Here is a 572,233-nt window from a genome sequence, read left to right on the forward strand (position 1 = left end):
AGGCAGCGCCTGAAAGGGAAGGCTAGAGAAACAGTAGCAGCACACTTTTACCCGGCATAGGCATACATGCAGCTTTTGCACCTTAAATGATTTGTCATGTCCTGACTCTGTGTCCAAGTCAATGGCAGAACTCCTGAAGTAACAAACTGGTTTGTCATGGGACCAGACTCTTTATATATTAAAAAAAAAAAATCTTTACATCCAAACTATCGCATGTTTATTTACTATAGAAGCTTATCTTTAAATTTTCTTACCAATAAGCCTCAGTCCTGCTCAAAATCCCAAAAGCCGTGGCTTGGCTATACATGGTGTTCCAAAATGCCAGAGATAGCCACTCCTGTGTCATCCTGACTAATTAAAAACACAGGGAAAGTGATTGAATGATCAGTTTTATAATGCTTTGACTGTCCATGCTGTAGATGCTATCAGAGGCTTTAATTCCACAGCAATTGTTTGCAAATATCTAGTGACTGATGATGGAATTATGCCATGATTTACTCTCACTGTGGGCTTCATTTAGGTACCTAATGTCTGTCTGTGGTACCATACATAGCCTTTGAAAAGCAGCTTTTATAACTAGTCATTGCTCTAATGAAAACCAGAATTCTTTCAGGAACTGAACAATAAAATTGTTAAGCGTTTGTTTTTCTAGCTGAACTTCCAGTGACAAAATATTTAAGGCGTATAGTACAATTGGTTTTCATCAGAGATATGGGACGGATGATGTCAGGGTATAAAGAGTACATTATTCTTTATACATACAAATTTGTATTATGGAAGTTAACATTTTTTAAAAAAGATATATTGGGAGATCTTTCAGTCAAAACAAATATTTTGTCCTATGTGTTTATGGAATCTAAGAAGCTGATCTTTCTGTCTTTGTATTTTAAATCTCTGTGGCTTGAACTTGATTTTCTAAGTTTCCACAGGACTGTCCAAATTGGTTAGCTACTAAAGCCATATTTTAAAGTTTATTTTTAATTTTTCTTGCAGTCTATCTAGTATTTATCAGTTCCAGGAAAAATCCTGACATAAAGGCTGGGTCATTTTTCAATTCAGTGTTTTTTTAGTGGCTTTTTTCTCCTTATAGATACAGCATAATTCTATATTGTTTGGCTTGCAGATGAGAACTTGACTTACAAAAAAGAAGGTAGAAATGCAGAATTCCAACAGCAAACCAAAGCCATAACAATGCAATGAAATAACACAGACTTTATTGTGATGAAGTTACTGCAAGCGATTTTTACAACTTGTGTGGTTAGCTGTAAACTCCAACCTGTCTTAGGAGGGAGGGCTAGTTGTGGGACCTACTCACAGGACCAGGCACAGAGATGATAGCTCACAGGTTGAAGTGCCTGGCTGAGTAGGAGGACTCCAGCTCTTCCCCTTCATCAGTGGGGGATCAGGAACAGCAGCATTGGCTCTTGGGAGGTAGAGGCAATCTTTTGTGTGGAATTAACCTGCAGCCTGGATGGCACCTGCAGGCAGCTGCTTGGTGTGCAGCAGGTTGCAATTACACAAACACTTCTGTCTTAAAAAAAAAATAATAAAATAATTTAAATCTCTCAATCACTGTATAGAAAACAGTTTTGCAAGCAGCAAAGCTTTGTGTCTTATGGGTAGGTCTTGTCTGATCTACAGTGCCAACCGAACCTGTTCCCAGAGCTGGGATACCCACAATGTTTTGCATTCGCTGATGTCTAATACTGCTGTCATTTTTCAGTGGAGCAGTAACAGAAGCTTCTCCTCAGTTCAGTTTAACAACCTGGTAGGAACTGAATATATTTCACATCCTCATTCCTCCTAAAATGCAACCAAAATTGGCCATGTGCTTAGAAATTATTAAGGGAAGCTGTGTATCATGATTACACATTTTCAATATCTTAGGAAACAAGGCCAAGAGTAGTAACGATATCAGTTTGTTGAATAAAATATTGAATTATATCAGGATGTTTTTGCACATGAACTTTCCAGGTTTGGCAGGATCTCATTTGGAAAATGAATTATACATTATAGAGGTTCGCTGGAAAGTCAATTGTATGCAGATTCCTTAGTAGGACAGATCTCTATCTTCTGCTTTCCCCCATATGAAAGACAGGTGATGAAAAAAGATATGCATTAACTTATTTAGAATGTGGGAAGTCAAAAAGGAAATGAGTTCAGATGGTATATCTACTTTCGACATTATATAACAGGTCTAATGCCAGTCAGCTATGTCAGAGGGAGCTGATTTGTGTTCGCTATTTGTAAAATTAACTGAATATGGATTTTGGAGTTTAACTTTAGGATTCTACTTCTTCAAACGTTGAGCGAACCCTTAACACAGTAAGTGATGCCTGCAGAGATGTTTAGCACGTGCTCCACTTCAAGTATCTGTTGATTGCTAAAATAAGGCCTCTGTCTTTGGAAAAAGCTACTTCATTGGTCTTTCAGGGTAAAGTCAAAGTTAAGCAATTAAAAAATATTTCTACTATCTTATAATAATGCATAAAACCAGGGTTGCATCTGAAGCAGGCAAAAATATTTAGTAGTTTAAGCAGATCTTTTGCGGGAAATTTTGGGTTGGTTTTTTGATATTTTTTTTCCCCAAAAAAGTCAGGAAAAAAAAAATTAAGCAAACACTAAAAAATAGGAGCATGTTTCAAATGTTATTAAATGTTTAAAAATCTGAAAACAATAGATCAGAGAATTCTTCCAAATATTAGTGGCACTGTGATTAGAGGTTAAAGAACTGGTAGATTTTAAACCGAGGATGTTATTAATATTCATCTCTTTCAGCCTTGCTTATAGGACAAACCATAGAATTTCACCCTGCAGTTCTTGGTTTATACCCAGAATATTTGAGCCAGGTGTGAAAAAATTTAATATTGACACATGTAGAGGAATGAAGCTGGGTTAATTAGCACTGATAATATACAACTGTGGGTTGACTTCAGGGGCGGCAGGTTGGCCAATGTAGATAAGGTGCAGCTGTGGGTGGTTCTGTTAAGAGGCTGAGCAGCCAAGGAAGAGGCAGAGAGAAGAGAGAGAGAAATTTGTGTGCCTTACCATTTGAACTTATCTGAATTAATCTTCTAGCCGTGGGATCTTTTTATGTCATTATGCACAGCATTAAAGATCTGTTTTTATAATGTGAACACCAGTGCCTGCACTGAGGCAGGGATGTCTGCTCAGCAAAATGAGGTTAACACTGAAATGTGTGTCACAGCTTTGAGTGCATGAACATTTTTCCCGAAGTTAGAGCCTCTCGTCAAGCACAGAAATGGAAAACTGCTGAGTTACCAGCAACAGAGGTGAAAGACCAGGCAGTTTTAGTACCAATTACTAGTTTCCCCTGTGCCTCTCCTTAGTGGTAATATCCTATGAGAAACTGTGCTTTAACGTAGCCACCACACTGACGTATAAGATTGCAGAGCTGTGTCTGAGAGGGAGAAAACTGGTTCAGCTGTTTGTCTTGTTGATTTGCCAGAGCTGAGAGTATGTTGCCTAACTGAGACGAAGTATCAGTCTGGTCACTTTGATCATCAAAATCACAATCTGTCATTTTTGATGGGGTCATGAAGGTAACTACCTTGATTCTGTCTCTTCTATGTCTGGCAATACAATTTGAAAAATATGTTTGATACTTCTTGTCTCCTGTCTAACATGTGGAATCAGCATAAACATGAAGGCTTAATTGAGCAACACATTTTGATGGAAATTCTCCATAGAGAGAGAGGAAAGAGGCAGAAAACTATTCGAGAAATTGTTACAGTGACATTGTGATTTTGAAAACTTAAGATAACTGTATCAGAGGAAGTCAATGATCTTCAAATACTGCAATTAAAGGTTTTGGGCTCACAGAATTTACTAATAGTTTCTTTGTGAAGCCTGCAACTGATTGATCTCTAATACTTTACCATTGTAATTTGTACTGTTTGTATTATAAACAGGAATGTAAGGTACTTTTCAGATCAATTAAAAAAGAAGATTCTGTCCTTCAAAAGCAGTTTTGCAGATTTTTACCAAACAGTCGCAGAGATGTTGCTGAGCTTCTCTGAACATGAATGTTGACTAATAAACAGTGTTTGCTCAATACCAATGTCTTCTGTGTTCAGGCTAGTTCATTTCATGAACTGAATCATATTATAAATAGCAGGAGAAGCAGCAGTTTTCAAAGGACAGGATATTCAAATTACACATATCATTTACCTTCACCTCATCCTTCCATCAAGCTGCAAGTACACATGTTCCTTTTCCTTTGTCTTAAGTATTCTCATGAAAAGCAGTTAGTCTTTACAAAAAAATTACTCTGTGTGTATGGATTTTTTCATAGATGTAGTGCTTCATATTATTTGCTCCTTGACAACAATGTGGGAAAATATGTTTACAGCATAATTTAGATAAAAGTATTTGTAACAATAAAAGTAGGTGGTTGGATTTGAAGAAGAAGCATTCCTATCTGATAGCACATGCAAGATATTGCTGCGAACTCAGAGCTTCAGGCTCAATCCCACAAAGGGCATAGGTGTTCAAGCTGGAAATACCAAAATACAAAGCCCGAAAGACCTCACTTTGCTGTCTCCCAGTCCCACATTCATCAAGTCCCTCCCTTCTTGAGGTGCCTGGACTTACATTCTGCACCTCCAGTTGGAGCTTCAGGAGCACTGCCTTTTCTGGCTATGCTTGGGGTGGTCCTGCAGCCCTCAGAAGGGACCAGTGCAATCAGCAAGCTGAGAACATATTGAACACAGTCAGTTGGGTCAGGCCTGCACAAACATGGATATGACTCCCTCAAAATGTAAATAGTGCTCATTAGTACCACATACCACTTACCACAATAAGCTGAGGATACCTACCCTCAGGAAATACAAGACCAAAGCTTGATTAGTTAAATATATGTGTATGCAAATATATGTATATAGGCATATGTATGTTGTTTATTAAAAAGAAGCTGCAAATGATCTTTGGCACTGATACCAAGACCAGAACTCTTTCCTCCCACATGAATTGCCTGGCCAGTGCGACAGAGGTAAACTCTGTCCTGGGCTTACTGTACATGACTTGGCTTTCTTCAACCTGAGGAAAAAACTGAGCTTGTGTCTGACCTCCTTGGCCAGGTGGTCCCAGAAGGAGCATGGCAGGAGTTGTATATCAGTACAGCACTGCATGAACATCTGATGTCCTGCTGTCCTTGTTCCTCTAGGTTCATGGGTAAAAGCCTCTTTGGGAGCCTGGATGGCTGGAGGGTGCTGTGAGACATGTGGCTCTGAAGAGGTGAGATCAAGTCATGCTGGGCTCAATAGCTGTCCTAGCATGCTGGTCCCATGGGGCAGCTCTGAATCACTGCCTGGACTTTGGCAGCAGGCTCACAGGACATGTTAGCTGGGGTATTTTGCTGTCCAGGGCCTGAATGTGAGGAGGTGGGCAGCAGCTCTTCTTGCCTTAAGCAGGAAAGTTCCTGGTTTCCAAAAAGGAAAGATCGAATTATGCTGTTTCAACATCTGAAAGTGGGGAAGAGGGAGAGCATAGTGAAAAACGGGGAGATGACAGTCTTGTTGCATACATAGGTCAATCTGCTTGGTTTTTTTCAACCACTTAATTAGAACAGAAAAGGACACATTAAAATTGTTCAATGATTCCAAGGCAATGTGTTCCTCCATTTTTAGTGGAAGTTTGGAGTTCAGGTGACAAGTTAAGTTTGAATCATGGCTATGTGGATTGAAGTCAGAGGGTTTTGCCTCCTACGAGGTAGGTTAACACAATGGCATAGTGTCATTATTTTTCTAGTAGAAATGGGCCTGTTTGCTTGAGGACCTTGGTTTTGTATGTGTATCTGCAACGTTACTTACACATCTGGTGTTTGTCTCTGCAATCACTTTTTGCTAGTTTTGGTGTAATATGTCTACTGATAGCTATGGTATCCACTGTCCTTAGCAGGGAAACAGGTAATGTTTTTTAGTTTGCTAAATCTGTCTCCTGTTGTGCATGTTACTGCTTCCTTTGTTGCTCCTTTAGTGCAGTGGCATTCACGCCAGTATAAAATAAGAAAGCATCAAGATTTCATAGGGCAGGCAGAGACCCACACATAATGACTAAACTGGATTTGTCCAAACTTTTGCCATTTCATTCTTTCTCAGAGGTTTTGTGGGGAAGTTGTTTGTGCTCTGACAAGCAAACTATTGTGTGTGTTTGTTTGCTTTTTAAGTGTTAGATGTTTTAAAAGTTCATTTTTATGCTCCAATGACTACACAAATGGCTACTATCCGTTAGTATTTGCCTGGAGGATTGGGACTAACATTTAGAATAATGTACCCAGCATGTCTCTTTGATTATTACAGAACTGCCACATGAAGTATTATTTGGTGGCAATTTTATGATGTGCCCAAGTGGAATAAAATGTCTATTTTATTAAAAAAAGAATGCACCCAAGGACAGTGCAATGGGACTCTGATATAAATGTTTCGCAATAGGACACATTCTCATGAAGTGATTTAGTGTCTCAGCTGGGATTTAACTCCCAGAGAGAATTCCAGAATTGTCACTTACTGACACTGGTTTATTTTCAGTGGAGAATGCTGACTTCTCAGAAAAGGAGGAGGGGAGTGAAGAACCATCTCATTTGTTTTATCACTGTGTTTGGTGGGTCAGGGCAAAGTTATTTGGGGGCAATTCTGCTGCATTCCTTGTCAGATACTCATTCCTCAAGTGCTGAGTAGGAAATTTTATTGCTTTCACTTGGGGTAGTCAAAAATAATAACTTGTATTTGAGAATAGGAGATGTATTTTATATGTCTCTTACAAGCTTTGTGCTTGAAGATCTCCATCAACTGTGCAAATGCAGCAGAAATCCTTTTAACACCTGGCAAACGGAAAATAGGAAAAAATCAGTTTAAAAAAAATCTTTTGTGTAGTAATTTAAAGCAAGTTTTTAATTAGGGGGGTTTATTCCACTTATTTTGCATAGGCCTAAAGTGATCAGCAATTTCTTAGTCAGAAAATATGCTGCTTCCACTCACCGTTCCAATTACAGTGTAACCCCAGTTACTGGACTGTCTTGTTTGAACTGAATTGTCATCACTGCATTTTGGAAAAGTGAGTTCTTACGCCTGACAAGAGTGGTATTTACAGGACTGTGTGTGACTACGTGTCTGCAGTCAGCATGTGCCGTGCCAGTAAAAGACATAAAGCTAAATGACTCCTTGAATTTTAACTGACATGGAATGTAAATCAGGTAAGTAATAGACAGAAACACTAATTACTTGAGAGCTATGTTCATCACTGAAACCATTTGAGTTCTAATTAACAAAATGGAAAAAGCCACTTTCAGCATTATTTTCCCATAGGAGGATTTATTTTTTTAATGATAAAACATGTTATGACTGCTCTTCTTGTATGTGGTTGTGTCCATGTATACACATACACAGGCACAGAGGAAACTAATCCATTTCTTCTGGGTTTAGGTCATGCCTGAGAAAAAGCCAAATTATAGTGTATAAAATAGACATGCTAGAGTGTATTTTGTTTTGGTCTGCTAGCAATGGCTCTCAATACTACATTTCTTGATGAGAAATCCAACTTAGAGTTAAAATATACTTTGAAATGTTTCAGCATTGGTAGCATTTTCTGAGAAGCTGTCCATGCTTCATGCTCAGCAAGTTCAGAGATTATTTAAGTGTGTTTTCTCACATGATCAAAAAGGCTTTTCCCATGGATGATCTGTTACGTTTCAGGGGCCCTGAAGATTGCCAATATCTATTTTATTGATGTGTGTATTCCTCACTGGTACCCAGAACTATCCATTCTGTTTAACTAATGTTAATGTTAGCTAATGTTTAACTTTGAGCCCAGTATAGGTGTTGCAGGGCTCAGGCTGGATACACTCCGGAGTGACTTGCACACCCACGTGTAAGGTAACACACTGCAGTGTTGCTGCACTTTCTAACAGGAGTTACAGGTTGTGACATGCAGGTGGATATTTCTGGCAATCCTAACTCACCATATCAATGTCTAAAGTCTCTGACAATTTTCTTTTTACATAGGGATATTTTCTCATGATTTTAAAAGAATTTACTGACAACATCAAGATCAATTAATAGCATTTTAAATGTAATATAATGCCAAAAGCTGTGGGCAAGATTATCTCTTGCATCTGTCCTTGAAAGGGGTCTACAGAAAGGGCTGATTTTGATTTCTCCATCTGCCTTGTCTTCCCTTTCCAGCCCTGCAGACAGGCTCCCTTCTTCCGTTCCTTTTGCATGGCTGGACAGGGATGGCAGAACCAGTGACTGCATGGTGGAGTGCACGGCAGGTTTGGGGGGTTTGGGCAGAAGGGCAAAAGAAGCAGGGGGGAGGACTGGGAGAAAGTGAGCATTACTTTCACTGCCTGCACCCTCTTTGAGAAGTGAAGCATTTTGAGAGGACCCCACCTCCTTGAAAGTGTTTGACTTCTCTAAAGGCTCCTGAGGGATAAAGGGAAAATAGGGAAGACCTGCACATCCCTACCTAATGGGAGGTCTGACCTTGATCTTGAGGGATATCTCAATTTCAAGTATCCCTTGGGCAGCTTAAAGGTGCTGGGAACTCCAGTGCACAGGCATTAGGGTTTACGGCTTTTGGGTTTTGGAGTAGGTAAACTCCAAACTGTCTAAACTCCGACTAAGCAAACCTCTTGGGTACCTGAGTGTCATCCTTCTTCCTTGAAGGTGAACATGTACCTAAATACTCTGATTAACCAGGAGCTAAATTGTCACAAAATTAGTCAGTGATGCTCTTGTTTCCCTGGAATGGAATGTGGTATGAGTTCAACGTATATTGTGATACACTGAGTAACTGATGGACTGGAACCACTGAGAGTCAAGTGCTTAATAACTGCAGAATATAAAGTAGCAGAATGCAACAAAAGTATTTGGGAGCTGCAGTTCTTGGAAGAAAATACTCTCCAGTGTGTCTGTATTTAGGCAATATCTTCTTTCTTTTCTCTCACCATCAACAAAGTTCTGCTGTGATGTGGGGCATCTCTCTCCTGCATTGTCTCCTGCCTTTGTAGAGATTTCTCAGCATCCAGATCAGGCAGGTATATCTATGTCAAGGCACAAAATATGGAGGAGTTTAATCAGGACATTCTAAAGGTCTTAGCAGATGCCAAGAAGCCATATTCAGAATTGCCAACACCTTTATTTTTATCTTAGTTTGTTTTCAAGCTTGAACATGTGTGTACACTAAGATTAGAACTATTTGCATGCCAGGTTTCGGAGTTCGGTTATTTTTGAGTTAACTCCATAAAAATAAAAATTAAAAAAAGTAACGTAGGTAGCATTTGATCAGGAGGAGAAGCTTATTTAAGGCAGAAATAAAAGATATTTTTTCTTTCAAATCAGTTATAAAAAAAGAAAATGCAATCCTATGCATGAAGATTGAGCACAGGAAAATCTGATTTCCTGAAGTATTCCTTCTTCACTTTCTCCCTTCTGCAAAGGTAAAAATTAACCTTATTTCTGGATCCATGGGAGCTGGTCCTTATAGCCATGTGTGGGAGGTCTGCTGCGCAACAAATCTGCAGCAGTTCAAGGGAACTTAAGGCCAACTGCACTAATGCCCCATGCTCCTACACCAACACTTAGCTCTTTATTTTTTTTAATTATTTTTTCTGATTCCCAGCTAGATTGAAGTGCATTTGAATCAAATATCTAACTAAACTTTTCTGATAGGTAAGGTATTTAAGGGGTAGATTCCATATGCCTTGCAGTTAACATCTGTTTGCAGACATTGGTTGTATGTTTGTGCATGTAAAACCAGGACTTTCCACACAACTAATAGCTGACTTAATAAGACTGCTAACATAATCTAGCTTTAGAAAGTCTAACTGCTACTAATATTCCTTAGTCCTAATACTGAATTTATGGCATTTTTATATGTGAAAGTCAGAAACAGGAAGAAACCTCTGAATTCAGAGAAGCAGTAAAGCCACTCTCTGCAACTGCTACTGCATTAGCCAGACTGCAGGTACAGCCCAGACCCTGTATCTTTTTCTTGGTAGAACGGGGCCTTAATTTCTATTTGACTATTAAAAGCAGTGGTCCAGATGCAACATCTGGCTCAGGAAATCCCTAAACTGCTGATTGCCGGAAATGGAGGCTATCTGGGGGGGTGGAGAGGGAATCACTTTGCAGGCACTCTTTTCCTATATTCTTTTTCTAAGCATCTGGCTCTGTCTGCTGTCAAAGGCAGGATATTGGGCTCAATGGATCTTTCATCTGACCTGGGATGGCAGTTCCCATGCGTTTGGGGGCTGTAGTGGGGTGTGGCTGTGAACCTCCATCTTCCAGGATCTGAGGATTCCAGACATGACTTTCCCCTCCTGCCTAAGCCTTTATGGCTGTAGTGCTTCATCTATAATCTGTTTTTTCCAAATCCTGCTACAGCAGAAGTGCAGCATAGTGGGAGTGGGAGAGTTGGCCCCCTCCTCAAGGACTGTGCATTTTTATGTGTTTATGTATTTATTTTGGCTAACATGAAGATTCTCCTCTGCCTTGTCTGAACCCAGAATTCAGAAAAGTGACATCATTTTTAATCCTTGACAGTTTATGGGCTTTGAAAGAGATTCTGCATAACACTGAGCAATTAAGATGCCATTTTAATAGTTCTTTCAAGTGAAATCAAGTGAGTAATTAAATAAAATTGAATGAGGACCATGTCAGGCCACCCACGAGCTCTCATATCCGCTACAAATAGATGAATAAGTCAGGGTGGGGGACAAATGCTGTGTGCCTAAGTAGTCCTATTTATGTATTATTGGGTGACTCTAGGAATGAGGCTTTTAGCTGGAGGATTTGCTTTCTTTGTACAGTGTTTCCAAGCAAGATCATGCAAGACTGTCAATTACTATTCAAGCAGCAGTAACGTTCTTATCTTTTTAAATTCTGTATAGTGGTGTTAATGCCTTTGTTTTGTATAGATGGCCTACTGTAAAAGTCACAGAACATAAACAGGATTTTTTGCATTAAATGCTGGATTTGAATTTCTGCTGCCTTGTTATTTGTATGATTATATATAGATGCTTGTTGAAAGTTGCTTTAGAGTGCGGGCATGAGGTATGGTATTACACATGCTTTGCATTCATTTTACACAGATAAAAAAAGCAAACTGCAAGCAAAGGAAAAACAAGTGCTTTGGAGATTTACAGTATGATAACTAAGTAGGCATTGATGAAAAGTGATATCTCTGTTGTATATCAGTTCAGTTTCTTAGGGGAGGAAATACACTTTTTTTTTTCTTTAAGCTTTTCCACTCTTACACATTAAATTTTTTGCCAGGGTTTCTCACTATAGTTAAAAGTATTAACTGGAAACTGTATTTCCAAAGTTTTTTGTACTGTATTCTTTGTACTGTAGCTGGAATGCCTAACCCTATCTTAGATCTATGCAAAAATCTAAATAAAATATTGACGATTTAAAAATGTCCCATTTGAAATTAAAACAGAGACAATATGGTGACATCTGCTAACAGTTTTGAAAACTTGGCTTGCATTACTTTTCCTGAAATGAACATGGGGGGAGGCAGGGGTTCAATACAACAGCCAAAATAATCTCATCCTATGTCACAAACATTCACAGAAAAAACTCATATTCCTCCAGAATTTCCTCTGTAGGATACCTTTTGGGCAGAGGTGAGGGAGTGGGTACCAGGCAGCACTCCGTGCTCACCTCTCATGAACTTCTTTTCCATTCATCTTGTCAGTGTGCTGCCATCAGCTGATCATCGCTCAGTGCCTGTAGGTGCTCTAGTACAAATACATACTGGCCGTTTTCTTCCTCTCCTCAAACACGATTTTCTGGTTTTGCTGTGAATCTGGGACAATGCATGCCCCCTCTGGCGGTCAAAACAACATCCGTACATTTCTACGGGATTTCACTCTAAAGCTTTTTTTTTGCTGAGGGGCCAAAATGTCTGCTTTACAATTCAAAGTCATACGACCATAGTTAGTTCGTTTTTCTAAGAAAACCACCGGAATGAGCCAAAACTGGAGGAGAAAAATGCGTAGGAGAGGTGTTCCAGTGTGTGTCAGGTCCCAGGAATGTGATCAGTGACACTGACGGGTGCACACAGAGAGTAGCTGCAAAATTAATTGCACCAATTCTCCCTGCCTGGCTGGCACACAGGAGTGTAGGGATGGCACTCAGGATGCCAGGACTGGGCCCGCTGCTGGAGGCAGGGCAGAGCATTAGGGAGAAATAGGAACCAAGCTCTTACTGCTGAGAAAAAATAGCTGCCTAATGTCACAGGCTTTCTTTGATCACTGGAAACCACAGGGATACCTGGATGGGGCACACTGAGGTACAGAAAGCAAGTATATATAGGTTGATTCACTGGTTTCTATGGCTCCCTTTCATTTGGAAGAGTTTGGCTTATGATAACAAAAACGTTTGAACTCACACAGAGGGTTATGATATGCAACTCTTAAATTTAAAGGAAGACTCTCCTAATAGCTTTTCCTTTTCCTCTAGTATGCTTGTGTGTGGAAAAGTAGCATTTCCCTTTGTTGTTGTGAAGATGTTTGGTGTTGTCCTCTCTGGCAAGTTATTTCAACAGCATCTGACTTCCTGGAGGTTGAGATGGTTTCCAAAACTGCTGGGAGAACCAATGTTTGAAATCGCTACAGCATCTTTAAAAGCAACTATTAGCCATGTCATCAGGAAGATAATCCCAATGGCTGTCCAAAGTCAGCCTTACAGTCACTAGCCAGGACTTCCCCTTCCCTTCTGAATCTGGCTGATTCTCACACATTGCACAAGCTCCCACTGGCATTTCTTAGGCTGCCTCAGCTTCACTTTCTGTCTGCTGCCTTTTGACAACGACACATACTATCTGCCACTCAAAGGATAAAAGAGCCCCACCTGTCAACAAACACAACAGCTGACAAAAAAAAAAAAAAAAAGTAATTCACCAATGTGTTTATTTGCTGAGGAGCACTTGGTCAATTCTATCAATGGTGACAAAGAGGATTTAATAGTAACATACAATAATTCTGTTGTTGTTTTAAAACCCCACTTGTCACAATAATGGCTGCTGAAGTGTTCATCATTGCCATGTGACTCTTACTAGCCTATTCTTAAGGAAGCTGAGAAAGAGGGATTGTGGATTGTGATGTTTCATAAAAATACATTTAATATTATCTAAGGATTTGTAATTGAGAGTTTTCCCAGAATCCCCTGCTTTTTAGCTTTTCTGCATACCTGTGGACTGCAAAAAATGGCTCTGTGCCATAATACACTGTCAAGTTTTAAAATTCTGCTAGCAGGGGTCATCCTGGCCAGAGGATTCTGAATGGGTTTTTTCTGCAGTAAGTCTAAAGTCCGTGCACAATTTACTGTTAAGTGTACACTGTTGGCAGCTACACACCACAATCAGAAAGGAGGCGAGCTGCCAGAGTAGCTGGACTGCTTAGTTTAGAGTATATTCAAGTTTATGAAGTCTATGTCATTACAAGATATTTCCAAAGTAGAAAGTTAGAAATGGGTATGAAGATTTTTTTTTTGTTCTTTTCAATGTAGAAAACAAAAATTTTTTAATGAGTTTTCTTTTAATTATACAACTACAGCCATTCACCATGTGAATAAGCAATACTTGTGCACAGGGTTGTGCAGAGGAGAATGGCTTTGAGAGGAAAGAAGGGGAGTTTATGGCTGCCTTGAGCTTTGTTTTTCAAAATTCCAAATTCTGGATTACATTCAAAATGTTTGTTCACCTTAAGAAATGAGAATAGTATTCATAAGCAACCTTTTCTTCTTTTGCTGAATTGGACAATTATTATCAAAGTCTTGTTACCCATGTATCAGTCTCTGAACATGTCAGCCCTTAACCTTCTTTTAGATGAGCTAAGTAGTTGGAATTCACGGTCTTTCTCATATATGATGTTTATTTTCCAGGTGGCTAACCAGCAGCTCTTGATCTACATGAAAAGTAAACAGTTAAGGTGCAATCTCATGCCAGGACCGTAGCATGGTTATGGAAGAAGGTGAGTCACCAGCTCATCTTGTATCATGGCCTTGTCTTATCTTTCATGCTGTGAGCAGTGGGACTCCTGGAGGACCAATGTTGTCTGCTACTGATTGTTCCTGGCATTCTCTTTCCTGGCTTTTGATCAAAGATTTTGGTACAGGGCTTGTAGGACAAGGAAGATCAGTCATGTCAATTTTTGTTAATCACTGTTGTGACTTTTCTCTGAATTTCTATAATTTATCAGCATCCCTTTTGAGCAGCAGGCACGAACCCTGGACAATATTCTAGCAGTAATTGCTCAGGACTGTGTGTGATGCCATCCTGCTTGATATAGCCTTGGGTATATGCTTGTGTATCCAAGAGCAGCATTGTCTCTTTTAGCAGTGTGTCACATCGGGAGCTCCTGTTCAGCTCACAAAGCAGCATGACTCCAGTATGTTTCCAGCGACCTAAAGCTCATGAAAGAGATCCCTTTTTTTTTCCTAGCTGCAGTTAATCATGAAGGGAAACAAGATTACACTGAGGTCTTTTTAACCATATTTTTTTCCCTGGGGAACAGCTTCATTCCTGTGCCCCAGAAACAAAGACCTTAGGTATGAATTGCTAAATGGCTGAAAAGACCCATTCTCTTTCTTTGTTCGGGCAACTTACAACAGATGCCAGCAAAGGTATTGAAAGAACTTTTGGTATGGGTATGCATTCCTTTGACTGGGTGCTTGCATGCAAGAAAGTTTATATAATTATAATAGTAAGAGCTGATATTTGAATACTATCCTTGGTGCAAACTACAAATTAAAGTTGAACAGGACTACCCTATTCATCCTGCTGCTGATGCTGAGAGCTTCTCCAAAATGCTATTCAAAAGATCAGGGAAAAAAAAGCTAAGAAAAATACAGTATGCAAGCGAGTTGTGGGCCAGGTGTAAAGGGCATGTATATCCCAGCTGCTATAAGATCCCTAATTACTCTAAGATAGTATATTCATGTGACAGAATCTGGCTAAGGTTCTCCATCCTTCTTCCTCATTGCTACTGCTGGCAGCTCCCCAGACTCCTGCTAGGGAAATCCAGTCCTAAGCTCTTGTGTGCTGTATGCCCAGCAGCCTGAACGATAAAGACCAGATCAGGTCATAATCGAGGGACAGAAAGAACTAAGTGAGGAATTTCACAGCCACACACAAGGGTGGTGCTGACAAAGAAGGGATAGAGACAAACAGGATTGTTCAATAGGAAGAGCTCAGTTTACCTGCAAGATCAGCTGAGGACAGAAAAAGGTGGTGAGTGGTAGATCTAAACAAAACAAGCCAGGAGCTGGGCCATAATGTAAGGACGTCAAGCATTGGAACAGGCTGCCGGGGGAAGTGGTTGAATCAGCATCCCTGGTGGTATTTAAAAGATGTGTAGACGTGGTGCTTAGGGACATGACTTAGTGGTGGGCTTGGCAGTGCTGGGTTAACGGTTGGACTTGATGATCTTAAGGGTCTTTTCCGACCTAAATGATTCTATGATGCACCTCCGTAGCAACAAGAAAACAGAGGAAAAGCAGCATGTGCGGGCTTCATTGCTTCATTACAAACTCCCTTGTAGTGCTTTGTACTTGGCAGGCTCCTGGCTCACCTTGTGTGCCAGAGGATTTTCCTGGCTAATGCAGTCTGCTGGCAGATGCTCCCTCACCTCAGACCCAGAGATACCATCTCCCAAACAGCTTGTGTGAGTAAGAGAAGGCTGACTATATTATCATTACCATATCCTGAAAAATATAGATAGGGACGATGGTTACAGGAAAAGCTTTCAATGCTGCCATGCTCAGAGGAACAGAGTGCTTTATTGCGTGAGGTTACTTACAGTCAGATTTTTTCCTTAAACTGAGGCTAAAAGAAGAGGCTTACTTCAAACCATCGATCTGTAATACAAAGGTAGGAAAAAGTAAAAAAAAAACAAACCAAAACCCACTGTTGAAAGTGCATTTGGCAAGCGTCCTCTCTAGGGTCTTTGTGGGTTCATGAAGCTGCAGGCCACTGTGTACCCCAGCCGGGGTGTGCACTGGTGGGCGCTCAGAGAGGTTAGGTGTGGCTTTTAGGCCCAGGCTTAGCTGCTGCCTCAGTAGAGACAGCTTTTCCAGGCCAGGATGACAGTACTGCTCTCTTCCTGTCTGTCTGTCCCATTTTTCATGGCACTGGAATATAACATGGTACTAAGGGGATTATGTCAGATCTTCCCCCTTCCTCCTGCCTCCTTCCCACCCTTAAGGTCACTCTGTTAATATTTCTATTGTATACTTTAATTAGCACATTCCTGGCTGCAGGCTACCTTCTGCTGTTCCCGGCCTCTTTAAAACACAGCAGTTTATATAATATATATTATTTTTTAAATGTTAATTGTGCAAGGACCTTTTAGGATTTGTAATGTTTAGCTTGCTGTGACCTTTGCACAGGATCTGCCCATGACATGCACACAGCAAACACTGGCTTGGGACGGCAAGCTGCCAAAACTCCCTGGCCTCTTATTACCTCGCTCCGCTTACAGTTTGTTAGATTTCTGGGGAACCCTACCACGTGTTAATGCAGTGAAACCTTATCTGTATCTGTTCCTTAACACCTATCCTGTGGTGCGCAAACTGAAACTAAAAGGTTGCCTTTGATTGGCATCTGAAGAATTCTGTATTTATGGCACAGCAGAGTCTGAAAATACAGACTCACCCAGCGAACTGGAGCAGAGGTTCCCATTTCTCAGGAGGGCTGCTCAAGAGGGGCTTACATACCCACAGGGGTCACCAGATGACTTCCTGCTGCCATAAACTCTGGAGTCCTACAGCAGCCTTAGCCACACTGGTGGGTGCAGGCATCAGCAAGCCCACTGACCAAGCTCACACCACTTCCATTGCCACCCATGAAAAACTAAAAAGTCAATAACTATCCCTGACCTAAGAGAGATACGGGTGGGGTGTTATCTGTAAAATGAGTACTTACTGAGAGGTATCAATGATAAAGCAATCACGACCATGACATTCTGTGATTCTATGATAATTCCACAGTGTCAACCTAAGCACGCAGTGACAGAGGCGCGTCGCGGAGGAGGGTAACCTCTGGCAGGGGAAAGAAGGAAAAGCAATAGTGAGCAGCTGGGAGGGTGCCCAGGAGCTTCAGTCTCTGACCCAGTTCAGCTGCAGATACAGCAACACACCCAGGCAAAGCCTTGTTAACAGCTTTATAAATTTCAGCAATATCTGGGTGTTGTCTGAAGGTTTCCCTTGAGCACGCCCACACAATCTGAGCCTCAGTCAGTACAGCTATAGAATATACAGGAAAAAGAAACAATGCTTCTTTTTAAGAAACAGATATCGGCATCTGAAATAAGTCATTGTGCTTGACTTATCCAAACCAAATTCCTGATGTCTGGAGTTTTGTCTATTAGTGATAGCACGATTAGTTACAATATGCATGAATATACTGTGCGACCATGCAAAACCAAATAGTGCCACAAAGATAATTGTGGTTTAATTAATACAGTCTGCTGCTCCATGCTCCACCAAGTTTTTGATTATTTGTCCATCTTTAAATTTTCAACAAAGCATTCCTGCACAGTCGGATGCCTTCAGAAAAAGAAGAAAAAATGTATCTTCCTTTCCATTTTGGAAGTTTGGCTTGTTTTCAAGCCATTTCATTCAATAAAATATATTTTTTGGTTTATTAATAACACATTTGGCATGTCTATTTTCCAAAAGTTTTTGAGATTCTAAATTTCTGTGAATTTCATAAGTGAAGAACATGAAATATTTTTACATATGGCATAAAAAACTAAAAAGATTTGGAAAACATGTTTTAGTTAAGGACATTAACATGTTTCTAAAATACTAAGTTTAATTCTTAATTTTGGTGAACAATTTCACTTTCATGTCTCAAACTCCAGCTTTTGAAAACATTATCTCTCTCAACTACAAGATGGTACTTTTGCCCACTCACAGCAGTTGATACTGATTTTTTTTTTCCCAGTTATTTGGTGTAAAAGACTAAAAACATATTGTTCTGAGCATTGTGGACAACTTTTCCAGACAGGGAAAACAGAGGGTTTTATGACTTAGGAAAGCAGAGTTCCCAGAGGGCTGGTCTGCTTTTCTTCCACTCTTCCCTTTAGGATTTTCTGAAAACATTTCACTTACTTTTGACTCTGCAGTACATTTATAGCCTCTTATTTTTAGGGGTTCGTGCGTACCTCCCGTGTGCATGTTCCAGCCCTGCCTTCTGCATGCTTTCCCATGCAAACAGAGGTATCGCAGGACACTTGTTTGTGTTCACTCACTCACATGTGACCAAAGATTCAGTGTGGTGGGGGTGCCTGGTTTTGGTTTTCCCCTTCCCAGCTGCTAGGCAGAAATTTGCCTTCTACTTCTAATGGGTTAGACTTGTTCAGTCTTCAGGAGGGAGCAGGGCTGGGGCAGCAGCCATAGCAAGGAGTGGAGCCCTTGGAGATGCTTGCTTCAGCGTGCGGTGTCCCCTCGTGCAGCCAGCAGAGCGGCAGTGAGGCTGGGCTGCAGCCCCCGGCTTCCTCGCCCCACACTGTGTTTCTGTCTCAGTCTGTGCCCGTGTGGGCGAGGGGGCAGGAGCTTCAAGGAGCCAGATTATCTCTGCCCACCAGCTCCCAGGGGTACCCTCCAGTCAGCAGCCTGTGCTCTCCCATAATTTCCCAAGGCAAAAGCTAAGCAGAAGCAGTACGGAAAGGTCTGAAAGGGCAAGACATGCTTTTGTCTGCTCCCTTGCTATCCTGAACAGCTGGGTTAGAGCCCCACACAACCCAGGGCCATGAATGGCAATATTAACTTTAAAAAGAAAGTCCTATTTTTGATTGGCTGTGCCAGCTGTTTGATGGCACAACTTTACAGCAACTCAGAATTTCTTTGTAAAGAGGGAATCATTACAAAATAGGGAACAACAATATTCTGTGAAGACTGACATTTAAACTGGGATAGCCAAATTTACCTTCTAGTTGCACATAAATTAATAATCTAATTTTGAAAGGAAGTCAGAACCTAGCAGCTGCTTGTGACTTCCTTTAAACTGTTTTTGAAAGAGTCAGGTTATGTTTTTTCTGAGTATTTGGATGCATGTGCTATAAAAAATTGAGAGCCTATTCTTAGAATATATTCTGTTCATTGCTGATTTTTTTTTAACTGGTAAACATATAAATCCCTTAAAACTTAAACCACATAAAAAGTATTTTGTACTCAAAAAAGGGGTCCAGTGTATATTTCTTGTTCAGCATGAGCTGTGATAAGATTAATTGTCAAGTAACTGTATGCCAGTATTTAATGTGTTTTTTTAAGCTGATAAAGTGCCCTGTCAGACTAAACTCTCTAATATTTGGTGTTTTCTAAAGAGTTATTTAAGTGTGTTGTCTCTAATGTCTCTAATTGTTTAAGCCTTAATTCCATGCTTTTAAAATGTTTTGTTAAGGCTGTGTTACTTAAATGTTTTGTTAAGGCTAAAGCTTAGTTATTTAACTGATAAATGTGTTAGTCTGCTCAATAATTCTTAAACATCACACCTTTGTTAGTGGTTTAAGGCAAGCGCACTGTCTACACCCCTGTAAAGGAAATTAATGTTTTATATTAACAATTCCAGGTGTTAGGAAGTACACTGGATATGTAGTCTTTCTCTCATATCCAGAACTGGGATCTTCTAATACAGAGTCCTGTATTAACATAACAGTTGTTATTAATTCATAGGTGATGTGCTAATAGACTTGTAGTTAACTCAGCATACCTGTTATCCACTGAGAAAAAGCCCCGAAGTTTACTAAGATAGGAAGAAACTTCTCACAGCAAAAGCGGGAAGTCAGTATAAAGTGGTGATGGATAAACAGGCTGGAGATTAAAAAAGGGTGGCAGCCTTACAAAGAAGTGGTGAGGCAAAACTCTAGCAGCTATGAAAATGAAGCTTGATCTATCTCTGCACCATGGGTGACAGGGTTGCTCCTAACAGAGGACTGCACTGTTGGCCCATCTGACCCTGGGGTCTTGCCTCACTGTCCATTTTGTTGTCATGTAATGAGAAGGGCTTGGCTTCCTGTTCTACTAAGCTTTCACCTACCTGGGCGTGGTAATCGGAACTAGACTATAAATCTCTGAATGTTTCCAGTACAGGGCAGGAACATGGACAAACGTCTATGTGGAAAAACGTTAAGACTGCAAAGTTCAGGCACCTTTGTATTCCAGCTCCCCACATTCAAAGGGTGCTTAATGGATGCTTAGGGTTTTTTTCTGGATCAAAAGTTGAGTGTACAAGGTGGAGAGTGTCCCCTGCTCTCCTCCTTCCCTGAATGCGTTTTCCCTCACTGTCCTGGAAGTTTCTGCAGTGTGTCCTCTCCTCCTTACACAGTCTCCCTCTCCCCTTTGCCTTCCCTCTGACCCCACGCACTGGCCTTTCCAAGGCAGTGTGTCTCCCTCCTCTTTATTTCTGCTTCTGGTCTGTAGGAGCCGGCTGTGTTTGGGTGTAGTGGATGTGCTATGCCCCAGGGCTGTGGCAGGAGGGTGCTGAGCCCCTGTGCCCAAAGCACAACGAGCTGTGGGAACCCTGTGGGGCCTTCAGGCCCATAAATGACTGCACATCTGAAGTCCGCTGTGGCTAATTAAACCCTTTTCCAGCACACCAGAGGAAAAAACCAAGTAATATCCGTTAGCCTCATGCCACCCAAACTGCAGCATGCATTGGAAAGTCCAGTTTCAGCCTCACTTTCCTTGACTTTTCCCCTGTGTAAAATGGGGGTGCAGCTGTGCCAGTGGCTGAAGTCTATAAATGAAAAGTGTTGCATAGGTGTGAGTATTATTAGCTGCTTAACAGAACTAGACAGCATTAAAAATGAACCTGAGGCAGACAGTGAGCCACAGCAGTGTCAGTTTAAACCCAGATAGCTGAAGGTTTTGCTGAAAACTACTGAAGTGCAAGGGAAAAAATAATTGCTGTAGCATTCCTGTAACTCTGTCAAAGGCTTCTGTCTGGCTAACTCAAATGCAGCTTCTCTTAGAGCCTTGCAGAGAGATTTCCTGATGGGCTAGTAAGGCCTATTATACTACTGGCAGCTCTGTGCTCAGTCCAATTGCCCCAAACAGGTGCTTTCCTTGGGTTGAGATGGCAAGGTCAGTTTTGGACACCAGGAAAGCAGAGGGATGACTTCCTGTCCACAAATAAGCTTAGAATGAACATGTCACTAAAATCTTTCTGTCTTACAACTGCTCACTGAGGAGTGGCTGTATGCAAAGGTGGCTGGACTGTGATCCCTGTAGTGTTATGGAGGGAAAACCTCTGAGACTAATCTGGGAAAACCTTTGGGGTTTTCTGAGTGAACTTCTCTGGGGTGAGGAGCACCAGGAGGTGTGTGGTTATTTAGCACATATTGCAGCTGCACCCAGCACAGGGAGTTGTTTTCTAACAAGGACAAATGGGGGGGGGGGGGGGGAAGGGGGGAGAGGTTCTCCCCTACTTTACACTGTTATTTTTTGATACAGTCCCCTAACCTCTTTTCCTCTGACTCTGTAACACCTCATAAAACAAAGTGCTTGGTTGAATTGGTGGCTTATAACAATAAAACCGGTATACGCAACTTGGAATTATTTTTAGAAAGCCTGTTTGTTTGTTTGTTTGTTTCTGCTTTAGTGTTTCACCTGCAGCTTCTGAATCCACAGGCTACCACAGTTTCCACTGAATTTCAGAGTTTTGGCCCAAAGTGCCAGTAAGTAAGCTGTGCCTAAGCTTTAATGTGAAGATTATTTTTTTTTTACAGTATTATAAGTAACAGCTATATTCAGAAATAATATACTGAATACTTTTCTACAGTACCTGGAGAGGTAATATTGTACCAAAAATCTATACTGATTTTTCCTAAAGAACTTGGAAACAAAACAGTGTAGCCATTGTATTTCAAACATTAGAGCAATTGTTCAGTATATGTGGTGCAACCCTAAATTTCTATGTCAGAACGTGGTGCCAGCTCTGAGTCTCTGTAAATTACGGTACTGTAGGCATGCGCATGTTTAAACAAGTGCTTTCCTATCTCCAGGTTATATAGTCATATTTATGTATATGATTTGGAAAAGCCAGACAACACTCTGAAGTGATAAAAGGGAACCTAAAACATGTGCTCGTTTTCCACAACATTGTACTTTTAAAACAAAGCAAAACCTGTTATGGAGCTTGGCTTTTTCCTCTAAGTATATTGGCATTTGTTATATATAAATCCTAATGATGTTTATTCTTGTATACCATAAAACCTGTAAGTAGAACAAAGAGACCTAGTAAAACAAATACAGATAAACAAAGAATAATTCATTGCCTGCACTTGAAAGTGTTTTGTGCTATAGTTTGTGTTACTCCAGTATACTCATAAACCTGTGACTAAGCATCTTTAAATTACACATTTAGGCAGCCACAATTTTAGTGTAGCTCCTTTTAGATTCAACAGGCTACCTAGTGGCTTAACCTGCTACTGAAGGTCAGGAGAATGTAATTGATCTTCCACAATGCCTAGACATCACCAGCTATGCTTCTGGAGATATCCTGGAAAATGAAACTGTGAAAACATTCCAAGTGCTTCAGTGGGATTATTGTCTGTGACAAGATCCTCTTGGACAATACACAGACCTTTGTGCACGTATCGCCATAATACCCAATAAAAATCAAAGTTTGCCCTTGGGACCACTCTGCTTGCTGTGCACAGTATTTCAGATGGGCTGGTAATATGTGGAATCAGCACCATCAGTGACAAAAACTAACTCAGGGCTTGTCACCCACATTCTCAGTTTAAGCATTCGTTGTTCTTTTGAATGTGTTATTTTCTTACTGTTGAAGAAAGGTTTCCCATGTACCACACATAACACCTAGCCCTGGAAGATGCTAATCACTGTGCTGTATTTCCCTGTTTGGCCAAAACAGGTTATCCTCTGAGACACTATTTCTGGTTTTTTTAAGTCACCAAAGTAAAAACATTTTCTAATTTATTGTTTTTACTTGAATCACCCTATGGGAACAATGGTTGTATAGAATAGTTAAGACACTGCGCAAGATTAATTGATTACAGGATCAGGCAGTATGCTCAAAGAGCATTAGCTTTTCCCAAGATAAGAATCTTACTTCAAATTACAAGTGGACTGTATCAGGCGGCGCTAGCCCTTGAACCCAGGCTTGGTGTCCACTGCCACACTGCTGCTCATTTGAGTCTAAGCCTTATGCACTGGAGTCCCATGAAGAATAATCACATGCAAACAACATAATTTCCTAATGCAATCACATCCTATTGATGTGATTGATAGTATAAGAAAAGAAGAGCATCTCCCTGACTGAAAAACATTAGGAAGACTGGTGGCTGCTTTAGAAGTAATCAGTATGAGAAACCTAAAAGGTAAGCATGTTGTTTTAATTAGAGATCCAGACCTAGGAAAACAGCAAGAGGAATGGGAATGTGAAAAAAACTGGAAAAGGAAAGGGGCAAAAAGTTTTGTTTGTAACTGCAAAGGGCTTTTATTCTTGTTAGTATTAGAGGTTATTCTTTTTGGCTATAAAGGATAACTTGGGTTACGCTGATCTTACATCACTGAGACAAGGAGCTGGACAGATTCTGCACAAGAGAAGCATGTGACTCATGGAAAGAGTAACTAGTGAGGAACTTGCTTGACTTGAACTCTTGCTTATAGGGATTTTATTTACCCCTGGGGAAGGGTGAAATTTTCCAGTTTGGCATAGAGCTAAACTACTTTACCAGCAGGAGAGAACTTGAAGCCTCCGTCGCTGAGAAGATAAGCTTTCATGATACAGGATAAAGACTAATGTACTGAATATTATTGCACAGCAAGAGAGGAAAAAGATGCCTTAAAGCATGTTTCTTTTAACTGTGAAAACTAGCTAATGCAGTATTCAACACATATGTGGTACGTAACTAGGTGATCACATTGACTCTTCTTCAATACACAAGACAAACCATCATACATTTCTTTACAGCAGACACCAAAAATAAAGAAAAATGCTCCCTGCTTTGAGGAATTGAGGATCCCTAGTAGCTCTTTCAACAACATGATACCCATATTCTCATTCACAAAAAGCTCCGTTACAGAATTGAGTCAAAACTAAGATTTGTTCCTAATGTGAATAATAAGCCATCTGCCTGGTGACAACACAATAGGCGTGTAAAAAAAAAACGTGCTGTAGAAACATTTGTAAAAAGTTACACTCAAGAAAATTACTTACTAAAGAGGTTTAGTTTAAAAGCAAATTCAGCCTCAGCTCATCTGTACCAACATGTTTTAAAAGAAAGGGGAAAAAACCTGCTTCCCTAACGTGCTGATCAGAGCTCTTAATGGCAGTCTAAAACATGCATAAGTTAAGCAAAACTCCCTAGTTTCTCCAGACCAGGGCAGAACTTAATCCTCAGGCACTATCTGCCTGAAAACTCGAAGATCACAGAGAGTAAGAAAGATGAGATGAGATTTGGATGCAGATTCCAAACAAACACTTTTAATACATTAGTTATGAATGTGGATTGTTGGGGTTTTTTAATTTTTAAAAAGCTTACATCAACTTATGAGGAAATATTTAAATTGCTGTTGTGAATCTTTTGTTCACAGTAACTATTTTTATAGGTTTGTAAAAAACCTTTGTTCTACCTAATTGTGTTGTCGAATCACCTAGATCCTCTCTGCAATAAAAAAAAATCTTTCAGAAGGAAAAAAACCCACCTCATTTTAAAACTAATAAAACATAATAGCAGGTAGTAGGAGTTAAAGTTCAATTTATCAGTTCTGTCTTTGAGCAGAGCCAAATCATTTAGTAGAAATCTATTCTAATCTTCAAAAGTTACATGATAACATAGATTACAAGAGAAAACTGAAGAACTGTATGATTGTGGCTTCCAAAAGCTGCTTTAAATAATGAAACACTGAGGTTGCAAATGTAAGTATTTGATGAACTGAACTGTAAAGAATCACAAAAAATTCCCACAGACCCTGAGGACATTATGTAGTGTATCTTAAGCAAAACTGGCAAACACTCAAAAAACCCACTGGTGTGTTTGCCAGTCAGTGCTAAGGACTTACATATGGTCTTTGTTCAGGTTCTCTCAACTGGAGAGGATTTCTCTCAATTTGAGTAGTTGGCGGTCATAATTCCTGCTTTTCATAATTGCAGTTGCCTTTAAATCAACTCTGCTTGAAAAACTCCTGCAAAAGGGACCTGGATGGAAATCATCAAACTTAACCATCCTGAAGAAGAATCCCAATCCTTGTCAGCCCTGGCTACAGCCCCACAGAAAATTAAGGGGCAACACAGATGAATTCAGCTTAGAAGGAGATAGGAATTACTTGATCTTAGCTCAGAGGTGGCCATTGATGTGCTTTGAATAGGAATAGACGAGAAGCTTCGGTACAGAGGTAGATCATTCTTTTTGTCTTCTGATTACATCTTTTCAGTTCAAGATTGTACATACTCTGATAGGTCAAGACTGTGGTCCTTGAAAATGCTATGCCTGTTTTGAAAGAAAAGGATAGAAATCTGCATTTTTTATTTCTGAAAATTTTAAACTTTACTATGAACAAAGCTAGCAATTTCATCTACACATAGATCCTGAATCTAGAGAATTTTCTGTATTTTCTGTGTGCTGCTGACTAGAAGTCAACACAAGTAAAATGAGAAAAAGAAGAAAAGGCTACATGAGCTGAAACTTATTGCTACAAATGCTTGCCTTCCTGGATGACTCTAGTCTGGACGAATAATGGCTCTACGCTTTACACCCCAGCTACATGTGATTCAAACAAGAATCTAACTCACAGACAGACTGGTTAGCACTGAGGCGCATCTTCAGATTATTTCCAGATACGAATACAGATGCACATAGCTAAAAGACTCTGTGCATGTTGTTCCTATCTGCTGCATGTGATATTATGTTGCCCTGCCAATCTGTGTATGCTAATAAATCACCCTGCAGATGTGTAGTGGGAGCATCTGCTTTTGTGTGCAAAAGGTTTCTGAAGAGACCATCAGCACGCCTCTGCAGAGACACTGCCTGTGCCGGAGAGCGGAGCCCCACTGGGAGAAGTGAGTGCCTGAGTGAAGGAAGGAGTGAAAGGCTGCCCCTCAGGTGGGCTCCCTTTGCCAGCAATGAGGAGCTGTGGTTGCGTGACTCACCGGCTGGCCGTCACGGGAATGTCTGAGAGCAGGACGATGTCGTGGGCATGCTGTGGACAGACCACAAGCTGTGCACTGTTTAGATTAATCTGCTACTGCTTTAGGAAAGCATGGCAAATTATGATGGCAAGCTTAAAACAATCTGACAATTATAGAGACTTATTTTAAATACAGCTCTTAAGGGAGGATACAAATTTATGATTTTTATGATCATTCTTTGTTTAGGCTTGCTGTCCTGAGCCCAGCTCTGACCAACAGGAATGGAAAGAGGATCTGGTGATGTGACAGACTCTGAGGCAGGTTAAAGCTGTTGTACAGAATACTCTACCCTCACGTAGGAGCTTCAATCTAGATACCAGCAAAATCAGTAGGAAGCCTTTCCATTGATTGCAGCTCACTGAGATCAAAGCCTTTTGAGAAAAAAAACATATCTACTTGTTTATGCCCCTGTGCCACCATTTTGTGGAGGGTGGTGGTCTGTTTTTGGATCACAGTCCTTGCTGAGAACTGCTAGGCAGGTTCTTCCCCCATTCTCCTTCTTGTATCCCAGGAAGACCATCCTGGAGCTCAGCTTCTCACTGCTGTCCCTTTGTGCAGTAATGCAACAGCATCAGAGCTACTGCTGGGCATACTTAGTCTACCTCAGAAAAAAATCCCCTTAATTAGGAATCAGATGTGAACTAGTATGATAAGGACAAATCAAGTCACTGGCCTCCTCTGACCTCCACATGCCTGTTTTGTTCAGGATCTTGCAAGTTATTTGGGAAAGCTACAGCTCATCTGCTTTGGGAGTAGTCACATCACTTTGATTTGGCTACTTACAAACCATGTTTTAATTACCTGGTGGTGTCAGCCCCTACCAGGCCCTTCTTGGCTAAGTCCTTTGCTATAAGACCAGACCGAATTTCTGTTTTCTAAATACAGGTGAGGCTTGTTGCTGGGCTGGCGTGTCTCTCTACAGTACTCTTGTGTTACAACCTGCTTGGTGGTAATATCAGTTCAGGCTGTGCCTGGTGTCGCGTTTGAGCCCAGGTGTTTAGCCTTTTTCTGGGGTCTACTTCATCCCTTCTGGCATGTCCTAGCTCTTCCAGTTCTCAAGCTCCTTCCCACCTGCAGCCTACACCAGGAAGCCTTGTACATTATTGCCCTGCAGGCTTACTTTCTTGCAAGTGGTTTCTGTCCCACCCAAACTGGGCATGAACTGTGCCTGTTTCTACCTGAGGCTGCTCGTTAGGCATGATGCCACACCTCATCACAGACTCACATGATAACTGAGAGTAGAGGGGACCTCAGAGGTCCTCTGGCTCAGATTAGGGTCAGCACTCAAGCACCCTGATGCAAAACACAGACACACTGCAGACTGACATTAAACACCTCTGCAGACACCTTTTGCTATTGGAGAAAAAGTGGTGGAAATGAAAGCCCAGCATTTTCTCCCTACCTACTTTTTTTTTAAAAAAAAGCTTGTAATTTTCATTTCATCACCTTCTACCGCAAACCTTGAAAGAGCAGCAGACAGAGGACCTATACACATACTCCCAACCTCTAACATTGGTGTGGCTGGGAGCTGCTCCAAACGCATCATTAGAGGTAGTAGTCTGCCCTTTTTTTAATCCAGAGAGCCAGGATCTGCTGCTCTGTGTGCCCTGCTGGCCTTCAAACAATTGGTCACCCTGACAGTCAAGCTCAGGTACTACTTTCTAGCACAACAGTCTAAGCAGGGCTGGGTTTCTCTCTTTGTGACATGGAAAGCAAGGTTAAGGCGGACAGTAAATACCCAAGCTTCTCACCCAGCATCATCCCAAGCTGTCGGTGGGGGAGACCAAGCGCAGGCAAGGGGATCAAAACATTACCTTTAACGTTATTAAGCAGCTGCTTCAGGGGTAATCATGGCTGGTGTTCCCCTGAGCTGTGGCTCCTCTTTCCATAGTCTCATACCACTTCTGTCTGCTTCTCTTCCACTTATGCTGATGGGCTGGTCTTCCTGGATTATATGTAATTATGAAAACTTTAAGATGTTTTTCAATGTTAACTCAAGTCAGGAGGGGCTTTATCTTACACAGACACCTTTTCCTTCAGCTTTCATAAGTCTGAGCAGCACACAGTGAAACAGTGAAAAATCAGGATCCACCTCTGAAGTTTATTTCTGTAGAGGTTAGTATTCTTGGCATATGACATAGCCATGCTGTGAGAGTTTTCAAATATTAGTTATAATATTTACTTTGCTTTTGTGAAGAATGTGTTAGTTTAAACATGTCTTCTCCTAAGGTAAAGTGAAATAATTAAATTATTTTCTCGTTTTTGTGGTCCTTTCCACCTAATTTCCTCTGCAATTTGTTTATTTTCAGTGTACATGGGATTGTACAAAGAAAAAAGCAATTGCAAGGAATAGTGTAATTAAAAAGTTCAATGGATATTTTAATTGTTTTGTAGACAAGATATATTTATTTCCTTGAGGGGAAGAATAATTGCAACAGCACAATGTGAAGAGTTTCATATCTTGGAAAAATATCTTGTATTTCAGAATAAGTTATTTTATGTACGTGAAAATAACTGTGAAACTGCCAAATATTCTAGTAGAATTTTGTGCTAGTTCAGGAAAATGGAATTCAAGACTATGCAAATCCACACAGCTTCTTTTACTATGACAGTTATGTCAGCAACTTGAAAAGAAGCCAGCTCTGTATTTTGTTGGATATGGCAGTGGTCAGTAGTGATAGACTAGCATTAGACTTTTGCCAAATGGATCCAACTTTCAGTGTGACAATGCAAAAAGAAAAAAAAAAAAAAAAAAAAAAGCCTTTAAGATGATCTCATTTGGTAGTAGTCTGAGGGGAAGTGAGGACCATTACCCTGGCTATCAATAGTGTGTCATCTTTTCCCATCCAGACTTGTAGCTCTAGACTGTCTGCATGCTAACCTGACTGCTTCAGACACCCAGTGCCACGCAGGACACATATTGCTCCAAGATACAAATTCATATATGGACCAAGCTCTAAGTCTTATCATAAAATGCCTTCATCCCTGAAAAGGTAGTCTGCTTCAGGACTGTCTGACTCCAGTCAGAAAAGCTGGTATGATTTATCTGCTGGTACATGGTATAATGCCTAATGCAACAGAGCCCTGATCGCAGTGGCAATAACGGTACCTTGGGAGGTGATGACTTCTTTCAGAGGAGGTGCTGGTGAAGGTGCTACAAAGATGCATTCATGTTAGCAAATCCATGGAGGGTGAGGCAGAAGGTTGTTTACCCAAGGTAATGTAGTGTGAGTCTGGAAACACGGAAACATGCCAAGGTTGATCATTACAGACCTCCAAGTCACAAAGGCAGGCCACCAGTAGTGAATGGGTTCAGCAAAGCTAAGCCACTTTCTTCCAAGCCTCATACATCTGTCCAGACCTAGTCTGACATTATCTGAGTTCCTTGGAAGTGAATGTAACTGCTTACATGAATAAAGCCAGCAGCGCTTGGCTTTTTGTGAAACATTATTAATCATATTTATACTGTGGTAACACTCAGGAACGGTTGAGGCCTCAGGATATTGGTTGCGAACTGTAGTTACAGTTTCTGCCTGAAGAAACAAACAACAGTCATGATTGGAAGGTACAGTTCTGTTCAAAAAATACTGTGTATTCAAAAAATAACATTGACACGGTCTTACTCTGCAAATCTACTTCATGTATGTATTCAGACACATGTGCTATATACTTCAGTGACATAATAAAGGCCAATTACTTCTTTTCCCTACTCTGATGACAATGGAATTAAGCTGTTCTCTTTTGTTCAAAAGAAATACCTTCTAAATTAGAGTCATGTTACTTGTACAAAGCCACGGCTAAAGGTATAATCTAGGCTGCAAAATACAGGGGGAGGGGAGTTGCAGATACTTGTATGGTACAGAAAAGGAAAACAGGAGATACAGGTCTCCAGCTGATTCTCAGCTTACAAGAAATTAGAGACCGCTTTTCCTCCTTTAGCTCAGAAGAAGTTTGGAGTAATATTATTTAAGCTAACGGAGCTACACTATTGTAAAAGTGCTCTTCTATATCCCAAACTGGGGCTGAACACAGTATTCAACCTTGTCAAACTCCAGTACATAAACTGTGAGCTTCCAGCCCAGCTTTCCTTGCAGGCTAAGGCTTGCTGCCTGGTGGATCTGCAAGACCACGAGGGCCACTCACCGGCCCTGTAGCCCAACGCATCGGGCATTGCTGACCATTTAACTTACTGCCTGGCGAACCTGGACCCTGGGTCGCAGGGAGATACTGTGGCCCTGCTGCATAAGGAAGGCTGAGTCATCACCCGTGCTCAGATGACTTCACCCTCAACGTAACGTACATCTTCCCTGAAGCGTCCTGCGAAGGTCCCTGCTTTGCCCTGCGAGCCTGTGCACCAGGCACATTCTCCACGTGACACAGGGCCACAGTCCTGTCCCCTTCATTTGCTGAAAAAGAACTGTGAAGGTCTGAGCACTGTCAACTTCGACGGCTCAAAACCAACCATCCTCTCTCACGCAGCTCATGGGACTGGCCCCAAAGCCATGAGACTTGAAGAAAAACATACATGGCAGTTGAGTTCTTGCTTTCATTTCGGTTTGAATAACGCTATTTTGATCCTTGTTGCAGATACATTCTCAAGCTGGCTTCTCCCCTTGTCTGTTAAGGCTTTAACCCTTGAAGCAATCCTGCCGTCTCATCTGGCATCAGGTTTGCCTCCCGCATCTGTCCTGCTCCCAGTCTTCCAGCCAATTCCACCCTTCTCAGCCTCAGCTATGCCCTTGCAGCAGAGCGCCCAGATGGCTGCCCCTCTGGTGGGAGGTATGCAGACCAATTTCTGTAAGTTTCCCTATGTTCACCCTTTAGTCACAAACCACGGGGGGAAAGGAACAGAGACTGCCTGAATTGCTTTCCCAACCCTTCTTTAAGAAATTGGTGTGCCTAGTAGGTGCTGTGAGATACTAACTTCTGTTTGTAACTGCAAACTTGGTGTCTTTTCCACAGGAGATAGAGAGGCAGCCAGAGCAGGTTTCTCATGAGCAGTGATACCATTTGCTAGAGGATCCTCAGGAACTTTAGTAGCCACCTGGCTTGTTTTCAAAGGCTAACATCTAGCTGTTTGGTGCTGGACAGATGTGCTTTTTTGTCCTGTAGAATCAGGGACTTCTACATGTGAAGACATTTTGAGGTGAGCTTTAGACTGGGTGGTGATTCACTGAAGTTCTCTTTTAGCTGTTAAAACTTCTACAGCCAACCCAGCATGTTATTGCAGCCAAACCAGTTCCCTAACACCCAGGACCCTCCAGATCTGGGGAAGTAGGGAGGGGGGAGTGACCAAAACCAGACAAACAGAAAAGAAAAGTGTGGATTTCCTTGTTAGGGGAAAAAAGAGAACACTGAAAGTCAGATCTACCATGTAAATTTGTGAGGCGTACTTGACCTCAACCAATTAATCTCAGATAACATTTTTTCAAGAATGTTTTTAAACCTCGATCATTATATGCGAGGCATTCACCTCTGTGATACACTTCCCTTGAGGTTCCTTACCTTTTGCTGTGCAGTAGCCAGTAACGCACCACGTTTGCCCCCTGCTCGACATGACTTAAACCCCACATTTCTTAAAAGCAACTGTCTTCTGCTGTGGAATGATGCAGTTTTTGCCCTCTGTTCAACAAACCCAGCCACACACGTAGTTGTGATCTCATTCTGGAAAACTTCTGAAGGACAGCGGCCTTGTGCAGAGCAACAGTCCCGAGTACCACATCAGCTTCTCTCTGCTTACTCAGTCCTCACCCCACCTCTCTGGTTTCAAGGTATTTTTCATTCCCTAAACACTGTAAAAACACTTAGCATACTCAGGATTGACAATAATTAGCCTTCAGAAGGCTGAACCGTTCAGTCACTGAGAATGCCTTCCGAGTTAAAAAAACAACAGACATGGATGCTTGCTAAGAGAGGCGGCAGTGGTCTCACAGTTAACTTCCTAGTTATCTTCAAGCTGGGGCTCCTTTCAGGCTTTCTCTGTTTTTTGTCTGAACCACCACAGAGTTTCCTACTAGTTTAACCACTGTGGATTTAGAATCCCCCGATGCTACTGGCATTTTCTTTTTCAAGCACTGGGTTTCAATTCAGAGCACTGGAGGCACAGGAGCAGAAGCCTGTAACATCGACGTGGCTCCCTTACACTGTGACTATAGAAAGCTCCAAACTCTCATCTATTTAAAACATCTATTTATTTTTGAGCAGTTTTAAATAGATGAGAACTAAGGAGGAAGGGACCGTTGTGCTCCTAACACTGGCTCTTGCCTGGAATCCTGTCAATGTAAAACTCTCCTGCTCCCCGTGCCGGCTGTGTAGCTGTGCCAAGAGATTTAAGAAGAAAATCTCATCAGTTTGGAGCCAGGGTCAGTGTCCTTAAAGCTCTGGAAAAGAGCAGAGGAGAACACAGGGAGGAGGACCTGGATTCCAAGCTATTGGATTTGCAAACTGATTCTCCACAAAGTTTCTTGGAAAGAACTCGGACACATCAGCTTGAGAGTATTTTAAAAGATGTAATCTTCAGGTTTATCTTGTGAACTTTGGGTTTTTCCCTTTATTTACAATGCTAAAGGGCGACATCGATGAGGACGCACTGGAGAAGAACGCAGGCAGTTTTGCTTATGTATTAATTCTAAGCGTACAATTGTGGTTTGTGTTTTGTTCTTTAGAAACACATACTCCTTGACAAACACAAAGAAAAACACGAAGGAATATGGTCCCTGATCCTGCTAGGATTGCTGCTAAGAGCAATCTCAAACCTGCGGCTCCCACCAGGCAGAGGCCGAGGCAGGCGCTTACCTTTAACGCGTGGAAGTGCTTCCGCTGAGTTCCTGCCTACAGAGTGAAACAGGTATATAGGCGTTTGGGGGTTTACAGCCTTACCTCCATTAAACGCTCAGCGGCTGCAAGAGCGGAGGTACGCGACCCCCGCCGCGCGGGACCGCTGCGCTCGCTGTGCCGCAGGCAGGCGGCCGGTCAGCGCCCCGGGGGTCGCCGCAGGCTGCGGGCGGCCGCTCCCCGGCCCCGGCCTGTCACCTGGCCCCAGCCCCCCGCCTGTCACCTGGCCCCGGCCCCGGCCCCCCGCCTGTTACCTGGCCCCGGCCGCGGCCCCCCGCCCCGGGAGCGCCGCCTGACGTCACGGCGGCCCCAGGCTGGCTGCGCGGGGCCGGGGCCGGGGCACCCCGTCCGCCCCCTCCCCCCCCCGCACACGCGGAGGAACTCTTTTAAAAAGAGGGTGGTGTTTTGTGTGTTTCTGGGGTTTTGTTGTTGTTGCTTTTTTTTTTTTTTTTTTTTTTTTTTTTTTTTCCCGGCCCGCACTGGCTTAAGGAGCGTTTCTTACACACGCACGCAGACCGCTGGCAGCTCCGGCAACCGACACATCTGCTCTCCATTGCGACCACCCCCCTCCAGCAAACACCCTTCCCCTGCTGCTGCTCCTCCTCCCTTCCCGCTCCGGCTCCGCTCGCACCCGCCGCTTCCTTTCTTCCAACGATGTTTTCCTGCTCCACGGGGCGACGTGTTTGCTGAACTTTCCTAACAGTTTGGGGGGCGGGTGGGAGGAACCTGAGGTTTTTTTTTCCTTCCCCCCCCCGCCCCGGAGCAGGTCGGGGGCAGCGAGCGGAGGAAGGATCCGCACGCCGGGCGCAGGTCGCGCACACACACACACACACTCGCTCACTCTTCCTTCGGCGGGGAGGAAACCCTTGCACCGGGGGTCCACCAAGCTCGCCGGCTGCAGGGGCTCCGCTGTGGAAATGGCTCGGATCAGACGGGGCTTCCTCCTCCTCCTCCTCGCTGCCTGTGCACTTTTGTCACCAGCGCTCGCTGCCTCCGAAAAGGGCAGGCTGAGGGGGATCACGTACGTCCTGCAGCCCGGCCGGGGGGGCTCCTCTGGCAGCCGGCATCAGCGCCCGGTGCTGTTCGGTGGGGAGCAGCAGCAGCAGCAGCGCACGTTTAACGTACAGCTCAACACGCGCTACGGCGGCGGCACTCTGGAGCGGACCCGGCGGATGAGCAAGCCGGGCGGCGCGGGCGTCCAGCTCCGCTTGGGGCCCGCCGGGCAGGTCCACCCCAACGCCGCCGCTCACGCCGCCTCCTTCGCCAAGCCGGCCCGCTTCGGCCCCCGGCCCAAGCCGCCGCCGGGCCCCCACGGCAACAGCAGCGCCGCCCTGCCCCTCCGCCAGAAGCACCAGCTGCCGCCGCTGCCGGGGTAAGGCGCCCGCCCGCCGCGCCCCGCGCGTCCCCCGCCACCCCGCACGGCTGGGGCGGCCGCGCCGCCCGCCCGCCGCCTCCCTGCACCGCCCCGAGCATCTTCGCCGCGCCCGTTGGTCGCTCCCCGCGGCGGGGGCCGGGGCAGCCCGCCAGAGCCCGGCGCGGCGGTACCTGCCCGCCCGCCGCTCCTTTGCCACCTCCACGCGGCACCTGAGCCTCGCGCGTGGCCAGCCCCCCCCGCGCGCCTCGGCGGCTCCCGCGCCCGGGCTGAGGCGTCGAGCGCGCGAGGAGCCCGCCACCGCCCCCCTCGCGGCCCCGGCTCGCGCCTCGGTCGTTCGCGCCCCTGAGGGAAGCGCGGGGGGTGCCCGTCGCGCCGCAGCCTCGGCGCCGCCCGCCCTGCCAGCCGGAGCCGTGCCGGGCCAGGAGTTTCCTCGAACGCTCCTCGGGAAGTTTAATTCCTGACGCCCTTTTCTTTCCCGGCCCAGCGCCCACCCTGCAGCCTGGCTAGGGACGGAGCGGGGCTGGCTGCCGCCGGGGGGCCCTGCCGGACCCTCTCCCTCTTTGCTGTTCCCGCAGGGTCAACGTCTGCGGGGGGCAGTGCTGCCACGGCTGGAGCAAGGCCTCGGGCTCCCAGAGGTGCATCAAACGTGAGTAGCTGTGTGGTGTGGGGGGTGTGGGGACACCGCTGCAGCCTGTAGCCGGGGGGACCAGTGGAGACCACCCGGGCACCCGGCAAGGTGGTGGATGCTGGCATCAGCTGTGGGCAAAGAGGTGCTGGCTGAGCTACAGATCCCACCCACGCTGTGTCACCAGCCTGCTTGCTGGAGCCCATCTCCCCCAGCATCGTTGGCACACAGCAGTCATTATGCTTCATCTCTCCTCCCTAAATCCCCCCTTGCTAACCTTCATGAACAGCGGGTGCCTCATATGTTTATTCTTAGCACAGCTTGCAGCATTTCTGAAGAGAGCTTTGTGGAGGTTACTTTTGTAGGACCACCCCCCCCACACATGTTAGTGCTTGGGTGTTAGGAGTTTTTTGAAGAGGGGGACTTGATAGGGTGAAGAACCTGCCAGAGGAGCACAGGTGGGGAGCAAGGAATTGCCATCTACCCACGCTGTCCTTTCTCCAGTGCCCCACGTAGTGATCCTGTGATTAGGGCATGGAATTTCTGAAATGTTGAACAAGGTAAAAGCAGTGGGTTTGGAGAAGATCCTGTAGAGGGTCATACCTTTACTGGGATACCTAGAAACATAAAATCTGTGCATAAACTAACACTGAGCCAATGCTATTATACTCAGGTTGGCCTTTCTAATGTGAAAGAAGAAGAATCTCTGCTAATTTAGGCAGGATTCAAGATGACTGCGAATGGCTAAACTGGAGTGATGTTGCCATGACGTCATGGAAGATTGTAATGACATACCTCTTCAGGAAACCCCTTTAGGTATTAGTGAGATTGGGCAGAGCTTAGAACATCACTTTAGTTCAGCAGGACTTCTGTCTCTGAGAGAGTTGGAGTAAACAATGCTTTCAAGACTCAAACTCTGGGGCTTTTTATAGTGGCTTTTGTCCCTGTGTGGGATTTTTCACAACAGGGAGCAATCACATTTGTAATCCTCAGTAAGGTCAAGTACCTTTGACCTGCATGGAGCTGTTGCTAAGAAGAAAAGACTTGTATTACAGTAGCCTGTTAAAGACAAAACTTCACAATTTCCCTGCCCAACTTAGGCATTTAAGATAGTCTTCTAAATTAACATTTTCAGCTTGAAATACATGCTGCTCTGTTAGGTTAGTCACCTTTTTTGCTTAACACGCTTTACAAGTATAGAGTGATTTCCTTCAGCTTACAGTGGTATTTTGAGGCTAAAACACCTACCTTAGCTGAAAGACTAATCAAAATGGAAAAAACAATTTCAGGAAATTAAGTAAAAAAAAATAATATTTCAACTGCAATGCTATTGTCAAACAATTTTATTTTCAGTATTTTGAACAAAACGCATACAGTTTTCCTTTTGGTGGCTCTTTGTCTTCTAGTAACTTTTATTTCCATATAACTTCATCCTTTTCAACTTTTGTTTATAAATTAAGAACTTTGCTTTCTGTTCTTTAAGTTTTGCCTTTTTGGCTGACTTCTGCCATTATCATTCAACTATTCTTTTTTTTATTATTATTTTTTTTTAATTCCTTTTTAGGGTCTTCAATAAAGACCAAATCAGGCAGTTAGATTTTTATGGCATAGCTGGGTAGAATCTCATTTAAATCCATTAATTACTTTGTTCATCCATAGTTATTGGAGGAATGGACTAGCAGAGGAGTCAAAAGAAAGGGGAGGGCATTTACTTTTTGACTTTTCTTTCTCATTTTGTGTCCCTAATATTAGGCTCTCCTTTGCATTAAATATTTTTGCTGCCTGCTCTGATGCTACTCTGATACCGCCTAGCAGTGGTATAATACACTTGGCTTAGATCTTCTCAGCTTTACCCCTCTTGGCAAGCCAGGGGAAGCACTAAATGTACTGAAGTTGTCTGTTTTATAACTTAGGCAAACCGTGAGATAGCATTGACTTGATATAGCTATGGAAGATTAGTCTTGCAGTCATAAAACCAGATATCTCTGTTTCTGGAACCTCCCAATGTTCTTTTTAGAAGAACAGAAACCCTATAACTGAACAAAAGTTAACCCCTTTTTTTCCTGTAAGTGATTTTTAAGTTCAGTTAGTGGACTCTCAGTTATTTTTGAGTGTATTATTGCAGTTGTAGATTAATTGTGCTACAGATGCAGGCACACCTGAGCTGACTTCATGCAGAGTCAGTTTGGATCTGTCAGTGTTTATTAGTTCAGACTTCGTATCGCTTTAATAAGCTATTTGGTCTCTAGGGCCAGTTTATATTCTTTTGCATGGTGCAAAGCCTGAGCTAACAAACCCCAGACCCATACTGGCTCTTTCCAGAGCCAACTTCCATTTGTCTGCATTGTGCTTCCAGAACCAGAGTGCTGAGAGCCAGCTCTGATCAGTGAGGCTTATTAGCTCAGGTGTAATCCCAGCAGCATGTGTTTCTGCTCTGCTGCACCTGTGTGAATAAGCCTGCCTGTAGTCCACAGAAAGAGGGGTCAAAGGGAAGCGGTATGGTCTTGCAGTCCAGGCTGTTAATCTTCCCCCTCCCTTTGTCTTGTGTGATTGTTTGCTACCCCTACTTTCTCGTGCATGGGCCTATGGCTGAGGCTGCTGTTCCCTTGGTGGGTGGTAGTCTGACTGGAAGCAGTGGCAGTTGCTTCACATTTCCTTGGTAGCAGCAACAGGGGGTATTTGAGATGTTTCTGTGCAGGTCAGAGAGTAGCAAATGTACAGAGGAGGCAAGTTGACTTTTCAAGTCCCTTTTCTAAATTCTAGTCTGAAGCTGAACTGCTTGTTGTGTTCACAGTATTCATGTTCTCTTGGAAGCCTGACAGTCTGTCCTCAGAAGGTGAACTTCTGTTCTCCTATGAACTACCTGTATGAGAGTGCCTACCATATCCAATTTTAGGCATACAGGTTTTCCCCTCTCTGTGCCTAATATTTCAGTTTTACGTTGTAAAAATTTTAAGAACTTCTTTTTCAAACTTGGTGTGACTTTGCTTATGAAGAACTGCGTTATTCTAGTGAAAAAGATTAAATCATAAAGGTCAGCATTAAAAAGTGTCCAGAATTACTTTACATTGGGAGAATGATGCCTAATGGTCAAAACTGACCTTTTTGAAGTGTTCAAAACATCCACCTTTGGGTAAAGACAAAGGTGGGAAAAATTCAACCACAGCAATGAACACCTTGGGAAGCTGTAAGCACGTGAGAGGGTTTATGACAAAGATAGTCTTCCAGTCATAGTTATCATAGGTTATAATCTGTGTAAGTGCAATAATAAGATACTAACAAGGCTGGAGACATAGTGTTTTGTTAGTACTTGTTGCATAACCTGAGCATTATACAAACGTTAATTAGCTCTATAACATGGCTGTAAGGCAAGTAAAACCTGGAGTGTGGGGTTTTTGTTGTTTATTTCATTTATGGAAATTGAGCCATAGGTTACATATGGCCTTGGACAAGTTATAACAACTGTCTGGAAGGTGTAAGATGGAAATTAGGGGTTCCTGCCTCTCAGCTGCATGTTTATCCTATTGAAACCTGTTGTCTCCTACTTTGTTACTTACTATGAGATTTCCATTAGTTAATACTGCTTCCTACAAAATCTGCTCATTTGTTTGTTCTGGTTTTGTTTCCTTTTTTGTAACGGTTACAAGGAGCTGCTGTTCATGTTGGGAAGTCAAGAAAGAAATTACCTATTGTTTGCAGGATCTAGTATCTTACAAAATACAAAATTAAAACCCCCACCTTATTGTAATAGTAGACGCTGTCTAAAATGTATATTGATATGCTGTATCTGGAGCATTAATGTCAGTTGTTTGTGAGTGTTCTCAATATAAATGGGATGGTTTAAACAGCAGCATTGCCTGGAGGAATTCTAACTTTCACTAGTGTAACGATGAGAATTAACTAATCCTAGTGGGAAGGAGAGAGCTGGCTGTTAATGGAACACTGAAGCAGTAGCTCCTTATTGCAGAGGTGGAAAAAAAAGGCTCGTAGGACAAATAGGTGCGAAAGTGGATTTTGCATGATTATGTTTAGAGTAAATTTCATATAGGGAGAGGAGTTATTGTCTGTGTAGATGTAGAACCCACGTACACCATTGTTGTCAATTAAAAGGAAAAAGATCTTGTGTCCTTGTTGAGTGAAGGTGGTGTATGTATTCCATGCTTGGGCATAAGGTGAGTATTTTGGAGTTGGAACTGGACTCAATTCTTTGAGTTTGGTAATGAAGTTCTTTCCTGTCTGTCGTGTGCTCAGGCACCTTGGAAGGGCCAGCAGAAAATTAGACAGTCTGTTGTCTTTTTTTGTATTAAAATATTATCTTGCTAATTCTCTTCTCTTTTGAAAGACTACCTGACTCAACATTAAAAAAAATGTGCTATAGGTAAATTTTTAAATTTGTAAACAAATTAATTTATTTGTCAGAATAAGAAAATATACAACAGTAAAGTCTTCCCTCTGGAGAAGGAGGAGACTAGAAAAGTTGTGCTAATGCTTGCCCAGAGGAAGGGTCCCTTTTTTTTGGTTCCCAAATTTGCATGGCCTCTGCTTTGTGTATTGCTGTTCAGTTTGAGCCATCGGATCCCTAAACCTCCAGAGCTATACTTCTCACTGTTACTGGGTTAGCAAGCTACAGCTTTGTGTCTCCTTCGGGACAAGGACACTTAACAATGTGACCAGTGGTTCTAGACCTCGAGCTGTCTGAGATCTGGATGGAGCATGCCTGAGGCTGCATGCTTAGGTCTTGTTCTGATATAGGGTTGGGATGCAGATCTAGAAACTTGGAAACGTACACGGGTCCCCCCGTTTACATATAACACTCTCTATCACTCAGTATTGGTTGCTCAGAATCCTTTTTCTGTCTTCAGTTCAGCTCTTACAAGTGTGTTATGCAGGAGAGCTGTACTTCTGGTCACTGGAACTTAGTACTTCAAATCTTTGCAGCTGTGCTTCATGACAGTTTTCTGCTCATAAATGGTTCCTGAGGCTTGTGCTTAAATCAGTTTTGTGACTGAGTTTTACCGAGTTTGTTTATTTACATTATGTATACCAAGCCTAACTATAACATACTGTCTCCAAATGTTGTTTCTTCTCATTCTAAGACCATCGTCTCGGTAAAACCAGTATCATTCAAATTACGTCTAAATCAAAATTAAATCTCAATTTTAAAGAGACATCACTACTTTGACCTAACAGAACTGACCTTTGTGTTAGCCCTTTTAAGTCTATTATTTGATGTTGTTTTTAAACACTTCAAAATGGAAAAACCAAAAGCCACTACTTGAGTAGCTTGGTTTTGCCTCTGCTATGGTTGCTACTATAATATGTAAATAAAACTTTTGAATTTCATAGACAAGGAATAGATTGGCTTTTGAAGTGGGAGAGCTCAGTGGTAGTTCTACTCTGCTTTATTTTTTGCTTGCTGTCCTTGGGAAGGGGGGAGAACAGGAGGATCCAGATTCTTGTGATCTTTGGTTTTGTCTGCATTAGCAAGCAGCATGGACTAATGGGAGCAGATCTATAGTCTAAAGCCTTAGGTTTGAATGACCTGCAGTCCATTGCATGCATGTTTCAGGGCTTAGTGTTTTATTTTGGTCTAGGTGTAGTCTGGTCTCATGAATGAATGACAATATGAGGCTGAAATACATTAGGTGCACTCTTGGAGTGTTCACATTTGGGATTTAGTTTCTTGTTATTTTTTAAGGTGGGGTTTTTTTCCCCTCTGCATCTAAAAGAAACAGTGCATGTGCTTTTAGATGCCCCCACAACACGAACCAAACCTCCGTGAGTGAAATTGTTAAGATATGCTTCAAGAGAGTCCTGACCCAAACTAAAGCAGTAACACAGACTTTGAGCATTGTCTGTCTCCAGGCCATTGATGGCAGCCAGCCTCCCTCCCGCGAGAGGAGGCAGTAAGACCTATGAGAAGACGGGGAGCTGTTAGCTGCTCCCTGCTTTACAGATGTGACCATGCTGTGTGTCGTTACCACATTCTGGTGAGGAAATGCAGGTCCGCGATTAGTATGAGGTGAAACGTACTCAGCCTTTTCTTTGTGATACATTTGGGACTTCACTGGAAACAAGTAAGGTTATAATGATACATAGTCTATTTCATACAAATACTGCATGTGTGTGTAGATTTAAAACAAAACAAAGAACCTTAAAAGAAACTTCTCAAGATGTGCTCCTACACTGAAACAGATGACAGATTGATAGTGAACTCGTTCAGCTCATTGCAGCAGTTAGTGTTAATAAAAGAAGCAGGACATGTAGTACAGTTGTGGTAAACCTACAGTGGATAAAAAGTCCTGAACACTTCCTCTGTAAACGAAGTATTAGAAGGTACCCAGAAAACTGTGGGCTTTTTCTTTTTTTTTTTTTTTTTTTTCCCCCTTTCGTATGTGTTGGCTATTTGTTTTCAGTGTGTAATTTGGGAGTGGTGTAGAAAGCTGTGTAGGTGCTGTGGGGAGCTGTGGTTCATCCAGTGATTGCACAGTGTTCTGGTTCTGCATGTTACGGGAACAAAATGACCTAGTGACAGTGAAGTGATACTTTGATACCTCTCTTCTGTACAGCTGCTCTTCTTGAGCACGGAGAAGGGAAGAGCTAGAAGCAGGGCATGTTCCCCTCTCCTCCCTCTCCAGCAAAGTGAGAGGGCAGGGCAAAGTGGCTGTGCATGTGGGATCAGTGAGCCTCCTGACCCTTGGGAGAGCAGGGCTGTAGTGAGGGGCAGGTTTCTGTACTCTGTGGGGCCTTCAGAAGAAGTTGGGTGCAGCACCTTTAATGATACTCCAGCCTTCTTTGCAGCCTCCAGCATGAAGGGCCACTTGTGCCATATGAACCTGCCTTAAAGCAAAATTGCATTGCCCAGGAGCTGCTCTTTAGTGGAGGGTGGATGGAGAGGGCCACACATCTCCCTCCACTGGCTCCTTGTTCAAATACTGCAGTACTGGCTGTTAGCAGATTATGGGTGGTTCAGGTTGTTGAGCCTGTTCTGTAATTAACAGGGACTGATAGTGGGTTGGTTTTGAGGGTTTTGCTTTAGTTTTTTTTGTTCTGCCTTTAAAAGCACCAGTACTTGACTTGTGTAGCCTAATTTATTCCTAGAAAACTTACCCTCTCCATTGACTACAGAAAGAAAGCAGAGCTTTAGTTTCTCTCCGCATTTCTGACTGCACACAGAAGGGGAGTAAGGATTTTACATGTTAGCAAGGCAAGATGTTAATTTAAATACAGAGCTATAAATAGCTCATCTCATCCATGTTCTTTTTTGTGAAATGCACATGTTAAACCCTGCATAAACCTAGAGTTTTGGAGAGCAGCTTCCTGATAAAGGGGGTCTGTTTTGTGTTCTGTGGCAAGATTTGTTTTTTCATAATTCAAATCAGTATTTTTATATCTCTTGCTGGCTGTTTAGACCTCAATTTTCAGAGAAGCTCAACTAAATGGTGAACTCATGGAGAGCTGGTTGGATTTAAGGAAAACTTTATTATTATTAGCATTTTAATTACTCTATTATGATGAGTAGTCTCGTCTCTTGTATTTCTTTTCTGTAGCACTTCAATTGTCTGAATCCTCTATCCAGTTAAAATTTTTCAGTTGTCCCTTTATTGAGTTTCTCTTTGTTCAGTTTCCTGTGTATTTCTTACAAAGTATTTTGTAACACAATAAATAAGCACTGTAATGAGAAAGGTTAAGAGAATTATAAGGATTGCAGAACGGAGTGTTAACCACTCCAGCAAGCAAGAACAGCATGTAATGCAAATCTGCTGGTTTCTTGGCTTAGTCCATTCTGTAGTGAATCTTTCTGATACTGAAATGATAGAAGGACCTATAGCATGTGAAATGTTTGTACTGTCAGAATATGTATAATTATGATCTCTTATTACTTTCAAATGTCCCCCAGATTGTGCAGTCTAACTTAAGTATTTATACTATATAAACTTCAGTAAACACAACACAAATGAAAATGCCAAGTATCAAACAGCATGTTATATTCTTATGACTGATAAGCCTAATTTCAGCAAAAGGATGCATTATTTTTTGAAGTATTTGAGTATAGCTGCTATTCTGATAAATCTTAGCATTTAGAGGTAATACTATGAAGATACATAGCAAATAATCTTAATGAAGTACGTTACATTGTCATTAGGTTAGGAGAGAAACTTTGTGACTTTGTTTGTTTTAAAAGAAATACTATGCCAAAAGCATTAGGCTTTTTTGTTTCCCTCCTTTCTTGGAGGTCATGTTTATGGAGCCATCCACACCAGTGTGGGAATGCATCAGATGTTTTGAAGTGGACTAGTGAAGAATTCCAGCAGTGACACATGCTTTTATTTGAAGTATATTTGGGGAAAGAATTCCCTAAGACCATCTCCTTATGATAAAAACAAAGTTCCTGTGTAGGAAGATACAGATGGTTGTAATACCTCCACCATTAGTAGTGTAGAGGTCATACAGGTTTTCTGCAGTTAATGCCATTTCTTCTGATTGTTCAAGTAATTTCTTTTTTTTTTTTTTTTTCTTTTTTTTTTTTTTTTTTTTTTATAGAATGGTTTTGCAACATGGTGGTCTCACCCTTGGTCACAAATTCCTCTCACTCCCATCCTCAATAAATCTGTAGAATTGTTGGATGTATTTCTGGTAAAATTCAACTTTTGAAAACTGTTTGGAGAAAGCTACTCGGATGTCGAACTAGATCCCTAGAAAAGCATTAGGTGGTGAGCACTAAATTTTCCTTCAGCTAGCTTTTGGGTTTCCATTCTCCAGTGTTGCATCCTTAGTCCTGACAACAACTTAAAAGATTGAAGATGGTCTCCAGAATAAAAGTGTGAAAGTGAATGGTGAGCTAATCGGTAGGGCAATTTGGAGAACCAGAAACTGTTATGAACTTTGCTGTTCTCCAGGATGTCAGCGCCATATTCAGGTTTTTCTGAGGCCTCTTCCCTTTCAGAACCCACAGCTTGTCGCTCTCCAGAGTAAGTGCTTCACTGCTTTGCTTTAGGGATCCGTTGGGGATCACCACTCTGTCTTTCAACAGTGGGAGTTAAAGGTGCCTTTGTATTGCAACTTCTTGTTTAGGATGTGCACTCAACCAAGATGAGCTCTGGTTTGGTTTCCTTGTGTGCTTGAGGAATAGAATTCTTGAATTAATTAAGACAGGCAGTATTTGCTATGCCTTTAACAGTATTCCTGTGTTGCCTGTAAAGGAACTTGAAATTTCTGCTCTAAGCTCAGGTATATTCATGTCACAATGTTGTTTTTCCCCCTTTCTGTAAACAATGCATGTGTCATTTCTTGACCATTTTGTGTTGGAATCTGAAACAGCCTCACACTTACAATCATCTTTGCAATTACTGTATTTTCTCTTATTTGCCCTCCAGCATGTATTTTGCCTTACAGGGTTTAGGCACTTCTATGAGGGAAGTTCATATATACTGTGCCAATGTGCACAGTGATGAAATTTGTTGGAAACAGGGCATTCTGCTTAAACTGATGCTTGACTATGTGTGGTTAAGAGGACTGAAAAAAAAAAAAAGTTACATTAAATTTTATGTGGGAAATAGAAAGGAAAAATCTAGTGGATGGGCTCACTAGATATAAAACTCACAACACTTGTAGTGAAATTGTATCAAAGTATTAGAAATTCAGGAATGAATTTCTAATTCATGTGAATGCTTAAGTACTAATCAGCAACCGTTGCTTGATAAAGGAGATGCTTAAAGGTGGAGCTGAGGCTAAAAGGTTAGAAACTTGGGTGCGGGAAACTTCTGGGACATTTAAATTTGTTGATTGTGAGTTTGTTACTGAAAAATACAGTTCTCCACATGATCTAGAGATACAAGGGAATAAACTTGTAAATGAGATATTACTGTTTGAAGAAGGTAATTGTGAATCAAGGTAAAATCAAAGTGATTAGCATAGGAATCAGATGTTAATGATCTTAATTCAAGAATTATCAGAAATTTAATATAAAAGTTTTTTTGTGACCAGATAGTGGTATCTGTATTTTGATTCTTCTGAAAGGTCAGAAAAAGAAATTTTAATCTAAACTTCTTCAATATGTGTTAATTTTTTATACTTTGTGATATAATAAATAATGCTTAATTTAGTATGTATTAAAACAGAAGTACACTCTGCATATGTAGAAGTTTTAAAAATATGTAAATACTATAAAAGGTTTATAACAGGTTTATTTTAGGTCTTGCTCTGCAAGTATTTGTATAGTCTTTAACCAAATAACATGAACATGTGGAACAAAAAGTGCATATGTATAGATCAGTCCCAAACCAACATACAAATGTATTGGAAGGGGTGCGTTTAAACCTAATGGTAACTTTACTATTTTATACTTGCTTTTTTTGTCGTAAATAAAGCCATAACAGGCCTTATAAGTATCCCTCTAACTCAGCATTCTCTCTGCGATGCTGGTGAGCAATAGTTGATAAGGGGAGGATGCATAAAAAGGATGAATGTGTTAGGATACAGCCACAGAAAATGCTTTCAGCTTTTTGTGATTTAGGGACTTCCAAAGCAAATGTGGCACCAAGGCTTTATTTTTGGTAGATAAAGATTGCATGGTCTTATAACACACAACCCAACCCAAAAGATCCCCATGTTACTTCACCATGCTTCTGGAAAGTGGGGGAAGGTTGGTTATGTTGGCTATGCCTGGCCTTCCAATGTGGCCAACTTCTTTGGCACAGCAAGCTATGGATGCTGAAACTAAAGGTTCAAAAAGCACCAGTGAGCTCCTGACAGAAAAATCTGCTGAGGGTTATTAAATACAAAAACAACACTCTTCTTGCTCAGGAAGTTGCTGAGCCTCTAATCCTTGAAGACTGTAGTGGAATAAACTTTCACTGCTTCTCACCCTGTACTTAAACGTGTCCTTAAGCATCCACCTTGGCAATGGAGAGAATGGACTAAGTGGATCCTTGATCTGACACTAAGTGTAGTCTCGTTATTTGCATTTCGCCGAGCTCCATTGTGAACTTCCAGTTGTAACCTCCTTGAACTGAATAGGACCAAGCCTATTGCCTTTAACGGGAGTATGTTGGCCAGCTCTTCAGTTTTAAACTTAATGCTTGCATGCTCCAGTTTTTGGAAACTTAGCTTTATGGAAAATAATGGTGTTTTCAGTTAGACGTGCCATTATTGTTGTCTTCAAACAAAATAATTAGGTCATACATTTGGCGTGCTGCAGCTGTCTTGAACATTTTTAAAACTAAACTGCTGTATTATGTCAATTAAAATGTTCATTTTATTCTTTCCTAAAAATGTGTTCTTTTATCCTATTTTGTGATCTACTATTGCACAACATTAATAAAGAACTTCAATCAAAGGATGCATTGCTGTGAATACCTGATGTATCGGTCTTTTTAACCTGTTGTCACTGTTCATGTGATTTGAGACAAACTGGGTATTTTATAACATAGTTGCTGGATCTGCTGATGCTTGTTTTGTTATAAGGCCAGCTAGAGTAATACTGTCTGTCCTTGCAGAGCTTCATGTGCTTGACGTGTAGGTACAGCTGAGAAACTTTCAGGGTTTACATTGCTGTCAGTGAAGTAAGAATCTTCAAGTCTGGGTAAAAAAGATAAGGTCATTTCAAAACAGGTTCTATTTTCAGGTGTCTAGTTTTAAATTCATTGCAGCCTTATTATGTTCACTTTGGTAAGTGGAAACTTAGGTTTTCTTAGGCTTTTGCAGCACAGCTTTGGTTCTTAACTACATGGGGGGAAAAAAGTTGCAGTTTTCTCAGGGTTGTCGTTCATACGTGTTTAAATTTTCACCTTTATGAATTAGATACACAGTGATCAGTATCCTAGCAGAGTGGATATTTTGTTTATTGACTTTTGAGGTGGTCTTGTTAGCCTCTGTCTGATTTTTGTTTTTTAAATAACTTGTTGAGAATCTTAGAGCTTAATATTCATGGGTGGCTGTAAATCTCTAGAAATATATGTTCAGTATGAATGTGTGTTAATGTAAAAATGGGACTTTTGAAAATCTGTAATTATTATCATTTTTTTAAACAGATATGTTTATGTGATTTTTTTTCTAAAGCACTCCCAGCTGTTCACAGGGTGTTTCACTGTGATCTTGGGACATTTTCTGCAGGTGACCTGAATGATGGGAGTTACTGTTCTGGTCTTAGAGTCTCTCCAAAGCCAGTGAAACTTAATTAGAATTTAAGGCTTCTGAATCTATTCTTCAAAGGTATAATTAATTTCAGTCCTGTGCATATAAGTGAATTTTTACTGTTCATAGGAAAAATCTAGTTTTAAAAGCAAGACACAAGAAAGAGTTGGCTTGTGTGCTACAACATACGTTTGTTGTAAATCCCTTCTCAAGTTTACAGTGAAAATGGTCTTCAGTCTTCCAGCAGTCAAAGACGAAATATATTCTCAAAAAAACCCAGAAATGTAAGCAAGCAAATGGTTACTCTTTATGTTGCCAGGGAGATGCATAATATACAATTAAGCTAGCTCAGCTAAATAGTATTGAAAAGGAGATATGTTGCTGAACAACATATGGAGGGTGAAAGTATATGTGAGAAGAAACCCCTGCAAAGCTGAAGTTAAAGTTGTAGGTCAATTATGGTGCCATGTATGAGAGGTATATGTGGTACATCTGTATCAGATGGTATTATTATTTGACAAACTATTCCTCCAAATTAACACAGTCCCATCCTAATAAGTTATTTCATATGTATGCTTGTGTGTTTATTTTAATATATAAATACATATATTAAAACTTGAAGTGTCAAGTATTCCAGTTTGTTTGGACCAGGGCTGTGGACTGACTTTTTGAAAATATAAAGTAATTGTGCAGCTGGATGTACTTGAATATGATGCAGAATCACATGTTATGTTTTAAGATATGAACCTTTTTAGGTTCTTATTATGGTTATATTGTTAAATTTTATCTACTGGATAAGATAATTTGTTTTGCTATCTTTGTCTTATCTTAACATTCTCTAAATATGATAGCGCTGTAAGTTTAAGCATCCAAAATCTTGAAATTAGGCATACCTTTGCGATGTTATGTACACATATAACGAGCAACTGCTTTTTCTTTTTTTCTTTTTTTTTTTTTTGGTGGGATTTTTGCTTCTTAAGGTTTCTTGCTTCTTCAGAGTGGAATTGATCCTGTGTTAACTAGGTCTACAAGCTGGCTGTTGAGTCTAGGCTGATTATTCAGACTCCCTCTATAGTCAGCAGATAGAGAGCAACACAGTGTAATTAGTACTATCTGAGGGCAGGTATCTGAAAGCGAATTGTCTTTTGAATAATCTGATCCCTTTTCAGTGGTGGTACACAGAAGGTGTAGAAGCTAGGTCAGGCTAATCACAAGGACTTGTCTCTTTCTTCAAAGAAGTCAACCCCTATGTCTTCATAGCAGCAGTTTATGCTGCGAGCCCTCAGACAATTTCATTTGGGCTTTAGAGGGGGAAGAGATGAATCACTTCATGCTTCTCTGGATTGTTTTGGTCATCTATAATGTGACTGTAAGGATTCCTTCTAGTTACTACCTATGGAGGATCTGTGATTTTAAACAGTAAGAGAATCAATCCAAGCCTAGACCAGTAGTAAAATCTATGATCTGCATAATATTGTTTCATTGGATGCAGTTTGGTTGTTAAAAGTATGGGGAGGGAGGATGCGGGGAAGGAAGGAGGGTATAAAGACTGCTAACAGGAAGGTTTGAAATAATGTTATATTTCTTGATTTAACTTGTTCATTTCCCATTCTTTATCTCACCAGCATTTTACTTCTTGGAATTGTTCAAATGTTGTACCTGTGTTATGTAGGAAAGCAGTAAAAGCTACAGCAATTTATATACTATCTTTTGTGTAGCTTAGTAATGTTGTGCTCTCCTACTTCAATTATCATTAGCAATTAATGCCTTTTTTATTATGGGGAAGGTTTGCATTTTTGTTCACGCTTTGTTTCAAAGGTACTTTTTAAAATGTCTTTTCTTAGCTAACTGTGCGCCACCGTGCCAAAATGGAGGGATGTGCCTGCGACCTCAGCTTTGTGTGTGTAAACCAGGAACAAAAGGTACTTCCTGTGAGGATACAGTCATGCAAGAGACATCTTCCACTGGAGGCCGGAGCCCTGTTGTTCCCCCATGGCCCATACCCCAGCAGGCTGCCCAGCAGACCTTCTCTCAGAAGGTGCAGGTCCCACCGAAGGTTGGCCCTATGACTCAGATGGCATTCACCATCAAGCAGAAGCCTCCTGTTGGGTTACCTCAGCAAATGCAACCACAGTAAGTGTTTTCTTTGCTTTCAAAGGAGTCCAGTATGTTAGATTTATGAAACATTGTTGCTTGCAAGTATTTTCAAATAATCATACTTGGAAACTTTCAGAGATTTTTTTTTTTATTATTATTTTTTTTAAAGAACTTTTTATTTTAACTGTCAGACTTAAGTGGATTTTCAAGCTTCTGTTGCTTATGAGCCAGATCTTCTCACCTGAACAGAATATCCTGTAATGTCAGTCAACTTTATTTTCCTTAGAATGGCAATGCTATACAAATTTCAGAAGAGTTATTCTGAATTTACACTAGTGACTTTTTGAGTTAAACCTAGAACAGTCTGGCATGGAATTTCAATATCTCACATAACTGAGGAGAGTAAGATTTGGTGCTTGTGTTCTGAGTTTTCTTCCATTTGCATTATATTTTCTTTCTAAAAATAAGTGTGTATGGCTCTACTACAGTTGATACTTCTGCTTGCTTGTGTTTGAGGTTCATAATTCTATCTGCCTGTCACAGGTAGCAAAGAAACACGCCTCAAAGAATTTCATTTCTCTGACTCTTCAATAGCTTGTGACTTAGACTTTGTGTTATTTTCATTAGTTTAGATACTTCAAGTGGGTCTGAAATTTCTCTAACTATACTTTTTTTTTATTAATGTGTCTGACCTTAACTTGTTTCAGGGATGAAATAGGGGGAGGGAGGTGCACAGGAAAGTGGCAGGCAAAGTGAATGTGGGTAGTTCTAGGGGTCTGCAGCAACTACTGTCCATCAAGTTCTCCAGGTGAAGTCGGTAACAAAAAGTGTTCATGCCCTGTAACAGGTGTTGCTTTTCTGTAGCTGTAAGCAGGGTGCAGCCCATCTCACTTGTAGCCTCCAGAGCAAGATTATCAGGACTGAGAAATAAACTGTTTTCCTGTGCCCAAAACTATAAAAATGAACCTGAAAAGGGTGGTGTGTGATTATAGAGGTCTGCATCTGAGTAGTTATATGCTCCTGACAACAAGGTACATCCTGCCACACCTCTCCAAAGCTGCATGTGAGAATAGAGATCACTGGGCACTGCCAGTGATGTTTATTGTCTGGTAACCTCTTTATTAGGTTCTTTCCTCTTAAACCCTTCCAATTCCTTTTACGGTTGTCCTAGCTCATCTAATTGTGGAGCCACAAGCAAAACTGGGTTTGTACATGTCTTCTGTAATAGGAAGAGGGACTTATCTCTTGGAGTTCTAAACTCTAGCTAGTATGTTCTTTGAGAAAGGTGTAACGTGAGGCAGGGTGGGCTTTAGGAACAAATACATCCACAGTCTTGAAGGACAGAAAAATTGCTACCCAATTTTAGTATTTTATAGTATTCTAAACCCAGTTTCATTCCTATAAGTGAAGCAAAAGTTATTGAAGGGGAAATTAACAGTAAAATCAGTAGGCTTTTTTTTGCTCCTTCCCATCCAGACCAGTGGGACTGCTAATCCTCAGGACCTGGCTTCTCTGCTTAGCCCCATAAAGTGGGAAATAAAAAGCAGGAAATAAGTACAAAGAGGCCAGACAATTCCTGTCTTATCACTACTGATTCCTATAGAGTGTACTGTGTGTCTTTTTCTTTCTCCGTCCCTCCACACACAAGCATTCTCAATGAATTCTTCCTGTTGTGATAAAGGCTAGTTGTCCAAATTGGGTAATAAAATACAGTTCAAAAAAAAAGAAAAGAGGGAAAGAAAAAAAAGAAAAAGAATGCAGGTTTTTTTGCCTGAAAAAAAAAAAATAAATCTTTCTTCTTCCAAGCACTCTGAAACTGTCCTTAGAAGGCTTGTGGCTGCCTCTAGAGAAGACTTATTTTCCATTATTCCTGGAAAGGCAGAGTTGAGGGATAAAGGGTTCCTTTTGTATGAAAAGAGAAGATGATCAACTGATATTCTTCTATGCTACTACATAACATGCCAGGTTATGATGCTCAAGTGTTTCTAGAGCGTACATACAGCATGCCATGCTTCACCAAAATATCTGTTCCTGCTTCCATGAAACAACATCACAGATGTAGAGAAGGCAACTTCAGGCTAACAAAAACTGTCATCTGTTATCTGCTATCCAAAGTGCCTCTGTGCTTCCATAAGCAGTGTTAACCCAGGTGGGCTTTGTTGTTCATGTGACCTTTCTCCACCTATGGATTTTCTTCTACATGTAGAGAGGCCTTTTTACATAAATGGGACTATTAGTCTTTGCGATCACATGAAGATAAGTCTATTTCATCCAGCTTAATAATAGAGTGGGAAAATGGAAAACTGTGTTTTTGGAGTCATGAGAAAGCCAGCCTACAACCTTGGCAGGAACCAGACATAGGAGCTGCATATGAAATGGGCTGTTTCACAAAACCAAAGCAGTTGTACAAATTGCAGCGGAAGAAGGCGAATGTTTAGTTACAAGTATTGAAATGAGTGCTAGCTGCAGTTGTCGAGTAGATTATTAGAACAATTTACAGGGCTGAAAGATCCTTCTGAGGTCAGGTCTCTACCCCTGGTGCAGAGCAAACAGGCTAGTTCCTGCTTCAGTTCCTCTGAATGTTTTGAGCTCTAGCATGTTGTGTGAGGCTGTGCAGGTATTTTTTGAATGGTTTTTTTCTGTTCCCACTCCTAGAAATGCAGGGAAAGGTTGTGGCAGGACTGGAATCATGCATTGTCAGTGCAGTTGGTATGCTGATCTAGACACTGCTGCTATGTAGAGCTGTCAAGGACTGGTGAGAGTCAAGGCAGAACCCAACCTGGAACACCAAAATAAACTCCTAGAGGAGGCTTGTCTCTACAGTGCTTCTGTTTTGCTATCCTCTTGTCATTTTTTTTGTTTTGTATATGAATGCAACTTCTCCAACTTCAGTTATCAAGTTGTGTTCTTACATGTTTTCTTGAGATCATGGTGGCAGTGATACTTAGGGAATTAGGGAATTAATTTATTTCTTCCTAGATACCATTTTTTAAAGAATATGGTGCTGAACAGAAGGAAGCCTGGAGAGAGTTTGATTTCCTGGAATATTGTGGATTTATCACACAGGTAGTTAGGACTTGCAAAGTCACTCATAGCCCTGGGCTGAAGATGGATACTATCAGGTACAAGGACTCATGTCTGAAGAATGTTAGCATAAGATGTAGATGGCTGTAATTGAAAACAAGTGGCGTTTCAGAAACAAAAATCTACTGCTTATTTGAACCTGTTGGGAATTTTGATCTCAGTACCAGACATGCTTTGTGGTCTTGAATTCCTGTGATAGCTCTCCAGTAACTCTGGGTGTCCCTTTCACATCTCATTCTCTCATTTGTTGGCAACAGTATAGCTCCAACAGCTTGATTTTCTGAATTTACCAGCTGTGGGAACAGAAAATTTTTTTATTTTTTTTTTAAAGGGAACTTTCTAGTACAATTTTGGAAATGGTCACCGAGAGTACATCACCAACCAGCTGGAGCTCAATGCTACAGTGAACTGTCACAGCATTGCTCCTTCAGCCTCTTTTGGAAGCAGTTGTTGATGAAATTTCAGTTTGTTTTTGTGTTGGGCAAAGCAGAGCTCATCAAAGGAGAGGTGGATGTATGGACTTAAGGTGACAGATTAGACTTTGCTGCTGTGTCTGATGCCCCTAGAAATGTTTCCTAAGAGGTCCCCTCCAAACCTGTATTCCCGGATTACTGGGTCTAGTCCGATGCTATTACAGGCGGGTGTGTCCTGCTAATTTTAGTGAACCTGTCAACCTGTGTCTTAAAACTGTTTTTTCCTACTTTTTAAGGATGTAGTATTTTGTCCAGTATTTCCCCAATTTTTACTAATTGGCATGAGTGAATTCAGATAGAAAAAATAAAAAAGACTGAGAGAAGGACTGGGCATGCTGTTGTGACCCTACTGAAATCAGTAATGTAAAACAGTTATAACTGAAAATGGAATGTATTATTTTTATAATCTATAATTGTAATTTATATATTTACATATGTATGTAAAATAATCTGTAAAAGTTATTGACTTTGTGTGGTTTAGACTCTTGGCTGAGGTTTACTGCAAAATATTAGAGACTACTTTTTTAAAATTTCCTGTTTTGCATACTAGTTCTTTTTTGTTTGACTATATGTAATTTAGTTTTTAAAACTTGCAGTTCTGAGATTGGTTTATGTGATGGCTGACCAGGTAATGGTCTAAAAAAAGGCTAAAGAAATGTTTTTTAAAGCTTAATAGTGAGTGTGAGAGTGAATATTTCTGGAGGACGTCCATTTTCATCACCATTATGATAGATTTTTGTACTAAAGATCTACAAAGCAAGTGAAATATCACTACTCTTTAGTTAGTAGAACTCTGCACCTGAACTTAACTGTGAGGTCTGTTTTAAAAATACTTTATGGAAACTCTTGACCCGATATTAAACTTCTGTCCAAAATGACCTTGACTTTTTTTTTTTTTTTTAGGGAAACATGTTTTTAAAAGGAAAGCAAGGACTTTGGGGTAGTGTTGGTGTTAGAAGCATAGAAGAACTTAGGTTAGAAGTAGAGGCAATATGGTCCAAATCTCCACTTAAAGTAGGATTGCCTATAAGAAGTTGCTCAGGGCTTTGTGCAGTTGAGCTTTGAACATTTTCAAGGCTGCAAGGCTGGAGAACTCGCAGTATCTCTGGGCTTCTGTTGCAGTGTTTGACCACCCTCAGGGGAAAAAAATTCTCGTAGTTGAAATTTCCATTGTTGCACATTGTTACCCTTTGTCTTTCCACTGTTAAGTCTCTGAGAAGTCTGAACCAGTCTTCTGGCTCAGGTCTTTCCAGTCTCAAGAGGCAGTGGTAGACTGCAATATCATTGCCTTGAGCTGCCTTTTCTTTTGTTCAGAAGAGCTGAACAAACTCTTCTCCTTCAATCTCTCCTCATATGCTACATGCTTTAGTCCCTGACCGTCTCGGTGGCCCTCTGCTGGGCTTGCTCCATTGTGCCAGTGTCTTTCATGATTTGGGGAGACCATAACTGGACACAGTACTTGATGCAGTCTCACAAGTGCTGGATAGAGGGAATGATCATTCCCTTGACTTGCTTGGCTATGGCTGTTGTTAATGCAGCCCTATATATGACTGCCATTCTTCATGTGGGAGTGTGCTGGTCACTCATGTTGAGCTTGTCCACTGGGACACCCAGATCACTTTGTCAGGGGCTGATTCCCAGTTGTTTCAGCAGCAAATATGCACTGTTGTGTGGAGTTGCTGTATCAGATAAAGGACTTTGTGTTTGCCTTTGAACTTTGTGAGCTCATTTCTCCAGCTTGTCAAAATCCCTCAGGCCCTCAGTATAACAGCCGCTCTTCCAAACCTGAAGTCTGTATAATTGCTGAGACTGCATTTCCCCCCTTCTCTAGATCATTAATAAAGTTGTTGAACCATATTGGTCCCAGTATCTATCTCTAAGGAAAACAATTAGTTACCCAGTTAACCTCCTGTGAGTTGGTTTTTGTATCACTGAATACTACCTATTCAGCCAGGCAGTTTTTGCACCCACTTTGTAGCCAGTTATCCATATTTCACCAATTTTTATATAAGGAGACAACTGTGTCAAAGACCTTGCTAAAGTCCAGGTTAAAAAGATTAATCATGCTCATTTCACGCACTGAGCTGGTCATCTCATAGAAATCAAGCAAAACCCAAGTAAACAAAACAAAAAAACTTTAATCCAAGCTGAAACTAGAAAGTCTGTGATGACTTCTTAACTTCTGAAAGTTGTAGTTCAGTTGTTTTCATTCTTTGTTGGTGATACTCTTTTCCTTCAAAGCCAGGAACTTGTGTGATAACACTGCCTTCTTCAGGAGGAGACACCATCTCTTTTCTTGGGCTACACAGGGGAACTGGAGCTGTAAGCAACTGAACTGCAATTCCAGTGATGGTATCTTGGAAAATTAGTATTTTTGATTCTAGGCAAAATATTCTGTAATAACATTTTTGACGATTTTTCCTGTTCTTGGTGCAACTTGGGGTATAATCTGTGTTCTTAGGCACATGTGTGTATCTGTGCTCAGGGCTGATACACCTGAGTGTGTACTTGAGGATACTGAGTGTTTAGAGGGGTCTGAACAGATCCTTGGGTGAGCTATGACTATGCTGTTAAGATATGACCACAGACCCATGTCTGCAAGTCATGGTCTACTAGGTTCTATCATCCTAGAGCCCAGTGCCAAGGCTGTTTGATTTATTCAAAGAAAAGGCCATTTAAATCCTGTAAGCTTGTCTCAGCACGATGCAACATTGAGTTGTAACTGCTTCTCTTAATTCCATTGGTCAGATGTGGGTTTTTTCCAGCAGTTCTTGAGCCCCTACTGGTTTGTCAGAGGTGGAAGACTGGTTGTCTGTCTGCAGTGTTAAGCTGAAGACTGCAGCTCTTCAGTATAAGCTTGTAACGTGTAGTGGACTTGTGGTGTACATGTTATGGGTTCACTAATGCAAGGTGGTTCCAGGGAGAATCAACAAAGTTAATTTTCAATTGTGGGCTATTTGGGGTGGATTCTGAGGAGCCCTTGCACAATGCTTTTAACAAGTGGCCTGCTGCAGGGAACTGTAGTGTATCCTATTATCTCTTAGGTTATTGATTTCTTTCTAATTGACTTGAAAAATGTTGATCCAGGTCAGTTCTCCATATTGTCCTGTAACACACGTTCTTTTGAGAATGCCAATGTAACATTCCTTCCCACAATCCTGGCAAATTGAACACACTTCACAAGATAAACCCGACTTTTTCATTAACTTGTCATCAAGTTATTTTTCTTTTGAGTGCTACTGGAATATGTTCATGCTAATGTATGTCAATAACAGCAAAATAGAGACATAATGATTTAGTACTCCATGTGTATAGAAATTGCTGCCTTTGTTTTCGAGGCACTAATTTCAGGAAATTACTTCTAAAACTATACTGGTGCTTTCAGCTTAGTTGAGAAGAAGACTGTAAGTGACCATTCCAAACCATAGTGTTTTAAAAATATTTTTTTCTACCTTAAAAAAATGTGTGTCTGGCCATTCAGTGTTTTCATGGGCATATGTAGGGAGGTCTTAATGAGTAGTTCTAAATGTTCAAATGTTCTTTGTTACTGTGTTGCAAGCTGGTATGTTCTCTTCCAGTGTGGCTTTCCCAGTTTTTATTTTTTTTTAAATTGTACTACTATTGAAACTTTTCCCATTTATCATCCAGCACTTATTTTAGGAGATGATGGGAAACAATCATAAAAACTTCTTCCAGTGGCTTGCAGGGGATTGAAGGAACACAGTTTTTCATGGATAGCATGACTGGGTTTTCAGTTTTAGGAAGGAGTATCTGTATGTTAAAATTTGGTTTGATATAATGACATTATCAGGTGGCACAAAGTCTTTCTAGGCATTTAGAACATTTGCTTTTAAAAAGGTTGCTTTATTAGAAAATGTTTGTGATACCACACAGCTATATAATGATTTTATACTTGACTGAGACTTTTTACCCAAACAGGTAAAAGTAACCCACACAGGTTAACATTTGTTCCTCTAAGCGAACTACTGTGCAACAGTAGCAATTGAAGGATGTGGCTGAAATAAAATCAACATTGTTAGTAGCCATGTCCCTTGGAGGTTGTATGGTCAATAAGCTACTGGGAATTGTTTTTATTTTCATTCCTCACTCTTTAGAGCTCTGGCAATAGATTTGAGTAGGTTGATTTGGAAAACTAACATCTAATGTCAAAATACATCTGTACCGAAGGAAGAAAAGCAAAGTGAGAATAGAGTTTATTACTGATTTCAGGTATAGAAATATGATTTAACGTTATTCTGTCTTTAGAAAAATGTAGGTGGTTTTGTGTAGTGTTGTAATGATCAAATGATCACTGACCCAGGCATATTTTCCCCTCTGTTTTACCTATATTAAGGTTGGAGAAAAAGCTTACTACGTTTGTAGAAGTGTCTGCCTTTGGTCTTTGTATCAGAAATCTTGCTTAATATTTGATCTTCAGTCCTTTAAAATAAAATTAGCTGCAACTCTTAGCTGAGTTTGTATGTCTTGAGTATTAGTATAAGTTTTGGTATTTTCTTAACACTTCCAGCCTATACTAAGAATTCATTATTAACAGCCTTATTACATAGATAACTGAGACAGAAAGAACCCCTCTTCAGGGGTTTTACTATCAAAATGATAAGATTCAAGTGTAGTAGATAACTGGATGGTTCAAGAATCTTCATTTGGAGAATCATGTGGGCTGGTCTTAGACAAAGGCAGATGTATTTTCAGGGTTGAGCCTGTCTGATTAATCACAAATGCCTCATTGATTTCTCATCTATGAATGGCCTGTTCTGCTCATGATTTAGGAACCTCAACAGACATATACTTCATCTCTAGTAAACTTGTTTTCTTCAGTGCTAGAGTCTGAATACTTCACTGTGAAGTAGACTTTTTCCTACTGCGAAGCGATTTCCACTTTACCTAAGTTCCATAAAGATTATATATGACATGTGTCCTAGTACATTGATAAATTCTTCCCAGGAATCCAAAACTTTTGTTTTGTACAATGTGTAATCAGTTGCTAATCTAACCACTACCAAGGATGTTTATTACTCATGTCGTCTTATGTTGCGTTTTGGGTGTTACTGTTTACCACTGTCTGGTGAGTGACATAGATTTTTTTTATTTTTTTATGAGTGGATTTAAGACATGAGTGTAAATGGTGAAGAACACTGGGCAGCTGGAGAAAGCAGGATCTTCTCCTGATGTTATCGTTCAAATACTGGTTAAGACTTTGTAACCAGCCAGCAGTCTGTTAGAGGGACTCTGCAGTAAATCCTTGTTGATTTTCCTCTTTAGCAAATTTTCCCTGAATTATCTCAGTGCCTTAGAGAGAAGTGTTGGAGGACCAGAAGGTGGACTGTTAGCTAATTTGAAGTGTCTAGCAGAGATAGTGTTGTAAGTGAAGGCATGTCTGCTAGTGTGCTTAGAAGTTATGTAGGCAATTGAATCATGACTGCTTGACTTGGAGTTAAGCAACTTCCTACAGTAAGCAACGGTCCTACTGTTACTCAGAAAGGACTCTATATGTGGTATGTTAGGAAGAGAAATGCTTCCAGACTAATAGCTTACTGAAACATTGTAATTATTGAAGAGAATTTTTCAGTGCGTGAAAACAAAAGGCATCGTTTCTGCTGTTGAGACATGGAATTTCCAGGGCAAAGGAAGTATTTGCAATAAACCAGTCTTCATTACAGCTCTGTTTTATTACTAATGCAATCTACAGCTTTAAAAATATCTCTTCCAGATATGTGTACAGGAAAAAAAATTCTTTTCTGATAGGCTTTATCTGTTGTAATAATTCTTTTAATTTAAAGTACTCTCTATACAGAAAACTTATCATGTAGCTGAGGTCATATTAAAGCCTATAGCACCATTGGAGGATATTAAATGGAAATCTTCATCGGTTCAGATGCTATGATAAATGATGTTTCATGCTTATCAGGGATTTTATAAGCAGTTTAAAATTGGTTTAAACGAAAAGACTGCTTTTGGATATTCTATGCATAGGCTTTGTGTTTTCTGTTTTATTAAAAAGACAATTGAAGATGCAATCCTGTATGTTCTCAGTCAGAGAAATGAGTTTCAAAGGCAAGATAGCCTGTTAAAAAGGAGATAGACAATACCAGTATATATTATGTCATTGGGCAGTAGGTGGCAAGCTTTGCTTTTCCTTCTGCTTAGGGTTTATTTTCATATTGCAGAATGCCAGAATTTTGAAAAGGGTGGTTTTATTCACTGGAATATGTCATTTATTGGCAGCACATTTTTTTGAACCGACTATTTTGTTCATTGTGTATAATTGTCTTTCTATTGAATGCTGAAGTGAAGCCCCTCTTCTCCAAATAACAGATGGACACAAATCGATACGTGAGCTCTGTTGTATTCTCTTATGGCTTCGGTAGGCACATTACTAATACACAAATTAAAAACAAATGAGTTGCAGCCACAGTCCCAAATTATTTGGGTTCCTCCTGTTCAGCTTCTATTGTGGAGCACAGTACAGCAGCAGGGAAGAGGGCACAACACTTTTAACACAACATTTTCCCAAAATGGGACTTGCACTTCTAGCTCTGTAACTATAAACTGAAAAAGAAAAAGAACATTTTGCCTTTCTCCTGATGTGTCATGTCCCATCCTGTGTCCTGGTCCGTCTGTTCCTGCCATCCCCCCCATTCCCTCCATGAATTGCTAGTTTGGTATAACTCTTTTCACAAACCCAACCTGCTCTGCTAATGTGCAGGGTCAGGTATGGAGACAGTAAAGCAGCAGCAAATTGCCTAGCTGAAACTAAGGGTGCGTAGAGAGGGCAATGCTTGAGTGCTTGTCCTTAGGTACTTTCTGTTGTGGGTGACTGCTAATTTCCCTTCTCTGCTCAGACTTCTTGCCTAAAGCAAATCATCTGACAGCTGATGAATTAGCAGCCAGCTCTATGTCTGTACCAAAGATACAGGCGGCATAGCACCTCTCCTCCTGTGCAGTTTCTCTCAGCTGTTGTCCAGTTTAGACATCCTCAGATATTCTTCAGAACACATTTTTACCTGTTAGCCAAGTTAATTCTTTGCTAAGTTTCCTCATAGTGAGCGAGTTAGAGTTCTTCTTTCTTGGCTAGTAAAGTTTAAAAAAAGTTTGTACTGGATTAAAAAAATTACACTCCTCTCTTGTACTCTGTCCTTCACTGCAATTTACAGTAATTGTTCTGAGGAAGATCAGCTGTCTTGGATCTTCTTGATCCCAAACTTAAACAATATTATTATAGATAGCTATTTAATTATGTCATCCTCTAAATTCTAAAACAGTAAGTAACACTTTTTTTCTTACTAAGGCAGGACATTCTGCATGTTATGTATGGCTGCATATGAATTCACATTTTCTCTGCTGAGGCTTTGTGTCCTCACTATTCCTAATGAAGGTCAGAATTGGTTTGGGACTAGTAATGTGGTTCTGAGCTGTCAGTTGAGGGCATGGTTAACTTGTTGCTGCAGCAGTACTAGGCATACATGAAGGATCTTTGGCATTAACTATTGGTAAGTTGAGACCAGTGTTTTGAGGTTCTGATACTGTAGCTATTCTCACTTCTGTAGTCTTTGGCAGTGCTATTGATATGTGTGCTAGAACAAAAACTGGTTCAAAGGTAGTTACTCATCTCTTTTTGCTGCCAGGCACTGAGTCAGCCCTCAAGAACACCTCCATTCATCATTCTAGGGGAATGTAGTCATCGAGCTGCAGGAGCTGAAGTCACTGTTTAGTTGAAATGACTGATCTCCTTCAGGACTGGGTTTATTTGTGTTGGCAAAGAACACGGAGATGATTTTTTTGATGACAATGGTGTCAGCCCTAGTTCTGGTGTCCTTTTTGAACAGTCCTGGTGCATACTTCAGTGCTAGTCCATAAGATAACAGATAATTTGTGGTTACCTCTGTTGGATTGAGTATTCTTGCTGTTAATCGGGTTGTAACAGACCTAGGTCTAAAGACCATGGCCTTACTTAAGTGTGGTGTAAAAGGTAGAAAAACATGTATCTGTTGTAAAATAGGCTAGTCATTTGATAGATCCTGTTGGTCACAAAGTTAGGAAAACAGGGCAGATTGTTACAGCAAACCTGCCTTCAGGGAAGGCTTTGGTGTTTTGGTGGACGAAGTCCAGTCCGTTACAACTTGTTTGTAAGACCTTTTGGATGGGAACATTTGTGATTTTTACCACACCTGTTTTGGCTGAAATCTTTGGAGAGCTGCAATTGTCCAGTTTGCTTATGTTGAGAGTTCAGCAGAGACTTCTTTTGATGGGCTGGAGCTAGATAGCATCTGGCCATGTCAAGTACTGTGCACATGCAGTGAACTCTCAGCAGTACATTGACTTCTGTCCACTAGAAAAGCAGAGGTATCTTGGAAGGAATTCTGAAAATAAAAATATCACCCTTGCACCACCATGCAAGACATTCATGAGATTCGGCTGCAGCGTCCTGGATTATTGATGTTTCTGAGATTTTGCAGCCTACTTTTTGCATAAACATCTTGTTTTATCCATACTTGAGCTATCATCTAGTGAAGTGAAGTTCTCATAAACAGGTATTACAGGATGTTGTGTTTTTATTAGTATTTTTGAAAGGAAAAGGATTCTCAGAAATCTGAGAATAGAGTAGCATCTGGTTTTGATATAGAGATTTGAATTATAGGCAACCAACTGGGATCTGAAGTCATCCAGAGCTTATTCCAGACAGGAGGAAGCTAATCTGTGTGATGGCAACAGCCAATTGCCTTATGGCTTTATGTAGGTCTCTAACAGCACTTGCCTGAGTGAAGCTTTGGTGCAAGAAAAGGGTGGTCAGTGTTGGTGTAGTATCATAAATTGTTGCCTGGCTATACTGTTGTACAATTTCCTCTACTAATTGCATCTTTAGTGAGATGGAAGGATCAACCAAATGTGTGTAGGAGAGTCCTTCAGCCCCTCCCCTATCATTCAGCCATGACTCAGCTATGTTAGGAAGCCAACACAGACAACCTTCATTACAGTGAGATATAAAAGAGCTTGGTTAAGATTCCGATTGGCCTCCTTTCCCACCAATGGTAAGCTAAATTAAACCCCATCTAATTTATTTTTTATTTTTTTTCTGGATGAAAGTTGCTGTATTCTTCTCTATTAGGTTCTGTTGTGCCTGGAGTACTACATAGTAGACAATTAGAATTTTGCTTTACTTTTAGAAGTTTTGGATGAGGATTGTCTGGTCTAATGACCTTTTGGTGTTGACTGACTGTTCTGTCACCTTCTCTGTCCTTCAATTTGAAACAGATCCTGAGAATCCCTTAAATAGAAATGCACAGGAACCTTTCTAAGCTCCTTCATGATGAACACATATGGGAAGAATTAATTGAGACTTTCTTCTCTGGCCTTTTCTGTGTTCCTCTAATACACTGCTTAATTCAGTTTAAGACTTTTGGGATGGTTTTTCAGCTCATCAACTTTTTTCCAACTAGCTTTCATTTTATTTTCATACTCCTGTTTTGAAACTGTGAACTGCTATAGTGAATCTTTGACTTTTGTTCCCCCCCTTGAGGATATTAACCCTAAGTGAGTTTTCTCACTCTTGCGGCATCTCTTCAGTGGTAACATTTGAATTGGATCCTGTATGCAGGTTAGACCAAACCAAGATTTTATTCTTTTCTTCTCCATTCCTGGTGAGCTGATTCATGAAGATGTTAATCACATCTGAAAATTTTCTTTTACTGTTGTGCTGCTGTTTGGGGGGTAACTGAAATTTCATATCACTTGTTTCCTGTCTTTGTAGCTTCAGTGATATGGCAGCTGTCACCATCTTTGGACTACTTTACTAGCTACCTAATGCTGTATTTCCTCTACTTTGCATTGAAATTACAGTTCATGGAGGTGCTCTGTTAGTGATCAATATGGTTAATTTGCTGATCTAATTTGAGAGGCTACTCTTTGAGAAGTAGCATCACTCTTCCACCAGCTAGTCTGTTTCATATCCAGGATATTCCATGGATTTTTCCCAATCCTCCTAGTAGTTTTCCTTTCCCAGGGTAGGAGTGATTCCTTGTTAATAAGTCTGTATAAAGCTGGTCATTTTTTCTCCATTCTATTTCTTGAACTTGTAACATTTCATGTAGAAGTACAGGAACTTCCAATTTGGTTGCTGCCTCTGTTAAAAAGCATATAGTTTGCTCTCACTGTTACCTGTTTAAGTGTTACCAACTTGTGCTTTGTTCTTTACTTGAGCACACTGACTTCACTAAAAGTGTGACTGCATCGGTCGGAGCTGTATGCTTTCTTTCCCAATCTTCAATTTAAAAAATCTCTTGTGATATTTGTAAGTTCCATCAACCTAATTCCATTAAGCTTTAAATGGAGTTGTGTCTTCCATAGAGCTTTCTCTGTTCCGGTTTCTGACAACTCTGAAGTTGCCTATGTTTATACCATTATCTGAGCCACGCACTGAAACTGTCAACCTTGTTTGTGCAAACTGTTAGCAAAAAGCATCAAGCCTTAGAGCATGAAACAAATGCACTGTCATTTGGCACTAGCACACAGAAGCACAGAATTTGGGTTGGAATGGACCTTTAAGGACCACCTAGTTCCAACCCCCCTGCCATGGGCATGGACACCTTCCACTAGACCAGGTTGCTCAAAGTCCCATCCAGCCTGGCCTTGAACTCTTTCAAGATGGGGCATCCACGACTTCTTTGGGCAACCTGTTCCAGTGTCTCACCACCCTCGTAAAATTTTCTTTATGTCCCTCTTTCAGTTCAAAAGCATTGTGCCTTGTCCTTTCAATAGCTAAGGTTATGATAACACAGAAAAAGTAAATGCCTCTATGTAATTTCAAAATATATTTATAATACAATGAATGTGAAGTTCTTAAGAATTAGTCTAATTAAAGTTGTGGTACAAGAAACAGTCAACCAAGACGTAAACTTAGAGGCTGTAGGCAGTACTGCCATCTTTACATAGGCTTCATAGTTAGAACATTTACAATCTTAATACATTCACCTTTTTTTGCAAAAGTCTCACTGTGATTCCACACCTCCCCAGGATGCTGCTCAGCTACTTTCTGAATCACACTCCCAGATCACCTTGAAACAAAGTTAATGCTTTAGTAGTCATCTTCAGTGATCACCACCTCTGGACAGCGATATCCAAGTCTAGAATCTCTTTAGTTTAATTACTTTTTAAAGTATGTTTAGAATGTGACAATTTTTGGAAGCACGGTTAGACTTACTTGCCTTTGTATGGGTTTTACACTGGGAGAGCTCTTTCCTTAGACTATTTTACATTGTATAGTCTGTATATGCTGCTGAAGAAGGTAGCAAGCAGGTGTTGTAAACCCTGTACAATTGATGACTACTCTGATCTTAATTACTACTTTGAGTATTCTGTTCTGGTTTCTGCATGGTGGACAGGATGGTTATAGCACTGATGCCACTGTCAAATTAATAATTACAGTGAAGCAGAAATAAACGTATACATTTATTTACTGGAGTGAAAGCTCTGGTGTCTCTCTCACTTCCTGCAGTAGAACCTTGAAGCTCTAGAGGACAACTGCTGGTCACAACAGTCCCAGCTGTGCCGCCTTGCTGCTCTGAACAGCTTTTGTTGTTATTATATAATGCCTGTTTGGGAATTCCAGCTGTTGCACATATGCAGATCCTTAACAAGAAGCCAACTGCCACTCATCCCCCCTCTTGCTATTCCAGCAGCTTTTCAATGCAGAGTATGTTTTGCATCCTGAAGTATTTTCCTTCTATTGTACCCTGGAGGGCTGTATGTACATATATATATATATATTTTATGGACTGTTTAGAAATCCAGTGAATTCCTAAATTGGAGTGTCTTTTGTTGTGCCTCTGGAAGTGAGATAAGAAAGACATGTAACCCACAACCGTATGCTTAGAACATTTCTACTGGGATTTCAGGTGATGGAGACTGAAGAGAATGAAGCTGGAAAAGGAAAAGGAGGTGTATAGATTCAGTAAAAAAATATTTTTTTTTTCATTTTTCCTCTCTTTTCCTCCCATTCATTGTAAATTCTGCTGTTTTTGAAAGAACAGAGGGGAAGTGCTAATTCTGTGTGCAGTGCTCCTGGTAAGGAGATCTTTGGGGGTGATTCTAGAGTAGTCAGTTTCAGTCCTTTCTGTAATAGCTAGTCTGTTTGGAGGGATGGCATTTCACCCCTGCTTCACAATCCCATTGGAGAAGGGAGACACACTCTTCCTAGCTTCCTATTTCTATAACTGGAATGCCTTTTTTTGAGGGGTACCAGGTTTTACTTCTGGCTGCTTGGCTGCTGAAGGTCCTAAAGGAAGAGGACATAGGCCCTTTTTTCATAGTCTTCCTGCCATTTTGCCTTCAAGCACTTAACACATCTTTGGAGAACTGTTTGGTGTGGACATTGGCATTTCTTTTTGAGTGCTGTGCTATGCTATTGGTGCTCTTAACTCCACCTGCATGTGGAGTCCTTTAGTCAAGTGGGAGGAAAGTACTGGACTCACTGTTAGGAGTGTAGCTTTTTCTGAAATGCTTGCATGCTTTATGGCAAAGTTCCTTTTGGAGATGTCCTAGAGGTTAATCTTCAGCCTGCTGGATTCTCTGGTGGAATACGGAGTAAAACAGTGTAACTATGTAAAGTACTCGTTACAGAGGCAATATAGTGTTTAACTTTGCCCAAGAGTAAGATCTAGCAAGGCCTGGTACGGACAGACAGAGACCTGGAGTGTCTTTAACTTACGCACCATCTAGGTTGCTCTGTACAGGGTAGCAGGATGTTGTCATGTTGTCATGTAACATGAACTGGAGCTGCTTTTTCTACATGATGCATAGTTTATTCATACCAGGATGAGATGTTATAGCTGCTGTCTGCTTGAATGATATTTACTTGTGTCGTCATTGTTGAAAATGAAACAAATTATTTATAAGAAATTACCTGTGGGAGGTCTGGTGACAAATTTTCACTTTGGGGAGTTTGTTCTTTTGGAGCTCCTCTTCTTCCACTCCTACTTCATGCAGTGTGTATTTGGCCTGTGTGATCCTTGCACTGTAATTTCTGCTGTGCTGTGTATCTTTGATGTGTTTCACATGGCAAGATTGGAGTCCTGGTTTAGGTAGCTAAGGCTTACAGTCTATTACTAGTAATAATATTATGAAAAAGATAAATGTAATATCTGCTGTTTGTTTGCATTTCAACACTACCTATTTGTCTTTTAAAAAAGTTTGAAAGAGCAGCCACTGTTATTGTACTTTTTTGTAAGTGATTTCAAGTAGCTTTTTCTGAGAACAGCCATTTGAAAGTTATTCATAGTAAGCAAGGTTGTTCTAGGAAATGATAAAGCTTACAATTGTTTAAAAAGTAGCTATGGAAACTAGCAGATGATTCTCAATTTAAAATGAACATTCTTTGCTTTCCTTGGCTGTGCTCCCTTCTTGAAAATGTCATGCTTCCTGGGCACTCTACATTTTCAATTAATTTAGATTTCTTTAAATGGGCAAAATATTTATCCTCATTAACATATTTCAGTGTTTTATAAAGCTGCCATTTGCTTGGCTGTGTGTGTTTGGGGTTTTTTTGTTTGTGTGGGTTTTTTTTTGTTTGTGTTTTTTTAAGCTATATGATCATGAATAGAATATTTTTTGTCTTCCAAGTTGGAAATGTTAAAATTCATTCCTTTTCCAAGTTTGGCAAAATAAAGTTTCCTTCTTGAAACAAGTCCAAGCGTGCCAAGTTTCAGCTTTTAGTCTTTTTAAGCCAAAAGATTCTTTTCAGTATTTGTTACAAAACATGTCCTGAATGCTACAAGAGTTGGGTGGCTGGGCCTAGAGGTACAGAGTTTAGTAGGCATAACTTTCAGTTTGTTTAGATTATACTGCAGACAGGGCATCTCTAACACAAAAGGTTACACACTACCATTTTACTTAGATCATGGCATTTAAAAAAATAGTTGAGTAGTCTTTATTTGTCTTTAAAGAGAAATGGGAGCAGGGAGATTCCTCCAGTCTAAAAGAATGAAACCAGAGAGGCAATAAAAGCTGGTGATTGCCACACATTTCTTTCTATTCAATCTGTGGTGGCTGTACTGTTGTAGATAGAAAATGCTGTGGGAAGGCTTGTTTAATGTTCTCTCTCTGCAAGTACAGTTCAAAGTCAAAGTTTCTTTTTGATGCTGAGAGGGGTAGATTATAAGCTCTTTGCATAACAGTTGTCAAGTTGCTTGACATATTGAACTTGGTATAGCTTTAAAAAGTTTCTCTCTTGATTAATATTAGTGAAGTTTTAAAAAAACCAATGACTCCTATCGGAAGTAGTTGCTATTCTGATTCAACACCCCACTGGTGCACAGCATATAATGCTGCTATAGTAATTGAAAATAGTATGAAATCTTTCTTCACCATATAGAAACCAGTATGCATTCATTCTTAAAATCTTTAGCTTCTTAGCATGATAGTGCTAGGTAAAAAAATCTTATTTTTAGAGACTTTTAGCATGCTTGACACAGGCTTTCAGAACTACTTTTTCAGCTGAGCCATTAAACCCATGCTATGAGGAGCCATAACTGGTTTTGTTTCTGATTATATAACTTGGGTAAAAAATTAGTTTTAGTTCAGTTAAACTACAAATTACAGTGATTGTCTTATGAAAATACTACATGTCAATTGTCAAACTTGTTATAGAGAATTGAAGAAGCAATACATGCCTCTATTATAAAATTCAAGTGTCAGCTCTTGGGCTTTTCTGTTCCTTCCTGCTTCTCTTACTCCCATCCTTCCTATGTTACTGGGGAAAAACCAAAGAAAAAAACCCCTATCCTGTATAGTTTAAATGAGTTGTGATTTTTGTGCACTATATTTTTTGTAATTGTTTTCTGAATTGATTTAGAATTTAGTAAAATGAAATTATTGCAGCCTGCATGCAGTTCTGTGTTTGTCAACTTCATACAAAAAGTTTTGGTGTTCATAGGAGTGATCAGTAGATGGGAAAAATCGTTATGGGTGGAAGTGCAGGCCAAATTTTACCCTTTAGTATGTTGTTTTAAAATACTGTTCTTTTAATCATTATACATTATTTCACAATTAATATTAAAGCACTTGGAACTGTGAAACTGTGGAGCCTTATACAGTGCCAGGAACCATAGCATCTCATGCAGTAAAGCTACAGAACAGAGAATGCAAAAAATCTAAAGGTACTTTTAAAGTCAAAATATTGTCAACATCTAGCTGATCAATTTTAATTTTAGTAGGAAATAGCTACGTGCCCTGTACTTCTGAAACTGGGTATTTTTTCAGGTGCTTGTAGGTTCTTCAGTTCTGTCAAGGAAGATACTTGAGAGATTTCTTGGCCAAGTGTTCAGTGTGTTTGTGCTGCATCAATGGTTAACGCTGAACTGGAAAAAAGCTGCTTTTTAAGAAAAAGTATACACAGGAACTATTATTATTTTTAGTGTAACTAGATTGTTTTTATTGTGAAAACAGGCCTTCTACTATAGCAATTTCTATCTCCATGCAGGTATAAATCTGTTTATGAGAAAAAAGCCCCGTATAAGCTAAGAAGCAGCAGGCTGTAAGGATTATAAAAGGCCTGCCAGTCATTTCTGCTTGTTACCATCCCAGGCCCAATAACATAGGCATATGGCGGCTCCTGTGTGGGGACTTTTTTTTTTTATTTTGTTTCTTTTTTCTAAAACTTTCAACCTTGTGTCTCATTCCCCACACCCAGTTTGTTCAGTTGTGAAGTTAATATTGGCAGCAGAGGATCATCATCTAATAGTATCAGTACAGTCATCTATCGTTGTTCTGACTGGGGGGCGAACCAGCTCTGTGGGTAGGATGCTTGTGGTATCTCTCCATTGCTGATTGTTGCAGAAAGGGAGTGTTACACTACTCTAACTTTATATATCTCCCCTGGAAGGCAAGCTGCAGATTTATAAAGCGCCTACAGATCATTCAGCCATTTCCCACAGAAGAACAGGAACTGATCCCAAGATGGCAGGCTGTTTGGCCAGCAAGTGCCAAGGAGAGATTGCAAGGCTTCTGTATCTTTTGGTTAGCTGGAAGGGCAGAACCAGGGCCTTCATCACTCAAACCTGTTGTCTGTGGGTGTGCATAGTGGAGCTTACAGTGTTTGCTCATGTTGTACATGATCAGGTGTACTAATGAACCTGGGTCCAACAGGAGAGGATAAAGGCATTTGAACAAGGTAAGCCCCAAGCAGCATTCAAAGAACTGGAGATAAGCACTGACTGCTCCATCTTTCATTCCTTGTTCAAAAGCAGTGTGTTTAGCCCAGGGGTTCCAAACAGCTATGCCTTTTCATTATTAAATGGTGTGTAAGGGTAGGTACCTATGGTATTTGTTGCTGGAGTTTCTAAAAATAGCATGGAGCAGTGAGTCCTGCCAAAGGACTCAGAGTGTCGAGAAATACTAGGCAATTACAGGAATGTTTTAAGTGCTGGAAACAGGAAGAATGTGCTCAGCATCATCATGATTCAAGGTAGTGAAGTGACCTGGAAATGTGTAATGTTGTGTTTCACAGTAGTATCCACAGCTTTCTGAAATCCTTGTTACTTTACTGAGGTAGAAGTGGATTTGCTTCATGTAGAACTAAGGACTGCAGAGTTTCTACAGGCTGTTTGGATGTGGGGCTAAATACAAGCCTCAATAAGGTCTGTTTGGCAGGAATGATGGTTTCCAAAAGTTCAGTGGAACAAATTCTGCTGGACTGCTGAGTATGTGTAATTCATAAACCAGCTGGTACCACAGAATAGGTTGTTTTCAAAATACAGGCTTTTATCAGTGGTCCTGAGATGGTACTTAGTTATTTTGCTTATATTCCTGCCATGACAAATTATCTCAGTAGCTTTTGTTTGCAAGATGTATATGGTTTAATATCTGCATAAGGTTGTTTGATCTCTTTTGTGATTCAAGATGTCTTAGCCTATGCAAATACTGCAAACAATCAGTTTTGTCTTGGTTTTGGCAGTAAGCTGTCACTGTCAGTCATCTGATTTGAAAATACAAATTTTGATTTTGTTTATAATTAAGATACCTCTTTCAGTAAGGGAATGATTTTGCCCTTATTTTTCTTTACAGTTCCAAATATAACTACATTAAGGATGGCTTTTTCAGTTGTGCATATTTTTTTAAAAATTGAAATCTTGTATTAATGTTAAAAAATTCTTTATTAGAACTTATCCCTGTAGAGGGAAATGCTGTATGTAGATTTTTTTTTTTATTAAGTTAAAAAACCTAGATATATCAGATGCTAGTTAAAATGGTACCATAAACTGATGAGCTTGTGGAACTGAATTGCACATCTGAATTGTTTCATTGTGAAAGGTGCATAAGCATTTGCTTTTTTGTTTTATTCCTCCCAACCCCCAGGAAGTAAAAAGCATAAGTATTATACCATGAAAACTTTTTTTACAAACAAAAATGGAAAAAAAAAATAGGTATTACTTGGAATTTTAAAATTAATTTTTATATTTGTAGGTTACTGTGGTGCGTTAGCAACTTTAACAAACTCAAATTATATGTATATGTATTGATGGTATTCTTTAATTAGATGTGTTTTATTTTTTAATTGATTGTGTGCGTAGTTTAAATAGCATGTTATTTCTAGACGCACAGTCTGCTTTTTCTGGTTTGCTGAGCAGTCACTGGGTGTTTTAAGATAATTTAAATTAGTTTAATATATTTAGGAGTTCAAGCATGTGTTTCTTTGAAGTCATTAATGAGGAAAGAAAAAGAACTCTAGCAGACATTTCAATAATGAAGCATGCAAATCAAAAGAATGTGAGGAGAAGCTTCTAAATTGAGCCCTAAGGATGTAATTTCAAACACCTTATAACCTGTCCTTTTTATAGTTCAGACTTGTTGGAATGACAGTATTCAGCTTACGTTTAAAAGAAATCTCTTATGCAACAGGGAAAAAAAAAAGTATTAAAAATGTGGTTTACTGTTATGCCTGTGTATAACACAAACCTGTAAGTCACAAACTTCAGCAACTTAGAATGTATGTGTAATATATTGTACCAAAACCTGTGAACCAAAATTAAGCACTGGGACAGTATCAGAAAGAAGACATGTACAGCAACTGCATTTTCTTAAAATTCACTCTGAGAAGTACTTCTTATAAAAAAACCTTGTAGTTCTAGGGAAAGCAAAAATTTACATGTAGAGAAAGAAGGAAAGTGAATTTTTGAGGAGAAACTGGAGACATCCTTAAAAACCAGAGGAATGCCTCACAGACTTCAGATTTACCAAGTGCAAATAGGAAAACAAGCTATTCCTAGACCTCTGGAATGCAGTCTGGGCTTTTGGTCACAGTATTTTTATTTTTTTCAAAGTAGGCAAAGTGGTTTGGAATAGGAGATCCAAGTTCTTCCAGACATTGTTGGTTCAGCCGTATGTCAGAAATTCTTCATAGCTGCTTTCTTGAATTGAACTGTAGTTGGACTTACTTTTATAATAAGGAATTAGATCACTTTCACATACTTTATCCCTGTGTTGATCGTGGGCTGAAGTCAGGGATACAGTGTTCTTTAAGTTTGTTTGCACTTTGATGCCTTCCAGGGTGACAAATGCGGGTTTCAGAAAGTAGAGTTAGGAACAAAGAGGAATCTCTACTTTGGCATTTGAAGGCAGGGGAAAGGTTCTGCACATAGCATCTGTGGGTTTTAAGTCCAAAGGTGCAAAGCTGTGTTTGACAAGTAACAAAGTCCTAGGATGAAATCATGGCAAGCAATGAAATAAATGAGCGTTCTGCTGTTGACTTCAGTGGAATCAGGATTTTATGCTACTGTCTGGGGAAACAGATTGTATTAAAAGCAGTTTAACTGTTTCAGTATTCTTTTGCATATGTACTGTGAGCATTGTACAATCTAAAATGCTTTGCAGCATCTTACTAGATCGTGATGTAGGTCATTGTTTTACAGATACAGGAGTGTAAAGGAGAAAAAATGTGTGCCTATTCTAACCTTTTTATGCTAACTTCTCTGTCTCTGGAGTAAATTGTATTGGTCAATATAGCAAGATCAGTAGTAAAACTGAGATTTCCAACAGTTTAGCTTTCATCATTGATCACAGTACACTAGATAACCTTACCTTCTACCTAATTATTTTGGAAATAACAACAGTGCATCATTATAATATTAATTATAATTATAGCATTCGTTGGGCTCATTAGCAGTGGAAGAGTGACTCACTATTCAATTGAAATCCATGTTCACCTTTAGCCCTGTAATTTTTGCTGAAAATCAGGAACCTTTTCAGACAAAAAATATTAGTGTCTTCATATTGTCTCAGTTTACTTTTTGAAAGATTATTTTAACGTGCAGTTTTGAAGCAAGCGATCTTTTTCTAGTGGGATTAAGTTAAGCAAGTGAGAGAGCCTGTTTTTAAATCTAGATTCTGTGTGGTGTTTTTTAATTTACTTGCTGTATGAAATGTTGTGATCTATATATATGCCAAGAGTTAGTATTGATGTAATACTTCCTTTAATGTCTGAAGTTAAAAGGTATATATTATACTTCTGATTCTGGGACACTAAGCCAGTAGAGATATTCCTAAGAGTGCTGCTCCTGTTAAGCCTTAAAGCAATTATTCATGTCAGTAAATTTGGCTATATCTGGTCTCCATTATTAAACAAGCTGATAAGTTGATAAATAGTGTTTTGGTGGAGTTTTAATGATTTTTTTTTTGTGGTATCTTTAATAGAAGTAAAAATAAAGCATGTTGATTTTTGTTAGTCTGTTGTCAAGGTTCTTTGTCAAGGTTCTTTCTGCAGAGGAATTCCCAGGTCATGACAGTGAACAAATGCTTTATTAGTTCCGTTAGCTTTAGTCTGTTCTTCAGCTCTGCTGAAATGACCTCTTCACATCAGGCATCTTGTACTGACAGAAACAGGATTAGAGCTACCTTTATCTTTTTAAGACATCATACCATGTAGGCACAAGCACACAATTTCCCTGGAGGTTATTTATCTGAAAATCTGTTATGTTGAAAACATAGTTATGCGACATTGTATGTATGCAATTTTAATGAACAAAAAGTTATATGCGTAAATTTCAAGAAACATCTAAAATTCACTAAACTTTTGGAATTGCTGTCTTCTGATCCTGCATGAATTTACTACCTTAATTACTTAGAAAATATTTTGTGTGTGATGTTAACAATCAAAGTATTTGTAGATGTGTGTCACGAGGCTTTGGAAGCTTCTGACCCCCAAAGTTAGACTCCTGCTAAGTGCAACTGCTTGCTGTTAGCTTCCCTTTCCCTGGTTCTGCCCACAAGTGGAAACATCTTATTTTTGTGATGACTTGAAAAAAGGATAATCTTTATTACTCAGTTTTGTGGTATGAAAACAATAGATCATATGAGTTGTTTTAGTTCAGCTATAAAAGTAGTTGTACATTTGAAAGTTTAGATGTTAAATGTTCTTGGTCTAATACAAATAATATTTGTACCTCCAAAACTCTTCACCACTTACCTTTTCACCATCAGGGGTACAGCACAACATGTACTTCTGGGGTTTTTTTGGTCTTGCATCACTTCCAGACTTCCCAGATGTGTCAGGGAGCATGTTGTTGCATCACTTAAATTTAGGTGGCCACTATGGAGAAGAACTTGGATAAACTTTGCGTGTGGGTTTTTTTTTTTTTTTCCTGTCTTTTCATCATTAGGATTGCTAAATACTGTGCTGTAATTTAGTAAGAGCAGTCCCTGGTGTGTTTCAGGGAGTATATCCTCTACCCAGTGCAGTCTGAGAGAGCTTCTTGCTGCTGATTTAGTATATCAAAAAGAGCTTCTGCTGAGAAACACACATACTGGAGCTGGAGTCTGGATTTAATCTTGACATTTTCTAGGCTTAGCTGTCCTAAAGCACTGTGCATTTTATGCTTCTTGTCAAGTAAATTTAGAAAGCTCTCAGTGAGTATGGTTAAGATTCTTACTGTACAATAACTCCTCATTCAAACACATGAAGACATAGTTTATTCTTGTATAATGAGCACATGGCACTTTTTGTGTATAGTACTTGGGCAAAGTCAATATACTACATCTGCTGGTTGTTACATAAATATGAAATCAGCGTGTATTACAGAGGGATAAAGTGCTCTACTTGCATACTTGTTGTCCCTTATGAGTAGAAAATTAAGGTTTATTTACACTGTTTGTTATGCAGGAAACTGATATCCTTAAGCACAGGTATTTCTGATTTTTTTTCTGTGATCTCGTAATTGAACTTTGAGGTGTGCTTGTCATCCGTTTACATTGGCATCCTTGGAAGCAGTTATGAGTTATCATATCTTGTGATAGTTCTTCCCATAAACTGATTATGCAGTATTTGGAAAAAGTATTTCCATTTCAGTCTAGAATTTATTGCATTTCATTTTGAATTAAGGGCTATTTTGTATCTTTGTCATACATTCCCTGAAGAATTTTCTCTGGAGCAGAGTCTGACTTTTCCTTCAGGGCACTTCATAGAGTCTCTTTTAGCTTTGTGGGTATCATTGCTGTTAAAAGCTTTCCTTGTTGTTTTCCCTCAGCTCTTTATACCCAGTAATGCTTTGAGTTTTATCTTTTAATCCAGTTTTGTATGCTGGAAACTTTCACCAGGCTGATGCTAGAGTCTCTTGGTTGGTTGGCTGCAGTCAGCATAGACATTGGTAATAACGCGTAACAACTTCTGGTTGCTTCTGATGCACATTGTCAGGTTCATCAATGCTTGATTTAATCTACAGTGCAGGTACTCTGAGTCTTTTCTCTCTTCCTCTCTAACAACTATTAATTGCCTTGGGGGTTTTATGCCTTTTCCTACTTGGAGAGAAGTCTAATTTATAAACCTATGATGTGTTCCTTATTTCTGACCCCTTCTGAGAACCTCTGCTTATATCAGCAAGGTCATACTTTTAAAACATTTTCTAGATATAACAAGCTGTAGTGACAAAATGTTTTTGCTAATCCATCTGCATCTACACAAAAACTTGGTGTAGTTACTTATTGGTTTTTTGGCGCTTTTTTTTGTTTGTTTTTGTTGTTTGGTTCGTTTTGTTGTGTGTGTTGTTTGTGTTTTGGTTGGGTTTTTTTTTTCATAATTGTGACTTAACCTGTCAGAATTTCAAGAGTAGACCAAGGTTTTACATTCTTTACTGGCATATTTACTTTTTTGTTATTAGAGACCTAAATGACAGATTTCTGCTTAATTCAGACAAGGCTGTTAAATTCATTCTGAGAATATACTAATCTTGTGTAAATATATGCTTACTAGTCTCCAAGACCAAATTATATTTGAGGGTTTGCAAAATTTCTTATACTTCTAAGTTAAATAAGTAACTGAAGTGAGGTATTAATGTGTTAGTAGACTTCAAAAGGACCTACTATAATTAATATATGACCAAGAAAAAAAAAGTATATCTGTTCGGTATCTTTGCCCCTTTTAAGCTTGCAACATTGTTTTATAATTTAGAGTTTCTTAGTAGCCTCTTGTAAGATAACTCTTCAAAGTCTTTTTCAAATTTCAAATGAATTATATCAACCAACTGGGCTTTTTGCTGTTTTGTTTAACATGCTCAAGAATTTGAGTAGATTAGTGATGCATGGTTTTGCTTTGCAGCAGCTGTGCTTATTTGCCTTTATCCTATCACATCCATTGTGGGAGTTTGTGTTTCTATTTTTAATTGCCATTTCAGCATACTTTTCTAATACCAAAGTCTGTCTCATGGGTGGACAGATTAGAAATTATCACTAGTTAATACATCTTTATCAGAGTAATATTTTTATTGCAGTGTCAGTGTGATATTCAGTAACATGCCATTAGTCCTATGAAAACAAAAGCAATTTTTCTGTAGAAAGTGTAATGTAATACAGGGAAGGGATATCATATGTTAATTTACTAAAGATTAGGTATTGAAGTTGCTCAGTGCTCTCCTTAAGTAAGTTTGCCATTAACTTGTGAATTTCATCTTGACTCATTGTTGCAACATAGTGAGTGCCTGCAGGTCAAATTTTAAATGCAAATATTTGTGACATTGGTAGACACTCTTTTAAAAGCTGAATTATTAATGAGTTTGATACCCTTCCTGGTTTCCAAAAGATGCTGACATGAATGTAGTATTATCAAATGTAGTGTCCTGGAAAAAAGAAAACCAAAATCAACAACAGCAAATCGATAAGAACAAGTCATCGACACACCTAGGGTTTTTTGGTTAGGTTTGGGTTTTTTTTCTTTGTTTTTCCTCCTTGAACTTTGTTGGTAAGAGGTGCCTGACAAGTTGAAGGTGTATGTATGGCTGAGAACCTGTATGAAATAATCTGGACATCAAATTAATTCATCTGGATTCATGAAGAGCTTTCACTGGTTAAGTGTTGGATAATCAGTAATTTGTAGTGTCTAGCTGTTCATTTGGTGCGTGGTGAAAAGGGAAGTTTGAAAGTTGCTGTTACTGTAAGACTACAGACTTATGTCATTCTTGTTCATTGTTGTCTTATATTTGATTTTCCTAGCCTTCATACATATTGTTTCCTTAAGTGCTAGTTTACTTTGAGGATAGTTATGTCTTAAGAAGATGTTTGTTTTTACATGTGCATCAGTGTATCTTGATGGCACTTTGGAAGTGGGGTGGAACAAACTTCCTGTGCTCATTCTAATGAAAAGTTCTATTAGGCAAGCTCTCCTTTTTCCCACTGATAGAGTTAGCATTTAGATAATTTAATTCCAGTTCAGAAGGAGTAGTACTCAAATGTAATCTTTAAATGCTTGATTATATGAGAAATGCTTGTCTGCTGTTGCATAACTTACAGGAACTGTAGTTTCTATCAGGTTGTGTGACTGAGCATTTATATTTTTGCTCTGTATCTGAATATTTCACCAACAGATATATTTCTTTTGCCTTAAGATGTTTTTCTGCTTTTTTGACATCTAGGAAATGAATCATTGCTTGTCATTCTGGAGAACTCAGTGTACCTCTTCTCTTTAGAAGCCTGGAAGAATGTTCATAATCTATACATTATTGTGTTGTATGTGGAAGATGGAATGAATCAATGGAGTCATAGTTGCCCTTAGTTTGAAAACTGTTCTTTCACAGAGCTTTAGTTCTGCTGTTATACCATCTTATGCTGACAAAAGGATTCTGACCAATGAGCAATATATATTTCAGGGACAGGGTTTTTAATTATGTGTTAAAATACATTTCTGTACATAAAATCAATTTTCTGCAGGATTTTTGCAATGATGAAAAGAAAGAAAAGCTTGAACACTTTTGCTTTTCATCTTTTGTGACTGGTAGAATATTGTGAAATAGGCCATGCTTGATTAATGTTAGATATGATAATGTAAAGGGCTTTGAAGAAATCCCATCTGTTCATCATCAGCTGGGAAGTTAAACTTTTTCATGTATCTTAAAACAACAACAACAGAGAAGCAATGTAAGGAAGAAACAGCTGACAAAGGTCAGGCTGAACTAGCAACTGAATTTTAATAATTGACAGGGTGGGGGGATTTAGTTCTATTTTCATGCCTTTTGAACTGTCCTGCATATTTTCTTTACTATCTCATAGTTTTAGAAAATGGGGTTTCTTTTCCTTTTGACTGTTCATTGTGAGTTTGAGAGGAGGTAGTGAAGAAGGAATTAATTTGTAGGTTTGTGTAAAACAATTGTGTTAGCAATTTAGATTTTTTTTTTTATTATTATTATTTTTTAGGTATTGCTAGCTAGGAGCCAAGCATGGGAGCATCAGACTTACAGTAAAGAAAGTTAAGAAAGCAGCTTGAGTCAGGCTTGTCTTATTTAGTCTAGACAGTACTTTTCATGCCAAACATTGCTTGTCTCACTTCTGCTTGCCAGGGTTACTCTGATACATTGCATTCCTGGTTTGCTTTTATCAAGCAAGAAAGCTTTCTTTTGTATGATAGTTAGCTGCAAATGTTTGTTCTCCCTCTGTAGTGCTGTTGTAACCCTATTAGTATTTATCATTATGTTTGTTAGTTGAAAATGCAATTAGCTGTTTGTCTAGTGTGTGCTTCAGCAATGGAAATTTTGTCAAGTTTATTAATGTCAGTTTTGACCATCTATTTACAAACTACTGGATGAATTAGTGACATAAGCCTGTGTAATGTGTAGTCTAAGCTGTTTCATGCAAAATTTGAATACCTGAACTAACAATTGCGTCTTTTTAACTAGTGTTAGAGAGCTTTAGTGCTTTAATATTTTGTATTGCAACAATGTCCAGAGGTTGCACTGAGCTGTGTGGTGTTCAGACATGCAATAAGCAACATGCTGAAGCTGGAAAGCAATGAAATACCTTCAGTTATGGTGATACTAATAGATAACAGCTATTTATCTCTCACTGTTAGGTATAGTGGCCATGAGTTGATGAGTGTGCCTTTCACTTCTTTGTTTTAAATTATAAAGACCCAGTTTAGGGTGTCTGTGACCTACTTTGAGTATCCTCTTGTGGTAGGAAGATAGCACCAGCTATTCCTACTGGCCTTGAACACTGAGTAGTGTTGTGAAGAAATCAGTCTAGCCTGCTACTTTTTTTATTAATTTGAATAATCCAACACTGGGAATAGATGAAAACGCTCCATTTGGTGCCTAGTATTGCTACCCTAGTGTACTCTGAACAGTGATAAAGCAGTTTCCTTGTGACATCTTACATTTGTATCAATTGTTTCCAGTGCTGATGTATGACTTGCTGCCTTTCTGAGGCTCAGGCTCTCCTCTGTCTTCTGAGGTCAATTAGAAGGTATAGTCCTGAAGGTTTCTTTCACAGGGATCAATACAAGGAACACACACACACCCCCAAACCCCAACCCCTCACTGTGTTGCTGAGCTCACTAGAAATCCTACCTTCTTACTTAAAAGACCTGCAGCACTGAAGGACCCCTATGTGCTGGTCTAGGAAGAAAAAAACCTGGGTCCTTCACTAGTGCCGATGCCCAAGCTATTGATAGAGCTATGTCACTGGTCTCATATAGCTCCGATGATATAGAGGAGTGTCCTTGGTTCTAGTGGAAGATGCAGTGTCTCCGTTAGCTATGCAATATCCTTTTGATTATGAACTAACATCTTTAAGAACTAGGGCATGTTGAGAAGAATTTGAATATCAAAGGAACAGTCTGAACAGAAGGATCTCATAAATGGGTTGATTTTTGACCATATCAGCTCCTACTGGAACTGCACTTCTGGTGAGCAAGACCAGTCAAGCTGGTCGGGTGGCTGGCAAAAACCTGCTGCTAGTTAGCTTGTGTCCATACTAGCAGCAGATGTCCAATACTGGGCAACTTTTAAACATTCGGAGTACTTTTGTGTGTATCTATACTCAAGATCTTTGGTAGCTATACATCAAGATCATCAAAAATGAACACAAATGTGCATGAAAAAGGATCTAGATGGGTATTTTTGGTTTCATGCAACTATTGTAGGCTCACACTTTGATGCAAGACTAGGTGATTTTCAAGATTAACAACCTGAACGTGAGGTGAAGATGTTTCCTCTTAAAGCACTGGAGCTTCTAGAGTAAAGATTACAGCTTTTCTGTGTACTGCTAAGTAAAATACTCTCAAAAAAAACCTTATTTTTATACTGCCTTAATAATATTAATACTTAATGCAAGCTAAATTAAGGAAGAAAATTACAATGCCTAAGAAGGAAGGAAGAGGCAACTTTTTATAAATTCTTGTGGTAAAACTTTCAACCTCCAGTGTATGGCTTTCCTGTCTTTGGTGTGGTGTGTTGTTGGGTTATTTAATGATTTTTTTTAAAAAAATCATTTTCATTTCAAGTGTTATGATGGGACTCTAATGTAGGTTGATGGCACTGGACTATAGTGTGACTGGGTATGTGGCAATATAAAAGGTAACATTTTAAAACATATTACAATCTTAACAGAAAACCCTCAGGCACTGAAATGGCAACATCTGTGTCCAGGCAAATACCACACCACCATTAAACTTAAATATATTTTAACTTCTAATAGGTTGCTGTAGTGTCAGCTTCTGTAGTATTTTGACCTTTGTTGTTGTGGCCTGCTTATATGTCACATGGGAAGAATTCAGTATAGACCCTCCTATGTCCAGGTACAGAAGTGGGTGTCCTTATATCTAGGGGTCAAGTGAGACCTGTAGGGGGAAAAAAAAAGGTTTGTGCCCGAAGGATTGCAGTGACTCTTCAAAGAAATGAAGTTTATATGTAAGCAGTACTGAAAGCAGTGACTTCAGCTTTATCACAGGCTGATGTCGTCTTGGTGATATTTCTTATTAGACTGTAGAATTTTGAACCTGATCTCCAATGTCCCTGAAGCCTCTCTTTGATCTGCTGGTAGGATACCTAAAGACAACGCAGAAAGTACAGTATCTTCTCTGAAGCTGAAGAGAGTACTTTTACTGAATGTAATGAGACTGTGTAAGCACTATTAGAAAAATTTGACTTGGAGATAATCTGAGGAGTTATGTTTCCGTTGTATGTAAGAGTCACAGAATGTCTCTATTAATGAATGCACTTTTTCTCAAACTGATCCAAGTTAACAAGAGCATCTGTGTAGGACAAAACCCCATTGTCTGTCCTAACCACAAATCCATTGGCTACAGCAGTTACTAAGCATCCTTGAATAACATGGCTAAGGAATCAGGCATTGCTTTGGAGATGGGGATGTCTCAGGCTCCACATGCCAGAAAACAATACAGTTATCATCCAACTTCTCATTCAGCTGAAACTTTTCAGTCTCACCACTGTGGGGAAGTGCTGCTCAGCTGTCCTCTGTGATACAGGGCCCATGCATTATTTTCAGAGGACAGTTACTTACCCTGCAGAACTGTGCCTCTTTGAGGGATGGTTGTTACAAATCCCGTAACTTTCCTGGTTTTCCACTTTTGCAGACTGAACTTATTACAGACCCTTAGTTGAGAAGAAAGTGAGGGTGTCGTACAGCATCTCGCTCTGCTTTCATTTGAACAAAGGAAAATGTAGTCCTGGTAGCCACTGTTGTTGGGTTAGTAATTGATACTACTCTCTGAGGAACACATATCTCTACAGTGTGATTGACACTAGCTACAAGTTCTTGAAGACTTGCTGTTAGTAGGTTTGTTACTTGAGGGTGTGCTAGTACTTGCTAGGCAGTGGAACTCTGCCACCCAGGGCTCCAAAGCAGCTTGCAGTTTCATTTTTTGTAGCGAAGAGCTGCACAATTTGCTCCCTTGCTTGTTTATTGCTGGGTAGCACTTGGAAGAGTGAAGGCCAGTTTGCTAGTAAAGAAATGATTCATACTGCTGCTGGTGACTAAATAACCATGTTTCTTGAGCAGGGCAGAAGGGATTTTCTATGAAAGTTGCTAAGATCTTGTGCAGTGAGAAGCTGAGGTCTTAGGGAAGAATTTAATAATACAAGTAAGGAACTGGGATTGGCAGTGAGAGAATCAGTGAGCTCGAAGGAATCATCTTGTTTAACACGAAAAGGGAAATAGTTTTGCTGTTAAAGGAAGCCATGTGGTTATGGGACATTTGTCAGATGTTCAATAGTGCAGGCAAAGAGTAAGTGGATGGGGAAAGTAATGTGATGCTGGGAAACAGAAACACATCTGAAATGTAAATGTCTTTGATTTTATGTACATTGAGTTTCACATTGTGGTCACTCTTACAAATTCAGGTCAAAGATGTACCAGCTGGAGGCTGAATGTTTACATGTAGTATTGTCTTGGCAGGCACCTTGCAAATGCCAGCAGACGTAAGTGCTGCAGAAACAGGAGGACACCTTAGAAAAAACTGCAGCTGGGGCATTTGCTCAGCATCAGACATGTAGGCATGGTGTTCAGGGACGTGGTTTAGTGGTGGACTCGGCAGCATTAATTTTACAATTGAACTCTATCTGAAGGGTCTTTTCCAACCTAAATGATTCTGTGAGATGGGAGACAGGCTGAAAAAGGGGAAGAGGAGCTATGTGGGAGTGGAGGAATATGGCAGAGAAGGGAACAGGATTTCAGGGAAGAGAAGGGGAAAGTCAGCTGGGCTTAGGTTCTACTTAAGATACCTGGTGTGAAATGGTGGTTGTAAGAAATGGAGAGAGGTTTGAATGCAGTGCTGCTGCTCTGACCAGTCTGGAAAGCTATGTGTGCTAACAGAGTTGAGTTCCAACTCGTGATTTTGAGGAGAGCTTTTTCCTATTCCTCCGTTTTCTGAGGTATCCATGAGATTTCTCTTGCTGTGTTGAAAAGGAAGTGATATAATCCCCGTAGTCTTTATTTGTTAGCTGTTGAGCTGACAAGACAATGAGAATGCTAAATGCACAGAAAATCAGGTGCTTAACTGAAAGCTAGTAAGTTTCCCAAAATATTTTGGGAATTTTGAGTACAGTTTATTGTCTTTAATTGTTTACCAGTAGTTTTAAAGTTTAATTTATTAATTCTTAGATCATTCTGTCTGTTTTTTTTGTTGTTTTTGTTGTTTTTTCTTTTCCAAAACAGGATGATACCCCTGTCATCTCAGACACTGATGATGAATCTTCATCATGGCCAAACACAGGAATATGTGATCAAACCCAAATATTATCCAGTAAAAAAAGTGATTTCAGGAGAACAGTCCACTGAGGGCTCATTACCACTGAGACTGGGCCAGGATCAACTTGCATCACCTTTCCAATGTGAGTACAACCACCAAGAGCATACTCCCTTCTTTCCTCCACCAAAAGCATGCCCCTCCCCCCTCTTTTTTTAAGATCTTGAGATTTTTTTTTGTTCACCCGAATTGCAGTAACACTACAAGACAGAAAACTGTTAAAATAATTAAACATAAGATAATTCTTAGATTAGTAAATGCTCCAGTATTCTGCATCCTCTTGAGAGGCAAAACAGATTTCCTGGATGAAGAGAAGAATTGAACCTGATTCACTGCTGGAATCTCATAATGCTATTTCTTAGATGATAGTTCTTCCTTCAGATTTTTTTCCTTCAAATAAGGAAATCCTTTGTAGGAAGGTTTCCTTCAGATAAGGAAGGAACACTTGTAGGGTAGGCATAACCATGAGTGTAGTTAGTGTAAGATGACAGTTCTCTTTGCTTCAGTATGATGGATACCCTTCTTGGAAAGCTGGAGTCCAGGACTGTGGACTCTTTGGTGACTGTTTTTCTCTATATTTAATTTATTATGTGTTTATGAACTTCTGCACAGTATGGAGGCTGCATGAGAGTTTCTGCTTCATATTTATAAAAAAGGGGTTACGTAGGTGCCCAGCTTGTGGCCTTGGCTCATGCCCCATTGTGTGGGGAGCTTGAGGACAAGTTTTGGCTTAAAGATGAAGAGCTTGAAGAATTATGGGTTAGGTATTACAGAGCGTCTGCTGGCTTGATTTGGAGAAAAGTTCATGCAGTTAAATAATGGACTGATTAACGTGGAGACCTAAGGTACTTGCAGTCTGCTGAGAGAATTCCTCTGCTGTAGCAGAGAGAAATGTGTTTTGCTGAGGATTTAGGGAAGAGCCTTTCCTTCTAAATCCGTAAATACGGTTTCTTTATGTATCTTTGCATTTCTGCGTTGCACATCTTTATGGTCTGTCCTTTTATACTTAAATGCAACCTCCTGCTTCATTTTTTCCTCAAGTGTAAGTTCATCAATTGTTAATTAGAATCTTGCCTCTAATGAGAAGAACAGTGGGCAGCTGGAGGTCTTTTGATTACCATTAAGTGTGGTGAAGTACAGAACCATAGAATCATTTAGGCTGCAAAAGGCCTTTAAGATCAAGTGCAAAGCACTACACCCCTTTCTTAGAAGATTCAAAAAGATACTTAATCACATTGTAAACATCAAACAATTGTCCCTTTTTCAAATAAGATACCATTGCTTTTCTTCCAGTCAGCTGTAATTTTCCTCCAAATAAAGATATTAGTGGCCACCAGGACTGGATTGTGTCCATCTTTTCTGACCCTTGCTAGCCAAGGAGTATAAAAATCCTAGGTTGTATAGGAGACAACTCTATGCAGCTCAAAGACAAAGGAGCCAGTGCTTCTAGCTCTTCCTAGCTTATTGGAACTCTTCTGTTATATACAGTACTCTGAGGGACATGACTAGGAAGAAGTTAAATAGTCACATTAAACTTTTTTCAATTAAAAATTCATTTAAAGTTTCTCCTGGAACATTTACTCTGGTGTATCTATGAGCAGTTTCACTTCTATGATAGCTTTCAGAACATATTTCAGTATAGTAGTCTTACTAAAAACAACAAAATAGTCTATTCTTTTTTGCCTTTTAAGCTGAATTTTACTGTAAAGTTATATATCACATCAACAGAGCCTGAAAATTCAGGAAGCCATTGGGGTTAAAATAATAGCGTTTAAAGTCATCCGGGGATGTGAGTTACCTGCCAGCAGCCATTCCTACTATCAAGCATTTTGATCTTCTGTGCTGTGGGTTATAAAGCTTTCTCTGAAGACTAGCTAGTGTAATTAGTCATAAAGTTTGCATATAAAAATTTTAAGTTCTTTAGTGCTAAATTTGTAATTCTCATTCATTGTGCCTAATTGGTGAGGCTGCTGCAGTTGTTCATAGTGATTTTTAAAAAGCTTTGGGTTTGTTTTTGTTTTGGGGTTTTTTTGTGGGTTTTTTTGTTGTTGTTTAAAAAACAACAACAACAAACCAACAAATTAACCATAAATCCACCCTGGAAATAATGTTAAAGAACCTGAATAAAACATTTTTTGAGTTCATTAACTCATGCAAATTTTCAGAATGGTCACAATTTCACTCCATAATTAATTATGTCTCCTTATGCCTCATATTGTAATTGCTGTTTTCTTTCTGTGGCCGTTTATTGCTTTTTTTCAAAGGGCTCATACCACATTCAGTATGGAAAGAGAGAGAAAAGTCAGGACTCATAAATATAGTGTTGTATAATTTTCAAGTGCTTGTCTTTAGAGGTGAAATGCTGTTCTGTTCTCAAGCTTTGAAATTGTCTGTTGTACCATAAAGCATCTATCTGATGCTATTTAATCAGTACACTGATATATTTACTACTGCAAATTAATCTTCAGATGTCTTTGTACAGAATTGGCAAATTCTTAAGGATAAGGCTTTGGAAATTCAGAGCCTTCTCAAGCAAATGAAAATAGCTCATGTTGGTTAGGCTGACAGCTGCAGAGAAAGTATAAATATGGTTTAGTACCAGTAGGAAGACTGAATATATAGTGATGAAAATAAACTTGCAGTGGAATTGATATTATCAGCAAAGAAAAACTGAAAAGGATAAGATCATGTGGATCTGAACATTTGTAATGTAAACATTAAGAATACTTTTAACATGTAGGTGAGGCTGGCCAAATAGCCTGTCTTATGTAAGCCCACCATGAGCTATGAGTAATTCTCAAAGGATGCATTTCTTTCTTCTAAGTACATACCAGCACACTTGACCTACAATCTGCCTGAATATTTGAAACCTCAGGGTTAAAAATTCCCTAAGAGTCTAACAGTAGCAATTTCATCAGCACAGAAATTTCAACTGTAAAATTCTATTTGCAACCTAGTAGTCTATAAGATGATACTTTCCATAATTTGGGTCTATCAGCCTCATACATTTTTCACTACTCCTTTAACTGTTAAACAGTAACCACTAGTCAGTGCAAGCTGAGCATGGATCTCTAAATATCAGCGCTGATCTCCCTGACTTTATAAATATAATGCTGAAGAAAATTAATGCAATTCTGTGCTGTTTCTATTGGTCTAAAATGTATATGTTTATATATATAAAATATATAAGTATGTGATAATAAGCAAATTATAAACAGAATGCGTGCTTTCTGAAATTCCTTTCAACACAGTTATTGTAAGAACTACTTATTACAGCAGTAAGAGGCTAGGAAGTTCTCACTTTCACTCTGTCTCCTTTTGCTATTAAATGCATTTTCTGAAGAGTTATTTAAATATACGTCTTGTTTTCCAGCCTGAGATCTTTGAGGGCTAGATTTTTAGTGGCATTCAAGCTGAAAAAAGTGAAATTTCGGTTCTGAAATCAGTTGTCTGGTGTTGCCTGTATTTGTAGGACACTTTTACACATCCCTCACCAGGCCACACATCTCCATGTGTACAATGATGATGCCACCACTTCCCTGTCTTAGAGGCATGTAGTGAACATATATTAGTTGGCACCTGAGGCAACCAGAAATTGCGCTAAAAGGAAAACTGAAAAGGAGGTATAGAGAACCTTACTCTCAGCTTCAATGGCATTGTATGCAGTGAATAAAGCATATGTTTATATAATAAAGTAATCCCATGGATAAATAAATGTTAAAGAGATTGGGCTCATTTTCAGTCTTAAATCAGGAAGGCAATACCACATGTATGTGAAATTTGCAATTGAAGTTGCATGTTAAGTTTATAGAATTAAATAGTATGGATGACTTTTTTCCTTTCTTTTAAGTAGATGTTTTTTTCTGGTTTTCACCAAAATGCCTTATAAAATGGATTAAGGAGACTTGTCTCTTTATTTTAGGTAGAAAAATAAAAACATGTCTCAAATTTTAAGTAGTACAGGTTACACGATGGTTGGTGAATACAGGCTTGCAGCACCCTACTATGACTTACTTGTGTGTGTTGTGGCTTGATGTTGGACAAGTATGTGTGTATGAGTATTAGACTTCTAGAATCTGCACATGGTTCCATGGGCAGCACTTAAATCCTTCTGTAAAGATGAAATAATCTTATGAAAGTTGTGTAACTGTTCTAACTATTGATATATTGCCTCATTTTACAACACAACTTTACATATGTTTATATACATGAAATAAGATCAATGTGGAAGAAAATGTCCCACCCCTGAGAACTGTGATGTGCAGAATACTCTGCTAAGATTTTGGCATAACAATAGCTTTCCTACTATTGGAAGCATGATACACTGATAAGTTAGAGAAGCTCTTTAAGCTCATACATAATTTACACATTCTGGTTTCACTGATGACTTCATAGGTTAATTTAAGCAAAACCAGGTGTCGCTTCAAAATTGCAATTTAAACTATTTTTGTGAAATTGCACCATTCTGACTTCACTATGTGACACTTACATCATAATAATAGTATTTCCTCATCAGTAAGTATGGGTAAACAGCTGTGAAATACATAAATGTTTTACTGTTTTAAAAAAATGCATACAGAGATACAACACGTGTTCCATGTAAATGCATCTGTATGATTCAACATTCTACCACAATTCAGTGTCTTTAAGGGAAAACCTCCCTCAGGTCTTCAGTAGGTTAGATATTCTCTCCACCCTTCTTGGTATTTGTGGAACCGCTCTGCATAAACAGCAAAATAGTACTCTCACTGGCTTGTCCTTAACTGATGCATTGTGTTCCTTGTAAGTTCTGCCTACATATGGATGGATGGATATTAAAGCTGAACAGTGGTAACTTTTATAAATAGAAAGTTTGGGAAATTTGGAGGTAAGGGAGAGATGTTAAGGCTGTACTCTTGACTACACAGGGTATAGCCAGCAGAATAAGTTGGGTAAAAAGAGAATGAACAGTTAGAAGGCTAACAAGCAGAAATAACTGAAAAATCACAACACAGTCTATTAGGAGGGAACGTGGAATCAAACTCACTTCAGTCACTCATGGACACTGACACTGATGTCTTGCTCCTGAGGTTGTACATAATGAAACACAAATAAGGCAATGGGGTAGTGTATAAATGTCAGGGACTTGTTTTCTCAAATGCAAGATATTTGCATGTGTGTCCAGAGCCTTTGCTCCCCCTCAAGAAGCAGGGGAGATTTTTCAGGGACATTCTAAAACATTTTAAAAAAAACTTCTGTGCAGTCAGCATCAAGGTCAGACAACACCGTGGCTTTTTTGACAACAAAACCCAAACAATTTTAGTAAAGCATCCTTTTCCTTTCTCATTTAAGAGCATTACCCGTACTGCTATTTGAAAGGCATGACAATTCATAAGAGCTGTTTAAAGTTAGCATTTGATTCCAGTGGGACATGGAAATGAGGCTAAATTCCAAATATAAATTGACCTAACTGCATTAGTGTTAATCTAGTTAACTCTATCAAATCAAGCAGCCCATTCACTTTGCTTTAAAAAAAGTAGTAGTGACAAATTCTGAACAAAAATGACTTTAACAAATGAACACAGTTTATTTAGCAATTATGAAAGTCTATGGTGTTTGAAATCCTTGGGAGACAGAACAACTCCATATTAAACACAAACTACTTCTCTCAATATACTAATAATGCTGCAGGCATTTTAACAATACCCTTTTTAAGCTGTCTTTGAGTTTGTTTGTGTATCCATAAAGGGCTCACAGCGGAGGAGGCCAGTAAATCAGCACCCCCAAAAAAGTACCGTGTTTTTCTCTTTGGACTCTGAAAAGATTTTATGGCCCTGAGATCACCAATAATTGAATGTCTGCTTGACTGTGACAAAGGCTGACTATGCTTTTATAGGAACTAATTTAAATGTTATGTTCACCCAAAAATGAATGATCATCTCTCTACGCATTAAAGTATGGAGGCCAAGACTGATAAACAGCAGTGTGGGGAAAAATGTTGGAAAAACGGACTGGTGATCTGGCAAAGCAAATTAAAATGAGTTCAAAACGTGTTATAGCTAGGGGAAAACACAGACTGAGACAAATGCATCTCAACTGCTGTGATGAAAGAGAATTGGCTCCAAAACCAAAGATTTCTTAAGAAGAAAAAGAGAAGAGGCTTTCCAGAAAATTCTGTAGGGGAAAACCTCTATGACATGTTTGAAAAATGGTAATTTATTTGGATATAGAAACCAATTGAACTCATGCAATTAAACATTAAAAGTTCCTTAGCCAAGCTAACTCCAGAATTGCTGTGCTACAGGTCTTGGATACCAAGAATTGGTTCTGACTGTTGCAAGTAGTTAAGTCTGGTTTTACTCACAGCAGATGTGAAAGTACTCTTCTCTGTCAGTGCCATTACCCATGCCAGTAGGAATAAACAAATGCTGACAAAAAAAAAAAAAAAAACCACTGCAAGAAGTTGTTCCTTTCATTGCCAGTGAAACTGAGATTCAGAATCAGTGACATCCTTATTTCTATCGTCATTTTTCCTTTCTTCAGAAAAATAAAGGAAAAAAAGATCCTGGATTTATGCAGTGCTGAGAGAGATTTTTAATGGTGATTCAGCATGCAGAGAGGGCAATGTTTATTTATAACTTAATTCCATGATGTTCTGTCTTTTGTCACTGTTTACAGTTTGTTTGACTTCCTTAGTGCTTTTCAGTTGCTTCCTTTCGGGAAACGGAGTGTTAAGTGAATACACTTAGTAAGGTAATATTAAATTAATTTTTATTCCCTGTTCTTCTTGGAAATGGTAAACACTTTGAGTGTTACATCTTAGACTTGGTTTCTCATTTAAGGGAGTCATGTATGCTGGGAGGGGGAAATGGTGTCTATCTCAATTTATTTTCTGAAGAAGTAACGCTCTTCCAACTTAAGACTTGTGATACTACCTTAGGGCAGGGTAAAGTTTGTCGTCTTGATTATGAAAGGAGCCTAGATAGTTACCTTGGGCAAAATGCTTAGTTTCAGGTGAGTGAGATCAGGTGGGATTGAGTCTCATTTCCAGTGTATAAAGGCCTAATTTAGATCTCCTTGAAAGTCTAACGTGGACAATAGCTGTTGTATTTAGCTGGTAATAATTAAGCATCAATGGCGCTAATACTGTGTGTCCATCTGTGCCCACCTGAACTCCTGTATGGCTGTAAGTCTGTGTGCAAATATGCTGGCTTCATTATCAGAGCATGCAGTTCCTGCAGTAGTGCATGCAGCAGCTTCCTTCAGTGGAAAATTGCTTGTGGTGGGCTGTGAAGTCATTACTGCTTCATTACAGCTGAGATGAGCATTGTGTAGAACGGCTTTCTGTCCTAGATGTACGTCTCTGTCTCAATAAGGCTTTTTGGCTTTTGTTCCCTTATCCCTCAAGTGAAAGCCTTTAGAGTCCAGATGCACTTTTAGGTACTGAAGAATCTGAGTAAGTTAAGTGGGAGTTAAAAAAGGCTTGTGGTCCTAAATCCTGTGCTGGGTTTCTTGGGGTTGGAGTTGTCTCGCCCGAAACCTGAAGCATGGGTGTGAAATTTCAAGCATGAGATTCTTGAAGAGCTTGAAGTTCTGTTTCGGAAGTGCTTCACTCTGAAGATGCCAGGCCACCTGAATGCTAATATTTTGCTTATTTCCCACCCAGACTTGCAGCTGAAGCACTTGTCTCCCTACCTATCAGAAGTGCAGTCAACTAAGCCTTGTTAACAAGTCTCCTGCAGGATTTAGCTCCCTAAGGAGCACACTAGTGTAGTCATGGTGAGGTTTGGAACCCAGCTGTAGTGAAGAGTCAGTCCTCAAAGAAATGTGTCTGAGTCCTAAAAGTGTTTGAACTAAATTGTCTTAAGTCCTTAGTGTTTTCTGCGTAATGGGTTGGGCACATTCCTGTTCAGTGTGCTAGTTAGGCTGCTTCCTCCATGCAATTAACTTCTCTCATCCCTTATACAAGAGACCTAGGACTGATTAGTGGTATAACTCAAGGATAAAATTTAAGCTTTTTAGCATCATATCTATTTGTGGTTCTGATCTACCGGTAATACCTTTAAAACAAATAAACAAAACCAAAAAAAGATTAAAAGAATTATCCACTAATAAACTTAATTGAATAGAATTGGTTCTGAGCTGTTCTGTCAGACATCTCAAACCACGTTGCAGTCTCAATTTAGTTGGGTTGGTACCTTTTTCTGGAACATCCTGAACTGTGTAAGGGGAATGATGCATATTTCTCATTACCAACTGTTGATCAGAGTTTTTAAAATTGCTTTAAACATGGTAAATGGCTGTAGCTCAAGATAGGATGTTTGTTGCCTGAGGATTGCACATAGAGAATCTTTGTAGTGGTAAAAAAGACAAGGAAGACAAAAGCGATTCATAAAACCTGCTGACAGAGATCCCAGGTTTCAAACGTACGTGTGATTTTTATGTTACACACTTACATAGGACAGAAATTATTGGAATTACTGTGAATTCCTCTGACTTGATCTGAAGAGGCTGTGTCAGTAAGAGAATTTATCAGCAAAGAGCTCCTGGGGGGCCTGTTAATACAATTATGAATGTCTTTCAAAATGATCTCAGTACTTGTGCCTGTATGTGCTCCTTCAATACTTTAAGTGACAGCCATACAGATAAAAGAAAACACAAGTCTGTGTTGTAGACAGCAGAGTGTTTGTCAGAATCTGCCAAAAATTAATGAAGAAAACCGACTTGACTAGAGCAAGTTTTGCTGTAATAAATTACTTCAAACAATACACTGTTTACCTTAATCTCTGTCTTAAACTGAGATTAAGAGAACTGAAGAACGGGTTACTTGGCCTTCCCAGAATAGACAAAAAATTTTGCTCAGTTTTATGTTTCTTTGGCAGGGTGGTGATGAGGAAAACAGCAGAACTCCCTTTTCTCTCTGCAGTGACAGGGAGCAAGAAAGAAATTGTATCCCTCTGATCAGGAAGGAAAAAGGCTCTTCCAGATAACTTCTTTTCAGTTATCTTCTTTCTTAGCTTGGAAGCATTAAGTCTTCTGAATGATTTCTCTGCTTGTCAAAGGTGCTGAAGAAGCAAGCAAGGCTTAAAAAGAGGGTAAAGAAACAAGAGCGCAATAGAAGAAAGAAGTCTGAGAGCTCATTTCTGACTGGAGGGAGAAGATTGTAGTAGGAGCATATAAACAGGACAGAAGGAGGAAATGGTGTGGAGATCCAATGATAAGGCTAATCAGAAATAGGTATATAGAGAAATGTTTATAGCAATAATGGTGACGATAAGAATGGCAACAAAAAGAAGCTATGGAGATCACCAGCTACTGTTGCAATAGGCAGCTAGATTGGCTTTCACTCTTCGAAGCCCCATTGGTTTGCCCAAAGGCAGTAGAACTGAATACTTGAAAACTGACAAAATATCAAAGGTTAAGCTGTGTTAACTAATGAAATACCTGTAAGATTATACAAATGCCGCAAAATAAGGAGTCACAGAAATAAAAAAAAAAAAAAGTAGAAGGAATGTTGGAATTTAATTACATGTCAGTGTGTAGCTATAGCTGTCTAGACATGGTAAATAAAATACAGCTTGATGTACTACTGCCTTGTTCAGAAATGTTTGACTGAGCGGGTATGTACACACACACCTCACCTCGTGCAGAGCTGTTGGGAGTGCTTTAAAGCATCAGAGAATGCATTGGATCTGAGATTAAATACAGTTGGGTCATCTTATTTTTAATTTCATTGCCATGTTTTAATTTCTCCCAAAGCTTGTGAAAAAAGAACAGAGTGTGAGGTGTGCAAGTGTACTCTAACAAAGTTTCTGGAAAAAGCAAAGATGCATTGCCCTACGTGAAGATAGGCGCTGTATATCGAAGCCAAAAATGTAATTACCCAGCAGCTGTGCCTTGCCTTTTTGAATCCATATTGTTTTCAGACTTGTTTGTGCTTGTGACTGTTACAGAAAGAATAAGCTCATATTCTGCCTAGTTTTCAGATGGGTGAGGTTTGAATGCAGAAGGTTTTACTCCTGTGCTCAGAGCAGAGTAAGGGCTGAATTCAGTCCTGCTAAGGTCTTGTAAGAAATGCTCCACGTTTGCTTCATGGGGATGACATCCATATCAACAGATCAGAAAGAGATTTGGGAGATCTGTGCCCCTTTGGCATAGCCTACAGACTGGTTTTGAGTGTAAAATATCAGTAGTGCACTGTTGGGGAGACAAATAAGTTACACCAACAGAAGCATTTTAGGTAAGCTGTATTAAGTAAGTTTTCTGTGTTCCCCAACGCTCATCAGACCTCAGCTGTAGTATTGTGTAATTTTGGACAGCATATTTGAAGAAAGATGAGGACCAAGTGAGTGCTGTCAAAAACAAAACAAGAAAGAATGGTCTGTAACATACAGGCTGTTAGGCTGAAAAAGTTTAGATGGCTTTGGTCTGGAGAAAACGAGACGGGGGGACGTTCATGGTAGCGGTCTTCAGGTATGTTAGAAACTGATCCACAGAGGAATAAGATTTTGTCGGTTTGCTGTAGATAAGGCAGGGCAATAATGCACTTGAATTGCAACAGGGGAAATGGGGTTAGGCGTTAGGAATACTTTAATAACAAGAGAGGCTGAAGGACTGGAATATGTTCCTTAGGGAAGTTGTGGAATCTGCATAATAGAGGGTTTTGAGAATAAGCTGGACACACTTTTTGTGTAACACTGTTTCATCCTGTGTTGGGAAAAAGAAAAGAGGGGAGATGAGGTGATCTCTCGCTCTTTCAGTCCTTTCTATGCCTAAAAAGGATTGTATTCCTTAAAATGTGTAATCTGAAATTTAGGGAAGATCTGCCTCTGGTCTGTATGTGAATCTAGTGTGTCTTTCTCTCTCTTTCTTATTTTATCTTCTTTTGCTTTTTCCTCTCCCCTCCCCCCCATCAGCTCTGAGAATTAGTAAATATTCTAGTTGCTGATATACCTAACATGTATGACAGCCAAGTTTCAACTTGTTCTGATCTTTGGGAACTGGGGTTTTGGTTGCTTTTTTTTTTCCCCCCATTTGTTTTAAATTGATGACTAAGTGGTAATAAAACAGAGCTTCCTCGTATATTGTCAAAAGTGTAAAAAGGTCATTAAACAATAGTTCTAAAAGCTTAAATATTTTACTTGCGTTGTTGATTTTTATACAATGCCAGCTTTCCTTTTGGCTGAACAAGCATATTTAGTAGTAAGGACTGAACCAGGTGGACTGGTGAAATAACTGGGAGACACCTGGTTTAGGAAATAAGTAATTTCCTTCTGCTGCTTTCCTTTTTTTCTGTCAGCATTTAATTAAGAAAAGAGAAAGGGAGACGGTCATCTGAGAATTTAATATGTTGGATCTGCTGTTTAAAAGCTTATTGGCTTTAATTTGAGAAGATAGATTTTTATTCCAAAGTTCTCCTTGTGCATAGTGTTTATCATTTGAAAACAAGAAATTGTCTGAGATAATCTATTGTCTTTGGGAAGGGAATATAACCTTAAGATAGAATCTTCAGGTCTGATGACACTGTGTACATACACATCTGAAAACATACTGGATTCAGTGCAGAAGTAGGGCATAATGAAGAGAGTAGTCTTTCTTAGGGGTACTAATGGAAAGCCTACAGTTTGCTTAGTTCTGTTTCTTCAGGAGATTTGCCTCAAGATATTTGTCATGAGTGAAGGTATTATAGAAAACACAAACCTCTCTAAAAGTAGAGTCAGAAAGAAGTTTTGTGCAAGGATTATGAGATGTATGAGTAAGCTGTACCAGCTGAGTCCACAGTATAAGCCACTGCTTGTGATTTTTATTGTGAATCCTTTTGACTACATCACTGTGAAGCACAAAAACATCATACACACAATAACATAATAATTTTTTTCAACACGTTAAAATATTTTTCTCTCTTTGCCCCACTTGACCTATCAGACAGTACAGTGCAGTCATCTTTTTAACCGAATACCAGTTCGGCTTTCACTAGTTTTGCTAGTCCATTGTCTTCCTGCAAAACGGGGACATGCCACAAATCTTCTGAGATCCGCTACAGCTATTGAATACTGTCTAGTTAAATCTTTGCAGAATGCTGGAGCTCTGAGGGCAGCTATAAAGCCAAGAAAAAAATGTGTTTATAGAAATTCTTCTAGAAAGAAATGAAGGCTGAGAGTAGCATTACAGACAAAAGAACCCAGGAGGCAGAGGAGGAATCCTTCCCCTTATACGACTCTGCCCAGGCATTGCTGCATGAGCTGTTGTGACCACCCGGGCCTAAAACCTACCCCCTGCTTTGTCTTAACTCATTCAGTTTTTCTGCTAATGCAGAAAAAAAGTGTTAGTTTGTCATGATGGACAGTAGGGGCAGAAGCGATTCTATGAAGAAATCCTTTTGCTTATATTTTCCATTTCTCCTACAGTTGTTGCTAAATCATAAATTTATCACAGCAGGAGCTTGTCGTGTTCATAATATTATATCATAGTGACTTACAGAGATGGAAAGAAAATCACATGCACACAGTGCCAGTTTTCAACTAAAAAATCATCACTTTACCCAGGCATCTTTCTTTTCTAAATTTGACTCGAGAGTTTCACAGATTTTGAAAATTATGGGTATGTTCTTCCACTGATCTCCTTTGACAAATACATCTGAGAGTTCTTACGTATGAGTGAGCCTAGAGTATGAGGCAGGATAGTTGGCTGAGGCTACTCATTGTGAATTTGCTGCCTAGCTAAAGGATGAAGCTTTAGCCTGTATTAGTAATCTTGATTGTCCTGTCTTTATTAATACAGCAATCTGTGCTTATCACTAGTTCTGCCATTTTTTCAGTAGCTTAGCTATTTATTTAGTGTGTGTATGTTCTGGTTTTGTTGTCTTTCATTAGGCTTATTTATTTATCTGGTCTCACACTCTTATTTCTTCAGTCTGGCGCTATACTTAAGAGCAGAGTGAGGTGTTTCATTTCCACATGTTTAAAATTGGTTTTGAAGAGTTTATGATACTTCTCTGTCTATATATTTATATAAAAATAATTCCAGATATGTTGCAGTGCTGTAGCACCATCTTTTTTTTCCGGAAATGAATTTGAGGTAATCTAAGTTGCAGGTCTTGTCATGTCTATGTCACAGTGGCATTATCAGTAAAGCTTCTGGAGTTTAAAGAGGAAAATAATATGTATGCTACCTTAAAAACGCACTGTCCTTTTTTTAATATGAACTAGTCCAAAACCAAAAGAGGTCAAGACTGTAGTAGTAATGGGCTTTTTCTAGCTTGAAATGGTGGCTTTTAACATTAATACTGCCAAGCCAGCTAAGAGATACGGAATGATACAGTTTCTGATTTGGAATTAAATCATCCCTTCTTTGGAGAAGAGGGGAAAAAAAACCAACCAACCCTGAAATCCAGCAAACTATAGAGAGGGGTAGGGGAGAGGATTCAAGGAAGTCCAAGACACTAATCTTGCAGTTTCTGCCAAAAGCTTCCTTTCAGGAGAAACCTTTGTGGTCTGTTTTCAGTTTAATTCTGCATGGATTATGCTTGCTGTTAAGGCACTTAAACCTTAGGATTGTGAGGATAGTACTGTCTACTTAAGTACAGCTACAGAGAAAGATGAAGATAATGTCTCTGCCTTGAATCACCTTCTCATATGCTGGTCAATTTTCAGCTTGGAAGCCGTCATTATTTTTGTATCCTTCCTAAATGTCTCCAGAAGAATTGAGAAAGTTAAAAGCTGTGTGGCCTACTGGGCAAGGAGAAGAACATAAAAGAAGAATAAAAACCTGGAAAAGATGGAGAAAATCTTCCCATGTCAGAAGAATATGAATCAGTCTTATTTCTGGCTCTTTGCAACCAGGAATATCTGTGAGAATGGAGTTTGTTTTGTAGCAAAAGCATTGCTGAATAATGATTTGAATATTTGTAGGGGCTATGTCATACATCATGTTATTTTTCAGACTACTTACTTCCCTGAAAAGCTTCATTTAAATGTTTTTTCGTGGATACTCTTTACCTCTGTAGATGCTGGCCTGTGGTTTTGAAGGTACTGTTCAACTGCTGTTCCTATCTTGTTACTCCCAAACTTACATGCTAATTCAGTCTCATACTAAGGCATCTTTTCTACCAAAAAAATTATGCTACACCATTTTTCTGGTAAAATTGAACTATGTAATAGAAACTATTTAAAAAATAGGGGGTTTTTTGTTGTTTTTGTTATAAACATTGTGCCTAAATTTTGATACACCTCAGCACTCAACAACACAGTACAGAATACTCTGAAAGAGAATTAAATCATAGTTTAGTTCCATGTATACTGGCAAAGCCAAATTTTTTTTTTTTTTTTAAGCTAAGCTGGAAAATTTGTGTGGGTCCCCCAATACTGGTTTTTACAGTGTAGGCAAGACTGACTTTTGTGACTCAACTAACAGTGTTTTTTTAATTAGATCACATCCTTAAGGAAAAATGTTACTAAAACATCTGAAAATATAAAATGTATTGGGCTTTTCGAGGAAAAGGTGTATATAAAACTATGCAAATAAAATAACAAAGGTGGCAGTATTGCTTGGGAAGCCGTGTCTAATAGAAGGGAAGCTTAGAAGTTCTAGCTTCAGTAGTTCACAAGCCACTTATGTCTGTTCTTTGGGAAAGGTGTATTAATAATTTTCATAAAAAATGCTTGGCATCCAAGAATCTAGGGTGTCTTCTGCATCAACTAAAATCACAATACTAGCCTTTAATTGAAAAAAATTATTCCTGTGTCTGTCTGTGCTGTGCTTTTTCTAACTATTGTTTAGGGAGTATAAGGTGGGAGCATCTGTACTACAGCTGCTGTTCAAACAGAGCAATGACTTTACTGTAGACAAAACAGTTGGCACAATCATTTACTTTATTTGTTTATGAAGGGCCAGAAATAAGGCGGCTTTATATTCTTTTGAAGTGGGAAGATTTCCTTTATTTTCTTGAGATTTTCAAAAATATGTTTGTCCACAGGGTATTTCATAAACTAGGTTAAACAACTATCCAGCAACTTTTTTTTATTTTATGACATGAGGAAGAAGGAGATTCTTCTTTCTGTACATCATTTCTTGGGATTGTTAGGTTTGATATGAAAGTATTTAGTAATAGTTTCCACAAAGATGCCTTGATATATTTACTTGAACTTGTTGGATTTATTAGTAAGTGTGTAGAGGACAAACTGTTTTCTTTTTAAATAATTGCAAATGGAATCTATTCTTTTCCCCTGATTTTCCTAATGACTAGTTTTGATATTTTTTTTTGTCTTCAGCTGTTAGATATAGGATTAAATACATCTGTTTTTAAACCAAATTCTGTAACAAGAAGTTCTTTTAATTAGCTTAATTCAAAGTTAGCGTTTGCTCGGTGTTCATTACATTAAATTTTTTAAAATGCCTGTAAGGAAGTATATAGAAAAAGAGAATCTAGCCATTTTCTGTCTTTGATCTGAGAACCAGTACTTTCAAGCATTGATACTTACCCTTTTCTCTGAGCTATTTATTGCTTAAACAAAGACTGACAGCAAAGCTCAGTCTATAATATGTAAATCCTTGTGGAAAAATAGTGCCAAAAAACTGTGAAAAAACTGGGTCCAGGCAGCTGCGTCACAAGGTTTGACCACTTTGGGCTGGGGTGCCAGGAGATTTGAGACAGATGTTTTCAGACATGCCGCATGCCTAAAACATTTCCAGGGGTCGAGCTACAAATAGTGACTTAATAAATGCAGAAACAGGAAAAGTATGCAGGAGGACACAAGAGTTTATTCACCCCTAGGTGCACAGCCAGCCTCTTTACATTACATCTGCCTGTCAGGGTTGGCTATTTAAGCTGTCATGCCCTTGGTATTGCTCTTTGTCTGCCTGTGAATAAAGTGCAGCATTGTGATTACTAATCCTACTCCAGTGACTTGACTTTAAATGTGGTTTTGGAGCGGATCCCGGAGTTCTGTTTGCTAAGCTTCCTACTCCTGTTTCAGAGACACCACTGGAGATCTATGAGAGAGAGCACTGCAGACTGCCCTCCTCCTGTAGACCTGTCGCCTTTTTCTCCCCCCACCCCGCCTTTTTTTTCCCAAAACTTTTTGAAGGAAATCAATGGATACCAAAGTGATCTGTTTATTTTTCTTTTTTTCTTTGCCTCCACTGACAGTGGGAAATCACACTGGTCGCATCAAAGTGGTCTTTACACCCAGCATCTGTAAAGTGACTTGTACCAAAGGCAACTGTCAGAACAACTGTGAGAAGGGAAATACCACCACCCTCATCAGTGAAAACGGCCATGCTGCTGACACTCTGACAGCCACTAACTTCAGAGTAGGTAAGTACCCTGAAACTGTATTTGTCCTTAGCTGTCCTCTTTTGACTAAGAGGGAGGAGATGTTTTGTTATTAATACCAGTTGTGCATCTGTTACTCTTTGTTTGGAGGGCTGTGCTGAGTAGGAACCATTGTATGTTAGACAAGCTTTCTGGTATCCTTCGGAAATGTTCCCAAAAGTTTTTGTGTCATACGAAAAAACTCCCATATTTTTCATCTGAATTTTCAGCTGCAAGGCTGTAATGTGCTAAGCTGAAGCTTTTGCTAAATTTCATCCCTCAGAGTTTGCGTAGATAAACAGAGAAAATGTCAGATTCCACAAAATGTTCTGTTTCCTCTTTTTGCTTGTTGTATAGGTATCAAATGCTCATAAAATATAGCTAACACCGTGAATCTGTCTAAAAAATTTTTTCAGGAGTTCCTTAAGACTACAAAGTTTTTAAAAAATACATCAGCTTAAAACTTCTTCTTGCTGCTGAGAGTAATTCAGTTTTCTTGTTTGTAATTTTTAGAAAAAAATACTGTTATGTCCAATTGAAGTTATTGAAGCCAGTCATTTATTTGTTAAAGTCTATTCTTTCTGCTTGCTCCATAAGAGTATCAGCAGTATGCCAGTCTAAACCCTACAACTGCTTGACTGTGTTGAAACAAATCCTGAAAGCTGGCTAGAATAATGATTAGCATATTTTAACTGTACACTATGTGATGTTGTTAGGAATTTGTGTGCAAGTATTAGTCTTCTAAGCTGAGAAATATGGATATATGGATGCATACCCAAGCACTTTTAAATTTGTTGTTTCACATTAAGATATCTTTAACTGCTCTTGGAAAGTATTTTGTCGCTATTTTGAAAATATCATAGTATTATTTTCTGTAAAAATTTTTAATTTTGCCAATTTTTACTGAAAGAATGCTATATATGAACATTGTAATTTTAGTCTCTATCTAGTATAAACATGAAGTCAGGCAGTGCTGAGGCTGGCCAATACTGCCCTTTTTAAAATGCACTATACTTCAGCCTCTGAGGGGGGAAAAAAAGCTATTCCAAATCATTCTTCTTTTGATCCAGACAGACAATACAAAAAGCAGTTCCCTCTCTTAACAGTCCTACTAAACTATCAAACTGTGTGTGAAAGCTGTTGAAATTAGTAACACATTCCTTGTTAATATGCACGTTTATAAAAATAAATGTTTTGGACTAATGATAAAGGAAGTGTTTTAAAAGAGCAATAGAGCACACTGGGTTTGTTTATGGTTGTTCTGAGGCATTAAAAAAGAAAAAGGCTGTGTAAAGGAATAGTAGATTAAATACTTTCAACTTGTGTTTACTGTCAATACAGATTTTTACCAATGTTTTGGCAAGAATTACAGCTAAGTAAGTTTTTTGTTTGATTTTCTGACTACTGTGAAAGGGTAGGGTTATTCTCCTCCCTTTCATTTGACCTGATTTTTTTTACTGAAATTATGAAATGCTGAGAACAGGCAGTCGTGTAATTTGTCTGCTATGTAAATCTGTGCTGTAACATGACCTTCTCTCAAATACTTGAAAACTTGGAGAGTGGAAATTGACCTGTGAAGACGTGTTCCACACCTTCCTTCCTGGCCTCAAGCCATGTAGCTCATGATGCACTGTGTACAATAGGCTGCTAGAAATATTCTACAAAAGCAGCCTATAATAGTATTTGATAGAAAGATAAGGGAGTGTTATGTTTAAAAATTGTATAAAACCAAGTTGCTACACATGTATAGAGATTTTTAACCTGCCTGTAGCTATTACCTTTAAAAGACCAAAAGCATTCACCACAGCTCAAAGTATTGTCATTTTTACAGAAGAGGAATAAGGAAGAGGTCTAAACTGTGCGTTTGTGGCTTTCTGGTTAAAAATAAAAATGCTGAGTGAACTTAACTTCTTAATAGCCGGAGAGGAGAGATCCTACACCTGTAGACTGAGTTCTTTCACTTACCACAGATTTTCAGGAGCTTTTGAATCAGGGTTTAAAATATGTACTGCTGAAATACTTCTTATATCTGTCCTCTGACTAGTGCCTCCCATTACCTTAGGCTTGTCTTGATAGAGATGCCTCCTGATACATAAAGCAGAAGTAATTTGATCTTCTGAGATCATTTATTTTTGTTATATTTTTGACATCTGTATTATGTTTTACTTGTGTGTTTTGCTTTTAAAAGCAAAGTTGTTTACTGTTTATCCAAAATGTGTGGAAATTCTTATTCTGATCATTTGATACTTCACGAGTGCAACCATGAAACAGAATGTCATGTCAGAAAATACGTACTTAAAGCAATGAACAGCATTTTTTCAATATGGCTTTTTTAAAGTATTTGTTCTTCCTAAAAGATAAATTCACATGCCCTATTTGGAAAACAGACTCCTATTACTAATAATAGAAACCTACTATGAGTGGGGAAATTAGGAAACTGTTCTAGGGTTGTTAGATCTAAATGCATTTCTGTAGCAAGAGCAGCATTCTAGTAGAAAAGATTTAATTTAGATTCTCTGATTGACAGATTGCAGTTAGCATCACTCCGCTTTGTTCTTAATAATCCATTATTTCTAATAATGAACCAGAGTAAAATTCTGTGTTTGTTTTTAAGTTTGTACTGAATTTCTAAACATTTTTTCTTTACAGAGAGAATAATTGCAGTGCCTGTACTAAAGCTGCTCAATTTTTTCCATAGGTTATTTCAGATTCTTAAAATTTGCTCAGTTTGTCATTTCAGCTGAAACTTGGTACCAGTGAGTCCAGGCAAGGAACAAACCTTCTTTCCTTAAAATTTTATAAGTTATGGATAAGTCATTAAAAACAAAAACCCACAACAAGAAACAGATTGGGGGAAATGTAGCTTTTCAGGTAGCTGAAATTTTGGCTGCTGTCATGAAGAGCTCTAGCATTTCAATTGAATGTGATGAAAGCTTGGTATTTAAAAGGAAGGAACTCCTTGATTGCCAGTCTGCTTCAGTGAAATTTTGGGGTTTTTTTGCAGTGTCATTTTGTGAATAGGGTATGTTGCACAGTTAAACTAACCAACCTCCAATATTTCATTGGCTTGGAGAATGAAAGCATTTAATCTGAGTGGAAACTTCTGCTGAATAGATGATTCTCATTATTCTATTGGATTGATGCATGTGCAGTTTGTATGGTATTTCAGTCCTGATATATCTGTAGAGGCTTGTAAAACAGAGTCAATATATGTGCATAGGGAAGGATGTATATAGTATAACATATGAGGTTTCTGTCTCCTTCACCGTTAAACTTACATAGTGATGTGTCCTGTTTCTCCTCAAAATTATTCCACATTCCAGAATACCTATTTTTTAAATTAATCTTCTCTCTGTAAAGAGTGGGAGGACAGTGACTAACTTGTAACTGTAAATTGAAGCAGTAAAGAATTAGGAAATGCCTAAACTAATGTTCTTCAAGCTCTTCAAGTTTTTTCCCTATTGGGCATATGTGTTTAATTATAGATTTACATTCTATTTTTTCCACAGGATCCCTGCTTCATTCATTGCACAGGAATGACAGAACTTAGTAAAGGAAGCAGTCATTTAATATTAGGTTTATATTCACTGTTCATTTGCAGCCCTGGGTCTCATTTAAAGCAGTTCATTCAAACTGTTATAAATGAGAAGTTAAAAAGGGTTGCATGCTGTTCAGTGGAAGTGCATATCTTTCTGTAGGAAACTTCTGCCTGAGCACTTGGCAGTATCTGTGTCAAACAGGGAAATAGAATCATAGAATGGTTTGGTTTGGAAGGGACCTTAAAGATCATCTAGCTCCAGCCCCTCTGCCATGGGCAGCCATGGGCAGGGACACCTTCCACCAGCCCAGGCTGCTCCAAGCCCCATCCAGCCTGGCCTTGAACGCTGCCAGGGATGGAGCAGCCACAGCTTCTCTGGGCAGCCTGTTCCAGTGTCTCACCAACATCATGATGAAGTAGTTCTTCCTTATATTTAATCTAAATCTACCCTCTTTCAGTTTAAAGCCATTCCCACTTGTTCTATCGCTACAGGCCCTTGTTAAAAGTCCCTCTCAAGCTTTCTGGTAGGCCCCCATTAGGTATTGGAAGGCTGCTAGGGTGTCCCCAGAGCCTTCTCTTCTCAAGGCTGAGCAACCCCAGCTCTCTGTCTGTCTTCACAGAGAGATGCCTCAGCCCTCTGATCATCTTTGTGGCCTTCCTCTGGACTCGCTGCAACAGATCCATGCCTGGCTTATGTTGGGGGCCCTGGAGCTGAACACAGTATTCCACGTGGGGTCTCACAAGAGTGGAGCAGAGATAATCACCTCTCGACCTTGCTGGCCATGCTTCTTTTAATGCAGCCCGGGATATGGTTGGCTTTCTGGGCTGCAAGCGCATGTTGCCGAGTCATGTTGAGCTTCTCATCCACCAGCACCCCCAAGTCGTCCTCCTCAGGGCTGCTTTCAATTCATTCTCCTCCCAGTCTGTATTTGTGCTTGGGATTGCCCTGACCCAGGTGCAGGACCTTGCACTTGGCCTTGTTGATCTTCATGGGTTTGTATGGTCCACTTCTCAAGGCTGTCAAGGTCCCTGTAGATGGCATCTATTTCCTTCAACGTGCTGACCACGCGACACAGCTTGGTGTAGTCTGCAAACTTTCTGACAGTGCACTCAATCCAAGTGTCCGTAATGCTGGCAAAGATGTTAAATAGTGCTGGTCCCAATACTGACCCCCCATTCTGCAGATGAAGATGAAGGAGAGTTTGAGAATCTTTTCCCAAGACCATAGGAGACGGTTATGTTAGGAGTGGTGATAGAATTGTAGCTTTGCTACTCCCTTTATTTCACTCTTCGATGTTCATCAGTATCTTAACATTCCTTTCTCCTTTTCTTCTGATCCCTTTTCATACAGCCTGCCTAGTTGTCTTGCCTCCTGGCTTTGCTGTGCACAGCCATAGTTTACTTAGGCCATTACTGGGGATGAGGGAATATTTTGTTGTGTGCTTTTCCTTGGAAGAAGGGCAGAGTTTTAGGAACCATTTATTTATTGTTTCATTCAATTTGAGTGAAAGTTAGTGTTTCTCCTACAGCTTCACTGGTCTTTGTAAGGAATTGTTGTGAGGTTGAGAATGATGTCAGATGTGTCTGCTGTGGCCTGCAGTCCATGTGAGCCAATCTTCCTTGTTACTTGTGAGACTAAGAATAAGAATGCTTATCCATTCTCCTTTCTTCTCATCTATTCCCTCTGGTCCTATATTAACATGTTAATAAGGATTTGCCAGACATCACTTGGTAACATGATGTCATGGTGTCCAAAGTGAAAAATGTATCTGGTCATTCAAATTTTGAAGGACCAGATACATTTATGGAATCATAAATTTTAAAACTTTCAGCATGGATCACAATGATCTGCATATCCTTTTACCCTGTTGCAGTAGTGCTCAAATTATTTTGCCTAATGAATTTTGGCACTTTCCTTGTTGGAATTTTGTATCAAAATTTTTTCCTGTTTTACTGTGTTGACTGTGTACAAAATGTTTTTGGATAATTGAGGTTGTCCAGAAGTTTCTAATTATGTATAGACAGAAACTTCCAAGAAGCAGCATAAACATTTTGCTCAAATTGTATTTGGTCTTCCTTTGAAAGTAAGGAAAGAAAATTTGACCAGTACATTTTAAAACAATAGGTTATTCAAAGGGAATTTAGTAAAAAGACTCTCTATGTAATTATTATACTAATAGAATTTGCTATCAAGGAAAAGGTCTAGAAAGCATATTTAGAACTGTGAAAATATAAAGCAGTTACTTTACAAAAAGTATATAAAATGTGTGAATTTTATTCCAAGATACATGATCATGAATTTCTGTCAATGCTGTAGAAGCTAGCATTGTTTTTTATTCAAGCACTTCTGTTTTTATCAAAGAATTGAGTTGGTTAAAAATGGCAATGACCTCTAAGCAAGCCAGCACATTTTTATCTGTAGTTTGTGTATGACAGAAAACCTGAGACGAATGAATAGTATTTTCTTGCTCCCATTTGCTATGTAATAAAGTTGTTGTTTCTTTGCTCTGTGTGATACATACTATGTGTATCCTACTACATTTAAGAGGTACTGTAAGACTATGATGTTTGAAGAAGATTTTTCAATATCATTTGGTATGAAAAGGAATTTACTGTATGTAATATTGGAGCACAAATTTGATGGCATATAAAGGCATATAAAAGACCAACAGCTTGTAGAAGTGTTCGTGTAGATTTGTGAGAATTTATGGACTCCTCTGGCAGCTTGTGATGCGTAAACTGTTGAGTTTTCAACCTGTTGTATTTTGTTCCTTGTTTTGTTGTACCGAGTCTAGTAAGATGCTAGGATGGCAACATGTTAGGAGAGATATTTTCTTACTACTTGGTGAATGGTGTCAGCCTGGGTAGATGACCTATCATGTCTGATCTATGTAAATTGTGCCCCAGCGAAACACTGTTCCTGTGGTTTTGACTGAGACTTAGCAGATGTACATGTAGGTTCTCGAATGGAGGATTTGAAATGATTACAAATGTCATGCGAAGACTTACGAGTTCCTTTTGATAACATAACTGAGGAGAATTGATTATTTTTTTTGTAAATGCTTTGGTTTTCAACCTGATTATGTTCCATCAGACAGCCTAATTGATGAGGAGTTTATTTCTGGAATAACTGCTTAGCTCAAAGACAGCATATGATAATGTATAGTCTTTTTTTAGTAGTGTATTCTCTGTGGGTAAGAGTGAAGTGTTACTTTGAAATATCCTGTGTTTTGCACTTGAACTTGCCATAGTACCATCCTTTTCTGAAGTAGTTACAGTGTAAAAACCTTGCTATTCCCCCAGTATTATCAACTCAGTCCTTTGTCTCTGTGGTGGCTACCTTGTAGCCTTATTTGGTAAAAGTTTTATTTTTATGATTCCTGCAGCAATTCTAACTTCTGCCTTGTCAGGCTTTATTGTTTTATGTTTTTTATTTTTTTTGCTGCCAGATTAAATATTTTTTCTTTTAACAAGCACTGGCAGACGCTTGAAAATATCAGAATTCTCGGACAACTTGGTTAAGAGATTAACTTTTTAAACTTTCTGCAACAGTAGTCAAGGAAGTTGGTCATTCAGAGTGTGTGTGTCTGTCTCAGGAAAGGATCAGGACTTTAGAATTTATTCACTGCTTTAGCTGGTAATTATCTCTATAAATGATGACCATGCTTGAAATATGTATTCATGCAGCAACATTGTAACAGCTGTAGCAAAATGAGGGCCAAGTATTTTTCCTCAGACACTGAACTGAGTGGCTAAAATAGAAAGCAGGACAAATATTGGTGGAACTAATTTATGAATTGTTTACATCCTCTGCCTTTATAGAAGATACTAGGAAAAAGGTGTTTCCCAGCCTGAAGAGCCAATGCAAAACAATGTGGGAGGAACCACTTACTGTGAGCATCGATTTACCCTTTATTTCTTTTTTCCAGTCTCTCTTTGTTCTCTGAAGAAAATGTGAGCAGGCAAGAGAATGGATTAATTTTCTTACAATCCCGGTAGTATAGTATAGGCTTTCCTAATCTGAACCACTAATAGATTAAAATACCCTGTAATGTAAATGTGCCACTCAGTAGTCTGATCAGTACTCAGGGTTTTAATACTTTTTCAATTATTGGCCACCTATACTCAAATTACAAAGGAAAATTACATATTAACTATTTTGTTGTTGGTTTTGATATCCACATCTGTTCAGAAGGAATGCTTTCTTTCCTCCATGTATTTATCAGTACTTGTCATCAACAAATAGTTCTGGTTTCCACCATACAGCTTAATGTATCTGCGAGCATTTCTTAAAATAATTATTCAAATTTGACATCTTTCCCTCTGATTCTAATGGAGGCCAGATGCTAATTTAAAGAAAATAGATTCTTCAGCCACATGATTTTAATGAGGTTGAACTTAGACAAGCCTGTAAGCAACTCATTTCCACTCCCTTGCTCACCTTAAGGGCTTCAGACCATCCTGCAAAGCAGCAGTCCATCTGCTCTCAAAGCACTCACCAAACTGTATATTCTAGAGAACCCAGTTCTTGGATGTGCAGTCATAGGAAAAACCACAAATGGAAATGATACAAAATCCACACCTGCAGCCATTCAAAAACACATGGAGTATGCTTCCCTCAAAGTTAAAGCAAAACAGAACACAGTTAAAATGCATAATGCTTTATTTTACTGTATATGGTTTTAATTTATAGGGATTAGTTTATGTACATCTGACTTGAAGTACTGTAAAAAGAGAACTAAGAATGCATTTATTTGAATGATTACATTGTTGCATATTCAAATAAACACACTACCTTGTACAGCTATAATTTTGTTATTGCTAAACCAAATGTCTTTGCACATACCTCACTGAAGATCAAGTATATGCCAAGTTTGGCTTAAAAAAGAAGAAAGTTGCCTTTGAATTATGCAAGCACAGAGGAGTCTGACAAATTTCTTTACTGGTTAAAATATGGCATTTATCATGAATAGATTTCTTAGCAGATGGGGTTGTATTTAATGTGTCCTTTTGGACATAACACAATCAGAAGGAAGTGAGGAGCTATCACTGCTCTACCGATTGCAGTCTTCTGCCATTCAGCCTCTCTACTGTCTATTCTGCTTTTGTTTATTCTGCTCCAGATAATTCCCCTGTCTCTGCACAGTGTAGCCTATATATAGATATAACTTTCACCTATCCATTCCACCTATAATTAGTTCTTAGATTTGAGTATCGCTGTAATTAGAGGTCTGTTTTGTAACATAGAGGCACAGACATTTCTGGATCTTTCTTTTGGAACATGAACTATCTCTTCATTACACACACACTTAAATTCTTATCTATTCATTAAAAATATGAACTGTTAAAAGGGAACTAACTATGAACTTTCAACCAGGGATTTACAAATGTGAATCATGTTAAAGTCCGTGGGAATTGTGAACTTTGGTTTTTTTACAAACCTCTTAAAAACTCTTGAGGGATGCCAGTCAATTAATAGAAGGAAAATTGGGTATTTGCTGCTTGCGCAGGAAGGGACTTGAGTTTTAAGAAACCCAGTTACAGAGAGTATTTCTCATCTGTATTTTATTCAGCCATATACTTCATTAATTTGTCATGTTGGTTGTATTTCTAGTTTAACTTAAAGATAAGCTGAGCTATGAAATCAAATTTTTATATTTGTTATTCAGATACTTCAAGTTTTAGGGAACTTTTAGCAACTTTTCATGTCATAATTTAGGAACATGAGTTGTCTCACTTTCCCTGAGAGGCAACGGTCAAACTTTTTTGATCACACATCTCTATCAGTACAGTATTTTTGACCACGCACTCCCAATATATGTATGTTTACTTATTTATAGATTATATACATATACTACTGTATATATCATATGTACATTATAAAACATAAAAAATAGAAATTAGAAATGAGTAGGAGAAAGGTGAAGTAGACTTTCTTTTGAAGATTTATTTATTAATGGTACAAACCATCTTTCTTTCCCGCATCCCAGTAGATTGTCTTGCATACCACCTGGGGTGAGCACACCCTGCGTTGGAGACTGGTGGTATGGGGAACCAAAGGAGACCAGCTTTGTAACATAAGCTGTAATATTACCTTTCTTCAGTTAGTGTGTGTCCATTGTGTTGCTCTTATTTATTGTCTCATTATGTTAAATTCAGTGTGTTGTTACGTGTATATTGTAGGTGCTAGAAGACCTTTTTTCAATCTAATCAGAAGTTATGTAAGTCCAAGCCTGCTTGTTGTGACAATGGGGGCTAAAGGGTTTTTTTTGTACTTGCATACATTTCAGTGCACAGGGCCAGGTACAGCACTGCAGTAGTACACATCTCAGGGGAGCTGGGGGCATGGTTTAATTGTTTGGAACTGGACATGACCAGTCACAGTGCATACTGCAACAATTTATACAGCTATTAAGTGTTGTTAAAAGAACCACAATGAGAAGTGTTGAAGTTGTGTGGGTTTTTAAATGGATTTCCAACTGTACATTCTCTGCAGAATAACCTTTATCCTTCCTACTCATTAGCAGTGACTGTGCTCCTTTCCTGCTTCAGAACTCTAGGCTTTGCGTCTCTTGCTTTTCACTAGTCTCCTATGACCTAATTTATTACTCAAACTCTGAATAGTATCCTTCCCAATATTCTCATATTGTGTCACCTCCTCAAGGTCAACTCCCTAGAAAACTTTCCAATTTCTTGTGATGTAGCCAGTGCCAGAAAATCTTAGATAGCTTATGTTTTTCATGTTTTTTAACTAGTCCAAGGTCTCTATTATGAGCTATTATTTGTATGTTAATTGTTATCCACTTGAAAGAATCTATTCCTACTTTATTCTTCTTGTGAACTTTTTCACACAAAAATGAGCACTGTGGTAATGTTACAATAATGAGAAAGCAATCTCCTGATGTTTGGAAATAATGGAAATTTTTGTAATGACTGCAGTTTTTGTGGCTTTTCTTTTTCTATTCTAAACAATTTTGTTATTGGAGGATGTCTTGTGATATGGAATGCAGTGGATGAGTGTTCATTGACCCTTCGGATCTAAGGTTAGGGGTTCATGTCACTCACCAAATTGTACTGAGGTGCCTGAGTCAGGTGCCAAGTAGTCAGTGGCGAGAGACACCTTTATGGCAGGCTGGCCTGTGGGTGGCCTGAGTGGCCTGCTGGGTGAGCCTCTCCACTGACAGAGTGGGAAACCTCATGTAACAATACTCTTAACTTAGATGGCTCAAGGAGGCACAAAAGGTTAAGTGGGATGAATCTCAGCTTAAATATCTGTTATAGGGTTGCCAGAAATGGTAAGGGTGCTGATGTCCCTGGCCAGTGTCAGCTTTGCTGCCTCTGTGGTCTTCAGAGCCTTTGTGTAACAAAGGTGTGACCCATTGCTTAAATGTTTCTCAGGACACACTGCCATTTTGTCTGATGGTAACCAAGTAGTCTGATGTCTAAGAGCAGCTCTTTTCTCTGCCTTACACTACTGGGTGTTACTACTTTTTTATTCCATGCAAGAGTCCAGTATGTTTTTTGGAAACAGCCTAACAAGAGAAGGTGTCAAGGCAGAGGATCAGTTAAATGACTTCATCAGATTGCAGCATCAAGTTACACATTAATCCTGTAGTTCTTAAAGGTGGGTAATGCTGCCTAGCTAACAGGAGAAGGGAAGAGTACAGCCTAGAAGGAGCCTGTAGCAATGATGCTTGTTGTTCATTGTTACCTGTCCTGTTGAATTCTTGTTCTGTCTATTGAAAACATATACAGCATTAATACATGTTAATAATATGCATGCTCAGGCACATGTGTGCTATAGAGAGGAGTGAGTCTTCAAAGCACCAGGAACATAGGAATGCTTGGTTTCCATCAGACACTGGGCACCCTCATTTTGGTCTTCCCACTTTGACAGTGACAATTAGTAAGTTATTCAACACTGTTTAAAATGATACCTGTAAAGTCTTTATACTGCAACATACTATTTTGCAATCTCTTTTAGTTTTGTATTCTGCAGGAAATTGTTTTAAGAATGATGGCTTTTAAAAAGTGTTGCTAACTTATTACACTTTCAAACCCAGCCTTCCCTAGAGACTTTATTTCAGTTGCATATGTCTTTTACAGAGGAAGATTAATATTGACACACTAGAAATCTGAAGAAATGCCTGAAGTAGCTTTTCTGTATGTGTTAACGTCATTATCAAAGGTCTGACACTGGTTATTTGTAATGCATTAATTCCTGATAAACAGCACCTGTGGTGTTTTTTTATTAGTATACTGATTATAGGCTTATCTCTTGTGTTATACTCAACGTATCAATGTCAGCTATAATAAAATCAGTAGATTCACCAAATATGATCAGGGTAGGAGCAAGTCATCCCTTGATACTCTCTGTCCCCTTGCCTCTAAAAATAGTTGTGAGTAGTCTCCGATACTGAGAATATTAGAAGCAGATTTAGCAAAGAGCAACTGTGAGCATCATGCCTGTTAGCCAGAAACCTCCTGCCAATCATTTCTCAACTGCCATAATTTTTGCTATACCCTTTTAATGTTGACTAATCACAGCTTTTGGCCATTTTCCATGACAAAGCATGCCTTTTATTTTTCTGATAGCATCTGAATATTCTAATATTGTTTTTCGGGTATCCCATTCTTCCCACACTGTAACACTTTAAATAGCTTTTTGACAGCCGTTTGGTTAGATGGTGATCATTTCAGTCACTTACACATAGGCCTGTGGTCGCATTTGGTATGTCTGAGGATAGCTGGCTTATCACGTGAGCTTGGAAAGCTGTGATACAGGTGCTGTGAGACTCCCGTGCCCTTTGGACCCACATTAAGGGATGGGTGAAACACCTGGAGGCATATCAGATGTCTCTTGGTTGACTTTGTGTATGCATCTTCAAGTCACAAACATCCAACTTCTCTTCCTGAGGTGTTTTAAAGTACAGAGTTTAAAACTGAGGAAGATGTATGAGTAGTACAGTGAAATTATGTGCATGTTCTGGATTTCTTGCTGATCATGATCCTCATTCGACAAATCTTTATTTCTCTAAAATGTATTGCAGCCTTGTGCTTTATGATCTGAGCCTGCTCCCCAGTTTTCAGTATCAGGTTCTGCCATAGTTGACAAGGTAAACTCCATTAAAGAATGACTGATACCCCACTACTGATATGCTTTTATATTGCAAAACTGAGACATAGTGGGGCAAGCATGTGGACTGAGACAGTTTAAATGTCAGCATCTACACAAGATGCATGTTGAAATTTACGTTACAGGCAACAGAGACCTAGAAATTTGTTCAACTCTAATACACAGAGAACTAAGGTAATACCTACTTGACACTTTTTTTCTTGGATGGGATCTCGCAGCTTTCCATCCCCAGTGAAGACAGCATCCCTGCCCCTTTTTCATAAGTAGACAGTTCTTCTTTTCTAGTGTATATCTATTACACTTGCTGCACCTTATTTGCAGTGAGTTGACACTACCATTAAGTAATGTTAATCACTAAACAGCCTTTCAGCAGATCACATAAATCTCAATTACTTGTGGAGATGATAATCCCCCAAGCTGAACCTGTATTTACCTGCTGAGTTAGAGAATAAATTTTAAATGGAAGTTTGCTATTGGGAGATAGGAAAATGTAAAATACCTGAAGATTTAGGTGATCTGATCTATGTGATGCTTTCTTCTATTTGTCTTCCTTGGTAATTGCCATGTAGTGCTGCATTAAGTAGCATCAGAGACATTCCTCCAGTTAGGCTTTAAGGTACTCTGTGATATGTTAAAAGTTTGGTGCTGATAGTGGTACGTGGAGGAGTTTGAGAAGAACTAGTGAAATACAATTTCCTTTAAAAAGATACTTTTCCAAAATCGTGAGAACAACAGTGAAAACATTAAAAAATAGTGAGACTGCATTCTAGCACTGGGCTTTCTTTTTTTTAGTGTTCCCTTTCTGTTTATTTTAAATGCATTATTCTAGATCTGTAACAGAATTTAAAAAAAAAAAGCTCCTGTAGTTCCTGGTTTTGGAACCATTTTGTTGATGTGTATAGTGCAAGGAAAATGCATGTTTATCTATGAAAAAGTGTAAGAAGTTTATTTTGTAAAACTATGACTGCAGCCTGAAAATGGTTATGGCTACAACAGACACATAGTATGTCTGTGAGGGGTTTTTTGTCACAAATGTAAACAAGCAGCAACTTTAAAATAACCGAACTGATAAATCATCTAATATGATGACAGTTATTGAGATTCCTTAGTGCAATGTGTGTCTTTTTTTTTTTTTTTTTTTTTTGAAAGAGAAGGCTGTTTGGGAATTTATTTTTTTTCTGTTGAGAGGAAGAATCCTTCTAGAGCAAGAAAAATTCCCTAGGATTCTTGGCAGCATATTTTAAAGTGTAAAATCATGCCTGTCCCAGATGGCTTTAGTGACTACTACTTGCTCTTCTACTCGGTGATTCTCAAATCTACTGAGTTCAGTCATGAGACTAGGTTCAAGCTAAGAACAGTACTTTGAATCTAGTCTTCAAAGCTACCTGCATTTTTCTCTAAATCTTCATATATGATTTTTCTTCAGTAAGAATTCTTTGACAAGCAAAAATTAAAAGTAGAATTGATTAGGAGAAAAAAAAATATGGAAAAGCATGAAAAGATTGGAATTACTTTTGGAAGTGTTCAGTCATGGTTCAGCAATGAAGGAGGATGACACCAACATGATCTTGTAATGATCAGTGGGACATGAGAGGATCACTGATGACAAGTGGAAGTGGGAAAAATAGTGAGTAGTATAAATTAGAAGTTATTTAATATAGAAAGTTGGCAAGTATAGCTAAAGAATTCACAGAAAAATATTCCAGGGTAGACACTAAATAATATGAGAAGACACCCAGTAGTGGGGAGAACACATATGACACACACATTTATGAAATGATTACTGCTGATAGCCATTGAATCCTTCTACTTTTATTCTATTTTCTTTGTGTGTGGAAACAATCTGTCCAATGTATGTCTGTTACACAGAAATGCCTGATTACTTTCTGGACTGGTAGTAACTATTCATCTTGAATTTCAAGGTAGAAATACTGGTTAGAGACTGTTTCAGAGTATGTGTAGGTACCATCTAGTATGAGAGCTGTTAAATTCAAGATGGTGATCTTAATAAAAGGGCTGGAAGCATGAAATGTTGTGCTTTTCTGAGAAGGATACAATGTTCTTTCCTCTTCTTTAAACATGTAGGTCCATGTTGGATCAACAAAAACTAGATTTCAAAAACATTTATCAATTTCGCAGCCTGAGATATCTCTTAAGTAGCCTTCTGGTTACATTTGTGAGCCTTTTAAGCAAAGGAAATGAGTATCTCATCCTTAACAACATTTAGTCCATCTCAGAAAGGGCTCAGACATACCATTTTTACGGCATGTCCTTGGAGATGGGCAAACAAATGCTGTGTTACACCATCGGCAGGAGATGGAGGCTAAAACTCTTTTCCCCTTAATTGTCTTGCCTGGATTCCTCACACTGAAATATGGGTATTTTATCTGTTCTGTCATGATATAATACAATGAGGGATGCATTTCTAGGACAGTTTATCTTCTCCCTAAACCAATCAATTTTTAAAAGCCCCATGTTCTCAGAATGTTCAGGGTGTTCTTTGTAGCTAAAAGGGGAAAAAAATAATTTAAAGACTCATGTATCCTTGTTAGTACTTTCTGGATAAAGAAGTTTTAGATAAAAGGAAGATGCATACATTTGTATGTCATGTACACAGATTTCCTTACTCTGGGATATTTTGGAGGCAGCCTGCTGCTTTGGTCTTCTAGACAGAGTTGAATGTGGTTGCAATTGGGTTAGAGTGGAGTAAAGACATGTTGTTACTTGAATGTGATTCATACTCTTGCTCAAGAATTACTTATTAGTTGACTTCATCCTTGGATTCCAATGTTTGCTTACAACTTTAACATCAACAGTCTTGAAATGTCATGTGCGCTCAACTGCAAACCAACAAAATGACCCCTGCCATGTATCTTAGCATGAATATTGTTTTGCGGGAGGGGGAGATGTTGATAAGTGATTGTATATAATTCCCGAGAGGTCATTATTCTACATTTATCCCTAGTGTTGTAGGTTTTTTAAAAATAATTTTAACAGTGCAAGTGCAGCAAAATAATATTATTTGCAGAAAATAACATTTATATGCAGAAAAGATTGTATTTTGGAAGTGTTAAATTCAGAAGAGTTAAACTTGTTTCAGGACAGTTCTTTGTGGCTAAATCTCTTGATTTTCTTTGAGAGTTTTCTGGTATGTTTTTTGTTGTTTGGTTTGGTTGTTTGGTTTGGGTTTTGTCTTTTTCTTTTTTTTTTTTTTCTTTTCAGAAAATATGCATGATCCGAGCAGGAACAACACCACAAAAATTCCTTGTGTGGATAAACAACAGCACTTATGATCCCATTCCCAAGTGGCTGTGCATTACTTTGTTAAAGTTCCCTTCATAATAATAGTTTAAAAATATAAGACAAATTCTAATGAGGACAGTGACCATGTTAGTTCACAATAGCTAAGAACCCAGTTTAGTAGCTGCATATCTTTTTCTTATCATACCATTAGGTTTGAGGTAGGTTCCTGTTTGAAATTTTTCCCTGCAGTGTTGCAGATCTTTGAGGAAGTATCTAAAGTGCCTTCAGTATCATGTTCTGTTTTTTAGGAAGATTTCTATTAATGTGTTGCAGTATTCAGAGTGAAAAAAAAAAAAAAAGATAAGAACTTTGTTATATTTACGCATCTGCTGATAAGCAGCATGAAGGTGAGAGTATAAAGGACATTCAAGATAGTTTCTCTGTATGTTTCTGGTCAGAAGTCTGGCATAATGGAACATACCACCTTGAATGGCATAAAGTAGGTTTTTTCCACTTCTGAACATTTTTTACTTGCGTTTTTTCTTTCTCTCTGAACAAATATGAATGTTAATACACCCACTGAAGTGGCTAGTGGGATTTTTTTTTTTTTTTCCCACAAGATTAAGACTTGGTAGTTCATATGCAAGGGAATGTGAATAACAGCTTTGAATTTGTTAGGTTGATGTTAGTTGTAACTACAGAAGAACAGAATGAGAATCCAAGCCCTGGAAGTATATAAATAAACTAGATTTTGGTGTTCTTATTCACAAATGCTATTGATCAAGTCTGATAAAAATAATAAAGAAAAATACTCTGAAGTAAAGATGTTCTTTTATGTATGCCCCTTACCTATACTGTTCTATTCTATATACTGTCTATCATTCCTAATTTACAGTTAGTTGCTGTAAAAAATATTACATGTTTAAATTTCAGGGGAATCTATATTTGTGTAAGATAATCTTAAACTACTTAAACTAGTAATAAACCAAATGAAACTATTTCCTATACAATAGACCTACTATTGATTTCAAAGATAAACTCTTTCATTGTATTTTTTACTTTGTATCATTTTTGGTATACTTAACTGAGAAAGCGTGCAGTTGTACCCTCCTTTCCTGTACTGATTTTCCAGCAACACACTTTTACAAACATCTTTCAAAATATGATTGGATGTTATTAAGCATATTACAGGATCTGAATTTATCAAGTTTTTGCCTTATACTTAAGCTATTGTTTATGCATGAGATTGCATTCAACAAAGGAAACCAGAGGAGAGCCTCAAAACATTTTTCCCTTCTTGTTGAATACTAGAGATTTCGTTAAAAAGTTCTGTGACGGGGAGGCTCATCCCAACACAATACTGCCATTTGTCACACACCCTGACTGCTCTCTCAGCGGTAGCAGTGAGTAGCCATTTCTACAGGATTGCTTCTGTCTGGAACCAAATCTGGTGCTGTCCTCACGGTTTGGATCAGTGAATAGCAGTGGTAGGTAACAAGGGATTTGTGGGTAGTAACTAGGCTATTCACATCAGCAGGGTATCACTTTCCTGTTTTCTGTGGTGAGCAGAAAAGAGCATTTTTCATCTGCTGCTGGAGCTCTCAACATCAGATTTACTTTTAAAAATTGTGTTTGGTTATTGCAATAGAATGTTTCTCTTCAAAGTTGTGAAAAATACAAACATTAGGATAAATTCAGAGGTGAATGTAGTAGTGTTATAATATTAAATCAAGGCTGCTTAAAGCTTCACTTCTTTTCTTCCTCTGCTTCCCCAAACATAAGTTTGTAATATCAATGTTATCTTAATCTTACCTAAAAAAAATTAAAAAATAATAATTTGCTTACTTAATTTGCAACTTCTTTGCATAATACCTCTGAATTACAACAGGAATCTGAGGAGAAAACTGTTTAGGATGAAGTAGTTAGAAAAGTGAGGGACAACAAGACAGACATGGGGGGGGCGGGGGGAGGTGGGGGAACGAGGAAGAGTCTAAACTGGAGGATAGCATTATTACTGTAGCTCATGCCTCTGTGCCTGTTGTGAGTTATTGTTAGAGTTTCTGCATTAGAAAATAGAAATGTTTGGAGCAATTGCACAGACCTTTATATTGCACCTCTGGGCTTCAGCTTTTACCTAAAATGTGTGGTGTTTAGAGACACTACATTACAGGAATGTTGCATGTGGCAGTGCTTCCCCTCAGTGAATGCCATCTCTTCTTTCCTGTGAAAACCGTGTTTGGTAGAACTGCATGCTGGTCCTTGCACTTTTTGTGAGCTTATTAACAGCATGGTTGAAAGTTGCCCAAACAGCTGTGGAGCATGTACTAATGCTGGATAACTGTGTAGTGCTCAGGAACAAAATTAATCTGCTGATTTGTAATACATCCAGTAGAAATACTGTAATCTAACAGTTTGAGGTTTTCTTTGGAGAGCCTGTCAATGTAATTGAATAGTGCTTACACTTGAGTAGTTGGTAGCATGTAAGTAGAAAAAGCAAAGAGTGGTGAGGAAAAGTGAGACAGAAACTCGCATGTTCCCTGAGGTGTAAAAGAAGAGGAATTTTGAGAGTCAGATGAGGAATGTTTCAAAACCCATCTTCATTTTCTTCAGCAGTGGTTGCAAGAAGGGAGTTTCCATCCATCTTAAGGGCTTGTTTAGGTAAGCGTGGGCTATTTTTTAAGGATTAGGAGAGTTTAAATGCTTGGAATTTGTTTTGTTACATATTGTTTTGATTAAATGAAAACATTCAGACTTGATTAAATTAGTTTATCTGGTGCTGTTCAAGGTTGTTTGAGTATCTTGAAAGCAAATTAGATGATGTAATTACATGGACAAACTGTATCAGTGGTTTCTGAGCTGCTTTGTTGATGATTTCATGCCCTGTTTTTCTGTTTCCAACCCATGGCTGTGGCAGCTTGATCAGGATTCACATTGCAATTCTTTTTTTTCTGTGCATTCAGGCTTTCAGAGACACCTTGTAAGGGGCTTCGTGATGCACCTTTTCTGTTTGGCTCATTTTGAACAGTGATACCCACCAAGCTGTGCCAGGCTGGGGGGGAATTAAGGCCTTTGGATGCCAGAGAAATCAAAGCTTTTTATTACCAATTAATTGCCCAAGCATGAGAAGACTCGTTAATGTTTGTAATTCCTTAAACCTGTCTCTACATTTCTGAAGGATAGATGTTCATTTATATTAAGAAATCATTAAATTTGTTCAATCATATGTTGGCTAATTCTCACGCGACAGTTGAGAGACTTGGCTTATAACAGACCTGAGTGAAGAATGTGTTGCCTTTTCTAGTCCATTAATACTTTCTTTGTCGTCTTTGTAAGATACCCACATGTGAACTGAAATTTCTTGTCATCTTATGCAGGCCTATCTCCACATTTTTGTAAGGTTCTGAGCAGCTAGAGGGCTTTACGCCATAATGGATATTTTTATTTCCTTTCCCCCCCTACGCCTTTTCAGAGGAAATGGCAACAGCCCAGTGAAAATCAGCCTCCAGTGTACCCTTTGTCTGAATGCCAGCTGTGAACATACGTGCAAACCCAGCATCTTCTAATGGTCTGTCCCAGCTCATGGGTCTGGTTTTTGTCGGGAATGTTCCTTATGCCTCTGGCAGTGTTCAGCCATTCTGTTTAAGTTCTTTAATCTTAATGACAAAACAAAACAAATCAAAAAACTTTCATCAGAAGTTGAGCTGTTCAAATATACTGTGGCTTATATCCTGTTCCTATCTTAAATGGTCCTTTCCCCAGGGTTCTTTGGTCTTTGTTAACCTGAGATTCCCAGAGCCTTGTTGAGGGAAAGGTAGCGTTTCCTTCTTCTGCCTTTTTGGAGGCTTGTGCCCCTTCAGCTCACTTTTCTCAAATGGTCTGTGTAATTCCAACTCTAGTGGTGTGCCTGTGATTTCCAGCACCAGTGTCATAATCAAATGTAGCCCTTCCTCCTGGCTGTAAACTACCTGAGGAAACATCGCAATTACTGTGTATGTGCTTATTATACCTGTATAAAATTATCAGATATTTTATTTCAATGTGTTTCATCCTTTTTTAAGTTTTGTAATATTTACCATTTAAGATTCTAAACTTTTCCATTTATCCTGGTGATCACATTTGCTGTTTTCACATGGCTGAGTATAACTTATAATTGTATATTTCAGAATTTTTAATTTTTTTTACAGTTTTGTATTCTCAGAATAGATTTAATACATTCCCATTTAAAGTTCATTCCTCATACATTAGGCCAGACCTTCAAGAGATGTGAATCAATATATCTGTACATAAATCAGTTGATTGAGTGATTTGCACCACATGATAATGTGGGCAGGTTGGAATTTTTATTTTCTGTTATATGTAAATACTGAGACATTAAACATTCTTGATTGTTTACGTCATACTAGACCTTTCAGTGGCATTTGTTTGCACTTATTTACAGAAGTTATTTGCGTGAATAGCCACAGCAAACAATTATGAAAAGGGACATGAATGAGCTCTTTTCTATTGGTATCTTCCTTCCCGTTGTTTTTAGCACAAACTTTTGTTTGCTTTAAAGCAAAGCTTTTAATGTGCCCATTTGTTACCCAGCTGGCTCTTGCAGAGGAAGGATGCCTGAAGAGTGCCCTGTGATGCAGAGATAGCATGCACAGACATGGTCTTCCAGACACTGACAGCTTTATAGGAACAGGAGCTCAAAAGAAATTAATTTATTTTGGTGGAAATATTGGGTATATTTATATTGTTGTAAAGCTGGGGTTTGTACATTACCTTGTTGCCTCCAGGCTGGAGAGGATGGAAAGAAAATCTATGGAATAGGCTTCTTGCACTCAAGGAATTTCTCAATGAGACTGCTTCTGTTTGCCTTTGTTTCACTATACTTCTTGCAAACACCAAATTGCTGTCCCCTTAATGCTAATTTACACTATTTCATTGTGCGATGTTCCTTTTGCAGGAAAACCACCTTAGGTTTCAACCTTGCCCAGGCAGATCTTTACAAGTACTTTACAAGTACCTGTATGTTGTTGCTGTTAGAGTAATCCTGCTCATTTGTGGCTGCTCAGGGAGAAATGGTGCCAGCCAGAGATAGCTAGCTGTCATGCTTTAGTTACTTCAGGGGTCAAAAATCCTTTGTTTTGCCCTGAAGTAACAGCCATTCTGTAAGGACATCTTTCATACACTCAGATGAAGTCCCAACAGCATTGGGACCTAAAAAGCGAGGCATGCACTGGCGTGGATAGCCTTCCAAAGTCAACTGGGCCTTTTAGCACAGTGCTACAGCTTGAAGTACTTTCAGTCAGTTTATGCGAAATGAAAATATGAGATAAGACGAGGAAAATATTAAATATACATTTGCAGAGCCGAGTGGAAAAACAGTTCTGGCTGTTTACATTTGTGCGTGGACCTATCTGGCAATCAGGCATCGCTGTTCCAGACCCTGTTAATACAATGTGAGGGTGCTCTGTGATGAGCCAGGCTGATCGCACTGTTTCTTGAGCACTTTTCCTGGGCCAAGTGCATTATGCAGCTGTGTTGGAACTCCTTGGGCTGCTCAATGTCCTACTTTGTCTTCTTGTGACATACAAAACACAGGCTTCTTTTCCAATACTGAAGTTTTATGGCATTATTAATAGCAATAGTCTGTGGTTGTCCAGAGATTACACCACTTGGAATAATAAGCATTAGGTTCCTAATTACCTTGTAGTATCTATGGTTTCTCATTTTTATTGTAACGCAATATAGACTGAGCAATACTAATCCACCAAAATGCCATAATTACTGTAAACTCTAGATTTTGATTTGTTTATTTTTACAGTCGGAATCTTATCTTAAAGCTGACAAAGGGATACTGTATGCTATTTCTCAAAAAATCTTTGATTTTTGAAAAAATTACCTTTGTTTGTCTTCAACAAAAACTTAGAGTATTTTTCATGTTGTTTTTACATCATTTAGTTCTTGAAAATGTGACAGCTCAGCTAGATTATGGTTGTTTATAAAGTCTCACATCATATTTTTAGAAAGTGCTGAACCCTGCCTATTACTGTTTGTATCTCCGAGTTAAGAAATACTGTTCATTTGATGTTGACATTTTTCATGTTTCATCTGATAATTTATATTGTTGTAAATTTGCAAGCAGTAGCTGGCACACAAGTGATTACCCTTGTCTTTATATTGGGGTTAAAGTATTTTAATACTTTGAAATTTGTCTCTGAAGTAATTTGAGTAGAATTTCTCCATATTATTATGATCTTCATGGGTGGGTATACAAATTATCTGCTTGTATCTGAGATATAAATGTTAAGCAAAAATCTACATACACGGTAAGACATGGTTTTCCAGAGAACCACCAAGGCTTAAAGTAAAAATGGAAAATTTATCCCCAGTATCGTTTGCTCTCTGGTGAGTTTTTTCCCCAGTCTTCCAGGGAAGTGTAGGTGGCCCAAGACTTTTCAGATATGGGAGGCTGACTAAATAAGAATACCTGTACGAAAGTGTGAATAAGAGGTGCAGCCAGGCACCATATTAATTCAATGTCTTGCTTAACAGTGTAATGAAATTAAATAGCTGGGTTTTATTAGGAAAGAATGTGCTTGCCGTGTTTGTCCTGGAGAGAAGATGCAAACCAGGCAGAGGTCAAAAGGAGGGTTTGTCATGGAAAGAAGGTGCGGACCAGAGAGAGGTCACAAGGCGGGGAAGCAAAGCGGTTCTACCACAAGGCAATCAAAAGTGCATATCAGATGTATAGCCATTCCTCAGATGTCAGAAGAACAAAGCGCCCCAGCCCTAATTCTTTCCTCCTCAACTTCTGTGTGTTATGTAGTCAGATAATACTAAAGCTAAAATCATTAACAAAATTTTTCTTTCTGCTTTCATTTCAGTTATTTGCCATCTTCCATGCATGAATGGAGGCCAGTGCAGTTCTAGAGATAAATGCCAGTGCCCTCCTAATTACACTGGTAAACTTTGCCAGATTCCTGTGCAGACTGCCAATACTCCAAAACTGTACCATCACCCGCAACAGGTGAACAAGGCTGTAGGATCACAAATTATCCACTCTACTCATACTTTACCACTGACTATGTCTGGACAGCAAGGTGTAAAAGGTAACTTTTTTCTTGATAGATAATTCTTCCTTTGGAAATGATTTTATTAACTAATTGTGGGTATCCAATCAGTGCTAATAGTAATCTGTCTACATGGTTTAAATCTTGACACCACAACTTAAATAGTGAGCTCACCAGAATGACTGGAAAATATTTTGCTCAATGATTGAAATAATAAGAATTAACAGGGCTATTAAAAAGAGTTTATAAGTAAATTTACTTCACTTTGCAGTGGAATTTAATGCAGATTGCAGAGTCAAAGAATAATGCAGGGGCTTCTTCCAGGGCTGTAGTTCTGTTCAAAAAGAGAATGAGTGTGGCTGAACAGAGTCCATAAATCACAGTATACCTAGATAGAAAGTTGCAGGTGACTCCATGGTTACTAATGGAGGGAAGAGACAATGCTTTTCAAGATAATAAAATTTAAATCTAATGTAAAGCTAAAAATACAGTCCATGTCTATTGTTACATTATTTAGTGGAGTTCTAAAAGTTAATTTTGTGGTGAACTTAATGTAAATAGACCATGATATGATTCAGTTAAATAGAACATAGGAAAAAAAAAATGGTAAGGATTTCCTACTGCTAATGCTGTGAAGAAGGCAGAGGATCAGAAACAGGAAAAGTTGTGATGTTAATCAAATTTTACCCCATCAAAGGAAGTTCAGGCAGCTTCAGGTTTATTTCCCCTAACACTTTTTTGTAAAGTGACAAGTTCTGATGACCTTGAAGAGAAGTGTTGAGTTTGTTTTTCTGTGTGTCCTGTGACTCTAGGTAGCAGGTTATCTGGGTGAGATCCTGTCTATATAGAGAGACACCCCTGCGATTCAGTTTCACAATGTATGAATTAATGTGAATTTTGTTTGTATGAATTGTCAGATTGATTTATTTTTTTTTCTCAAGGATAATTTTACAGTTGCTGCCTCTGAATAAAAAGAAAATATATGGGAGAAAGATGTGAGGTTCAGTTGTTGGCTACTAGTTCCTGAACAACTTTGCTAAAAGCGGCCAAACTCTTTACATGTTTGTGATAAATATAATCTAATGTAGTAATTCTGCTTTCAGAGAGGGATCTTCCTGGAAATACAATATTTTATAAATGCTTTTAAGTATCTGCTCTGTCTTTTCAATGGATTTGTTCTCTTGGGGCTGCTACACAGTCCATTGGAGAATAGTTTCCACTGCCATGTTGGAGTATTAGTCCTAAAGCTCCCAAGAACTTTTCTGACACTCTCTCTCTCTCTCAAAAAAAAAAAAAAAAAAAAAAAGGGGGGGTGGGGTGGGGAGGAGAAAAAGATAATTGCCTAAACATTTAGTAGAGCAGCAGTTTATTTCTGTGACTATTTAATTCCTGAACAAATTACTTTAGACAATATGGTGGACTATAAACCAATTTTTTTTAAGACATAGTTGTTTTCCAGATTTTGAGTTGCTGTCTCAAAATACACAATCAATTTCTAATTGCTAAGTAGTCTGACCTCTTGAATATATCTTTTTTTCCTGACCCTCAAGTCCTCTTCAGAACCATGCACAGTCACAATGCTTTTTCTTCTCTTTCCATGTCTAAATGAGGACTTTTGATTGTTGAGAGAAGGGCGTTTCATTTCTTTCAAGGAAAGTATAAAAAAATTCGTACTGAAATAGCTGGCAGAAATAAAAAATAATCAGCACATCTAGGCAGTGATCCAAGACCTGGAGAGGATTGTGGTAATAATACTACATGGGAGGAACTGGCCTAAATTTGATGTTTTCAGCATCTGAACGTCTCTAGGTGGATTGATAGATTAAAGCAGAGCAATTCAGTGATTTCTTTTAAGGGCTGATAGATTTTTTTTTTTTAGACTTATCATCTGGAGAAACTAGTTCATACGTAAAAATATATAATAGTAAGTTGGGGTGTTTTATTCTGTTCACAGCCAGACTATGGTGTCTTCTCTTGCCCTGCAAAACCAGTCTAATAGCCTATGAAGGGCCTTGCTACTTCTTCTTGTAACATTGAACCTTTCTCTTATGAGTTTACCAGTAACAGAACTCATGTACCATAAATTTTGCTTGAAGATTATTTTCTGCTACAGACAAGATCTGAAGAGCCATTAAGGCACTGCAGCTGTATTTTGTTGACTTCCTGCTACCTTATTCCTGATGTTTCTGTCTGCAATATGTTGGAGATTTTCATAAATAAAACAATACAAGGCAGAATCAAAATAAGTTTGTTTCTTTTAAGGAATTCCTGTGTGAGAGTAATTAATGCTGAAAATGTGCCTTGAGAAATGAAAATCATGTGAAAACCCAAAAGCAATTTCTACAATATAATATCATTTTAAAGCAGCTAAAATAGAAGTGTTTCCTGGGAAGTAGAGTTGTGAGGTTTAAATTTGTCAGTAAGAACTGAAAATGCCCAATCAAGTTCTGAAGAACAGTCTGGCCTCCTAAAAGGCAAGGAGACAGTTCAGAAGACTCAACAATCTAGTTTGCGTTATAGAGAAAGTATGTCAAATTATATTTGCTGGTTCTTGATGTTTGGAAGGAGTGTTATATCTAACAGATTGGCTGGCCTTGAGTAGGCTGTGCGGTACTTGCTGATGAGAGAGACCTAGCCAGACACAGTAAATGCTTTTTTATGCAGCTTACAAACTATAAAACTTTCTACACACATCTTCCCCTGCCCCCCACCCACGCCCACCCCACCCCAATAAGTTGAGTTACATGTTTAAAGGGTATTTTGTGTTCCAATGAAAAGAGGCTTGAGGGTCATAAACAGATTTCTGCATATTATGTTGACTGGAGAGTCTCAGTCTGTACACCCAGACTTAAAACTACAACTGTATTTAAAAACGGAAGTATCTGAAAAAATTTCCTCCCTCTATCTGCCAAATCCTGAATTCAAAGTTTAGTTGAAGGGAGTGGTGATTTTAGATAGTTGAGATGCTGGCAGCTCTTGCAGGGGCAAACTTGGGACTTGGCAGGTATATAAAGGTGAAGGGATGAAATCTGAAGCTTTTTCTGTGTTCCAGAGAAAGATGATGGATCTGAAAAAGAAAATAAAGCTTACTATATATCCAAAAATAACCCAGTAGAATTTGAATTCTGGAACTTTGAATAGGATTCTTATTACACAGTATGACCACAAATATTAATGTCACACCAGCCAATTTGGACATCCATGTTTATGTAGCAGTCTTTACAATCCTATAACGTCGTCCTTTCATGTGAGAAGAGTTTCCATTTTCTTGCTTTGTTAATGAGAGTCTATGCGTTCTTTCAGCCTTCCCTCTAAACCCCAAATTTGGGCTTCATTTATATTTCAGTCATTTTAAGGCACTCTGTAAAAATTATAATGTGCAAAATAAAAGTAATGTCTTAGAGGTGCCTAAGATATCTTTTTGGGCATATTTCATTACTAATTTTTCTTATGTGTTTTTCCTTCAATTATTTTAGTGAAGTTCCCTCCTAACATAGTGAATATCCATGTGAAACATCCCCCTGAAGCCTCAGTTCAGATCCATCAAGTTTCAAGAATTGACAGCACTTCAACAGGACAAAAAACAAAAGTACCTCAGCCAGTACATCCACAGGTTTCTTACCAAGGTCTTCCGTATCAGAAGACCCAGAAAGGACATACTACTTACACGAATCAACAATCCATTCCTCATATGTTTCCTGTTTCAGTTAAAACACAGCTTGGGCGCTGCTTCCAGGAGACTATTGGGACACAGGTAAGAAATGTTTGCTAAGGTTTTTGAGACAGGTGGCTTTAAAACAACATTGTAAAAGAATTAAAAAAATTTTCACCGGTTGCCAGGAAAGGACACATTTGACATTCTTTTCCAAAAGAAAATTATTTTGAGAATGTAAAATTTTTACAAAATAACATTTTGCTGAAGCTCCTTCTCCTTCAAGCTAATGTCTTTATTTTCTGCTGACTTGGATCCCTGGCATTCTGATTTCAGTTATTTTAGCCATACCTTCTCCATTTATGAGCTATTTCTCTAAATAAAACCCCATGACTTAAATCCCAGCTCTATATCTCCTAATTGAATAACCAAGGTTACACAGTCATCCACAGCTTGTACTGCCCTTTGGTTTAACAAGTCTTTTTGCCCACGTATCTCAACAGCAAGTGTTTTTCAAGGAGTTGCAGCTGTTTTTGAAATTCCTATTCAACAACTTCATATTTTAAAGTGTTGTAGGCTAATGTTTTGAATCTGTTGAAATGTGACCACTGAATGGAGTAGAAAAATCATGAAAGCCAATTGAGTGTTTGCTAGAGCATTAAAACCTTAGTTCAGTTTAAAATAATGTTCACATCACTTTTTACTTACGACTATTCAAAATTATGTATCTTCTTTCAACTCTTGAAAGCACTTTAAGACACAGTGTTGTCATCTTTGCATATTTGTATATACATGTAAATATAAAGAGAAAGAAAAAAGCATATGTGAGGAGATTGTTAAATAATTACTAAGATCCTGCTATTTGCTTATCGCCTTGCTGAAACTGACCTTTTCAGATTTAATATTTTTTAAGCTGAATATATGCCTCAGGCTGAAATTTTGTTAGAGGCTTCAGAAAAATCACTCACTTGTTTTGCGGGATGATGTTACAGAATGAATATATTGTTTTAGTTAGGCTAAAAACCCCAACTTATGGCTGTTTCATTGAAGGTTTAGATTGTGTGCTTTGAAGTAGAAATTTAAGTTTATTGCAGAGATCACACTGCATTTGGTCCTTCCAGTAACATGCACCCAAAGTTAATCAATTTTCAAGCATCTAAAAATATATCTATTTTCAATATATTCCACAAACATTTGTTAGATGTTGGCAGCAAAATTCTCATAAGATTTCAGCTGCACAGAGTGTGGTCTGCCTTCGCTTCAAGGGGACAGCACCCGTCATCCCTGAAATACAGGACTGGAGCAAAATGTCCTTTACAAGTGCTTCTTCTAGCTGCCAATGAATGCTATAATGCCAAGTGTTGGAACTGACAGCAAGGCAACGCACACGTGCACACACACACACAGACCTCACAGAGTGGCAAGGAGCTTGGAGCGGATCAGTGATGGCAAACAGACAGGAGCAGAAGCAGGATGCAGTCCGAAGCAGGGTGAGGGTAACGTAGGTGGCAGATCCCAAGGAAGTGATAACAGTTACTTTCTGGAACCTCAAACTGAAATCACAGTTCCTTACACTCGGTCATCCTCTGCCAGCCCCTAAGAACTGACTTTTTTTCCTGTAAAATCTTTCTTTTCCTTTCAGTGACTGGCTTCTGCAGAGTATTGTAGTATTCCTACTAGTGACATAATTAGCTCTGGTTTCATTGCTGTGGAAGATCCCCAAACCTGCTCATGCTAGGTCATCACATGAGGGTGTTTAAAAATAATTCATTCTGAAAATGCAGTGGAAGAAGTAAACCTAAATGTCATCATGCCCCAAAAATGTTTCTGGAAGACCATAGTTAAGTTTGCATATGAAACATTAAAGCTTAGTATTCACTAACTGATGAGTGCTTGGTCTGGGATCCACACTGTGAATTTATACTTATGAGCTCTTCGTGCTTCTCAGTTTCAGGAATAGTAAAACCTTGTATTTGTTCTTTACCAAGGATTGAAGCACACATTCAAATGAAAGTTTGTGGATTTTTACATGACAAAATGAAGCAGGGCCTGTGTAAAACAACCATTTCTCTATATTTCCTAAGAATAGGAGATCCATCAAATATGGCATTATAATGTGAAATCATAAAATTCTGGAAATAATTAGATAATTAATAGTTGTTTATTATTTATTTGTATTTCTATTTGCACTCATATATAGGGGAAGACAAAATTAATTCCTCGATCTTAGACTTGGCAGTGAGTGCCACATCTTCTACCTCTTACATCTTATGCTTGATCAGTTTCTTGTCTGTTCTTTCTGCTGCATGCATGAGTGATGTATTTCACATGACATATCCAAAACTTTCAGTGTCCTATGCATGCACCTCACATTACAGTGGTTTTAAAATTAAAGCCTACTCATTGCTCATGGAAGACAGTAACTTGCTCCATTTACAGGGGAAGAAGAGGGAAAACATGCTTGCATTGACCTTATGCCTGCCTTGGAATCCAACCAAATGCTGAGTTCCCAATTTTTCTAACTCTTTTTTCAGTATTCCCCTGGAAAAATGTGACTCTGCAGTGCTCTCAAGAAAGGGCAGTGCCTCCTACTGTAGAATAATGCTTGTTCTCATTTTTTACAAATTTCATTATTCCTTTCAGTGTCGGTCTTGGAGAAGAGGATAAGTAAGGATTTCAGAGGCCTTTTGTTTTTTAACTTAATGTTTCAATTTAGAATATGGAGCTGTAGCCTGGCATTTTGTAGAGCATTCATTTGAGATCTTGCCATAAATATAGATTTAAGTGACTCTTTCACCTTTCCTATTTGAACCTGAAATGTTAAGACATTTTTTTCTGCAGTCAGGCAAAGCGTATTATTTATTTGTATGTTAAATATACCTTGAACTGGGAAAGAGACAAGGTTTTTTGCTCCCTCCCCTTTTTTTTTTTTTTTTAACTCTGAAAGAGATCTATTCCAGAAGAACTTTGTTTTCTGTTTCTTTGATATTTGCTTTGCTAGATATGAGGATTCTCTTTATTTGTTCAGACTAGACGCTAAACTGAACTTTCCCTATTAGTAACAAAGTGTTACAAGTCCTTTCTGGAGTTTTGATATCCATACTTCCTTCCACAATCATCAGTGTTTATACATTTTTTTGCAGGGTGGATTGTATATTTGGCTTCAGAAATGTTTTATTAAATATCCTAGGATCAGAGGTGACTTTACTGTCTATAGAGCAGATTGATGGAGGGATGTGTGTGGCCTCTTGTAGGCAAATCAACCAAGTTAATAAAGACTGCTGAACTTGCTTTTGGTCCATGCTAAAAGCACAGGATAAAAACGGTATCGGAATTTCTGCTGTGTTTTTTTGTGTGTGTAACCTCTACCATTCTATGTTTCTCTCCATCTTTTGTTCTCTCTTTCTTTCTTGAATTTTAGCTGGTCTTCAATTACATGTCCTCTGATTTTAATGCTTTGGGTTTTTTCACAACCTTCTGTGGAGTATTTTTCATCTCCCAACACATTCTTCCTCACCCCACCTTGGTTAAAATCCTTTAATGTATCTCACTGGAAAACAGTAGTCCCACAAAACCAGTAGGATAGTTGCTATACTCAAATCCCAGGACAGCCAGGTTGTATTTGCTGCACTGTATTTCCAACGGAGCGCATACTGTTGAAGTTAGCAACTGGAGCCACCTGAACTGAAGCTTGGAGGACACTATGGTACAGATAGCTGAAGAATCTGGTCATTTTCTCAGGGCTTCAATCATTCCTAATTAACAACATAGAAATTCTTCTAGACCTCCTATTTGCTTAGTTTTCTGTAATATCATAAGTGACTATAACCAAAGGCAACAACCGTGAGAAAAGGATAGTAAAGGATGTGTGAAAAGGTGTCAGTCTACAAGCAGAGAAGGACAGGAGGGGAGAGGGAGGGGCAAGAAGAATGACATTTCCTAGTTTAATTAGAATAGATAAATTAAGATGTATGTTTTCATAAATACATGTACACATACATACATGGGTTGCTTATTTGTGGCTGTTTTCTGAAGCATCCTCAGCATTGGGAGTGGAAAGTGGAAAGAGCAACTAGAAAAGTAGAATGAATGTTTCAATCTTTGAAAAGTAATATAGGAAGCAAATAGTGTTCTGGATGGTTCTCTTTTCTGCTCAAATAAATTCACTTTTCCTGGCTGCTTTTTGATTCTCTGAGTGGAACACTTAGCAATTATTTCTCCTCTGGGAGATGGTAATAATGATTGCTCCAGGATAGCTTACCACAATAAATGATAGCTTACTACGGTATGTTGCATGCAAAAGTTGTGGTTTGTCAAATGTGTTCCTAGTACCAAAAATATTTTTGCAGGTTATATCATAAACTAACAGTTAAGCTGCCGGTGAGAAGTTATCATAAAAATACAGGAAATAAACTTTTACCTAAACTTACACCTTGTTAGATAGAAGATGTTGAGAAGATAGAGACTTGAAGTTGAGAAACAGATACAGTGGAAGCAGTATGGCAAAAATGCCACTCAAGATGGAAAACAGTAAATATCTAGAGAGCACTGTATTTTACTGTGCCTTCAAAAGCTGGAGACTAGACGTGGTGTCCTGCAAGGTCCTTTACAGCCATGCAGTCTTGCGTTGCTGAAATCCAAGGAGCTGGTCATCTTAGACCACTGATTCTCTTAAGTCCTACTTAAAAAGCAAGCAAATAAGGAAGATTCTGTTTCCCTTCTTTAATTTCTCCTCTTCAGCTGCTTTTCATTTTAATTCTAATAAAAATACCTTTATTATGACACAGAATATCTTGTTATTTCCCAAAATACTTCTACAGTGTCAGTGGTGCACCTAGTAAAGATTGTGTTGGTAATCCCAAGTCCTGTTGATTTTGCATATGCTTACTTTGCATGTAAGTAAAGAAAAGAATGCAGATGCATACTATCTAATTCATATAAAGATAATTAAGCACTGTTTCTCCACCACCACCACGCTCCCCCCTCCCCAAGATGGCTTTGAAGTGTCTACTAAGCATATTAATGTGTTTTCTGTGGTCACTGCGTTTCAGTATTTTGGCTAAAAAAGTCTTTTTTCTCAAAATTGATTTGGTCTCTTTTTTTGCTTAACTGTAAAGAGGGAGGCATTTTTTTGCAAAGCAGCAAGAAAGTGGAGACACTGGTATTTCCAAATTTCTCTAAAGCAGTCTCTTTCTGACTAGATTCACAAGTAATGCTGTTCTCTTCAGCAGATTTTTTGAGTATCATTTTTACCAGAGATGACTTCTGGTGATATCAGCATCTATAATTTAAAAACAAAATATGAAAGAGTTATTATTCTAAAGAGACAGAGATATTGAAGTTACTTACCTGGCTGAAAGCAGCAGATGCCAAAATATGCAGAAGAGAAGCTGGTTAAGTTGTCATGTCTGCCTATGCTGGTTCGTTCCGCCTCACTGTTCCTCGGTTGTGCTGGTAGAACTGCTGAGAGGGGCTGGACTGCTGTCAAAATTGGTCGCTGAAAGGATTTAAAAAATACTGTCTTCTGATCCCCCCTTTTTTGTTTGGGGTATTTTAAATTCAGGTCAGTTTCAGGTTGTAGTGTTCAAGGGATATATTCCACTCCTTGCTTGTAAGTTGTTTGCCGAATGATGTTTTGTGCTTACCTTGTGAATTGCTTTGAAAGGTGTTGCAGAAAAGACACATACTTGTTACAGCTCTGTTGAGAAGAATGCCTGAATTAGAGTTGTGGTATTGTGAAGTGAAACATTGTATTAAAATAATACTTTGGAAAATCATATTAAAGAAAAATCAAATATACCACCTATAGCAGACAATAGAAGCATATTTTGATAGGGTTTTGTTAATTAAGCTTAATAACATTAATTGTGAACACTAGTAAAGACTATTGAAGATTATAAGGGCTATCCATTTTTCAGTGTGATCAAAATGCTCACATATGTGTTCAGATGTGTTTTAAATGCTGCTTAGTTCTGATAAATAACAAGTATGTCTGATAAACAGGTGTTAGTTGATCAGCATCTTTAGTGGGATATATTTCTATGGAAACATTTTATTTAATACTGTGTTTCAGTAATATCTTTTACAGGAAACATTTGGTTTGAGTAACACTCTTCTCTCTGCTGTCAGACTTGGTAGAATACAAAATAAGCCAAGTGATAAGTGAGAGCTGGAAGAGGTCAGAAATTGTTGACATTGCATCATGATAAAGATTCTGACTGCAAATCATTAAGCGTTTACTTAAGTTGATTTAGAAAAGGGCATAGACTGATCAGGTACTTAACTTTGAGAATATACATAACATTTTTAGGAAATGGGCTTAGATCACTGAGTTTTTAAAGTAATAAAGACATCAAAGTACTTGAGTTAGAAATCAGAGCAGCAAAATATGTTGATAGCTTGATAGCTATTAATGCATAACTTAATGTATCAATACTACTGTATGCAATATGATCGTAGTGTATGTAGTCTGGAGGTGATGACAGTAGTAATATGACAGTTGAAGTTATTCATTCGACAGTTGAAGTTATTCATTCAACTGTATAAATATCCCTGTTGAACTTTAGATTTAACAAAACATTTCCTATGGAGGTAAATTTCAGGTATTTTCATTTTTTGACAGCTCCATGAAATGAACTTCCCTATTTATATTCTTAGGCAGGAAAAATGATACAAGTAAAATTCTGTGCTTTATACTGGTACTTTTTCTCTTAAAGCACTTCTAAAACCTTTTTTTCTTTAGAATAGTCTTAAAAATACCATCTCATAAAATAAAATAACTGCCTGGAATTCCTTGAAGCTCATGGTTTGGCTTCTGAAGTTCTTAAACAAATAGACTGTCAGAAATCAGTGTGGGTTCATTTCCAGGATTAATGCTTCATTCACAATAGATTCTTTGCAAGATCAATACCCTGAAATATCAGAAGATTAAAGATGTATCGGATACCAAAAACACCAAACATTGTTTTAATTACTCAAATAGAAGAAAGCTGGATAATTTTTGCTTGCCTATGAAGAATGTTCTGCTTAAGCCAAAACAAATTCTTTACCAGTTCTTTTAGAAAGTCTGGAAGTATTTAAGTTTTTCTCCTCTGCTTATGAGACAATGCCTGTTAGTGAGCCAGTGCTACATGGGATAATACTCTACATTTGTAACAACCTGTCATTCAGCTGGTCAGTAAGCTAATTAAGTATGTTTGTTAATTGTTTCAGTAATACGGTTTATTAAGTTTGAGGTTTCTTATTCTCTTTGTCGTGCCTATAGGGGGAAAAAACCCTCAACAATCCAAGGTCTGTGCCTGTTGAATAGTTTACAGAAAGTTAAACAGTGTATCCATTCACTTCTGCTATTGTGGTATGTGAAATGCAGTCGTTTGAGCTGAATCCCAGAGTCATTAGCCTTTAACTCAGGCAAAGCAGCTATCAATTTCAATCATACTTAATCATGTGACACTCTCTTATTTACGCTTGTATTGTGGTTTTAACTAACAGCTTATGACAGGGATTTGTAGATGGGTCACACAGGAGTGGGAGTCCCAGGAAACGTTGTGGTCCCTCAGCCAGAATCCTCTGCGGTTGCCCTGAGACTAATTGCCAGACTGGGCTTTCTCCTGCACTTTACAGGGAGCTGAATAAATTCCTTCTACTCCCTTAGCAGAGGGATTTTGAGGATATAATCCTTCCTTTTCCCTGGCATTGGAAAACGCATGAAACCCTGGTGGCAGTGCACAACTCAAGTACTGTTAGCGCTCCAAGGCTGTGGAGATGGGGCAGAGGCTGGAGTCTGGACAGACAAACAAAGAAGTGATGTGGCTTGGGGTGGCCTTTGTGCACCAGCACAAGGTCAGCCAGAATTTCAGTCTACCAGTGGGAATATTCAGTACTTCCTTCAGTTATATAAAATATTGGCATAGAAGCCCAGGCACGCATTGGGAAAAATATGTGGATTCAAAACAATACTTTCAGTGTCTGTGAGTGCTTTACCCAGGAAGAACTTTGTTTTATAGCAGTACCATGTGTGCCTTATACTGCTGCTACTGCTGACCCTCTTTCAGCACAGTTGAGCTCTTATACCAGTCCTTCATGACTTCTTTGCCTTCTGAACCAGTAAACATTATCTCCAAATTGCAAGCTTGTGACAGAGGTATCATTCATGAAAATCTGTTCTCTTTTTCAGAAGCCCTCTGGAATACAAGCTAGATTAGTTTAAAATATGTGTTGGATGATGGATAGAAAATTGTAAACCCAAGCTTAGGGAATGGCATCATCTTCATGTATAATGCAAGTTGTATGCTTGTGTTTAGCTTCCCTGCTTATTTTAGGTTCATATTTATCTGTTGGAGTTGTGTTGAATGGTGACACAAACTAAAAATAGTTATGGATTCCCCCAAGTGACTTTTCCAGTCACTTGTGACTCAGAGACTGGAACAGACTGTCTGAAGAACTGATGAGTTCTTCTCAGTAGTAGGAAGTGGGTAAGACTTTTGAAGTGGATAGAAATTGCCTAAAAGTTTTTGAGACCTGTAGAAACAGAGCTTCAGTTCATTGATGCTTAGGGTTTGTGAAAGGAAGGAGCATCTTAAGAAACTGTAGCTGGCAAGGAAAAAGTTTGTGCAATGCCATGAGTTTTGGAAGTATCTGAAGTCCTGTTAGATGTACCAGAGAAATCAGGGTTTATTAGCCGTAGAAGAACTCTCTGTTTCTGTTTGGCTTAGGACTTTGCAGAACAGTCATTTTTTCTGATGCATAGATCCAAAATTACACAGATCTTACACCACTAGGAGCCCCATGTGGCAGTTGCTTTTCCTTGCTGTCCAGTTTCTACAATGATCTGGACGTTAACCAAATTATCATTGATTCTTCAAGCTTTAATTCACCACAGAGGCAATGGGAGCAGCAGCTTTAATCATTGCCAGTTTTTACTGACAGGACTACAAACCACAGTTGCCAGATGACTCAGACTTTGGCATCTTTATTTTTGCTCATGGTTTTTATATGGAAATTTGAAAAAGTTATGACCACAGAGATCATGATTTTCAGTAGAGTGCAAATGCTGTAGCACCACACCTAAACTAAAAGTGGGCTTTAATCCATCTTCCTCCTCTTTTTTTTTTTTTAACTTCTCCTTTGTTTTATATGCTTCGTTCATGATGGCATGTTGGCTCTCACATTAGTGAAGTCTTGCCTTGACACACACAAGCTGCTGGGATGTGTCCTTCAGGCTTGTGACCTTGCAGAGGAACACTAGGTGTTAGGTAATGTGCCTTGTTGCCCAGATGCTCCATTTCTGAGATCATAAGGGGAGGTGCAGCACCAGCCTTGATTCCTCCCACTTCTTTTTCGGAGAGAGGAGAGTTGTAAAACTGAGGACCAAGGTGGGGAAAAGGGTTGAGTGCAAATTGGTTTGGTTTAGCTCAATCTCAGTAACAGTCACAGTATACAACTTCAGTAAATGGCTTCTCTGTCTTTGAAGAAGCAGTTCTAGTTCTAGGAAAGGAATTGAGCAGCTGTAATTATAAAGTAAAACTGAGTAGCTGTGATTATTAAAGTAAAATGGTCCTTCCTAGAGCATGCCCACCTGCGATGCGGGTTGAGAAACCAGCATTGTTTAAAAATGTAACATGAATTCTCTAAGGTTTTAGGGCAAGCTACTTGGAGGAGGAGTACTCTGCAGTTGAAAGATTTTTGAGCTTCTGGAAACTGCAGCAAGGTTTCTGTATCATCTATCTAGAGGCAGTTGAAAGAGCTAGTTTGAATTCTTAAAACAGCTGAGTTGCTGCAGCAGAGGGAGTTGGGCAGAATTCCATTTGTACGTCTTGATGGCCTTTGTGAAGTACCAGGCCAAGAGCTGCTTCTGGAAATGAAACTCAGCAGACTCTGACTGATCAGGAATGGTCAATCTCGTACTAAACCTGCCAGTGCCCATGCCACGGGAGTACAAGACGGCCTGAAAGATATGTGTTCACATGGTGTAAGCCTGGGCCTGCATCTGAAAGGTGGGACTTGCTTTGGTACTTCACAGTTTCAACATAGCCCAACATCATCCAGGTGGGGGACTGTTTGTCACCCCTTGGAACAGGAAAATTTGTCACAAGACACTCTGCACATGGTAGTGTGAAAACAGACTCCTAAAGCTGCACAATAACCGAGCAATCTCTTTTAACCTGTTTGGCCACTCTGTTCATTATGCTGTTCATGTGTCACCCTAAAATGAGGCTCACAGCACAAGAGGGGCTACCCCATGTGGGTGTGATGTACAGAGGCACACTGTAGCTTCAGCAAGTTGCCCTGCGCTGAAAGCTCCATTTCATGAGGGAGGCTGGCTTTCACTGGGACAGAGGATGCTCCTGGCTGCTCACACATCCCTTGACAGATGTCTAAGCATCATATGCAGCAAGTGCTGAGGGGCTGCAGGTTGCACATTACAGTTTGATGTTTAAACAGTGAGCTGGTGCTGCTTTTAATTTGATTGGTGCCTGAGGAGTATCTGTGGAAAAGGGAAAGAGAAGATAGCTGGGATGATGCCTTGGCAGCCCTCCCTATGGAAAAAGGGGACCCTTTGATGAGTCAGAGCCCTGACATTGTGGGGTAGCCTGCTATCCTGTTAGTAGTCACATTGTGGAGCTGCACAGAGTAACTGTACTTCAGAAACATTGACTCATGGGTGTCAGTACGATTAAGAGCACACTGGAAAAATTTTGGGAAGGTGGGAGGAAGCTGTCAGTGCCTGTGCATTCTGCATGCTTCCCCACTGCAGTGACTCAGTTACCAGCCAAAGTGAAGGCGACCACAAGGCCACAGCCTGTACCATAAGATGAGCCAGCTATCTTGAGCTGCAAGCTAAGCAGCAGTGATCATTTGGGTCAGAGGTTTATATGCTGTCAGGAAGGAAGTTTAGATTGGGGAAGGTCTGTTCATACCGTACTGAGAATTCACACTTCAGCACCTTTGAATTGTTTGCTGCAGTGCCTATTTATATCAGCATTTGCTTTGAAAGTGTTACTAAGTGCAGCTGTTGTGCACTTCTCTTGCACATTTTGCACTTCCATTTTATACCTAGTTGACTGGTTTAGATTTATTTTTTAATGTCTGCATCTCAAATACATTTAAGCTTTTTTACCATGAAAGATGGAAGAAAAATGCAAAAGTCAAGCCCATAACTAGTACCTTGTAAGCTTCTGGAAATTGTCTTACTAATGAAAAGCACAATAAGTAGATTCTTGATTGTGGGCAGTGGAGAGTATTGACCTCAAATTACTGCAAGGTTAATTTAAATTTTTGCATGGGGAAAGAGACACTTGTTTGGAGTAACAGAGACATCACTAACTTTGGCTTCAGTCATCTTATCTGTATGACCTTCTTCAGTATCTGGGCAGCAGAATCTGTCATTACAATTTGACAGTTTTCGGTCAGTGGTCATAAACATTAAACTTAAGTTGGCAGGAAGTTGAGGCTTTTTAATAGGAAATAACACTGTAGAAATCAGTCATACTTTTTGTCTTTGAGAGTAATTAGAAAAGTATTTGAGATAATTTATACAGCTTTTGAAAAAGTGAACGAGCACATTTTTGAGGAAACATGTAGGGAAAAGGTGCCAATGGAAAGTTACTACCTTGGAAACTACACTCGTTCTTGTGACATACTGTTCTTTTCTCTTTCTTTCTCCTCCCTTTCAAGTTGATGCACAGGAAGATAACAATATCACCTAATTTACTCATGCCTGCATAGAGAGGCATTGCAATACATGGGCACTATTTCAGTTCAGCTGAGAGCTCCAGTGAATCTTCAGTGTCTTAGCAAGAGGTTGACCCAAGACGACTGAAAAAGAACATTGTACTAGAAGTGAGCATCATACAGTATCACTAACTGGAGTATTCTTTGTCTTGACTATTCCAGTGTGGCAAAGCACTTCCTGGCCTTTCCAAGCAAGAAGACTGCTGTGGAACCGTGGGTACTTCCTGGGGTTTTAACAAATGCCAGAAATGTCCCAAGAAGCCATGTAAGTGCTATTTTGTTGTTATTCTCTGGATCAGTTATGGCTTTTTTTTCCCCCTCAAGTAGTATTTTTCCTTTTCAGGGGGCGGGGGAGGAACCTAGTAGAAAGAATAGGCTATGGTTTGATTTGGGATAGGTTGCAGAAACTGGAATTCTCCTGCATGCCAAAAGAGTTACAATATGCAGGCACAAAGTGCAGCCAGCAAAGTTAATGTTGTTGGGTCTTTCCCTTCTTCCTCCTCCTTTAAGTCAGTGATGCACTGTGGCGTTTTCTCAGTGCAGGAAGGATAATGACATTGAATCATCTTGCCTTTTCCAGCTGGATTTATTTTTTGAACAGAAATGTTAAATTATAGAGGCGCCAGTTACTGCTTGGAGAGAATGCAGTGACCTCTTGGGACTGCAGATGAACTTTCAAGTTTGGAGCCAAAGTTTTTCAGGCTCTAAATTGTCAATTACGTTTATGTTTTTTCCTCTATTTTTGAAATATTTTCCTCAACGATTAGGCAATGACAAAGAGTTTCCTCACAGTTTTGTTAGGATTTGACATCATATGAGAAAGAAATTTCAAATTATTTGCATGATAAGTGAGGCTAGTCTCTTAAACCTTTTGTGAATTACATTACTGTTGCAAAGTAATAGTAATACCACCCTGTCATGTCATATTTTCACCACTAAATGAAAGATGAGAAAAGATAATGTAATCTCTGTTTTGTAGGTGGAGAGGACCTGCATTTAATGAGCCAAAAACAGTGTAGGGAGTTGCAGTCATTCTTATGTAGGACTTCAAGGCCACTGTTACTTGTACAGATAGCAATGCTGGGAACATGTTCAGTGTTTGATTTATTACTTTTTAAGTATATTTTTGTCTGCAAGTCTTAATGTGGATATAAATACAATTCCAGCAGAAAACCTGCTGTTACTTCTACTTCTCTGACTCCTCCTTCCACAGGAGAGTCTAATATAAATTTATGCTGGCTCAGTCTGCTCTGCTAGTTTATGAAGCATTTAAATTTTGTGGTTTGGAGTATGTTTATGTTCTGATGTGCTTCCTAAAGAGAGCCTCCTTGGGGTCTTTGAGGGCCATAGTTAATAAAAAACTGGCACCTATATTTTTATTCCTGTAGCACGTAAATACAGTTTCTAACAGAGACATACATTCTGCATTGGTGTATGCATTGTGAAATGTGTCCTGATTTTATAGCTTTCTCCAACAAAGTAGCAATTTGAAAGACTACAACTGAAAGTCTTGTTCATGAGAAGCATGCAGGCATGTGAAATGTTGCTTAGTGGATGTAGGTGCACCATGAGAGGGATCACAAAAGCCTGAAACATGTTTGAACCAAAAACTGGTTGGAACTACTCATACAGATTTTTGGTGCCTGGTTCAAAGGGAAGCCCATTTGCTAGCTCTTTACATCTTAGATAAAACACTGGTCACCTTGGCCTGGAATCTACAATGGACAGTGCGTTGATCAGGCAGCTGCTTAATGCCAACATGCTCAGCATGATGTTAAGGGCATGCAAACAGGAAAACACTGGGACAAACCATATCTGAAATCCTGGTCCCCAGATACTTCCTAGGTACATACAGAGAAGTGCCCAAACTTACCCTGAAATCTCTCCTGAAGTGAAGTCTGCCACCTTTTTTTCAAAGCACTGAGTAAGAATATTTTTTTAAAAAATGCTAATTAGATGAGCACTGTCCTTTTATTATAAAGATTAATGGCTAGCACACTTGCTCAAGATGGGACAATTCAGAGTTCCTTTATCTGCCAGAAGAATTTCTAATCTACATTTTATACCTATGAGGAGATGACCTAACCCATAAAACATAGAAACAATTCTTGGAACAGGTCTGGGCACCTAGTCTTTTTCCCAGTGTACTTAATTATTTATGGTATGAGTCATGCTCACTCCTGCATTCTGGTTCAATCTGGAACTGTTTTTTTGAATGTAACTGTATGATTTCAAGAAGAGACAGAGAATGTTGCCACTTGGAATAATCCTGTCCTTATGATTAAAGCATTCCTGCAAAGTAAGGCTTTGGGTCTCCTAGACATAATGGGATACATTTCTCATCCTTTTAGGTGGGAGCTTTCACTGTAAGTTAGCATTTTAAGAAGGGAGGAGATGATTGTTCTGTTTCTGAAAACTGTCTGCTTTCTCCAGATTAAAATATAGTGTCATCTACCACTACATTGTATCAAGAGTATGATTTGGTTAGGTGTATGCTTCAAGAATATTCACTGAATCTGTTAGGAAGCTTTGGTAGAAGTATATGTATTTTCTTAATCTAGATTTGATTTAGGGATGAGTTAAGCATGATGCTGTTCAATCATGCCATGAATTGCAGCAATTCTGCTTGGGTGTAAATGGTGAACATTCAGATTTCTAAGAACTTAAGGTGATTTGGAGTGTTGCAGGAGTTTAAGTGATCTTAGAGTTTTATAGATGTTCATTTTGAACTTAGGCACACCACTTGAACTTTCAGGTCTGTTTTGCATCTGGGCCTAAGTGTCCTTTGGGCACAGGTGTCATATTAAGCCTCATGTCAGTATCCAAGTGTTATGCTTCCATAGACCAAACAATTTCCAAAGATAAATGTAAATTTATGATAAGATCTAATGAAAGAGTAGAGTGGCTGTGTAAGGATTTGTATTTCATCATGTTGTTGGTTGGTGGGGTTTTTTTTTACAATAATGAGAATTTTCTGGTGGTAAAAAGAGTATGTATTAGACATATGTTTATGAATGTATGTATTTATATATTTTATATTTTTATATATTAATATAGTATATCTATATTTGTATTATATGGTATTGGGTAGAAAAAACTTGGGAGTCAGGCAAATTGTTAGTAAGTTATCAGTTAAGTGATGTCCTTGGTAGTTTCTCAGCAGGCAGAGTTAGTCCCACATTAGTCCCATGTAATTTTGACCTGTTCTGATACTTCACTGAATTGGTATTACACTGCTTATTGTAGACTTTCTGGAAGCAAACAGACTTCCTTTTGCTTTTATGGTTTTACGCTTCATAAACTTTGTTTAAGGTTGACCTCTTTCTGTAAAAATAGGTTATCAGGTTGCATTTAACATGATCTTCTGTGAAACCCACTTCAGCAAACTTCTTAAACATATACTTCAGTCTCATTAGCAGGCACTTTTCTTTGCCCTTTAGTCAACCACTTAATGATGTACGTAAGTTTGCATACATCTTGTTCCCACAGACTTAAGTAGGACTTTGTCCCTTTGTAAAGAGGTACTTGTATGCTTTGGGTGATAGCTACTGCTCAGGCAGGCTTCTGCCTTGTTGCAGTTTCAAGTGTCTTGGCCTGAGACAGCTCCCATGTCTGTAAGTTTACAGGTTGTTCAGTATTACTGAAAAACAAAAGGAATTTTGGAACAGATCTCCACTTTTGAAGGCTTCTGCAGAAGATGACTTTTAAGACAAAGTGCATTTCTGTGTTACATGGGGAATGTTATGACTGTTCAGGCTTCTTGCTAACAGTTAATAATTACAAACAGGTTGTCTAAATGAGTAAAGGGTAAGTAATGTAGGACTTCATCCAGCTCCCACATGGATCACTAGCCATCAGTGAACAAGCTTCTTACTCTACTGTGACCTGCTTGGATTGCTGCTCTTTGTAGAAGGAAGAAAACAGCTGCTAGTAAGCCACTCTTTCCGGCTCGGTGTGGGAGTAGGAAGATGAGGAGGGAGGGAGAGGTTAAAATCTCTGATGTCACTCCACCACTGCACTTGCTAGAGCAGCTGAGTCACCCTGGAAGGGAAAATGTGTTGCTGCACTGGAAAAGGCCTGGCACAGCTCATGGGCTAGTCTCCATCTACAACTGGAAGAGCTCTGTTCTCCTCTGCCAGGCTGTACTGCAGGGTACTACTCCTGCCCACAAAAAGTTGAGACTTTCTTGGTTTTAGTGTGAATTGAATCAGGTCTGTAATGGCAAACACAGATAAGTTAGGACATAATCAGTGCAATTATGAATCTGCCTCTAGCAACATAAGCATTAGGAGTTTCATTGATATTTTTGGGGACCAGGAAGGAATACATTAATGCATTGCACTTTTGAAAATGTCACCTTAAATTTCAACTGGTTTTAAGATTAACATTGTGAAAATATTGGAGCTGCCTTGAAAATAAGTGTGTAGCAGCCACTTTATGGTGAGAGATGAAATTTTCAAATCTTAATTTGTGTTAAGAGTGATTGTAGTCAATGTAAAGGTGGAGAAGTATGTGTTGAAAACTGTAAGAACATTGTTGCTATATTTTCACCTGTACTATTTTTGTGTTTTTAAGCAATTGCTAAGGAGAATCTCATTGTTCTAATTAAACAAATATTTTAAGTAATTCACAGCAATTTGAAATAAAAGTATCTCACTCCATAAACTGCTACTCAAGATCATCACTTAAATTTTTCCAAAGAATAGGAAAAGCTTTAGAGCTAATGAAAATAATTCTTTTTCTTTTTTTTCCCCACCCTTATAGTCAACCAGTTACCAGTTTTAAAATAAGCTGCAGGGTTAAATGTGCAATTCAGGCATTGTATGTGAAGTGAAGCCAAGTAAAAACATTATCTCACTTAGTTGTTCTTTTTTGACAGTTTATATACAGTAAAGATGGAAAGTAATGTGTTTTGATTTGTTGGGGGGGGTTGTTTGGTTGGGGTTTTTTATTGTTTTGTGGCCTGCTGAACATTTAGAACACTTTTAAAGGAAAACAAAAGATCTGGCCAAATGTTAGATAACTCTGTTGTAGCATTCAAATTATGAAAAACTCTCTAGACTCTTAGTAAAGGCACTTGTGTGATCATAGTGCCAAAAGTTTAGTCCTATACATTTAATAAAGTACTGGGATTTGCCAAGAGGTTAGCTTTTAATGCATAACCATACAAAGAAGTTACTGCTCTCATTTATGAAGATATAACAGTTTAAGAATCAATAAACAGTTTTCTGTAGTCTCAAAAGCAACATTAAGTGTAGGAAAGAAACAATAAATAAAAATATAAAACTAGTTAAATGAACACTTTCTATTTTGGCAAAATTGTATTTAGTCTGTGTTTTGCAGTGGTGTTATGCTCCTGACAGTTTACACTGATCAGCCAGCGACAGTCTTCTAAAATTCAGCAGCTTTGTTAGGTAAATTACAAATGTGCCTTTGTCTTCTTTTGTTTTTTTTTAAGTTTATTTGCATCTATTTCCTCTGTATTTCAAACATTTTTTAATTTATTGTGGCAGGAGAAATGGTATCCAACAATTTTGCTTAACATTGAAGATACTTTTACTTTCTAAAGCTGCTTTCAGTTTTAAAACCATTGAGTTTCCATCATGAATCTTGAGCTTTATCTTTTCCCAACATGATATTTGTAGCTGGTTTGGAAAAGTAATTATTTGAATATTTGAGGACAACTAAGATGAAGGATAACATCCTGATTGCAAAGATTTCTTTTTTTGGAAAAAAATGTAAGTTTGAATAACTGAAAAGTCCAGTGGTATACACGTGGAAAGAGGTGAAAGTAAGGTTACCTGTACAACCTTTAGTTTTGATTTCTTGACCTTCCATGCATCATATAATCTTACAATGATTTTTTTAAACAGATAATCAGGTGTCAGACTCTCTTAATAAGCATATAAATCAGCAGTATTTAACTGACATAATTTTTTTTTCTTCAGCATACCATGGATACAGTCCTATGATGGAATGCCCGCAAGGCTACAAGAGGATCAATGCTACGTTTTGTCAAGGTATGACAGTGTCCACAACTGATTGTCTTTATTTTGAGTACCAGTTTTTTGTAACAGATTATTTGATATGTATGACTTGGATGAATTAATCCAATTGATATGTATTTGGGAAAAAAATGTTGAGGCTACTTTTAATGCTTTCCAAATACTGGCATCTCCATAGAATTTTTTTTGCTCTGGGGCAAAAAAGCTTTTAAATCTTTTATGTGTACTCTCATTTTCTTTGATGTATAAAGATGACTTCATAAGGATTCATTTACTTTGGTTGTCAGTAGAAATACACTGTTCTGGCAGTTCTTTTGCTAAGCATTGAACTTGCAGACTTGCTCATTTAAGTCAGATGAAATTAGCAATATAGAATAAACGGGGGGGGGGGGGGGCGGGGCGGTGGTTAATAGATTTATGGATTCCCATCTATAATCATGAAAGTATGGAGTAATTGGAGAACAATTATTTTGGACTGAAAAGGTTAGACACAACAGTACTGAGAAAAGCCACGTAATGTTACTGGCAATTGGAAATTAAAAACTGTGCATACCTGGCTGCCGTAATGTGGTGACCCATGTACTTCAAGAATGTGTATAGTGCAGGTGAGGAGATATGGAGTTAGATGCTGCATAAGTTCTGTTACTCCAGGATTACGCCCTGTATCTCCTGGCTGTAAGCACAGAAGTTACCCAAACATGAAGGGTTGTGGGATCCGCAGAGATCCGTACCTGGCAGGCTAGTCAGTTTGTTGTACTAGGTTTTGATAGTTTTTTTTCCCCCTGACACATTTTTGTATTCCATAACTAATACTGCGAGAAATATCAGGCTTGAAATAGTTTGTTTTACTATTGCCATCATTATCCCAGAAGAGAGCCATAGACTCTATATATAACTTGTGGTTGATACATGGAAATTTGTAACCTGGAGTTTAATCAGACAATAGGAGTCGGATTATCCTGCCAGGAAGTAGACTGTTGATGAATTGTGCATGGGGACAAGCTCATAACTTTCTGGAGACAACACAGAGTGGTGACCACTGCAGGTTCCCCTTATTGCCTTATCAGGGCTGGGATGGCTCCTCTGTAATTTACTCACCAACACACTCCAAAAAGGAGGTGCAAATAAGGAGGAAACTGGGAGAAGGAATACCCATGAAACAAAGCCAGGATGAAGTTTAGTCCTATTGATGTGACAAGAATACCATTTTCTTTCAGAGGGTCAGGATTTTGACCTTGGAAAAGTTATCAGGAAAGCTAGCTTTGTATGTGAAGGCTGTTGGCAGGGTGGATTTCAGTCCTGAAATTGTCACTAGCATGTTTTTCTCAATGGGTCAGGCATATCTGAAGCAGACATGCTTTTCTAGAAGAGAAGAGGGCAGGGCTAATATGGAGCAAAGCAACATCAACAGCCGTGAAGAGAAAATTGTTCAGCTGCTGGCAGGGGAGTATTTGTATTCTTGTAATAAACCTTACAATTAAATTGGAAAACAGTGGCACAGCCTGTCCATATGCAAGTATACATTTTAATTAGATTATTCTTTGCTGAAAGGGTGTGCATGCTGTGTCCGTGCTCAGAAAGGGCCAGCGTTGCCAGACCAAATAGTAATGGGGATATATTTCTGAATCCCTGCCTGCAGCTAAAGGAGACTGCTGTTTTCACCTAGATACCCACCAACTTTCAGTGCCATTGAAAACTCAGGCCTAAAAGCCTAATTAACCTTTTGCTCTACATTGTTTTTGCAGTCAAAAATCTCTTTAGTTTAGGAAGCCTATGTAGTATTAGTGTGATTAATAACCAGATCCTGATTTTTTTTCCTTTCAAGTGAGTGAACTAATGTAATGAAACATTCTTCTCTCTAATGTGTTATGTAGGGCAACAAAGAACCATCTGTGGGTATGCTAATTTGAACAGTTTAGTGTAATTGCTATCAAGAAAGCTTTTTCCCCCCTCAGTAATTATCTTTTCAGTGAGGTGATTTATTACATCTACACACATGGATGCCCTAAGGCTGTCGTTAAAGCCAAAATACAGCTTATCAGAGTTACAACTTCTTTGTCAGAATCTGCATGCGATGCTAATTCCTGGTTCCCTGTTTAGAATTATACTTACTGATTCCTTCTTCTACTAATAGTTTTCTTGGAAAACTGAAATAGAATGAAAAAAACAGCTGGTGAAAAGCTTGGATTCATTTTTCAGGAAACTAACATACTGCCAATAGAGCACTTTAAAAATCTTATCTTGAAGAACTGGAAAGATACCTGAACACTTGTTGGTTTTCAATGCAAAGTAAAAAGTTAGGCATGGAAGTTCTTCAAAAGTCCCTGTATGCTTAAAAATTAAATATATATGAGCTTGCAGAAACTAGTACTTTTATGTCGATGGATCATATTCTGTAATCATGTGCTCTGGGGACTTCAAGCTCTTTTCCCTTGGCTTCACTATGATTTAAGGTAAGTTTTGAAAGTATATTCTGCACTCCTACATTTGTCCCTAAAATATAGTAATAACATTGTTTTCTCTGCAAGTTGTATATACTTTTTATTACTTTTAGCTTCATTACTTTTAAGTAATAAAAGAGCTTTGCTTCATAAGAAATGCTGTTTAATGTTACTTAGCTACTAAGTTAACAACCTTCTTTCAAAGAAGTTCTTTTATGATGATCATGCTGAGAAATGAATATATCTCCAGAAACTGGGCTGGGTTGCTATTTGGACATTGATTATGTGTTTGAAAAGTGTGGCTCTGCAAACTCGTGTTCCAGTAAATTCCACACAGAAGTACAAAACAAGTTGGATTGATTTCTCCTGCTGCTACTCTGTAAGCTCACAAAAATCAGTGGGTCATTTCTTAGAATGAGCAACTGTTTTTTTCTGTAATTTAAAAAAAAACATATTGCAGTAGTTTCGTTAGCAACCAAACCTTTTTGTTTGTTTCACCCCTTGTTCTCACTAATCAGATTATTGTTGAAACAATCAACTATAATGGAGGCAGTAACATCTGGATATTTTTCTTAGAACTGAGGATATTAATAGCTGTTAACAATATAGATATAGCAGAAACAGTTGGAACAGTATTTTCAGTGGTGTTGGTAGGTGCAGTTGTAACTGATTTTCATAAAGAGAATAAAAAATGGTGCCTGCATATTAAGCCAATTTGGAGAACATACAGTCAGATGGCATTCCTAGTGAAGCCTAGCATATACCTACCAGAATGAGTCAAATTTTCATAAATGAGACATAAATTATATATTCCAATCTTAATTTGCGACATGAGATATTGTGCATATTAAAGCACTTCCTGCATGAAAACATCTGTCAAAGCAGATATTACTAAATAACATTTAATGACTGACCACTAGGTCATTTCTAATTAAGAAGTTGCTTTGGCAAATTCTGATTAGTATATAATTGATCTAGAAAGGTTGCTTTACATAAATGTAGCGAAGTGTATTAAGTACGTGCAGTTCTTATTGGAAGGGAAGTTACTAACTTTGCCTCAAAAAGAGATAAATATTTTCTATTCATTTTTATTACTTAGTCATTTAAACAAAGTCAGTCAGTGTTTGAAAAGCATAGAAATTTGATTTCAGAGCTAAGTGCAGAAGTCCCCCTTCAGAAATTTAACTTTCCGTGGTGCTTAGGCCTGGAATCAGCTTTGGGCTGCTGCTGTTGCCATTGCTTTTGTCCTCCAACACGAGGCACTTGGGACAGAGGGGATGAGAATGGCTGCAGTACTTCCTACCCACCAGTTTATTCTGAATATTTCAGTGCAGCGGCCAGGGCTGTGGGGGTCTGACTAGGCTTTCTGCTTCTACAAGTTCCCTTTCTTGGTCCAGTTTCCAATTAAGAACCTTCTGAATATCATGACTGTCCTAGCTGGAGGCTGTTGCATATTTAGTTTTTATGCCTCATCATCTGTCATGTGTTGTCTTAAAAATTGTGGAATTGTGGACTTATACATTGTTTTCTTCTGTTTATGTGTCTTTGAAAAATCTGAATTTTTCATTCTCTTTTCAGACAGATTTATTCACATAATCAAAAGTCACCTACCAAATGTGTAAAATAGAAAATTCATTGTATACAAATGGGATCTGTTGTTTTAAAAAAGGGATTATTAATTAATGCTAAATCACTTTGTAGTGTTCTTCAGTCTTGTTTATGAAAATTTTAAATGTCTTTCAGTTAGTTCAATGTAATATAGTGGAAAATCCAAACCCTGGTCCAATTCTGATGGTTGACACTATTGTTTCAAGGTTATCGGTGCTTCTGAAAAGAAATTTGACTGCATTCTTTACATGAATGGTAGCAATAATTTCTTTCAGAAAACAAATTAAAGACTATTTTTGTTTACATCTGCATTGTTCAAAATTCTTATAGTGACCCCTGACTTTTTTGAACTCATAGACTGTTTTTCTTCAGCAAAAATATTTTCTTAAAATTAACAGATATATTTAAATAACATACTGTCTCCGGATTGCAGCTTTGACCAGAACACATTAATAAACATGTACGTTCAGTTCTAGAATTTTGTTTCTAAGTTAAATGTGGTTAAATGCTTCAAGCTGTCATGATGCTGATGACCATAAATTCAATGTTTTAAGCATGGAGATGAAAGAATTCATTTCATTTTATAGGAATGTCTCAAATTTCACTATGTCTGTGACCAAATATGGGCCTCACTCGCTATCTGAAAAGGGTAGAGAGTGGACTTGCTCCATGGGTCCAAATGAGCTATGGCTCAAAAGGCTGAAGGCAGAGAAGACAGCTTTACACCACCTTAGTGTTTCCTGCGATTCTGCATTAGGCCAGCTGGGCCTGGGTGGTCTGAAGAGCTGTTATAATGGTTAACGCAGCCAAAACACAGTGAACGTCTTCCTAAATATTCTCCCAGCTGGAGGCTGCCAAAGGGAAACACTACAAAGCTGATATTCCAACTGTCAGCTTTTGTAGGCTGGTCTATAGCAGAACAGCTGTCTGCTGATCAGCTAGTCCTTCTGCACCATTCCACTTGGCTGTAGCAGGCATCAAGCTCTTCAAGTTGGTTGACCTGTTAATGTGTAGAAGACCAGTAGATTGTGAAGCATTTTCATATTTCCTTACTGAGGAATCTAACAAAGTATTTCAGTAAATGAGCAAATTAAAGGACGTTACAGTAGCTTTATGATGCACCCAGAAAATCACTCAGCATGTTTTACAGTAACCAAGCAAAGCATACTCTTTCAGCAGTAAGAAACAGGTATAGATCTTGTCAGTAGGCAGAGGAATTTTTCCTAGGATTGGATGTTTACACTTGGCATGGTTTATTATCCTTGGAGAAAGGACACTCAGGCTACGTTATGGTGTCATTAATCTGGAATAAAGTTGAAGTGATTCACTTCCTGGATGTGATTGAATTAGGCCTGTCGTTGCTCAAGGACAGGTAGGAGAACATGTAGGTTTCCAACAGAAAACAAAAGTAGTGTTGAACAGCAGCTAATGCAGCCCCAAAGACTGTTATACTCTACTTTAAAAGCCATTGGAGAATGCAAGCAGAACATTGGAAGATAATACCTTCTGCAGCATGTTCTCCCCTACAGCACAGAGTTCTTCTATGCATTGTCATACAGTGGAGAGAAAAAGAGATTCTACTACGTTGTACCCTTCTGTACACAAATACCTATACATTAGCCAGTATAGCCACAATACAAACCTGCTTTGCTTATGGGAATTTTAAATTTTACGAGGAGGCTTTGTCACTTACAATTGAGTACCTTAGAACAGACTTTGATCTCATATCTAACTTCTCCTTTTAAAGTTTTAATTCATACATTTCTTTTTTTGGTCATCACAATTCCCCAGTGTGCAATGCATGTAAGAGAACTGAACAGGTAAATCAATACTTGAGTAAAAGAGCCTGACCCTCCTAATATAGTTTGAGACATTGAAAAGCCACTGGGGTTTTGGATCTTTAAGTAAGGAAAAACTGTTTAGAGAAAAGTAACAAAAGTTAAGTTGCTTTTCGAAAGTTTTCTTGGTTTTTTTTCTTCTGGACTATTCAGTCCTTCCCTAAATCACAGTTACTAAAAGAAAGCAGGTTGTTGTATTAACTGTTGCCTGCACTTAGATTTAATGAAATTTAACTTAGTATTGTGATATTCAGCCTATGCAGTTGCAAATGTGTGTGTGATCATGAGTAAATACTGGGTTCAGTTCTTCATCTGATTCTTCAAACTATTTGTGGAACAAGACTCTGGTAAAGCACTTTAAAACCACAGTTGTGTTTAGGGGTATTTCTAATGTAAATCCTTGAAGATTGCTTTACCTTGGACAAAAATCCAAATAAAATTTCTTCATGAATGTTCTTAGAAAGCAAGGAGAAAAAGCCATAAGTAAATCTTCATGTTTATTCAGAGTTATCCATTCATTTCCATCTTCTATCTACTAATTAATATATGTAGAGTTCTTTGAAGGTTAAGTTGGTTTTGGACTTAGTAAAACTGTATATAATTATCATGATTTATAACAAGTTCAAGTTTAGCATGTGCTTTCTTGTTTAAATAAATACCATCTTACGTGTTCTCATCTTCCTCCTTTGCCTCAGTCTGGTTTTTGAGGGTTATGGCTGTTGTGTTTTTTGCAAGTCACGAAGATTACTTTGTAGTCACACTCTTCACATAGGCAGACAAGCACTGAGTTAAGAAACTGTTGTTTTAGCTTGGTTTTTTCCCCAGGAAATTCAGTGGCAGTGAGTCATTAACACATTGCATTTTCTGAGAGCAGGTTGACCTGACACCCAGTAGACCTATAAAAATCTGTGGGAAGGTATCAGACACTTAACTGTTGTTGTTAAGAGAGCCTGTTTTAAGTTCTTAGTGGGGAAGATTGTGGGATAGATTAGCAGCGGTTTGGCGATGATGTCTGGGTTGTTTGAGGCTGGGAGCACTGTGGTGGCTCTGGAGGAGAGCGTGGTGGCTGACCTCACCATATATCAAGCTGTGTGCTTAGAAGAGGATATAGGAGGAGCTGAGACACATCGGTCTCATCTGTACAGTACTGCAGCACCACTGTCATGACCCTAGTTATGGCAAAGCTTCTGTGCATTTGGATGAACTTGTGAGAGTGGAGTCACCAGCAGGGCCTCTGGGATGGCACGTGGCTTCCACTGCCATCTCAACTGATCTAAAGTTAAAGCTTTCACTTTTTGTCAAAATTTCATGGAGACCTACTACCAAATCTAGGAGCACAGCGTGTCAAGGACCAGTTCCATGTGTTTGACATATAATACTAAAGAATAGCAGCAAGGGGTCAGGCTGTCAGTACAGAATGACAATGCTTCTTTCATGTCAGTAGGATTATACCAGTTCATTACCATTGAGAAGGGCCAAGTCATTCACGTTATCAAGCACCAGCTGTTACAAAATCAATGCTTTATTTGCCAGTTCTTCATAAATGATGAATAACAGCACCTACTGTTAGAGTCTGCTGTGGAGCCATGCGAGGTGCTGTGTGGAAAAGCTCCTTACTTAACCTTTGGGGTTTTTTTTCTGTATCACTAAGGCAGAGGCTTTTTACTAACGGAACTTTATTAGTCCATTTTCCTTGAAAACTGAAAGTTAATATTTAGTTGGTCTTTGGAAAGCTTTATTTATGTATGTATGGTTTTATAGTACTGCTACATAGCCCCTTAAAATATTTTCTCTGTGCAGATGAAAGTGTTTGATCAAATCACTCTACAAGCATGACATCAGCTTGTACTTCTGCACAACAAATTATTCAGACAAACTTAAAGTAGCTTTCTGTTTTTTACAATGGGGCAAACTAATTCTCATTGCTATACTAATTTAAAATGGAAGTATTTTTTATGTCCATATACAAGAAATAGAGGGCTAAAAAGAAAAAAAACCACCTCTGTTAATCTTGAATCAGATTTCTTTTCCAGCTGCCTGAACAAGTTGATTCCAGAGCAATTTGCACAGCTGGGCAGGCTGGCAGGTGGTAGGAAACATTTTGGGTAGGTGGCCTTTTACCACAGTCTGAAATAGAGTGAAGTAGATAGTAAATCTGGAAGGCTTTTTCTTTTTTTTTTTTTTAAACCCAAAGTTGTTAAATAAGCACTATTCTTGTATGTATGTATGTTTCTTTTGAAAATTTGAAGGTTTTTTTTAATCAGCTTGTGACTTGATTCTGTTGAGTCCCTAGATAGGCTTGTGTAATTCAGCACAGAGCTTCAGCTCAGTAATTCTATGAGCTCACTGAGAAGACATGACTTGGAAAAGAGTTATTAAAAATACACTGTAATTAAGTTATGCTGAGACAGCAGAACATGCATAATAAAGTTATGTTGAAAAATTGGACAATTTTAGCAAGGTTTATCTATATCAGGAACTCTAGAAGGTACATTCACTGGTATTTACATACATATAAGCTAGTATTTGAATGTAGCAGTGGTCACATTAAATAGTAGTAACAGAGCACATGCAAGCGGGGTGTTATATTTTTTAAATAATAGATGTACAGGAGCAGTTCATCTGGGAAAAGATTAAATACAGAGGCAGTAATGACAGCATCTGAGAGAGTTTCCTGCAGAATAGTTGAGTCATTTGGAAAGATGACTGTTCATGGATGAATTATAGGAAAATCCCATCTACCTGCAAATTAACCACTTCAGAAAATAATTAGTAGGTCAGACTCTAAAATGGGATTCTCCCAGTATGACCAAATGTGTCTGATACATTCCTATGCCAGGTTTTCTCAGTGGTGACGTGAAATAAAGTTCAGATCTATAAAAATGTGCATAATTTCTATTTAGATGATATCTAAATTGAGTTTACTTTAAAATTGACAATTACAGTTTATCTGTATAAATTTGTAAATATAAGCTATGTTCAAAAATTTTTCATTACACAATCCAAATAGCACAGTTTTCTTACTAGGTACTCGAGATCACTCAGGTAGTCGAAGTCTGTAACCTGTAACTAGAATTCTTTTTAAGTGCAAAGCCAGATTTTGTACCCCCTTCTGCAGGACAGAAATTTTTTCATCATTTCACTATAAATATACATATATCTATGTTTCAGCTCAGTAGCTGATATTAAAAGTTGAAAAACTGCTTGAGAGCTATAACAACACATACCAAAATTATCTTCTACAACATACAGCTATAGTTCTACAAACTTAATAGATATGGTTCATTTGAGTAGTACAGATACTACTACTGTTGTGAATAAAAATATTCAAATTCAAGTTAGCAGGTTCTATAAATATTTCTTTCTTTCTTCTTATCTATCTCTGTCTTTGCAGGTTTTCAGTTTTTGTTTTCTACATGCCTATATACCTTCAGTATTCAAATAATGAAATTTATCCATATATAGATTTTTAACATTCCATAAAATGAAGCTTGATGCAAACAGTGAGTAAAATCATCATCCAGTAAATGAAAAATGGATCATTAATCACTTTAAACATTGAAAATATGAATGCATTTATCTTAAGCTATAGAATACTTGCTTTGCTTAAAAGCATTCAGAATGGTAGTTATTCTCCTAGATAGGAACGGAAAGTGCCAGATTTTTCATAATGACATATTAATGTATTTTAATGGTTAACAAACAAGAGACTTGGGTTTTTTTCTTGAAAGTAAGAACTACAAAATCCAAGTCAAATTAATATTACTTAAAATAAGTTGTCTTTTTCACTAATTTAAATTTTAAATGCTGTCTTCGCTAGAAGAAGCATTTCTGCTAATTCTCCCTGTATTCCAGAAAAAGTTACAAGAAAAAGCGGTATGTCCGTCCCCTGGGAGATATCTTCCTTTTTTTTCCCCCGTAGTATAGGTTAATTTTCCTATAAATGAAAATGTATACTTAGAATTTGTAAGGGAATGAAGTTCTTTAAAATGTCTGGCTATTAAAATGCAGAAAGCAAGCAATTATTTTCCAATATACCAATGTCAACACCAATGAGTGACTAATATTAAATAATAAAAAGCAGAAGTCAGATTAGAATAAAAGAGCACAGTCCTTGTTAAAACTATGTATCTTGACTTTTATGTTGTGATATTATCTTTCTTCCATCTCCTAATTTCTTCTACGTTTTCCTCTTCCTCCAAAACCTACGTATGCTTTTTGCACATGTATATGTAATTTGTGTATTTGTGTACTTGTGTTGAGGGTTTTCATTTTTAAATGAACCCAGACAGCAAGATTTTTCCTGTATTCAGAGTAAAGTGTGCTGTCTCTTCCTTTAACTTGTTTCCAATAACAGAGTCAGTGCTTCATCAAAGCAAGTAGAATTGTTCCATGATTTAGCATTTGAGGACTGATCTGACAACCCAAATTGCCAACAGGCAGAAAAATTCAATAGTGGGTTCTTGAATGTTCCAGTATTTGCTTTGTATTAGCTTCTTATATTTCAGTCTTCTCTTCTGTTACGTGTCTTGTCATGCCTGATGTTTGAAAAAGGAGAGTTAGCAATATGTCCTTTCCTCCCAACCACTTCACAACAACATCAATATGTTTCTATCTAGGGATGTTTCAATAACATATTTAGTTTGTTATCTGATAAGATTTAAGCTAATTCCTCATAATAGTCAGAAAAAATGGTATTGAAATGATGATGTTCCTTTTGAGATCAGTTGGCACTTTGTAGATGCCTTCAGTCATATTTTTGAGATTTCAGGGCAAAAGAAACAACCTAGTCAGACTACACAGCTGAAGAAACAGTCTAAAAAATTTTGAGTGCATCAGAACAAGTCTAGCTTACTAAATATTCCGTATTAGTGCAATCCTTCAGTAAGATACTCCTGTGCTTATATGGGATGTCTTCCTGCCCAAAGACTGCTGGATGGGTCAAAAGGTAGACTGCTGTAGGAGAATATTTCAGTAGGCTTTTGTGCTCTTTTCTTAGACCATTATCTTTTTTTAAATAGTCCACTCCCTCTGAGGTCAGAAAGTCATGCAGTCTGGGAATTTCACTTGAAAATTCCTTTGAGACAGAGCTGATCCTTTGTAATTCATATGTTTTCCATCACATTTCAACCAAAGTTCTAGGATATAAATTATCACTGTCACGTGTGGCTAAGTGCATAGAGGTGAAGTTGATCCAGGTGGTGTCAAGATACTAGATTAGGTGTAGCATTGGAAGAGCTGAGCAATAAGCTCAACACTGACTATTTGGAAAAAATTGCAGCTGAGATGGCAACTGCTGGAGTCTGCTGTACTGTGACCTTAAGTTGTACGCTCCTGTGTAGTGGGACAGGTAGCCAAACTTCTGGAGAAAAATGAAGAAGGTAGGAACATAAAAGATGCTTTCTGTAGGTTTCCAAAAGCAAACTCCAGCACATCTGTTACATTTTACACATTCAACTTCTTACCCTCATTGATTGTGTTGAATCAGGCAGCAACATACAATGAGGTTAAATAAAATGGTGAAGGTTTTCTAAAAAGAGGAAAGGTAATAAATATTATATATTTTAGGCAAAGTGATCACTAATACCTGATTTCCAAGCAGCTAGCTGGAATATCTGACTTGCATTTGAAGCTTGTTTACCCAGCGAGGTAGGCATTTTTTCCTAGCTCAGGGATAGGGAGGGAATTACTGCACATAAACATTTTAAAGTAGGCCTGTTTCAATGTGTATTTTTCTGCCAGAGGAGACATGACAATTTATGACAGAGACAATTACAGGTTGGGGGGTGTGTGTGTGTGTATTTTCGGGTTTTATTATTTTAAGGTTTTGATTATCAATGCAAGATACATTGTTACTGGCTCCTGAAAGAAAATCCTAGCTTGGCTGACTTGGTTACAGATGGTATCCAGATGATTGTCAGACAGGTCCTATTCTAAGAGTAAGTGAATTATAGATAAAACCCCTGGTGTGATAAAGGCCTGATGCCCGATGCTTGGGGCATGGGAGAGTAATTCAGTGAGAATCTGAAAGGGACAGTGATGCAGGTAGCCTAGTAACAGCAAACTTTATCAAAGCAGTTGTTAATTATTACCAAGTTGTGTTCCTACGGATGCGATCAGTTTCACCCACATCACATGTATTCTGTGCTTCCTGAAGCATTTTCTTGCTATTAAGATGGTAAGCTCTTTAAGCTAGAGGTAGTATTTTTACATTGTGCTTCTTCCAGCACAATGAACCTTCAGGCACTGCTGAATACAAATACAAATAAAAACTGTATTAAATGTGTCAAGCAGTGTTCCATCCTGTATAAAATATACTACATTACTTAAGACTTGTCGCCACAAATATTCTTGTGAGTTGTGTTTGACTATGCAAGCAATCATCTAGTCAGGGAAAGAGAGGTTGATAAGCTAGTCAAAGTGTATTTTTTTTTTAATTCAGAGTACTGGAGAATGATGTATAAATTTAATTGTTTTTCTGTTACATTCTCAGCAGTGTTTTAAAAGGTTATAAATCAAATCTTGTCAGTATAGGAAAAAGTGTTGACCGGAGTGTTAACTTGTAACAGTTCTTCTGCACATCTTTTAAAAAACAGTAACTTCTGAAGAAAGAAGAATATTAATACATGTTTCAGTATCTGATTATTTTCAATTTTCCCACAGATATCAATGAGTGTCAGTTACAGGGAGTATGCCCTAATGGCGAGTGCTTGAATACCATGGGCAGCTACAGATGTACCTGCAAGATGGGATTTGTGCCAGATCCTACCCTCTCAAGATGCATACGTAAGTGATAGCGCTAATCAAAGTACCAAAATAGATACTTAGTTGCACTTTAGATGAGGATTTATTTGACTGGCCCCAAACGTTCTAAGCTGTCCCCATGATTTTTGCTGTCCCTGCCTCCTCAGCTTATTCACTTTTTTTTTTAGTCAGCCTCAGTGCTCATGCCTCTTTTCTGTCTTTGTCCTGGAAGACTCTCTACCAGTGGCTGTCCAGGATCCTTGCCACCTTTTCCTGGTTTTCTTGTCACAAAACCTTTAAAGCCACATTCAGCCTGCTCATACACTCAGGCTTTCTCACCACCCTGGAGTTCTCCTTCCCACATTTTATTTTCCCTTTTCTGCCAGTTCCTCAGCCAAAATCATCTTTGTGTCTTGCCCTCCCTACTTCCACCTCTGCACCTTTGACCAGGGTAGTTTCCATTACTAAACATTCAGCCCAGGATGATCTTTGGCACATTTTCCTTCTGATTAAGAAGGATTAAAAATTAAGAAAGAATTAGGAGAAAGAAAAAGTTGTGAACAGCATGAATGCAAATATTTTCCTCTGTTAATCAGCTTTTACTTGGTTTGAGATCAACTACCTCTGCAAGAAGAAAAGAATGCATGAAGGACAACTAAATTTCTTACTCTTTTTTTTTTTTTTTGGGGGGGGGGCAGAAGGCCCAGAATATTTACAAGTGAAAAATACCTCATTTCCAAAGCTCCTTATCTTAAGCTACCTTTAGATTTACAAAATATAGTCCAGAGATGTAGGTGAATTCCTCCATTTCTTCAGTATAATTATCTTACGCTACTAGTTAATGACACTGAATTACTGAGAAAGCTTCTCAGCATTGTGAAGAATGTCTTAACCACTTTTCAGTTTAACACCACAAAAAAGGGATTTGTTTTAATTTTTGCTTTGACAGGTTATGTTGAAAAGTAGATAGACTTTGTACTTTTTGAGTTAAGTGAACATATTACTCAAAAACTGTTAACTCTATGTTAATGTGGATGCACAAATTAGAAAGCTGGAGGGATCTTAGCTTCCTGTTACCTCACACTAGTCATGGCTTATGGCCTTTGGCTCTTCAACATTAAAACTAAGCATAACAAAATGTAAATACATAATAATATATAATCATCTCTTCTATAAAAAAAAGTGTCATGTATGATACTTAATCCTTTTGCAGTCTTATTTATGTAGCCTGTTTATAGTTGAATGTTGGAGTGGCTATGTAGCTTGACACAACTGTATATTGACCTTAGTCTTCAGTAACTGGACTTGTGTACAAGTGAGAGGGCTGATTCTGACTCTACTGTGGCAGCATGGCAACTGCTGGTTTGGAATTTTTTTTCTTTAATATACTTTTTATCCTTGATCTAGGATGAGTTAGAATTCAGGAGTGTTTGATGCAAAATAAGAATTTTATTTATTTTGTGATTATGGCTTCAGATAGGTGTTTGAAACTTCTGCAGATGATGATATTAATCCATTTAACTGGTGTTGGAAATCTAGTGGCGTTTCTCTGTTTTGCTTTTCATGTGAACAGTACCATCCTCTCTTCCACTCTCATTGCAGCTGATAATCCTATAGTTGCTGAAGAGAAAGGACCCTGCTACCGGTTTGTTAGTGCAGGAAAGCAATGCATGCATCCTCTTTCTGTTCAACTCAGCAAGCAGCTTTGCTGTTGCAGTGTTGGCAAAGCCTGGGGCCCGCAGTGTGAGAAGTGTCCACTTCCAGGAACAGGTAAGAACTGCCCATTAAAAATCCAAGCTCTTGCCACCACCCTGCATTTGTTATGCATGCATTTAAAAAAATATACCCAAGATTTGATTTTAAACAACTGTCCTTCAGTAAATTTTGACTCTTCTCTTACATGATAGTGGAATAAAACATATATAGTAGTTTTGTTCATAGGGATTTGTGATTAAAACAAAGGAATTATCTTTGATATGTGGTGATAGAATTCCAGATTAACAATATTTGCATCTCGGAATATGTCCTTGGACTTTGATTCTCCATCACATGAAGATAAATTTGTTGCACATTAGATTCTGACTATAGATACTGGGAAATTAACCCCAAATCTGATTAATACTCTACAGTTCTTAAAGGCACTGGTGAAAGGATGGCAGCTTTTGAGAGTTAGGAGAAAGACATGTGTTGTAGTTTACGTTACAGTTTGTGGGATATGTATAACAGTATCTCTGCTTTCTAACTTTCCTTCATGTCTTTACCATCCATTCTGAGGAATGTGCTAAGCATGGTGTTCCCTTCTTAACAATAAACTGGTAGTTAAACGCTTCATTCCACCTTCCAGTTAAACAAATCCTTACTTGATACAAAAAGCTCCCTTGTATTATCAGTGTTCATTTGGAGTTCTACTGGCTTTGGTTTTAAATATATAAGGTCCTGGAAAGTACCAGCTTGGCTGGTCATCACCCTTATGTAGGCTGCTCATAGATTAAGGTACCACATATTATAGATATTGATTGCTGCTTTTTGAGTACCTTCTATTCCCTGATTTTGCTTAAAACTTAAATGACCAAAGTTGGAGTCTTTAGTCAAAAACAATTTAATATTAATTTTTTTCCAAATGTATGGTCAACTTCATCTTTTAAAAAAGCATCATTGCTTATTAATATACATGATGTCCAGCCTGTTCAGTATTTTAGCCCTGGTATCTGTAATGGTAATCCACTGTTCTTTCTGAAGTAGCTGCTGCAGATGTCACTGTTTTGATACAGGTCATGTATTTCTCCAGAGTATTTTGTAAAGATTCCCGTTTTCAGAACTAGCAAGCTGCTTTGGAAAATCCACAGCTAACATCAGCGACATGATGAGAGCAGCAGATTCCTTACTTTTTTTTTTAAGTTGAGCTTACAGAAATAGAAGTGACCAACATTTCAATTGATTTTTAAAGCCATTGTTCCCTGCATGACCACTGGGTTGCTGAATCACTAATTAGGATTTTAAAAGTCCAGTTCACTTCCAGATAAATAACATTTCCATGGCTTTTTAATGAGGAAAAAAACATATTTGCATCAGATGACTCAAAATTTAAATGCAGGTGTTTTACACATATGAGAATATTGCATGGGGATTTATGCACAACTGTGTGCATTCTGGAGCAGAGAATATATCTTTGTTGACTGCTCTCTAGTCATAAAAAATAAATCATTGACTATTATGTGGAATTGGTTATTCTAGTGATTTTTCTTAATGAAAAGACTTCAAAGAGAAAAATCTGTGAATGGAATATTCTGATGAGCTGTGGTGGGAAATATTTTTCCCATTTCATGACAACTTTCATGACTTAAAAACATGTTCCTTTCTATAACAGGTTAAATTCATAATCTTTCAGAATTTTCTATGAAAAATGTATGAAAGTGGGATATTCCAGAATGGGGTAATGTATTTACTGCAGCATCCCATGTTAACTTAAGTCATTGAATTAAAAACTCATGATCTCACTCTCTGATGGCTTTTAAAAGGTTTGTACAAAGTAGACCAGCTCCAAAAGAGACTGAGAGAGGCCAGCTTGGTATACCTAGATGTTGAGAGCACTTATCAGAGCTGTGGTAGAATAATGCTCACATTTCTGTTCTGCATTTGAGAGAATATGACCTGAAACAAGATTTCCTACATTCTGAGTATGCATCTGAAGGGACTGAAGGTGTCAAATTTTTGGTCTTCCTCCTTTGACCAGAATTCCCAGCCTTCGTTGGGTGTTTTTGTGGCAAGTTTCATTATTAGCATTTCCCAACCAAAAGTGTTTCATCATTCTGAATCCACTCAATCTATTCATTTTGACCATCTTTTCTGTTACTAAGACACCATCAGAACCCAGTATGCAATTATGTGTATTGCAATTTAATGTGTAATTTAAAGAATTCACCTGTGGAGTACCTTTAGGTAGCACTTTGTGTTTTTATTTTAGATGCTAATTCATTTAAAAACCTTGATGTGTTCAAAGCACAATTTGTGAACTTAGCAATGCTCCACACCACACATCTCTTAAGAAGTTTTAAGAAATCACAGTGGGCATATGGGAGACTGTCTTCAGTGTTCCATCCCAACATAGCTTTACACAGACCAATGAAGACAATGAAGCACTGCCCCCTTAAGACTCCTGAAGGTCACCCTGTCCCTAACAGGAGCATAGCTATTATTTTTGATGGGGATGAAGGTTGTCCTGTATTTCTTTTTCATTTTGGTCTTTCACTAGGACTGCAAAACCTGACGCTCAGAGCAGCTGCAGAAATCAGAGCAGGTGCTGCTGCCTTTCATTACCTTTTATGTAGCAGCTTTATAAATGAGATTATTTCCCCTCTCTTCCAGTGCTGATTTGACTTTTTATGATCCCCATCTTTTTTATCTAGCCTGTTGAGGTCAGTGGAGAGACTTATTCAGTTCAGTGGAATTTGGATCAGGGCTGGTATGAGACCTCTGATGTAGTCAAATGGGATCCTGTGAATGAATGTTGTTACTGGTTGATATTCTTCTGCTCTTCTAGTACAGGGCTGGTGAGCTTTTTTCCTTTGGTTTCTGCAAAAAGGGAATGATAGGAATAGTGATTTTCATTCTCTATGCAATGTAAATGATTATGACAATTTGCATATTTAAATTCATACTCAGAAAGGATATACTGATTGAAGAGGATTCATATGAAAAATTATCTTGATATAACAACCGATTAAACATAACTGAAGAAAGATGGAAACTGGAGTGGAAACCTCCTGGGAGTAACGGCCAGAACATGCTTTTGGGAGAATGCTTGGTCATATTAGCATGCAATACATAGCTTGTCTTTAAGTAGTCTCTTTATAAAAATGTATATAAAATATGAGATGAAATTTATTAGTGGTAGTCATTATATTTTCCACTATGTCAACATTTTGCACTTTTAGACTCCTAAAAGGAATATTTTCCCATCCCAAATCTAGCTGCTTTTAAGGAAATCTGCCCTGGTGGAATGGGTTATACGGTTTCTGGCCCTCACAGAAACAAGCTATATCATCACCCTGCAGTTAGAGTACAGCCACCTGTCATTGGCAAGATCCCGATTACTCAACCTGTTGCTAAAGGTACTTCTCCTCCACCTCTCCCAGCAAAGGAAGAGCCAGTGGAGGCACTGACCTTCTCACAGAAAAGTGAGACTGAGATGGCTGTGCAAGAAGGTGAGAGTGGGAAAATTTAGTCTTTCTATATTTCTGTGCATGTGTCTTCAATGGTATGTTTCTTTGCCGGAGTAGCTGCATACAGTGCAGGACAGACAGAGAAGCATCACTTCCCACAGCAGAACATTCCATGTCATGGAGTGTATTGTGTGACATCATTTACTTCTGAAATTTTATATGTAGCTCCTACCAGATGCTGAGAACACCACGGAGAGAGACACTGCTTTAATCTCATTAATTTTTATTATAAAAAATAGTAAACATTTGTTGTAAGACTTTTATAAAGATATTTATAATCTTTAACATATAACAAAGACTCCACTCAGGCTTTGATTTACTAGTATTTGGGGTGGCGGAAGCTAAGGGGTTTTGCATCATTTTCCTTCTGTACACTCCTGTAGATCAGCACCACCTGATGTGGGCATCCATCCCCTTCACATGGTCTGCTCTCACCCTTGCAGCTGTGTGCTTCCTCAGTGTGACCATGTTGGATCAGTCCTTCTCTGCTGGGCTGTTTAATGATTAGTTGACTACTCAAGATATTTTTCTCAGTAATTTTTCTGCAAGCTCCTCTAAGAACTTGTAGCAGCCAAAATTCTCCTGAGTCTAAAACAAATACAGAAGCAAAGAAATGCAGAAAGCATCGCTTTTATAAATATATTGCCAGCAAACTTGGCATGAACCGACTGTAGACAAGAAAAATGCATTGCTGAAGAACCCTCTCATGATACTGAGTACTTAACAGGTTATTTCCAAGTAGCAGTTATGTATCTGTAGTGTCAGGCTATAATTAGAAAGTTTGTCAGCTAACTGCAAAATTCTGTGCAACATGGGTTACTTTCCAGTTTAAATTACTGCTGTAGTTTTGCTTTCAAAAAGAAAATGGAGCTAAACTGAATCTGGAGAGAAAAATAAGCCATTCAAATATACTTACAGACTGTGCTGGATTATAAAGTCTCACATAAGCTTCTGAGCTTTTCTGTGTTGCAAAGTGGAAAAAAGTGGTGTATCATTTGCTAAAATATTACCTGAGTAATCAGAAAGATTATCACATTCTAGTAAATATTAAAACACAGAGAATCTGGAGATAAAAAGTATGTTTTTAAAAATAAAAACATGCTTTTTAAAATATGCTTACTCTAAGTCAGCGATGACACATACACACTTGAATTTTATATTCCTTTTTTGTATATGTTTGCATTTGGAACTTTTGAGATTTTATTAGTTCTCCCAGTTCTGATAATCAGCCTCTCCACTAATACTGAAGAAGCCAGAGCAAGAAGAATGAATTTTTTAAATTTTTTTTTTTTTAAATCTACCCTGTAGAAAATGTGAAAAATATTCTTATGGGTTTTTTACAGAAATCAGTAGATTTTTATCAGTAAAAGACAAATTCAAAAAAGGCAGTCTGCAATGGAAAATAAAAATTTATGTGAAATTTCTACCTCTTCTTCCCAGAAAAAAAGTCACTTTTGAGGAGGAAAAAGAAACCAAACCACTTTTTCTTCCTTAAATAAAAGGCAAATTTCAAAACTTGATTATTTTTTTTTTACAATAAATTCTTGCAGATTTGTTAATAGTTAGTTATTTATCATTATGGTATAATTTACCTTTAAAATAATTGCAGATGTTGCTGTTGCTTGGAAAGAATTAAAAAAGTTCAATCAGTGAGTTAATAACCTGTCAGTTTCTGGGATTGTTTCTAAGGAAACAAATAATTGTGAAACCTATAAGGCAGATGAGTACTGAGTGAACAATTACAAGCATTGGTCAGTGTATAGAATCTTATTCTGGTTGCAGGTTAGTTTTTACACTTGCTTCAGGAGCGCTACTTCAGGTTTGCACCATTTTGAAACAAGGTTAGAGCCTGAAATTGTTCTGCGATGGCAGCAACCACTTTCAAATGTGCTAGCAGTTTTAAATAGAATGTGTAAGTAAATGTTGTGTGAAGTCTGATTAATTTTCTTTTTTTCTTTCTGGTTTTAGTGGCAACTGCATCCCCTGATCAGGTAAAACATGATGTGATTTATCTAGGGGATAGAATGCAGACGATGTGTATGAGATGTGATATGGTATCTCTGAAAAGGACTTGAGTTTTATGAGGAGCAAACAACTCACTGTGGACTTACAGTGCAAACCCAGAGGCAAAAAGAGTTCATGTTATTAGTCTATACAACAACGGGCAGGTAGTGAGGTACAGAAAAAGAGATTACTTTGGCTTCTCTTCTGGGCAATGGTGGAGGGTCTAGTACTGTATTGTACTATCCCATTCTGGAGCCTGTAGTTTAAAGAGGATATTGAAAAATGCAGACAATATGAAGGAGAGCTACAGGGACTGACAGCTTGAAAAAATGAGTTGGAGACAAATCATATGAAGCTTTGAGAGAAGCATTTGTGACACCTGCTTAAGAGACTTGGATTAATGCCTAAGTTAGTTCCTAGGGGTTTTAAGGTTGCTGTATACTCAGTGGAGAAGAACAGGTGTGTATCTGTGTTAAGTCCCCCATTCTGGAGGTTTCATATGCTGAAGACAATGGGATTCGTTAGGAATAACTGAAGCTGTACTTAATTTCATTTTCCTAAAGACATACAAGCATCTTACACTTGTATGAAAATAAGTTGATCAGTGCAATAGCTAAGAGAGACCTTTCACAGTGATCGAAGTCTTAGAGACTTATGTGTTTGTATACTTTTGTGTGATGCTGAACTGCAATTAAATACTGTTTCTAAGCAGTTAAAGACCAGAAGATGAGAGAACTATGGAGGGACAAAACCAAAGAAACACTTAGAAGCTCCATGAAATGGCTGCTTCAAATAAAATTCATGTTAATTTGTATGCCGTTGTGTGTAAACATAGTATTCCATGTTCTTTCAGGCTTAAATTGGTGGTAATTAATGACCTGCTATTAAAAGCTGCTCATGTGAGAATGTTAGCAGCTTCTCAAGCCAGCAGTTTGTGGGTTGTCATGGTAGCTGAATTAATGTTTTCAAAATGTAAATTTTTAATAATTCTTTTTAGGAATTAGCTTCCCTTGATCAAGAAAGGCAGCCTGATCTAGAGCCGGGACAGCCTCAGCTTTCTCCTGGAATTTCAACAATTAACTTGCATCCACAGTTCCCAGGTACCTTGTTTTGATTTGTCTTTTAGTATGTGAGAATGCTTACAATCCTTCAAAGAACTGGACAATAGCAATTGTAACAGAGGTTAATCAACAAGCAACCAAAGCTTCACAAGCAATTTTTCCATGAGCAAAATGCAAGGGGAAAAAAACCCAAATAAATCACAGAAGCTGAAGTGGGAGGAATTGAGAAGTTGGCATTGGCTGAGTGACTTGTTAGGAAAGAGAACTATTTTAGGCAAAAGCGATATCCTGGACTACATACATGAGAACTTTAATGTCAGTGGAGTTGAGGCCTTGTGCCCTTTTCAAGAGGAAGCTTTGCTTAGGTGCCTCCTTGTAGATTTATGCATAACTCTTGCTGCAAAAGTTTTACTATTATGCTTGCTTTCTTTAACACCTAAGGTTTTTTCACAAGCAGTAGAATGATGGAAAACTCAATTATACTTTTTTCTACACCAGATCTAAGCAGAATAAACTAATGAAAAGCTCCATAGTGTCTGGCTCATTCAGTATTGTGTGTGAATTATTTAAGGGTAGGGGTTTTTTTCATGCTTTTAAGGGGGGTTTTTTTGGATGTGATTGATTTCCATTCCATGTCACACAGTAGTGATTGAGAAAACATCTCCTCCTCTGCCTGTTGAAGTTGCTCCTGAAGTCTCTACTTCGAGTGCAAGTCAAGTAATTGCACCTACTCAAGTTACAGGTATTGTACTTCCTTTTTAGAACTGAAATAAATTAACAAATGACTGTGAGTTCCTGATGTTGTAACTTGTTCCATGCTACTTCTGAATTATAATAGCAACGAGAATGTAGCTGTAGAACAGAAAGAAATACTCTGGGGAGAGATAGAAAGTAGAGAGGAACACAGCAATGAGGGTACTGTCAACACGAGCCAGGCCTGGGGCCCTCCCAGGATGTGCCTGCCGTTCTTGTGCCCACAAATAAGTGATGAGAGGAAAAAAATAATAATTCCACCTCAGATTGTGATCTGCAACCAAAGTCCAGAACCGAAGACTTCTTGGATACAAGTCGGGTCTTTAGAGAGTCTGCACATGTGTTCATGAAGCGTATGTGATCATGTTCTTTGAGGGATGTAGACTGTGGGATGCAGATTGGCATGTTCTACAAAGAGCAGGTGAGGAGTTACTGTAAGACATGTTTTGAAATGTTCTTTTGATGTTTGTGCTTCTTCCTTTTTTGATGGATTAAAGTTGCCTTTTCTACATCCATGTGTCAAGAAGTGAAAAGAACAGAAATGCAAGTAATGCTCCTGTCATAGCTGAAATTTCTCTTAAGTAATGGCTGTGTCCAAAAGGCATGAAAATTTCACTTGCTTTAAGTTTGAAAACAAAAAGGTGAATGTACTATGTGTGTATACGTGAGAGCATTACAATGTCACGTTGGCTAGTCTCTCAGAATTAACACAGGCTTCGAAGCAATTGTAATAGCCAGGTAAATACTTCAAGATGCAGTATTGTATGTAGCAGCGATATCTAGGCCTACCAAGACGTTTCCCAGTTTGCATTCACAGGGAGAAATTGCACATGCTTTAATGAAAGTTTAACTCTTCAAAGATGGCTTTCTTTCATGCAGGAGTGTGTGCTTGAGTTGCACACAGTGTCTAAATAACCCAGTTGTTTGAAGTACGATTCTGTCTGCAGTTAAATCCTCCTGAATCTACTGTAAGAGTAAAGAGTCCTTCTGTGAGCATTCAGCTGCCTCCTTCAGATTACCTATAATTACAGTTAGTCAATCCCATAATAAAGTTTACTAATTGTGATTGTCAAACCAAAATTTGGAAATCAGCTGTGCTGTGACTGTGCCCCTTCTGCCAGTCAGCTCCCTGCTTCCTTATAGGGAGAGGAAGTCACCCTGATGGGAACTCACACCAGTTAGAAAAAAAAAAAAAAAAGGTAGCTTTCCATGTTGTGCTGTTTTTTCCTTCCTCAGGAAAAAGAGTAGAACTAGAAATTGCTGTGTTCTATAAACAAACAAATCAATCTGTTGTTCAGATACAGTTCCAAGTGTTGTTCAGATATTTAAGAGATAGCAAAGTGAAGTAAGACTTGTAGGACAAAATCCTAAATTGGATTTAAAAAACTGAATGCAGTTAGAATTGAGAAGTTTTTGAGTGCCTTAATTCTGTACTTTAAGATTTAGTTAAATTTAAATGTAATCTATTTCTAAACAGTTTGGATAAATCACTCTTCTTTACAGATGTTGTCGTCTTTTTCAGGAATTGCAATTTCATACTGCTGTATAACCTTAGTTTAAATTGCAACTAAACAGAGTCATTAGTATTTTTTTGCAGTAACACATACATTTTGAGAATTTCTAAAACTACTCTAAGGGCTTAGTGTCCCACACTGCCCATATCTGAATCTCCTTATCTTCCAAGCCATTAACAGACGAGTACTCTGTAAAGATAATCAGAAACCCACTACAGTAATTTTCTTAACTTTTGATGCAAAGGTTAAATCGTATCATTTTTTATATTATCTTCATTTTACTTTATTTTTTTTTATGTACCCATTTATAGATGTTGGATGGGACATGACAATATGTCACTAGGAAAGGCCTAGATAGTTTCTAGATTCTTCCAGATAAGGTATCCATTACAGAAACTCAGGACTTACAAACTTGATTTAGAGTTGTTTTCAGGCCTGTCTTTCTACCTAGATTACAGAATATTGTGCATTTACTGAACTATATGGGAGAGTTTAACATTAAATTTTTTCTTGTTTGCTTAGAAATCAACGAATGTACAGTAAATCCTGATATCTGTGGAGCAGGACACTGTGTTAATTTGCCTGTGGGATACACTTGCATCTGCTACGAGGGGTACAAGCTTAATGATCAGCAGACAAAGTGCACTGGTATGAATGGATGGTTTCAAAAATCTGAAATAACCATGCTGTGAAAAGCCTGAAATGTAGAGTCTGGTCAGGGGAAATACGCTACGGAGCAGTCAGGAATCGATTCCTCTACTGAAAGCTTCCAAACTGCATAGAAACTAGTTTTTGTATGTCAAATAAAATTTGCCAGCTAGTGTCTGACACAGCCTTTCAGCTGCTAAAAAATGAACATGAAATTGATTCAATGAAAGGCTTTCCCATTGTGAGATGAGAGAAAAAGCGATTAGATAGACCAGCTCTTCTCAGCTTTATATCAGGTGTCTGAAATTATCAGACTGCTAGGAAGAAATACACTTCTGTTCGGAGAAAGAATGAATTAGTGCCTGTTTCTCAAATGATTTACCCAGCTACCAGCTCTGCAGCTAGACTAAATCCAACCAGTTTGTTAGGTCTTTCCTTTCAATCTTCTGCTGGAAAGAGAAAGTATATCATAAACATTCCAGAAGCATATTAGGAGATCTGCAAAGTGAGGTCTTCATCCCCTTCTAAGCTAGTAAGTTCTAGAACAGAGGGCTCTGATGAGGCAGAGCCCAGACTGGCTCTACATGAGCTGTTTCAGATTTGGAAGCAGCTGGGTCAGTAGCTTTCTTTCATTCAGAGTGTGCTGGTTCCTCTGTAACTTGAATCAGGAAGAGTTTATTATATCATGTTGCCAGATTACGTACTATCAACTTTTCATGCTACCAAAAATTCAGTATCTTCATACTTATGCGTGCGTGCTATCCAGTGCAACTACAGTATTAAAAAATAATTTACACACATACACAGCCAAATGGCAACTTAAAATCCTTCTATTTCATCCAAACTGTGTTAATGCTCCATGCTTGTAGCTTGTGCTCAGCCTGCTCTCAGTGTAGTGATTTGAATAGTAATCATATCACATTCTTCAGGTCAATGCAATGTTCTTACAGTCTAAGCCATTAAAAACACTTTTTTTCCAATCAAAACTATTTACTATGTCTTTTTTTGTAGCTCTGGGGGAGCGAAAAAGATACTTTTTCAAATAGTTAATTATAAAATCAATCTTTTCAAAAGCATGGCATAGAATGCACAAAAAGAACCATAACTAAATCAAGTTAATCTGTAGTCTTATGGTTTTATTTCTTTTATAGATATTAATGAGTGTAATCAGGCACCCCATCTCTGTTCCCTTGGACGCTGTGAAAATACAGAAGGAAGTTTCCTATGTATTTGCCAAGCTGGATTCATGGCCAGTGAAGATGGAACCGACTGCATTGGTAATTACTGGTCTTCTTTATAGAAAACAAAAATATAAAAAAGAATCAAGAAGCTTATCTAAAATCCCCTAAAGTCCCATTTTCAGCTTTCTTCCTCAATGTCATTGGTACTGGGCTGATGTCAGGAAGTGTTTTTACTGTCTCTTACTAGGTATGGTGATAATGTAGGAGCTACTCAGATATTTTCAACTTTTCAAAATGACTGTTGAAAAAGAAGACTTAATTCAGTATCATGTTTTTTTAGGAAAATTACCATTTAGTAAAAACATCCTCTGTGGTAGAAAATACAAAGATTCAGAACTCTTTCAATCACTAGCAGCTGTAACAAACTGTATTTTTAAATATAGCTGCAAACAACCATGGACTTTGCAGAGCAAAAAAACCAGCCTGAATTGGCTGTGATCTTTTCCAGGTTTGTGCTGCCTTGAGCACAATATACACGCAGTGACACACATTGTGTTTGCAACCACAGAGCTGTTCACTGGCCACCTTCAACAGCCTGGTTGTTTCTAGGTCTCATTCTCTCTGCAATTACAAGCAGTGATGTAAAGATGGAACTGCTCAGTAACAACAGCTGTAGGGCTCTGGCTTGCAAACAGCTTCAAAAGTCCAAACTTACTTGTGTCTAATTAAAGCAGAGCTTAGAGGAGATGCAAACTTTCAGTGATTTCATGGTGAAGCAGTTTCTCTTAACTTCTCTTTTTTCATCTGCAGATTTTGATGAATGTTCAAGACCTCATACTTGCGGGGAAGGCTTTTGTATAAATACTGTTGGCTCATACAGATGTGAATATTGTGATAGTGGATATCAAATGAACAGGAGAGGTGAATGTGAAGGTAGGTTTGGACTCTTCACCAGTAGTGATACAGTGACAGTTGCAAACCAAATAGCTGCAATTGGGACAAGCCATTTGTTCACATTGACTGCTGTTTCTGATCTCAACAGAAAACTTTACGTCTATTTCTTTATTTTTGAAGAAATTTGGCCATTAGATGGAAGTATTAAAATAACACAGATTTTTTTCATGTTTAACTTAGTATTTTTCTACCTGGTGTAGTCCTTCTGGTTCCTTTCAATCTCCATTTGCTATTTGATTTCACATAGAATGTCTTGACACAGTGGTTTTATATCTATTTGTGTTCACAGTTCCCTTTCCCCATCCCACTCTGTGCTTATTTCCATGGGCAATTTCTCTAGCTTCATCTTACCACCAGATTTCTCTCACAGCTACTTTCTTCATTTAATTTGCCTTCAGATCATTTAACTTCCCACTGTACACCAGCTGACAATGGCAAAACATTCATAATGACATTGCTTGTTTTATCTACAGTATGTCCTGGATGATGAAGTCACCATTTATTCATATCACAAAACAATGCCAAATGTTACCACAGTTTGGAATGATTAACATTACCTGCTGTCGAAGGGAAGCTTAGGACTATGACTTGAGCTGCAAAGGAAGAATCCTTAGAGGGTGCAATCTTAACTAAGAAACCTTTTTGAGTACTCTCCAATCTTTTCAATTATTTGATGTCTGGAGCCACAATTTAATTCCTAGTATTTAGATTTAAAACACTGCAAAGGAGTTCCTCTGCTATGGACAGAACCATCTTGGGACAGCTATTTTAACAGGTCTCGCCATGGAATCTCTTAACTTCATTGTTAGTCCTTCCCTGCATACTTTACTAAGTTTATGTTTCAAAAAAAAATTATATTTTCTCCTATAACAGATAGCAAATGATAAGTTGACTTTTTTTTAAATTTGAAAATATATATCTAGCAAATATTTCATGTTGCAGGAGATCTAGGACATCTGACCTTCGAAACTTCACATTATTTTTAGTGTGGTATTTCTGCCTTTTTTGCTGTCCTTTTTTCTTTTTCCATTTTTAACTTGAAATATGAACTAAAAACCACAAGTAGCCATTTCATGTTAAACAGTTTTGTTCATGCTTTAGTCTAAGTTACTTAGGACAGAATAAAATTGCTAACATGTTAGGTTGCCTAGCAAATAAGCAACTTAAAGCTGCTGTGGATATTTGCTGTTTTGAGCATTGCTAAAAGATTCCTCTTTCTGTTCAGATTTTTTTTTTTTTTAAATTTAAATAAATGTTTTGCACACTGCACTCTTACAACTACTTTTTCCAAATCTTCTCTGTCAGTAGAGAATCTGTGATTAAAATAGGCTAGAAATCAGAACATCCCAGTGCGTCAGATTTCTTATTAGCTTGTGTTTTAAGTAGTGTGGTGGTACTACTCTATCATTTAACTTAACAGTATGCAATTTCTGAAACCAAATTCTCTGTTGAAAGTTATTTAAGGTTGCTCAAGGGAAAAACCCTCCCACACTAAATCCATCAAACCAAGGAAATGACACATTTGGGGAATCATTTCACCATGTCATTACACCTACACATTATAGTCACCATACTGACAGATTCCAGATTCCACAAATAACTCCTTTCTACCTCCTCCACAGTTCAAAAACAAAGGCAAGAATCTTCCAAGCTGCGTACAACACACATAGTTCGCTTACACTTCCTCATCTCATTTTCATCCTGCCTTCAGGTTATACCATACCAGCTCTGTCGTGCCTCTAGCCTGGGAAACATAGAGTGCATGTATATTGCTGTTGTAGAGTATTGTTTATGTAGAATAGTGTTATAGGCATAGCTGAAAATCATTGCATACAATTAAGTAGTCCTGTAAAATCTTCTTTAATTTAAGCTTTGCAGCATTTAGAATTTGACTGAAAATCTATGTACCAAATACATCATTCATGTTATGTGTTTTCAGGGCAGGTACAGTCCAGGCAGTTTTGAGAACAGGTTTTAGCAGAACTGGATCTTTATGTTAATTAAGTAAAAAAATCTCACAGCAGTTTCACTGAGAAACAGTTGTAGGTCTGCATTGTAGCAGCTAAAGAGGCCTGGTTCTGGTTTTATGAGAAAGTATTCTCAGCTGGACAGTTGTGATTCTATGAAAAACTGTGATTTGCCCGCATCCAGTGAGTTGTTTGGAGCTGGAATGTTCAGTTTGCTGAAGCTGGGAATATTGTCCAGTTAAATTACAAGTGTGGGCGGCTACTTTCCTTCTGTGAGCTTGTTCCTAAAACTAGGAGTAAATTACCTCCCCACTAGCTGTGCTGGAGTAGCAGTCCTTATTTGCAGAAGATGCAACTGCTATGCTTGGGGCAGGCAAGGGGCAGGAGCTTAGGAAGCTGGGTTTAGAGGTGACTTTGATTTCATTAGTTCTGTGCACTGCATGAACCAAGTATTTGGTAGGAAAGGTTATAATTACTGTGTAATTAGAGACCGTATTGTAAAATGATGCTGAAGTATAGGAGCAGGCTGGAATGAGGCTGCCCACACAGTTTTAATTCTAGCATCTTCTGAACATTGGTCACTTGACAGCAACTTGTCTTTGAACATCATTATTGTGTGCGGTCTCTTTTAGATTGTATATATGGCATGCATTCTGGGTTTCTTTGGTGCAGGACAAGAAGTTCTTGGTAGATGCTCAGAGCCTGAACATAAGATCCATGAGGTTTTTATGGCCTCTCTTGTTTTGTCATGTGTTGTAGCTCATGACGTGTCCAAACCTCAGTGCAGCACCTGAGGGACCATCAGCACTCAGACTCTCATGGAGAGGAAGGCAAAATGGCAGTTTATTGAAAGACACAGGCATTTATATACTAGTAACAAAGCCAGCCCCTTCGTGGGCGGTTTTCTACTTGGTTCCTACGTTTCCGTCACAACACGTGATCTTCCGCATCGCCACGTTCCTATGCTACTACAATTCCCCCCTTGCATGCTACTACAGTCACGGGTAAACTAGGACCTCTCCTGATGCAACAATGACCCAAAGCATTGCCAGCCTCAGTGATGTGTGTTGCTTGTGCCTTCTTTCAAACATAATTAACTCTTTACTCCCTGTAAGCATCTTTGATTACCATTCACACAATCAAATTTATAGTCCACTTAATACTTATGTGCTGCATAACTCTAGGACCCTGGAGAACACCAAATTCCTCTTTGCTTTGAGAAGCCAGTTACATTTTTATGGCTGTTGCAATGCTCTTCCAAAGCCTCTTGAGACTTGACTATAGGAAGAACCTCAGGACACTTCAATATGGTAAAGGCGTGATGGAAACAAAGTTACTCTTACCTCCCTAAGCCAGAGATCCTGTCTGCTGTGTGTTAGGGAGGACCTGCCAAAGCTTAGCAGTAGTTAACAGAAAATTCAGATGCAGTTGCATGTACTGTGAACTGGTTTATTTTTCAGAGATGCCCCTTTGCTGGGACAAATCTGTGTGAACTTGGGCCTTCCTGGGTCTCTAACAGATAACATACGCAAGTCTTTAAATGTATTAGTATAACATGAGCACAGTCAGAATAACCAGATTAGTTTATTGTTCTGTGTTCTGTTATGGCTTTGACCATATTTCCTTTTATCTTCTCTTTTGAAGACATTGATGAATGCCTGACTCCAGCCACTTGCCCAGATGCACAGTGCGTTAATGCTGCTGGCTCTTACCAGTGCATTCCTTGCAGAGTGGGATTCAGAGGCTGGAATGGACGATGCCATGGTATGTTCAGTGTTCTTTGTGTCTCTGGTTCTTGTTCTGAGATGGTGTATTTCCTATTCCATCAGTGTTACAGCCTGATGACAGCACTGTACCCTGGGTCCCCATTTCATTCAATAATAATTGAAAACACAAAACTTTTTTAAATGGCTGTGTTCTCAGACACAGTATATTTGAGGAAATAGTGGTTTACTGTAGACAAACGAACATTGAATCTACACTGCAAACAATGCAGTCAGGATTACAAAACAGAATTCCTGAAACAAAAAATATGGAACTGAAAGGGGCGTGTCATCAGTGAAATGCCAGTAGGCCATTGTTTGGAGATATTAACAAAATGAAGAACCATGAGAGTGCTAACATATCAGTGTGTCTGGCAGGCTTTTCAATAGGATATAGGAATTTGCTCACAAAGCGTATTAGTAGAACTTCTTAACTGTCCATACTTCCAGCAAAACATTAGCACATCTTAAAGCAGCTGGTCTCACTTTAGGTTAGGGTTTTAGGACAGATTTCTCACATTATAGTTTGGTTGATTTGTTTTTAGATAGTAGATTATTCCTCCCCCTCCCCTAATTAGTTTTTTCTATTTGAGATATAGGTAAGAAAGAGCCAATGAATCTGTTGTGCAAAAAGAAAGAATCTTTTGGAGTTTTGAGTGCCACTTACTGGGGCACTACCAGAAACTTAAATTTGACCTCAATTGTGAATGCTATCTGTTGTGAATCCTCCTGTCCACTCTGTGTAATGCATGGCCTATAATTTGTGATGGCTGGAGTAATCATGTGACGTAAACAGGTGTGTCATAACCTACATAGGGGGTCTTTGCATTATTGTTGTAGGTCAGATCGGCAGTGCACTTCTATAGCTTATTTCCTAATTGCTCCCAGTTGATGTGATTTGGTTCAGTTCATGAAGCAGCTGAGAGCATTGTTTTGGTTGCAATAGCTTTGTAATATGGGCATCTACTGTGCTCCAGCCACAGATGGGCTTTTGATCTGTGGAGCAAGACTAGGGCCAAGTTGCAGTGAAGCACCTGAAAAACGTATGGTGTGGCTGACAGAGCCTTGCCACCAGTTTTGCTGTTTAGATTACACCTTTTTCAACCACGCTATTTCCTAAAGAAGGCATATTGTAGCAAATTAATTCTGTCTGAACATATCTGCTTGTTAAAATTTATCAGCATGTTATAGCTGCATTATTTGGTCATGTCATTTGACTTATTTTGGAGGAAAGTATTTCTTGGGTGATTTCATAGATTTTAATGGAGTTATAGCAAGCTATGAAATGTTTACAACAAACCAATTTGGTTCACTTAGCACACGTTACTCCATGTTCATCTTTGTTTTGTTCCTTGCCACCTGCCTGGATTCCTGCTGCCCTTCCAAAGAATGTGGCACATGCACTTTGTTAGAAAGGTTTCCTCTTAATTTTTTAAAAAAAGGAATTAATTAAAGTGGACTTTATTTCGCATTCTTACCTGATATCAAGCTTGACTTCTATACCTATGTATATAAATAGCCTGGTTCAAAATGCCATGGCTTAATTTTCACTTCCTTCGTTCTTGCTAACTGGGTCAGTAAGAGCATAATGAAAGAAAAGAAGTTGCTGCTCTGCTCAGATTTGCAAAGAGAACTAAGTCATGTAAGGGCTAAGTCTTGGTTCCAAGTTGCTGATACTTTTTTCCTTGTATTATTGCATGTAGTTTGCCTTTTTCCTTTGTTTTATGAAATGTTCTAAGCCTAGACATCTCTTTCATATCTTTAATAATGTGATCAGTCTTCATTTTCTGTCTGTCCTAGACTTATATCATGTTGGAAATGAGCCATACACATTTTAGAACGTGTAATGCAGACAGTTTGCCTTAAATCTGTAGTTTTGCAATAATGTACAATCTAAATATGCTGGAAAGGAAAATATTTTCCAAGTTATCCATGAAGGGTGTTTAAGTCCACTGTTCCATAAACTTATTTGTTTCTGCTGTTAGTTTAGGTCAGTTGCAGCTCTGCTGCTTTTCCCTAGTGCCATTTTCAGTATTATTTTTTTTTAACCTCATCTCATTCCTCTGCCTGCACTTTGTGCCCTAGAAAGTCTAGTGTAACAATTCTACAGTTCTTTGATGCTATTGATACTGTAATCTTCCAGGATTTAAAGCCAGGATCATAGCCATTTTTGTTTCATAAAGGCAAGTCAATCATTTCACTTCAAACTTTCCCTTCTAAACTGCAATTAAATGTGTATATACGGTGTGAGATGCATATTGAAAGAAATGAAAAATGGCACCTGCACACCCTGCCCCCTCATTGTCTTGAAATTACTACTGTTCCAGGTCCCTCAATGCATTTGTCATACAGGGAGTATTTGAAATAATTATTTTTTTAAATTTACTTGCAATCACTGGTTTTTTCCATCTTTCTCCACATGTGCACATTCAAATAAAGTGATAAATCATGATGTAGAATGACAGTAAAGTAGTACATGAATCTAGAGCACACTCCTCTGTGTTGAATAAATAAAAAAAATTAGATTGACAAAACTTTCTGGACCACTTCATCCTCATGGCTATCACTGTGATGGATTTTGCAGCTATGTGGTTAACAACAATACTCATCTTGTACAGCATCAAGGACCCTATCAGAAGATTTCAAAACTAGTACGGAGGTCAGCAGTGCTGATCCATATACCTCTAGCTGTACTATAGGGAGCTTCAGTAGAATCAGTTACAGCTCTGGACTTCATCTCTTAAGATATAGGTTCTGTTCCATGCTTTTCTGCTGGCTTTATGTGAAAGTCTCTTGATCTTTGAGTCCCATCCAAAAATCAGAAATATTGCAGGCTTTGTTTTCAAGAAGCTCGGAGATAAGTAGATGGAAATTAATCTGTAAGAATGAGGTTATTCAGTTGGAAATTTGCTTGCCTGACTGCTGAATTAGGTTCTCTGTGTTTTAACAAATTCTTGAATTAGAGCATCGATCATACACATTGAGAGCAAAGGTGGTGTTTTGTTGAGTGAGCACATCTTGCAACAGTAGGGACTTGAGAAATTAGTCTTGCAGAAAGGTGTAAGCAGTTTCACCTGCTGAACTACCATGGCAGAGCACCTGTGGTTCTGTGCTGTCATCTCTGGGGAGAATGCTGCTTTGTGGTCTTGGCCAGGCTGCAACTAGGCATCTTGTTTACAGATTTAGAGGCTCGAGTGAGGAAACAAGAGTTGTAGGTCATTTGAAATATGGACAGTAATGGTGATTGCATTTGTGTCTGGGGTGAGATGGGCTTTGTCAAAGTCAGATTGTACAGGTGCTCATAAAAAGCCATGAATGATAAATACATATGAGGAAAATAGTTACTGCAGATATTCAGAATAGCTAATAAGAGCTATGATGATGATTTAAAGACCACTTATCTTTTTCCAGTTCTTCCTGTGCTACAGCTGCCTAAATAGTTCAAGTGCCTCAAATAATGAGTAGTTTTACTCTTTTCTATTGATTGATTTTTGTGTGCTTTGTGGTGGCAAAAGACAAAATAATTGAGAGTAATATGATTTCTGGCACATAAAAGCAAATAAGATGTAATTCTTTTTCTGCATCAGTGAAGCTAAAAATTACAGCTTTTTCCACACAAACAAGGACACCTGCTTTGTGTTAACTACATTGCCAAAATAAATAAATAAAAGTTGAAAATTAATCTTTTATTCTTTAAATGAAAATGACTCCTAGGAAAAAGACAATATTGATTATTTTATAATACTGAATTAATTCTGGCTCTATTTATAACGAAAGGTGTTATTTGTTTATATGTTTACTTTTTTCTTTGTTGATTTCTACAAATTGCATTCAGAAGGAATTCTTGAAACTAATAAATAGTGACATAGAAATTTCATGTTAGCTAAAGAGAATGGCCCATCTAGTTAATCCGTTCTTACAGAGAATGATGAAAGTAGGTGTCTATGGGTTAGCTTATAGAAAATAAGTTTCTTTCAAGTCCTCCTGTAAATAAAGGATGGTTTGTGACCAGGAAGAGAGATTTTTCTTTTAAAACTTTTGTTATTAAAGGCATAATCCAATGGAGTTCCATGTCGCCTGTATAGATTAGCCTTACAAAGGGACCTGCATGAAGGGCAGAAGTCCCCTTGAAATTCCTCAGATGTCAGCTAAGTCCTTTAGAGCCTGCCTCCTTTAAAGTCAATTTGAAAAATGTTCTCTGAGAAGGTCTCACATGTACATGTGTTCTGTAGTCTTTAGTTATGCACTGGAGAACTCCTTTAAATCCTATACATTAATTGACCTAGCTTTAAAAAACAGGAAAAACTCAATAGCAGAAAATGTGGTTGAGGTGTCTTCTAGCTTCCGAGAGGACCTGCTTGTTCCCGAGGACCTGTATGTAAGCCCCAGGTAAATAAGCAGAGGCAGCAGATTGGGGGGTTCTGACAGCACATCTTTAAAAAATAGTTTCAGAGAGAATAGCTTCTAACACAGTCTTGCCAGCCTGAGCTCTGTCAACTTTTCTGGACTGTTCCTTGCAGTAGCAGAAGGATTCGTGATAACGGTTATAAGGTACTAGCAGCTGCTACTGCTTTTATCACAGGTACATATCCTAAGAGTAAATCTGTGTAATGCAAGAATGAATGTGCCAGCACTTGCTGACCTCTTCTCTATACTAAAGCTACATTGCTTTAAGCTACTGTGGGAAAATCATGGGCAAAATAATCTTATTCAGATAAGGATGATGTGGACACAGGTAGTTCATAGTGCAACCCCGATTTAAAAAAAGACAAGAAACAGGAAGAAGAAGGTTTGTTAGCCTAAACTGCAGTCCTTGTAGGACTGGGATCGAAAGCATTGTTTTAGTCATGTAGGCACTGAGTATAGTTGAGTGTTCAAGCAGCAGGCAGCTCAAGTTCAAATCAGGTTCAAATTTTTAAAATCAGAATTGCTGCAGAGTTGTCAAGGTCAAAATATACAGGAAAACTGAGTATTAACCATGCTTATGGCAGAACTTGAAAAAATTCCCAGGCTCAACTGAAAGATGGTTGTACCCAAGTTAATCACACACTTATACTTTCTTTATATTTACAGATATAGATGAATGTCAGTATGGTAATCTCTGTACAAATGGACGTTGTGAAAATATGGAGGGGTCTTTCAGATGTATTTGTGGCCAAGGTTTCAAACTCTCTGCATCGGAGGATCAGTGTGAAGGTAGGAAAGAGTATGGTTACAATTCAGAAGGCTGCATTTATATTTTAGAATAATATTTTTCATCTAATAGTATTCCTTTAAATGGAGGACCACAAATGTACAACACTGAAGCTAAATAACCAAAAAAGTAAGAAAATGTATTTCTATTTTATGGCTTTCACATTGTAGATTTTAACATTTGCTATAAAGCAAATCAAGACCATACAGTAATATTTCCATTGCTAAATTGCCATTTCTGCAAAACCCATGGCATTTCTGTCATTTTGGGAGTTTGGGGACAGTGGCTTTCGCTGCTGTCATGATTTAACCCCAGCCGGCAACCAACCACCACGCAGCTGCTCGCTCTCTCCCCCTCACCCAGAGGGATGGGGAGGAGAATCAGAAAGGAATGTAAAATTCAAGAGTTAAGAAAATTTTATAGGTAAAGCAAAAGCTGCACATGCAAGCAAAGCGAAACAACGAATTAATTCACCACTTCCCATGGGCAGGCAGGTGCTCAGCCATCCCCAGGAAAGCTGGGCTCTATCACACGTAATGGTTCTCAGGAAGACAAACATCATAATGCCATATCCCCCCCCCTTTCCTTCTCCTTGCCCCAGTTTATATACTCAGCGTGACGTCATATGGTATGGAATACCCCTTTGGCTAGTTTGGGTCAGCTGTCCTGGCTGTGTCCCCTCCCGATTTCCCGTGCCCCTCCAGCCCTGTCACTGGTAGGGCCTGTGAGAAACTCAAAAGTCCTTGATGTAGTATAAACATCACCCAGCAACAACTAAAAACCTCAGTGTGCTATCAACATTGTTCTCACATCAGAGCCAAAACACAGCACTGCACCAGCTACTAAGAAGAAAACTAACTATCCCAGCTGAAACCAGGACAGCTGCCTTAACTGCTTTTCTTTCTGTCTTTTTTTTTTTTTTTCTTTCTTTCTTTCTTTCTTTCTTTCTTTCTTTCGTGCTGGTGAGTGGAACCAAAAAACCCAGGCTGCACCCTCCTGGAACCCAGCAGCATCGGTTAACAGAGCTGATGGCTGCATTTGTGTCACAGCATTTCAAGTAGCACATCCAGGAGAGAGAGAGTTTGGTGGTGTATTTCTAAGAACAGTACCTGTACCTCCAAAGTGTCAGGCACTACATTTCTTCTACATCTAAAATTCCCATCAGGATTGCTCCAGTGGATCAAAATTAGGTCTGAAGTCAGAGCAGAGCAGTCTGAGAGAGAACCTAGGGTGTGTACAGGAGGTATAAATGCCCCTCTCTTTAGGGAGAGGGGACTTCTGGAAACTTCTCCCTAAAGGTGAAAATCAGGGGGAATGCCTCCAAGCTGTGGAAGCACACAGAAACCTGAACATTACTTTTCAGATGTTGGTTTTTCTTCTTTTCCTTTCCCCCTACCCTTCCCTAAGTTTGTCTCTATAGCACCAAACACTTTCAGACTTCTGAGTGCTAAAAATAATACAGTAAAACTGAATGATCGTTCACATTAATTTCTCAGGAAGTTTGAAACAAAACATCAGTGTAAGTTAAGTGTTTTGAGTGAGTTAAATGTGCTGTCCCGGACACACAGCACATTTGGCCTTGGGGAAAGTATGTAGACAAAGTTTGCTGCTTCCTCTGAGCCTTTCATGGAAAAAGGCCCTTGCCAAGCCGCGCTGGCATGTGCAGACTGTTCTTCTTAAAGTGCACCCTTCTAAAGTAAGGACCCATACACGTGCCCAGATGCTTCATGCAGCCCCACAGATTTCAGTGATCCTTAAATTCAACATTTCTGTGGTCACAAGGGACCATTACTCCAGAGGTCAGACTATGTAGCCATAACATAGATCTGAAAAACCTCATTGAGTAACTCTGTCCTGTTTGAATTGGAGTATGTTTTCAGAAAGACATTCAGCTGTGCCTGTCTTAGAAGTGAGTAAGAACCTACCGTATCAATTTAATTACTGTTCTTTAATGAGTATTTTATAAATAAGGGAGGGAAAACAGGCTTCCCAGCTCAAACAAGACATGTGCTATGTTCTGAATTCAAAGTGACACTCCTCTCCAATATTCTGAGTTTTTCATAGGAAAATTTAAGTTTGATGTTCAAGTCCTTTAGTTAACCCAGGCTGACCCCAGTTTATGAGAACTGAAGTGCTGAGGGATTAGCAGTGGCTGTGGAAGCAAAGAGATGTTGCCCCATACTTACAGGATTAATACTGTTACAAGGCAAGCATTTAAAGGAGCCTTAAGGTACAATTCAATAGAGGAACAGCCTGTCCCTGTGCCTCTCAAAACCACACCCTGTTTAAAGGTGGTGATCCTGCTGGAAAGTATTTTGTGGGTTTTGCTGATTCACTGGAGTGGTTGGCTTTACCTTTGCCAGATATAAAAGAAACAAAAGCAGCTGTCAAGCAGCATGTGTGTGTACTTGTGTGTCTGTGTGTACCCGTTTGTGCATTGAGGGATATATTAACACAACAGGAGAGAATGCTGAATGCAGTCATCTCAAGGAAAACATCCAGTCTGCAATTTCACATATTTTTATGCATCATATTGACTGTACACATTTGTTAATAAGACCTAGAAGAAGACTGGATACTGACACTCTGCTCTGATATTGCACCGTTTGATTAGTAATTGGTATTTTCAGATGTGTTATGTTTTCGCTGTCTCTTTTGCTACAGATATAGATGAATGCCAGCACCGATCACTCTGTATGAATGGACGCTGCAGGAACACAGAAGGGTCTTTTAGATGTATTTGTAGCCAAGGGTACACGTTGTCATCTACTGGAGATCAGTGTGAAGGTAAGCTTGTAGACATAAGCTACTGATTCATTTTTTTCAATTAGATCTTAAGTATTTCAGCTATAGGCATGAACACTTTTGAGAACGGGGCAGAAACATATATTGGTCCTCTTTCTTTCTCTATACTTTACTGTCAACCATTCAACAGTCCCCACCTACACAGCCACATATTTAATGGATTCTTAGAAATAGTCCCTGTCATCTTTCCACGTACAAGAAATCAGCACATGTGTTCTCAACAGTAAGATTGGGAGAGCAGCTGACATCGTTACCAAAAACAATTAAGTGTTGCCAAACCTTGTTGCTCAAGTTCTGACACAGGGATTCTGTATTACAAAAGCTTCTGCCAGCAGACAGGGGCCTACTAAGTTAAAACTTCTTCTCCAGCTGGTTTTGGGAACCTGTAGCCAGCCACCACAATCCACATGTGCACTGGCAGGAGAAAATATGTAGTATAAGATGAGCTCCAAGGGGATCTGCTGGAGCCCACAGCTTTCACTGTCTTAGAATGCAGTCTATATACTGAGCTTGTTAAAAGAAAAATAAGAGGTGGAAGGTGGACAGTAAATGTAGGGAGAAATGCTGTGTTATAGAAAACATAAACATTATATTATCTTTCAAGTAGAACAATTTAATTGTCCACTAATTGGCAAACAGATTTTATTTTAATTAATTATTTCAAAGCTACTCCCTCTTCTCCATTGTTGGCTATACTACTTGATACGGTAAGTCTACCGCACTACTCATGGTCACCTTGAGCTTGTGAGATTACTTCCTAGTGAATTCCAGAAAAGATTGTACCTCTGTCGTTTCCTTGTCTCACCCTGGGGTGGGGGGGAACTCTCAGTTAAGGTTTCACCATACCATACCATAAATGTGGTATTAGCACATAAAAGCTTTCCAGTCTGGTGTGCTTTACGTAGCTGCTGATGCCACAGAAAATGAACCTTCTTACTGCTGTTCTACCCAATCGTGTTCTGCTGCTCGGTTATCCTGCACCCAGCGCTCTAGAAGGCCATTCCCACTTTCTCCCCCACAGCAGTAAGTCAGGAATCCTTCACTCCAAGTATTCTAGGTAGAAGAGCAGTTCTCCCTGAGCCAAGCACATGCTGTCTTCTCAAGAGAAACCTGCAACATCAGACTAGGCTTTATCATCAACGATGATACTGGATTGTCCACATTTAATGAGTGACAGCATCTCTTGAAATTCTCACCACCAAGGAATACGGATATCTTATAAAATCTCCTCAGCACACTGATACTCTTTGGTACTGACCTGTTTGGAGAATCTGGTCATAGAAGAACTCAGCGCAATCTTCTCAGAGTTCCTGGTGAATACCAGCATGTTGTGCTTTAACCCCAGCTGGTAACTAAGTACCACAGAGCCACTCACTCGCTCCCGCCTCACCCCGAGGGATGGGGAGAAGAGTTGGAAAGGAATGTAAAACTTGAGGGCTGAGGTAAGAACAATTTAATAATTTAGATAGAATAAAAATGAAAGAACAATAATAACTATGATGACAATAATGGTAATAATGAAAAGGGGAAGGGAAAGAATAAAATCCAGAGGGAAAGGAAGAAGGGAACACATGGTGCACAACGCAACTGCTCACCACCTGCTGATCAGTGCCCAGCCAGTCCCCAAGGAACGAGCTGCCCGCCCCGGCCAACCCCCGGGTATATATACCAGCCCTGACGTCCTGTGGTATGGAACACCGCTTTGGCTAGTTCAGGTCAGCTGACCTGGCTGTGCCGCCTCCCAATTCCTTTTTACTAACAAGGCCTGAGGAAAAGTCTCACATCACAGCCAAAACACAGCACCTACTAGCTCCTAAGATAATTAACTCCATCCCAGCTGAAACCAGAACACAGCATCGCTTGCATCAGCTTCAAGAAATGTGGGCTGATGCAAGGCGCTAGAAACTTGTGTCAAAGAATTTTGCTGTCACCAGGTTTCAAGATCTTCATGAGTCGCAACAGATGCAGAGCTAACTGTGTCAAGAATCAAAGAAAAATGTGGTGGAAGAGATCACTGGTCCTTCCTGCCTCCGGAAGGCAGAATAGACTCATCTAACCTACTCTGAGCAGGCTTCAGCAGATGCGATTCCAAACATCTCTTCAAGCAGCCTGTGCCAGTCAGTCTTTCTGCCTTACTCTCATTCAGCATATTTTTCTTGAGATGGAGAGACACTGAGACTTTCTGCTCTCTGTTGCTCTGAATATGAGGGAACACAAAGTGTGAGCGCACCTGTGGCCTTGTCTCAACTGACAGGCAGTATGAACATGTACCAGCTGACTTACAGACTGTATGTCTCAAAGAACTGGGATTACTGGAAAAGTCAATCTGAAGCCTAGGAGGCTCCAGTGTTCTCTTAGGAGCCATCAGAGATTTTGGTAGCCAAAATGCTGAAGACATGCGCGTGTAAAGGATGGTAAAAAGCACTGAACATCTCAAGCACGTGTTACTGTCTGATTTTTCTGGAGGTTCTTGTGCAGCAACCATAGGACCTGTGAAGATTCAATAGAGAAGAAGAGGTTTGCATCCTATATGGATAATAATGCATTTTGACTGGACTTGGCAGAAGAAGCCTTCTTGTTGTGAGACTTGGCATTAACTCAGCCCAAGGGAGTCATTAATTTTTTCTCATGCTCCTTGTCAAAATTAATTGCTGTTTTAAATAAACCACAGTTTATTTCTCAGTTGAAAATTATTATAAAACATGTGGTTATCAAAAGGTCACAACTTTGTCAGCATTAAGTGCTTTTTTATCTGCAATAACATTCATTCATGTAAGAAAGCTACCCCTATTTCTTATTTTTATCAAATAGATTAAATCCCAACGATATTTGTACTCTCATGTAGTGTGGGCTTTCCAGAGATAAGTGTAGAAGTGAGGTCATGTCCTCTTTTTTTAAATACAATTGTTATTCATTCCTGCAACACAGGAAAAAGTTGTAATTCTAATCAGCTAGAATTCATGCTTAAGAAATCAGAATAATCAGAGGCAGTGGAAAAAGTCTTTGATAACTGTTTTTCAAAGGAAACTATCAACATTATCAGAGCAATAGGCTCAGTGAACTACAAGGCAGGGCACTGTGGAGGCAAGGGAAAGTTGCTTATGAGATGCTTCTTTTGACTCTTTCGTTTGCTGTTTGCCTTTAAAACTTAGAGGCACAGTCATCAAACACCTTGTGATCTTTAGCTGTAGTGAAACAAAACCTTGTAATATCACAGGAATGTAGGCACTAGCCGAGTTCATCCTGCACCCACAGTAGCTGTGCTCTTTCCTCCATTGGGTTGCCTTGAAGCCCTTTGAAAGAAAGAGGAAGACAAGCCACTAGGTAGAGACAATGCCAGTGTCCTGTTCTTGAAATATTTGATTACTCTGTATCTAGTTTGCGTCCTGAAACTTGTCCTGTTACGTGTCCATCAGCATGTTTATCCCATGGATGTCAAGACACGAGGGCAGAGTCTACAAGCCCGAGGCTTGATGCTGGGAATTTGCTGTGTAGGCAGCTGGGAGCTAGTGCCTTGACTCCAGCTGGGTTTATGGCTTGCGTGCAGCACTGTGCAAAAGCTTCATGTCCAAGCTGCTAAGCCTGCGAAATGGTGTACTGCATCACATGAACTGCATGCAAAAGTAACCGCTAGCACGGCAGTACACACAGTGCGATCCCTGTCCTACAGGCCTCCTGTCCACGTGGCGGTTTTGTGAGTAGCCTGCGGAGAAGAACCTCCTCTGGGGTGACACACTGGCTGTGCTTGGGCTTGCCCATACTCTGGGGGATGTCTGAGTAAGGTCACTTCCCACTCAGGGATCTCTGTGTAGTCGTCTAAACATGCCCAAAGATGCAGATTGGAAAGTACAAATTTGCATTAGTAGGTATTTTTTGTACCTGTCTTTTAAACACATAGCTGCTTGGCACTCTTTTTAACTGCATTGCTGTAGCACCGCAGTCACTGTTACAGCAGGGTAGAGAGTGGTATGAAGTTCTGTTGTGGTAGCTTTCATGAGAGATGCAGATGGCATGTTAGATATATTTGCTAGGAATAAATGACATACAAACTCAAGTTTTAAAGCTCTCTAGAAATAGAATTTTGATGATATGATGAAAGGGAAATTAAAAGGACACTCTAAAGTGTAGCAAACTTGATTTCCACACGTGCATGCTGTTATTAAAGGGCATGGTAGCTTCAAGTTGCTACATTAGTTTCAAAGTATCACTATTAGAAGTTTCACCAGTTTTTACACCATTCAATACAATTACATTTTTATTTCAGATGTTGATGAATGCCTTCAAGACAGTGATATTTGCCTCAGAGGAAACTGCATGAATACTGATGGGTCTTACAAATGCACTTGTCCAGATGGTTTCCAGCAGATAGCAAATAGGGGATGTCAAGGTATGAAATAACTATAAAAATATACCTGGATCATTACTACAAATGTGGCATCATGCTAAGGAAGATAAAGTCGTTTAATTTGTCATTTCTAGTACTTTCTTACTCATTTTATGTGGCTCTCTGTAAATATATGCTGAGAAATTATTTCAAGAGGCTGAAATCTCAGCCTTCCTGACTTGAAAGAGAATCTATATTAGAACTAACAGAGATACAGTGCTGCGTTTTCCCGAAACCTGGAAACATTTGACAGAACCTTCTGTGTTTGTGAACCCGTGGTATAACAGGAAGAGCAGTATAGTTAGTGTCACGTCACATTAGATAAACCTCTCTCACATCTGAAATGCTTGCAGTACTTTGTGGAAGATGGGTGGGGAGGGAAGAGAACGTGTTATCTGAGGCTGAGTCAGCATTGCCAAACCCAGAAAAATATTTCCCAGCTTTTAGTTGTGAATGAACCCAACTCCACGTTGGCACAACATCCAGGCGTGCCTCACTGCTCCCTTTTGCTCTCCATTTTCATGAAACGAGAACCATGGTATTACAGCTGGGAAGTGATAGCATGTTTGTGCTCTGCATGGCGGGAGGAGCAGGGGACTGGACTTTGCTTTGGCTGCTCTCTTATGCACCACTTAGGCTTGAGCTGAGAGACTATTCTAGCTGATCGATGTTGAAGATTTTGTGACCAACAGTAAAAGTTCTGAGTATTCTATGTGACTAACTTCTAATTCAGAAAATGAGGTGTTTAACATACAGAAGTGCTATAAGTAGACCTTGCTTTAGCAGGGAAAAGAGAATTGATCATAAGCTATAAATCAATGCCAGCTTTGATACCACTCCACTATGTAAAGTAGTACTATATCAACTTCGTGTTTTAAATGAATAAATATAATAAAACTGAAAGCACTTGTGAGCCAGCTAAGGGACACAGAGTATTTTTAACAGAAAAATGTGAATGAAAATTGGAAATCATTTCAGGTGAGAGCACCACACTTAAGAAGACCACCAGCTCTGAAAAATAACAAGTTGCTGTAGAGGGGAGTGAAACTGCTTGAGAAATAGACAGATCAATATCAAAACAAATGGAAGGAAGAAAGGAGGAGCTGATATACGGAATACTGACAAGCTAGAATAGCAAAGGAGTGGACACGGTGAAAGAACATAAAGGGAGGTCTCTGACCAGCAGAATTAAGTATGGTTAGACTTTTACTTTGTTGACTGCTTGTTGTTAAGCTGTTGCAGGATGCAATAGTAGAATTTTTATTTGTCAAAGATGGAAATCTTCAATATATTTTCTTGGCCCGTATTTTGTACTGATCAAAACTAGCCATACTTGTATCATAAATGATGACTTCTTTGCATTTCAACAGTACCTTCAAAATATTTTAAGCAGCAGATAAACTGAGACATTTTTAAATGATTGAAAGCTAGTTCTATCAGAGTTCTGTAATAGCAAGAAAAAAACATACAATTTTTGAGAGAATTTACCTGGTGAGATTAGGGGCATGATAAAAGATCCAGATAATAGGCCACTAGGGCAGAATGACCTTGATCACATGGTATACTGGTATAAGCAAACAATGTGCATTTCAGTATATCCACTTCTGTACTGAAGAAGAAATCTCAGTCATGCTTGTGAGGTAGTGGACTTCCTTCTGGGGTGCAGTTGCTGAGAAGCATTTAGGGGTCAGAGACAGCTGAATATGAGCATCCAGCGCAACCTTGTTGTCAGTAGGACTAATGCACTCCCCAGAAGATTGAAAAAAAAAATCAGAATATCCAGCAGGAGTACGCAAGTGTGTCTTACCTCCATTTTGCACTCATACAGCTCCTCTTGGCACATTTTTGTACACTGACATCCTGGTGCCCACAATTCAAAATGGATGTTGATTAGCTGAAGAGAGTCAGAGATGAACCCAAAAAAGCTGATGGCCTGGGGGGAAAAGGATTGAATGCTTTTAAGCTGTTGATTTTGTTTGGAGAAAAAAATAAAAATAAAAAATGAGGTGACTTGATCATAGCCTTATTATGTTCAAAGGAAACCATAATTGAAAGTAGAGAGCTATTGAATTAAACTGGCGACTTTATCAGACTGCAGTGTCTGCAAGTTGAATGTGGACTAGACTAGAAATTAGGAACATGCGTTCTGGTAAAGAGCAAAATTGAAAAGAGTCCAAAACATTAGAAAGTGTGCAGTTTGCTTTTTCAGATGAATTACTCAATTTCCCCAACATTGTTAATTTTGCTTTCCTGTCTTTTGGTACATCATTCTGCCTGACGTAATCAGCTGGTTTGGTTTCCAGTATTTTTCTGGCAGTTTTAAGAAACTGACAGCTTAGTCTCGAGAACAGTGCGGGTCCTGAGAAGGTACCGTACTATCCTTGTCGTTGCGGATCTCCCACCTTCCCTGACTCTCAGGGAGCTTCAGGAAGTGTGTCATCGGTCGGCATTTACTATGAATTCCAAGAAAACTTTATACATGTGGGTGTTGCGTGAAGCGCACTGATGTTTCCCTGCGCACCTCATACAGATACTATCCTTCCCCAAGCTGCCTCTGTTCTTTCCGCATATGTGCTGTGACTTCAGGACACTGACTGGGAAGGTTTACACACAGAACTGAATCAGTTTGTATTTAAAGAAAATTCTATAGGGATGTGATGGGTCTTAAAGTGGTGGTATTGAAATCATAATTTCTGTAGTCCATCAAAATTAGTATCTACCTTAATGCATTTTGTATGGCTGTAACAATGGCCAGAATCTAAGAACAAAAGACACAGTTAAGAATAAGAAATTCTGCTATCTGTGATGATGGATGAATGAGCCACGTGTGTAAGTTTTGTTTCTAAATTTGTGTTTGATCTCAGCATGGTACTGAAAACATCTTAATAGGTTTCTGTAAAGCAAAATGTGAGAGTGCAATTACAATGCGAGTGGTAATTCATGTGAAAGTGGTACCACCTTACTGAATGGTTGCCGTCCTTAAGTTCTGATGGCAGGTTTTGTTCTTAGGATGAGATACCAATCAGAAGAAATGCTTGGTTTTCAGATTCACAAGTTTGAAAGGCAGTGTTTGAAAAATGTTTTCTAAGTTTAAAAACAAAAAAAAGCGATGACAGACTCTTATATAGCAACCTTTTGGGACCATTCCCATTCCCTATCAGCAAAAAAGAGCGTTTGGCATTAAACTGTCTAAAATCAGCCCACTGGGAAAAAACGCAACTCCAGACCTGCTGGTAACATGTGGAGCCAGATGTACAAGCTGACCAGTATGCAGCAATCAAAAAGCAGTGAGATGGAACCGTCTGAGAATTCCCCTCGTACAGAAGAAATGCTGGCTAGTACAGAGCTTATACTGATACCTCACAAATCACTCTCATCTGCTCATCCTCACTGCAGAGAGCGATACAGTGAGAGTATGATGCAGCAGAACATACTGATGCCTACACAGAGTTTAAGAATGATCCCAGAAGATTTGGTTACTCTGGAAAACGAACTGTGTTTACATAGCTGGTGGAAATAAAAGCTGCTTTTAAGACTAATTGAACTTTGGCTTAATATTAAGGGTATGATGATTTGCAAAGCTATTAATGTCTCTGTGTTTTCAGATATCAATGAATGTGAGAGATCTGACCTCTGCTCACCTCACGGGGAGTGTCTAAACACGGACGGTTCCTACCAGTGCGTATGTGAGCGGGGCTTTTCTGTGTCTGCAAATGGCCGAACGTGTGAAGGTGAGACCAGTTACAATAATGCATTCCCATTGATTTGCTGTTATTAGTTGGGTTTCAAAAGTAGTCAGTTTGGGTCTAAACCTCAGACCCACTATTAACTTTGCAACCTACCACGTAAGGGCCATTTATTCTTTCTCTCATAAATGCACAGTGCACTGTCGCTCTCTGAATCATAAGAAAATGCAACGGGAAATGTACAAAATGGGCAATGTAATGGAGTTCATTTTTACTTTTCCCGATTTTGAACAATTTTGCAATCTTAACATTGGATTATTTTTTTATATTTAGCAAAATAAATTAGTGAAAAAGAAGCAATCCTGATCTATGGCAAAGGAGGGAATGATATTCTTATGTTAAGATAGATGAAACCAGTGGACATCTGTAAAAATATTAAAATCTAATCATAGATGGGAAATTATTCCTGTCATAGCAAGGATAGAAGGAATAAATACATATAAAATGCATGCAAAATGAATGTGGAACTCAAGTTTCTTAGAAGTTTCAGTAGGTTAGACCTTCCTGCCATAAATATTTAGAATTATTTAATTTAAAGCTTCTTACGTGCATCAGCAGCGAACTTGAGCTGCCCGAATGTTCTCATTTGTTTGTGAGGCAATAGAACCTTGCTTGTCAAGCCTTTTTGTTTTTTAAAAAAGATGCAGATGAAGCATCCATACAACAGAAGTAACTCCAGTGAGAAACTGTAGTAGAATGCTGTCTGTGATAGAACCTCAGGTGTTTTGAAATGGCAGGAATTGAGTAAATCACAGTAATTAGCTAAATCCATATGTGATTGGCTTTCATGAGCCAGCTCTTCATAGTTCACTGTAGGGCTAGTGAAAAGTTTCTTCCTTCAGTGGAGGGTTTGTATTGAAACTTCTCTTGCTGTTGCATTTACTCCCCCTACTTTTTTTACCAGAGGAAAGGCAGCATTACAGCATTATTATTTGATCTGGCGTACAACCTTGCTGTATAGTTAGTAATAAAATAGCTAATGAAATGAAATACAGTACTGGCAAGAATACTGTTATGCTAATGTAAGGGAATAAGTGCTGTATATTTAGACATGGCATCAAACACGCTATTTGTCTTTTAATTATTATTGATAAGTAAAAAAAAAGAATCCTGCAGTATTTTTGGTGCTTTTTCCTCTCTAAACATTTACTTTCTTTTGTAATCATGGCGTAAGTTGAAAGAAACATTCTCTTACTGCCAAGACAAAAGCCTGGTCAAGCAGGCTAGAGAGAGCAAATGTGAATAACTCCAGTGATGGATGGACAAGGCAGTATTTTGTCATTTCAAGGAGTGGGGATAATTCCAAAGCGTGTTCGTGGACACTTTTGGCAGCATGTATACACTTCACCCAGTGTTTAAGAAGGATATGGTTAAATATCTTCAATTTCTCTGCAAGGCAAGTAGTAGCAGGTGTTTTGCCTCACTGTCGAGCATAGCTAAAAAATAAAAAAGCGGTCAGAGAAGAATGCAGCCTGCGCTTAGTAGAAACTAAACACTTTATTCCAAACCAAAGTTAGAAGAACACTTAGCCTTGTGAAATCAAACTCTCAGAAATTAAAAAAGGTAGAACTGAATAGAAACACAACTTAAAAAAAAAAAAAAAAAAAAAGTAGTCAGTGGCATCTAAGTTTTAAGGCAGGGCATGCACCAGAAACAATGAGCCCCTCTGTCTGGATCTCTGACAGTTAATAAAGCAGCACAGTTCCCAGGGAAGGGTTACCATCGCATATGATGAAGTAGTACGAAGTTAAACTCCATTAGAACAAAAAAGCTAAACTTTTACTAAATAGAAAAAGATGAAATCACAAGATCTTATTTCCAGGATTGTGAGTAGTTTTGGAACTTTTTAATGAAGAATAAAACAACAAGTACAAAACCAGTTGAGCGTGCTTCACAAGTAATTGGTGGTGTGTATGGAATACAGATCAGACTTTATATTCAGCAGTTGGAAAAGTATTTTAATAACTTGGCGAAGCAAGGCTACTTCTAGTCTTCTGAAGCAGCAGCACTCCTTTTCTACCAGGGTTAGTTTCTCCATTCTGCCATTTTAATAAAAACAATTCTGGAGTTGAAAAAACTCATTTGAAGGGTGCAGTGACCGCGACAGAAGGCAAGACAAAACAAAAGGATCAGAAACAAAAGGAACCGCGACATTCCAGGTACTGAGAAAGGATGTGGCTTCCAGCCACAGGAGCTACTGTTCTTTACACTAGGTGCCTCTCTGAATTTACTTCTAGTTAAGTGAGTGAGAAGAACTGTTTATACCATCAGAGAAAGAACCTGAGAAAATTTTGCTGGATTCGCACACCTCTCTGTACCTGGGGAGCAGATTTTCCGTATCTCCAGACTGGTTTTGTACGAGTTTGACTCATTTTTTGAAAAGTCAGAAACAACAACAACATAAAACGTTTAAGAACCCCATGTGGTTCAGTTCTGGTATGGAGTTTTCATGGCCATTGGCCAAAGTAAACTGAACAGCTGTGGAGACTGTGTCTTCTTCCAAGACGCAGACAAACTTTTGTTGTAGCGGTGACATTCCACTGCTGCCTGGCCCCAGGCTCAGCAATCCGGCTGTGCCAGGCTCCCTGAACAGGAGGCTCTCGGAGCGCTCCCTAGCTCCCTGTCAAGCTCTCTGGGGTTCCTGTAAAGGCAGTATTTTACCCAGTTGGCTGCTAGCCAACTGTGCTGACAAAAGCTCAAGTTTGAGGTTCTCTGATGCTTAAGTCAATACCCTGCCCCAAGCGCCTCTCCTGTCTCCATGTCTAATCCCGTATGTCTCTCAGTGGCTCCCTCGCTTTCCCCTCTCTCTGGTCCAAGCCCTGAGCTTCACTGCCTGCCTCAACAGGCACTCCAGAAAAATCAGACACCCCACCAGAGCTCCCCGACCTCTGCTTCCTCCTTCCCCCTCACCTCCTGCCTTGCACCCTGCTCTCCTTTCCTCGTCCACCGAGTAGGTCACCGTCCCAGCCTTCTGGCGTGCAGCTACAGCACAGCACAACCACAGTTCTGCCTGTATATAGGGAGGGCAAGTCTGCTCCAGGAAAAGGAAGGGTGTGGTGAATCTAGGGCTCCTTCTGGGGCAGAGTGGTAGCTGTTACGTGGAGTAAGTTTTATGCAGTAGACAACTCGACAGCTTCACCAAATCTCTGGTTAAATACTGGAGCAACAGAGCTCAGGCTTCGGCCAAACAAATTCAGGTGTGCATCTCCAGAGCGTGCCCGTGAGCCACCCTCTTGTTTCACAATGAGGGGCCACAGGCTTCAGCAGCCTTCTCACGTTTGCCGAGAGACGTTTTAGGGCACCAACTACTTCTTATCTGGATGCTGGCTAGAGAAGTAAGAATGCAGAGGGAGAAACAAGAACCTCTTGCCCGCATCATTGCAATATTGGAATGACCATCCAGCATTATTGCCTCTAGACGGCCAAAGTCTTTATTCAAATATTCACTTTTTCTAATTTTCTCATGACAGGGATTTTTATGTACGGCTGTTCCGGGCAGCCCAGGAAGTCTCAGAGTCCAGGCTCTGTTCCTCTAAGTACAGAACTGTCCTAGGAAACAGTTCCTCTTCCAGACACTTTGCCATGTAGTGGATTTCAGTGAGATTTCACCAGCGCACCCAGGTTAAGCATGCCTTCACCTTGCTCAGGCTGGCAGCAAACAGGAACGCGGCACCGAGCTGCACAGGAGCACACCTGAGCGCGCACGTGTCCTGCCTTTCTTCAGGTCCCGGTGACGTTAGATCAAAGGAGTTTTGATTAAAGCAGGCAGCACTGAGTCATGGATTCTAAACCAGGCTGTAATTACAGAGAACTGCTTTAGTCACTGTATAGACATAGGATATATTAGTTTCCCGTTTAGTTTTTCCCCTGGCTTTGTCTCCATATAGCAAGAGAACTGCCGATTACAAGCCTCATGCTTTACAGGGTGATTAAAGAAACAAATGCCCTTTCCGGCTGTAAAACAGGAGTCCTTTGAGTGAGCTGTCTAGACAAGGAAAAATATTTGGAGCTTGGACTTTCTCTGTAATTTCCCATACACTGAAAGATCCAGTCATGTTCAGACTGTGTACTTTTTAAAAACGGAACAGTCTTCTGTGGCTATATTATATACTAAATTAGGACACTTGCTACAATCACAGGTTTTGTTTCTGCAGCTTTTTAGTCAATGACCTTAGTTTACCTTTGGAGAAGCAGCTGCATGATCCATTCCCCTACCTGCTTCATTTAACATTTAGCCATTAAGTAAGAGAAACACTGTAATTTAGGTAATTCTAAAATTCCCAGTTGTCGTTTCTCCTGTCTAGGCTTATAACAGGGTAACTGTCCTGTGGCTCAGGAATCTTTGTTACTAAACTACAGTTGGTCACTGGAAATACAAACACTGCATTATTGTCTGTTGTCTTAAATTCCTGGCTGTCAGTCCACCATTGTTTACTCATTTTGAATTCCTCTTCTTAACTTTTCTTAGCAGGGTTTTCTGAATAAGAGATATTCAGATCTTTTGACCAGGTATGTGCAACTGACCTCATGAGGCTAAATATTAAAATTGGATACGTTATGCAGGTACAGTGAACAGCAGCAAGAGGGAGGGACCAGAAAAACACAACTATAAAGAATCTGTATCTTCTTTCTCCCAGTGACTCCATCATCTGTGGAGTCCGTCCCAGTGACTGCATCATTTTAGAATTCTGTCATGGTGACTGGAAAAGGAAAGGGTATCAAAGGTAATACCTGACCTTTGACAAGGTCTTTAATACAGATACGTTGCTTATTCTTGTTGCTAAATTAATTCTACTAGAGAGGTTTTGTGCTAGACTTTGGTAAGTTCAGTATGGAGAAACCACCCAAATTTTCATATTCAGTTCCTTGAGAATAAGCATACTGGCTACTGTATTATTTGCCAAATACAAACAACCCTTACTAAGATAAATTCCTTCAATATTTTTCCACTGTTGTTTAATAAATCAAGATATAAAGACCATCAAAACCTTTATTTACAAAACCATCAAACTAAATAAATTACTGTGCCTGTTCCATCTGCAAGTACCTTTTTTATAGGTCCCCTAGATTTTGGTCTATGTAGCACATACAGGTTTTGCATGAATTTTGTGTTTTAGCTGAAGGTTGTTAACCAGTGGATCAGTTCAGTAGGAGAGGTGTATTTTCCATCACTTAAACATCCTAAAGTGAAATTAGATGCCTTTCTGAAAAAGATGTTAAAATTCCGGAGTTTACTCTATTGGTACAGAAATTGCCTGAAACAGTTTTTTAACCTATTTTAGAGGTTGTGGGTAGTCTCTTCTGGCCTTAAAAAAAAACTATATGCCATTCTAAACCTGTTCAAACCCCAGCCATGGTACATAGGAAAAGCTGGTTTTCAAGACCCCAAAAAGCTGCTCCCTGAGGCAGATGGAAGCACGTGTGAATGAATTTGAGCGCTTGGGGAGCAAGAGGGCAGCACAACAGGTAACGTGTGTGGACGGTGATGACGTGCTGCTCAAATTTGGATGGCCTGGGGAGCTGTGACCATGTGGTTCGAAGACTGAGAATTAAAAGTAAAAACGTCCTTGCTCGGTGGGCACTGTCAGGAGAAAAATGAGGTGCTTCTTTGTTGACTTTTCTAGGCCTTTGTTTGACACAGCTGTGAAGAGCTGGAGGAGCAGACAGGACTATGTTTGAGCCCTAATCTCTCCTTCCAGAAAGACACAACACAGCCCTCTGCGGCGATGCAGGGTTCAGTCCCACCAGCTCTTTAGTTCAGAGAGTGCCTAAGGCTCGCACTGGAGGTGGCTCCATCACATGAAGGTCTACTCTAATGTGCACAACTAACAATAGTACCCCGACAAATCAAAAGTGAATCACTTTATTCATCATTTAAAATGTAATTACCCCCAAGGCACAGTGCAGAAGGTAATTCCAAGCAGACAGCAGCCTTACAGTCATAATGGTTTCTAGGAATGAAATATAGCAATAATTTCTCTGCTTCAAACTGCAGGGGAATTCAGAAGGCAGAAGGTACTAATCCTAGTGTGCTGGCAGGTTCCCAGTTTCAGTTAATGTTTTTCCTTTTGAAAAACACACCATGACAACTTTAATGACCACAGATGGTCAGGGCCTTGGGTTTAGGTCTTTCTTCGAGTGCAGATAAAAATAATACATTCCTAGCACTTGTAATATGCTTACAAAAATAAGCCACATTCTGCCACAAGCAGCTCTGCTTCGCTATAGTTTAATGGGCAGCTGAGTCAAGGAACAGACTTACTCATGCAAGTGACTCTTGTGTAAAGCCAGCAAACCACAACAGGGAACTACAAATGGAAGGGCCAGCACAGAATGCAGACGTAATTACTTCACCTACCTGAGTAAGATTATTCATATCTGTAAACTTACAGGATTAAAGCCAGAAGGCTCAGTTCACAGATACTTACCACGTACACATACACCTTGAAATTTTCTTCTGTGCTGAGAGCCAGAATGAGATCTGTGCAGCACTTCCGCACAGTGGTTGCAACCCAACCCTTGAACTCTTCTTGTAGGCACAATGGGTTCTGTTGCACACGTCGTTAACTGTAAATGCTACACTGGAAGAATCTGTAAGTCAAAGAGATGGTCATATTTAAACTATGTCTTACTCTGTGGTATGTCACATCACGCCATGATTGGCAGGTTTGGTGGAAAATATAGGAGACAGTTGACCAAAACTGTTGTCTGACATAAGATATTTCCTACAAAGTTAACACTGAAACAATTTCTTAAATCATACATCTGCTTACATTAAATTTTTGTCTTGTCCTTTGTGTTTTCCTTCCCAATGTATAGAGGGGCATCACTGCATCTGTTGGCAAAAACGGTCCATCTGTTGTTTTTCTGCACTCTTCATGAATGTCTGCCTTTGACTGTCACATGGCCTCTCTGACGTTAAAATTCTTCCTTACAGATGTTGATGAATGTGCAAACGGCACAATATGTGGCAGTCACGGGTTCTGTGAAAATATGGATGGCTCCTACCGCTGCCTCTGTTACCAAGGGTATCAGGACACTCAGGATGGGCAAGGGTGTACAGGTGAGTTCTTATGTGCAAGTAGTCATTCCTGCAAGGTCCTAGTGAGCAAAATGCATTTCTTCACAAGAACGTTTTTGTTTTCCATCATTTTGTAAAAGTTGTACCATTTACTAGTAAAATAAGGTTGAGCTGTGCTTTACTCACTGAACTTTGTGCCAGATGGAAACATAATTGCATATCTGTTTAATGAGAACCTGTTATTAAGGTTGAATGGAAACCAACAGCAAATAAGCTGAGCCACTCATTTTATCTCTTAAAAAAAAGAAAACCCACTATTTCTGCACGTCAGGACTATTCACAAATATAAATTGTAATAGATTGAATTTAATACTTTAGCCTATTTAAATGCAACATCTGTTTAGTCTCTTAGCTGAATAACCAGAACTCTGTGCTACCCCCTACAGGAAATAACGTCTGGCATGTGGTACAGCCAGTCTGAATTAGATGGCACACCTCCCTAGGCACAGCAGAGTTGAACTGATTTTAACATTGGCTTCGAGCTCCAGGAAAGACACCTATCACCATGAAAAGATGTGAGATTTTTGTAGATATGTAAACACTGCACATTTCTCTTGTGAGTAATAGGTTTCCAGATCTGTTGTTAATAGTGATGATTGGACCTGAGAACCATCTGAGGCAGCACAAGTTTCTAATATAAAATTAATACCAGATCAAGGAAAGGTATTCATTACGCAATTTCTTAAGCCAGACTCAGGACGAAACACATTTACCACAAACAGAGACCTGAACAGAATAACAAACAGAGAGGAGGAGGTAGAAGTTTTACAGAAGTGTTTTCTAATATATTAAATAGTTTTATTACAAAATTCTTTATGCTGTTTGGCACTTAGTTTGCAACATACCAATGCGTATTTTTGCATACAGTGACTTTTCAAGAATGGAAACAATTGAAGCACAGAAAGAAACAAAAAAGACAGAAAGCAAAAAGCTGGTGTGAAACCAAATTTAATTTTGAGTTGCCAGTGAAGTGATTCTGCACCATAAAATAATACCTTAGATTTTTTTCTTGTAATCACTGTATAATATAAAATAATCTTTAAAATCTTGATGCCAGTTATCTACCAAAACAATTTTAGGAAAAGGTAAGTTTGTTTAGTTCCTGGTCAGGCAACATCCCCACAAAAAAGGCTTATTCCTTATGACAGGAATCGAGAAAAAAAAACACAAAGAAAAACCTAAAAGTGCTGAGCAAACAATAAGTTAAAATGCATATTTATATAAAACTACGCAAAAATGCACTTTCATTCATATGACTAGATTTTCATTCTTGTTGGATAAGAGGAAAAAAGGATAAATCATTGCCTCACAAGTTGTACTTTAGGCAACAGTTACAGAAATGTCTGAATTGCATTACATAAATTATAATTTTCAAATTCTGTCATCAGTAGACAAAGTAGATTTTCAAATGTAAACTTTAGCAACTGAAAAGAGAGTGAAGTTAAATGATCCTGACAGTATTTGGTAACCCTTGTTTGAACAGCAGACAACGTTCAGGATAGACTAGTTAGCAAGTATATAGAATCCATGCTAAAAATATGTGGGGTTTTTTGGGAGGTGGTCTGCAGTGTTCAGCAGGGGTTCCCTCGGTGACCTGGGGATAATTCTTGTCGGTTCCAGAGCAGCCGAAAATGGGATTTTGAGGAGAAAAGGGAATTCTCTTTTCATAGTACAGTCTGAATCGCACCATAACCTACTCATTTTGCTCCATAAGTTCAGTGGAAGTTTGATAATAAAGATAAGAAAACAAATGAATTTAGTCTGAATCTTAATCCCAACATAAGGGTAGGGTACAAAGAAAAGCAAGTATTTAAAAATGAGCAAGAAACCAAAAAAAACCTGGAAAAAAAAAAACCAACAAAAAAGGAAAGCCCAGTGTTCTGCTCTGCAAGCAGCACCTAATCAGCACCAATAGTCTATAAACTGTACTGTAGCTTTCAGGGGCCTTTATTTCAAAAGACTGACTACTTGTTTATGAATCCACTTAGGTATTAGTGAGTTTTTAATCCTTCCCCAGAGATCACATCTGTAATCTGGCAGACAATATTGGCACAGATACAGCAGATAAAAGAACAAACTGTCAGTAATGGGTCTGAATTGATTTATGTTTGGGATTTTTTCCCCAGATGTGAATGAATGTGAAATGCTGAGTGGAGTATGTGGCGAAGCCCTCTGTGAAAATGTCGATGGGTCTTTCCTGTGCCTGTGCTCTGACGAAAACCAGGAGTATGATCCGATGACCGGACAGTGTCGCTTCCGTGCCTCACCAGGTAAAACGCCAGCAGATTTTTGCATGCTTGGCACTATTTCCACTGCATATGTAACCAGTGGAAAGGTAATCTTGGTTTAAATGCCGGTGTCGATTTAACTACAACAGAAAAATATCAAACTTTGTCTTGACCGTACATGGATGAGAAGAGGTGTTTCTAGGATGGAATGTTATCAGTGAATCATCAGCAGAGAAAATACAGCAGAAACACCTTCTAAATTTTATACATCAACAGGCTTGGTAATAATAATGAACAATTACAGCTGTTAAGAGTAAACAGTCTCATTTGCTGTACTGTTAACAGTGAAATGTGATATCGAATCAAATCTATGGCCTGAGTGATTTTACTTTTTGCAAATATCCACTAGTACACTTGGGTAATGTTTAAGGAAGCATATGCTTAAAAAAATACTTGTATATAGCAGTGTCCTCTTAGCATTTTCTAGTCCTAACATAAGTCCTCAGAAAAGGTAGTTGGGAAAGCAAAAAACCAAAACACTGAATTGTTGTTGGTCTCTTGGAGTGCCTTTTTGAGTGCTCTTGATTGGTTTACTTTGTCTTTTGTCCTGTTTTTCCTAGTAGTCCATTGTACTGGATTTGTGGGCTTTTGGTTTTGGGTGTTGCAAATACTATTGGAAATACACTCATTAAAACATAGTTTCGAACTCTTAAAGTTGCCCTCACATTTCTACACTGATCCAGTTTGGAGAAAGGAACAGGCCCACAATAAGGAGCAACAGAGTACAATAAATGAAGGAATTCACTTGCATGGCATTTTTCCCCCTCCAAAATGCGAATCTTGGTATTTGTATTTTGCTCTTACACTGCAGGTTGGTCTAGCTTCTGGAAAGTTTTAGAATAACTGGTTCTGGAGCCAGGGTGCAGACTCTGCAGCTTACAAGGCTGTGGCTATTTTCTCCTATCACTCACAGTCTTTCAGACTTGTAAACAAGGTTGAAGTATCTGTGACCTAATTGCAACAAGTATTTTTATCACTGAATGTAGCACTCAGCAGCACTCAAGAAGTCACCTGTGAAATATCACTAACAGCTGTTTGACAAACATTTGCAAAATGTTGTGAGAAAGATTCAGGCTTACAGGAGCTAGTTTCATGAAGGAGGAATGAAAAAAAGTAAGATGGCTGAAGCAGCAGAGCAATGCCCAGTGGTACGGCCTTCATTCCTGTTTGCAAGGGAAAATACTGCAGTACCTTTCCACCATGAAGCAGATTAGCTTAAATACCTGCTGATAACTGCAGTAGTAGCCTTTAAAATTCTTCCATGAATTTATGGAATAAGAGTGTTTATATTACCAAGATTTGCAGGAGATGCAAATACCATCTTCATTTTGGTACTGTGAGGAGAATTTGGTACTTGGGAATTCAGCTACTTGTCAAAACAAAACCAGAGCTAAAGAAAAATGAGCAGAGGACCTGGGCCCCTGTAAAAACAAGTCAAGTCCAAGGAGCATTCAAGGACATACCCAAATGTTACTGTGGGGAGGGAAGGGATGAAAAACCCAGTGACAGATTGTACTGTCAACAGATTAATACTCTACTGTCAGTACTAACTCCATTTTGTTGTCACCAGTGGACATAGCTTTACTGTGATCAGTTTGGAAAAAAGCCGTTCTTCCTTTCCCTCCAGCCTTCATCAGGCTCTACCAAAATATGTGCTTTAATCTTCTCTGGTTAGGTCATCGAGGAGGAAGATCTCACATAGGAGACCAGAAGATGTGCAAATTAGGACCCAGTGAGATGTACTTGACACCATATGCTCTTGAACTAGAATAAGGAAAAGTGGCAGTACTAGAAACAGAGATATCACTACTTACTCTCTTACTTTTCTTCCACAGTAAAAGGAGGAAAGCACTGTTGTTAGTTCTTATTAAAAAGAATTCTTGCTTTCCTGTACATCCTGCAGCCTTGCTGGGTGTTTTTTTCTCTTACCAGTTGGCTTCTGTTTCTCAGGACCTCAGAGACTGACCAGTCAATGGTGACACTGCCCCATGTACCACTGGATTTGACATTTCAGGAGATGACAGTACACATTTCATTCTTCTGCATCTGCTGACTTTGCTTGTTCCTATTTTGTTCTGGGAACCAATGGGTAGCCCTTGCACATCTGTCAACTGAAGGGGGGGGGGGGAAATCAGTCCTTTCCTCCCCATTTGTAAGTGACATAAGAGCCACGTGCTTGGTGCAGGATGAGCAAATAACAGCTATGTTGGTTTGCCCAACAATGAGTACTTCAGCCTCCCCTGAGACCAGCTACAGCATGATCATATAGGAATAGCATGCTATCTCCCCACAAAGAACCATGGAATCAACCACACATACTCAAGTCAGGTGCAGTGCTTTGAGAGCTCCCCTGGTGCATGTGGACATCGTCTGTCAGCATGAGCTTGTATCATGCCTGTTTTCAGAAAGGAAGAATTCAATCAGCATTAGCCTGTTGCAGATATCTATAGCTCAGTGTGGTTTACTCAGCTTTTGCTTATTTCTCATTTTGTACTTTTGTGCAAAAAGAAATGCTTATACACCTCATATCAAGTGTGAATAGGTGAAAATTGTTTAAATGTTACTTTCATTTGGGAACTCTTTTGCATATGGTTAAAGGCTGTTAGCTTTGCGGAATGCTGTGTGTTTACACTTTACTTGCCATTAGGGATCTCAAGACTTCCTTCCATTTAGATGAATTTTCACCAAGTGAAATCTGTTGTTAGCTGTGTCCTGCATCAGTCCTCAGTGTGTGTGTCAGGAATGCTAGCCCACCTTGTCATGTTCCAGTAACAAACAAACAAACAAAAAATTGTGTAAGGTTAGATTGTCTTACTCCCCTCCTCTCTGCCCTGCCATTAAAAAAATGTAGTAAATGCTTCCAGAGGAAGAAAAGATAAAGGAGGAAAGAACTCTCTTTTGTATTAGATGAAACTTTGCTGTTATACATCTTCGTACCTAAGAGAGAAAAGAAAATGCCTGGTTTGGGTTAAAGTCCTCTCATGTATTCTTTTAGCAAGATATATAAAGCCAGTTATGATGAATTCCTAGCAAGTATCAAGCTGAATGACATTTGATTAATTATCCATATTAACATGGGTTTATTTGTTTCTACATAAGAAAAAATGCATGTTCTAGTATGCATCTAAATTACTAATACATTATGAATGTACCTAATCACGTTGAATCCAGAAGCTATAAAGCATAGTATATATTTGAGGATTATAATTGGTATGATTTAAAATGAGAACTGCAAACAAAAGTGTGGGTGTAAACAGAAGCATATAAGCAGGAATCTGGCTTACATATACAAAGGTCAGTGAGCTCACAAGTTTGGGTTACAGCTCCGCCACTGCAAAGAATCCCAGTGAGAGAATTCTGCTAAGGTGCCAGGGCCCACTGAGCTACCTACAGCTAATTTAGATATTGCTTTCTCCTGGATACATGAAATGTGACCAGTTATTTACAGCAAGATATTGAACAGTCTTTACTAGGCTTTATAAGTAAAAATCACAGGCTTGGTATCTAGCCATGAGTACCTCCTAGACTGATTTGTATTAAAACAAAATCAGTGCCCCCCTGCATCTAACCAACCACCAGCACCAAAAATTTGAGGCTGCCAAGTAACAGTTTGTAAATCTTATCCAAACAGCTTCCTCAAGACTAAAAATTTGGTGCCCAAGTATAATTTCTAAATTTCCTAAACTTTAAGGGCTTTCTAAATGTTAAGACTTTAAAGGAAACTCTTCATATTTGTTTGGGGGGGTTTTATGGCGGTGTGCACCGTAATGGTAAATAATGATCTGAATTTCAGTCATCTATGAACATTGTCTTAGATACCATTTTTAAAGGTGCATCACTTGCACTAATCCCTGATTTGTACATATGCATGTATATGCATATACACTGCACACACACACACGTCAGGTGGTGTAGCTTGCCGCATGTGGAGCCAACTGGGAAATCTAAACAAGTACACTCTGACGATAGGCACATACCGATCTGGTTTTACTGTCCTTTTGAAAATCAGGTTCTGAAAGTGTGTGTTACTCAAGCTGTTTGCTCAGTTACCAGAGTCTTTGCTGAGGTTTTGGAAGTGATGATTTTTCACTGTAGCAACCACCTTACTGATTCCACCTGTGAGTAACAGGCATTGGTACACAGTTCTAGCATTTAAGATCCCATCCATTCCATATGTTTTGGTTTTTTCAGGTCACAGTTGCTAACAGGCCACCATTTATGCAAATATTTAAGTATGCTGAAGTCTAAGCATATGCTAATATCCTGATTATCCACTGAATCCTATATTACTAATGCACATTTTTGCACCAAACACACGCTGAAGCATGTTCTTGGATCAAGGTTACACTAAGGTATATAAATCTATTAATAATAAATACTTATTAAAATCTAGCAACAACTATAAAGAAATCTCTCCTATAGGCTGTTAATGGAACAGTCATATCAACAACCTGATAAAATTATGTTCCTTTACCAGTGCGCTTTAGGTAGAGATATTTTGCATTTTCTAACAACAAAAAACCCGGAACAGTGATACAAAAAAAAAAAAAGTATCCATTTCCAATCATGTTTTGTTACCTAGTGAAACTACTTTCAAAAACGATCTCTTTAGAAATGGTTAATGTATGAGAGAGAAATTATAAGCTTGTAGACACAGACTGGCCTTGGTTTAAAAAAAAATAATGAAAGATTTGTGTCTCATTTGCTTTCCAAACATTCATGACGCCTGTTTGACTAACCCTCAGTCACAGCTGTGTAAACAACAGACTTTTAAGCTGCTGAACAGATAATGGGAGGAAAAACCAACACATCATATGTAAGATGGGAATAAACAATGACATGATGAGACTGTCTCCCCTTCCTCCTGGGGCAGCTTCTGGTGTTCTTTCTCTGGTACATGCCTTTTCTCCTGGTGAAGATTTGGCTTTGATTCAGTTAGAGAGATGGCAAAAGGCCAAGGAAAATTATAATTTGGTGGCTGAAGTACTGCTCTCTCACCTTGGAATAACAGATTTAGTTCAGTTGGGTTTTTGTGACACATGATAGTCTTAACGTAGTTCCTATTGGATAGCAGCTGATACCACAAAACCACCGCACTTTATGAAATTGAGCACATGATGGAAAATTGTAACTATCTGGTAAGGGGAGACCACAGGCTAAACTAACAAAGATGAAATCAGCACTCAGCTGGGTCTTTCCTTTAATGTACAACTTGGTTACCTTGGTGAAATGGCAAAGGAGATTTTGCCTTGCAGGTGGCAACATTGTACTAAATTTGAATAGAGGTGTCTTTCAGCGCCTCAACCTCCCACAACAGAAACGATCACTTTTCTAAGGAAAATAGAAATAAATCCAATTATCTGTTTGGAATTAGAAGCCAAAAGAACTATTGCACATGTTCATACTATTGAAGTGCAATAATAATTCAGCATTTGTTGAACAATCACCGTCTTCAAGCTCCTACCTCACAACCATTATTTTTTAAGTGGACAGGATCAGAAAAATCTGTCCTACAGCTGGCGTAAAGAGGCTGAGCTTGACCACCAAGAGACAGGGGCAGACAGATGAGGTGCTCAGGTGAACTTGGCTTGCCCAGGTGTACCGATACCTGTAAGTGGGCCAGCCTTTGGCTCTTTTTTGAAAAGAACTGCAAGGTAAACAAAGGTAGTTATATGCCACAACTCTTTGGGTCTTACTAATCTTCTAGCCTTTTGAAATGCACTGTCACTGAGGTATGAAATAAGGTTTTGATTTCCACCTGGACATGTGTTAACTGAGAAATGTCTCAAGCCTGGCATATTGTGCAAGAGCCTGGGTAGAAAGGAATGAAATCTCAAACAATGGAAAATCAGCCAACATGCAATACATTTTAGTAGGTTTTTGTGAATTAAACATTTGTTAAGTGTTAAGCACAAAGAATTTCCTAAGACAAAAAGGAAACTAGTCACCTTGAGATTTATGTGTCCTAAGTTCCTGAACAAAGTTTTGGGTTTGATTAATAAATGTGAGCATTTGTAGTTTTAGAACTCAATTACTTTATGGACAGCTTATGAAGTTTTTCATGTTGATCAAGTGTGAATAACAATCTTATGTGATAGTTCCCACTTCTGAGCTGTTGATGAGAATTATTGTGGAAGTGCAAGGTTAGAGAGACAAAGTTCTGCAAACACAGAAGCTTTAACTAGGTATTTTTTTCCAAACTCACTTCTTGGTGCACTTTAGGAGTGCCTTGCTTTCAGAAGGTCTTTGACTATTAAAGGGGTCTTTATTGGATCTATGGGAATAGACTGTTTTTGCCTCCAGTCCTTATAAATATTGTGAGAGGACCCACTCAACTGCTAAAGACAGAAGATCTGACTTCTTGGCTGGATGCCTATTTTAAAGCAAAGCACAGAGTCAATTAACTTGACATCTGCATTATATTCCTCTGCTTACCGTGAAGTCAGTCAGTTACTCTTGCAAAATCGTAAAGGGCCTTGTATTCAAGTGAGGAACGTGCTTTTATCCAGGGAAATTAAAAGGGGCTGGAAATGTTCATTCTTTTGAAAATCATGCCGCCTCAGTTTGTGCCTGAGCTCCCTATCTGTAAAATGAGGTTGTAATGTTTGCTTACCTCTGTGAAGAGCTTCCAGATTCATACGTGAAAAGCACCATGTCAGTAGTTAGGCATGGTGGTTGAATAGCTGAGCTGTCTACCTGAGATAAAATAAGGTTTTAGTTCCCACGTGGATACATGCGTTACTGGGTAAGTATCTCAAGCCTGGCATATTGTGTGGGAGCCTGAGTAGAAAGGAATGAAATCTCAAACAATGGAGAATCAGCCACCATACAATAGTTTTTAGTTGGTTTTTGTGAATTAAACGTTTGTTAAGTGCTAAGCATAAAGGATTTCCCAAGATAAAAAGGAAACTAGTCACCTCGAGATTTATCTGTCTTACCTACCTGAGAGCAGGTAGATCGTGCATTGCTTAAAAAGGAAAGAATGTGAAGAATCCCTTTGTGGACAAGTTGGAGAACAAGTCTGAAAAAGTCAAAAGGAAGGTTATCAATTTCCATCATTCTTCCTAAGAACAAAAAAGTTAAAACCAAAATTTGTGCTTAACCATTTTGTTCCCTGCTTGATGACAATGCTGTTCTTCACTATGGAGAAACTGAGGTACCATGGCTTTTCTGATTCTCCTGTAAAACTGGTTCATTTCTTGTCATCTTATGTGGTTTATGTCTTCTTTTTGCCTTTAGAATTACCAATAGAGTCTGATCAACATGACGATGGAAGGAAGGAGTGCTACTACAATCTGAACGATGCTAATTTCTGTGACAACGTACTGACGTCCAATGTAACCAAACAAGAATGCTGCTGTACCTTGGGTGCTGGCTGGGGTGATAACTGTGAAATCTTCCCATGCCCTGTCTTCGGAACTGGTAAGAGGATGTCTTCTGTCCCTGTGCAAGCTTTTGAAGCATTGTGTTTATATTAACAGTAGCACGCTTTGCCTTCAGAGAAGGCTTGCCCGTTAAATCCCATATGCTGTACTATTTAATCATGACTTCTCCATGGGAGACTTCCATGGAGGAAAAGTTAACAGGAATAATTCATACCTGGTGTAAATCCATTGGCTTCACTGCAGTTACCCTAGGGATAAAAGCAGCCTGTTACTGAACGGCATTATCTCCAACTGATTTTAAACAAAGATGGATTCTCACAGAAGCTTTTTCCAGTTGCTACAGTAACATGTTAGATTTTTCCCACAAGCCGGAAAACAAAGGTAAGCAGTACAGTGTTTTTGAGTCTGCAGCTATTTGTAATGTTTTTTCTACAGCACTACGAATTACTGATATATATTGTGACATTAGTTTTACATTTGCTACTTACTGAACAATTCAGTTAATCATGTTGTCTGCAGACTGTTGTTTAACCTCTAAATATTGAATTAGAAAAACATAGCCATATGATATTTGTCACAAATATTGAAAACAGTACTTGAAACATAAACAGTGATGGCTGAAATTCAGAATCTGGCTGGAAGAAATCACATAAGAGAGAACATGTGTAAACTTTCTGAGATTAAACACTAAAGATTACTTTTCACACAAATGTATCATGTTTAATTCCTGTTTTAACTACTTTAGAATCAGCAAAACTGAAATGAAATGTGCTACAAAAAGAGTCTCTCTGCTTGGATAGGTTTATTTGGTTCTGTATGGTCTCCAAGCCACTTGAAATAATTTCCCTCTCTAATCCACACCATGTTCTCCTGTTGCAGTCAATTAGTGTTTTTGCTGTATAAGGACTGAAAAATGTGGACAGGGGTTTGTATCTCAGCTGGGGTATGTCTAGATGGCGCTTGCAGTATGGCTCGTAGAGGTCCATGCTAGCTTTAAAGATAATTTGGCTACCGGTATTGTTATAACTACAGTGAGCCACGAAACCCAGTAAGGACTATGTTCTCCTGCCAAGGAGCAAGAGAAATGAGTTTGTGTGGAGCTCTGTGATGCTGTGAGCACCCTAGCTGGGTTTTTCAAAGCTAGCTCTGCAAATTGAGAGCAGGGGAAAGCCGGGCTGTAGTGTTAGCACCCCCATTTAGCTAAAGGTGTGTGTGATTGCCTGATGGATGTGAGTAAGGCAAAACGTCACCTCAGATTTCTCAAAATACCCTGAAACACATATGTAACACACACGTACGTAACTTTTCTTTAACGACGTAATTTTTTGATTTCTTTCTCTCCTAGCTGAATTTACTGATTTGTGTCCTGAAGGAAAAGGTTTCATTCCCTCTGGAGAATCATCTTACGGGCTTCTTGCTCAGAATTACAAAGGTCAGTGCTGACTTGTATTAAGTTTAATTATTTCAGAAGTTCTGGTAGTTGATTGACTAGAAATGTGAGCCAGCAATGTAAACATACTAATGCAAATTTTATTAGGTGATAAAAACAGCTTGTGAGATGAAACATTACTAAAAATCATCGTTTGACAGATTGTTAAGAATGTCTCTGTAATATTCTGGTTTAATTAAGTGCTATATACTGTGAGAGTAGGTGCTGAGACCACAAACCTCAAATACTCATTTACATAGGAAACACAAAGCCACCTTAAATTTGTAAATAAATGCATGGGGAGTTGGAAAAGAGAAGAGAAGTTCTGTTAAACATTAGACCTACAGGTGAGAATGAATATAAAAACTGAATCAAGTCCAGCAATGGTATTTTCATTGCTTCATGAAGTAATTATTGAACAGAAGATTGTAAAGTATGAGTGATAGAAGTAGTTGGTGGATGTGGGTGGGAGGGAGTTGGCATCACTGAGAAGTAAGAGTGAGATCAGCAAAATTCCTTTCCAAGTTTGATAAGAAGCCATAAATATTAATAATTTCTGAGATTAATTTTTCTTGGCATAAACACCCTGTATTTGTGTTAGCTAAAATGAAGTCAAAGTATTCTCTTTGGATTACACAGCAGCTACAGGATCTTTAGAAAAGCACACATTTCATATATTCCTATTGGAATTGTTGTTTTACAAATCACCAACTAAATGGAGAAAGTACTGTGTGTTCATATCACATAAAAATGTAGTAAAATTTACTATTTTCTAAAGACCTTAGCAGAGGCATAGTATCACATGGTTGATGAGCATTTGTCAGAGTTGCTTCTAGCTAAATCACTAATCTGTCAGACCAGATTCTGAGAGATGACAAAAATTGGTGGGACTTGAAAGATCTTGGATTTTTTCCTAACAGTTGTTAGGTGTACTTCTTCAAAATACCCTTCCTCACTGAGTAGGACACTACTGGGTCGATTCTCCTGTCCAGTTAGTGAGTAGACCATGGTTGAGTTCAGTTCTTTGCCCTATGCATATTTTTGTGTTATCCTCAGCAGGTGTTTCTTTGTACCTGTAAAGCGCATGGGATGTGGAAAAAAACTAAAGGTTACAAGGGACTTAATATCCAGATTCGTTAGAGTAACGTGGGCATTTAAATGGGGTAATTGACATAAGACCTCCACTCTCTGAAGGTGTTTCTTTGTCCACCAACTTGGAAAAAAGAACGAAGTCCCATGGGATGGATCCAGACCCGAGACTGGTGGTGGCAGGGACCAGTGTTGGACAGACGCAGTTTACATCTAGACAAGTCATAACACTGTCACAGAGCCCATCTTAAAGGACATAACACTCTCTGAGGGTATTTTTGTTCAGGGATTGTGGCAGATCTCGATTTCTGTGTATTTTTGCGATGTAGATTTCGGACATGCTTTGTGTACAGTATGGCCAAATGTGCCTCAGAAAAACTCCCTTGGTTTTGTTGTGCTACCTCAGGGTTGATAATATCTCTAGCTGCCATGAATATTGCAGTGTGGAAATAGCTCATCAGGAAATATCTTTCACAAATCCTTGCCATAATAAGACTTCTTCTGTTTTCAGTAAGTTTATTTTGTAATAACCTTAGGAGTGGCACAAAGGACAAACAATAAATGGATAAGTACTTCTAGTAATGTGATCTTTCTCAGTTACACTAACTTGTATGTTCCTGTTGCTTTTGTAGGAGCAACTCCTGCTTTTTTAATTGGACTTATCTGTCAGAAATGAATGTACTCAGCTAGCTTTCCTTGATTCTACTCCCAGGCCTTCCCATTTTTCCCGACACAAATCCATGTTCCATAGGAAAAAGACTGATGCGTATATTGTTAATCTTTGCATTGTTCTCGGTGCTAAACAGTCAAACTTAAAATATTTAACGTTTGAAGCCACTCAGTGGCTGGAACAGTAGCTGTAAAAATAAATAGTTTTGTAGCCCTTTCAGGTCTTCTGGAAAAAGTAAGCATTTGAATAAGGCACCTTTAAAACTGCTGTACAGCTGGAAATGACAGCTTTGGGCTAAAATCTGTGTTGCCCCAGAGTAAATCTATAAATAAGACAGTGGATTAAGACAATTGATATTGAAGGGAGAATCACCTGCTTTACACTGTGCTTTTTATTGCCATTTTTAATACCAGCCTAGCTTTAACAGACTATTCTAGGTAGGTCTAGCAAAGGAAAAGTCCATTTGGAAAAAAGGAAGTGCATAGAATTCTGACAGCAACAAATACAAGACTGAGGAAAAATGTGTACATATGTGAAAAGCTGTATGTGACCCGGCATATATTTTTGAAGAAATCTCCTTGAAAATGTTTAGCCTCATTTGAGAGTGTGGTAGATTCTTTTTGTCAGCTGTCACTAGGTCTGTAAGTAGTTGCAGGCTTATATTTAGCAACGGACACAATTGTTCCTACGTGGTGGGAAGTCTCCACAGAAGTTGTGCATGTAGCTTTGAAAAATGAAATCACAAGCAGTGTGGATATGAAGGTTCCCTGCCATGTACAGCAGTCACCAAACTGTATGGAGAGAGGAGAGCAGACACAAAGTTCATACATAAGCGTAACTGCTTAGTAAGTTTTGTAATTAGATGGTGTGATGAAATTAAATCCATGGTGGGAATCCCTTAGGTAAAGCAAGTTATACTGGAAAATACAGGCCATATTCTTCATGTTTCCCCTGGAGCTAAGAGCAATGTGATACCAAAGGAAAGGAAAGGGGGCTGCAGATTCTTCCAGTCTCTGTGTGCCACAAGACTTACTCTGACAATAGAAAGGGAAAGTCATGGTCTACCAGTTTTCCCTTTCCCATTCTGGTTACAAGCACACCGTAGTCTCTTCCACACCATCTGTTTTTTTCCCCTGTGGATATCTGTGCTCCTGGGGTCCTCTGTTTAAAGCAAAGCTTGCTTGAACAGAGAAGTGTAAAGGCTTTATTCCATCTTGCTGCTCTGCGTGGCCTCATAACAATTACAGTAACACAGCCTTTAATGTGTTCTCCCCAGATGCTGACGAATGCCAACTCTTTGGACAAGAAATCTGTAAAAATGGCTTCTGTTTGAATACACAGCCAGGTTACGAGTGCTACTGCAAACAAGGCACATACTATGACCCTGTTAAGCTCCAGTGCTTTGGTAAGTTTATTTGAAGTGGTCTTGTCACTATAATGGTATGCAGATGGGCAAAACAAGCAGACTCATACAGCAGGACTCCCATCAGAAGTGCAGTATTCCGAGCAAGGGGAGGAACACCGGGCCTCCAAACTCCTGTAGCAGCTTTTTAAGAGGCATTGGGTCATTTCCCTTCCCTTCTGCTTGGCTGCACAGTGATTCTGGCCGACATGGTGATGGGCACGTAGAGCAGGGTTTGCTTTATTTGCTGCCTTTTTCAGAAAATGGCTCCCAGGAGTCTGCATCTGAAAACAGCCCTTCATTCTCCTTTCAGTGTGTAGTGTAGAGCTGGTACCAGCCTCTACACAGGCAGCACAAAGTGACTGGAGGGGGCTCCCTCCTTGTAAGTGCACTGCTGCTTCACTCTGCCATGGTACAGCTTAGCCTTCTGGTCTTTGTGTATGGGGCGAGCAGTGAAAGCCTGTACGTTGAAGCTTACCTTTCATTTGGGAAGTGCACTGGTTTTACTATAATAAATCAAATTAACGCAGCTATTTTTTTTTTAAGGACAGGTATTTTCCAGAAGGAGTGAATACACTGTGAAATTACAGTTCAGGTCATTGATAAGGCTGGTTTAGTCTGCACAACCTTGTACTCCTTTGGTTCTGGTACTCAGCTGAAAATTACTCATAACCATGGACCTGGCTTTTGCTTTGTAAGCAGAAAACCATGTATAATATGCAGAATAGCATAATGAAAGGAAGTAATTTTTGCAACCGCAGTAAGAGACCCTTTCACCTTGGGATTCTATGATTGTTCTTTACAAAGGGTGGATTGTTGCTGATTTAATGTAATTTATCAGAAGTAAAATGGCCTGCTCTTCCCTTTGAGCTAGATTTCTGCTTTTTCTCTACAAGAAAAACTAAGGAATAGAACTACTGTGGCTAGGTAAGGCGATCCCTTCTCCTGACCAGCTCATGAAGAATCTCAGAGAGTATGCCCGCATCTAATGCCTGCTGGTACTGCCCTAAAAGGATAGGAACATGGGAAGCAGCTGCAGCTGTGCTGGATGCAGGGTACAGCTGGCACTCCAACCCCCACAGCGAGACTCCTCTTCCAGATGCTCCCTGGTACTTGAGGATTAGAGATCAGCATCCTGCTGATCTGTCTGTCCTTCTCCATGGGCGCAGGCAGGATTTTGCTGCCAGCAGTTGGTATTTGTGGTAATTAACAGAAGTCATGCAGGGAAATCTGCTCCTAATATAGGAAAATATAAACATGGATTAACACAATGCGACTACTTTGTGCTGGCTCTCCTTGATACATTTCCTTCCATTTTAAAGACACGGATGAATGTCAGGACCCAAACAGCTGTATTGATGGCCAGTGCATTAACACAGAAGGATCTTACAACTGTTTCTGTACACACCCAATGGTTCTGGACGCAACAGAAAAGCGATGCATCAGACCAGCAGATTCAAGTGGTATGATCCATTATACGTATTACTGAAGTGAGTACACCTCTAGGAGGCGGTGCTGACATGGCTACAGACCCCAGTAAGCTTAGGCTGGGTCATGCTTGGATGAGCCTGCTCTTTTGGAGGATTCTGGAAGGCAATGCTTGGACCATCATCTGTTGATCTAGAAGGCATCGTGATGTAGGACTCCACAGGGCTCCACTTCCCCAGTGTAGACAGGAGATTGCTGGAAGCATTAATGAGATTAGGCTTGGGCTGGGGAGTCTTCAGCCCCCTGATTCGCCAGCTCTGCATCTGCCTCACCCACCGTGTAGGTAATGAAGCATAGCCTGCTGGCTGTCTCACTAAGGCTGGGGTGTGGTTGTGGGCTACCTCTGGAGATTCAGGTTGGAGTAAGTAGCTGCTTCTAACAAAGCAAGGAATAAAAACAGGAATAACAGGATATAGGAAGAAATAGCTGAAATTGTATCTGTGCTTTCAATTGTAATACCGAGGGTACATCAAGCTTATATTTTCAAGCTGTTGGCTGCAGCGTCACTGTTAAAGCAAGGTTTTTGTATGTTAATTTCAGTAGACACTGATGTCAGAAAAAAATGTTAAATATTATGAGATTCTTAGAAACATCTTGGAAATCCAGAGCGTTATGCAGTCTGCACAGCATTGTCTATGCCACACACATCTCTGAAAGAAATGTGACAATGGGTTTGATTAGTATTGGCACTATATAGCCATAAATCCAAACCTCTGGTCCCTGCAACTTGCAATTAATTTTCCTAAGATGCTTCTGTGAAAAGAAATGGGAATACAGACTGAATGCCTGCTTTAGTCACTGATACTTTTGAGGACTATGTGGTCATCCTCTTGCCTGAAACTGTGAAAGAACCACAGCATTTCTGTTGTTCAGTCTTCAGTTAAACAAACCACGAGCAGCATTGTCCTTTGGGTTCATCTAGGATGTGAAGGCAATGCAAGGGCCCAAAGGGTGTTCTGTCATGCGACATTGGGGCTGACACAGCAATGATCTTCTCACCCAGCACTTAGTGCTCAAGCTTTGTATCACTACTGGCAATGTCCTCCCTAACAGAGATGAGGAGGGGACAGGCTGGCTCCTTTGCTGCCAGCAGAATTTGGAGTTGGTTGCAGAGACCCACTTTTGCTCTTCACTGCATGTTCTGGCAAGTTCTTAGTAGAACAGTTATCTAAATGTCGATAAACTTTGCACTTTCAGAACTCACTGTTTTACTCTTGAGCTAGGTTTCAATTCTGTATTCACCCATGCACCAGTGCATCATGTAAAAATGCAGTAAATACATATGCACAGACAAAACAGAACCTTGGTTTCTGACAATGCTTATTTTGCACTCTATGTTGGAGCAAAATCAAAACCTTGCAGATGTCTTTACAAAACAATTGTGCTGAGGTTTTTATATTCCAAGTGGAAGATTAAGTTTACAGTTCCCTCCCTCCGATCACCAGTGATCAGAGATTGCTAGGACTAGGAATTGTTCCTTCTGAGATCTAGTATGCCTCTGAAATATTCCAGCTTTGACAAAAGTGCATGTTTTTGTTAAAGTTCATAAGAATGTGACAGTAGTTCACAGCAGCATTCTGTCTCTAACAATAGCTTTAAGTGGATGACTGGGGACCAGAAGAGCAGATAAACAATACTTGTTACTCACCCTCCCCAGCACTCTCCCAGCCTCCAGCTATTTTCAGCTCAGGGGATTTCCTGAGCCTGATGAAGTTGGTCTGTTCGGTTAATGGGACTGTCTTCCAAGTATTTGTCCAGTCTCCTGTTGAGCCCATGTCAAATTTTTGTTCAGCTCGGCCCTAGCTGTCAAAGTTCTTTCAGAGGCCACTGATGGCAATGTAAGAAAAGTAAAATAACTTTTAAAGATTCATTCTGTGGATGGAGTTCCCCAAATAGTCACCTCTGTCCTAACATTGGTTTTTGTCAAGATCTCTTAACTTCCATGAGAGCAGAGTCAGTGTGAAGCGTTCAGCAACGACTACTGATTTAGGAAGTTTTATTTCTTGGGTGTCCAACCCAATGTGCCTTTAAACTGGCCTAACAATGCCAAATCAGAACCTTTTAAGATTTTTGCAAAGCTGAACACTTAAGGGATGAGCCACCTCAGGCACTTAAAAATGGTCATGACTTCTAAGCTTAAATTTGTTTTCAGCAAAGTCTGCAAAGCTAGGTTATTCTTCTAATCTAAGTTTAGAAAATCCTGCATTATGCCAGTATCATTTTTAAGTAACAGTGCTGTGATAATGATCTAATGCTGTCTTCTCCATCAGAACAAACTGAAGAAACTGAAGTCTACCAGGACCTTTGCTGGCAGCATCTAAGCGATGATTTTGTTTGTAGTCGACCTCTGGTTGGAAAGCAGACTACGTACACTGAGTGCTGTTGCCTATACGGGGAAGCCTGGGGCATGCAGTGCGCGTTGTGTCCTATGAAAGAGTCAGGTAAGGAAACACACGTGTCAATTGTTGGAATGAAATCTGAAATACTTAATCAGTTTAATCCCTTGCATCCAGTTTAATACTTGGGCTAATAACATAAGAAACAAAAAAAACCCCTAACCATTCAAGAACAATCAAAATTTTTCTAATTAATTAAGGGGAAATCATTACAGTCGATTTTGCAAATGTAGCTGCTTTTATTTTTTGGCATTTAGAGGACCTGTTTCCTTCAGGGGGAACAATCAGTGACTGACAGTTTAGAACCTTAGTGGAAACAGGGGAGGGCATTTTAAGGATAGCAGAATTCCTTAACCATCTATGACAACAGAGGTGCAGTTCGTGTGCGCACACACACACGATAATGAGCAGGTCACATAACTGTTTGGGATTTTTCCTGCTGGTATTATACATTCAGATGCATTTTTTAGTGCAATTTTCTGCCAAGCTGGCTGCAATTAGATGTGTTTGCTTGATAAGGGTCTGGTAAGTCGTGGTTTAGACTCACTAAACATATCAAAGAATGAGTTGTTATTGTATGGCTATATGCTCAGATATTACAAAATGTATAGATGAGCAATTCAAGATAGATAAGGGGAACTGAGTACCATAAAGACTGAAGAATTTCCAGGGAGTATAACTTGATGTCAAAGAAAATTGACTGACAGTCCTATCTTTAAAAGATTGTATTTTGTTTACACCTTTAGAAATTAGACATTGTTCCAAGACATTTCAGGTAGAAGCTGCTTCTTGTGGTGACTACAAAAGCTAAATGGATGTAGAGAGAGATGCTGTCATGACACACAGGCTTATTTCAGGGGACTGTGGACTTGAGAAGAGACCAGTGGAAGCTGCACAGGTATTTGTCATGCTGTGCCTGAGATACATTAGCCCTGGTGTACACAGTCTGGTACTACACTAACTTCTTCCCCCCATATAAACTATTCCAAGTTCTAGTTTGGATGCAGCTTTCTTACTACAAATGTGTCTTTCAGTAACATGGTTTTCCATGTAGGAATGCCATGCTACATTAGTAAAGTGTTTTATTCTGATCACACCTGGATTTTTTACTTGGGCCTGCGTCACTCTAACCATAATGTTGTGGCTACAGCAGGACATGTTTTACCTGTAGCAAGAACCCTGGAGTTAAAACTACACAGAGAAGCTCAGTGAAGCATTAATGTGGTTGCTTGTGTGTGCTTGGATTTTATGTTCTTGTAATTCACTTGCAAGGTCCCTGAACCTGTTCTTATATATCTTTACTTGTTTGAGTTTGCTTTGGAAGTGCAGCAACTGAAAAAAGTGCCTGATTTTGATGATGTTGGCTGGAGTAACTGCTGGCTGATGCTTACCCCAGAAAGAGACTGAAGAAGAAAAACAGGGCATGGCAGCATTTTGCTTTATAAGATATGGAAATCTCTGAAATGTCTTTGTTGGAACAAATCTTATAGAAGGACATTCCCAGGTACTGAATTACTACACCTGCTAGAATAACAAGTACAATGGAATGAGATGTAATAGTAAATAAAATACAGGGCAATAGCTAATACCAAGAATTGTTGCTATGACCTGGAGCTCCTCAGGTGGAAAGACAGAGCAGGATAAAGGAGTTTTTCTTTGTACAAAGTTCATCTCGTGCTGACAGTGACCTGTCTGTGTCATGCAAGCATGCAATCCAGAGAAAAGCAAGGAAAGCTGTTCCTGGTAGAGATAGTTCAGGGAAGTACAAGAGTTGCTTCTGAAGATTTCTAGTGAGTGACATTTAAAGCAGGATAAATCTGAAAAGGAACAGAGAAAGAGTCCCAAGCTGGTCAGGGAATGGAGGACCTGACTTAAAAGGGAAGATGTAAGAAGGCAAGCCTAGATGCAGAACAAAGGCTGCAAATGGTAAGACTCTCCGCTACAGCACAATCATGGGGGATTCCCACAAGATTTAAAGTAAACAACAGTGCTGATGTTAGGAAAAAATTGGAACAAGTTCAGTCTGAACATATTTAGGCTTGAAATTACATAGATTTTGACCATTAGGATCACAGGATTCTGGAGCAGCAATCCTGCAAGAACAGTGAGGTGCAGATCCCAACTAACTCTCTCAAGAAACTTGAGAAATACGTTAAAAAAATGACAAGGAGGTTCCTGATGGGTAACATGCTAGACATCACTTGGATGACCCTCAGTCAAAGCTGAAGAGCGTTATGTTGGGTCATAAAATCTTCCTCCCTCCAGACGTAAGATATTTTTTATGTGAAGTTTAATATGCATTGAAAAGCATCTGCTTTAACTGAAACTACAAGGCATACTTTGATCTCAAATACTTTAAATCATCCTTATAGATTGGGACATAGTTAAAAAAATTAAAAGCATATTGAATCTTTATTACGTCAGAACAAACATACAAGTTTATTTTCTCAGTGGAGGTGGTATATGCTCATTTGTCCTTGCACACATAGGCACACACCCACACAGCAACCTGGAAGCCTTTCTCTGTTTTCAGGAACATTTACCAAGAAAAATTTAAAGCTGACTGAACTGAATAAATGATTCATTTGACATATCTTCAGTTTGTAGCACTTAACGTGATATCATTGGCTCAAGAGAGTGCTTTCACACCTCTGGGCCAGCAGGTCACAGGTTCAAGTCCTGGCTGGGGAACCTGGAATTTCTCCATTTTTAAATACTTGTGTATTGTGTTGGCCAGATTTACTACTGAAGCTGTTTGCTTATTTCCCAAGTTAGGGGCATTCTGAAGATTTGTAACACATGTTACAGAAGACTTGGGGATGTGAAAAGTGTTATCACCAGAAGACTTTCACCGTGATATGGGTTGGATCATAGAAGGGATCATTTACTGTTCTATGGTTTCCTTTTACCTTGTTTATACTCCCCTTGTCTTTGAGGATCTAGATGCTGCACTTGGAAAGAAGGAAGTACAGGCTTACTACTGGAAGTGATACATTTGCAAGTCCCTCCTAAAACAAATATACACTTTAATAAAGATAACCTCTGACTTCCGTGTCCCGGCTTGTCTTGAAAGCTGACAAGATTTAAATGTCCTGTTTGAGTAGCATCCAGCATAAAACCAGTGGGAAAAGCGAGAACTTCTATAAGAATTTATTCATACAAATGAAAAAGAAACCCAGTCTTTCACCAGCATGAATATAAAATTTACATAGTTGCTACGATTTCTAAAAACTACTAATGGGTACTTGATCAAACAAACCCTGCTGAAAACGACACTAAGCATTTAAAGCTCAAGACAAAAATAAGTAGCGGTTGTTGAAGTATTGCAACTGAACAGCAACATCTTAACAACAGTAAGACTGGTAAGTATTTTGATGACAACATTAAGGAGCAAACTCAAAATACTAGTTCAAAGTCCTGATCAAAATACTGCAAACATGAACTGTAGTGAAGTGATTGAGTACATCTCACTTGTACAAACAATTCTGTGAGGCAGACCTTCTTGTCATTAAACGAAGGAAGCAAAGACGGATTACTTTCAATTACATTGGTTCTAATAATATGATCTTATGGTATCTTCGTATTACAGATAAAGGCTTTCACACATTGCATCCAATACCAAAATGTGAACTACTGTAACGTATTTTCTCTGGGCTCATTGTAGTGTTAGGCTGTACTTGCCCAAAGAATGTTTAGTAATGATCCTTAAGAAACCTCCGTTATTTGAGGTTTGCCATTTGCAACCTGTAATAATTGACCAATTGAGGAAAATTAGAAAATTGGATACTTTTGTTTTAGATAAGAAAAACAAAACTTCCTTTTTTCATTGCACACACACACACAGAAATCTGTTGGATGACCTACCTTCAGAAGTTCTCCTTCCTTGGTCAATTTTTTGTTAGTGCCCTAAGACCTAACTGTCTCCATCCAGAGTCTGTGCTCTAGTAACTGGCAGCAGGACAGGCACCAATGGGTTTAGCAGCTGGGTCATCCATGCCAGGAAACAGAGCAACTGGCCAAGACTAAAAAATTCTGGAATCTAAAATAAGGCCATATACACCTCACGTTAACCTGAACACATGTAGCACCTGAATTATAAACCTGCTGAGCCTCCAGAAACTCCTGTGAGACCCTTATGGGACTGGAGTGGATTTTAGACAAGGTGTATTGTTACAGGGTACAGGAAATTGGAAGGGAGGAGATAGAAGTAACAGCTAGAAAATGTTGAGCAAGTTGGTGTGCTGGAATCAGCATTTAAGTTAGGGAAACTGCCTATTTTTATATTTGTAAAATGATCTTGGAGTTTGTTGGTGCAGTGCCGTACCACCCTTGCTTTGGGAACACCTTAGGATGCTACAGAAGTGGACTTACGCGCCCCTGAACTAATGATATGGCAGCCTTTTAAGGAGGGTGCTTTCTCCTTCTGTAGCTGGCTGCCTGGAGACATTTTAATACAGAAAAAGGGGGGAAGGTAGGACTGGGACTCTGCAGTTTTAACAAATGTTTTACTAACTGCTTACTGTGGGTGGGGGTATATTGCTACACCTATAACTAGGAACTTGGTGGTAGTTTGTCTACTAAGATAATGTCACAAACACCTTCTTAGGCAACTGTAAAGGACATCAGCATTCAGTTTATCAGCTTGCTTATTTGTGTAACCTTATACATACCTTTTTTTTTATTGTAAGTTTTAAATTCTAGTAGTTTGGGGGGTTTTATGGAACCACTTTATGTTTAGAAGTTCTGCAGAAAGGTCAATGGTAGAACTTCAGTCAGTACATGTTACAGATGTTCTGTGAGACTTGGAGTCACATAAAGAACTGCAGAAGATTTATGTTGTGCTTGAAGTTTCTCTTTGTCTCCATCTTGGCATTTGCAAAGCCCAGACTAGGAGAACACTGAGGGTAGTGGGTAACGGGAATCATCTGGGGGATTTCTCTTGGCCAGTTTCACATTGGGGTTTTTTTTATACAGAAACCCGTGTCCGTGCTGGTCCTACCAGTTTCCCCTTCCACCAGGGCAGAGAAATAGACACCCTGAGCATTAGATTCCTTCTGACTTGTTCTAGACATCTACTTCAGTATGAGATGATGTCCTAAAAGTGGTTATATCTTTCCATGAACTAAAAATGGACACTGGATGACTATTTCAGGTGCAGACCCTTGGAGATGTCTACATGTAGGTTTTGAATTCTACCCTTTCTGGCAGAACAGACTGGATTGCGATTTTGTTGCTTTGTATCCTTTGTAAATATGATGAGTTAGTTCTGGGCTGAGCTTCTGTATTACAAGAACATGGTGTTCCCTTCAAGTTCTGGGTAATGTCACTCATGAAGATCTGGAAGTACAGTGAATAGTGATGTGTGTAAAGGATGAGTTTCCATCTGTCCTCTTTTGAAATAGTAAAGATCAGCAGGGAGGCACTGGATTCCTTTCTGGAAACCATTGTTTGTCTTTCCATTTAGGATGGCATTGTGCCTCCTTCCTTTCTTGTAAGGACTCTGGACAAACTGATTATCTTTTGGGCTAAAAATATTAGTGATTGTGCCTTGAATATTCAAAGTCTTATGCTCGGTTGTGCAGATTTTTGGCTGCTTCCATTTCTGTTGTTGAAGATTTTCAGTGTTTTTTCCGAAGTTTAGAAGAGACATGCAAAATAGCCTTGGAAGGGTTTTCCTCATGGAACCTCACATTCCAAGTATATAGGGGAGTCAGCAAGGAGTCAAAAAGCCATTTGCAAAGTTGTGGCAGAAAAAAACTAACTCTTACTACAACTTCTAACAATCTACCTCAAGTGGTAGGAGAAAGAAGATTGTTTAAGGAAATTTGAGCAGCATTAGTTGAGGAACAAAAGGTGACTACTGAGAGGTTTTGAAATCAAAAAAAAGGCAATTGCTTAAATTCTAACAAGAGCTTTACATCCACTGAGCTCTTCCTTAGCCATTTCATTTAGAGTATCTCCATGTGAGGATATTCATATCCTTTATAACTTGTGAAAAAAACCCTTTAAGACTGGTACCATTCCCTTCTTCTTTAGCACCCAAAGTTGTAGAATATATGTGAATGCTGTCTACCACAAACCTCAGCATTTGTTAATGGAAGAAGTCAATGAAATAATTTAAATTGTTAAATGGCACAATCTAAATAAACATAGAGCACAGCTTTGGTTCACAGATGATGCAATCTCCTGAGCGAGCATAAACGTAACCAATTCAGACTGATGTCCAGAACCTCTGGTTGTAAAGGGACATATATTACATGTAATAAATGCTTTCCTGGCTTTGTCATTCTCTCGAGTGATTTCTTCCATGGTAAAACTGTTGCAATCTTAAGTAATTCGAAGGAACTGCCTTGGTGTTGATACCTTTGGCTCTTTTTTTTGTGTGTGTGATAGTGACAATTCTGGGGAGCTGGAACAGAAAAGCTTGCTTTATGGACAGGAGCTAGGATTGGCTGTGGTGCAGTTGTTTCATGGTTATGTCAGGAAAAGCATTTTTATATGTTTTGCTTTAAATACATGAAATATGGAAGATTTTTTCTGACTAGAGAATTTAGGACTTTTAGGCCTCCAGGTACAAGTAAGGCCCACACAGGCTTGCACAGTTACAACTGTATATGAAAATTAGATGCACATTTGCACGGCTGCAGTTGTGCTAACAAGCACCTAAAAGCCAGTCAGTCCATCCAATTTATGTCGCATTGTCTCTCCCAGCCTAGCTTTCATCACCAATTATGGCTAACGTCTGTGCCAGTACACATGTGCATCTGGCTGTAATCCCCTAACACACTTGTTTTATATGCACACATCCGACTTAAAAAATGTCCTTTACATTTTTGGAAGCATACATCAGCTTCCTTTTATAGTAGCTATCCTAAGTTATACAACAAGCTGCCTCAATGCCTCATTTGCAATTTATGAGGAAAACTTAGAAACACATGAAGCAATGTATATTAAAAACACAAGTCTTTTTTTCCTTTTGAACTGCAGTTGTATTGCCCTGATCACAGCCAGCAGATGAGCAAGCAGAGAAAATAAATCCCTACAGAAAAAGGTTGTATCATTGATTGTGAATTACAGAAAATTAGCTGGTTGGTTTTTTTACTTTACATGAAAGATTACTTTGAAAGTGAGCATGAATTTCTATGACAACTAAATGTTTTTGTCATTCAGGGGTAGTTACACATCTTCCCTTATTTTCTGCACCCTTACTGCCTTCTTGGTCTAAGTCTCCCACTGTCATCTCCCTAGGCCGACATCATGCTGTTCCCTTATTTGTATACTTGCTGCAACTCCCTGTGCGCCAGTCACGCTTTTACCCACAAATCTTACATTCTGTTCATTTAGTTCCCTTCCCTGGAAAACTATGACCAGCACACAGCACAGTGGCCTGAATTATGGTATTTTTAATTTGAACTGTAGGAACATAGCATAGCAAGGGGAAAAGTTTAAAACAACAGAAACTGTACATACGCATCTGTCTTGTTGTAACTTGTTCTTTCCTCCAGAGGGGAGACTCTGATGGGTTCATTTTTCTTGGGCATCCAAGTCTCTAGTTTACCTCATTTCAAAATGCTGGTTCTCATGACCTTTCCAGAATGTGGCCGCCCCTGGATACCTTTCAGTCCTTGTACTTTCCTCTCTATCCACCTTTTTCTTTCCGGGGGGGGCGGGAAAACAAGCTCGGTAAGGTGGCACAGATAACTTGCCATTGTTACTGGTCCTGAATTTCTACTGTTGGTTTCTTAGGTGGGTTGCTGTTGCTTTCCTTGGGTTTATCACCTGAGCACCTGGTAACTAAACCAACACATTAGAAAAGACAAGAGATAAGGTCTACACTATTGGACAACTAAATAGAATGTGCAATATTAAGAGAGTATTATAGGTAATTCCAAATTATCACAGTATATATCAAAAACAATTATATAAATTATATATAAGGAGGATAGGTGTATGCATTCTAAAGTGACTTAAGACTATATAAATGCTCTGTCATCTTTTGTGTTAAAGCTATATATATACATAATGTATCTATTATTAAAATCCTAGTATTAACAAATGGTTAATTAAGCATAATAGACTTAGCGGTTAATAGATTATTACATTTGTATGTATAGCCTTGTAGAAGACTTTGATATAGTCACAACTCCTTGTAACAAATACCAAGTTCACAGTATGCCATAAAACGCTCTTAATCATTCTGTAGTCACTAATTTACTTATAATGAGACCTAAAAATGCAGACATCCAGAACTGGACTGGCGAGGGACCAGTGTGGCAGGAAACAGGTTTCTATTGTCAACATTTCTTTATTCTTCTTTAGATAATAACCAACTTTGCATTGGCAAACATACTATATAAAACAGTCTTGCACAATCTTCAAACTACCAAACCCATGTATATGAGAGCTCCATGTCTATGGATTTTCAAATGTTCTGACTGCACCTTTCAGAAGAAAACCATTGCTTCTACTACTGGTATCACTAAATGTAAAATTAGTGGTGAGTAATCTAAGAAGCCAAAGTCCAGGTTCTGTCCAGTCCTTTCCATCAGATCACATTTGTGCAGAAGTAGTGATCCCTCAGACCTGCTTGCCTTGTCCCCTTGCTGTTCACTGCTTTTGTATGGTAGTTTCTTCCGCACAGGCCAGATGAATTAGTATTTTGCAGTAGAGTTTAGATTTCCTTTGCCAAGAACATTTGTGTGCATCTGTGAGAAAGTGCTTTTAAACTTCTGCACAGCTTTTCTCTGTGTACATATCAATGAAGGAATCAGTCTGAGGTGGTAACCTCGCTGTCCCCATATGTGGATGTTATCTGGGATAGATAAGGAAGGAAGAATAGGGTGTTTCTGGTCCTATGACGGCTTCTAAAACTATGGTCATTATTGTAGTATCTCAGTGGGAAGCTGCGCTTTTAAGGAATGTATGCAACATTTGCTGTATGCCATTTATTTTCTCATGCTGGCTTTGTTTCATGTGCCATGAGATGTCTCTCTTGAGCAATGTACTTTTCCATCTAGGAAAGGAGAGGGTTGTTTGAATGTAATTGTTACTGTATATACATGTATTCTGGAGGATGCACATTGGAGGAAATCACCTTGAGCTTGCAGCAGAAGGGGGTCACACAATGATTTGTAAGCTTTCTGGGGAGTTCATTCTGCAGTCTTGGGCTGGTACCCATGACAGTTCTGGATGTGCACAGACAAGCTTTGCCTGTACCGTACAGTCTTTATGCTCTCAAAGAGCCAAGTTGTTGACCACAGAATTCAAACACACTTCTTGAACACTTTGTTGTTTTCAGTACAAAATAAAATTGTTCTGGGTAGAGGAGATACTACCTGTGAAAATAAAATAACTGTGCTGGGCAGCAAGCAGGGCTGTGCTCTGCGCTGTCTAAAGGCAGTCTGGATTTATCCAACTGTTTGCTGTCTGGGACAGTTCTACACAGCATGAGGTTTCTGGCTCTGTAACCATCTGCAATTCTTGGATCTTGTATCTGCTTAGGGCTTTTTTTCCTCTCTCTCTTTTGGTGGTTTTCTTTCCCGTCCTTACTCTGCCTGATTCTCAGAACACCAGGCAATCTTCACAGAAACAGATGCTAAATAGTCTGTAGCAACACTGAAGGAGCACCTGGATTGCTGTTTTTTAACAATGTTTCTGTTTTCAAATAAATTGTCTTGTATATATTTTAGTAAATTGTAATGGCAACAGAGCTGACACAATAAATCAGATTAAAAAATCAAACTCTGCATCAGCATTTCAGATATGGGCTCTGACACCTAAAATGAAGAGTTGCTTTGGTCTACTTCAACTTGTGTAGTCTAGCTATTGGAGAGGCAGAAAATCAGAGCATAACTATTTTTCCTGTTCATCTCCCCTTGCCCTTGGAGGTGCACAGCCAAGGAGACTTTGAACAGCACTTGTTCTTAAGCCTGTGGTGTGAAGATACAGTTTGCGAATGAGCATGGGCTATTTTAGAAGGATTTTTCATTTTGTGATTTCTGCAGGTTGGCTGACAGTGCCAGAAATATGGCCCTGATTGCTCCCCTTTGCTGTCTTTGAGGTGGCTTCTTCTATCAGTCGCCATGGTCTGGGATAGCCTTTGTTCCACCAGAATGAGTGTAACCATAGATGGCCCTGGAGAGGGGTGCATTGGCAGTGGGATACACAGCATCCCTCTGCTCTTGCTTCCCATGCAGGCCAGATAGAACCTGACTCATAACTTTTTGTTATTGACTCAAATTGATCCCTGGTGTTATCCCTATTATGACTTAATAATCTGTATTTGGCTCATTAACATTTTAATTACATTCTTCTTGAACAGAGAATGCTTTGTGGAAATTGCAGATTTATAGTGTTTCTAGGAAGATAAGTTTATTTCCAGCTAATATGAACCACAGCTCACTGGGACTAATGTAATGCAGCCTGTGTTACAAGTGTGATTAGGTTTATATCCTATTTTCTTTCCCCCCTTAGAGGATTATGCCCAGCTGTGCAACATTCCTGTTCCAGGATCTCGACGGCCATATGGACAAGATGCTTTGGTTGACTTTGAGGAGCACTACACTCCAGAAACTAATCCATATTTCGTTGAAGACCGTAAGCAAGTTTCTCTGTTATGTAAAATACTTGAAATGAGGGTTGTAACTTGGATTATTTCCCTGTAGCTGGCTTCATTCTTCTGTTTGCTTCTGAGTAATTGTGGACTACTTGTGTTTTTGTAATTCCTATGACACTAGCTTTCAGTCAGGTGTTCTGGTTCGAGAGCCAGTGTTGTATAAGAGTCCAGCTGGGCTCAGAGTACAATATTGATTTTTAATATAGTGAAATAGTTTGTGCCAAGTGTACTAGATTTGTATTTACCAACAGATTTACAGCTAAAGGTTGAAAGGACTGCCAGCTTTCCTTCTCACAAATTGATTTTCCTTTGGAGCATGGGACAGATTTCTTCCATTTAAAAGAAAAAAAAAAATCCCTTCACGCCAGCTTTCCATGATTTTTCCAGCAGAATTTATATAGGGGAAAGGGAGAGGATGCAAGTCATTCTCAGCAGAGAAAATGTACAGCACAGTATGGTCAGAGACTATGCATGCATATAGCCTTCAGGCTTGATGGAATGGCTTGCCAAGCAGGGTGTGAGGGATTGTATACAGCATCTCAGTTGTACTTGAGGAATACCAGGGTTCTTTGTGGGTCTGGCCCAGCTCACTGATAAGACTTGGGGGAGAGGAGTGCTTACAGCTCTCAGCATCTTCTTCAAAATCAACCACTCTGTACAGGTTCAGTATATTTTGTCACAGTTTTAGAGAAGAAAATTGGAGGTATCAGAAGGAACTGGTAACTTTCTGTGCTTTATACATACGGCCTACAAGTTGCCACTGTGCTCTTTCCCAAAGTGCTTCTCCAGTACAAGGAGTTATTTTTGAAGTAACAGTAACAGGTCAAAACAAGGCAGGAAGATTACAGCACACTATTAGAAGGGTGATGTGCACTTCTTGTGCACATGGCACTTCATACATTTACACAGATCTATGCAAATCAGGTTAGAAGTTCATTTAGATGCTAAATAGAAATGAACTTATCTCTACACAGAATTGTAAAATGTCTTACCCAGGTGATTTTAATTGAACAGTACGGAGTATTCATGTTTGGTAGTTTTTGTCTGTGTGACATTTCAATTAAACACAATGGAAAGCCTAGGAAGCTCGCCTTTTTTTTTTTTATGGCAAATACACGTACAGAATTACAACCCAGATCCCATCCAACTGTTTTGAACTAGATTATTTTGTGAAGTAGAACTTGCTGTGAGTGATAAACATTTTGGGTTTTGCTAGTTAAAATTACAACATACTGTATTTATGAGAGAAAGGTAGAGAAAATATATGTCTATATGTCTGTACATATGTCTGTGTACACACATATACTATATGTCAAATAAATGATGCCTTTATTTAAAAAAATATCTGTGTATTATGGGAGGAGACCTTTCCCTTTCTTGGCACTGTTTGTTTTCTAAATTAGCAAAGTTCTACACCTTATAGGACCCTTGCAAGCCCTTTGTGAGCTCTATTAGAGGACCTGAGAACATAATGAAACTTGGTCAGGTTTCTTACTATGTTGTTCCCACACACCATGACAGTCTGCTCAGTATCCTCAGTACTATTGCACTGAGATGTGATTTACTAGGTTTGTGGAAAAGATTGTAATGTTTCCCATTTAATGTACACTTGTGTACATCCTAGGTATTATGTATGTTCTTAAGATGTGGCGTATGTCAGCAAGTACTTGTGTCTCATTGAGTTCAGTGTGCCCAGAATTTATTCAGTGTGTGACTAACCAGCACAATTCTTACTAAGGATCCCACCATGCTAGAGAAGAATCCAGGATAGAAGCGATGTATGTTGTCAAAGCGAGGGGGAGTGGAAATGAGAGTACAGAAGTTAAATGGAGGATGATACAGAAAGGGCAGAGTAGGAACCAAGACAGGATGATGTAAACATAAACAGAGAAGAGAACAAGCACAAGGGAGAAATTAATATTCCTAGGTAGCTTTGCAAACCTACGTATCACAACTGTTGCAACATAAATCAGTAAAAAGGTTTTAGATAAACAAATGGTTTCTCTGTAGAGCTGCTATATTAATTATATGTTGTGGGGCAGATGAGACTTATCCTATTCCATTCCACACAACGGAATTTCCCCTCCACTTCTATTCTCTATATTCATTATGCTGGTAAATACAGCTCTCAAATGTTCTCAGCTTTTTCCTCAAAAGTCTTTTTGATGTGATGGGCTGCCATCTGCAGTCCTGTTACATCACTGCTACTCAAATAGAAAGCTAGTGAAAATACTTGTGCAGGACTAACAGGCGCAATTCAGTCCTAGAGAGAATCTCAGAACATGTAAAAAGGTCAAATAACTCTTCCGTATACATAAAAGCGCAACTGTCAAAAAAGCCCTAAGATCGGGAGCACAAAAGCATTGTACAAACCACTGAATACAAAGACAACCCTTTAGCTTTGACTACTCACCTTCTAGAATTATGACAAGGAGCAGTTGGTAGATTATGGGTATTTGTACTGGCACCGGTTGCTGAAGTACAAGCCAAAGGGTTGTTAACCAAAACCACAACAGGAAAACAGTCTCTGATTTCTTCTTACTTTCCTATAAGGCAGCTAAGATATTTTTTTATTATGTTTTCTTCTAGATGAATTAAAATGCATCCTCTTCCCCCGCCACACACGCACACCTTATTTTCCAGAATACTATTTTAAGGAACTTCTACCCCAAACTGCGCTATCACTTCTTACCTTTGCTTCCGTAAAGTTGACGCACATAACAATTCAAATAAAAGTAGTATTTAGAAAACACTGATTTATCCTTTAAAAAAATATACTGTTAAATTATGCAGTTTCCTTTACAAAAAAAAAAAACACCACAGAATTTTTTAACACAAATTAAAAAAACTTTAGAGCTCACAAAGCTATTCAGTTTTCATCTTGAAATATATCACATAACTTTTCTAGTGCATGTAAAATTCCAGATGTTCCAGATCTGCTAAAGCTGACCTATTTTCTGCAAAGTCAAGTCACATTCCAGCAAACTTCTGAGAGAATTTCAGACTCTCACTATACATTTGAGTACACCGATTCAACAGCTCTGTAACTTACTTGTTTGGAATTCTTTCTCCACCCAGGTTTTCTGAACAGCTTTGAGGAGTTACAAGCAGAGGAATGTGGTATTCTGAATGGATGTGAAAATGGCCGATGTGTAAGAGTCCAGGAAGGCTACACCTGTGACTGCTTTGACGGTTATCACCTGGACATGGCCAAAATGACTTGTGTTGGTGAGGACGGCATATTACTTCATCTCTTCCTGTTAGTCTGGAACAAAGGGGTTAGAGATGATCACCTGAATTGTATTAAAGATGCCAACTTTGATTTACTGCAAAGGCCACTGAATGTTGTTAACTATGTTGGTGTTCCTCAGTTCATCTTGTCATTACAGCTGCGTTCAATTAAGAGCCTAGAATGAGCAGACACACATTTGTGTAATGAAGCTTAAACGTATATCAATAATTTCACACTAATATAATGGAACAAATGTTTTTCAAAGGCTTTAGTGAGCTAACAAGATGGAAGTGGATCCAAGAGTAGAACAGTAATTCTAGGAGCAGATTTTGAGAGCAGTTGAATCACCTAAATATGCAGATAAACACTTAGTGGGGTTCAGCCCCTGCTTCTCACTGATTTCAACAGTCAGCAGAATCAACTATTCCTCTCTCTCACACTAGTATATCTGCACGGCTACTAGCCAAGACACCTAACGATTCTCTTAGATTAACACAAAACATGAGAACAGCAAGTGTCAGTGAGAAGATGAAGCAAAACACCCTTCAGTGTAGAAGCCAAGTAGAGACTGTGCATGGGTATTCCAGTTTAAGGTCTATACTGAGGTCCCCCAGCTGTACCTTGTCACCTTTAGGACTTCATGGCAGGCTGGCCTCCTTAGCAAGAAAAGATGTAGCTCCAGTGTATTGCAGGCCAATGCTGCACAATATTGAGTGCAGGCAGTTTGCTGCTCACAACTATTTAGTTGACAACACCAACAGCTCCTGAAGTATTGATGTTTTTAAAATACAGATATTATACTAAGAACTTGGAGCGTCTTTCTTAGAAGCCACTTTTCAGTCATCAGGTAAAAGCCTGTAAGTTATTAAATTTTTGGTTTGCAGCTTAGGCTGAATTTGGACTTTGTAATTCAACAGTTTAAGGTCATTTAATACACTATTGATTTCCTATAATAACTTCTACCTCTTCCGAACACATCTGTTACAGCTTTTGACGCAGCCTAATTCCACCTGATCTGAACTGAAAATAAAAGTTTGCAGTGTATTCATGCAACATGTTCTACTCTGACAATGCTGGAAATAAGCGAGTTTTACCTGTGCACCAGACTTAAGTAAGTGTCTTTTGATGTCCTCTTTTTGCAGATGTAAATGAGTGCAATGAGCTGAACAACAGGATGTCTCTCTGCAAGAATGCCAAATGCATTAACACGGAAGGTTCCTACAAGTGTTTGTGTCTCCCAGGATATGTACCTTCAGACAAGCCAAACTACTGCACACCACTGAACTCAGAACTAGACAGTGAACTGGAGTAGAGGAAAATCTCTGTACCTAAAGCCCATATACCCTGCACTGTATAAAGAAAAGGAAGAAAAGTATTTAACTTGAGAAGAGAAGGCACCGGAGTACAAACGTAAGGGGAGAAAAGCATTAAAATGTGTCAAAGGTGAGACATGATGGGCTGATTGTATATCAGCTTCACTGAAGTGACAGACCAAATGGACACATTGCTCTTTATGAAAGAAACAATCAAGTATATAGTGTGTTCATAAGAAAAAAATATCTTTGAAAATAAGCAGAAACAGTGCTGTTATTTTAAACAGAAGAGCTTTGGTTTTTTGGTTTGTTTTTTGGTTGTTTTTTTTTACTATTGCTTGATTAATTTGGCATTTAAATAGTGATGGAAATATTTTATATTACTATGTCATTTTTTGATTGTTCAGTTCCTTGCCTACCGTTTCTTTTCAGACCTTTTTTCTGATCAGTACAAATTCTATGATACAGATATTCTTAGGCCATTTTATAAGACCTGTTACACAGGGTAATGCTCCTCCTTCTCTGGAACATTGGTCAGTGACTTTTTAATTTGCTAGTTGTCTGCCCTGTGGAGCAGGCACCATTTGTTTTCAAATGTTTATATGCCTTGGCGAAAAGTCCTTATATTCATTTTGTATTCTGTATGGTTGTTACTGCACTTAAAAGTCTTTAGAACCTTTCTTGCCAAGTTCAAAGCTGCTAGTGGACAACATTGGATTCCTTTTGTACATTAAAACAAAAGATTTTTAGCTCACGTCTGTATTGTAATGTGTAAATTGAACACAAGAGAGATCTTGTATGATTACCCTAACATATTAAAGCTGTATATTAAAACTCAATAAAATCACCTTTTTTTAGAAAAAAAAGCTGCTTACTAATTGTAGGCATTTCTTTTTCTTTTATCAGTGTTTCTGTTAAAAGAAACCCCTCAAGTGTTTACAGTACTAGAATTAATTTACGTTATAATAGTTACAGGGAGTTGTCTGACTGTTTTTTCCTTGTCATGCTGTTTTAATAAGACCAGAATCTGAATTAGTTAATGCATGAAGTTAGGCTTCCAGAGGGAAGATTTCAAACACAGACCTACAGAAACTGTTTGACTTGGAAGCTGATTCCCATGGAATTTTTCTTCTTTTCTGGTTTAGGCACATTTCCCACTAAATCTGCAAATAAGGCTCTTTAGTATGATGGCCTGGTTTTCAGAAAATACTGAAGAGAAGGGGAGAATTTCCTTTTCTTGATGAACTGTACCTTCCCATCAGCTCTATTATTCAGTGGGAGAGGAAGAGATTAGGAGACTGACAGATGTTTCACTTTGACCTTCTCCACAGTGAGAGTTTGCTTTGGAAATCCTGAAACAGGTCCTTTTGCTATTTTCCAAATGAAACATTTTTGCTGTGTCTTTTAGACCTGCCCTGCATTAAAAGGAAAACACAAGACTTTAAAAAGTGAGTCAAAATAGGCCCAATTGTCTGAAATTAGATTTTTATTTCTCATTCCCCCAAAAAAAGAAATGGTTCTCAATCAAGTTTCTTTTCTGATATTTAGGTCAGGTTCCTTTCAGTACCGTGGATCTCATTGAAGTCCATGTGCCTGTCAATGTGCAGAAGCATCCCTCCTTCCCAGGGCCCCTCCTCTCTATCTGCTGGAATTTGACACTAGGACTAGTGAAGATATTGTATGTTTAAGATCTGATTGTATGCTAAAAGGCAAGAAACAATCCTGACTAAAACTGTGAGGGGAGGGATCTTGAAGGAAGAGACTCTGTAAAGTGCCTTTGACTCTTCTAGAATCAAGTAGCAGAGGGGTGGGAGGGCCAGTTGCTCTTCTCAGTCAAAAAGAGGTAGACTACAAACACTAGAGCTGGTCTATAATTACACAAAAATAAAACCAAAAACTCTTGCTTACCTGCTGTGGTTAAGGAAGAAGAAGCTTCATAACTAAAGAGCTTTCAGTTGTCCTGCTTAAGGTTAATCCTAGGATTTAATAAAAAACAAAGTCACAGTTACAACTTTTCACTGGACTCAAGATGAGCTCTGGTCTGCTTTCAGCTATCATGAAAATACATAGACAAGACAGTGCTCCCCCCACTCCCACCTCCAGACGGCCACCACCTCCTTCAGAAACTGGCTGCGTTCACCTCAAAGATGGCCTTGGCCCCAAAGCCACCACTGCAATCAGTCAGCACTACAGCCTCAGATCTTCACCATCCCAGTACTCCTTCAATCGGTCCCCAGCTGGGGAGTTAATATGGCAGTATGAGTCTCTGCTTTTCCTGGGTGTACACCAATATGACAGCTGAGGAAATAACACTCAAACTTAAGTACCCTTAGAAGTCTTCACCTGGGGACAAACACTGTACTGAACATGTAATTCCGAGCCACAAGATCAGCTCCTTGCTGCTTTATTACATCTTTTTAAAAACAAAAAGTTTAGAATAGCCTGGGATTTTGCCATTCTCAAGACAATATATGCTCTGACCCCCTTACTTTGTGTTATTTCAGACCAAAAAAAACCCAACACAATCCCAAACTCAAGCTGTTCCCTAAGCAACAAAACTAATATGAACCCTGAATTCTCATAACCCTTCCTTATAACATTCTCCTCAGCGGGCTAACTCTAGTTCCAGGTCCTTGCATCTCTGCAACTCCACAAGCACAGGCAGTACCCATCTGCTGCTGTGGGTGCCACAACGGGGCAATGGATGCAGATGCATTGACACAACTGCTGCCAAACCAAATGTTGTCCATGCTCTCAGCAGGGAGGGTTAGTTGGGTCATTTGTCTCTAGCTGTTCATCAAACTTCACAGACCTCAGATTGTACTGGCTTTCAGTCTTGTTTGCCTTACACATATGGTTGAAATTGGTCACAGGGTTAAAAGCTACCAGTAGGTTCAGAGATATGGCATACACTGGCTCTGGTTCCACAGAAAACAACCGGCAAACTGGAACCTAAGTGGCCCCCTGGATATCAATTTCTGTTACCAGCAGTTCACAACAGAGGTTTTAGTGTGTCCAGCTACCTTCTATCCCCGCCCCTGATCGAGAAGGGCAGCAGTTGACCCAAGACTGAATGAAGCTTGAAAACATTCTTCTGGTTCAATAGCCATGTCCTCATCACAGCCGTGCTCTTCTATTACGGTAGGCTTTATGCAAGCAAACACAACTTTATGCATGCTTCTGCCTTTTACTTTTGTTTCTTACCTCTAATATGCCTTAACACACAGACAGGGAGCCAAAAGCAGACCAAACAACCCAAATTCCACTTACATCCCAGTGCCTGGTATTCCACAGTGCCTGGCTCCAGGCCTTCAGAAACACTTTAACAAAGGAACCACGACTGAAGGAATTAAGTGAAACTCAGCCCATCTGACCTCAGCCTCTGGAGCCCACCTACTTTGCCCCAGCATAGCAAGGCTGGTTCTGTCATTTCACCTGAAAAGCTGCAGAGCTTAGGAATACAATTATGATTCATAGTTAAAAAAAATATTTCCTTAACATCATTAAGACAAGGTATTGGACACCACGGATGTAGCCATTTACTTGTTACAAGAGCTGTGGTTTAGGTGAGAGCCCTCAAAATACAGAAACCACCATGTACAATTCAATGATTCAAGTTTCTGAGTGCAGCAGAGTCTGGAACCGATTACAATTTATACAAAATGGCACCAATACTTTTTACATCCATATGGACCCTTTAAAAAAAAAAAAAAAAAAATCAGTCCTTTTTCAGCCAGCCATTTCCTTGCTACAAAAAATAAAATTGCTGACATGGTAGAACTGAAGTCTGCTAGTTCCCTTATAATGCTGCTGTGTTAATGAGAATGAAGTTGCTACAGACCTAGTTACACACATTTCAGCTAGAAAGACATTTGATATGAATAGATACTTGCATGTTGGGATGCTATTCAGTGAAAAATTAGCCAACATTAAAACTATTCAAAGTGAGCTCTAACATTACTTGGGACAAAAACAGTCACAGCTGTACAGATCATTTAAATCCAAGAGACAAAACTAGCAGTCGTGACAAATGTTCAGCTAGTCAGTGGCAACTGAAACACTCAGATAAATTCCCAACTAAGAGAAGTCCTAAAATGCTAAAGGCACCAAAGCGGTTGTCATGGCCTGTTAGCTCACAGTGATCCTTCCCCTCATGGAGGTTTGAATCTAAGTTTGGCAGCAGAGGGGCTCATGGCTTTGGCACTCCTAAATTCTCAAAAGGAAAGGTGACAGACCCTGCTAGAGCACGTCACAGGCCTGATCTGGCCAGAAATTAAACCACAGTGCATTCCTTCGAAGTGCACAGCAAACTTAAAAACCCCACTACTGCCTCTAGTAGAGGCTACCATATTGTTCTTTTAATAATACCACCCACTTTGATGAGTAGTTTGTACTTGCTGGGGACTCTGCTAACACCAAGCAGGCCAAGGGAAGACAACACTCAAGCAAAGAAGAGGTGAATTGCTGTGTGTCACAGAGGCAGTGCTCACCTCTGAGATTATTTGGTATTTATATAGCCTTTTCTATCAGAGGATCTGAAATTTACCTAGAGACGCTAAGTGATGTATCCAAAAGAGAAGCAGAATAACTAAGAGATAATGGAGAAAATCAGCCATTTGCTGAAGCCTTCCCAGTGAGTGACAATGTCAGGTTGTGAGACAGTAGGGGTGTTTTTCAGAATGCCAAGGACTGGGCTACAGTCACTGCATTCACCTGCAGGAATAACCTCACACAGCAGAACTAGAAAATTTGGACCCTCCTGGGGCACCACCTCCACAGCTGGCATAGGCTGTGTTTGCACACCAAGTTGTGAAAGATCTTGAACCCAAACACCACACCACCCCCACCAACGTTTACCATTTAAGCACCCACGTACCAAAAAGAGAACATGTGTTGAAACAACCTGCATTAATAAGCGATTTTACTATCTGGTGGAGAAAGAATTAAGTAAACCAAAGAAATGCAGGATGTCAGATTTCCTTCAAGACAACTGAATCACCACACACATATTTCGACTCAGAGACTCCTAATGGAAGTCTTCAGGCTTCATGTTCTGTCCCAGCTGTGTCTGTGGCTTGTGACTGCTCTGCTCTTCTCCCACTCAAACTGCAGGGCTCTGTGCCTCAGCAGCTGAGCAACCTCTCTGAATTTTAAAGTTTGCCCTGCCCAAAGCAGGAGATTGAAGGGGCCTCCAGAAATCCTTTCCAAGCTAATTTTTTTCCATGAGAGGAGGCTGTGACCTGCCACGGCAGCCTCTTGCTCCCTAACCTTCTGTGAGAGAGGCAACTTGACTGAGGGGATGAGACCCCCCCTTCCCCTTCTTCTCCCACACCTGAGCATGTGCTCTGTTCACTTAGAAAAAACAGAACACCAATCTGCTGAGCCCATCTTGGGAGAATCCCATCCAGAAGGAGCATTATGCACAATGTACACTGTTCCTTGCTATCAACCAATATGTTCTTGAAGATTTAAGTGGCAACTGCAGGTACAAGGGAAGTTCTGCAATAAAGTTTTTGTCCTGACAAAAGACACAGAGAAGGGAGGAAATTAGGATATTCTTATTTCTTTCTACACTGACTTTCCCTTCCCCTCAAGTCATGCTTTGCCACACACGGCTTTCCGTTAGCTCTGAACCAAGTGGGATAGAGAGGATAATGCTAGCCAGCATGGAAAATTTCTACGTGACAATTTCAGCATCACCTCCAATCCCTATCTACTCATGCTGCCAGGATCCAGTCTGGGCTGGATTTTTCCATAGCACTCCATATTGATTTAGCTCTCCTCCTATTGAACAAAACCTGTGGCACCTCCACGGATTCCAGTAGGAACAGAGCAAAGACTGTGCCAAACTGTTTTGAAAAATCCCACCATGTGTGTTTCATGAGGAATGCCTCTGCCAGACATGTGAATACAGCTAAGCAGATTTTTTTTTTCTATTTCTTTCACATTAGAAGTCTAATTTCTGCCACTTCTCCTCCAGGAGATAACTGCCCAGAAGATGGGTAGGACCTGTTCCAAAATCCTCAACAGGACATAGTTTGTTTCCACCTAAAACTTAATTAAACTTTACTGTCATCTGAATGGTCACTATAATTTTGTGAGTGGGCACCATTCTTAGGATCCACATCTCCCCTTCCTACAGCAGGCAGCCATTCAGCTCAGCTCCTGCCACAAGGGCATTCCCCACTTTCTGTCCCATTTGATACTCCTTTCCAGGGCCAGCCCTCACTGCAGTCCTGCTTCTGCTTTTCACTTCCAGCACATCCTGTCACTTGCTCATGACCCAAAGCCTCAGCATCCCATGCACCCAGTCCTTCCTGTTCGTTGGCACTGGACTCCACAGAGTAGTTTTTCAGTCTCTAAATACCCGGCATGTGGTAAAAATGGTAGCTACTATCCGGTACTTAGAAAACCTTTTGCCAAGGTAAACTGATCACATCCATCAGAGCAATCTCTCTCCTCACAGAAACAGAATGCCCAACCACTAAATCAACTTTGTATGCTTCCCCAAACTACCCAGACAGATGTGACATGTTCCTTTTCCTTCTTTTACCATAAGCAAGAAATTTCAAGTATGCTTTTAGCAAGGAATGTGCTCTTCTTTGGCCTGCAGCATCACCAAACTGAGCTGAAGAGCACACACACAATAAGGAGGTTTCAAAAATGAAACAGGAAAGGGAAATCCTTTGATTTGCACAAGTGAGCTGAATTAAGACAGAATTTTCATTCACATTTGCTCATGCTTAGATGTAATTTTTTCCAAACACTGAAGAAAAATAGAAAATTATTATTTTAAAATGCCCTAAAGGTGAAATGAAGAAAAAAAAAAAAAGGAGCTACATTAACTATATTACTCATTGCAATGTTAGTTCATTTCAGTACACTGAATATAAAACAAAGCAGGTAACAGGGAGCTTTTGAGTGTTTCACTATTGAATGAAACAATACATAGTGCATCCAGACACATGTACTAATTTCACATCTGGTAATAGTTCTGGTATTGGGTTATTCCACCAGAAGGCAGCAATAACAATTTTTGCTAGGCTGGCCCTTACCTCATCCAGTAAAACTTGGGTTTGTGTTTGCTAAAAACATTACATCTACCACATATGAAACTTAACAAAACACTTGCAAATGTGTACCACAAGGAAGATAGCCTAGGAAAATCTAACACTATAAGCATTTTCCCTGTCTAAACACCTAACTCAAAACAGCTCTTTAGATATTCAGCAGCATGCAGGGCTCAAGGGCAAGGACCTTGAGCAAGAGCTCCTTGCACATGGCCTACCAGCCTCCAGGGCAAATCAAACAAAATGTCCCTGCAGCAGCTCTCTCTCACAGATTCCCTTACACTTCTAATATCTCTAATGGTTTAGCTGTCTGTTATTTCCACTGTCATCTCTACATTCTTCTGTACAACAGACAGTACCTCTTAATATTGCCATACTAACAGTTTCCCACCTACCTTTGGTGCAACTCCACTCGCACAGGGAGTAACTGTGCTCCCAATACATAAAGAATGAACGACAGCAGTTTTCTAACACTTCAAAAATTCAAAAGTATTCAAAATTGTGAGGAATAGTGTTCAAATATTTTGAAAGGGATCTAGCAACACCAGAAAAATTTGCTAATTATATTTTTTTTTTCTATGTTTCGAAACAAGTATTATCTCACTGAACCTTTCCAACTCCCCTGTTGGCGACATGAAACATGAACTAAAATCTAATGGCAAACTGTAAGAGTCAAACCAAACTTTTTAAACTCTGGGATTTGGATTTTAAGTTACCTTTATATAAAGCTATTTATTGTAGGATCATAAATGGAATGAAGTATCAGCAGCTTGCAAAATTTATTAATTTTATAATTCGTGAGTATTAATGAAAGTTAACAGAATTCTCCCATTGTGCAACCAGCAGAATATCCGAGTCCAACACCTGCTGTTCAACAACTGGACCGAAATTTAAGAAAATATCATAAAGACCCGGAGATACAGAAGAGATTAAGCCCTTATAATTTGTTTGAGCTGAAAACTGCAGAAAAGAGAGGAGAGCTCCGGGGAAGCCTGCCGTCCACGGGGTTTAACAGCAGATACCTTCCCTCCTGCCTTTGTCACTAGAGGTCAGCACAGCATCTGAAGTGCCACATTGTTCTAGTTTAAGGAGTAAGAAAATCCACAACTCTTGAAGAGTGGTCTTAAGAAACAGCTCCAAGAAGACGCAATCTATGTTTCTGCAGTGGGAGAACTGTGAAACGTGAAGCCTCAGAAAAAGAGGAACACAGAAGCAATCGAAAAGCCTGAACCCAAAATCTGTGTAAAAGCATGCTTTTTCCCCACAGAGCGATGGCTATTTTTAAAACAACTATTAGCCTAAGGTAAAAGCCATCACCTAAACAGTCCAGCTGACTAGCACTCCAAGGACTTTTCCTGACGCATGAGAAATAAACTATTTAATCTCCCTGCACAACAAAATTCCTACCCTAGCCTGTAAGCAGCTGGTCTAGCTCATACATGCAGATCCAGGAGATAGGGAAAATATTAACTGCACTTGAATAATTCCTAGGAATGCAGGGGGGTAAAAACCAACCACAAACAGACACTCATCTTCCCAGCACAACAGAACAGATATCCATTGTGAGATCCTTGTCCCTTTGAAGTCACTGCAGAAACCTCATGGTTAGGGAGACTTACTGTGCCTGCTGCTATTCCTGTCCCCTGGAGCCAGGAGGTGACATGCTATCACAGCACCTGACAGGAACTGAGAAGGAATAATTCTTCCTCTTCCTCTTAGAAGAGGAGAACACGGGAGTCAGCTGCTCTCAACAGGTGCAAGCAACTGAGATTTAGCACTGAAGAGATGTCATCTGGTGGCAGGGCAAATCAGTCGCCTCCCCTCCTAGCGTATGTGCCAGAAAAGGGCTCTGTGTTCTGGTGTGATCAATTCACTGCTCCAGCAGACAAGCACGTTTGTCATATGACCCAGACTCCAACACAGAACTGTGTAGCTATACCCCAAAAAGCCATTTAGGACAGACTGCCCCATCTCAAATGGCAGCAAAGGGGCTTGGACAATGTCTTCCATATGCTGACACAACAGTGTTTAGCACAACTTAACCTGTCTCCCCTGTTCTGGCAGATAAAGGAAAGCAACACCTTGAAATCTAGAAACGTTTGGTCAGCAAATGGAAGCCCCTTGGAACAGTGGCAAAGGAAACTACAGGAGAGTAAATTCACACTGACATATGGGGAAAGTAATGAGAACCTAACTCCACCAGCCTAACAAAAAGCAGATGGATTTTAGCCATTTTAAAATATTTTCCTTCTTAATCTACACCTGGCTATAAGGGATAAGTAAAATGGTGTGCACCATTCTTCTAGCAACCATGAAAAAGTTAACAGATTCCTGTACAGAAGTCTTTTTGCTAGAGATGCATTACCTGTAAAACATGTCAGTGTTCTTTTATCAATACATTATATATAAAGAAGGAAAAAAATTGTTGTTGCTATATGTTTTCTCACTTTTTTCCTTGGAAACTTCAATTCTAAAAGACACACATTAAAATAAATACAAGAGTAGAAAAGATCAAACATCTAAAGGCTGAAGTGCAGGACTATAATGCCTGAGGTCTTCTATCCATTACTAGTACCTTTGAGTGCACGGGATCAAAAATGAGCACCTTGTGCCAACAGAAGTATAAAATGGAAAATAAGATGGATACAGGTGGAAAAAGTATACCAGGAAATAAGGAAATAATGTTGTAATTGTAAGAGCAGCTGCTCACCCTGTACGAACAAGGGATGCAAATCAGGAAAGGGGACTTCTGACATGGCACCCTGAGCAGGCAGGTGAGCAGAGAGGCCATCCACAAAGACGGGCAGCACCAGAAAAACTTGTTGGAGATAATTTCTGACAGTTCAAAAAACCATTCAAATTTTTAGTAGCCCCTTTTACCTTCCTGGAAGAAAACGCCACCTGCCACCCTGCAGCAATAGCATTAACATTTTTGGAGGATGATGGGACAAAGGAGTTTTGCAGAACAGTGGAGTAATACTGCATTTGTTTATAGCAGCTTCTCACAAGTGGGGGAGAAAACACAAGGGTGCTTGCATGAAAATTTTACAAGTGGGAACATAAGGTGAAATCATGAGCTGGCTGGAAGCAAAGATCAACTCTACTAGACTAAATTACACACACCCTAAGAAGGACAGAAGTAGAATGCAAAGAATCTTGATTACAAAGATGCGACTAAAAGTAGAAGACAAGTAAAATACAAGGAGGGGAAAAGATGAAAAGCAGAAACAACCAACAGAATAAGCTTTCCAGGTAAAAGTATTACTTCCTGTGAGACCTTTGGCAAGTTACTCTATTTCCTCATCAATACCATGGAGATAATGTTTCCTGCTGTCACCACCTCCCTAAACTCCTGGTTGTTTGTACAGAAATCAGTCACAGGGAAGAGATGGGGATGTACAAAAAGGGAACTCTAACATTTTGTAAATGAAGCTTTAACTTTAATCTTCACTATTATGCATGAGTATTTAATGCATGTTCTTTGTTTAAGTTACAGAGGTGCAGAGAAAAAAATATACATTGTGATAAGCAAGAAGGTGAAAAACAAATTAGACTTCTGTTCATCGTCTCCCTTCATCACCACACAACCAACCTATAACACACAGATAGTTTGTGGCATGAGGGATTACCTCACATCACACAGACCACAACTGTGCTAACTCATAAGCCCACAAACACACAGGCAGACAACCAGTCTTCTACATGTGTGTTGACTCACAGCTTGAGTCTGACCTGCGGTTTTCCTTGACTTCTTTTTTTAAGAACACAATGAACTGTTCTTCAGCTTACCCTGTAGCTGTAAGTGGCAGACCTGTTGCGATTTTTCTATGTTTTGATGACTTGCTTCAGTGGCAGAGGGGAGGAAGACTATACATTTTCTATGCCGTGAAATAAGCTACGTTAGAAAAGGCCTTAAACTCACAGCTCCTCAGCTGCTATAAACTGGCATAAATCCATTAACACCAATTGGCCAAATTCCCCGACAGCTCAAATCAGTGTTGCTCCACTGATGTTGATGAAGCAACACCAATTTGTGGAAGCCAGGGATCTGGCCCACAGCCTGCACCACAGTCCAGAAAGACCATCTGTGTTTAACAGGATCGGCAATCAAAAGGAAAGTCTGTGTCCTTATAATTTACTCAATTCTACTGACAAGTGATTTCCATGGTGTCAAGTCAGGTAGACTAAACAAGAGCTATATGAGATAAAAACCGGTTTATTGTTTCTTCCTCAGTATAGCTTTACCAGGAAAAATTACGTAATTTCTTGCAACATATTCCATGAGACAATAAAATGTGAAGTCAAGAAAGTGACAACAGGAGGGAATTTAAGCTATTTAATGAATTATAGGCACAACAAACTAGAGTGTGCTGCCCTGCTCATACTGACTTTATGTCAAACCCATTCCCACTGATGTCAATGGAAACAGTGTAACACAACGCTGCTCAGCAGCACAAGGGACGAGCAGCATAAAAGCAAAAAAGGCTCAGGTAGTAGAGCTTTTTATTTTGGAAGCTATTCTGAAAAGCTTCCGTATTCAAATTTCATGGGAATTTGGATGCCATTTTTACCATTCTGATTGTGAAAAGCCAGATGCAGAGCCAGAACTCAGTAATCGGAACTGGGGGGGGGGGGGGGGGGGGGGCGGCGACACGGACACGACTATATCAAAGCATCTAGATTATTTTGTGGCTCATTGGTAGAATCAAAATTATTTGCATGAAGCCCCTTTGAGGTATCCAGTGAAAAGCAGTGTTTTTGTCATGCTGCCATGGGATAGCTCAGTCTAAGTTTTCTGTGGTGAAGAATACGTGATTCACTTTGCTTGAACAAGCTCACTCAGCACACAGGAACTCAGTGAAAAGGAAGTTTGCTTACATCCTTAACACATGCACACATGCATGTCTTTTCAGGGCACAGAGTGTAAATGAACTGTGAAGATAAGGTGCTTTGAATTTAAAGCGACTAAAACCAACCTCACAAGTTCTGGGCACCACAGTGTTACTCTGCATCTGCTCATGCATCCTCGTTTGTCCTAGGGCCTACTGTATAACAGACCCACAAAAACTGAGCTGTCAGACAAAATACATCTCTTCTGCTTTCACACAGAAAAAATTCACCGCACCTTGCAAGCATCTGCCCTCAGCAATTCTTTCTCACCCTGCTCCTAGCTCTCTTGTGGCTTCACCAGCTCCCTGATCAATCCCCAAAGGAAACTCCGAAGTCCTCTCTCAAGACAGACTCTCTCCTCAAGGCTGCAAAGGTAAAGTGGGAGTGAAAGAGTTTGCACACTGGGTAAGAGAATTTCTTCCAGTATGTAAAGTCAGAATGACAGAGGAGAGAAATCCTGCTTTAACACTGCATTCTATTTTTAATGTTTGGAGATGTTTTGAATGACATTGAGAAGAGATGTGTGTTTGAAAGAAAGCTTACCAGCAAAGTCAGTGCAAGCAGGCTTCTGCAGTTGGGCTCTACTGGAACCATGCTGACACAAGGCAAGCAGCTATTTAAGACTAAGCCTCTCGAGGCTTGGTGCTTGGTGCTAACTGCACCACAGCTCACAGAGAATGTGTGATCCAATTTCAAGTCTGTAACCACTAGCAACTCACTGAGCAGATTTAAGATTTAAACTAAACTATATTTGAATAAAGGCATGCACAACTGAAATACAGCTAAGCAGCTTTGCATTTCAGTGCTCTTATGTTGTGGAAATCAACTTTGTAGAAACAGGGTTAGTTAGGCCTATTCCACAGCTGTTCCATATAAATGAATACAATCAACTTTTACACATTGCCAGTCCTTCACCCTTGGTCTAAGATCTGAAGGAGCCAGAAAGACTGTAGCTTGCCTTCAGTTATCTCCATGACAGAATCTTAGCTAAAACTGCTTCTGTGTTTCAGCTGAAGTCAGTAGTTGATCCACTGTTCACTCCGAGAATTATATTCCTCTTTGTCAGATTTGTGGTATGTGATCTGCAAAGATCAACATCTTCCTATAACTTTAAATCTGTCTGCTAATTACCAATATTAATACAAGAAAAAATATTATAAATATTGTAACTTTCAGGTCTTTCTATTAATTGAATTACTGATTTTGAGAGGAGTTTCACTTGGAGCATTCCATTCTGGTTTAACTTTATAAAAAAGTACTTTCGAGAAAAACCTTGGTCTTGAGTTATTAATTTTCAAGATACCAACAAAAATCTTTATGCACCCACCACTTGTATGTCTCTTCTTATAAACAATCACATCCTTATCATAAGAAACAGGATCTTTGCAAAGTTCTCAACAAGGCAGGCACTTTCCAGAAAATGCTCTTGATTTTTATATAAACTGCTCTGGCATCGCTTAGTCTACATAAAGATTTGCAAATTCATACATAAAACACAGTACTAGCTAACAGTCATGATCATTGCCTACATGATGTGACTGAAACAAAAGTTTTAAAGTTCTCCAAATTCCCCAAATACCACAGGTCCTTAACTCTCACCACTTTCAGCAGGTCTAGTATGTGTATATTTCACATACAAATCTTAAACAGAAGGAAAATTGCTTGTCCACATAGCAACACCTATCTTTTGTCTCTACCTTTCCACTAAAATAATAACTGATCCCAAACTATGCATTACAGTCTTAACTATCTTCAATAAGCACACTGCTATTCTAACATGAAACTACCACTGTAAAGACCAGCAGAAAGCTTTTTCACAGCAATTTACCTAATTTGTACAAATTGAAGGAAAGGCATGTACCTCAGCAGAAAAAATGCCAAAAGGGAGAAGAGATAAAGAGCCAGGTACATACAATACTACATTATCGTCTTAGTGAGTATAATGTGAGAACAGTTAATTTATTTTTTTTTTAAGCTTCACAGGGTCTTAGAAGCTTGTTATATGTTTTTAAAACCACTAAGCTGAAAATAATCAAAAATTGAAAGCTTCTGATCAAAAAACTGACCCAAAGCCCATCAAAATAATTCTGTATCTCAAATTAATTCATAAAATCCATTTGAGTATTTTAAGATGGTTGCTACTCAAAAGCTATAGCTGCACAGCCATCCTTATTGAATGCATGCAGGCCAATTCTGTTTCCCTGCATGTAAATGCACTTAGTTTGCTTAGGCACTTCCTACCTCTTGGACTCTGGCTTGAGGCTGCAGGGCAAGTTTCACCAAGGAAGAAAGTACTCAGATGAAATGATGATTCACACACTTTAAACATCATTCTCAAGCATGCAAGATCTGCACCTCTTATAACGCATATTTTGCCATCCTAAAACATGTTAGCCATCTTTGTCCTCTTTTCTAAGCCAAAGAAAACTTTTGTTCCAACTCTCCAGTATCAAACAATTTCAAAGATGTAAGCAAAATTAAATACTTAAGGGAAGTGATAATTACTCAACAGACTGAAGTCAAAAGGCCTAGTGCTACAGTGTCTCCTCATTATTTTTTTTAAGAGTAGAAAAGAGTAAATTCTAGCATGTTTTTAAACAAGTGTTTTCCTCTTGCAAGAGGACTGTGTCTGCAGAGCAATCTTTACCAAATTCTTTCACTTATATTGGTGGGGGAAAGCAAAAAAACCCTAAGATCTTTCCTTTGTTTAAATGCATTTCCTGCCTTCCTTACTGCTATAGACTGTGTTGTGGCAGACCTATTTATAGTCCAAAGAAAGGAAAAAGAACCACTGGAGGCAGGAAAACTAAGTTGGGAAAGAATAGAAGGAAGCGTGGCTGCCATTTAGCCAAACAATCTAGAATTAATTGAGCTCAAAAGAGCCCTAGCCTCAGTAAAGCTGCTGGGAGTGAACAGAGCACAATCCTGCTTCTCTCTCCAGGGCCCTGCCAGGGCTGCTGAGCCTGAGAGTCATGTACAGGACACTGTCCGGCAGCGAATAATCTCAGCATCTCAACACCATGAGAAGAACACTTTAAAAAAAGGAGTGTGGTGAAAGTTGGATACCTATCAAATTAAGGTAAGTCTCCTGGTATTTCTGCTCGCTGCATGCTTCATGTCTTTTCAGATGTGGCCAGACTAGTAAATGAAAACAGAATGAGCTTTGGAGAAGGAACTGTATCTGATTTTTGGATAAAGGTTTTGGCAGGATGTCTGATTTTTTAGATAATCTAAATTCAGTTATGGATTCTTCAGAACTTCCCTTAAGCAAAAGAAGCCTTTGCCATGTATTTGTAAGTCTGCCATTTTCCTCACCTGTGCTGTGTTCACTTTATAATCTGCCATTAAGTACCAGAGAAATATTGATGGTAACTATATGCTCCAAAGAAAAATAATCAAGTCAACTCTGTATTAGGTTAAATTTATAATTTAGAGACAGAGAGAGGGAGGGAGAAGTATATGTAATATATATTTATACAATATATGTTAATTTAGAATACATAAACATATCAAAATGTATATAACTTATAATAGAAGTTTTGTGAGAATTTAGTCTTATACTCGTGCAGAACATTGGAAGGCAGGAACTTAGCCAAAACTGAAGTACCTGAAATTTCCTATAGTTTTAGAATTTATTATGGCAGGTAATTTCTGTGTGCTTGCGTTTACATAAAAATACACTATATATAGATATCCATATATATTATTCATTGTGTTTTGCATTGCAATACCATGTAGTTGCCATTCTGAGGTCTAATTTAAACCGACACTAGAATGCGAGTGGAAATTTTTAATCTGCTTATTTTCAAATACTATGCACAGAGTTATACTACCACAACTGCATGTGTAGAAAACTCCATTTTAAGACATGGCAGTGCACAGACCATATTAATTCACTGAATCAGCATCAACAAGACAGACTTTTAAGAGGAAAAAATGAGATGTTCTTTTAAAATTGTGTTTAATTTCTCCAATTTCCAACATGTCCTTTGCTCTAACAAAGGAAATCCTATTGTGATTTGAAGGCAGGAGGATAGAAGCTGTAGAAAACTAGATTCAGGATTTCATCATGTGATTTTCATCTTCTTTCAACAATCTATGATAATAACCTTTTATTAGTCTCACTTGCGTTAACACATTACCTCCCTGCATATGACATTCAGATTATTCATTTGTTATTCAGATATCACTTAGGATTAGTGGTTTACTGTAAAAAAGTTGCTGGTGAGTAAAAAGGAAGTGTGATGTGTTGTTATTCTACTGTATCCCCGCAGGCTGCTATTATGCTTAGTGTTTGTTATTGTGAAGACAGCAAGGCAGGATGTCATCCATGTAGGTGAAAAGCTGCGATAGGACAATTGTCAACAGCAGCAGTCAGCTGAAAATCTGACCCAGGGAGGTGCCAAGCAGCAATTTCAATGAAGCAGATGTTAGTCACTGCTCATAGGATCAGACTTTTCTTTGTTTGATTTCAATGTACTCTATTATTTAAACGAATTCTCATTTCCAAGAGGTTATAAGCCTGGTCTTATGAAAAATAAAACACCTGTAGTGGGAGTAAAAATAGAAGCCTGTACAGATATTTGCAAGAGAAAGCTCTTTAGATTGCAATTTGAGTAACTAGCATAGCATGCTCTCACTCAGGTAACATTCCTTGCTTTCAATTTCAGTAACGGATTCCCCTGCAAGACGACTGAGCAGAAACCAAAAAAAGGGGTTTAGTTTAAAATGTAAGGTTAAACTGTGTAACCACCATTATACTAGATAAGCTTTTGTAAAACTGGTAGGACGGAGGGAAGGAATGGAGGCAAATCACCCAAGCAAAGAAGCATTACAATTTCTGCTGTTAAACAAATGCAATCATTTCCATGAGATGTTGGTTGCACAGCTATTGCAATACAACTGAACAGCAAACACTGGATCATTCAGATTTATTCATGTCTGCAACATTCACCACAATGTTATTTTAAAGCTTGGTATTGCTTCATGAATGTAGCGAAACAGAGGCCATTGCTTAGCTATAAGAAGATAATCTGAATTCGCCAGCTGCATTATACAGGAAGAGGTGATAAAATAAATGTACTGATGCACTTTTGCATTTATCTGTGGAAAACATGTTATAGATGGTACTTAGAAATTGTATTAATACTCTTAATAAATTCATATCCTTAATGAAGAAATTAACAGAACAAATTCTGATGAGAGGCACAGATGCAAACCCACTGAGGCCAAGAGAGTTGCTCACACCACTGAGAACAGAGGGTTTTTATTCTGAAGATAATGACAACCTACTCCACTGGCTTACTCCACTAGTTTCTGTTTCTTATAGTATGTTGTATGGGGAACATGGCAGTAGCTCGAAGCTACCCTGCTCTTTCTTCAAACCCTTCTCTCATCCTAGCATCTAGGACCATTTCAAAGCAACTCAGAATCAGGGAAAATGTGTTAGCGTTACAGCTAGTGGTGGTCAAAACATATTATTTTGTTTCCATATAAAACAGATTGACTTAGAAAAAATCTGGCTTAGATTACTGTTAGGTTTTCTGTCTTCGAGAACTTAAGGCCGGTGTTTTGAAGCCTGTGAGAGTAGCAACCCTAGTTTAAAACATGGAAACTGCCTCACATAGTCACATAATCATAGAAGCAGCAGTTCTAGGGGAAAAAACCACACACATTAAAAGATTTGTTCCAAAACTGTAAGAGTTCACAAGTTCATGAGTTCAAAGTTTGCAAACTGAGAGTTTTGTCCTGAAGATAGAATCATTCCATAAGGCCTTAGAATGAAATTTACACCCCTGCACCTTATAAAGTCTTAGTACCTGCTGGGGCCTAACTACTCTGCAAGAGATCCTTTGTATATAAACACTTTCAAGTGTTCACAGGTATTAACAGGGTTGCAATTACTAAGACTCCGAGTTACAAATTAGGAGAATTTGATATACCAGAAGGAATTGGATGTTCACAAGCTTTCTACCCTGCTATTGTTTTGCCAGGAGATATAAAGAAGACGAGGGTTGTCAAATAAATACTTCGGTCAGCTGTCACTACTGTGTGGGCAGCATGCTTTTCTCATTCCAGGAAAGCCGAGTGACTTAAAGAAAAATCACATGATTTAAAAAAAAAATAATGCACTTCGGGTGACAGACAAACCATGCCATGCTCTCATGCAAAGGCAGCTCAGGTTTAGTAGGATTTATTATTCCTCATGCAATTGCTCCAGTGTAAGTACCTTAATTTCTCCCTAAGCCCCTATTCCACTATTACCATATGCTCTTACAAGGGAGCTTTGTGCTCCCAAGTCACCGTCAAGCCCACTAACATTACAGGAAAAAAAGAGCAGAGACTTAAAAGTACCACTGTGTCTGTTTGGGGCAGTCAAAGCAAGATTTTTTTGAGAACACATGTACAGTCTACAGTTGTCTCACTCAAAAAGCAGAACTGGGGAAGAGGGAACATAACAAGAAACCCAGCTAAAACACAGTAAGAAATCAAAGTTCAATACTGGACAGCAGCAAAATAGTTCTACGAAGAGAAGCAGCTGCTCAATGCTTACAACAGAAATGTCAGTGCTAAAAAATAATTTCTTTGATAATGTCTAAAAAACCCTAGCTTATAACTATGTGCTGAATAACATCCTGACTGGTGCAAATGTTTATACAGGTGCTTAAATTTAAGCATATGAGTAGTCCTATTGATTTAAAGCAAAATTACTTCAACAGGCTGATAAAATTTAAAGCCAGGCCGAGTCATTAGATCATTTAGTCTGACTTCAAACACAGAATGCTAATTTTACCATTCCTCTTGTCTGAAACCCAAAATCTTGCCTGCTTACAATGGAACCTACAGATATAGTATGTTCAAGATAAGATTAAGGGGAAGATCATTATGCTCTACATGCATGAGTAGTGACCCACTACAGTGAGAACTGTTCAGCATGACACAAATCCCTTAGCTCAAACAGGAATTAAATGTTGCACAGGCTTTGTACCAGCTTACTACACAAGGGTGAAGGTCAATGTGTGTATGGAAGATGGACTGTTTCTCCCAGAAGTCTATATGCTATCAGAAAAAGCCATTAACTTTGGTTGCTTTCCTACTCTTCCAGTGGACAGAGAAAGCAGTAAAGCTGCTTTATAAGTCAAACTTCATGCCAAAGTGCAGCTATAGTTTTTGCCTTCATTTCTCTCATTTCCCACAGACCACGTGCAAATCGTGGTACAAAATAAGGAGCCACCATTCACAAGCAGGTAAGACATAGAGGTGTTAACCAAATGGAGACATACAACAAAAATGAAATTGTCAGATCTCTTATCATCACTTGAACACCCATAGGCAGTTTAAAAAGACTTATTATTTGAAGAAGAGACAAGAGAAAAAGTGGGAGGCTTGACCTGGGGCCTTCCTTTCAAGGATCAGTAACAGTGAGTTTATAATATATGAATACTCAACAGCAGAACAGTCCTGTGGAAGGATACAACACATGGTCATAACAAACAAAGGGGGGGGGGGGACAAGAAAGACTGTCTTGAAGTACAAGTCCACCTTGCCCACAATTCATACTCTATTCCCAGGATTCAAAGATCCTTTGACTACAAAGGATGTCCCACATTGCAACAGAACAGAGGAGTTGGAACATAGAGCTTCCAGGGCTTCTTTGAAAACACAGCTAGGGGAAATGGGATGGCCTGTGCTTTATGCAACACTTAAGCTGATATATGTCCCAAGTGACTGTATTCACAGAACACCCAGAACAAAGTGAAACTCCACTATATGACATAGTACTACCAATGCTTGTTCATGGCAAAATTTAATCAAAAATACAATAGGACACACCAGCTAAAGACTCCTCCAAGGAGCCTGCAAGTTCAGTAACTATGCAGACATCTTCATGTCTTGGGTTAGCACAGAAAAGACATGTTGGCTTTTAGAAGTATTCTCATCTTTATCTTCTTCCTATTGCCAGTGAATTTCACGGTTGGCAATCTCCTTGTTACTTAGCACAGTACTTCCTGGGAAGCCGAAAGGTACACTACGGGAAGGAGAAACCTGTCCCAGCTCTTGACAGCAGGGGAAAATGACAATCACACTACCATGTTTCAGACCTCAGCTCTTCTGTAAACTCATTTCAGCCATTTACTCCCATTTCTGTGGTGGGTATCATCTCAGACCACTTTATTGCAATGGTCCCCAAACAGACTGTGTGGACACAAAAAACTGCACAATGCAAAATATAGCCCTGCTGTAACAGTTCTATAATGCAGGACCATACACCTCCAGGAATATGAAAATGTGAATTGGCCAGTCTTTTGCCAGTATTGCAAAGAAGTGATGCCACTCGCTCTTTGTCAAGCACAAATGTAGTAAACAACCAAAGCAGTTCTGCTGTCATACAAAGCACTGTGGGTAGTATGCTCTGTCAACATGATTCAACCATATGCACAATAACGTGTGTGTATGTGTGTGTGTTAATGTTCTGTCAAGCTAACAGGTCTGATGTTGTCCCACTAATTAATTCATGATAGTTTACATTTTAAAGCTTAGGTCACTTTAGTTAGAGAGAACAAAAATTAATGTGTACCAACATCTCTGTGATAGCTCAGCATTCTTAGGAACCTTTATATCCTAACACAGTTTATATCAGCTGGCTTATTACTAAAGGGAAAAGGAAAACTGAAATAGCATTCAATCTCAATTGAACTATAAAGTATTCTTCATAATTTCAGAAATGGGAAGAGGCAAGTGAGGGGAGCAGACTAATGCTGAATTCTTCCAAGCTGCCTGACCTTCCTCCTAGTCATGGCTAGGCTCTTCCTTCTCTCTTTAAACAAGAAACCTCCATACTGCCTTCATGTAATGCTGTGGTTTTATACTGCAACACAGCCTATATGGAATTGTGGACAGAGCACATAATTCTATGCTATTCATTTGCATCTATTAGAGTAGGAGGGTGAATAACTGTCTTAAGCAATAATTCAAAGGAGAAATAAGAGAAAAAAGCAGGGTAGTGTCCTCACACCATTGAGAGACTGAAACTGGAACAGCAGCAACAGAGAAAGGCCCAGACTCACACAAGTATAATAAATCCAGTAGTTATATATACTGAGACCTTGGCCCTAAGGGGCTCTGGCATACAAAAATATGAGGTGTTGTGACTATAATAAGCAAATCTCCTCACAACTAATGAGCATAGAAGCAATAGCGTCTCTCTTGTCTTTGCACTGGGTACTTCATAGAGCACAGAAGGCACAGATGGATCTGAAGTCACTCATCTCACAGTAAGTCTGGAAGCACGAACCCCAAGATGTTTGCATGCAGCAGATCTTAAGACTGGCTGCTGGATAACATACATACATACAGAAACACAGTCTTCAAGATCTGTTCCTGAAATGAGCATATCCATCCTATGGAATATAACTATTCAATTTAACTGTGGTAATAAGACAGTGAAGAGCTTTTCTTGCTTTGTTGTTTTTTTTTAAACAATGAATATATTGTCTTTGCTACAGGACGGGTCCTTATCACCTGCTTTGACTGCATGGCACAATTTCACTCTGTCCCCTAGCAAAGGCAATGACACTACCCTTTAGCATTCATGGTGCAGAACAACTTACACTTCTAAGTCCATCTCTGTACTTCAAGGATTCTAAGAGAAAATTTCTCTTTGTTTCTAATGGGAACAAATTCTATTTCAATAACTAACAATGTGAGAAATACAGACACATTCACCCATCAGTTGCTTTGGTGAGCTATTTCATGAATTCCTGCTGCTTTTGTAAAAATGGAAGTCATAGTACCGAATGAGAAGCATCGTGGATAAACTAGGAAGTAGCACGCAATCTCATCATCAAACAACTAAGAATCTATTAAACAAGAAAAAGTTGCTGAAAGCACTGAGAAACTTGAAACCAAAATGCCTCTTGGTCACTTGCTGCTTTTCCAAACATAAGGAATTCCTCATCCCAGTCTACCCAAGAACCTTGACTGAACACCAAGAGATGCTTTTGATGCAACTGAATGTTTGAAGACAATACACTGGATAAAAGATAAATTTATTGGCTCACCCACACATCACCTAAAATAATTAAATAACACTGAGACACTTAATGTTGCTTTTAAAAGAACTTCCTTTCCACCAGTTTTCACTGCAACAGCCAGTTAGTGTTCAATTTATGCTGTAGGCTTTCAACAAGGCATTTCCACTTACAAACATGCCCTACAACAAGACAAACACAGAAACAAAATTATGGCATCTCTCTGTGAACCAAGTAAAATGAACTTGAAATGAAAAACATTGTAGTCTTACAATAATAGCAACAATTTTAATAATTAGAGTTTCTTACATATGTTGATATAAGGAAGGAACCAGAAACTGCCATCTTTCTCTGTAAATACTGTGGGGTTTGGGAGTGAGGGAATAAGGGAAGAAGAGAGTTGGTTTTGTGGATTTGTTTTTTTTGTTTGAGTAGGTTTGAGGTTTTCATTCACCCCATTAGTCATTATCATCTCCTTTCTAAATCTGAGGACCAAAGGTACAGAAAAATTAGGACTAGCCCCTATTTTTCATGCCAGATTCATAATACCTAAAATCTAGTATCTCCATATACTTCTTCAGAGAAAATATTACATGAGTTAAGGCACAATCACCATTAACTTACAGCTGTGAGTACACAGCACTTCCACAAATCAGAGCACAGGTTCTAAGCCGGACATTCAAGAGGAAAGAAGAAAAAGGACAGGCGAGCCACTTGCATATGAGTGAAAAGGCCGCCATCTGGTCTTTCTATTACCACCAGTCTTATACAAGTCACCCTTACTGTCAGACTTCACCCTTCCACCTCCCACCTCTGCCTCCTGGATCCTCTTTCCTTTACTCTTACATGCCTGTGCTTTGCAGTTGGGATAGATAATTGTAGGTCTCTTCCAACTGAAATTTCTATTCTATTTCTCTCCTATCTACCTCTTCTGCATCTTAGCACCTTCACTGCACTGGACTTCCCTCCCCCAAACTCCAGTAACACCTTCTTCATATTCCCCTCTATTCCATGCATACTGCTTCTGGGTTTTCCACTACACAGACCAAGTGCTTAGGAGAAAACTGAGAGCCATCCACAAGTGATGGGTAGATGGCTAGGAGGACAGGTAGCAGCCCCTCTGGAACACAGCATGAGAAGCACTGAGGGCATGGACCATTGGCAGAGTGGCTTAATCCCCTGAGAATTCAGCAGCACAGTAATAAACACCCAGATCTCTATTGAGCAAGTGAAAACATCAGTCAGAAGCTTGCAACTGGACATAATGTTTACTGTATTTTATGTAACAAAATAGTCCCCCACTCCATGCCATGATGCAACTGATCTGTCAAAAGGCAGGTCTTTATTTCAGAGCCAGAAGTGTTACTGTTTTTCAGTGCCATACTTGGAGGAAATGTTTATCAGAGTGCAATAATTTTTTACCTCCATTGTTTCTGAGAATGGAATTATCAGACGTTTTAGTTTAATTCACAAACTCCAAATTTCAGGCAGGTACATACCATATCAAATTTCAGTTGAAATTACCATATTCTCATATACTTAAAATCACTCAAAAGCATTTTTTTTTCCGATGAAAAGCAACCAGCAAATTTAACTCTAGACATTGCTATGGGCTCCACCTATGACACATTATTACTGATGCAAAGAAAGGACTGATATCAAGGGTCATACCGAAGGATGACCTAATTTGAGGATGCCTTATCCTCTCAGCTCTTGCTTTCTTAGCCGTAACATGATTATTGAGTGTACCCTTGAGTATGAAAGAGGACGTACATAGTGCATTTGTGGTAGTCCTGTGCCCCCTAGAGCATTATATTTAAGAACCTGGAATTGACTTAGATTGCTAGAGGTATAACATAGCCTATAGATGTGTAAACTGATTAAACATAAGGTTGAGAGACTTATATACAGTATTTTCAGCAAAATTTCATCTCCATTATGTCCTTCAGGTGCCCTTTAGCTGGCAACTTAGTGTAAGAGCTGTTGGTCTATTTATAGCAGACTTTTTAATCACACTTAGGTATTTATAAAACATCCTGTCTAGTGAAGGCTTCCATGGTCTGCTTTCATTCACTTCTACTGATAGTGAAGGCTATATAATATCTGAGGCAGTGAGGTAGACCAGCAAACCAGGCACTGTTTATTAGTTATGGATTCCACATATTCTAAAAGGCTACAGTCAAATCATAGTGCAACCTTTTAGGAAACAAATGCAGTAACACAGACTTGCGGTTAGTGTACCCTGACATTTATGTCCATCGAGAGTCTTCCCTCCTGTTATATAAACTCCAGAAGAACACGTTAACAAAAAAAAGACATTTCCAGACAGCCCACAATACAGCCGTCCATGATCACCGTATTCAGAAAATAACTCTATATTCCAAAATTTTGCACAGTATCAAAGCACAGATGCTGAGATTAGCTCTCTATCACCAATCAATTATAAATGAATGCACCTACGGTTAATTATATGACACATAAGCAAGACAGCCAATTACATCTAAAAAGATAAGAGAAACAACAGTTAAAAACAAGCCATGAAATAAAGCCTCTCCTATAGTAAGGAGAGGCTCTGGATCCATTTATGCAGCATCAATAAAAACAAACAACTTCCTGATCTCAAACTAAACCAAAAGGGGTAACTAATCCATTCTTTAATTCTTTGCAACTTTTCTAAAAGCTATCTGTCCTATTTAACATTAAAATTTTAACTTTACGTGCACCTATCCCTATCACAATTCAGTGCTAACTGTACTCATTTTTTGTTGTTCCTGTTCAGTATTTCTCATAGCATGTCTGAGAAATCTATGTTCATTTCTTAGTTTCTGAGGCATCAGTATCTACAGGATAAAATGTACCCTTTTCAATCCAGTTTTGAGTTGTTTTCTCAACAGAAAGAAAAGTAACATACTGTTGTGTAACAAAGAGCAAAGCTTTTGTCACACAGAAGATGCCATCTGATAGATATAAGAACACATTATATTCGATGCATCTGCATCAGCCAGCTTCTTTTTTTGCTATGTTATTTCTTCAAAAAAGGAAAGAACAGAAAAAAAGGAAACACTCCACAAAAATTTTGAGACTTATTTTCAGGAGTTATACCCAAATTATTTCTATGTTTTGTTTCATAATGACAAATCCGTCTGTCTAGCACAAGGAGCTGATAAAACTTTTTCCTGCATAAACCGCCATCAGAGTTTATGGCAATTTTACTGACCCATAAAAAATCATTTATTTGCCTGTTCATTTCAGAAAGTACAAAGGCTCCTTTTCTTTTTAGGGAGTGCATCCCAAGTTGTTTGTGGAATATTGCCATTCAGTCATTATCATCAAATTATGTTCCTATGTGCAGCATGACTACCAAGTAAAAACAGGCAGCTATTCAGTGCAGAGTGGTAACTGTTCTGTGTGCTATTTCAAATGGTGCAAGTACCAGCATTTCATCAATGGTATTAAAGAGTCTTGATAAATGTAAAAGAGTACGATTGACATTCCATAATCAGAGAAATGGACAAACTACTATTAACAGCATTTGTGGACTGGTAGACTACTATGAAGCACATTTCAATCATGTTTTCTTCAGTATCAGCAGGGAGTAATTTTGTAAGAAAGTCTGTAAAGAAATTTAGTATTAAAGCTGCATATAAGGTTCTGTTACTCTTGATCTCAAATGAAAGTACCTTTTAGGGGAAACAAAATGGCATTTTTCAAATTTGGTTATGGCCCATGCCCTAAAGTACGGTGGGTGCTTTCTCCTTTCTCTAAAGAAAGGCCTGGTATTTTACACCCAGCTCTGTGAACAGCCATCTACGGTCTGCAGGAGCTCCCGCCTCAGCTCTGCACAGGCAGCTCTCAGTCCCTCTTTGAAATTATCACCCCGCCAAGTGTCCTAAACTTAAATGAGCTCATTCCTCGTGGCCTTATTTCTCATTTTTAAACTCATAGTTTTTACAGTCTCCTCAGGAGATCATTAAAAAGCCCCTGAGGAGGTTTTCCTACGATCTCCTTAGGAGATTGTAAAAAAGCCTCTGAGGAGGTTTTCTTACAATCTCCTCAGATCATAAAAAAGCCTCTGAGGAGGCTTTCCTCCTCAGCAGCTCGGAAGGCCCCAGTGTTACAGAGCCCCATGCACTGGGCCACTCGCCTTAGAGGCCTGATGTAAGTTCCCAAGACAGCTTGGGGAGGCCGCCTCAGTGCAACCTCCCAGAATCGCCAAGAGGCACAACTTGTAGACACGCTCCCATGCCTGATGGGCAATGGGACAAAATGGTGCTGCTGCACATCTGCAGCAAACATTTGCTGTTTACCTAGCCGTTAACCTACTACTCCACAAGCATTCCTCCTCCCGTTGCACATCCCTCATTTCCCAATGCAGAGCTGGGGCCTGGCATCATACCGCACTCAGGCGTTTCAAGCACGAACTCACATCTCCGGCCTCCGAGGTGAGGGGTCCGAGGAGGCTGCAGCGGGGACCTGAGGCCGCTGGGGGCTGCTGTGGGGCCTCCCCGCAGCTCCTCTCGGGCTCTGCGCCGGCACCGTGTGCCCCCTTCGCACCGAGTGTGCTTCTGCCCTTTGAAATGTCCGGCCGAAAGGGCGAATCCCCTCAGAGGAGCCGCCGCTGAGGGCGCCGCGGTGGCCCCTGAGAGGGTCCTAACGGCCGGCGGGGCGCGGCGCCCGCGCTGCCTCGCGGCCGGCGAAGCGCGGGAAGCTGCCGCGCCGGGGCCATGCTCCCCGGGGCATGGCGGGAATGACCCTCCTCAACCGTAAACCGACGGGATTTTTCGGCTCATGCTTCCTTCTGGGTTGTTCGTTGTTTACCTGCGTTACCAGGGTGTGGGCGCGGAGGCAGACGAGGCCAAACAAGGCACCAAACCCTCCCCGTCGCCAGGGGAAGGGCGGGCGAGCGACCGCGGCGCTGGCGGGAAACCCCGCACCGGGACTCCGGCCGCGGGTCCCCGGGGCGCCTTCACCCCTCGGGCTGCCGGCGAGGTCCGCTAGCGAGCTGGGAACGCCCCTGCCTGGCCGGGCTGTGAGAGTCCATGCAACGTGGGAGAGTTTTGCTATGAAAAGCTGTCGAGATGCTGAGGAAAGGAGAGACCCACAAAGGCATGGGTAATGAGCACGAGGCGCCTTCCCCGCTGCTGGTGGCTGCAGGGTTTCATAACCATGTGCTGCTTTATATAATTTGCGGAGCTGGGTAAGGTCAAAGGAAGCAACCTGAGTTACTCTCTCTTGCTGCAGCCCTTGTCTTCAGTGGTTTGCAGGCTTGCATTGATTTCTGATTTATGTGCCAGCTAGATGTGCTATTATCACTTAATTTTAACAACAGGCACCTATCCGGCTCTGATCTATGATGCAAATCCCTTACATTTCTTCAAATCTCTGCTGCAGGTTGGTGCAGGTTGTATTTCAGAAAATGTCCCTTTATAATCCAATGACACCGTGCAACCTTGCAAAATGTGTATTGCTTACCCAACAGTAACCATGACCACATTCTATAGTGAAGTATGGCAATTGCCTGTGTCCTGGCAGCCTTTCCAAATTAAAGCACCACTGCAGTTTCGGTACAGTGTATCCTACAAGTGGGATGGGAATTAAGCATTTCAGAAAATGGTGGTTTGCATCTCACCCTCAAAATCCCATTGACATTATACCTTTGTCCTTAAGTACCTAAATAATTTCAAATAGGTGACCAAGCTAATGGGAACTAGGCACAATGTTTCAGTTGAATTTCAGTAATTATGGCTACATATTACCCTGGAAAATTCCATCGGAATGGGTTTGTTTCTTGACTTCAGTGTTTCTCCTTCATTTGTCTTACGTCTGGGAACATGAGGATAAGGATGCTTTTGTTTTCCATTTTGCTCTGTCTGTTTAGACTGATAGTACCCACCTCAGAAGGGCTATCACAGCCTGACTAGACAATGTTTGGCACAATGCAACCCCATCATCCATGCTGTAAGGATGCTAGATACCACAATTGAAATTATCTCCAGTATTAATAAGGCACTCATCGCTCTACTATCCAAACACAAAAGGTAGTGATGTTGCCACTTAAGTGCAACTAATCCCCAAGGGCAGGATTGTTTACATTTTGTGTGGTTTGTGGAGGGTCCTGGTCTTAAAGATGCTATGAATACCACAGCATTTTAAATTGTCTGGTTCCTGATGGTATAAATTCCTAAATTTAAACACAAAAAATTGTGAAGTCAGAAACAAACCTGAAGTGATTAACAGGGATGTGTTTTAACTTTCCAGTTTTGCTGCCCCTACTGTTGAATAAGGCTTATCTGCTATTCGGTGTTAGTCATTTAAAAAAAAAAAAAAAAGTTATGGAGCACATAGTGCCACGTTCCAGTCAAATGCTTTAGCAAAGGCTGCTGTTATGAAAAGGATTTTCTAATAAGGGGAATAATGATCTTCAGATTCTGACCTCCTGGCACGGCAGTGAGATTTATCAGGAGGGGCATGTGACTAGTTAAGACACACAGCCCCAGCTTGAAGGAAACAGCTGCTCATTTCATGCTTTAGCACTTGGCAGCTGGACAAGGAAGGGTGATGTTTGTGTTGAATACCTCTGCAGAACCAAGTACAGTAAGTGATTTTCCCTGTTTTTGTTTTTTTTTTTTTCTTCTTAAACTGCCACTGCTTTCCTATTTTCATCCTAGACCTTTTGTAAAAACACTTCAGCGTGAGATGTATTTTTGTCACTTCATTGATAAGCAGTCATTCATGCTCAGAATGTCTATATTTTTCTGACCTGTGATTAACAATAGCGTTGTTTTTGCTCTTGCGGAAACAAGACAGGTACAGTGTTTTGTCCTCATGATAGCCAGGGAAGGAAAATGGTGCTTATTTACTCAGATGATGGAGTGAAGAGGTTGTTTATGATGGACGTATTTTCCTCTCTCTGTAGAGCTAGTCAATAGGTAATGACGCATCTTGACTATAGAGCAATTTTAGTATTCCTTACTTATGTAAGGAATTGGCAGTTACCCCCTCAAAACAGTGGGATCAATCTGAAGAAAGTTGCTTGTGACTGGTTACTTTTTGGGGGTGAATGCAGAGATTTTTTGGAAAGAAAAACGTAGAAGCAGAGAAATACAGGAAGACAGTGAAGATGCACTGATTAAGATATAATTGAGTCATTCTGGATAATAATGCATAATTAGATTGTGAAGATTGAAAAAATCTTCCCTAAAAACAGGGAGTAAGTCTCCTAAATATCTCCAGGTTTTTAATTCAATTTTTTTTAATGTTATTTCTTCATGAATGATTTTCCCGTCTGATAATTTTTGACTGTTATGATGTGAAATTTAGCTTTAAAACACAAGAATTGGAGTATAGGTTATATATATAAAGGAACTTTTGATCAATCATTTACATAGAGATGCATTACTTTTTTTGGAGGAAGACTTAGCAGGAATGGGAACAAATGAATAGGTGATGGAGCTTGATACATGATGAGACTGAGGGATGCCAGGTGCGATGGGGTAGGTTAAAGAGGGGCAGAGGCAGAGACAAGTGGGATCCTGTTGAGGAAGTTGTATATCAAGTCAAAAAAGCCTGTGTTTCAGAACAGAATCGAGGGTAAACACTGCCAGGTCTAGTGAATCATGCAGTCCTTCCTTTAAAGATGGTGAGAATAACCCTTATTCAAAGACTTCTCGCATCAGAAAGAGAAACTATTTCTCCCTGAAGACGTTTATTTTTCTTTTAAACCATAGTTTATGGCTTTGCCTGTTAACTGGAAATTTTATAGGAAAATGTTGATCAGTTTCAATTGTTCACAAATCCAGAAATCTGCCTGGCTTCCTGCCTATTCGTGTCTCCGAGGGTAGACTGCCTTTGAACCAAGAGCTGAAGTACTATCAGGCTGCGGTTACGCTGCAGCCCTCCCATGCAGATGGCACATGATGCTATGAATGGGGCAAGCCTACAAGGAGGGTCCTGAGGTGCCTGGATTTGTGCTTAGGAGCCCCTAATCCCCCAGGAACCTTGGCTGCAATGGGGCCCCTCAGTTCTGTCCAGGTCTTCATCCTGTGTGGTGCAGGGAGAATAAATGGTCCACTGTCGCTTTTTTGTTCTGATCCCACAACAACTTTCTTTTACTGGAGAACTGTAGGAGTTCTGCATTTTGGGTAAGACTGTGCCACAGTGTGCTTGTTTCCAGACATTGTATTTTATGTTTGTGATTAATATTGTCTGTTAAGCAAACTGCCCAGTCAGGTGAAAAGGACTGTTGAAGGACCATGCTTTGAACCTAAGTTAAACCCCAAATCCACCAGAAAATAGATAGGAGCTCAAACCATTCCTGCTGTGCCCCCTTCTTCCCTATCTATGGCACAACTGCTGTGCCAGGGTTGGTGCAGAAGACTGATATAAAGCCATATGGTTCTGCATTAGCTGGATTATGAGCCAGCTATACTTGCCTCTGGAGCAACTGATTTTAGTCTCAGGCATCCCTGGGAATTAAGTATAAAAGGGAACTAGTGATGATTGCATAGTAAACATTAGATAGCAGTGCTTGCCATCAGGTAATAATGTATGAAAATATGTCACAGTGGTCACTGAATTGTCTCAAAGAAATGTGGTAAGACAGCTCAGTTTTGTTTCTCTATACTATTAATTATTAAGGTCATTTACAGTAAAGGAGAATAACTCACCTGGATCTGCACAATTTAAGGTAAAAGCCTCTACTTTATTTACAGCTTCCAGCTGTCATTACTGTATCTTATTCTGAATTAAATTCAAGACTCATGACTAGACTTTTAAATCCTCTGTCCACAAAATAAAGAAAACTTGATCAACATTACAAGATTCTCAAGGGTGCAGTTATTTCAACCCGGTTTGGTAGGGCTACTTGCTTTGAGAAATGAGTGTTGCAGTCTTCAGGCTCTCCTCACTTTACATGGCATTTCTGATGAATGCCGACTGCAACTTCTGTTACTGCAGCAGCAGTCATGGAACACCACTGGGCATACACTGATTTTGCACTTGAGCAGAAGACACAAACTCTGTACCATCAGTTTTATTTTATAATACCCTGATCTCACAAAAACACTTGCTCAGTTTTTTTAATATATCCCCCCATCCCCCCCCCCCCATCCCGCCATTATGCTCATGTAAGTGAAAGCAGGTCTGCATAGGCATGAAAGTACGTTAATTAAATGTCAGCATGCTTTGTTTGGGGGAAGTGCTCAGCCCTTGCATTTCCCATCGATGCATCTTCAGAAAGTCCAATACCTAACAGAAATTGTTCATCCTGGAATTTTTTTTATTATGTAATAGAGGAGATTTGGTAACAGCATGACCATTGCTGTCTCTGCAGAAGCTCAGTACACACTCACATCACTGAGAGCCTTGTAAGGTTCCTGTTAAATCCTTTTCCTTTACTCTGAGGAAGTGATCAGGGGGCAGCCTTCCAGTTCTCTGAATGGGCATATTTCTGCTCTATAGCAAAATACCTAGCTGAAGAGTAACGACAGTTTTGCCAGCCTCTCTCCTTAGCTGAAAATGCCATTATACAGATGAACCACTCCCAGGATGTTCCTGAATAAAGAGAGGAAACTACTTTTAAAAATACTGAAGGGGTACTTGTGTGGGTTTCTTTTTTCCCAAGCTGTCTGGGCCTGGCCACAGAACATTTGTACAGGTATTCTAAACAACTTGCACAAAATGTTTTCTGTTAACATATTTGTTGTATAATTTCACCACTCGGTTTGCTAGACACATTTTCATGTTGGACCTTTCTTTAAAGTCAGGAATGGCAGAGTCTTATACATGAGTATTTGAATAAAAATGCTGAGACAAATTCTCAAGTCTTCTGATTTTTGCTGTTCATTGCTTTTCTCTACGTTTTTTCTATTCAATGTGAATAGCCAATGCAGTAGTACTTTTTCATTAATAGGTTTGGTTATTGCTATAACATATCTACAAACCAGCTGTCTACCATATTGGAGGCATTGGAACAGGGGGTAATTTTTCTCTTCTAATGAAGGTAAAAGAGTATTAGCTAAAAGCACTGGCAATATCGACAAAACAAATGTGGTGAGTCCAGCAGATACAAAGATTAATTCTGCAAACGCATAAGTATTTGCTGAGCTGAACTCATGAGTGGTCCCTTCAGAAAGCTCAGCTTGCCTCTAAGTGCGTATGGGGTCAGGATCAAAGTGTGGGCATGTGGAAATACCCACACTGATGTTTACAGCTCAGCAGAAAATACAATTACCCCTGAGAATTACTTTGGTTGTTTTGGTGGCCATCTGCTGTCTCACTTCTCTGAATTAACTGCTCCCCTTGCTGCAGTGTCGTCTGACCACATTCAAATAGGTGAAATGGTTTGACTCTCTACACTGTACTGTCCCACCTGTGATGTATGCATATTCCCTTTACTAATGATCTGGAGTTTCTCAAGCAACATCTCAAGAACCTGCCAGGCATAATAATCTGTGCCATATTAGTGAAACCTGAGCTATTCTTGATCAGATACTTTATATATTTAGTTCCTGCAAACAGAATATGACTGTATCATTTTAACACAAATTTAATACTAGTGATTCAGCAGTATATCTGCTTTGGACTACCACAAAAGCTATACCAAGCTTAATATACCGGTAGCTAATATATATTGATATTATGTTATGTATATCATTACCTCTCCATATACAACTCCTTCCGCTGCTATTAAAACTACCTCTCTTTTCAACCCCTACTATGGAAACAGATATTCCACTTGGAGTAGCGGTGGGCTTGTGCAAGAGAATCTCAAGTGCATGAAGTGTGTGCAGCAACAGGATCTCTGAGGTGAATAAGGATTTTCCATTCCTTTTGAAGTACATTTTGCTCCCCATGTCTGAAACGGGTTGATGATTTTCAATGCAGGAATCAGTCTTAGAGGCTAGTATTTAAGTCAGTCGTTACATGGTCAAATAGATTGAATGTGACTGACTCTGAGTATATTTACATGCTTGCTAAACATGTTGATGAGGCTGCTTTTGACACATGACCCAAGGTTGCATATATTCTTTGCATTGATGCTACATTCTTGTTCGTGTTTTTTAAAATATATAACATTTCTCTAGCTTAAACTCTGGTCTCACCAAACTGAATTTCCTTAATTTGAAAGAGCATTATTACAGATAGGCTTCCATTCATAACGAGTCCATCCAATCCGTAATCGTGGTGCTGGTTCATATGGCATGCATTGGTAAGTCCTGTTTGTTTTGCAGTGACCCAGTGTTTGAACACAGAGCTTGTTTGGAAATTTCTGGTGTTGCTAGTGGGAAGTAAAAAAAAAAAACAGTTTATGCAAATACGTAGCTGATTACTGGTGGGGCAAATTACATCAGAACATCTTTGCTAAACTAGGGCTTAAGTCAACTTACTGTTTGGATATATAGTGATTTTTTTTCATCCAAATCAGAATAGCCATGACATTCCAGCCTTATCACACTTTTCATTAAATAGCTTCCTCAAAAGACCAATAATAATCTCCTCTGCTACAGATGTCTTGCCTACTTTAGCTTGCTTACTCATACTCTGTTTTACCGAATTCATGAATACATACTTCCTGGAACAGCTGCCACCCTTCCTAAAACTCTTGGTTTCCAGGCCCTGCCCTAATGACTGTCTGTATATTTTTATCTTAAGTAGGCATTGGGGCAGGAACTAGAATTCACTTTTTTTCCCCCTCTTCTTGAGTGAGTGCTCCTGCTCTTAAATTATACAGTCATGCTGTTGCTTGCTTTCTTCCTGCACCCCAAAGAAACTTCATTATTTCATTTAATACAGAATTTCATTAATGTTTTGGGGCTAGAAAATCTACTCTGTAGTCTCAGCCAAGACAGCAGGAGTTTTACAACCCTTCCACTAATGAGAAGAATTGATCCTGTATCTCTCACAGCTTTAAGGAGTGTTCAGAAGCCTTGGATAAAGAGCTTGGGCATCACGGCTGCACTGTTCTAGTATGGGAGTGATGTGCTAGTTGTGAATAGAGGATTTTTAAAACAGGCAAGGCAGAAGAATTTCTGGTGTACAGATCCCAAAAGGATTTAGCAATGACGTAAGCAGAAAGTTTCTAGGTGTTGCTGACTCTGATAGGCTTCTGTTGGGCATTCGGGGACTTCAATATTGAGGTTGAAAACTCTAGGCAGTCACCTGCTGGGGTGAGGCGGTGAGAAGTGAGAGACTAGGCTGAGAATCACACCCCTGGAGTCAAGCACTGGAAGTGAAAGGAGCCAGGATGTGGCCTTTAATCCTTCTGTTGGATCTAGTTCTCAGCTCACATTGCGGAACCGAAATAAGAGAGGTGGTTCTCAGGTTAATATATACTTAAGTAAAGGCTCTTTTGCAATTTGCTTCATGTTTGTGTTTCAAAATCTGCTCCTTCTGGAATTCTTTCACTGACTTAACTATATTGATTCAGAAATTGGTGTAAACTCTGATTTGGGCATGGTTATCTGGTATAACAGTGCTTATAGACATTGCTTATAGACTGCAATAGCAGTCAGTCTTTCAGTGCTGAATACTGGGGGAGGGAAAACAAGTCTCTAAGCCTCTGTCTCAGCTTCCAGATCACCATCTTCCTAACACCTCCTGACCTTTAATTTTCTCCCCTTACTTGACCATTTTTTTCACTTCATATTAGCTTTACCATGTAGCCACAGGATTATTCATTTTTTTAATCATTATTGGAGTTAAGCAGAGCCTTCAAGAAATTCTGATAAGCTCCTTACATTTGATAAATACATGCTAAGGAGTAAATAGTTATGAGTTTCCTCTATAAATACAGAGCAAACAGGCTTGGATGAATTTAATGAGTATCTTCCAGGTTACTCATGAAGGTGACAGGTATTTGGGATGGTCTGAACTAGCCACTGCAAAACATTATGCTACCAATTAACTCTTGATATTTTATCTCCACATCCAGAAAGCTACTTGGTGGAGTATATATAACAGTAAGCAACTGCTCTTTTTGCTTTTCAAATAATGGTGAATCTTTGTCATAACATCCCCACAAAGTACGCATTTTAGGGTTTTCTGTAATCTTACTCTTTGAGGCAGAAAATACAGGCTGTACTACAAATACATGAGCTTTAGAGAATTACAGTATAGTATCTTAAGACATGGGCATTGCAAACTTAATGAGTTTTGGTAAGGTGTGTTTCTCTGAAGTCCTATTGTAGCAATGTGTTCTGTGGTTGAGGAAGTGGGATATTTGTGTGGCTGCAATCCTGTGTTACATATTCTTTCGTACAATAAATATTTAACTACCAAAATAATATTAGCAAACTAAAGATCAGAGTTACTTGTTTAATGTATTACTTATTAAGGCAGGAGCTGTGAGATGCTTTTCCTCTCTTTTTCTTTGAGATAGATTTTTTTTTTACGCTGCTCCTTCCCCTTTTTCTATCTTGCTGTTCTGTATATATTTATATATAGCACCTTCTTCAGATGAGCTTATATTTGTGTTTCAAATCTTTTGATGAGAAATTTCTGTGTTGGCATTACTCTCTTTTTGAAGAAGGCGTTTAGCTTGTTGGCTGCAAACTGTCTTATTGTTAGGAAGGTACGTGGTTATTAATAAAACTCACTCGGTTCCAGCAGCTTGGATATAGTAATCAACTTGGTGACGTTGTTCTTGCATCCTGGACTCTGTAGACTTCTTGTATCGTAAACAGTGTTAGAGGTTTGCTCTGTGTCTTCATACAGTCATATTGACATATGTTTCTTAGACTGCTTAGTAAGGAAACAAGGTTTAGTCAGCTGGCTGGCAGTTGCTTTGTTAGCTCGGAAAAAAAGTACCATATCTAGTCAGCCATGCTAGAAGGAGCAAATAATCTATTCCCTGCTCTTCTCTGTTGGAGTCTCACTATTTTAGAAATCTCTGAACTGACTTAAGAAATGCTGTATGCCTGTGTTTAAAATACTGTCTTTGCATCATTAAGAAATACGAAGCTGCCATTGTTTCACCCATCTTCCCAGGGGAAACTCATAGAAAATAACTAGATGTAAGGAACTGCTTATGTATTTTGATAGCCAACATCTGCTGACAGAATTTCACAGCAAAAGATGCTGGATCTCTCCTGACCTTTGGGCTGTGTTTTTACCAGCTTTTGTGCATGTCTGCTTGCCTGGGAGTTGTGAGTCATCAATGACTTTTGCAGATGCAAAACCATAGCACCGCACAAGGCAGACATCCCTGATTCATGCGAGTATGCAGCAGACATCAATCTTCATGAGTTCCTAGGGTCACACAGCAGGTCTGTGTACTGGCATGTGTGTCTGTCAGTGTTTTCTAGTGTACCATTTTAAATTGCATTCTCTCTTTAAAGAGTGACTGCTCACAAATGAATGGGAAGCTGCCACCAGGGAGTGAGAAGGGTTACTGGCCATTAGCAACTGGTCCAGTCTGTCTCCTTATCTGGGGCCTATTAGCACATCTGTGGTGAAATAGCAGTTGTATGTGAACCATTTTCTACATTCATCAAAGGGAAAGCAAAGGTTGATTCCATTAGAAATGCACTGTAACAGCCAAATGAGCTAAAAGAGCCAAAGTTCTGTCCTGCCCCCCTGTCCTTTTAACTCTGTCTTGCTCCATCTCAGACATCCAGCTTCCCATTACTTAAGTCTCTGAAAGCCTCTTCCTGCCTTTATTGTTTTGCCAGTTGCTGCCTTCAATTTACTGCACTGATAAGTACTTCCCAGGCTGTAAATATGTGGCCAAGATATTTCTGAAGCTGACCCCTGTTTTGATTGTAGTCACAGGAGGAAAGGTCAGCAGCAAAACTGCTCTCCCTACACGGGGAGGCAACTCCTCACACTGGGATAGGTACAGGTTGTGCATTCATGGGGAGAAATGTGAGGTAATGTATGGGATAACAGGGCCAAAGAAGAAAAAGTAAACATGCACGTAAACTCCCCTTTTTACAAGGTGATATCGGTGCTTTTATTAGATGCAGTAACTGCATCTAATAACTGTAGTTATTGTAGTTATCTAGTAGCTGCAGTTGTTCTTCAGCTTGGGGAATTCCAGAAGCCAGAAAGAGTGAGAAATCAGATACGGTCATCAATGTTGGAAATTACAGCAGGTAGGTAGGAAGTGTTGAAGTCTCCCTTCACTGGTATCTGTACGGCAGAGATGAAAAAGGGAAGAAGGGATGTGATTTGATGTCTTGCTTTTTGGGACACTTAGCTATAATCTCTACTTTTTAGGTGACCAGCACAAGCCTGTAAGGCTTGACATGCTTGAGAAGCTCCATATGTGTCTGTAATTCCTGTGGCATCATTATAATGTGTGGCTCAGATGTTGGCAATGTGGCTGTCTGCCAGCATGGGCATAGAAAGTATCATGCCATAAGCAGTTAGTCTGCAGTGGGAAATAACTGGAAATAACAGAGTTATGTGGAGTTGAAAAAGCTTCTTCCAAGGGACAATCAATTTGGAAACCATGGGTTTGTCAGGCAGGAACTTTGATACCAAACTTACTGAATGTTAATATAAGGTAGAGGCTTAAAATTGACTGAAAAGTGGTGTGAAACTGAAAGCAGTGCTGACTTAAAACTGTCATAACTCTTGGGAGATTTAACAGATTCAAAAAAGACGCTACCCAGGGACTATGCTACTATAGAAGAATTTTGGCTTAGTTAAAAAGATGATAAAATGAGCTTTGGGGGGGGAAATGTAGATCTCCAAGCGGAACATATCAGAAGGTCTAGGTAAGTAGGGCCTAGGATTTCTTAGTAATCTAATTAATAAATAAGTGTGATTTTTCTAGCTTGACTTTAAGAGCTGGCAAAGGTAAATAATAATAAAATGTGAAAATATTTTGCAACAGTTATATGATAATAAATATACTGGATCTTTGTCTTTCAGAACTGAAGAGTTGATTATTTCACCATACATTTTTTAAAATAACTAAAAAAATGTTTTTGCTTGGGCTGGTGCAGTCTCATTAAAGGCATGTAACAGTGTAACCAGTGAAGAATATATGCTGATAAGGTGGTTTTTTTCCCCTGACATGACCTATCTGAATAGATTTACAAAGCAGACTTATGAAAGACTGTGAAGAGCTGTACGCAAGTCTGTGAATAGCAGAGGTAATTGCCAAGTTCCTCTGAAGGCTTACAGGCAATAGTATAACCTGTAAAAAGTATTCACAGTGCATTGATTTGGTTTCTGAAAAAAAGATTATGTGAACTCTTATTGCTGTTAGCTGTCCTCTCCTGATGGGCTGTACTTTGGTGTTGGAGATCTCTAATGTTCTGAAGGGCAAAGGTCCTCAGAAGAGCTGCGTCCCCAGGCGTCATACATGTTAACCAAATATCTGATATTTGTAATTGTATTTTTGCTTTACTGGGAATAGCAAAACAATTTTTGTGACAAATCTGCTGAGAAGTGTGGCTGAAAGTTTTCCTCTTTTTGAAGACAAAGTATTCCTTTAGCTCTTCCTTTTAACCTGACGCATTCTGGGCAATTGTACTACCTTGATGCACAGCAAGTGGAAGTAAGATATCCTCATAGTACCTGGAATAACTCAAGGATGTATGTTCAGATTTTACTGTCATTACTGCATTTAAATTACCCTGTAATGAGTTACATTTATAGAGGCAAATGCCAAAATGGTAAATTGAGGAAACAAATACAGAAGTGGATGGGACAAAGCTGAAATATGGTTGATAACCAGTTCCATAAAATGCTAGAATTGCAACTGAGAATGAAACGTTTGTTGTTTTTACAAATCCGGTTATCAAGCTATCCATTATTTTAGGGGGGTTATAAGTGAGGTAAGCTGGGTGTTTTTTCTATTGTCTCAGAAATCATCTTCATTATATATTACAGAAAGAGATAAGAATGCTGAACAAAATGCTGGCTAAGCAGCTCAAGCCTTAATCAAGTGACTTTCTGATTACTGAAAGTATTTGGTCGTGTGACTGTCCGTTAGCATTCCTCATGATTTCTGTAAGCTTCTCTTTTCATGTTAGGTCAGCATGTATTGTACCTCATATGCTAATTTATGAACTTCTACAGGGCATTATGTGGCTCTGAGCTAATAGTTTGGTAGCGAATATGAGCAGATCTGTATATCCACTTGGTTTCTTACCTGTGGTCCTGTTCATTTAACCTCTGTTCCTATAAAAGGACAAATGTCTAGGTCCCGAGACCATTTATAATACCCTTCTATGTTAATTGAGTGACCTGTGATGACCTGAAAGTAAATATTTAGCTCAGTGATCTCTCAAAATTAAGCATAATGAAATACGTTTCGACAATATATATCTTGCATACTTTTGTGCTACGGCAACAAGGGCTCATCCCTTAGACTACATGGGATGTAAGTGGCAAGGTTTTGGCAGCAGGGGAGCTGCAGGCACGGCCTCTGTAGGAGAAGGCCAGGGGCTGCCCTGTGTCAGACGCAGCCACTTCCAGCTGTCTTTGCAAGGGAGCCATCACAGGCTGCAGCTGAGCCCATCAGCTGAGTTAGTGGCACATCTGTGAAAACAAATTTAAGAAAAGGCAGAAAATGCCAAGGAGGGGGAAGGAACATGAAGAGAACAAGGGAATGGAGAGGAGGAGGGAAGAACAGAGGGAATAATAAGGTCAGAGAACAAGTAGGTGCTCTGTGACAGAGCAGGTACTTCCCTGAAAGGACTGTGGCCCGTAGAAGACCCATGCTGGAGCATAGGATGAGAGTGAGAAGGAAGGAGCAGCAGAGAGAAACTGCTGTGTACTGATCTTGACCTCCTGCACTGCTCATTTTCTCACCAAAGGGACTGGATGCAACCTGCAGCAATATAACAAGGGGGAAGGAGAGGTGTCTGGAGTGAAGCTAAGCATGGGTAAGTGGGAGGAAAGATGTTCTGATATTTGTCCTTTTTGTTTCCTAATACCCAAATCAGTAATTAAATATTTATGTTACTTGCCAATAAGATAAGCTTTACAGAGATTACACTGGTTTGGGGTACATGAATGACATGGAGCAGGTGAAACTTTATCCCATGGAGACTGTAGAGCTGGGGAGCCACTAATATCCTATGCAGTGTCTGTTGCTAACGTGAGGTTTGGCTTTAGCCATATACCAGCAGTGTACACATAACCACTAACCACCCCTGTGTTCTCTCCCTTTTTCAGCCATGGATGTCCCACTCTGTTTAGTGTCTTTTGAAGTTCCTCTTTTATCCAGAAAAGAGAGTGAATCGAAGTAATAGGGTGCAAACAGATACTGTGGTTTATTGTGTTACTACTGTCTAAGGGTGTGTAGCAAAGGTGAATGAGTACTGGTGAGTCACATCAGATGAGCCCAGGACTCTCAAATTATATTTTCATTCCTCTCCTGCCCCCAGCAAGGCCTGTATCTTGCATTCATGGAGCAGTGCCACAGTTTCTCCTTTGTTCTGTGTCTTTGCTCTGCATGACAAGTGCCATCAGTAAGCCTGATGTGCCATCCTGCAGCCAGCTGCGTGTGATGGTTGAGATCATGGCCTGGGACAGAAGCAGTGGCATTAGGCTGCCTGACAAACCTGCACCATTGCCTTTTCCTGCCTAGCACAGCTTCAGTACGTGTCAGATGCTGGAGAAACCTGATCATGTATGTCACTTGCTCAGAGTTTTCTAGAAATGGATTTGTGTGTACTATAATAAATAAACTGGTACTGACCACCTACATGAAATATTTAACTGCTTAGAGAGAAAAAAGTCTCAGGAACCATGCATTAGCGAACCTGAGACCTGTGTTGACTTGAGCCCAAACAGATGCCTTGATTGCACCTGTGTAGGAAAAGATGCAGCCGTTATGTGTGTCCCAGCTGGGATTGTTGTTATGGTGATTATATTAATACGTGTGGAGACTAATCACAAGGAAGGGCTTCATTGCAAGAGCCTCCACTACGTCTACAGGACAAAGGAAAAAGGTGTGTCAAGGGAACTTGTCCTTAAACCTTCTCATGAGATTCTATTTCTTCTAAGCTTCTTTTTCTGCACACTGTTATTCTGTTTCCCTGTTTGGCTGCTCACATTTAGCACTCTTTCTGCAGCAGCCAGGTGGAAGCAGTTTAATGTAAGCATTCAGTGATGTGTTGTGTAGGCTTGGAGGGGGGAAGACAAGGGGAGGTCTGGCTTACTTAAGCCCCCAAGAATGTCCTAATCTTGTAAAGGATATGAGTCTCCTGTGTGCAGGCCTCTGGAAAGTTTATGGATAAACTAAGATCCGTAGAGGTGCCTGTGTGTCAAAGTTGAACTGTTTGCATGTGGCTTTATTTATTGTCCCTAAGTAGAAGGAAAATAGCCCACGTTTAATTAATGGGGAAAATGCTACACGTACGTTTACTTTGGCTTGACTAAAAAACTGTTTAAATTTCATTTAGCTAAATAAATATTACTGTATGTCAAATTTAAGCCTATTTTAAGCCTGACTTATAGGTTTAGCTTGCACCTGTAACCAATATAACTTGCTTGAAATCCATGTGAAAGTGGTGACCACACAGGGGTTTGTGCTGGCTTGACATTTTAGTATTAGTTAAATTGCCATAGCTTGTAGGTGTGGACCTCCCCTTAGTAGCCTCCAGCAGTGAAAGTGATGTCTTTGGGTTTTACTAACGACAGTAGCCAACATTTAAAACTTGGCTGCATGCTGACCACTCTGTTCACACCATTTGGCGCTTTTGCGTAAGACCACAAGTTTGCTGGCAGGGTACCCTGTTTCTTTCCAAAACTAATGTATTACACCTGACCACATCTGTCTCAAGAGCTCACAGCCTGCACACTTGTTTTAAATACATCTGTCAAGACAAATTGTCCACAATAGTGCAATCTCAAGACTTCCAAAATGCAATTACATTGCACAAGAGTACCAAGGAAAGCCACCTGCTCAAAGTAACTGCCTGTGTGTGTGTGGCGGTCAGGCTGACAGCGAGACCTGGAAGGGACTGTATGTTTTGTAGTCAGTCCATCACAAACTTCTTGCCTTTGGGCACATCGCTACAGATGTTTCTGCTTCCTCCCAGGTGGGAAGTGTGCATCCCATAATGGTACCATTTCATGAAATAAAGCATTACATGCCTGATAGAATGACTTGGTTTGTTGTATCTATTACCTAAATGAAGGGGGTCCTTTAGACAAAGCTGTAGGCTTTGAAGGAGTGCTGAGGTCCATACTGATCAAATTCCTACTGCTGTAGCCTTCACCAATCCCTGACTATCACCAGGAAATCCCTTCCCAGCACGTGGCAGAATTTTTATAATCATTATAAGGCAGAAATTTATTTTTTTAGTTTCATTATACTATGCAATCACTTACTAACTGTGTGATGTCATTGAGTGAACTCTGTTTTTCTTACCCAGCTTTCCTGAATTCTCCTGAAACAGCTGGACAGCAATGAGATGTTTAGGTTGGAAAGCAACTGGGGGCAGAGTTTCTCAAGGTTATCTTTATTTGGAAGTGCAACTGTACCTTTGGCAATCATTTTTTTAATAGGAACCACTTATTTCATATAGAAAAGCTTTGCTATGATTTTATTTTCTTTTTGTGCTTCTCTTGCATTGAAACATTGACTATCAGAATATAATTTATTTATGTAGATTAAATTGATAGTTGTATTTTACTTCTCCATCTCTAGAGTCGGTGGTGTGGTTGGATACTATTGTGGCATGATCTAGAAAAGACATTTATTGTTCTAGTAGAACAGCAGTGCTTAATCACACAAATAATGATGTAATGGTGGTAGTTGGCATCTGCAGTTCAGAGATGTGATCCCAGGTTTTGGCTCCGCTGTGGATATGTGGCTTAGCCCCAGTCAGCCAGTTCTTCCTCCAGTGGAAACGTTTTACTCTTTTAGAAACGTTATGAGAATAAAACCCTTTAGTGGCCACATAGGCTGTTTGGGAGCATGTTACTGTAACATCAGGGTCTAGGTATCCACTAGTCAAGTAGTTGTCATATATTTTTTTAAAAAATTCCTGCAATTTTCCACAGAGCATTACATGTTAGTTACTATATAGCTGCCTTTGAGCTGTTGCCAACAGAAGACACAGATGATGCTCTTCTATGCAGTATGCTACAAAGGACGGTAATACTAACAAAAAACTGAAAAGCCAGATCAAATCTTTTCCTTTGTACATTTCATGCTCAGCAATTTTCAAGGGATAGGCAGAAAATGCGCTGGCTTTTCTCAACTCTGTTTTTTAAAGAGCTGACTAAATAGTATTTTGAAATAGCCAATTTAAGATTTATTTCATTTTTCTCCTCTTGAAGAAAAAACTAAGTCAGATAAAGCTGGAAAAGCTATCTAGCTGTCTGTGAAAAATCAAGCTGGTAGTTGAAGCACGTAGAGAAGGATTTGGGGAAGGTCAAAAAGGACGAACATGCCCAAAGTTCTTTACTTCTATATATTTACTTACTTACAAAGGGATTCTAGCAAAAGTTAGATGCCAAAGTACAAAGTTGTGATCCTGAAGAACACAGCTCAGCTGCTGGCTAACTCTCAATGCAAGTAAACCAAGCAAGTGCTTTACTCGCTTTTCTTCACTTTAAATGTATAAACAGTTTTGGGAAGGAAGACTGAACCTAGGGTAACCCTGGCTCATGTGTGGCCTGACCAGCAGGTTGAAGAGCCATGTACCTCCCTGTATTCTCTCTCTGGTCCACTTCAGACAGCTTTGGGGTTTGTGTGATGGCACAGCTCCAGCAGGAAGCATTAAGGCTACCCAGGCTATCCCCAGAGCTGTTAGGATGCTTTTTGTGTTAATGCCAAGCATGGGTTCAAAGCCAAGGACCACTGTGTATCCACCTTCCCCTTTTTCTTAGGTGAGCGCTCTGACTGCTTACTGTTGTGTGAAGGGAATATTTTCCCCCAATTTGTTGCAAATAGGAGCTCTGCGTGAATCCTGGAAAAAACAGGCATGTGTTCCTTCAAAAGGGGGTTTTGCACCATCAAACAGAGGAAAGTGCTTTCTTCTGGCTAGGAGGAGGGCACTGGTGGGGCAGGATTGACTGCTTGCACCTCTCTGCTCAGCTTTCCTGTTGGCTGACCCAAGCTGCAGCATCGTGTGTGCACTGACAGTAAGCTGTGCTGATTTCTTGCAGGGCCCTTCTCTCAGCTTCAGGGAAAAGTGTGTCATGCCTAAATCCATTGTTGGATGGGACCAGAAAAAGCCTGGCTGTAGGAACCCATCTGAAAATAATAGTGTAGATTCATAGAATTGTTTAGGTTGGAAAAGACCTTTAAGATCATCAAGTCCAACTGTTAACCCAGCACTGCCAAGTCCACCACTAAACTTCATCCCTGTGTGTCAAGTGTCACATCTACAGGTCTTTTAAATTCCTCCAGGGATAGTGACTCAACCACTTCCCTGGGCAGCCTGTTCCAATGTTTGACAACCCTTTCAGCAGAGAAAAACTTTATATTTGTAGGCGAATTAAAGCAGTTATATGGTTCATCAGTGCTTTGCGTGATGAACATTAAATTATGTTACGTGCAAGAACCTTTGAAAAGAAATTTCCCAAATTTTTTTTTTTGCATTTTTTTGCTTCAAGGACTGTTTTAGCTCTACTCTTGTTTTTTTTTTCTAGAAAAGTTGCTGGATTTACTTTGTAATTGTTTGTCACATTTCAAACACTAATGGTCAGGCAGTAGTGGGGCTTAGTCACACACAGACAATAAAATACTGATTTATTCTCTTCTTTAAATATAAGCTGGGAAATTATTTCCATTTTGTGCATCTTTTAGGTAAATGGATATGTGATAATTAAATGCATAGTAGATGTATGGTACAATTTAGAAGTTTCTCTATGTGTTCAGCTTTCCGTGAGTGTTCAGCTTCCATGAGAACATTTATTTAAAAACTGTAGAGACTGATCTTAAGGTTATTTGAAAAATTGCCTCCTAGTTTAATGTTTGCTGTGAACTTAATGAAACATTTTATGTGGTCTGTGCCAATTAAGACCATTAGCATTACCATGAACTGGTAAACTTAGGGGGAAAAATGGTTATGCTTAAAATCATAAAAGCAGGGTTATTAACAAAAAGTGACTTATCAAGTGTAAATAAAATGACCTGAACAAAATGTGCGTCATTGTACATGCGTGCCCTCATTTGCCATCTGGTTTCTGTTTTATGACCCTAGCTATGGATTTATTTTGTGCTAGTGGACAAACAATTGGACAACACTTTAAAAACTCGGGCTGGAATGTAGGGAAAGCTTATGGCAGTCTTTCACATGCTCCGTATTTTTCAGGGGAAAAAGTTTATAGAAAAGATGAGTTGAACTGTAAACATTGCACTATGATAAGTCTTCCATGTAGTCATATAATTATGATTTATTTTACTTTCTTCAGATTTTCCTTGAAGTCCAGCTAAGAATGCAACCAACAATAAAGTGAAAAAGCTGCACAGCTGAAGAAGCATCCTTCTACTTGGTGAAAATGTCTAATATTTTTTGACAACAATTAAAGGACAATGGGGTCAAACACGCTTGGGAAGGCTGCAACATTAGATGAGCTTTTGAACACTTGTATTGAAATGTTTGGTATGCTTTTTCAATAATTTACTTTGCTATTCTTGAAATCCATCTTATAATGTAATCCCTGCTGTTCTCTGATTTAGCCAGTCTTTCCCTTGGCAATCAACATTTCTGTTCTGTAAAATTTTCCATGTTTCATTTTGGCCCAGAATCACAGAGGCCAGAATTTTAAACACATGCATACTGTATTAAATTTTCTTAATACAGATACTGCACAATGGTGAGTATAGTGGTTTTTAAAATGCTGGCCTTCACCAAGAGAAGTGTTTAGTTGAATTATTCAAGGAGTTATTTCTGGCACTGATCTTTGTCTTGAGTGGTTGGTTACACAGCTGCATTTCTGACCAGTCCTTTTTTGGAAAGGTTTTCCAAATCATCATGCAATAATTGGCAAGAATATGACTTATAGTTCATGTAATCTTTTTACTCTTATTAAAATGTGATGTACCAGGTCTGAAGGAAAGAAGTGATGAAATGGGTCCTTGATCCATAACACCATTAATCACGACATGTGTCACATTGCAGTCAGATGAGCTCATGGATGGGCTTAAATGCTTTGAAATTAACTAAGCTACATTTAGATTCTCTTGAAATGCAGGACAGCTTTTGATTGGAATGAGGTATTACATTTTTTTCCCTTGTGGACAGAAAGAAGTATCTAAAGGTAAGAGAGGTTAAATAATTGGGGGATGGACAGATCATGCCTACTGACTGTAGTGAATCCCCATATATTCATTTCTGTAGACCACTATCAAACCTGTTGTTCTAAAACCTAATGGAAGTATTAGCAGAGCCCATATACTTGTTGTCCGTTAGAAATCACGCCTCTCTTCCTTGTATACACACTCCTGCAAGTATAGTCCATGTGTGGTTCCCATTTCATACATGCATATCATGTACTGTCTTTTAAAATTAAGAGTGACAGACAGAGAATAACCTAAGATTGCAGATGTTGAGGAAGACTGATGGTCAGCCAGCCTGCCAGGGAATAACTCTTTCCATGGTTTCAGTGACTACATTGCAAAGACACAAAGGTCTGTAAGGCAGCTGGAGATGGGACCCTGGGCACAGATGTGAGGTGCTGTTTTGACATTGAAATCCTTGAGGCAGTTCTGGTTTTTTTTTTTTAACCATCTGATAGTTAGCATAGAGATATAAAGCTGCAATAAAGCAAATACTGGAAGTGGTTGTACGTCAATTATCTTCCCGTCCTTTTGGTGAACTAATTTTGCATTTGTTCTTTGGATTACTGGCAGTCTCTTTGTATAATGTTTAGCATAGTGCCCGTGCCACATTTTTGTAGCTATGGCCTGTTATCTATGCTGGTTTGCGGGGGGGGGGGGCAGGGGGTGGTGGTGTCCCTTTAAATACCTAGCACTACAGTCTAGCAATTGTTACCATTAAAGGAGCATTTTTGTGCTTTGGTTTTGTTTCCTACTTATTTGGTAGATAATGAGCCAACATTTCCACCTTTGATCCTTCCTATCTGATACTCTCAATAAAAGCTCTTCTCTGTTCATGAATAACATGGGTAACTCATTGTTTCTCTTTTGCAGATGACAAAGGCAATCGGTGCTCCAGCCATTTGCCAAGAACCTTTCTTTTAATGCACCGGTGGTATCTGCCTTCCACAGAGCTGGCTGGCAAGCTGCTGTCCACATATCCTTTCACAAAGCCTTGCAAATCAACATTGCAACGTCAAAAGCAGATTGTTTCTGTGACTGCATGTAAAAATGTGTCAATTAGTGACAATGTTTAGAGGTGAATTTTTTTCAAACTAAAAGATGGAAGTCTGTGAGCTTCTTTATGCTACTGCTTGTGGACTTTTTCCATATGCACGAGCATACTGAGGCATACTTTGCATTAACTTCAAGTAAGTGGAAATATGCATCCAAGATAACTTTTCAAATGTATCCAGTGGGCTGGCCTATGACTACTATGAACTTCCAGTGGTAGCTAAGCACCTACATGTCATTTGTACCTCTTAAAGACTTCATAAGTATTATCATATTTGGTTAGACAGAGCTGGCAAGAAACTGTTCAGCAGAATATTCAGGGCAAATAACGAAGTGGTAGCTAGGAAATGGTATTATTCCGCAAAGATGCTGTGAAAGTGAATGAAATATCAGAGCATACTGTGGTTATCTCTAGAAGAAAAGTTTAATACTGTTTTTTATTCAGCTGGTCTAGTGTCAGTCTCTTCTGTTGATAAAAACATTACAGAATCAAGGTACACAAAGCTTTCTTTAACTAGTGTACATATAGAGATGCCAGTGGGGAGAACTGCAATGAATTCAGATTAAAAATCTGCTATTTCATGAGGTAAGCATGCTTCTGGCCCTTTAAGGATTTTGGGTTTATGCTTTTGTGAATACTATCAATATAATTTCTTTTTGTGAAAAATTAAAACTAAACCATGGAAATAGAAAGCTTTTTCTTCCCCTCTCCCCCTTGATCTCCAGTTCATAGTGAACAGTGACTTTCTGTGCTTTGAAAACACTTAAATCGATCCACCCAGCCTTTAAGACACTTAACTGAATTGAGCTAAAAAGCTGATTGAAAACTTAGTATGATTTACCCAGTGTTTGAGTGTGACACCCCTTAGAGGGAGACTAGTTCAGTGCCAGACAGAACAGAGTCACATTTTGCTTCAAGATGTAATCTAGTGTGGTAGAGGACAATTGTCTGTAGGCTGCTGGCTTCAGTCCACGCAATCCCTCCCTAATTTATGACGACAGGAGTGTGTTAGTGACGCCACAGCTATTACAGGTTGGGTATGTTCTAATCCTTCCACTGCCTGTCTCTGACCTTGTTTCTGTGGGAAAGCTTTCATGTGTCCTGTACAAGCTGTGCTTGTGTAGGAACATTTCCCCATAAAAGAGAAACCCCGATTTTTGAAGTTAACATGATATAACCTGCTTCCCTCAAACAAATGTTTTTTTCTTCCATCCTCTGGACTAAGCTATATTGCTGTGAAGAAAGGTGAAGGGGGTTATTGAAAGCAGGACTGATAAAGCCTTTTCCATACCCCCTTAAATAGCAGAGGAGACATCCCATTTACATGGTTATGGTGGTAGAACTGCCACTCAAATTCACATTTTTATTTTCATTGCAAAATCTGTTCTGAGCAGACAAAGTGTCTCACATGGAAAAGGGCTAAGTGCAAGTGTCACCTGGGTGTCCTGGCATCATGAGTCAGGACACTGCATGTGCCTTTTGTGTGTCCCACCTAAGGCATCACTTTAATTTTGCATTTCACTAGAATGCTGCTGTGTGGTGGTGTGTTAACCAAAGGAAATCATATGATAAAGTGGCTTTTGCTACTTCAATGTCACAGATAATTACAGAAGCAATAGGTTGAGGTAGTCCACCCTCTCTGCCCAGTGGGTCTGAAATATTTGTAAGTCCTATTAAAAAAAAAAAATTGTATGTACATATACGCAGCCACTGAATGTTATGCTTGAATCCCTGGGCATCTCTTAACCGCTGTCTGTGTATTTCAGATACTGGATTTTGGAATTTCCTGCAGAGTTTAATTTGGATCTTGGGCTGATTCGTTTGACTGAAGAGTTTCGAGAAGTAGCCAGCCAGCTTGGATATGAGGATCACATCCATCTCATTGATATCTCCAGCATGTAAGGGTGTCATGAGCATCAACTTCTTTCTCTTTGTCTCTGTAATAGCAGAATTCTAGTTCTGTGCAAAACATAAAAATATTAAGGGCCATCTTGATCTTGAGAGAGCAAAAAAGGAGTTACAGAAAGGTTATATTGTCTTCTAAACTTGAAGTTGTTATTAATTTGAAATTCTACTTGTAGTGTCACAGTAAAGAGAATATTCTTATCTGTATGTAGCTTTTTAATATTAATGGGGAAAAAATAATTTTCCTATCAAAGGTAGTGCCAATTATGTGATTAATATTACTTTTTTCCTGTAATTTTTCATATGGAATGACGAGCGATGCGGTGACTAGCTTGTTGTATACATCTTGCATTTTCACAGGGAGGCCTTTTTGTTGTGTCATCAGTAACCTGTTAATTTTTTCTAATGGCTTTCTGTGTACTTCTTTTCTGTGATTTAACTGGATAATCTTCACCATTCATATTTGTAGTTTTATTGCACCAAAACTGCTATTTCCTTGACATGCTGAAATGAAAGTTACCTTTTAAACATCACCAGACAGGTTCTTGTGTCTCACCTGATATTGTAGATTTTCTTAGGCATAGTGATTTTTCCTTAATTAAAAATGGCATAGTCACCTGGAAGAACAGCACTATTAATCTCAGCAAATGCTGCACGAAAAATAGCAGTGAAATCACGTGAATATTTAATCTTAAATCTTCATTTTAAAATATTGTTAGCAACCTCTTTCTGCTCTCTGAAGTGCTTTTACTGTATATGGATAGGAATTATTCCATTGCTTGTAAGCAAATGATTTGTCCTTTTTATCCACCAACTTCTTACTGTTTTGTTAGCTGTTTGACTGACTGTTTCTGTTATTCCATTATTTCATGGATCTGTGGTCTTACAGAATAATAATTAATCTTTGATGTTATGCAAGTCTTTTTTGGTTTTGTTTTTTTTTTTATTCTTTATCAGAATTTTGTGTGACCTGTTCTTGTATTTCCAAAACATTTTTTAATTATGGCTTCCTGTATCATACAGAAGACTATGTTATCCTTTTAGTTCTGATAGAAACCTGCCGTTATTTATCATCTGCAGTAGTGCCTCCAAAATTCTTATCTTCTGTTATGCTTGTGAACAGGTCTTACTCCAAGGGTTTGTTATGTGCTGGATGTCACAGATCAGAAAGTTCATGGTCTATCTCTTGGTAATTTCCTACTATGTGTGCAAACTGTGGGCTACACTCGCATATACCCAAGCAGAATTGAGAATTTATACCTATTTTGCTGTTGCAGTCCTTCCTATGACTGGATGAGAAGAGTTACACAGAGGAAGAGGATTTCCAAGAAAGGAAAAGCCTGCCTGCTGTTTGACCATCTGGAGCCCATTGAGCTAGCTGAACATCTCACTTTTCTGGAGCATAAATCTTTTAGGAGAATTTCTGTAAGAAGCCTACAACTTTGTCACTTGCAATTAGGAGCCTGATTCATATGTTTTAACACTTAGGACTTTTTCCCCTCAACATTTCAGTGTAGTAAATCTTTATAATCCTTCATATAATGAGCATAGCCATGGCTGCACCAGCACTTCCTTTATCTTTTTCATGACTGATGCTTTTGGTGACAGAAGTTAATTTTGTGGAGAAATCCTGGGTAAAAATTACCACTAAATGCTACTGCTACCATGTGTTGCAGCAATTGATTAAACTGATATTAGTGTTCAAAATCTTCAGGGTTGGGGTTTTTTTCCTCTGAGGAAAATAATTACTTTTTAGTAAACATCAGTCTTTGCAATGAATAATTTTTGAAGAGACTGAAATATATATAGTCCTTCTATAGTCTCTGTTCGCTCCCCACCACTTCTTCAGAAACTGTCCTTTCATTTGCCAGCTTAGGATCAGAAGATCACTCAGGTTGGAATGGATATCAGGAGGCCTCCAGGCCAACCCCCTGCCCAAAGCAAGGTCAGCTCTGGGACACACCATGTTCTTCAGGGACTTTGCCAGTTGGGTCTTGAAAACCTGCAAGAACAGGTTCTTGCCTGTGCAGAAGAATATTTTCTCCCATATTGGTTCTGTAGGAAACTCAGATACAGATGCTTCTTTTCACACAGTATTGTACAAGAACAAGAGGCAAAAATGGATGAAAATGAAAGTAGAAACTAAAGCAAAACAAATGAGTAACCCAAATGCCAAAAGAAATGCTGATTTCTGCTGGCAGATACCCATGTGAAAAGGTCGCATGATGCCACTGTATCTGGTGGCAAATTGAAGCAGTAAGGTCTCAAGATGACAAATTCTCTTCAGCAAAAAAAATTAGACTTTTAAAAAGTGTTTAGGAGCATGAAAGAAATCCAAACTAAGAAAAATATGTGAGTGAGTTTGTTTCAAAAGAGGAAGGAAAAAGAGATCAATGAGAGCTGAAACCAGTCTAAATAGAATCGCTTTTGATGTCATTTAATAATGTTCAAAGTTTTATAACTCTAGACTTCAAATCATGGGAAAACACCCTACTGTGATCTGTGTAATGCTAACCTCAAAGAAGGAGGGAGGGACAAGAAAAAAGGCATGGATTTCTGACTAGACTGAAGATACGTTTTAATTCCCTTTGAAATTCCAGGAGGAAAACTCAGACCTACAATGAATTTTTTTTTTCCTTCTTGTTCCTAATTTGTCTGTTAATTCTTCAGCTTAAATTTTGCTATTTCAGATGTTTCTCTGCAGCCAATTGCAGTTAATTAATCTTGTACTACTTGGTTTTTTCCAAGCTATGTAATTGTAGAAGACAATTAGGCTGAATCCTGGCTTTGGTTTTACCTATTTTGAAAAAATATGGGAGAGGAGAAAGGGCAGTGTTAACTATCACAGAAAATATTTAGAAGTATCTGAACACTGAAATACTGTTTATCTGCAGTTCTGAGACAGGCACCTGCTGTGTAAGAGTATATGCATCATACGGTTTTCTAGCAGGCAATTTTTGATCATCTTAGACCAAGACACCTGTGTTAGCTGGCATTGCTAGCAACTCCCTACACGAGCTGGAGTTACATCATAAGCTTCTGCAAATCTGTCTTTAAGGGACAGCTGGAAAATGTTTTCCAAACATTTAGGGAAATCTAATTCTTGCAAGCCGTAGCTCTCCCATGTAGAACCATGTCCATGAATACACAGGAATTGAACAATGACATCAAAAGGAGTAAGATTTATCAGAAGTAGCTCCTTGTGCAACAGAATTTTTTTACATAGGCGGAAGAAAATGAGTGCATAGTTAGCTTCTTGGGATGCAGTTCAAGCTCCTGTGAAAAGTAACAGAGCTCCTGTTGATTTCAGTGGGGCCGAGATTTCCCTCTTTACATCAACAATGGAGTTTGTCAGGAAATTGGAGTGGGATGAAAGCTCTTTGTTATATGCTTCTTGCTTGTAGCGCTAGATAATTCCTATAGAATATCGTGCCATGGGCATGTCAAGTAAAACTACACAGAATAAAATGTTGTAAGTGTTGAGTAAATTACAGGAAAGAAAATTCCATGGAAGTAGGAACCATGCTCATCATGCAAGCTCCTGCGTTAGCTGCCACACAACACTAAAGTTGACATTTAAGTAAAAAAAAAAACCCAACCACAAAAAAAAAAAGCAAAAACCAAACTTTTAAGAAAGAATTGATGTGCAGCACAAGGAGCTTTTAAAAGAAAAAAATGATCAAAGTTTCAATTTGACTCTGAAGTTGTCCACTCTTTTTACTGAAAATGTCTTTCCTCTATTAGTTCACCGACTACCAAAGCTATGTGATCCATGGCTGCTTGGAGAACAATCCTACTTTGGAGAGATCTATTGCTTTATTTAATGGTATCTCCAAATGGGTCCAGCTCATGGTTCTCAGCAAACCAACACCCCAGCAAAGGGCAGAAGTAATCACGAAGTTTATCAATGTTGCACAAGTAAGTCTTGCATATGAGTGTTTTTCTTCCAGTATAAAGCAATAATATTGAGATAGCAGTAAACAAACTGGGTGCTCTTTGGGCTGTTTCCTCAGTGAATAGTCTGTTCAGCACCACTGCAGGCTATTTATTTATTCAGGTGTGGTATGTCTGTGTTTTTTAACTAGCAGACATAACTATAAAATAACTTTTCTTTGTTGTATTCTAGTTAGTAACTGTCACTATTGCATGTTTCTTCTGGAGCTAAGTTAATTAAAAAAAGACATGCTGAACTATTCTCATATGTACCCTGGTTTAGTGATTTCTGTTTTAGCAGTGATAGGTTGTCTTCTGTAGCTTGTCGTGTGTGACACTGGATAGCTGCCACATGTGTTTCCTTGATTTTTAATTTTGCATGATTCATCTCCTGCAGAAGCTCCTTCACCTTCAGAACTTCAACACACTGATGGCAGTTGTGGGAGGACTAAGCCACAGCTCTATCTCTCGCCTGAAAGAAACTCATTCTCATCTGTCTTCAGAAGTCACAAAGGTAGGGTGGACTGCAAAATACAGAGATATTGAGCAGAACATCACCTCTTTGAGGTCTGACGGGTTCTGCAGTGCAGGTGTCTCACGAGCACAATACTTGGATCGTGGCAGGGCATCTAAAAGGCCCTTTGGTGCATTCCTCTCAGTGGAGAAGGATCAGCTCACCAAGATCCTCTGCTTGATTGCCAGTGCCAGAGAGGAAATTAACACTGTCGACACCCTGACATGAGTTGTGCTCATGTAAAACAGATTAAGGAAATGCTATGAATGCTTTCACAGAGACTTGCTTCTGTGGCTGTTTCTAGGACTGGAATGAAATGACAGAGCTGGTCTCTTCCAATGGAAACTACTGCAACTACCGCAAGGCTTTTGCTGACTGTGTTGGCTTCAAAATTCCGATTTTAGGAGTTCATTTGAAAGACTTGATTGCTGTCCATGTCATTTTTCCCGACTGGATAGATGAGAACAAAGTTAACATAGTGAAAATGCAGCAGCTTTCCATCACCTTGAGTGAACTGGTTTCCTTGCAAACTGCCTCTCATCATTTAGAGCCTAATATGGATTTAATTAACCTGCTAACCGTAAGTATTGAGCATGTTTGAATTCTCTTCTGTTGTTCAGATGTTGAATGTCAGTAGGAATATTCCTATCTATAGAGATAAGTGCACATTGTTATTTTGTAGAAGAAAAGGGAGAGAATACAAAACTGAAACAAGTTCACATAAGGTGTGAATGAAGTCAAAGAGAGTTTCATTATTGTAGTATGTGATAGCTGGAAGCAGCAACAGGATATCAACTGATATCAATTAGTTATTTTAAGGATGACAGAAAGAGGGTTGTATTTGTGTTAGGAAAAGTAAAAAATAAGCACTGACTGCTTAGAATTGAGGCTTATGTCTCTTGCACAAATTTCAGGTAGCATGTGGACATGGACACACAAGTGAAATTCCAGCTTGAGCATCACTCTGTTCTTGCTCCCCTGTTCTTTGTGTGCAACACAGTATTCTTCCTATCCAGTAAATAAAAATGCTCTTGAATGATGTTAAACAGCCCCTGCCATCCTTGCTCTTTCCCCCTTCCTTTCCCCTTGGTAGTGGCTACATTTTGTGTGCAAGTTTCAAAGCTCTCCAAAATTACAGGTAAGGATTTGAATACCCCATTTCAAACCAAATGAAAGTGATATTTCAAAAAGACTGAAAAAAACCCCATTTTTTTAAAAAGCTGCAACTGACAATGCTAAAAGGAATTAATTTTCAGTTTCCTTTTTAATATGTAGACAATGCATGTAATTTTAAAAAATACTACACTTTATTTCAAAACACACTGAAGCATGGAGCCTGAACCACCAGGCCAGATCCTGTTTCTATTGAACCGTGATCATTTTAGCACTGATCTCAGCTGCAGCAGCGTTTGACCCAGCACCACAGTTTGTTCAGGTCATGGGCAAACCCCAGTATCTTGGAATTAAAGATAGAACCTGTGAAACTTGGAAAAAAAAAAAAAGGCTTTTTTTTTTTTTTTTTTTTTTTTATAAAACAGTTGTTGTTGCAAGCAAATAGAAGTCACCTACTCATCTGAGAGTAGTCTGAAACTTGTCATGTTAGGTAAAGGACTCTCTTAATACGTAATTTTATGCTGTTTCTGTTCTTGTTTTTTAACTTTGTATTTCATATCTCTAATCTGGACTGAAAGAGAATCTCTTTGCTCTCCTTAATAGAATTATTTTTAAAATAAACTTAGAACTAAACAAGGTCTGTGTGTAAATAGGACAAATCTGAGAATTTTTCTAGTGTTCATTTTGTTGTATAGCATGAACTTCTCAAGACCATGTTTTTTTCCAAATTTCTTTTTTCTCTTTTAGATGACAGGAAAAAATCTAGATCAAAAGCCAGGGAAAGAATTTGACTGTCTCTAAATAGCTGTGTCTGATAGTGTCTCAGCATTGTCCCTCGCTCCCTGGGGAGGTGGGAACCAAATTCCAGTTTTTCCTCAGTCAGGTCACAGACTTGAGGTGACTCATTACCTTGCTAGTTCTAGCTAAATGTCTTAACTGGAAGGCTGTTGGGCAGGAACCTTGGGTTTTTTCCTTTCATGCTTTACTTTAAAATGCTCAAAACCACGCATATCTAGAAAGTAAGCAAAGGTGGTAGTTTGTGATGGATTTGTGCTGGGACTGATCAGGTACAGAGCTTTATGCTATGAAGGCTGATAAATATGAGCCTGGACTTGGAGCTGTCAAGCTGGTGTGGATATACCTGTGGCTTCATTGTAATGAGGAACGGGAAAGTCTGGGGGAATAGGAAAACCTTCTCCTGTCACATCTTGTACAGAACAATCTGGAAACAAGTCCTAATCCTGGTTAGTGTGACAGGGGACAGAAGGGACTGTGTGTTGCCTACTGCAACACCCATTTAATTTAAATATTGGACTATGAAGGCAGATATTTCCTACCTTATTTTGTTTCTGTAGGGATTGAGTTGCTCTCTTATCTAATGCTGCTCTTTCCCTCCCTGGTTGTTTCTGAAAGTTCACAGTTTCTGACAAGCTTGGCTGTGAGTAGGGGGAAGTGGAACCTCAGGCTTTAGGGAATTGAGCAGTTAGAAACTGAGTCCCAAAGGACAGAAATTAGACAATGTGAAGTGAGAGATGGAAGCTGAACTGCTGCTGACATTTTCATTAGCTGTTCTTCTCTCTTCTGGGTGACAGCCTGCTTTCCAAAAAGGAGCAGAAATCTTCAGATTTTTCTAAGACCTTGCAGGTTCCTATCCATCATTGTATCAACCTGAGTTTAAATAGCGTCTTTTTTCTTTTCTAAAAAAAGTATTTTCCTTGGGGTTTTTTTGTTTTCAGCAAAATTAAAAGGATTTTTAAAAATATTTCACATTTAATTCAATATATTTCATTTACTAAGAGAAGTAATTCAGTACATGATGGGTACTTTTTCACTTAGGATGCTCTGATGTATTTATTAATTCCTAATATAACTCTGCTGACATTAGTTACAGTTGAGCCGATCTGATTGTAAATAAATGAGGCTGTATGCTGCAGTGTTGATTGCAGACCTGATCACTGGTTAAAATTAACTTTTGCTGCTTTTTACCTGCTAACATGATTCCATGGTGGTACCTTTTAATAATGATGGAGACAGCCATGGGTATTCTATAGACAGGTGTAGGTATCCTAAAACCTTTACCCTTTACAGGGTAATTCTGTCTTCATAGCAGTCACTGAAAGTGTAGTTGTGAGTCAAGTATGTTTGAGAGTGTGAGAATTTTGATTTAAGATGGTGACTCCTGGAAAGAAAAAAAAAAAAATCAGCTTTCTTCAGAAAGTTCCTGGACCAGAATTTTGGTACATATCGTAATATGAATATTCTCAATTTTATTCCAGTATGTAGGTTTTGTCTTCACAAAGTGGTTTTTTTTACAGTGATCTTTTAAACAGTAATAGTGAACTTATATAGTAGATGAAATGTCTCTGTCAGTCTTTTTGTTAATAAGAAAGTTTTAAATTATAGGCTGGGGTCAGAGAAAGAGGAGAAGAAAACCTAGGATTGCATCCCAAAGCTGAAAAGAACTGCCAACTAAAAATAGTTGACCTTGCTATGTGCAAATGGTCTTTTAGCAGATTTAGCCTCCCTTGCTGCCAAAGTCATCCTCAGTTTTCAGAGCCTGAAGAAATAACTATTCTATTTATTGCTAGGTCTTCCCTCTCTAATTTAAACTGTAAACATTTTTCTCATCTTTGACTTTAGAGAAACTCCCTTTCAAAAACAGTAAATGTGCATAAATGTGTAGAGCACTTTTCATTTGTGTGAGCATCAGCTGACCCAACTATTTGCTCAGTTCTGCAGTTTTCCCATTAAGCTGCTTCTATCTGGGCAAGCTTTTAGTAGGTGTTTTGTCCTGATAAGCGATGTGTAAATCTCTTGCCTGGCCTCCATCCCTTGCAGTGTTGCCTTTCACACCACACTTAGCAAGTGCTAACAGCCTGGCCTGTGCTTTCTTGACAAATAAATCACTGGGTGCTGGTTTGCTAGTCCAACAACTTGCAAAAAAAGATGAAATGGGGACTTTGTGGGCATGTGGGAATTTGCCCTGGTTTTAATTTCCCTTGGTGGTGGAGTCCTGTCCACCCTGGGGGAACCAATACCTTTCAAGTGGTTTGGCAATCATGATGATTAGGGAGACTGTGTTAAGAGCTATGAAGTGAGAGCTTGGGTGGGGCGAGGGCTTCATTGTATGCTTCAGGCCACCTGGTCAAGGGTCTTATGGGTATTTCTCAGATGCTACTGTGTGTGTAGACCAAAAGGGTGAACGGGAGCAAGAAGTGTCTCTAGCTTCAGTGGTGTAGCTGCTGGATGCTTTGGGAAAGTTGGTCTCTATCTCAGCTTAAATGTCTGCACACAAACTTAAAAATCTGCTCCTCCCCCCATCTTATTGTCAGCATAAAAAATCCGCTTCTAGCTCACAGAATTTTAGCTTTGAACAAGTGGCTGAAAGAAGCCAGTATTTTCCATGGAAGTTAACATGCCACAAATAAGGCAAAGGTTTGCTGTACGGAGGGCAGTGAGACAAATGCCAGGTTTACCTGCACAGGAGACAGCAAAAGCTGAGAGGGAACTCGAGGTGCAAGCCCTCTCTTGTCATGTGTAAATGACTCTGAGTTATGTGAGCAAGAGAAGTAACTGTGCTATGACTCGGCTGCTGGTGAGCCAGAGTGTCTTACACGAAGATGGACTCACTTCTTAGCGCATGCTCGCTCTTTGTGTGGTTCTTCCTCCATCCCTGCCTTATTTGCCACACTTGCTCCATCTCCACTGACTCTATACACGGTTCTGTACCAGTCCCTGGCATCCAAAACCTGGAGCTAAGCAGCAGAAGTAATAAAAGAGAACCTAAGTGTGAGCTTGGCAGTGCACCAGAGAAGAGCTATAGCTCTAATGACATTTTCATCATTAGAAAACTTACAATTGGTAAGGATACTTAAGGGATCTCCTTACCTGCTGTGTGGTTCACAATGTGAATAAAAGCCTGTGTGTAAATGTTTCAGTGCTTTCTGTGGATTGGAAGCAGATCTCAGTCTCCCAACTAGGCTGCAGTGTATTTATACTGTGTTAGAACTTACTTGGTGCCACCATTTTCCCCCCACTATTTTTAGGTCTCAACAGCTATTCATCTAACCTGTTCTGAGACTGTATGCAAATGACTGGAAAGTCCCAGGCATTTGTACAGTCTAGTGAAGAGAATGAGAAATATCTAAACAATCAAATTGAAAGTCACCCTCCCTAACTAGTGTTTGGTTAAGTTCCACTTAGAAAAAAAACAGCCGTGCCTTTCTGATCGCTCCCCCACCCTCCTCAGTCCCCTACAAATTGCTGTAAAAATAGGACAGTCAAATCAGAATGGAAACTGCCACCCACTGTAAAGGTTGTGCTAGGAAAACTCTTACTACACTTCATCCATCAGAGCAAAACTGTAAATAACATATAAAATGAGTGCTTATGTGACTGCATGGTCATCATGCTTGTGATTCTTTTGCTGGTATTTGAAACTTCTGTACTAGACAATGTCTTGTCCACTGTGTGCTTACACATTGTGCCTAATGAAGTTACGCCTGCTGTTTATCATAAGGTCAGATAATTCAGGGACGGGGAGATACAAGCTTGCTCAGTAAATACCAATGCATTTGCATCCCCAAATCCCCACCCTGCTCATCTGGCCTGCTGAGAAAACTGTGCTCTGTAGTAGGAACAGAGCAAGGTCTTTTGAACTAGCAATTCTGCTGCCAGTTCCAGCCTGACATGATAATACATGTGCTCCAACTGAGTTCTGCTTATTCTATACCACCAAGGAACCTAAGAATATAGTCACTGAATAACTAAGTACATGAACGGTATTTGTTACAGCAGCAGTTACTGGATCTACATTATCTTTAGGACAGGTCCTTACATTCCCCTGTGACAGCAGCATGCTGCCTGGGTAAAGGAACCTGCAGGATGCTCAGGCTTTTACTGGTGCCCATAAATTATGAAGCGCAAAAATCAGAGTAGTGTTCCAGCTAGACAAAATGAATAATGCAATATCTACACATCTCTAAACCCGTGTGTTTGCTCTGGATGTGTACCTATCTTGGGAAAGGGCACAACTCCTGTATTTCTCATTGCACAAAATTCTCCCTAAAAGGTGGTTCCTAGCGGTGGTTCTGCAGTATGGTGTTACTGGTCCTGCTTGTTATTTGGCACTTCAGGTTCTCTAAAAATAACCTTCTGTCACTGTCATTCAGTCAGTAGTAATTCTGTCTGCCTGCTGGGAAACATCCTTTTAATTAAATCTTAGCTTAAATGGGGATTTGCATGGTAGATGATAACTTCAAATCATGTCAATTACTCCACAGCCAATTAATGTAGGGACATGATCACAGGAAACATACAATGTTCATTTCCTCTCGTTGCAAAACATTAGCCACAGTGTTGATTACTCTTCTCCTTCATCACTCTGAAAGAAGAGGAATTTACTGCAGACCTGCATTAGTGCAAGAACTCAGCTGCCAAAGTAAAACCAAAAAGATTCATCTCTACTTTAAGCGTATTTATACCCCTTCTTTTCCTCAATAAACCCTCTAGAGGAAAAAATGAGCGCATGGAAGAAAAATCTTTCATTTATCTAAAAACAGAAGCTGAAAGGGAATTTGCCTTACTTGCTGGGAGAGGATCAGGAACAAGCTAAGCTGGGCTAAAGTAACTTGGATTGCTCTTCATGGAGCACTTTTCTGCATCAACACTGGTGCCAAACAACCTGGCTTGCCCCTCCCAGGCCTGTGCAGTCCCCAGGGCTTTCCAAAGAGGCTTTTGCTGCTGATCTCTGTAGAAGGGCTGCAGTACTCTGACTCTCTTAAGGGATAAAACTGGCCCAGAACACAATCTGAAGTCCTTCTAGCCTAGCCCCTTTACAACTTCTTTCCTGAAGTTTTTGTATTCACCAGGTTACTTCTCTGAGATCTCTTGTGACCATTGAACTGCTAGAAGAAAGTGTTTTGCATAAGGGTGGTCTTCAGTGCCAATGTCCCTCTTTGGAGAAGGTCAGCATGCAGCCCCTCTCACTCGATGTGTTGGGATGCAGGTTGTGACAGTCCAGGAGTATAGTGCCTGCTTGGCTCAGTACAGGTGTGAACAGCGATGTGTGCTCACCAGGGCGGGTTATGTTAGCTCTGTGAAAAGCTGTCTTTCCAGCAGCTGCATGCAGTTTTGACATGTGTCTTGAGCTCCAAGTAGCTAAGCTTTTTATTTACCTTCAGTAGGGGGTCCATCTCTGCTTAAAAGCCTGCAATATCCAACCCAGTCTAATAAATATTTTACTGGTTTTCCCTCTTTTTTACACATAGCTGTCCCTGGACCTCTATCACACCGAGGATGATATCTACAAGCTCTCGCTGGTGCTGGAACCAAGGAACTCCAAATCTGTAGGTCATTTTTTACTGCGTTTTAACACATTGCTTATTTTGTCTGCATGCAGTTGATTAAATTTTTAAATGACAGTTAATGTTTTTCCTTATTTGTATTCACATAAAGCTCTTTAGTGTTATGTTTGTATAGTAGACACAGTCACTTTTTATAGGTTTTAGTGCATATTGGGAGAAGTAAATAGTGAGACATGCCAGACTTCATTATTTATTGTTTTTCAACAAAACCTCTGCAAGTCCTGGAAAACATAGATCTGCTTTATGTGAAGATATCCTTTGTAAGTTTACATCAATTATTTATTGCATGACCATTACTTCATGTTCTGGATGCTGATGCAGTTATATAAAATAACTCTAACTGTAAAAATTAGTTTTAGTTAAGGCAAAGCATTAGCTGTAGTGTTTTAAAAACTGTCTGGTTATATAGAATTGGCAGTATCGTGGGCTGTCAACCAATGTTTAAGCACCTCAGAATAGATACTACTTTTTTTTCATATGTGCAACTAAAGATAATGCTGCATTGATGCCTTTTTTATGTCTTGCGAGTCTGAGGATACAGATAAATCTCCTAATTAATAATTGAACTTCATTTAAAGTATTACTCTCTCCTCTATTGCCAAAGTCTGGGAACTCCTCTTCCCTCTGAGCATCTCATTAGCGTATTAACATTCTCATTACCTATCACATCCAGCATGTGACAGTCTCAGGCTGAGCCCTCTCAAGCCTGACACCAGCAGAAACTAAGGGTGTCTGGAAATGCTTAGCAGATGCGAGAGCAGAATGCAGTAGTCCGAGGTGATTCATTGCAGTGCTTTTTATGTTTTTGAAGTATTCTTAAAAGCAAGCAAGGAAATTCTTGATTTCCAAGTATAGGGTTTATCTGGGTTTTAAGATAGTTTATCACTCTTGGAGACCAGTTTGAAGACTATGTGTTTCCAATGGTGAATGATGAGCAGTAGTAAGGAAGCTATTGGATATTTCCATGGTCAACACTAACTCAGTTTGAACACCTGGAATTTCATTGCTGAGTCTCCAGTCCATGCTGGATATGACTCAACTACAACAGTTCCCATTTGTCACAGTCATTCTGGCTCCCTGGTGCTCCCATCACAGCCAGCAAAGCTGAATTGTTACAGCTCTGCTGTGGAAGGACTAATGGGCCACTGTTGTAGATGTAGAAAATTATCCCGTTGCTGCTTTGATCTTCAGCCTGGGCTTTAAGAAGGACAAAAGCACTATAAACAGTGCTGTGAACTTTTAACAGTACCCAGCAATTATGGGAGACTTCTGCGTAATCATCAATGAATAACCAGTGACACTGAGCTGCTGCAGCAGCACCCTGAAGGTTAAAAAGCTACAGCTGAATCGACAGAAGCCAGACCATTTGAAGCATACTTCTCTTTGATGGAATGCCAAAGCACATAAGCTATATTGGACGGGAAAGAACCTGTACAACTTTCATATGTGGAAAAATTTGTCAAAAGCAAAGTGACAGTGTAGTTATATCATTCCAACTGCTCCTTGATTTATTGTTGTATGCACAACTCCTGTGCAGGTGCACTGCAGAGGAAGTGCCTCATGCTGCTGCAGTCATTTTTGAGGCAAAAGTGGAGCTGACCTGTTAGCATACGAGCCTGCTGTCAACAGGGACTTGAGCAAGACTTCCATTCTGCTAAAACTGGGAGAAGACCCTTCAGTCAGTGTAGCAGCCTAAAAAAATACTGCGGACTGACCGCCAGCTGTAGTATAGCATCTCCCTGTCATACTGGTCTGCGCAGTCGTTACCTTCTTGTTGGGAGTCTTTCCTAGTTCAGCTGTTGGCTAGAAGATGACTCTGCCTGGTGCAGTTTTACCACTGAAGACACACTTATATAATTTTGAGGCTTTTGAGTAGAATTTATTTCAGTGCCAAAATATTTAGATGTCTGCATCCATCTGAAAATGCTTTTTCAGTCTACGATACCATTAGCCCTGTGCTGGTGAAACAGACAGGAGGTACAGGTTAAATCACAAACAGCATGACCAGATTCAGTGCTTATGAACGTTCAATAAATTCAGCTAAGTAGTCTTTGGACACTGGTTAGTACCTTTCCTCAAGCATGCATTTCAAATACATAAATAACATTACAGTTGTTCATACCAGTCTATGAGTGCAATAGAAGGAACCAACATTTCCCTTCGGCTAGTGGGCACTAACGTGAAGTTTTCATTGCAGCTTCTCAAAAAACATAAAAATTGAATGAGGCTTCAAATGAAGTGCCCAGAAGAAAGTGGAAGTCTCCAGTGGATTCAGTCTCTGCCATTGTGCACTCAGACCAGCGGGAGTTAAAAACTCTCTGTGAGGACTTGGTAGTCTAGCACCACTCTGACACTTGGATGTTGATGCTTTGAGTCCCTCTAGTCTGAGATATTTTAAGAGAAATTTCAAATTTCTTCTCTGACCATAGCTGTAAGAATATCACAATACTGTGATACTGTGATGTATCCCATCTTTAAAGGATTGCTGCATTTCTGCGTATTTTTAGAGCAAAAACATTTGCCAGCATGTTGGTCCATCACAGTGTGTTGACATTAATTTTAGGACTAAAACATTTTGTAAGTGCTTTGGGTATATAGAGCTGGATGACCTGGTTCACTGTATTTCTTGTCAAAATTGAATTCTATGGATATAGAGATTTTTTTTATCTTCCCAGATTTACTTGTGTAGATTTGTATGGTGAGTCAAGAGCCACTGAGGAACTGATAAAAGCTGTTCTGACAAATGGATAAAGAAAAGCAAAATTAATAAAGCAACCCATGAACACATCCTTTTTTTTTTTCCCCCACCAAACAGTGGAGTATGACCTTGTAACCATTTTTCATCTCAATGTCAAAGTCTACGATACCTTTGTTATACTCAATAATAACTGTAACATCTTTACATGGCTTAATTATCTCCCTCTCAATACCAATTTGACAGACGAGACCCAGATTTCTTGCTCATCAGCTAATACAGGGAACTTCTGAGGCTGTGGGCCATCTCCCTCCTGATATAAACCATGCTGATTTTCTTTCTGCTTGACACTGCTTGACCTGCTAGATGTCCAGTGGCAGATGCAGGAGAACGCCAGTACACCTTGCAGCGTATTTCATGCTAACTGGTGATTTTTTGCAGCCTTACCTGAAGCTGTGTTCGGGTCTGTGCTGTATTTTCTACTTGAACAAGCTGAGCTGCATGCCAGAGCTTCTCCCAAAGCACCACAGTGGTGTGGAGGGATTCGGGCTCCAAGCTCTGTGCATCGAGTGAACTGTCAGCTACCGTTCTGTCAAGACCAAGCTGTTTTCAAAATAAAAATAGTCTGGCTGGTGTTACCTTCAGAGCAGGTCAAAGGTTAGCCCCTTTCTGCTCAGGCTGCTTAGATGAATTAAGCTGTGCCTCCTGGCACATGTCAGCTGGAAACCGGTGGCATTGCTAGGCACGATTCTGCCCCTGCTCCTGCCTCCTGCTCTCTGCCCGGTGCTGCTGCGCAGAGCAGGAGCATTAACTTACTCGGGCTGCTGCAGTCCCTTGTGTGGCTCCTGGGCACGGTTGCTCTGGCAGGGAGCTGGGGTCAGGCTGTGTTGTGGTGGAGAGTTTCTCGGGGGCTAGAAAAGCAGGTTTCTGGGCTTACCTATTTCTGATGCCTGCTGCATCTAGAGATCCTCCTTCCTTCACTCTTCCTCCAAGTTTCATTGCTGTTGAAGCCCCTGGAGATGGCAGTGGGGAAGGTCCGTCTGGTTTTGCTTCTGAGCTTGCTGGGTGCTGCCACTGCCAGCATAGCTGTGAGGTGCCACAGAGACCCCAAGCAAGCTGTTAGCAGAGGCCAGTGACCCTTTAAAACCTTGCCTGATGTTTTGCTAAGCACATTTTTACAGCACAGGGACTCCAGTGGTTTGTGGTTGTAGCTCTGATATACAGAGATGCTTTTAACAGGAAATTCAACTTCATAATTCAGACTTGAAAATCTTTGTGTTCTGATCCATCTCTCAGCAGCCTACCTCCCCGACAACCCCTAACAAGCCAGTAGTGCCACTGGAGTGGGCATCTGGAGTGGTACCAAAACCTGACCCTACAGTCATTAACAAGCACATACGAAAGCTGGTGGATGTAAGTATTTGGAAGACTATGCTGGTCAAAGAGAATGACAGCTTTGATATTGTCAGCATTATAATTAATTTCAAGCTTTTCAAGAGATTGTTATGGTTGGGATGGATTTCAGACATCCAATAACAAATTTGAGCCTTTACTGATACATTCAGAAATACTCATTTTATTCCTGCAATCAGCAATGAGATTAGTAAGCAGGTTTCTGGATGCAAAGGAGGAATCTTTCAGGAGCATCCAAAACCTGGCTGCTGTTCAGTAGATTTGATAAGCAAATACAAATTCAGAGGGCAAAGTTGAGTTTTCCCAGCTCTAGCCACCCAGTTTATGTCTGGTAACAGACAGCTGGAAACAAAAGTACTCGGAAACAAGGATTCACACATTACTAGGTTCAGAGAGGTTTTCTGGAAACCCTATTTCTGTTTTTCAGCTTGCTGTCACTTGACTGTCCAGAGCATATTATGTATGGTAAAGATAGCACTGTCTTGGTATCGTTTTCAAAATGTGGGTATCAGGTCATGGAGCCTTATAGCTGGGATCTTCCAGCTTCAGTCTGGAAGGTGATGTGTTAGGTAATGCAAACAAAACCAAACACTACCAGGTTCCTCTGGAGAGACTAAGCTGTTGTGTTGGTGTGTAAGGGACTTCTAGTGATGTGTGAGCAGCATGCAGAGGAACCAGAAACGCGTTGTATATAACGAAGCAATATTTTCTTCTGTTTTTTACAAATTAATAACTCAGTCCAGGAGGTACTATTAAATTCTGACCTAGTCCATGTTACAGGTCATTAATTGGGGTTATGTTGATAAGATAACTTAGTCTTCAGTTTCCTCACTCAAACTTCAAATAGATCTTGTGGTTTACTTTTTGTACATGGTCTTTTTTAAAAAAAGTTTCATTTTTCCCTTAATGTGGGATGCCAGAACTGCACATGCTGTTCCTGTATTGCTTTTGTCAGTGCCATATGTGTGATAAAAATCACTCCACATCCAGACCTCTCTTTGATAGCTTGTTTAAATAGGAAGTCTGTCATAACTCCTCACTTTTGCCATGTGCTGTATCAAGGGTTGTTCTGGTTCCTGTGGACGAGGAAAATTCCACAACTGTGGCCTGGTTTGGAACATATGATCTTGAGTTTGACAGCATTGAAACATGGTTTGGGGCTATTACGGATACAGCTTACCAAGAGGCCCACACCACCATGTACAGCCGTCTTTGTTTTGCCAGTCTTTGTCATTTACTAGCTGCTTTGAGTTGTGCTTTAAGGCATTGTTTTTATGACTCAAAGTGCTGAATCCTGCTTGGGTTTGCATATTGGTTCCTTCTTGCTGATGCGTTTTTGAGGTCTGCCAGCCATCAGTTACAGGTAATTTCATAGGTGCTTAGAAATCAGCTTCATCATGTTCTTGTTACAATAAGGAAAAATGCAAAGACCTTTCAGAGGTTTCAGTATATTAAATTCTTGTCTCTGTCCACCAAATCTTGATCTAATGAGAGTTTGTGCTTCAGTGTATGTCTTTCAGACAGTCATGTTGACTCTGACACTCGTGTTTTTCCTATCAGCTTCACACGTGGCTTTAATGCCCGTTGCATATCTCTGCCATCAGCAGGACATACAGTGATATAGTAATTCCTTAGCAGCTAAGGAGGGCTTCCATCACTTTATGCAACCTTTTAAATTTGATCCCATGTCTGTATTTACTTAGTGGTGAGCTGGGGTGGGTTCATGGAAGAGAATGGTTGTTAGCTACAAAGTGCTCACGATCTGGATGTCAAAGTATTAGTAAACAAATCAGATTGAAACAGTGCTGTGGCAGAGGAGAGGTGACTAACAGAGAAGTGAAGCCAAAAACATCTGAAATACTCGTGGGAAAGCTGCTGTTAGGTTGGTTTTGGTTTATTTCTTTTCTTGTGATTAAAAAGCATACTTAATGAAGCAAAGGGACTATGTCACACGGGGCAGAATTTTTAGTGACATTTCCAATAAAGAAGGAAAACAAAGCAAGAATAATTATGTCTGTAGAGTTGTAGAGGACCATCACTACATAAACACTGAGGTCAAGTTTTCTTTAAAAATTAGTCATTTTTTCCCCCTGCAGTCCAATAAATATGCATGTTGTAGTACTAAGTAGGAATAAAAGGAATAAAACAAGGCAACAGAGCACCCGATTAGTAATGTTAGTCATTAAGTTGCATGTAATTATAAGGTTGAAGAGCTGGTATAGATTCAGGATTGGCTAGATATTAGGACAATAATTACTTTTTTTTGTCCCAGTCTGTCTTTAGGAACTACGATCATGACCATGATGGCTATATTTCTCAGGAAGACTTTGAAAGTATAGCAGCCAACTTCCCCTTTTTGGACTCTTTCTGTGTGCTGGACAAAGACCAGTAAGTTTGGAGACTTCTTTGTGGTTTTTTTCTTTTCCTCAATTAAAAAACTTATGAAAACCAAATACTGAAGAAACAGTGTTTCCCAAGCCTCTTGTGTCTGACATCTCACCTAAGGAACTGAAGATCACTGAAGGCTGAATTCTGTTCTCATTTAACTTCTTATGCTGTGGTCGGTTCTATAAGGCCACCCGGGTCAGAGTCGTGCTTTACCTCGTACTTTAAAAATAATTGCTGTAATAGCTTAATGAGGAATTCCTGCTGGGACTGAGTCAAAACCCCTAGAGTACCATCAAGTTACAGTGGAGATGCTGTATCCAGACCAGGCATCAGACCAACGAAGCAAGTAAGTTGTGTACAGGAGAGGGGAAATGAGTATATGTAGCAGAGAGGGTAACAAATATTCTGTGAGGTATATATAATTTATATTTCCTAGCCAGTTTGGCCTGATAATTTTTGTTGTCTAGAATCTCTTTGGCTGTCAAGGCTGGTGGCCAGCCAGGGACACAACTGCTTGGTCTGTGTGAGCAGTAAGTCAAGGTCCTTCACTTAATGGCCTGCGCTCTGATACCACAAAGAGGTGAGAAACCACGGTCTATGCTGCAAGTTCAGCATCTGCTGTTCAATGAAGGCTAAGAACCACAAGGCTTTAAGTTTTTTTTTCTGCCAGGACTGTTGCAGCTCTTTCTAAGGATGTGCTTTGTGTGCTGCCTGTTTTTTGAAATGAGAAAATCCTGAATTGTTTGGTGCTCTGAGCAGTGACGGATCTACTCTTTTTGCCCTAACAGAGATGGTCTTATAAGCAAAGAAGAAATGATGGCTTACTTTCTGAGAGCTAAATCACAGTTCCAGTGTAAAATGGGACCAGGGTTTATTCATAACTTTCAGGAGATGACCTATCTTAAACCAACTTTCTGTGAGCACTGTGCAGGATTTGTAAGTATGTTTTTAATAATAGTCTATCTTAAGCACAATTTTTTACCCTGTAACATAGACAGGGTGAAACTGGTTCCACACATTGTAAAGTCTTTTGGCCGTATATCTCGTTGCATTCAGAAGCACAAAACATTTATTCATGTTGTAGCTGTGCTACCCAGTTTTGTTTCTGTGGTTCCTGAATACTTGGCATTCATAAGAATTACTGTCGCGGGGAGGAGGATAAAATTATGTTACCTAAAGGATATTAGAGACTATATGAATGGCTTTACTTGGTTTATCTGAAGTTCTTTAATTTGGCTTGACTTCCCATGTAAACAAGCTCAAGGGAAAATGGTGTCTGGAACAGAGGATGTAGATGAAGCAAAAGCCGTTCTTTCTCAGGAAATTGCACATGGCCACATAACTATGTCCATAATTCTCTGAATAACAGCCTTAATCCTTTCTCTATTGAATTAACAGATCTTCTAATTTTGTCAAATCAGAAGTGCTTCCAGCAGTTCTGTACAATAAGAATTTTCAAAATTTATTTGTTGGGGGGCTTTATTTGCTTTTTCTCTCGGCCGTAACTTACCAGATGCTGAGTGCTCTGCACATAGCTGGGAAGTGATTGATTTTGTGAACATTTGTGTTGCTTGTAAACTTCTTCCAACTTTTCCACTTCAAACCAAGTACAGTAAAGAAAAAGGAATTACTATGATTTAAAAGTTACTTTAATGCACGTCCTCCGCTGAAATCAAATGTCCACATTCAGACAGCTAAAGCAGTAAGGGCAGAGGGCCATGTCCTCTGCTTATGAGTGGCCACGTACAGGGTTTAAACTCAGACTGTCACCCCTGCTCTCCAGCGCAGAGCTGCGGCTGCTGGCAGTGGCAAAATCTCCAGCTTGTAATATGTGAACTTTTCCACTAAGTAATATTTCTTCGTGGCTGAAAGTAACAGTAACAGCACTGTTAGCGCAAAAACGTGCCTCCTTTCAGACCAGCTGTGGTGTTCCTGCTCTTGTCCATGCTCCCATCTTCCACGCTGCTTTTGTGAGGCACTGCTCTTGGTCAGATGCTTACGGTCCTTATCACAGCCACCGGTTAAGGCCACAGGAGGGAAGGAATTCCGCCTATTTCTGCAAGAATTTCAAAAACCTTGGAGGCGACATGGTCAGTGCTGATTCAGGAGCGGGCTGGTGGGCTCTCGAGCTGACAGCTCTGGCAGGCTGATGGGGCAGGGACGGTCCCTGGCCTGAGCCTACTGTTTCAGGCTGCCTGCAGCCTCGGGAAGACGTCAATGCGTTCGTGACACCCCGTTCATGTTTGGAAGGCTTCCATAGGAAAGCAAGGCCCAGGAACTACCCTGCCATGTCCTCTCCACCAGATATTTTTCTCTTGCATCGATTTTCTAGTTAGTCATTGTTGTATTTTTCATATCTCCCTGATTGCATCCAGTGCAGGAATACAAGTGAGTAAGGGATTGTACAGGAAATGGAAATAAGGTCATTTTTCCTGTCAATTCACTGAAGTCATTGGCATTCTCCTGTGGATGAGTTGGGCTGACAGGACAGGAACAAACTACAAAATCTGCTGCACATTTGTTCTGCATTTCCATGCTGCTCATCCACGGGTGGAAACCTAATTTCAAGCTGATGCACTGATTCACAGTCAAAATAATGTGCACTGACAGTGCAGCAGGATGAATTGACATGACAGTGCAATGCACGCAGTATTCAATAAAATACCTTTATTAAAATGATAGGAACTTTAAAGGTCAAGCTAAAACCAAATGCCATTAAGCAGCATGAAATTGATATGCCCATGGCCAGTCACAGTTCCGTCCCACAGCTTGAGTTGCATTGCGTGACAGGGTAGGTGACCAGCCATCCCACTGAGCTTTATAATCTGAATTTGCACAGATCCTTTTACTTAGAAGCTGGCTCAAGCCAGCTTTGCAGCAAAGCTGTGTCAGACAGATTCAAAGATTTAGGTCAGAATTCATGACAGGGCACTTCAGCTAAGCTTTCACTACGCTGTGTGACCACAACAGTGGTGCCAAATTTGAGTAGGTGGAAGATACAGGGCTAAGAAGGTGAGAAGAAAGATCTTTGGTGGGAACAGATTAGAGCTTAAATGAAAGAAATAACAATCCGTGCCTTTTACAGTGATGCTGGCAAAAAGGCCTGGGAAAAAAAGTCATTGCTGCTCTTTCAAGAGGGGCTGGGGGGCTCCACTGTCACTGTCTGACCACAGCAGCTGCATTCACTGTGCATATATACAGCATTAGGAGGAAAAGAACAAGCAGCAGGCTTTCTTTGGACCCTTCTTCCACTGTTGTCCCTTCTGTTCTTTTATTCACCATTCTTTCACCTTGTCTAATCTATTTTGCTTTCTCCAAGCCCCCATTTTTCATTGCAAATTCTTTTGTGCGGTGTATGGGATTCCCCCCACCCCCATTCTGTTTATTTTACTCTTTCTTTTGTGTTCTGGATGTTCTCCAGCTGTTCCTTCTGAATATTTCTTTAATGACCATGTTCACCCCCTGCACACTGTGCGTGGATTCTTACAAATATGGTGAGGAGTCACCTGCGGTTTCAACTGTCTGGATGTGCTCACCCTCCTTGGTAATGTTTCAAATGATTTCAGGATAAATAAACACTGGAGTGCCCGGGTTTTTTTGTTTTTCTTTAATGCTAGAGCTAGAAAAACTGCTCCTTTTTCTCTCTACCTCTCAGAGTGAAAATGCTTGTTTTTATGCCATGGCTGTAGATACAGCGCTTCTAAGTGTATTGATAAAAATTAGATAGGGAGTTTTCCTACTTCTAAGCAATCCTGCCCTTGCTGCAGTGAAATCTTCCCAAAAGTGGGACCGCACACCCTGCCTCCCAGAAGTTTAGCATTTGGTTGTTATGTATGTCAACGAGCTTCTGGGAGGAGGCAAAGATGGAATTTAGTGGCTTTTCTGCCTGTTTCAGTCTTCAGCCTTTTTGTAAATGGAAAAAGTCAGGTGGACAAATCAGATTGCTATGGCGAGGTGTGCTGGGGACCAGTATGGGAACCAAGAACCTAATTTTTGTCCCTAGTGGTGTTTTCTTTGGCTGTGTTTGAATGGCATGGGTCATTCATGTATCTGGAGAATGGATGAACACTGGAAATGTTACGTGAGCCTAGAAGCAGAGTGTGCTCTGCTGGTTTCAGTAAGCTTGATATGATGGCAATTTTTCACCCGTTCATGGAACCAAATGCCATCTGTGTCTCTCCTCCTCTGGTAGTCCCACTGTAAGCAGTAGAAATAAGGGGGAAGCCACACAAGTCTTATCACAATTCGAGGGGGAGGTCTGCCTAACAGGAAGGGTGTTAAGAGCAGTTGTATCCTGTTTGTGCTTTTGTAGCCATTGGTACTTCCTCATTGTGACCTTGTTTTCCGTTCGGCTTTCTTTTCTGATTCCTTAACGTTCTTTTGTCTTTCTTTGCAGCTCTGGGGCATAATCAAACAAGGCTACAAATGCAAAGGTAAATAAATATTGGATGGCTTTTTCAGGCTGTAGGTGATGGGTTTTAGCACAAGTAGGTCAACTGAATTTTTTACTGAAATGGCATCTGCTCATCCAAATTTTGCTTCTACACTTGGTAATGTCTGTGAACAGTGACTGCTGGTACACTATGAAGTCTCACTGCATTAGGGGACATAGCACCCAGTAGGAACACACAGGTTCTGTGAGCTAAAGGTCCAAAGCAGCCACCGACCCCATGAGTTGTCACTTCCCACCAGCAAAGACCTTGCATCTTGTAAAAAGCAAGTGTCCTCATCCTAACACTGAGACATCCTGAAATATATCTCCTGAGACTTGGGGTCAGGAAAAGGTCTGCTGGCACTGCTGTCTGTCATGTACACCCGCATGCCTGTAGCGAAGCCTAACTGTTCTTGCAATGCAATAGTGGCTGAGCTAGGAATAGAGAAATATTTAATTCCTAGACTGCCCAGCAGATCTCATTGCAAGATTTTCTCCAGGCACTCAACTCTTCCTCAGAGAGGGGTGGGGAAAATATCCATGGCTAAACCAATGTATGTGATTCAGCTATTCCTGATTGCTGTCGTCTGAGCAGCCATGAAAGGGCTAGTTGCAGTCTGTACTTTAACTGGTAGGATAAGGGAAGGAAGATGGAGTTTTGTCAAGGGAAGGAAGATGGAGTTTTGTCACAGCAGCCCTGTAAACTCACGTTGAGAGCTGAAAGCTGAGCTCTGTCCTGTGCCATTGATTGCAACTGTGGCCCAACAGAGAGAGAGAGCAAAAGTGGTTCCGTAGACTCAAAATCATAGGTAATGGAGCATGAGAGTAAGAAAGCAGAGCAGCTCACTCAGATCTTGAAGTGGTCAACAAATGTATTTAGTAGCTAGCTCTTTGCTGCAGCAGCTACCAGCTGCTGTGTATGCCAGCATCACTGGAGTACTGCACCCACCATGGATGATTTCTGCCTTTGAGCACAGAGCTGTCATCTTCTGTTTTGACCCTCTGACACTGTGCTAGCAGGGGGAGGGAGGGAGTTCATCTGTTCAGGTCTGCTGCTTACCCCAGCACTGTGGATGGCGAGATAAAGCTAGACTGTGTGGCCTGCAAGTGATGAAGGAGGTTCTCCACTGCCAAGAGAGATCTTTATTGTATTTGGGGGAGTGGTTACCTTTATGGCAGACAAAACCACAGCCGGGCAGGTACTTCTGTATTAGTCATATCAACAAGGTGACAGGAGAAACCAGAACTGTCACCCATCATGTTAGAGCTGCTGCCCTGAGCAGAACAGTTTTTAGCCGAGAGTTCTAAATGCAGTGCTTTGGCAGTGGCTCGCCTAGAACAAAATTTTAGGTCATGGCGTAGCAACAGAGAAACAAGGGAGACGATGGAAATGTTCAAACAAGGGCAAAGGGACACAATGGAGAGAGCCTATGTCTGGGGCACACATCCTCCACCCTTTGGTCCTTTCTCACACACAAGATCCATCCTGCAGTCACGCTTCATGTAAATGTGATGAGTGTAGCTGCAGTGATGCCGCCCAGCAGAGGCTAGGTATGCAGGCACTCGGCCTGTTTAATCCAGGTGGGTGATACACATCCACAGAGCTTACTCTGTGCTGATGTTGCTTACTGAGCTACTTTGATCACTGTAGGTTTACAACTAGTCTATGCTGTCCTCCAGCTGTCCTTCCAGTAGCTCAGAGTATGGATGCTCCAGTGCCTTCTGACCAAGTGTGTTTACTATAATGGGCCCTGGCTGGGTCAAATAAAAAACAAACAAACAAACAAACCACCTTTTTATGGAGACTCATGCAGTGGAACAGAAGCTTTATGCATGGCATACACAGGATCATGCCAGCAATGTCAGGTCTCTTCCTTGAGACTAATTTCTGATGAAAATACCATCCCCTTCTTCCCTTCTGCTGCCAGCTTTCTATTAATGGCTGCCATGGAAATGATTCATTTTTTTGTAATGCCCTTCACAGCAAATTATCCATTTCTAAACTCCACACCTTCTGTCAAAGTGTTTGTTCCTTCAGAGTCCCTCCTGGTATCTGTCTGCTAATAGCCCTGAGGGGTAACCAGATAGTTGTGGCTTTCCATTTGGTGACTTGACAGTTCCTTTCTTTACAGATTGCGGTGCCAACTGTCATAAGCAATGCAGAGACCTGCTTGTGCTGGCGTGCAGGAAATTTTCCAGAGGAACCTCAGTGGGCAGCAACCATGGCTCCCTGCCTAGCAGTCCATCTCTGCCTCCAGGTGAGAGTACTTCTGTTCCTATTTTAAACCATTTCTGGAACCCCTCTAACAGCCAGTGTTCTTGCTGCAATGATGGCCTTAGTCTCCTGTCTGAGCCTCCTATCCTCTATACTGGCAGCTCTATCCCAGCTGAAAAGAAATAAAATTATAATTAGTGAAATTGTACTTCTACTTATAAGCCACGTAGAAGCAGGGGCTAGGAGGCACAGGGCACAATTCTAGTTCTGCCTTATCCCCTGAGTGTGCAGATGGAGGGAGAAGGAAATGTGTGCATACAAGGCCAGAATCATTTCCAAGCAGCATGTAGATGTTGCTAATTATACCACTGCTTCATATAGAGGGTTACCTCCCCCCTGACCCAGGCATAAGTTATCTTTTTGTAAAGATCTTGAAGTAGAATATTTAAAATAAACAATTCCACCCTCTCTTTCAGTCCAAGACGAAGTATTTGAATTTCCCAGTGTTGCTGCAGAACACCAGGACCTTGATGGCAGAGCTATCACCCTCGTCACTGGCTCCTCGAGGAAAATTTCAGTGCGGCTGCAGAGGGTGACCACCAGCCAAGCAACACAGACAGAACCACTCTGGCATGAGCCAGGCTGGAACGATTCAGGTTCCCATACTTTCCCCAAAATGAAGTCCAAATTCCATGGCAAAACTGGGAAGAACAAAGGCTTTGCAAAATGGGAGAACGAAAAGCCCAACGTGCAAGCTGACGTGGAGCTAGAAGCTGAGGCCCCACAACACATACAGGATCACAATGGAATAGAAACCCTCCCAGAAAGACAAGAATCTGAGGTGAGCTGCAGAAGAACCCAAGGCAGTTTAAAATCTGCTAGTCTGAGGTCTTGTAAGGTTATTTTATGAATTTCAGGATGCTTTTTCATTCAAATTTGCTATTGCCTCTTGCACAAGTGTTCCTTCCAGAAGAATGCACATCCGTAGATACCCATTTTCTCCACTGCAGCGTGCACTTACTGTAACTGGGGGGTTTGCCTCTCAGGGTCAGTATGTGCTTTTAGGCACTGGGCATGTCTCTTTTCGATAGTCATTAAAAGCCTGGTGGATATCTGACCAAATTCTGTGCTGTTGTACCCTTGCAAAGCACTGTTCAGGGCTCCGTGTTAGATTCACAACTAGCATTCTAGTAAATATGATTCTAGTAAAGATGAGTCCCTGCTATGGCAGGATAGCTGTCTGGTTTCTGTTGCTGTCATCCATGAAGTTTATACATCTAAAGCCTCACACTTTTATTGACTATCTTCGCTAGCATGTAAGTGCCTGTTTTCTTTTGGTTCCAGGATAGCTGATCGCTCACCCTGAAGCACAGAAAAATGAAGATGACAACTGTAGTACAGCAAGCACTGATGGACTGTCACAGACCACATTTGGCCATGAGTTTTCCTGTACCTCATACTTTTAAATTCAACCATTGCCCTGTTTTCTTAGCTGAAAGGTGTTATAAAGCACTATTTATTTTCTCGTGAGTAAGCCATTTGGATGAATGTTGCATGGACACAGCAGAGCGGATCTCTGCACTCAGTGTTTTCTTTTGTATGACTTTTGTGGAAACTTCCTTTACAGGCCAGTGAGGATATATTTGGCCTCCTTTAAGTAGACTGCATCATTGCAGTATGTCTGCCAGCAACAACAATGGTGAAGACAGAAGCCAAGCATCCAAGTTTTCGATAACACTCCTTTTCCAGAGGCTTGCAGTGATCTTTTAAGGAAAGAAGTAGGTGTGTATGTTGATTAAATGTCAAACAAAAACCTTTCATGAAGTCCTCTATGCTGAAATTCTTTGCACACCCGGAGTTTTGAATTTTGGCTGTGTTTACATTGCTACAGTGAGCATATGTATTAGTGTTCAGCACAGTGGCACCAGTTCCCAGGATCCTTCAAACGGGTGGCATGTGGCTGAGACTGAAGGAATTCCAAGACACTATGCATTTGTCTGGTTATACCACAATGGACAGGGGTCATCTCTGCCAGCACTAATTATGGTAAAATTAGCACATAATAAACACCTTAGTTTTAAGAGTATGTGTATATATATGTGTGTACATGGTATGTTTTTCTCTGGTTAGCAACATGCACATGTTAAGACTACATGTAATAAAGAGCAACCTCCAAACTGGCAAATGTAGATCTAGCACCTGAACTTGTAGTGGCCTGAGAAGCATTAAGTTACTTAAGGAGCACAGCCCTCATCTGGAAAAAGAGAAAACCAAAACAAAGCAGCACAAAGCTCACACCTGAAAGCTGCATTCCAACTTGGCATAAGTGTATTATTATTTTTACCTCATCTCCCCACAAAAATAGGTATGTGTGGGGAGCACACACTCTGAATTAAAGCAACACAACTGTAAGATTTCCTACAAAATTCAAGTTATTGCACACTTCGTCGTTATAAGCCCTCAAGACCAGAGAGTAATTTCATAGACTACCCTCACCAAAACTGACAGCTGCACTCCTCTGTGGTAATTTGTCTGTAAACTGCACTGTGACTACACAATGCCTGCTCAGGTTTGCATCTCGAATCCTGCAGGTTTCCTTTGTTTTCCAACACAACTACATACTGTTCTAAACTTGGGAGAAATACACACTGCAGAGAGCACAGATTTCCAAGCTAGGACGAGGGCCAGAAGCATCCCTTGCTCTTACTGCTGTGGGCGAAGAACAACCATTAGGAAAAATATAGTCTAGTTCCTGTGGTAGGTCAGGTCCACATACCTACCCTTACAGCACACAGCTTGCACACAATGAAAATGATGTGGTAGAGAATTTTAATAAAGAAATTGGTTATGATCCAGGCTGCTGATGGATCTGTTGAGGTAAGCCTTTTAACACTTTATAAGTGAAATGTTCATGTGCAACTTCATTCTTAACATCACATACGAGTTTAAACCCAGCATTTAGTCTGTAGAACTCAGCCCATTTTTTGCAGGCTTTTAAAAGTTAGTTGTAGGCTCTTGCTCTGAAAGGTGCGTGCCTTCCTATTTCTGTCAGGCCCACAAACCATGCCTCTCTTAATTGCATTGTTGGACAAGAATGTTTCTCATACATAATCTTATCTTCTCACTTACCTGCTCCCCAAGATACTTAAGCTTCTTTCCTAAGCTGTTTAAAAGGGTAGGTGCACTATGTTCTTCAGAGGAAGGCCATTTCAAGGACACATTTTTCCTCACATGTACTGTTATTAAGGCATAGACTCACATTTAAGCAAGAAAACTGATGCCTTCTACAGAAGCTGCTCCCACTTCCTAGGGTACCATTCTGCTAGCCATTACACTGTGTAAGTGTCAACCTATTGTTGACATTTCATTAATACATCTCTTGCAAGCCTGGTAGCTTTCGTCAGTTAGGTGCTTACCTCAGCAGTAGTTGCTGATCAAGTGTAGACTGCAGGCTCACACAGTTGACCCTTCTAAGCAAAATATTGCAGAATCCAAGGAGGAAGACTCATCTACACGAAAATTTCAAGCACCTGCTCCTGCTGGAAACCCTTAGCTTTAGACAATTTCAAGATGGGGAACACAGAGTGTGTTGCTGGCAGTAAGTGCTCATGGCCATTGGAAAAAATGAGAAGAGGGTAGAAACACAGCCTTTTTTCACCCCCTCCTCATAGAAATGTAATAATGGGGGAAAAAAAAAAAAAAAAAAAAAGACAAACCCCAAAACATTAACAGGCTGTTTGCAGCAGCACACTGATCGTGTAGTTCCACAGCAAGCACCTGAGTGGGGAGACCTGGCAGGGCATGAACAACCACCTGTAAGAAGTTGGTATAAGACATGCTCTTTATCTCGGAGGAGGCCTAAACACATTAAATTAAAAAAATCTTTTTCTCTCCTTACTTCAAGTTGGCAAGACATTTCCTCACCTCACAAAATTTTAGTTCCCCAATCTAGGCAAAGCAACAAAGAATTTCTTGTTCACCTCCCCTGACTTCTCAAAAGGCAAAACATATCAGCCATCACAGTTCTGGACTGAGCTATGCCCCTCTGCTGGTCTTGGTGAAATCCTGCCTGCTAGAGTAGAGCAGAGCAGAAGAGTGCCCAGAAGAAAGAGTCATATGACAAGCATAATGGATTAGTGAAATAGCTAAAGTGAGATACAATCCCAAATGATGCTGGATTCTTCGACCACATCCATTCTTCCCTGTTTCAGGATCTTTTAAGAAACAGGGGAGAAAGAGGCATTATATAAAAAAAAAAAATCCAAACAAAAAAAAAAAATCAACACATCAAGCAAAGAAGGAAGACTCCATCAAACTTTTACAGCCTGATCTGCAAATGCCAAAGAATGCAAGCAACAAGAGTAGGTAAAAAGTGCAAGTGCTTGGATAGACTCGGTAAAAGGTGATTTGGCTGTTTGAGCCAAACCTCTAGGACTTTCTGTATTTGTGTAAAACCTCTGCAAAGCCTCATGTTGCAAATAAGGGAGCTTCAGCCTCGCTGCTAACTTTATGGAGTAGCCCTGAGTGCTACACAAGGAGTCAAGGGGACATCTGGCTCCCTCAGAGGGAAATGCAAAAGCAGGTTTGAACCACAGCACGCTGTGCTCTAGATTTCCTCAAGAGTCTTGCCCTCCTCCCCCCGCCCCCCAATTCTTACTTTGCCTTTGGGCTTTAAAAGAATAACCCCAGCTTTACAAAGAAACATCTTCCTAGACAGAAGCTATCTTCTCAGAGGTGCCTTCCTCAGGCAGGTGAAGTGTGAGGGGGGGGGTGCAGGGGGACACACACAGACAGAGTTAGTGTGCTGCCCAGAGCTAGTCTGAAGCATGGGTTTTCCCCAGCTGGGAGAGGTGAGCAGTTTTCCTGTCAATACAGAAGATAAAAAGCTGAGCTGCAGAGAAAGCCTTGGGGGCAGCTGCTGCTTAAAATTTTACATTTTCCCAGAATGGAGCGGACTGGCTACTGTCACCTCTGTGGACTGTTGCTCAGAGACCCCTCTATATAAGCCAAAGCACACCCTGACACAGCCCCCCAAGGTCTTCCTCATGGACAGCCTGGAAGCCTTTGGCTGAGACAGCCTGCGCAGCCACAGAAGGGTCTCACAGCCCAAGACACTAGTTCCAGAAGCTTTAGGCATCTATATGGGAAATCGCTGCATGTGAAGGATCCAGAACACAGGCAGGAAAAAAAAAAACCAACTAACCAAACAGAGAACAAACAACAGACAGATGGGGAGTAAGCGTGGGAAGAAGCATACTGAGAGAGTTCTCCCCCTCTACGTGACACCAAGAATGGAAGGGGATCCCAATGGACACCGAGCAGAGGGGGAAGGAAGGAAGGAAGGAAGGAGATCTGAATGCAGATTTCATGGAGACACAAGTGGCAGGAGAAACAAGGGCTTCTTGTTTCATGATTGTCATAGCCAAAAAAATCTAACCAAGGTTTGCTTCATTCAGCATCAGCCTGCTAACTGATGGGCCTCCGTACAGCACAAAAAATAGCTCCAACTACTTCTCAGGAGAGGTTTGACAACAGATTTGGCCCATCTGGGGACACTGGAGAAATAGATGTAACTCAAAAACTTGTTCCAAGGTTATCAGCACTGATCTGAACTGGATTTTCAAAATAAGCACTGCAGCCAAACAGGCTAAACTTATCGGAAAATTTGTGTGCTGAACTCTAAAGTGCTGTTTACAGCTGCTAACAATCTGGTCCTAGGAGACAAAAAAGCCATCAGCAAAAGGCTACTGCTGGGGCAGTAGGAAATTTAGCCAAAAAGTCTGCTTTTTCCATGAGTTAAGTTAATGCCGGAAAGTTTAAAGAGTCCTTATCACCTTCATCTCTGCTTCATGTGTGAAAACGAGTTATGACCTTCCACCTGCCCACAGCACAGGCAGACTCCCTCTTTCTCTGGTTTTACAATAGTGTTTTCCTACTTTTTGTACTTGTTTTTCTCTCCTCTGTTGTGGGAAAGACCCACGTGGACAAGAGGGGAAATTACTGGACAATAAAGGGGAAACAATGACACTGACAGCACTCAGAGCTGTAAAAAGCACAAAGTAAACACAAAGGGAAAATATTTTTTCCCTTCTACCCTTGTTTGTTAAGCCATTAGAGGTGCGACTTATTTTAGGCCCAAGAGGGGAGAAGGCAATGTTTACAGCTGGTAAGAGCACTCCCTTTTTCAGTTTGTGCCCCTTTGAAAAGGCATAACCTGAAACAAATAAGCACATGAATGTTTTGAGAGCCTACACGGGGTAAACAAAGGAGCTCACATCCACTGGTGTACTGCTTTCCTATCACACACTGCTGTGACTAACCCAAGGGTATCCTAGGAGGCTGATAAAGCAAGCTTACAGTTTAGCATGAGCCAGCTTGTTTGAGACTGCTAGATCACACTCAACACCTTAAAAATGCATACAGAATTCTGTAGCATCCCTGTTGTCCACGAACAATCAGAAGTTCAGAGATGAGCAGGATCCCAAGCCTGCCAGCCTTTAGCAACAACACCGAGACCCTCTGCTGCGGTCCTAAATATGGCAGAACTCATGCCATAGGAATAAATCATGTGCAATGAGCAGGCAGTCGAGGGCTTTTGTGTGCTGGCCTTCATTAACTTAACAGGGAGCTGAATTAACTTCTGGTACTCTAAGAACCCACGTAAGCGTTTTGGACACCCAAAAGACTCATCAGATCTTCGTGAGAATCCTCTTACTCCCCACTCAACTCATCCTACTTCAGCACAATTTTCATTTGCCAGGTGCATGACTCATTACTCTCATGGCAACAGGACTTTAAGCTCCAGGCACTTCTCATGACTATCTACTGACACGAATCTTGCCTCCCCTTCCTCCCAGTTCTTAGTTACTTGACTGGTAAGTGTCTATTTTCTAATCAGGCCAGAGGCTGCTTGAGGCACTTGCCACTTTCATTAATTTAGATACAAATAGCAGTTTAAAGGTGACACAGTCAGAGGCCCCACCACATTAAAGCAGGGTTACCCACAAGCTCTGGCTGAGAAGTCTAACCCATAGGTAGAAGAGCCCCTCCAGGGGCCACCAGCTGTAATGGCACATCACCATGAAGCTGCACACTTCGAGGTTTTGACTAGCAAAGCAGAGGAATCTCATGAAGTGAGCTAGGGATTACCAGCCAACACCAATCCTAAGGATGATAAACTACTCAGGGAACAGCTACAAGCCAAAAGGCTTCCTGGAGTGAGTGATGCATGGTGAAAGCTCAGCTTGATGCCCTTTCCCTTGCTGCATTACTGCTCTGCACACAACAGGGGACAAGTTTTTATCCATGCCTTAGACTTGCAAAAAGAAAACCCAACCGTGACCACACTGCATATGGATCATGGTATTCTAAGTCACATGCTAATGTGCCTGATGTGGGAAGTAAGTGTGTCCCCTGCTCCCCATAGCAGTTTTACTGCATGACAACACTTGAGAAAGAGTGATCCTAAGATGGAATGGTAGGGCAACACAAGGAAAGTCTTTAGGAAACAAAAGTTGTTAGGCAGGTAGAAAAACAGAACAAGATGCTTAAAGCTTGTGGAAGAAGACTGGAAAAAACAGCCATGGTTAAAAGGAAGAACACTGTTCCCCTGTATAAGTGCTTGCTTACTTAACTGCCTTCTTGAACCACTGGAGTTCTCCTTTCAATCATGATGCACAATGAAATTGAGCACTTATATCCAATCCACCGCAAGCCTAATAATCTCCACAACCCATCTCTCCTCTCCCAGCTTCCAGTTAAGAGATTCCTTCCAGTGCAACGGGAATCACGTTTGGAAAACAGTAAATATCGGAGCATTACACAGACAATAACAAAGCAGTAGCTGTTTGCTTTCATTAATCAAAGCTGCTCTCTCCACATATACAAAGCTTGTTTTCTCTGGAGAACAAAGAAGTCACAGCACACTAGGAGGAAACAATACAGTAAGGAAAAACAACAACAGCTGGCAGAAGCAAAGTGTTTTCTTTCCTGTTGGAGAGTAAAGCCTCCTGTTTTGCCGCCTTCTGACATTTTTTTTTTAAACTTTCCCCCCCTCAAACAGCAATAAAGTGAGACTCTGCTTACCCTAACTCCTGGAAGAGGGAAGAGGAGAAGCAACATATTTTGAGAAGAAAAAGCTATCTGGAATAAGGGGGAAGGGGAAGCTCTGTGCTCCTGCCTCACCCCAGCATCATTTCACCATGTCACAGTGTACAGAAGTGAGACCACCTGCTGCCACAACAGTCATAGGCTTGCAGAAAAACTGGCAGCTTGAGCACAGAAAGAAGTCTCTGAAAGTGCTGATGCAAAACAACTAGAGGGTCTCTGAAAAGCCTCCTGGGTTCCCTCTTGCTACGAACAAGTTTGCAGCACCGACAGAAAACACCAGTCTCTTTCCAGTGAGGAACAGTGTGAAGAAAAGCAGAAGCTGTCAACTTGAAGATACTACATTCCCAGCAAAAGGCTCTTTAACTCTGTCAGTCTCTCTACCTTTACCACTCTAGGACTGACCCTTAAAGGAATCTTAATTCTTAAAAAACCCACTAGTTTTTGTATGAATGCAGCTAGTCACCAGCTAATACTCACAAGAAGGTATTACTTCCTCACAAGGGAGTTATCTTCTCTGGAGCATCCCGCTGTAAGAAACCATCAATACCTTTGCGAAGCAGCACCATTCATTTTTAGATGCTCATAATTTGGACTGGTTTATGCTGGGATAGATCTATATCTGTGATCCTCAAAGACTTGGACTGAATACAGAAAATTTTTGCCTCATTAGGCTCGTTAAATTTGTTTGAAACATTAAAAAACGAGAGACATGAAGTCAGATTCGCAAGTACCTTTTGCAGGGACCTTCGTTTCCAACCTGCGAGTCACTAGCAGCACCTAGTGGCCACCATAAATTAAACAAGAGTCTCAGGTTTATCATCGAATGAAACAAGGAAAACAGTTCTAAACACTGTTACATTGTTTATCAGCTTATTTACATGATCAGCTTGAATTACAGCAACACCAGCATTATACAGATTTTCTCAAGCGCTCGTGTTATTTCTGTTATTCAAGGAACTCCTCCTGCCCCACATCAACCTGGATTCAGCCCCAAGGGCACTGGGGTAGCCAGAGACTCTACCATCAGCATAGCCTCTACTACAGCAACCCAAGCACAGTAGCAGGAAACCTACATTTTCCACAAGCATGGAGAGCACCAGGAGAGTTCCCAGAAACAGGTTACCATGTTCACATGGCACGCAGGAGCACAATCTGGGAGATGAGTGCTCACACAGCCTAAGAACAGCTTTATACAGTGAACCCCGAGAAAGCACTACATGCCACTACACCAATTCACAGGGAAGAATAGAACAAAACCCAAGAGCAACTGAAGATCAATTCCACCTGTAAGATCCTGTTCTGACAGCTTCTCAGGGGGCAGAATGCATAGTACAGCTGGGACAACATCTAAAATAGATTAAAATGTAAAATAGATTAAGCAGACAGAAATCCCCACAAATTCCCAGCTACTGTAGCAACTTCTTTTTACTACCAAGAAGAAAAAGAAACGAAAGCAAAGGGAACATACAGATACTTTTATTGCTCACCTTTTATACAACAGCACACCTTCAGCCATTTCCTTTCACAGCTTGACAATGTTTATGTACACAAAAAACCCAGCAAGAAGCATTATGTGGCTTTCAGTAAAGAAAAAAAAAAAAAACCACAAACATTAGAACATCAAACTCAGCCAGGCTTTGTTTTCTGCAGCAATAATAAAAGGGCTTCCTCCATGCAGGAACTAATCTTCCCAGGCCGTAGTGCATTTATTTAAAAAGACAACCCCCAAAACAAATTGCCCTAGATTTGCTGAGCCAGTGGTATTAACTTGCAAATAAAATAAATTTCAGTTTGTCATTTCTTTCAGCTGATTTCAAGTAAAAATTAGATTTGGAGGAGGAGCAACTTGTTTTGGGTGGATGCAGGTCAGTTTGAATTGCTACACCTAACTACAGGCCTACACACACTATCGGTTCACAATTTAGCTTAGTTTTAAATGACCTTTGCAGATTTTGGCGGCAATCAGTCTTCAGAGTTGAGCAGGTGTGGAAACTTTGTTTAGCGGGAGATAAGGCTACTGAACATGGCATCCACAGTAGAGCTCATATAATAGACAAAAAACCTGTTTGTCAGAGGGAGTTCACTCTGTGTGCACGCATGTGTATGTAACATCTTCATGACTAAAGCAAGAGGCCAGCAAGCCAAAAAGCAGTACTCAGAACTGGTTTTAGAACAAGTAATTGAACAGCGAATAGAGGGGAAAATGCAGAAGTTCTATTGTGTATTATAACAGACAAATCTGAGCAGGCAGGTCTTCGTATTTCTCTAAATCAAAGCAGAAGGCAAACAACAGGTAGTTTCAGAACAAAAGTGTTTTGAGCAGAGGAAACCAATCCAACATCTAAAAAGCATGGCTGTAAGTTGATGTTTAGGGTGCAGTGGGTAGTGATGATGTGTTTAATTCAGACAGGTTGATGGGGATGGGGAGGGCAGGACAGATCTACAGGAAATTGTACCTTGCTCGATCCAGAACATTCCACCCAGAGATTCTACCTGCCATGTATAAACCTGTACTAATTCAAGCAGCAATTAAGCCAGGCCTCTGAAACTAGGTTTCTATTACATGAACTCTGCTGAAGCAAAAGTTTTTAGCAGCCTCAGCTCGTAAAGTGTCTTCCTTGTCCAAAGCCAGATTGATTATACTGATAACCCCCATGCTGGAAGTGCTGCTCAAACTGCCCCCCTTGATTAAAGTTCTGTCCACCTCTGCCCCCCCAGCCTCCTCCTTGACCACCACGGCCACCGCGACCGCCACGGCCACCCCTCCCTCCTCCACGCCCACCCCCTCGATCACTGTGGGACCCACCATCTTGATATCTGTTGTCTTGCTGGTAGCCACCGCTGCCGCCACCCCCTTGGTAGCCACTTCCTGAATATGAAGATGACTGGTAGCCACCATAGCCTCCTCCTTGGTAGCCACCACCACCACCATGGTAGCCACCTGTTTGAAAACCTGCATCTCTGTAGTTGCTCTCTCTGTAGCTGCCATCCTGGTAGCCACCACCTCCACCATCCGTCCAACCTCCTTGAAGCTTGTTTCCTCTTCCGCCGCCTCTGCCGCCATGATCATAACCACCACGTCCTCCTCGTCCCCCTCTATCATGGCTTCCTTGTTCATGACCTCCTCGCCCTCCATAGGATGAGTCATAGCCTCCTCTGCCTCCTCGGTCATGACCGCCATGGTCATAACCTCCTCGCCCTCCATATGAAGATTCATAGCCACCTCTTCCTCCTCTGCCGCCACCTTGTTGCGGGCCAGCCTCTGGTCTTTTCTGCCACGGTGGCATCTCAGGAGGTGGTGGTTCAATTTCATTGGGCCTTCCTCCCCTGTCAGGCACTCTGCCCATTAGCACCTGCAAAGGGAAAGGGAGAACCATCATAGGAGTTGCAACACCTCACAGAAGAGTCACATTTACTGATACACACAACAGCAGCCGCTCATGGATTCTTATATCCAGAGGATTTCATCAAGGTAAACTTTTGTCTGTTTGAATGTGACAAACCTTTGTTTCCAACTAATAAAAATGAAACAGGGATTATCTAGTACTCCAAGCACTGTTAACAAGACAAGTCAGGAGACCTGGGCTAGTCTCTCCCCTAACTACTGCTCTAAATTGCTGTAGAAGCCATTGGCTTGGTACACAAAATATAAAGACTTCTTTTTTTCAGTAAGGACATGCAAAAGCTTACACGCCAAGCAGGTATCAGACAACACTGATCAGAACTGAGCAAGACTCTAGAAATCTTTAGCTGTCTAAGGATGCTGTGATATTAAGAATTCAGCAAGACTTAAAACGAAGCAATGCAAATGTCCTGTTCCAAGTTTTAAAAGGATGTAACAGAAGAACTTCAGTGGAAGCAGGTTGCTTTGTTACTTTACGTTACTGTCTTGGAAAACATTTAATATTGATAATGGAGATAAGTTAACAGAATACAGATCAGCAGCAGGGCAGGGCAGTATCGCATTCCTAGTAAAACATACATATGGCCTGATGATACAGTCACACCTGTCTTCCCACTTAAATTTCTTACATTCCACACATCAACTACACTAAAACCATGTAAAAATTATTTGGGGTGGAGAGGGTGTGGTCAAATCAGCTCACCACCATTCTATCTTAAATTAATTAGAACTTTCCCTGAAATACAGTTGGTACCCAGAAGGCTTTAGAAAAGCATGCATGTACACCCACAAATTTTGAAGAACCAAGTACACTGCCGTACTTAGCTACTGAGCTTCAAGTTCAGCACATGTACTTTTCTGAGCCTATTATTCCTGTAAAATAATTATTTTTAAACAAGTTAAATTGCTTAGTCTAAATCATACTCCTACTATGTCATTACTAAAACTACACACTTGACTAATCTGTTTTATTTGTGTACACAGGGGAATCGAACTTGTGAGATCCTTGCTTTGTGATACAAAGACCAGAAACACAGTTACTATGTAGGTGTCTTTTTAGACAAGGTGACAGAATCAGGTAGCAGTGTAACAACATCAGTAATTCTGGTAAGACAGAGCAGCCCTACTCCCACTGAAAGTACTCAAAGATATTCAGCAATTTTTTACTGCTCCTAAGAAGGGGCACTCTGAACCTAAACAGGTGAAACTGCAGTTAGTTCCCATGATGCGCTGATGCATAACTTGGAATACATAAACACCAAGTTTCTTATCCTTTATTTCCAAATTCCACTTACAATCCTAAAAAAAGTAGGATTTATTACAACATTCAAAATTTCTTAAGTATTTGTAACAGAAGCTGCCATTTGTCACCAAAGGTACCTTATTGATGGCACATGCAGTCTTCTCTCTGATGGACCCACTGCTTGTTCTCATAATCTTGGACAGATCCTGCCGAGCTGCCAAGAGATTTGCAACGGAAACAGTGCACTTAGTAGATAAAAGGGCACGTTTTGGCTGGTAGACTTTAGCCAGTTTTTCTGTTTGACTCTGTTGGAAAGAAGGAAAACAAAACCTAGTCAGCTAAAGTAATAGGAAAACAATTGGACACCTCACAAAAGTAATCAAATCAACACTGAAGAACAAGACACTATGGCAAATCGAACAAAAATTAATATAAAACCAGTGAGTTCTCACTTTGTAACTAAGAATCACTCCAACAATGCTAGCATTTATCAAAGTAATTTCTTAAGTAATATAGGAAACATCATGCTGACCAAACTGCCAAGTCACTGATCTTCTGACAATTTTAAGATTAACACGCAGACTGTATTACTATCAGGCAGTCAATCACAGAATAGAAGTGTGTCATATAGTTATGCAAATAACTGCTAATGTCTAAAAGCTACTGAAAGTGAAACACGACAACGTCCAGCCTCAAGACCTCCTTCTGCACCTGCACCCTGACCCACACCCACGCCAGTCAGGCTAGCATCACCCTATCTCTAACACCGCATCAATAGGAAAAGGCTGTTAGCTCTTCCACACTCTGTGCTCCAGTCAGCTTCTTCACAAAGGCAAGCCATCAAGAGGTACTGGCAGAACTAAAGCTGTCAAGTGCTCGTTCTAATTCAGTCAGTCCCATATATATAGTATCCAAGCTAGAAATGAGATCCTACACATCAGCTTTGCCTTGTAGGCACTCTCTCCCTCTATTTGCCTTTTGGCATTAAACTATACCAGCTTTTCTGAACACCTCAAAAGTATGACAGCAGTTTCCTACTGACTGACACAACAGAAATCTGTGCTACCAGCCATGAGTTAATACATGAGTTACATCTCTCTTCTGTTATTAACAGAGAGTACAATGTGATGCAGTTAGGACAAACCAGACTGCAATCTGTGCTCAGACAAAACAGCTGCTTTTTGTCTGGACCCCAGATGACAGCATGGAGACAGGCAAACCAGGTTTTCCAACAAATCTCTTGACAGGGCAAGAGCTTAGGAGCAAATTTTAAATCCTAAAATCCTATTCTCCATCTAAAGGCAGAAAACTGGATCTGGGAGGAATTGCAAGTATGTATTTCCAAGTGACTCAGCGTTAAGTTTTTAGAATCAAAAGCTTCTACTTTCATATTACAAGTTGAGCAGAGTTTATTCAAAATGAAGGAAAACACGCACATCATTTACCTGATGCTGGCTAAAGACAGGAGAAGCAACAGTATTAACTAGAGCGGTAGTATGTTCTTAACTGGCAAGTTTGACTGAACTCTGAACACAGCATTTTGGTGACATGATATTATGCTTTTAGGTGGAACATGAAATGTTGGAACTTAAAAAAAAACCTTAATAATACACTACAAAGCTTTTACTGGTGTTCCTACTATCTGGAGAAGTTATTAGTTATACTACCATATTCTGATCTTTTTACATTTTAAAATAATTTTTTTAAATCACCGTCATGTATTAAAGCACTGACTGTTAAACTGTATTGCATGTCTGGAATACTACAGCCACATTCTCCAATTTCATATTGGTATGGTCCTAAAAATTTAGATTTGCATTTCAATAGATATAAATGCATATAGACAATTTGTGGGTTTTACGGAAGGATTTTATGTAGCTAGTCAAGTTCAAAAGTGTCTGGGAATTCTCCTAGGGAAAAAAAAAAAAACCACAACAAAACTAACCAGAATTTGGATGCCAAAGCATTAACACAATTAGTAAGTCCCTGGTTTTTAACCTAAGGTCACAGTTTATCATTAAAATATAGTTGCTTTTTGAATAAATTATTTATCAACAAAAAACCACTTGATGATTCATGTGTCAGTTTATCACTAATAACTCAGCCTCAAACACTGCCAGCAGCATAATTAACAGCATGTTAGCAATCTGGTTTACTCCCAGAAAATAAATCATATGTACTATTTTTAAGTCTCATCCTTCTTCACTATGAAATACAGGAAATAGGGAAACCATGTAATTCTCTTTAAAAGCAGAATATGTATCACATACTCAGAGAACTGATGTCATGTCACAGCCACTTGCATGGTTCAAAGACAAAAGCACATAAGATATTACCCTGTCTATGAGGTAAGAACAAGTAGTGCCTTAGCAGCTTTTCTCATGTGCATCTGTGGAGTTGTGCTTGCAGACACACTTTGAGTTAAGGAAATCTGATCACTGTGGACAGCACAAAGTAAGTTAAGGGATGGTCAACAGGAAAATGCTTTTCCACCATCATACAGACACACCACTTAATAACTGATGTCATGGTATTCAACATAAATGTTTGTATCAGTAATAATCTCTTACCAGTTTATTCTAGTGGCCTATTTAACTGTACGTTTTGACTTTGGTGTATAGATACACATGGTCTACCTTCTCATTTTACATAGTTTCAAAATCCAACCAATAGGTTCCAAGTAAATTTTTTTGTCATCTTACATTGTCATAAACTTTTTCAGAAACTCAAACGAAAACCAAACAACTCCTAGAGTTATTTCTTTCTCATGAAGGATGAAACAATGAAGCAGTTTCCCAGCGTTACTTATTATAAAGCATAACCATCAACCAGGACTTCACAGCAAGTTGTTTGTACCTTAGCTCTATCTGACCAGCCGAAGGACTGCACAGTAACATCCAAACGTTTGACTAACAGTTTTCTTCGGACTTCATATTCGTTGACTATGGCTTGATTAATTGCTTCAATTTTTTCCTGAAACAAAAATTTGCAAACATAACCTATAGATCATAAATAAAATGCTTCTGCTTAAGAAAAACTATGTGGATGGAAGACAGCAAGACACACAGAGATACACTAAGCAGAACTTAAGCCTGCAATTGCCAAATGGGTTCACATCAAGCTATGCCTGTTGACAGTATTTTCCTGAAGGCTTCAAAGGCTCTGTTATCCTCATGTTCAGCCTTCTGCCATTTCTAAGAGCCCAGTTGTCTGTTTTTCAGCAGGGACATAAGAACTGCACAGACTGCTGAGGCATTTCTCAACACCCACCAGGACAGAGAAGCAAAAGTACAAAAATACTACATGCAACAAGCTGAAAGAAATGTAAGGACATACATAAGTCCTAGGGACCAGGGTGCCCTTGACTGCTTAAAAAGCAGTAAGCTTAGGGACAAAGATAGAGCAAAGACAGGACTAAAAGTAAGTAAAGTACTGTAAGAGGATCTTGATTAAAGCACAATCTGCATATAGACAAGAAAACGACGTGCCCTGCAGGGAAAAGCCATCACTAGAAACACACCTGGTAGCAGACAGTGGTTAGGCAAGCAACAGTTGAGATACGCACCGTTAAGGAAATAATTTATGTATTGACTGAAGCATGGCTGGAGGTGGGTGGTGGGGCCCACTTTCAGCCTTAACAATACCAACACTGAAGGAAGCAGACTGTTGGGAGTAAATGAGCTTCAACCTTAAGCAAGCAACACAAGACAGACTCACATTCTTGCAGCAGTAGCTATAGCTTTGTGCCAGTGCAGGCACCATCCTTCTAAAAGAGCAGGTGACAAAATCCAGCTCAAGATGACTGTGGCTCTGCAGCTGGGGTGTGCAGCCTCTCCCAGCTTCCACCTGCACACTCACTGCTTCTTGGAGAACAGGCTGTGAAGGAAGCCAACTACTCCAATAGGACAGAAAGAGAGGAGGAAATGATGGGAAGACCCACAGGTTAGCTGGAAAGAAGCCACAGGAGGGGATGTGACACCACCTCAACCAGGCTAGGTCACACAGACAGTGCTGGCAAGGGCCAGGAGAAGCCTTAAGCTACTGCACAAGCATGCAAGTCAGCACCACCACTCTAAATATCCTTTATTTTGGAAAACTTTTGCCTGCATCTGGACATACAGTTTCACGAGCCTAAGATCTTATCAGTTGCTGAACACTTATTGTACCAACACATATGTAAAATACTGCAAGAAATTGTCTCTACGTCTTCAGAAAGAGAGGAGAAAAATGTTTTGCAGCATTACACACAGAATAAAGATCAGTATTTTATATACCTGAAAGGGAAACAGACTCCAATATCTGCCACTACTTACCCAGTGAGCAGGTCCCAGTTGTTTCTTCAGTAAAGGTTTTCCAACGTGATTAGGTGGAACTTTTGCTAGGGTTTCCTTCAGCTGTTAGGAGACATATGAAAACATAAGCATTAGCCAAAAAAATTAATTTTTCATTATTTAAATTACAACAGAGGACACTCAGACAGTCATAGGCATGACAGAGCAACCTCCCATATCAAGTTGTTTTCTCTGGGACAGAGAACCAAGCACACTTCTTTTGGAAAGCAACTATTTTTATATTTGTGGTAGTCTTAGCTATAATTATTTAGAAGTTAAGAGAAAGGACTATAGATTGACCTACAGTTAAAACAGAAATATTCTATGAGATACATACAGCTCCCCTTGAAGACAGACTGATTATTCTACACATCATCTCCTTAATTCAGAAAAAATACACCATGCTTGTATCAAAAAGGTTGTATTAAGACTATGTGAAATATAATGCAACCTAAAGAAGGACCCATCTCTGCACAATCAAAAGAAGAAAATCTTCAATATGAAAATTTAAATTTAACTTGCATTTTAAAAGTTTGGGCACAACTTAGGTTATCTTTCTCATTTAAAAATTTCTGAGGACTTCAGGGGTAAGAAACAGAGTAGCAACAACAAAAACTTGGATCAAAGTAGACTGGAGTTATGAAACTTCACTTTTCCACTGCTGCAAACCACATTTTCCAATTTCCTTGGCTGTTTATTCCAGCAATTGATTTAACATGTTCGGTGACCTGGTTTTCCAAAGGTGCTGAGCCCAGTTTAACTCGAAGATTTTTAAAACCAAATGCTTTCAGAATAGCAGAGGTAGCAGTTCATTCAAGTATCAGCAGTTTCTTTTTTTAACATGGTGGATCATTAAGAGAGTCAGTTATACAAAGATCCTACTCCAAACTATAATATGTATATGTGAAGAAAAAGGTAGCTTGATTTTCACATGCTACATCAGAATATGTAGAATATTGCCATTCTAAGACTCACTTTTTAAAACTAAGAAAACTTCAGGGTGATCTCTTGTTATAAGTACCATCTTACAGTCAAGCGTAAAACTTTCACATTTTGCTCAACTTTGTGATGTATTTTCATTTACAAAGTGAAATAAGTTTTTCAGTTATTAGTCAGCTTTACTTTTTTCTTCTCAAACTCTACCAACACCCAAAGTGTTTAGACTGTAAACACCACAGCTATGATTTAAAGAAAACTCTGCAATTGGAAATTCCCAATTTATTTTATTAATCTATAAGGATTGTTCTTTTTTTCCTTTTTTTTTTCCCAATATAACCACCTATGGATATAAATTATTGAGTTAACATTCAATTAACCTTGCAAGGCAATGTAAAAAAAGTCAATTAGTAAAACATAACAGAATTCCCAGATTAAAAAGATTTTCATCTACTTTGTATTCTGAATTTTTATAGAGTCTTTTTCACCAGCAAAGCTTGATAGCATTGTTCATTGTTACGAATATTTTCTACCTTTTATAGAAAACAGAAGCACAGATTTCTTACGTATCTATTTAATGCCCATGACAATGACAAAACTAGAAAACAAACTGCTTCCATTCTACACCTTAGACTTGTGCTGGAAAAACCCATTCTCTTCCCCTTACATGGGTCAATCCAAACTGATTTTGTGCAAACAAATGAAGCACTGCTTTCAGTTGCTTAGATTTAAGTGCAATGCAACTAAAAGGTTAGTCAGCTTCTCTGAAAGTCTTCTGGGGAGCTTTGTAATTGTATCTGTTCTTGACAATTCACAAAAGTTCTCTTCTGCTCTCCCCTATCCTGCAAGTTAAGTTATTTAATGTAAGTTAAAAACTCTGTCCCCAACCTTTGGCCTGTGCACTGGACAGTCTCTTCGACTTAATTTCCCCACTTTATAAGCCTTAGGGAAAAGGCGTAAACTTTACTTTAGTTACAACACCTTTTAACCTAATCATTTTCAAAACAGTAGGTTCCTGTAAAAATTTGTTTAGGTGTATTTCTTTGAATGCATTTTTCCTTAGTGTTCTTCCTCCTGAGGCCTAAATTCAGCATTTTCCATGTCTTCTGCAACAGGTGTTGACATTATAACCTAGAGCAGAGTAAGAAATACCTCACCCCAGAAGGCAATGATAGCGGTAGTCCCTGACCTCATGCCTTGGCGTGGAAAAAGCCTTTAAATTAATTTTCAAAATCCTGACTCTTGGCATACTCAGTAAACCACCTTAACTTCCCTTCACAATTCAAACGCTGGAGCTTCACAAGAGGCAAATCTCTCCCTGGTAGCAGAACTATTTTCCATCAAAACAGTAACATCATAAATATTCTCGTTTTGTTCCTTTGGATCTTACTTTTTTTTCAATTCCACTGAAGAACTGGAACATCGTTATGTTGGCGGGAGGCTTGGACATCCCTAAAGCAATACATATGCCTTTTAGTTCCTGAAAGACTTCACTGCCACCTCCTTCCTGTGCTTTTTTAGGAGGGGCATTCACACACAGCATTCTGGCAGCTTCCAGTTCTGAGATGAGGTATGCTGGGGTAAGAAAAATTAGATTTCAGCATCAGATATAGCCGAGTTAAGTTATTTTAGAACCAGTGAGAACTCAAGTGCTTATAACCAACAAATGTGCAAATGGACTGTTTTAGAAAGAGTGAGGGCTATAATTTTGTTATCTACAGAACACTGATCACTGAGTCCAATGCTAAAACCACAACAAACGGGAAAAGTTTAGCACAACCAATTAAAGCCTGGAAAAAATCTCTATGATTCCAACAGGTATTAATCACAAGAGTTCAACAGAGCACAGATCTCTTCCTTCAGGCTTTGCCCAGCAAGGACAGGAGACTAGGAACATAGAAATAAGCAGGATGAAGGGCTGGGATATGTGCTTTAAGCTAGACAAGCAAGCACTCCTTGAGGCTCTAGGAAACAAAGCAATGAAATGAGTAGAGAGAAATGAAATGTTGGATGAATCTCCTCTACTTCCGCAGGCAAGATGCAGAGTGAAAAAATAACTCCACTTTTAAAAGCGCTATCAAGAATTCAGGTTTACAATAATTCCAGAAAGGAAGGCAGTAACTGACAAAATAGAAGCTAGAATGCCTGTAGTGCTCTTCAGTATCGGAACTGCAAGAGCCTACCATCACATTACAACTCCCTGATCAAACAAAAAAAATATTAAAATCACTATTTCTGAACATGGTATACACCCAAAATTTCAGCATTAGGTGTCAGTTACAGTGATATAAATTTAGCACACAGCCTTTGCTTGTGATTGTCCCAACTTTTGAACTGAAAAAAATGCATGGTTTTAACAATAGTTTTATTATTAATCATGCTGGATGATCATAGCGATAATTATTTCTAAAAATTAGGATCGAAAAGTAGATACTGCATTGATAGACAGACTTAGTAAGCAGGGATGTAAACCCACGGCTATACAAAAGCAGCTTACTACCTATAAAATTGTGACAGATCAAAAGATTAAAAAAAGAACAAAGGATTTTAATGATCTCTAGAATTACTTCTAGATTTCTAGAATGTCTTCTGCTAAAGACATGTAACACCTTATAAATTATAAATTTCTTCAAATATGTAAAAGCAGGAAAGAATCCTTTGCAAGTTCTTTCAACTGTACAGATTTTTCTTATATTCAACTTTTAATTATTTACACCCTGTTAGGACCTCCTGAAAAACAAATCAGCAGCAGCATTTTGTTTCAAGAATTCAAGCTACCTTCAACTTCCTCTGACAAATACTTAGAAGTCTATCACTGTGAGACATAAATGTTCTCCAGATAATGATTCTTTTTGGCAGACCTTTTCTGAACCAACCTGAAAACTCTTGTACTTATTTTTGCAGATGCCAGTACTTAATATTGTATTCTAGTGATGCTGCACACCAAGACAATCCTAACTACTTACACCCCAGTAATACTGCTACATCTTCCAATTGACATAAACTGTGCTGTACTTCATTAAAATGTAAAATAGCCTGGCATTCCACTAAAGAGGGTTGTTCTGTTTCTCCTGAAAAAAAAGTCTGGTTTTATGGCTCACATACTACAGGATACCTAACAATCACATACTTTCACCAAATTTAAGTACTATTTCTTCTCCTTTAACATTTCCTAAGCAGGGATAAAACCAATTTAGGTACTGAGATCTGCTGGGTGAAATAGTAAAGGAAAGACATCACTGTTGCTACTGCTAATTTCAATCAGCAGAAAGCAACAGTGAAGCTATTTACTAAACGAGATGATCAAAAGAACTGGAGTTGGGATAAAGCTTTTTTGCTTTTTCACAACAATTCTAATTGTCAGAGTGTAGGAAAATGCAAGTCTATTTGCACCTTGCAAGTAATCACAGTGGGGGCTCCAAAACGATGACGCATCTGATGTTAGTGGTCAGTTTTACAACCTTTCTAAACAAAGTTCAATTGCTAAATCCTGGCAGAAGTCTTCAAATCATTCCCCCTTCAGAGTACCTTTTGAGAAGCAACAGGACAGGCTTTTTGCTTGTGAGTATGAAAAAGGTTAATACTCAGAATATTTTCCATCATATACCGGCTACAGAGTGACTGGTAAGTTTATGAGACCCAAAAGTGCAATATTCTGACACTGTAAATTACAGGAAAAAATAATTCATAATTTCAGGTAACTGGTTTTATATGTTGTGGTAAACAAAACAGTATCTCATTAAGCGTAAGAAACAATACTATGATTCTTGCACAAAACCAAGGTTTGCTTGCAAGCACCCTTTTTAACTTACTAAGCAGCAAGAGACAGTTCTTTTGATTATGAAGACGTTTTGTCACATCTCCTGATGTTAATGATGCGTATGGACAGTTCATTTCAGCCAGCAACCCACTCATTTCGAGTTGAAATTCTTCTGCTTCATTTGGACCTTAGAAGGAAAAGAATAATAATTTGTTTACAACTAATATATATATATATGTGGCTAAAATTAGAAGTAATTAGCTATTTACAAAAAAGAAAAAAAGCACGATGCTTTGCTCCAGTTGTTATTTAACATTAAAGCCTTGCTTTTAACGGAAGACAAATGCGTTCTTTGAGTTTCTTAAAGACATAGCACAACCTATTTGGAGCCATAATATTCCTCATTATTGTAAAATGACATTTCACTGACAGCTTTTCCCAACTTCAACAGCCAGCCACTGGTAATTTCTTCAATGAAAACTGACATTGAAACCATCACCAATTTTACAGCGGTATTTTAAGTATCAACTAACTCTTCCTACTACAAATGTATTGGATAGTTCTGATAAAGTCATGAATAATATGGTTTATGAGCTCTCATGTTTTTACTACTTCTCCCTGTAAGCTCGCATTCATCAACTGATCTTATTTCATACCAATATCTTTTACAAATAATTGAGTCACATAAACCAAAGCCTAAACTGATATTTGTGTCAGAAATTAGTGAAATTAATCTGAATTTAAACCAAGTTATGCAAAAAACAGTGATTAATGAGAGGTAACAGTTTTCTTCTTTTGAAAAGGGACTTCAATCCAAAACACGTATTATTTATAAACTCAAGTCACATAAAATGAAGGCAGGACTTGATGGTACTACAAATAAAATTTTTATCACCGTGTTTTGAGAATTTGAAATAGTTGTTACAACACTTCTGGACTGTATTTTTACACAAAATGTGTAGTAGGAACCTTATACTACCACAATAGTTGAGATGCTGTATTGTTACAGAGAAATTGAGCCCAATGCACTCAAAGAAGAAAGGATGAACGTGTCAAAACCAGAAAGAAACAGGAAAAGAACACATGTTGAGGTGAAAGACACTGATCTTTGACCATGGAGTAGATTGAAAATTAAGCTCATTAAGGCATTATGAGTTAATACAGTAGACATTCAGAAGTACAGGTTATCATACCAATTTAACAATTTAATCTGTAGAATGTCATGACTACTGACCAAAAATAACATTTTTGGAAAACTAAGGTTTGCTTTCACCACCAAACCAATAAATATTTTCAGGCTCCTTATCACAGTGTGTTTCATACGGAGGGAAAAATACATAGTAAGCACAAAGTTAAGGTAACCAACAATAAAAAGAAAATATGGTACTGTAGTCAAGAGAATGTTCCCTTGAACAGCATGTACTACTTACATCAAAATTACAAACAGAAGTGTTGAAATAGAAGTATTCTCATGATCTAATTAAAAACCCCACCATTAATGTTTCTTTAAACCCATCCAAGAACTTTAAAAAAAACTCTATGGTTGAACAATTAAAAGAAAAAAGCTAATTTCAGAAGAAAGACTGTTTATCCTCGCTATCATTTGAACCTGTACTGGCTGTTCATTAGGCAAGTTTGAGGTGGAAAATATCCAAAACCTGACAGCATGCAGACAGTACTGCCTGGTACAAAAGATTTAGCAATTGTCAGCCCAAATCTTTACAGCATGCAAAGAACACACATTAAGTGTACAACTGTGCTAGAGTTATGGCTACTTACTGTTAGTTGCCTGAACATTTTCCTCTAGTTTACAGAACAGCCGTAACTCAGATACCAACCAAGCACAGAGTTTGGTGAATTCAGGGGAACTGGCTCCACGAGAGACTGCCTGAGCCAACGCGCCATCATCTAACAATGGACCTTTGTAACTGAAAAAACAAAAGCACAGTTTATTAACATTTGCTATGACTGATGTCCTGTAGTACATGTATTTTATGCTGTATACATATTGAGAGATACACCCTCATCACATCTGCAACACTGAACATCAAAACAGGTAAGATTCCTGTACTGAACTCTTAAAAAAAAAAAGCATACTGAAAACATCTGAGTAAACTCAGCATTTCCGTGCACATTAGCATACTGCCAAAGAGATTGTCACAAAATATCATCATCAAAGGTTTAAGGCTGGAAAATGTTATCACATACAGGGGCAACTTCTCTGCCTCTAGCTCTTGAAGATGTTAGTTACAATATATCTATCTAGGCCAGCTGCAGTTTCAAAAGTATCATTCTTGAGCACCACTTTACAGTATGTTGAATAATCACTGCTGAGCTCCCAACTTTTCAGTCATTTCCTATCATGTATTAAAGGATTGCCATGCAAAACAAAGTCTTCCATACAAATGTTACAAAAGTGACCTGCAAAACTCTTTTGAAAAATCACCTTCTTAAATGGACACAAGAAAAATAAATAGAATTAGTTCTTTGCATAAACAAAATAAGCCAAAAATCAGGCCTAGTGTAAGAAAGCATAAGTCTACAGATCAGGTCTTAAAAGACACAGTTTTCAGGACACCTATGTACTGATACTCTGTCAGAGGAAGGAGGAAGAGTAGGGAGAAGACTGCCTTATTAACCAGGTGGAAGCACAAAGTCAGAGCTTACCAGTGTATATAAGAAAAAAAGCACAGTATTACTTCGACACACTGCACCCAAAACAGAAAGACAACCAAAAGTGAGGATAATGAACTGAAATCCCTCTTTCAAATGTCCAAGTAAAGTCAACCACTATGTCACAGCAACCCAGTGAGTCCAGTCAACACTTGGCAAAACTCAGAATTTAAAAAAAAAAAATAAATCTCAAAGAGCAAATTAAAATATTACTCTGCACACTTTGTTCTTGTGCTTAACATCATATACACAGGATTTAGTTTGCACTGTAACAGGCTGTTACTTCATCCAACCAAAAAAGAAGCCACGCTTAAAAATAACTTTTACCTCACAGAGCAGCTCGATTAACAACACAGAGTTAATCTACTAGCAGCTGTAATTTGCAGGTGAAAAGCTGTAATTTGATGTATTACAACCCTACTACATTTCCACGGTAGGCTAGAAAACTCCTACGCCAACCAGAGCAAGTTTAAGTCCCATCTCACAGATGTTTCGGACCTACACATATATAAAAACATCTGGGACTCAGAATAGAAACATCCAGTTATACATCAAAGTAGAAGGGAAGTGATGACAAGCCTTTTGCATTGGCAGGATCTGGATTTAAGTCACTGGTCACATCAGAGGCCCCTTTTCTAGAATTTTTCTTTGACAGACAGGACATCTTGACTGTATCATCTCTGATAATTATGACTTCAGCTGCACGTCTATTTGGCCAGTAATCCAACTTGCAGATTCCTGACTGCGAGCAGCTTTTTCCTTCCCTTCCTGCCAATGGCACATATTCTAGAGCTACACTCCTCTTTTGGTAACATTATGCTGTCCGGTTTGTTTGCTTTTTCAATAGTTCAACAAACTGACTTACAAGGCAAGAAGCCACCATCTGAGCACCTTGGGCACAGATCCAAAAAGAAACAACTTGTTGTTGTGCAATGCTATTAAAAAATGAAATCGAGTAATATATTAGAAATATTTATTCTATCCAGAACATGAAGACAAGTTGAACTGTGAAGGATCATGGAGCTGCTGCCAAAACTTAAAACCTCAAACACCACAGTCTTCCCAGACAAAAAGAAACAGAAATAATTTAGTGACATGCAGTAGTTTTCCCAGTTGTTACCAATACTGTTGAAGCTCCATGTCTTTCCCCTTCCAAATTTTCTTCTCAACCACTGCTGCCAATCTTGGTTGATAAGATCTTTTTAATCTGCTTTCATTGTTCACTTTATTTATGTCAGAAATCAACACCATCACTTTCTGTCTATAATTACACACAGAAGAAGCACAAATCACAACTCCTTCAAGTCACTAATCTCCTTTTAAACATACGGCAGAAAAAAGAAGCCAATCCCGGTACGTGCATTGTGGCAGAGACCTTTTCACATTTCAGCCAGAGAAATACCTGCCAAAACAGAAGCCTATCTGTCAGGCTTTGAAAATACCACCACCAGCTTAGCCTGGAAATACAATCTTTGTTGGAGCATAATGACCCCAGCCACAAAGTGATTTACGGGAATGCGGCCAATGTGAGTAAATACAGCTGTTTGCAGAGAACCAGCAGCAGTAAAACTGTGCCTGCCGCCTGACTGAGCTCTCCAGTTTACAGGCACGCAGGCTGGCAGCAGGGCACCTTCTCCTTGTTCTCCCTTATGTTTCCTATGCTACATAAAATAAAAAAAAAAAAAAAAAGAAAGGCAAAAGTACTCCATTATTTACAATGTTTTTGCTATTATTTGGTGCTAAATACAAGGCCTACAAGCTTTCTTGTCCTCTGGCTCCTCTGAGGAGGTTCCCTCTCCTCTCCCCACGCTGGGCCAGGCTGGCCCCGCCGCCGGACGGCGCGGCAGGCCCGTGGCAGCCGGCAGGCCCCGAGGAAGGGCTGGCAGAGGCCGCGCAGCTACAGCACGGCCCGGCCGGCCCGGCGCTCTCCTCGGCCCCAGCCGGCGCCACCCCAGCCCCGCTACGGCGGCGGCCCCTGAGCTCCGACGAGCAGGAACCGCCCCAGGTGCCGCCCGGGCCGCAGCCCCCCCCGGCCCCGCCTGCGCGAGGCGGGCAGCGGCGCCCCCCCCCGGACCGACCCCCCGCTCCCGGCCCGCGCCCAGCACCGGCCCCGACACCTACCCCAGGTCCTCCAGCGACTCCAGCACGTCGCTTTCCAGCAGCTCGAACTCCATCCTGCGGCGGGGCACGGGGGGCGAACCTGCGCGACAGCGGGACTCAGCTCCCCCAGTAGCTGCAGCCCCGCCACCTGCCGCCCCCCAGCCCATCCCGGCCCCGCGGCGGGCTCAGCCGCCACACCGCGCCGTGCCCCGGAGACCCTGGCACGCCCCAGCCCGCCTCCCGCCGCCCCCCCGCCCGGCGGCCCCACGTACGCTGCTCGCACGCTGCTGCGCCGCCGACTGCCGGGTTGGCATGTCAGGGTGGGGAGGGAGCGGGGAGCGCAGGGCCCCGGCCTGACCCTTCACCCGGCTTCTCTCGGGCCGCCCACCGCTATGCCTGATCGGCGCCGCCGCCTTCCGCGCCGGTCTCCGCCTGCCCGCCGAGCCAGGCAGCGTCGATAACCGGAGGCGCGGGTGCCAGAGAGGGGCGCCAGGCTGCTTCTGTGGGCCACCAGCCCGGGGCGGGCCAAGGCTCCCTCCTCTCTTTTCAGGCGCCGCTGAGGACAGGCCCCGGGGAAGGACCCTCGCCCCCTCCCCGCCGCAGACCCCACGCTGGAATGTGCTGTGGCGAGCGGCGCCGCGGCAACAGGCGGAGGAGGACGGGGCGGCGGAGGGGCCAAACCGCCTCAGTGAGCGAGCGCCGCCCCGCCCGGGGGGACCCCGCCGGGACCACGAATCCCGGCATGCCACGCGCCGCGGGGCCCCTGGCGGCCGCCGTAGGGCCGCCCGCGGGGGAGGCGGGCGGGGGCCAGCGGTGGGTGTCGCGGTTGCGCGGCGAAATAAAATCAATAAATGGAGATCGCGGCTTCCGCGGGCCTCGTTTCCCCCGGGTGGGTTTGCGCGAACCGGAGGGTGATGGCCTGTCCTGCCGCGGCGGCCTGTGCTCCGTGCCCCGGAGCTTGCCCGGCTTCGTGCTGACGGTGAAACTCCTTGCGGCAGTGCTCTGGCTGCTTTTTGTAAAATTATTGTAGCCTCTGGGGGCAGGGCAGGGGTGTGACACCGTTCAGTTCCCTCAGTTGCCATCGTCTTTACAGGGAAAGTGTAACTAACCTTCAGCTCTGCGCAACGGCCCTGCCACCGGGCTCGTTGGACTGGCCTGGAACGGGTCACTGAGGTGGAGGACACACACCCTGATGGTTTAAACTTCGCTCCTACAGGAAACCAAAGACGCCAACCTTATTTTGTTATAGCCTGTACCCCACTGCAGGTGCTGTCCGTTTGCTCTGTGGTTGTCAAAAATCCCCATGACTGAGGCATCCTGAAATCTGCACTTGTGGAACAGCATGAAACACACTCGAGCATTACAAGGTGCAGAGCGTGCATGTTAAAGTGCTGCTCATCACTGTTGCATCAAAATAAAATTTTTTAGTAATTCATCTGAGGATGCTGCAGCTTTTCCGGAGTGCCCAGGCGCAGCAGAATCCAGCCACTGTGTTACAGACACCCTGCTGGCTGCCAGAAATACCGCTGCACTCACCGGGTATCCAGGAACAGCAGCTCCAGCTCAGATCACGCACTGGTTCGCTGAACAGCCTGTTGGCAGTATTAACTAAAACCAGATGCCATGGGAAGATCAAGAGCAGGATAAACACGTATGACACTTCCCCTCCTACCCTAGCAGCCTCCCACTACTTTCAGCTCTCCAGACTTTCTTCAGTCCTTCCAGCTGTGCCATCAGGTTCTGTCTGAGAGGATCGGAGGCAGGAGGGCACCAGGGTCAGCTACAGGGCGGACTGCCTAAGGCCAGTTATGGAAGGGATCCACAATCTGTGTGCACCTGTGTTGTGGGTACAAGGAGGTCCCAGTACCAGCACATGAGCGGAGCAGTGGGCTTGGGGATTTGTATGACCAGGTGTCTGCAGCTGGAGCGAGCAAGGATCCAGGGCCAGCCACTGGAGAAATGAGCACCAAAGGCCTGTTACTGGAGGGACCCATGCTGTATGTTCATCTGCATGTTCCACTAATGACCTTCACTCCAGAGAGGGGAACAGAATGATGCTGTTAGTCCTGTTTCCATTTGCAGAAGTGCTGTTTTCTGGGTTTACGTGTATTTACTTGTGTGGCTGGCCACATGGATACACATACACATATTTGTGTGTATGCGTGCCTCCTGGGAGTGCACACTCAGCCTTGCTACTGGCTGGACTGGGGGAGATGAAGCTGCAGACAGCTTCACCTCCATGAGGCTACCAGATTAGCAACTCCAACCAATGCTTCTCTCCTGCTGCAGGCAGGAAGTAATTTTTGCTAAAGAACAAGGTTAAAATGCTGCTGTGCGTCACTAGCTGTACTGTGCCACGTTTCTGAATACCTTATCAGCACAAATACATGCTTATTTTATTTTCTAGGGTAGCTGGATCTCTGCTACTCTGCTGCTTTGGTTACTGAAGAAAGCGATGAAAGTACAGGCAGTCTCTTCTAGACACACTTCTATTAGCCAAAGGATGTCAGTGCTATGGTAATTAGTTTACCAGTCAGCCTTTGCAGTAGCAAATTAAGGAACAAGAAAGGGAAAGCTGATCTATAACGCAACAGCAAGCTGAGAGCTGATAATTCAATACTTAAGATTATACAAACGGGCAAGACTTACCAGGCACTGCTGCTAGGAAACGCGTTAGCATTGTGCAGAGCTTGTGTGGGGAAAAGAAATATTTCTAAAGTGCTCTCGTTCCCTGATCAGCAGCAACAAACTAGTTTATGTTTTTTAATCACATATAAAGCAGGATGAGCCTATCTACATACTGTATGGATTGCACAAATGTTATTGTATATACGTGTGTGTGTATATATATATACATATTGGTGCCAGTTTGTTTATTCACTTTCAGATACCAGGATTGTGGGACTGCACAAAGCCTAAAGTACTTGCAGCCTTGCAAGAAGCAATCTCTTACACATTGTTTTCTAGAATAATCAACTGCTATGATAAAGCTATGCAAAAAAACAGGCTGTTGTTTGTCTTTATTCTTTTACATGCCTGGTAGCTGCTGTCAGGACAGTTTTGTTGGTGAGACACGGCACCATCTCCCTCAGGTGAAATAATTGCAAGGAGAGTTAACAAGGGACTTCTGTGAACATATGACAAAAAGTTTGCATGAATAATTTAACATAGTATTTGAGTTTAAATATAGCTGGAAGATTCCAGATTAAGTCAAGAGACAGGAATTTTAAAAAGCCTTTTTCACTACTTTACACAGCTCTTCCAAGAGAGACAGAAATTATATTACTGTAGGGCCATAAAGGCCCTATGAATCAAGAAGCTTCAGAATCTAGTGCCATCTCTTGCCATTATTAATACCTTGAAGTAGCCTGCACTTTTAAAATCCTCTTTAGAGAATAATTTTTAAACAAACAGCACTCAGGATCCAGTGTTATTTCATAAAAGTTTAATTTTATTTTTTTTAAAATAATACCGTTTAATCAAGAGAAAGAAAGTATCCACACATACACAGTCATCTTGAATGCTGGCAAAATAATTTAAATTACAGACATAACCATGAATAGCATGTTTAACCATTAAGAATGTAGAAAAAACCTCACTGATTAATCACATTAATAATAATGAAAAGAATGTGCCCTCATACCAAAGAGGAGAGAGAGATACCATTCCAGTCATGCAAATCTGCACCCACCTTCTCAGGACAGGATTCCAGAAGTCCAGCAGTTCCAGATAACATTTTTCTTAGTTCCTGTGGAAATTAACCAAAAGCTAGCAAAGAGAATGAGCTTGTTACAGCAAACTTGATGCTTATCCTAAAATTGTGCTTGCTGAGCATGTGGTGGGTTTAACTGTTACTGCCCCGAATCTGAGACCCTTTTAATTGTTTTCCCCTCTGCATCCAAAGCTTTCAACACCAAAAGCTTTTGATGTAGTCTGGAAGAAATCTGGCAAGCTTAATACAGAATGAAGACAGCTGTAGCTGAACACACTGTGAATGTAGGTAGTGAACTAGGAGAAGGGATCTGGAAGAACTAGAGTATGTATTCAATGCTTTGGTCTAGGACACTAACCTTATAAAGCAGAGGTTTTCGTTTTACAAACCCGAAATAAACTTTCAACCTGTAAGCCTTTCTTAAGTTCTGAAACACAAATTCAACTCTCCAAGAAATAACTACAGGTCATTTAGCATCTTGGATGATCTCTCTTCTGTAGACATTGTAGCCAGCTTGAAGCAGGCTGTTCACACATGTATGTTATATCAAATGCCAGATAGATCAAATGTGAATTGTAAAAGTACTGTAGCAAATGCAGATGTGGGACTTTTTGTCCCCTGGCCAAACTAAATTAACTGCATGAATTCATTGCACTAAATAAATTAAATACAAGTGCAAATTACTTTTGTAATCCTGTCTTGGATGATATAGCTATAGACACAATCAGGATACACTGGTTTTGAACCTCTCTCATAGGCTTGGTAAAGCAATATAAGTTGCGAAACTAACTGGCAGAGAACATAAAGTTTAAAGAGTACCTGGAAAACACCGTAATAAATGGGTTTAGTTGCATTAAGCCTTCAGTTCTTAGGAGAAAAAGCAGTGACTGATACTCCTTTGCTAATGGACTTTGGTTTTTACCACTAATTAAGCATTTCTAAATACCCATCTTTCAGGTACATACTGCATGAGACCTTCTCTCATCTAATTATTTGGCATTTACCTTTAATTTCTGTTTTTTCATATCTGACAGGAGATGAACTGTCCAGCCCAATGTGAGTACCGATGTGAGGATCATCCCTACCATTTCTTTATCAGACAGCTGTTACAGGGCTTTTCACATTCTTCACAGCTACCAGCACTCCTAAACTGTTAATTTTGTTTCAACATTCATCCCAAGTTTGTAAGGAAATGAAAGGGGGTGGTATCCCACTGACTGATACAATGTCAGTGTTGCTTAGGTTCTGGCTAAAGCTTCTCCCCAAAAGCAGTTTCTTAAAGGAAAGCTGTATTTGATTAAGAATTGAAAACATTACTTTGTATGTGTTCTTTCCTGTCTGTAAACTGAAAATAATCCAGTCAGCCTAGTGAAAAAGGGAATGCTGTTTCCCTCAAAGCAGCTCCAATACAGGTTTTATTTCCTCTGCACTCCCAGTTGCTGTACAGCTTCACGGGAGTTATTACAGCACCTTCACTCATTTCACCAGAGCCTAGAACTGCTAACATATGGTAATCAGCCTTCTCACTGCAAGCAACAAGACAGCCCAAGAAGAGGTGGGATCGCAAAACAATACCCAGAAACTAATACTAAATATGGAGACTCAGGATTTTAGTCCAAGACAGAATGTAACAGTCTGCAGCTGCATTATTTTGCTCAAATTAGTTGCAATCAGGAATACATCCATATTGGCTGGAAACAGCTAACAGAAAGGGTGGTCTAACAACCATAACCTGCACCTCCCTCTCCTTCATGCTAGACAGAGGCAGAGGAGTCAAGTAAAATCAATTTTATGGCTGCTTTTTACTCCCACAGTGGTGGCACGTAGGCTGTTTGCGCTTAACTCTGTGCAGCAAGCAGAAGAGGACTGAATTCTATCTGAGAATGATTTTGCTCCCTTTACCTTTCTGTAATGTTCTGAGAAAGTAATAAACCAACAAAGTATTACATCAAGTACCACGTAAAAACCTGTCTCATGCAATTTCTCTTGCCCTTTGCACTAAAGAAACAGTTTTATCATGCATTGGGATGCACTAGTTTGGTGGACGGTCGTGGGTTTGTTTTTTACAGACTTCTGCTATCATCACTGACTTTAATTTGCTATTTCTGAAAACTGTTTGGGGTTTACCAGGCTAAAAAAATAATCTGTCTTCGCCCACTTTTCCTACTATCTGTTTCCACGGGCAAAATCTAAGATCTTTGTGCAGCTTCCCTTAGCTATGAATCAGGCATTTGTTTCCACCCTTGGCAAGAATTAAGAAATGGCAGAGACCTTGTATCTTAATCTACTACTTGTACTATTTGCCACGAAGACACAAATGCATTTGGAAAAGATCATTAACAGAATGCCAGTTGATACATTTCTTCCCTGCTCACATGCCACTTAAAAGTCTAAAACAAACAAACAAAAACAAACAATCCCCCCCTCCAATCCTACCTGCTTCTTAGTTAAAACTTACAGACAAGAGTCCAGCAAGCTAGAAACAAGATTTAGCTGCCCAAGAGACTACCCCAGGAAAAAAATTTACTGTGTTTTGCTTAAAACATTACTTTTGCATTTAAAGTTTTCTGCAAACCATAAACATTTGAAGGCTGCTCCTCCTTTCCAAATGCAGCCAGAGATGTTAAAAGAAACTAGAAGTATTAAAAAAACAGCTGGACTTACAATAGACTGACAGACCACCAGCAGCTTTTCCATGGCTCTTCTTCCACTGCTTCTTAATAAAGCTTGGTTTTGCAACAAACTTCATTCAGGAGAAAGGCCTTTCTGCCAGCCCCTATCATGGCAAACTACAGGTTGCAGCATCAAATGAAGGCTTAGAGTTAATCCAGCATCCTTTGAATTTACTAGGCATTTGTGACTGGTTTGAAGTAGTGTAAAGAAAGAAAACGTTCAAACTAGGCTTATTTCCTCCCTATCAGCAGCTTTCCAAAAACCAGGAGAGAGGTAACTTCTTATGCCTTACACAGCTTTTAGAGAACTAGGTTGGGAAGGAGAGGTAACGCTGTATTGCACCATTCAAACACACAAGTAAATCCCTTCCATTAACTCACCCCTCCTCCTGAGGATCTGGAGTCAAGAGTCCAAGGCCAGCCTAGAACTTAAGGCTTCCCAGTCAGTGCACTATGCTACAGCTCTGCCAGCACAGGGGACCAGTACAGTGGATAAATCATTTACAGCATGCCTCTGGAAACCACAGCAAAAAAAAAAAAAAAAGAAAAAAAAAAAGGAAAAAAAGAAAAAAAAAGAATACATAAATAAAAATATATGCCATTTCATAGAATTGCAAGACAGTGTTAAAGCCTCTGTCTGCCAGTCTGCCTAGAGGTCACCATCTACATCATCTGTTTTGTTCTTGTCCATTCCAGCGGTTCAAGGAGTACCTTTAACTCCTACCTCAGAAAAGACCAAGTTAATCTTCTTTCCAATGTGGAATATGGTGCCCTCCTTCACTCAAGGATAGAACAATTATTTGAATAAAGGCCACGAAGACAGCTACTATTTAATTTGCACCATAGGAAGGTTCAGCTTCTGGAAAGCTGAAGACAAATACGGGGTAACAATTCCCAGTTTCTCATTTGCAAAGCTCTTGTTTTCCCTTGGTGCTAGCTGCTCTCCCTTTGTGGCCAGCCAGGTTCAGCACTGACTACCACCACTATTTGCAGAAGCAACTGTAGGGAGAGCAGATAACAAGCACATTAGATTTATATTGATGTCTTCCCCCCAAAATAAAGTTATTCAAGAGTATGTCCCACACAGGTAACACAATATTGAATAAGGTTGTCTGAAGAAGACAGTTGTCCCAGTTACTGTTTGTCATTGCATGCACTGAGGCCTTCATCAAAACCGATCTGCAAAAGGAAACTAACAAGAAAGCATGTCTGTAATCCAAAACAGCACCGTCTAAAATGCAGAACTGTGGAAAAAATTCAGCCTTCCCTTTAGTATCTCCCCTCCCTGCACTGATACCCCTAAATACACGGCAGGCAAGAAAATCAGTTCCCCTCTTCCTCTGTGGATTTACGAGGGACCAGGCACTTCACTGAAGAAATTGGAGAGAAAAAGGGAGGGGGGGGGGGAAATTTCACTGTCAAATGCAAACAAATAAACTCAGATATATAATAAAAAAATTACAGAAGAAAACTAAGAAACAACTACAAAGGACTTTTTTATAAACCAGGATTTAAGCAATCTCTACTCAAGTCCATTTTAGAAGTATCAAAGCATGTCAGACCCTGCTTTCTTTGGTTTTGACAGCAAATGGTTATTTGAAGAAAGTAGGGCAATGATACTAACAAAGACTTTTTATATTCAATGCAGTAACTGCTTAACATCATAAAAAGTTCAAAGAACCTTTCTCAAAACCCTCTTCCCTTCTTAATCACCTTTTTTTGGTGACTTGACCATTTATACTAGATTTCCAAATTCAGCTTAGATAGTTCTTGTATTTCTAATCTGAAAGCCACCATAATGACTCTGAGAAATGTGTCATACCTTCTTCACACAGAGTGATGGAAACACAAGAAAAATGGTGATTTTCTTCCCCCTCTGGAGGTCCATGTGCTGGTAGTAATTACAGAAATATGAACTCTGCTTGGGTCCCCCCACCCCCCCAATGCCTCACCTCGAGCTTTACATAGGGCTCAGGACTTCCAACAAACTTCCACTGATGACGTTGACGGTTACTTCTTCCATTGACTTCAGCTGGGAATAAATCAGTTTTTTACCGAGCAGGCTAACTGTTGAATATGCTCATTGTCTACAGTTTCTCAAATTTATCAGCTACTACAGGAGTTCAAAACTGATTGAAATAAAACATTTTCCTTACGGAAAAAAAAAAAAAAAAATCAAGAAGAAGTCTTGTTGAACATCGTATGTTTATTTTTTAAACAATTTACAAATAAAAATGTTATATTTATCCAAGCAAACACATTTAATACTTTAGTCTTTAACAAGCTATACAAATGAGAACCATCACACTAGAGCTTTTGATAGGTCAAGGACCATTCAGGGTAGGCATGCATGTGTCTGTATCACATGAAGCGAGTCCAATTCCTGACATCAGGGTTCTGATCTTCTGCTTCTTCAGAGCTGGTCAGCTGCTAAATGATTTAACACAAATAGTTACTGGATCACAATACAATGAAAGAAAGCCCATTTCAAATCATGTAAGTGACCTCAATATGTCTGGTCCAGGTGTCAGGCCACAGAGCCTTACCGATTAGTCTTCTTCTCCAAAAGCCAGTCGGACAGATTTTCTCGCCTTGCTTAGTGATGTGGCATCCATACATGTGCTTATACAATACAATGAAACAGCTTAAGTACAGGTGTAATACAACAGTAATTACAAATCACAGAGACAGATAAACAAACAAACAAAATCAACTCTAATCACATTCTTGCATTTCAAACAATGAAAGTAAACAAAACCATGCATTACAGTTTAAAGAAATTTTCAGTTTTAGCTCTTCCGCAAGTCTCCATTTCCTCAAGTTCTATATTGCTGTTCTTGAGCTTGTCCCAGTGGCTGGGCTACTCATGGTGCTACTGACACAAACAGGGTGAGCTGGAAGTAATCCAAGAATGGTCAAAGAATAAAAGCCCCCAAAATAAACAACAAAGACGCACGCATTATAAATGAGAGATTCCATTTTAATAGCAGAGTGTAGAAAAGAAATTGGCAAAAAAATTCACATGAAAAAACATTTTACACGATTAATTATGTACAGAATAAAGTATGTGTCTGGTTTCAGATGATGTAAGTTTCACTTTAGTCAAGGCCTACCACAGGATGCAAAATACACCCAAAACCCTCAACTGGAACAAAAAAAAAAAACCAAACAAAAAACCTATACATAATCCCAGCTCTGGCTCCTCAAATATTGGGACTGGCTGGGTTCACTTCAACCCACTGGGCTTTCTGCTAAGCTTTCAGCGATTCCTGAATTTGTTGTAGCTTCCAAACTACTGTCAGCAGTTTCTGTTTGCTCAGTCTTCTTGCTCTGGATGGTGCATGCTCCCTTGCCTCCTGAGCCACCCTCCTTTCCCTGTATTTCATTGAGCCCAGGAAGGAAAGTTTCCATGCACCCAGAAGCCTGACTTTCTGTGCTGCCTCCGTCACAACTCAATGACAGCATTTCAACAGCACCACCTTTGCTCTCCTCCGCTTGCAGAAGGATCTCAGACACGGGAGAAATGCCCTGCATTTCTAGAACTGGCATGACCACTTCTGTAGTGTCACTATTTGAGGGCTGAAATCCAAGCTGCGTCGTAGCCGTTCGAGAAATCCGCGTGCAAAATTTATCTTCCTGACTACCAGAAGTTAATGCAGCAAAATCAGTAATCTCTGCTTCCTCCACTGTTTTTCCAATGCCCATCTTCTTAAGTTTACTGGACTCCAGCTGCATGGATGCAACAGTTCCTAGTTTTGAGACTTCTTCTGTATTCTCATTTAAAAGTTCTGCTGTAAGGATGCTGAAGCATTCATGTTTCACCTTACTGTCTCCCGAACTGAAATCAGTGCTTTTGAACCCGAGCTCAGCTTTGTGGGAGGGAGTCTCACTGTGTTTCACATCTTCTGATGTTGAAGGAACTTTCTTGTTATCCATACAAATATTTGCAGAGAGACTTTCAGATTGCTCAGTGTTCAAGCCTGAGTGAGTGGTATTCAGATGAAAGTTATTGGCTGCAGAGGTTCTTACGACCTCATGCTTTGTTTCTGGGGAATGGACAGCTGCTTCTGAGAGATGCTCCCTATGGAAGTCTGCTGATAAAGCAGCTACTGACTCTTGGACAAGATCGGAGCGAGCCCTTGAAAAGCCTCCAGTCCCTACTTCTTTTGCTTCTCTCTTGATAAAAACATTATCTAATGTTGCATCAGATCCAGTGTGTCCTAATGACTTTTTTTCAACTTCAACTACTAATTCTACACTGGATCTGAGTTCAACCATGTTTGCAGTGCAGGCATTGACTAACCATGCAACTTCCTGCCTTTGGGTTTGGTTTTCTAATACTGCATGGCCTTTTTCTGGAGCTTCTAATATGCTACTTCTAGCTTCTGTGTTGGTGAGACACGTGTCTGGCCATACCTCTGTCAATTCTGAAGCACTAACTTCATTAGAACCAGTCTTTATTTCTACATTTGGAGTATTTGATAGATCCCAACCACTTTCAGAACAAGAATGGGCTGTGATGACCTGGCTTTCTCCATTACTAGTTCTGGAAGTGTCCCCAGAACTTCTTGTCAATTCTGAAATCTTATTCTGGGTTTCTGAAATACGGGGAACTTCACCAAGGACTCCTGGTTGAGACAGTTCCAAAGCTACGTTTTTCAGTTTTAAATCTTTTAAGGAGGCATCAATAGAATTCTGCTCCGTCATTCCTGCTGCTAAAGCTTTTTCTTTTGAACTGTTTTGAGAATCACAGATCAAGTCTGGACTACCAGTTTCTGACTGAGTTCTACACTTATCACTTAAGTTTTCCTCTACGGAATGGGAATTTCCCAAATGTTTCATTTCATTCTGTGTTTCAGGTAATAAAGTCTTTGGGTGTAAGCTAAGCTCAGGCTTTACCGCTTTTACTTCCCAGTCTTTCATCTCTGCACCTTTCTCCAAGGTACCGGTAACATTTGTGTTAGTAACCACAGTTATATTTGCATCTTCCTGTCCAGCTTCCTCTTGGACCTCACTTTTCTGTAGATCACAGAATTCCTGACTGCCTACCCGCTCTCTACCTCCTATATCCACAAGTTCAATTTCTGCAGGTATCTGGATACCAGAAGCAGTTTTTGTTTCTGGCAGTTCTGTGACCGACATTTCTGACACTTCCAGTAGCTGAGGCTGAAGTGGTTTCTTGTTCATTTCAGCCTGATTCTCACCAAGAAGCCAACTCCCTGTTACCTGATTATTACCCTGTGAGGAATCTTCTTTCAATTTAGTCCAAATACCTGTTGAAAGAGAAGTCTGAAATTTTTGACCTATTTCTTTCTGAATACCATTTTCAATGTCAGGGCTCATCTCAGTATGAAGTATGAAAGTCTCCTGAATATCAGTTTTCTCCAGTTCTGAGCTTCTTTCAGCTGAGTGGATGTGGCTAAGTTCAGTAGCTACATTTTGAGAATCCTCTTTCAAGGAGGATGAGCTGTTATTCATTCTAGGATTTGCAGATAAGTCTGCAGGTTTTGTTAGGGTAGAGTTTTCTCCATTTGGAAGTGCAGAACATGCAAGCTTGCTGTCAGCCGAACCCTTTCCACCACTACTGTAGAAAATATCATAGAGATCTTTAGCATTGGCTGTGGCCAAGCAAGAGTTTCGTTTCTCTACCTTTTTTGCCTGTTCACTGAAAGCAGTTGAAGGTGGTGGTGGTGGAGGGGGTCTCACAGGCATTGCCAGCATTGTCTGTTCACTTTCAGACACACCTGGAGCTACTTCATCTGCAGGGATGACAGCTGCCTGCTGGACTGCTGGTGGAGGAGGGGGTGGAGGTGGTATATCAGAAGTCTGAGAAGACTCACTTTTCTCTGCTCCTTTCAAATCTTCCTCTGCCCCTTTTAAAATTACCTCTTCTCCTCCAAAAGCTTTTGAGATGATATCCGGAGGCAGAAGAAGATCTGCATTGGTTTCTTTTACCACAGGCAGTGGTTTGGTGGTAGCACCAGAGGATTTTATGGATAAAAAGGTGTTCAAAGGTGCTGGTTTGCTAACTGTTGCAGTAGTAGACTTCCTGAAAATCATTGTGGGGACTGGGAGATTGGGTAGAATTTTTGCTGGTGTTGATGTGGAAACAACTGGTGTCCATGGGCTAGTGTGTGGAATAACAGTTTTCCCAGACAGTTTGATTTCAATGGGCTTGACATGGGGTTTCCCAGACTGACACTTGTTCTCCTCTTTGTTTCCTTCTGTACTCTCTTCCTTTGCAATAGCTCCTCCTGGGGTTTTATCCTCTCTCTCAGTCTTTTTCCAGCTGAATTTCCCAAAGGAAGTCTGGCTTGGTGATTCCTTTTTAGATTCTTCTTTCTTTTCTTCTTTTTTCTCCTCCTTCTTCTCTTCTTTCTTCAGCTTAAGCTTGATACCCATTTTTCGCCCAGAAGAGTCTATTTTGCTTTGAGTTTCACTAGTCCCTTCTCCAAGCTCTGGTATGCTCTTTGTTTCCTCTTTCTTTATTATTTTTGGTTTCTTCTCATCCTTCTCTTCTTTCTGTTTCTCAACTAGTTTCCGTTTCAGTTCACTCTGCCGCCTGCGCTCCGTTTCCAGAACTACAGCCAAACCAGCTTGACGGTCTAGATTTCTCCTCTCTTCATAAAGTGGGTTTTCATCTATGTATTTCTGTGGAAATAAATGACCCAATTTTAGTCACTTTTTCCACAAAAAATAAACAAATTCTGCTCTGTAACAGTTTTGACCTGTTCAGTAAGTGCCATACCAACACTAAGAGAGCAGAGAACTACTTCCTTCCAAGAAACTGAGATGCTACAAACTCCTCATTCTGTAATTTAATGTGAATTGAGTGGTGGCTTGCACCAGTGCTATCACTTTACAGAAAAGTTTGAAAATCAACACTGGGACTTAAACACTGTTTTAACCTCATGCAGATGAAAGATTAATCTCTATGTAGTGGGAAGTTTTGCTTATTGAGTTCCACATAATGTAGTGAAGATAACCACATACATATACTCCAAGGAGTCAAATGTCATTCTTCAGGAAAGGAGGACAGAACAAAGAGAAGCTAACACAAGGAATGACTCACTCCTGGTACACCAGTTACCAACCTTATATTTCTCATTGTGGGGATGACTTTTCACATGCTGCTCTGCTGAGATTTGATCTCCAAAAAATTCATGACAGAGCTGGCAATAATATCCAGTGATGGGAATGAGAAACTCAGAGCCTGAAAAGGCCAAAGAAAATGATCAGAGAAACAAATCTTAATAAATGCCAAGCTCTTAACAGAGCCAGATAAATATATCAAAGAACAACAGCAAAACCTCCAGCAATGTTCCTTTTGGAACAGTTAATGCTGCTCTCCTTATGCTTATGCTTACAGTATGGGAACAACCGCTACCAGAAACAAATATGTGAAGAGATGAAGCTTGATTACTGTGATTCAAAAAATTTAGTGTCCTCCATCATATTAAGGCTATTCTCTATTCAAGTAGGTTAACGTTTCCTACAGTCTTAATTTATTTTCCATCTTTGTGGTATAGTCTACTCAAATACTGAACACCTGGTTTATAAAAAGAACACAAGTATTTTCATTGAAGTTAGTATGACTTGCATCCTTGTGCCTACAGAAACAGCTGCAGTTATCTAACACACTGCAGATTCTCCTTTAGTATGCACTACTGGAAGTATGCAACAGATTAATAAATTGAGACTGATCACTGGCAGGACTACTTAAGACATTCAGATTTTAAATCTTGTATTAATTTTCAAATCACTCACAGCCCCTTCCATAAGACTTTCTCAGATTCTCTGTATCCACTCTACCAAGTACACATCAGTGATTTCTCAGGGACATCTCTACTATAAAATTATTGAATTGAAGAGTCTGTTGCAAGACAGTGTGGAGTACTGCACAAGATATGCCCAAACACAGCAAAAGCTCTTGCGGTCATGTCCGGAATTCTAGTAAGCTAGCAAAAATCACTTCAGAACTACACCGGAGAAAGAAAAAGTCACCTGGTATTCAAAATAAAAAAATAAACTCTAAAAAGAAGAGAAGGAACCATGCTGTGTTTTCCTACACTCTTGCTTCATGACCTCTTCCACAAGAACAACCAGGAAACTAAATAATTTGCCTTTCATCTAACAATACAGTATCTATATGTACTTCTATAACATGGTTAAATTTTTGAAATTCCTTCCTCTGAGCAACTGGAACCTGCTGGAGGGCAAAGGGAGATGATACCCAAGTTAAAAAAAACCTAACATACCTTTGGCAGGAACAGTTATCTTATCGATGCGTTTTATGGAGTCTTGTTTGGTCTCACTCTGGGTCTTCGAAGCCCAAGGTCTGTTGTAAGGATCCAGGGTCTATTTGCACAGTGACAGAGGTATACAGGCTCATATATTACACCAGCAAGGCAAGTACACTTGTCTTTTTCCTTTTTAACATCCTCTCAGAACACTGAACATTAAAATCAACGTGCAAATAATTATAGGACCTATGTTTTCCTCTCTTTCCCCTCCCATTTTGCAATTTATAATGAGAAAATAACCTGTGAAAAGGGTAAAATGTGAATGATAGCAAAGAACAGGAAAAATAAGAAACACAAATATCAAATGCTAGTTCCTGAGTGAACTGAACACAGGCCCCATTTACACTGGTCGGAACACACCGGTAGCTGTACAAACTGCTCAAGTCCAACATTAGGGAAAAAGAATTTGGTAAGCAACTTCTTGGGTTCATTATTACTTCAGGTTCTCTTGTAAAATGTTCTGTGATGTATGTTTTAGTGTTAATATTTATAGCAATATGAAATGCACTTAGTGAAGGAAGCCTGCAACATACCTGTCTGTGTTTCTTATTATGCATGTGTGTGAAAAAGTCAAACATGGTCCCGCAGATGGTATTGCAGTCTTTGCACCAGTGGTTCCCTGCATCATAATATTCATAAATATTGGCCAACTGGAAAGGATGTTTGGAGGACTGTGAAGAGGATTCTGCTGGCTTCGGGCTTCTACCTCTGGATTTTTCATTAGCAGTTTTTGATTCCTAAATTAAACAAAAGGAAACACTTCTCTAAGACAAAGCAGGGCAGACATAATGCTCTATAACTCAGAACCTGCCTCTAGCAGAAGCCACACACACCAAAAAAAAAAATATATCACCTGCTTTTCAGCGCCCAGGCTAATTCCACTGTTTCAGAGAGCTGGTATTGCCGACTAAGATGCTGCGTGGCCGCAGTGAAGCGCTTCCAATAAGGCTCCCAGATGTAATGGCTGGATGGTTGTAGATAATCAAGGAACCAAATGAACAAATTCCCTATGGCATGCACCCTTCCCACTTCATGGTTTCATATAAAGATCTGAATAGTTCCAGTTTACCATGCTAGCCAAATAATGCCCACAAAACCTAAAATGGCTCCTCTAGAATCATTTAAAAGTTACTGTAAAAGTAGATTGGATGAAAGCAGAATGAAAAAGGAAGTAAGAATTAGTTGACTAAAAGTAATTTAACTCAATTAGCTTTATCAGATTATTTGAGAGTTCCCGAATGCTCCAGAAGACTCGTTGCTTAGCAATAATAGAAACATGGTGTTTTGTTAATTACCTAAGTATATCAGGTGAAGCATCCTGTCATTTAAGCATGTAATATTTGCACGTACATTGATTTGTACAGAAAGACGCCACACAGTGATACACAGACATTTCAGGACTCTACCCAAATTTAATACTAAACACTGCAGAGTAGTAAACCAAACAATCTCTGAAATAGATCATGAGGCTGGCTAATTTAGCTTATGATAATACTAGATGAGGGTTTGTGGTTTTTTTTTTTGAGGTTTGAGTTACATTTTCAATAGCTGGAAGTCCATTATGTTATCATTTCTAATCTGCATGGCAGTCTGGAAAGAAAAGCATGTTAACTTAGCAGACCGGAGTTGGTTGCATTAATTTCCAAGTTATTCACTATCAGTGTTGAATAAATTTACTTAAGCAGATTCAAAATTGTTAAATAACATCTGCCTTACTTGAAATTTCTTTTGATAAACAAGGATAGATTCTCTCTTGTTAACACCACCCCACAAAACATACACTGTAAATCATACATTGTAAAAAACAATGCAGAGACACCCAGGCCCCTATGCACCCCACAGATAGCCATATCCCGATATAATCTAGTTCTTGGTACCAAGTAGGAAGTGACCCAGTGAATATTTGCATATATTCTGTCTGCAAGAACACAGCAAAACTGACATTTTCTTAAACAATGAAAAGATCAACTTATGATCTGCAGGAAGCGTGTGAAACAATGTTCACGATGTCTAAGAAGTGTCATTGTTCATGTTATTTACAGACATACACCCACCCAATACTATCTCAATGAGAACTTTAAAAAGACAATGCTTCTCATATAGATAGGTGACAGCTGAGAACCCCAGTTTGTGCTTAACCCCAGCTCAAAGATGCTTTTATAATTTGCTGCTATTTAGAGCCCAGAAGGGGACGATCTGTCTGTTTAGTACAAGGCCAGTTTCACCTACAACACACAGACATGTTCAGCAGCAAGGGACACCAAGGTAGCTTGCAAATAAGCAGAAAGGCATACATTTTTGCCGTTACATTGGCAGAGTCAACCGATCTCAGTGTCAAAAGGCCCGCACCATCTTTCTTTTCATTAAAAAAGTCAACAATCAGAATTACAAGGTGAATCTTAAGAGACTAAAGGCAGCGTCCTATGTGCCTACAGATATCTGAAAACATTAAAATGTTCCTGGCTAGAACTCAGCATTTCCCATGCTAAAATAAGGAACTATGAAAAGGGGATCAAGTCATTATGGGTTCAGACAATACAAACAATGGAAGTTAAAATAATGAAAAATATATTCATATATGCCATATCTCAAGAAAAGGAAGCAATACAACTTAATGCAATGTAAGATTTAATGGACATTGTTGCCTGCTTTAGTTTTACGATGTGCTAACTAAAGCAAATGATTTGTAAAAGTAAGTGGATACTAAACATCAGTAATGTTTTGAAAAACAACAAAAACAAAACACAAAAGCAAGCCTTAAAATGAAAGACATCTGATGATTTCTCTGAACCAGACCAGGATGAAGCATAAGGAGAAGTTTACAGGATACACAGATTTGAGTGACCTTGTAGAAATACCTCTTACCTTACTACATTTTCCTCTCAAAAAATATACAGTAACGTCTACACAAAAAACATCTACCATCTCCCATCAGCTATTTCTGTTATGTACATGTATGAATAAACATCTGAAAAGCAGGATAATTATCTCCTGATACCTGCATAACCTTTCAGATGTTACTATCATACACTACTTCTAAAGTGAAAACTATCTTCTAGAATGTGATAAGCCTGTTTGGATATACCCAGTGCTCAGTAGTACAGACCATGTTAGAGAGACCATACTGATGCATACTGACATTTCTTGAGAGAGAATACATAGTATGTACATAATAATCATGTTAAGCTGACAATCATATGTAAGTCTTGTGATTTGTTAATACTATCACACAGTGAGAAGATCAACATGCTCCAAACTTGCAGAGAGCTGCTAGAAACAGGCCTTGCGAAATGTTTGGCAAATGCCAATGTTGACAGGCCAAGCCAAAATGTTGTAGAGTAAAAAAGTCTGTCCTCCTGGTATTGAGACCAAAGAGCTCGAAACACTCATGATACCGCTCAATCCAACCAACACCTCAGCAGAACCAAGATCAAAACCAGTTAAGTGGTACTGAACTGCACAGACCCTGAGGGAAATTATAAACACTGATGCATTGACTCTCACCTGAATGTATCATCAAAACCAGCACATGAGATGTGATAACAAATGACATCAAATGATCCTCTAGTAAATGCTGGGAGCAGCTGTCTCCCCAATGCCCTCTTCTCTCAGTGGGAAAATCATTAGCACACAAACCAGAAGACTTTACCTTGTTGGAGGAAGATGTTTTCTCCAGACCTTTTGCATTTTCTGACTTGCTGTTCTTTTCCAAGGAATCTTTGGTTTCCACAGATGGTTTTCGCGGTTTTTCAAATATGTTAATCCCCAGGATTTGTGCTACTTTGTCAAGCTCAGACTGCTTCTTGTCAGCGGCATCAGATTCTTTATGCAGCTCTGAAATCTCCTTCATAATATTCTCTTGTAGTCTGTTCACCTCAACCAACAAGGGGTCTTTGTGTCCATCCTTCTCACGACGTTTTTTCCTCAACATCTCTCCTGAGCCAATCAAGGAAACAGAAGAGATGGAAATGCAACAGGAAAATTATCTTAAGATCTGTACAACTATTCCAGCAACAAGTAGAATACTAATCAAAGTATTACAAATCTTGACTAGGAAGTTATAAAGATGGAACTGACTGACAGGTACAGCATCACTAAATCTGCACAACCCATCTCTATAAGGGTTGCCTTAACATACCGCCCTAACAGAGGCACTGTAATCCTCAAGAGAGGGAATCAGTTTAATAACCTCTATTTTCCTGCGTGACCCAATAAGCAAAAGTTTATCAATACATTCTAACCTGAAAGTATAATTTTCCAAAAGTGAGAGAAATTAATATTTACTTGGACCAAAAAAAAATTCTAAAAATAATAAAAGTTAGCTCTGTCTAGAGAGGACTTCTTGTTCAAATAAGATTCAGGAAAAACTGAAAGGCACAATGACATGTCTTCAGTTACTATGTCTCACTTCTAAAGAAGCACTAAAATGCATAAAGTGCAATTCATTTAACTTACCAAGCTGCCAAAGATGCAAGAGCAACTGTTTGCTTCAGGGTAACAGCCAAATTCTAATATAATTAATTTTAATATAGTAATTAGGTCACAGCTTTCTCAAGAGTTCTGCATTGCCCGGAGTATGAAAATATTAAACTACAGACTATTATCCTTTTGGTTTTCAATTCTCCTAGAAGGTACTAGGACTTGTGACACATCCCAGTGGGGAAAAAAAATAGGGGGTGGGGGATGCATTGTACCTTGCTGTTTACGAAGCCTGTCCAATTCAGTCTTGAGATAGTAAAGCTTCTTCTGCCGTGCTTCTCGCTCATTCTTCAGTTTTTCTCTCTCTTCTATCACCTGAAAAGGTTGCGAGAGGACTGGATTTTCTCCTCTTCCCAACACAAGTTAATCAGTCTTACAAGAATAACAGCAAGACTTTGCTTTGCCAGTCACAGAACACTGCTTATTATTCTCAAAATGTTCTTGAGTATTTTAACACAACAAATACACCTCTTCCTCTGCATGTGCAGATAACTGTATCATGTGCTCACACTTCAACCCTGTATGAAGGCATTTTTTTTTTCTTTTGGCCAGTGTATTCCCCAGAACCGCTTTGTTTATTGGCCATTTCCCAAGGCACTTAGGCTCAGCTGACTGTCTTCTACAGGGGTAAGCAAGACCAATGCTAAATGGCTCTTCAAAACTCATGCTGTAACTCTAAAGTTAGCATGTTCCATCAGTGACAAAAGACTTCAAGCCCTTCACCTCACCTCCTGCTTTGACTCTGGCCAATTTTAGCTATTATTTAGGCTTCTGCTTCAATCTGATAGTAACTGTATCACCAAAAATAACTTTCAGGCGTAACTGTCTGAAATTATACACCTGGATTAAGTTTGTTTCTTGCTCAATAAGGTACACTGTGGCATGACGAGCTCACAAATCCACTTTTCACGGGTTTTCACTGATTCTCACAGAAGGAAACCAGGCGATATGCTAAAATGAAACCTGAAAAGTTCTTTCCACTTCCTTCCCAGCTTCATTTTTCAAGAGACAAATCCCAATTTTATTTACCTTCACAATGCTCTTAAAGCTTACTACTGACTCCTCCCTTGAACAAACAACTGACCCAAGGCCTTGCCTTCCCTAGAGAATCACTACTACTACGGCAAAGTAAATGTTGGCAGGATTCCTCGACCCTGCCTGGACTAAGCCCTGACAGGAGTTCCACCAACACAGGCCATGTCTTAAGTGCCACAAATCTTTGGTGTTTTTTGTTTGATTTTTTTAATCACCGAATCACCATTCTCTCATTCTGGGTTTTCTGCCAGCATAGGGGCATCAAATGGAAGATGCAAGATTTTATACTCCCAAGTCATCCCAGCAAAAAAAGAGTGGACTAAGACTGAACCAAAGACACCTGTATTGCAGACAAAGCCCTAGAACTTCGGCCAAGATGCACAGGTGAGCTACCAGTGTATGTCATGGCAGGAGAAAACCACCCACCTCCAGCTAACAGAGCTCTTCCAGAAGTGCCAAGTTTCATTAACAACAAAATTTCAGCTGTGTCAGATGAAGTAAATTATTATTCCTGCAAGCAGTGGAAGCTCACTTATCTGTTGATGTAGCACTTTATGCAAGCAATCTGAAAATTTAAAGTGACTTCTTTTGAGCTTCTCTTGGAGTCAGTGGTCCATCTTTCCACAGCCTGATTTGTTCTGAAGAATGTGATGTAACTAAGCAGGCAAAAAGCTTCCAGCCTCTACCATGTGCTGCCTTTCTACTTGCAGATCTACCAACACAATGCACCATTAGCACAGCTACACTGAAAGAATGTCTTTAATGCAGATATGCATATGTAGATGAAAAATTAGATATGAGCCAGCAATGTGGGCTTGCAGCTCAGAAAGCAAATTGTATCCTGGGCTCCACAAAAAACATGGCCAGTAGGTTGAGGGAGGCGATTCTCTGCCTCTACTTTTTTCTCATGAGACCCCACCTGGAGTACTGCCTCCAGCTCTGGGGCCCCCAGCAGAAGAAAGACATGGACTTCTCGGGGCCATGAAAATTATTAGGGGGCTAGGACACTTCTCCTTTGAAGAAAAGCTGAAAGAGTTGGGGTTGCTCAGCCTGGAGAAGAGAAGGCTCTGGGGAGAATTATCGCAGTCTTTCAATATATAAAGGCTGCTTATAAGAAAGATGGAGAGAGACTTTTTACCAAGGCCTGTACCAACAAGACAAAGGGCAACAAGGGTTAAACTAAATGAGGGTAGATTCAAATTAGACACAAGTAAGAAATTTTTTATGAGGGTGGTGAGCCACTGGAACAGGCTGCCGAGAGAAACTGAGGATGCCCCACCCCTGGCAGTGTTCACAGCCAGGTTGGATGGGGCTCTGAGCAACCTGGTCTGGTGAACGATGTCCCTGCCCAGGGCAGGGGGGTTGGAACTAGATTACCTTTAAAGGTCCCTTCCACCCCAAATCATTCTATGGTTCTATGCTTTTATTTTAACAACAAAGATAGAATGGACACCAGTTTGAAAACCCAAGCAACTTTCAGGAATTTTCCAGTCCTCTGACAGTTACATAACTACAGTTTCCTATTTTGAAACACGTTCTTCCCCACTACTCTCTAATTATCATAGAAACCAAAGTAACTGGAAGAGGAAAACATTTAACACCCCACAACCAAAACTGGTGTCAGATGCACCAAATAAAGAACAGTTTCCCTAAAGTTCTTCTGATTCTGTGATTCTTATAAGAGATAATACAAATGTAGAGGGAAAATAGCATGCAACTGTCAATCACGACATCCTTTAGCATGTACTTAATAATGTTTAATGTATGTATAACCACGGTATTACTGTACCATGTACTGTGTTCAGATGGAGCCTCCCGTGTTTCAGTTTGTGCCCATTGCCTCTTGTCCTGCCACTGGACATCACTGAAAAAGGCCCAGCTCCACCTTTTTTATACCTATTCCTTCAGTTATTTCTGTATTTAGGTATCTCCAAGTATTTCAATATCTAGAGCTCAGCAGAATAAAGCCAAGCTGTGGCCACCATGTGTTTTTTCTGTAAAATTTTGGCTGGCCCCACAAACTTCAACATTGTGCTTGATTTCATCTGTTCAGCCATAATCTAGAGGCATACAGCTTTGGGGGATTTTAAACACGCTTTTTACAATTGTCACAGAGTAATACAAATGCCCAGGCACCTTTAAAAAAAGCAAATGTAGTCCAACTGCTTTTAAACTGGAGCCACTCAGGAAAAAAAGGCAGCACACCGAGAGGAAAAGCTTCTACCCCAGCAATCAAGCAGTCCAACATAATTTGATATATCAGAACAGATAACATACCTTCTGCTTCTGAGCTGCTCGATTTTTTTCATCCGACATCTTTTCTGTGGTATTTTTGAAAGGGTTTGAAGACAGACGAAGGGGCACTTTGGAATGAGCAGGAGTGGTAGGGACATGAACAAGCACAGAACCATCTCTTTTTAAATCAGGGACATCCTTTCCCATAGACACTGTCTCAATCACCCGGAGGTTGGGACGCGTGGGGTTCGCTGACATGGCCATAGTAAGAAGACCATGAGCTTCTGGCAGTGTAGGATTAGGCTGCTGGGCTGTGGGGTACATGGTCCAGCCAGGGGCTGCATATGCCATATAGTGCCCATATGCATCATACCCTGGAGGAGCCATTGTGGGAGGTGGATAGTTTTGGGGCATTTGAGTGGCAGTAAACTGGGAATAGTTGGGAATTTGGTATTGGGAAACAGAAGTAGGTGTAGGTGGCAAACTAGCAGGAGCTGGTGGAACTGAGGGAATGAGAGACACAGAAGGAAGGGGCTGTTCTGGTGCACATGGAGGTATATCCTGTCCCACTGGCTTGCTCTTAGTATATTCTGATTTCTGAAGAGAGGATGCATCTTTAGACTGCTGGAAAGAGACCGGAGGTGATGCTGAGCGCTGCTGGCCTGACTCTGGAGATCGGGTGTCGCTCCGACTGCGACGCAAGTCCCAAGGGTCCAGTCTGCGAGGATCTGAAGAGCGACGATCAGGAGAACGAGATGCCAACTTTTTGCCATGAAGGCGTTCCTGGGTACGAACAGCCAGTTTTCCAATTTCAGCAACACCAATGTCAAGCCCAATGGTTTTGAGTAAGTCGTGGATCTTCGCATACTCAGCATTAGGCTCTTCTAACGGATCCAGCTTGACAGCTGGAGCAGGAGAAGGAGGTGGGCTCACTTTCTGGCTTATTATCTCGTTGCCACAACTCACTGGGGGCTTCTGAATGGTGAGAGATTCAGTTTTGGTGTCTTCATCCTCATCACCATAAAGAAATTTCTCTTCATCCTCAATGTCAGGGAAACTACGCCGCCTCTTCTCCTGAGCACTGACAGAATCAGCCATCATGCCCAGAATTCGGGAGAAACCGCTGCCATCCTGACTGGCCCTCTCATGAGGCAGCAGGAAGTCAGTATGGCGATCAGCAGGCTCTGACTTGGGTTCTACCTTTTCCTTGTGACTTAAGAAGCTTCCAAACTTCTCTTCAAATGTGAAAGCATCTTTGGGAGCCCCAGAAAGTGGGCTCCACTCATATAAACCGTCATGCAACTCCTTGTTTGCAGACTCCACAACAGAGTCTTTGTTAAACCGTTTAAGAAAGTTCTCCACTTCAGAGGCAAAAGGAGCTGTGTCGTTGCTCTGGGGCAAAGATGAATGACTAGAAAGAAGAGGAAGATCCTTGCTGGGAGCTGGACTGCTTGAAAAGCCCTCAGGCTGAAAGAAAGAGAAGTTAATATTTACTACAGCACCTTCTGAGGTGACTGTGCACCTCACAGAACAAACAAAGGAACGTGTTAATTTCTCCTTGAGTTCACAGCTGAAGAAAAGAGTTATAAAAGACACTAAGTTGAAAAAGAACACAGAAGATTACAAAACAAATTGCCTAATGATTCTGGAACCTCATGTCCAGCAATGAGGGCTGATCTCAAAAACACTCAAAATCACAATTATATTTCATCAATTTTCTGCAAACGTAAAACCTGAAACTCCGTAACATAATTTTGGCTACACTTTGTGTTTAATCACAGACAACTGCACTGGGGTTATTCCCAGTCACTTCTTCAGAGACGCATCACTAATGCCATGTTAAATAGCATTTCCAATAATAGGTATAGAATGGGATCCTCAGTATTGGAGCACCTCCTGAGATAAACATGTCTCTGTCAAACCAGCACTGATCAGTACTACAGAAGATCAAAAGTGATGCGCTAAAACATGAGAAAAGTCAATTTTCACAGTGGTTGCAACTGCTTATCTTTCCATTGCTCTGATTTTGAGACTCAATTGGTAGTATAGCTTCAGTATAAATTAAGTAGGGTTGATCCCAGCCTACAGCCCAAAGGGAAAAAAATACGGAAACTTGAAGATGTCTTCAGCCAGAGGTACTGAGGATGCACTAGGCAGTTCTCTCAGTCTATGAAAAGAGGCACAGTGACAGGCAGAAAGCGTCAATCAATGTCCTGACTGCCTGTGGTACAAAAAGGGTCAGCTTTTCTATAAAAGCTGGCCCAGATCTCAGCATCCTGGGCTGAATTTCAACAAGGGCATTTTATTCTGCCTCAGATTTTATAAATATATATGATTCTTGATTAAATGCCTTCACCACTTAAAGTTCCTAATGCAATCCTGACTTTTATAGGCCTGCAAAAAGATACCTGTCCTCTCAAAGACAGGAAAAGGCAAAGATTTGGCTTTTCTATTTCAGAAATCAAACTAACATTCTGTATCATGAAGTGACTGGTTTGGAAAGTAGAAACATATAGACAAACAGAGATCAAACCTGAACAGGAGACTCTACTTCCATCTCCACTCGTTTCTTCAGAATAGATTTTTTGGGCATGGATGGGATTTCCTCAGGCCTGTAAGTATACCGAGGCTCAGAAGTCTGTAGTGTGTTAGTCAAGCCAGGGATCACATAACCACTGCCTGAAACATCATGATTCAAGTTTCTACTACGCTCCTCTTCTTCTCTTTTCCTCCTTGCACGGTCAAGCTCTCGGAATTCTTCATTCAGGTATGATGGGCTCGGGCTTCGACTGTGGCTGCGGCTTCGTCTGCGGTAGTTTCGTGTTCCTGATGAGAAACCCTGATGCTCTCCACTCACACCATGCATCTTCTCATCCTTTTCATACCGTGGACGCTTTATTTCTCGTCCCCTCTCTTCTGGCCTCGAGGGGTAGGAGGATTTCCTGAGTTTGTCACCATCTCTGTCAGATCCACGAGGCAGCTCTTCTCGACGACCATAATGCAGACTATAATCTGAACGATGAAGGAAAACATCTCGGTTGCGGTAGTCTTCGTCATGTCTCATGATGAAGGGACTTGAAGGTTGATCTTCATGCAACGGGTATCTCTCAAGGCCTCGAGGACATGAGAGGCCTCTGGTGAATATTGGACCATCAGCCATATCATCCCTGTGTAGAAGAAGTGTAGAATAAACGTAAGTACTTGAGTCAGAGTAAACGAAGTCTTACTCCTACTCAAGAGTAAGAAATTCCCAAACCAGTTTCAGAATAACATCTCCGTCACTAAACAGAAGCAACATTTTATGTATTTAAAGGGCAGGGGAGAAAGGGAGACTTATTTTTAATGGTACTATACATCCCTCCTAGGAAGTCACCTGCAAACAGAGTGACGTGAACAATTCAATTCATACTTCAGAAGGAGAGCCTTGAAAAATTGATAGGATGGATTTATTTCTGTGAAGGAGAAAGACTACACGTTTTAAAAAAAAAAAAATTACTATCATATTTCAGACCACAATCCCTCTCCTCACCTCTCCTAGCAAGATGCCAAGGTCACATTTCATATTAATTATTCAAGGCATAATTCAGTCTCACACTGGCAAATGCAACCAGATCCTCTTTTTATCTTCAGCTGTGGAGATGGACCACAAATTCTAGCAACATTTTTTGTTGCAACAGATCTGTAGACAGGACTGACGCTAATCACATTAACTGCTATACCCAAAACGCAGCAGTTTTTTATGATGCCTATGAACCAGGGATAGTAAATGTAATAGTATCATTTCCTTATGCCAGCCCCTGCACTATTACACACAATGGATGTGCAACTGGCACACCACCAAAATAACAAACTGGATCTCTTGGAGTATCTTCTTCTGGATTGATTCGTACACACACCTCCAATTAGGAGTACTGTTGTAACTAAGGCCTTTTTCCCCACCCCTAAAAAAATTTCTGGGACTGTTCTTTAGATCAGGCAGAAATAAACCAAACCACTTTAACATTACCAGCTGCTGTTTCTACTCAGAGGTATTTAAAAAATCTAGCAAGATCCCCCCAGAACGGGAAGAAAAATGCTCCTCAAGTGAAATCAATGGGACAGAAAACCTAGAGAAATGTCCCTCCTGAGTGACCAAGACATTGACTTGAAATAAACTATGTATGATTGCCTGAATCCTCAAAAATCATCTCCTCCTTACTCAGAAAAGTCCCTCCATAAATCTGAGAAGGGACAAATAAAGTCATACCATATGACATCTTCAGAAAAAATTGCAGATAAATTACAGCCCCAGTTTTTAAAGTCACCAGACTGAAGAATGACAGACATAATAGACAAGGTCTTTTTCTTCAGTATTTTCATAGTTTCCACCTGCATATTTAAGAACAAAACCAACACAAAACTTCACTTTATCTCTAACCTGCATCACTGCAAGGCATATCATGTTATTAGATGCTTTATCAGTCCAACACATCTTAAAAGGCAAATATGGCACGTACCAGTACCCACAGCATTAGGTGGTACCTTTCCAGTTTCCAGCAAACTACACACATCCACCCCCTCCAAAAGCACAAAAATATCTACAAAGTAGCTAAATTAAATTTCATACATGAATGTTGCTGTTCACAGCCTACATAAATGTATGTCTATCCCCAGTGTCACCTTTTCCAAGAGCCTGCTAAACCTATACAAGCTGCAAGAACATACCTGGTGAAGTAACAGATGTATTTCACCATACACTTCAGCTGATTTTTGTGCAAATAATTTGCATGCATGCTTGCCAGGTGTCACCTACAATTCAAATGCTCTGACTGCAGTGACAAAGCAGAAGGAATATTTAATCATACTTCAGAAGGAAAGGAACAGCAAATCTACTATATTTACAAGTAAAAAGATGTTCCAAATACACTCTCAACAGCTAAGATGGAAATTTAAAACCCAAAGATTAAATATAGGTGTGAGGAAAAGGATTACTTGCCTTACAGAAACTGTGATACTTTGAAATATGTTTTGTGTAAATATAGTCCAACAGAGAAATGTCCCTCTTAGGTTTGGGTGCTTTTAGCCAGCATCATCCACTACAGCCTATTGCATCCCTGAGAGAAGATAACAAGGTGGTACCACTGTGACCACCCCAATACCTTCATCAACACAGAATCCACAAATTACTGGAATGTGCAGTTTCAGAGCAGGAGAACAGACACAGACTACATGGACATGATTCCTCAGAGAACTACAACTAGTGTTAAAGTAAGCTTTATTTTTTAACATATTTATTCACATACATAGAAACAGAAATAAATTAATTGTGTTCTGCTGTCAGCAACCAACAGGACTCCACCTTAACACACAGCCTTTGAATAGCAAGTCAGATGAGCCGTTCATACTCAAGCCAACTGTCACTCTTGGTATTATGCCAAAAAAAATGCTATTTCAGAGCACAGCTTAGCACAGACCAAGTCTCTGCAGTGATATGGTCTAATCTTTTGGATTAACCTCAGATGAAAGAATCGGTGGGATGCTCTGTAGAGCTTATGCCACCTCAGACAGTAGTAGAATATCTTGAAAATACTGACAGAGCAGAAGATGGAACACAGGGAGAGGGGTAAGATATATTCTTCAATTTGATAGACTGAGATTCTGGAAAACAAAACAATACTGACCAGTTGAAGTAGAAGACTAAAGCTGCTTAGGTGACCTTGAAGTCATAGGCCAGCAGCATTCAGTACGCTTACTTAGACATGTGCAGGAGGCCAGCTGCCCTAAGAACTTGGGGCAAGTTCTTACAGATGTTTTAGGATGGACCTGCACCCGGACATACACCCTGAGAAAAACTCCTGGAGCATCCTGAAAATCCACGGCTGCAGGAGAACCCAAAAGCATCCCTGATTTCCATCCTCTGGTATTTTATTTCCTTTATAGGCTAATGAACCTCTCTGCCATCCCAAGGCCCTGGAAATGACAGAGAATAATTTGTAAAACTGATTGCTTGAAAACCCTGAGCAGTCAGCAAAAATAGCTGAGAATAACTAAATTCAGAATTATTTTCTCTAATTACTTCAAAATTTGAAGAGACATCTTCAGAAAACACTCTATTTTTTAGATTTTTTTTTATAAATGAGAATGAGAACGTACCACATGCCAAATAAAAATGTGATATGCCCAGTATTAAACAAGTGATGACCCACAATAAGGGCTACTTTAAAGCCCTATCACTTTAAACTGACAGATACAAAGCCAGTGTCCTAGTAGCAGGGCAGCCCCTCAGAGTGGGAAAAAAAAAATATGATGAAAAAATACACAATCAATGATATCCTTAACCAAACACAAAGTATCTTAAAAACAACGAAAAATGGCTAAACAGTAAAGAAATTTGGAAGTCATAGCAGTACGTAGAAGATGTAGGAATAGCTAAGGGATGACTAGGACATACTTTAAAGCTTCTGGACAGTGGGCACCACTCAGTCAAGTGCAGCCAGCACAAATAGAGTGGACAAAAAAGAAAAAAAGAAAAAAAAAAGTAAATGTAACCACATGGAGTTCTTGCATACCTACGCTATAAATATATGGGAAGCCACTTAAAACCTGACGTCTACACAGTCTCACTTTCTCTTACTCTCATTCTGATTCATCTGTCACTTTTATACCTTCTCAGGAGTCTATTCTGACCTTTTTGTTTTACATCTATGGGTCCTGTAACAGAGATAAAAGTGAAAGTTCTTTGTAATTTTCACTCTTATGTTTAAAATAAACTCCGCTGTACCTTATGTTATTTCTAACCATGCATCATAACCACAAAACAGGTTAAATATAAAACCTCACTGGAGAAAGGAAGCAAGGAGACGCACCCATACCCCTGCCCCACATATTCTTCATTTGCCAGAGCAGTGCCAGTTTACACACCATTTCCTGCTCCTTCCAGCCACTGTACTCTCCCCGGGCATACGCACTCATTTCATTCAGAAGAATGCAGACTGCACAGGGCATATACAAATCAAATACTGATCCCAGGAGAACTGAGGCAGAGGTGTACAAGTGACAGTACTGAAAACTAAACTCTCATTTAGTTTTCTGCACCTGCTGAAACTTAACCTTACATTTGAAAAAGACAGGAAATTCACTTATTTTTCTCACTTCCCTCTTTTTCTCTCTCTTTTTTTCTTTCTTCTTCTTTTTTTAAAAAAAAACTTGAGGATATTTGCATCAAAAATGGAAGTTAGAGTACTTTTTTTGTACTGGATGCTTATCCCTGACCTGAAACTGCAACTACATGCTCTGAGGCACGAATTATGCCATCTTTAACTTCACAATTCAAGACATAAAAAACTTTTATTGCACACAGCCTTCTAATTTTACTTCTTTTGCCAGATTATACCTGTTGAAGGCAAAGATTTCTGAACAACATCTACTAATACTTATACTTCACTGTTCACAGCAGTATTTTTAACATAAGTCTTTACTAATTATGTTTCTCTCTTGACTCCCATCAAGGGACCCTAAGAATTCTAACACTTATTTTATCACATATGAGACTGACTGACTGATTCACTTCTCTTCTGCAGGGTTTTTAAAGTCAAAATAATATATTTTTTTCGACTTACACTAGAGGCTTTATTCTGGACTATACTAAGAAATATGGAAAGTAGATTAGTCCCAATAAATGAGGAAGTTGAAGCTTTATGCTACGCACAAACCACCTTCCTTGCAGTCAGGACTAGACAGGTTCATAAGAAACAGAAGAAAGTGGCTGAAGCTGTGAAATGTCAAATGAAGCAGCTCCCTCTTGCAATATACTCCAGGCACTTTTAGTTTATATGGGTTTTAGAAGCAGCTGACAAAAATCAGAGAAGAAATATCTGTTTAGAGTTACTATGAACCCAGGCAGAACCCATAGTAACTCTATGACTTTTGTTCAGGAATCCCCTGCACCACAACTTGCTGGAGGTTGGGGGAGTATTCCAGGGAAGCATCACTACACGCTTGCCCTCTTACCCTCATTCCCTAAGCATTCACTGGCTAGTTAGATGTTTGGTGTTCCCCAGTACAGCCATTCCCATGTTCTTACTGTTTCACACACTTGAATCCCCATCTGCGGAGGACCATACCTGTCACTCAGGTTATCAATTGGTGAGCCCAGTCTATCAGGCAGCCTCCTTCGCTCTGGTGTGCCAATGCAATACCGGTCATTACCAACAGTAATCCGCAAACTCTGTTCCACTGAAGACTCAGAGCGGAGACTCGGTGAACGTCTCTGTAAATTAAAGAAAGAGTGCAAGCCCATCAATCAGGGAATTTTAATCTCAGCTACAGAAAGGCAAGTGACTCTGCTCTGCTTAACATGTGAGACTTGGGGTGGATGGATCAACTAAAAAATCAAACTAGAAGAACAATTGTTCCAAATATTTCAGTTGTCTCCAGTTACTAAAGAAAGGGGAGGCTATTGACTGCATATTATTTCTCATCCCAGCTGCTAGTAACATGCTCTATATTTACATTATCTAGAAGGGAAATTTTTCAACTCAAAAATACATTTCATAAAGCACCATTTTAGAAGGTGGAAAAACAGAGTGAAGTTCAAGAAGTCCCAGATTTGCCGCTGTCTTCCTTTCTTTGTAGAGGAGAAGCAGCTAAACAAACATTGCACATAAAACAGTGCCAGGAATTTCTTAATAAAAGTGTCTGGATTTCTGGCCCTTTCCAACTTTAATAACAACATGAACTAAAGTATAAACCAGTGTAAACAACGATTTTTCTAGCAGTGATGTTTTTTAACAGTTTTCCTTACCTGATGCTGCTTTCAGCAAATAAGCACAAAATAATACTTGAAATGCCAGTGACTATAGAAACATTTTCTATAGTAGAATTCCCATTATTGTTATTTATTATTGGTAGAGCTAAACCAGAGCTATGTAATGTTGCCTTTGAAAAAACTACAGCAGAGAAGGCCTGAGCTAACTGCCTCTGCACAGACCTTCCTTTGGACGCATAGTCAATACAGAAAATGTCATTACTGGTAAGTTATGCTTAACTAGTTACACCTCACATCATTCTGGAATATGGCACTAGAATACAGGAACGATCAAAGTAAGGGAGGTTCCACAGGAACAGATGAAACTACCTGAAGACAGAGATACTTGCTTTTTTAAACCAGAAACAGATGAGACTACCTGAAGACACAGATACTTGTTTTGCTTTTTTAAACCAACATGGTTTAGATTCTGCTTAACAGGAAGCAACACACCAGCTTCAATTCTGCCACACCAGTCATTCACTGCATGTTGCTTTCACCACTGAAAACTGCAGTAGCAAGCAGCAGGTGTACTATGTTGTCTGCATCCACCCTGAGAAGATGCAGCAGAAACAGCTCAGTCTTTCAAGTGACCGAAAGAACACCATAATCTTCAACAGGAAGCAAAAGAATTCCCTCACAATTTTGCATAAACAAAATTATTTGCAGTACAAATCTGCACTAGAATCCACTGTGCACATAACCTTGTGCTAAGGTAACATATTATTAATTTCTGGTTTGCTCCATTAATCTGAATCCCAGCACTTAGCAGAACACTTTTTAATTACTTCCTAAGACCAACAGTGTTATACAGCACAATATGATCCTGCAACAGCCCGGCTGAGATACATGTGTACAAGGTGCACGTGTCTCACACAAACACACTAGAAGGTTCACTTGTGACCAGTATAACACTGACTGTTAAGGGCTGCCTCAAGAAGTTATTACCTTGAAGGGCATCTTCTTGCCATCGAGACTGCTGGCAAGTTGGGCACATACAGGACAATCATCTCCAGGAACTGGAGACAGAGAAGTGATGATTATATCTCAGAACAAACTTCTGGGCAAAGGAAAGAAATAGTTTACTTTTGGAAAGTTTGGGATGCTAGGACTGCCATACAGATTGCCCAGAGACAGCAGTTATGGTGAGGTTATTTGAACCTCACAATTTATTTATTTTATTTTTTTTTCAGTTTGAGAAATTCCAGTTTCAATAGCTTTTTCATTTCGAGCACTGAATACCACCAGTAGTCCATTCCTACCTACGCACTGCACTGCATTTTCCTCCCTTCCTATTCTGGTCCCTGAACTGCAGTTACCATTGCCAAATTACTGCACAGGTTGCATACTAGCTCTTAATTTTTTCTTTCTCTGTTGACCCAATACACTCCATTCCTCTAATTTCAGCCAATTTTCTTACAAAACAGCAAAAAAGCTGAGAGAAACTATAAAAAGAATAAGCATGCAGGTCAGCAGGGACTAGTAAAAGCAGCAACCTTGCAAGAACAAATCAAGTCCACCAAAATCTCTCACTGTACAGCCCTGACCTTCTCTCCTCCATTACATTTTTCAATACTCACACCAAACCTTTGCTGTCACTCCATGCTCTTCCAATTTCCACAGTTCTCCCCAGCTACTAAAAAACTACCACCATCTGTATCTACAGTGTCCGATACACAGCTCCACCGGCAGTCAGCATCCCAGTTATGCATGAGAAAATGGGCAACAACGCTGACAACCTGGGAACGCATGCATTCCATCTCCAAACCCACAACCCAAAACCAAAATAACTTCCAGAATCAAGAAAAGGGAAGAAGAAATCTCTAAGGCTGCTCCTTCCATACTCCAATTCATATGAAGGGTAGGGACAATAACTTAGAGCTTGCACTCAAAACTTCTCTGCATTGCAAACCCATGCCCTTACCCCATCTGTGTCTTCATTCCATACCCTACATCTTCCACTCTTACACATATAATCCCCTCTTCCAAGCCTTCCTTCCTTGAGAGCCTTCCTCTTCCTCAGTCTTGTGTCTGAATTCATCTCCTCCCAGTGACAGCTCCAAAATGCCACTTTATTAAAACATCTGTGTAATTATCTACATTTCTACACTTTGTATCCTCAAACTTCTGGAGAGGGGGTCTTAAGTCATATAAATCTGAAAACTTTATTAAAACTTTACGTGACCATGCTGACCCAACATATCTGCTCTCTGCTTAGTTTTGATCAAACTTACTTCCACTGTCTGGAAAACATCAGCATAATCCCAGCTTTTATCTTTTTCTGATGAATGCTAATTTTGCAAACAGTACTTCTAAAAAGTCAAATCAACCTGTATATGCATTTTATACTTTATAACATCACTTTTAAATAAGTAATGTTGGCCAAACACCTTTTGGTGGACAAAAACTTCCATGGAAAGAATGTGAACAATATATAATCTAACAATTACTTACACTGGGCTTTAACAGATGCAATGGACAGCACCAGGCAAGTTAAAGGCCCCTCTTACTGTGAAAGCTGCTTCCTAGAGAAATGTTTTCCTTAAATGCAGTAATATTCTTGTAAATAAACAAAAAATCTATTTGCTTCAGCAATTCAGCACTAGCTAACTTGCTAAAGCCTAATTTCTAGGATTAATAATTTTTCAGTCATTCTTCTCTGAAATTAGAATAGGCAAGAAAAGCATCAAGAATCCACAGCAATTTGCTGAGATGACCACTGTAACTTGAGACAGAAGGGTGCAAAATAACACTGGAAAAACAGCATTTGTCAAGAATTATGTTTGTGTAAACGGGGGGGTGGGGGAGTGGGTGACGTTTTTTTTACCCCTAAAGAGGGAATGGGAAGCTTCCAGTCAAAAACTCCTAGTTCAAATTTCTCCAGGTCAGAACCAACACATTCGGCATTGAAAGTTTCGTCGCAGCTGGCACAGGTTCACAGCCTATCACAGATACAGTGAAATGGCAGACTGGGTGATGGTGAAGTCAGTTTAATAAAGTTCTGCTCTTGTATTGCAGTTTGTCATCCTGTCAGTTGTGATCATCCAACTGTCCATCGAGCCACAACACAAACTGACATGAATCAGATTTAAAATTATCTCCTTTTAAAAAATTACTTATTTTCAACCTGGGTCTTACCCCAGCAAAGCAATTTGCAGGGCTACCCCACAGACAACTTATAGGACTAAGATAACAGTAAAAATACAGCCTAAAAACAAATGGCCAGAGGCAAGCTTCTAAGCCTGGCTTGGTTTAACTGTCAAACACATTATCTTCCCATACCTTCAGGCAGCTCACTTTTAAATAACAGCACCAATACCACTACCATCACCTGTGATTTCTATGGCTACAGCTCCAAAGAAATACAATAAAACCCTGTACCACCATCAAAAAGGCAATCCCCCTTCTCTCTTGGGGTCCCATCGTGACATGAATCATAGCAGACAACGTGTTTTTGTTGGCTTGACTTTCAGCCACATCGTTTCCTCAAACCAGCTCACCCTGCAACTTCACAAAGTGTCAGCACACGGGAGGGGGCAGAATATACTGCAGATCAAGTGGAAAAAAAGTGAGCATAGCAATCTTTTTAATTGTACGCATGCTGGATTGAGTGACCATGGAACCATAGCCTAAAATATCCCAGTAGGAGAACCTCTTCTTTCAGCACAATACAAATGCAGAGTGAACCCATTACACGCTACAGCTAACAGTTATCAGACAAGACAATCATTGCACGAAGGAGCAACAACAGAAAACCTCAGTGAGCAAATGCCACTCGCACAACAAAAAAAGTACGGCTCTACCCTTTGGTTAGTACGGCAGTCTGCATCCAAGGTATCACTTCAGATGCCAAACCAGAGTTTCACATGCCCAAATCAAATTTTGCCAAGACTGAATGAGAAGACTGGAACACCTTGTGCACAGCTCCAACTACAAAGCAGTGCCTATCACAGAACACCTCTCAAAGATATAAATCTGTAACAGAGTCCCCATTGTATGCCCATGACAGCAGGAAGAACTCAAAGCACTCTTTCAACGTCCTATGAAAAAAGTTATCGCCCCATAAACAATAGCACAAACCAGTGTTAAATGGAGGAAAGCGGCTAGCTACATCCTTTGCCTTAGCAAAAGATAGCATCATCTCTGAGCCTTATCTAAAATGGCTCTAGCCGATAAGAGAGAAATAAAAATGTAACGGAAATTTAAGGAAAAGCGTGACTTCAAATGGAAATCAATGATTTTTATTTTCGTTTCCATTTGGCTCTCTAAGGAACGGGGGGCAACGGCGCTTCTCCCTCCACGCAGGGAGACCCCGGCGCCGGTGCCATCCTGCGGGACCCCGCTGCCCCCCGCCCGCTGCCCCCGGGGCACAGCCGGGGCCCGCGCTACCGCTGAGGGGGGCCGGTGCCGGGTCAGGCACCCCCGCCAAGCCGCGGGGGTCGGGGCCGCCATCGCTGGTGGCCGCGGAGGCAGCGGGGACCCCCCGCGGCCTGACAGCCCCCGAGGGAGGGGGCAAGCCCAGCACCGAGACCCTCAGCGCACGGCAGTAGTTACCCGGCTGCTGCTGCCATCTCCGTGCTCGCTGCCCCGGCGGCCCCGCGGCCCCCCGGGCCCCGGTCCTCCCGGCGGCGATGGCAACCTTCTGCTGCGGTGCGGCGACGGCGATCGGCGGGACGCACCGCGGTGGCCCGACGGGGAACGGTGGCGGCGCGGCGGGGGACGGGGCGAAGCAGAGCGCGGCGGCGAGGCGGCGGCGGCGGCGCCGGCGGCGGGCGGCGGCGGGGGAGGCCGGCCGCGGCCTGGCCCCGGCCCCGATGTGCCGGAGCGGGAAGCGCGGGACCCCGACGAGCTGCCCTCCTTCAGCCGGTGCGAAGACGAGGACGAGGGGCCGGAGCGGCCGCTGCTGGAGCGGTACATGATGGCGCCGGCGGCCCGGGGGTCGCGGCGGCCTGCGCGGGCGCCCCGGCTCCTCTGACCCGGCCCCCCCCGGGCTGCCCCCCCCCGGCCCCGCGCGTGCGCGCCGCCGGCCGCCCTGCGCGCGCTCCCGAGCCAGGCACCCCGGGCCCGGCGGGCGGGGGGTTGGGGGGGGCGGGGTGAGCCCGGGCCGGGGAGGGCCGGGGGGCGGGGGGCGTTGCTTGGGGACGCCCGTACAAAATGGCGGACGCCGGGCCCCGGTCACGTGTGGCGGGGCGGGCTGCGGCCGCCGTGAGCTCGGCGGGGGCGGGGGGCGGCGGCGGCTGTTGCTTCCGCGCTCCGCCGTTCGCAGGCGACTGCTTTGCTGCCGGCCTCTGGGCCTCCCGCCGCGCTGCCCCTCCGGGCCGGGAGGGCGGGCAGGGCGCGAAGGCGGCGAGGAGGGAGCTTGGCCCGGGAGGCCGTCGGAGGGCCTCCCGCTGGCGGTGGGCCTCGGGAGCCAGCCTGTGAGCGGTGGGCCTCGCCGCAGGCATGCCTGCCGTGACGGCAGCCTGTACGGGGAAGCCAAAAGCAAAGTGTTGTGGGGTCATACAGGCGCGGGGCTGACTGGCGCGGCGGTTGTCCTTAAGCAGAAGTGTGTGCGGGAGCGGTCTGTGGCACCTTGGTGAGGGGGTGCCGTGCCTGAGCCTTCGGCTCACGGAACTTGTGAGCAAATGTCCGTGCCGTGATGGCCGGGAGCTGGGCTGACGCCATAGGGAGGAGCTGCTTCCCGCCTCCGCGCCCTCCTCACCTGAGCACCCTACTACGGGCCAGCGAGTATGGCGGTTTGATTCTCGCAGTGAAGTGTGAAAGGTTTCTCTTACCTCATGCTGGCGGCTGTCTCCGGCGAGGAGGAGGAAGAGTGTTTGCCTGAATGAAATGGGCTAGAGATAGAAAGAAACAAATTCAGAGAAATGAAGGTTCTGTTAAAATTTTCCATTTCCCAATCTCCTGAGCCTTTGAATCTTGTTTAGAAACTGGGAGAACTTCCATTCATTTAGATTTGTATTTTATGACTAGCTAGATGGCATGAGGGCTGGAGGCATGGCGTGACTGGCTGGAGGGCTTTTATTTGAAGAGCCAGTCAATTTTCGAAGACTTGGATGAAATTTTGCCTGTGTTTTTTTGGGAATGTATTTGCTAGAACATAACGCACTACTTGGAGCATACTACTTGCAGCAGCAGCAAAGAGCAGCAGGCTGATGGGTGGGGGTCCATATGGTAATGTAATAAGGTATTTCTGCTGGGAGTGGTTGGGTGCAGTTCTATTGACACCTTGACATTTTCTGCGTGACTGCACCGCTACACAGGCTCAGGAAACACGCTTGGTTATGGCAATTGTCAAAACAGGCACAAGCTAATATGAAGACTGCCTTATTTTCCATTACCGTTGGCCAGTCCTCCCCCTTCTCTTATAAGCTTGATTATGTTCATCAGTGACCTTAATTCAATTGTAAGTATCGTGGGATAAGAATTTAATCTTTGAAGATGCCTAGCAGACTGCAGATCTGCTTTGGTGGGAGCAAAACACAGTAATGGTGGAGGCAATGGATGCTCAACCGGTTCCAACTCACTACTCTAAGCAACAGACTTGGTGACACTTGGAGAGGCACAGAGCTGCGCTTGCTTTACAGTAACTACAAAACTGATGCATACATTGGCATTTCCCCTCTAGTTTTGTATTGTAGGTTGCATCCAAGTAGATTATAAGGAATATACTGTTATCCCAAATGTGTTCTGTTTCTTGATTAAAAGGAAAACCATGTTTTCATGTGTTAGTATCAGACACCTGCATCAAGTGCTTGGTTTCACCAGCTGAAATAAGTAAAAGCAGCTGAGCAAGAGGAGGAAAAGTAACTTGCTTGGTTTTTGGACATCTCTTCCATGCTGATGCTTTCTTTACATCAGTTTTTAAAAATGGTTTTAAACCACACTTTGGCTTTAAAACAGTCAAGAGTAAAAAGCCACTAACTCAAGAAACCCAGCAAATTCTTTTTTTTTTTCCTGTTTTATGTAAAAGTTATGCGTATAATACCTAAAAGCTTTGCAAAATGCCAGAATATGGAAATACTTTCTAGCTACTTTTTGCCTTGCATGCGGTGAAGCTCTATAGGAGCTATCCTGGTGGTTTCTGGTGATGGGTCTCAGTGGCATTTAAAGGTTAAGTGTCCTGGTTTCAGCTGGAATACTGTTAATTTTCTTCTTAGTAGCTGATGCAATGCTGTTGTGTTGGATTTGGTGTGAGAACAATGTACACTGATGGTTTTGGTTGTTGCCAGGTGATGTTTATACCAAATCAAGGACTTTTTGGTTTCTCAGGCCCTGCCAATGAAAGGGCTGGAACAACATGGGAAATTGGGAGGGGACACAGCTAGGACAGCTGACCCAAACTGGGGATATTTCATACCGTATGACATCATGCTGAATATATATAGGTTGGGGGAAGAAGGGGTGGTGGGGACACACATTTGGTGTTAGTTTTCCCAAGTAAGCATTATGCATGGTGCAGCCCTGTTTTCCTGGGGATGGCTGAACACCTGCCTGCCAGTGGGAAATGGTGAATGAATTCCTTGTTTTGCTTTGCTTGTGTGGCTTTTGCTTTACCATTAAACTGTCTTTATCTCAACCCATGAGTTTTCTACTCTTCTGATCCTCTCCCTCATCCCACTGTGGGAGGAGTGAGTGCGCAGCTGTGTGGGGCTTAGTCACTGGCCAGGGTTAAACCATGACATGAAGGAATCCAGATACCAATAACTAATCAGAATGTTCATAAAAACATCTATCTGCACACCAGTAAGTACACTGCTGAAGGGAGGAAGTAAAAAGAAATCAAACAGCCTATGTGTTGTGATGTTAGAAGAGTTCAGATGAGAAAAATTCCATTTGTTGGAGAAAAATCCTTGACTGACTAGTGCTTATTAGCATTTTGTAGCACCCTGTCATCTTACTGAGCATTGCTTTATAATTACAATTTATGAACTCATTCTGTACTAGCTGTAGTATCATCTTTCAATCACATGCCTTACTGATTTAAGTTTTTTAAAGGGACTGAGCACCCATAGTGGGATGCAGTTAAATTATTCCTAAAATCGGTACTGAAATTTGGGAGGACCAATGGTGCAGAGTAAATTGAGAGTTTTCACATCTTTGCAAGAGGAAGCACTATGGTTTGTCTCGGGGATTGAAACAAGTCTGGCACGGTCCTTACCTGCTTTGCAGAGGTTCTTGTAATGCTTCTGCCAGTGGTGCTCCACACTTTAAATGGACAAAGGAGGTGCCAGTCAGTCTGCTTTGCTACAAGTTCAGCTCCCAAACACCTCTTTGGAATTCCAGGGCTCACCTTTGAACTTGCAATTTGCTGCTGCTTGGTGACAATTTAGCTAATTGAATGCTGAGAGCAGTGTTGGAGTAATAAGGTGCCTCTCGGTTCTCATTAAGCCTCAAATAAGAGTCATGGGAGCAAACAACATTGGGAAAGAAAAGAGCAGAATGAGGGAAGCTAGCAGTAGCTCAGTATGAAGGAGTAAACAGAAATCATAATTGAAGTTAGTTCAGGTTGGACTGTTACGTTAGAAAGCAGTACAGCACCAGAGGAAAACATAAGATCTTAATTTTTCATCTTTTTACATGTAAGTCAAGACTAGATCCAGGCACGTGAGACAACCATGCAGCACACCCTCTAATGTTAAATGGCTAGACTACTAGTAAGAACAAAGACAGTTTCTGTGTCGTTATGACAAAATAAGCGTTCTCATGAAAAGCTGTGGTGGAAGATACTCCTATGTCTTCTGAACACTGCATTAATGTTTCCTCTGGAAAACAGGGCAAAATATGTTACGTTGTGTCTTCAGGTCCAGGCAAAGCAGCCTGTTCAGAAAAATTTTGGACTGAGCCAAGTAATCAAGCCTTCCTTGGTCATGAAGTTGTGGAATTTGAGGATGGTTCAGCTGATAGCAGAGCTCTGGCTGAGAGCACAGAAAATGCATCCAAACACACAATTGCTCTCAGATTTTACATCTATAATTACAAGGTTGATATTTCTAAATTTAAGGCTTGTCAAGGCTGGCTTGTGTTTCAGTTCAATATTTACTTTTAGCTGGGAAGTCAAATGGGCATGCAGCCCACACTCATTCCCTGACTCCAAGTCCTAGGAGGGGTATTAAGTAATCTGTTACAAAATACACTGGTAAGAGAAGGCGGGAGCAGTCTCCCATTGCCAGATAGTTCTTCCTCACTGTGGGTGTATCAATCTAGAGCATTACAAAACTCTGGATAATAGACAATAAAATCTGACCTGAATGGGCCTGTGGGTTGGATTAAATTAAACCTCATGTTGGGTATTTTTTTCCGTTTTGAATGCTCTGATGTTTTGATAAATGTCAGGTGTATGATATTTATAGCATGCAAGGTACTTTGTAAGCAATATACCCACAAGCCTGTACTCCACATGGTGCACATCTTAAATCAGGCAAATACAAAGCAGTAAATGTCACAGGTAGCAATATTCAGGCGGAGGGGAAATAGCCAAAAGGAAGTACGAAAAGGAAGAATGTCTATTTAGATTCTTGCCATGCTGCTATGTAAATGTACTTATGCAGAACAGACACTGGTGATTTCAGATCAGCTAGGGTGTGGATTGGTGTTCTTCTAGGGTTCCTTTTTTTTAATACCCTTGATGTTTGTTTTCCTGTGTGTGTAGACAATGCTGTCTGGAGCGAAAAGGGATCTTTCTGTCCATCTTTCAGCTGAAGTGGAGGAGTTCATGTTTTCAAACATGAAGAGGTTGGGAGAGATGAGCAAGAAGAATGTAGCATGTGAAAGAGGAGAGCACTAGAACGCAATGTAGCTGAAACGGAAAAGCTCTGAGAGTGATTAGCTTGAGAGAGAGAATGGTCTGTCCTGGCATCTGAGAACTTCTCTGGAATCTTATTAAGTCAGGGCAAGCGGTGGTTTGGTTGTGTTTTTTTGGTTTGGTTTTGGTTTGAGTTGGGTTTTTTTTTTTTTTTTCATTTGGAAATAAATAAGAGATCAGAACCACAAAATCTGGAAGTTTCACTTGTGTGCAGCTCATGTTTCAGCCTCACGCATGCCCTATTTGCTGTCTTGAGAGTTTGCTGCTTTCACAGCATTTTTTTGAAGGGAAACTTCCTTGAGTGCAGAGGACATAAAACTTATTATCAAGGCATCTGCAGGAAAGTTTATTCTAGAAACCATTGTATGCAGTGTGGGAGAAAGAGCAGACTGGCCAAATACAGTGTACAGTATCAGAACCTAGTTTGGTCATGAAAAGGCAGCGTTGCAGCTCTGAAACAGGCAAAGTATTTTTAGGGTGGTGAGAGATCAGAATCCTCAGAGACAACAATTAAGTAAGGAGATAGATACACACACACACACACACACACACACATATATATATATATGTGAGTTTAGGGAAACTGCATTCTCCTGCTTCTTTCAAGGAAACTATGATTAGAGGGTACTATGGTCTCCAAGCTCTTGCTCTTATCTCTGCTGTTTCACAGTCCCTCTGCCAGATTGCAGTTTTCTCAGATAGGAATGTTAGTGATATTTTTCTTCCTCGTCACCCCACTGGTAATACTTCTAAGCTCAGAGAATGCTTTATTGTATGTCTGATGAGCTGCGTTGGAAGTAAAATTTGCTACCTGTGATGAATTATTTACAGGGCTACGCTAAATTTTCCCTGGCAAGAGAGAGTACTGAGAGAAGGATTAGGAATGTGTATCCGGAGCATCTGCTATAAAAATCACCAGTAGCAGCTATTGCCAGGTGGTGTGGTGACATTTACTGCACGTTCCTGTTATTTTGTAAAGCTGGAGGTGATGAGGCTGGATATTCTCTCAGGTTCATTTTCTCTCAACTGGAATGTTGAGCATTTACTCACGACCCCTCCCACCCACCCCCAATGCAATGTGCTATTGCAGTAAAGGCGGGGTGTTGTATTTGGGGATGCTGCTTGTATGTGTGTGTTTATGCTTCAGATGGACATAGTCACTGAGTACAATACAGGTGAAACTGGGTGGTTTTGTTTAGCTTGTGTTAACCTAATGCAATGATCCAGGTAACAAAATGATCTCGCTTTCTATGGCTGTTACTGCCCTCAGAGGAGCTCTGTTGCTTTGGGTACACCCACCATGGCTGGCAAAGCGCTCTTGCAGCATTGCTGTTTGCTACGAGCGAAGAATGCTGTACCTGTACAAGCACATTTATCCCATAAAATCACTGCCTGGGCGACACCTGCCAGCAGTGCCCTCTCTGCACGCAGGGCACACAGACCCTGTGCTGGGTGGCACAGCTGCACCGGGGCCCGTGCACCGGGGGGGATAGAAAAGATCACCACGAGGGAGCTAAAGGAGTTTGGGGAGAACCCACATTTGTGACCGGGGACTGATGGTTCGGTGTGTTTTTAACTAGAAGCCTGAACGAGCTGCGCGTGTTTCATTCGTTTGCTTCTCCTCGTCTGGCCCCATGCTTTGACCGAACCTCCGGGCTCCAGCGCCCCGCCGCCGGCACGGCGCTCACGGCACTGGCGCTGGGGCCGCCTGGGACGCGATGGCACCTGCGAGCGGATGCCTGGCCCAGATCGCCCGGTTTGACTCCCACTCTCCCCTGGCTGCTCGCCGGCTGGTGCCCGGCTCCGCCGCGGCTCCTGTCCCGCGGCCCGACCCCTCGGCACCCGCCCCGGCCGGTGCCAGGGCTGCGCCGCGTCCGCCCGCCCGCCAGGGGGCGCACGGAGCGGCCCGGTGCCCCCTTCTCCCCCTGCGGTGAGTGCGGCGGGGGGGGGGGGGCGGAGCGAGCCGAGGTACGGCGGGGGGCAGGGGTCAAAGTTTGTCGTGCCCGGGAGCGTGGGCAGGGGCCACCGGTGGGGGTGACCGGGGCTCGCCGGGTGCGGGGAAGCCCCGACTAAGGCCCAGCCTGCCGACCGCTGCGCCGGGCCACGGGGCGTGCGGAGAGGCCGGCGCCGGGCCTGCCGCGGGCGGGACCCCCGGGTGCGCCGCCTCCGTTCCGCGCTTCAGCCGGCCCCGGGCCGGAGGTGGGACCAGCCGGTGCCAGCAGGAATCGCCGGCGAGCCGGGGCCTTCCCGGGGTGCGCCAGCCCGCAGGGCGGCACACCGGGACGGGGTCCTGCTGCATCCCCTGCCCTGCCGGGCCTGGAGGTACCGCCGGCTTCTCTGTGTGGGCACGAGCATCCTCCCCTGGCAGCTGCAGGGGGTGTGATGTTACACGCTGTCTAGTACCGCAGTGGGAGTTGTTTTGAAGATGAAAATATAATCGATAAGTTATTGTTTAAGCAACTCAAAAGATTGTTTAGGGCCATCAACAGAAAGGCAAATGCCTCCTGATGTTAGTTTCAAAGGATATACTTGTCCATGGGAAAAAAATCAGCCTGGAAATAAGCAGAAAGCTTCACATTCACAGACCATTGAGGTCCCAGGGTGACTCAAGGGGACAAACACCAGTTTATTTTAAGCTGGAGCTTGATCATTTTGTAAAGTGGATGATATGATATCAAGTGCGCAATTGGCAGGGCCTGGACTGTGTGATCCAGGAAGTTGCTTCCAGCACTATGCTCATTTCTTACCAAAGTCTGCCTTGCGCTGGGGCTGTGCTTTTTTCATTTTGTACCTTATGCTGGTTTTTCTTTTCTACCCTAGGAGCTCCTGTCTCTCATACTGAATTCCCAGAAAAGGATGGAGAATATTCTGGCTGGTTTGTGTGGAACCAGCCCAGAAGATCCACTCCCTGTGTGGGTTCATGGCAGTGTTAGCCACTGCTTTGATCAGCTGGCATTAAATGTGATTCCTCATGTGATCCTTGCAGCGGTCAGTGCCTGCTTCCTTGGCGCTCCAAGGTATGACAACTAACTTGTCTGGCTCTTGATTATTGTGTGGGACTGGAGGTGGGGTGGAAAGGCTGGAAATCATATCTCCCTATAATGTGCTGAATATGTAATTAGAGAAGGACAAATATTATAATGCTATTACATTTGTCAGGATCTGTCCTAATTCTGAGTACAGTGTACATCTCTGGTCCCTCCATTGCAGAAAGGAACCCAGAAAGAATAGAGAGGGTAGTGGGCATAAAATCACAGAAAATAATTTGAAAGCATTTAAATGAATGGGGATTGCAAAAACCAGGAGTCTTCTGGGAGTGGATATAAATCTAAGGTGGCATGGAAGATGTATATAAGGTAATACGGTGTTCAGAGAAACCAAAAATTGTTTTTCTGTTTACCCTCTTCTGAAATTTGTAAACATTCACTGATATTGAAAGGCCACAAATGATAATGAATCAAATGATAGTGAAGTATTTTGTTGGGCAGTAGATTATGGACTTCACACGCACAGTATCGCTGACACCAGCGGTGATAAACATAATGTTTCTAGACAAAAGACAGAAAGACAAGAGAAATCAAGGATGAGAGATGTGACACAGAGAACTTGATAATCCAGAATTTGTATTAAAGAGGTTAAATATAATTTTTTTTCTGCTAATCCTCAAGGATTGGAGTCTGATTTGACTACAAAATATCAGTATGCAAATACATTTCTGTAGAGAAATGCTATTCTTTGATAGCATCTGAGTGTCTCATAGAAGATACTGGACTATACTGACTTGATGTAGTTTAGCAATGTCTACAGTCTGAAAAACTTAGAAATCTAGGGAGATGAATCCAGGAGGTTAAGTAAGAGTGAACAGATAAAGAGTGGGAGAGGAGAAAAAGAAAGGGAAGAGTGCTGGCTGAGAGGTGGTGGAATTTCAGCTGTAAAGTTCTTCTCTGCTATTTCTTCCTCTAGATCTGTCTCTGGGGTGCCTTGCAGGCCAGGCTGGGGATGCAGAATCATCGCCTCCTTTGTACTTGCTGGCCTATTCCTTGCTGATACCATCCCAGCCACCGTTTCTCAGCAGGAGCTGGGCCCTGTGTACCTGGAAGTGTTGGCAAATGGCACTGCCACCCTGACATGGCTCACACATGGCCTCGCACTTCTCATGCTCTGCAGGTCCATTCACGGCTCTACCAGGGGCCCTGCAGTCCTGACTCTGCTCACTCTCTTACCCCTACCTTCCTTCATCATCACACTGGTGTGGTACTGCCAAAGTGGGACAGCTTGGTCCCCTGCCCACCCTGCTGCCTCCTCCAGGTTTGCCATTCTGTGTCTGCAGCTGGCCTCTCTGCTTGTGTATGTGATCGGCTACCTCTTCCCCACTGCTGGCAGGCAAGACTTCCTCTCCATCAATCGCTCCTGGCAACAAGACCTGCTTGTCCCAGAGTCAAGGTTCCCAGAGCCTGATCAGCAGAGAGTGGCAGAAGATGGTGAGAGCTGGCTCTCTCACTTCTTTTATGTTTGGATGAACCCTCTTATGAAATGTGGTTATCAGTGGAAGCTGAACCAGCCCCAGGACGTCTATGTGCTTCCTCGCCTACTCCAGACTGCCAGGGTCTGTGATCGTTTCTACTCTTGCTGGCAGAAGAAGGCAGCTCTGCACCAAGTAGAGGAGGAGCCAGTGTCTCTTACTAGCCCAATCATTGCTGGAGATGATGGGACTGGCAATGCCCTGGACAGCTCACACCGTGCCCAGGAAGCTGTGCGACTCTTCTCAGTCCTTCATGCGGCCTTTGGGCTTCATTTCTACTCCCTTGGACTTCTCAAGTTGGCTGGCAACCTGCTGGATTTTTCAGGTCCTTTGCTTCTGAACCTGCTGGTGAACTTTATGGAGTCACGGCAGGAGCCTCTGAGCCACGGGGTGCTCTATGCCCTCGGGCTCTTTGCTGGCTCCTTCCTGGGAGCTCTCTTGCGGAACCAGTTCAGCTATGAGGTGAATAAGGTGATGCTGATGGTGCGGGCTGCTGTCATCTCTGCCATCTACCGCAAGGCTCTGCGCGTCAGCAGCACCAGCCTTACCCGCTTCACTGTGGGGGAAATCGTCAACTTCATGAGCACAGACACCAGTAGACTGATCAACTTCTGCCAAAGCTTCCACGAGGTGTGGAGCCTGCCTTTCCAGTTTTCCATTACTCTCTACCTCCTCTATCAGCAAGTGGGGGTAGCCTTTCTAGGAGGCTTGGCCCTGGCACTGCTGCTTGTGCCCATCAACAAGATCATAGCTAACTGCATCATGATGAACAACAAGGAGATGCTGAAACACAAGGACATACGGGTCAAGGTGAGGGGCAGCTGGTGGCTCTCTGAGTTTGTTACTGTATTTCCTCCCTGTTTGTCCCTGGAATATTGGCCTTTTGGTTCCTTGACATGATCCAAAGCAGGCTAATTGAATCACAGCTGTTGGGAAAAATGCTAGAGAGGGCACACACACTCTCAGTTCAGAAGTGTTTCAGGGTGATGCGGTTTCATCATTCACAAGATAGTGAACTTCTAATGTTTGTCTTTCCCCCTGGGCTAGTCCAGATTCCCTTGCAGGTAGGTTTTTTCTCTGTGTATAGTAGTTCAGGTAGGAGTCTCAATTGCTTCCTCTAGGGATGCTTCCATCCTGTTGCTCCAGTAATGCCATCAGTGGTGAGGTGGTCTGCAGTCTGGACAAAGGCAGTGATCACAGATGTAGTGGTTTTATATATTGCTCCAAGCTTGGACCCTCAGTCATCTTTTCCGCTGCTTTTGGCATATTTACAGTACTATCTCCCTCCTTCCCATATGTCAAACATTTGATTCCCACCTTTTAGTCTTTTATCTCTAATATGAGGGAGCAGCATTTTCACTCGCCATTTCCATCATGCTTTGGAAGCATGAAACATAAGTCAACTCCACGTCAGAGCTGTTGGGAGCTTTAAAATATTTCTTTTCTCAACAGAAGATGCATCTAGTTGTGTGGGGTATGCTGGACTTTCTCCAACTATTGTAGGACTGGTTTGTGAAGTGAACCCTCTCTCATTAGCTTTTTTTTTATGTCGGGGACAGACACATCTCAGCTTGCTCTGCACATGCTGACCTGAGAGCAGGAATGAGAGGGCGGCATGCTGCAAGCACACCTGAGCTGCTGGATGTGAGCCAGCCAGGCTCTGTGTACAGGCTAGCTGTGTTATGGTGGCACCCCACCTGAGAGTCAGGTGTCATTATCTCAAGATGCTGTCTGGTCAATGCAGGTAAATAGCATCCAGGCTGGAGCTAGTAATTCCACACATCTGTTCATCTGTTTTGCAAATCCTTCAGTTGGGAAGTAGTGTAGTAATTTGCCTTCTTATGAGTTGTACATGGCACAGGTGACTGAGGAAGATGGTGGAATGAGTGAGGGCAAAGTTCCCAGTAGCTGCCACTTGAGTTTATGTCTTTGTTAGCAATAAATGGTTCCTGGTATCTCTGGCTTTTAGCAGGAGGCAACTGCAAACCCAGATGCCTAACTGTCATTTGGTGCAGTATGCTGGCACTGGTTATTCTATGTGTTTTTCCTTTTTGCGTGCAGCTAATGACAGAGTTCCTGTGTGGCATTCGTGTGATCAAGTTTTATGCTTGGGAGAAGCACTTCAGCACCAGGATAAATGCTTGCCGGGCTAAAGAGCTGCAGATGTTACAAGCTATCAAGTACCTGGATGCTGTGTGTGTGTATCTTTGGGCAGCACTGCCTGTTGTTGTCTCCATTGCCATCTTCATCACGTATGTCCTGTTGGGTCACCAGCTCACTGCCACAAAGGTGAGTAGGTAGTTGGGAGAGCTCTGACCTTGTCTTGTGCAATCTACAGCGGGGCTGCAGTCCTGAGGCATCTTCTGTGGGAAATAAACCCAGTGTGTCTCCCCACAGCTCTTCAGGCTCTCACTGGTGAAGCTGTTTGAAGGATACAAGATGCAAGGGAGGTACTGCCTCAAACTCATTGCTTTTTCCTTACCTGTGCAGGTGTTCACAGCATTGGCCCTTGTCGGGATGCTTATTCTCCCCCTCAACAACTTCCCGTGGGTGTTGAATGGGACCTTGGAAGCCAAAGTTTCCCTGGATCGAATCCAGCGTTTCCTTGAACTTGTGGACCAGGACCTGGACACTTATTATGCCCTAGGTAAAGATGAAGGATGCTGCTGGGCTTGGGACCCTGGGCAGGGGGCATTTGGAGCAGAGAGCTGAGGTGTGAGGCCCAGGAGCAGTACTGGAAGGCAGCTGGCTGTCACCCCCACGATTCAAGATGTTCAGTTGTCAGAGGCAGAGTGAAGGCACTTTATTTCTGTGAAGAATGGGAGACGAGGCTCTGACATTATTCTGCCAACCATATAGGCAATTGCTTGTCCCCACAGACCCTGGCATTAGTGACCCTTTAGAATAAGCTGCTCCCTCCTCTGTCCAGAGCTCCTCTGACACTGAAGCCATCAACAACCTTGGCTTTGCCTGGCAGAAAGGCTTGAGTGGGTGCCCCTCTCCTGAGCCATCTCAGCTCCCTTTCTCTCCTTCCTTGCCTTTTGCCAGTTCCCTGCCATTCTTTTACCTTCAGCAATAGTAAAACCAGGTTATCCTTATAGTGTCTCCCTGACAGCCAGCAGGTCACCATGTGTGTCTGGTGGGAGCTGGAGAGAAGAGGGTTGGAGGGGGGTATAAATTTAAGGGCAAGTCAGCCGGCAAGCGTCTCATTCTGTGATTGCGTCAAGGGCATCATAGCAGTGCCCTGTCTTTGGTCTCGTCCATTTGGGAACAAAGCTGATAGTGTTTGCGATGCCAGGTGGTTTTCATTTTCCAGCCTTCTCATAGCAGTGCAATGCTGCGCTGCTTTTCTCTTGCAGATAGCCCTTCAGGTACTGCTACTGCCATGGAGATGCGATGTGCAGTCTTCTCGTGGGTGCCAGTTGAGGAGGAAAGCACCAGGCATCCCTTATCCACAGGCACTCTGCACCTGCACATTGAGAACCTGTCAGTGAGAAAGGTGAGCAAGGATGCGGGAGGTAACAGCGAAGAACGGCACAAATAATAGAGCAGGGGTGGCAAGTTTTCATGTTTTCCTGATCTTACGAGCCTTGCATTAAAATCTTCTCTTGGTCAGGAGGCACAGGACACACATCACGTCTCTCAGAGCTAAAGGGTGCTGGAGGGGATCCATGCATAGCTAGCTTACAGCCAAGAGATGAACCAGCTCCCTCTGCTTCCTACCACTGCTGCAGCAGAGGACTGGGCAAGGAACACAGCTGGGCTCCAGGTTAATACTCCTTTGCAGGCTTGTGTCCTGCCACATCGAGTCTCGTTTACCCAGCAACTGTACCCAGCTCTGCTGCTGCACCTGTGAGGTAGTCCTAGTTTAAGACAGCAGTCAGCTTTCTTACAGTCTATGTGTGGCTTAAGAAATCTGGACAAGCTACTCTGTATTAGTGCATCAGGTTGTTCCTTTTCGTTTCTTTTTGCAGGGGATGCTCCTAGGGGTTGTTGGGAAGGTTGGCTCTGGCAAAAGCTCTCTGCTTGCAGCCATCACTGGAGAACTCATCAAGTGAGTAGCCTAAAGACTTCTCCCTGCCTGGTCTCTCTGTGCCACAGCAGGCAGGGATTATCCAGTGCTATTCCTATTTGTAGGCCATTTTTATCTGCCAGCAGTTCTCCTTTGTTGCCCTTTCTACCCACTTCTGGTGTACTTGCAGACAAGGTGGACAAGTGTATATTTGTGACCTGGAGCAAGGATTTGGTCTGGCCACTCAGGAGCCTTGGATACAGTTTACCACTGTCCGTGAGAACATCCTTTTTGGGCGGGAATATGATGCCAGGCTGTATGAGGAGGTGGTGGAAGCCTGTGCCCTCTCTGAGGACTTGAACGTGAGTGCCTAAACTGTAAACCTGCCTGGACCTTCTTGGCCAGCTTTTGCATCCAGTCTGAGCCTCACTGGGAGCAGTTCTCATTCTTTCAGGCTATAGAATGCTTTTCCAGTGTCCCAATCACACAGTGTTACTCTGATTACCAATTCCAGATTATACCTGTCCCCACGGTTCTGTAAGGTATGAAGTCATTCTGGTAGCACTTTGAATGTTTTGTTCTGCTACTAAGCCAAAAGCTCTTTCTTGATCCTGGGGAAAGGATTTGTTCTTGCAGAGCTGATGACTGCCAGGTTTTTCAGGCAGAACCTATCAGCAGCTGATGCTTTTTTGGATCAGAAGGAACTTCCCTGACATCTGGAAGGGCTGAGTCTGTGGTCCTACTGTCAGTAATACACACATTTTAGGCTTGAGGCTTATGTCTGTACTAGCCAGCAAACCTGGCTGTTACATGGTAGGAAGCTAGCCTTCACCTCCCAGTGTATAACCTGATGTCTGATTTTCTGAAGTGCCAAGCACTAGGAGCTCCTGCTTACTTTGGCAGGAGCTATGAATACTCTGTGAAGGCGAGATATTTATTTGAGAAGTAGTAGACTATGCCTGTGCTACCAAATCAAGAGGAAACTGTTTCCAGCTAGTGAAACTGCAATTTTTACTGCTAAACTGTTTGGATGGACCCTGGCATGATTTTGGTGCAGACACAGCTCTTGCTCTCCCAGAGAATTCCCTGCAACTTCAGAGTTATCTTAGACCAGAAGTTGCTGTCAACAGGCAGTTTAGATGTGGCCGCCCTATTCTGAAGTGAGTTTAGTTACATAAATGCCAATCTTGCCAGTTGTCTGCAGATTCTGTGTATAGACTGTTGCATTGTTTAAATTTTGTAAGGTGTCACCCTAAGAAATTACTGCCAGAGGCAGGAAGGGGACACCAGTGTTCTGGTTTTGGGTCCTCAGTAGTTTCCTGTCATTTCTAAATGGATTGCCTTGAATGTTTCAGATTTTACCAGCAGGTGACCAGACACAGGTGGGTGAAAATGGTGTGACACTCAGTGGAGGACAGAAGGCTCGAATAGCCCTTGCCAGAGCCGTTTACCAGGTAAATAGCAAAGGAGTCATGCCATGGCAGATTGTGCCCTGTGCCAAGTCAGATGTAAAGAAGCTGGAGGCACCCAGCTGTACACTATGCTCTGGCAGCATGTCTTAAACCGCATCGTGCTGGCCTAAAGGTGCTGGCGATGTGCCACACAGAGGCACTTGTGCTTTTCTCAACAGCACTGCCTGGCAGGACCAGCAACTGTATCCTTATCTTTTGTCTCCCTCTCAGGAGAAAGAGCTTTACCTCCTTGATGATCCCCTGGCTGCTGTAGATGCAGACGTAGCCAACCATCTTATGCGGAAATGCATTCTTGGAGTTCTCAAACACAAGACCAGGATCCTTTGCACCCACAGGACGGAGTTTTTGGAGAAAGCCGATGCCTTGTTGTTGATAGACAATGGCAGGATAGTTAAGACAGGTACACTGGCTGTCTTCTCAGGCATTCATTTGTGCCTGCGTGCCAGTCTTGGAATTGATTGAGCAAAGATGGGCATAAGGGAGTAGAATTAACTAGTGGGGAACCCAATGAAAATCAGCTTGAGGACACTGCACATGGGCAAAGATGGGGTGGAAGGGAATATACAGATGCATAGATAGAACAGGACAGCCCTAGAGGTGGGGAGCTGATAACAAAAGACCGTAGCAGGTTCTGCGGAGCAGGGCCTTCAAGGGTGCAGATGCTGTGAGAGAAAATAGGAAATGTTATGTGAGAAAGAACCTGGGCCATTTCGCAGCAAGAGGCAAGACTGAAGCATTTGCATGTCTCTCTGCAGGCACACCAGCTGATATCCTGCCACTCGTGGAAGCCTTCCCCAAGTTCAAGGATATGGACAAGAGGCGGAAGGATGAAGGTCTATATCTGATGAGCTTGAGGGTGGCTGGGGCAGCACAGCTCAGTTGACCAACCAGACAGAACCTGTACCTGATGGCTGCTGGCCTTAGAGCAGAGCTCCCACCCCCTTGCTCTGCTGTGGCAGTGCTGATCTGTGGGTAGTGTGTGCACAGAGGAAAGAGAGGAGGCCCATGTATCATTGAGTATTGGTCTGGAGCAGTATTTGAATCTGCTGTTCCACTTGTGGTCCAGCTTTGGATGAAGGTCTGCCAGGATTGGTGCACCTGTCTTGAAAGAGGAGAGGAGAAGGAAGAAGAGTCTCTCTCATAGCCTAGATTTGGTCTGTGCACGGCAAGGAGCAGCTGCAGGAGGAAACACACTGACCTTTGCTTTTACCTCCATTCCCACAGCCCCTGATGAACAGAGCCAAGAAGAGGCTGTAGAGACAGAGGCAGAAGAATCAACCCAAAACAATCATCTTGTCCACAAGGAGGAAGAGAAGAAAGAAGGGGCAGTGGCTTTTCAGGTGTACAAGGCATATTGGCTGGCAGTGGGCAGCTGCATGGCATTATCCATCCTCTTCTCGCTGCTCCTGATGCAAGGTGAGGCAGTGGCCCAGCAGTATATCTCTCTTTAGACATTCCTCTCCTTTCATTCCCTGGTTGTGGAGTCCAGGGAAGAAAAGAGGCCAGGGGTTTACTAACTCTTGTCTGCAGCATAAAGACCCCTTTTCTCTTCTCCAGACTAAAGTAGCACAGTTTGGAGTGGGCACATGTGGGAACAGGATCTGGCATCTCAATGCTGCAGCTGCATGTCTGCTTCTCTAGCAGTGCCCTGTCGCTGCTGCAGCGCAAGGCTGTTCCCTTGCTCCTGCGCAACTACTAACAGTGGAGAATGAAGGCAGGGGTGCCCAGACTAGACTGGGCAGTGACACAATTATAAAAGTTGCCCAGAAACTTTCCCTTCAGCTTTTCTGCTTCATGTTTGCCAATTCAAAGGTTGGATCCTTCTTTATGCAATCTGTCTTTCCCTGCAGCATCCAGAAATATCTCAGATTGGTGGCTGTCACACTGGATCTCCAGCATGTCCCAGGCAGCAAATTCCTCTGTGATGGTCTGCGCAGCTTCCTCAACTTCCCCAGAGCTTCTCTTCTCCGTTGTTGGGCTTGTGTAAGTGAATCTGGTCAGGAGGTGCCAAAGGAAGCTGGAAACACATTCCCATTTTGCCCTTAAGTGCATTTCTGGTGAAGATCCTTGTTGAGAGCAGGGATAAACTGACCACCCTGCTGCAGGGGATATGTGTGGCTGCTTTGACAAAGAAAATCAAAATCTTTGACCTGATGAGATGTCCGAAGGGCTTCTGCCTGGGACTGATGGAAGACTCCTAACTGCATAGTAATCAAGAGTGTTTGTCCCAGCATGCCAAAGGGTTGAAGTATCCTGGTTTCTCCTTGAGTGTGCTCCTGGGTTCTTGTGCCCTGATTGTGAGTTTACTGTCATGAGGACCTTAACAGATTCATAATCTTCCTCCTTCTATGTTCCAGCTCCCCCATTCAAGCTCTGGACATCACCCCAGTCCCTTCCAATGCCTCAATGGATGTGAATTTCTACCTGATAGTTTATGGGAGCATTGCAGGGGCCAACTCCCTCTTCACCATTCTTCGGGCCTTTCTCTTTGCTTATGGTACTATCCGTGCTGCCGCTGTCATTCACAACCGACTGCTCCAGAGAGCTCTAAAGGTAATGGTCAGAAAGTCCAGAGCAGGCTGAGGCTCCTGCACGTCATTCTGCCTTGATGTTCTTCTCATAGTTGGGAGTAAGGGTTTGGGAGGTGGGTTAGGGTTTCTGCTGGTATTAGCTGATGAGGTCCCCATAGGACTACATCCAAAAAGGGCTACACCACAGCCAGCACAAGGGTCCTATGAGCTGGGGTTCAAAATGTGTCCTCTAAGGCTTGTTGCATTCCTTGGAGGAGTGTTTTGTGGCTGCCACCTGCATCTCTTCACTCGTTAGGCTTAGATGTATAGCCAAGGTGAGGGCCAATTAAATCAAAGTAGTTTTTGCTGGATCATGAGCTCAGATTCAGATGAGATTGAAAGGAGTCATTAGGCAAGATTTAGGGCTGATGTTGGCATGTGCCAGTTAAGTTTTTTTATGATTTGGGCTTCCTTGAGTCCTCAGGCTAGAGTCAGGGTAAAAAGATTGTGAGATAGGATTAGAGGCTTGTCTCACTGGCTACTGGTGGGCCAGTATGGGATCTGAGTGGCTGCTATCTTAGTAGCTGTCTGCTGTTTGCCACAGAAGGACTCCTTGCTTTTACCAAGTGAACAGCATAAGTAGTTTGGCTGTGAGCTGGCTTTGGAGTCTGAGATTTCTTCTCCAGCTGTGGAAAGGAAGGGGGCTTTGGTGGCCAGCCCTTTGTGGCTTTATCTGCTCCCCTTGGTGCTGCTCTCCTAGGCACTGTTTATGGCTGGATCTCACCTCAGCTGACTGGCTCTTACTTTCTGGTTCCCTTGTTGCCAGGCCACAGTCACCTTCTTTGACACCACACCAACGGGCCGGATCCTGAACCGCTTCTCCTCAGACCTGTACTGCGTGGATGACAGCCTACCATTTATCCTCAACATCTTCCTTGCCAACATGTACGGGCTCTTGGGCATGCTGGTGATAATCACCTATGGCCTCCCTTGGATTGGTCTGGTCTTACTCCCGCTGGCTGCCCTCTACTTCTCCATCCAACGCTACTACCGGCGCACATCCCGGGAGCTCAAGCGCCTTTACAGTGTCACCCTGTCTCCCATTTACACTCACTTTTCAGAGACCCTCTCAGGACTGAGTAGCATCAGAGCCATGCGGGCAACCCGGAGGTGAGTGGAAAAGCGCCCGAAGAGCCAGAGCTTTGGCTTTTATCAGGGTATTCCTGATGTGGGGCTGGTTATAGGGTGGCAGGAATGCCCTGGTCTGGGGCGGCAGGAATGGAGATTGAGTGGTGCGAATCTCTATTGTGTGCCTGCCAGGTTTGAGTTGGAGAATGAGCTGCGCCTGGAGCAGAACCAGCGCTGCCTCTTTGCCAGCAACACAGCGATGCAGTGGCTGGACATCCGCTTGCAGATGATTGGGGTTGCTGTGGTTACTGCTATTGCAGGAATTGCCATCATCCAGCACCAGAAGCAACTGGGAAACCCAGGTAGGCTGCCAGGGGTTGTTCCGTGCCAACTCCTAGGCTGTGGCCCAGGGGTTCCGAATCTCCTAGCCCGGAGCTGCATATCTTCCTACCCAGATCTTGGTAAGATCCAGAGCTCCTGCTCCCTGTCCCTCTACAAGCCACCCACAATGTAGTGCATCAGCTCCTATCCCTCCTCCTGTGTGTCCCCATCGTCAAGTGGGATCCCAGACTCCAGAGTGCTGACTTCTCCCTTGTTTCTTTATCCTGCCACCAAGATCCCAGCTCTTTCCCTGCCAGTAACATTCTTGCTTATGCTTTTGTCCTCGCAGGACTTGTGGGTCTGTCACTCTCATATGCCTTGTCTGTCACAAACCTGCTCTCAGGCCTCATTTCCAGCTTCACTCTGACAGAGACCATGATGGTGAGTGTGGAGCGGACAGAGGAGTACACCACAGACATCCCCATGGAGCCCCAGGATAAACTGCTCCAGGTAAAAGCTCAAGTGTGTTCTCAGAGACTGGCCCATCTTCTGGCTCTGTGTTCTGTACTTGCCTCTTGGGGAGATCATGGCATTCCAGTGAATGGGTGGAGGGCCCTTGCCAACAGAAACCACCTTGACTGCTCATCCTTTACCACTAAATCCCCTAGGGGGGATGAATCTCTGCAGGAGTTGGTGAAGGCTGGAATGATGAGAAGGGGTAGGAAAGCACAACGGTTACTAGATCAAAGCTGTGAGAGAAAAACAAGCCTAGGAGGGGGCTGTAGTTGGAGCTGGGCTGTGTGTTGGGTCTGCTTGGAAGCCAAGCAACCATCCAAAGGGATGCATAGGGCTTGGCCTGTGGGGAGGGGAGGCTGAACGTGGCACTGGGTCATGGTCATACCATGTCTCACACAGATACCCCTCCTAGGTTGCTGCTGACTGGCCAAGCCAGGGGCTTTTGGAGTTCCAGAAAGTGGTCCTGGCCTACCGAGAGGGCTTGCCTAATGCGCTTGATGGTGTGAGCTTCACCATTTACCCCAGAGAGAAGGTGGGGATTGTGGGTCGCACAGGATCTGGAAAATCCACCCTTTTCTTGGCCCTTTTCCGTATGCTGGAGCTGAAATCAGGACGGATTCTCCTGGATGGTGTTGACAGCAAGCTGGTGGGCTTGGAGGAGCTGAGGTACAGAGGGCTGAGCAGAGTGGAGGGTAGCTGGTGGGGCCTGGAGGCTGAGAGCTGTCAGTGGTTGGATGCCAAAGCGAAGAGTGAGGAGCAAAAGGCTCAGTGTCATGGCACCCTCTTGTCTGATTGTGGCAGCTTCTTATGAGTTGCTTGCTTGTTTCTGAACAGCTGTGGTTAAGGAAACCAGGCTGAATATGTGACCCCTGTCTCTGTGCCTCTGAGATACACAGCAAACCAAGACACTCCACCCTAGGCACAAAAACCAAAAATGGGCCTTTGCTTTTCTGCAGAACCCACCCCCTGACCCCTCAGCTTTTGTTTGCTTGCAGATCTAGGCTGGCCATCATCCCCCAGGATCCATTTTTGTTCAGTGGCTCAATCCGAGAGAACCTGGACCCCCAGGGAAAACGGACAGATGCTGAGCTCCACGAGGTGCTAGAGCAGTGCCACCTGCAGGATGCTGTAACTCAGATGGGTGAGTCTGAACCCAGTGAGAAGCAGCTGGGTTAGCCCTGGTACTGGGACAGGGGAGGGGACCTCAGGTCAGTCAGGGGAGCTGGGGAAAAGGGGTCAGGTGGGTGCAGTAGTAAGGAATTGGTTAGGTGAGGCCACACTAGGACCAGGGTGGGAACAGGTCAGTGGGACCCAGTGGCACTCCCTGAGATTCAGTGGGAAAGGACTGGCAGGTGATGGATGGGGTGGCACAGTGTTGCTGATGAGACCAGGCCCCAGGGGATGTTAGAACAGCCTGAGAGATAAGCCAACCCTTAGTTCTAGGGGAGCGTGGCGTCTCTGTGCCAGAAGTTGCCTGTGTCCAAGTGTAAGGGCTCTAGTTCCCAAGGCTTGGTCCTGACCAGGTCTGGGATTTCGAGTGCTACTGGGAAAACCCCAGACTCTGGGAACGGTTTGGAGCTCTGTGCAGAGCCTGGTGGGGTGACTGCTGAGCTTGACCCCTGCAGGTGGCTTGGACAGCGAGCTGGGAGAGAGGGGAAAGAGTCTGTCCGTGGGACAGAGGCAGCTGGTGTGTCTGGCAAGAGCCCTCCTGACACAGGCCAAGGTGAGTGCCCTGCCTCCATCGGAGCGAGGGGGAGCGAGCTGCTGATGGCTGCGTGGGGACAGCAGAGCAGAGCGCTCCAGAGTTGGGGCTGTGATGGGAAGAGATGCCCTGCGCTGTCTCTAGGCAGGGATTGGGGTCTACCCTGTGGTGCTTGGGAGCTCCCTTCACTCTCTGTCCCTGGCAGGTGTTGTGCATCGATGAGGCCACAGCCAGTGTGGATCAGAAGACAGACCAGCTGCTGCAGCAGACCATCCGCCAGCGCTTTGCTGACAAAACTGTTCTGACGATTGCTCACAGGTATGGAGGAAGCAGCACTCGTGCCTGCATTCATCCTAGCACTCACAGGGAGTGATGGCTGCACCTGCCATACCTGGGCCTCGAGCTCAGCAGGGAAGTCTCCGGGATGAGGCATTTCAAGTGCAAAAGGCTGGACCTTGCTGTTTGCCTTTTGTGCTTTACTAGCCCTTGGGTGCTGGGAACAACTGGATGGGAAAACGCTGCACCCAGAAATTGGAGGACAGCAAAAGGCAGCACGCCACACCGTATGGCAGATGGCCCTTCCTGAGCACTGCCTGCAGGGCTCCCGGGGGAGTGAATCGAACCTTGTGGTTCTGCCAGGTTAGGGCGAGTCGCAATGAGAGCCACCCCGCAGGGAGGAGCAGCGCGGAGGAGCAGGTGTCGCTGGCTCAGCAGAGGGCCGTGCGGCACAGTCCACAGCCCAGGGCCGCAGCCGGCTCCCTGGCTGGATGAGGCAGGATGCTGCGTGGTTGGTTTTCCAAAACCCTTGAGTTTTGCTTCCAGCCCGCACCCGGTGCCAGCAATCTAGATGCTGCCCAGGCAGGACAAGGCAACGGTGCTTGCCCCACAGCCGAGATTTAGCGTAAGAGTAGTGGCAGTAGATGGTTGTGAGCGGAGGGAGGAGGGCAAAACATGAATACTGAGAAGGAACGAGTGGGTCAGCGTTAGGCAGTGCTCTCTGCCCAAGGTGCTCTCACTCTTGCCAAGTGGAGGAGAACTGGGAGGAGGGTTATGCAATTGTATGGAGGGTGTTTTCAAAACACAAAGGTTACCACAAAAGTAAAAATCAAATGAGCAGGTGGCAGGGACTGGTGTCCTGCTGCACAGAAGTGGGAGTAATGGATAACAGGCGGGGTGGGCTGGGCCTGGCAAGTGAATTAAGTGAATCTTGTTAAATACATCAGGTAAGAGGGAGGCAGGAGGGGTGTGAAGGGAATGCTGTTCCTACACTAGGGATATTATGCATAAATAGAGTGGAAAGGTAAGGGCATTGTGGGCTGAGGTGTGTGTTTGGGTTGGGTAGAGGGAGACCACCTCTGAGGGAGGAGTAATTAGAGAGGAGAACCAGCAGAGGAAGGAGTGGCAGAAGGCAAGGCAGCAAGACTGGGTTGAAGATGGCCTCAGCCCCTATTCCACTGGGATGAAGGGAGATGGGGAGAGCAGTAAGGAGGGAGAGGTGGTGATGGGTTTGTTTTGTACCCATGGTTCTTCCATGCCATTCAGCTTTGGGTGAACTATTAATTGAATGGATGAAATCTAGGACAGCAAGTGACTCATTACTTGTCCCTTGCCCCTCCAGGTCATTTGCAGTGCTGCAGCCTGGCACTTTTGGGGATGAATGTGTAACCAGAGTCCCAAACTCCATACGCTTTCTACCTGCTCAAATCCTCTGCAGTTTCTTCCCTGTGACTTGCAGCTTTGTAGGGCTGTGGTTTCACACTGAACTGTGCACGACTGTGCAAAGGCACTCTTGCTGCCCTGTCTTCCCTCCCCAGGGCCAGAGGTTGCTGCCCTGCTAGCAGTCTGGGAAGAACTGGGCATATATGTATACTGCGGATGCTGTGGTTGGCAGTCTGGCAACTACAAATCCACTGGTGGTGGCAGCATAAGCAAAGCTGACTGACTGCTGGGGAAGGGCAGCTGATGCACAAGTCCATTTCTGCTGCCCTCAGGAGGTGGCAGGTGAGGAAATGTAGGGGCAAGCAGAAGCAACTCAGTAACTCTCTTGTGGGAATGGAGACATCTTGTGCAACCCCAGAATCAGGCATGCTCTGAGCTCTCCCTCTACAGAGCTTCCCTCTGCGCTCCTGGTGCCCTGCCATGCCCAGCAACTGGAAGGCATTGCTGTGCTCTCCTAAGAGGTGGTGCATTTCAGCGGTGTGCAGAAGCTTTCTGGGCAGCTGGACTGCAGCGTGTCCCTGAGTGCACAGGGAGATGCTCCACAGATCCTGATGCTGGGCATGTCTTGGGCCACCCTTTGGCAGCAGGGGAAGCAGTATCCAGGGTTTCACCTCAGATCCACCAACATGTGTCCTGGCATTTGCTGTCCACAGGTTGAACACCATCTTGGACTCAGACCGTGTGCTGGTGATGCAAGCTGGGAGAGTGGCAGAGCTGGATTCACCTACCCACTTAAGCCAGAAAGATGGCTCCTTGTTCCAGTGCCTCCTGCACAGTGGGCAGCTGTGACCTCCCTCCTGGGCTGAGCCCAGGCAGCCCTCCTGGCTTTGTGCCTGGCTTTCCTCTCACTCAGCCACAAGCCCTGTCCCTGCAGGGCCAGGAGCTGCTGAGGTGAGGAAAGGAATTATTCCTGCCTGCAGGTAGCGATTGTTTGTCCTCGGGGATGGAGGCATGGCACTGTGGCCTTTCCTTTAGTAGGGAAGACGGGACTTGGTGTTCAGGGCCATGCAAGCCTGGCTGGTGGAATACTGCTCCCCTCCAAGGATCCCCTTTGAGATTACAGAGGGATTTTCTGCTCACTGAAGAATCAGTGACTCCTAATCTGAGACTTAGTCTCACATGCAGTTTAAAATAAAGTGGAAACATCCTTGTGAAGCTCCATTTATTCAGGGCCCTGTCCCCTTTTCCCCCAAGACTCCCTTCCCTGTGAGATACAGGAGTGGTGCCCTCTCTGCCCAAAGACAACCTTACCTCTTCCCTTACTACTTTCAGTGGGCACTGACCTTTCCAAGCCCAGAAAGTCGCACCCAAGGACCTTGCTGCTTTTCCTCATTTACAGTGGAGAAGGCCTTCCCCTGAAGGGCCAGAATGTGATTACATTAAAGGCCTCTAAGGCTAGTTTATTTCAAGACCAGTTTTCCAAGGGAAACTCCCTCCTGCTCCCAGCTACACAAACCCACAGCTGCTTTCAGTTTTAGGATCAGATTGCTCTTCCCATTGGCACCCTTGGACTCAGTCCTGGGTTTTCCCCTTCTCCCCCAAACTCTAAGGCAACATCTAGTGAGTACACACCTTTGCTACACTGTCCTGAGGCAGGTCCCGCTCCTTCCTCTGAGGCTCTGCAGCCAGAGCATGGGGCAGAACAACTCCTATGCCACAATCTGGGTTTGCATTCTTGAGGGAAGTAGTGGTGCTTCATCCAGAAAAAGTGGCTGAGCAGCCTGATCTAACTGGATCTGCTGAGAGCAGGAGGTTGGTGTCCAGAGGTCCCTTGCAAACTACATTATTTTATAATTCTCTGATACACTGTTTCTGCACTTGTATTTGTTTTATTTGATAAAGGTACATCATTCATCCATGTATTAAAAAAATAATTTTTCTGATGAAGCCCCAGTCCCCTTTCCCAGGTCTCCCTCCTGGCTGAATGCTTGTTCCTCTGCTGTCTTCACACCATCCTGAACCCAGCTCTGCAACCCTACAGGAGTAGGGTTTGGGTTATGGGGTTTTCTACCCCACGGTTTAGCCCTCTGTGCCCATGAGGAGGCACAGAAAACCCAGAACCTGGCAGAGACGTGGATTGCTGCACGCCACACACCGGCACAGGCAGACCTAGTACAAAGGCTGAGTGACATGGCCGTCTAATGCCTCTTAGCTGTGCTTTAGCGATGGTGAAGAAGGTGGTATTGTGTCTGCTTCCCATGGCCAGCCCAGGCTCAGCAGCCTGCCCTTACATCCATCCACTGTGGGGAGCTTAGCCTTTGTTGTATCAAAAAATGCTACAATGGCTGATGTGGGGGTTGGTACCAGCTGCCTGCCTTGGAGTGACTGGGAGAGGAAAGGAGGATCTGGATCGTGTATTGCTCCTGAACCAGCCACAGCACATCTCCAGCCTTGTCCATCTCATTTCAGCTGCGAGGGCATGTGAGAAGGACCAGCTCAGGCCCAGAGGGGAGCAGACCATGCTCCTCCTTGTCAGCAAACACTGAGGCAGATGTGCATGCTGGAGAGGGGAAGGAGCTCGGTCATTTGTGGCTAGACCAGAAAGGACGGCTCTGTAAAGTGGGGTGAGAAGACCCCTGGATCATCAGGAGGAAAGTACAGCATGTGTTTGTAACCCCAGGTCTGACAGCAAGAGGAGGGGGCATCACCAGGGCAGAAGAAGGGCACAAGGAGACCCCAAATGATCTCCAGAGTCTCTTTGAACTGGCCCACCGAACCTCAAGGCCAGGGAGCAAGGGTGTTGGTTTGCTCGCTCCCTTGGGACATAGCATCTGAACTGACAGCCTCCAGCAACAGCTGGGAGCCACCCCACGCAGTACCAGGACGGGGAGGCCTGTGTGGCCACGACCATCCCCAAGACCCGAGAAGAAACACTCCAACACCAGTGGAAATGAGGACAAAAGCCCTTCCTACAGTCACAGCGAGGAGTTACAAAGGGCCTGGCAGAATGTGGGCTTGCAAGAAGGCTGTGCCCTCCCCGGCACTGCCCGTCCTGTCTCTGAGAGCTTGTGTCAGACGATACGGGCGCTGTGTGGTGTAGGCTGCAGGCGTCACGTCACTGCTCCCCTGCAGAGCTGCCCCAGCGCAGCCCTGCGCTCGGGTGCCCATGGGTGCCCGTGGGTGCTGGCTGCGCCGACAGCTCAGACCCAGGCAGGGCCATCACACCAATGCTCGATGCCCAGGGGTTTTGTTGACGCATTCGCTGCCCTGGGAGCCCTTCCCCACTGCCTAGCTGGTGCCAGCACGGCTCCACAGGGTGCAGTTCGAGGGGTTTGCCAGCATGACGACCTGCCAGGGCCCGGCTCAGAGTCCTCAAAGCTCACAGCTCCGTCGTCTTCCTGGGCTCGATCAGGATGGTGTTGAGCATGCCCACCTGACACTCCTGGTCTTGGAGCTTCCTTGCAGCCTGAGAAGGGCTTTGGCACCAGTTTGATCTCTGACGGCCCCTCTGCCAGTTCCTCAGCATTAGCAGGACAGTGATGAGGACCAGCACCGCCGTCAGCACTCCAAACACCAGCACTGTCACCAGCTGGGCTTCGCTCAGCCCTGAGTCCCTTTGGGTCACCACCTCCTTCACAGAGATTTTCAACAACCCTCCCCCCTCTTTCTCACTGTGGTTGGCCACGCGCCGCCCCGTGACCACGGTCCTGACAGGCTCTGGCTGCGTCACCCCCAGCATCTCACTGGTGGTGCTTTTCACGCTTCCACCATTCTCATGGTTCACAGGGTGGTACGGGGGAGCCCAGGTGGGCTTGGCCACAGAGATCTCGCAGGTTTTGCCAGTGAAACGGTCAGGACACAAGCAGTCATAGTCATTGATGCGGTCGTAGCACTTTGCCCCATTTTTGCACGGCTGGCTGGCACAGTCGTTGATGTTGATGGTGCAGAAACGCCCTTCGAAGCCCACCTGGCACTGGCAGGAGAAACGGTTGATCCCATCGTGGCAGGTGGCACCATTGGCACAGGGACGCATGAGGCAGTCATCCACGTCATTCTCACAGAGAGCTCCCACGAAGCCAGCAAGGCACCGGCAGGTGAAATTGCTGGCAAAGCCGTTTTCATCTTGACACTGCCCCCCGTTCTTGCATGGAGACCTGCATGGAGAGCACAAGGGTGGGTCATGGCCCTGGAGAGCAGAGCAAGCAGCTTCCCCCACACCAGGGAGGTAAACACACACAACTGCTCACATGGGCACTGTCTCTCTCCATGGGGGCAGCTATATCAAGAAGACCAGGTAGGAGTTTCTGCCCCACCCCCCAGATGAAAGGCTATGGGACCTCCTCAAAGGCTGTGGCTGTGCACAGGCCCACCACCCACCAGGGAGGGTCTTCAGCCAAAAGATCTGAAGAGGAAATGTGCCCTCCTGATGCTCCCCGAAGGCATGACGGGTGTCAGCTCATCACACCTACAGCAGTGAGGGACAGGAATCTATTCAGATCGCCAAAGAGACCTTGCCCCTATGGGACTCTGCAATCTATGCAGCTAAACCAAGGCCAAAGATGGTTTTTGCTTAACTCTATTAGCACATGGAAATCCACAGATAATGAGCCAAGTTGGGCCACCGCTTGGCAGTGCGTGACCCAAAGCTAATGCGGTCTGTAATCTTGCTCCCTTGCTGCTGTGTCTCACCCTGCCTTCTCACATGGCCCCGTCTTCATCTCACAGTCCTTCCCGTGGAAGCCTTCTGGACACAGGCAGGAATATTCCCCATCTCGATCGTAGATGCATTGAGCCCCGTTTTGGCATGGGGACTGATGTTCGCAGATGTGTATGTCTGAGAGGAAAGAAAAGTGGGGATTAGTGAGAAAAGAGGGGCAAATGTGGCCAATTCGGTTCAAATACAGCCTGTCAAACCCAGTGGGGATGGAGAAATGGCAGGAGCTTCTCCCTCCTCCCCTCCAGTGGGCATCTGCAGCAATAGAAATGCAGTGTCTACGTGGTGTCTCCCAGCTACAGCCCACAACAAGCACAGGCTTAGGGGTGCAGAGAAAGCACATCATCCTGCAAATCTGCACAACATGAAGATGCTGTGCATGCCATCTGCCCAGCCAGTGCAGACCCCGTAGCACAGGGAAGCCTCTGAGGCCAGAGGGGAGTTCACAAGCTACCTGCTGAAGGCAGGAAGCCCTGGGGGAAGCAGGAGGTGCTGCCCAGAGCCCAGCTGTGTCGGGAAAGGCAATGAGTTCATCTGCTCCATTTCCTGAGGCTGGCCGGTGTCCTGGCAGCTCTTGCTGTGCAGCCAGGGAGCAGGTGGCGGCAGCCTGACCTCTTCTGCAGGAAGGGGATGGTCCCAGCCATGGCAGCCAAGCAACATCTCATCTCCCAGGCAGCCCAAGCAGCATCACCTGGGCGGCTTCTTGCTACGCTGGCTCACCCGTCCATGCAGGGTGTGCTGGGGCTCTGCCCTCAACAGCGGAGGCTGGGATGTCCAGCCCGTGACTCACCTTTGTCACAGAACTTGCCGGCCCAGCCGGTGTGACAGATACACTGCCAAGGCTGGTGGCACGTCCCATGGAGACAGCCCGGCATACGCACACACTCCTCACAGTACTCGCCCTCCCAGCCTGGATCACACCTGCAGGAGAACAGCACATGGCAGCGTGATAAAACCCAGGCAGGGGCTGTAGAAAAGCTGGCTGCTTGCCGTGCAGGGTTCCCACAGATATGCTGGCACTGAGAATATTTCCCAAAGTCCCCCATGAACCTGCTGGCTCCCCCCTCCAGAGGAGGACAGTACTGGCATCTCATCTCTCCAAGGAAGCAAGTGGACAGAGCAGGAGGAGACTCACCCTCTGCAGCCAGGGAGGGTGAGGGGGCAGAAACAGAGCTCAGCAGCTTCACTTTCAGTGCCCACATCCCACTGTTCTCCTCCAGCCAGCCACTCTGTATACACCCCTGCATTAGCTCAGCAGTTCCTGCACCTCCCTCATCGCACAGCCAGTCTGTCGGGCAGAGAACAGCCCCATCCCTGGCCTTGAACTCTCTGAGGGAAAGGAACAAGAGGCCCCTGAGGCCCATGTGTGTCATTGTGCCCCTCTGCGTTATAACACATGTCATTTTTTCTTCTGAAGTGCACCAGAATCCAGCTGCGAAACCTTGCTTGCCGTGGCTGGCATATGGAATAGACTTATCAGCCAGCTCATGAGGGCAGTATGATAGGAAAACCCACAGCACACAACGAGCCTTCTGGCCCCAGAAGAGTGGGGCAGTGGCGATGGCTAAGTAAAGCCAGGCTACATTGCTCCGGTGGCTTCCCTCAGACCTGCCAGCTCCAAGGAGGAAAGCAAGTGACAACAAGACAACAACTGCGTGGAGGTGGCACCAGCCACAACAAAAGCTATACTCAAAACAGCACCAAATTAAACCTAACAAAAACAGCGCAGTCTCTAGAGTAAGCATTTTCACGGCTGGGGCTCATTTCGGTGTGCCGTGCCGTGGCTGCAGCTTTGCCAGGCTGGTCCAAAGCTGCACTCTCACATCTGGACTGGCTATTGTCACTGCAGGTTGTTCCAAAGCAATGAGGAAAATGGTTAAAAAAATAAATATGTACGTTAGCTGGAGGCTTTCTGATGGGAATGGAAGCGATATCACGTGCCTGATAGCGTTTGGGGAAACGCATTCACATTTCACAGCTTACAGAGGGCTGTGGGCACCCCTAGCCCCAGTACCTGCAGGCAGCAGGTGCCATCAACTCTTCCCCTTCTCTAAAAGGGAGATGGCCAACCTAAAAATTGCCGAGGTGAGGAGGAGGTCAGGTAAGCGGCCAAGTCTCCCTGAGTTTGGGGAGATTTCAATTGGGGTACTGCCAAGCTGCTGAAGTGTTCAGCAAATGCTCTGGAGGCCTGAAATTCGGTGCAGCAACTCGTGTGTGCCTCCACCAGAAAGACCTGCAGCTGGGCCACCCACCACATGGAGAAGTGCATCATCTCTGGCCAGGGCTGCACAGCACCGAGCTCCCCTGACCAGCCACAGCCACCGAAAAGGCACAGGGAGGACCAAGCTCTTTGCAGCTACAACTGGAGGCCCAGCAAAACCAGAGCTGGAAGCTCCCTGACGCAGTGGTCAGTGTGGCTATGGTCACTACGGCCACGTCTGCTCCATTAGGTGAGAACAAGTGACCCAGGTGTGGTGTGACACTGGGGGCTGTGCTGCAAAAGGGGCTGAGCATGCCCCAGCGAGGAGATCGGTGCGGGGGGCAGTCTGTCCCCTTGCAACACGGGTGTTTGGGCCAGCCTGCTCCTCCTGGGGCTGCCCTGCAGGATGGAGGCTCTGGGTGGCCCTACAGTGTCCAGGGCCGTGGCAGCCCAAGGCAGCCACGTGGTTGCTTCCCAGGCTGAAGTGCAGGGTCAGGCTCTGAGCTTGCACCTGCAGGATCTGGGCACCAGCTGGAGCTGGGATGCCAGGGATCACACACACACTGCTGCAACTAGCTTGCCAGCGCTCTATGAAAACACTCGGAGATACCCACCACAGCTCAGGCTTCTGAGAGGTGACCCCTGCTGCCCTGAAGCATTTATGTGCAGACTGGCAGCTCTTCTCTTCCACACCCCCAGGGAGAGCAACCACATCTCAACCGGTGAGGAAGCCAAGTAAGCTGGCTGACCCCCAAGCCTGCCCTGCTGCCTGATGACCTTCCCCATCGCATCTGAGCCTGAAGGCTGCCTCCCATCACCCAGGCATGGCCAGGCTGTCCTAAGCTCCAGCCTAGACAAAAAGGGCTCAGCAGAATTACATTGGTCAGTGTGTGGCGAGGGGGACCCTGGAAGAACTGAAGGAAAGGCTGGAGGGGACCAACAAGAAGGTGAGGGATCAAAATCTCCTGCTCCAGAAGGTGTCAGGTGAAAAGAGAGCAGTCATCGGTTCCAGGTGTGGGTGAACGGAGGAGGAGGCATCTCTTCAATGTGGGGCAGGGGTGAGGGCACTGAAGACACAGCATCAAGGGAGGGAGAGCATTTACGGTCAGGGCAGCAGGAGCAGGGAGCCAAGGACGAGCCATACCTGCACTTCCCATCCTGGTCACAGCAGCCGTGGGCAAGATTACAGCGCTCACTGCAGTCATCACCTACAAGGCAGGAGATGGGTAGAATTGAGTTAAACAGAGACCATAGATGACTCCAGATCTGCTTGTGGCCCTGCTGGCTCACAGCTTTTTTTTTTCTTTCCTAAGCGCCACCCTTCCCCAGAACTGTAAGGCAGGGGACCTTCCTTTCAGTGGCTGGATGCCACAGGAGAGATGAGGATTTTGCAGTGACCCAAGAAACAGTAACACTGCCTTTATTGAGAAATGGGACTGCTTCAAAACTACCTGATCTCTGATCATCTTTCCCACCCTCCCTCTGCTGCCTCCTTTAGACCTGGGGCCCTTCATGGCAAGAGCTGGGGTCACCTGTGCATTAAGGCGACCTGTGTAATAGGGCCTGACCCACCTGGAATCTTGCTCCCACAGTTGTCCAGCAAGCATGGTGGGAAAGGTCAGGGCCAGGTACTGTGAGGGGCACAAAGGGAACAAGGATGGAAATGGAAGGAATGGCTCTTTATCTCCCAGCATGTCCCCATCCCCAGGGACAGCTTTTGGCATGGAGCAGTCTGGCTGGGCTCCTGCCCTCCACCAGGACTCAGCTGCCAGCACTCCTCCTCCAGTGCAGGGAGGCAGGACTGGGCATCGCATGGAGCCAGGTATCCAGTTCTGTTTATTTATTTAGAAGCCACAGAAGCTGTAACTGAGCCATGGCTTTGCCATGCCACTTCTCATCTTCCACTTGGCGCTGGTCTGCTTTCTCTAGCCAGGTCTCCCCTTTCATCTCCACCTTCCCCTCTCCTCCATCACTCGCTTGTATCTTAGCCCCACAGGGAGCTGGGTCACTCAGGCTCCGTGGGCAGTAGAGGCAGAGCAAATGTCAGGAGGCAGGGGGTTTCTCCAGAAGCCCAGCATAATCCCAGGAGATGAACACCCTTACCCGACTGAGCCCTGCCATCCCGGCCCGGGGCTCGTTAAAGACCCCCACACCAAGAGATGCGTTCAGGCTTTCCCCAAGCTGCATGATGGGCTGCCTAGGAGGCGAGCAGGGGGAAAAATCCCCCATGCATGCATTTTTGCTACAGTGAGGCAGAAGGTCCCACTGCTCAGGATAACAGCCTCCCAAAACAAGCCACCATGGAGTTGGAGCAGCATCCTGGGACTTCTCAGTGCAAGCCTGAGTATCATCGCCTTTCCTTTTCGTAACCATCTCTCCTGGCAGATGGCTTTGGGAATTCATTGCTTATCCGGAGCTAGGGGAGCACAAACTAATCTTTGGGAAGGGATTTTCTCTCATGGGATCCAGAATTAGCTGTTCAGTTTTGGGATCTTCTTTTCCCTTGCCCTGCCTTTCTGAACAGGCTCATCAGTTCAGAGACCCATTCACCCAGACAGAACAGTGGGACTTCTCACTGCCCACCTGATCAGGCACTGCCACCCCCATGGGCACCACAGCAAGGGTCTCTACCATTGCTACCTGTCACCCCCCAGGTGCTGGATGACTGAGTAGCACTTTCTGGTCTTCCAGGTCAGGCCAGCTCTATTTTGCATGGAAAACTGAGGAGACTTCAGCAACGCCAAGGACAGGTTTGGAAAGACAGATATGAAAGAGAAGGACACGTGTCTACAGAGACTCACCTTGGGCAAGCTGGTGATGGGCCAAGAGTATCCAAACCAAGGACATGAGCTGGAGACAGAAGCTCCTGAGCATGGTCAGCGTGGCCCCACCGAGATGAACACCTACGGAGAGAAAAAGAGCAAGCTCAGAAAAAAAACCCTGGCTCACAACGCAGCTTCACTTCACGCATCTCTTCCTCTCTGCTTCCTGGGAGTTTTGAGTTGAAACATCCAGTTTTGTACAGACTTGTCACCACACTCCTCTCTGTCCTTCCAGACTCCTTCCTCTAAGGCAACATTGGAGCACTAAGAATCAAAAAGCCTTTTAAAATGCGTATACAGGAGAACCAAGTGTGCACACTCAATCCTGAGTGTGCAATAGCTGAGGCTGTTACACCACATCTTGGAGTAGCTGCCCCTCCTAGCTGCCATCAAGAGAGCAGAAGCCTCCAGAAATACCAGCCCAGCTGTGGGGACCTTCATCTTCCTTCCCTAGGCCTGGGGGGCTTGAGCTTTGTGTTAAACAAGGTCCCTCCTGTACAAATTCGAATGAATAGGTGGTTGAGTCTTTTTGCAGCACCCAGGCTGCTTTTCAAGCCTTTCAGGAGGGCAGGGAATGAGGTAGATCTAGTCGACGAGCAGGCAGTCAACAGCAGCCCTATTTCATTTTCCAAGCAAGGAAGTGAAGCGATAGGCACCAGACCTGGGCTGCAGCCCGGGCAGGAAGGGCAAACACGCAGCTCTCACGAGGTCCTTTCCCTCGGCTGTCCTGCAGAGAGCCCTGTCAGCCCAGGGTTCCTGCACCCATCTATTTTCCGACCGCCTCCTGCCCTCGTGAAGTAGCATTACTTTCCAAAAACGCTTCATTCCCTCCCAGCCTTCTGGGGTTGTTAAGGGCAGGAAATTCGAGGGTGATATCATAAATATATCACTATAATGAGATGGGAGGGGTTAAACGGTTCTGCTAGGAGCGTGGTGAAGGTATGGAGCAGGCTCCATCCAGCCGCGTGGGTGTGATGGACAGGGGCCATGCCACTTTCAGCTTGACTCTTCATCTTGGGAAGGTTGTGTTGGGTTGATAGTTGCATGAAAGACTTCTCAAATGGAGAGAGAAGTCCTGCCACCCACCCGCATGAACACATCCACTGCAGGAAGAGTTTTTGGGGTCCCTGCTAAGGGCTTCACCTGCCTGGACCAGACAAAATAGCCCACAAAAGCAATGACGTTGCTCGAAGCATCTCTCCAGCATCACCAACAAGGGATGCAGCATTTTCGGAGGCTACAGGATGTTCCTGTCACTGCCCCAGCGTGGACTGCAGCATCCTCCCTCCCCACGGTCCCCTTGTCACCATGCCTGCAGGACCCTCCTTCGCCTCCTGCCCCAAGACGCTGGGCAGTGGCGAACAGCTGCTGTATTTCAGGGAAGGATGAAGCAATTCCTGTGAAACTTATAAAATAATTTAGGGCTGAACAGTTGGTATCCTGTTCCTTCAGGGCTGCGAGGAGCTCACCATCCGCCCCCCACATGTCATTGCACAGGTCGTTTGCCCCGTGGCTCCCCGCAGCCGCCCCACCGGAGGTGCAGCCGCCCCACCAGCGCTGTTCCCAGCTCCCCCCAGGGGGCTGCCCCGCACCCCGGCAAGGCGCCGGGGGCATCTCGGGGGACAGCCGGTGCCAGGGGGAGGGGGAGCAGCACCCGGGCAGGCCTGGCTTTGGGTCGCAGGGACACAGCGGGGGGACGTGCCCCCGTCCCGCTCCTCCGCTACCGCCCGGCAGGCTGGGGGCCACCAGCCCCTCAGGAGCTGCGGGCTATTAGGGACGCCCCCGGAGGCTATTAACCTGCACCTCGGCGGTATTAGGGACCTCCGTACGGATGGGGGCTACCAGGGACAAGCCCAGGAGGGGGCTATCGGGGTCCCCTCCGGGCTGGGGGTCCGGGGTGGAAACCTGGAGGATACCGCGCCGCTGCGGATCGCCGCTCTCGCCCCCCCCCCCCCTCCCCACCCCCCCCGCGGCTTCGGGACCACCCCAAGCTCCCAGTGCCTCCCGGAGGGGCACGGCCACGGGGGTGCCCGCCTGCTCCCCCCCGTCCCGTCCCCCGGAGGGGGTCGTTCGGCTGAGCCCCGCATCGCCCCGGCCTCACCGGTCCCCCCCCTCGCGGTCGAGGCGGCAGCTGGGGGAGGCCGGGGGAGGAGGGCTGCCCGTCCCCGCCGCCCCAGCCCCCCTGCTCACCTCGGCGACGCGGTGGGTCGTGGGGCTACCGCGGTGCGCGGCGGCGGGGGGCGGCCATGCCCGGCGCGGCGGCGGCGGGGCTGGGGAGGCGCGGGGCTGCGGAGGGAGCTGCCGCCGCGTGTGCCGCGCCGCTCCGCCCGCCGCCGCCGCCGCCGTGCAGCCCCGGCCGCCTGCCAGCGGCTGCGTGTGCCTGCACATCCCCGCTCCCTCCCCGGGACATCCCGCCTCCCGCCGCCCCAAACCGCAGGCAGCCCCCGGCCCGGCCCGGCCCGCCCTGCCCGCTCACCCCTGCCCTGCTCCCGCCGCCGCGGGCGGGGGCCCGGCACGGCCCCACGCGGGTCCGCCCGCCCCGGGGGTGGGGGGGGGGGCTGCGTCTGCGAGGGGTCACCGCTCCCGTCCCGCCGCGGCGGCCCGCAGGGCATGGAGGAGTGCCCCGGGCTAGGGGTGGCCCCCCGATGTGCGGCCCTGCTGGGAGACCCCCGCCCGGGGCTGGGGGGGCTGCAGCGGCGGCCCCCCTCGCGGTTGCAGACACACGCGTGGGCAGGGGCCGGGGGCTGCTGCTGCGGGACGCCGCAGAGCACCGCGCCTGGCAGCCTGGTTCCTCTCAGAGATAGTGCGGGATGATCCGAGCCCTCATTTCACCCAGATTATCCGACACAAGTGAAGGTGCCTCCTGCGGCCTCTCTCTGCCGGCTTCGGGGGCCGCTGACACAGCTCCGCGGGCAAGCCGTGGGGTCAGGAAGCCCCATCTTAAAGCAGAGATGCAACGTGGGGTGGTGACCCCACACGAAAGAAGCCATCCGGCAAGGCTGTGGGGCCCGGCACTTGTCTCACTGCTACTCACAAGCCGTAGACACCAGCACCTCAGTCAATGACAGGGTGACAACCCTGAGGTAAGGGCTGGGCCGTCACATCTTCAGAAGGAACAGCTGCCCGCTCGCCTCCTCACCTTGCATAGCCTTTCTGCTGCTTGACAAGATTGCATCTGTCACCTTCAAAGGTCTTAGCAATCCTTAATTAGATTACAAGTCCCCCTCAGCCAGCCCTCTTCTACCCCTGCACCCCATGAGTTTTGCTATTTTCCACCAGGAAGGAAGAACTGTGCCCTACTGGCACTTATATGGATGCTTCCACATCCCATTTCATCTCACCAGACAAAGCTCAACCCATGGGTGCTCTCACCTTTTCCAGTCCCCCCTCTGCAGTTCCCGACAGCCCTGCCAGCACCATGCGCCCTGCGGCAGCCACAGATGGCACTGCCAGCCCCCACACCCTGGCACAGCCCGACAGCCAGCAGCCCATCAAGGCCCAGCTCTCCGCCAGCTCTGACTGCAGACCCCTGCTTGCTCCATCCTCAGCAGGCCTGGACAGCGCAACCCCACTGAGCAATAACATGGGACCCTCCCACCCTGCCCACCGCCACGGGAGGTGACCCCTTCCTGCCCCTTTCCTGCTCTCTTATCAGCCAGGAGCACTGTTCCTTTCCCTGCCTGCCTCCTCCTGTCTCCGTTGCCCCACCTAACTGTTCCAATGTCCCTGAGGGCCAAGGAGGTCCAAACCTCCTGCTGCTCACAGGCTGTTCCATCAGCTCCTCAGGTATTTATGGGACAGGCTTGCACCAGCTCTGTTCTGAGATGCTTCCTGTGGTTCTCCATCCATTCTCATCCCCCAGTCCTTCACGTCCAGTTCAGCCTGCTTCTGAGTCCTGGTTTGCACCATATTCTGGGGTTTATGCCATATCTGGGGCTTACAGCAAAAGGGAGAGGGGGAGGCTGAGGGCAAAGCACGGCTCCTGGTATTTGGCTAAAAAATAGATAACCTCTCCTTCAGTCACCGATGCTTTAGGACCTGGAAGGATCCACCTTTCTCCTCTGACCCCCACAACACCCTGCTTTGCACTCTTGGCTCTTCCAGTCATTGGGGTTGGAGGCCAAGTTTGTACTGGCGGTGCCTCCAACGCTGAGTGTAGGCTGCTTAGCCTCACCCTCACCTCCTCCTTGAAATCCTACTGCCTGCACTGACTGTTTGAGGTACGACACCACGTCCCGCAACATCCTCACCTGCTCTCACACTCCTCTGCTGGGACCTGACCTGGTCCCGACCACACTGCGCTGCAACACCATTGCACAACCATGCCTAGGTGCTCTTAAACCCCTTTGGTTAAACGTGCCCAGGAAAACCCTCTGGGTGCTGTGTGCACATTTGAACAGGCAGGTAGGAGGGCGCTTGCTGAGGGGTCCCTGCGCACTTTGATATCGGTAAGTATCGATGACTACACACGAGCTCTGCAGGAGAGGGAGACGGGGTTAGGTTGCAGTCAGGGGAGCAGGACACGTGGCTCTCCCTGTGCCGCTTCTCTCAGAGGTGAGAGCTGTGGTGTGGAGCGAGGGCTGTCCGGGCTGAGGAGGTAAAGGTTGTTGCTGGAGACCTGAATGCTGAGGCAGGGGAAGGGAGAACAGAAACCCGGGTGGGATTTCAGAGGGGGGGAAATGGGCATGTTCGAGGAAATGAGGTTTGGTTTTGCACATGAGTATCACAGACAGAAGCAGGCAGGGATGGGTGGGAGTGGAAAAAGTGGGTACAGAGGAGGGGGCAGGGACCAGAAGGGAACCCCAAGCACTGTGGACCTTGGGCACCCTCCTCACTCAACAGTGAAGGCCTCCTGTCCCACCCCCCACCGCAGTCCCAAGTCCCAGTCTTGCTCTGGCAGCCCCTGGGCTGCCCAGGGTGATTCAAACAGAGCAGCTCTATTTGCGGACCTAAGAAATGGGTGTTGAGGAGGGTATTCCTGCACTTGGCTTAGACCCTGCTCTACTGGGCTCTGATCCCTGCCGTGCCATCCCTAGAGGCGTCTCGGATGGAACAGCTGCTGGGGCAGAATTAGGAAGGATTTTTTCCTAGCCATAAGAGTCCCTCCACTGCTTTTCCTTCTGATGAAGGAAATCCCACAAAACAGAGACATGGGGTGGGAACAGGAATGACCCATCACTATAGTCTCTCCCTCCGATGTCTGCTGGCTGCAGGCTCCCTTCCCTGCCATCCTTCCAATGCACCATCACTGCTCCCAGACAGAGGGAGGAATTACCTGTCAAAACCAGCTGGAGCTGCTTCCCTTTCTTCCAGTGTCTGGAACCTGCACCTTGGAGGCAGCCGGACATCAGGGGTGAGGAGCAGGTGCTGGGCTGAGGGAACAGGTGATGTCGCCTCTTCTCCTCCACCAAGGAGCCTTCCCTGGAGCAAGAAGAGAAAGAAACTCTTCCCTGTGCAGAAGCCCAGAGAAACTCACCCCTTCCTGCCCACTCTAATCCCTCGAGGGAGGCAAAGGAGTGGCACAAAGCAGCTGGAGAAAGACTGCAAACACCTCTGAGCTGCCAACTCAAATGATCATCCTCTCCCACAGCTCTCACTCTGGGTCACCCTCTCCGCCTTACGCACGGCACCAGCCCGGGGTCTCTGGGTTAAAACAAATGTTCTCCCCCATCCCACCCCCCTTGCTTTTCCCATTCCACCCCAGCCCACAACAAACATCAGCAGCTCGCTGGCCCTGCAGCCATGTAACCCAACCCTGGCCATTGTTCCCCCTTCCCCAAGGTCTATATTTGACTCTGCGGCAGCACCGTGGCTGTGCGTGCATGCGTGTGTGTGTGTGTGTGTGTGTGTGCGCGCGCTCCCTGCACACGCACGCTCCGATATTTGTTCAGAGCCTCATTCCCCAGATGCCCGGGATTACTTAGAAATAGCTTCCATGGGCAGTAGGTGTTTGTGCCTGCAGCAGGGAAGTGGAGGGGGTGGGTAAAAGAGAAGGGAGAGGGTGAAAGTCAAAGGTGGAAAACCTCCTGGCTCTTCCCTCCCAATTTGCACCGTCTCTGCGGAGCGTGGCCGGGTTGACAGATGACAACACATACACTCAACAGCGGGACTGGCGGCAGATCTGGGGAATGATGGAGAAAATGCCAAGCTGTGGTCTTGATGAATCCATCCTGTGTCACCCTGCCCTAAGTTTTGTTCTCTGGTGGCAAAAGTACAGTTCAGCCTCCAAAAGCCCTTCAGACCTTCCTAGGTCTGGTGGCTGAGGCCACCAGGAATGGCACTGGGGAGGGAAATACCTAATTCCCTTAGCCTGGTGGCTTTGCAAGGGAAGGGGTGCCTCAGCATATGGGGGCTGCCCTGGGATTCACCCTCTGTTTCAGTACTGCATTAAGGGTAGCCACCCTGGGCTACCCTGGGATGTATTTTGTGTTTTCCCAAAGCCTCCAGGAATGCTGCCCAAGCCCAGTGTCACATTCCCTGTGACCCTGGAGTCCCTGAGAACACTGCCTAGGCTTGGCATGAGCCTCTTTTATTTGCATCCTTTGTGGCTTGCCAGGACACACGGCAAAATCAGAAATAAGTGCAGTGAAAACAAACAAGAGGAAGGATCGCCTTTATCCTAAACACTGATGATCTGGGGAAGTCACTGCCACTGGGTAACAAGAAAAGGCATTAATTTAAAAAATGATTAGACATTTATATAGATAGTGAGAATAAATAGGAATGAAGTCCAAAGAGCTGCAAACCCTCTTGCTCCAGGGCACTGAAGATGAGCTCTTAGGTAATAGAGTAAGGAGCAGCTTTCCACAAGGGCAGGTTCTTCAGTACTTTTGTGCAGAGCAATGCTTGTACCTTCCCCTGAGCTGTGCAGAGCCAGCCCTGGGAGGGGAAGGATGCTGGGTATGAGCAGGCTCCATCCATCCTTACCCACTGGACAGGGGCGTGGCCCAGCATCACCAAGCCCAAGGGAGGATGGACTGTATGGGTGCTGCAGTGGTGCCTCGGGAGGTGATTCCTGGATGTTCAGAGCCAAGTGTCAGCCCCCATCCAAGCCTCTGACTGCCAGCTTGCCTCACCTCCACTCCACGCCAGTGTGGGGGGTCCCTCATCATCATCGGGGCTGCTGCTTCCTGAGGGGTGTCCGTACCCTGCACTGGCCTCCAGGAGCTGCTCCGTTGGGACTAGCTAAAATTTGACTGTCTGCTGGGCTGCTCCAATAAAACAGATCCTCGGAGTGTAGGAGAGTGTATGTGTCATAATAGACTTGAGTTCGGTACCTGGCAGCCTCCAAACTTGCTGTGAGGAGCTGAGAAAGTAAGCTTAAAGTCATACATTATATTTATATTGAGATACAGATTCCCTGAATCCACCCTCAGTACTTTTGTCCAAGACAGGACAGAATCATCAGCAAAACAAAAAAAGAAAAAAAAGGAAAAAAGAAAGATGAAATACTGGAGTCAAAAGAAATTAAATTTGAAGAGGGAGGGAAAGAGGTGGAGGTATATATGGAGGGCGGCTAGAGAAAAGGTGTTTAACCTTGCTCTCCCACAGCTCAAAAGACTGAGTCATCCCCCTTCAAAAAACCCCATTGAGAAGGTGTAAGTTTCTTGTTTTGCCCTGTAATTTCTGATTTCCCTCCATGTGTGTGTGACAGCTAATTTCAGGGCTCTCCAAGGACATAAGACTTCAGGGGGTGTACCTGTTCCCCCCAGCTGCTTTCCGCTGCCAGGAGGAGGTCTGGAAGGACCGGAGTGGGAAGGAGATGTGTGCCAGGCTTTCCCTTTTCTGGCACACACCCACAGGTGCCTCGAAGCCCACCTCCAGCCATCCCTTCTCCCTTTCCCTTTCCAGCTGGCAGCTCTAGCAATGAAACCTCTTAATCTCACCAGGAGTGTGCAAGCATTTAATGGGAGTCTCTTGAAGCAAATGTTTTGAGCTTCCTTGGTGCTTGCCCCTGAGCTTGCTCCTGGGTATTTACAGAGGTTGGCATCTCCTGGTGTTTGCAGCAAAACCTGGCAGGAGAGCCTGTTGCAGTGAATTTCAAGGTCATTTTACAAAACTGCGGCCTGTGCTTAGAAAGGCTTGAACCCCGGGTGCAGAGGAGAGGAGTCCATAATTAGCAGCCCCAGGGGATGTGGATGAGTGTTGGAGGGGAGGCTAATTGCAGACTGACTGGCTCCTTGGCCTTCAGCAGCTCCCGTGAAGCAGAGAAGCAGTGTGCTCAGCCAAGCACCAAGCGTGTCCTAGGGAAAGGTAATTCCTCCCTGGCCTGCCTGGACCCGTCCCTATAAACAACGAGAGCTGCACAGGGAGAGCAGTGCTGCAGATTTCACAAAATAAAAAAAGTCTCTGTGAGCTGCAGACATGCGCTAGGCACGCAGAAGGGCTCCTCGAGAGACGACACACAGCCACGTGCCTCTACCCGAAAGAGCCAGCGAGTCCCTGCTCTGCCCTCAGAGGGCTTTGGGGGATCAGCTCCTTCCCCCCAGCCCTGCACCCTGGCAAAGTGCTGTCCCAGCACCTGGGCATGCAGTGTCCTCCCCTCGCACATGGGCTCTGCCCCACACGCAGACGAAGCCCCATCTGCCTGCGCATGCTGGGGTGAGCCGGCGTCATGCCTAACCCCTCCACCACCTCCCCATGCACTCTGGTGAGACATCCTCCCCCTTCCTTTCCACATACTTTTAACTCAGTTCATTTCAAACACTTTATTAGCATGACAAGCTAAACAAGTTTTGACAAAGGGGAAGGAAGCAGAGCTCCTTGAGTCTCGGTTGGAGGCTGACACTGTGACTCCAGCCTTTGCTTCCCGTGGGGAAATTTCACCTTGCATTGGAGCAGCTGTCCTGCTCATTGGGCACATGTGCCATTTCTCTCCACTCCTTCACCAGGCTGAATCGCTGGCACGGGAGGGTGGCTGCCCTTCAGTCTCTGTGGCATGGCAGCACCCATGCTGGATTGAGCACCCACTGGGGCGAAGGCTTTACGGGGAGTGCTGGCAGGGCACAGGCAAGGCTGCTGGGAGGAGAAACCGTGCAGTGCTGGGGCAGCTCCTCCTGCAGGGACCTCACCCCAGGGAGCAGTGGTAGCTGTGGTGTGGGTCCCAGCTGGGAACTGGCTTTTTCTGGCAGAATACCCTGTATAAGGTCACAGCCTGGTACCTGGTCCCTTGTGGAGCCCTGGAACCACGTAGAGTAAGAGTTGGAGGCAGCTGTGCAGGGCTCAGTGCAAGAGCTGGGATCAGTTCACCAGGTGAGCATGGCGTGGAGCTGGTTACGAGCAGAAATGAAGGGGATGCCACAACCAAATACTTCAGGCCAGAAGACCCCAGCTTCTGCTGCCTGCCCCCAGCAGTGATGCTGCCAGTGCAAATTGAGTGCAGAGAATACAAATCCACTGCTGCCAGGCTCTGTGCTCCCTGCGCCACGATTAAATTCTGCACTAGGGACCAGGCAAGAGGCAAGAGCAAGATGTTGCTGCACTATTTCATGGCTAGTTAGAAATGGCCAGTAGGGGTCACTGATATCTATTTATTTTATTCTATTTTTATACATATGCATTTATAAATATACAAAAAAATGCATAGGCAGCAATTGTAATGAGGAAGTGTTGATGTGCAATGTATTAAGTATAGGATCCCCAAGGTCGGGCGAAAGTGCCCCTACATATGTCTGAAATACCAGCGGTAGCTGTGCATCCCTCTCTGCTCAAACCCTGTGATGGTGTGAAACCACCAAGCTGTGCCAAATGCCAGAGTACTGTGATGGTGGGTCTGTCATTGTTCTCCGGTTCTGCCTTCATCCTGTATTGGCAAAGATGCTTTGAGAGAGATTCAAGAGATTCAGAGATTCAGGCCTTGGGGGCAGGATATTGTGCCTGCTTGTCTTTTTGTGCAGTGCCCAGCACAATTACATCCCAACCGTGATGGGTGCCTTTAGGCAGTCCCATAAGACAAACAGCACTTTGGATTGGGATGGGTCAGAACACTGCTGTTCTTCTTCATCCACTGTTGCTGGGGACCCTGACAGCAAAGTGTTTGCCTGAGAAAAAACTCCAGGAGTTTTTTGAGGGTTGCATGTTTGTGTTAAAATTGAGCCCCAACCCACACTCTTATGTAGCGGGATGGACTGAATTATACACATGTTTGTTGTTAGCAACTGTTTTACTGGTGGGTTGTATTTTTCTGGTAGGTGCATGCTCCAGGCATACTGGCAGGATGTGTTTGGCTGTCCAATTCTGCATCCACAGACTTGTTTGGCTGTCCTACGCTGGCAGTGCTTCACTGATCTTATTGTTCCCCAGGTGCTGTTGGTTTTGGGTGCTGAGCTCCTCGTGTACCGGCATATACCAGAGTGCAAGCTCTGCTCAAAATACATCTTGGGTTTTTTGGTATTGGTGGGCTCAGACCATCCAAGAAACCTCTTCTGCCTCTGAGGGTTTCCCAGCTGAGGTCCATTGGGGAATCCTCTGTGCAGCTGGAGTCAGAGAAGTAGTGGAGGAGGTAATTGTTTCTTAGGAGTCCCTTCAGGAGTGCTGCACCCCATGCTGGAGGATATGGGACTTCACGCAACTCTCGGGCAGGTGTCAGCTCCGAGCTGGCCACCAAAGTGTGGTCTGGCACCCACCATCTTCCCTGCTTGACCTGCATTGGTGGGGAACTTGAGAAGACCAAGGCTGCACTGCCTTCTCCTGGTGGGGAGACATTATTTCTGGCATCTACCTCTCCGCTAGCCAAGACCGTAGGCACTTCAGAGGGATTTGTCCCTCCACAGGGTGGCACCTGCCCCTCCAGGGGTTCCTTTTATACAGTTACAGGGGTCTATATAAAGTGCTGCCAGCTGGAAAGTATTTTGAAGAGATTCCTCCCTGCTCTTCACTAAGGGTCATAAATTCAGATGGTATTTGAGAGAATCTCAAATGTACTTCCAGGACTGTTTGCTGAAGGCTTTACATCCGCCAGAGGCCCTTAAAATAAAAGGATTATTGGGAGTCAAGTGTTAGATTACCTGGTGCTTGTTAATTGAACTTCAGAGGCTTTAGTGAGCAACTGGCTCTAGCAGGGAGCAGCACTTTGGTATTAATGGTGTTATATAAATGAATATAATGTAACCTAACGTCATGCTTCCGCATCATGTCACATCTCTGGGCGCAGGGCAGCGGTGAGTCCAGCTAACAAGCATACCGGATACAGGAAAAGGCAGGGTGGATATGAGTGGAGAGGGAGAGGGACTGGGAATCCAAGGCCTTTGGGATCCGATGGAAGAGTGGTTTTTGGTGCTCAGAGCAGGTGACTGGTGTTCAGGCATCACGAGTTCGGTTCCTGCCTCGCCTTTGGCTCTCTGACCTTGGGATTTGATTTTGAGAGGAGTTGAGCTTAATGGAAGCAGTAAATGCCGAGACCATCTGAAAATCACTCTCTTCTTCCTGTGGGGCTTACTTCACCTAGGCTTGCAAAAAGCTTGAAGATCCTACTCTGACAGGTCACCAAAAGAAAGCAAAGGACTCTAATCATTGCTGCCATCAGTGCACACCCACGGAAACCTGAACAGGCCACAACTGTGAAGGCTCCAAGGCAGCAAGGCCTGGTGGAAATGAGAAACCTCATCAGCTATGAAAATTTCATCAGCTGGCGCGGTGGAAGCAAGAATCTGGAAGTGCAGAGCAGATGGGCAGCCTGGATTCTTGGAGCCATTGTCCTTCTGCTTGTTATCTGACTCCAGCACAGGGAGGATTTGGAGAATTTATGGGGGCACAAGTACTGAAGGCTTTCTTGAAATATCCCTGGCTGACGCGTGGCGTGGTGCAGACGGCACTTGCTGTGTGTGCAGCAGACGTTTTTGCACAATATTCCCAAGGTCATGGAAGAAGGGTCCTGCTGAGCACCTGTCTTTTATTGTGTAAGAGGGGGCACCACTTGGGCAGAGTTTCCAGTGCTGTGAGCCTGGTACTACCTGAATGCAAATCTGAAGGCTTAATAAACGTAGGACATTGAGGAACATCATCCAAATACTATCAGGACGTTTCCCAACCGTGCAAATTTCCTCTGGACTAGGCTCCATTATTTATCATGTGAATAATCAACTCAGGAGGTGTTTATAAAAGAAATGTTAATAGGGAAGGGGAGCAGAGGGTGAGTGTATGTGCCAGGCACAAGAGGCAATGGACAAAGTACCTGTGTGAGCTCAGAGTGGAATAAATGGGGCAATTTGGTTCAAAATTAAAATATATTGACTTTTTCAAGTCCCAAGGCTAGAACAACAGATGGAAGGCTTTGCAAATAAAGGCCAAAGCACATTACAAAACTGTGTCCAGGTTTGACTAGCTGCTATCTGCCTTTGACTGGTACATGTTGTACTCTGCCCCTCTCCTTTAAGAAGCAGGCAGTTATCCTTGGGGGTTTAGGTGGGCTTTCCCATTTATTCCTCTTCCTCCTTCTCCACCTGGCCCCACAGATGGGATACTTCCCTAGTGACAGGTTGTGCTATGCCCCAGACTGTCATGATGTTTCTCACAAGCTGAATCACGTAACAAGGGAAAGGAGCGGGTCCTGGACACTGGCTCCCAGTGAATTGTCCTGGCTGGCAAAGACCTGAACAGAGCAGATCACCTGCCATTACTGTGAGCCCATTTTGGGTCCTGACTGCACCCACGGGCTCCAAAAATACATGTTTGGGGTTTTTTTCCTCCTGTCATCTTCATCAGCTCAGGGGTTTAGCTGCCTCTTTGTAGGGTCTGCTCTCAACTGCATAACCTCGGAGGCAGCCTGCAAGGTGACCAAGGGCTGGAGCAGCCAGGAGCAAAGGCAGGGGCAGGTTCTGCATCCTTCCCAGCCAGGCCAGAGGCCTCTGCCAGGCCACGCAGCGCCTCGGCCCACCCCGCCTCGTTCCGTGCATTTGCAGACACCTCCGCCGGGCCACCTTCCCCCCGAGGGCACACACGTGGCGGTCTGCTGGCCCACCCCTGCGCCGTGCCCTCGGAGGTACTTTTTGAACAGGCGTGTCTCACCAGGGAGACGTACTGAACGCGAACGTCCACGCAGCGCCCCGCGGGGGGGCCGCGGCCGCAGGCCTCTCCCCGGCAGGGCCGCGCGAACGCCTCAGGGCAGCGCCGGCGGGGAAGGGGCCCGCGCAGCCAGGCAAGGCTGTCCCGGGTGGAACCGAACCTACACGGAGCCGCCACCGCCGCCTGCTACCGTGGCCCCGGGCCCCACCAGACCGCAGAGGGCAAGCGGGGCCGGCCGGCACGGGGGCAGCGCCGGTGGAGAAACACCGTTCGCCTCGACCCCTCCTGAGGGGAGGGCACCGGCACCGTCCCCCCCCGCCGCTGCCGCTCGAGTTTGCTCGTCCTGCCCCCCACCCCCGCGCGCGCCGTTGGTTTCGTCCCGTCGCCCCTCTCCCCCGCCCCTCCCCTCGCGTTGCCGCGGTGACGGGGGAGACGCACCGCGCGCCCGCCGCCGCGCCTGGCCCCGCCCCTCCCGTGCTGCCCGATGACGCAGCTGCGCTGCGGCGTGGGGATTCCGCCGGATTACCCGGCGTGCCCCGCGGCAAAATGGCGGCCTGAAGCGAGAGCGTGGGGCCGGGCCGAGCGGGGCCAAAGTTTGGGGCGGGCCCGAGGCGGGGCTGAACCGGGGCAGAATCGGCCGCAAAGTCGTTGGGACCCCGGGCGGAGCCGAGCCCGACCGGGTCAGAGCCGGGCTGGGGCTCCGGGGGCGGGGAGCGGGAGCGCGACCGGCTGGGGACCGAGCCCGGGCCCGGGCGGGGGCCCCTGCGCCCCCGGGCCTCGCCGGCCTTCCCGGGCGGCCTTGGGGCCGGCGCCCTGCGAGCGGGGGGCTCTCCCTGTCCCCGTGTGTGGCTCGGGGCCGGGAGGACGTGTCGAGTCCCTCGAGGACAGCGGGTCCGGGTGGGTCGCACCGTGGGCAGGGGGAGTCAGCCAAGCGGGGTGGGTGGCAGATGGGGACCGGGGGCGGCAGGGCGGGAGGGCCACAGCCTCTGCCTCGGGGAAAGGGCCGTTCCCGTGGGGGAGGGTGGTAATGCCATCGCCTTAGCAATCAATGCGTTAGGGAGCTCTCTCTCCCCGTGGGAGACCTGGGGCAGGGGAGCAGAGCAGGCAGGGAAGCTGCAGGCCGAGCCGGGTCCACGCAGGGTGTAGCCTTGCCTGGGTGATGGAGGGGTAGGTAGTGTAGGGGACAAGAAAGCAGTATCTGTGCAGGGAGCATTGCTGGAGTAGGAACTGCAAAGTGGCACAAGTCTAGGCCAGCATGTGTGTTAAAGAACCAGAGTTTTAAGTGACAAGAGGCAGAGTTGGAAGGGAGCGAGGGGTGCTCCCCTGGTGCCAAACCTGTCAGGGGGGAATGGGAAATTATCTCCCAGGCTGGACACCCTCTGTAGTGCAAGGAATGCTTCCTACTATGGAATTAGTGAGCAGCCCCTGGGAATATGAGAAGAGTTTAAAAGAAAAACAGGTGAACAATAAATATGGAACTGCACCTGGCTCTGGGCTTGAGCACACTGCCTGTAGCAGAGTAAATGATCAAGTGCGAATAAATGCATTTTTAGATGGGCAGGAGATTGCATTGGTAGGCATCAGGGTGTGCAAATGATATGCAAGTCTGGCAAGGCTGAGAATGACCTAGATCTGAGAGATGCCAGGTGGATGTTGTCCGCTGAAAAGAATCATCCATCACACAGATAGTTCTGTGCCAGCGAAAGCTTTTCAGAGGTACGCATCTCTGTTTTACAGATTCAGAGAAGGAACTGGGATAAAGGGCCTACGTAAGAGGAAGCAATGAATCCTTGTTGAAGCATCAGACAGCAGGTAAGAAAGACAGAAATGAGCTGATGCTGAGTCAGGCCGTGTTCTTTTTGGTCCCACTACTTGAATTTTTTTGAGAATATGTGAACCACACATCTGAAAAACTGTCCCTCTCTGTGGCATTTTCTGTATCGTAGTAGGCCTGCATTGCCTGAATTGAGAGGCCAGGTTGTGAATGAAATGAGAGTGACCCTGAAAATTTCAGTAAGAGCTCCTGAGAAGTTCAAGCAGAGATGTAAGCCAGTGCTCTTTATGTGCTATCCAGAGAAACAGTCTAAGGTCTGTTCTGTCAGTGCTGAAGTAGCTGTGTTCTCTGTAATCACGAGAGGTCTACCCAGCCAGAATCCCAGTGAAATAATTTCTGATGATCCTGCTCTATTAATAATTGTGATGCCAAAGTTAGGTAACTCTAATGATCTTGTGTTCTGTTAGGTTATTTATTCCACCATGTTATTGTTTTTACCCATATTTTAACCGGTCGCCTGATGGGTGGTGCAGGTGTACCGCTGGCCTTTCTATCCTCTCCTGAGCTCACTGTTGAGATCCAGTTTAGAGGGGCAGCTGTGTGGTACCCAGCAGCCAGTCCTTTGATTATACTTCTCATTTACTTGTTAAATTACTTTTAGTACAACTCCTTTCTCGTTTATTCACTTCTTAGTGAATCGCTGCAGAAAGCGCATGTATCCTAACAGTGCGTTGCATACAGTGTGTTTCAGCTTCTGGATGTTACATCAGCATTTAAGCTAGCAGGTCTTAGCTGTGCTATCAGGAACTTTTGGCTTTTCATTCCTTCCCAGGCACCCAGTGCTCTTGAAATCAGGGGAATGTATATCAGCAGCACCAATGGAGTTCCAAAGTACAGCCCATGGCTGTCTTCTTTAATATTAACAAGGCATTGGGTCAGGAGGGGATGAGTTACATGCCAAGACCTGTTGCCTCCTCACACCATTTTCTGAATCAAAGATGACTTTGCATTCTTTTCCAGTCTGTTTCAAGTAATTTGCTGGCTGCTGCTAAGTCACTTGCTTTGCGGCTTTCAAACCCTGAATTTTTATCTCTGCCAACCATTCTAAATAGAATCATGTGGCATAGCTTTGGAAGAGGTATAATCCTTTCCAGGTCTGCCCCCTTTTTGTCCCGTAGCAGTACAAATAAAGTCAGATGGGACTAGTGATTTTTGGTCAACATGCTGGTGCGAATGGTACCTGAGCTGGCTTGGAGAAACGATTTGTGGCAGCTGGTGTAGCATATGAAGTGCTTTTAAAAAGATGAAGAAAGCCAAGGTGTTTGAACGATAGCAAAATAAACAAGTTTCAGTAAAATGTGACTATATTTCAGTGGTAGTTTGAAGTAGACTAGATGTGTGTTCATCCTGGAGGCTGATGATTTTTCTGAAGGTGCGCTCCCTAACCTGTTAAATTGTCAGCTGTGTTTTATGGAGGATCCACTGAAAACTGGACTTTGTGAGATTTCCATGTGTTGCCACATGTACAGCGTAGTCCTGAGAAATAGTTCTGTGAGTTAGATCATAAAGGATTAAACATGTCGTGTACTTGTTAGCAAGGGCCTAGCTTTTACAGTAGAGCATGACAATAATAATGTAGTAGTGACTAATAACCCTCTGCCTTTCATGTTGCTGGGAGAAATACAACATGTAGGGGTCTCAAATGAGTTGGATGTGATACAGATTTTGTGGAGGAATCCTACCCTCAGAAATGAGGATCTGGCTTGACACCTTTTTGACTCATCTGCTCTTTTGACTGGGGTTGTCAGGAACTGGCATTGTCATAATCCAACAGATGTCTTTGGCTGTTCAACTTGGTTGATGCTTTGAGAGTAGATTTAAGGTCCTGAAGCTGGGTACATTCATCTCCTTGCTTGAAGGCTTTGGTTGGGGAGATGTCTGCTTATTGTATGGCACCTTGAGCTATGGATGGAGTGAGTCTTGTGGCATTTGTGCTAGCTATGTGTATTTCAAGTCACTAGTAACTGGGTAAATACGATCCTCTCTGGAATTCATTTTACACAGGACTGCAAAGGAACTACATGTGTAATCTATGCAAACAGAGCTAATGCCTTAGGGCATGAAATCGTCCATCCTGTTTCTCTGCCAGTTCCCCTACCTGAGGGCTTTTCCTTAGATCTAGATTGGCTAGTGATGTATCTGTAGTAGTAGTTTTTTACTTTTTTTAAAAAAGTAGTTACTTTTTAAAATGGAAGTACCTTTACAGCTGGTTGGAGGGGAAGGATGACCCTGCGGTCAGAATTCTGAACTGCAGTGTAGACTACCTAATTTATACCACAGATTTATTGTGTGAATGTGTTCAGATCATTCCTGCTTCTTGCTCTTCATTCTTCCGTTGCAAAATATGATTAATGCCCATCTTGCTGGGGATTTGAGGAAGAGTCTGTGTCAGTAAGACACTTGGATACTGTGGTGTTGAATGCTTTAGTAAAGCCTGGTGGAGGAGAGATGAAAAGGATATTCCAAGCCATGACTTCAGAATGAAGCAGACCCCTGTGTGATCCACTGTCCTGTGTATTCTTGTAGTGTGGTGAAATTGCTATAGAGTGCAAGTCAGGCCCTACCTTGTTTAAGGCAAGTGGGTCCTCTGAGACCCCCTGCTTTTTTCCCTTCCCAGGAACTGTTTGTTTGTTTCCCCAGCTTGCAATGCCTTTTCTGGCTGAATCTTTTTTACTTAAATTAATGTTTTCTCTTTTTTGTCCCTTTGTTTGTTCCAGACTCAGAAATTGTTCTCTTCATTGTCAGCACGTTCATGCGTGGTCTTACTGCTAGCATGCTGAGAGAGGGCCAAGAGCAGCAGCTTGCAGGCTGTCTCATATTTGGAATGATATGAGCCACCCTCTCTGGAGTGTCCTCCTGGGAGCTGTGCTTAGGAAGGAAATGGCATGGAAGGCTGTGTAGGAGTGTGAGAATAGCATTGCAATGGTTGGAATGCAGGATAAGCATCACTTGGGTGGGCTCAGTTTTCCTCTGCTTTTCAACAATGCTGGGTGCCAAGCCTGAGGAAGACTGCTGTGCAGAGGTGAAGGAGCTGGAATGTATTCTTCAGTTGAGGTGAGCGCAATTCTGTGAAACTGATAGACATCAAACTGAATAATGATTTTAAAGTATTTTCACATGATGTCTAATCTGTGGAAATTCACTACCACATAATAGCACTGAGGCTGAGCTGAGCGGGATTCAGAAAAGATCAAGCACTTATGAGTGGAAATGTTCAGACTTGCTTTAGCTAAAGAACTCGTTTTAGAACGTGTATTTTTCAGACATAACCCAATCTCTTAAAAGGTAAAGGTTTGAAGAAAGGGCAGTTTGTTCCATAATTGTCCACTGAGGTTTCTTGCTCCATCTTCTAAACTACTTTGTATTGGCCTGTGTCAGAGGCAAGGTATACAATCACACTTACTTGCTATGTTAGGGTGCCCACTAAACTTTTTGTGATAACTGCACTAGGAAAAAAACCCCCACCAACCAAAAAAACCCACAAACCCGCAAAACACCCCAGCTGCTCTGATTAGGCCTGGTAGTTGAAGATTTTAAGCTGCTGGAGAGCAGGGTCCTGGGAAAGATAGTGCATTCCATGTGAGGACCATCTTATTCATTAATGTGGAGAAATGCAGGTACTGTCTCTTCATGCAGAGTGGTCAGGCAAAGCACTTTGTGCTTCTTTCCTTTGCTTGTAAGAGGGAAAAGAAAGTGTGGAGTTTGGCCTGTCCACGTTTCAGTCTCGTGGTGGACTTTAGTCTGAAAGGCGTCTGAAAGAAAGGGCTTTAAGGCTTTTCAAGTGAGATCCAGTATGTTGTGGCATGAAACTCAGTGTACTAGTGTTCAGGAAGACACAGTCTGTGTTCTGTGCTCATGTCCAATTTGTGTTGAAGATCAAGAGAATCATCAGTGCTGCTTGGTCAAGTAGGCATAAATTCGGTTTGATGGATAGGTTAATAAAGGTGAGTGGCCAGTGGTACGGAGCTATGTATAAAATGATGTTTGGTGTTTGTTTGTAATATTTGCCTGAACACAAGGGGAACTCCTGAAGGAAAGTAAGAGTGTGTGTGTGTGTGTTTTTGTATTTTCAGAGCTAGGAGTGAGTCCTGCAAACCTTGAGATCCCTGTATGGATACCTTCCCTATGGGCTGTTATGGGAACAACAGGTGCTTTAGGGCACAACTGAACCCTTTTGTGGCAGGCATCATGGCTGTGAGTAAAGGGTTACTGACTTTGATAGACGTTTTGTGATGCTGAGAAAGTGAAATGGGTCAGGATTGGAAAGTAAGGTTCCCCGAAAGGATTGGGCTGGTTTTTAGGCACAGAGGAACTGACCTGCTGCTAGTGGTAAGAGAGAATTGGTTTAAATTTCTGATTTCTAGGGGTCAGCAAATTCAGAACTGAAAGTTCCACAGCAGCTACTGTGTCTTTGGTTGAGTTCTTTATTTGTATTTTGGCTCTGTGATAAAGCTGGCTTTAGTAATGTTGTAGGACACATAACTGGATTTTTTTTCTCTTGTGTTTAAAGTCTCAGTTGTCCGGCAGCATTAATGTAACACGTGTGAATGAGTTAGTTTCTCTAGATGAGGTAGTTTAACTATTGAGGAGTTAGGCTCATAAAAAGCCTTAGGCGAGTTTTACTTTATAGCATTTGTTTCAAAAGAATATGTTATTTTTCTGAGATTATAATTAGATAATCGTTGTGGCATTAAGGTTTTTGACCATTATTTTAGCATATGCTACTGCTTTTAGACCTGGGTATGTTGCACAAGCTCTATACAATTCCCAAAGATGCATTGCTTCATTGTCTGCTAAATCAAATTTCATTCTGCAGCTTTGGTGCTCATTAGTGAGGACTCTACTGCTGCCTGACGGGAAGGTTAAAAGTATTCTAGGGAAATGACTTGAAATCTGGTCCATCTCACATAACTGAAAAGTGGTTGCAGTTAATTCTACTGTTCTGTTTTTTCTTGTGCGTTTTTGTTTATTATTGTTTCCTTATTGAGAACTCTTACCTGTGGGAGATCTGTACCGTGTGTATTGTGTGCATAGCCCTTTCAAATGAGGAAAAGAAAATAATGGAAAACGACAGGGTATTTGTTTAAAATTAGAGTTGGTTTAAGTAATCTTTCTTGAGAATGGACTTCAAGTTCACATGCTGCCTTTAATGGTTTCATTCTTCCAAGCAGAAAGTGTTCCATACATTAGAGTATGCAAAATATATTTATTGAACTTTTAGGATTGAATTACAAAGCGTTGCTTGTGCTATGGTTATATAAATACTAGGAAATGAAAGCTTTGCTCAGAAGGATTTCCTCAGGTAACTGCATTTTGCTAGCGATACACTCTGTTAGTAGATGTTTGTGTAAGCACTCAATCCAATTTCTTCTAGGGCTAGCACAGAGTGTCATTTTTGGGAAGCTTCTCATACCAGGTTGGATTGATTCCTGAAAGCAAATCACCCTTACTGGGCTGCAGAATTTCTATAGAGTTGACTTATAAGTGTATCCATTTTTTCTTGATTAGATGATGCCTTTGTAAATAGGTCTCCAGGTGTCTCTGAAATGGCTATAATAGAATTCAATGTCATCAAGGCTCCAGCTGGATGGGGAGAGCTGTATTACTATGCAGCTCTAGAGATGATTTACAACCCGACTGACAACTTGCAATATAAACATTAGTCCAAGCATGATCTTGTCCCAAAACCCTGCCTACGCAGGGAGCCAGGAGTCTTCCTGCCACGCGCCATAAATCGTTTATGGTTTGCTCATGCCCGCACATTTGAAAAACAGCTGTGTATTGGGGATTAGCAGTTTGCAGAAGGCCCGTGTGGGGCTAAATTAGGGTCTCTTGCCCTGGTGGTGAATACCAGTATTGGAATAGCGGGAGTGCTTCTCTGCAGTTGAAGGCAATTTACTCTGGGAATGGGGGGTGGGTGCAGGGTATCTGTGAGGGTACAGCAGCCAGAGGAGAGCGTTGGACTGCAGTGCTCCAATTTGAGCTCAGATGCCTGATTGATAGCTGCCCAGCATGGTGGGGGATTGAACATTTAATTGTTAGTTGTGTGGGTTTAAAATTTTGCTTATATATGTATTATTTCTGTGTATTTTATGTGTGTGTATATATATACACACAAAATGCAAGCAGACTACTTCTATCTCCTAGGAGCTGAAGGATGATAGGGGTTTGGGGTCTTTTTTTTCTTTCCCTTCTTTTTTTTTAGTGTGAGGAGTGGCTTCCCTTTTGCTGGCCCATGTTAACAGAATCAAATTATATACCAGGCCATCTGGGGCTTCACAACTCATTTTCAGCTTTTATAAAAAGTTTTACTGTGTCACTTGGATTTATTACAGCTTTGCAACTTCAACTCCCAAAGTAAAACTATTTTTGAGCTGGCTGTGATCATTTAAATTACCTCCTGGAGCTTCTAATCACTAACTTGTGTTTATGCTGAAAACTCCCATTTGTCCAAACCCTGGAAGCACAATCTGTTTGATAACTCTAAATGTATTGATGCGTTTACATCAGTGCCGAGTACCTCAGGGCCTAAAGTCAGTTGGTGCCTTCAGGTCTTTCTGAAATAAAAAGAATATGCAGGTTTTGCTGTACATATGAGACTAAACAGTACGGTTCGGATACCTCCTATATGCTGGCTGAAGGACCACTGCTGAGTAAAGCAGATATAAGTAGATATTTTTTAGCTGGGTTGGTGTCTCCATCAACAAATCCTTTCTCAGGTGTGTTGGGTAAGAATCTGGGTGGAATGTGTCAGCAAGGTGCCCCCTTCTAGAGGCATCAGCTGAACACAAGTGCTTCTAGATTGTACCATGGGCATCCGTCCATGGGGCCAAGGACAAAGCCAGGGGGCTCTGGGTAAAGCAGGTGACTTGTTTCCAAAATGACAGAGTTAGAAGGCTTCCTACTATTTTGTTGAAGCTGCCACACAGGTGTTCCTCTGAAATAAGACTATTTTCCTGGAGCTTCCTTCTCTGCTCTCCTCTGTCGTATATTTGGGGAGAGTAGCTGGAAGGGATTATCCTAGACTTGTTTGAGCTTAGGAGTTGCCTCCATTTTTCTTACTCCTTTTGGTAAAAGGCTGTACAGTTTGTTTGATTCTTTTTGCTTTGCTGAGATGGAGGCCAGATAGCACCAGATATATTTGTGGCTGTTTGTGTGGGCATTTGAGATTTGGAAGGCACCTGCTAATGAGTTGTAGGTCATTTCATGTCAGATTGGCTAAGTTTCCATCAGGCTGGTTCTTTGTTGCGGCAATGCACGTGGACTGTGTATGTTTGGGGATCCCTATGGAAAGGGCTTTCCTCCTGTTTGCTGCCTCCTCTCTCCCCACAAGAAAAAAAGAATCACCTGGTTCTGTTGAGCTGTTAACCTCCAGATTGAATTAGATGTTTTGCTGTTACTTATATAGACTTTCCAGATACATATACGGAGGTTAGAGAGGGGCGTGGGTATGTGATCATATTTCGAGCTTTCCCTCCTTCTCCTTTTATTGATGCTGCTGTTGGAATTCACCCTTCCTTTTTCCTGGGAACTGGTGTGAAGAAATTGCTGTCACCCAGAGCAAAGCTCAATCTGCTTGCCTCAAGGCTTTACCTCTCCAGGTTAGGACTTTGCCTGATTTCTGCAGGCAGCAGTTTGTTTATGAGCTTACATTACCTGAATCTTCTGGGTTATGTCTGAAGGGAACAATTTGGGACAGTGGAAATCTCAACTCAGACACGCAGGGATAGGGAGGGAAGGAAAAGAACAGAGTTAGCAGTACAGTTAACTCTCCCCCCTCCACACACCCTCCTTTTTTCCCTGTTTCCTCACCTGCCCAGCTGTGTAGTAGGTTAGCAGTACGTGTCTGTTCTTATTCTTATGAAAGTAGACTTTGTTCTCTGAAGACTGCTAATCATGCCCCATGGGGGTGTAATCAGTTATAAGGTATTTAATACAGTGCAGGCGGGAACAGGCTGCCTGGACGGGCTGGCAGATTGCAACACTACAATTATAAAGGGCCCCTTTCCCCCACTCACCCACCCACCGGTGGCAGGATGAGGGTTGTACCTTGAAACAGTATTAAGTCTATGAAAAAATAAAGATGTAGTGGGGGAAGGGAGAGGAGAAGCTGAACAGGCAGCTCCTATTCCAGGAAACGGGTAGACCTACATTCTGCAAGAGCTGTAGCCATTGCAGGTTGTACTGTTGAGTCTTGTGGGAGTTTGGGTGCTGCCACCATCAAAGTGGATTGTACAGGGATGGCCCTTGGTGACCTGTAGAGCAGCAGGGGCTTCCATCCTCTCTGAAATGGCTTTTCTTGTGGTGGCTGGGGTTGGAGAGGTATGGCGTGGTTATAAGTGGAGAAGCCCTTTCTCCTGCATGTAGTGATTTAGACACCTAATCTGTTTGGGTGCTTTTGTAAATCCTGCCAGGCTTCTATTTATATCTTTGGATATAAATCTATTGGTAAATCTGGCCTTTCATGCCTCTTTCTTTCAGGTACTGGAGCTACTGCAGCAGCTTACCTTACTGGCTTAGAAGGAAATAGGTAGCTTGAGGTCTTGATTTTTAATGGTCATGGGAAAGTCTACTGGATCTCAGCTGGTCTGTTCTTGTTACCTAATACCAGACCGTTCTCCTCAGTGAGGGCCTTCAAATGCACATGCGGACCAGCTGGACCACAGCCTTACGAACCATCCCTGCTCCGGCAGCTTGCTAGATGCATCGGCATGTTTCTGGAACCGGTGGTGGCTACACTGACCTTTCCCCTTCCAGGTTCTCCAGAGATTACAGCATTTTGGCCCTTTGTTGGTGCTTTTTGAATTTGCTGACATTGTTTTGAGGGCTCCCTCTGTGTGTGTGCTCTTTGCTTTTTGGAAAGTAGAAGGGAATATGTGTTCTAGTATATCTGTGTTAAATGGTTTCTGTCATTTCTGCCTTATGAAATTTGGCTCCTTTGTGACATTCCTGTGCTTTGCTGAAGTTCAGAACTTACTCTGCAAAGCACAGCAGATAGAAGCTCTTTTTTTCGGTAGCCTTTGGGATATTGGTGTAGATTCAAGTGGGATATATTCTTGCTATAGTGCTTGTGACAGTGTTGGCTTTCCTGCTTGGCACTGAGAGAACACTGGCTATTAAGTCTCACAGTTGGCCCTTAGCACTGGGCAGTGGATTTTTAGGAGTGGGTTGATATTTAGTTGTATTACATAAAGTAAGTGCAGATTCAGAACGTGGCGGGGTAACAATGTTAAAAGTCCTTTCATGGACTTGAGAATGCTGCTGACAGCTTCACCTCCTGATGCATCCTCATCTTTTTGCCTTCAGAATAAATTCATGTTTGGGGACCATGAATTTTTTGGAAAGCTTTGGGTTTTGCAGGAAGGAGGTGGCATGAAGTGTTTAGTTTGTGTGAAGTGAATAGTGTTTTTTTCTGTCTAGAGCATAAAGCCGGTGACTAAAATAGTGAGATTCTGAGGTGAGAGATTGCCTGATATCTTGGGTTTTTGTACATCAGGTCTCTCTTCTTGATCATGTAAGTGATCAGATGTTAGTGCTGTAGGGGAAGAATATTACATACAATGAAGATCAGGTCTATTTCTGTGGGCAGTGGGGTCAGTGTTTACAAAAGGATTTTTGGGTGATGAGCAAGTGGCTGCATCTTGGAGAAGCTGCTTGACTTAAGGTAGAGTGGTTTCCTGGGGTTGGAGAAAGGCCTGGATCTTTCCAAGCACCCCTAATACCCAAAGTCAGCTTCTTATTCAGCTCTGCCCCCTCAGCTCAACAAGTCTGTGTTATGTTTACCTCTCATCTTATAGGAAAAGTCAAGGAAATTCCTCTCCCAGGCTGCTACACAGAGCTGTTCCTGTCCTGGAAAGTGGCTACTTCCCAGCTCTGGTGGTGGCTCTTCTCCCCGTGGCTTGCATGCCCAGCTGATAACTCTCCTGCCTTGCTCTGTTTCTTTTGCCCCATGGCTTGAGAAGTTGCCTGGAGAACTCAAGAACTCCCCCATAAATGAGTTTGAAGCTGAAGCTGTTGTTGGGGTCCTGGCAGTGGCAGGGCTGGCATGCATGGGGAGCGTGGCGTGTGTCAGTGTGGTGGGTGTGTGGGCTTGCTGCTTGTTTTTGTTCCCTGCCTGGTGAGGAATGCAATGTGTTTGCCTTCCTTGGCCTGTGGTTGCAGCCACATTCCTGCACTGGGAGTCAGCACGGCGGCGGGCGGCGTGCTGTTCATGCCCCCTGGCTACATGCTTTCAGCTCCACATCAAAGGTGTGTTTAGTGTGTAGCTTGTGCCATTCCTGGCCACACCTGGTGGCCTGCAGGCATGCAGGAGGTGGAGTCTGGCTGTATTTGCAGATGGCATTCAGGGTTCAGACTTTTTGCTTGTGGAAAGGCTGGAGCTGAGTCCATGCTAAACAACCCCAGGAATGCAGCGGGAGAGCTGAGCGGCACAGTCACTCCAGGGGCATGTCCTAGCAGCAATGTTTCCTATATAGCTGCAGCAAAATAACTCATGCTTGCTCCTCCGAAGGAACTGGCTGTTTGCTTGGGTGTGTTGCAGGGTTTAATTTACACCAATAAGGCCAATTAAGGTTGGCTCATCCCCTCTGCAGCCTATGTGCTCTTGGCAATCAGTAGATAATGGAGTGGCTCATGCCATCAAGCTGTGCTCAGTACCAACCTTGCATGAGAAGTCTGCTTGGAGACGGAATGGCTCTGGGATTTAACCCAGGCAGGAGTGCTTCCCCCAGTCAGTGGGTGAATGTCCTTAAGCTTCTGGAAAAGCTTCCTTTTTGTGGCTGGTACCTCAAGAGGTGGGGACGGGAAGCTTGCTGAAGGATGGCAGATCAGGATGCAGATGGATTATTTTGGGATCCTTGACGTGATGTCTGTGAGAAATGGTTGCTAGTTTTGTATGCCCCTGTCATGCTGGCCTTCCTTGTCCTCTTTATGTAAGTCTTTCATTTGCCTGGCACAGGGAAATGTGGTCCCTTTTGGCAGTGTCAGTATGGGCAGCCCACAGGCCAGGCTTGTGGAAAGAACCGCTGAGGTTTTTTAGTGTCCTGGGTAAGCCCTGGGCTGTTCACTTCATTATCCAGTTTGCTTTGATCTTTGGGACTTGCCATTCCCCTTCTGGCAATTTCTAGTAGCCTGAAATTCTGTGGCCTGCCAGGCATTTCCATGCTGAAGTTAGTGTTCTGCGGAAGACCTCCCTACTGCCATCCTTAGACAGTAGCAGGCGTGAAAGAACTGGCTCTCAGAAGTGCTCTGGCTTTATGGCATAGTTTTTACTTTTTAGCTGTTGCCACAGTCTCTGAGTCAGTAACTGCAGAGCTACTGTTACTATACTGGTCCACGCCACCCCCTCTGGAGAAGGATGTATCACTTCGCAAAGCAGGATCTCAAGGATAGCTGATTAGGGGAGTGTTACTTGTTGCAAAAGACTCTGAACATTGTAAAATGTTTGGAAATTATTCTCACTGGGGTCTCTTGATTTCATATAAACTGTTACGTTGTATTTCAAACCGGTGCCATACCTGATTTTAGGGCTTGTGTCTTGATTAGAAAGTGTTTTGCCTGAATCTTCATTTTTCTTCTTCTGTTCTGCAGTGCCAAACTAAATAATATGTCCTGTGGCAACACGAGGTGTAGCACAATATAAGTCTAAAAACAGGTTATGTGGAATGTTATTGATAGAACATTTAAGTGTGTATTGAGCGTTTCAGCTCTGTCATGCAATTTAGGCTATGACTGCAAAAATGAAGGTCTTGCTTAGGGTTTCTGCTGTCATTTTCTGATTGACAGATAGGAGTAAGGGAGTGGGAATGAAACTGATGTGACATTGGCTAAGGAGGAAGGAGGGCTGAGTCTTGACCTTTTTCTTTTCTGTCAGTGCGTTTTAATACGTTGTGGAGAGAAAGTGACTAGTTTCTTGTTTTGGCTTCCCTGCTGGGCTTCAGGACCCTGTAGGAATCCAGATCTCTGTGCTTCTGTGTCCAGTCCCACACACTTCTGCTACTCTGGCTAAAGCAGTAACCCTCACCGAGCAGCTAGATCTCCCCCTGGTGGGATAGGGAGCAGAAAGCAGGGCTATGGACAGTGAAGTTGGGAACTGGTCTCATCCTGGGGCACCTGGAGCCAGCAGCAGATGTGTTTCTCCAGTTGAGACATTCCTTAGTCCAGAGTCACAGACTCTGTAGAGCTGAGCTCATGCAGCTGCAGGAAGCTGAAAACATGAACAGTTTGCTGTCGGCACTGAACAAACACCTTATCTTTGTAACATCTGCCTGGCTATACACTGGCATTAGACCATGGTCTTTGTCCTTAGATGAGTGGTGAGCTGCTAGCTTTTTGAGTTGTTTAGTCAGACACTTGACCAACTACTCCCCTCTTCCTGGCGCCCCCCCCCCACCCCCTGCCAAGAAAAAAACCCAAACCAACCAACCAAACCAAACCCAAAAAAACAACCCTGGAACATGATGGCTTGTTTTCTTTAGAATATCTGGGGCTGATCATCCTCTGCTCTCAGTTAGAGCCCCTTTGTGGCTTGACTATCTCTCATTCCCAGCTTGCTCTCAGAAGATCTGCATAGAGCTTACTTACAGGTGGGTCTACAGGGAGGAGCCCTGTAGAGGTGAAGAGCTTGTCTTCACTGCTAAAACAGAGATGTTTTTCCTTAACCTCAGAATAATTAACAGGCTTATGCTATCCCAAAGGATAAAGGTGGTAAAGACCAGGCATTTCAGTTTTACAAGAGCAATGATGGGCAGGGGATGTAATGCTAGTCTGGACAAGCTGACCTTGTGGTGAAACTAAAGTGCTGGGTCTTTGCTGCAATTGCCCCTTGAGACTATTTATGCTCTTTATTAACTCCAGCTGAAGAACAACACTGGTGCTAGCAGTGATAACAAATGTGGAAGGAGATGGTTGATCGGGAGCTCTGACTCTGCCCCAAGCAGGGGTTGTGTCTGAGGGAAGAGCTGAAGCAACCCTGCTTGATCTCAGGTGGGGCATCTGTGGTAATCCACCCCAAGGGAGGACGGTGAACCTAGGAGGTACAATACAACATATACAGAAGGATAAGCAGTGCAGCCTGTGACTGCTGGTGACAGGCAGCCTCCTCATGTGCAGCCTGTATGGCAGGGGGTGGGGGTCCTGTCTGCTGTGGTTAGTATCCTGCTGTTAAAAGGACTGACTGGAGCCCAGGTGAATGAGGAGAGAAGAGCCGTAGCCAGTTGCGTGCTTTATACAGGTCACCAATGAAAGACGGGTGGGAGGATCTGTTTGTTTTTCCTAAGCTGGATTAAAGTGTTGTATTTCTGTGACTGAACTCTCAGAATAAAATCTCTCACCAGTTCAATGGTGCTGAAGACTAAGATAATAATTAAAAAAAACCCTTAAAAAAATAACCCTCAAAAAACCCCAACAAATGAGGCAAACTGAGGCAGATTAACTATAGGGCAACACCACAAAAAAGAGAGAAGATGCTTCAGGGTTACATTCTGCTTCATGGACCATGCTGCTCTATTGTTTACAGAGTTGAGACAAGTTTTGTGCCTGTTCCTGCCCTTGGCTCAAGCTCTGAATCTGCTAGGCCCAAAGCATGTTTTTGAAAGCTTTCTGCTTTCATGGCCTGTTGAGACTGCTACTGTCAGTGTGTAGGTGTGCACTCAGTCCCAGAATGCAGAGGCAGCGTGGAAGTCAATGGGGTATACTTGGTGTGGTCTCCAGAGTAGGCAGTGGCTGTGACTGGGGTTAGCGGGGGTGTCTGTGGCTGGTAGAAATCCTGCTTTGCAAATAAGTTAGTAGCAATATCATTTGTAACCTCTGGGAAGGGAAAAGTGGCAGGATGTGATCAGCTTTGGGAAAAGGCTGTGAACCCTTTTCTCTATTCTCCCTTTGGCTGTATAGGTTTACTCCTTTAGTATCACTTCTGTTTCTCTTAATGTTACCCTGCTTTTCCCTGCCAGCTGATAACAAGCTATTGCTCGTTGTAGATGAAGCAAGGATCAGGTGGCTTGGTTGAAGAATGACCTGCTGCTATCGTCACACAATGCTGGAGTCTGTAATTTTACTTAATTATACTGACTGCTGTCTGTATTCAGTGCTGTAGAGATCAAAAAATATTTCTGTGCTAGAAGATCTTCTCTGATGAATAGCACAGAGGATGGCTCAAGTTTCCATGGCAATGCTTCTGAATGTGCTTCTGTCACCAAAGAAAGAGGGACTTTCAGTTGGTTAAGGTTTGCAGGTTTTGTCTGAGAAAGGGGATGGTGGTGAAACTGCATGTTAGTTGTTTGCCTGCCTTTGGGTAGTGCCTCTGATCTGGAGAAAGAGGAAGCTGACATTTGGCTAATGGCAGAGATGGACTGTGTCGTGCAAACTACAGCTGGACTCCTGGACATGCTTAACTGTTCAGCTACAGATGCAGCTGCACAATCACCCAACAGTTAAGCCTGTACCATTCTCTGCCTCTCACATCTGACCATCTGCTAGGGAAAAGCTAATTAAACCAAAACAATTCTTGCTGGGATTAAACCCCAGCAGCAGAGAGAATTGAGTATAGTACAAATACTGTTCTCCTACTACTGGATCAGGGTTGCTGCTTTATTTGTACTTACAAAGAATTGCAGGCTATTCAACTCTATTGGTGTCAGGTAGGTGTTTAGCTCATGCACACTTTCCTTCTCTTTTCTATTCCAGATCCCTCTTGTGTTAGGTGCAAGAAATAAGGCTATGTCTTGCTGAATTTTCCTGCAGTTCCTTTCTTATGACAGCTGAGGCTGTTTAACATGGAATTTCATGCAAAAACAGTGCACAAAGCTGTTTCTTCTCCTAGTGCCTCAATTTCTTATGGAACGGAAATTGTTCCTGCCTTCCTCATTGCATGTATTTATAGTGAGCATGAATCCTAGAGTTGGTGTGGGGCCACGTAACCTTATAATTGCTAGAAGCTGCCAGTGTGAATCTGAGACTCACGACTAAACAGTTTATTGTGAAAATGTGCCTGCAGCCCATTGAGAGTTGAAATTTAAATCTTGTAAAATAGAAAATGTGAAAGTGTGGTTCCCTTAGCAACTGAACTCTTGTGTGTACCTACAGTCCATGTTGCCATGTGATCAGGACTTCAAAATAGCTCTTTCGAAAAAATAATAAATTAAGTGGACTTACAATTCTGGTTGATTTAATGGCTGCTGCTGGTACTTGGCAGAAGTGTCAGCTCATCATGTCATTTGGAGTTGTGGCACAATTCAGTTTCTGAAGGCCAATGAGCGATTTAGTTTTCTGCAGGGAGTTCTGAGAAAATTCTCACTATTGTCTTTCTGTGCTGAACACAGAAAACTTGTACTGAGATGGCAGTAGAAGGTGGCAGTGACGAGAGGGTGATGGTTGCGTTGCTGGAGTGGATGTGGGAAAGTTGCAGTGAGCTCAAAGAGACCCAGTTAGAGAAGCGGGTAGAGTTGGAAGTAAGAGTACCAAAAGAGTGAAGATAAATTAAGTCTTCATATTCAGGGGGAACAGTTCAGGTAGGTTTGAATGAGGAATGGGGGAAAAACCCAATAATTTTGGAATTGCTTGGAATTAAATTTTGATAAATATATTTCAAGGGCAAGTGCTCTGGGAACTGAGGAGATGAGAGGTGATTTTAAAGTGTGGATTTGTAGCATGTTAGGTCTGTGACCTCAGACTTGTTTGTGTATGTGCTTACCCCACAGTTAGCAAGAGAACTTCATATTGTGGTGGAAGAGGGGCAGTAGTAAGACCATGCCTGGGGGCAGTTAGATAATGTGCTCTAACTCCACACTCCAGTTTGATCAGATAAGCTGATCAAGGTGAGCTGTACCCTTAGGAATGAGCAACTGGGGAACTTTGCCTTCCCGGTGTCTGAACTGCTCCAGGTATGTTGGACATCAGCAAGCAAAAGCTGTGTGGGTGTATGAAAAGCAGGGTACAGCGCAAGTATTTGTGATCACACTTACCCTCTTGCTTGGGAAGGGTAGAGAAAATGTTATGCCACTGGTCTGAGCATTATTATGATTTTAGTTGGCATAGAAGTAGTAAAACTTTCAAGTCATAAAAGTGTAAATACCTTTAAGACATTAATACACCTTGCATAGTGTGGTTAGCTTATATTGATTCTGAGAGACGTCATTGTGAGTTTTTTTGAAGAAAAAACAAACACAAACCCCAGCAAAACAGTCTTTGGAAGTAGAAAAGGGGGAAAAAAGGGTTAACTTCAATATTGCTAAAGATTTTGCCATTGCAGGGAAGTTGTACTGGTTTAACTTAATCAGATTAGAAACAGCTGTGATTATATTAGTGCAGCATTCTTGTATAGGCATCCTTAATTTAGTTTGTGTCTTGTATCTATCTATTTAACTTAAGTTGATTCAACGCAAAGTGCTCTTAAACTGAATTAAGAACATTTACCCAGGAGCATTATACTGCTTTACGTTATTTTCGAAGTCAATTTAATTTAGTACAGTGTATATACATAGACAAGACCTTGGGGAAAAAGCTGATCCTTTTTATTACTTGCTGAACAGTATGTCATGTTTGGCTGCAGCCATGTGATTGTGGAATGAAAGAGCCTGTTGTGGAGCATGTTGGTGGAGGATGGGCGAACTGATCATTGCAAGCCTTTGTACAAATTGGTCGTTCTTAGCCATAGTGTTCAATTAAAGTAGATTGCTGCTCCTTATAAATTAGCCTTTTTCTTCTCCTAGAACAGATGTTAAGTCTCCTGAAATACTATTTTCAGGTTCCTCAGTCTGCCAACAAAAGTGCCTGCAGACCTGGTTAGCGTGCTGTGTACACAGCAAAAGCAACATCTCAAAAATTTCATAAATGTTTAATGTTTCAAAAGATTCAGATGACTGAGCAGGTTTGAGCTAGACTTTTCTATAGCTAGGCAGAGCTTGAAAGAAATTTCACCCAATTTTGATACTGTTTCCCGGTCAGCGTCTCCCCCCAGTATGTGCCTCAGTATGTATGGTGACTTTAAGCACATACAAAACTCATGGTCAAGGAAGAAGTTACTACATAAGTACTGCAGATGTCAGTTTTCTTTCCTGTTGAAAAGGATAAATCTAGTCATTACATCTTGTGTTTTCTGCATGCAGGTGAGGGCTCTATGGGAACAAAACTGGCATTTGAATTGCTCTGCAAGCAGAGTGTGGTAGTTGTAGTGATAATTGTCAGAATAAAGCTGGTTGCTGTAAACAGCCATTTCATTTCTTGACACTTGCTTTTGCCAGGACCTGCAAGCATCAGGACAGGACTTAACATCTCAACATTGCAGGTGCTCTGTAGATGGGGTCACTGCAACAACTTGTCCATCTGTCCTCCGTAAATAATGCAAATAACAGGCTCTGCTCCATTGTCTGTCTGTGTAGATACTACATTGTGTGTTAGCCATCTGTGCATCACTGCAACTCGGAGACAGAGGGGATGTTTTGGAGAGCATATTGAGGCGAGTATATAGGTTGCAGTAATAGAGCATTCTCTAGCATTGCTGTATTCTCAGCTAGAGGGATGGCTCAGTGAAATTCAGTCCCTGGCACTGAAGAGCTGGAGACTGTAGTTTGCCCAGAATTTCTGAAACCAAAGGCTGAAATGAGGACGGCTGATAATAATTGCTGGAGGTTGTATTAAACTTAGGGAATACTTACAGGGGCTGAGAGTGGTGGAAGAATTTAAGCTGTTCCTACTTTGTCCTAATTAAATGCTTCTTGATTTTATGTTCTAGGAAGCTAATGTATGATTATTTCCACCACCGCCACCCCCACCCCTGCTTTTCTTCCCCTCCTGCACAGCACAGGGACTGACAAGAGGCCTGGGAAGGGAATTCCAACATGTTGATTTTCTACAGAAATCTGTCCTTCACTTCTCTTCAAATGTTTGCTTGCTGTAGCCGTTCCCTAGCTTGTGTTAAAGGTTAAGGCCATGGCTCCCAAATTTCCCTCATGATCTGGCAGCTTTTTGCCAGTACATATAGTTAAAGTATCAAAATTCGCCTTTTCTGGCAGGGCCCAAACAGTTATTTTTCAGAAACTTTTCAGAGTTCTGATCTCCATGAGTTGTTTTCTAACAGCCTGGTATACAACTCTTTAAATATCTGAGAAACATGCTCTGAAAGTCTTCCCATGGAAGATCTTAAAAGAACAAAGGTAAGAAGACAGAGTGGGGAGGGATGTAAAACCCAAGGTGCAAGGATGACAAGGCTCTGGAATTTTGTAGCCTAAACTATCTTGTGAGAGTTGAAAGGATCACTGAACAAACTAAAGAGATCAAGCTAACAATCACTGAACAAACTAAACAGGCTTCTGTTATGTCAGCGTTTCTGGATGAGAAGCTGTCGTTAGCCCCCAATGTAGCTGTCAGTGCTAAAGGTAACTTGGCAAATGATCTTTTTGCCAAGCTGGTTCTTGTGCAATTTCAGATGTAGCCATTAAAGGTGGTTCTGTGCTTTTATAGGCATTGGAAACCTAGCATTAATTTCCTGGTCAGCATCTCCCCTGGGTATTTTTATTCTCCATTAACATTCCTTCTGGGGATTGGGTTTGGGTCCCTTGCTTCCTGTGCTGTTCCTGTTTAGATGTTAATCAGCTGTTGCGTTCTATTCCAGTTACGTGTTAGTTATGTTAGTGTTTCTTGGGCAATGCTGATCTGTTCTGGCTCATATAAAAGGGCTGGGGAAGCTAAGCTACTGTTAACACAGCAAGGAGAGTAGATAATAAAATGCATACTTAAGGATATGGAGTACGTCTGAATTAGGGGGACTGGTATCTTTGTTTTGTGGAAGGAGGGAGTCAGACTGTAAGAAAAGCGTGATTCTGATTACTTTTAAGAGACTTCTGCAGGGTGCAGTGGGTATGACAGACACATGATATGTCCAGTGGTATTTACATTCAACAAGAACTATGTAAGACCGTAGAGTCTAGGGATTTACTTTTCTTTGGAAATGTGTTAGGTGTTAAGTAGGGCTTGTTACATGGGTTGCTGTTCGACAGCTAGCCTGATCCTTTTTTCTTGATAGCTCTTGGAATTGTTCCCATGTAGGGAACAGGGGTTTCTGCTTAACAGTCAAGGTTAATTGGTATGGAAAAGCAGGAATGAGCAATAATCCTCCTGAAACTCAGTTTTAATCCAAGAGTCACTATAATGCTATTACTCAGATCTGAATTGTGATCATTAACATACAAGCCGAACTGAGATGCAAGTTGGAGCTGTCATCCTTTTATTTTAAAATGAGCTTCAAAGTAGCCAGCAGCAGAATGGATCTGAATATTCTTTTAATTGAGATGCCTTCTCTGGATGAAAAGATCTCATTAAATGTTAAAGTGTCCTTTAATAACCTGGGGGTTCTTTTCCATCATACTTGGCACCAGCAGTCTACAGGTGCTGCTTTTAACTTCACATAGCTTGTTTGTCCATCCTGGACAAGACCTTCTAATGAAGTTATTACATTATCTCTCTCGCTGATTAGTTGTCTTGGTCAGGCTTACTGCAGCATCTTGTCATGTAGTCTGGATTGAGACACGTGGAGGCTAAGGTTGCCTCTATCCATAAGCACAGGACAGGCCTCTCTTGCTTTTGCTTCTCGTGCTGCTAGTGAAGAGATGTTGTGGCCTCTTAAAGCAGGATGTGCCAGTGTCCTGTGTTGGGTATGCATGCAGAGTATACGTTGGGCCACACAGAGTGAGAATTCTGAGTCATCTGTGGTGATCAGATACGTGGCACAAGACAGTAGTAGCATTTTTTTTTTCCATGTGGGTATTACATTTGGAGTTTTTTGGAGTACATTGACTATGTGATATGATAGCCAGTGAATCTTTATGTAGTGTTGCATTAGAAACAAATGTGACTGTGATTGTGTTACGGAATGTATTTTCTCTGTCATACAAGTTTATCTTTCTGAATAAAAAGCAAGGTTAAAGAAATGCTACTTTTAAGAGGAAAAGGCTGGAAAGATGACACAGTGCCGAAATAAGAAACATTCTCTGCAGCATAATCACCATGTTTCTATTGAGGGAGACCATTGACCCTAAACACTAGTAAGCAGGGCTTTATAAGGCCGGAAAAGGCAACACAAGTCCTTTGCCTCTTTGCAGGGAATGTTCAGCTGCTGCAACAGCAAATAGGCAGAAGCTGTGTGCACCCTAGAACCAAAGCTGAGTATTAGCTATGTCAGGCCTCAAGGGACTTGCGAAGTATCAGGAAGACGGTTAGGTGCCTACAAATGTTGCTTTTTTTCCTTTTGTGGTGGTCCTTTTTGGACCTTTTTTGCATGGTGTGGACTTTTTTCTTGTTACTGGAGGCAAAATGATGCTAATGGGTAGTGTTGCGGTTTTGCTACATGCCAAGTGGCTGTTAGTTCTTTGGGCCTGTACAGAGTCGTCTTACGCAATTCTGTGCTAGATCACATCTGTTCCTAGCATGTAGTAAAGGTTTTGCCTTTCTCAGAGAACACAGAGGACATAGCTACCGTGCAAGTGAATTTTAGAAAGATGCTCTCTGGTAAAAACAGCTAGAGTCAAGCTTGTATGCTGCCTGTGCAGCTGCACTCGGTCAGTGTCGCTGCACTCCCTCGCTGTGAAGAGCAAAGAGGTTATACCTGTTTTCGTATTTTTGAAGGGATGGAGGAATCCTCAGTTTTGTGTTAACAAAGTAAATTGTAAGGTTTCCACTGTAGCCGCCTGATCCTTTGTGTGTTCATGTCTGTTTGCCTGGAAGATGTGACTATTGCTGATGCAGGATGTGCCTCAGTGTGAGCTCAAGCCTTGCAGCCCTCAGTGAGCCATTCCAGTAAAGCTGTAACTGTCAGCAGGCTTAGAAATGAGACTGGAACTGCAGTGGATAGTAGCTAGAAGACAGTAGAATTGGAGCTACTGCAGATGATAGCCTGCTAGGAAGAGGACTGTAAATGTTAAGGAACATTGCTGGTGAGAGATGGAAAGGGCAGATAAAAGGAACCAAGAGGTTAAGTTTCTTCTTGTATTACAGTGCTAATCCAAGCTAAAGATGAGCTTCTCCAGAGTAGTCAGAATGTGGACTTGACAGCAGGCTCCTTCAGAGACAGGCTTGTGAATAGTGTGGTGTGCAGAATTAGTGCCGCCTTCTATGTCTGGATATTACCTATTTCTCTTTCTGCTTTGGAGCACAAGGTCCATCTATTCTGCAGAGACCATCTGTTACTCTGAACAGAGGTGTGGGGAATTGAGCCACCTTGGGATTCTCTCTCTGGTAGCAAAGGATGCTCAGGTATTGTAGGGCAAGGAGGGCTTAACTGTGCTGTTCAGTGCAGGGAAGTGTGCAGAACAAAATTATGTTGGTATGGCAGGGTGGTTGGAGCAGAATGACAGAGGCTGGATTCCTAGTGTTGGACGAGTGGGGAAGCAGAACCCCTGGAGCAATCTAGAAAAAACAGTTGCCTTTCAGAGGTCAGTTACTGGTCTGCACAGGCATCCTGCTTAGTGGAGAGATGGATAAAAGACCTTAATTTTCTGGGACACAGTGAAGATGAGGAGTTTGTTTCACTGGAGGGTCCTGGCATTAGACAGTAGCCTGATGGTGCAGCAGTTTGCTGCTGAGTGCTGCCCTGGCACCTGGCTGTGGGTTGCTTTGCGCGTGCCTGGCTCTTTCCATGTGTTGTGCTGATAGGTGACTGACACCAAGTTTCCTTTCTCATGTTTCAGGAGCTCTTGGCCAGATGCTGCTGGATGCTGACAGGAGAAAGCTAATTCAGAGACAAGCGGCCAGAAATGTTTGGACACGTCGTCACTTTGCATCTGTAAGTCCTTGTTTGAGGGAAACTTGCCTGGAGGCACTGTGAGTTTTTAAGTGTCTCTGGAAATTCTCATATTATGAAGATAGGTTTCAAATCCTGATATCTTTTCCAGGTAGGTGGGGGTGAGATGGTAGGTAGCAGAGCTGCTGGCTCTGGGGTAGGAAGCAGGACAGTCCTGTTTGAGCCTGAGGAACTGTGGTGCTGAGAGACAGGGACGCCTTTGGCATGTTTGTTCTGAGCACTTCTGCAATGGAAACATGTGTGGACCTATGGGTGCAGCTGTTCCTGGAAGCCTCTGCTTGTCTGCCAGCTCATGTGGCTGGTGGTTTTGCCTGGATGCTGAACCAGCTCCTGCTGGGAGTTGGTGGAAAAGTATTTTCAAGCTGCTGGTCTGGTCCTTCCTGGAGGTGCACGTTCTCCCTTTCTTTCTCTTTCCCCATACTTTACAGTTTGTCCCACAGAGCAGTTACGCTGTTGTGAAGCTGGTTTTTTGTGTGCTAGTCGAGATCCAGCTGTAGCATTGTAGTAAGGAAAGGGGCCAGACGGTTAGTTGGGGCAGGGCCAGCACTAGGGCACCTCTTCAGTTTGTTTTGGCAGAGCTTGTATTTGCGTGGTCATGGTTGCCTGCCTGTTCCATTCACCTCCAGTCTGGCTCTCCCTGTGCATGTACAACTGCTCCACACCCTGTGCTCCTGTCCCACCTCCCAGGGCTTGGTGCCATTGACGGGGAAAAGCAGCACAGCAGCAGAAGCACATCAGGGAAGGGAAGGCTCCATTGCAGTTTCTCTTGTGCCAGTGGCAGAGTGATGGCCACAGAGCTAAGCTCTTATAGGTGGCTCCCAGATGAACCAAATTCTCTTCTTGTAGTGATAGGTACCCTGGGTTTTGAACAGAGAGGAAGATTGTTTCTGAGCTTATGTTGTATCCCTGATGGGCTGGACACTATTTTACGGAAGCCAGTTAGCAGCAAGGTGGAGCATGGCACGCTGCTTGCTGGAAGTCGGAGAGTAGCTTGCCTTCCTTTCTTGTAGAGGTGTGGATTATCACAGCTGTAGGTACAAGGATGTAATGTTTTGGCTCGAACAGGAGCCTGATAATTGCCAGCTCATTTGTAGGTGAGAAGCACTGACTTAAAAGGACAGGTGAGGTAACTGTTAGCATTACCAAGCTTTTGTACTGAAGGCCTCACAGCATCTGTCTGAAGTAGTGGGGAAGATTGGCTGGGATGGTCCCATTTCACAGGAGGTTTGTTTAGTCCTTCCTGGAACCAAGGTTCTCTTGGAGCTATTGCTTTGTGAATTTTGAGTTTGTGTGGTCTCAGTTGCCTGAATGCCTTGGACATGTCCTTGCCAGGTGACTTTTCCAGCTCTTGCTGGGCTATGTGGCCCAACTATCCTAAGCTAATTTCATTTACTTTCAGAAGAATTGACATGGTTTGGGGCAGGTGCCTGGAGTGAGATGATCGTCCAATTGTCCTTGGCTATCAACATTCCCTATTCCCTACATATTTATGGGGTGAGATTTCAAACTGGCTGTTTTCATAGATGCTAAGCCATTTGTTTCTCTTCTTCAGGGCATCTGAGTGAGTGTCCCTGCTTCATGAGGCTTCGAATTTGAGTCCAGGCTGGTAAGTGCTTGGGTCCTTGTGTGCTGGATTGTGATTTCAGCTTGGGATATCTCCATGCATAACTCCTGTCCTTAGCCTGGCAGGAATTGACAGAAGAATTCCCTAGATCGCCTATTTGGTGGTGGGGTATTGACAAACCTGTTTCTGGTCAGGATTTCATAATTCCTTTTTGAAGAGGAGAGATGTCTTCCCAGCAAGTCAGACCCACCTGTTTTCATTTGGGGATGCAGTGGAATGTGCATTTGTTATGCTGGATATGATTTTTCTGAAGTATTGGAGATCTCTTCACCTACTTGAGTCTTTTTAGGAGAATGAGCCTTGAGGGAATGACTGCAGTAAGGGGGAGTTGCCAGCATTCTGATGGTGGAGATTTACAGGTTAGTCCTAGGAAGTTATTTATGTCTGTGGAAAGGCGTGAGAAACTTCTGTGAGCTTCTGTATTTAGCAGAGTGGCAGGTAGTTTGCAAATGTCCCTGTGAGGTGTAAAGCTTGCTGTAGCTTGGAGCTGCTTGGTGCAGACACCTCACACTTGCCAGTCTTTCCAGGGGACTCAGTCTAGTGTTGAGAAGACACAGCTAGGCAAGAGTGGATAAGAATTGGAGACGATTCTTGGCGCTCCATTTAGACACTTAACATGTAAAACTCCACTGGCCAAAGCAAGTGAAGTCTGCAAGGTCACTGGCCCAGTGGTATCCATTGACTGCCTTGAAGGCATGTGAATGGGAGTCAAATGGCCTGCCTGTAGAAGAGGGGAGAGGGTGATCTCAAAGGCAGGTCCTGCACTTTAAAGTGCCGCAGGTCAGGTGCTGAGGATTGCAGAGACACTAGGCTTGATCAGTGTTAGGATTCGGGAAAGGAAAGGGGAATGAGAAGTGGGCACTTGATCCCAAATACAGGGGAACTATGAACAGTGCATGTGTTGTCACCGGAGTGAAGCCTGGTATCAGGCTCTGCAGGGACTGCTTGGCATCTTTGGGATTTCTTGTCTTGTGTACGATGGGGTAGTTGAAATCCTGGCTGCTTGCAGGAAAGTCTTCCTGCCCTCCACTGCAGTCCCAAAATGGTGGAAAGGAAGGATTTTCTTCCATGCATACAAGGTAGCTGCTTTCCTTCTACCTCATTTTTTGCTCTTGTACTAGTACTGCTCCCGCAGCAGGAAGAATCTGGCCCAGCACAGTGAAAGTAAAGGGGCTAATCTGTCTTTCCACTAATGGTACTGGTGCATGTTGCAAGATCTGACCTTAGGTACCAGTGTCAGTGGCATTGCTCCCTAATTTGGTGCCACTTGTGACTTGGGGGGGTGGTGGTCTGACAGAGTGAGCAGTTGTGATGGTATGATACCTCCTTCTCACAAGCCACTTGTGGTCTGCTCCATTGGGGTTCCAGTGTAAGCCAAAAACTTCTGGGTTTTGGCTCTTTAATGGTTGGAGTCTCCTCCCACACAGTCCCTGCTGACAGTGACAGCACATGATCAATAACTCCTGCTCCAGCTGTCACTGCTGCCTGTAAGGCTTGCAGTTTCCATATTGGAAAAGGCCTTTCCTAAAGAGCCTAATCAATATGCCGCTGTGAGGTCTGTTCTCATTTGCTATATATAATCTGGACACACACAAACTACGTGAGTGAGCGGGTGTAGAGGGGGGAGAGGATGTGCCAGCCCTCTGCTCTCGCTGGCTGGAGGAAGGACACAGCTACATCTTACTTTTCTCCCTCTTCTGCAGCAGCTGCTCAAGGCTTGTGGCCACATCCTTTCCCTGCTCTATTAGCACTCTGCATGGGGGTGTGCTCTGGGACTCCAGGGGAGCTGAATTCCTGCTGGGTCACTTCAAGGGTTCGATGGAGCGCCTGTGACTCTCTCTTCTTTGCACTTTCTACTGTTGGTAGGCAACCCGCTTTCGGAGCCACGCAGGTGAGAGGATGTCGAGCACAGCTCCATCAAAGAAGCCTTACCGCAAGGCACCCCCGCAGCATCGTGAAATACGCCATGAAGTACCCATCATTCGTGATGACCAGGATGGAGTGATCTTGGCTGAGCAGAGTCAGGTAACGGCTTGCCGGGTGGCAAAGGGCTTAACACCATTGCAGCAGCAAACAGGGTTTAGTTACACTGAGGCAGGCCAGCTCAAGCAGGCAGAGGGGTTTGAGGTTTGCAACCTGAACTTCTCATCGTGGTCCCTGGAGTCCAGCAGTGAGAAGGAAGTGACAGGGTGCAGAGCAGAGTTGAACATCAAAAGCCAGACTGTCTCGCCAGCACTTCCACGTGGTGGGAAGATGGGACAGCGAAGTGGGAAGCGGTGCCCAAACCGCAGTTGTGGGCACCTCAGCAAATTTGTGAGCCGTAGTATGGAGACAGTTGTGGTATCTGGAGATGAAAGACACCATCCCACTTGCTCTTTCAAGAGCAGAAGCCTGGAACGCTCGCTTATGTTTAAAGAGCCTCCTGAAGTTCTGACACCAAGGAAGTTTCAGGTCTCCTCTACACATGTGCCTCTCAAAGGGATCCTGAAGCAGACTAACATGACAGGCCCATGTCCTGAGAGCTTACGCAAGTCCCGCTCAGTAGAGACTCTTTCCCGTGGCCGTGGCTCATGCAAGTACAGTGATCCTCAGCTCTGCCTCAGCTGTAGGGAGAAGCGCTCACAGGAGCACAGCAGCAGCAGTGCCGCTGACTCTGTCAAGCGCAGGGAGAAGATCACAGAGGAAAAACTGCAGTTCTCCAGGTTCCTGGATGAGATTACCCAGCGGGTGCTGAGTCCCATGCGCTTGCGCTCACTGGGAGAGACCAGGGGAGCAGAACAAGACCAGAACTCTCCCCTTTTCCCCAGAAGCTCCGTGCCAGAAGGCCAAGGGGAAGGTCATCTGCAGGGGGACAAAACAAAGCACGCAACTGAAAGATCTCCCTGCCCAAGCAGAAGAAAAGCAGAAAAGAAATGTGAGGGGATGGGAATAGCTTCGTGCCAGAGAAGGTGTCCTGAGGAGGCTGAGAGAGCTTCCAGACTAAGAAAGAAACCTGTCCTTGTGAGTAAGGACAGTAAGGGAAAACTCCATTCCTTGGAGAGAAGGGTAGTAGATCTGTGTCAGTATGAGCTGCAGCAGCTGGCAGACCTGGGGCTGGCAGGGACATCCTCTGGTCATCAGCACTCACTGTCTTCATGGAAAAGCAGTGCAGAGGGCAGAAGGGATGAAAGCAGTCCCTGTTCACGGCTATTACAGCCACACCATCTGTGTGCTAAACTTGGGCAGAAGCATGCAGTGGAGCCGAACTACCCAGAGAAAGGATCCTTCTCCACTCCAACACGCTGGAGTCGGGAGGAGGGGCCTACCCCATCTAGATCCTCCCCTTCCTTCAGCCTGGCACTAAACAAGGTAGGTGCCAGGGCCGCTGGCTCACAGACAGAGGTCTCACAAAGGCCGAAGCCCCCACCTGGATCTCATGTAGTCTGTAGTGCCAGTGGGGAGCGTGAGAGCAGGCCCCCAGACCTCATGTTGGTGGGTGTTTAATCACCAGAAGCTGCTCTCTTGTGGGTGCCACTCATGGCTGTGTTCCAGGTTGGGTGTATCTTCTTGGGAGGAACCAGCTTCCCTTCGGCCCCAGGAGTTAGGAAGGCAGGAGCTGGTGCTGTTCTCCCCGCTGCAGACTTCCCAAGTGTTTGGAGGTTGGAGGTCCTCCAGGCTGCGGGGCAGGAGGTGTGTGCAGGAGGCAGGCAGCCCTAGTGTCAGGAGGTGTTGGGATGCTCCTGTTGCTTTTGTGTGTGCCTGGTGCCTAGCTGTCTTGGGGTACCGAATCTTTGCATGATGGGTGTTTCAGGTCTTTGTAAGCTTTCTTCTCTTTCTCCAGCCTGCTTTGGGGCCATTGCCTTGTTTTAGTAGGAATCACATTATCCCCTTTGCCAGGTCATTAGTGTCTGCTCCGTGTGTATTTGTGGGTGTAGGGGAGGCAGTTTTTAGGTAAGTCTGCAATAATTAAGCAATTGCAGTGTGGGATCAGGATGTAAGAAAAAAATGGATTAATGCTTTGTCGTTAGGGTCAGGAGGATGTATGCAGGTGGTAAGGACCATTCTTTTAAAGTGTGAATTGATGAAGGAAACAGCCCCATGATGTCTTAGGGCCAGGACTGGGGTGGTTTGCTTTCTGTAATACTGCTAGCAGCTCAACAACCTCACCCATAACTGTCTGTGGCATGGCCTCTCAGCCCAGAGCTGGCTGCGACACTTAATGGACAACCTAAAGTGTGGCTGCCCTTTGGGTTTGTGCAGTGCTATTGGTACCAAGCACCAAAAGTAATCCTGAGCAGCTTGGACTTTGTGAGAATGGTCACAGTCCTGCACTTTCACAGAAAATGTGAAATTAAATTCACAGTGCTAATTAAATTAAATTCACTAGTGCTAATTAAATCTCTCCCATTAGTGCTGGCGGGCAGCAGCCATCTCATGGGCTGAGACAGAGAGTGCAAGGGAAGTAAAAATAGCTGAGCCGTGTGCTCTTGTCATTGCACTGTTTCCTTGTTCTCCAGGTCCCTGCTCCAGCTATCTCTGGGGTTCTTGCCTACAACCCTTTTCACAGCACAGTCTGGATGGTGTAATTTTTTTGTGGGGCTTCAAGGTTGTTGTGATTGCTGTGGTGACAATTTAGTCCTCGGTGTATGCTGGCCTGTGAGATTCCAGCTACCCACTAACGGTGGATGTGGAGGAAACTGAAGCACCAGCTAAGGTGGTGATGTTACAAGAGATGTTGAGATTGCAGCGTGGGAGAGTAAAGTTACCTAACTTGTGTGGTGGTTTCTAGTCTAGCTTTTCTGCTCTGAACCAGAACCCACAGTTTGTCTTGGTATCAGACAGTTGAACAGTGTGTACAGATCCTAGGAGCTCTAAGCTTGCCTAGCATGACCTGTCAGAGCAGGTGAGGAAGAGTCACAGGTAGGGTCTAGCAACCAAGACTGCCCTTTAGGAGAGTGTGAGAGATCAACTCCTTCTCTGAAAGAATCTCACAGCTGTTTTCTTCCCTGTGCAGGAACCCTTGACGGATGCAGAAAGGATGAAGTAAGTGTCCTGGTCCTCCTTTATCCAGGTCCAATGCTTGTTGTACTGCAACTGTGTGGGTGCTGATTCCTCACATCCTGCCTGTGCCACCTGCACAGTGAAGCTGACTGGCCCTGCAGGCTCTCTCAGATCTTCAATCTTCCTGGGGCCATGTGGGCAGAGCTTTAGTCTGGGCTTTGCCAGCCTCTGCCTTGCCATGTCTCTCTGCCCGGAGGGGGAGGGAACATAGACCCCCAGTGCAGGTGCAGGCAGAGGAGTAGGTGGGTGTGAAAGAAAGTAGATGAAGCCTTTAAGCTTTGTTGTTGCGGCTGTTTGGTGTAAGCCACCAGCAGGAGTATGCTGGTCTGCTGCTGGCTGAGGGTGAGAGCTGAGCCCTTTGCTGGTGGTGGTGTGGGGCACAGACAGCTGCTAGCACTGAACTCCGAGCCATAGCGAGGAGAAAGCTTGCACTGCCAGAGAGAAGCTGTGCTTCTGGGCTTCTCTGAGCAATTGAGCACAAAGAAATCAAAACCAACAGGAAATCCTCCTGACCACCAGGCATGTCCTGGCTGGGAAGGAATGGAGCAGTTTGTGTTGGAATGGGGTTGACTGGGAGTTGTGATCACATCTGTAAATGCACCCCACCACCTCTGCTTCTGAGCTTAAGGCTGTACAGAGTCCTCTTTCCACCATGTATTAAAGGTGCAAGGGCTTTTGAACAATTTCAGTGGAAGAGAAGATGATTTTACTCTTTTTTGCCTTCAACTCTTCTAATCTGGACTGGGATAAATTATTGAGTGGGTCTCATTCACCAGTGAGGGACACTGGAGCTGCACAGCTCATCTGGCTAGTGGGCTTTATCCAGGCGCTGTAACCTGAGAGGGAGCTGGGAGGCAAGGCTGGCCAGCTGGTGTGTGCTGCTTTGCCCCTGTCCAAGAGAGTTTGAGTCTCCCTCTCCTGACAGATGCGCCTCTCCCTGCGTGTGCTGGAGTCTCCTGCCAGTTCAGTTCCTGACTTTCTGGGGCCTCTGTGTGGGGCCTTGGGCCCTAGAGCAGGGCAGTGGGGTGGTGGGGGTGGTGTGGAGTACCTCTTGTGCACCCAGTGGCACCTTGTTTCTGTGTCCCCCAGGCTACTGCAGCATGAGAATGAGGAGCTGCGCCGGCGGCTGACATATGTGACTAACAAAATGGAGGCGATGGAGAGGGAGCTGGAGTCAGGTCAGGACTACCTGGAGATGGAGCTGGGCCAGAACCGTGAGGAGCTGGAGAAATTCAAGGACAAATTCCGTAGGTATGAAAAAGAAAACAGAGAGGGGTACAGTTAGAGAGTTCCCTCCCACCAAGGACTCCCTCACCTGGTGTGAGCAGCCAATGCCCTGTTGTTAAATCAAAGGCATGCTGCATCCTTGGAAAGATGCACACCCAGATTGCAGGGGAGTTAAAGGCTCTGTAGCCATTGCTTTCTGTGTGCGGTGTAGAAATGCTGCCAGCACAAGGGGTTGACAACAGGGAATTCTTCATCTATTGGATGTAAGGCAGGATCCAGCTTGGATGGTTACCCCACATGTATTTTCTTGCAGTCATCAGTGGCTCTTTTTGCACATTACCACTTTACCTGAAAAGTACCTCAGTTAAAAATTGGTGCCAGTCACTGCTCACATGCTTATACGTGACATAGCTCAGAGGAGTCCTCCGAAGTCATTCACACCCTCTCCTGAAAGTTCCTTTTACCTTGCCAACCTCATCTTGCCTCCCATAAGTTGGGGTCTGAAGGCCGTTATGTGGCAGAGGTGAAGCATAGTTAAATATGCCTGGCTGTCTTAGTACCAGTCTTTCTGGAGTTGTGGAGTTGGTGGTTTGGCAACTATGAAGGAAACTTGAGTAAGTGCCTGAGATCCATTCCCATGTGTACAATCTTCTTTCCGTAGGTTGCAGAACAGCTACACTGCTTCCCAGAGAACCAACCAAGACCTGGAGGAGAAGCTGCATGCCCTGGTAAGTGCCCTGTTAAGTCACTACAGAGAGGAGGTGGAAGAGACCTGTGTGTTAGGAGCAGATGGAGGAAGGGGCCCTGGCTTTACCTAGCAGATCTGGCAGTGGGTGAGGGGTGAGATTCTGGCTGTGACCATCTACTCCCCATTCCAGCTGGTGTCATGAACTGTTTTCTTGATTTACTGAGCCCCTACTTGGTCATGCACGTAAGCTTTGGTTCCCCATGACATAATGCATGGTATTCCGTCATGTTGCTTCAGTCCCTTCCAAAATGCCAGGGATGTGTCAGCCAGTCTTGGGGTGGTCATCATGGGAGGGGGGGCAGTCAGAGCAGAGCCAATGTGCGTGTATGTCTGTTGTGTGCATTCATAACACTCATGGCTGTTTCTTTTCTCTCCCTCCCTCTCTCTCTCTCTCTCTCTCCTCTCCCCACGCTGCCGCTGGCACACGCTGGGCGCACTCACCTCTCAGGCCTCTCTCAGCCAAAGCTGGATTTTTGCAGTTGCGTCTTTTCGTTTGTGTGTTTTTTCTTTTTCCTCTTTACGTGTCTCAGCCTGTTGGTTTCATTGTCAGTCCCACATACCCCATCCCAGATGGAGGGGCCCCAGCCCTCGTCCAGCCAAGGGCTCGCCTGGTATCCAGCAGCTGCCCGCAGATGCAGCAGGTCTTAGCTTGCAGTGCTCCATCTTAAGAGCGTTTGACTCTGAGCCAGCTGGAGCATGGTGTGTTGGGAAGTGGTGCCCATAAGCTGTGGCACTGCACAAGATGTGGGTGGCTGTGAGCCTCATTTGCTCCCTTCCCCTTCAGGTTGTGAGCAGGCAAGTCAAACAGCTGAGATGCTGAATGCCTCCATGTATCCCACACTGAGATTTCTTTGGTTCTAGCACTTGAATTTCTTGGGTTAATATTCATTGTGCTGGTGCCTGAAGAGACTGCTTATAATGGGAAGCATTGTCTTCCCCTACCTCCTTGTGTTGTCGCTGTGCTGTACCCCTGACACGCAGCTGGGCCCTGGTGGTCACAGCCTCAGAGGACCCTTGTGCAACATCGGAAGAACTTCTTGAGAAGGGGATGGCTTGGTTGTTCTGAGCTGTTGCTTCTCTCAGCTGTTACATCTGGGTCTCTGTCAGCCCTGTACCTGAACTATTAGGGAGTCTAAAGAGGCAAAATCGCCTGCTTTAAGGAGGGCATTAACTGAGCTCCAGATTAAGCTACACAGGTCCTTTTTCTTACTAGAGCAAGGCTTAAAGTCTTTCAAGATAGTGCCCTCTCCCCACCAAAAAAAAACTTTTGTCCATTCGGCATTGAATGCTGGATCTTTACGGGTAGTATTCTCTTTCTGTTGCCCCAGAGAGCAGGGCTGGGTATCATAAGCTCAGAGGTCTTTGCTGCCAGTGGCAGGATGAGATTGATTGCTCAAAGCCACTAGCTTTCCAACAGGCACTGTGGGAACCAGGGCAGAGAGGAAAATGGTTGTGTTGCGAGAAGAGATACCGCATTAAGGAAGTTCAAACACAACCTGTTGTCCCTAGCTAGCAGAGTGGCTCCATTTGGCCTTTGGAGTCCCTCCCTTGGTGAAGAGCCAGGCTGTCCCCCTTTGTCTGTCTGTCTGGAAGTGTTTGTGTCCTAGCTGAACCTGTCATTGTGCTATGCTTGGGCTGAGGTGGGTGGTGAAGCCAAGTTCTTCTGTGCTGGGGAGATTTACACCTGGTGTTCTTGCATCCCAGATTAAAAAGGCAGAGATGGACCGCAAGACGCTGGACTGGGAGATTGTAGAGCTCACTAATAAATTGCTTGATGCCAAAACCACCATCAATAAGCTGGAGGAACTCAATGTAAGTGCAAGTCTGCAAATGGCTGTGGAAGTGTATGAGGTGTGGGCTTTTACTCTTGTGCAAAGTCATTAATGTAAAGGAGCATGTGAATGACTTCAGCACGTCTGAAAGTGTGGTACCTACACAATGGTAGGAACAGACAAACAGAAAAGGATCTGAGGGGCTGAGCAAGGAAAAACTGATCTTCGTTTAATGTATTTGCTCTTTTGAGCTTAGGTTTTGATCTGAACTCAAGCTGTACCAACAGAGGGGTCATTGATTCTAGAGCTGGGAGGGAGCTGATACCTTTTCCACACTACTAATATAGAAGCTCCTGGATCCAATGCTTGTTTCTGTTAACTACTCTCAGCTCCCTCCAGTCTGTCTGTCCGCAAGGTGCCTGACATCAGGTAGTGTCTTTGGGCATGACTGAACGCTCTGGGATGGGATAGCAAGTCTGGTGGGACTTTTAGATTATTAAAATCCCCAGAGGGAGAGGGGATACCCTGACAGAGTATATGCATGGAGCGAGGACTGGAGTTGAAAGGGACACCGTGGCTCAGTTGTAATAAAATACACAGGGGTGTGGAGAGGAGGGAATGGCAGGTGCCCTTGTGAGCAATTCAGCAGATGCCTCCTTCCGCTTCTGTTCAAGCAGCATCTGGTCAGTTGGTGCCTTTTTGGGTAAGAGATTGGACCAGTCTGACACTGTTGCACGTCTGTGCCTTTTCTTGCAGGAACGCTATCGACAGGACTGTAATCTTGCAGTACAGCTGCTCAAGTGTAACAAGTCCCACTTCAGGAACCATAAGTTTGCTGATGTGAGTAGCTGTCCTGCTGAGGTGGGGAAGAAGGGCTCACGGTCTCTGCCTGCATCTTGCTTTCTCTGCGGGGGTGTTGGCCTCTTATCCTTCAGCCTCAGATGGCGGGGGGGGGGGGGGGGGGCTCCTGTTCTCACTCCCACTGAGAAAGCAGCACAGAACCTCTGCCAGCTCCTCTTTCATGCCAGCTCCATTTCACAGCTCAGCCAGGAGCTGTTATAAAAAGCACAATAACCTTGAATTTGATAGCCTGATGGGTGCCTGATGGGAGCTGGCAGGAGGACAAACCTCTTTCTTACCCTGCTCTATCCGCTTCCCTTCCTCACCTGGCCACATGGAAGAGCCATGCTGCCTGATAAGGAGTCAAGCAGCAGTAGTCTGGCCTGGCTTCACTTCTTACTCTGAGGAGGACTGTGGAAGGCAGCACTCAGGGTGCCTTTTAGGCCTCCTGAATGGGAGAAGTTGATACAAACTCATACTCCCCCTTGTGTGTGGTCTACTCAGCTTATCCTGCCCTCAGGATGAGCAAAGACGGAGTTTAGGTCTTTCGCATTAGTAGCATCACTTCTTTGGCTGGAAGTATCATTCAGGCCCTTATCCCAGCTCTTTGCCATACCTTAGTCTCATCCTTTCTTATGTTCCTTTCAGTAAAACTGTGTGCTTGACTTTTTTAACTTAGCAGGTGACCAATATGTCGCCCTCCCCCATTGTGTCTCAAATTAGCACTCTTGAGGTCAGTGTATCAGTTACTGCTGGGGTAACCTTGATGTCTCTCCCAGCTGTCTCCCCTCCCTGGAGCTTTGAATTCTGCCCCCCAGAGCACTATGTCCCACATGGCTGCCACTGGAGTGGGGGTGGTGCTGAGCAGCTGTGCAGACAGTCTGCCTCACAGCCAGCTGTTGTCATGCAGCGTGCCCTTCGTCCCCAGCTTTAGATGTAGTTTCCTTCTGGCTGTGATGGGACAAACCTTGCTGTGCCACTAGTGGCTTGTGGAGCTCTGCTCTCCACTTTGTGCTGCGCGTGGGTGTGGTGACCCACGTGAGTGCAGCCTGGCAGAGTGGTGGGGAGAGCAGCAGTGCTCATTTGCAGGATGAGGAGCAGTGCTTACCAGCCCTGTTGAGACCCCGGTTCTGCAGCTTTGGTAATAAACCTCATGTTTGCTTCTCTGAAATGAAGAGTGAGGAATTGGGATGAGGTGGTGGAGTTGGCGGGAGCAAGGAAAGGCATTGATCCTGGTCTGCAGCCAAGGCAGCATGGCTGAAATGACCGCATTCGGGGAGCACTGTGGATCCCAGCACTGGGGGCTGTTGAGTCACTTCAGTGCAACCACTGGCTGATTTTCCACAGATCAATAGAGCTCTTCCTAGCATGCACTGGCTGGGCCTTGTCTCTCTGCTCACAGGCGTGGGGGTCTGAGCCCCTGTGCTGTCTTTTCTTGTTCTCTTTGCAAAACGGGGCCTGTGAACCTTGGCCTAGAAACATGACTGGTGTGACAGCTAGAGAGCCTTGTTGGTCCCTCATGGGGCGGGTTTGCTTTGGAAAGTGATACCTTTCTCAGGGCAAGGTAGGTGAACGTTAGGGTCAAGATAAAGAGTGCAAAGGACACATGAAGGTTAACTGGAAAAGGCAGATTATTTAGAACCAAATGGCTTGTGTGGCAGTCCCCTTCTAATGTCCTTTTCCTTCTCCCTAGCTCCCCTATGAGCTGCAGGACATGGTCAATAAGCATTTGCACAGCACTCAGGAGTCTGCAGGCCCTGGTCAAGAGGCAACCCACACCTTGGCTCCATCTGATGTTGTGCCCACCTCAGTCATTGCCAGAGTCTTGGAGAAACCAGAATCTCTGGTTCTAAATTCAGCTAAGTCTAGCAGTGGCAGCTGTCCCATGGCTGAGGATGTCTTTGTGCATGTGGACATGAGTGGAGCCCCTCCTGACGCCTGCAACAGCGCAGGGCAGATGGGGAAGGAGGGGGGAGATGCGGGGAAACAGCAGAATGGTGGCTGCAAGCCTCAGAGCAGTGTGGAAAGTGTGCCAGAGGAGGTACCTGCCTTTGAGAAGCTAAGCCCGTACCCTACACCCTCACCCCCCCATCCTATGTACCCTGGACGCAAAGTGATTGAGTTCTCTGAGGACAAGGTAAGGATCCCAAAGAACAGTCCCCTGCCCAACTGCACCTATGCTACGCGCCAGGCCATCTCCCTCAGCCTGGTACAGAGTGAAGATGAGAGCTGTGACAGGCACCGGACGCTCCCCAACAGCCCTGCTTCAGAAGGGCGCCGTTCAGCCTCCAGCTGTTCCTGTCAGCAGTCCCCCAAAGCAGCCAGGGCTCACGGCTCTTCCCAGAGCAGCCCATTCAGCAGCCCTCCCCAGATCCCGAGCGCCTTTGCCAGCTCTGCTAGCTCCGAGGAGGACCTGCTGGCCAACTGGCAGCGTATGTTTGTGGACAAGGCACCCCCCACCTCAGAGCGGGTGCTGATGAACCGCACAGCTTTCAGCCGTGACACGGCCCCCGAGCTCCAGAAGAGGTTCAGCCGCTCCATGCAGGAGCTGGGGAGGGCAGCCTCAGCTTACTCTGATGGTGAGGAGTCTGCGCAGAGCTGCAGCTGGACGGTGAGCCGGGACTCAAGTGTGGACACAGACAGCACTGAGTCTAGAGCCCGCAGGAGCCATTTCTCCTCAGACTATGGTACTGATTTCTCCCAGGATGAAGCCCAGAAGCTGTTGCAGGAAAGTGGTGGAGGCACTGCTGAGCCTGGAAGCCCCTCACCAGCGAAGCACAAGGACTATGTGGACCTTGGCTTGCCTGAGAGCCCAGCTGAGGAGAGAGAAATGTTGCTCCAGGGAAGCAAGGAGAGCAACCAAGGAGGTGCCCAAGAGGAAAGTGGAGAAGGCAGGGTCAAGCCTCCCTTCAGTCGGCCACACCGTAGTCCCAAAAGGATGGGGGTCCATCACTTGCATCGCAAGGACAGTCTGACGCAAGCCCAGGAGCAGGGCAACCTTCTCAGCTGAGGCAGGACAAGAAGCAGCCACACGCTGCAGAGCTGTGGGGTGCCACCATCTGTCCACCTTCTGAGGGAGAAGCCTCACTTAGTAACCTCCTCCTCGGGGGGGCTCTGCTCTGAAATTTTGTATTTATTCTCTTCTTTTGCTACCTGAAAGAGCTGGGGTCCCCCTTCCCTGGCACCTCAGCCCCACAGTACTAGCACACACAGTGTGCAGAAGCACACCCACTGCCCCGGCACACTTGCAGCTCTCTTCACAGCCTCACACTGGTGCCTGTACCGGAGCTCGTTCTTGGTACCCCTTGTCCTGGTGCCTGTGCCTCTTTATGCTCGCATCTTCCTTCCCCCTTCCCACTCAGGTACCTGAGGCCCTGGGTGCTCTCATGTTGGTTGCCCACAGCTGCTCTGCTCTCTTTTAACTTGTGCCAACAGGGCAGAGTGCCTGTGTGGTGGTGTCTGATTCCCTGGGAGCCCCCAGGGGCCATGAGTGGAGCACGAGGACTCTCCCAGGACTCTCCCAGTGGCTGGCTGTGCGCCTCTGGGGATGTGCTGGGATTGCTGGTGTCTCATTTTCCTGCTGGGTTTTGTTTCCCCCAGCTGCCCTCTGGGGTGGTTCTCCAGAATCTGCTTCTGTGGGTCCCCATTGCTTGGCTCCTGCATTGGGCTCGGCCCCCAGCCCCCACTGAGGCAACGCACAGATGCTGGTGCTGTGGCTTGGGGCACGGGTGCTGTTTGCTGGGGTGGTCTGGGGAGGCACAACCTGCTAGGTGCCTGGGGTTTGCGTGTCTCCTCCCTCACACCTCTTCCCCCACTCTCTGTGCTGTTGTTTTGTTTGAATGGTGCTGATGCTTTGCTCTTGGGTGGGCTTCTTTCTTCTTTCCAAGCCTTTGGTTTTGGGGTGTATTGTTTTTTCTTTCTCCCCGCCCTGCATAAACAGACACAGCCGTTGGCAGCTGGTCCGATGCCTGCGTTGAGGGTGTGTGAGGAGGTTCAGCTCTGAGCTGCGCTTCCCTCTGATCCTGGCCTTCAGCCTGCAGAAACCCCTCCAGACTCAAGAAGAAGGTCTCGCCCCGGGCGAGCAATGCGTGAAGGACGCTACTGGGCTTTTCTGGGCAGGGCTTGGTGCAGGGCCAGCAGGGATGCGAGGGCAGTGCTGAGGAGCTGCTCCCTGCGGACACACTACCTCACGGCTGGGTGGCAGCCCTTCGCCAGGGTCTCCTCACACGCCCCCTTCTCTGGGGGGCTCCAGGCTGGCTCAGGTGCCTCTCTGGGGCCTCTCCTTCTGTGCTGGGCCTCTCTGCGTGTTTTTCCTAGTGTAGTGTGATATTGTGTGACTTCTCAGTCTTGTGTGCTTGGTGTCTTGTTGTGGGGGGAGGGAGGGGGAGAGGTCCGTAGGTGTAGGTATTTTTTTGAGGGCTTACAAAGCCCAGGCATTCTGTTTTAGTTTTTGTCCTGTGCCCTCGTCTGTCTGGTGTTTCTTGGCTCCCCAGGGGTGCGAGGCAGAGAATAGCCTGGCTCCCTGTGCCGTGCCCCCTGCAAACCCCACTGGCTGTCCTCAGCCTGCTGTCTGGTTTTTGAGTTGGGTTTGTGTTGTCCTCCCACCCTACTCAGTGAGGGCTCTTCACTGGGCTGTAGAGCAGCCCTCTCTCCAGGAGGGAGCTTCCATTCGCATGCTTACAGCAAGATGTGCAGCCAAGAGCTGCCTGGGGATCCTGCCCCCCTCCCCAAACCCCTGTCTCTACAGAGGGCCTGCAGCTTGCAGCTGGGGCCAGCCAGGGCTTCAGCTCCAGCCTGGAGGCTCTGGGGCCTGTGAAAGGGAGCTGCTGGCCTCTCCAGCGCTGTGTAGGTTGCTTTATATACCCTGGCAAGAGCTGCTGCCTACATGCTCACCTTGTTTCCCACCTTGAACAGTTGCAGAGCTAGATGCCACCCTCTGGCGGGGAGGTGAGACTCAGTATTTCACTACAGTATTTCGCTTGATAACCTGTGCAAACAGGCCGGTGCTGAGAGTGGGGGCCTCCTCTGAGCCTGCAGGGTGTTCATCTGCCCTGTCCTGAACGTGGTGGTGGGGTCCTTGCGTTTGCTCTCATCAGCCGTTCCACAGCTGCGTTTCTTCTATTCCTCTGCAGCGTTGCTGAGGGCTTGCACCTGCAGCGGCAGCCAGCTCGTGCCTCACGGACATCACCTGGGTTGGATGCTCACTGAGTGAGCTCCTCTGGTTCTGAGGCTGCTGGTGGCCTGCCTGTAGGACAGCACAGCCACTTAGGCGGTGGGGGAGGCATTGCCCCTCAGGGCGTAACCCCATCTCCCCTGAATCCTGGCATGCTGGTCAGGGGACAAAACCCACTCTTGCTGAAGCAGCTGGTGCTGATGGTGCGGGGCAGAGCCAGCCTCCCTCTGCTTTTGGTCAAGGTAGACTGAAAAGCAGACCAGTGGAGAAATGGAGGGGTGGCAAAGGGGTGCCCAGAGCCTCACCAGATGCTTCTTTGCAGCATTAGGCTGCTGGCAGAGGTTGAGGGGGGAGCAGTGGCCTGAAGAGGAGCAGAGCCCTCTCCCAGCTGCATGGTGCCTGCCCTCTGCACTCCTGCTCACCTCCAGCAGTATTGGCTCTGGGGCCTTGAGCTGACCCCACTTTCAGTGGCCCAACTCCAGACTGTTAATCTGTAACTAATGTGTTTTTTTTCTGAAATTTTCAAACTGATGTATATTTTAAGACCAGAAATAAACTATTTTAAAAGTAGGTGGCAATGGCTGTAGCGTTCTCTCTGTTGGTTGAGACCTGGACTGGACTGATCCTGAGATGTGAGGGAGCAGAGCCTCTCATGGTGCTGTGTCCCAAGTTCGCTGAGCTGTGCATGCCACCTCTTAGCTCTCTCAAGGAGAGTGATCCTGTGACCTGTAAGATTTCCAGGAGGCTGTGAATTCAGTGGTCATCCTGAGTGCGCACTTTAGCAGCAGCCTGGTTCAAGATGCTTGTGTGTATCAAGTCATTGTACTGGAGAAGAGGCGCAGTCCCAGGCGAGGTGCGATGTGTGGTTTGAGCGGTGTTTTACTTCTGTAATCATAGTGAAGCTGTGTAAACTGCTGTCTGGCTCTGAATGTGGACTGTCAGCTTCAAGATCAGACTGAGCCTGTAGAGCAGAATCCATTGTTCACAGCAGCACTCGTGTCACTTTTGACTTGGAAGCTGACAGCAGCTTAAAAAAAAGGCAGATTATTTAACGAGGCAACTTTGAGAAACACTAAAAAAGCAATGTGGGCAATTTTAATGTTACTTAAAGGCTGTAAAGGCCAGGCTTGTCAAAACCTCTGCACCGAGGCTTGTGCTGTAAGCAGTTTTACTCATAAAACTGTGCCTGCCCAATTTCAAGTATTTTGGCTGCCCTTCTGTCTGATCTGTGTCTTGGCAAAGACCTCAATGTGCTGATCTAGAGTAGGATGAAGTGTAGCTAGTCTTTTTAATATTTGTTGGTTTTCTTATAGCCCTCGCTCTCAGTTGTCTGTTTCAGAAGCTGAGTTATGTGGGACCACATAACATACCGCCTCCCTGGAGTTTGTATGAATTTTATAATTCTAGTGTCAGTATTTTATGTTTTGTGTGGGGAGGGAGGATTTGGCTTGATTGGACATACCCCAGGTAGGAAGCCCTCTGAACATGAGAGGGAGGGAGTTCCTGTAGGATGCCGGTACGGATGCTTGGAAGCATTTCATTTCCATGGTGCTGCAGGGGTCGCAGGGCTGGGATATTTCCTCCATCTCCCAAGTTATGCTGCCTTGTACCCTTCTGACCTAGGTGTATGCAAAGTGTAACCCAGGAAGCGTTTCTTCTTTGACCCCATAATTAATGATTTTATTCTGTGTCCCTTTGAGTAGCAGCTGCTGCCGCATTTAATCTTCCAGCCTAATCTGAGCCTGGAAACAGGACCTTCCTTGCGCAGCTCCAGCACAGGCATTGGCCCAGCAGCCAAACCCGCAGTGATGGTGCGGGCTGGTGCTTTCACCCGAGGGTGCGCGGCTGGCGCCCAGCTCCCGGGCAGGGGGAAGGGCTGGGGGGCCGCAAACCGGGCTGCGGCCGGCCGCGTGCGGGGGGGGGGGTGCGGGTCCCGCGGGCCGGGGCGCTGCTGCCCTCTGCCGGCGCGGAGGCGCCACCGCCTGCGCGGTACCCGGGGCCGCGCAGTGACCGAGGCGCACGCTGCCAGGAGTGCTGCCACGTCTGTGACCTTTATAAAACTCTCATCGCGACAGCAGTACAAGCAATAGAAAGAACATCTCTTATACACATCTGAATAAATACACTGCGGGCTGCGGGCACAGCCGGGCGCGGGGGGAGGCAGCGTGGGCTACACATGCAGCGACTGGACAATCACAAGTGGCCGATGGGGCGCGTGACAACACAGAGATGTGTGTAGAGATGCGCTCAGACCGGGCCTCCGGCGCAAGGGAGGCATCCATAGAACGTGAGACATGTGAGAAGACAGCGAGGGCAGCCCACCGGAGGCAGGGCGCTGGCAGACGCACGCTCCCACAGCGGGCACGGGGCTCTTCTTGGCAGAAGCAGGCAGGGTAGCCCAGCTACATTTCTGTTTCTGCTAAGAGGCTGTCACCAAGCCCTGACGTCATCAGGACCATCTGGGAGCTGGAATCTGTGGCAAGAGAGGGAGAAAACCATGAGCCGCTTGGACTGCCAGAGGTAAGGATGAGGAATTAAGAGCGCTGCAGGGTGGGAAGCAAACTGCTGAGAGGATTGTGAGATTAAGTAGTAACTGGGTCTACTCTGGCCACGCAGCAGAACAGAATCGATGTTTGGGGAGGGGGGAGGCAGAGCCAGCAGCAAGAGCCCAGGGTGGGGATCTGCATTTGCTATCTTGGCTGTCGAGAGGAACACTGGCTCCGAACCCTCCCCACATACACCTGCAGGTGACACTGGCTGTGCTGACCCAGCCATGCCCCTCCCCAGCCCCACGCAGACCTTTAAATCTGCATTCACTGAAATGTCTTTTCAGCTACAGAGTGCCCAGGTGGGACAGGCTGGCAGGCTGCAAGCCAGCCAAACCCACGTAGGGTGGTGGTGCTGCCTTCCCAAGAGCACGGAAGGCAGCAGGCAAGCAGCCATCTTATGGCAGCAGAGCCCTGGAAACCCTGACTTTCTGCGCTGCGTGAATGGAAGGTTTGTGCAGCCCTTCCCTGCCTGCCTCGGGGAAGTGAGGGCAGCTTGCTGGCTCTGCAGTGGCACAGAGCAGCAGCCAGGAACGCTGTGGCTCTCCCCAAGCCAAGTGAATCAGCTGCAAGGAGGGTGGGCATGCATAGCAAGTAAGAAACTCAGCAGGGTACCAGTTCCCCATCTAGGAGCCTTTTTAAACAGAAAAAAATTTTCTTTTTTCCTAGACGTGAGGGAAGAGATCTTTAGTGGCTGTGTGCTTCAGATCCAGAGTCCTACACATTCAAAACTGCTGTGCGAGATCTCTATTTTGGGGATCAGTTTCTGGAAACTGGATGCAAACTTGGCCAGAGCTGTCAGTAAAGGATTTTTATGGCTCTAATAAATGAGGATCCAGATGTTTTGAGGCCTGGGGAGCGGTTGTGCTTGTCTGCTGCTAGTCTAATATGAGAACTGGGAGGGGGGAAAGGACAACTATAAGTAAAAAAACCCAACACAAAACACAACCAAAAAACCCCAACAAACCAGCAGGATCACAAGGTAGGCATGACTATGCAATATCATATACACAAACAATACACAACAGGCTACTGCTATCTCCATAATACACTTTTTTTTCTGTTAGAAGCAACAGACAGGCTGTGGCACCTGGCTAACCCTTCACACATTTGAGATTCAGTGATAGGAATAGCTGATGCCATGTGGATTGCAGGGAGGTTCTGGAAGCAGTAAGGAATGACATGAGCTTTGGCTAGGATATCTTCTGGCAAGGGCCCCCAAGATCTTTAATGCTCCTGTCCTTACGTTTTAAGACTTTGCACAAAGATTTTGTTCCTGCAGTGTCAGGGAAAATGCCTCAGAGGTACCATTCCCACTCTGCAGCAGCCGCATTGTCCTTGGAGGCTGCCTTTCCGAGCACAACTCGGCCCAACACTATTTAACATAAAGGTCACGCCTGGAGGCTGTCTGGATTCCAGTTCACAGGGAGCAAGGACAGACCCCCATTCACCAACCCCACCACGAGAGACCAACCCCGATTCCTGCCTGTCAGCCCCTGCCCGCAGCTCAGGTCCCAGAGCTCTTACTGTTCTGGCAGATCCAGGGGTTCTTCTCCCTAGCTGTGACTTCGCGAGCCTCCGTCTCCTCCTCTTCCTCACCCTCTGAGAGCAGGTCAGAGATCTGCTGCTGCAGCTCAGGACTAATGTTGTTCTCTGCCAGGATGAGAGTCCGCAGGGCCGTGGGGTAATTCTCTACCATGTCCAGCAAGGTCTGGAGAGAGATATAAACAGGCTGACAAGCAGCACAAACAGCAGCTAGGCTGAGCAGAAAGCTTCAATACTCCATCTCCCTGCAAACTCCAGCCCTCCTATTCTTACCTCTACCTTCCCTTGGCCTTGGCCCTCCCTTCACCAGGCTTTCTGAGAGCCCGAGGACCTCTCACTTTTCTGTGGGAAGAGCTGAGCCTGGATGTCCTGGCTCTATCTAAAGAGGAAATGACTGCTCTACACCCTGTTGCAGCCACATACGCAGGCTAGTCCCCTCTTACCACTAGGAGCTGAGGTTCCAAGAGGAGAGCCTGTGCTACGCTACCAAGCCTTGGCCCTTACCTGCCCACAGAGCTTTAGCTCTGATCCTCAGTTCACAATTCCAACCTCCTTAGTTCCTCCAAGAAAGCCAAATTACAAGCTGCATGCTTCTCCCTGCTGACATGAGGGAGATCCAGGAGCCCTAGGTCAGAGCTGTGGCTTACAAGCTCCTCCTGTGGCTGAATGCAACAGGCCCCGGGAAAGCAACAGCACCCCTGGGTGCAGGGAGGGAAGGGGGTGCATGTGGACTCACAGAGGGGGATGGAGGTAGGTAGAGGTCCTAGGGCCTCTACGGATGGCCAGGACCTATACCCTTGAGATGTCAGTGACGCTGTAGAGTAACTGCAGGTTCTCATACCTGGGCCGACTGGTTGGTAAGTCCCGTTCCCTCCAAGTCCAGAACTTCAAGGGTTCGACTGGAGGCCACAGCGACAGCGAGCATCCCTGCTACCTGGTCACCTGTGGGAGAATCAACCCGGGGCTGTCGGTAGTGTCTGCCTTCCCTCATGTAATAGCAGATGCCCTCATGGGCCCGGGGCTGTCATGGAAACATCCTCTGAGTATTTCTGCCATCAGATGACCTCCAAATCTCAGTTACCTTGGGGTGGGAGGGGGGAAGCTGCTAACCGAGACAAGAGACCAGGTAAAGGTGCACCATTTTGTGGTTACAGGAGCAGTCACTGATTATCAGGGGGAACACAAAGGACCACAGTGAGATTGGGTTTATTCCCCAAGGAACCACATCTTCCCAAATCTCCTTCCTACTCAAGGATGCGAGGGCCTTTAACAAGCCCTGTAAAGCATCCCAGATGCAGAATAAGGAGCTGAATACCTCAGTCGGGGGGGGGGGGGGGGGGGCGGGGCGGGCTGGAGCTGGACAGAGGATTCTGCACCAGCTGACAGATTGCTTCCCTGGAAAGGGGGCAGATTTTTGGGGGTGGATACAGCAAGACCAGGAGCATTAAAGATTGATGCTGGTGAAGAGACAGGATTCCAGTGTGTTCTGACATTCCCCAGCGAATGCTAAGATACTGTACAACTGTGACACCTCCTGGGGCAAAAAAAAAACCCCAAAAAAACCCCAAAAGGCTGCTGTCAGGTAACAGCATGAGGCCTTTGCTGCCCAAGAGGAGGTACCTGGTCAGACAGACAGGGCCTGGAGAGAGGCTGTGTTTCCAGGCGGGGTGAGGAGGGGAGCATCCTGCTGATGCTCAGGGAGGCATGGCCCAATCTCCTCCTCACCACCTTGCATCAGAGCTGGAAAGAGTTGGTTTCTATGGCAACGAGTGCCAGGCTCTCCTCCTCCTCCCTGCTCCACAGGGAAGATGAAGGGGGGAGCATGGGGACATACTGCATCTGCCAGGCCAGCACTGGGTGCCCAGGGTTTCAAGAACAGGGGAAGCAGGGAGGGTTCAAACATGATGACAAAGGCAGTGGAGTGGGAAAGGCACAACCTCCTTTCTGCACTTCCCTGCAGGGCACGTGGCCACCTCACACAAGCAGAGCAGCAAGGCTGGCTTTCCCTACAGCCAAAGGCACCTGGCAGAGTGAACTGGGGGTCAGAAGGCACTTATACAGGAAACTGCCCCATCCTGCTGGTGATGCTCTGCCACCTTTCTAGAGCTTGGTCCCCAGCCACCCCCCAGTGTAAATCACACAAACGCTGAGAGGCAGGAGTGCAGTGTCCCCTGGTCCTCCCTGGCCCCCCAGCTTACCTAGGGGGTTGTAGTCCAGGTTCAGCACACGGAGCTGTGAGCTGTGAGCCACTGCAATGGCCAGGCGTCCCCAGCCTTTGCTTGTGACGCCTGGGTTGGCGCTCAGTGTTAGCTCTTTGAGGCCTGGAGAAGAGAGAGAAGCCAAATCAGAGCCTTAGAGTCACCAAAGCAGTCCCAGAGGAACTAGTTCAGCTAACCAGAACAGCTTTGGGTTGTGCCCCCTGTATTCTGACAGGCTAAAGGGTCTGGTTTGCTCCGACAACTGTTGTCACATATTTTACTGATCAGTGAAACATTTCACTGCCTTCAGCAGTAGCCCTTCATTTGCCCATGCTGTGACCACCCCATTTCTCTGCTTTCCCCGCCTGTGTCCCGCTTACCCTAAATAGAAATAGAAACAAGCAAGGGGTGTGCAAGGTGACTGACAAGGAGAAGGAGGTGACAGGTTGGAGAGAGGATGAGAGGGACCATAGCCTCTGAAGCCTGCACCTGGGACAGGTGCCCAGCAGAGATAATAACAGCATCAGTGGCACTGTGAGCACACAGAGGAGAAGGTGCTGGGGAGAGGTGGAAAAAACACTTTGAGAGTCAAGAGAGAGGGGTGGTGGTACCTCAGCACATGCCCGCTCTCAGTTTAACTAGCCCACTGGCCTCTGACCACCAAAGATCATCGACTACGAAGATCCGAAGATCCGAGTCATGGCACTAAGTCTACAACCATGCAATACACACTCATAGAGTGCACCCATAAGCAGGGACAATTCCCAAGCACTGACAGTAAAGCCAAGCGCTGAGGTGGGAGGTGGGAGCACACTATCTATTTATCTAGGGTCATTATCATATCTACACCATTATCAACATGCAAATGCAAAATAATACATTCAAAGTCCAAGCTGTCCCCCTCCAGTTTCAAATACTCCTGCTGTGAACCAGAAACAACCTGTTGTCCCCGAGCTGCAAACTGCCAGTAGGACAGATCAATAGCAGGAAGCCCACGCCTGCCCCAGGCAACCGCTCCTCTATTGCTTGCTTTTCTGCTTAAGTTGGGGAAAGAAATTCCCCAGCTCAGGCAAACTATAGAGCCTGCCTCCTCCAGGACTGGGGATTTACTGCTGCATGCATCTGCTCTGTGTGAAAGCTCCACCGGTCGTTGTGAGGCCCACGGCCCCTGGTGCTTACCGGACTTGGCCCCGTCAGGCGGCAGGAGCCCACAGATAAGGTTGATGCCTTCATCACCCAGCATGCAGTCTCCTAGATCCAGAGCCACCAGCGAGGGGTGGATGGAGAGAGCAGGGTTGAGGAGGGCCAAGCCTGCATCTGTCAGGGGACTCCCATGGAGGCTGTGCAGGTAAAAGGGAAAATTACCACGGAGCCTTCTCCCCGGGGGCTAGCTAACCTGGCGGGCAGGCAGGAGCAGAATAAGGAGGAGAACAAACGGTAACCCCCGGTGGGAAAAAGCGCTGGGAAGCCTCTGCTGCGAGGGTCTGCTGGCCGCTGCAGCGGCTCTCCTCTCGCCGCCTGCCCGGGGGTGCGGGGGACGCCGGCGGGGCAGGGGCAGCCCCCACCCCGGCCACCCGCCGCTGGAAGCCGGGGCTGCGCCCGCCGCCGGCGGCAGAGGCGTCCCCTGCCAGGCGGGCGAAGGGCGAGGGGCCCCTCCGCAGCAGCACGGGCGCCTTCCCTCGGACAAGCCCTAACCCCAGGGGCTGGCCCGGAGCTGCGAGCCCCCGAAAGACCCGTCCCCGGCCGGGAGGGGGCCGGGACACCCCCGCAGCCCCCGCCCCGCTGTACTCACAAGAGGGACTGGACGGAGCGGTTCGTCTTCAGGGCCTCGGCCAGCTGCTTGACGCGGTTGATGTTGGAGACGATGCCCAGGTTGAGGTTGAGCTGGGCCAGGGAGCGGGACTCGGCCGCCCCCCGGCAGACGTGCCCGAAGTCGCGCTCGGAGAGCTGGCAGCCCCGCAGCGACAGCAGCCGCACCGAGTTCTCCCGCAGGCTCTCGCAGATGTCCCGGATCTCCGCCCCCGACAGCGTCTCCCCGGAGATCTGGATGGACCCCGGCAGCATCTTCCCCCCGCTCGGGGAGCCGCCGCCCGCCGCCGCCCGCCGCTCCCGTCGCGGCGGCTGGGAGCCGGGGGGGAGCCGCGCTGCGCGCTGCGGGCCGGGGCGGGCGCCAACGCTGCCGCTGCCGCCGCCGCCGCTGCCGGGCAGTCCCAGCCCGGCCCACCGCGGCCCCGGGGGCGTCACCGCGCAGCTTTACCGGCGGCCGCCGGGCCGCCCCGCTCCACCCGGCGGGGCCGCCACCCCTCGGCGGGCGGCGAGACCCAGGGGAGCCATCGGCGGGGGCTTAATCCGGACGGGCGGCGGGCTCCGAGCCCCGCGGGACCGCGCCTCCCCACTGTGCCAGCAGCGCCGGGCGGGGGCCGGGCCGCCCCGCGGCTCCCCGCCCCGCTCCGCCCGCACCTGCCGGGCCGCCCCGCCCCGCCTCCTCCCCGCCGCCGCGCCGGGCCCTCCTACCGCCCGGGGCCGGCCGCTGCCGCCGCCTCCCGGCCCCCCGCTTGCGGACCGCCTCCCCACGGAAGGGGGCGGCCGTAGAGGGACCCGCAGTCCCGCCCCGGCCTCCCCCACCGCCATCTTGTGCCCCGGCGCCACTCGAAGCCCGTGGGGCGCTGCTGCCTCCCGCGCTGCCCTGAGGCGGCGGCGGGGCCCGGGCTGCGACCCTGGCACTGAGGGGGCACGGGAGGGGACAGGGGACGGGTGGGAGCAGCCCCGGGGAAGGGCTCTCCCTGCCAGCCCCGCGCCGGCCTGAGGAAGGGGCCAAAGCCGCCGGGCCATGGTGTACTCCGGGTATAGCTGCTGAACAGCCATCTTCTGCCAGCTTCAGTGATGTTTATGCTTAAACCCGCTACAGCTGGAGCTCGGACCCATGGCTTAATGGCAGGGACGGTGGGAAGCGCTCCTCGGGCTCGCGGAGCCGGAGCTGGGAGGCACCGCGGGATCCTGCAGCAGCTGCCTGCACCCTGGGCTGGCCTGAGGGGTGAGGGGCAGGCCTCCCCCTGCTCATTTGCAGGTGTGGGGTGCAGGGATTTGCCCCCTCTCTCCCCCCATTGGGTAATCCTGCGCTTGGAGAGCAATAGGAAGCAGGGCCCCTGCGTTTTCAACTCCACTGAGCTGAAGAAGGAAGCCAGCGATGTGGAAATTAGGTTAAACTGCCTAAGTAGGCAGCTTTCTGCACGTAACTAATCTGGCTGCTGCATACAGCAGTGCTCAAGTGAATTCCAGCCCGGTGGGTAACCCTGGGACAAACCCAGGCTCCTCTGCTTGGTTTGCAGACCAGGACAGGAGAGAGGGGATGGAATGTGAGGGGAAAAATAGGATCGGGACACACACACGAAGCAATTCTCCACTGAAATGGTGCAGCAGGTCACCAGGGCTGAGGGCTGCACATTAGGTCTGGAATGAGAAAGGGGAGCAGCAGCAGATAAGAAGCTGGACTTAGATTTTACGACTTTGGCAGTGATATCTGACTTAAGAGTGAAGGTGTCACCCTGCCCTTTGAGTAATCCACTGCTGTTCTCTAGAGCTGTTCTGTTTCCCTGTTGCACAGAAGTGCATAGGCTTGATCCTGTACCTGCAAGACTGCTGGCTTGGCAACACATCTGTGCTGGGGTAAGAGCAGCAGCTGCAAGCATCCAGCTGTTGTACGGGTGATGGCTTTCAAAAAAGGAGCAGCTGATCTCCAAGGTCACATTAAATGGCCCAGGTGAGAACAGGATCCTACATATTGCAGGGCTAATGAGGGGCAGAGGCTGGATGTCAGCAGCAGGCAGGGGGGCGGCCAAGAAAACACCAGCTTCTGATCCATACAGGTCGACTGGAAGACTGCACTCAGTTTCACCTCCCAGTTACCTCCAGGCACTAATTAACCCATGCTTTGTTAAGTAGGCTATTATTAGATAAGTGCTTGGAGGAGAGCCCCTGGGAAGCGTCCCACTTCAACTGACAGCAGCAGCCCAGAAGTGTTGATGAAGATGCCCTACTGCTGGCATCTCCCTGGTGCTAACATCTTCACTGCCTATCATCAGGAGCAAAAGCACATTAAGGAGACAAGTGTCCTACCTCATTTTATGCTCAAATACATTGGGAAAAGTGGCACAGAAGCTAACAGTCCAAAGCTTTGGCACACTGAACCTAATTAAGGGCTATGCAAAGGGGAATTTGGCAGTGGTATTTTGGGAAAAAACGAGGTATTACTTCCTTGCCATGTGCAGTTACCCAGCAGGTATGAGGAAGACAGTTTATTGTTTACCTACTGGGGGCACAATGAATGAGAGGACTCTCTAGACTGATGCCATTACGAGCTAACACATAATCAGAGAAAAACAGTGGATGAGGAGCAGCTAGAGTGAGACTAGATTGAGGAAGGAAAACAAATGGGAGAAGCAGCAGCCTACCTGTAACCCAAAACACAACTAAGGTGACGATTAGCACAACAAGGATGGAATGTAAAAGGAGGGTTGGATTCCCAGGTACGGCAGAGAGAAGGTCATAGATGCTTTAATATACATTTTATCTTCCTCTTTACAATCTGACAGCTTATATATATTTATTTCATATTTAATTAAAAGGGCCTTATGCGGTTCTCACAGAGCTACCCTTCCTCAAAAAAGGGGAGGTAATGGGGGGGGAGTTATTTCAGATTTGCTACAAGGGAGGAGGGAGAAAAATTTTTAGATTTGCTGCAAGAGCCATGGCAGGAAACAAAGGCAGAGATAGTCTGGCATGATAGGGCCGTGGAGTTTATCCTGGTATCTAGAGAACTTGAGTAAGCACTGAGATGCCCTCCCACAAGGACTTTAATAAGGCTGCATGCTCAGCATGCTCCCTGGAACTGCAGCACGCACGTATTTCCCTGCAACAGTGTGTCCCCCTCTGTCAGCAAAAGGAGATGCTGAAGCTCTCAGCTGAGTACTGAATTTCTGGCAGCACCTAACAGTTCAGCTTCCAGCTGCTGCTGCACAGCGAATTAATCAGGGCTGAAGAACTGGAGCAGAGCAAGCCCCCACAGCTTCCGAGAGGGTGGCTGGTTGTCACCCTGTTTGTCTGTCCCCAGATGACATGACACACAAGCTGCACTGGGGAAGCTTGCTGCTCTCTCCTGTGCTTTGAGTGAAAACAAAGGGCACAGCTTCGTCCTTGGATTTAGCTGTATGGCTAGGTGCAGGAAGACAGCACAGCTCTTCTCTCTGACAGTGTCCATAGATCAGCAGTGATACTTTAGCACAGAATGATTTTTCTTCTTGGTTGGACTTGCTCTAGTGACAATTGTCTCTTTCTCCTTTCCCCGTGCCTATGCTTTGAGAATTTGCACCAAGAGAAACAGACCCATTCTAGGCTGCCAGGGCAAGAAGTGTGAATTAGAAAGCAACTTCCTGTGGAGTTCTAAAGAGGGAAATACCAGAGTCAGCATTACAAACTGACACTTCCATTTTGTCAAGTTTGGAAGTAATAGAAATTCTGGGAGCTTGAAGTGGTTCATTTGGTCCAAAAAACATGGAGACTACTAGCCCAAATAATTAATTTTGTTCCCCCACATAACTTGCTCTGAATGCTGTTCTTCTGCCAAAGTAAGGCAGGGTTGGGGGGTGAAAAAGAACATGTCTATCATGTATATGTTAGCAGATGAGCTTCTTGCTCTTGGAAGGAGAACAAATTACAAACTTGGGAATAAGCAAACAGTGGAAAATAGGTCTGACTGAAAATGCTCAAGTCCTATCCAGTGACATTTTTAACTGAAGCAGATGACCAGCCTGATTACAGTAGCTGGCACCATCTTCCTCTCATTGCACCTTGGCACTAGTCTGAATGCCACTACAGTTGCATCCTCTCCCACTAATATAAGCAAGGGACCAAGGAGCGCAGTTCTGACATCTGCCTTGTGCACAGCTAACTTGTGGGTACATCAAGAAAGGGAAATATTTTGGAGGTTTTCCAGCCCAAGCCTAAGGGTGAACTTCTCTGAGGGGTGGCTCCCCTCCCCTAATCATTCAGAGCTACCGGGAGAGAAAAGGTGAAAGCCAGTTATCAGCTAACAGTTTTCTACTCGTGGACCAGTACAAGTTAGAGCAGCGAGGGAAGGCTACATCTGAACTACTGAGTTGTGGGTTACTGCAATGCAAGTAAGCCTAGGCTGAGCTGTTCTGCTTCCCCATCCTCACTGGAGCTTTCCCGCATCAGTATGCTGGAGATAAATGTGTCAGCTCTGTTACCATTGCACACTCCCCCACTTCTCCCTTTGTTTAGTGGGAACAGTGGAAAAAAGTTTGCCAGAGACTATCAAGGCTCCAGGAGTCCTTTCAGACATAAGGCCTAGATTCAGCTTGAAAAGCCAGGCAGCACACACAGACTGTGTCTGGGGCAGCAGGAAGCCGCTCCTGCTCAGAGCAATGAGGTGAAAGTTCCACAGCTGGGAGACATGCGAGCAAGCTGCATGAGGGAGGGCTGAACTAGCTTAACAGAAATATCCACAGAAGACCACGCACAAACATGTTACCCCTGCAGTCAGAACTGCTGTCCCACAGAGCAACATGGGCAGAAGGGTGACAAGAACAAATGTCCTGTGAAAGCATGGGGACAGAAACATTTCTGACATACACAGGAGAAGGGACAGCTGAGGTGAGCTGGGATCAAGTGAAAAGAGAAGGATCAACCTGGAACATGACAAGGAAGAGCAGGTGGTTAAATATCATGCTATTCCTGAAAATATCCAGACAAACTAAAGTTCCTGTGTCTCTTGGACTATGGAAAAGGTGCCCAAGACAGGCCACATATCACAGAACATTTGAAGCCAGACAGCAGAAAATTGCAAAGAATCCTCTGAGTCTAGGACAGGACAGCTAAAGGCATAGAGACCCAACACTGCTCTCCCATTACACAAGTAGGCTCAAACATAAGGCACCACTCAGCACCAACATCAATTTAATTCTTCCCTCTTCAGGACAGGAACAGGGCAGATGCCCCTGGGGTTACATCAGCAAGCAGCAAGGGACAAACCGCACTGGGAAATCCCAGCTAAACATGCAGGCAACAGAACCACTCTACTCAAGACAACCCAGACCTGGGTGAGGGAAGAACGTAGTTCTTCTGAGTCACTGAGGTGCAGTCTGCTCAGCTGTCCAAAACTGCAACTGAAAGGACAGCTCCAGCAAAACAAAACCAGTCTTCTTCCTACTGTTCTGTCCTGTTCCTAAGAGGCAGCAGGTTATCATCGCCCTACACAGCCCCAAAAGTAGTGAAGGAAGCAAGTCCAAGTCCGTGAAACTACAGGGTCAATGCAACTGCTTTGGCTGTTGTGTTCAATACAGCATTGGAAACAACTGGAATGTCTCGGGCAACTCTCTGAAAGGGTGGCATGTTGGGTCCTTCCAATGTGTCCAGGATACCTGCAGGAAACAGAAAAAGGGGGAGTGGCAAGAGTTAGTTCAGTTGCACAGATGTTTTTGTCTCTCTGGCCAGGTAGTGGTCGATGGCAACAGGGCCCAAGGACATACAAAGCACTTGCAGGTGATGGGAGGAGACACCTAGTCCCAAACACTGAACAGGAGTAAACGCATCCATCCGGAGACCAAAGGGCACAGATCAGAGCTTGTCCGTGGGGCGGGGAAACCGCATGTTCCCAAGAGGAACATAGATCTTTTCACTTTGAGGGTGCCAGATCCCCATCTGACCTGAACGCAGACATTGCCAGGGATGCTGTTTTGCTGAGGCAGGTTGGTAAGATCCCATCACCACCTCATCCCAACACAGATCCTGTTCTTAGACCAATTGTTTGTTTTCATCCTGAGATACCCTTGCAGACTCACATCAGGAGCTGCAGTGTGGAATTTTTATCACTGCAATACAAACATAAACCGTGCTTGGCAGGAAACACGCATACAGATACAAGTGTCCTCCAGTCCGTCAATTACCCTCTCAAGACTGATAATCAGTCTCGGAGTGCCTTGAAGAAAATTGCTTGGAGTATATGTTATCCTATTTCATCTGCTGAAATGTTGCAGATCAGAGCTCAGAACCTTCACCATAAGAATGGATCTAGGAAAGAATCGTATTTACATCTAAAAAGACTTGTAATGCTATGCTATAACCCTCGATTATGCAGATTTATCTGAAATATGAACAAGTCTGGCTGCCTGAACTCATAAAGAGGCTTGCGGAACAGCATATTTAGGTATTTGGAAACTCTCTAGTGATAAGGTGGGAGAAGACTTTTTTTTTTATTATTTTTTTTTTTAATAAAAGGAGATTGAGCCTTTGTTGGGAGAAAAAAAAAAGACACAGAAAGGGGACCCAAACATGTATAGCCCAGTAAACAACACCAACAGGGGAAGATGCAGCTTCTGCCATTTGTGTTGTACAACACAAGATAAAAAAGGTGTAACAGAAAGAAGGAAGACAACTTGTGACACATTTCCTGATCAGAGAAAAGCAACCTGACTTCAGCAAGATTCAGAAAGGGACCGGACATCTGCATGCAAGAACAGTCAGTGCTGTTATATTTCACTTGTGGGGAAAGAATAAGCGTCCTGCCTCACAACTTAGGTCTTAAGTATTAAAACTCGGTGTACAGAAACTACCCCACATCTACCTGTTGCCCTACTTCGACAGTTTTCTCTAATAAAGCTAGTACTGATCATTCTTGAGTTGGAAACTGGCACAGATGCCCTCAGGTCAGATCCAAACTGTCCATCCTTTCTCTCAGAGAGAGCAAAAAGCAGCTCCTCTTCCCTCAGATCGAACAGGATAAGTCTTCATATCTCCCTTGCTTACCTTCCACCACCTTGTGATAAGCAAAGTGCAGATAAAGGAGGAAAAGCATATGCAGAGCAGCAAGGGTCCCACACAGGATGAGCCGCTGGGTATGCCCCACGGTGCGCGATACCAACACAGCAACCTAGGAGAGAGGTGGAGATTAGAGACAACGTAGCTTGTACCTGAGCCTCTGGCACTGCAGTCAGGAGCACACAGGAGGATAGACCAAATAGCAGCAGCCAGGAGAAACACTGCTCAGAGCCTTTTTTGCAGTTGGCACCAACAAGTTCAGAATAATCTGACTTGCTTTTGTGTAGGTGAACCTTGCCCAGTCTTGCCAACGAGTGCAGGATGCTCAGGCACATGGGAGCAAGGGCTGTAATGGAGTAAACTTCCTGCAGCTGTTAGAATGGGTGAGGATATTAATCCAAGCATCACCACCGTACACCAGTGGCCAAATAACCCAGAAGCATCAAGCTGTTCTTCACAGCAGCCTGACTGGCTGTGAAATGAACTGACAGGCCCAAGGAACAGGCCCATTTTTGTACCCAGAAGAGGAGGGCTGCATGGCTGCCCATCCCTTACCATTCGTAGCGTAGAGAGTCCACCAACAACCAACCAGAAGATATAGAAGAGGGAGTGGAAGTGGATGTTATAGGTGACAAGAAGAGTGATGCAGTGTCCAAAAAGACCATAGCCCTGACAACAGAAACATCCATGTTACAAGCGTCAGCCTCACAGAAGGGGCCACTGATCAACAGCACGAGCATCCCATTCCTGCAGCGCTTCACAAACCACTCATTCAATGCCAAAAAGCCAACCAGCACAACAATTTTAACAGCAGCTCACACCCAAATAATCTTTCTGAAGGATTCACAGGGATGTCAGAGATTGCAGCAACTTGGGAAAGAGAGGGAAGTTTTTTTACCACCAGGCTCTCAGATCAGGAAGTGCAAAGCAGGAGACCTGCACAAAGGAACTCTCTCACTGTGCCTGGGATGGGGCAGGTCAGAAGAACATCCCAGGTTGTCCCACTGCAGTTACCTGGGACGACCAGTCTAACAAGGACTTTTCCCATTCCCTGGGAACAGCTTGTGCTGGAACACCATGCAGCCAACTTGCATCTTGGGGCAGCTCCATCTGTACATACCAACAGTGACAGCATCTGCACCATCGTGATTTGGGCATTGCACAGATATGCCAGGAAATAGATGAAAGAGGAGACGCCCAACCAGTAACCGAAGCAAGTGCCAATGGCTGTGCCCATCAGTGTGCCTTCCCTCTGTGGAGACAGCATCAGGATGAGGAGGACTCAAAGAAGTGACCTACCAGCACCCAAATTCCACCTCAGAGAGTCCCAGAGCCTTTCTAGGCATTATCAAATAGTTAGCTAGCAGTGTTCAGGGTGCCACATGACCTACACCCCAGCTCTCCCAGCAGCAGAGCATCAAGACTTTCTGATGCGTGCTTCCTCTCATCCCCAAATCAACAGCTTCTTCCTCGAATCTATCTGCTTTTCAGCAAAATACTAATCAGTCATGGAAGAGGTCTCCTGTCTTTTTCCTAATATCATTATAGGAACTCAGAGCCCAGTCAAACCAGAACTTATCACCGAGACTTGACGTACAATTATGGTGTCTGAGGTCTTCATCCCGTGCAAAAGGATGGCCACAAGTGTGAAAACCAGCATGAGGGGTCCATACAGCTCGCCTGCAATCTTCTACAGGAGGAGATAGATCAGGGAAGGTTTGGTTAGTGCTCCTGAATACCAGGCTCCCCACCCCAAGCGATGTGAGAAATGCCCTGGATGAGGTTTTATTACTTGGCTGCCTCAGAAGTAACAGCAAGGCTGCTGCTGACAGAAGCCAGGCAGAATAGGTTGTGTCATAAGGAGCCTGGGATATGCAAAGTCTATAACTGTACCAGCACTAAAGGTAGCAAGCACACTGAGGTTTGGAACAACCACAGGAAAGGGATTACTAACATTTTCAGCGAGATGAACCTGTAACAAACCCAGGTCCTGAATAACATGGACTACTTCAGTTTTACAAGGTGTCTGTGGGACATGCCCTTGGCCAGGGAGTCTGATTCAGCAACAAGGAACTCACCTGTGGGAAATTAATCATCTTCACAGGAATCATGGACTCCAGCAGTCTGCATCACAGCAAAGCAGGGAATGACAGCAGAAGCAAGGAGGACAACAGGATGGTTAACAAGATGCTTCAAAAGCAAAAGATCCCATACACCCATTACCAGTATTTCCTGCTGTGGTCACAGGCCTTGGGGGACAGAGATTCCTTCTAAAGAGTCACGGAAGGTTACTAAAGGAGAAAAACCTTACTGATCAGTGGGTTAACTTTGCTGGAGGGGTGGTGGTGGGATTCAATGAAAACGTTTAGGGGCCCACTCAGGGATGAGAGACCGTTGACAGAACGGCAGGAAGGAAAAGGCACCTTTCTTCATCCATCCTCACAAAACTTTGCCTTTTTGGACACAGCTGTGTTGCAAACCCAAAACAGGCCACATGATGCAGCCAAGTCCTAAAAGGCTGAAGATGTCCCAAAGCCTCCTCTTGTGCCCTGAGCAGCCACGCAGGGTGACAGGCGAGGGGGCTGGCAGCCCACCTGCGGGACCTTGTCGGGAGGCCGGGACACCGCAGCGGGACACCGCAGTGTGCTTCCCCGCAAGGCGCCCTCCTGCAGGGCTGCAGCCCGGCCGGCTTGCTTGCCTCGGGGGGACAGCCAGCCCCCTCCCCCCCCCCCCCCCCGGCGGAGACGGCCCGGGCCGGGCCCTGCCCACCTGGCTCGCACTTGGACGGGCTCCACGTCGAAGTATGGCCGGAGGATGTCGATGTTGGCGTAGAGGCTGAAGGCCCTGGAGGCCTGCCGCTTCCCCACCTGCCACATCTGCGGAGAGAAGGGAGCTGGCAGCGGGCGGGGGGGCGCCCCGCGGCGGGGGGCGGCGGGGGGCCGCGCTCACCTGGTCAGCCACCTGCCGGCCCAGCTGCCCCCGCAGCCCCTTCATGCCCAGGAACTCCCCGTCCTCCTCCTCGGCGGCCCCCGCCTCGCCCTCCGCCTCCTCCTCCTCCTCCTCCTTCATGCGCTGGTGCATCTCCCCCATGTCCTCGAAGCTGGAGCCCGACGTGTCGTCCATGTTCTCCATGTCGATGACGGCGGAGCCGCCACCCTGCGCCGGGGCAGACAGCGTCAGCGCCCGCCCGGCTCGGCTCTGCGCTCCGCCGCCCCCGGCCCGGCCCCACCTGCATGTTGTCCTCGAAGCCGCCCCAGTCGGCGGTGCTGCCGCCGGTGCCGCTCCTGCCGCCGCCCGCCGCCGGCGCCGCCATGGTGCCGGCCGGGCCCGCGCCGCGCTGGCTGCCGCCGCTCGCCAGCGGCCCAGCGCCCGGATGTGACGTTCGCAGCGGGGCCGCTCCCACGCTCTCGCGAGGGCGGGCGGGCGCCGCCATCTTGTGTGTGGCGCAGGCCGGGGCAGGCGCGGCGCGGGGGGGCGCGGCGAGCAGAGGCGGCGGGGATGCGCAGCCACGCGGCCCCCGGGCGGGCGGGCCGGCCGGCGGCGCTGGCGGGGAAGCGTCGCGCTCCCCGGGAGCGTCGCGGCCACGCGTGGGCGGGCGGAGGCCCGTCACGTGCAGGGGAGCCCCGCCCCGCGGGCCGGGCCGGCGGCGGCCATGGCGGGCAGGCGGCGCACCGACGAGCTGCGGGACCGCGTGGTGCTGGGCGAGTTCGGCGTCCGCAACGTGCGTGAGTGGGGCGCGGCGGAGCGCGGGGGGCGCCCGGCTGCCGGCCCCCTCACCGTCCCGCCTCTCCGCCTCCCCGCAGGTCCACACCACCGACTTCCCCGGCAACTACCCGGGCTACGATGACGCCTGGGACCAGCGGCGCTTCGAGGAGGTGGGCGAGGGCCGGGGGCGGGGGGAGGCCGGGGTGGGGGCGGGGGTCGCGTCCCAGCCGCGGCGCCCGGCGTGACCCGCGGCGGGTGGCCCCGCAGGCGTTCCGCGTGGACATCGTCCGTGAGGAGGAGGGCGCGCTGGAGTTCGACATGGTGGGCATCGACGCCGCCATCGCCAACGCGTTCCGCCGCATCCTGCTGGCCGAGGTACCGCCGCGGGCGGGGGCTGCGGGGGAGGCCGGGGGCGCCGGCCTGGGGGTGGGGGCAGTTGCCTGGGGGCGTCCTGCCTTACCTCAGCCCCTGGGACTGGGTTCGGAGGAGAGGCGCAGGTTCGTGCTGCACGTGTGCCAGCAGCCCAGGGTTAGGGCCTTAGCAGCGTCAGCAGTAGCGCTTGTTGCTCTTCAGGGTGCTGTTGGTACTGTCCATGGATGGACCTGCCTTTCACCTTTGTGATCGTTTGTTTAAGAACAAAAAACGGGGAAGGGGGTGTATCAGGTGTAAGCGCATATTGGGTAGCCTGGTTTGGCAGAAATAGCGCTGAAGATATTCTGCAGGGCAATTATTTATGGGAGAGAATAGGCACTCTAGAGGGATATTTAGTTGGCGCATAGTTCAGCTGTCGTCTTGCACTGACTTCGTCTCTGGTCTCCCTGAGGTGCCAACCATGGCTGTAGAGAAAGTCTTTGTGTACAACAACACATCCATTGTGCAGGATGAAATTCTGGCTCACCGCTTGGGCCTCATCCCTATCCGGGCTGACCCTCGACTCTTCGAATATAGAAACCAAGGTGAGTCTTGGATCAAACAGAAATATTGCAAGTTCCCCCCAAAGCAGGAAATCAGGGTTGCATAAACTGAGCAGAAGTGTGAATCTGCGGAGTCTCATGCTTTTCTTCCCTTCTCAGGAGATGAAGAAGGCACAGAAATTGATACTCTGCAGTTCCAGCTGAAAATAAAATGCAGCCGAAACCCTCAGGCAGCCAAGGAATCATCTGATCCTAATGAACTATATTTCAATCACAAAGGTGAGATGTCTCCTAAAAATAGGTGCTGTTTTTTTTCTTTTTTGGTCTTGGGAGACAGGATTTGGTCTGTTGTCTCAGCCCTGTGAGCAGAGCAAGCTGGTGCCCATTCTGCTAAGCTTATTTTTCCCATTTCTAGTGCTGTTTTGAGACAGTAGCTGGCTGATACTTTTGGCTTCTCTTCACAGTGTACAGTAAACATATGACGTGGGTGCCCTTGGGGAATCAGACAGACCTTTTTCCAGACGCTGACTTCCGACCTGTTCATGATGACATCCTCATTGCACTGTTGCGACCTGGCCAGGAAATAGATGTGCTTATGCACTGTGTCAAGGGTATAGGTGAGTTGTGGGTCCTGGGGGCAGCGGGAGGAGGAATGTGAGTGCTTGAACTAGGGTACAGCTGTGTGAGGGGTGGAGAACCAGCTTTCCCCCTGCACCTTCAGGCCCTGTCATCCCTGCACTCATTCAGAGGTCTGCACTCACCCTTGACTCTTAATTCTTCATGCAGGAAAAGATCATGCCAAGTTTTCTCCTGTGGCCACAGCTAGTTATCGACTGCTTCCTGACATTACTCTCCTGCAGCCTGTTGAGGATGAGGCAGCTGAGATGTTGCAGAAGTGCTTTTCCCCTGGAGTCATTGAGATCCAGAATATCAAGGGTACTTTTTTCGTGCTCTAAGTGCCTTATATCTAACAAGCCTTAGCAGAGACTAAGAGACTACAGCCAAAGCCTGTAGAGACACAACCACATTTTGTGGAGAAAACCATGTTGTGATGTTGCCTTGCTGATAAGCAGCTGCTCACGCTATTCTGAGCCTGGTTTTATGAGTGAGTGAGTGGCTGTCACGTGCAGATGCGTTGGGTGATGAACTGGGATGTCCCTGAAATGCTAAGGCATTGGGTGCCTGACTGCAGGGCTTTGCAGCTGCTGACCACAGCTTCCAGCACTGTTCAGTTGTCTGTAAGACTGGGTAGTGAGCTTGCTCTTCCCAGAAGCTGAGCATGCACGAGACTTCATGTGTCCTGCCCAGGGGTGCATACAAGCTTTGCGTTTGGGTTGGAACTGTTCAAGACCAGTACTGTCAGGTTAGAGTTTTGTCTTGGGGATGTGCTAATTCTTTATTGGTGGCTTCACTGCCTTTGCTGATGGGGGAGTGCATGTTTGAGGGGTAAGCACCTGCTGTTACCACAAGGCACCCATCTGCTGCCGGTGCCCATGTTGTTTAATCTTTTCCCCTTTAGGAAAAAAGGTGGCAAGAGTAGCCAATGCACGGCTGGACATGTTCAGCCGAGAAGTTTTCCGTCATGAGAGTCTGAAAAACCTTGTGCGCCTGGCAAGAGTACGAAACCATTACATCTGTAAGTGCCCCATTTTCCATAGAACATAGAGCCCTGCTGTGGTTGTGCAAACAAGCAGAGACTGGCCAGCGTGTACAGCTGGGTGTCTGCCTTCCCCTTCCCTCCCACATCATCAGCATTGATACATTCGTATTCCAGTGGGTAACTACTGAGGCTGTGGTTTAGTGTTGCTTTGGGATCAAATGTGTTTGTCCTTCTGCAGAGGAATTATAGAGGACTGTATGAAAAATTTATTTGTAAAAAGGTTGTAATGATTGTTAAAAACATAAGGTATGAAATGTTAAAAAAAGGGGGGGGGAAGTTAATTAGCACTGATAATATACAACTGTGGGTTGGCTTCAGGGGGGGTGGGTTGGCCGATGTAGATAAGGTGCAGGTGTGGCTGGTTAAGTTAAGTGGTTGAGAGCCAGTGAAGAGAGAGCAGCCGAGGAAGAAGCAAGGGAAGAGAGAGTGGGCCCTGGATGAGGTGAGATGGCAGCAGAGGGACTGTATGAAGAGTATGCTGGTATGAGATGGTAAAAGACCTTGTTGCAGCTTGATAGTTTGGAGAGTGCTGTGACGTCCTTGCTGCCAGCAAATCGTTACATTCTTCTCTGGCTGTGAAGATCTGCCTTGTCAGAAGGGCGGTATAAGGGAAGATGAGGGACAGGAATGCTGGGGCCAGGGGTAGGCTGAGGCAGCCTAGTGGCTGTACTGACCGATGTCTCTGTGCAGTTTCAGTGGAGTCGACGGGTATCCTGCCTCCAGATGTGCTGGTGAGTGAAGCCATCAAGATCCTGATGGGAAAGTGTCAGCGCTTCCTGAATGAGCTGGACTCTGTGCCTATGGAGTGACTAGGCTGTAGCTGGGAAGTGTGTCCCTGCGCTGCTGTTCTGGGCTGCCTGCACCTGCCGGCAGGGGTGATTTATCTTCCGTAGGCAAGAGGTCTGAGACGGGCTTGTTAAGAGTCCTAGGATGATCTCTTTGGATTTGGCTTCTGTTGGTAATGAGCCTCAGTGAGGAGATGCACTAAAATAAAGGCTTTTCTTTACAGCTGTCTCCTTCTCTGCTCATCACAATTGTGAGACTGTAATACACAGAGAAGAAAGTGGCAGCAGGTGTAAAGATGAATAATAGCATTTATTTTAGATTGTATGAAGTATGAGAAGATGACTGATACAGCAGTGTAGTAAAGCACTCACAGTGGGTCAGTGAGATTTAGCAAGTTAGTATCAGCGCAAAACTTTTGCAGGTGTCTCAGACCAGCTCAGGAGTAGTTAATGTGACAGCTGAAAGGCTGTGCTGTCAGAAGGCTGGGACACTTCTCCCATGAAGAAAGGCTGAGGGCTGGGGTTGTTCAGCCTGGAGAAGAGAAGGCTCTGGGAAGACCTTATCGTGGCCTTTCAGTATGTAAAGGGGACATGGAGGTATGGCCTGTAGTGATGGGTTTTAAACTGGTAGAAGGTAGACTTAGATTGGACAGAAGACCCTGATCTAGTGAAATATGACCCCGACAACAGCAGGGCGTGTTGGACTAGATGGTATTTGATGGTCTTTTCTAGCCCAAACAATCTATGGTAACAGTATTGGGCTTCTCTGTGCAAAGGTGGGGTTTGAAAACATGCTCTGTAAGGACTTGACCATCCCTTTTTAAATATCTTGAGGTAAGGCATTTCTCCCCAGGTGTTAGATTTGACTGCTCTGTTCTCCTTTTCAGTGACTGAATGTACTTTGGGCTGTCTTTGAAGCAGAACTGGATGGTGGAGAGCTGGTGACAGTCATGGGCCTGGCTTTACCCAGGGAAGCCTGGGAGGACTTGCAAGTTAGTCTCGGTGGTGAGCACTGTTAGCCAGCAGCAGGGTAGGTCTTGGCTTGTGAACGTCTCTTGACAAACTGATGAAGGAACTGGAACTTCAGGGAACAGCCGGGAGTACCAGTGTGTCCCAGTTGCTTGAGTCAGTCCTCACTACAATGCTAGAATTTAGCGTAGCAATCATACTTTTATCTGCTTCGCTGAGATGCAGTTACTTGTGCTGTAAACATCCTTACAGGTGTTAAGGTGGATGTGCTGTAGGGAATAGGCAAGCTTGGTGTCCTGGCTGTAATCCCAACCTGTCCCATGTCACTACGCTGTGTTGCAGACCCATGCCCTGCTTCCAGGTATTTTTGCAGAGAGCTGGTAATTGGTTGCTGGGGGAACTGGCTGCTTCCCTGTGAGAGCTATTCTGGGAGCTGTCGGTGTTTCACAGCTGTGTTTGCTGACTCTTGCACCACACCCTCTTTCAGCAGGCTTGCAGGGCCCTTTGCTGCTGAACGCATCCCGCAGGGTCTCGTTCATCCCCTGACCCTTGGAAGGGAGTGCTGGGAACCCAAGAGCTAGGCCTAAGTCCTGTGGTTTGCACCTCTCGGTTTAGAGCTCCTAACAGCCTTCACCATGATGCCTCCTCCCCCAGGGCTTTTTGCTTGCTGAAAACTTAGCTCAGCTGTGCAGTACTTGCCTGGTGTATGAGGAACTCTGTGTGTAGTCCCAGTGCCAGCTTAAAGCATAGAAAAGTTCCTCTCCACCTGGACTGGGGCTAGTTCTTAATCAACACCCATTTAGGTGTTAATCCCATTGGAAAAACACTGATTTCTGTCTTGATCCTTTCAGTTTAAACATGCTGAGCTGGGTTACAGTTGGGGCCCTGGGAAAAGGTTTTATAACAAAAATTTACACGACGGTGCTCAGGCACACCTCTTTGAGACCTTCTACTTTTGCTGCAAGAGGGACCTTTCATGCAACCTTCAGACCAAGGTAGAGACCAAAGGCAATAGCTACGTCACCGTCCTGTTGTAGCTGTGTTACCGAAAAGGTCAGCCGAGAGCATTGCGGCTGAACTGCAGTACTAGCACAAGACACTGTTTCTCCCAGCAGTAGCCAGGGTTGGGCTTGGAGGCTACTTCAGTAGTATACGCACCTTTCTGTGCGTATTTGCCATACTGCTTATGGGACATAGCCTGGAATAGGCATGCCAAAGGGTTTCACTTCGGCAACATTGAGCCTTCAAGCTGTAAGCTGGGACCTAGCAGCTGTTGTGGAATTAATATAACCAGCTGTGAGTGACATAAATACTTTAAAATGCAATTTTCCCCTTGCCTTCTAATTTGATTAGGTAGTCTGGAATGGTTCATCCCCTCCCTCATAATGTATGTTGACTACCAGCAAAGGTGCTCCCTGTGTGGTAGCTGGAATAAGAAGTGCTGGCTGGACAATCCTTAGGAGGGCAATCTGGGCAAAGCAGAGGTCTCGGATCTTACCGAAACAGATAAAAGAATAAAAATGAAGCATGACACTGTGTGTATGAAACTGGAATAGCTTTACTGACATTCAGAGGTGTAACACAACCAGTTCAGAGACAGCTTTGGATTTAAACATTCCTACAAAAAAAGGTTCTAAAAACCATTTAAAAAAAAAACAACCCCTTGTGTCTAGCATGAAGTCACAGGATGTTAAAAATATCACAACACAATAAATACACCCAGCCTTTGCTAAAGCCAGGAGCCACGTTAGCTCAGAGGTTAAAAAAGTTTTGAGGCCAGGAAGAAAGTGGAGGGTGCTGGTGGAACAGCAGGGGCAGGAGGGTGAGTGGATTCCTAAGGGCTGCTCTTCCTTTCTGCATTCCCATCCCTCCCAACTCCAGCTATTCTATCCAGTCTGTCCAAGTGGAGACACCATGTTCTCTGCCCACCAGATTATTCCTTGTTTTGTCTTCGGATGGCAAAACTGCCAGCCAGCTCTGGACAGACGCTCCCAGCTCCTGTGCTAACGCTAGGATAGACCAACGGAACCACTTGTCATGTAAGAAAAACCAGCTTTGCAGACTGGAGTGGCATAATAAGAGTCCCACCTCATCCAAAACCCAGTTTCTGACCTGGCTCCCCCCTGTAAACTGCAGAATTACCGCCCCCTCTCCTGCCCCACCATGCAATTCTCCAAGTACCAGGCTGGTTAAAAAACACAGGCTACTGTCACCTCCACAGCAACAGGGTGAGGAAATCCCTTTTGGTTTGCAGGTGCTTCAGATATTGGTCCGGATTTTGCGTACCCTGCACTGGCCATGTTCTAATCTACAGGACATGGTAAAAAGAAAAAGATAATAAAAAAAAATCTGTCCTGCTCCCCCTGAGAGATGTCCAAGAAAGGCTGGCACAAAGGAAAAGCCTTCCATTTGGCTCTGGGTAGAACAAGCTGTATGATCATATATACATACATATATATGTATGTATGTATCTGTATGACAGTGTCTGCCTCTTTCTAGAGAGCAGCTGCACCTTAGAAAAGGCTGATCTCGAGGGAGATCCTAGAGCACTGCCAGGCTGCCTGGCACGCAGCCCTCAGCCCAAGGCTCAGCACCCCGGAGGGAAACAGATTCATCAGAGTACAAGTCCGCAAGGGACAAGAGCCGACAGGCATGACCGGAGTGTCTGATACGCTCCCCACAAAGCCTGGCTACTAGCACCCGGAGGAAGATTAGGGTAGCCCTTTTTCCCATGGCGCACTACTCTGCCTTTTGCATGAATCCTGAGCCCCAGGGTATGAAGAGGTGGAACAAGAGTGACCCAAGGCTACAGGATGACCAGGCTTTACCTAATGGAGCCTATGGGCTCAGCTCCCACCTTGCAGAGAAGCAAAGGTCTAAAGATGCTCATCCAATGGAGGGGAAGGAATCAGGGAAAGCTTAATACACTGGTTCAAATGCCACCACAGGCCCCATCCCAATGCAGGGAGGAGAATGGGACAGGGCCTGTAAAGGGCTTTATTCAGACGAACGCTTGTGGAGGCGATGACAAAGAGAATCTAACGTGCTTACTATGTGGAGAGACAGAATACAAGGTAGGGGTGGAGATGGTTGCAACAGCCCAGGCTCAGGGCTCGAAGAGTGCAGTGAGACCCTCTCCATCCTCATTTTCTAGCACATCCGTCTCCAATGATGGCTTCACCTTTTTGAAGAGAGATGGGAGGTTCCGGATATGAACCTCCTTGCGGAACTGCTCCCCAAGGGGCTTCTGCAGAGGACAGACAAGGCAGGCATCAGTCACTACTGCCTTCATACCCTGCCTCAGCTCAGAGGCTGCTTGCAGCTCAGAGGCAGACCCCAGATTCTGAGTAATGCCCAGGCCTGGATCCTGCATTTGCATGTTGGGGACTCTCAAGCCTGGTCCTTCCCAGGTGCCAGGGCACAGAGATAACCACCAGGGCACCGGCTGCCAAGCTTCTAATCCCGTGCCATCAGGCTCCCAACATCACCATCCTCACAAAAGCCCAGCACCCACCTAACAGTGTCCCTCAAAGGTTTTTAACACCCTGTTCCCCTGGGCACCCTTGTGCAGGGTGCCCCCCCGCCTCTCAGTCAGAAATCATTGCTGGAGAGGCTGCTCAGTCGGGCTGCTACCCCTGCTGCACCTCTGAGCTGAAGACAGAGCAAACACAGAATAGACCGCAATGCCCTCCTGGATAGGGGGAGGCGCGGCTGGGGAGAGGCAGGCAGGCTGGCTTTCTGCAGCATATGGGTGTGAAATGAAACGGGTTCATTTTCCTCATGGATATCACTTACTCCAATGCAACCTGTGATGAGGCGCTTGAAATGATCCTTCCGGCGCTTGTCTGCCACCTTCTGCAGTGTTGGGTTGAGAAGCTTTGAATCAAACTGCTCCAAGGAGTCCCTCTGGATGTCTGGGATCTGCTCCATCACTGCCTTCAGCTCAGCGTAGCGAGGGCGCTGCAGGGAGCCATACAGTTAACACAGCTCTGCTTTAGAAGCAGCCCTGCCCTCCTTGGGGGACCATTAGCTCCTCCGCCCCTACCCAAGCACACATGGGATTGGTTTTCCACCACTCCCCAGCCAACCTTGCATCTAGATAACAAGTGGAATTTCTCACCAAGGCCTCATAGATCTGGAAAGCCAGGTGGACCAGAGCTGCCATGCAGCCATCGTGCTGCCCGTGTGTCTGTAAGCCCTTCAGCACGCTTGTGAAAAACCAGGACACAGCATCAGGCAGGAGGTTTCCTGGAAGCACCTGGGGAAGAGGCAATATTAGCACGGAAGCAGGATACTGATACATGACTGCTTTTCTGCAGCAGCTCAGTCTTCCTGAGGAGAAGATGCCCAGGGGTGAAGCAGCCATGCTTCTCACTACATTCAGAGCTTCATCTCCCAACCCTGCCAGAAGTAATCCCTTCTTCCTCCCAGAGGTACCTGTTTGAGCAGCGGCCAGCAAAGCTGTGTTGTGGTTCTTTGGCAGGACAAGGTGTCCTTCCAGGAGAGGGATGCGTAGGCAGTGATCAGCAGCGCAGTGCAGACATCCTGAAAAGGAGCCAGAGAGGGAAACCAGTCAAAGGAACTATTTCCCACCTCCAGGGTTCAAACGTGAAGGAAGCCAAGAAGAAATCCAGGAGCTCCTTGGGGCTGTCTTCTGAGAATCTGGCATGCTGCTGCTCCAGCTGAAGTGCTTAAAGGCACCCAGTGTGCACAACCATAGCCATGAAGAATCAAGTTCAAGTAAACCTGCTCCCTTCATCTCACTCCCATGAGCTGCTACTCTCAAGTCACTGCAAAAGCTTCTACAACAGCTTCTGAAGCTTCTGAGGCATCCACAGCAGAGGAGGAATGCAGAGGTATTGGGATGAAGGCACTCTGCACAGTGGATTACGTTAACACTGTGGCTCCTATGCCAGCTCTGGCACATTTTACAGAAAAAAGAGCTGCTGGGTGAAGTTCTTCCTCATGAAGGCTGGAGCCCAGGACGGAGGCAGAGCCAGGGAGCACCTTGGGGGCAGTACAACTAAGGCCTCACCTGCAGAAGGGCTGAAACTCTGTAGCTGCGTGTTACACTGGATCCCAATCCCCATTTGCTTTGTGGCTTCTGCAGCCATTAACAAGGCCCTTAAAAAAATATGTAAGGTCCCAAGAGAAGATTCTCACACTGAGGGATGCTCCAGCAGCCTAGATCGCTGTATCAGCACCTGGCTGCACCACAGACAAGTGTGACAGGAAGGATGGTGAAAGTCAGAGCACACACTCTTACCTCTTGCTTCATCAGACACTTGCCAAGCTCCGTAAGCTCTGCGCTGGCAGGGGGAGTCACCTCTGTGGCCATCGCCTCATCATCTGCAGAGCAGAGCAAAGAGCACTGTGAACGTGGCCTCCCGAGGACTGCGGGTGACACAGAGAGGCACAGCGAGAACTCAGCTGGGAGCCAGGACACAGCACACAGTCAGTATGCTGGCACAGCCTGCCAGAACATCTCTCTCCAAGCAGAAAGCACCCGCACCCTTTGGGGAGCAGGAAGGGCACCTAGTGAGCGACCTTCAGCTCTCTGGGAGACTGCACATCCCCTCTTCTCGGTACCTTAAGAATCAGCTGCTCAAACATGCTACCTGTGAATCCTACAGCACGTTTATTCCTAGGTTAATTGGGTTTTCCTGTGGCCCCCAGACATGCTGGGCAGGACAGAGCTGAAGGCTTCTTAACCAAACCTATACCACACCCCTCACACAGAACTTCCAGCAACAGGCCAGCCTCTCCTTCAAGAAATGCATGAGGAAATGGGAAAAGTGCTCGTGTACACCAAGGGCAGGAAAGGCAAAGGTAGGCATTTACTCACCGTCTCCATCTACAGCAGCAGTAGTGTTATGCTCAACACCTTTCTTAGAAACACAGCAAACGGCTGCAAAAACAGTTGCAGGTCAGAGGAGCGGAAAAGCAAGATGCTACTTCAGTACACGCAGAGATTATCCTACAGACTCTGATGGGCTCACAGCTGCTTCAAGCTCCCCCAGCTCTTACACAGCACTTGCAGAAGCTCTTATACAGCACTTTGCAGAAGAATCTGCAAACCCAGTATGAAAGCCACATACTGCACTACCTGGAAGGCTGAAACACCCCACCCACAGCATCCTCCCACAGCGGAACCTGCTGTACAGTGGCTGCTTCAGACTACTGAGAACCAGGAATGTGCAAAACCATTTGAAGCCATAACCCAAGAAGAACATTATCTTAAGGCAAGAAAGGAGATGGAAGGTCGAGGATCTGAAATCTCTACGTGGAGTCAATATTCCCAGCCTCTGTGCTCAAAGCCATGCTGACAAAAACACAATGTTGGAGAGAAAAGGAACACAAATAAGGGAGATTGCTTTGCAGGAGGGACTCCTCCCACCTGTCTGGCTAGAAACATGGCGACTGTCAGCAACAAAACTGCTCTATGCTCAGATTGCCCATAAATTGATGTCCTGTACTGGGCTCCAGGGCAGAGGAAGGGAGAACCCAGATTCCAAAGGAGGACTGGACTTCTACAAAGACAGTGCCAAAACCATGGAGCCCTAAATGCTAACCTAACAGAAGGAAGCACCTTTTCTGAAGGTTTTTAATTGATCTCTTACTAGGTTTTTGCTAAGATTTTGGCAGGGTTACCCGTCTCACACCTGGTTTCTAAGGATTATGTTAAATACTGGCCATTATAGTTAAGTTTTACCGCACACTGGAAATTCCTTTTGTCCTCTCCGGGGCAAACTTCTCAAATATCCCAGGGGACCTAGCTTGATTTCACTTACTGATGAGATCCATGACTTCTCGGGTCAGCAGCCTGACCAGCTGTTCCTCAAGCATCTCCTGAGACTCGGGGTTGTCATCTGCAGCATCATCCTCACTGAGGACAAGAGGTTTTAGTGTGAAGGGAGCCAATGTCTGAAAGTATCCCCTCTGCCCAAGCACAGCAAATGAGTCACCATCAGAGTAAACAGTGTTTTCCAGCTCTCTGCTGTCAGGACTGTTCCCTGGGCAAAGGGCCACATGTAAGACCAAAGCTCCATCCCACTCCCCATCTCCCCCTCGTATCAAGGTACGGACACTTACCAGAGCATGCTTCGCTGGTTGATCACCTGCCATTTCTGAGACAACCTCTGTTCAAAACAAAAGGGAAGATTCAATACCTTCCTAAGGAGCCATGCCTGACACAATGCAAAGAGGCTACACAGCTGATAGCAGCTCAAGAGCTTTCAACACAGCTCTCATGCCAAGTCCCATTTTGAATGGGGAAGAACTGCCACCAGCTGTGCTGAAGATGCTGTGGCTGTGCTGGCTGTAAGAATCTGAGCGAGCTTTCAGGAAAAGGAGAGGACACAGGCCAAAAAAAAACCCAAACCCACAAAAATTCTCAGGGCTGAAGGTCTGAGGAGCAAATGTTTGAATTCACAGCAAGGGGTGCTGTGCAACAGCCAGAGTTCAACGCACCATAAAAGCCCTCCCTGAACAGCATCAAAATCATTAAGCATCGAGGCTCTGCCCTGGTGTCTGCTAGCTTTGGAGAGACAGATGTCCTCACATGTTGCTGCCACCTGCTACAGGGAGTCTGGTCTGCCAAGGAGCCGGCATCGAACAAGCTGTTTTCTTACCATGTGCAGATAGGTAAAGAGTGGTCCCAGCATGGGGCATACAAGGGTTTCGTAGTATTCTGAAGGGCAGGAGAGTACCAAGGGCTTCACAAACACACCTGCATAGACTAGTTAAGGAAGAGATCCAGCACACATGGCCAGCTGCTAGGGAGACTGCAGCACACTGCCCGAACCAGTCCATTCCACTGGGAGGCCAAGCAACAGACACCCCAAAGCCCATCTTCTCACAGCCCTGAATTAACAAGTGACATCTCTACGCTGCAAGAGCATGAAATATTCAGCCCCTTCCCCTGACAGTTCAGCTGAGAAAGCTGAGGGTACTAGCATCCTTTTCCCAGCTGTAAGACTGAATGTCCAGCCCTGGAAAGTGGGCTGGGAACTCCAGATGGCCTCCCACACAAGCACGAAGTCTAGTCAGACATCCTACTGCCAAGCCGCTACACTATCCAAGCCTCCTTGCCCCCTAGGAGGGACTACCCACCTCCCATGCGGAATCCAGGACCACATAATTCTTTGTATTTACTCTCTCTGATCCCACTGCACTGCTGTTCCTGCTCATGCCCACCTAGGCTCACACCTCATCCACACCAGGCGTATCCCTGTTTGTTTACCTCCTCCATCACCCCTCTTTGGCTTGGCCATACTGAACAATTTATGTGTTCAAAGCCTCCCTAGCTGGCTGGAGACAGTGATGGAAGGATACGGAGCATGGGACGCAGTCTGTAATCAGGAATGTTGTTGAGGTTGATGAAAGCTGAGCTGAGGAGCTGGGTGGCAAGTCCCTCAACAGTGTAGAAATCCTGTTGCATGGAGGGGCCTGCATTTCCCAGGATGTGGAAACTTCAACAAAAAAACAAGTCAGTTGCAAGTCTGCTAGAGAACAGGTACTATGCCTCTGGTCTGCAAAGGTTACAAGTACTGTCATCTTGATATTAGATAGTTGCCATGTTCTTAAACAAATACTATAGAGGAATTTTAGCACAGCATCTCTTTTTTTCTGGGGTACCTGCAGAGGGGACAATGAATTAAGCATTTAAGTACTAAAATGTACTTTCAAGTGCTGATGTATCCCAACACATGATTAAAAGTGGCAGAGAGTCAGACTAGGTCTGGGTATCAGGTAAGTGCTCAATCCAACTACCTAACCGCAGAAAGGCTAAAATCAGATCCACATTTTGAGGTACTTTCTCCAGCGCCTGTGTTCCACATATATGCAGTAGGTTACAACCACTGAGTACAGTTCACAACTGCAGCTCGTACTTGGATATTATAGGATACAGCTCACATGAAAAGTCTTAACTCTAGAAGAAGTCAGCACCCAGCAATAGCCTACTGCTTCAGCTGTGCAATGGTGAATGGGGATTTCTGGTGCTCTTACCAGTTGTCGTAGAGAGTACAAAAGAAGCCCTGCATCCTTTCTAAGACCGTTTTGTAAACAGGAGAGTCATAAAGCTCCAGCAGAGGCTGAGGTAGACCTGTTGGAATGAATAAGCTTCAGCTACATTGACAGAGCACGGTGCACCTTCAGAACATGCTGGGGAGGCCCCAGCCAACTTGTCAGCAGCGAGGGTCGACAAGATCAACACGCAGCCAAACGGGAAGAGGTGCAGCAACCCTGGGGCAGAACCTCCCCTCAGAGGTAAGCCAAGTTCAGGTTGGCTGTACCCAGAGCAGAGGTGTTCCCACTAAGGTTGTTATAGCCCCCTCATTTCTCCAAAGCAAAACTTACTGGAGCTATCAGAACCCAGTCAGGAGCAACGCTGACAGCTGTGCAGCTCCTCCAATAGCTCATCTCTACAGGTTTGTATTCATCTCTGTCAGGACACAAGCTACTGCTGAACTGTGATACTAAAAAGTTTAGAGCAGAGATCAAGACCCTGTTGCTTTACATGCAGTGGTTCACCGACAGAGTTTGTAAGTCACAGAAAACAGGAAAAGGAAGCATCTCCTCATTTTACAGATAGGAAACGGGGATAAAGAAGACAAAGCAACTTCCCCAAAATATTTCACTATCAGAACCTGAAATTTCCAGACTCACGGTTTACACTTTATCCACAAAGCCACCCACTTCTGCTTGGCTGGAAAGGCTTGTGTTCACAAGCTCAAACCTGTTTTAAGACAGTTCCAGAAACCTCTTTCTAATACACTGTCTGGAAAAACGGGACAAAACCATACTGCAGGACCTGGTCTTACCCTCCAGGACAGGTCTCTGCACCAGCACTCAGGGATCCTGCTGGGAACCAATTCTGCTCAAAGGCAGACAACTACAGCAACACCAGCCTCTCCAGCCTGAAATGCCATGTTGCAGAGACCGCCACCCAGCTGGGATAAGCAGTTTGGTAGGGTACTCTTCACTTCATGCAGAAGAAGCCAGTTGGTCTGTGACCAGTAACTTACGTTAACTTCTTCATTTCAGCAGGTTTAAATCAGAGCTCAGCTACAACTACTACAAAGAAGCTGAGCTGCAAATACTACGAAGAAGCTGGCTCTCCAGCCCTCTTCACTTCCACTGCTAATGATGGACCACCACCTCAAACACCTCTGAGAATCTGCCCACACATTCCTCCTGAAGAGAAGCCCCTTACCTAGGATGGCATTCTTCTCCACCTCCAGCATATCTAAGGCCTTTGCAAACGTTTCCCCCAGCCTAGCCACCATCTCCGGCTTGTAGAGATTGTTGTGAGTCCTGAAACAGAAGAGCACTTGGTTTATACTCATGTGGGTCAACCCTTTTTGCCCTTGACAGTGGGATCCTCTCCTTCAGCTTGTGAACCGCTCTTCTGAGGCAGATGATGAGGAAGGTGAGACCAAGCACGTGTGCATGGGATCCCCCTTCCCCACCTGCAAAAATATTGGGGAAGCTGACCCGACAGAGACATGGAGTGACTCCATCTCATGTCCCGAATCTCCTGGCTGCCCCTTCCACTTACTTCAGTTCACCCCACCCCTTGCAAGCACTGGCAGTAAAAACTCCCAGCAATTATCCAGTTGATGCTGGCAACAGCTTATTAGCTTGGCCAAAGGGATCAGAGAATGTATTTTAAAAACCGACAAGACACAGATTCTGTAATCTCAAAAGATCTTCCGCACCTAAGGCCCCTGCAGAGGGAGGGGCTGTATCAAGTCCAAAATACACACACTGCCCCCCAGGAATGGGTCACAGTCCCCAGAATGGCAGGTGGCATTGGAGGGACTCTAGGGAGAACATCAGTCCGATCAGATGTTACTCGTGGCAGACACATGTGCCCCCTGGACAACACATCCAGCTGGGAACAATTCCGCATCATCAGGAGGCGGCCACGGCTCCGTGCGGGACACCAATTCAGCCACGGGTGGCTGGTTCTTGCCATCCAGGCCAAAATGGGTCCCCTCTTAGCCAGGGTACTGACACTCAGAGCTGGACTCGGCAGGGGGTGTCTCTCTCACCTACCTCTCTCCTTTGAGACCTCAGACCTCCACTCTGGGTGTCGCCAGCTGCACACAGCACAAATCCTGCAGCCTCCTCCAAAACTGCAATGCCATTGTACCTGCTGCTAGAGGTGATCAAGGGCAACTCAGTATCTCCCCCTAGAGCAGCGTTTCCCAAAGCAGGGGGTACATGGGAATGGCTGGGGGAAGGGAGCGCGGGCAGACCTCAGTATGTTCTCCAGAGTCTCAGCTTTCACTCATGTCTTAATGATTTAATTTTATTTTGTTTTGAAGGTCTATGTTCACAATCCTGGCAACCCCGATGCAGTGACGTCTGCCTGAGTTTGCCGAGAGCCTGAGTTAGCTCCGAAATGGCAGCTATCCCATTTCTCTCTGCAAGCGTTAAATACTTCCCTGCTCACTGCACGTGAGGAAGGCAAGTATGTAAGTTTCTTATGAAAGAGCTACACAAATGACTTCTTAATGACTCATACTCTCATTCTGGGCTGGATCTAACACCATGCAACAGGCCTCAAAGCGGGCACAAGCTGGTGTTACTTTCCCAAGAGGGGCCAGGGAGCAGCCCAGCCTCCACAGAAGTTTGGATAATGTTGTTCCACTGACTCAAAAACCCGTGCATTTCTGCTTGAGGCTATCCCGAAACCTAGCTACTAAAGTAATTCCCTCTTGTATGTCTCCTGCCTGCTCCGTGCCAGTGTTGGCTTTGCCTCATGCTGGGCAGAAGGGCAGTGGGGCGAACCCGAGGACTGTGGAATTGCAGTGGTGAACCTTGAAATCCCACTGCTCTAACCCCAGCAGGACGGGCCAGACATTCATATACTGAAGCTGTGATCATGGTCCTTAGTTGTTTCAGAGTCCTTGAAGCATTTTCTCAAGTTTGACAGTTGGGAGGGCAGATGTTCGCTCACAGGCTGATCTCCCTTAATTAATACTTTAGACAGGTCCCAGCAGTAACAAAGATAAAATGGCTAATCAGCTGCTCCTCATGGGAGTCAAAAAAGCATCCAACAGCCCTCATACACAAAGATGTAGCCCGTAGGCATGTTCATGTTCTCAGCAGTGAGCAGCACTCCTGGGCATCCCACACATGGGAAAAAAAAATTCAAGAGACATTTATGCTTTAGAAAAGACAAGCAAAGGATATGGCAGGACCTGGGGGATTTTTTCAGCGATGGTCGCAGCTCTGCTGGAAAGAGGGTCTGATGCCTAGAAAGATGAACTTCAAGGCCAGAAGATGAGTCCTTTAGGACAGTTCATGCCTGAAGAATCTTTATCCAAAGCGGGAGCCGTCTACAATGAAAATGCCTACAGCATCCATGTCTAATCAACAATTCTTTCACCAGATTTAATGCCTTAGTAATGTCAGCATCTCATCAAGAGGAGTTCCAAAATAGCCTTTGTCCATGCAAAGCATTTGCTGAGCCTGACCAGTCCATTTGTAACAAAACACGAGCAAATCCCACCACAATAAAGGTGCTGCATCTATCAGTTCATGCAGCTACTGACTCCAGAAATGTGCCTTTATCTAAAGGTGGCTGCAGATCATTATTTCAGTTTAAATTCAGGAGAGAACAATTAAACCAGAAGCTAGAAAGCACCTAGGTGAAATGAGGTACCACAGAAGACAGGAGAATCATCGCTCAAAAAGCTGCAAGCAGTGATTAACAAAGCAACCTCAAAATAATTTGGTAACTACAGCTACCAAGACAGAGACAAATATGGCTAGGCACAAAAGGATGCCACTCAAAACTACCTTATTTCTCCCTTGATACCTGGACTCCTTCTCATTCCTCTTGGCTATTTGGTCTCATCCATGACCTACCTTCAAGCTACTAACCCTGGCAAAGACTCAATGGCTTAACAGCTTTCACTGCTTCTGTCTGCAAACACAGCAGAAGAATGCCATACAATATCAGAGAGCAACAGACCCTACTGCTCAGCCTGCAGAATGCCCCTTTTTTGCATGCTGGTGCCTGACTTGGTGCTCAGTTCAGCTGCTCAGAAGGATCTGTGCTGCTCCTACTTCAGTTCTGCTCACACAGTAACCAATACAACCCTGTGAGGACTTCCACATCCGATTCCTGCATAAGCACATAAGCAACACTGGACCTTGCTCATCCCCCCGGAAAGCTGCCTAATGGCACACAGCTAAGAGAAGATCCATCCCCCAGTAGTAACGCAATCACATTCCTGAAGACATCCTCAACACAGGCAGTTTTCCTGCCAGCCAGCCTTCCTCATATCCCTGTACCTGCTGCCTGCTGACAGGCTGCCACAGATTCTGTATTCTCTTCTGTAATGCATACTAAAGAGGGCTCGAGGAAGCAGTACATGGAAAAAGCACTCAAAGCCAGCAAAAAACACACCAGAAGCTCCAGCTTCTCCAGAAAGACGTAAGCATCACCAGCATTTGCACTGAATAACTATAAGCTTGCAGTTGTCACACATAGAGGCCTCTACACACAGCAGCAGCCAGGAAAGGTATGAGATGGAGAGTCTACTGCTCTTAACACATCACTCATTGGTTCTTGTTGGAGTATCCAGCCTTTAAAAAAAGCCTTGATACCCGAGTGAACAACAGGCCATTCCACGTATGTCACTACTATGCACTCAGAAAATATTTTGGACTGCAGGGGAGATGCTCAAACAACGCAGATGTTTGATGTGAGATGTTACCTCACAAACAGCCAGGGAGCCTCTTCCTTTACGTAGATGGGGAAGCACTTGGCAATAGAACATAGCTCATGCGTTTTCCTGGAGGTGGCAAACAAGCAGGCACAGAATTTCTGCTTTTTTACAGGGAGTGATAAGAATTGGACAGTAAGTTTTCCTAAGCTTGCTGTAACTGCGATCCTAAGTGTTTTTAATAATGCCTGAGTTCTGGCAAGAACAGTGATTGCACAAGCAAAAAGTCTGTCTATTTCAGCCTGTTCAGACCTTGGGCACTGGTTTAGTTGGTCTGCCACAACACTGAGCGTGTTCCAGGCTCTGGAAGAAATGGCAGGAGGCTACTTCTACTCAGGCAACTCTACCCAGCCTCTCCCAAAAGCTCATCGATAAGATCTTCAGCCTTCCAGGATAAAAAGCAGAATTACTTCAAGCACAACTCTGTGGCCCTAACAAGATGGTACAACCCTGCTCACTGGCCAAAGTGCCGCCTGCTGTGCTACACAGAGCTTTGTGACGAAAAGCACCGCTAGGGCAGGCCATGACAATACATGCTTGTCCTACCAGCCCAGCATGTTGCTTCCCACTGGAAGCAGCGGCCCTGACCTCAGCAACTACCAAACATACCTGACGAGACAGAGCTCGAGTAATAGGGCCCCTTTCCTGAAAGACCTGGGAACTGAAAAATCTAAGTGGATCTCAAAATGCTGTTTCCCAGCAGGCTCCTGCCAAGGACAGAGCCTCATGTTTTAAAGTACGTAACATGTAGCATTATCTCACAAAATTGCCCCATAAGCCTGGCAAAATCCCAGTGTCAGCAGTTACCCTGAGACAGATTCCTCCTTTATTATTCTGGGAACTGTTATTCAGGATTCCCCTTCTCCGCCTTCTCTTGCTCCCTCCTCTGGCTGCCCCAGATGTACACACCACCAGTGACATGCAGAGAGGCACTGCAAGGTAGCAACAGCCTGAGAGTATGCATCCACTGATTTCAATAGCAGACAGTGCTTCAGGAGGCTGGTGTTCGTGTTCAGCAAAACCAGCTTAGTTTGACACTGAAGAGAGAACAACACAAACAGGATGCGATGAGAGCTGGGACTGCCCTGGTGGTGACTGGAGAGGTGGCCTTGTAGGGACTGAGGGCAGAGCAGAGATATTAGTCTAGAAATGATTAACTGGGTGGCAGATTTATAGCAGTGGAGGTGGGGGAGGCAACCCCAGCCCAAGCTCCCATTGGCTTTGATGGACTCTTGTAGGCCAGGCCAATCAACATTCAGAAGGCTCCAGTTTCCCCAGTGCCATTCCCCACTGTGAACAGTCAGGAACAGTACTTGGGCACCTGCACCAGCCTGTGTTCCCGCTGGCTTCGCTGGGAGAACATGCTCTGAGCATTCCATGTATTTATCACAGTTTGGCTTTCCGAGATTCTTAAGTCAACATAAATGATTTCAAGTCAACTTGACCCACCTTATAAGAGCAAGTAAATTGTCGAGAAGCTTCAGGACCTGCTCAGTGCAGGGATTACGGTAGATTGGACTTCCACTGGGCATGTATCCCACCAAGAATCCTCCAGCTTTTGCCTCTTCAGTAGCAGCAGGCCAACGAGCTCTTTTCACAACTCCCAGAATGGTGTACACACAAAAGCTTATCTGCAGCAAGAGATGTGGAGAGTTTATTAGCCACAGCACAACCTGAATAAACAGGTTTTCAGAGAACCCCAACATCATCCCACCTCAAAGGGAACGCTCTGCAGTGAGCCTAATCTGGTGACAGGAACAAACTCTGGTGGGTTTGCTGCCAAGAAAATCAGCAAATGATCGTGCCATGTTCCATCACCTTCAGTGGCCCTCAGCCATGGCAGGATGGCCTAGGAAAACTCGCTGTCACACAAAGCATCAACGCATAGTCTCATGAGTATGCAAGCAACCAGGTAGGTCATCCTGTAAAAGGAAGGGTCTACACTATCAGTTCCTCATCTCCTTCATGGGCTGGCATGGATGTAGAGATCTGTGATGACACAGTGGTCAAACTGCATTAGGCCTGAATACAAGCACAGCCCTGTGGACTGCATTTCAGTGTCTTCTACAGACCTAAAAGATAGCAACTCCGTTTGCAGTCTGTCCATGAAGTGAAGACATTTTAGTAACGACTCCAACAACACGAATCTCCTTGGATGAATTTTAATTCTATTCCATGCTGCAGTCTCCACATGGCACCTTCCACAGTGCCTGGCTCAAAAAGCACAATTCACTGCACATTTCCAAAACTCATATAAACCACTTGCTTCTCCAAAACCAAACACTGCTACATAAAAAGCAGGGAATAGCATGCTTCACTCTGCTGAATAATCTGGTTTTGCATGGCCTACATGCTCATTGCTGTAGCTTAAAGAGGCAAAAGGCAGCCTGTTCTTCTGCAATGAGAAAGACTTACTGATCGACACCCTAAAGAAGTAGATGATCAGGAGAGATCTTGTGTGTAACCACAGCAAAAACAGAGGATAAAAGGAAGCAAGCTTCACCTTGATAAGGATTACACCTCTCCTGGTAATGATACTCACTCTAGAGCGGTTCAGGCCACTAGGATCTTCTAAGACTGGATCAGCAATTTTGTTGTCTGCACCCACATAGGAGATAAAGGCTTCAGGATCTGAGAGGACTCTGGCAGCAGCAAAAGACAGCAATGGGGATTTGAATGGGGGTTTGAACCAGGGAATTTGAGCAGAGCTTTGCACTGGCAATAAAAATCTTAACAAATACAGAGCAGGCTAGAGAGAGTAGCTAGTGCTCCACACTGGATATGGGAACATGATAAAAAGCACTAGACACATGTGTACTCTCCAGACATCTCATGCTCTTGGGCCATGGGGAGCTAAAACCTTTGAATGTCTTATGAAGATAGCCCTGCTGGGAAAACTTCTGTGCATGCCCAGATGCCAAGGGCTGCAGGACACCTCAGCTTTCACAAGGAAAGCTCAGCTTCCTAAATTCTCCTTAAGATGGATAAAGACATCTTTTATTTCTCATTTTCTGCAAATGCTAGGAAGCGTGCTGGGAAGTGCTCCTCTATCACCTTAAAGAATTCTTACCTAGCAATTTTTAACGAACAGCATTTAGACTCAGTTGGCAGTTTCTGAACTGTGGGAGAGCTATTACCACGAAGACTGCCCAGAGCACAGGCGATCATGAGGCACCCCACCACCCTCACCTGGTTTGTGCATTCCCTTATTGCGCATGACATTACCTCTGCAACACCTCCAGCTCAAAGCTCAGAAAATGACCCCATACCTCTGCATTTCTGGGGAGAGCCATAAGCCAGCAACAGGAGCCATGAGCTCCTCCAGGAAAGCTTTCTGCCGCTCATAGTCCTTGAACTGGTTGCTGATGAGGACGAGGGCCTCCATAAGAGCACACTTCTCCATCTGCGTCAGAAGTAGCTCATTGGAGAGCAGCTGCTTCACGTGGTTGTACAACATCTCAAAGTTTGGCTAGAAAACACATCCGAGTGGAAGAGTGTCATGCATTTGGTGTGGAGGGTGGCCACTGGGAGAGGCAGAGCTGGGGAGTACTGTACTATGCAGAACAGCGGGAGGAGCATGTCCAAGTTACCTTTTCTCTACATAGCCATCTCCTTCTCAGTCTCAAGTTTCTCTGAATGCCCAGTCTAAAAGAACCTTTTTTCTTCCCTACTCCTCTATCGCCATCCTGAATCCAGCTTACTTTAGTCTCTAGAGTGATTAAAATAAGTAGAGGAAATCTCTCTTTTTCCAGGCGGTGATATCCCTTACAGCAGTGTCACACCTCAAAACAGTTCTGGTTTTATTTGCGCACAGAAAGTACCTCGCTCCTTTGGCTCCCAAGTGCCAGACTTAGGACTCTTCCATCTCTTTGCTCACAACTAGGCTAATAATTATTCATATGGTTATCACCATCTCCACAGGAATAGCTTACTTTCTTTCCTACCTATTCCAGCCACAACCATGACTTCCAGTAACTTTGCATAAGCACTAGCGATCACCCCCTTCAGCACAGTCATCTGAACGTATTTTGGGACAGCTCTGGGCCCTTGACTCTCCCAGTGAGGATGTTTGGCTGGCCATGGAAAGAGAGCTGTAGTTCAACAGCCAGTAGAGTGGGGCCATAGACAAACCCTCTCGTTCTTAGCAGCTATTGCAGAATGCAAACTGGAACCCCTAACGTACCATCCTCAAAAAAGTCTTTGTTTAAAGTAGCAATGACCTATTGCGCTCCCATAATCCTAGAATCACCCCACACGTAACCACCACCAAAGAAAGCAGTTCAGAGCTACACATATCGCATGCAGGCTGTTTAGGTCAGCAACACCAAACACAACACTGCCTCACAGGTTTTAAATGTGTTTGATTCTTCTAGTCTCCTCAAGCTAATCCAGAAAAATCCTTTTGCTCCTACATTCTGCTAAGTAACAGAAGAAAGTCTGGAGATTAATCATTACTGGCATCTTCAGCTAAGGAATCAATTGAGACCACCGCAAGTGATAAAAATGGAAATTCAGCAAGCATTCTCATAAAATGAATCTAGCGCTGCTTGTATCTTCCTCATCACTCCTTTTGCATTTAACTCACTACCTTTTCCTTTAACTTATCACTTCACAATTCTACTCTTCTGGCCAAAACTTTTTCAGGGCCTGGGGGGAAGAAGGGACATGCAGGGAATAAAATACTTTTCCATTTGCAAGCAGGAATATTTCTTGGAAGAGAACCTGAGGCTGTAGCCAAGGAAGATGAAGATCCCACAAAATCCAGCTGAAATAGAGGCAAGACTCTTCATGATAAGAGTTGCATTTACATACCAGGACAAGCTGAGGGTAATCTCGACACATCTTTATGATTGAGGAGCATGCATGCCTTCTCACATTCTTCACTGCTCGAGTTCTAGGAGCCTGGACAGACATAACAAACTTCAATGCAACAAAACAAAAGTTCAGACAAATGCAGGGTATCTTCAAGAGACAAATGCATTACATACAGTTTTCTGCACTGTTGACTACTGATCAAAAAAGTATTTCCACACCCCGCACCCCAAACAAGCATGTAACAACCATATTTCCTCTGGAGCGGTAGCTAACTCAAGAAGCCTATGTTCAAACAAGCTGTACTCCAGAGGCAAGAATATCATAGATCTTAATATTTCAAGACTCCAAGCACTCCCTGGCTAGCTGGCAGCTTTATAGCCATCCCTCACGGCCACATATACCAACTACTGAAGAATACCCGCAGCTAATGAAAGGATTTCATTACGCTAAGGAAGGCCAGCACACACCAGGGGACTAAGTGCACTGGCCTTCGGCCATGCTTGTGGCTTTCCAAGTTTGTGAGCCAAAGCTTATTAGGCTACGTCCACCAAGAAGAGATCAGCTATATCTAGACTTCCCAGCCCCTTCCAGGAGCAGAACTATACTTGGGAAGCCTACTACAACAGTCTTCAGACTCAGCACACTCTCAAATAAGAGTATGATTTGATCCACCTTCTATAGCTCATTAGTAGATAATAATTCAGACGTACCTTACTTTCTTCTATAACTTCAAAGGTAACTGAAGCAAACAGCTGTGAGAAAAGGGAGGAAAAATCCAAAAACTCACATCATTTGTTAATATCTAGCGCACACATGTGTTTTGAGCTCAAGGAATAGATCGTAAGGCTTTAGTACAATTTTATTAAAGTCAGTAAAGTCGAAAGATGAATCATCAGTACAACAAGGCCTTGAAATAAAACATGTTTACTGGCCAGAGCGTGTATTTAACGTTATGGCTAGGAACTGCAAAATTTGTGTTATCTGACATTGTTTCTTCTTGAACGAGAATCAGTCTCAGTTTTTCCATCTTTAACATGAAGGATAATCCTTCCTTGACAGTAACATCACGAGGATCAAGTCCTGCAGTTTAATACAAGGGCCTTGCACCAGAAAAAGCCTACCTGATTTTTGCAGTCTGCAAGTACCTACCTTGGAAAGTACTTGTGGTAGGTATTCTGGTCGGTAAGTGACAAATGGGAAGAGAGCAGAGACATTGGTGAGCACACAGGACAGGATGAGAGGATCCTTTGTTTCAAAGTTAAGGACCAGTTGCAGCAGATCTATGCCATCATTCACTGGAATTTGCTACAAAGGCAGCAAAGGGAAAGAAGGAGGAAAGAATAAAGGAGGCAACACTCAGTACTTCAGCCTGCAGCACATCCTACAACTCCTAGAGCTAAGCCATGTTGCTGCTGCTATCATATCAGGCCTTTCGGCTGAACACAGCTGTTCTCAAAGCAGAAAGAACAGCAGCAGAAACATCAGTTTAACTGTGCACTTGCATGTGCACTTGCTGAGGGGAAAAAGGCCCGCAGCACTGCCATTGATGGCAGGGCAGTGGTGAGATGTCAATCTGAAGTCCCCATACAATTGCTTGAACCTCTGGGAAAGACCAATTTCCTCTCTCAGTTTGGCTCCAAATTTTCCTCTTGACTCTGTCCAACAGATTCCATCCCAACTTTATCAGCCCATATAATTACTTTACCATGATCAGAATGATGAACTAAAGCGCTTAAGCAGCCTAATGTAGTAAAAAAATCAAGTCAGTCTACATAAGGCCAAGAAAACAAACGCTTTCCTTCTGATTTGCCTGCTGTTGAACAGAAAGCAGAGACAAATTGCTTCTGATCTCCTCCTGCCCAAGCATGAGTTTCTCTGATTTAGTTAAAAGTTTTTTTAAAAAAATAATAATCTAATCAGGGGATAATTAAAAAGAATAAATTTAGGAAATTTCCGCTTAAGCAGTTGTCCTCATTTTGGCTGAGATAAGAGTAAATTTTCTTTTCAGTGGCTGGTACAAGTAGCTTTCGGTGTAGCTGCCTTGAAGGAGGAAGCTAAGCACCTTGCCTGGTCTCTCCAGAGGACCCTTCTATTGTGGGGCTGCTGAAAGTCAAAGAACAACAGGTGCTGATCGCTACCAAAATGGTGCGTTGGCGGCAATACCACACCAACTAAGACTCCCTGATTTTTATCCATAAGCTTAGAGCCAAGCAGTGATCAACAGGACCTGCTCAGCCTTTCATAGCCCCACGTGGCCACTGCAATAGTCTAACAGAGTGGAGACTAACAGTAGGCTATCAAGGCCCACATGAACTCACGCTGCTGTGGAGTGCTGCCATGCCAGGCATGCTGGAAGTGCAATATGAACTGGAGTCAAGGGCAGCCCGCTGGTGTGCCACTATCGGTACCGCAAATGCATTTTTCTCAATCTCTTTGGCAGTGGAGTGCAGACCATAGTTCCCTTTCACTTGGAGAGATGTCCAATACACCTGGAATTGACTGCACAGTGGTGGAAACACAGCCCTACCATCTGCCATGGACTAACCCAGGCTGTGCTGGAAAAGGGTGAAGCTCTAGAACACATGCAATATATTGATGACATTGTATGGGGCAATACAGCAGAAAAAATTTTGAGAAATGGAAAAAAATAGTCCAAATCCTTCTGAAAGCTGGTTTTGCCATAAAACAAAGTAAGGTTGAGGGACCTGCACAGGAGATCCAGTTTTTGGGAATAAAATGGCAAGATAGACATCATGAGATCCCAATGGATATGATCAAAAAAATAACAGCTATGTCTCCACCAACTAATATGAAAGAAACTCGGGCTTTCTTAGGCACTGTGGGTTTTTGGAGAATGCACATGCCAAATTACAGTCTGACTGTAAGCCTTCTCTATCAAATCACCCAAAAGAAGAATGATTTCAGATGGGGCCCTGAGCAATAACAAGCCTTTGAACAAATTAGATGGGAGGTAGATAGTTTAAGCAGTAGCCCTTGGACCAGTCTGGACAGGGCAAGACGTAAAAAATGTACTCCACACTGCAGCTGGGGAGAATGGCCCTACCTGGAGCCTCTGGCAGAAGGCACCAGGAGAGACTCAAGGTTGACCCTTAGGCTTTTGGAGTCGGAGATATAGAGGATCTGAGGCTCGCTGTACTCCAATTTATGATATAAAAATGAGATACCAGCCATTTATGAAGGGGTTCAAGCTGCTTCAGAAGTGACTGGTGCTGAAGCACAGCTCCTTCTGGCACACTGGCTGCCAGTGCTGGGCTGGATGTTCAAAGGGAGGGTCTCTTCTACACATCACACAACTGATGCCACGCAGCCTGGACAGCTGCCTGAACTAGCCAAAGTGATATCCATGCCATGGAACGTCATGCTGACTAGTATGTATCAACTGGGAGTTGGCTGGGGCTTAGCAACTGCTGCTCAGGGACTGGCTGTGCACTGGTGAGCAGCTGGTGAGCAACTGTATTGTTGTATTCCTCTCTCCCCATTTCATTGTAATGGTTACTATCGTATTTCCTTTTATTTCACTTATTAAATTGTTCTTATCTCAACCCACGAGTTTTACCTTTTTTCCCTCATTCTCCTTCCCACCCCACCAGGGCAGTGGGAGGAGTGAGTGAGCGGCTGTGTGGTGCTTAGTTGCTGGCTGGGGTTGACCACGACAGCAGCGCTCTCCTCCCCTAGCCAGGCACTATGTCAAAGCGTGCCACCTAAGCACTCTCCTGCGACTTCTCATGGCATAGTGTCCAGAACCAAGACATGCCTGAGAGTAAACCAGTATGAGTTTGGTCCCATCTAAAGAAGGGTCATTACCCCTTATGAGAATCACTCGCCGAACAATCTGTGTTTCTGCATGGAGGTAACCAGTTATTACAAACTTTTCAAGAACAACATAGCTGAAAAAAACCAGTCATGTCAACCCAGAACAAGCTACGAGAGCAAGTGAGAGCATTTGATACACATACGTCTTTATCCAGGGTTCGAAACATCTGGCTGATGACACTCTCTGAGAAGAAGGTCATGGCATCCCACTGCACAAATGATGGTGAGAAGATGGAGCAGAGACCTTCGCCCGTCTTAGCTGAAAGGAAGAGAACACTGGAGGTCTCACCATGCTCCTCCCTGCATGCACAACAGCAGGCTAATAAGCTCCCACACTGCAACATCTCGGCACTCAACAAGTATTTTGGTCACACAGCTCTCCCCGCAGCTGCCTAGCAGGGACGCGCTGGGAGCGGTTATGGTACCAGCACGTGATTTGCCTCATTCAAATGAAGGCTCCCGAGACCCAAGTCTGACCTTCGAGATACCACAGGGAACAACACCAACAAGTCACAGAAGGGAAAAGAAAAGGTGGGAGACCACATGCCCAGACTCAGCTCTGCAGGAAAGACTGCCCTCGGTGTGACTTTGCAGAGCACCAAGTGGCCTTCCTTCACAGGCGGAAAGCAAAAAAGTGACTGACAGAGGGATTTGCCAGGCAGACAGAACTTCCCTGGACAAAAATAACCAATACGTTACAGAGATAACAGGACCCAAAAAATTATAAAATGGTATCAGAAGGATAGCTGCATCTGTTTTGCAGAGAAACTCGAGGGAAGGAAATGATGAGCCAGCGGCTTTACATCAGCTATTCCATAGGTAAGACTGTAAAGAGTTAAATTTGGGGACAGGTGGGTTTGATTTGATTTTGCTTTTAACTTGCAAAGACCTTAAAAGCCTGAGAATCTAGTGTTGAGTCTTGGATGCCCCTTGAAAAAAGAAGAAAAGAAAAAGGCAAAAATGTTTCTTCTTGGCTTGAATTAAAAAACAAGTCCCAAATCCCTACTTTTTTTTCAGGTCACTTACAGTTCATGGGTCCAGTATCGACAGGAGCTGTGAGTTGGTACTTCAGCCATTCACCAGCCATTTGGAAGCCAGTTCGAGGGTCCAGACGACAAGCCATCCTCATCACCTCCCCTTGCTGGGCTCGGAAAGCTGCAGTGAAAAAAATCAGACACCATGCAACAAGCTAATGCCGCAAATGCTCCCTACCCCAAAGCTCACCTGCAGCTTTGCAGACCTGGGAACATTATGGACTCTGGCAATAGCTCAGTAAGCTCAGATACACAGTGAGTAACCTAGGTGTAACAGGATGGGCAATTTTTGAAGCAATTTAAATGGACTAAAAAATGCTGGATTAACATAATAAGTGCAATTAAAATGCAACATAAATTATGAAAATCTATGCTAAACCAAGATTTACTACAATTATGCCTCTATTTTTCATACAAAAAAATACTTCAACTGTATGTTTTCTCCTTACAAAGCACCTTGAGATACTGAGAAAAACAGCATTAGATAACCACCACTTCCTTCATCTAAACACACTTTTTCTAGATTATTCAATTTTATCAATTTATTCTTAATCAACTTACTAATTTTCTAGTCTGACAGACTAATGTGAACTTGAAAAAATGCAAAGTAGCCTCGTTTTTAATTTCAAACATATTAAAAGCAAAGCACATAACAGGAATTTCATTTGTTCCAAAATATTCCAATACATGACCACACAAAAAAGTCAGCTCTGCTGACTACAGATGCAAATTGCATGGTTTAAAAAAGTTGGTTTATCAACTAATTTTGTGTTTCAAATCAGTTTTATTTTCTTATATATGTAATACCTTCAATATAATTTAACTCCCTAAAACTATTTCAAATTCTGTCTTTGTGCATTTAGCTACTTTTTGATTTCCAACTGAACATTTATTACAGTAAGTAAAAAATAAACTATCTAATAGGCAATAAAAAAAAATGCAACAGAGTCTTCAAACAGAAATATAAAAAGTAAGAATTTAAGTATCTTCCCAGGCACCAAGTGAGTACCAAACTATACCAGCCACTGAGAACCAACCTCAGTTTGGGGATGTAAAATACAAAGAAAAAATAAAATTATTAATATCCAGGGCTTCCTGTTTGCTGGTCTGAGGTCAAGATTAAATTTGGCTATTTTAATTACTTGTTTCTAGCTATTGGTACTGAACCAGAAGCTTCTTAGCAGGGCCAAGACAGATTTTCTTTCTGGAATGACATTTAAAGTCATTTGTAAGCTGCCTTCCCCTCTGAACCTAAGCCATGACTAGAGGCTGTTTCATTTTGTCCTCTAGGTGACCAAGAGGCACATTTTCTTTGACACTAGGTAGCAAATGCTACTAGGACACCTACCTGGCCAGCAAGCAAAATAATAGTAAAAACTAAGTAAAATGAAACACCTGAGCTGCCACAAATTATTTCACTCCAAGATTCAGGCTGAAAGCCTCAAATGGAAGCTGCCAAGTCAAAATGGTAGGCTCCAAGCTCAGGCAGCAACTGAAACTAAGACGAAAGTCAGAAACAACAGCATCCATACAGGATGAAGGCAACTTACAGTTGAAGAAGGCATTGAAGTCCTCATCACTGTCAAAATCAAAGCGGGAGTATTCACAGCTGGGGCTGTCTGTTTTAGAGGGAAAGCCCACCTGGAGACAGAGCAGACAAGGTCAGGAAGGAAGAGAAGACACCCATCACAGCTAACACCAGGTTCAAGGAGATGAAGACTAAAGGCAAGGAGCAGACATTAAAATACTGAGAGAGCCATTTGCTCAGCAGCCTGGAGATCATGGCAGACACAATAAAAATGCAGCGTCTCCCCCAGGATCCACAGGCCACGTTAACCTAGGCACCTCCTCATACCTGTCTGGCTGCAGCTCCCACATACCTTCACTAGGTTGGTCATAGATGCACGGAGATACTTAGGAATCATAGCCAGCAACAAGGGGTCACGAGACAGAACTTCATGCCTGAAGAGGGCTCCCCATGTGATCTGGGTGGAAGAGCGTAGAAACTGGAGGGAGAAGAGAGAAAAGAAGGGAACAGAAAAGGATTTCAGTGCTAGAATCTTTACTGCTAACATTAAGTGTTGCTATCAGAAGGCAAAAGCAAATTACAGTGGCTATTTGGTTGAGGCCAAGACACCTTGCAGGCACAACCCAAAATTCCAGAACACCAAAAGTAAATACTAGGGCTGACTGCAAATTCTGCACTTTCTACTCAGGACCTCTGCATCACACACTGTTCCTAATTCAGTGGTAACGCAGGAGAAACCCCTCTGCCTTTCAGGTCTTCAGCTGAAATGGAGAGCCTGGAAAGCAGTATTTGGCAGCTGAAGTTCTGCCATCTTCTATAGGTTTCACTCAGTTACACATTCATGCATTCTTACACAGATATACATATGACTTTCAGCCCTTTACATACCTGACTGGGATGGGTTGTGAAAGCTAAAAATGAGTCAAGGTATTTTCCAAAGTTGGCTGGCGTTTCCACATCAGAATCTGAGCCCTATTAGGAAGACAAACAATTTCAGACAAAATACTAACTCTCAGTCATGCTGGGCTCACAAGTGGTATTTGTGTAGCAGCACCAAGGCCAGAGACTGTACAGGAGCAGAGACAAAACCACTGAACAACTGTTTTTTTTCTGAAACCAGCACAGCCTGAGCAACAGCAAGTTCTGCCTACCAGCCTGGGGGTGCTGAAGACAGCACTACCCGCATTCAAGAGGAAAGGGCGACTTCTCAGATAGCGCAGTTCTGTCGAAACCACATTCATAACTGCTGCTGCCATGAGTCACAATGTTACTCCTACTGGGTCAAGCTCAGCCAGCAGTACCAAAGTGGAACTTGCAACTGTGGAATTTCACAAGCAAATACACCCAGATATTTCACTCTCCAAATGCTTCCTGTATTTAATGTATGGACATCTCTTACCAATGACTTTCTGGGAATTTTGTCAGGAACTTAAAGTTTTGCACAGAGCCACAAATTCAAGGCTTTGCTGCTCCTTGCTAACCATATGACCTGATGCCCTCAAGATCCCCGTTCTGGAGCTGTACAGCTCAGCGCTGCCTCTCCCGAGTGAATCTCTATGAGAACTCAAATCCCCATCTCATTCCTTCAACACGGACTAACAGCTCCCACTGCTATCAGCAAGTGAAGTCACTGAAAGTAGTAACACTCTTTGTTTGCTGTCCATTCCTTTTAGGGATAAATTCTCAAACATGGGTTGGGTTTTTTTTTCTTTCCCTCCCTGTGAGAATTTACTTTGCTCTATCACTAGCACAGGCTGGCTGCCTCAGTCTCCCCATGAACAGCATCTCTGGGAAAGCCTGCCTTCTTTACTGTAGAAGCACTGTGCTGAATGGAGGGAGTGGAAATTCAACAACCAGCGTAGCATGCAAAGTATCAGTGTGCAACTTCATCTCAACATTGACACAAAGCATCGGAGAGATGAACAGCAGGAACAAAAACCGTTTCTTCCTTCAGCTTAAGAGAATCTTGGTAGAATAACAAACAGGGATACTCTCTGAATTATTTCTAATATGGAAATTTAAAAGGCTTCCAATACAACAATAATTTCCTGGAGTAGCTTTTCCTGTGGCAGCAGACAGCAAGAAACAGCCAATTTTCAACAAAGCCTCAGCATTTTACAGAGGTTATAGGAGATGATTCTTAAAGACAACAGAGGCATGGAATCAGTCAGGGTCCCTCATTCTGCGTTCCTATGACTTGACAGGATAGTCATCCCACTTACAAGCAGAGCCATTTCTGCCTTTTCCAAACATGTGGAGAGCACCCTATGGCTACCACATGTAGAGAGAGAAATCTGGTGCTACCTTACATCAGGGTCACCTCACCCCCAGCCCTAAAAACTAGCCTTGCCAGGGCTGCTGCTGGTATTAGTAGAGACTTACTAGCAACGCACATAGCTGGCTGCCCAACGCGCACAGAACTTGGCAAAGTCTCTTCAAGAACACATAGTGCTTCTCCACCAGGCCTTCTCCATCTGCTGTCCTGGGAATGAGGGGAGGGGGAAAAACAGGATCACAGTTACTCACGCTGCTAACAGCACACTGCTATCCAACTTGCAGATAAAAAGAGGACTAGAGCATTTTGATTTTATTGCAGTGGGACTTTATTTGCTATGATCATGAATTACTGCTTTATTGGCTTCTAGAAACTCTCTGAAAAGAGTCCCTCCTGATCAGTTCCAGGCTAAAAAAGAAAGCTGGGAAAGTGGTGATATTTACACCACTTTGTCTTTCAATTACAGGACTTGAAAAAACTTGCAGTTTTTCAGGTTTTGGAAAAGAAACAGTGGTTTTGTTTTCTTCTAATCCAGTCCCAGCTTCCTGCAGTTAAGCAGCAATCTCTTTTGCAAGTCACATCTACAAAGCCATTTGTATGCAGTTTTGTGTGAAATTACAGCAGCAGGATGGTACTCACTGGGCAGCAGAGAGAATGTAGTGCATGGCAACGTCTCCAAACAAGACCATCAGAGGCTTCCGATCCTCCAGCTTACCCTATGAGTAAAATATGCCAAATGCCTCAATTAGAACACAACTATTCCCATCCGCAAGTGAGATTAGGAGATCCCCAGTCGTCCTTCCATCTGGGGAGGGGCTTACAGTCCACAAATGACTTCAGTAAAAACTTGCCAAAAAATCGAAGATATTCCTGATCCCCAAGCAATCCCACCACAGGAACTTTAAATCAAAAAAACTGATACTGAGACATGAACTCTTCTTCACACCACACTGACTAGTTACTTAGAGGCAGCTGATAAACGCTCAGCCTTGACACTAAGCTGCTTGTGAATGTATGGGTCAAATCACTTGTTTAAATCTTACTGTCATTTCTCTGAGCTGCCAGATGACACAGTTGGTGACAATATTTCCCACTTTACAGTTGTGGAATGTTGGGGGGGAAGAAGGTCAATGGGTATCTCCAACTTCAAAACTGTGCAGAGAAGTGAGCACAGAAATTGGAGTGGGTTCCAACAGCTAATGTATGTATTGTGCTGGCATGACATTGACACCAAACATCATTAACACATGCAGCCAAATTTGAATTCTGTTTCTTAAATGAAAGGACAAAGATATCATTCTGAAGAATTATATAGAACAGGAGGAAAACAAAGGGGATCAAGAGGAGCTGAGGAGGAAGAACTCACTTTCCTGCTGACAGCAATCAGAAGACACTCTGCTGCTCCTATTTGGAGCTCAGGCTCATTTAGGAGCAGACATAACATCTCCAAGAGCTTGCAGTTGTCTGCTGTGATGTGGCTCAGGGCCACCCAGTCAATGTAGCCGGCCAAGGTGTTGAGTGCTGCTATTCCCACGCGGCAGTTTGCCTGGGCCTGCGAAGGGAGAGGAGGCAAGGGGTCAGAGCCAGAGAGAAACACCAGTTCCCATCTAAAGCTGTCCACTCCCTGGAAGAACAGTACCAGGAACCACCCTGAGAGAGTGAGAGACTTGGACCCTTCTGCTGCCACCCCTCACTTCTCTCTTCTTAAGCAGTTTGTATTATGGGTGAACAAATCCATCTGTAAATGAGAACTGCAGGTAATATACTCCAGAGCCTGGGAAAAGCCTAGTTCTAAGAAATCTTGGTCTTAAGAATGACTAATGCACTAACTCCCATATAGCTCCACTCACCTTTGGCTCCTGAGCCAGATCAGTCTTCTGGAAAAGAAAACAAGAGATGGTAAGCGAGCAGCTACAACACATACTTCCACTCAGCCACAGCTGGACAGGCTTATTTTCGAGAATGCAGCCAGAAGCACGTTCACAGAACAGCTGCCTAGTGAAAGAGGCTGCAACACAGTCCCCCGCTCAGGACATGGCTGCAGCCATCATAACCACCTCCACAGCCCTCTGGCGGGTAAGGCAACAGGACTCTGAATTGCAAGTTAAGCCACAATTTCCTTCTCATCCAAAAGATGACACTCCAGTCAGCAGGCACCAGGGAGACACAGAGGACAAGAAGGAAAGGCATTTCAATGCTTCCTGGAAGCTTCCAGGAAAGAAACTTTTAACCTTTTAGAGCATCTTGCATCCAAAAGCCAGACTCTGAAAGATGCTGGTGGCTTTTATGTACTGTGATTGACGTCTGAAAAGGGTAAGTGATTTGTCCATGGTTAGAAAGGCAGCTGGAGAGAGAGCTGGGGCAAAAGCTTACAGCCTGACTCCCAGATCCAAACACTTAACAGCAGCAACACGCTGCTTGCACCATCTTTTTGGCTAATGCAAATGAGTCCCTCAGACGCTCAGGTTCAATTTGTTTGCCAGTTGCAAAGACACACCACAAGCATTTCTTTCCACTGCAAGGTTTTGGTTTGGAAATTCTGTCCATCAATGTGTTCACACAGCGATTTTAGGTTAATCTGGTTGTGTCCCAAACATTTAACGATGAGCCACCATACCAGAACTGCATACTTATAAGCACTGCAGATAATTATGGTCTTGGGGAACTGTCCCTCATCTCCCCCAGTCTCAGTGTGCAGACAGGTAACTGAACACCCAACCCTCAGAATTTACCCTGTGCACAAACATCCCAAAGATCTGCTAACCTGTGGAGTGGTGAGGGCTTCTTGTTCCTGGGGTGCTCCAACCTTGCCAATCAGAAAGATTCCACCGTTAGCAGAAGCAGCCACACTTCAGAGCCTCAAACACTGAAATTCAAACCTTACCTGGAAATGCATTTCAACCAGACTACAAAATGCACCAGGGTCTCCCACCCACCACCATGAACTGCACAGAGAACTGTCTGCTCTACAGGTGGGTTTGTTCAGCCTGTCAGTGCATCAGGAAAATGAACAGAAGTCAGGTAGGAGAGGGTTTTTCATTGCCTCCCAGTTTCACATTTAGTGTAACTCTGGATTTTAATTCGCAAAAAAAAAGAACAAGAGATACAGCTAAGCAACTTATTTCTAGATTGGTTTCTCAATTGTGCTTCACTTCCAAATCCACTTCCTCCTCACACGAACAGACAGGGGTAGAGGCTTGCCTTCACCATCCATCTTGACCAACCTGCGCAACTCTGACTTTAGGTAAGAGTTCAGGGACGTCTCTTTACACAAAAAGGAAGAGCATTCCTCACCATAACTTGAAAAAAAGGGCTTCTTGACCCGAGCTCTCAGTGAAAAGGACCAGAGAGGCCCAGATGCAATGCTGAGGTATCAAGAACTCATGCATTTTGGTGCATCACCACAAAGACACCACTGCAGCATAAAAGAGCAGATGTGAGCCCAGGACAGCATCTCTTTACCACTGCGTGTTACATAAACTCCCCCAAACCTCTAGCTGTTTCTGCCACAACCACACCTTTGTTTTGCTAAGCTGTACACCCCTAGTGTCAGCAGAGCATTCCAACAGTATGGATGAGGCATGCATCTGCTCAAGCCATTTACACTAGCAAATGCGAAATACCAACACTAAGCCTGTCAACCTCGTGTGTTCAGTTCCTCTGATGAGCACTGGCTTACCAGGCCACAGCAGATCCCTACCTCACAGCGACAGCAACAGATTTCAGACAGTTTCTGCACTTGCTTCCCCAACAACTTGTGAGTTGTATCCCAATTCCTAAACACCTCCAGCACTGACTGAACCCAAGGAAAGGAGACTCTTACCATGCGTCTGTACTTGTTGACGTTCTGCTGCAGGGTAGTTAGCAGGAAGCTGAAGATCTTCTCCATATTCTGGGTGAGGGTTTGCTGGATATCTCGTCGCCGCTGGGTAGGCAGAGTTTGAAAAGTCACCACATCCTCTGCCAGACGTAGGAGGATGAACATCACCAGTTCCGTCTGAGTTTCCTGATGTCCCAAAATGAAATACTCTCCATCAGTACAGTTCAAACATTAAAATCTTTGGAGGCTACCTCAAAGATGCAGAGAGAAAGTGAGCACGCACAAAGACACAAGTCACGCCTTCAGAAAACAAGACAGGAGGATGGCCCTCTCTCTGCTAAAACCACCTCTGAGAATAACTTAATCTTACAGGGATTTTTTGAGTGCATCATCAGCCTGTCTCACCTGACCATGAGTGAGTTAGGCTTTCCTCAGGATGATGGAAGACTGAAACCCATACCATGAGCAAGCAGAAGAGAACAGACAGGTGTATTTCATACCCCTTGCTTGGAGAGGGTATCCAGCTCCTTTAGCATGTCAGGCCAGTGCTGAGGCCATTCACGCTTGATCATCTCCACCACAATGCGAGACAGAACATCCTTAATGTGACTTTCCTCCTCCAGAATACTTTGAGTCCCCTGTGGCAGAAGAGGGGCAGAGATATACAAAACAGCGAACACCAGACATTTATAATTCTGACCTGGGAAGCACAGTTGTTGCGAATATTCTAAACCACATGAAATAAAACCAACAAAACACAATGCTGGAAAACTGGGTCGCTCTTCATCCCAACTACCTTCCCAAGCACCTATACCTAGTGAACTCTGGGAACAAAAGGGATTTTCCTCAGAAGGTCATTTGGTCATGAGAGCAGTGACAGCAATAGAGAAAACACAACTAAGATAACGATGTCATTATCTTGCAAAGGATAAGAATATCCATACTTACTGAATTCCTTCCTAAGAAAAATTGCCTTATCTATATGTTATATGAGCCTCACAACTTCCTGCCATGTGAGGTGACATGGTTATTGACCTGACTACAAGCCGGAGACAAGCACTGGAAAAAACAGGGTTGCACAGCAAGAAGTAATGAAATGCAGAACTGAATTCAGGTCCTCTGTGCTAATTAATGGAGTCTTTTTTTCCTTTCGTTCCCACTTCCTATCTCCAAGTGAAAGAATCATGTTTCAGAGAACAGTCTGGTGTAGAATGTACTTACACTGGATATGAGGCCCATGACATTGTTTTTTAGATACACTTTTTCTAGGCGAGGCATATTGTTCCAGCGGAACCTGTTTGAAAGAGTTGGAGGGAAAAAAAAAAAAAAAAGGACACCAAATCAAAAAATTTATAGAGATGTCTGACTTGATTCTTAATGAACCATCTAGAGAAAGACACTACAGCTCACTGACTGCCAGCACCCAATCCCTTAATGAAAAGGCTGAGTAAAAACTGCTGCTGGAAAATGGGCGTGCACTACTGAAGTCAACAGACATGAGAAGCAGCAGCAAAAGCACAAAGCATCAGGTCTGTAGAGGCGGCAGAGAGAATCTCAGAACTGAACTAATACAAAGCCTCTTTGTTAGCATGAGGCTAATGACAGAGAACACTGCAAAGACCTGCTGATAACCCTGCACGCTTATTTACGTCTTGCAACGTTAACATGCCTCAGAGCTTGGTGAATTAACCTTCCCCATCTGCCTGAAAGCAGCTTTCTCCTTTCATACAGGAGAGAAACAGAGGGGGACAGCAACTGCCCTCTGCTGCAGAACAGACTCTCCGTGTCCTGAAAGTGTCTCCCTGGAGCGGGAGATGCCGAATGGGAGCAGAGCCCACGCCAGCGGCTGCGTGGCAGCGGGCCGGCACCCTTCCCCAGCACCGGGCACCGGGCAGCAGCCGAGCTGCCGTACTTGACCACATGCTCCAGGATCTGCAGGCCGAAGTGCCGGACGATGGCCGTCTGCGTCTTCTCCGCCAGCTTCAGCCCGCAGGGCACGCAGATGGGACACTTCTCCTTGAACTCCTCGCAGAACTGGGAAAGGACCGGGGAGACGCAGTTAAAACACAGGAGCGGCCACGGGGCGGCCAAGGGGCAGCCGGTAACGGGGGTGGGTGAGGGGCAGCCCCTGCCCCTCAGGGAGCACGTCGGGGAGCGACCCCCTCAGCGCCGCGCAGGCGCAGCCCCCGCCGCCTTCCCCCGCCTGCCGCCGCCTCCCAGCGCCTGAGGGGCCGCCCGGGGCCGGGCCGCGCCCCCCGAGCCCGCCGGGCCCGCCGGGCCCCGGGACCGTGCGGCCGGGGCGCCCGCGTGGCCGCCACCCGGCGCCCCCCCCTCACCCGGCCGCGGGTACCTTGAGCGCCTCCAGGCGGTAGCGCTGCGTGGAGGCCGGGTCCATGATCACCGTCACCGCCTTCACCAGCTGCTCGCAGAGGCTGCTCACCTGCTCGGCGGACATGGCTGCGGCGGCGGCCCCGCGCCAGCGGCCACCGACGGGCGAGAGGAAGGGGCGGCCGGCACGCGGCGCAGGCGCGGCCCCCGCGGTGCTGTGCGCATGCGCGGCGGGAGGGGCTGGCGGGGACGGCGCGTGCGCCGCCCCCCCCCCCGGCGAGAACTACGGCTCCCGGCGTGCCCCGCGGCTCCCGGCGGGCGGGGCGGTCCCGCACTGGGGCGCTCAGTCGGTCCGTCGGCGGGCGGCGTCGCTGGGATGTCGCGGGGCCGGGAGCGCGTGGTGGCCCTGGTGGACATGGACTGCTTCTTCATGCAGGTGGAGCAGCGCCTCGACCCGCAGCTGCGCGGCCGGCCCTGCGCCGTGGTGCAGTACACCCAGTGGCAGGGCGGCGGGTAGGTGCCGCCGGCGGCCCCGGCCCCTCGCACCCCTCCGGCGGGGCCGCGCCCGCACCGCCCCGCCCCGCCCTCCGTGTCTTGCAGGATCATCGCGGTGAGCTACGAGGCGCGCGCCTTCGGCGTGTCCCGCGGGATGTGGGCGACGGAGGCGCGGGCGCTGTGCCCCGAGCTGGCGCTGGCGCGGGTGCCCCAGGCGCGGGGCAAGGCCGACCTCACCCGGTGAGCGGGGCCGGGGGCCGGGGCGGCGGCGGGGTCCGCCTGGCGGGGGGCGCCGCCTGAGCCGTGCCCGCCGCCCCCCGGGCAGGTACCGGGAGGCCAGCGCGGAGGTGATGCAGGTGCTGTCGCGGTTCGCCGCCATCGAGCGGGCCAGCATCGACGAGGCGTACCTGGACCTGACGGGCAGCGCGCGGGAGCGGCTGCGGGCGCTGCGGGGGCGCCCCCTGGCGGCTGCGCTGCTGCCCACCACCTTCGTGCAGGGGCTGCCCGACGACCCCGGCCCCCAGCCCGGCGGGAAGGGTACGCACCGCCCCGGCCCCCAGCCCGGCGGGAAGGGTACGCACCGCCCCGGACCTGCTGGCCCCGCGGGGCTGGGGCCGCCGGCGCTTTGCACACCGCGGCGGGGCGGCTGGAACCGCTTTGCTTTGGGGCCGCGCTGCGAGCTATGAGCCCGGTGCAGCCGCTCCCGGACCCTCTCTGCGGTTCCTCTCCTGCTCCCTGTGTGCCCACAGCGGCGGAGGGCAGGCTGCTTTATCCCCCCCGATGCAAGACCACGGTAAATGGGGGCTGTGTTTTCCCCAGCGAGTGGCTTCTAAGGCGCCTGCTTCCCGTCCTTGCTGCTGGCAGGCAGCTACAGAAGCATGTGGCTGTTGGCTGAGACTGGCCCATGCTGCCAGCCCACTCGCTGGGCTCTGCAAGCATTGCCCGCGTTGATCCCCTTTGTGTCCCTTTTCTAGAGGAGCTGCGGCAACGTGGCTTGCATGAGTGGCTGGCGTCTCTGTCCTTCGATAACCCTGATTGCCCTGACCTGCAGCTGACCATGGGTGCAGTCATTGTGGAAGAAATAAGGGTGGCTGTAGAAGCAGCCACAGGATTCAGGTGTTCAGCTGGGATTTCGCACAACAAGGTACATGTGTAACATGTCAGCCTCATTTCTTCTGAGTAGCAGAGTCAGAATGTGCCGTAGACACTCTCCTACACACTCTTCCAAGTCTGCCGTAGATCGACTGAGTGGGGAATGCAGCCATGTGTGAGCACACCTTCCGGGAAATTATCAGACATGTGAGAAGGGGAGGAGTTCTTTTCCCAGAGATGTGGCCTATGCAGTCAGCATTCAGATTTACTGCCTGGATTCTTGATGTGCCCTAATGAGTTAGCTCGCTAGGAAGAAAAGAGTTTTAAGTCCCCCAGGAAAGTTTTCATCAGGAAAAAATGAGAGCTTACAGCAGGTAACCTCTACCATGAATTTTAAGCAACAGCAGCTGTAGCCAGGGAATGGTTTTTACTGACACAAGTTCCCAGTGACCTGGGGAAAGAAGAACGTCAGTTTGGGGCACTGAGGTGAGTCGGGTCACTCTTCCTCTTTCTGGTCGATCAGTCTTTACCCCTGCTAGCAGACTGCGCTTTGGGTGATGCTCAGCGAGCTGCTGAGAGTAGCCACAGGAGTGGTTTGTGCATGACAGCAGCTGCAGAAACAAACGGACTTTGATGCTGCAGTTATAGAAGATTTCCTGCTGGATGAAGTGCAGGGTGGTTTACTGAGAGCACCTAGCACTCATTTTGTTCTTTGCAGATAAGGTTTGCACCTGCAGAGGTCAGCTGGCTGTGGAAGCACTGTAGCATGTTCTGCACAGCCATATGTCAGCCCTGGTAATCTCCGCACTGCGCTTGCTGGTATAGATATATACAGTTCTTCAGAGACAGCACAGTACATCACAATTTCCTTACTCCCTCAAAAAAAAAAAAAAAGTGTGCTAGGATCCTGTTCCAGCATGTGCAGATTAGAGGTGTCAGAAAAAGTAATTTTTTTTCTCGCCATGAAATCTTAGTGATTGGTTCATCTTGCGGCACTTCACTGTATGAACAGTGTGGGTAAACTTAGAGTCTCCAGTGAAACCATAACAACAATGGGACATCTGGAAAATGACTGGATATGAAATGTTGAAGGAAAGGCATCTACTTTGACTAAAAAAGAGGGAGAATGTATGTAAGTCTGTAAAACAGGCTGTTAATAAAGATCATAGCTCAATAGGCAGGAAAGAAGTTTTGCTTACAGGATGTGTGGTAAAGCAGTGAAAGAGGAAATTATTAGACTCGTTAAAAAAAACCCCAACAAACAAACATCTAGCTAAACGTATTTCAAGCTGGTCTGTATTCTTGATCCTGTGGTAGATTAAGAGTGGGAGGGGAAGCTGTACAGCAGAGAGGCTAGGGAACATCCCTTCCAGGCTAGCAATTCTGTGTTTTGCAGATTTACTTCTGCAGCACTATGCTGCTGTGGACCTCGCAGAGAGAAGATTAAAATAGTGACACTGAGAAAAAGCAAGAAAAACACAGAAGATGGAGCAAGACAGTGAGAGAAATAGCCTGGGGAGGATTATGGGGAAGCTGTGGAAGCTGTAGCATGCTTGCCTGATGGAAAGTTAAGCCAGCCAGAACAGGTCATAGATCCAGATCCCCTAGCTGCCTGGAGCAGAGCTAAAAGTCTGGAAGCAGCAGTGCTTTCAGGGTACCCAGCCAGTGCGTGCCGAGTCCCAAGGTGGGTGCTACCTGAGAGCAAGCAACGGTGCACCCTGCATGTCCCTCCTGGCAGCTATTCCAGAGGCAGCTCTTAGAGGTGATACAGCACAAGCCATTAGGTATTCTCACAATGAAGCCAGTGCAAAGTTTGTAATAACAGGGTTTACACCCTCTTCTGTGTTACAGACGCTGGCAAAACTGGCCTGTGGGTTAAACAAGCCCAACCGCCAGACACTAGTATCTTCGCGATTTGTCCCACAGCTCTTCAGCCAACTGCCCATCGGCAATATGTAAGTACTGGGGAGCTGCCTGCTTGTGTGCTGCTTGGGGCTTGGGCTGAGCTGCTCTGTGGCAAGGACATTTATTGGAAACGTCCTTCCAATTCCACAACCCGGGCTTTTATCAGGAAGAGAGCCTTGTTTGTCTTCATTGTTGTAGTACTTGTTCCTGTTGGCTTGCCATCATTGCTTGTGTGAGCAGAACTAAAGTGACTTGGGGGTAGAAAACTGCTCCTGGCCACCTCAGCAGAGAGCAATTTGATGGTAATTGATAGCAGCCAGCAAAAAGACTTTCAACTCTGCAGTAACTGCTCATCAGCGCTTGTAAGAAATGGAGAGGAAAGCCTGCCAGTAATCAATCCCTCACAGCTATGACAGGCAGCTGAGGAGCATGCTTGGGAGCTGCAAGCCCTGCCAGTGAAGGGACCACACACAAAAAGCCCACCAGCATCCTGTGGGCAGCCTTTCCCTGGGTACAGCTGTGCTCAAGATGACTGCTAGGATGCATAGGTATAAGCCAGGGGCAACTGCAGGACAGGAGACTGTAAGCTGGGCTCCCAGAGAGCAGATGTGGTTTGGTTTTGAGCATCCACACTGTGCACAAGTCCTTTTCCTAGCGTAGGGAAGAGTTACCAGCATCGCTGCTCCAGAGCAATGGATCCCTGGTCCTGCTCTCCAGACCTGCACTGCTGCTCTCTGCCTTCAGTGTCTCACTAGGGGTGGAGAGGGGTGTGTGTGGGAAAGGGTCCTGTCTGTGTAGGAGGAAGCAGGGAGCATGTAAGGCATTCTTCAGAGTATGGTTTAGGATCATGTTTTGAAGATGGAGCTAAGGGAGAAGCACTGAAACTGGGAGCCAAGGAACAGGTCCCACTTCAACTCCTATCTGTCCTTCTACTATGAACAGAAGAACTGTTGTATCCCAAGTGTTCCCTTTTGTCCTGCTAGTTCCTGACTGCTTCTAGCTGATGTGATCTAGGGATAGCTGCTGCAAGAAGACTCGATATAATCCTCACATGATGCTTCATTTGTGTTTTCTCTTTTTCTTTCTTTTTCTGCTGTAGCCGTAACCTGGGAGGCAAGCTTGGCACTGCCATCACAGACATCCTGGGAGTAGAGTACATTGGGCAGCTGACGCAGTACAGTGAGACAGAGCTCCAGACCCACTTTGGAGACAAAACTGGGTAATGATAAACCACTCACCACAACGTGACTCTTGGCAGGAACTGAGACTTCCTTTCGGTCACAGGTTGTTCTGCTGTGATTAGGAAGGTTGGAAGGTAAAACTTCAGTGACACCTTTGAGAAACATTGGACTGGCAGGCCACAAACAGGTGTTCGGTCTTGACTGCTCCCAGGCACCCTCCGCAGGATAATGTTTTGCCTGTCAGCCAGTTCCTCTGCTTTCCTCTAGTGTCTTAAGGATGGGGCCAAGCTGTGGAAGGGCTCCCTGCAGGCTGGGAAGGAGGCCGGCTTGACAGTCTCATTACAGAGGAAATTACAAGGCTGGACTGGAGCCTGAAACACCACTTCTGGGCCCAGAGCAGCGGTTGGGGTGCCGTGCAGACCGGTGAACTGTTGCCACTTCAGGAGAAGAGGCAGAGAACTTGTGCCAACAGGCAGTTGTGGCCCGAAGGAAGCCTGCCTGTTTGGCTGTGGCTGCAGCAAGAGTCAGAGCTTGCACAGAGCTGAAAGCATGGTTCAGCAGAAGGCTGACTTGCTGCCCAGTGATGCCTGCCTGTCTGTGGCAGCCTTCACCTCATGCTTCCTCTGTGACTTTCAGGTCCTGGCTCTATGACTTGTGCAGGGGAATTGAAGAGGAACCTGTCAAAAACCGGTACCTGCCCCAGTCCATTGGCTGCAGCAAGAACTTCCCTGGGAGGACAGCCCTGGCCACGCAGAAGGAGGTAGGAGAAGCTCACATGTAGCAGAAGGCTTTGACACTTGCAATAGAGAAGATGAGAACACTAAAAGCTGAGAATAACTTGCAAAACTGCTGCTTTTGTGTGTCACCGTGCCCTAAAACCCAGCCTAGGGTCTCAGTAGGGGGAGGTGGTTTGGCCCCCAGAAATTAGGGAAATACCCGTTTGACAGAAATGTATTGACAAACTCCTGCACAAAGGAGTCAAACAGTGTTGTAATTTCCACAAGCAAAACCGTGGGTGTGCTGTTCAGAAGGTATTTAAGGTGCCAAGCTTCAAGGGCTTTGTTGCTAGAAAGAAGGTAACTAGTCCAAAGAAAGAGAGAGGATGCACCTTACCTGTTAGCTGGGGAAGGGCTCCCACAGAGCTGTAGGGAGATGCAAAGAGAGATCCAGGGCAGGGAACTCGGATTATTTGGCAAAATCTAGTAGTAGGGCTGCAGGGCTTGTATCTGCAGTGCCTTGTCTCCACTTGAATCCTCATCTGGGCTGATTTCTCCAGGAGTACTCCAGATACAGGGCCTGTAGTCTGTGCCCATTCCAGTCAGATCCCCCTGCAGCATTCCTGATGTGCAGAGCATCGCTCTGGCCTGGTGGCAGTGCTGTGACCAGTGGCCCAACCTGTCTGTTACCACTGTTTTGTCCAGGTGCAACACTGGCTCCTGCAGCTGGCCTTGGAGCTGGAATCCAGACTGATCAAGGACAGGAGCCAGGTAAGGAGGGGAAGCACAGGAACCAGCGTTCTCCCTGCTGGCCTTCAGAAGGCCATGCAGTGCATTTGCACCATGAGCTGTTTGCAGGAGGCTGAGGGTGGTGTATGAGGAAATCTGCTGGCCCTCAGATGTGTGCTGAGGTGCCTCAAGCAGAGAGGTGTGCAGGGGCCTGCCCAGGAAGGATGATTTTGGCCAAGAACACTGCAGGGCTAAGGACAGTCCTTGTCCTGTACTTTAGGATGCAGGGACCTGCATCTTCATCCTGCCGCACTGCTGCTCCCTTCCAAGCCTTTTTGCTGATGCAGTTCTGCCTGTGCTGTGGGCTGTGAGGGGATGCAATACACTTGAATCCAAACGGTAGACTGCAGGCTAGGGTGATAGTAATATGCAAACTTCATTGCTGTTGGGGGGGGGGGGGGGGGGGGGCACGGGGGCGGCAAAAAAAAGTGTGCAGCTGCCTTTGAAGGAAAGCAAAGACTTACTGCTTCCCATCCTGTGTGGTGCAGCTGTACAAGCACCGTACAAGCTGTTCTGTATCTCATCCCCTGGAGATCAGGCCAGGCAGGACAAACTGCCGTCTGTCACACAGCATCTTCAGGAGGTGGTAGCCGTTAGTACAGGGTTCTGCGCAGTGAGACTGTCTCCTCGGCCTTTCCTGCAGATGTCGCTTGAAACACTGCTGCTGCTTCTCTCTGCAGAACCACCGAGTGGCCAAGCAGCTGATGGTGGTCATCCGCATGCAGGGAGACACCCGGGTGTCACGTTTTTGTGCTCTGTCCCGCTATGATGCCCAGAAGATGTGCAACGATGCCTTTGCTCTCATCCAAAACTGCAACGTGGCTGGGGCTCAGCAGGCGGCCTGGTGAGTGTGGGAGAAAGTGGTTCTCATCGCTGTCAGGGGTGGTTCTCCTGCGGGAGGTGCAGGGTGAGCCAGGGACCTGACAGAAAGGAATGAGTGTTATGCCAACTGGCAGGAAAATCGATCCCCAGCACACGCACAGTGGAGCGCAGTGACTTCGCTTGTTAGCAGTAGGACAGCTGTGAAAGGCTGGCCTCCTCTTAGCCCAACATCTGGCAAGACACTTCTGACTTCTGTACGTAGAGCTGATTGCTGCTGGTAGCGGGTTGTCCAGATGAAGCAAGGCAGTCCTTGCCCTGCTGGGCCGGAGAACGGCTAGGCCTTGCTGTCCTCCCCTAAGGACAAATGTGCTTTTTGGGAGGAGGCTGCTGGGGCAGAAAGGAAAAGCTAAGGTGCACGTATTCAACATTACTGCCTGCCTTCCTCCTGCTCTGGAGTGAAGGCAAGAAGGTCCTGTCTGTTAGGCTCTGACAATGCTGCTGCTCCCTTAAGGCCCTCTCACCTTGCCTGGGAGTCTCACAGCAGCCATGGCCCGTGGTGGGCTGGAAGTCCAGGCTGGCACTGGCTGCCCTGGCTCCAGTGCCCTTTCCTTTGCTCTGGGATGCTGCTCTGGGAAGGAGGCTTTCTGCTCTGCCCGCTGCAGCCTGCTGTGTCTGTGAGACTGTTCTGGAGGTAGCAATGCCAGCATTTGTCAGGGGAAACTTCTCTTCTGCCCCTTGCCAGATACCCAGACTGCAGCTCCCATCTCCTGCCTGTGAACATAATATATTGCTTAAAGTCTTACCTCAGTGGACTTCTTCCTTCCCAGGCTGGTGTCTGAGCTGATGCTGGTTTATCCTTTGCAGGTCTCCACCACTCATATCGGTGCTTCTCTCGGCAAGCAAGTTCTCAGAGCCTGCCACGCTCCTCTCTGCAGGCATTGCCACCTTCCTGACAGGTGACACCCAGGCTGACGGCACTGCCACTGGCAGCCAAGACACCGCATCTTCTAGGAGGCCCAGGGTTAAGTTCTTCAGGAGCCCAAGCAAAGAGCTTAGGGAAAAACCAGCTAATGCTATTGAGTCATTCTTCCAAAAGGCAGCAGAAAGGCAGCAGTCACAGACGGCGGCAGCAACCAGCCTGCCCGCTGCTACCACTGCGGAGTCACCTGTGCCAAGCTCCCCAGAGCACAGAGAGAGAGATGGCACTGGATTTGCCTCTGTGCAGTGTGACATAGAGTCCCCTGCCAAGCGGAGTCCCAGGGATGGGAGCCCTACTTCTCTTTACAAGAGGCTTCCCTGTGAGAAGTTGCTGTCTGATGCCACACAAACACCCTTGACTCCACCCAGCTCCAGGACCCTTCTGAAATTAGAGCCAGCTATGGAGGGAAATGAGCAGAATATGCCACCCTCTCCCGAGCTCACTCCGCTCCCTCCTGCCTCGCCAGGGGACCAGCAACGCTGTGAGAAGTGCGGTCAGCTCGTGCTGGTGTGGGAATTCCCAGAGCACATGGACTACCACTTTGCTCTGGAACTGCAAAGCTCCTTCCTGGAGCCCAGCGCTCCCACGGCTCCAGCAGCAGCTCCCAACCCAAAGGCTGCAGGTTCCAGGTCTCCTGCCAAGGCAAAGAACAAGCCCAAGCCTCCAGCAGCATCTAGTGCAAAACGACCCAGAGAAGGTGTGACAAGAACTTTAGATTTTTTCTTTAAGCGCCCACCTCCTTAACTCCTAGCCATGCTGAGAGTTTTTAAATAATCAGTGTTTTTAAATACAAAGTTTTTATACTGCCTGTCAGATTTTAATGCAGAAAAGTCTAATAAATTATCTGTAAGTCTAAGAGGAACTGGAACTTGTGAATTGCGTAAGATGCTGGATGTACCTAGCTTAGCAGGTGGCAGCTAGCTTGCCTCTGTCTGCTCGGTGCTCTCGGAACCTGCGTTGTACTCTCATCTATGCCTCTTGCCATGGGTATTTCCATGGCATCACTGCTCAGTGACTCTTCCTACTGTAAAAGCAGGCAGTGTAAGCACAATGGCTTATCCCAGGGAATCTCTAGCCAAGAGATTCAATCTCTTGAATCCTTTCCAGCTGCTTAACATGAAGCCTTCACCTCATGGTGGTTCTCTGGCTGCAGTTCGCAGGCCTTGCCCTTACTGTACATCTTATATATGGTAGCTTAGCCCTGTGGTTCCTTCTCCCCTTCCACCAGGAAGACTGATTTTTATCTCTGCCCCCACCATCCAAGGATTTTTGTTATAGACAGTCTGGCAATTCCCTCTGTATGACAGTCCACTGAGTGATGCTTATCAGCAGCTCTGGAGTGCGCAAGAAAGATTGCTCCTGCCAAGATCTGAGGAGGTTGGAGCTGCATAGATATGCTTTTTGTTGGGCTTTCTGAAATCTTCGCACCAGTTCCTAATACACTATTGACACACAAAAAGTCTACTTCTAGAGTACTCATGAAGGGACGGGAAGCATACCCAGAAGTCACACAGACCTGTGAAAGCTTTCCTCTGTTGCAGAAAGGGTGTATAACATTTTTCCTCCTTCCCAGACTCTGAGTAATACTACACACAACTTGATCAGTATCTGTTTTGATCATGCACTGCCAAATGCCTTGTTCAACTCTTTGGGCCACAGTTCACAGCAGAGTGGCCGCCCCAGTGCTCCACAGATTACAACAGCCAACAAAGAGCATCATGGAGGGGACAAGCAAGCACTGAAAGAGGGCGAGACGGGCTCCAGGGCAAGAGATGTGCTTGCCCACAGCTGCCTGGCAGGGCTCAGCTCTGTGCTACGCAGCTAGCTGCCTGGAGCCCACCAGCCTCTGCCACAAGTGCTGCTGCCAATAATTTGAACTCCGCTCGTGGGGCAGGAGGAGGGAACGTGCCACGTCAAAGGCAGCACTGGGTGGGGTTTGGAAACACACTTTGCCGAGTTTCATCAGCTGCAGACTTCCCCTCCCTGACCAAGGGAGAGCACCTTTCGGGCAGCAGATAATGATGCAAAGTGCAGCTGTATTCGCATGTGCCGTTTCCCCTTCTTTTCTGAACTACACCATCCTACTCACAGCCGTTGAGCTGCTCTCCTTCCAGCAAACAGCCTGTGCTGGGAAGGTCCTGCATTACTGTCAGTAGGGGTCTAATACCTGACAACACAGTTGTGACATTTCAGGAAGCACAAGCAGCTCATTCTGGTGCGTGCAGCTCTGCTGGTAAGCAGCAGAGGGAGGAATTACAGAGTCACTCCCATTAATGACAGTCCTCACGTTGCAAAGTGACAAAGTTTCCCAAGTCCTCACGCAAAGAGCAATAGCAACCAGTCTGGCAGGGTTGCCTTACGCTCCTGTGACAGTGGAACATCTGGTTTCCTAAGTGTCTGGCAACACTGGGCTCTACAGATGTCACTACCTGACACAAAACCATGTTGGTAACAGGCAAATCCCTTCAGTGACACAAGTCACCTCCACAGGGAAGCCTTTCTGCCTCTGCTTGTCCCAAGGGAACAACTTGTTCTCATGGAGAGACGGCAGTTGTGAACCCCTTGGTAAGGTCAAAGCTATTATAAAAATAAACCACCAGTTAGATGCGTGCCCTAGAAAGCATCCCTTTAATTAGGCTCTGGGGGAATTTGTGGCTGAGGAGGCACTCGCCACAGCCTGTTCCGCCCACAACAGCCTGAAGTGCTGTGCTCAGGGTGACGTGGCTGCCTGTCACCCCAGGCTGCACACCCAGGCTTGCTCAGATAAGCTGGGAGAGCACAGTTGTAAACAGCAGCACGCGTGCATTCCTTCCACGCTACAGGGCAGTATTTATAGGGCTGAATGCAGGAAGCTTAGGAAGGGGTGAAGGGCAGCCATCTCCAACCATGACCCAGCTCCAAGGGCAGCAGGGCAAGAGCCCAACTCCACCCTCGCTCAGTGTACAATTCAGCCAGCGAGCTCAATAAAACATCTTTATTCTGTACATTTATATATAGATGCTTGGGGAATAGTGACAACCCCCAGCATTAGAAAAATTCAAGACAACAAAACAGCAATTATGAAGAGCATGGCACCAAGAACAGTCATGCCACAGATGGCAGGGATGAGGTGAGACCAGCCATCAGCTATTTCAGAGAAGGTCACAGCACCCATGCCCACTTTGGAGTAGAAAACAGGGCTGCTGCAAACAGCTGGAGTCCCCACCACACCCCAGGCAGCTTTCTTTGTGACCCACTAGCACCAAAGGGAAGAGCGTGCTGGCAGCTGGGGCTTGTCCTTCTTGCAGGCATGGGTGAAAGACCACGTCACCGTAACACCCAGACCACTGCCAGGATAGGAAAAGAAGAGGGATCCTGCTTGAGCAGTGACCCTGAGCCAGCAGCTCCTGTCTCACTGCTGGGCTGATGGGGGAGAAAGAAGTCAGTGCTCCCCCCGAGGGACAGGCCACTCCTGTCACTACCAAGCTGCCTCTGAATCCCTTCATTGATATCACCATTTCACTGGTTTCCCCGTGCCTCAGCACGCTCTTTGCAGGGTGTAGCTGCCACCTCCCCACCTGCTAGAGCCCAGCCCAGCGGAGAGCACCACTTTGCGACATCCACAGATCAGCACAGGCCACGCAGCCCCGCAGGCACTGCCTGTGCCAGCAGCAGAACTTGCTCTCCCGGTAGTAGAACGGTTGTTTGGGTGCCCAAGTGCTATCACAGGCTCTCGCCCTTCTCTTCAGTCAGGGCTGGCAGGCCACCACACCATGCAACAGGGCTGGCTGAAGGCCTGTTGCTCACAGTAGACACATTTGGTCTAACAGTCAACAATAAAACCAAAAGCCTATGTACAGCCATACAGCCCCTGCTGCACCCTCCAGGCTACACAGCCGAGCTGCACAACAGTGAGTGGGAGACAAACGTGCTCCACTCTTTGTTCACAGAGTCCTTGCTGGCAACATCAGCTTTCTTCTGACAACAAACCCCAGTGGCAAGGGAAAGAAAAGAGTTCTTCCTCCAGGAGAAACAAATAAAATCACGCCACTGTCAAATCACATCTAAACAATACAAGTCACCTGATTTTGTGTTAGTAATGCAGCCTATCCTCCTCGCACATTAAGGCAAGCGTGTGAGGAGCAAGCTGGGCTGGGACCTGGAACAGCCACACCAGGAAGCCCACTGCAAACCACTGCTGCCAATGTGCAGATGACACCGTCAGCTGAACACCCATGGAAACAACCTGCACACGCCAGCACAGACCCAGGCCCCGCTCCGCTCCACAGAACGGCCTCCTGCCCAGCTGCTGCAAGGAACGGATGGAAGCGCAAACGCTGCCTTCACGACGTTACATCAGGAAGCTGCGCCACTCAGAGCAGCCACAGCTTCCCAGGAGTCAGAAAGTGGGATGCTGAAGGAGCATGTACATGTGAGTGGGGAACAGAACATTTGTCCAACACTAAGACACTCAGATTGGAGTAATGCAAAACCAACACACAAACGGACACACAGCAGATTAAAGCCAACCAAGATTAAAACGGTTAAAAAGTGTCCTGAATGCATTCTGAGAGGTTCAACCAAACCCCTGCTGTGGGTAGCAGGACCTCTTCCATCCCCTGCCCAGAAGGATGTGCTGCAGGATGATTCAAGAGAGGATTGTTGTCATCCCAGTGCTTCAGAGAGCAGAAATGGGACCAGAGATGGAAAACCATCTCTTTACTGCTAGTCTTCAAGGGTTCTGCTCCTCCCAACCAGTAATTTTCAAACAGTAAACAAAGCCACAACTTGCCTGCCCAGGTCTGCAGGTGCCTCTGATCTATTCTGAAGGAGGGCAGGGTCATGGAAGCTGCAGACAATGTGGAGAACATGCTTAACTTGCCCCATATACGGCACTGAATGCAAGAAACTCTCCCAGGCTCCATCTCACAGTGTGGAGGAGGGACACCCACACTAGAACGGGACAGCAGCAGCTCCAGGCATCACTCGGAGAACCACGGGAGCTTCCATCCTTCTCCCTGGGTGTTGGTGAGTGGAGATCTCTCTGACCTAGTGGTAGTCAGAAGCTCAGCTGTCCAGGCCCCAGGGACTCCTCCAGGCCATTTTCTTTGGTGATGATGGCTTGGAGGTCAGTGACATGCCCAATGCCTTTGGTGACTCCTTCACGGAAAAGCAGCTTGGCTCCAATCTTCAAGTATTCAGGATGCTTGATGAACCTGAAACGGACAACTGCCTTCTCTCCTGTCCGCAGCTTGTCCTGAAAAGAAAATGGAGAGAGCTGAGACCCATCCACCATACCAATGCATGCAGCAGAGGTGCATGTGGATGCTGAGAAGATAAGGCAAATGAGGAGGTTGCCTCCCTCAGACTGCAAGGTTTAAGCCCTTCCCATTATTGTATGCACAAGAGGACACAGGAAGACACAAGCTCTGGAGAACGGAGAGTTCACCTCTCTTCAGTCTTGCTGTAGTTCATTATGCTGCTTGTTTTGCAAGGAGGGAATTCTTTACCATGTTGGGAAGAAAAGCAACCAAATGGGCAGGAGAAGGGGACGGAGTGTGCTCCTAGGAAGGGACACAGCTACTCAAGATACCAGTAGCCCCTAGCCTTACTAGGGGGCCTGGTGGAATCCAAACAAACCCCACAGGGAAGTCCATCTTCCCTTTCCTCCCATGCCTACCTTTCCATGGATCTTCTCTACAATAGCAGTCTGTCGCACATTCCCCACGTGCACCGTCACCTGAAACCCTTTCCGGAAAGTCGTGGCATGGAACAACAGCACAATCTCAGCTTCAAACACGGAGCAGATGGTGGGGTTCATTTCTGGGCTCACCATGACCATGCCCTGCACAACAACCCAAAGCTCAGACCAGTTAGGACCAGTCCCCTTGCTTGGGAACAGCCCCCAGTGCCACAAACACATCACTCTGCAACCTGGGCTGCGCCCCATTCTCATCCTACTTTGTAGTCTGACCATTTCCTCCCCTTCCAGCAAGTTTCCTGCAAACATCTGTACTTCATTCCCACCCTACCAACGGGGGACCTACAGGGAAGCCTCCAGTCCTGCTCACTGGACCAGTGAGCAACCTGACAACAGCGGCACTCACCTTGCGCAGCAGGGAGCGGTCGAAGGGTCCAAGGGCCAGCGTGGCTGCCTGCCCAGCCCGCAGCACTCGGCAGGCAGAGCGGTTGCGCTGGATACTGCACACTTTCAGCCGGAGGAACTTTCCATCATCAGTGGGACCAACCACCAGGTTCTCCCCTTCTCGGCAGATCCCACTGCCCAGGGCAGAAGAGTAGGACAGAGCTCATCAGGAGACAAGGAAAAAAATTTACCCTCCAAGATCAATCCGCACAAACTCACCCAGGGCCAAGGAGGTGAGTGTCCTTAGACCCTTACCCTGGACCAACTAACAGGGAAGCAAAGCTGATGGGAACAGGGATTTCCTACAACATGAGCAGAAGCCACATTATCACTTCTAAGAATACCAGGTACAGACAGGGCCCATTCTGTCCCCAGCACTCCGCCACACTGCATTGTTTCTGCTGGAGAGACTGTAGCTGACACCTGTTCCGTGTGGATGCACTGGTGGCCTGCACCTGATCTGATCACTCCGAAACACTGAGGGCCAGCTGCCTTCTCACGGGGCAGCATGCAGATAACCTCTGCTGGGATCGGAGGACTTGCCCTCTACATTTCCTCCCCCTGCTTGAGGAAGGAGGAAAGCGAGGCCTTGGGATCATGGCTAACCTCTGTCCACTCTGGGTCCCAGGATGCTTTTCTTCAGCATGCTACCGGTTACGTTCCTAATCCAGCAACTTTAGAGCAGACTCCTGCTTGCCACCACGGGACCAATGGTCTGCTCATGGCACCTCCCAGCACCCTGTAGGGCTTTACCCTCACTTGGCCCAGTCACCTGGCAGCAGTCAGGACTGAGCCTCGCACTGCTTCCACATCTACAGCAGATTACTCTAACCTTGTGGGAACTTCAGCAACCATTCACACCCACACTGGTCTGTTTGGCCTCACTTACCTTGACAGAGTTCCTCCCACAACAGTCCCCACCTCTGGCACAGTATAAATTTCATCGACCTGCAGCAAGGCACAAGAATGAGCTCTCAGACAACTGAAATAGGTTCTCCAGAATGAGACAAGGTACCCACCCCTTGTGCGGAGGGAGGTGAGTTCTCTGCTGGTCATCAGACATCTCCCACTACCTCCCACTAGAGGAACCTCTGCCTTTGAAGCGACAACCAGAGAAACAATCTTACCCCTGAGATGGGCATCCCTTGGTTAGGACAGAACCCTGCCTAACAGGCTTTTTTCAAGAACCAAGTCCTTTCTTTAATGTCTCCTAGTAGTCCAGGAGTTCACCAAGTCTCTGCCCATGGTGTCCAGATCCCCCAGATGTTTGTCACATGTCATAGCAAAGAGTGCAGTACCAGAACTAGAAACAAACCTCCCTTACACACCTGAAACTCTGTGAGTTGCTGCATTAGTTCTTCCTGCTCTTTACTGTTGGTCAGTGGAGGAAGGATGTTGAGGAAGACTTTTAGGAGATCCAGGTTCTCCCCAGAAACGCTGGACAGTGTGAAGATTGGGGTGATGCTGTCAGACACAAATAGGCAGGAATGAACAGAAGGCCAGAGTGCAGCTGAAGAAGATGGCTGGGATTCTGAATGTCCTGAGTGCAGCAAGAGGACAGAGACTGCAAGCTAGAGCAGGAGGGCACACTGGCTAGGTACAACTTTGCAGTAAACCCCTGCCTCAGTGGTTGGTTGAGGTACCAGTCCCCTACACTTCTGTCATGGAGAAGTAACTCCAGTGAAGCCTCAGGCATCTTCTGCTCCCAGAGCCCAGAAAAAGGCCTGGGAGAAGAAAATGCCTTCTTGGAGAATGCAAAGGTAGGAAACTTGATGAGAAACCAAGATGTTCAAGATACAGTTGCCTCCCCTGTAGTTCCCCTTCCCCAGCTCCGCACAGCAGCCCAGTCTGAACTGCCTGCTCCCAGAAGAGAAAAGTAATGGTCCCTTACTTGGGAGACTGTGCAAACTGCTGCGCTGCTGTAACTGCATCATCATCTGAGTTCACAAGCAGCGGGAGCTTGTTGCAGCCTGGCTGCTTCAGGATTCGCTCCAGCTGCTTCACTGTCCGTTCCACGGTGGCCTTTGAACACAAGTCAACTTTGCTGATGACAATGAAGAAGGGGACCTTGAGGGCCATGGCCAAGCCTAAGTGCTCTCGTGTTGTGCCTGCTGCAGGAGACATGTGAGAGTGTAGGTACAGTAGCAGTCATCACTGTTGCTTGTTTACACGACAGCTGTGTCTCCTGGCTCTCCCACAGGCCCACTCTAGAGATTTCACCCTAACTGCTTAGTTCACCAGGCAATGAAAAAGCAAAATTATCTTTTAAATGAAACCAAACATCAGTCCAGAAAAATAAAAACCACCAAGAATTTTTGTGACTGATCTCTGTGCTTCAGAAAGATGCAGTAATTTTTATTCTTGGGCACGAGTTTGCCAGAAAACAGCCACAAAAATGTCAAGGAAAGATGTGGGAGAATTCCAGCTGCCTTTTTACAAGGCTTCAGCATTCAGCATCCCTAATATGTCAAAATTAGGGTTTTTTTCTGACAAACACAGCCTCAAATTCCAAACAAAGCATCTCTGTCCAGGGTACAGTTTAATGCAGTCTAAGAGGATCCCAGCTCTGCTTCCAGACTAGTATTTTTTTTTCTGACAGCTGTTCCCAGCTAACAAGGACCCACTGCCCCCATTCTCCATTTCTCTTCACACATTTCTGCCAGTCCATGCAGGCAGGGCAACACTCACCAATGCCAGTGTTGGCGCTAACCACCAGCATAGCAAAGTCCGGGCAGTAGCTGGTGAGACCAAAGATGGTTGTCTTAAGATACTTGTGGTGGCCAGCCAGGTCAATGAAAGTGATCATTTTGGAAGAACTCTCACAGATCTCTTCTGCTGTTCGGGAGTCACTGTAATTTACCACCTGAGGAACATAAGGACTTGGTAAGAGAAGGAGCCCCAGCAGGCAAATGAAGAAAACCCAGCTCTTCCATCCACTTTGACCTCAGAATTAGTGAGGAGAGATCATTCACCATGGGTGCAAGAAACAATGCCTGTTGCAAATGGACAAGTAGCACTCAGGTTCAGCTAAAGAGGCACAGAGCTGTGCCACTTCTCTCATGTCCCACTCACAGTTGTAACAGGAGGGTAGTCCTACTCTCCTCCAGCTTTCTGAGTTCAGCAGCCCACTCCCTCACCTCTCCTTTGCTGTTGAAACCGAGGATCTCAAAGCTGATGCTCGACGTTCTTCCTGACTGGATTTCATGGAGATGCCGGAAGAGGTTGAGGCGTGCTCTTCCCCGCCCGTTGTCCAGCTCTCCTTGTGTTAGGACACCCAACAGGGTTGATTTCCCTGAGTCCACATTCCCCAGCACAGCTACTCGCAGGTCTAGGAACTACAGGAAGAACAACAGAGAAATCGGGAAACTCTGCTGCTGCTGTGCTGGGAGTGCATGAACATTACATGGCAGTGGAGATGTGCCTCAAAGAGCTTCTTTACATGATGGACACTGTGCAGTGTAATCTTGCTCATTCTGCTCTTGCTCCCAGCAAACTGCCCAGGAGTCCTGATACACTCCCTGGAGTTGTGATGTGACACATCAGGCTTTGACATCACAAAAAAGGCCGTCTGCTGCAGCAGGACCTCTAAATTTTTACTTGTTTGCACACTAGCCTGCAGCAGAACTGTTGCCATAGAAGTGAAATAATTTTGCACCTCTGATCCTGGCAATCTCCCCTACTGGTATCTGCCTCAACCACAATCTTGGAGATTAAAAGTGTTATCAGGCCTCTCTCTGGAAGCTCTTCAAAGCATCTGCTACGGGCCAATCTATGACAAAGTGCCTCTAGGGTTTGGACTCCCATTCCAAAAGGAAGCTGCTTGTATGAAGCCTTTAAGTCTCCAGCAGGAGACAATGGTCAAGTCACAGGTCCCTACCTGCTGGTTATCAGGCACCTTTCGGACAAGGACCTCCGTTATCTTCCTTGGAACGTCGCTGTCATAATCGACCTCCCTCTCCCGCAGCACCGTAATGTCAGCCCCAACCCTGCCACAAACATGAAAGGAAGGACTGAGACACACTTGTACTTGGCAGCTCTTGCACCTCTAGAATCACAGCTGGCAAAGCAAATGGGATGGAAGCTGGGGATAGCAGGGAAGGAGCCTCAAGCTTCCAGTCAAAAGCCCCGTTAACTGCCCTTGTATTTACAGAGCCTCATGATGAGGGAATTTCAGTCATACAGGGGCTTTGTAGAATGAAGCCACTGGCTCCTCAGGGGACTCCTGGGGCTGAGCCTCTCTACTGGAGGCTGTTTATGCCTGTGGGTCCTGCAGATGAAAGGGAACACTTACTTCTCTGCCATACGGCGCAGTGTCTTGAGTGAGGCACGCATCTCCTCCTCTGAGAGGCCCACCAGCAGCCCGTTGTCCTCCACACCAATCTGATAGACAGCCTCACCTCGGCCTTCCTGTAGTCGCCACTTCATCTGTGTCACCAGGTGCTCAAAGCGATATTGCGAGGGATTCACTAGCTTTAGCTGTTTAATGAAGGGGGTAGTTACAGTCACAGCCTGTATGCAGAGGGAATCCCAGTACCCAAGCCAGCAACTCCCTAACCCAACACCATGAAGGAATTCCCCCAGCTCTGACCCACCTCTAGAAAACACAACCCAAGTTAGTGTCTGCACAGAAGCCATAGGACAGATGAGAAAGGGTTTCATAAAGGTGTATACATATGGTAGAAGAACTTTCCTGCATCTTGCCAAAGGGATCTGTACCCTGCCTGCTGTGGGACTGATCTGTGACACAGGAGCCAGTAAGTGCAAATGGCAAAAAAGCCACAAGAAAGTGACAAATGATTTTCAGGGACACCTGCCGTTCTCTCTCAAAAGGAAGAAGATTTCAGGAAAAACACAGTGGCCCTCATCTCCTAAACCAGATTCCTCAAAATGAGTACTGGGATCAAATTCTTCCAGCTCAGCATACTGGGTATTGCTAGGCACAAATACAGAAGATGATTGATAGACCCTTAGTAGAGTGTCCACTTTTCTATCCTTTCCTTGGACATGTTTCCCATATGCTGTGTTTGGTAAAGTTACTCACTGCAAAATAACCCTCTGGGAGGAAGACCTCCTTCTGCAACTTCAAGAGGCTCACCTTGTACTCAATGTTCCCATCTTCTGCCTGGTCAGAGAATGAAACGAGACAGAAAGGTTAGATGCTGTGCCAGCAGGGACTTCTATAGGCATCAGATGCCCAGATACTCTGCAGCTCATGCTGACGGTTTCAGAGAGAGGGAAAGTGGCAGAAATATAGCGTTAGGTCATAGGCTCTTCTGCCATTCATTCCTACGCTCAACTGGAACTTACTTTAGGTTTGTTTCTGCTGTTTGCATCCCATATCATGGAAACCAGAGGACAAAACTAGAGAGGGACATGGGGGCTAATGCTGGTTTTGGGATATTTTTTTTACTGCCACTGAAGAATAGGGCCGGTCTAACAGTCACAGAGAGAGAGTTCCAGTTTCAAAAAGGCACAGGCCAGCAGATGATTAAAAGTATTCTCCACCACCCATCCATGACCCACAATGCCACCCAGAGCATCCCACTCCCATCCTATCCAGCAGCTTCCATCCACCCAATGTGCACAGAAACAGGAGACTGGGAACAAAAGTCACTGCCTGCTCTCCTGCAGACTGATACCCTCCCTCACTAAATTAGTTTTTCACTGACTCCTTTCCATATCCTCGCATATCTTCTCTCTGCAAGAAAAAAAGGACTACATACATAAGGAAACAAGCTACTGAATTCTTTGCAGTACAGCCAGCTGGTCACTGGCCTGGCAGTTCTGGAGAACCAGAGCTGATTGGGACTGTCTGTCCACAACATGCTCAGAACTTTCCCAGGAAGGGCTGGAGCTGGACTGGGCTGTCACAGAAAGGCCCGGGTGCTCACCAAGCTCATTCCAACCACAACAGGCTCCAGTTTTACAAAGAGAACATTTAGCCAATATCAAAGTAATTTTCTTACTGATTCAGTCTAAGGACCGCTGAGAAGGTGCTGGAGCCTGCATGAAGCCAAGTACTGTGGCAGACTAAATGGGGCTGCCAACACTAAGCACTTCCTTTTCCTCTGGACACTGATTTGCATGTCAGGAGAGGCAAGAGCCCTCTCCTTGCCTTCTAGCTCAGTTCCTAACCACAGTGTTGTTTACAGTGGCAAAAGGCCAACAGAAGGAAGTTCTGAATTGTCAGCTCGGCTCTCGGGTAGCGGAGCTATGCAGTGAGAAAAGGGTACTTGCAGAAGGTCTTCCTCTCTTACCATCTACCAGCTTTCCAGCTCTAGGAAAAACACATTCACCTACTGTGCTGTCATCTAAATAAGGGGGTGGGTCTCCTTCAAGGCAGCTGAGACTAGGAAAGCAACAAGCCTAGACTTGCTGGGCCACATACTGCACAGGGTAGCCAGGGCCAGGAAGCTGTGCTGAAACCACAGGGGGCTGTCCAGCCTCCAGCTCAAAAGACACAGAAACTAAACTGAGGCTGCAGGGGACAATCCTGCCCATGGAGAAGATCTAGCAGTAGCAAAGTGCTGTTTTCCTGTCTTGCCAAGAGTCACAGCCCTGCCTCCTGGAGGAATCGCTCCCTCCCAGCGCAGGCTCTTACAGATTTTACAGAAAGCTCACTGAGTAGGACCAAGCAGTTGACTCCAGGGCAATGTAATGCTCCCCACGGTGACAGTCCTATCAGCACGGTGCCAACTGCCTGAACTAACCAACATACTCACTACCAATGCCATTTTTTCCTGCTGCAAGAGGCAAGTGCCTCACACCGTCAGTACCATCTGCATCTCTGCGTAAGAAAAGTTGTCAAATTAGCCGTGAAGGGGAGTCACTAGAGCCTGCTGAGCAATGCCTATGAGTTTGGCAGCTGGAAAGGGACTTACACCCACCAGATTGGCTCTCGGGGAGAGATGCGAACAGGATGCTCGGGACTACGAGTTGAGCAAATCTTTATTTCTGAAGCTATTTAGTTCCCAGACGGCAAAGCACCCACAGACAGACACCAGGCAGCAAGATACTAATAACGGACAGGGCTTGGTGGGCCACGCAAGGAGCCTGCTGGCACCAGGGACACAAGCACAGTGTGCTGCCACGTCAAACCCCGGAGGAGAGAGCGGGGCAGGAGGGCACACCGCCCGCGGGCCCGGGGCTGCAGCACCGCCCGCAGGGCTGCCAGCCGACCCCGCACCGACCCCGCCGGGACCCCCGGCCGAGCCTCTCCAGAAGCAGCCCCCAACCTGACGAGCGACCAAACCCGCGACGGTGGGGGAGCTGCAGGCGCGGGTCGCACCGAGCTGCTCGGGGGGACACCCCACCCCTCCGCCCCCTCCAGCCCCGCAGCGGCGGCGCCCCCCGCCCCCGGGACCCGCCCGGCCCTGACAGGAGCGGCGCGGACCCCGCGACACCAGGCCTCGGGGCGGGGGGCGCCCCCTCCGCGGCTGACGGGACGCGGCGGCGGCCGCCGGCCCGGCCGGGGGAGCTCACCTCGGGCGGCAGGTACGGCGGGTTGTTGGCCTTCCCCCCCCGGCTCCGCCCGTTCTTCTTCTTCGCCTTCGAGCCGCTGCCGCCGCCGCCGGGCGCGGTACCCCCCGCGCCCGCGCATCGCCCCGCCTGCCCCGCCGCCCGCCGGCCGGCAGCAGCCCCCGAACAGCTCCGACACCCGCGAGTCCATGGCAGCCGGCGCGGCCCCGCCGCCCCGGTGCGGCGCCCGCTCCCCCGCCCGGGCTCCCCGCCCCGGCCCCGCCGCCCCGGCGTCAGCAGCCGCCGCGCGGCGCCACGGGAAACAGAGTCCCGCTCGCCTACGGCTCCCAGAAGGCCCCGCGCCCCGCCCCCTCGGAACTGCAGCTCCCGGCGCGCCACGCGGCGCGCCCCCTCGCTCCCCTGTGGGCTCCCCCCGCGGGGGCGGATGGGAGCTGGAGTCCGAGAGAGGGCGCCGCCTGGCGGCCGCGGCGCACAACGCGAGGTGTGCTGCCGCTGCCCCGGGCCCGCCCGGCGGGACCCGCTCGTGCCCGCCGGTTTCCCCTCTCGCGGCTCACAGGCCTCGCGGCGGGGCGGGGCCTCGCTGAGCGACAACGGCCGACCGGCGCCCGCTTCTTACTGGCGTCGTTGGAACGTTACTGAGGGCGCTCGGCACAGGCGGTACCTCATCACCGCACAGCCCGGTCGCAGAGCTCCTGCCGCGGGGGGCGACAGCAAGACCCCCTTGCCGTGCGCCGCATCACCTCACCGAGCGTTTGGCCCGTCTCCCACCGCCGCCAAGCCTCGTTTTTCTCCACCGCATCCTCTGGCGAGGGCGGCACCCGGTTAGTCTTTGCAACTTTAACACTCTTTGGGGCTTTTAGCATGCGCTGCCGCGGAGGAACCTCGCCCACCCTCCTCGCCGGGGAGCGGCTCCTCCCGCCCCCCGCCGGCAGCGACCGCCCTCGCCGCGCCGTGTCCTGGCGGCAGCACCCAATGGGGCTGCGGCCACGTTGTTTCCAAACACGGCGACTCCCACTCGCGGCACGCTCCCAGCCTCCCGGCCGCGGGAGGAGAGCCTGCCGCAGGCCAAAGGGAGTGCTGCCAGGGCCCGGAGCCAGCAAGGCTGCCAGGCCCCAGGGCGGCCAGCCTGGCTGGGCTCCAGCGCAGGGCGGGGGCCAAACCAGTCAGCCTGTTTCCCGGAGCCCCCCGGGCAGCCCTGCAAGGACGCAGCCGCACCTCACGGCGCCCGCGCCCGGGCACCCGGGCCTGCCGCAGCCGCCGCGGTGCCCCCTCAGCGCGGCGGCCGTTAGCCCCACCGAGCACTTCAGCAACGGCCCCTGGACCTGCTCCCCGCACAGCTACCAAGGCAGGAGAAGCGAGCCGGCCGGGTCAGCCCGCTCCGCTCCGCTGCCCGGGGCCGGGCTGGCCGCGGGCCCCCCCTCCCGCCGGGCCGCGGCGAGCTGCGGGGCTGAAGGCGCGCCCGGCCCTGGCCGACATAACGCCAGCGCCGCCGCGGGCCGAGAGGGGCGAGTGCGCCGCCGCTCCCATGATGCCGTGCGGCGCACGCGGCCGTTCAAATCCCAGCTGGCCGTTCTACGTTGGCCGGGAAATGGCGGCTCCTGGCGTTGCGGTGGCGCCTGTTCTCGCCCGAGCGGCCTCTTCGGCGTCCCCGCTTCTCATAGCTGAGGCGTTACCGGCCCTAGATCGTGGTGACGAGATGAGGACCCGGCAGAGCAGCCCTCCGGTCGCCTACCCCTCGGTATCCGTGGTGTTCCCGGGCGCTGTGAGCCGGGAGAGCTGCTGCCGCTTCGCCTGCGAACTGCTCAAGCACGTCCTGTACCAGCGGCACCAGCTCCCGCTGCCCTACGAGCAGCTCGCCCACTTCTGCTGGCGGGCGGCGCAGGTAAGGGACCCCCGGGTGGGACCCCTGGGTCTGGGGGCAGCCGTGCCACAGGGGCTGCGGCTTTTGGGGTTTTTCATGTCTGGTAACTGTTCTAGCTCAGGAAACTGTATTTTAATGTGCCAAACGCTTCTAAAATGAAGTGCGGTTGTACCTGTATCCTTAAGTGTTACCACAACTTCATTTAAAAAAAAAACAACCACCCACAAACAACGAAAAAACCCTTTAGGTTAGGTGGCTAAAGGTCTCAAAAAGTTGCTATTTGTCTCTTGTTGTTCCACTTTGTGCTCAAAGCATGCCACTGCTTTGTTTGTTACTCAAGCAACTTTAAGAAAAAAGCCTGGTAAGTGTTTTTGGAGTGATAGCTGATCTTTAAAAGATGGAGTTTGTAATTCTTGTGGGCGTTCCTCAGCAGTATGATTCAGATTTAAACTGAGTAGCTATAGGGCAGCCATTTGTGTTCATCTTGGATCTCCTGATTCTGTATGTGGGTACCTGTATCTCTTAAAAGGCACATAAACCCTTGAACCTTCCTTAACTTTCAGGGATGGGATGGGCCATGCTTTCTGAACCATGTGTTGGTACTAATGTTCCTAATAATGAAATGGGTTGATCTTTCTTCGCTTTGTTTTCCAGGGTGGAGAAGTGATGAAGAAGCCACCCTCCATGGACCTGGCAAGCAAGAAGTGCCAGCAGGTGCTGGTAGAACTGGAGGAAATGTTCCAGCACTTGGAAATAATGTTTAGTTTGACAGTGGTTCCTCGGGTTCTTATTCTGCTTGGAGGCAATGTCATGAGCCCCAAGGAGCTCTATGAGCTCAACTTTGAGGGTATCTGTGAGGGCAGCGCTGAGGAGAGCCTCAAAACTGGATCCTGTGTTCGCAAGCTCTTTCACTCACTCTTTGTTGCAGATGTCTTCAGTGAGCTGAAGGCTCTCCCTGTCATGGGCACTGTTGTTATGCTCCAGGGACACCGTGATTGTGGTGTTGATTGGTTCCGGCCCAAGCTCAACTATAAAGTGCCAACCCGAGGGAGGAAACTAACTGTTAACCTGTCCTGTGATGGAGACGTCAACGTAAATGCCTCGGCTCCTCAGCATGTGACTTCTGCTTGGGAGGACTATGTCTGGTTTCAAGCACCAGTGGCGCTGAAAGGCTTTCATGAATGACCTACACTCTGTAGAACTTTAATGGAATATTGAATAAAATTTGGTGTTGCTTTAAGTGATAACTTTATCAAATATAACCGTGTATTCTTGTCTGTCTGGATCCTTTTTTCAGGGCATCTACTAACTTCCTGTAGTTTAACTATGTCCCATCTGTTTTCATCTCCTGAATTGTTGAAAGCAAATACCCTTTAAGGCACAGCTGCACAAAGATACAGTGATTCTTTGGGGACCTGAGTTATGGTACAGGAGACTAACTGGTGTGTTGGGAGTAAAACTTTCCTGCTGTGTACCTGCTGAACTGGCAAATACTGGATAAATCTTTTCCCTCCTGAGTTTTAATGTGGCTGTTACTAAATTAGCTGATTGCTTGGGACTCTAGGTAATGTACATGACTATTAATACACTTGGCCTTTACTATAAAGGCTATAGCCATTCTTACCTGTAAAAGGAGACCTTTGTAGTCTGATCAGGCTTGAGTGAGTACTCAAGTGTTTGCCTATCTATTTGATAAAATTAGACTTCTCCGTAACTCAATTTCAGTTACTTAATAATCTGAAGAGAGGGACTTCTGAGTAATTGGGAGGTCTTGTACTGGTGACAAAAAGAGGTTGATTGGTCCTGTGGAAGTGGGGAAGCAAGTCTTCCTATTTTTTACTAACCTTTAGTCCAACAGCCTTGACAATCAGATATACAGTTAAAACTAAAAGCAAGCAGTTTCTGCTCTAACCCTCTTCAGAGGAAGTTAGGACTCCTGTTCCAACATGCTAGCTTGTTCTCGCTTAAGACAACAATAAAAGTTAGTTTCTTGCTTGCTTTTACTTCTAAGTCTTAGAGTCTTAGACTCTTAAATGTTTATGAAATGTGAAGAGGCGGTGAGGCGAGTGTGATCAAGTTCAGCACTATCTTTGCTTGTCAAATTCCTGTTCAAAGTCATAATGTGTTACTTGGGAGCAGAACTTGAGCCCTTTCTTCTGGCCTGGTGTCTAGTGCAGAATGGGAGAAGGAGGGAGGGTGAGCAACACTTAAGAGCTTTGAACAGTGTGTCAAAACTAGGTGTCTGCTGGACTTAACCTTCAGTCAGCTACTCAAGTATCTGTAATGTAATGAGCTAAATGGCTGTATCCCATTTGAAGAGAAACTCGAGCCTACTGGTAGCAAGGTTGCTTGCAGGTTCTTGCTAGCAAAAATTGCATGATGGTGTGATAATAATTTGAAATGAGAGTAAAGGTTGAAGTAACCTGCTATGCTTGGTGCATATTTTAACTTTACCATTTGGAATGGAATGATAAAGAACTAAGAGGAAATTAAGTTGATATTTTTGAGCTTGGAGCACGCTAGGAATGCTGTCTTTGCCTTATTATCCATTAAACATCTGTTTACATAGCGTGGTAATTGCTAAAGCTACCTATAGGGGAAAAACTGTTAGAATGAAGAAAGCTGCCTTATGTGCAGCTGCCCACTTGAATATGTAATTCCTGGTCTCTTGAATGAAATATAACTTGAATGTAGGACTGTTTGTGCTCAGGAGATCAAACCCCTTTACACTTCCACCAAAGCTGCTTGTAATGCATATTTAAGATGCTAGCACTCAAGTGTTTAAAGAAGTTTTTAAATAGAAGCCTTAGTTCTAAGGATCAAGGGGTTGGTTTCTTTCTACTTTCTTCCCCAGATGAGTGCAATGTTATTGCATTAAACTGTTTATATATTCTGTTATACTTGAACTATGAGTGCAGCAATGATATGGTGCCGGGAGTGAAAGAAGACTAGATGCTTATTTTTTGTTTTTTTCTTTTATTCTTTAGAAAAGCTTTAGAGCTTCATTAACAATTTTAGTACTGTAATGATTATCAAAATAAAGTGTTGTCTTCTCTATGTGACAACATTGGATTTATTTAATCCCTCAAAGTAAAGGTTCTGCTGGTGGCAGAACAACTTGCTTCTGTTCTATATATGTATATAAAGTGCATGTTCACAGCTGTTCCACCTTTCTGACAAAGTGCATGATGTCTTGTGCCAGAAGCTTTGGTTCCTCAAAGGCAGCAAAATGCCCTCCACGTGGCATGTAAGAGTAAGTGATGATGTTCTTGAAGACCTCCTTTGCCCAGACCCGTGGTGTATGTACTAGCTCCTGAGGAAAAGCTGCAATCCCTGTGGGAACATACACTGCAAACCTAGAAGACATTAATTAAGTGCATTTTTGAAAAAAAGTCCTGGGGAAATTGTATAAAAACCTCCTGACTAGTAATTGCCACAGTCAGCTGGCAGAGTTTCACCACAGCAACACATTTTGTGGTTTGTACTCTGCTGAAAAGCTTCGCTTGTATTTGGATCTCCTTGAGTATGAGAATATGATACCCAAAAATGTGAAGTAGAGCCAACTTCGCACACAGTTCAATCTTGAAATGTTTCATATTTTTAAACTTACCTTTTTTTATAGTTTTGCAATAAATGGCAAGACTCATCACCTCTTTGTGAAAGTCAGAAATGAGCATGCTCAAGTTTACTTTAGAATTTATAGTACCAGTGTAACAAACGGGTTGAGGAAAGTACAAAGAAAAAGACTCTTCTATTTATTTGTATGACCAATCACATGGAATTCTATTCTGCAGCATTTTCTGGTCAGCCTCTCTTATAGTCATCTTAAAGTCAGTGGCTGTTAGAAGGTGCTTTGTTTGTTAGAAGGTACTGCTCTCCAAATTGCTTCCCCAAGTCTGTGCTTAACACTTGTAGTCGTTAGTTTTATCCACCACTAAGCCATATCCTTCCTAATTCAGTTTAAACTTCTCTCTTTGAAATGCCCCTGATTTTCTGTTTTGTTTTAACTGAACTGAGCCACAGATCACAGTTGTTTGATGAATAAGACCTGTATTTTGAACACAAGACTGAATATACTTTGATAAGTCTGCTGCATTGTCTTGGCTACAAGCTACTTTGTGTGAATTACAGATTCAAAAGAAAAATGACTCAACTATTTTTATCAAAAGAAAATAAGAACTTGGATTGTTTTTTTTAACAAGTTAAGTTTGCTGTTGTAAGTGATCTAAATGTTTATACAGGCAAATGTGGTTCAATCTCATTTGCAAATCTTTCTTACGCCTACCACTTCATTACCTGGCATCGCCTGTTAGACCAGGGTCCTTGGAGATGTTCTCCTTGTAGAATCGCATTGAGGACACAATGGAGGATGTCACCCAATAAATCATCACATTGGTCAAAAGCTCATCAAGAGTGTATTTGCTATTGATAGAAAAAGATGAAGACATTTCATTGGAAGCTGTTTCTCAATACGCTGTATTGGGCTCATGCCCTGAAGAACAGTTGTTCTTGTTCTCCACTTGTTTTCAAGCAGCAAATTAATTGGCACCCATGTGCCCAGAGCAAAACTGCCTGGTGCTGAAGCAGTAGCGTGCAGGCAGTCTGCTGTAAGTTTACACTAATGTGTCATCTTTCATGCTCAAAATTCAGCTTTGGCCAGTCTTTTACCTATCTCCTCATTAGTTACCATTGCTCATTTTTTTAATGAGTCCTCTCATGGAAGAGCACCTGTTTTCTTACCTTTCCAAGCCTCCATCATCTTTATGCAGAAATGATTTATCTGTCCAGGTAGAGAATTTTTCCAAAATATATGCAGCAAGCCCCACAGGGGAGTCATTCAGTCCACAACCTAATTCGGGAGAACAAGAGAACCATTGCAGTTGCCTGGCATTGCAAATACTTCAGTGGGAGTTAAACTGGACTTGCATCAGTTCTTCAGAGTTTTCTATGAGAATTCAGTAAAGAGTGCATTTTACTAGCCCTGGTAGTACTTTATTCTTGAAAAGTTCACCCCAATGGAATTTTGGCTATAACTGACAGCACTATAAAGTTGAGTAATTCCTATACAAAAGAAACCAGGAGTTAAGAAAATCCTCTGGGCTTCTTGGTAATGTGTGGCAGAAAGAGCAAATTCAGATGTAAAGGGATTACACTCTGAAAAGAAATTTCAGATAAACTGTTTGGGAGCACTGTCCTGCTTAGGATGGCTAACTGGGACCTGGAGTGCTGTTCACTTTCTATCTAATTTAAACAGTGGAGTGTTGTGTATCTGCTATCTGTTCCTGCCTTTGGGGAATGCTAACAAACATTATAAACACAGCATATTATATCTGTGGTTTAACCTGTAAAACGGGTAGGGATTACTTCAGCAGTGGTAGAGCTTGCCTTGGGAAAATTCTTGTACCACACTCTAGGCTGTAGTTTTACAGTATCCTTAGAATTGCCTACTCTCAAGTGTATTTTAGTGTGACTTTAGCACTGAATGACTTCGTAGAAGGTGATGCACAATGTGATTTCAATTTAATAGTGGACATAGTTAATGCAAAGTAAGTTTGTGCAAGTTTCCCTGCGCTGTCAGGCCTAAAGTGATTTGCTACAAATCAAAGTCATGTAAATGCTTTGACCAGCAAAGGTAGGGCAGGCTAAAATGTGCCAGCTAGCATATGACCTGTCTGGAGGTGAGCATTTTCTGAGCTGAAAGCTGTCTCTGAATCACTGTATTCAACTTTCATGGATTGGATGCTCAGAAATACCAGTCTTGTTTGCAGCTTACTAATGATTCAACCTGTACACATCTTAGGTACCACAGCGTCTGGTGAGTGAAAATACTGTAGCTTTGCTTTAAACCTGCCTAATGAGAACTAAACTGATAATATAGATATTTTTTGAGACTAAGCAGGAAATATGTGGTTTTTCCCACCTATTTAGTTTCTACCTTTCACAATTTTAGTGTGCTACAAAATCCCTGCTCTTCTTTTTTTTCCAGGTTAAAGAGTCCTAGACTATGTACAGTGCTTGTATGGAAGTTGCTTGGTCACTTTAGGGTTCTTTTTCTCCCCTTCATGTATTCTTTTGATTATAAAATATATTAATGAAACAGGGGTGGAAGAGATTCTAAATATCATGGATTTAGTGTTTTATCTTACTCTCTTTTTGCTTTCTTTAAGAGTTTGTAAGATTCTCTTAAACTCTGAGCTGGCTGATGTTTCAAAGCACTGTCCTTGACTCTTGGATTCTCTTGCATAGCAGCAACCAAACTAGACCCCATTGGGATTTTCTTCCTCTGCTTAAATTGCTTTGGACTTTGTTGACATCAGTTTTTATCGGTCAGTTTAATCAACCAGTCACTTAACTGCAGAGAGTTACAAAAACATTTATCTTTAGATTAAACCAAACCCTGGATAGGTGTCAGATTTTCACTTAACCATTAACTTTTATCTGTAGAGAAACTAGGATCATACTGAAAGGTACAGGTGCCAGCACAGATTTTTGTGATACTCTCTCCCCCCTGGAACTTGCTTACTTATTTATATTCATGAATTCTCATGTTAACTGGTTATTAATCTATGAACTTAATCCTTTTCTTAATTCAGTTTAATGTCTTTAAGAACACTGGGGGAAGGAACCTCAACAAAACTTTTTTTTGAAATTAAATATGTTCCATTACTAGATCCACAGCTTCTTGATTCTGCCAGAGCTCTGATATTTGAAGCATGATTTCCCTGTGATATTATCACCTGTAAATCAATTCTCCTTTTAAAAACATTTCTGCTAGTTTTCTGATCAGACACTAGACATACTGGCCTTTGTTTTTCTGGGGGCTGTCTTCACTGTTTGGCTTTTGAAAAGAAAACTCAAAAAACCCCAACCTGGTATCTGGTTTGTCTCCTTTTATTTCTCTGATATTGCAATCAGTTCAAGCAACAGACTAGGCATTAGCTGACGTTTCACTTTGAGTTTCCTCTTTTCCAGTTAAATGCCAGGACGGGGTGCTATTCATTCTATGGTCTCCATACCTGATGCCAGTCTGAGACAGCTCTGCTGTCTTTCCTGATGAGGGTTTATTTCAATAAAGGCATACCCCATAATCTTTGATAATATTATAAAAATAAATCATTTAACTTTTCTGAGATGGCCATACCTTTCTTCAGACTCCTTATCTACTGGCCCCACTACATCATGCTTCTGGCTTCAGGTATTATGGCTGTGTCTACCTTTCTGCAAGTTTCACATTGCACTTGCTTATGGTATTTTTCTTGTTTTCACCCACATTTATTTCTAGAAGCTTCAATTTCAGGGTCCTGTGCTTTACTTTAAGGGGCTTTTTGCAAAAGGGTTCTTTGCCATAGAGAAGTGGTATGCCATTTAAAAGACCTTGAAAAGTGATATTTGTAGTCTCCATCTTTTTTTAAGCGGTTCCTTTTCACTTCCTTTTACACAGCTCTTGTCCCCATGTCTTGCATTCAGTCACCAGAATTCATTGCTTCTCAGACATGGTTGGCTTTTGTTCAACTGTGTTTTTATACGTCTTAAGCAGTCAGTATACAAAGTTCATAGTGATATAGAGAAGGTTCATTACCTGCAGTGTCTGGTTTGGTGGCTTGGATGTGTAAGTATCCAGACTCTCGCAATAGTTCATGTATATTCTTCTGGATGAAAGGGTACATACGTCGAACATCTTCCCTAGTAAAGCCTACGAGCCATGGTATATAAGCCCCAAGCATCACAGAAATCATCCTTCTCAAACCTTGTCTGCCAGCGAAGATAAGATTCAGATGAAGCCCTTTCACAGATCTGAAATCAAGTTAATTAATAGAAGGTTAAATCAAGCAATTTTCTGTTTCCAAATTTTCTAGAAAATAAGTCTGACGGGAGCTGTAATAGAAGCATTTCACTGAGCCAAATACATAAGATCTTCACATTTATCGTGATTTCAAAAAAAATTTAGGCGAGTTAAAAATGGTACAGCTGGTGCCATCTCCTTCCAGGAAAGTCCTATGCTTCATGGTACTGCTCAGTTGCTGAAAGGCTGAGCTCCTTCCTTTTCTCCCTGCCAATTTTAAATTTATCTCCTTCCTGATTTAGGATGATGATCCTTGAGGTCTCAAATCAAAATGCAGCAGAGCTTACTTCCACACCTAGTGAAAGAGAAGCCAAACAGCACTCCATTTTTCTCTGTACAACTCTTCCCTAGATAAGGGAGGCCAACAGCATCCTGGCTTGTGTCAGAAATTGTGTGGCCAGCAGGACAAGGGCAGTGATGCTGTACCCAGCACTGGTGTGGCTGCACCTCGAATACTGTGTTCAGTTTTGGGCCTCTCACTACAAGAAAGATGTGTCCAAAGAAGAGCAACGGAGCTGGTGAAGGGTCTAGAGAACAAGTCCTGTGAGAAGCAGCTGAGGCAACTGGGCTTGTTTAGTCTGGAGGAAAGGGGGCTTGGGGGAGACCTTCTTGCTCTCTACAACTGCGTGAAAGGAGGTTTTAACAAGGTGGGTGTCGGTCACTTTTTCCCAGGTAACAAGTGAGAGGATGAGAGGAAATGGCCTCAAGTTGTGCCAGGGGAGGTTTAGATGGGATATTAGGAAAAATTTCTTCACTAAAAGGGTTGTCAAGCATTGGAACAGGCTGCCCAGGGAAGTGGTTGAGGTATTTAAAAGATGTGTAGATGTGGCACTTAGGGACCTGGTTTAGCGGTGGACTTGGCAGTGTTAGGTTTATGGTTGGACTCAATGATCTTAAAGGTCTTTTCCAACCTAAATGCTTCTATGATTCTATGAAATTTAGAAAGCGTGAGAATGCAAATACCAGTATCAATGCAAAGCGCATGAATATAACTGAATGCACAGGGGTGGGGATACCCCTGGAGAAAACAAAGCAGAAGGCGATGAGAGGCAGGGCAAACAGAAGGCAGGACCCGGACCATGGAGCAAGAAGGTAGGGTAAGAACTGGAGAAACCTTCTCTGCACTGATTCCCTTTGCTACTCACTGTGGCAGCATCTGGGCCATGTTTGTGGTAATACGAGATCCCCAGTCTCCTCCCTGTAGGTAGTATTCTTTGAAGCCCAATCTATTCATCAGCTTATGAAATATCCGAGCAGTTGCTTTGCTGTCAAAGCCTGTAGGTAAAGAGAAACAGAGGAAACCTGTTTGTCTTGGTGTATCATCCCCTGGCCAAAGATCATGGTCTGACAGAGGCACATGAGTATGCTGCTGTGTAAAGGCACAGTGTGCTATGCTGCTCTGCCTTGCTCCTTGGCAATACAGTGAACACAAGATAGAAATTCAGTGGAAAGTGGAGAAAGTGGAAAGCAGACCTGGTTTCCAGCTACCATTACCTTCCGGATCTCCACAGCCAGCCCCAGAGCCTCAGCCACGTGGGTGTTAGTGCAGAGCCAAGCATCTGCATTCACAAACTGCATTCCCTGGTGAGGGCCAGGGATGACTGAGGCTCCAAGAACCTAGCAATTCCAACTGCGCCTTTTCATCGCTCACCTTTCTGGTGTGGTGCCTCCGAGAAGCCATAGCCTGGGATGGACGGGCAGATGACCTCAAACACCATGTCACCCTCATTCAGGCCATGCTCAGCTGGCTCTGTGAGCAGAGGGATAATCTTGTAGAACTCGTAGAAGGAGCCAGGCCAGCCGTGGACCATCAGCAGAGGTTGAACAGCTCGACCGTGAGGGACATAGGAGGGCTTCACGTGGATAAAATGGATATCAATCCCTGCCACACATCCAAGACAGATAAATTAAAAAAAAAAATCTGTTCTGAACTCTGAAGAAGGAGGGTGGCAAAACTGTGATTAGCATTCACAGCAGAAGGTACACAATCAACCCATGGCAAGAAGATGCCTAGCTGAAAGGACATGCCTGGTATTTTACCTGTGTCTCACCTTTTACTTACAGACAGAGGTATTGATCCCAGTCCCAGTTACTGGGGTCACAGGAGACTGAGCATCCACCTCCTGAGAAACTGGGTCTTACAGTATATAAGTACAGCTCCACTTCAGTGAATAGCATAATGCAGCTAAGACACGTGCAAAAACATGACTAAATTACAAAATGTGTGGGTGATAAAAAGAGAAACATGAAAAAAGTAAGTGCAGGATAGAAGTTTAACCTGCAGATCACTTATCTAAAGTCTGGCTAACCTCACCTGGCTAAACTGGGTGGGGGTGGTGGATATTCCAACCTCAGGGGCTGGGTAAATTTTACAGTTTTCAAAGGTGGCTTCAAGGCAATAGCAGAAGAAAACCTCATTGTTATTTAGTGCAGGTTCAGAGCCAGATGAAGCCCATCTTCAAGCAGATCTAACCTTATCACCACTGTGCAATAATCTTAATCTATAGAGGGTTATTAATAACATAGCCTCCACTACTGATCCTTCATTAAGCTGTTATGCATACTGTTGTCTTAAATATAGTAACCTCTTAAATCCCCCCATTCTCTCTGTGCATTTCAGAGCGAGACCTGCTCAAGCCACAGAGACCCCCTCACCTTCAATGGTGGTTCGGAAATGGGGATATTTGTTCAGGATTTCCACTTGCTTGCGCCAGTCAAACTGGTTCCTCCAGTAGGCCACCACCTTCTGCAGGTAGCTGGAGTTGAAGCCGTAGTGGAAGGCAGCCCCTTCCAGCTGCGGTGTGTAGCGGGCCTGCTCCAGGCGGCGATGCAGGTCCTGCAGACAGGAGCTCTTGCAAGGCTGGCCAGATGCCTGCATGTGCCCTATGCTAAGGCAGGCATGAACAGGCCCTCCTGGCTCCACTGGCTTCTGTGTCTCTCTCTGGGACACCACAAGCCCCCCCTGAAGCAGTGCCATACTCTGTATAACTTCCTGAACCATTTATATGGGGAATATATTTTTCTACAGGTTAGCAGTTCCCCTAGGGCACCCAGGAGTAGCGGGTTCTACGCTTGCCTTACTGCTAACTCGCTTTAGGGGTTTTGGCACTAGGAACTTGCCAGCACTGCCAGCTGAGAGAAGAATAAGCAGCTCAGCCTGTGCTACCGACTGCTAGTTGGCCAGATAATTAGTGACAGGCTTGTAGGGACAGAAGGAAGAAGGACCCCATCCTTCTTCACCCTTCCAACCCTGTCCTCTGTGGAAGCCCCTCAGTCCTGCCTTACTGGTGCCATTGCTATCCCAGTGCCCTCCCACCCCATTCCACCACTGCAGACCTGCTGTCAAATTCTGCTGCTCAAAGCTTGGCCTTTCTGCAGGAGCAGCCCCAGGTTGCATGGAGAGTCTGTGGTCTCAGAAAGCATAAAGACATTGGAGTGAATCTGAGCTCAAATCCCATTCATAAAGGGCAGTGAGCCAGAGCATCATCTAATGGACCTGTACTGGCTATTGCCCCCAAGACATCACCTCGAAGCAGTAAGGTGGGTAATAAACCGGCTCCGCCTTGCAGCTTTCTGCCCCTCCTTACATCCCAGCCACGGGTACCTCAATTTCTTTGTCAGATGTTTCAATCTTGAAGGGACGGATACTTTCATCTTCTTTCCCTTTTAGAGGTCTTTCATCTGAGCCCCACCATCCATTGCCCATTTCAATAGTCTTGATCTTGTGTCTAGACCTCAGCCAGTAAACCAGCATCCCTCCAACCCCCAGAGCAGCCACAGGGACCAGGACTGCATTCCTCTGAGAACATTCAAATGACCTGGGGAGGCATAAAATTGTTTGTGCTCAACAGAAGTGTCAAGGGTAAAGGGACTATGCTGAGGCTTGTAGTCACATTTTTTGTGAGTAACAAACCCCATGTAGTCAGCAGGGGCTGGGTGTTTCTGTTATTTTTGAAGATTGCAGGCAGGATTTGTGGCAGGGTTACATCTACCGGTGTTTCTTAGGGACCTTAAGCCTTTGCTGATCAGGACTTGTTAATCACAAGGCTTCTCTGTCCCTCTCCTTATGAACCAGGTGTGCCCTGGGAGACAAGGATCAGTAGGATATGGATCTATCTGTTTTAAGGCAGGTACTGAAGTGAATGGGATAGTAGCACCTGGACAGCTTCAGGCATTAAAACTGCACAGAGTGGGCTGAGGAGCAGAGACAAGAGTTTTCAGCTGCTGGAGACAGCTGGATGTGCTAGACATGCCCCTTGACTGTGCTATATACATAGCTCCCCTACAGATTCAGTCATCTTTTAGGGCAACACTAGCCCTCCACCATAGCTTTCCATAGGTAAAGGTCTCAACTTGTCTGTCTGGTGCCTCTTTTTCTTACCTAGACAGCAAAGTTTCAGACTTTCTTGAGGTGTGGGAGCTAAGGCACCAGAGCTGGACTTAACAGACAGACAGCAATGTTTTAAAACTGTTCAAACCCTTCAGCAATCAGTCCTAAATGTAGTGTCCCTTCCCATCCCTCTGACCTGTGCCTCAAGCTCTCCAGCTTCCCTTGGGGATTAGCAGAGCTGTCTGGGGCTATTGCAGGGGGCTCAAAGAAGACTGTGAATGAAGATTTTTTGTCATACAGGGTATGGAAGGGACTATGCTGTGCCCCAACCAGGGTGCTAATAAAAAATGAACTCCTCAGCACAGAGCAGCTATTTCACTTACCTGATCCGGGACAAGATGCCATCCCTAGAAAATGGGGGGGGGGGGAAAAAGATTCTTACAGTCTGATAGTGTTGTCTGAATGGTACCATCCCTTGGGGATGGTGCAAAGAACATCCCCTGCCAGCACCATTTACCGCGCAGCCATGGGATCACAAGCTGTTCAGCTATCTGGCAACAGAGACCGTGTTTCTGGGCTGTGTTTTAGCTAGATAGTTTGTCACCATAATATTCCCTCCTTCAGCACAATTTAGATAAAAGGCACTGAACAACTGGGTAGGTGTCCTTGCGGTGTTTCATCCTACAGAGGGCTGTGTTACTTCAGCCAAGTAAATAGTTTATTTAGGCAGCTGTGTAGCGATAGGTGCCCAGCCTTGGCAGGGGACTTCCAAGCTCAAGGGTTACTCTGCTGCCAGCCACGTGGTACTCATCCTGCCCAGGGCTGGCATGAGGAGCGGCTTGTGGGACCCTTCCCTGTTCAGGTTCAGTGAGCTGCTGTACCTTTGCTACTTCCAACTACTCCTGACTGGATACCAAGCTTTTAGGTCTCATCTGCCCACAAGAAAAAGAAAACATCCTCCTTGGTTCTCTTTTAGCCTGGTAAATTCTCTTGCAAGAAAAGCAGAATCTAAAATCTACCAAAAACTTAGAAGCAACAGAGAAAGTCTTGTTACTCTGCCTTGTGGAAGGCAGCTAGATGAGGGAGCTGTTTGGTGTCATAATTACGATGCCTTGAGACAAAAAAAAATGAAAAGGACAGGAAACTCCATGAAAAACCAAGTCCACTGGGTGTTTCTTTTTGCCTAGTACCCTTTCCCACTGCTACCCGTGATGCAGAACACAGTGCCTGTACTGGACACCCCTGCAGTGGTGAAGGCAATTGGGTAATGATCTCTGAGACAGTCTATGTGATTTTTAAGGAAGTATCTCCTGAAACCACTCCCAGACAAAGAAGAACAAGAGCTCCTAAGAGTAAACAGTGTCAGCCCCCACCTCCCTGGAGGCTGAGTAGCTTATGCAACAAGTAATAACAACCTCCTGCACTTACATCCTGGAGTTTAGTGAGTCAGAGGCATGAAACCAGTTATCACGGCAACAGCACAAACTCGGCACTGCTAACAAAGCAAGCATGTCCCAGAAACAGCTCTCTGAGTGGCACAGAACAAGGCTCAGTCTTATAAAACCTCCTCCCTACCCATGCTCAGGAAAGCTCAGCTGCATGCTCCCACCCACCGATGGCCTGGTGGACCCCACAGGGGCTTTCTCCTGCCCCAACCCTGGGGACCCCTGTTTAGAGTCCCTCCTCCCTGTGCCAAAGAGATCTCACCAGGTGTTTGGAAGCATCCTCTGCCACATATCTGCTCCTCCTTGCCTACCACAGCTCCCAGCGAAACAACCCAGGTGTCTCCTCTGCTGGCTTTCTCTTCCGCAGTGACGCTCTCTTGGTGACAATGCAAGCTACATCAACCATGAGTGCCACCTATTGCCTAAATGTGCACTTGCAAATTAAGCTCAACAAGAGACAAATGCCAAGTCCTGCACGGGGAGGGAATAGTTCTGTGCATCAGCACAGGCTGGACGCCAAATGCATAGAAAGCAGCTCTGCAGAGCCTGGCCTGAGGTCCTCAGCTGAGCCTGAGTCCACAAGGTGCAGCAAAGGCCAGTGCGTACAGGGCTAGATAGCAAGCGTGTTAGCCAGCAGGCTGAGCGAGGTGATCCTTCGCTCTCTTCAGCACTTGTGGGACCACATCTGGAGTGCCATGTCCAGTTCTGGCCTTGCTGGCAGAGGAAAGACTGGAGTGAGCCTGCCCACCCTTGGTGGTCAGGGCCACCAGGCTGCTGGGGGGCTGGAGCCATGTGGTGTGCAAGGAGAGACAGAGAGACCTGAGCTTGTTCAGCCTGAGAAGAGAAGGCAAAGGGTGGGGTCTTATTGCTGTCTACATCTACCTAGTGGAGAGTGTAGGAAAAATGGACCAAGAACAAAAGGCAATGGATGCAAATTGCAAGAAGGGAAATTCTGGTTAGATGTGAGGAAAAATTAGTTTACCATGGAGGTATCCAGACACTGGGACAGGGGCCCAGAGAGGATGTGGGATCTCCATCCTTAGAGGCAATCAAAATTTGACAGGAACAAGGCACTGAGCAACCTGATCTACCTGAACCTGCTCTGAGCAGAAGCTGCGATGAGCTGACCTCCATGTGCCCCTTCGGACCTGTGCATTGTGTGGCTCTATTCCATGTGCACCTGTGATCTGCAGCAGCCCAAACAAAAAGGAAAACTTGCTTTTCATTTTCCACAGAAATCAATGCTTTGTTTTAGCTCATTTTTAGACTTCATTTCCTTCATGGTTAGTAAAATCTTACTAGGTAAAGGCTCCTCTTTCCTAAATTGTGTCCTTGCTGTGCTTCAGTCCAGGAGTAACTACATCTTACTGTCAGAGAAAATGATTCCTATCTCCATGCAATGCTCTAAGCAAAGTACCATCACCAGTGAGCTCTGTGATGGTTAGGTCTCATACTACTAATGTGACTTCATATGCAGCCACTATGCCATCAAAAAAGAGTCATCAGGAAGAAAAGCTTGTAAATCCTTCATTTGGTCAAAGTTCAGTTTATTGCTACACCACAGCTATTTCTGGTTACGTCCGTCTGGGATTACTTAGCTTTAAGGTTCTATTTCCCAAACAAAACAAACTCTTTTGAGGCCTCTTGGAAGATGATATCCCTGATTGCAGAGGGACTATAGTCAGAAGACAAGAGAATTATTAACAACAAGGGGAAAGAACTGCAACCCATGTGGAAGGTAGCTGAGGGCCCTGTAAGGAGCCAGGTTGAGGTACTGCAGGCTGTGATGTCTTCAGTAGACAAAAGAGACCTCGAGGAAATTCTGTTTCTTACTTAGCACTGGGAAAAAACATAAAGGCTGGTGGAGGAAGGACTGGCTTAAACAGCTGTGAGTGAATTTATCTATACCAGGAATGTGGGAGAAGAGCCAGCAGAGCTAGTTAAAGCTACAAAGAAAAGACAGAAGTTGCTGCTCTCTGTGTAAAAGGCTTGGGAAAGTCAGAATGGCTTTTACTTAAGATGCAAGGTGACACACCAAGGCCACCAATACCCTGGGGCTAAAAGGCAACACCACACCACCACCTTCACCCCAGATAAATCTGAAACAGCTGGGATGCCAGGATCCCGTCTACTGAAATGCAGGGTATGTGCAGGAGTTTTGTGTGGGTGCTGGTAGGCAGAGATCAAAGGGTTCCCAGAGGAAATTCCATCCTGGGATGCAGCAGCAGTGGAAAGCAAGGGTTTTTTCCCCTCCTCTCTTACAACCTCTAGAGGCCAAAATGCACAAATTCAGGCAGAAACTGCTTGCTGGAGACAGCAAGGCTGCCTCCCACGAGATTTTGATGCATGTCTCATAAATGGAAAGGGGAATCCCACAGGAAAGGACCTGCAAAAATGTCTCAGAGCATCTCCCTGCATTGGGGCAGGATCCCTTATTCTTAATGACAGACGTCTTAGCAAACCCATTTTTAAAAAGCCCCTTCGGAGCACTATTAGAAAAATTTCTGCCTCTGTCCCAGTGCTGTGATTTTGCTGGTTCAGCCGCTACTCTGGCATGGGAAAAAAAAAACCAAAAGGAGAGAGAATAAAATTTGATACGCTGTATCTCAGTATTGCATCTCTGTCTAAACTTCCAAATGCTGCCATCCCGCAGTCCCTGTGTGACAGGCATCATTTTATAAAGGGATTTCATATGTTCCCATTGCACAAATCACATACTATCAGAAAGCTTGTTTCCTACGCTTTTCTCTTGCTCTTGTCACTGATCTGCAGGATCACCCCTGCAGCAACGATAGAAAATACAGACATGGAAATGTTACCGTAATGTATTTTTTCAGTTGGTTTAACAGCTGGATACAAGCAGGAGGAGCGAAACACAACACAACCTGCCAGCTCTCCCAGACCCGTTCACTACTGCTGGTACAGTGTGACCTGCTGCTGGAGAAAGCACCCAAAGGCCAGGCAGTAGTTCTGCAAATACTGGGTGCCCTCTTGTGGGAAAGAGGAGCTCGCAGCACCCGTAATACCACTTTTTTTTCTATTTGGGCTTTTTTTCTATTTTGGACTTTATGTGTTTCTCATTGCCAGTTTCACATAATCATAATCCAAGCCTCATCAATGCCATTAATACTGAAACCTGAAACACAGGGAGGAAAGCTGGTGACTTCTCATTATGAAATGGGCTATTGAACAGGGGTAAGAATGGAGCACAAAACCTTTGAAAGTAGCTCTTTTATAGCTTGAGATGCTGTGGCAACTTGGAAATGATTATTCTGACCTTTAGAGCCATTGCAAGGCCCTTGCTGGGATTTATGGCCCCAACTGTAATGCACTGCCATTCACAGAATCATAGATTCATAGAATTGTTGAGGTTGGAAAAGACCTTTTAAGATCATCAAGTCATCATCTTACAGTGTGAAGGCATTGCTGCATAATTTTCCTTTTGCATGCACAAAATCAGGTTCACTGTCTTAAGCATTACTAGAAAGCAAATGGTGCTCAGTAACAGGGGATCTTTGTGAATATGGTCTCCTAACTTATACCAGGGACCAGCTCTCTTCTTTTTTTCTGGTTGGTGGCCACTACCAGTAAGCTGCTGGCCAGTGATGTTGCAGGGCAGGGCAACTGGAAGCTTCAGATCTCTCCTGTGCTCTTCCAGGTTCCCGAAACCCTGCTTGCCCCATGGTATCACTCTGTCTTTGAACGTTATGTTCTTCCTTTGCTTTTAAGGAAGGTCCTTAAGGCTAACAAGGATTTCATTTGTTATGCTGGATCTTTGCTCCTACAGGCCAATGACACTGAATGCTGTATTTCCCTGCATGACTTCTAAAGGAAAATGGTCCGCATGGTCCAACAGGTCCAAGCTGGGACTGTCCATGCACATGCAACTCTTTCCAACTGGTATTGTATGAAAAAAGCCATGCCCAGAGATGGGATTAGATGGGAAAAATTGGAGATCTTACCACGTGTGGCTGTGCCCTTGGGGTTAAGGAAAAGCCCCCAGCACATCACCTTACTTTCAATGGACAAGCAAAGTTTTCACCTTTCCAGTGAGGTCTCGGGACATTCAGCTGGTTGGTGGGAGATTTGTTTGGTACCAAAGTCTACTCTGGCACTGAATGGCAGGCTCTGTGCTCGGCCTCAATGATCACGTCCCTGGAGGAAACACTGAGCTCCTAAGCACCTCCAAGCTGTTAGTTCCTGAATCTTACTAATAAGAGCCAGCTCAAACATCTGAGAGCAGATGGCAGCAACACCTTGCTCCTGCCCTCACCAGTAGCCAGTCCATGAGGCCTCTGTACTGCTCCATGGTATATTACATAAAAGTCGGATTGCAGGAGCAATGAACAGCTTGGGAGAGCCCAGGACAATCTCTCCAACCTCTGCCTCCCCCTCCACAAATGCTCCTTTCTTGCACAGAAAGCCCATCCTCATTTCTGCATATACCTTCCCCCTAACATCTCTTTAGTCCTCTGCTCTGCACTGTATGCTGAAGAAAAGTTACTGTTTTCCCAGCTGGAAATGGCCCCTTCTCTGTCTCCCTTATTGTCGGGAGACCTCACAAATGTTTCACTACTACCTCCAGCAAGGACTGGCCCCTTCTGTTGCTAATTAGGGAGCTAAGAGGTTCCTCCAGGCACTTCCCAGTGAAACTGAGCCCATTAAATGAATGGCAGGCAACATCTCTGGGGGTGGGGAGCAAAATTACACAACGGCTGCTTGGAAATAGGCAGTTTGTTACGTGTGCTGGTTTTAGAGACTCAGCAACATTAAAAACAAAAGCAACTTTCAAATCCAAACCAGTGTATTTAGGTCACTGATACCCCAGGGATAATCTTGGGGATATTGGTGATGGGAGGCAGGCAGCAGGCACTGGAAGCTTGTGCTCAGAGCCTGGATGCACGAAATGTGATAGTGCCTGCATGTGTGCCAGGCCATGGACTGAAAGTCGGGTGTACAAGACCTTTCTGTGCTCTAGGATATGGGTACTGCTGTGCTGCATGCTAGGAGTGTTAATCCTGGAACGTAAAGTGAAGGATAGCCCTTTTGGGTTTGGACACATTGTGGAGTTTTGGTAGGTGAGTGTGGTGGAGGCTTGCAGACTTGGCTTAGCTAACCCAGGTGCCCAGCAGACATGAGGAATTTCTTATACAGAAGGGAACTTCATACAATCAGTACAGATATAACTTTAAACTCTGCTCAGTTATCCCATTTTTGTTGTTTTACAATCTTAGGATTGCATTGCATATCTCCTGCAACCATTGCTCCAAGCCATGTAAAATTACCATCTTGCAAAGAAAGCAAGAATCATTTTTTTTAAAAAAAGGATGCAGCTGACCAAAGGCACTTGAGAGAGGGACTAGTCTTAAGATTTGTAGGATAATATAGTTATAAATGTCTTATGGAAAAGAATATGCTGGGTGATTTGTCATTAATGTAGTGAAGAAACATTGGTGGCAGAAACAAAGGCCTTATCTTCAACAAAGGGTTGCATATAAATTAGTATGTGTAGAGGGTCTATACTCAATGATTTATTTAGTTTAACAAAAAAATCTCTAAAAAAGCAGTTAACAGCAAGTATTTGGCTGAGGCAGAAAGAAATGGTAAAGAACGATCTCCATCCTTCTCAATAACAATGATCGCTGCTGAGGATCCTGTAACAGTAGCTATTACGACAGGCCAGATCCCAAGTTGCTTTTCTCCATCCTTATCCTGGAAAACTCCTGTTCTTGCTTTCGGTGGGCATGAGTGCTCAGTGGCTGCGAGGGGTAGCTGTGTTGCAGAGTGGGGCAGGTTGTCTCTGTCCCACCGCTCTACTGTAGCTCTGCATAGCCACCTTCCTGAAACTAGCTCTTACAACGAAGGGCTTCGGAGGGAAAAGGAGAAGCCCAAATCTAAGCATGGGTTTTGCAGTGCCATCAGCTGAGCATTAGGCACTCACAGAGCTCCCACAGTCGGTATGGCAGGCAGCTGAAGGGCTGCTGGAGTGTGTGAGCTCCCCTTTGCAGGCCTGAAGAAACATGCAAGAAGAGATCTGGTTTGTGAGAGGTTGTATTCAGTTCACTGGAAATTTTGGAGAGTTTTCTGCTCTAATCCTGTGCGTTATTACCTCCCTTTTGGGGAACTGTGTTAGCTGTTTGGAAATATTTGTGGCCTCCTTTCCAAATTATTTATTTCTTTATGGTTTTTCCTACTGTCCATTATTAGTTGTTATGCCTACATTGTATAACAACAACAACAACAGTAATATGAGGAGACTCATCAGGTCCAGAGGCATTAAGAGAATGAAGACTGAATCAGCTGAACTTCTAACATAAGGATATGATTTTCATTTTTCATTAAAAACATCTAGTCTGGAAAACGAGTGATGTTTGAGTATAATGTAATAACAGCACTGCAGATATCTCACCTAAAGAAAGCAGCACTATGGACCTTAAGCATTATATCAGGACCCATAAATACAATTGGGAAAATAATTAGGTATTGTATTTTAAGATATTGGTCTGAATATGGTAAACAAGATTCTATCAACAAATCTGTAAGTGTAAATTTTTTTTCTCCTCCAGCTTTTCAGCATTCTTGGAAAGACTTCTTTAAGCAAAATCCCAGCATACGTAACTGACTGGCCCTTCCCAAAGGTACAAGGGTAAAGCCCTTTGCAAATGGCTATTAAGAAAACTGGGCAACAACAGCTGCAGGATTAATCCTTGCCAAAGATTAATAAGCAGTTCCACAAGCAGTGTAACTAATGAAGCCTTGTTTCCTACACATATTTGCAAAATACAGCTACTATTTGGAAATACAAAGAATTTGTATTTTGCAAGTACAAACACAAAAACTATCTAACAACTGAATTGTTCTAAGATTTTGTTTCCTTTAGGTATGTTTATAAAATCCCCCCTGCACTTCCAAAGAAATCAGTTTTCATGAAATGTGTAGAAACACCTTTCAGAACTAATTTTGAAATGTCTGCTTGCCAAAGTTGGTGAAATCAGCAAACAGATCAAAAAGTTACTGAGAGGACACATCTATAGACATACCCAGTGATTGCACCAGCACTGGTTCTGCAGGAAGCAAGGAACAAAAATGAAGTTGTGAAAGAAAACATAGGAGAAAGCACCTATTTTTTAGCAGTGTTGCACTGAGAGGAGTTGCAATGCTCACAGAAGGAACATCCCCCATGATCAGTGCTGAGACATACGGTAGCCAAGAATGATCCAGTCCAGCTCGTTTGGTTTTAATGGTGAAATCTTCAGTGCCATTGACAAGACCACCGCTTGCTTTTGCACCACATCTAGAGGATGAAGTGTTTAGTGAGGCAGCCAAATCTATGTAAGATAGAGAACGACTGGGAAAAACTTCAAAAGGCCCTAGTAAAGGCTGCTGCTTTGAAATCTAATTCATGTTTTGGCATTTACATTCAGTGGGAGCAGGAAAGAACCAAAAGTTGGGTAAGTGGCACAGAGTGATTGCAGATGGAGCTCTCTGTATGTCAATATAAGTTAAGGGAAGCTGGAAAAAATATTTCACTGACCTAATATTTAAATGAAATATTTTGAGTTAGAGCTGATTTCAGGGAAAAACTCCAGGCACCTCTGTGGACAGCACAGTGCTGAGAGAGAAAACTCAGTGCAGAGCAAAGCAAAGCCAAAATAAGATGTCGTGTATTAAATAGGTCAGGAATGTATATATCACCATAATAATTCCAAAATAAATCAGCTATGCATCCCCACTTTGAAATCAGTGTTACGTATGGTCACTTCCATAACAAAGGGGCAGAGAGGAATAGAAAAGGCAGAAAAAAACTGGCACCATAATCACTGGGACAGTGGAGGCTGTAATGGGAGAAAGGAATGAGTAAGCAGGACAGTTTAGCTTTATGAAGAGTTGAGTCAGGGGAGAGACTATCATAATGAATATCTAATTTGACCTTTAATAAAGTCTCTTGTCACCTGCTGAACACCCTTCATGACTTGACATGGATTATAATCTGGGAGTTACACAACACCTGATGTAATAAAGAAAGGAAATGTAATTTTATGATGCATAGAATTCTGAGATAAAAAGAATTGCTGAAAAATGTCACCAAGGCAAGTAGCTGTAATCATAAAATTATTGTTAATAAAGTTGGTGATGGTGAAAATCTGTCAGTTCTTGTGCCTCTTGTTTTAGGATTTCCATTCAGCTTTGTGTGGCTCACTGAAGCTGAGATTATTCCTGCTGCTCTTTAAGCACAGCAGCATCCACATGGTGAAATACACTTTAAACATGGAGAGTTAGAGCTCAGGATGGAGAGCCAGAAAAAGCCAGTGTAATCCTGGTTTCTGTCACAAAGGCATCACTTAAAAGAGTGCAGTTATCCATGGCACAGCTCTCATGCAGTTACAAATCTCTGTCCTGAAGACACTGGAGGTTTTTTTTAAAGCTGCATCTTCTCTCTGGAGTAACCACCTGAGGGCAACATCACACACGCAACGGGACACACGGGGTTCCTGTGCCTGGAATATTGCGCTCACTTTGAGTAACATTACCAGAAAAATTGTGACGAATGGGAAACAGCTCAAAGAACAGCAACAAAGATGATTAGGAGGCTGGAGCTACTATGCAGAAAAAACATTACAAAAGCAAAATCTAGTTTGCCTAAGGGATGACTGATTAGGAGCAGGATCCTGGCCTCCAAATATGTGAAGAGTGAAGAGAAATTATTTAGCATAATAAAGGGAGATAAACTACCAGTAACTGGTGGAAATGAGGCAAGGAAAATGTGCCTGCTCTTCCTCTCACATTTTTCCTACCTGTGAGATACTGGGTTGTGAATTGGAAGTATTCATATTCTGACTCTCTAATGAAAGATCAGGGTGAGGACAGTACGAGCCAGGAACACAGATCCTTGGTCATGGAGATCAGCTCACAGTCTACGTGACAGTCAGGAGATGACTAGTGAGTAAAGCACACCACTGTTGTGTGGGCAGGAAGATAGGGATACCACGAAGTAAGAAATTCTTTACAAAAGAGAAGTCATTCCTTCAAGAAAGTCCCAAGAAATCCAAGCTGCTCTCTCCCATCCACAACTTTCAAAATACATATGGCCCCAAGAAGGATCTTTCTTCTTTGCCAGCCTGTGACATATTTGTGGGGGTGCTCTAGAGCAATACTGATTTCAGGACAGGGATACTTCACCTTCTCATGCCTTTCCAAGGAAGCAGGTGTTGGGGCCCTTGATCAGGCATGACAGTGGTTGGAGGCAGCCAGTGGAACACATCACCATATGCTCTGATTCTGGAGAATTATTTTTCTGGTGGAGAGGGTAGTGGAGGCATCCTGCCCTGTGCAAACACTGAGCTGGTGCCTAGAACATGGAGTGGAAGGGAGTGCTGAATTTATAGTATCGATGTGAAATGCCACCTACATGTGCAGAGAGGTCTAGAGAGGAGACAGAGAAGTCCTGCCTGCCCTGCAGTCCAGGTTTGGCTTCTTCACTGCATGGATTTGTGTACCATAGCACAACATTGGCAGAGCCTCATGGCAGTGGCTGATGAGGTGTCCAGGTGAACCAGAAGCGAGCTGTGGGCCGGAGGGACCCAAAGGGACTGGGAACTGGGCACTGTGCAGTGTGCACACAACTGAGCACCTCCAATGGTCCACAGGATGGCCATGATGGAAGTAGTCCAGCCTGGTCCCTCCTCAGGGGCAAGCAGCCCTCCCCAGCTGCCTGACCAGGTGGGAGGGAGGCACAAGGAGTCACAGTAAGGGGCTGAGAGGGATAAGACAGGGTGAGCTGGATGCACTGGGCAAGCTAGCAGAGCTGTGACACTGCAAGCCCTGGTGCTGCCTGAGCCTCTTCAAAGAGTGGATTTCGCAACCTGAGAACATACATAGTTGGCAGGATCATGCTGTGCCAGGGCTGAAGGCAGAGCTAAGCTGCAGAGCTAAAGCTGTGGCACTTGGGCATAGGTTAGTATCCATTCTTTGCTCAGGAAGGGAAAAGCTTAATGCAGCGTTCAGGGAGAGGGGAGGCTCTGAGTGTGCCTGTAAGCACAACATGAGAAAATGGTGCTAAGACAGAGGCATGACCCATTGTTTGGTAGGAGGTGCCAGCCTGCCCAGGTTAGCAGTGCTCAGTAAAGCAAGTGTTACAAACCAGGGCAGTGCAGGGGTGGCACCTCCTGTCTGCTTGTCCAAGCCCAGCCTGTACTTCTGCCATATCCTTCTGCCTCGTGGCACCAAGTGGGTGTTTTTGTGCAACCACCCCAGCTTTCCTGCTCTGTTCCCCTCTCAGTATCCCTTGCTGGTGAGGTCTGAGGGACACTGGTAGAGATGAGAGACATCTCTTCCCCTGCTTTTCCCTCTGCCAGCTGTCAATCACCCACCTGGCACTCAAATTCAAACCTCCCCATATCAGGCTCTCCTTTTCTTCCCTTTCTGTCTCTCCATCTACCTGCTTTAGCCAGTGATGGGACCACACTAGCCCCTGGAACATGCCAGCATGAAAATGAGCTTTTTGTGCAGAGCTCCCTGCGCGGGTTTGGGATTCATTTGCTTAAAAAGAACAGAGCCAAAAACTTCAGGGTGATCTGGGGCCACTGGAGAGCCCTGGAAAAGGAGCAATTCTGGACCTGTCCAGCATGTGGAGTGCCCTGTTATACATCAGGACTTTGCAGAAGGATCCACAAGATGTTTCTTATTTAAAATGCAATTGGTGAAGGGAATGCTACACCAGCAGACTCATCTAGCTCCAAGTCATTGGGATGCCAGCTGCAGTGAAGCTGCAGCAGTGTGGTCTAACAAGCTTGCTCAAGCCCCTGACTAGACTTGACTGGCCTTCCTGGAAGTCTGTCTTGCTGTTACTTCATCCTTGTTGAGTTTAAATACAGTTGCTACGCTGCAGTTAAACACTGATGCTGTGGTAGGCATGCCCTAAGTGTGATGGAGCCTGAAAATTTGGGAAGCAAATCAAGCTCAAGTAACTACTCCAAACAGAAAGCAGTAAAAGACAGCAACTCCTCCTTCCCTTCACAGATCCCCTACCTGAGAAAGAAAATCCTAATTCTTCTAACAGTCCCATTATAGGACTGAACTGCACCAATGATGATAGGCCTTAAAAAAAAAAAAGAAAAAAAGATTGGCAAACCTATTGTCTCCTCTTAGAAGGCTTATTTGTAAATATGGCTAACCAGATCCTTTTCCTACAGTCTGCAGCAATATTTGTCCCTGAGATCGAGGAGTCAACACTCAAATACATCAGCCTATCTCAGACCCTGGAGGCAGACTAATGCACCATCTCTGCTAGAGCATTATCCCTACCATCCACTGTTTTCAGGTTCCTGTTAAAGATTAATAATCAAAGAGCAAACAGCTTTTGCTTTGACTAATTCTGATTCAAGCCTGGATCTCTGTTTAAGCAAAAGCAAACCAAGCGAGTGTTCATTTGTTTTGAGAACCACTGGTTCCCAGGAAAGAGGACAAATTTATCTTTCTGTCTTCTGGGTAGTTGGTGTGGGCAGCTCTGTGCCTCAAAGCTTTCCTGCCTCCATGGCACAGCAGCTGGGACCCGGCGGAGCACATAAACCCGTAAAACAGGTCCCTATTCTGCAAAGCGAGAAGATGTTAGGAAAAAAAAAAAAGTGATTTTCCAATAGAGGGCACTAACTCGTGGCTTTTGTGGCAACATAAAGCCCTATCTGTTCTTTACCAGCACCCTCTGCAGGCTCCCAAATGGGGTATGTCTGAGCTGAGGATGAGAAGGGGAAAGGAGACCAGTATTGAAGTGCTTATTGCTCCGTGTTGGTTTCTAGTATCTTCTACTCGTAGGTTCCACTGTTGCAAAGCAACACACAAAGGGTATCTGGCAACGCATTCAAGTACCTGACCTGTGCAGTGACATGAAGAGGGAGATGCAAACTATTTTGTTATGGAAGACATGGCAGAGGCTTCCCTAGCTGGAGGGGAAGTCACTGCTAGGAGACTTTTGTTTTTCCTGGCAGTTCCTTCCTGGCTTTGGTAGGGCCCTTGCCCATAGGCTGTTTTCCTGGGAGAAGCAGTCAGTGAGGTTCGTTTGATTTCATCATATCCTGTTTTCACTGGCTTCTGGAAAATAAAGCTGTTGTGAGGCTGAAAGGAAAAAAAGGATTGCGTCCTTGAACAGTGACCTGTGGAACAGCAATAGCTTCCACACCTATATGGGCTCCCCAGCCATAACAACCCCTCCCTGCTGCACAGACCATGAGGGAGGAGGTGTGAGAAAGTCCAGAATCCTCCCTCTAGCACAGAGATGGGGACAGGAAAAGGTGTCCAAATATCCGCTGGTGCATCACCAACAGGTCATGGCCATTGCTGGCTCCTGCCTCTTGGACCTCTGCTGGCAGCTCAGCCCCACACAGCTGCTCACTCTCCCGGCATCAGGATGGGAGAGAGAATTGGAAGAGTAAAAGTGAGAAAACCCGTGGGCTGATATAAAGACAGCTTAACAGGTAAAGCAAAAGCCACACACGCAGGGAAAGCAAATGGAGGAATTCATTCACCAGTTCCCGTCGCAGGCAGGTGTTCGGCCATCCCCAGGAAAGCCGGGCTCCATCACCCGTAATGGTTACTTGGGAAGATAAATGCCATAACTCCAAACATCCCCCCTTCCTTCTTCTTCCCCCAGCTTTACATGCTGAGCATGATGCCACATAGTATGTAGTGTCCCTCTGGCCAGTTGGGGTCAACTGTCCTGCCTGCGTCCCCCCCAGCTTCTTGTGCACTCCCAGCCTGCTCGCTGGTGGAGCAGTGTGAGGAGCGGAACAGCCCCTGACGCTGTGTAAGCCCTGATCAGCAGTAGCGAACACACCTCTGTATTATCAACACTGTTTTCAGCACAAATACAAAACATAGCCCATGCTAGCTACTATAAAGAAAATTAACTCTATCCCAGCCAGAATCAGCACAGGAGGGCAGCAGCACAGCTTTCCAGGTGTTTTTTCACTCTTTTACTTTAGCTGCAGAGTGCTGTTATCCCACACTATCCCTTTTTGACTTCAAGAGGAGGAGAATGCGTCCACCAAAGCAAAGACACTTGCCAGTGTGAAATTCTGTTGGTCTAGGAAATCTGAAAGAGCAGCCCCCTCTTAGGCTTGGAGGCCTCATGCTTCATTCATCCTCCCTTGCTCTGAGTTTTGGGAATATAGATCCAGCCAGCTTTGTCTTACAGCTGGACATGGAAAAGGGTCATTTCACAATCCTTTGGAGCTGCTCTGGGGTTGCTAGCCTCCAGTATCTGTCCCATTGTGTATTCCTGACATCCCTTTTCCATCTGAACTGCTCTTCCATGTGCAATATTGCCATCATTACTGCTCCTGAGTGCGGCATGCTGTCGTGCAGAAGCTGGTGCCTGACTGCTTCAGCTAAGTTCTGTTCTGTGTACATTCCTCTTGCTGGTGATTTCCTGGATGACAGGCATTTGCACGGATCCTGGCCCTCATGTTTTGAAAGGCCCAGAGGTGGAAGACAATTAATACTATCCTCCTGTGCTTCCTGACCAGCAGGAGTTGCAGGACACCATCAAACACCGAGGCAGAAGGAAGTTATCTAGAGTTTCATACATTCTTTGGAGAGAAAAGCACCTCCCCTCCTGAAGTCTGTCTAAATCCTTTGTATCACAAGCCTTCACACTCCAGGCTGCTGCCCTGGATGCTGCTTTGTGAGTTCCTTCAGCAGGGGGTTAAATGGAGAAAGATGCCACAGAGTATCTGTGACTGCTTTTCTCAGCAGGGGAATGTCTTTGGCTCCCTTCCCAGGGTCACAGTGAACTTCTGGAGGCAGTGGTGGAAGCAAGACCTTTGTGGAAGACTGTTAGTATATTATTCCCCTCTTTCCATTTCTCCTAACACAATTGAGTATGTTCAATGCATAAGCATGAGGTTAAAAGTGTCAGTAGCTCCAGGCGAGCAGACCCTGCAGGTGCAGACACTAACTGCGTAATGGGGTGTGAGTGAAAGGAAGCCCTGGAGGTTGTCCTGACACGAACCCCTTGTAATCAAAACATCTGGAAGCGGTGACATGAAGGGGAACTGACTTACACAGTTCAGCCTCTTCCTCATGGGGTCTGGTAAGCCCTGGGACTCCTGCTGAATCTGGTGGGGCAGGAGGAGCTGGGCCATCAGGAACACACTTGAGTCTGTAGCCTGTGCTGTCTCCTGACGCATCCCAGCCTCTGAGAGCTCTTCACTCCCAGCAGCACTGCCTGCTGGAGGAACCACCGTCCAGGAGAGTGGCTGGGGATGTGCCAGAGCATGCAATTCATTTCATTACACACAAAAGTGCTACACCAAAACATAAAGGAACAAGAGATTAAAGGGGAACAGATGTTGGCTGATCTTGCCCACCCTGCTCCTGGGAGGCAGCCCTGTGCAGCTGCTGTCTGACTCAGGCTCTGCTAGCTCAGGGTAGCAAGGCTGGGATCTTTGCAGTCTTGCATTGCTCTTCAGAGGACAGTACTAAGTATGGCACTGCTGGTACCCTTTTCTGCTGTGGCAGCTTGTTTCATGGGGTCCCCTTTCTGTAAAAATTCATTTAAATGAATCCTTGTCATCATAAGGCATGAGCATTTAACTGTGGAATGCTGGGCCCCGCTGAGGTGAACCACCCAATCCATAATGAGAAAGGAGATCTGAACCACTGGATCATTAGTCCCAAACCAGGTTAAACCACCCGTGGTGCAAAGCTTTCCCATCAGAAAAGCCAGAATGGGTTACTGACACTGCCTGATTCTATACACAGTTCAGCTGCCAAAACTCATTTTTCTCACTTAGTGCATAAGCCACATTATTCCCCATTTTTGTATCTTTTTTCCTGCCTTCCTTTCATTGTCCATAACCTTCCTTTCAATACTCTCTCTATCCCTGCCTCCCTTACTCTGCACTCTGCTGTATCAAGCCACCACTTACTCATATAATGGCTGGACCCCCTCTCCTCATATCCTCCTTGCTCAGCCTCTCTTTTTTTCTGAATCTGCACAGAAACGCTGCCACCCACACTGACATCTCTAATAGATGTTTAAAGGTGTGTCAGTCAACTTCTGAGGAACTTATGCTCCTGTGTCACTTAGTACAAAAAGGCCCAGTCTTCAGTCATTTAAATTTCTTTCCCTAGAGGGATGAAAAAAACCACTAACCAAGAAGAAAGAGCCCAAATTGAACAGTTTATTCTTTTTTTAATATTCTCCCTCAATATTTCTAAGCCCTTTTCACTGTTTAGTGATTCCTTACTTCTGCCAGTACCCACCACTAGGAGCTATTGTCCACCTAATGCAGAGCAGAACATGCCAGCAAGCTCCAGCCAAATTCAAACGATTAATTGTAATGTGCCCACCACTACAGTATCTGCAAATAGCTGTGAAATCCCAGAGAATTAAGCTTGAAGACTTAATGGGTGAAACTGGCCTCTTGATTTTTATTTGCATGTAATGGCTCACTCATACACGTTTGGTAACTGAGGAACTGCAGCTGTAACCGTGCAGTGGAGCTCATTGCCTTCCAGCTTTTTTTTTTTTTTTTCTCCTTAAATTGCCTTGCAGCTTTTCCTGCAAGTATGTCCTGTGTCCTCCCTTCCCCATCTCCTATATAATCAGAAACAGGAGAGGGGGTCAACCTTGCTGGTGCACCTCTTGGACTAACTGTCCCCTCTCCTTGCTGCACACTCCAGGCTTTTGCGCTCACAGGGCTATGCTGAAAGCCCAGCAACACGGCTACAGCTCTGAGATTGCACCGTGCCTCCCCTGCAGGGCCACCTTAATAGCTCACTGCGTACCCCTGCTCACAGCTGGGCCTTCCCCAGCACCCAACACCACCAACAGCACCTTTCTGTGTCTCTCCTGATACAACATCATATGCTACCTGATCCTTGCAAAAAAGAACATCTTTCTCAGCAGGTGTCCTGAGCCCCCCAGGAAGTGTTTGCTCTTTTCTGTTTGCAGATCTCTTCTCATTTATCAGGCCAGCCTGGTCACTCATCACCTCCTGATGTTAATGCTGGGAGATAGGGCCACTGAGTGCAAGAGTGGCAAAGCTGTCATGCTCCAGCTGGGCAGAAGTGGAGCCTCACTCAGTAAATATTGACACGTCTGCAAGCAAACAGAAGGCAGCTTTCAGCAAGCAGCTCTCTGGCTCCCTGAGCTGATGCTGGACCAGAGACACTTGGTGCTTTGTGGTTATGAGCTGCTGTTTACAGAGGGCAGGATACAGGAATGGATCTCCAGCAGCTGTGATGACAGTGGCAAATTGATGGGCTCACAGGAGCCACCAGCTGCGTGCCCACTGCCCACCTGCAACACAACAAGTAGCTGCAACCACTTCAGCCCGTGGAAAAACAAGCTGTCTTTTTCATTCCCCAGCAACTTCCAGATGGGATTTTTTCAAGAGGATATTCAGGACAATCTCCATTAAAAATAGATAGGATAGCACAAAACAGATTTTTGTTCCAAGTCTTTAGTTCTCTGGTTTTCCTGTTCTAAAACATTGTCCTTAGTATTTAGATGGTTATTGCACCTCCTGTAAGTTGTTAGATTTAGGCAAGTCACAGGTGCAAGTGAGTATAAACACAGAGATAATCTGATTGAGTCCTTCTTATGGGTCCATGGAATTGAGTAGCCAGTCATTAGCAGCATCAGTTCTTACAGAAATCCCAAAGTTTAGTTCTTATACCTTATTAAAACTAACTTGCATCCTAAAGTGGGAGATCTATGCCCCTTTCAGACAATTGCCTGGTAGCTAAGTGACCACATTCCCTACACAAGTAGAGTTCTTATGCAAAGAGATGGGATTGCAAGCGAGGGCTCATGATGGATTGGGTTCACTTCCTGGCCCACCCTCTCTATGACTTTGGGCAGGTTATTTGATCTCTTAATGCTCTAGTTCCTATCCATGAAAAGGAGGTGATAATGCTTTCCAGCTCTTTCTTTCATCTACTTAGACTAAAAGGGACTTTGCTTTTTCTGTGCTTCAGTGTTTTCTGTTTGTATTATTCCTAGAACAATTAGATTCTGATCCTCTGCAGAAGTTCCCTGGTACTGCAGTAAATGCAAGTAATTATCTGTTCTCATTTAGAGCCTGTGGGCACCATCAACAGCCAATAAACAAGAGGATGACTCAGATCCTTAACTGACACTGTGTGGGTCTTAGATAGAGAACTAAGGAGTGGGACAGTAATTTCAGCAGTAGATCCCACGAGTCACCATACCATTAGTCCCTAGTCCCTTTCACCTCCTTTTCTGAATGTCCAAGCTGTTTCTTTACATTTGTTTTCCACTCTTTGGTTTGTTTCTACTACCTGCCTCTCACTTGCAGAGTGAAGACAACAGTTAATCTCCATTTCCTTTCCCCTGCATCAAATAAACACTAAGTAATGTGCGTGCTTTGGAGACAGGGCAGATCCCTGCCATGAAGGACATCTCTCTTCTTCCCTGCTCTCTATTGCCATTTTTCATTTCTAAATCAGACTGACAGTTTCTTAGAGCAGGGACATTGTCTGTGTCAGGGCATAAGCACAGCATGCCTAACGCACTGCAGTATGCTTGACAGGCCGTTGGTGTAGACTGTGCTAGGAAGGGTTTCTTATGTATTAATTTCCTAGAGTAAATCAGTCACTGGAAGTTTTCTGTCAGACAACTCCTTTGCTGAACCAGGTGTTGGGTGATGACAGGTACCAGAAGCGTGAAAGAGGATGGTGGGAACTGCAGCCTAGGGACAGTGGAAGAGCGACCAAGGATTTGGTTGGTGCAAGACCAAATGTCTCTGCTACAACTACAGCCCAAGCGCCATGCAGGGCCAGAAAGCACCTAGGCACTGCTTCAACAGCACTTGTCATCTGATCCAAACCTCAGCTTGTACAAAGCAACTGTTTGATAGTAAATCATTTCAGCTGTTCCTCCCCTTCGGCCATCCCTGCTCTGTGGGGCCTCTGCAAAGCCCCATAAGGAAACCCACAGCTCTGGGATGGGGTCAGTTCTTTTGTCAAGATCACTGGAGATCATGCCAAAGCCAGTGCCAAAACTGCTGTGGGCCTCCAGCACTGGCAAGTCTACCAGTACAAATGAATTACAGGGAATGAACATAACAAGACACATTGATGGAGATCCAGGGGAGGGACAGAGAGAGGGGAGGGAAACACAGCAAAGGATGAAAAGAAAAAGAAGGGACATAGCAGACACAAAATGGACCTAAGGGTAAATGAGAAGGGCAAACTGGTGATACCTTTTGTTAAATATTCATTGAATAATGGTTTGCACAATTACAGCCAGAAGCAACATTAACAGCAGGCAGCGAAACTTCACTGTGCTGGCAAGCTGCATTCCTCTTCCAAAACTCACTCATTCCAGCCACTGCAACAGTATCAGTGTAGAGCTGTCAGTACACGCGATGCCGAAAATTATCCCAGGCAAGTTTTTCCTACAAACTCCTTCCAGTATAAGAACATAGAGGTGGAGAAACTACACTGTATGTCACCTATGCATGGAAGACAAAATGAAGAATCCTGTTATTTGTGGCTGGTCTCCCCACTCAATGCTGGGAAAAGCTGGATTGGACTGCACCTCTGCCTTCCATGCTTAGAAGAGTATGAGCAGTAAATAATTTATCTGGAAGCTTTTTCTGGCACAGACAGATGTGTATAGACACAGAAAGGAAACACTGCTTGTTAGAAGGTCAGCATATATTGGTTATGAGCACGGGAATGTTCTCACAGGAAACACTGAAGGCTGTGCAGAAGTAAACATACCTCCAGTGTGGAGTGGCATGGTGATCCAGCTGAGACCCTCTCTGGGGACTAGATTCCCAGGGATGATGCACAAGGCCCTTGGGGTATTTACACAGCCTGTTCTCTAAAGACCAGCTGCCACTCAGAACAGTTTATCTTCTTTTCCTGATTATTCAGTCTGTGTTTTCTTTGCTCCTCCTGGCTGCTTTTTCCTCCAGTTCCTGGAACTGTGAGGAGCTCAGCCTCTATAGCACCTGTGTGTGCACGCCAGGCACAGCAGCTGCCGCATCCCCTGATGCTTAGTGCAGCCTGTCCACCACACACATTTCCACACCACTGAGCAATAGGCTACTTCCAGATCCTTCCCATGCAGGTTTGTTTCTACGACCAGAAACTTTGTATTTTCCTTGAGCATGAAAACTCTGTTCTTAGCCCTATGCAGGTTTGTTTCTATGACCAGAAACTTTGTATTTTCCTTGAGCACGAAAACTCTGATCTTAGCCCTAGGCACCTCTGCATTTTGTGTTTCATTAGATCAAGAGGGCACCCGAAAAGATCCACCTTCTTGCCGCCAAAATTAGGAGAGACAGTTCCAGCTTGTGACAAGCCTGGACGAACTCCAGTAGAGGCAGAGGGAATAAAAAGAGCGAGGGCCTCACTGGATTCCTGCATTTAGGTCCTGCAAAGGCTCCAAATTCCGAGAGCCTTTCAACAGAAATAGCATTTAAAGCGGACACAGTTCTAGTGCTTCTACAGAGGGTCAAAGCCCTTCTTTGTCTCTGCTGGCAAAGGCTTGTGTGTCCATATCTGCTAGATCTCCCTGCAGGGACACAAAAGATGCTCAGATACTTGTTGTGGTCTCCACTTGGGCTGGAGGAGCCCTGACTTCCACAGGATTTCCAAACACACAAAGATTAAGAAGGCCAGGCTAAACGGCTGGCATCTCTTCACATTTTGCTTACTTCTTGCAACAGCAAGGCTCAGAGGGGTGCATTATTCTTTGTGGAACAAAGAGGGCACTGTCTACCAAGCCTTTGCTGTATAAAATCAGTTCAGTTCAGCGAAATTCACATTTGCTGCTTGCGTGCTCCCTACTTCCACAGGCTTGCTGTCTCAGCTGCCTTCATTAGTCCCATTATTTTTTGACCCAACTGCTGTAACAATAAAAAAATCAACATGAATTGGCCACAGAACACAATTCACATCTGTTTCTGGAACCCAGCACCTAAAAGGGAGATAGATTTCTTTATCCACCCAGGTCTTCTCTAGAGTCATAAGAAAAATGCACAGAAAGAATCCTTATAAAATATGATCTTCAAAAAGAGAAGTACTTACTAAATGTGCAAACAAAAGCTTCCCTTGCTACCTTCAAGTTCTATTAGCATCGAATATCTCCATTTAAAAACAGTGGAGGAGAGGAGAAATGATAATGTTACTATTCATGAGTTGTTCATAGCACCCAAGGATGTGCTGTTTAAACAGAAAAGAGATTTCTTGCATGCTGCCTTCTCCCAAACCAGTTCTTACAGGGTAGGAATGTGTGCCTTGATGTTCTTATTACTGAGGGACCAGGGGGGCTGCCTTGGTGGGTACGAAGTCTACGAATGTTTACAAGGTAGGATTTCTACAGCATATAAGGGAGCTAGTCATCAGCCAAGGTTACTTCTGGCTTAAGCAATCAGTTCAATGGACTTTAGCATTGTTATATAATTGTAACCAGAAGTCCTCTGGGAGTTTGAACCATGCTGTTGTGCTCTCACAACAAGTAATTTGTGAGGCATCTCTCCCCTTAGGAGTCCGTGTTAGTCAGTAATGTGAAGCAGCTGTGAGCTCTCTTTGGGAGAGAGGTACTCCCAATGACCAGAACCTAGGTCATACTCTCATCAACTCCATGATGTTATCTCACAGCTTTTCAACAAAGCATGTAGCCACCTCTTGACCACTTTAACTTTCTCATCAAGTTCATATTGTAGATTTATAATTTTGTTTCTCCACACAAAACATCCAGCATCATACCCAACTTTACCACAACTCTTTTACTGCCATTTCTGCTACTGCCGTTCCATTGGCTCCTCATTTGCGCTCTACAGATGAAATCCTGATCCAGCAAAATCAATGAAAGCTTTGCTACTGACTTCTGCCAGACCCAGCTTTCAACCAGTAGCCTCTGGCTGTCACAAAACCTGTATCTTAACCCAGATACTGTTTCTGATTTCAGATATTTTCACAGCACAATTCTTCTAACCACTCAGCAATACACACATCTAACAGCCCACCTGAGCTCCTATTTCTGCTTACATCAAGTAGATAATGTTTTGAAATAGGCTGCAGCTTTCACCTACCCTCAGCCAAGTTCATACAGCTGTGGCCCATCAGTTCAAAGATAAATGAACTCAAGCTGCCAAGATGTGATTCTGGGTTAACAGGGGCAAAAATAAAGCTATGGCCAAATGAAAAGGAAACATTAAGTTGTTTTGTATTTTGAAACTGATTAGGCATTTGTACAGACAGACCCACTTAAGTCCTAGAACTAGGCATCCAGATCAGTCAGTACTGACCCAAACAGCTTGCTCTCTCTCCCAAAATAATTACATCTTAACTCATCCCTGCTGGTAGTGTAAAAATAGCTGTAAAACAAACGGTGCTTGAGGTTGCCTCGTGGTGGTTCTCTGGGAAAGGAAATTTGGTTCACAAGCACCACCGTAGTCCAAGTCTGCATGTCTCAGGTGCTCAGAAGTTGGCAACAGCCCATCCCACAGCGATTCTATTGTGCCAGGTCAAGCTTTGCGATGTGTTATTAGTCTGAGGTGAACTGTAAGACACACTATGGCTGTCTAAACCAGCAGTACGCCACAACACCCACTCCCCTGCCCTCAGTCCCAGTTTTCTTTTGAATGGAAAGCTGGAAGCACGGCAGGGGAGAGAAGGCAGACCATTACACATCCAGGCTGCATCCTAACCAGGATGTGACTGCAGTGCGCATCTGGGCCTCTGAGCTGGAAAACGGACCCAGGACTCACAGTTCCGGTGTGCCTCTATGCCTCAAAGGTTGCTGTGAGCATGAAATTGCCCTGTGGCTGGCTATAAAGCCCGAACAACTGACTGTGTGAGACCCACCCCATTTTCCATTGGCATAGTGCTGTGCTGCTGCACTGACAAACTCACAGCGGGGGCTTGGGCATGTGATTTCTCCTATTGTTGTTGAGGAAACTTCCCTAGTTCAGATCTACAATGACCTCCAGCCCTTGCTGGACAAGCTCAAGGTTACTGTGTTGCAGGAAATTCAGAGATAGAGGCCAGCAGAACTAAAGGCACATCTAACAGCAGGAAAGCAAACTGGTAGTCATTATTATGTGTGACACCACTTGTATTCTCATACAGACTAAAGGCCACAAGTGAGACTGGGGGGAGGATTAATTCTCCTAGGTGCTGAACAAACCCAGAGTGACCCTCCACCCTTGCAGTTTACAGGTGTAAACCAGGCTTATGTAAAGGAAAATTTCTAAAGTTGCAGCATTTACTTGCTCGCTTTTTTTGCTCTAAATACTTTCACTTACTTAAAGACCAGAAAACTTGAAAAGAGATCAAACCAAGAAAGGCTGGAGTCTGCAAGGAACTGTGTGGCTCAAGCCTACAAATTATGATTTTATAGAGATAATCTGGTTTTGGGAGTGATGCAGACAATTATAAACAAATCAAGGCAAGAAGGAGAGAGGTAGGAAATAAATGTCAAAAGATCGTAACTTGGGTTATTAAGAGAAGTCTTCATGCATGCCCATGAAACCACAGACTGCATTCTCTCTTTAGATCAAGTAGGAGTCTCTAAGCAGACAAGAAAGAAAAATTTCTCCTACCGGAGCTCTGTCAATAAAGAAATGTCAATAAAGGTTCAGCTGATTAAAACAATTGCCCAACACAGAGGATAAAATAAATTCGACAGGGTGGTCTATTACTTCTTTCAGTGACAACCCTTCTCCTCTCAGTTACAAATAATTACTTAGCTTTTCATTAGCTATGTTGGAGGCACGCATCCATTTAGTATTTGGAATTTTTCACATATAATTCCCTTCTGAGTGAGCAGTGTGTGTTTAAGATTTTAATAAAGGAATAGGGACAAATTCTGCTCTTTGAAAATTTGATGTAAATCTGAAGTATCTGCCCTAATATAGACTTACGCTTGTCGTTAAATCAGAGTAAATGAGAGCACGCTTTGGCCTCATGATACCTAGCACAGGGCCAGGAATATAATACAAGAAAGGGTTACTTTCTAACTGCTTGTAAGATTTAAGTCAGATAAATAAATAATAATAGTAAGTCTTTGTTTCTGAAAGGAGATATTCAGTCTACCCAAAGCACCATCCAAGTCATTAAAGGATTCCCAGGTGCCAGTATTTGGAAAGGGTATTAGCTATTCAAACAGTTTAGGCAGAGGTCTCTGCTGTTCTCTCTCCTGGGTCATCTCAGATTTCCTCAGTCTCTGCCCAGAACTGAGTACAGGCAGCAAAGAAAGGCTGGAAATTTCAGAGGAGTAACATTTTCTCCAGAACTAGACAGAACATATTTTTCAGTCTTGCAGTAAAAAGGAGGAAACCCCTCCTTTTATTAGTGCTAAGCAACTGCAAGGCTGGCAGGGTGAGGACCATACAGTGCACGTGGAGGGACAGACTCTGCAGCAGATGCTGTGCAGGGAGCCCTCTTTTCCTCCCCTTTTCAGATATAATTTACCTGGTTCCACTCTATTACTGGGAAAAGAAACCACATGAAAGTATCAACATGATGCAGCTGGGTTGTTCAAACCAAGCAATTCAGCAGCAGATTGGAAGAGTGAATCCACACAAAGGCAAAAGGCTTGCTGAGGAGATGACTGAGCTCTGCTGACAAAAGTCAGTGCCTCAGAGACAGGGATGCAAACACAGCAGAGAGGTTTCTGCGTGTTTGATGCTTGAGGGTGCAGACAGTCATCTGAAGCCACCCACCCCACCTGAGTTGGTGTCTGGCTCCTGCACATTTTTAAAGATTAACAGTTCTAAGCAGGTGCCTGAGACTGAGCAGAAATTTCAGACTGGGAACTATTTTCCTGAGGAGAGAAAAAAAAAAGCTGTTGGAAATGGCAATCACTATAGAAAGTGACATGAGAAAAGGCCAGTGGTCTCTGACTATCTGGCAAAGGGAGAGATGCAGATATCTCCAACGGGAATAACCTCTGCCTAGATAAAAGCAAAGCTAACTAGAAGGAGCATGTTTTCTGAAAACGTCATCTTTAATTAATGAGATCTGCCTTGTTGATTACTCTGATCCCAGAGCTCCCCTGGATTCGCTTCCTTACTTCTGCTCTGGGCTCTCAGGCAGTAGGCCAGAAACACTTATCCCATCATCAGCTTGCTGCATGCTTTTCTCACGCATCACCCAGGTCTTTGTTGCCCCTGTGCTTAAATGGTTTACAGAGGTTCTGCCTGGAGCCATCTGCAAGCTGCAAACTTGTTGGGCTTTCTTCCAAGGACAAGTTGACTAAATGTTGTTATACCAAGACTGTGCTTACTGATGGCTGCCGATTCATTCCTCTCTGTCATAAGTAATCTTGGTCATGGCTCTGAAAAACCTAAATCATTCAGGTCCCTGCCACTATAAGTCATGCTCTTCCACCATTTTGCTGTAGCAACTGCAGCTTGTAGAGACAAGATGAGTGTCAGTCATAAAAACTGAACTTGCAAAGACCAGGGATCATTGTCAGCAAGCTGCTTCCAGGGAATCATTAAAACAATTTGGCAGTATTTCATGCAGTGCCTGTCCTTGCTTAGGATGTCTAAACCCCCCTTTATTATATTTGTGTATATATTAACTGCTAGTGCCAAGACACTAGGATGATGGGCAGCCTGAAATGCGGCTAATACCTATACCAATGCATTAAATCCTCTTGAAGCCTAATCACAGTCAGGACTACACTTACGTAGCAGTTTCTCACCGTCCTGTTTTGTCTTTCCCAGGGTTCCTCAACAGCATCCTCCTACTCAGACTGTTGGCAGTTTGACTGGCAGTATGGTGGCTGCAAGGTCAGAGGGCTGCATCTCACCCCTCTGGGTACCTGAAAAACACAGACGTGTGTGTACAGCTGCCAGCTAGAAGAACTACAGCTGCTCATGTGATGCCTGGGCAAGATGATATAATCAGCACATTAGTACTTCTTACCCCAGTAAACTCTTTACCTGTCCCCTGTGCCAAGAGCAGTCAGGAAGACAGAGGCTATTAGGGGAATGATGAAAAATACGAAACGAACCTTAAAGACATAGAAAACTTCATGTCACAAAACGACAAAGCTCTTTGGCTTTTGTGCCTTCTTCCTGAGTAGGGCAGTATAACCACTTTTTTGGACATAATGTCTGCCCAGGATTACGCCAAAGAGAATCTCCAGGGAAGACTTGTCACAGTCATCCCACAGGTTTCCTCTTTATCTCAGCACAGCTGTTCCCATCCTGACCTACTAGCCTGATTTCTTGCTGCCTTCTTACTGAGAATGCTACTGCAGGGATTCCAGATGTGGAGGAACACAGCCCACAGCACACATTGTACCTTCACCCCTTCCTTTCCGAGTCTCCCAGTGACTGCACACAGCTAGCTCCGGTCTCAGTAATGGAGACAATGGCACTGGTCCCAGACAAGCCAAGTTTTTCTGTATTCAGTACGATCTCCAAGCCAGAGGAAAGCGTCTATATTATACCAGGTAGGGACATCCCTGGTCCCTTCCATTCCTGTTAAACTGTTACTTGGCTCCAGTTCCTTACTTCATGCTTAGCACAGCTCAAGGCTTCATTTTGCAGCTCTTAAAGTTTGTTCAACTGTCACCCACAATCTCCTCTCCTTCTGTCAAGCAGCCACCTATCATGCCTTCCTTATTGAGAAAAACTGTACTTTTCTTTCTTGTTTCCTATCTTTTACTATCCTTACACAGTAATGACTTACACGCAGGAAAATGATTCAAAACCACACTGTTTTTGAAGCCAGACAGTCTGAACTTTTGAGATAACTGGAAGGAAAACCAGACCTTATATTCAACACACCTGGGAGGAATAACCCCAATCTATCTCTTGGTGCATCAGAACAAACTGCAGCCTGTCCCCACCACATTGAAGTGACCTGGATGATGGACAGCAGTGTAACTCGTGAGCAGTGTCAGTCTAATGGATGCCCAGGACAGTGAAACGTTTGTCCTGCAAGAGTATTTTGAGGGTAGCCTTCTTAATCTGTACCAGCAGAAATGGTGACATGGATTAATAACTATTTTTCTTTCTCTTGAGATGAGGTATACTAAAGAATGCAAAGGAAGGTGAGCTAGCTTCCTCCTAAATCACTGAAAGTTTTTTCAAATGTTTTATAAAGTTGTGCAAGCATACAGGAGTCACTGTGCACTCAGTAGTAACTTACAGGTACTTCAGGATTTTTAACTCTAATGCTGTAAACAGTTCTGTGAGCTTCAGTACCTTGCTCAAGATGAGCGGAAGGGAACCCGAGTTTGATTTCTCACCCAAAAGGATGCCAGCTCTAAAGGAGTGGAGCTGGGAGGAGCTAAAGCTGTTTGGCACACAGGTACACACATGTTCTGTGCAAAGGCAGGAGAGCTGTCCTCTGACTGGAGCTGCTGGGCACTGCTGGAGCGTGGCACCTTCCCTCCCTGAAGCAGGTGTCCACGCAAAGCCGCCTAGCCAGCAGCCGGCTGAATGATGCCTGGTGCCTCTCTCCCCTCCTGGCTGCCCTAGTGCTGCTCCAGCCTGGGATGGCAACCGATGGGAGAAACTGCTTTCAAACTGTTTAATAACAGTGATGGTAACCTTTGACCTTAGTGAATAGCAGCGCTTTTGACCTTTCATTTGTTAAATAATGCAACCACTTACTTCCCGATCCTTATCAGTGTTTAGTAATTGGGGTCAAGACAAAGCAAAGCAGAGTACAGTTACCCACCAGACTTCACTGAACCAGGAAGAATTTCCTTAAGCTATAGATTTCCTTTTTGATAATCTTCAGTCAGGACTGGCAAAAACTAGAGACTGGGTGGCTTAGAAGATCCGTAACAGGCTAAAGAGCCTCTCAGCTGTTAGCATCTGGTTTGACTCCAGCTGTGGTTGACAGTGGCAGAAATTCACTAGGATCTCAGGTTGACTCTGACTGGTTTGCAGTTCTGTTTACTAGCCAGATAGCCATAGCATATTAACATGTGATTCTAGAGACATCAGTGATTAAATGAGCTCACAAAGCCTGAAAATGCCTATTCCCATAGAGAAAAT

The 572,233-nt window shown here is 43.4% G+C and overlaps 15 protein-coding genes and 1 long non-coding RNA gene across 50 annotated transcripts; 7 read left to right on the plus strand and 9 right to left on the minus strand.

Moving 5' to 3' along the window:
• The first annotated feature begins 13,408 nt into the window (after positions 1 to 13,408).
• LTBP1 (latent transforming growth factor beta binding protein 1) lies at positions 13,409 to 230,071 on the plus strand. Of its 13 annotated transcripts, XM_013300211.3 has the most exons (35): positions 13,409 to 13,497; positions 13,908 to 13,996; positions 32,847 to 33,028; positions 34,966 to 35,036; positions 48,995 to 49,283; positions 82,244 to 82,419; positions 98,461 to 98,628; positions 121,418 to 121,642; positions 125,080 to 125,357; positions 137,151 to 137,253; positions 142,937 to 143,008; positions 155,544 to 155,666; positions 157,227 to 157,394; positions 160,595 to 160,828; positions 162,815 to 162,837; positions 163,848 to 163,950; positions 164,555 to 164,653; positions 166,701 to 166,826; positions 167,978 to 168,103; positions 168,818 to 168,940; positions 172,573 to 172,692; positions 177,765 to 177,887; positions 180,550 to 180,672; positions 184,955 to 185,077; positions 188,680 to 188,805; positions 195,758 to 195,883; positions 198,028 to 198,171; positions 205,429 to 205,611; positions 206,920 to 207,006; positions 210,039 to 210,167; positions 211,487 to 211,627; positions 213,923 to 214,093; positions 224,522 to 224,644; positions 227,742 to 227,891; positions 229,038 to 230,071. In XM_013300211.3, the coding sequence occupies exons 5-35, from the start codon at positions 49,027 to 49,029 to the stop codon at positions 229,205 to 229,207; spliced, it is 4,443 nt and encodes a 1,480-aa protein (XP_013155665.1). In that variant the 5' UTR covers positions 13,409 to 13,497; positions 13,908 to 13,996; positions 32,847 to 33,028; positions 34,966 to 35,036; positions 48,995 to 49,026; the 3' UTR covers positions 229,208 to 230,071. The 13 variants fall into 13 exon arrangements, with proteins under 13 accessions (XP_013155665.1, XP_055672578.1, XP_055672579.1 ...); XM_055816603.1 differs by lacking the exons at positions 13,409 to 13,497; positions 13,908 to 13,996; positions 32,847 to 33,028 and adding an exon at positions 33,412 to 34,387; XM_055816604.1 differs by lacking the exons at positions 13,409 to 13,497; positions 13,908 to 13,996; positions 32,847 to 33,028 and adding an exon at positions 33,553 to 34,387 and having other exon boundaries at positions 164,558 to 164,653.
• Positions 221,712 to 256,559, minus strand: LOC129785352 (uncharacterized). Its single transcript, XR_008749290.1, has 4 exons — positions 255,626 to 256,559; positions 231,117 to 231,184; positions 227,077 to 227,209; positions 221,712 to 221,842 (listed from the first exon to the last, which is right to left on the minus strand). It is a non-coding gene; the product is annotated as an uncharacterized LOC129785352 (long non-coding RNA).
• On the plus strand, positions 244,057 to 305,511 carry RASGRP3 (RAS guanyl releasing protein 3). Of its 9 annotated transcripts, none has more exons than XM_055816620.1 (19): positions 244,057 to 244,247; positions 261,926 to 262,005; positions 265,314 to 265,411; positions 274,531 to 274,721; positions 276,272 to 276,372; positions 276,973 to 277,037; positions 278,219 to 278,350; positions 279,635 to 279,782; positions 282,102 to 282,275; positions 282,688 to 282,804; positions 283,109 to 283,384; positions 290,187 to 290,264; positions 294,274 to 294,390; positions 296,663 to 296,778; positions 297,567 to 297,714; positions 301,175 to 301,211; positions 303,343 to 303,468; positions 303,902 to 304,266; positions 304,770 to 305,511. In XM_055816620.1, exons 4-19 carry the CDS (start codon positions 274,652 to 274,654, stop codon positions 304,776 to 304,778), a joined length of 2,079 nt encoding a protein of 692 aa, XP_055672595.1. In that variant the 5' UTR covers positions 244,057 to 244,247; positions 261,926 to 262,005; positions 265,314 to 265,411; positions 274,531 to 274,651; the 3' UTR covers positions 304,779 to 305,511. The 9 variants fall into 9 exon arrangements, with proteins under 9 accessions (XP_055672595.1, XP_055672590.1, XP_055672591.1 ...); XM_055816619.1 differs by lacking the exon at positions 244,057 to 244,247 and adding an exon at positions 257,602 to 257,793; XM_055816617.1 differs by lacking the exons at positions 244,057 to 244,247; positions 265,314 to 265,411 and adding exons at positions 257,602 to 257,793; positions 268,971 to 269,039.
• A 7,483-nt stretch (positions 305,512 to 312,994) lies between these two features.
• FAM98A (family with sequence similarity 98 member A) lies at positions 312,995 to 330,386 on the minus strand. Its single transcript, XM_055816623.1, has 9 exons — positions 330,253 to 330,386; positions 330,002 to 330,080; positions 326,987 to 327,135; positions 325,260 to 325,394; positions 322,838 to 323,022; positions 320,494 to 320,574; positions 319,037 to 319,153; positions 316,318 to 316,485; positions 312,995 to 314,887 (listed from the first exon to the last, which is right to left on the minus strand). The coding sequence occupies exons 2-9, from the start codon at positions 330,052 to 330,054 to the stop codon at positions 314,132 to 314,134; spliced, it is 1,644 nt and encodes a 547-aa protein (XP_055672598.1). The 5' UTR covers positions 330,055 to 330,080; positions 330,253 to 330,386; the 3' UTR covers positions 312,995 to 314,131.
• Positions 330,387 to 338,550: 8,164 nt separating this feature from the next.
• Positions 338,551 to 366,349, minus strand: ZNF318 (zinc finger protein 318). Of its 3 annotated transcripts, XR_008749123.1 has the most exons (11): positions 365,756 to 366,349; positions 360,519 to 360,664; positions 354,950 to 355,583; positions 352,459 to 353,883; positions 349,362 to 349,461; positions 348,317 to 348,603; positions 345,201 to 345,404; positions 344,623 to 344,722; positions 343,459 to 343,577; positions 338,911 to 343,015; positions 338,551 to 338,794 (listed from the first exon to the last, which is right to left on the minus strand). XR_008749123.1 is itself a non-coding variant. In XM_055815955.1 (10 exons), the coding sequence occupies exons 1-10, from the start codon at positions 366,116 to 366,118 to the stop codon at positions 339,596 to 339,598; spliced, it is 6,798 nt and encodes a 2,265-aa protein (XP_055671930.1). In that variant the 5' UTR covers positions 366,119 to 366,349; the 3' UTR covers positions 338,551 to 339,595. The 3 variants fall into 3 exon arrangements, 2 of the variants coding, with proteins under 2 accessions (XP_055671930.1, XP_055671932.1); XM_055815955.1 differs by having other exon boundaries at positions 338,551 to 343,015; XM_055815957.1 differs by lacking the exon at positions 365,756 to 366,349 and adding an exon at positions 357,121 to 357,224 and having other exon boundaries at positions 338,551 to 343,015; positions 360,519 to 360,654.
• Positions 366,350 to 373,013: 6,664 nt separating this feature from the next.
• On the plus strand, positions 373,014 to 390,060 carry ABCC10 (ATP binding cassette subfamily C member 10). 3 transcript variants are annotated; one of them, XM_005238650.4, is made up of 22 exons: positions 373,014 to 373,325; positions 373,824 to 374,020; positions 374,967 to 376,335; positions 377,587 to 377,814; positions 378,016 to 378,172; positions 378,885 to 379,024; positions 379,500 to 379,579; positions 379,728 to 379,899; positions 380,893 to 380,991; positions 381,220 to 381,409; positions 381,765 to 381,842; positions 382,234 to 382,425; positions 382,860 to 382,992; positions 383,367 to 383,562; positions 384,346 to 384,689; positions 384,840 to 385,009; positions 385,318 to 385,478; positions 385,897 to 386,150; positions 386,480 to 386,625; positions 387,110 to 387,207; positions 387,392 to 387,504; positions 389,559 to 390,060. In XM_005238650.4, exons 2-22 carry the CDS (start codon positions 373,860 to 373,862, stop codon positions 389,692 to 389,694), a joined length of 4,617 nt encoding a protein of 1,538 aa, XP_005238707.2. In that variant the 5' UTR covers positions 373,014 to 373,325; positions 373,824 to 373,859; the 3' UTR covers positions 389,695 to 390,060. The 3 variants fall into 3 exon arrangements, with proteins under 3 accessions (XP_005238707.2, XP_055671933.1, XP_055671934.1); XM_055815958.1 differs by having other exon boundaries at positions 385,399 to 385,478; XM_055815959.1 differs by lacking the exons at positions 387,110 to 387,207; positions 387,392 to 387,504; positions 389,559 to 390,060 and having other exon boundaries at positions 385,897 to 386,016; positions 386,480 to 386,589.
• Positions 390,061 to 390,552: 492 nt separating this feature from the next.
• Positions 390,553 to 398,653, minus strand: DLK2 (delta like non-canonical Notch ligand 2). The gene is made up of 5 exons (XM_027788614.2): positions 398,561 to 398,653; positions 396,904 to 396,967; positions 394,350 to 394,480; positions 393,535 to 393,679; positions 390,553 to 392,999 (listed from the first exon to the last, which is right to left on the minus strand). The coding sequence occupies exons 1-5, from the start codon at positions 398,631 to 398,633 to the stop codon at positions 392,225 to 392,227; spliced, it is 1,188 nt and encodes a 395-aa protein (XP_027644415.1). The 5' UTR covers positions 398,634 to 398,653; the 3' UTR covers positions 390,553 to 392,224.
• A 13,462-nt stretch (positions 398,654 to 412,115) lies between these two features.
• Positions 412,116 to 452,209, plus strand: TJAP1 (tight junction associated protein 1). Of its 3 annotated transcripts, XM_055816368.1 has the most exons (12): positions 412,116 to 412,263; positions 413,321 to 413,395; positions 435,095 to 435,189; positions 436,760 to 436,813; positions 438,698 to 438,856; positions 441,825 to 441,853; positions 442,961 to 443,122; positions 443,760 to 443,826; positions 444,295 to 444,324; positions 445,551 to 445,658; positions 446,375 to 446,458; positions 448,152 to 452,209. In XM_055816368.1, exons 5-12 carry the CDS (start codon positions 438,731 to 438,733, stop codon positions 449,466 to 449,468), a joined length of 1,923 nt encoding a protein of 640 aa, XP_055672343.1. In that variant the 5' UTR covers positions 412,116 to 412,263; positions 413,321 to 413,395; positions 435,095 to 435,189; positions 436,760 to 436,813; positions 438,698 to 438,730; the 3' UTR covers positions 449,469 to 452,209. The 3 variants fall into 3 exon arrangements, with proteins under 3 accessions (XP_055672343.1, XP_055672344.1, XP_013155744.1); XM_055816369.1 differs by lacking the exon at positions 444,295 to 444,324; XM_013300290.3 differs by lacking the exon at positions 412,116 to 412,263 and having other exon boundaries at positions 412,551 to 413,395.
• A 1,451-nt stretch (positions 452,210 to 453,660) lies between these two features.
• On the minus strand, positions 453,661 to 460,400 carry LRRC73 (leucine rich repeat containing 73). Its single transcript, XM_055816370.1, has 6 exons — positions 459,713 to 460,400; positions 459,100 to 459,260; positions 457,921 to 458,043; positions 456,564 to 456,664; positions 455,705 to 455,888; positions 453,661 to 454,104 (listed from the first exon to the last, which is right to left on the minus strand). The coding sequence occupies exons 1-6, from the start codon at positions 459,982 to 459,984 to the stop codon at positions 454,034 to 454,036; spliced, it is 912 nt and encodes a 303-aa protein (XP_055672345.1). The 5' UTR covers positions 459,985 to 460,400; the 3' UTR covers positions 453,661 to 454,033.
• A 4,478-nt stretch (positions 460,401 to 464,878) lies between these two features.
• On the minus strand, positions 464,879 to 470,203 carry YIPF3 (Yip1 domain family member 3). The gene is made up of 9 exons (XM_055816260.1): positions 469,985 to 470,203; positions 469,705 to 469,911; positions 469,525 to 469,631; positions 468,834 to 468,879; positions 468,353 to 468,445; positions 467,876 to 468,007; positions 467,311 to 467,424; positions 466,744 to 466,867; positions 464,879 to 465,359 (listed from the first exon to the last, which is right to left on the minus strand). Exons 1-9 carry the CDS (start codon positions 470,186 to 470,188, stop codon positions 465,238 to 465,240), a joined length of 1,149 nt encoding a protein of 382 aa, XP_055672235.1. The 5' UTR covers positions 470,189 to 470,203; the 3' UTR covers positions 464,879 to 465,237.
• A 57-nt stretch (positions 470,204 to 470,260) lies between these two features.
• POLR1C (RNA polymerase I and III subunit C) lies at positions 470,261 to 474,040 on the plus strand. Of its 2 annotated transcripts, XM_055816262.1 has the most exons (9): positions 470,261 to 470,476; positions 470,559 to 470,630; positions 470,728 to 470,835; positions 471,284 to 471,416; positions 471,534 to 471,653; positions 471,839 to 471,991; positions 472,161 to 472,310; positions 472,894 to 473,010; positions 473,725 to 474,040. In XM_055816262.1, exons 1-9 carry the CDS (start codon positions 470,408 to 470,410, stop codon positions 473,841 to 473,843), a joined length of 1,041 nt encoding a protein of 346 aa, XP_055672237.1. In that variant the 5' UTR covers positions 470,261 to 470,407; the 3' UTR covers positions 473,844 to 474,040. The 2 variants fall into 2 exon arrangements, with proteins under 2 accessions (XP_055672237.1, XP_055672236.1); XM_055816261.1 differs by lacking the exon at positions 470,728 to 470,835.
• Positions 474,041 to 476,328: 2,288 nt separating this feature from the next.
• XPO5 (exportin 5) lies at positions 476,329 to 508,375 on the minus strand. 6 transcript variants are annotated; one of them, XM_055816249.1, is made up of 33 exons: positions 508,190 to 508,375; positions 507,752 to 507,873; positions 507,061 to 507,133; positions 506,340 to 506,477; positions 505,843 to 506,025; positions 504,784 to 504,825; positions 503,870 to 503,893; positions 503,386 to 503,571; positions 502,659 to 502,735; positions 502,127 to 502,226; positions 500,633 to 500,716; positions 500,097 to 500,222; positions 499,767 to 499,857; positions 498,209 to 498,337; positions 497,326 to 497,441; positions 494,498 to 494,653; positions 494,059 to 494,100; positions 493,346 to 493,453; positions 491,803 to 492,002; positions 491,076 to 491,175; positions 489,983 to 490,164; positions 485,005 to 485,105; positions 483,798 to 483,894; positions 483,123 to 483,259; positions 482,420 to 482,517; positions 481,881 to 481,927; positions 481,580 to 481,674; positions 480,634 to 480,696; positions 480,055 to 480,137; positions 479,226 to 479,333; positions 478,909 to 479,046; positions 478,584 to 478,748; positions 476,329 to 478,035 (listed from the first exon to the last, which is right to left on the minus strand). In XM_055816249.1, exons 1-33 carry the CDS (start codon positions 508,292 to 508,294, stop codon positions 477,895 to 477,897), a joined length of 3,657 nt encoding a protein of 1,218 aa, XP_055672224.1. In that variant the 5' UTR covers positions 508,295 to 508,375; the 3' UTR covers positions 476,329 to 477,894. The 6 variants fall into 6 exon arrangements, with proteins under 6 accessions (XP_055672224.1, XP_055672225.1, XP_055672223.1 ...); XM_055816250.1 differs by having other exon boundaries at positions 493,346 to 493,435; positions 503,870 to 503,896; positions 508,190 to 508,374; XM_055816248.1 differs by having other exon boundaries at positions 503,870 to 503,896; positions 508,190 to 508,374.
• A 139-nt stretch (positions 508,376 to 508,514) lies between these two features.
• Positions 508,515 to 517,002, plus strand: POLH (DNA polymerase eta). Of its 2 annotated transcripts, none has more exons than XM_055816255.1 (10): positions 508,515 to 508,680; positions 508,768 to 508,902; positions 508,988 to 509,199; positions 509,637 to 509,806; positions 511,606 to 511,709; positions 512,759 to 512,878; positions 513,477 to 513,600; positions 514,262 to 514,327; positions 515,026 to 515,189; positions 516,032 to 517,002. In XM_055816255.1, exons 1-10 carry the CDS (start codon positions 508,544 to 508,546, stop codon positions 516,888 to 516,890), a joined length of 2,091 nt encoding a protein of 696 aa, XP_055672230.1. In that variant the 5' UTR covers positions 508,515 to 508,543; the 3' UTR covers positions 516,891 to 517,002. The 2 variants fall into 2 exon arrangements, with proteins under 2 accessions (XP_055672230.1, XP_055672229.1); XM_055816254.1 differs by having other exon boundaries at positions 508,527 to 508,680; positions 508,988 to 509,235.
• Positions 517,003 to 519,105: 2,103 nt separating this feature from the next.
• GTPBP2 (GTP binding protein 2) lies at positions 519,106 to 529,976 on the minus strand. The gene is given in 13 exon segments (XM_055816257.1): positions 519,106 to 521,382; positions 521,806 to 521,970; positions 522,233 to 522,404; positions 523,160 to 523,218; positions 523,599 to 523,734; positions 524,162 to 524,381; positions 524,959 to 525,133; positions 525,408 to 525,605; positions 526,148 to 526,256; positions 526,562 to 526,746; positions 527,366 to 527,392; positions 529,753 to 529,842; positions 529,844 to 529,976. Coding segments are annotated over 13 exon segments (1,830 nt in total). The 5' UTR covers positions 529,940 to 529,976; the 3' UTR covers positions 519,106 to 521,184.
• Positions 529,977 to 530,308: 332 nt separating this feature from the next.
• Positions 530,309 to 532,877, plus strand: MAD2L1BP (MAD2L1 binding protein). Its single transcript, XM_055816263.1, has 2 exons — positions 530,309 to 531,631; positions 532,265 to 532,877. The coding sequence occupies exons 1-2, from the start codon at positions 531,275 to 531,277 to the stop codon at positions 532,793 to 532,795; spliced, it is 888 nt and encodes a 295-aa protein (XP_055672238.1). The 5' UTR covers positions 530,309 to 531,274; the 3' UTR covers positions 532,796 to 532,877.
• A 1,689-nt stretch (positions 532,878 to 534,566) lies between these two features.
• On the minus strand, positions 534,567 to 545,645 carry LOC101912868 (epoxide hydrolase 1-like). 2 transcript variants are annotated; one of them, XM_055816258.1, is made up of 10 exons: positions 545,491 to 545,645; positions 544,167 to 544,190; positions 543,058 to 543,271; positions 542,109 to 542,289; positions 541,105 to 541,335; positions 540,599 to 540,728; positions 539,190 to 539,404; positions 536,351 to 536,459; positions 535,907 to 536,032; positions 534,567 to 534,966 (listed from the first exon to the last, which is right to left on the minus strand). In XM_055816258.1, exons 1-10 carry the CDS (start codon positions 545,517 to 545,519, stop codon positions 534,765 to 534,767), a joined length of 1,461 nt encoding a protein of 486 aa, XP_055672233.1. In that variant the 5' UTR covers positions 545,520 to 545,645; the 3' UTR covers positions 534,567 to 534,764. The 2 variants fall into 2 exon arrangements, with proteins under 2 accessions (XP_055672233.1, XP_055672234.1); XM_055816259.1 differs by lacking the exon at positions 544,167 to 544,190 and having other exon boundaries at positions 545,491 to 545,632.
• Between the last annotated feature and the right edge of the window lie 26,588 nt (positions 545,646 to 572,233).

The sequence above is a fragment of the Falco peregrinus genome, chromosome 11, assembly GCF_023634155.1.
Source record: "Falco peregrinus isolate bFalPer1 chromosome 11, bFalPer1.pri, whole genome shotgun sequence".
Lineage (NCBI taxonomy): Eukaryota > Metazoa > Chordata > Aves > Falconiformes > Falconidae > Falco > Falco peregrinus.

Bases quoted from the DNA above. Each gene is read 5' to 3' on its own strand.
- LTBP1 (XM_055816603.1), top strand. From the start codon at position 33,933: ATGGCTCGGATCAGACGGGGCTTCCTCCTCCTCCTCCTCGCTGCCTGT. The intron at 164,654-166,700 runs GTATTGTACTTC...TTGTTTGCTTAG, and splicing joins TGCACCTACTCAAGTTACAG to AAATCAACGAATGTACAGTA. The intron at 198,172-205,428 runs GTAAAACGCCAG...TTTTGCCTTTAG, and splicing joins TCGCTTCCGTGCCTCACCAG to AATTACCAATAGAGTCTGAT.
- RASGRP3 (XM_055816620.1), top strand. From the start codon at position 274,652: ATGGGGTCAAACACGCTTGGGAAGGCTGCAACATTAGATGAGCTTTTG. The intron at 277,038-278,218 runs GTAAGCATGCTT...TGTGTATTTCAG, and splicing joins AAAATCTGCTATTTCATGAG to ATACTGGATTTTGGAATTTC. The intron at 278,351-279,634 runs GTAAGGGTGTCA...TTGCTGTTGCAG, and splicing joins CTCATTGATATCTCCAGCAT to TCCTTCCTATGACTGGATGA.
- FAM98A (XM_055816623.1), bottom strand. From the start codon at position 330,054: ATGGAGTTCGAGCTGCTGGAAAGCGACGTGCTGGAGTCGCTGGAGGAC. The intron at 325,395-326,986 runs GTAAGTAGCCAT...TTTCCTTCTAAG, and splicing joins AAATGTTCAGGCAACTAACA to GTCCAAATGAAGCAGAAGAA. The intron at 323,023-325,259 runs GTAAGTTAAAAA...TTCTTACCCCAG, and splicing joins GAACTGTCTCTTGCTGCTTA to CATACCTCATCTCAGAACTG.
- ZNF318 (XM_055815955.1), bottom strand. From the start codon at position 366,118: ATGTACCGCTCCAGCAGCGGCCGCTCCGGCCCCTCGTCCTCGTCTTCG. The intron at 348,604-349,361 runs GTACAATGCATC...TGATTGGCTCAG, and splicing joins CAGGCTTCGTAAACAGCAAG to GAGAGATGTTGAGGAAAAAA. The intron at 344,723-345,200 runs GTATGTTGCAGG...CTGTGCAAATAG, and splicing joins ATAATAAGAAACACAGACAG to ACCCTGGATCCTTACAACAG.
- ABCC10 (XM_005238650.4), top strand. From the start codon at position 373,860: ATGGAGAATATTCTGGCTGGTTTGTGTGGAACCAGCCCAGAAGATCCA. The intron at 379,025-379,499 runs GTGAGCAAGGAT...TTCTTTTTGCAG, and splicing joins AGAACCTGTCAGTGAGAAAG to GGGATGCTCCTAGGGGTTGT. The intron at 384,690-384,839 runs GTGAGTGGAAAA...TGTGCCTGCCAG, and splicing joins GCCATGCGGGCAACCCGGAG to GTTTGAGTTGGAGAATGAGC.
- DLK2 (XM_027788614.2), bottom strand. From the start codon at position 398,633: ATGCTCAGGAGCTTCTGTCTCCAGCTCATGTCCTTGGTTTGGATACTC. The intron at 393,680-394,349 runs GTGAGTCACGGG...CTTTCCTCTCAG, and splicing joins CGGCAAGTTCTGTGACAAAG to ACATACACATCTGCGAACAT. The intron at 393,000-393,534 runs GTGAGACACAGC...CTCTCCATGCAG, and splicing joins GGGCCATGTGAGAAGGCAGG to GTCTCCATGCAAGAACGGGG.
- TJAP1 (XM_055816368.1), top strand. From the start codon at position 438,731: ATGTCGAGCACAGCTCCATCAAAGAAGCCTTACCGCAAGGCACCCCCG. The intron at 441,854-442,960 runs GTAAGTGTCCTG...TGTGTCCCCCAG, and splicing joins ACGGATGCAGAAAGGATGAA to GCTACTGCAGCATGAGAATG. The intron at 444,325-445,550 runs GTTGCGTCTTTT...CTTGCATCCCAG, and splicing joins GCCAAAGCTGGATTTTTGCA to ATTAAAAAGGCAGAGATGGA.
- LRRC73 (XM_055816370.1), bottom strand. From the start codon at position 459,984: ATGCTGCCGGGGTCCATCCAGATCTCCGGGGAGACGCTGTCGGGGGCG. The intron at 456,665-457,920 runs GTAAGCTGGGGG...ATTCTCCCACAG, and splicing joins CCTGGACTACAACCCCCTAG to GTGACCAGGTAGCAGGGATG. The intron at 455,889-456,563 runs GTATGAGAACCT...ATCTCTCTCCAG, and splicing joins TTACCAACCAGTCGGCCCAG to ACCTTGCTGGACATGGTAGA.
- YIPF3 (XM_055816260.1), bottom strand. From the start codon at position 470,188: ATGGCGGCGCCCGCCCGCCCTCGCGAGAGCGTGGGAGCGGCCCCGCTG. The intron at 466,868-467,310 runs GTAAGGGATGGG...CCTCTCTCCTAG, and splicing joins GACTCTCTACGCTACGAATG to GTTGCTGTGTTGGTATCGCG. The intron at 465,360-466,743 runs GTAAGCAAGGGA...TGTTTCCTGCAG, and splicing joins TTATCACAAGGTGGTGGAAG to GTATCCTGGACACATTGGAA.
- POLR1C (XM_055816262.1), top strand. From the start codon at position 470,408: ATGGCGGGCAGGCGGCGCACCGACGAGCTGCGGGACCGCGTGGTGCTG. The intron at 470,477-470,558 runs GTGCGTGAGTGG...GCCTCCCCGCAG, and splicing joins GCGAGTTCGGCGTCCGCAAC to GTCCACACCACCGACTTCCC. The intron at 473,011-473,724 runs GTAAGTGCCCCA...GTCTCTGTGCAG, and splicing joins AGTACGAAACCATTACATCT to TTTCAGTGGAGTCGACGGGT.
- XPO5 (XM_055816248.1), bottom strand. From the start codon at position 508,294: ATGTCCGCCGAGCAGGTGAGCAGCCTCTGCGAGCAGCTGGTGAAGGCG. The intron at 482,518-483,122 runs GTATCCTTCCAT...TAGTCTATGCAG, and splicing joins CAGACTGCGTCCCATGCTCC to GTGTGTTTGTGAAGCCCTTG. The intron at 481,928-482,419 runs GTAAGAAAACAG...TGTTTTGAACAG, and splicing joins TCTTTACCTATCTGCACATG to AGGTTGTCTCAGAAATGGCA.
- POLH (XM_055816254.1), top strand. From the start codon at position 508,544: ATGTCGCGGGGCCGGGAGCGCGTGGTGGCCCTGGTGGACATGGACTGC. The intron at 509,807-511,605 runs GTACATGTGTAA...TCTGTGTTACAG, and splicing joins CTGGGATTTCGCACAACAAG to ACGCTGGCAAAACTGGCCTG. The intron at 511,710-512,758 runs GTAAGTACTGGG...TTTCTGCTGTAG, and splicing joins CAACTGCCCATCGGCAATAT to CCGTAACCTGGGAGGCAAGC.
- MAD2L1BP (XM_055816263.1), top strand. From the start codon at position 531,275: ATGATGCCGTGCGGCGCACGCGGCCGTTCAAATCCCAGCTGGCCGTTC. The intron at 531,632-532,264 runs GTAAGGGACCCC...TTTGTTTTCCAG, and splicing joins TCTGCTGGCGGGCGGCGCAG to GGTGGAGAAGTGATGAAGAA.
- LOC101912868 (XM_055816258.1), bottom strand. From the start codon at position 545,519: ATGTGGCAGAGGATGCTTCCAAACACCTG. The intron at 544,191-545,490 runs GTGAGATCTCTT...CCCATTTTCTAG, and splicing joins AGGATGCTTCCAAACACCTG to GGATGGCATCTTGTCCCGGA. The intron at 534,967-535,906 runs GTAATGAAGTGG...AATGTCTTCTAG, and splicing joins GGTCTAACAGGCGATGCCAG to GTTTGCAGTGTATGTTCCCA.